Genomic DNA, 576,716 nt, shown 5'->3' on the forward strand with positions numbered 1-576,716 from the left:
CCTGAACCTTAGCCAATAATCTGATTAAAGAGAGCAAGAACTCACTTTTTATATTTAAAAAGTGTGTTTGGAGAAACTCCACTGGTCATTCAGATTTCATTAACCTCAAAGTTAATAATTCACATTCTGTCCATTATATTACATTCTGTCTTCAGGACAAATTCACCCCTGGTATGTTCAAATTTGGGAAAAAGTCACTCTGAATGACTCTATTTGCTCCAAAACAAGTAAAACTAGAACAAAAAGAAAGAAAACGTATTACATTGCAGGTCCCTTCCTTAAATTGCTACAAATGTGCTTCGCTGCTGTGAGTCTCCTCTAGAAGGTAACATAGCAGCAGCCCTCAGATGAGAAGAATAATGTAAGAGTGCATTTAAAAACTTAGACCCATAAGACAGCAGCACAGAGCAGGAACTGTAGAAAATAGCTTTCTTACCTAACATGTACCCAAAGAATTAGCAGCTATGCTGAACTGAATTCTGCACACTGTTAGAGGAGCAATGATGATTCATAGAAAGATAATACACTGAGCTATCTCCGACGGAGTCCGTAGCAGATCTTAACAGATGGGACAGATCTCCTGGTGTGCTCCCCTGCCAGCATCCATTACCTCTCTTGTAAATACGGAGCCAAAACATTACTCAGTGCGTGACCTGTCCATTCACAGAAGTCATATGCTCCTTTGAGAAGACCCAGGGAGTAGAAGCAGGAGGGGAGGCAGATTTTACGTAAGTCTTTTTTTTTTTTAAATACTGTCTACAGTTTCCTGTGCCCTGAATCCCAAAATGCTTCCCTTCCGTGTTCCACTTCTTCAGAGTGCAAGAAGTATGTGGCCTTAAAAACACGCTGAGCCTTTTGCAGAAGAACAGATTCACTTATGCTCAGCTACCTGTATGAAAAAGACAAAAGTCCAAAGGGCTCAAAGATTAGTTTGGAGAAAATCTAAATATTTATATCTATCATCTCCAAAGTTTCAGAATGGCATATCGTGGCTTATACCCAAGGTTTCCTTGTTCTTACCCATCGCCATCAGCAATGCCTCATGCTGAAAGTCCTCTAATGAGGGAACAGATCCAGTTTACCCATTCTAACTCACTTGTGTCAAAAGTAGGCCAATTCTCTCCCTCTCTGTCTTTGAGATTCATCAGTAGATGCATTACAGTAGAAAGCAAAACAACACTGTCTTGATTTTTCTAATGCAAGATGACTGACACCTAGGTGGTAGATGGATATTACACGCTTTTTTGGATGACTCTTAGAAATATGGTGGTCCCTACCACATAAGAAAAAAAAAGCAGTTCCTTGCTTTTTTTTGTTGATTTGATCACAAAAATCGAAGACACTATTTCCAGGGAGAAAAGAAACCAAGTAATCTTTGGCCACCATCTCTGAGGGCAGGCTAGACTTGAAATGGATAACATATAGTTTGAGGCCTGTGATTTTTTTCACTTGCCCACTCCCTGCCCAAACACTCAAAGTCAAATGCATCCATATAATCCACTTATAAATGTTTCCAGACTTCCAGACAATGCAAAATGATATTCATACCCAGCTCTGACAGCCTTTTTCAGAGACATTGCGGAACATTGTCCAAAATGTGCTGATCTGCAGACGCTTTTCGTATTCAAACCTAAGCAATTTCACATCAAATATTTCTTGCAGGTCTAATTTTAGAAAAATTCCTGAAGACTATTATAGTGTAAAAAAATCTAAAGTGAATTAATATGACCCAGCAAAATGAAGTACAAAAAGCCTGAATTGATATTCAAAAGCCTGGATATCTAGTTCTTAAAGGTCTTGCTTCCCATCAGCTTTTGTGATGCTTTAAAAAATGAGAGTAAGACCAATAGCCAAAAATTAGAAAGTGGGTTTTTTTTAATAAGCTAATGTGTGAAAAAAATAATAGATGACTGATACACCTGGATGAAGTATTCATACACATGGCTGCCTTCAGTTTCTCTGAAAGTGCTGGTCTCATGGGAGTCTGGCATTTTGGTATGTGGCTGTTGACAAGTCTTAGTATCAGGGCAAGTCTGATTTACATTTTTGTTGCCAAAGACCTTAAGAAATCATGTATGAAAATAAAGTAGTATGTTTGATATCACTCAAAGTAGTAGGCTTGATATGTACCAACCATAAGAAATTTGTGTTGTGCTGCCTTTTTTCCCATGAAGGAGGCAGTATAATGTAGCACCCACAAGAGTACACCATCAAGAATATTGCTTCTTTGGGAATTGTACTAGTCATACCCAAATTCTTTGGGAATTTGATTTGGGTCTAAAAACATGATTATAAATGCAAAAGGATGATGAGCTGACAATATCATAAAACCATTGACAGAAACCAGCAAGTCAGTCACGAGCAGTTTTCAAAGCTATTCCCCATCCTTTCTTTTAAAATTCCTGATTATGGTATAGATACTACAAAAAAAAAAATTAAGTCCAAGATCACCTCTATACTGCTGTCAAGGAAAGCAGAGAGTGTTCCACTGGAAATTGTTTTATTATGGAAAGACATATGTGTTTTGCAGTAACTGTATTTTAGAAAGAGCCGAATAGTGGTCCTTTCTTCATAAAACTGAAGAAACAATTTTTACTTTTACTATGAAAAGTCAGGGAAATATTCCTGAAGGGGGAAAAGGACTTTACAAAACATGGGCATCTCTTGCAAAATTGCTATTTCAAGCAGAAGGAAGCAGGTGAAGATGCTTAACATCCCTTCAGACTCGTGTAGCTGGCCCAGACTATCTTTTCTCAGAATATAGGGACACAAAGCACAAATAAAAATACAATTAAGAAAAAAAAAAAAGGAAAAGCAAGCAAAAACATCAGAGCTGCACAGCATCCCTGCTGAGTCAATTCTCACGGGCTGGAAACAGGACCCTATGTGCTAAACGAGAATTGACAGATTACCTGCTAATTAGAGGAGAATTTAGAGCGATGGTGGATTTGGAGATCAACGCACAATAAAAGAGTCGGTGCACATCGCCAAAGCTGCGGGTGCCCATGTGGCTGGGATTACCAGCCTCTGGGTGGATTAGCACGAGCAGAGTGCTGATGTGCAACTCAGGCTGCTGTTGGGCAGGGACTAGAATTACAATATGAAATGTTGTTGGGCACTCTAGCCAGACTGCTGCTGGCATTCAGAACATGCGTAGGTCTTCCCAGTTCCCTGGTTTTATACTTTGAATACAAGGCTTTTTCAGCTACTTTTTCAGCATATGGACTGTCTGCCTTTTGAAAGGGATGGCGGAATTTCTGTTGGCATATGTTGATAAGATTGATTATTTTGGCCAATCTCAGGAAAAGGAAAAGCCTAATACTGAAGAACTGTTCAAATGCAGGGCTGATTTAATGCATGAAGAAGAATAAAACAACAGAAGAGGATTATCCCAATGATGGGATGGAAAAAAATCAACACTAAGATAGAAATTAAAAAAAAAAAAGCCCTTTCATTTAGCGATATATCCAGGTACTATCAAAAACTGTGTACTAATATGTTATCTCTTTGACTGCACGCACCCCGCAACAAAACACAGAAGAATAATAAACTAGGTGTAGTAAGGGGACCCCACTAAGTGGTAAAGCTTTCGTAAGATCTGACAGAAGCTCTGAAAAAAGTCCTGTTAAAACTAGAGAAACATTATCCCATGACAAAAGTCCTATGAAGACTGCAGCAGATAGATATCCCAAGAAGCGATGAAGAACCAGGAATTCCCTAAAGAACCAATCCTGCTCTGTTCTTTTCTCTGCAGGACGATAAAGGGAAGAATGAAAATGAGAGAACTAAGGAAGAAAGGAAATCTCTCCACTAGTTTATAATGAATAATCTATCACTCCCTTATTACTCACCTTACCATTACTTACCTACATGGAGCTATATCAGAAAGTGTCACTATGAAAAGAAAATAAGAGACAAAGCCATGGATAGCTCAGAGATCATATCCTGGGACAGAGAGGGGGAAGGAACACAGGATTTCTCCATCACATCAGGATCCAAGCCTGTTACCTGGGAGCTGAAATTCTGGTGGAATAAAAGCTTAGTCTATAATTATGGCATGCATCATGGATCAAGCAAATGTCCCAGATATGACCCATGCACTTTGAAAGCTTTGGTGCAGCTAATACATCACAGTCGTTCAATAACATCTTCTATAGACTGGATTTCCAGCATAATCCTGTGTTTTCTTAACTTTTTGAAACCTTTGCATTTTGGGCTAATGCCCATTCTGGGGAGTAGTACTGTTAAAATAAAAAGAAAAAAAAAAAAGGAAAAAATTGTAGAATGACTGTGAAAACGTACAAAATGCAAAAAAAGTTTCACCGTAAGACTATATAGAATGGTCATCTTTTTAAATTTGGTATTTGGAGTGATGCAGGCACTAGTGCATTGCTGGTTTGAAGAAAACATTAGATTATTTTTTTTTCATATAATGTGATTATTGAATTATTACGTACCAACCATGCTCAATAAAGAGACTGAAATAAAAGAGTCCATAGATAAAGAGAGAGATACTGGATAGATACACACCACCAGGAAAGCATGCACTAGTCTGAATTGGTATTAGAGGACTTCAAAACATCACAGTGCAAATTTGCTATCTTTATCTCAGCTAAGTGTGAATGCGGATAACTAGATCTATGGCAAAGAAACAGAATGATTCCAACTGAACCAATGATTTCAACAACTGAAGTGAACACGTGTGTAGGCCTGGAGGAGGAACAAGTTTAACATGCATACTGCTACCTCTAGTACCTGTAACCGTTTTGAATTTCAGGAGTCTCTTGGAATTTACCGTGTGTTGCAGAACATTATTAACAGATAGACTAAACGTGCATATACACATATGGAGATATATATCAATCATAGTCTACCTGCCTCATACATATTATGCTTCATAGGAGGGTTTCTGGCTTATGATCTACAGATCTCTGAGATTTGCAAAAGCTTCTGAAGGAAATCAGTACTGGAATTGTACAATGGTCTCCATGTTTGAACCTCCAGGTTGAATTCACCACGGCATAACTGTTTCATTTTTATCTTTTTCCCTTTATTGTTCTTTCCAGAGAATAAGTCATAACATTTAAATGAAATTAGTCAGAAGACAATGGGTACTCAAAAAAGGAGCAGCCCAATTTAGTCAAAGAGCTCCAACTCCAATCCACTATTGACAATACCTTAGGTTACGAATAAAACTTTTCCAAGAGTGTCCTTGATAGGATTTGGGCCAATGGGGAGAAAAGGACCTGCAGTTACAACACAGGACACACTGAAGACTGGGGTTTGTACTGCACAGAAATATAGAGGATGTTTGCTCAATATTTATAATCACAAAAAATGGTAACATCCTCCCTCCACTATAGAAATTGGTTAATCATGACAAGATAAATCGATCAAAGGTCTGCAGATCTGAGTCACTGGGAGCAGCTAGTGTTCAGCAGCCTATGTGTTAGATACCAAGGAAACCCTTAAAAACAGGAAATATCAAACGCAACTCAAGAGAGTAGAACTGTTGTGAATTTGTACTTTTCTGATTTGTTCAATGATTTGCAGATGTCCTCCAAAACCTATGGCCAAGTTATAAGAAGCTAGGCAAGCTTAGTCTTTAAAGGAAGCTGACCCATCAGTCACTAATAGCAGACTCAAGCTAAAATGCTACAGATTTTTTTCTGCCAAATAAGACAAATGAGTTTCTAAGAGTTTCAAATTTTTTTTGTTCTTAAAGAAATATGCGTCCCAAAATCTATTGGTTTAAAGTGGTAGAGCATCTGTTATTATTTTTAGAATTTCAGTAACTAATTACATTACAGCACATCAGCCAAATTCAGACCTGCAGCCAAAATCTGCTCTGCTACGTTGCTGTAAATCTGAAATAGCTGACCTGCTTTCAGGGAAAATTTAAACTGATTCCACTGAGATCAGAATTTGGACCCTAAAATCAGCAAGCACAACTCTTCATCAGCCCAGTTCGATCCCATGCCGTTGGAAAGGCTACTTTGCCTTCAGGAATTGTACAATGATGAACAATTCGAAGGGCATCGCCAAACACCACTGGTATCAAGAAAAGTCTTCCCATTAGCACTGACGAGGGTTGTTAATCCTTAGAGGAACTGAGTAAGCATATATATACATGACAAAGGAGCTTGCTCTTTTCCCTCCCAAAAAATGTTACTGACAAAATTCCGCCTTAGGAGAAGGAACTGGTGTGTTATTCCAATATTAAGCATTTGGAATAGAAATTCCCTCCAGGAATGCAATTTATTTGCTGTACTTTCAGCTGGACAGAATTTGTTTACCCCATAGTCTGGGAAAAAAAAACATTTAAAAATACTTTATCTGTTCTATTTTAATTAGAGATATGTGCACACACATGAAGACCTGCAAATCCAAGTCTTTTCTTCTTCCCCTCCCCCCACTGCAAGCAAACTTTTTAAAATAAAAAATCATAATTTTGCAATTAACAACTACATAGGAAAGCAATAACCTCAATGTTTTACTTTGCAAATGAGCTACTGCTGACCTAAAACAACCTTTATTTTAACGTCTGAGAGAACAGTATACTGAATTAGAGCAGAGTACAGCACTACCACCCTCATACATAACGCTGTTAGAAAACTTCTTAACCTACAGGGAATACAACATTCTTCCTCTCTCTGGGGTAAGTTCATCTTCCAGCTCAGGAGGTTTATTGACTAGTTGTTGTGAGAAACATGAAAACTATCATGAAGCCTCAAGCAGTAAATAAAAGAACAATCAAGGAATTTTTGGAAGAGAGCCCACTATCCGTGGGTAGACAGATTTAAAAATAATTCCCTAAAGACTACTGGGTTCTAAATTGACAGTTTTATTTAAGGAGAGGGACCCAGACATTGCCCTGGACAGCCAAGTCACTTCAATGCCCAGATAAGGTCAAAAAAAGCAAACAAAAGGTAAGAGGGCACAAAAAAGGGGGGGTGAGAAATGTTGCCATATGAATGATGCCATTATTTATATCAGGAGTTCATGCTCCTCTGCAAATACAGCCAGTGCCATGAATGCCATCTCAATAACGATACTGCAAAATTAGATGGAATTAAGAACAGGAAGCGAGAAAGGACATGAAGAAAGATCTCATAGAAAGAGAACTTGAAAATGTTGGAGTTGTCTTCTTCAAAGAGAAAACTAACTACAAGCCACCAAAAGAAAGTGCCAGTCATCTAGAAAAAAAGCAGGTAGACAATAATTTACGTTATACATAACTAAGTTGGCAATCAGTGAAAAAAAAAAAAGGTAGTAAATGTAAAACTGCTGAAATGGACTTCCTGCATGCACAATTCATCAGCAGAACCCTCTGAAGCCAAAAATTCAGGGAGGAAATGGAAAGACAAATGCAAGACAAATTTATTGAAATATTTTAAAACACAAATGCTTCATTGATACTCCAAAGAACACAGTACAAGTCCCAATTCAAAACTTTCTGAAGTCAATGGAATGTTTTTCCATTTGTCTTGAACTCAGATGAGCCTATTGTTATGAATTTCCATGATTTGTGAGAGAAGATATAAATCCCAACTTTAAAAGAATACAAATGTAGTTTCTGTGTTATTATTGTTTCAAAAGTACTTGTCTTGGTGTCTCCCTTGGGATAGATAATGGAAATGGTATAAAAAGAAACATAATGAAAATGAAATTTGGGAATAAAATTTACCAGAAAAAGAAGCAATATCAAATAACAGCAGTCCCCAAATTGAATACAGTTATGGAAAGCTGCCATGTGAAGAGCTGACTTGTTCACATCCATTACTCAGAAATCACTTCGAAGATGGCAGATGCCTAAATGTGTGATACTTAGTACTCCATAGAAATCTACAGTAGACCCAGATACATGTACGAAGTACTTCAGCTGTTTAAACAATCTGTTTTGCACAGAAAAGCTTTTGATCTTTTGGCTGGTAGTTTTCATGAAATATGGGGAAAGAACTTAAATGTAATAACACCATTAGTGACAACAGTACTGGGAGGCACCTGAAACAAAAACAGATTGGTAAAATTAACACACACACAGAGAAAAACTGGACTAGAAAATAAAATATATGTAATTATGCAGCTCAATTCACACAGCAACTGGACCAAAACCTTTATTATTTCAAATACTTGCAGCATCGTCCCCCAGTGAGTTGGATGTGTGAAAACCGTCTTCTTGAGAACTGGAATCTATTTGTACCTTAGTGACTAATAACAAAATCAATGCTCCTTTGTGCTTGTAGCAAGCATCATGTGGGCCTTTATCTCTAGCACCGATCAGGCGGGAGAGCAAGGTGGAGAAAGACAGCAGGTGGAACAAAGGAGCAAACAGCACAAGAAATAGGAAATGGAAGAAAGTGAGAAGAAATGAAGGAGACAGCAACATAAGCAAAAGACATAAAAAAAGAGAAACTAATATAATATCTACAGATGAAGTGACATTTCATCTTAAACGGCATTTTTTGAAGTCAGAGAGGGATTTCCATGGCCCATTGACCTTGTGCTCACCTTTCCCAAAGGGCTCTTTCATTCACTGTGCTCTACAGCTACAGGGACTCTGAAGTTTGCTTAACAAAATTTTGCAACAACGCTAATTACTTTGCAACTTTTTCACCAAGTTCTGAAACCATTTTTGCTACAGCAGTTGTTCACCACCCTTATTTCTTTTCCTAACTTCCTATTGAGAGGAAAAAAAAAAGATACAACCAGAGAAAATTGTTCAAAAATACAAATTAGAAATATTAACAGAAGAATGAACACACACATGCACACTCAATGAAAACTAGGTGAACAGAAATAAACTGGGATTATGGGAGGGAAAGAAGTCTTGCACAGAAAGCAAAACATGGAAAAAAGACACAAAGTGCAGTGGAAACAAAAATAAAATATGACACAAGAAAAACTCTAAGGCAACAATGGCTGATTTCATAAGTGTTTAGAAATATGATAAATATTGTAGCTACTGAAGTCTGAGATAATCCTGAGTCTAAGATGACTCCATAAATTTTCTGTCTTGATTTAAGAAAATGCTTTAAAATGGATTTGTTGGCATTTAAAAAACATTTTTAACCAATGCAAGGCATAGAATCTTGAGTTACCTTGCAGTTACGGAGGCATAAGAACAAGCAGCCCAAGCTATTGCAGCTTGGTTATGCCTGTCCCACTGGTCCAGCCAGGAGCAGGGCCGCTGGGGGGCAGTGGGGACAGCCCCAGCCCTGGGCATGGGGCATCTCCCTGGAGATGGGGATGGGCTGAGGCTGGACCAGGATGTCCATCTACAGGTGGGGGTCAGGATCAGCGGAGTCTGTGGCACGGCAGGGGTCCCGGGGCTTTTCCAGGCCCTCAACAATGGCTTGAAAAACAAGACTTGCTTCCCCTTAGTGTCTTTCCTGGCCTTCTTCCCACCTCAGGGGAGAAGCGGTTGCCTGTGTAGGGTGCGCGCAGAGCAGGTGACTGCATTAGAGGAAAGAAGAGATGGTCCATGATCCTTGCAGAAGATGGACTAAAGAGGAGGAGGCTCCACATTCATGCAACAAAACTGAAAGGGGGGCCCAGAAAATGACATGGAAAGAGAAAGCTTCTTGTAAACCCCCAAATCTGTCAGCACTCTAATGGACGACTCCACTCAAAACATTACTAACTCCACCCAGTCCATTCCCTCGGCAAAATTGTAACACAAAATTTTGTAGCCCGTCCATGAACAGCTCTCTGAAAACCCTAATAACTGTTCCCAATCCTTCTTCCCTTCCCCACTCTCCTTTACCTCCTCCAATATTTCTCAGCCACCACTGCAAGACTGAGTCATTATGCTGCTGAGAAACTTTGAGCCAGCTCTGGGACCGGGTCCAGCAGCAGTGCAGCTGCTCTCACACGATGCTGAACCTGAATCATTAAGCTCTGCCAGACATGAGCCACAAGGGTATCTCGGCACACAAATCCCCAGTGCTCCCGCTTGTCAGAGAGTTTATTAGCCCGGGCAAAGTGCCAGACCTTGGCAGACCCATGGGTCTGTGGGGTGCAAAGCTTCAAGGTGTGGGAGCACTTCATGCTTTTCCAGGTTTTTCATTAATTGAGGTTAAACTGAATTTGCCAAAGGGGTGACTTGAGCTATTTTTCCTTTTTGGTTATTTTCTCTATAAACAAGTTGACTTAACTCAGCACCTATTACAATTCTTTCCGTAATAGGTTTGAATACAGAATTCATGGATTATCACTGAAAAGTTTTATGTCAGTCTTTCCACCTGCTGCTCTGGTACCTGGTTCGGTCATGCTTTTGATCAAACTGGTAGACGAGCTAGCATCTCCAGTTTAAATTGCTGCACCTAGGTGAGCAATTCAGTTCTTCAAAGACAACCTTGAGACCTCCAAAGCGATCCATGTAATGGATCCAGTGCACAGATCTCCTGTCAACCCAGTGATCATAGGCCCAGTGCCCATTCTCCAATTACACTCTAAAAAGAGGAGCCTGGGGCAGGTTAATGACTTGTACAGGTATGATACAGTAAGTACTTGGGTTACTGAGCTGTTGTGGTCCTCAACCTTTTTATTCAAGTTCTATATCAGCCCAGTCGTATATTATTTGGAATAATTTCATTGTAACATACCCAGATCCAAGGGAAAACAGTATAATCATCAGAGAATGAGATGTCAGCATGCTTTCAGAGGTCAGTAGGAAAGAAGTCTTTAAATTCAAAGGATAAACACAGAAGATGTTTTACTTCCTCCAACAGATAGAAAAGTGGATGAAAAACTCAAAATATAATCTGAAGTTACATAAATAATAAATACAACAGAAGTTACATACTTCTGTGTTATGGAAGAGTATATGAGAAGCAGCGAGCCATTAACCCTTGGAAAGACTAAGGAAACTATGTATTTTGTTGATTTTACGAACTAGGCTTAATTAGACAGAATATGGCTTGCCTAGGATTTCACTATGGATTCGCAGATCTTGCTTTATCTCAAGTTTTAGAGGCTTAACTGACACATCTTTGGAAAAGGAGGCAATGAGGCATCATGGTCACCTGGTGAAAGAATGAAAATCTACTGCATAACAGGGTTCATGTTTTAAAATTACTTCTGTAGTCACAAAATACACATCTTGTTATCATTTCTAGAGCTCCCTCTTTGTATTCCCACCAAAAGCAAATACTTGAAAGTAACTAGCATTTCCATCATAGAAACAGAATTATCCCATTCTCAACGTGGAAAGCACTTCAGTAAGGTTACTTAATCATAATGGTAATGATTGCTGTGAGATTCACAGTACATCAACTTAGTCTAGAAAAGTAACTTTACCACCTCTGTGTATAGAAATCTATTACAATTTCTTTTGTTGGTGCCTTAAAACCCCCCAAACCCTAACTTTTAGAAACTTAGCACTCTCTCTCACTGAAGTTTTATATTACATCTATCACCGTGGTATCCAAACACAAAAGACTTAAAATCTCTCTGTAGGAGCTTTCGGTGTTCTGCAGAGAACAAAACAGACGCCTTGTGAGCAGAGGAAGGGCAAGAACCGTGATGCTAATGATGGCACCAGGGAAAGGTGGGATTTCAGGGCAGCATGTCAGAAGACAGATCCCTCTGTGTGTCTGTTTTTCCACCTGCATAAAGAGCTTATAAAGCACAACCATGTTTCTAGAGTGTTTTGAGCTTTACAGAGAATTATTGTGAAAACAGAGAAACTATTACCCTACCAACAGCAAGAAAACAACAACAGGAAAAAGGCGTAAGAGCCCTTCTTTTTTGAGCTTGAGCTGAGTTTCAGGTTTTCATAGTGCTGTTCACACTGAATCTCCAGGCATCTATTTGAAGAAGGTATACCAGCCTTCTCAACCTGCTCTTATTTTCTCATTGTTACTGTTTACATTGAATCATAGAATTATCTAGGTTAGAAGGGACCTTTCAGATCATTGAATCCAACCATCAACCTAACACTGCCAAAACCGTCACTAAGCCATGTCCCTAAGGACCACGTCTACCTGTCTTTTAAATACCTCCAGAGACGGTGACTCAACCACTTCCCTGGGCAGCCTGTTCCAATGTTTGATAACCCCCTTCAGTGAAGAAATTTTTCCAAATATCCAATCTAAACCTCCCCTGGCACAACTTGAGACTGTTTCCTCTTGCCCTATCATTTGCTACTTGGGAGAAGAGACTGACCCCGACTCTCTACAACCCCCTTCCAGGTAGCTGTAGACAGTGACAAGGTCTCCCCTCAGCCTCCTTTTCTCCAGACTAAACAACCCCAGTTCCCACAGCCGCTCCTCGTAAGACTTGTGCTCTAGACCCCTCACCAGCTGTGTTGCCCTTCTCTGGACTCGCTCCAGAATGTCTTTCCTGTAGTGAAGGGCCCAAAACTGGACACAGTATTCAAGGTTGGGCCTCACCAGTGCTGAGTACAGGGGGACGATCACTTCGCTAAACAAAAATAATATTTCAAATAAAATTGAAGTAACTGCTGCTGGCCGTGCTTTATATCAGACAAAACAACAAATCAAACTAACTTTTCTATCTCAGGTTTTCCCTAAGCATTATACTTTGGATAACTACTTACTATCAGGTACAGAACAGAGTTCCAAATTTTTCACTGACCACCTTATATTCTCTGGCTCACTCCCTAATAACTGTCTTCCACAAAACCAATATGACACTGCAAGATAGCCCAGAAGGCAGACTTTCCCAAACACTTCAGGGAAAGCATATTAAAAAGCTTTTGCATGCCAGGGAAAAAAAAAAGTGTTATAAATAAAAAAGGAAGAAATGTGACTACTGGAAAATGTGCTGGAACTTGTCTCTCATAACCCTTGTGGCATCCTTACATTTGGTATTATAATCCAGATATCCACTTTTCAGTGGCACTATGCCATCTTCTGTGAAGTCATAAGTGGGAGCATGTTTTAAGCTAGATAAATAGTAGGCTGTTGGAACATAGGAGGACATCATTACACAGAATTATCATTACATAAAATCATCCTATTCTTTTAAGTTAGGCCATAACATAAACTAACACCCAATATTTTCAGAAAGCTAAGGAATACAGCAGATTGACAAAAATGTGATTTCTTTCTGGAAAGGAAGAATGAAGATTAAAATAAGCAGGTAAGTGGATGGGTGCACTTTGTTTATCCTCCTTAGGAGTACTACCATCTACCTTTGTCTAGTTAGCTGGAGAATTCTGGCAGCTTCTCATTCTCTTACTTAGCAATCATGAAGACAGACCTGTTTTCTTTTCAACTCAGATTATCTAAGAGACATTCCTGCTCTGATTGACTACCAGTCACCATGTACGGTCACAAAGCAGCAGCATACAAGCTTTCTTAACAACACTATCCCAAAACTGTTCCACAACAGTGACTTCCAAGAGAAAAAGAGGGTGTAATTCTAGTCTTCTCTCTTTGCTGAGACTTGTAAAAGAGCAATTACTGAATGGAACAGCTGCCGGCTGAGAAATGGAACTACAGAAGCATATGATACACTATCCATACAGCCAGCAATCGTTTTATTCCAGAGATTAATTCAAATTAAGATATGGTTCCCAGGACAGACATGAACTGGTGATCCAAAGTTGAAAAGCTTTGGACCTTATAGAAATGATGCACCTTTTTGCCGCACAAGTAATAAACTATACATTGGAGATGTTGCTGGTTTCTGGAGGAAGGACCAAAAGCTTAGCAGCACGTTCTGAACAAATACAAAATGCAGCTAATAGGAATACACAATTCATCCCTCTGTTGTAGGTCAGAGTTTACAAGTGTTTCAGGGTAATTCTCTCTGTATTCAATGGAATCAAAGGAAGTATAATTCTTCCTGGGAAACCAGAGATCACATTATATTAGTTTGGTTTTTCGCTAAGCACATACTCCTGTCATCTGATATTTTGCTATTAGCAGATCCCAGAGTTATCCTAAAAAGGTAATTGCAAATCCTTCAAACTATTTTTTTTAATAAGTAAGGGTTGAATTGTTGCAATTTGCTAAAGAAAACAGTTGTTAAAAAAAATCTAATTTTTTCCTTCCTCATTATGCTTTATAGCTGAAACGATTCAACAAATATTATTATCCCTTTGTATCACAATTGTTGCTTTTCACACAATTTGCAATCCAGCCTCTGAGACTTTGCAGTTGTCTTCCTCCAGGCGATGTCTGCAAAAACTATATGTTACTATAACTCTGCGTAAAATCAAATTCAATGATAAAATGGAAAGTGGAGAGGGAGGAGGAAGGAATGAGAGCAGATCAAGCCTGCTAAACCGTTGATTTATTAGCATATAATACTGAAAACCTGCTTTAAAAAGAATGGCCCACAAGGTCTGTTTTTGATAATTTTGCCTAGAAAAGAAAATTGACATATAGGGATACATTTTCAAAGCACTGCAGAAAGTTTTAACAACATGATTCCCATTGACATTAATGAGTCACATGGCTGAAATCCTGCACAGTCCTTTGAAAATATACCCTACAGCCTTTTAAGCCTGCTTTTGGGAAACCAGAGCACTTGCCTCCTAAGTAACCTTTCGGTTGCAAGCCCAGATTACAACAACGGACTCCGTTCTTCACCCGCTGGAGAAAGCGTCCTCCCATGCTGTGTGAAAACGGATGCAGCAGAAGTGTCTTGTGGGTGTGCGTGGAGCTGCTGCAGTGACAACCCCGCTCCTCTGTGACCAGGAGGGGGTGTGGGTAGGGAGGGGAACGTGGTCCGATGGCAGCTGCCGTAATTGGAAACAGCTTCCAAAATGGTTTTAATTATGATGAGATTTGGCCTGGCATCTACTCTAGCCAGAATCAAGATTGCTCAGCCCTCTGTCTTGAGCTATGCTCTCACTGTTGTAGTGCAAGATCTTCGGATATGTCAACAGGGTCAAGAACTGTGATTTTTTTTTTTCCCCCTTTTCCTTACTAAACGGTGCTACAAAAGGAAAAAACCAGGGAAGTTTGCAGGGAAATGTGGTAATAGTATTATACCACCTGCTAATTTACCCCTTCACATAATCTCGCCTGCCTTATCTCCTTAGTCCATCATAGCAATAACTTCACTTCCTCACTACTTTCTCACCAATAAAATGAACATTTGAATTGAAACAATTCCTCTCTAGTAAAAAACAGGAAGAAGTTTCTCCTCTCCTCCTGAAAAAAAATGGATAAATTTATTTTGGAAAGCTTAACATCTTGAAATTAAGAAATGGAGAAAGCCAGTAACAGAACGAATCTATTTGCAACATGCCTTTGCTGAAGTTAATTAAACTGAATGCTATTTATATGCTCTAAGACATAAGCAGAGCATCTTGCAAACCTTTGAAATGTTAGACCTGGACAATCCATAGACACTAAAGAGAAGTGTGGGTTTTGTTAAGCCTGAAAACATGTGGTCATGCAAAAACTGCAAATACTTCAGACATATATCAAAAGATGATGTAGTTAATGACTAAAAAGGACACAGACTTTGGCTACATTCCATGGCCAAAGTACAGAGCATTTTTGGCGAGCTTCTTAGATGCCTTAGCAGACCAGCTATGCAGAGAAGCAATACTGTCTCTGCGTGGGACACAGGCACCTTTCAACAGCCGTCCCAGGACTACCTTCTCTGAAAAGTAATGGGATGGATCAAGGCAAGAAACACAAATGGAGGTGTGGGTTTTTGCTGTATCCTCTTTCCAGCAGATGGCTGACCAGTGCTGTCCAGGTATTAGAAGTTAATCTTTATTAAAAATCATAACATTAAGCTTGCATAATTAGTCATAGAAAAAAAAAAGGATTACAGAATCAGCAGACAACACTGATGCCACCTTTCTTTATGTGAACTATAAAATTTATACTTTGAAGATAGTGTTGATACGTTATATAGTTATGCATACATAGTTTAAAAGTGGAGCATTTTTCTTCCTAAATACACACGAAACAAAAAACGTAATTCATGCTCACTCCTAGTCCACAGCCAAGGTAGCATAATGCAACTTAGCTCCGTTCTCAATAGGCACGTGGACTTGCATTTGCTGGGGAATTGTAGTATACAGGAGGACAATCACTCAAACTCAACTGGGGCTTGATAACACGTTACCTTGGTCATACATTTGAGAAACTGGAGAATAAATAGCAAGGTATGTGCACAATAGGGTACAGGTTAGTAAGAAGCATTCAATCCTACTTCTTTGTCTCCCAGGGTAGTCTGCACAGGTAAAGTAATGACACATAATTTTTACAGGGCAGTGGCATTTGCTTGCATTGCAACTGTTACCTCTTTCTGTGTGAACTTGTTTCAATAAACTGCAATAAACACTGAGTAGTAATATTCAAATTAAAGCACTACTTTCCTCTACAAGAGGATTTTTCCTTTTTTTTTTTCAATTTTTGGGTGAGTCTGGTTTCGTTTGTTCAATACACTCATTGGCATAGGTCATGACATACAAGAAGATAATATGAAAGGTCGCATCATTAACAGGACCCTGATTTAAAAACACAAAAAAAAGGCCCACTTTTTTTCAGAAAAGGTTCTATAATGTAATAGTCAGACTACTTTTTAGTTTACGTGTTGGCAACACCATTTCCCCCACAAGCTGCAGTCAGCAAAATGCAAGGTAGACTAAGAGACCTGTGACACGACTTGGCACAATGTAAGAAGTTACTACATTTATTTACCTGTTAATTACTGCCTTTCAGAAGAAGGTTACTGCTTCCTGAAACACAGGACCTGACAGCATGAATGCTCAGTCTTCTCAGTGGAGAGTAAAACAGGTTAATTTGGGTCATCGCCAGCGGAGGAGACCATGCAATTCCTACAAGTTCTGTTTCTGCTTTGCAGATGAGCTTCATCTAAGGTAACAGTGCCTGCAGTTTTAATAGCAACTTTATAGCAGTACTGTGTTTAAGACCAATGTGGCACAGGTACATTTAATAAATAAATAAGTTAAGACAAGTAATAATTCTTCTGGGATAACATTTTCTTTAAAATTTGTCTGAAATTTTTCATGTTTTCACAAATCTTGGATGTGAAATATTTCCTTCAAGTTTTTTTTATTCAGTATTCTAGTTAGTGTTTCAGGAATAAACAAAGGAGAAAAGGAATGACAGAAAAAAATCTACTGCTGGCTTCAAACTTGTAAATGCAAGCACAAACAAAAAAAAGAATTTGCTACTTTGCTTTATACAGAGGACAACACCACAAAACAGATTTTGCAAATCATTTGTTTCAAAATTTTGAGAAGAGTTGAGGACTCAGTCCAAAGTCACCATTTTGTAACAATTCTATAGCCTTGTGTAACAAAATGTTTAATTTAGATGTTTAAAGTACAGGAAAAAATACTCAAAATTATGGATGTGCATTCATTCTGCCTATTTTGAAATAGCATGACAAACTTAATAAGCTGTTAAGAGTAATAAGGGCATCATATTAAGTAGTTGAGAAAGTAGAGAGAACACAGCAAGCTCAGACTTTATCATCTGAAGAAAGTTGCAACACATATTCCTGGTGAGCAATCTTCATGCCTCTTTCCAGCAGCATTAACCTATTACAGTGTAATTTTCTCATTTCTAGAGTCCCTTAAACAAACAACAGTAGATGCAATCAAGAGAACTGGCCATTGAGTAAGGCCTCCCATTCTAGAATTTCATTTAAAATATTATGCCCAAGGATTAAAACAAGGATGAATCTGTCAGTGCAAATCAAGTTACAGAACTAATAATAGTTGAAAGTAATAGCACAAAGCAAATAAAGAAAATTCATCCAACTCTAGAGACAGCCAGTCCTGAGCTCTTCTAAAGTCCTCGGAAATAAAAACTACGTTGTTTTGTCTCTCCTGTGAGATATTGGCTTGGACTAATTTGCAGTCCAAGCACTGGTTCATAGACCCCTTACAAATCCTTGGGAAAAGGAAATCCCCTTGGTGTGAGTACCTAACACCACCTCTGTGCAAAATGAATGTCCAGCATATTACATGCATGGAGCAACTACAGTGAGCAAGCGTAGGCTGACACTGATACCAACAGCTGGGCAGACTTTAGATATTCACGTCCTTGCACACATCCTAAATCTATACGTGGACTTGAGCTTTTTATTGAAGCTGAAATGTGTTGTACCTGGCAAATTTGCCAATGCTTTGGAGAGTAGCTTCATCTGAAACATTTTATTAAATGTCTGTGCTCACCAGTCCTTCTAACAAAAGGTGCAGCCATGGGTGGACACCAGCTCATTCAGTTTGACCCAAGCCTGTCCAACTCTGAGTCTGCTCTAAATCATTTGCAATACAAATGATCTGCTGTAAAGTCAGACCTTTTGTCATTGCCCATCTACCATAACCTGTGGCCCACCCAGACTTCTGTTCCTAGCCAGGCAACTGTTTCCAATGGCAAAGTTACAACATTATAATGTACTGAATAACACATTTCACTTGTCTCATGTGATTTATGACACTAATACTTTTGAATCCCTCTTCTCATAAATACTAGAAACTTTTTACTTTATTTTTCTTTTCTACAAGAGTTAACAACACTAATACGTACAAAGAATATCTCAACTGGTAAATAGCTAGGAACTATTCAGAACAGCATGCATTTTTTGGTCAGACTATAAATCTTTTACTTAAAATAGAAAGCAGGCAGTTAACTGTAGGTCCTGTCTGATTAGATGCAGATATCACTTAATGATTAGGATAAAACAAGGGCTAAATTATGAAAGGCTGGGAAGAGAAGACAGTAGTCATTATCCACTGAGTGTGGTTTCAAGTAGATGCAAACTATTAATTTTTCCTGGAACACCAAATATAAACAGAGCAACATTCTTTTTGCCATATGAAATGGTTATCTGAGCACTGCTTCAGAGCCAGACAAAAAGGAGAAGGAGAAAGAGCACGCAAGTAACCTGAGAAACCTGAGGCTGGTTTGCCTTTGGCTGGATCCCCTCCATGCAGAAGGGAGTTCAGCAATATGTCCCATCAAAAGCTTCATGCCACAGACTCATGAAACAACATACTATCACATATAGACAAGAGGTGGCTCCATAACTTCAATAACTGAAGATCCAAGCCTTATTTGCTGTATAAACATAAAATAAAAGACATTTCCTGCCCCAAAGAGGTCACCATTTAAGTAGACAAGACAGACAAAAGCTTGGGCAAGAACAATATTTATGTTTCCCTAACAGAGTTGGGAACTGCAGCACTAACTGGTGGAGTCCTAAAATACTATTCACATTACTACCTACATCAGGTCAAAACTTTGAAGTAGCTTGCTTGGGTTGTGGCGCACAATACTTAAATACTGTGGTGCACACCATTCAAATCACTAAAGTTACCTGTTGAATGTCTATTCACAGACTCAAAGAGATTATGGGGGTGTACTGAAGTTCATGCTGCCATTCTCAGCAGTCATGACTGACTGAGATAATTTAAAGTTAGCCCACCTAAGTAAATCCAAGCTGCAATTACACCTCCAGATAAAAGTATACCTACTCTCAGTGACTCTCCCAGTGTAGGAAATAAAAAGACTGCATTAAAGCTAAGATCTGAACAAGGATATTTGACTCCTGATCCATTGTCTCACAAGTCTACTCTCACTCTCTAGGGTCTTTTTAGGTGCAAAAGTTCATTCCTATATGTGTAAAATTCAGACTGCACTGATGTCTCTGACTGTGGTGTATGAGATGTAGGAAGCACATGAACTCGACAGCAGGAGAAACTCTTTTCCTTCCGTCAACACTCAAGACAGAAACAGCTTCACTACCAAGAAAGCCATATAACACTGGTATAATTTAGGTGCCTTGTCCCATGTTAGACTTGGCTCTGGATTTATATGGCTTTAAAACGGGAGGAGGGGAAGGATAACACAAATTAACAGGTTGTCAGTGATTGTTCTGGGCTTGGACACTTGTACTTTTTATAGTTTGGTGTTACTTCTAGATATATATATTTTTAAGTTAATACACTCCATAAAAAGTCATGCCCTTTTAAAACAAGCTTTAAAAGAAATTAAATCTCTCAGCAGCTTGTTGATTAAATCTTTAGCTTTGTGGAACACCTAAGCAGACAATAGCAGCAAATTTCTGACACCAATATAAGCAACTTTCCCCAGAATAGCTGCTGAACTACATCGGGTGATAAATTCTGTCTCTCCAGTGATGGCAATGAAGGCATTTTCCTGCATACTACAAGGTGTGCCACCCAGTGGCAATCCTCTTTTGCTGGGACTCGAAGGCCCTGACCTCCTCCCTGCCGGCACTGGAGCAGGAAACACCCATTGTCTGAAATGTTGTTCTAAGGTAGCCCACCAAGGGCCGTCTTGCAGAAGTATTGCCAGCTTTAACTATTTATACCACAGCCATTTAGTTGCAACTTTTTTTTCCCAGCAGGGGATAAGGGGTCAGTATCTCGACAGCTTGTGAGGTGTGAATATTGATGGACAACACATTACAATTCTGCAGTCCTACGTTGTCCTGGTTTGAGGTAAAACAGAACCAACTTTCTGTTTTATAATTTTACTTCTTAGCTAGGCCTCTTCTAACTCTCTGAAATTAACACCACGTTGTGTCTGAAACAGTTCGTTCAGAGTGAAGGGACGCTGGGGCATATTCAATTTAGGACATACCTGTGACAGCCAAGAAAAATGCTGTCCATCTTGCTGGATAGAACTGCACATGGACAGCAGGGAGGGCAAAAAGTGGACCTGGAGGCACACGGGATGCGTTGTGTCCTCTCCATCTTTCCACAGGCACATGAATCATTGCAATGACTTATATTATAGAAGATCCTGACAATTATAGCAGAAATCTTCTTTCAGCCATTTTTACAGGGAGTGGGGAAGTGTCAAGTCTAGTTGGACTGAGACTAATTCAGGTGACAGACTTAGGTCATTTAAAATCAAGACCAGTCCACAGATTGCCTTCATTGAAGCAGCATCAATTCCAGCTGGATGTATGATAAATAATGACCAGGCCACTGAAGATTTACATGCTTAGTTTTGAAGGCTATTATCCTTTGGGCATGTTGCACAGTCTGACTCAAAGAACTCTCTATTGATTTTGCAAAGCCATTAAAAAGCACTAGAATCTGTTTTTTCTAGAAATACATTGTTAAGGTAAAGTGATTTAAAAAGCAGTAACGTCGAGTAAATATGCTGCTGAGTGTCTTAGATCCCACTTTCATTCAGCCAGGAGCCATGCACACCTTTTTAGCTTCTTGTAAAGTCTCCTGTGAAAGGGGAGAGTAGATATTCAACTGTCTCTGATGTAGGAGGACAGAAGATAAATACAATAAACCCAAAGATTTTTCAGGTAGAATTTCCTTCAGTGGCTTCCAAATGGTGGCCAGTGATGCTCTTGTGCCTGGAACATCAGCCTGTACTTTAATGTTTCTGGGTACAACTGAACGAAAAGAGCAATTAGAAACTACCCACGTTTAGATATGCAGTTGCAGTGACTTGAAGATTACGCTGCTTCACCTGAGAGGGAGTTCAGTGCCCCAGCTCCTCCTATTTGAATGACTCATACTAAAGCAAGATCTTCATTGAGACCTGATCCTCTGCAGCCTCTACGCTGTTCTGGGGATTTGTCAAAATCTGTCCCTTTCTATAATGAAACAATGCTGCGTGTTGTTGCAGCATTCATGAGTGATGTTAGAAGTTCAACCACAGCTCTTGCGATGGAGGAAAAGCTGTCCTGTAAGAACTGATGAATAAGGTATGCAACACTGTACCGGGATGCTTACTGTTTGACCACACTGAAGCACATGTGAGCAGGTTTAGAAAATCAGTATGGTGATTCAGTTAAATAGCACTGAGTTGCTGACATGTTCCTTAAGGAAACGGAGATGTGCTTACACAAGCATATCCACTCCCAGCCCAACCTGTCTTAAGTGATTAGGCTGCTCAGGGATCACGGGAGTCCTAGGAGAAGACAAGGGGAGGAAGCTAATGGCTGTAAGACAGACGTACGTACTGTAATCCATTGTGTTAGAATGGGATGCTTCACCCAGGTTGCCCTTTCTTCTTACTTAGCACTGAATTTGGTCCCAAGAGGGCCTTTTGCTGACTGACTTTACTACACGGCTAAGACTGGCCAAGGGACAACCCTAAGATCAGTCTCAGATCTTAGGAAGTGTGAAATATAATTTGGAGTCAGCCTAAGTGAAAGAGGTGTAACAATCTTCCCCATTGGAGGTGGTGCCACAATATCAAATACAGAACGGGTGCATGTTTATAAAAATCAGGACATCTTTGATATAGCTAGTCCAGTTGTTATTACACTACTTGTCTTTATCTATTCAAAATTGTGGCATTTACAGTGGTAAACATTAAAAATACAATACTCAATAGTGACCAATGTTTGTGCCCCACAGTATTCAGAGAGGACAGAAGCTCCTTCAGAGGGTCTGATGATTGGCAGCAATAACACTTTCATTTATACTGCTTCTTTGTGTGAATGTCGCAGCTGGAGAAAGTCTTTGACTGGTGTTCTTGAGACTACAGACTACACAAGAGAAAAGCATGGTCATATAAGGAGGTTTGTTTTGCTGCACTGCCAATATGACCACGTTTTACTACAAGAATTAAAATTGTTTACAGAAAAAGAAATGCCATTCTCGTTCCTTTGCATGAGGCAGATGCGTGCTCCTCCTCCTCTCTCCGAAGGCAAGGCTTTCCAGTGGAAATGGCACAAGAAAAACTCTTCCTTTCTTTTCTATCTACTTTAGCCATGACCTGGCCTCAAACTGTGATGAAAGAACAGTGTTTTTATGAAGACCATTCCATGCTTGATTTCTCTGCTGAAACTGCTAGCAGCCATGCTCCCTTTCATGATGGCTTTTCCAAGGATGTCTCTACGCTCTAGAATTCACAGAACTCATGTTCTCTACTATCCTTTAGTTTGCTCTTGCGTGTTTGGTGGTTTTAGTCTTTCTGGGGGGTCTTATCCACTTAGTCAAGTTAACCTGATGTAGCAAATGCTGTATCAGCCTGTAATTTAGGTGACCTCAAACAAGGCTGGAAAGCAAAAGGAATATGGTAGAGGTTATGTTGCTTGTGCATTTGAGACACAATCTTTCAACAGCGCTGGCCATGCATTTGGGGAAGGTTATAGAGACAGAACCTGCTTTGCTGGTTTAAGCCACCAGGACCAACAAGTGTTATTGCCAAAGGGGCTGCACCCAGCCTAACCTGTGAGGTTGGGGTGTAAGGGGATGTTTTTCATATTTCTCTTTAATATTCTGACCACTTAAAAAGAACAAACTAGCAACACTGTAACAGCTATGCCTAACTTAGACTGAGGATGTTATTTCTCAATTGGACAAGAAGGTTTAATAATACCATTTTAATGGTTTTACCTATATTTTTAATGCACTCGCAAGAAGCCCTACTGCCAACCTTTTAAATCTCTGAATAAAAGGGAAAAACAAAACACTACACTGGTAGCAAAAAGAGCTGCAGTTCCACTAACTTTGCTGTTACATACCTGTGCATTTTCAAACAGCGAAATTTAAAAATCACCTTGATGAAAATAATTGGTTTCAATACATCACTTGTTCCAAAACTTATTGGAAATAGACTACATATAATTTGACCGTTCCATTGACAATCTTTTGGAGTTGTTCCAGGATCATTTAAATAGGTATCACAGAGCTGATCTGAAAACACTGAAGATCCTAATACTTGACTGGCTCATCCAGTATGGGTCTAGAAGGTCCTGCTTTGCCCCTCGGGCTCAGATTGAGTGAGGAATGAGTCATTTTGGAGAACTGAAAGCTTACTAGGCGTTGGGATGAAAGAATGAGCTTCTGAGAAGTACTGGGAGTTAGAAAGTGTCTCAAAGAAATGGAAGGGTGATATATGGGAATATATCCCTATAATACCCTAGACTCCTAAGGGTGATATATGGGAATCTCTTTGTTTTTATTAAAGGCTTCATATGCAGTAATATTCACATCAGCCTCATTGCAAGATGAACTCAAACCACAAGCAGAAGGCTCAACTGGTTGTTACACTAGGTATACAACTTTACCTCCTTAGTTACCAAAGTTATTTTTTATACTATTGGAGATGACACAAAACTCTCAGAAAGAAAATACACTTTGTTTTTAAGAGACCTGTCTTTTGATCATTTTCTACAAGGTGGTTTTGAGTCTCAATAAGCAAAAATAAAACAACAAAAAACCACAGCTCATACTCTCTCCTGTTAGTATCAGCTATTTTTTAACTTCCATCTATTATTAAAAAAATGCATGAAACTACACTGAACATGAGCACTGATATCGTCCAGTTCCTCCTAAAAACAACAGCAGTTTTCAACATTTGGTCAGCTTACAATTTCATGTAAGTGGGTTTAAAGAACAGTACTTGACATAGATTAGATGCCAGCTAAATCTAAAGGTCTTCTGATGTAAATTATTGCAGTCCTGCCAAAGTCGGCAATACCAATTTAGGCTATCAGATGACAGCGTCTTTAATATTCTTAATAGTGCAAGCTGATGAAAACCTCCCCGCAGTTACCTGGTTTTAATTTTGCCATTCTAAAATCACTCTAATTTCACTCTGATATGCATAATATGAATGAGATGGGTCCTGACGGTGTCACACTCTGCTGCCTCTTGGGGCACTAATGAATTGTCACCGCTGGTGTTGGCTAGGCTGATTGTGGTTTTCTCACCTCAAGGTCAGCTAAACCTTACAAGGGCAAGGCTTCTGCTATTAGCAGATATTATTTCTGTAATAAACTTATGATTCTGCTCTATCTATCAGTATCTGAAAAACCTAATAGTAATGACACCAGTGTGCATTAACTGAACATGACCATTTCTGTACACCACAATCATCAACTGTATCAGCTGTCAGAGAGGCAGCAGAAATAGAACTCTAATCTATCATGAACTAGGATATTATGATGTCACAATATTTGTGACATCATTTATAATAAGAAACACAAGAGAACCATTTGCCACTTGCATTTTCTTAATAAAGATTACTTCTGTTTAAACTCAGAAATGCTGCAGTTGAAAACCAAAACCATCATATAAATAGTTCAAAAGCCTTTAATTTTTCATACACAGTCCCAAGCACAATGCAGAACAATAAATTGCCCTGCTTTATCATACTTCTTTTTTTTTGCCCTCAGGCATTTCTTAAAAAAACACAGCCTATACCTGGAATCCCGTTTTACTCCTCTGCAACGACTCAAGAAAACTAACCTTTCAGTAACTAAATTTAAGTGTTATACAGTCTACATAACCGCAGACCTAGCCAACAGACTGCCATAGGATAAATTAAATGTTACTACAATACACTTTTGCTTAGGAAAAAAATGTTACATTTCACAGAAGCCACATAGAGACTGCTGTTTAGAAAAAAAATAAGGATAGATTTTCATAGTAGTAACAACTGCTGAGTTTTCACAGAAGTTACTAGAACTGTGCCAGTTACTTCAACACAGAATTTAGTCCAGAATTCTAATTATTACCGTAACTTTTGGATAGCATTAAGTAACTCTTGCTGACAAAATTTATTCTCACGAATGCTGATACCTCTGCAGGCTTCTAATATTCTGGTTAAGTGTAGAATTTAATTGTTTGAAATAGTTTAGAATGTCAACCATTGTCATATTTTGGAGGCAAGATCTGGACATAAAACTGGAGTTTTGTCCTAAAATGAACAGCAAAAACTTCTACTTCTTTCAAAAGTTAAATTACACAGGTTTTCAGAACAGATTGAAAAAATTAAATTACTTTATTTTGGTTCCCTCTACCCCCAACTTGAGAGAAACAAGTAAGCTTTTTGATAAAAGAGCAAAACTAATTAACTTCTGAGGTCCGCAGGATAGGATTTTGTTTTGGTATTGTTTGCTTGTTCCACAAACAGTACACTTCTTTCCCTACACCTACGCAATTCGAGCATCTGTCTGTAGATAGAATTGGCTGCACTTTATAGCTCACGCCAGAGGAGCTCCATTTAGAAGGGCGTATCACCCTGATGCCATAAGTTTATTTCTGCTTTGTGGAAGAAGGGTAAGAGTAATAATTATGTGCTCTCCTTCTGTGTCTCGATATACAAGTCCTCATCCTGAACAATAAACAATCACAGATAGCAGACACCTATAATTTACTAAAGTTAAACTAAATTTGAGGCCAGGCTTGAGGCTTTGACCTTGTAAGGCCAGGCACTGTCTTTTGGGGAATTGCTTTTGTTTGGCTGACAAGAATTTTACTTTATTAATAGAGCAAGGGATGAATGCAAATACAATACAATTGTTTCTTTATTATTTCTCTGTTTTCAGAAGTTCTTCCGTGGTAAATCACAATTCAACACTCAAATAGCCTGGTGAGTGAAAAACCCTGTAGTAAGTAAACTTCTTATTTGAACGAAAAAGAGATCCTACCCTTCTTTTATCAGACATATCCTTTGAGATACGTTTAGTGAAGCCAGAGTGGTTTCCAGCATGCAAGCAATCAGTAGTGCAGAGGTCTTGCAGTTTCGTTTTCTGTCACAGCCTTAAGTGAGTCTGAATTATATTTTTACTGCATTTACTACACATTCTGAGAAGGGAGGAAAGGCTTTAGGTTTGTGATACAGTAACAAATGGTGAAAATTTCATTTTGAATGGCTGTGAGACCAGTAACTTGAACAGAGGAACTACTGAAAGGAAACAATTCTCTCTTGACACAAGAGCCTATTGGCCCAGGAGCAGAGAGCACGCTAGCTGAAGCCCAGGACTGTGCTAAAATAGCTGTACCTGGCCCTTGTTCACAGCTGGCTTGCAGACAGTAAACTTGAGTGTGGGATGAGCACCCTCCGTCTGTCTGCAGCTCTCCATATAGATATACCCTGAGGCTTCCTGGAAGAACTTCCAGCTTCCTCAATTTTCAGAGCTCTTATAGGCTTAGAAATGCCTATGGGGTACTTTCAGCGATGATATTTAGTTATTCTTTCCAAGCTAAGGAATATAAAAATGCAGCAGCCGTCCACTTTTATTTCTCTCACTTTTTATGCTCCGTCCTGGAAACATTTGACAAACACTTTGCTTTTTCAGCACTGAACTTCCCCTACGCACACCTAAGGAGTCTCATTAAGTGAGATACAGGGTCACTTTGCTTCCCTGCGAATCTCAAAAGAGCCGTAGAGAATGGGAGGGGCTCATGGCGTTTCGCATGTTTTTTGTGGAACAGGGGGCTCAGAAATAGATCACACCAAAAAGAAAACCCACTCCTGGAAACTAAAATACGAAGAAAGTAAATGTGAGATTAGTTAAGTCTTAGTACATCATTCAGCAAATTCTAGCACACACCTCAGCCAGCTCTAGCAGTTTTGAAAAAGCTTGTATAATGCAGCATTTGGAAGAGAACCACTGAGACCTTGTCCCTCCTGAAGAGCTGCAGAACAATCCCTGGCTGCCTCCTGCCACCTACCTCCCACATGCACCTCAGCTGCACCATCTGGGGGGACATATCTGAGAAGGATTTGAAAAAAGTCAAAATCGCAAATAGGAGTCAAATCCTTGACTTCTTTTCAGTGATCTGTGTTCAGCACCAAATAGCACTACACTGGGAAGCACTTTTCTTCTCAAATACATCCTTTGGTGATGATGGCAGGACTGGAGATTTAGTAATTACTCCACTAGAAGAACAAAGGATAATGAAGAAGAAGGCACTTCTCCCCCCTTATCACCAGCTGATGCAATGAGCATCTCTGCATCACATGGCAGAACCACACACCACAAAGTCCTCCTGCTATTGCCAAGGTGAATGCGAAGCCACCCTTACAAAACATTTTTTTAACAAAGAGCCCTATTGACGTCAATAATGTTAATGCATAGGATACAGTGCTCATCAGGCTAAGGGTAATGCAGGCTAAGAGATCGTTACATCTAGTTCTTAGTTCAAGGCTCTGTTTCCAATAGAAGGCCTTAGGACTGCTGTGCATCTGCCGTGCATCTTTCTCTAATTCCTCTGTTTCACCTCTCTTGGAACTGCACCCCTCAAAACTAATTTTCCATACCCTAAAAGAGACAAGTCAGCTGAGAAGCACCTTAAAAATCCACTTGGACCAGAGAACTTCTAGAATTAGGAGAAAGGACTTTCCCCTCAGACTGTTAGAACAACTGGAAAAACTCCTAAGAACTGACCGTATTGCTCATGACCCTGGATGTCTTTCCAGGGCTGCAACTAATTCCCAGCCTCATCTAACACTAAAAATGGATTTCAGAATTACTCAGACTAGGAAAACACATCGCGAGGTGAAACTTGACTCGTGAGCTCATCCCACATTTACAGAACAGGAAATATAAAATAGTCAAGAAGTCTCTGAAAAATGCAAAGTAAAAGTGGAAAGATCAAAAAGGAAACCACAAGAGGGCAGATGGACTACATAATGGATGATGAAATGATTAAATACAGAAGGAAAAAAAGGGAAGGTGTCCTATCTCTTATGAGAAACCTCATCTGGGGAAACATGTATTTTATGCAGAAGATGACAAGTTAGGAGCATGAAGAGAATTCTACTTTTTCCACTTAAAGACTGTGGAATTTTTAGTAGCTGAATAGTGTTATATCAATGGTTATGGAGATTTGGAGGTCCTCCAGTTATCCATGGGAACGACTGACATATACACCTTTGCTCCCACATGCTTTCGCCTCTCTGGAGGGATTGGCAAGTAAAGTGGCAATTAAATCCTTGGTCTTGTGACAGAGACTTTTAAATACTCACCAGCAATGAAATCAGAGGTGAAATGATAGGCCAAGTCTTTATTTACATAGAAAGTCACAGGAACCTAGCTATTTGGAAGGAGACTAGTTAGGAAGGGGATTACTTGCAGGAATAAGACATACATGGCTGGGACCGTATGCTGACAGAGCCTTTCTTCACTTACGGACAACACCGTGGTCTTCTTGAAGTCCATGTTAAAGCACTCCCTGACTTCCATGGGGTAGCATTCGCCTGTATTTACTTTGCTCCTAGAGGGCTAGTCGACTGCTGTACAGGAAGTTTTTAGCATCTTTTTGCTTTCCTTAATGTGCTTGAGGTCTGGACCAGGCCCTTTCAGATTTTTAATTCTCTAGGGGACACTCAGCTTTCGGGCACCCTGCAGCAGGGATTGTGCCAGTTGCCACCCAGCACTTTGCTTAGGGAAATAGTCTGGACCTGCAGCTTTCCTGCTAAGGCAATCTGGCAATTCTGAAGCTTTCTTAAAAAGGACACAAGCAACGTTGCCAGATTGGGTGGTACTTTGATGTAGAAAATAAAGAGCAGGCTCAATTTATAACCTGAAAGATGTACATTAGATGCCTGCTTAGCAATTTCCAGGGTCCTTGACTAGAAAAGCCTAAACCCACCAGCTGCCACTTCTAGCAAATGCAGACTGTTCATCTTTCATTAAGTGTGGCTATGTTCTCTACATTAAAACATTACAAAAACCTCCCCATCACATTTCCTATCTGCTATGTAGCGTATTGTAAATGTATTTGAGTAATCTGTAAAACTTCTGATTTCAAAGGTTCCTTTTTTTTTCATGTTCACTCTACTTTTTTATTCTTACACTTATCCCCTTTTAATCTTAAAGACATACAATAAAAAAGAAACACATGCCTATGCTAAAGCTTCAGTCCAACTTCTGCTTTAATTCACAGGAGTTTTCTGCTGACTTCAGAGGGAAGGGATCCGATTCCAAAAGAGAAAACAATGTTTAAGACAAAAACCTGTTTGGTCAGATTAAACCTCACATTTCTTGACATCAGGTCACATTGCTACAGAGATGATAATGTGAAGGTCGTGTGCTCTAACTATACAAATATTCTCAGCATGGCAGAGTTTAAGGCAGCAACTGTGCTAGTATCAAAATTTGCAGACAAATTATTTGGAACAGCTTGTACCAGGTATAAAAACAGGAAGTATCCTCATCGGGAATGTGTTGGGTCTGTTATATATATGAATCTAAAAATGAGATTGCAAACACTGCAGGAGCAAAAGGCTGGATTCTTCCCTGGTTTATAATGTTTTAAATCAACAGCTTTTGTTTCACTAGGTATGTACTGGCTTAATCAAGAGTCGACTCTGACACAGAAAATTTCAGAATGTAATGCAGCTTAGTCCTTTATAAAAAGACACCTAATGTCACATACAAAACCACAGCAACTGGTGGAATGAAGGCTTTATGGTGATGGGACGTGAGACACTTCAGCTCTCAGCTGCTTGTTCCAATGCAGCCTAGGTAAGTATGATCAAACTACTTACTAGCCCACAACTGTCTCATCATCTCTGTAAAAAGAGCTTGTTCTTAGCTCAGCTGCTAGTCGATATCTGACAAAAATACCACCGCACCTTACGTTCTTCTTGTTAAGTTTCAGGTTAGCAATTCTAAATGGAGAAGCTTGGAGATAGCTTCCCAGGTAAGATGTGAGATATAATCATGGGGCAACACAGAAAACCCTGGACTTCTGACTTCCACATTCATATGATCCGTGCCAGAGGATCTGAAATTTCGGGGGCTATCACAGTGGCATGTCTGATGGAACTGATGAAAAAAGGTATGTTATATTATCATATATATTCCAGGGTAATGAAGGAGCTAAGGAATCTGAGATAGTTCAGCTACCCTAAACGTTAGCAGAACAAAGCAAGAGCTTCTTGGGATGTTGTTCCTCATACCTTGCTGACACATAATCTTTCCACAAGGCAGCAGAGCCCTCGGGAATCCCAGCCGCCGTGCTCTGCTCCCACACAAAGCACTTCCTAAATGGGAAGGATCCACAGAGATATCTCTCTCTCTCTCAAGCAATACAGGAAAAACACTATAACTTCTGATCCTCTGTCCAAAGCTGAGGGAAAAGGAAAGCTGGGGAGAAGACTGGCATGTGGTCACTTCTTAGCTGATCATACCTGATTTAGTTCAGGAAATGAGCTAAGATTTGGATTCATTCCAAGCTATGGGATATCAGCTGGGTGGTAAATATAATTTACTAACTGAATGGCTACATCAGGTACCTTTTTCTTTCTTTTTTTTTTCTTGCAGGGTTGTGACAAACAAGTTTATACACAACTCTAATACTGTATTTCAAATTTCTGCTTTCAGTTGTTCATAATTTTGCTGCAGTCAAAACAATGTTAATTAAGTTAAGTTGCCTGTGTAATAAATACTAAAGATGTCAGAATTAACTCTGACTCTCTGTGTATAGCAGAAAACAGGCTATCACATAATATTTTTTTCTGTAATTCTTTTATTGCATTGGACAAACAGTAAGCTATTCTTTCTAAGGCATTGGACCAGTTCCAGGAGATCTGTTTCTCTCCCTAATTCTGCCAAAAAGATGTTATACAAAATACCATCATGAAGGTGCTTTTCTATGTTGTAGTCAAAGGACCGCCTAAGCTTCTTGAAAAAATCCATCCATGGGACCATCTTTTGCAGCACTTCCATCATTGTTCCACCTAAGTAAATAGCTAAACACTCAAAGTTTGGTTTTGGCCATTTTGCTTGCTTTGTTGGACATACAGGAACACGGCTGAACCGTTTTGCAAGCCATACAGTCCATCAGTAGTCCACAGACCAGAAGTTAAAAAGCATGGTACTTCAGGATTGACTTAAGCTTGTTGTAGCCTTAATTTTGACATTTACAGAATGAGGGCAACTTAATTTTGAACGCTTAACATTTTAATGGGTTTTTTGTGTGTTGTCAGGGGGTTTGCCTACAAGGTTTGTAGATGGCTGGGCTTGACCTTAAGATACTGTCTCTTTAGCTGCTTCACCTCTGAAGTGATCAGGGCAGCCATTTCCCCCAAATTCTTATTATAGATAGAATTAGTTTAGCTTTGTGCAGTATGGTAGCTATTCATAAAGAGTATCTTCAAAGAAAAAAAAAGAAATATTGACACTCTATCATTTCCTGTATTACTGTCATTTGCTTTCTTTTTTTGTATCTGATACAACTAGAGAAGATTCTGTTTTTCCCAAGCAGAGATAAGAATGAATCACTGTGATTCCACATTGTCTTTGACTTCAAGACTCCTTGAAGTCCCTCATTCATGAGGTGAAGAAATCTTGCTCTAGGGGACAGATTGTATCCCTTGACCCACTGATCACAGAAAATCCTTCCATCTCAGGGAGTTTTCTTAGTACAGAGAAAGCATCCATAAGATCCTACTGAGAAAATCATGGTTATGCAATTTATAGTGCAACCACTTATCCACGTAAAACTCGAGCTCCATACAACTTAAACACAACAGCCCTCAGGTAATGGTCATGGGACACAGCACCTTCTCCCTCACCATCCATGAATTTTAATTCTCATTCCCCTGTGAATTTAGGCAAGTATTTTCCCTGTAGGAATCCAATCTTATATTTACTGTACAAAGCTATGTCAAATTACTGTGTAACTGTAAGCAGACTAATTTATCTCAGGTTGAAGGTATAACTTATAACAATTTATAACAACCCTACCCAGAGTGTTAAAAATGCTCTTTTTCTATCACATATCTTATGAAAGCACATCTTCAGGAATTAAAAAAATCTGACAAAACACATCATGCTTCTTTAAAAGTCCATGAATTATTACTTACATCGAGTTATGAAACAAAGTGAAAATTGGAATTGAAGTGCATGATCTCTCATGTCAGACAGCTTATATTCTTGATGTGTGAATAAAAGGAAAAACAAGATGATGCAGTTTTTTCCTACAATTCTAAAGGAGATTCCATCAGAGACGGAGTCAGAACTGAATTAAATTTAATTCTATCATTATACTGTTTGAGCATACCTAGGCTAGCAATTTTTCCACAGAAACTTTCTGTTTAGATTTCTATTTTTTATGTAATCTTCCTTTTTGAACTTAGAGTGAAGTATATACTGAATAATATACTATATAGTGAATACTGAATATACTATCCAGTTGAGCTTATAATTTTATTATAAGCTATTTCATATCACATCTAGGCAATCCATCCCTTTAAGAATAACATGGGACACCTGATTGTACAAACCATTTACAGAAGACAGAATTATTTTAGAAGGTCCTGATTGTGTATCCATGAGGTGGATTTTGTAAACACAAATAAAAAGGCAAAGCTTGATTTAATAAAGCTGTTTTTCAAGAAAGCAATGCAGAGAGAATAAAGTTAGCATTTACTTGTGGGTGTTCTGTGTTAGGTACTGCAAGTGATGTATAATTTACTAATCTGAGTCAAGCCAGAACAACAAGCCTACTTTACTCATTTGGTGCTTTTTGTTCCATCTCAGAGATATGATAGTTGGAGAAGCCAAAACAGACTTAACACAAGTTTTGAACTCTCTGATACATTTAACAGAGAGGCCAAGGTTCTGCAGAGATTAAACTGCTCCCGTAAAAGGTTCAGGCAAGCTGTCAAGGCAGCCAGTATAGGAAGTTTAGTGCAATAGCTGTCCTGTAAATAAATAGAGGACAATATTTACCAGGGATTTGATATCTTCACCAACACTTGTTACGATGGACTTAAGCCCACAGAAAAGCAGTCCTCTGTAACAGTGAAAATTTTTTTGCTCTGGGCCACATGTATTTATTCACCCACACAAGTTTGAGTTTGCAGTACCCCCTGCTGTCTTTGAGAAGTCCACTGAATAATGGTTGTTCATGTATTATCTGCCATTGCCCCTCCAACACTGAATATGCTTAAGTTGCCTCACATGCATAGACGGCATCAGTCCCTTTTCCTGACCTGTTCTTTTCACCTATCTTGCAGCAAAAATCGACTTATTCAGCAGTAAAGCTGCAGTCTTTTTAAAAAGTTAAGATTAAATTTGCTATATGCAGTTTATTTGCAAATCCACAAAACAGCAATGAAATGGTTCACAGAAAAAAAGTATGGATCAGCAGTTAACTGCAAAACCTCAGGCACAAAAATGGAGCCACATTTAAGCCCCAGCAAAAACCAAAGCAAAGTCAAAAACTTAAGACCCTAAGAATCTAAAATGTATCCTACCATAGAGGGTGAAAGCTCCCATGCACCTTGAATGCTCTGAAAAAGTTATACAGTTTATTTACAGTAAATTACAGTTTTTGCTTCAGTCATATTGTCATTCCTCAAAGAAGAAATGAGGAAGGTAAAAGGTACTGGTCTACGAAAACTAGCATAGCCATTTGGCAAATACCGAAGATCCTTACTCAATACTGAAGGCCTTACTCAATACATTTATACTCCAGTTTCCATATTACAGAAGCTCATTCAAAGATACATGTGCCACAAGAAATAGTCTTAACTTCTTTAGAAAACCTGCCGAGATTTTAATTTTAACTGGCACTTGCAGTGAAAACATAAAAGGCAAGAATCTATGCTTACAAAATGTTCAAACTGATATTCTTAGGCCATATTGCAACCCAAACTCCCATGGTTTCCAGGGGCTACAAGCATGAACAACACTTAAGGAATGTGAAGTATACTCAACGTACTATTTCAGCAGACATCTCAAATAAAATTCCATAGGCCAGCTTTTCCACAGGAAGGAAAAAAATATTTTTCTGAAGGAAAATAGTACTTCATGAAAGAATCCTTGCCCAAATAACTTGAAGGATGCTGTCACCTGTCTCAGTAACAGACTGATAAACAGACTGATAAAAGTTACTTTAGCAGTTGCTACTCATAAAACTTTAAAAAATAATAACCAGACTTTTAAAAATAATAACCCTGTGTTATATGTTGTAAATGATTGTTCAAAATTTTTCCTGTGTCAGCTTTACAGAGAAGAATCATAACATTCTTTGCAGTTTTGGGGATTTTAAAAAAACTTTTCAGGAAGAGAGGAGGTAGATAGGACTGCCTAATTATTCAGGCTTAGAATTTGCTTAGAGCAATAGGTCATGCATCATTAAAACCACAAAATCACAGAATAATTTAGATCGGAAGGGATCTGTGCCCAGTGCCCTCCCAAGAGCTGGTTTCTTGGAGCCTTGTGCAGCCAGGGTTGGGCTCTCTCCAAGGACGGAGACTGCTCACCCTCTCTGGGCACCCATTCCAATGTTTGACCACCCTTGTGGTGAAAAGGATTTTCCCAATATCTAATCAGCATTTCCCACAATCTGATTTATGTCTGCTGTCACTTTTCTTGTCACTGAACACTTCTGAAAACAGCCTGGCTCTGTCTTCTTCGCACCCTCCCATTAGGTGGGTTGTGAGAGTAATAAGAGCTGTCTCCTCTGCAGGCTGAAGAAAGTCTCTCCCTGTACATCACGTGCACCAGTCCCTGATCATCTTGGTTGCCATCCAACAGACCCACTACAGTATGTCAGTGTCCTAATACTGGAGTCTAAAATTCACAAGTAACTAAAGGCTATTATATATTCTATACTGTACATGTACTACATATGCATACATATATAAGCATGGAGAGAGAGAGAGAGGAAAGGCAAAAATGCTTTGCATTCCAAAGTAGTATTGTCTTTTGATTAGACTTTCATTTCTAGGTCCTCATTACTTCTATTCAATTATTTTCACTGTAAATTTCAATTTAATTACATTTAATTTTAATTTAAATAATTGATTTTATCTGAGGGGAAGAAAAGTCAATATGGGTCTTAAACTGCAGGCACATTTAATTCTCGGTGAAAAATTATACACACTGTAGTTGCTTTTCCCTGTTGAAGGCAGAAAGGTAGAAGCCAAACTCTGAAAATGCTCAAATTATTTAAAAAACCATTAAATGTCTGGGAAATTAGCATTAACCACACCATTATTCCAGAACACACACAGTGAATATTCATACAGTCACTGCACATAACAAACGAAACCAAAAAACCACCAATGTTCAGTAATGTGGGCTGGCAGTGACGAGGCAGAGCATTCCCCTGAGGAGAGAAGGCCCTTGCTGAAGTTTACTTCCTTCTAGGACAGGATGGCTTCTCGCCTCTGCAGACTGCAGATGAGGTCTGTCCAAAGAGCTTGCTTTCAATCTTGTGGTTAATATACTTCCAAGAATGATTGTCCCAACTACGAGGGGGAACTCTTTTCTGAAGTGATACAAATTACCTTGTGCAAAAAGTGGTGAGGACAGTCTTATTCTGGTCCAGGCTGGGCTTATTTCGGTTTGCGTTACATCAACTGCTTTAACCAAATGGAGACCAACCCATTTCTAAACCAAATAAAGTGCCTTTCTGGAGGTTTGCAACTGCATAGCCTAAGCAGAGCAGTTTGGGATGGATATAATACAGCAGGCTAAACCTTGTAAAACTTTACACGGTCAAATAAAAATAGAAATGGGGGTGAGGTGGCGGTGTCTGCATTATGGGGGAAATCACTATTTTGTTCCCAAAAAGTTTTTGCTATTATCATTCAACATGGCAATGAATCAGGATACTCTTGACACTTCCTTTTTGGGAAAGTCAAGAAGCTTCCAGAGATTTTATTTGAAGAGACATCTGTGTTCTTTTTTGCTTATCATCCATGCACCACTTCCAGGGATTTAAATGGGGCCAGAATAATATTGCAGGTATTTGCAGAGATGCTTCAGCTAGTACTATAAGCATTTTCTATAGGAAAATTCTGCCTTCTGTGTATGTTCATTATTTCACTGCCCTAATGCCTTTTTCTGATCACGAGTAATCTAGCCTCTGTTCATTTTAGAAGGAAAAGACTTCTAAAGGATATTGCACCTTGCCTGGGTACTTATTAATGCCTGTTCTTGTTCAGTGATTATACAAAGATTGTTTGTACAAAGAAGTTGCATTGGCTTGAGTTAAATGGGTTTTTAAAAAAAAAAAAACCTGCAATGTATTTAGGTCAGTACAAATTCCTGGTTGGAAACTTTTAGATAATCTTAAATCTTTAGCTATATAAACTTCAAGTACTTTACTGAAAAAAAAAAAGCAGTGTCAACACAAAAACTTGTGACAAAATAACAAAAGTTAATTTTAAGAAACCCCGTTGCATTTCTGAGTAATTCCCCCCACCTAGTTTTATTTTCAGAGAAGGAAGCACTATATTTGGAAGTAAGCACCTCTTCCCACTACTAAAGTTGTACAGCTGTAACCAATTGCTTCATGAGCGTGCAACCTGATTGCTTTTCTTTTGTTTGAGATGGAGTTGAAAGGAACAGCTACAGCTGTAGGTGAATTTCATGTTTGCAGAGATTTAGTCATTTTTGCTTCTTGTTTAATGGTTTGGGATCTTGCTGAAGGAATTTTTTAATTAGTAAAAGAAAAAAATACATTCTCAGAGAGACAACGATTAGGGTGTGTTTCATCTGTATTAGGCAACATATAAAACTAACTCAACAAAATACATCTGCAGTATTTTATACAGATTTGTTAATAATTACACATTTTATAAGTTTTATCCCTAGGCTTTTTGCTGTATAGAACCACTGCATATTTTTTTTTCAAGTTCTCCTAGCCTCTGGCATTATTGAGGCCTTCTAATAGGATTATTTCTTGACTCTCCAGTTAGTGCTGGGAGAAGGAGCAAGGCACTGTTCTGCAGTCCAGAATTACAAATTATGATCCCTTCTCCCTGTTAGGTTAAATGGCACTTTCATCCTTGGAACACCATCCTGTCAGAAAACCCAGGCACTCCACCAAACAAATAAGCAGACCTATCAAAACCCTATCACAAATAATGTAAGCATACACATGTGTTTGTGTGTGTATGTGCATATTTTTACATATTCACTCTCAACTTACTTTAAATTTAGGGACACCAGAGAATCCTTGTGCTACTTCTGATGAGTCCAAAGGAAAAACAAGGCCTTTGCCTGTGGCTCTGTTAAGAAAAGCTTTAAGGGATCTGCAAATACTAAAAAATGATGAGTTTACAGCCAGGCATCTCAGCTGGCCTCCGGTGCATTAGTATATCAAAGAGTTGGAGTAAATATCTCAGCTAAGTAGCACTCCGGTCATTTATGGTTTTACTGATTGCAACCAACAGCTAAAAATGAGTCCCGAAAGCAGACAATGCAGACCATAAGGAAGACTTACAATGTAGCTGGGAAAGAGATGTTGCTTAATAAGCAAACCACCAATTTGTTTTTCTGCATTGGCTCCAATTTGTTTGAGATTAGTTTTCTAATGGAGTAGTCTACAGGAAAATGACCAGGGTGTGTAACAGATTACAGAACTGCACTGTCCTACTGATTTATGACACCCTTGCAATCTTCTTTGTACTAGTTATCTGCTCCCCTTTGCACTGGGTCCTCTGTCCCATAGGCTCATGTCTCAAGACAGAATGAGATTGATCACCCCCCCCAAAAGAAGTACAGCCTTGCCATCCTTGAACAGGCAGCTTCTATCCCTGCTGACAGGAGAGGAAAGGATGAGCAGCTTGGTGTCTAACAGGGTAGTCCAAACCTCCTGAAATCAATGAGACAGAAACCATCGTTACCTCTTCCAGTTGTTGTACCACCTTGCTCTTGCCTTGACTAAGTAACAACTGCTTGTCCTTACCCAGCCCGACCATTTTCTGCTGCCACTAATAGAAACAGTTTGGTCAATGAGTGTGGAAATGAAGTACAAAAGACAACGTGTACTCTCAAATGACCACTTATACGCATTAAATGAGGGGAAACAAGCAGGTACTGTATGGAACTCAGTGAGGCGACAACCTTTGGCCATTGGAAATGCTCAGCAAGGTGAGAATATCACCATCCAAAGGGTACCTCATCCGTTTTTAGTAGCAAATGAGATAAAACCATTTTGTGATCCAAGGCAGTGAGAGTCTTAATACTGTCAGCACAGATCTTAATCCGTCTCCAGGAGGAGCTGCCAGTGTGTCCCTATTCTGTTCACCACTCAGCAAACAAAATGATATCACAGAATCACAGAATCACAGAATCTTAGTGGTTGGAAGGGACCTCTGAGATCATCGAGTCCAACCACAAAACAAAAACAAAAACAAAAAAACAAACAAAAAAACCCACAAAAAAACCCCAAAACAAAACAAAACAAAAAAACCCACACCAACACCCATCTACTAAACTCCACACCCACAACCCCACACACAACACCCCACCACAAACAATAATCTTGGGCACTAGAGCATGCCCTGAAGAGCCATGTCTACACGTTTCTTAAATACCTCCAGGGATGGTGACTCCACCACCTCCCTGGTCAGGCCGTTCCAGTGCCTGACCACTCTTTCAGTAAAGTAATTCTTCCTAATATCTAATCTAAATCTCCCTTGCCGCAGCTTCATACCATTTCCTCTGGTCCTGTCGTTATTCCCTTGGGAGAAGAGGCCAACCCCTGCCTCTCTACAGTTTCCTTTCAGGTAGTTGTAGAGGGCAATGAGGTCTCCCCTCAGCCTCCTCTTCTCCAAACTAAACATGCCCAGCTCCCTCAGCCTCTCCTCATAGGACTTGTTCTCCAGACCCCTCACCAGCTTGGTGGCTCTCCTCTGGACACGCTCCAGCACTTCAATGTCTTTCCTGTAGTGAGGGGCCCAAAACTGAACACAGTACTCGAGGTGAGGCCTCACCAGTGCCGAGTACAGAGGCACGATGACTTCCCTACTCCTGCTGGCCACGCTATTCCTGATACAAGCCAGGATGCCATTGGCCCTCTTGGCCACCTGGGCACACTGCTGACTCATGTTAAGCCGGCTGTCCACCAGCACCCCCACGTCCTTTTCTGCCAGGCAGCTTTTGAGCCACTCTTCCCCAAGCCTGTAGCGTTGCCCGGGGTTGTTGTGACCAAAATGAAGGACCTGGCACTTGGCCTTATTAAACCTCATCCCATTGGCCTTGGCCCATTGATCCAACCTGTCCAGGTCCCTCTGTAGAGCCTTCCTACCCTCAAGCAGATCAACACTCCCACCTAGTTTGGTGTCATCCGCAAACTTACTGAGGGTGCATTCAATCCCCTTGTCTAGATCATCAATAAAGATATTGAACAAGACTGGCCCCAAAACTGAGCCCTGGGGGACACCACTGGTGACCGGCTGCCAACCAGATTTTGCTCCATTAATCACAACTCGCTGGGCACGGCCATCCAGCCAGTTTTTTATCCAGCGGAGGGTACACTTGTCTATGCCATGATTCTCCAGTTTCTCCAGGAGAATGTCGTGGGGGACGGTGTTGAAGGCCTTACCAAAGTCCAGGTAGACAACATCCACAGCCTTCCCCTCATCGAGAAAGCGGGTCACATGGTCATAGAAAGAGATCAAGTTGGTCAGGCAGGACCTCCCTTTCATAAACCCATGCTGGCTGGCCCTGATCCCTTGGCTACCCTGCACTTGCCTTGAGAGCTCACTCAGGATGATCCTCTCCATGATCTTTCCCGGTACCGAGGTCAGGCTGACAGGCCTGTAGTTTCCGGGATCCTCCTTCCGGCCCTTCTTGTAGATGGGCGTCACATTGGCCACCCTCCAGTCATCCGGCACCTCTCCTGTTGACCAGGATTGTTGATAGATAATGGAGAGAGGCTTGGTGAGCTCTCCTGCCAGCTCCCTGAGAACCTTTGGGTGAATCCCGTCTGGCCCCATAGACTTATGCGTGTCCAGGTGCATAAGCAAATCATTAACTACTTCCTCCTGGATTACAGGGGGGTTGTCCTGTTCTCCATTCTTATCTTCCAGCCTAAGAAGCTGAGCACCCTGGGGGTAGCTGGTCTGACTATTAAAGACAGAGGCAAAGAAGGCATTAAGTATCTCAGCCTTCTCCTCGTCCTTGGTTGCAAGGTTTCCCCCCGCATCCAGTAAGGGATGGACATTCTCTGTCACTCTCTTTTTGTTGATGTATTTATAGAAACTTTTTTTGTTGTCCCTTATGTTAATTGCCAGGTTGAATTCCAGCTGGGCTTTTGCCTTCCTGATTTTTTCTCTGTATGACCTAACACGATCTCTGTACTCCTCCTGAGTTGCCTGTCCCCTCTTCCAAAGGTGGTAAACCTTCCTTTTTTCCTTAAGTCCCATCAAGAGCTCTTTGTTCATCCAGGCCGGCCATTTTCCCTGCCCTTTAATTTTGCGCCTCATGGGGACAGCCTGCTCCTGGGCCTTTAGGATTTCCCTCTTGAAGAGCGTCCAGCCTTCCTGGGCTCCTTTGTCTCTCAGGACTACCTCCCACAGGACTCTCCCAACCAGGGTTCTGAACAGGCTAAAGTCTGCGCACCGGAAGTCCAAGATGGAGGTTTTGTTAACCCCCTTCCTTACCTCACTATGGATGGAAAACTTAACCATTTCATGGTCACTAAGCCCAAGACGGCCTCCGACCTCCACGTCCCCCACTAGCCCTTCTTTGTTTGTGAACAGTAGGTCTAGCAAGGCACCTCCCCTGGTAGGCTCACCTACCATTTGTGTCAGGAAGTTATCCTCCATACACTCGAGGAATCTCCTAGTCTGCCTGCTCTCTGCTGTTTCTCTTATATTTCTGCCTGCCTGCTCTCTCTTATATTTCCAGCAGATGTCTGGTAAGTTGAAGTCCCCAACTAGAACAAGGGCTGGTGTTTGCGAGACTGCAGCCAGCCGCTTATAGAATACCTCATCAACCTGCTCATCCTGGTTGGGTGGTCTATAGCAGACTCCCAGCACAAATATGGGTCAGGCAGCACTGTCGCCAAAAGACAGTATGTTAATTGCCCCCATACAGCCTCAAAACTGAAATGAAAAAACACTAGGTAGCATCTGGTAATAAGAAGAGTATAATTAGCAATAGCTTATCACTAAACAGTAAGGAAACTGTGTGCTTCTTCAAGTCAAGTTGAGAGTTTATGGTCCTTAAAGAAGAACTGACAACTACTGTCACTATGGGACCCAACACTTCCAGAAGTTCAAAGGAGACAAATGTCAAGCATAATAGGCAATTAGAAGTGCTCCCAAAACTTCTATTATTCCAGTGAAAAATGCTGGCAATAAGGATGTGGCCCTCTGCACTTCTACTCTGCCCCTGCAAACGAACAGTTCTGCCAGAATTGAGCAGCATCACTTACAAAGTAAGAGGCAGTTTTCTTGCAGGGAAGGATATTTGAACAATTTGAATGAGCAATGCCGGTCTGGACTTACTTAACCTGTCCAGCAAAATCAAAACTGCTGATTATGATTATGCAGATACTGTGGTGACAGCATTAACTTCCCCATTTCTTGAGTGTGAGAAATCTGGCCTGATAATTCCAGAAATCAACTTAGCCCAGAACTTTCTATAAAATAGACCTGTCATCTGAAAACAGCCTGTACAAGCACAAGTCTATTTTGTAAAATGAAGAGGGGCACTGGAAACATGCTTAAATCAATAATAACAGTAGTTTCTAGGGATAAATAGTCCTTAGACTCATGGAAGCCCTGAAAACTCACTCACAAATGCTCCCACCTGGACCTGAAACAGTAGTGAGTAAAATAAAGGCCATTTTCTTCCACTTGACCAAACCGTCTACATCCCTCATAGACCAATCAACTGCACTTCATTCTGGTTTTGATTTGTCCCGGCCTATTAAGGTGACACACTCGCAGCAGTTAGAGAAATACTGTCACCTACACTAGCCTCCTGCGGTCCTCCAAAGATCATTCCTTTTTCTCTCATCAGAGGCACAAAAGACCGCCACTGCAGAATTGAGGATATTGCCCAAGTACTAACAGTCCTTTTAATATGTTTATCAAACAGACCAACATCCCAGAGGAAGGAGGAAAAAGTATTTGGGTCCTGCTTTCCCAGACAGCAGAAACAAAAGAAAATCAGAACAAAACCGTAATAAAGTGAATCATAAATTCCTCACTGCCAATCGTGTTGGTTTGACGTTGCAGATCAGACAGAAAAACTACTCAGAAAACATTAATGCTGCAAAGCAGCTGTGAACTGCATATAAACCCATGTAGGTGTGGAACCCCTCTGATTTCAGCTGGGGTTAGTTAAGAGATGGGGGAAAGGAATCCATCTGCTTTCTGTGATCAGGGCCTAAATCAGTGGTGGAAAAGCTATGGCCTGGAGGCTAGGGTACGGCCAGAGCTCCACATCACATAGTCTGATCTCTTCTTTCCTCTGAAATCCTACCCCAAACGAAAGCTCCAACAACTTTTACAGACCTATGAGAGTTTACTTCAGCTGAACAAGTTCTCCTATATAATACACAGACTTTACAGATGTAATTATTCTTTCATCCGTATAAAAATTATTGTGGCAATGTGCAAAGGCCAAAGCAATTACCAAAAAAAGGCCAAACAGAGCAACATCTGACTACTTATACAATGAGGAGATAGAAAGATAATATTGTTACACATTAAGAGTTTTTAATTAAATAATAATTTTTTCAGTTTGCACATCAAAGAATCATTTCAGGTTTAAATTTTAAGAACCAATATTTGTGTGTATTTCCAAGACAACGGTATTTGAACATGCAGTTTCTCAACCTACAGCTAAGCTGGAAATGTGCCACACAAACCAGTTGAAGGCAAAGTGTGAACCTGTCAATGCTTTTGAGTACTTTTTTACTATCATCACAAGAAGTCACATCTGTTAAACATGTAAGAAGCCTCTAACTGTACTCTTTGATAGATTCACACATCTGTACACCCAAAACTATACAAAATGAAGTATTAAAAATAGACATAGCACCAAAAAAAAAAAATCATTACATGTATGCAACGGTAAGCCTCTTTCAGAAAAAAGCTAAGAAAGTTTTTTATTTATTAAGCTCCCCAAGTCTTTTCTTCTGGTACAATTTTGGGTGTTCAAATTATATGCCAGAAGATAGATTGGTACAAAGAATTAAGCACAAATAATCTGAATACAAAATAAGGGCAAAAAGAAGCAAGTGAGCTCTTGCAAATAATATCTGTTCTGTTTGGTTTACCTACAGGAGAAAAGCAGGGATAATGATTCTTGTTTCACTATGCCTTTTGATACTTTTGTGGGGCTGGCTATAGTCTAGTTACAATATAAACATACAGAGGTGGGAAAAATAACTGAAGATGTTGAGACTGTTATCTGTCGATACACACAGACGCTATTACAAAGATATATTTCCATTGAGAGTTTCCTAAGAAAGAAACTGAAAATAAGTGGGAGTTAGGATACGCCTTTTTTCATTCTGTAAGATTAAGTATCTCTAGGCCCATAGAACATTGTTTTTTCTTTTTCGTACTGCAGTTTGAAAAAGTTGTTGCTGTTGGACAGTGAGTAATTTCTTTAGGTTGAAATATGGTGAATTTGCAGGATATAGATATAAAAGCTGGAAATATGCGGTGAGAGACTTCAGCATTCTGCCAGCGTGCAGTAATACCTTATTAAAACACCACAAATCTATCCTCTTTTATTTCACGCCTTCCCTCACTAGGAGCTCCTGGCATTGAATGTAGAAGCACGTTAGCTTGTTTCACGCGAGATAACTAAATCAGGAGATGTTCTGAAGAGTGAGTAATGTCCAAGTTTGTTTCCAAATACTGCATTATGCGTAGGCATTTTTGTTTGTTTGTTTATAAAGCAGACCCATGACTTTCTAAGACTATGATGAGTAGTTTTTTGGTTATGTAAAGCAGGAGCTTCTGCAGCTGTTTGCAGATGAAATTCTGCAAAGTGCCGAATACCTAAAATCACAATGAAGACGGTGAGTATACACAAGTCAGAATATACAAAAAATGAGTGTGGATTTAAAATAATTAAGTCTCTCGTTGCTTCCAACCCTTATACATTATTATGCAGGTGAGGAAAAGGATGCATTTTGTGGAAACACGCCAGCTTTTTTTTAAACATAAGATTTATGATGTAATAGACATTGAAAGGTACCAGGGGAATGCTTGAAGCCTTCACAAGTATGCATTCCTCTGAAGGAAAAGAGGGAATCTTTGTTTTGTCTTGGCACTTATCTTCGATGGACATTCCCATTTTCAATGATACAGAGTTGCATCCCTTGCCTAGGATGGCAAACAGCAAATACTGTCTTTGTGGAAGTGTTAGATCCCCCATTCTTGATCGTGTTTCCCATGTTTCTCTCAGATAACTGTTCACATAGTTTCTCCCCATTCCTTTTTATTTTTTCTTACTACTGTACCATTCACCTGAGAGTTTCCTCATTTTGGAATTTTTGGCACGGCACCACTTTAGTATTTCATAGATTTTGCTTAATTCCTGTTCAGCATCTACTTCCAATGATGCAATGTATTTGTGGATTTGAACAGGTGATTCTAAGTAAACCAAGCATAGCAATCTGCTCAGTGGAGGGGAGAGTCTCTTCAGAGGTCCTCAGCTGCTAAGGGAGAACTACAGAAATTTTCACTAGCTGATGTTCTTCTCTTCTTTTGTTCAGAATTGTAGTGGTCATATTCAGTCCTCATGATACGTGTGATGATAACAGGCATGTGATTTGTACGTCCGATTTAAGCTGTCATAAGAAATACATGTTTATTGGACAAACCACCCTCAGTGATGACTGCAAGTGATTTGCAATATTCTTGCAGCTAAGCTTCTGGCAGTTCGTTCACCACAGAAGATCATTTGAGTGGTTTACGAAAATGGGGCTTTCTTTCATTTAAAACCAGATCTTACTCTGAACCGTGGATCTCCTTTACAGTGATGTCAGGCTCCACAGGCAACGATTGCCTAGCCTCCTGTAAAGAAAGTTACCTGATTTCCTTTTCTTAGAGAGTACAAACCATCCCTAGTGCTGTAAGTTAAACTTATGCCAAAGCCTTCTCCGTAACCTAGCTTAAGAATGTGAGAGAGCCATGTCTTTAAAGAACAGGAAGAATTCCCTGTGTAATTGCCTGCTTGAACACTGGGAATTTTCTGACCCTACGTACAATTTAGCAAGTGGATTTTTGCTGGCATCCGTGCCTCAGTGCAGAATTCTCCCTGTCGCCGGTATTCTTGGCTCAATGAAGAATTTTTAAAATGGGAAATTCTCAGGCTAAACAGAAGAGAGTCTGTTCTGAATATGCAGGCTCTAAAATACACAGCTCCCTGTGACTGGGAGATCCAGAAACGAAGGACCTGGATTTTCCTAGGTGAATCTTGATCTGGAGCAGAGGAATAGGTGAACTGGAAGGGAAACAGGAGATGGCACCAAACCATGAAAGACTTGTGTCCCATGTCTTTGCACTCCAGATCACTGATGTAAGTTAGAGCTGCCTTAGGATTGCTTTAAACCAGCCTGCGACTATAGCATCCTCAATGATCTTCAGGGTCAGTGGACAAGAGTTTCACATTCTGTCAGTTGCGATGACACTTCTACTCCAAACAAAGAAAACTAGGAAGTGCTTGCTCTAATTTAGGGTTCTTTTTGTGAAAATAATACTATAATCTCAATAGATTTGGGAATGAATTTGCCTTTTTTAATTGACTTCATGAATTATTACGTCAGTAGACGCCATGAAATCCAGTTACAAGTTGGGTACTCAATTTAGGAAGTGAAAGTGGAAAAGGCAAAAATTTCAGAACTATAGACTTTTGCATTTTTGAGATGCTGTAAAAGCTATTAAATTGAACGTTTCACTCTATACTATTAACCTTCATTAAAGAACAAGTTTACCTTTCATTAAGATAAACGTACAAAATTGTGTTATTTTTCTAGCCAGTTATTTAAAAAAAGTATATGTTAATTATCTCTGATTGTCTGAGTGAAACAACATAAAAGGTTTTAGTAAAGTATTCCACTATAATCCATAGTAAGAATAGAGTAGGTTATTCAATACCTATGTAATTGCGGGTTCTTACAAGAGACTATTGAAATAGCTTGCATTTTATAATTCCAAGGCAGACTAACACTGTAACAGTGGTTTATGCTATAACATCATATTAGCTCCAAATTTCCTGAAGAAGTCAAAACAAGACAAGAAAATTAATTTTTTCTAGGTTACAGGTAACTGGAAGTACAGAGGCAGCTTTGATCTCCTGATTATCTGAAGCTTTGTCCTTCTGAAAATGTGGAACTCTCTCAGAAAGTTCAGCTAAGCAGGATTTCTATCTATTGTTTTGGGGCATCTGGAACTAGTGGGGAATACAGTGCTTTCCCAGCCTAGCGTTTTGTTTTTCCATTGCACCCTGAAGCTACACAGTGCACTGCCAAGAGAAAACTAATTCAGTGGTATAAATTAAAAATAGGATTCTCATGACACAAACTGCAGAAATATGTTTTACTTGTATAATGATTTTGCAGCAGTGATATGTCTGTTATGAAATCTGCCCAAATTGTTAGACAGTTCTTATATGGCCAGTATGCAGAGGCAAGCAGAAATAACGATTAAAATTGTTATTGAAAAATAAATCAGTAAATTTTTTAGGGGAAGGTGTTGCCAACCATTTCTTTGTAATATCCAATTATTCTTGGTTTATTTTTTATTTAGAACAAACACAAATAGATATTTTCAAGTATGACTTCAATGGTGTAAAAATCAGAACTGTAGTGAGCCTGTAATTTTAAAAAGTTTTACTGATTCATGTGATCCTTGTGCAAGAGTCATAACAATCTTCTCAGTAACGCTCCACTATTATAAATATAGCTGAAAATAAGTACTTAAACTATGCTTTAAATAAGACTCTGAAGCAAGTATTAGCTTTTCCTTACTATTTGACAGAGGGGTGGCGTCTTCAATAAAAGTCTGATCACTCTCAAAGCACCAAGGGCAGCAACTACCAAGTTTTTCAAATTCAGACTGACTTCTAGCCTTCCAGAGAGCATTAGGACAGAACAATCAGCTTTCAGGAATCTAGAACAGTATGGGTGGCTGGTAGCAATCTATCCTCAGATAAAGGTCAGCAGTTACAGCAGTTAATTACCACACTATAACTACTAAGTTATTAGCAAAAATCAGTTATTAGAAAGACCAACAGTCATAAGTGATTGAAAAAGGTCTATGAGCCAGACCACCTATGGAGATAAGGGATCCAGGACCATAACCCATCAGTTTAAGGAAGACTAAATTAAAATAACTCTAAGCAAGTTTCTTACATTATCAAAATGGACTTAAAATGAGGCACAAAGATAGGAAGCTAGTGAAGAAAAGATGTAGTCCTAATATACACATTTATAAGCAGATAATCAGAAGATCTAGAAATAATGAGATGATCTAGAAATCTACTTAGTTAATCAGCTCTCAGCAGTGTACGGAGGTCCTTCTTTTCACAGGCAGTCCTGCTCTCAGTTGTGCCTGAGAGTCTATCCGATGATTGTTAAACTAAGGGTCTTAGGGGGCCTTCAAAAACAAATAAAACAAGGCCTACCAACTTAGCCTTGGCTTGACAAATCACTTAGGCCCAATTTCTATTTATTTTTCCCACAGAACCAAATGACAGGGACAACTTCTGAGCACTTTCTCTTAGTTTGCCAGTTTGTCATATGGATTCCCTAGTTCTCTATCCTAGTACAGCTTGAATAAGAAAATGATCATTCATAATACAGAACTTTAAAATATATTGGATCAGGTAAACTACTGATAAGAAGTTTGATAAAACCACTCTGTCTCCCGGATCCTTGAGGAAAGAACAACAAGTACGTGGGGAAGAGTACATGTTCTTTCTACAAATGCTGCTTATTTTCAAGACATAATGTATTTTGGCTGTAATCCACAGATGGTAATATGGCAACAATGGTGAATCAGGGATGAGAAGAGTTAAGTTCGGCGCACCTTCACTGGGTTTGTTCATGTCTGTCTGTCTTGAGCCTTGTCCCTTGCCTGGACAGGGAAACCAGGGGAGAAGGCCCTTAACTATGCTGGGAATAAAATCCTTCTGACTCTACAGAAGAAAAAACAAACAAACAGGGAGACTGCTCCAAGTACTTAAATCACAGGGGAGAAAAATATGAAGTGGTTTAACTACCCTAACTTCTAATGAAGCCGTTAAAGCTGAGTATCTACAAAACCAGGCCCTACAGAGTAGGAGGAGTACTTACATAAAAAGACACTGACTTGAATGCTTACCCTATGGGATAGTGAATAACTCCTGACTTACCAGCTCTTCTCCACTGCTGCAAGAGTTAAGCGCTCTCCCTAGCTCAAAAGGTCTCAAAAATCCAGAGAATTTAGCAAACAATGAATGAAAAGAGACCCGCAGCTAACTGAACAAGTTCACACAATCAGAAAGCAATCGTTACATTGTCTATTACTAGCAGGTGGTTAACCATGGATGTTTATGGCTTGATAGCTACAAAACTACTTGAATTTCTTTGTAGGTGACCAGTGTTCTTTGTTAATAGCTATTAAAGGTTACTGATACCAACCCAATGCCCATCACAGTTTTGTTTCATAACAAATAGACTAAAACACACATCTATTGACCTTGATAATCAGCCACATGAAATTCTTTTATTTAATACTCATTCTGATTAATCTTAATTTCCTGCCTTAGAATTCTGTTTGAATTATGCTGGCGAGTGCCTACTCATAGGCAAACAAAAATGTAAAATCTACAGTCCTGATAATGTTAACAGTGCTGAGGATTCACGCTCACCAAACCCACTGTCATTTGAAACAGGCCTATGTGTTTGACTGTACAAATTCAGTCTCCAAAACTGCAACTTATTAGGGAAGACGTTTACCTTACCATTTTACTCCTCTTCCCCACACACTATTCAGTGCTGTATGTCTTGATCCACAGGAGCACTTGCACAAACCTGATTCTGTAGCATCATTCGTGACAGCAGCTTGTGTGGCATGAGTTTCCAGGTTCATGGTCTTAAGCAGGAACAACTCCTCCTCCGCTGAGTCAACTCACACTGAGCAAGTTCCTTCGATAAGATCAGAGAGACAGCGGAGATATTAGAAGAACAGTAACCTGTGAAGTAGCTATGCTCGAAACAGGTGGATCAAATGACAGATGTCTGATCCCAAACCCCTCTGTATTATTCAAAAGAATTACACATCTTGATGAAATGCCTAACAGCAGCAATTCCCCAACCTTCTAGACTACAGCCTGACCGCAGTCAAACCTGAAAACGTACTGTGGACTACCCTGTGTCCATGTTACCATTTTTTTTAAGGTGTAAAATCTGCAGTATTGTTGTATGGTTCAGCATCTCATAGCTATGCAAACTCTATTTACAAACTCTAGCTCTACATGTTGAAGTAAGAAAAGGCTTCTTCACGTGGTCTTTTGCTGGAAAGTAGGGTTCGTGCTTGCTTTGTTTTCTTTGTTATAAACTAAATTGAGTGGATGCATACATCAAGAAAAATACAATCTGATGAAGGCAAAACATCAGAAAAAACATTAAAGTGAATGTGGAAGAAAATGACTAAAATAACCTGCAAGATAAAGCTTGTTTTCTCACCACATACAGGAAGCTCTCTAATATACGGGACACCAGGAACTAGCTCCAAGATTTTTCATGCTTCAAGCAAATGGGCAAATCCTCATCTTTCCATTCACTAACCATCCTACTGCATTTTTAGGCTTTGCTATTCTTTGGTTGCTGCAGCAATGCCAGGAACATCCCCACCTGCAATACAGTTAATGCAACAGGCAAGGGCTCTGCTTATTCTTATGCACATGCTTAATTTTGCAGAGATGAGAACAGCCTGGGACTGTTAACCGTTACTGGGATCTGTGGAATCAGTTATGTCTGTACAATTAAGAGAGTCTTATGCAGATTTTGAGGCTTTTTTTAGTCACGCTTTTGCTCAAAATCATTAATAAAACTGTAGAACTGTATAAATATAGAAAAGAAGAGAGATGATTATAAAACAGAAGTGGAGAGGAAAAAAAAAGCCTTCCTGACGAGCAATCTCTCACTTTTTTTTTCCCCCTCTTTTAATTTTAAATAAAGCTGTCTGCGAATTTGAGCCTAGGGAGACCTTCATTAAAATCAATTAATCAGTCAGCCTCTCTGCTGAATAGCCTTCTGGAGACGAAAAAAAAAAAAAAAAAAAAAAAAGTCGAAATAGGGTTCGGGAGTGAGGTGTTTCCGCCACTTCTGCCAACTCCCCCGCCACCCCGGGCCCGCCGCCTCACACCCCCGTCCCGCCAAACCGGGCACGCTGGCGACCATCGGGCGAGGGCGGGAAGGCTCCGGGCCGCGGGCTGTAACCGGCGGCTCGAGGGGGAGCCGGAGACCCCGCTGCCCCCGAGGCCTGGCCGGCCGCAGGTGCCCCCGGCTCGTCGCTGGGCAGGTGAGGGCTGAGTCTGGCGGCCCCAGGGAAGGAGCGACCGCCCCTCGGTTTGCTCCCCCCCTCTTTCCCCCGGTGCGGCGGAGGTGACGGCCGCGCTCGGAGCCAGCTGCCAGCGGCTGGCAGAGCCCACCAGGGCGGACGCCGCCTTCCCAGCCCCGACCCCGGGAGCAGCCCCCCGACCCCTGCAAGAGGCTGAGGGGGGGGGAAAGTTAGCGGCGGGGCGCGCCCTCCTCCCCTCACCCGCCCCCGCCCGCTGCCGGACGGCGGCTTCCGCCGCCCCCGCGGCGAGGAGGCGCGGGTGTCCCCCGGCGGCGGGAGGGCGGCCCGGGTGCCCTGCTCCTCCCGCCGCCGGCGGCCGCCGCCGGGGCAGCACAGCTGTTACAGAGCCGCGCTGGTCCCTCCTCCCAGCTGCGGCTGCCTCATCTCCCCCCACCCAGCCCGTCCCTCCCCTCCGCCGCTCCCGACGCTGCTGCTGCCGCCGCGGCCGCCACCTCCTCCTCCTCCTCCCCACCCCCACCCTCCTCTCTCTCTCGCTCCCCATCTCTCTCTCTCGCCGTCCCGTTCCCCCCCTGCCCCCGCCTCTCCCCGCCCTGCCGCCGCCGGCCCTGGCAGAGCAGGCACCGCAGGGGGATCTCGATGTAACACCATGACAGGCATCGCCGCCGCCTCCTTCTTCTCCAACGCCTGCAGGTTCGGGGGCTGCGGGCTCCACTTCCCAACCCTGGCGGAGCTCATCGAGCACATCGAGGACAACCACATCGGTGAGTGCCCGGCGGGGCCGGGGCCGCCGCCGGGGCAGGGCAGGGCAGGGGGGGGGCGTGGGGGCCGCGTGTGCGGCGGCGGCAGGCTGGGGAAGGAGGGTGGGGGGCGGCACAAGGTGCAGCGGGAGCCGGGGCGCGGTGGCGGCCGCCGGAGGAGGGAGGGAGGTCGGTCGGCGGGCGGGCGAGGAGTGGCAGGAGGGGTCCTGCGGGGCGACGTGGAGGGCTCCTCGGGGAGGCGGCGTGCGGCGCGGCGGCGGCGGCATGGGTGGGTGCGGGGGAGGCGTGCAGCCCGCCGGCCCTGGCGAGGGGGAGTTAGTTTGCATTGGCAGGAGGGAGCGCAGGAGCCCGGAGGAGGCGGCGGAGGAGGGAGGAGGAGGACGGGCACAGCACGCCGCCTGCTGCTTCCGCCCCGGCTCTGGCTGTCAGGGCTCCGGGGAGGGAGGGAGGGAGCCGCCGCCGCCGCGGCAGCCATTCCGCTTCCTCCTCCTCCCGCCGCCGCCGCTGCGTCCTGTCAGCGCTGTTGCTAGGTGTGGTGGGGAGGACGGGTCGGGCTCCGGCCGCACCGGCCGCCGCAGCGCGGGAGGCGCCTCTCGGCGGAGGGACGGCGTGAGGGAGGCCGGGGCCGGCGGCGCGGTGGGCGTGGAGGGAGAGCCCGGCGGCGGGCAGGCGGGGAGGGAGGCTAGGCGGTGGCAACGGCGGGGCCGGGCCGGGTCGCCGGTGCAGCCCCCGGGGGCCGGCCGAGCGGGCGGGAGGCAAGGGCGGCCCCGCCGTGAGCCGCTGCCGTTAGCCGCGGAGCCCAGGCCAGGGGCCGGCCGCGGAGGGCGGGCCGGGCAGCGCCGCGCCGGATCCTCATCACCTGTGGGCTTACCCCCACCCCCAGCCCCGCGCCGCGAAACGGCCGCTGCCCGGTCGGCGGCCGCAGCCACCCCCCGGTCCCCTCGGCCGCCCGTCCCGCCGGGGGCGGGGAGGCCTGCGGGCGGTGGGGCGATGACTCGTCAGTGCCTTCCCGGCGAGGGCGCCTCATGGGCGGCGGGCGGGAGCGTGCGCAGGGGCCGCCGGGGCCGCCCCTCGGCAGGGCGGGCGGCGCCCGGGGGAGGAGGGGGTGGCGCGGCGGCTCCTGGCCGGCCGCGGGCGCCAACTTTCCCTCTTCCCCCCCCTTCTACCTCTCCGGCGGGACCGGCCTGGCCGGGCCTGAGGCGGGCCGGCGCTGGAGGGTCTGCCGGCCGGCACCCCGCCGCCCGCCCCGGCCTCTCAGCAAAGCATCCCGTCCCTACGCCGTGCCCCCGGCACCTCCGCTCTTCTGCCTCGGCAGGTGTGTGCTGCCTTGGCTTTATAGGCTGCTTCCCCTCTGAAACTTCTCGACTTTCTCTTTTTGCTAATAAAACACAGCGCTTAAACTGTCCGGAACCTGAGCAAATTCTTTGAAGCAGACGCAAGTTTTTAAAATCTGGGGGAAACACCGAAGTTTTAGGTATTGGCAGACAGGAGACTCCCGTGTTTCACTAGAAGTGTAAGGAAACAACGTGCCACTACAAAGCAATGAACCTACCCTGCATTTCACTTTATTAAGTTTTAATAGGCAGGCCTGAATACCCGAAAAAAATTCCCTGAAGTTTAAATTGTGAGTGTAACGTTACATTAATGTAGTGTTATAGGTCAGTGAGATGAAAGGTGTGGTTCCCATAATTATCACGATGCCTAGTATGAGGTAACAAAACCACATACCACAAAACTCTGTAATTTATGACTTGACGTGGTGCAAGCATACTGTTGTGATATTGTTGCATGGTGGTTTTATTTTTTTTTTTTTAATCTCAGATTCTTAGATTTTCCTACGCCGTGCATCACATTGTACCAGAAAAGTTATGGGGAAACAGTTTCCCAAAATGAAAGTTCGTAAGTCGTCATGCGTGTTCCTCAAGTAGATAATCAGCCCCGAAGTGCCACAGCCCACAGGGTGTCAGAAAAGATATAGTCCCGCCCCTGTGGTCAGTGCGTTGCCTTTTAATCCCTGATCACTGTGTTTTAGACCTCTCTGCAGAGAGGAGAACTATATGTTGAAATACTGCCATTTCTTAATAACTGTATTTTTAGTTCTGTAGCCAGTATTTATTACTTTTTTCCTATCTCAAAATTAAGAAAGTATTACAGATGGAGCACGCACATACCTTTAATTGAGTGTGTCATGTCCCAACACTTGCAGGACTTGGAACTGAAACTTTGCACACACGGTGTCACACATGCAGCTGATGGAGTACAAACTGGTGGAGAATGATGTAAGGATGCTTGTGCTTCATCTTTAATGCTTCACCTCATAGTGATGGCAGGCTAAACTTGACCTGCTTGTGAATACAACGTGAGGGTATGTTGTGTTACTCACCTGTATCAAACACCGGAAAAATCAGGAGGGAGTTGGACCGATGACACTGTATATGGGTCCCAGATTGCACGTGGAGGCTCAGCTGTACTGATTGGTGCTTGTGGGGGGCTCCTGGCACAGCCTGAAGGAAAAGAATCTATGAAAACTCATCAGATAAGTGCTCAGCCCAAAGGTGATTAACCTTTCTGGAGGTAGCTGGGAAATAAAGGAATAAATGTCTGAATAGGAGCTTATGTTGGAATCACTTTCTCAGTAAGTCTGATGCGAAGTGTTCAATGTTTCCTGTCATACAGGTCTAGAAACGTGCACTGAAATTTGTCGTGTTAAAAATTGGCTGTAGTTTTTGGCATATAGAGCAGAGGGTAACACACCATATAAAACATACGTTGCTTTGGACATTCAGCATGTGCTGCAGGAATAAAGAAAACTTGATTGAGTTATTTTCCATTATTAGTTTAAACTGAAGTGGGCGATTGCTGGGCAGACAGTGTTACGGCGCAGATAATAAACTTCATGCTGCGAACAGGAGGTGCGTATGGCACGGGCTCTTGATGGTCTGGCTGCCACTCTGCCACATTTCACGGTGGGGTTAATAATCATACTCTGCCACATTTCACGGTGGGGTTAATAATCATACACATTATCAGTGGAGAGCTGGTAAGAATTTGGTCGTTATTGTGTCTCTGAAAAAGTGGGCATAAATACTTATCAAGGGATTTTTATTTTTTTTGTTCATCCTTGCAAATAAAACTCAATTTCGTATAAGGAAACACTGTTGTGGCATTCTGGGGACAGAGTACATTTGGTTTCTGAGGGATTCTGTAGTTGGTTTCCTTACTCATAACGTAGCATAAATGAATAATCATATGGTAATGAAATAATTCAGCATACAGTGGTTTGGTTTTTTTCTCCTATGTCTTAGTGGCCACCTGAAAAATTGCCAGTTACTTGACAAAGTATCACTGTGGATAACCTGGGAGAGTTGCGCCTGTTGGATGAAATATCCAACGCTGAGATAGTGCTATGTGCCTGTCAGCATACACCAGCTGCTTTCTGGGTTTTGCATTTTTGTATTGAAGACTTTGAAGAGTTGGGTTAGCTCGGGAGCGCTGCTCTGGGGTCTTTTAGAAGGCCCCACCAGTGTCCTCTGCAATGAGATCACGTTCTGCAGGAGGAACTCTGTAAGTCTGAAGCAGTACTATCAAACAGACTGTATTCACGTTTTCTGTGGCTCACAGCTGAAAATAGACATTGATTTTAAACTGCTGATTAGTAAATGCTTCTCAGTGAGCTCTTTCTACCAGCACGTTGTCCAAGCAACCTGAAGTGCTGTTATCTTCTCTGCAAGTGTGCCGAGAAGGAGGGGTTTTTAGTCTGCCTTCCTAGGCTGCCTCCCTGCCTCTTGTTTTTGCCCCCTCTGATCCCAAAGGTAGTTTGGTTGACTTTTCTGGTGTCTCTAGTCTGGGGAGTAAAAGGCCTAATACATTGCTATTTGCCAGGTTCACACTGTAGAATGGAATGGACTTAATCCAGTCAATTCCCCAGAGTAGTGTCAAGACAGGAGCAAAAAAAAAAAACCCACCCCAAAATCCACCAACCCCGAACTGCTGAGTATTCAGCTGTGGCAACATGGCGAATTTTATGGCATTTCTGTACTCCTGGTAGTATCTTTGGCTGTGATGCTAGGAATGGCACCTCTGGTTCCACAGAGTGTTTCTGAAATTACATGTAAGTGTTAACTTGGTATTAGTAATCTTCTGGGGCATTTTCAGCTGTTCATAGAAGTCCAGAGAGTCACACATTTTGGTTTCTGGGTTTTTTTTGGGCCCCCCCCCGCCATGATTTGGTTCTTCCTCAACCTGCCCATAGTTGAACTGCATCCTTTAGAGTGGGGGTCAAGTAGCTCCTTAAAGCTAGTTGTAAATACAAAGTTTACTCTGATGCTGAAGAGCCAATATTTAAACTGAATCTCTTAATCATATTTTGACCATGTAATTTTTTAAAATTTATTTTTGCGTTGTATTTGTAATTGAAGAGTATTTTTAATTGCGTGTGCAGGTGGGGTTGTTGCTTGTATGAGGCACTATGTGTTCACTTGGCTCGTGATAAGTACTGACATGCCGTACGCACCTATGTAGCTGCTGTGTAACTTATTTGAGCCGTCCTGCTTTTCTGCAACTCACGAGCATTGAGGAAATGGATGGGAATGAAATGAGTGTCTGAACATATGGTGGTGGGCCCAAAGAGATGGAAGGGTGGATAGCAAGAGATAAAAAAGATAAATCTGAAGACACTTCTACCTTAGTGGAAGGAGAGTTTGTATTGCACTGAAACTGCTAGAAGAATTTGAAGGGGAAAAAAAAAGACCATCTGCTTATACAGTAATTACACAAACTAAGATGATCTACTGTCGCTGAACATTTCATCATAACCCTGTAAGAAGTCCCAGTGTTGGATCGTTTCCAGTGAGGTATTTGTGTAGTATTACTGTCGGAACTGTGAGCTATGATGCTTCTCATCAAAGCTGACCAATTCCCAAATATTAGGATGGGACCTGCAACAGAACAGTACTTACGGTGGGAGCAAAGGCAGCTGCTTTCCTAAGTGATAGGATTAGCAGGAAAAATAAAACTTCTTCAATGAAAGAATAGCTGCAGGAGACAGACCAAAATCTTATGTATAAAATATGATCCATCTGGAAAGTGCAGGTCATATGGAGGGGGAAGGAGGCTTCTGAAATTCCATGTCTGGTGGTAACTTTGGCATCTGCTACCTTCAGTGAGTACAATGCATATTTAATATTAAGCAGTCAAGGGGCCAAATTCCGCAGCAAAGAGGTCGAGTGGTTTAATAATCCACCGGATGAATGTATGCAGCTTGCTTAAAGTTGGCCCTTTCAATATCTTCTCAGAAATGCTAATAAAGGTTGGGCTGCATCCTCACTTTGATAGTAGAAGCTGCTGGATTACAAGCTGGCTGTGAGCACGTGCAAAACTGGCATTTGGTATTGCTAAAATGTTTGCTTTGCTCCCTTCTCTTCTGTTGTCCAAACTTCCACCAGCAGATTGGGTAAAGTGCAGTGTGAGATAGATGACAGCTTCTATACTGGAGCTTACAGTACGTTGTATGAAACAAGCGTAAAAAGATGCAACCCCCTTTGTGCTGCTAGTAATGAGGGTGAGGGGCTACATGCTTCAACATTTATGAAAGGTCACGCAAACTTAAGTCTGTATGAAAGATTTCATTCGCTTAAAGCTGAGCTCTTCAGAAGAGTGTGAACATCGTCTTAGTGGTTACTGTCATGTAGCTCTTTGTAGCTTTTTGCTCAATGTGTAAATTAACATTTGGAGTTGAGATGGGCTGTTTTGATGAGGTTGTAGATCTTAACCCAAGGCTTTTTACACTGAGCGTGATGTGGGAACTACGTATATGGGATGCTCTGTTCGGTGTCTGGAAATAGAGGACAGACCTGTGCTTCGTTGCTGTAAACCTGTGGCCTTGCAAAATAAATTAACAGTGACGTGTATTTACCTCAGCAGTAGTACTAATTATTCCTCATGGGAAGCAACTAGAAAAACCTAATCGTGGCTGCGTTGATTCTAAGTTCATCCTCTGCCCAGTACTTCTACAGCTGTAACTTTTGTTATTTATGGAAAATGCGTTTCACAGTCATGTGGAAGGATGTCCAAGGACGTCGAAGGACGGTGCTCATTAACTTTGCAAGTTGGTGTGGCGAGGAAACTTCAGGAAGGCTTTTCTATCAAATAGTCTTTTTTCACTAACATTTCTGGTCAGCGCTTTTTTCCCCTACTCATAATCTTGAGCAAAACAGGGGTTTGGATTCTTTTCCAGTTCCAGGCCTGGTTTCCTTTGCTCTTTGGTGTGCTCTTTGGTAGTGATAAAATGTAGGTGCAATGTTGTAGCAACGTCTAGGTCATACTAGTCATGTGGAGGTAAATGGAGTTGCCATTAAACTCTAAATACAACATGATTTTTGATACTTCTGTGATGTTCTTGATCTGAGGTTACCAAGTATGTTGAGGCTAAAGCATAAAGTGTTTGAACGGAATGAAGTTTGAATGGTGTATTTCCCAGGAAGAAAGGGCTGAAAGCAAACATCTGTGAACATGCTGCAGACTGATTTTTTTCCTTTCTAAGATCCAAGGCCTCACATGAAACCAAGAGGGATCTTGCTTTTTTTCCTCTGTCGGCTTGAGTGGCTTTGGGTGAGGCCTTTTGCAGGGCTACATCCCTGCCGGCAGCAGGGATTGCTCCTCTTGTACACCACTATCAGACCTAAACAAATAGGAGTCAGAAAATGAAAAACCGAAGAAACATCAGGAAACTTGTAGCAGTTGTGTTATACTTCACTTGTGTAGGGCATACTTTGGGGGGAAAACTTACAGTGATTATCACATCTACTCGTCTGGACGTGAGAGGATGTTTCATAGCTAGCCTGCAATCCTTACAAAAAAAGTAAAATAATCAGGTGGCTGCCACTCAAATTATCTTTTTATCACTTCTTCATTTCTTGGGGAATGTGAAAAGACCAGGAATTGTATAGTAAAAAAATAATTTGAGGGAGAGGTGGTGCTAGATGATGAAGAAACATATCTGTTGAATCTGGAGATAATCTTACCTACCATTCCTTCCTCCTATATAATATAATGCAAATACAAACAAGTAATCAGAAGTATTTTGTGTCAAGCTGCAGAAGTCTTTAATGCAAAAGAAAGCAGCACTGGAGGCCAGCTGCTTCCAGTGTACTCTTTATACTGCTCCTGAATGTGCTGCTTTTTTTTCTTTATTTATAATTCTTTTTCTTGAATAAGCAGTGTTTCACTGAGAATTGATTTTATTTGTCTCTAGTAAGCACCAGTAATTCAACATTTAGATGATAAGTATCTAAGTAGCAGCTATATACACTTTGAGAAAAGCAGAGACAAAAATTTTAATGTTAATTTGAAGTGGCGGCAATTAGAGAATTGGTTTGATAAATCAGCTGTATTTAACAAAAAAAAGTCCTTGGTTTTAGAGGAATGTCTCCATGAATAAGTTCACAATTAAAGAACCAATTCCTGTTACTCAGTGTCTAATTCTATCCTGAGACTTTTGCAAATACTTTGGGGGTGTACATATGGTTTATTAAACTTATCTTTACTACAAGAGGCTGGAGCAATATTCTGGTCTGCAGAATAGAAGAAATAACTGGTTTATGGTTTGATGATTTTGTTTGATTTTTGTGTACATCACCCTGAATTCTTAGGAGGTTTCGTCTTAACTTTGTTCCATGATAAACAAGGTGAATGCATTTCTTCACCAAAGATGCTGATGGCGCCGGGGTGCTGTTTGTGTCTCTGAGTGCCCAGGATGGAGTACATTACTACTGTGCAATTTAAGATACTGTAATTCATTAAAGAATGAATTGACTTAAAGACTGGCGTTAGTTATACCTTTTTAACATTCCATCTTGTGTTACATAGGATGGAGTATAAATAAAAGAAGAAATGTATCAGTTTAATGGAAAAAAATGAATGGGATTTTGAAGCTAAGCTGGTCAGTTCTCTGTGGCCCAAAATAATTTAGTTGTGGATGAATTTTGAAACACTTCTTCTGATAAGATCTCACTGCATGCTAAGAGAGGCCATCTTATTTTTTAAGATTTTTGTTGCGAAAGGCTGAGCACTTTCATTTAGAAATGTTGGCATTGCTGAAATGGGTCCAACAAAATGTTTTTTTTTAATTTAGGAAATATTTGCACACTTCTGAGTTTCCTCCCTCCCCTCCCTTTTTTCCTTTTTTTTCTTTTTTTCCCTGCAAGACTACTTTGTCAAACTTGAGTAAGCTGCAAATGTTGCTGTTCCTTCTGGAAATAAGTTTTTCTTCCCCAACATATTTTGACAGGTAGTAAATATTCATTGAATAAAAACAGAACTGCTGAATAGAATAGACTATCTCAGTTGGAAGGGAACTGCAACCATCACCTAGTCCAACTGCAAATATCCGTGTATGCTGTGGAAAGGAGAAATAGATGTAATGTATCACTTATTTCTTCAGCAGCGTGTAATGTAGTCACCAGCTTACTTTCTGGGAATTATCCCAGTAGAAGCAAGTGAAGCTGTAACCCAGAAACTGGGAGGTAGTACATCTAAGACACGAGAGATCCGATTTCACTGCTATATGGGATTGGCACGGGTACGTGAATGTGAACTCAGCCCCTTACGTGGTAGAAGGCGGTGGCATTCAGTGAAGAAAACAACACTATGCCATTATTTCAGTCATTTATTTTGATGCAGTCCTGCTGTGTATCTTCATCAGAGAGTGTGTGTGTTTATTAGTGTTACGGGGGGGACCTCAAAATGCATTGAAAGGCTTCGCGTAAACTTCAGATGCTTGCCTGCTTGCAGGTGAATGCTGCATACCAAATTACTGAGGTCTACCCTTGCTTTCTTTGTCTTCACATCAAAGGACTGACGTTGATCCAAGTTAATTCAGTGACAAAATGGTAGGGAAACCCTGAAGTTTACATGTTTTTCTTAACAATCTGTTGGACACTTGTTGCAGCTTCTGTAAGTTGCTGTTGAGGAGCTTCTGCTACCTCGCAGGCATCGCTGATTGTTGTACTGGGATAACTGGGTGAAGCGAGAGTTGTTAAGGTCCCAGCTTTGATGAGAAAAAATAAAAATAAACCAATTGTATCCCTGTCCATATTTCAGTTTGGGGCCAGGGAACTTTTCTTTCTGTTTATCCTGTTATGCTCTTGGGTTGCCTGCAGAACCTTCCTACTGAGGCTTCACATCTTCATTATCGGAACTCTTTTATTTTCTTTTCTTTTTTTTTTTGCATAGAGGGAGGGAAAAGATAAGTGGATTTTTAAGGAAAACCCCAAATAACTGCTTTTCCCTATAAATTTGTTTGGGCCATATTGCAAGAACTTCCTGACTCACTTAATGAGTATGCTGATGTGAAAAAGATGGATTTGTGGAAGAGGAGCGAAAAATCTCTGCAGCACAGAAAGGGGAAGAGGCTCAGGAGTCTGCTGCTTCACGCTCTCAGGCTTATTCATCCAAATGTGGAGTACCATGGATGTGGCACAATAGACTGGGCAGTTTACAGCTTCATTAACCGTAACAAATTCACTAAAAATTGCTTAGAACTACTACAATATTTGGAGGGAAAAGGAAAGCTAAAAGATGTTTAAAATAAAATCCAGTGGTTGCACAGCCTTCCAGGGAAGAACTAGGATGATCTGGGGTCCTCTACTGTAGTTGTACGTTCTCTGTTCTCCTGGGAGGACACAAGGGAAGGTACTGGTGTGGTTGTGGAGGCTTGGATGATAATGTTACAGTAGGGTTTTTTGTATGTACTTCCATTTCAAAGGACTATGTTAGAGTCTTCCTTTTTGTATAGTAAATGCTCAGTGTAAGCACTTACTATACCTTAGAGAGACTTTCTAGCTGTGCTGTAGGACTCTTTCCACACAGTCCCAGCATTGGTAATAATTGCGTTTTTCCTTACTTAATTTTCCCCTTAAATTGACTAAATACTCCTGAACTATGTAAATGCTCTTATAGATGGGAAAGACTCATGCTGTAGCTCTGTCAGTCCTCATGCTTTCTCTTCAGCAGCCATGCTTAACAGTGGTTCCAGATCGGGTCTCTGTCCTAGGGCAGCTATCTGGAGAGTTGCCTACCTGTACGTAACATCTTGTTCTCGTTTCAGCTACGCAGAATAACCTTTTTCTCGCTGGCAAGTTTTTCGTGAGCTTGTGAAGAGCCTGTCTTCAGAACAGAGCAAATACCCTGTCTTTGCTGACAGTTACCTTGGGGCAATTACCCAGTGTTGTCTTTAGACCAGATTCAGCGGGGAGATAAAGTCTGTGTTGGACACCGTGATCTGGAACATAATTATATGCCAAGGAGTTTTTAGTGGCTTGCTCAACCTGCCTCCAGAGCCAGGGTAAATATCAAGAAGCTTGTTCAGGTATGTGACAATAATTGGATGCCCAGGCTGGGGAAAAGGTATTTGTTGCTGTTACCTTCTGTGCATATTTTTGGTTGCATTCTTGTATTTTAATATTAAGTGGACAGATTTTTTTATTTAAAAAAAAAAAAAAGCCTTTAGCTGATAAATTTTGGTTCTGTAGTAATTTTCGTATCTCTGAGTTAGAAGTCATTGTGACAGAGTTGAGTGAGAAATTCTGTATCTGTTCTTGCTATAACTGAACTGTATGTATGGCCTTAAATACAGTTCAAATATTGAAACAAATATAATAAAAATGAACATTAATTTATAAGCTTAATAGATGTTCTGGACATATGCTTGGTTAATTGATAGCTGCATATTTTATCTCAATGTCAACCTGACTTTTTCCTTCCTTTCTTTTTTTAAATAAAAAGTGCAGTTCCTGTAGCAGTATCACCCTGATTCTACGTTACTCCACTGACCTCTGAAACATGGTGGGTGTACAGCTAGTGACCCCTTCTTTTCTTGCAAAGAGCACTTGCAAAGGCGTGCCAGCCACAACTACTAAGTATTACTATCACTAAGTATTCTGGAAATGAAGGGATGCCTCTTCCCTGAACCTGCCTATATGGAAGCCATAGAATTTGCATTCGGAAACTAAATCCCCTTGCTCCCTCTTGCCCCCAAACCCCAACCCCTTAACGCTGTAAAGGAGTGGAGCATTGCCTGCAATGCTGTAAGTGACTGCTGAAGATACTTGGTACCTCATCAATTCAAGATTGAGCCCAAACACATAATTTTGCAATTGCTTGTTCTGTAGTAGCAGGTGTGCATAAATATTGAAGACGTATTAGTATTTGTTTATAACCTCTAGTGGTGGTGCGGGATTAGAACCATGGCATGGAATTGAGTATACAGTTTGCTAGAAAGTATTGTTAACTTATGTGGTGTGATAATTTAAAATTTATTATGCAGTCATTGTATTGCATTAGACTTGTTATATCAATAATTAGGGACAATAATTCACACTGATCTTTCTGCATGTGTAATTTTAAAACATTAATTGTAATTGAAGACCAAGTAAATGCTGCTTTCAGAAGCTTGCAGAGATGCAGGTGGTTAGGGTAAAAAGTGGGAACTGAAGAGAGATGGCTAGAAAGAGCTCACATATTTAGTTTGGTTTTGGCAAATTGACACAAGATAGTAAGCTGCAGTGGTAAGAAGAGAAAAAACCTTCCAGTGGCTGTATTTCGGGAAGACAGTTGCATGGGATTAGTCATCCGTTCTATGACTGAAAAAATTACATACATACTAGGGGGTGGAAATAAAAAATAATTTATTTTTTTTATCTGTGTTAACCAGTGGAACAAAGATGGACCTTTACATCTTTCTCCTGTTCTCTCCTAGCTTTGCTTTCTAAACCAGGAAAATTCCACTCCCCTCGTTCCCTGCCACCTTTCTTCTTATCTGTCAAGCCTTGACTGGCCGTGGAAGTAAAGGGATTATAAATTCCATACCTACTTGTTACTGTCCGTGGAGGAAACTCTGCTCAGGTGGTGTTTAACTTTTGATAAGCAATTATGTTCAGCAGAGCGTTCTGCTACACATACACGCAGACCACGGGCTTTGGTCCTGGGTGCCCCAAAGTGGTTTGCCCCTTGCATAGTAAGCGTCCACCTTATGGTGGAATGCTTTACAAAGGCATTCTGCGTGCGTTCTGTGGTAGAGTTGGTGGGTACCTGGTTTAGGGTTTTTAGGCAAATCAGAAATTACCTACTGTTGTTCTGTTACTGCTTTAAAAAAAGAAATAATCTCCAGCTGGTGTCTGTGGTTACCTACTGCCAACCCTTCTGACTTGTTTGTTTTGTTCTTTTCTGCTGTTGCTCCACAGACGAGTGGTTTATTTGACCCTTTCTATCATGACTGCTACTGCCGTTCTTCTGTCCTGAAACCACTGAACCATTTCATCCTGTAAAATCTCAAAGCCTTCTTTTCTTGTGAATGCTGACTGTTCCAATTTATTTATTTTTGATGCTCTGTAGGGCAGGTGTGGCTTAGGAATGGGACACCTAGACAGGCATAATAGTATGATATACTGTACTTCTATTGTTTAGGCCCCTGTGTTAGTACTTTAACCTGATGAACACAGAAGGTGCCTTTCTCAGCTTCACCGCATGTGTGATATTTGTCTTTTCAAACTGAAGAACTAAGGCTGAAATGGCTCATTTCAGGATTGAGGAGACTCTCATCTGCACATACTGGCTCTATTCTTCACTAATGTCTGCTATCTTTTTCCTGAATTTCACTCTCTTCCTTCTAGAGAAAGCAAAGAAGCAGAGTATAGCAAGGAGTATAGATGAAGTAATCTGAAGTTGAAGCAAAGGAAGGAAAGGAGTTCATGAAAGGCAGAAGAACCTGCTTTTTTTAATGAGCTCTTTAACAGGATGTCTTGGTTGGGGTTTTTGAATCTCAAAAGCTGTGCAGAGTTACCTGCCTGAATAGAAGCCAGGGTTTTTTCTTGCTAGTCAGACATATCCCTAATTCAGGAGCAAGTGTACAGGCCACCCGCTTTCTCCTGACTCACTTTGGGGTTGGATGTTCAGGGTTGCTCATGCGGTCTGCCAGAGGTGTGTACTTGAGGGAGATTCAGAGGTCTTAATAGATGCCAAAAGTATCCTCAGTACACTGTCCTCAAAGTCCTTATCAAATTAATCTTGAAAACCCCTCTCGTCCATATTACTAAACTACTCCTCCTATCGGATCATTCATGTAGGTTATCGTAGCTGTCTTTTCAAGCTCACCGAATTCCTCTTAGTATTTTGAATTTCCCTCCTCTGCAGGTGACCTGTCATGGTGCTTTTTTAAGATTAATTTTAAGTAAATCACATTCCTAAGAGCAGCATTAATGATCTGGATGTAGATTTCTCCCCTCGATATTTTCATTTTGAAGCAGAACTTTACACACCTGAGACTTGACGTTTTTTGCTTGGTTTTGCTGCTGAGAACTGAATGCTCTATCCAAAGGGCAGGGTTCTCAGCACTGTTTCTCAGCTACTGACTGTCTACGCTGAAGCACTCCTGGTGAAGAAATAAGCAGTCTCCTTCTCAGATATGACATATCCTCTTCCTGTTCTTCCAAGAATACAGTAGACTTTCTCTTCAGGTCAGTTTTAAAGCCATCCTGTTTGGAGTCCTTTGATTCGTTAAACCTTGGGCTGGTGGCCTATCCCTTCTAAACAAACATTTATTTTTTCTTGCTGTTGTAGCAGAACTCCTTTTTTTCCTTTCCCCCCCAACTCCTTTTTTTTTTTCCTTCCGCTTTCCCCTCCCAGTGGTTCCCCATCAGAATAGCTCTCTTTCCAAGATCATAAAAGCCTTCCCATCTGGCTGCTGTTTGGTTGCTTTCTACCTTGTTGTCATGGGTAGGTGGCTTAGTAGAACAGACTTCTTAATAATAGCTTCTCTGGCAGGCAGTCTGCAGCTAATTTTGAGACTCTCTTTGTGGGCCTCCTCTCATGACTTGTACACAGATTTACCCACCATGAGCCCATTGCAGCTTCCCACCTTTGAACCTCTGGAGTTAAGCAGTCACACATCTTGCGTGGTGACAGTTTTTAGAATTCAGTAGGCAGAGCTAATGTTAAGCATTCAAGAAAAGAAGGTTTTGGGTTTTTTGTTTTGTGGGTTGGTTTGTTGGTGTTTTTTTTGTCTTTACTACAAGCAGAACAGAAGCATGAAGACAGTTACCAGAAGGTTTCACGTTTTTGTTTGGGTAGATACAAGTCTGATTTGGATTCCTTTCCAAGGCAGACTTCTATCTCACAAGCATCTGAGACAGCAAATTGGCTGCCCCCATTTTGAAACAATGCACCAGGCTGAACTGCTCTGTGTTCTATATTTTGAGCCCCAAAGTGTCTTACAGCATGGCAAAGGAGATCTGCTTTCTCTGTCGGTGTCCTTGCTGCACAGTGGAGCATCATATGTCGTTGGTCATTACGTAGATGAAGCTGAAGTCTCACAGTCTTCTGTCTCCTTGCTCTCTACTAGTTGATTCTGTGGTGTCGTGGCTGGGCAATAGGATGTGGAAAAGGATTCCTACTAACAAAACAGCTAGTGAGTAATCATGTCCTAAGCAGTATGAGTTTACCTGGGCAGAACAACATACTGCCACTTCCAGTTGAGCATATATCCATGCGAGTTCGACAAAAGAGGAGCTTCCCTGTATGGTATCTCACAGAACATCACGTGCTGGCTGACACTGAGACACACGCACTGTTTGGTGCCTCTGGTTGCACAGGTGATTGCTGGGCTGGTCCATCCCAGGGAATGGTTGGACTCGATCTCAAAGGTTCCTTCCAACCATGAAGATTCTATAAAAAAAACAAAACAAAACAAAAAACAAAAACACCAACAAAAAACCCAACCCCAAAACAAAACCAAAAGCATAGCTCTAATATTGCTCTGTTTGCAACACTTTGACTGTCATATATCCATAGATACACTGCAAGTTTTCTTTACTTTGAGAGGGGAGAACTACTGATTTGGGGGATGACAACACATGTCCTGTTTTTTGCATAATCAGCAAAAGATACTTTTCTGGAGGGGCTGAAATTTAGGAAGTGCTGAGCCCTTCACCCTCTGAAAACTGATGGTCTTTTGCAGTGTCTCCTTTTGGTACTGAGAGCTTTTTAAAATTGATGTATATGGTTTAGTTAAACAAAGATAATTGACTGTTATGTGGAAAACCTGTAGTACTTACACTGACTAAACTGAGCTTGGCAGCTCTTCCTACCTGACAGCTTGAGGAAAGAGAAGATGTGGTAGCGAGAGGTAGATCTGTGTAGAAGCTCCTCCGTCTTCCCTTCTTGGATGCTGTTTCTGGAGATGGTGCAGGGGAGAGCACAGAGCTCTTTCTGTGCTGTAGCACACATTTGAGAACATTGCATTTCTAGTGATTTGATGGCCTTGTTAATATAGTGGGAACTTGTTTAGCCGTAATTTTGTCTCTGTTGCTTAGGATGTGTTGTAATATGAAAGACATCCAGTAACAATGACGTGACCTTATGAGAATGGCTTGAATAACGCATTGGTTGGCTTGGAGAAATGCAGACTTTTTAGCAGATATCTTGGTTGGAGGAGAACAGAGAAAAGCCTGTATGTTTGCCTGGTGCAAAAACGTAGTAATAATGAGATATGTTGCTAAGTGCCCGTTCATCAGTTGTGTTCAAATGCTCAGATAACTGCAGTGATGGTCACAGTTTAAGGTGCTAGATAAACGGCATAGTGGCTTGCGGTATTTTAATGTTTGTTTGAGGCTTGAATTTGACGATTGATTTCCTGAGAAGGAAGAAGTTCCTGCACATTTTGTGATATGCAGGTCTTATGCTGAGTGTGTGTGTATATGTGGCTGGCTGATTTTTATCAGTTCCAATTTCGAGAGAGCAGCTTATACAGAGGTCTTCTGATGAGGAGTAAAGATTTTTCAGATAAATACAATCTTTTCCTGCTGATGTATGCCTGTGGTGGTGTCAGCTTAATTGGTACTATTTTAAACTGGATATAGGAAAACGAAAACAGTGCTCCTTGTCTCCTGAGTGTGGGTTACGAGCACTGCACTGCTCTCCATAGCTAGCTGTGAATACAAGGAGTCCCTGGGGATTAAGTTTTCTTTTTCACCATATATCCAGTGTTCCCAAAGAACTGAATGTGCCAAACAATGGTGATTCGAAGAATCACCAGTGCCTTACCACTAGATAGGGATTTCTGCGTTGTTTCCAACTTCCATCATTTCTTCTCTGCATACAGCTCTAAAGTTAGTTGATCTGGATTGAGGATTTAGAGTCCTATATTTTTCTTTGCCATTTCCCACTGCTTTAGATGAACAGATAAATCATTGCCTGTAAGAGATAGCCAACGCTTTTCTGTGTATATATGGACCACAGAGGAAACAAATCTGTTTATTAAATACAGTGTAGAAGTGGAATTTGCATGTTTTTAGGTAACTGAGAACCAGCATGACTGGTGCAGATTCTATCTGGCGGGGTGAGGGAAATAGGAAGGTCCTTTGCAAAGCAGATTGGAATAAGATCCAAAATACTTTTGCCTGCACAGTGCTAATAGGTCTGGGGTTTTATAAGATTTGTGTTACTTGTTTTGCCATCTGATCTTCATGGCTATTTCATTTGGTGTAATAAATCCTGAACTTTTGCTTCAGCAGTAATATTGTAAAAGAGAAAAGAATAAAATGCCAACTCTGTGTGATGGTGTTGGGTGTTGTGTTTGGGCATGTGGAAGTTGGTTTTTTTTGGTTGGTTGGTTTTTTGAAAGCTCTGCCACCTTCCTCTTTTTTCCTAATCTTTCAACCGATCTTAAAACTGGTGAAAATATGAATTCTCAGCTTTCCTGCATCTGGCCATGTCGCTGTAGAAGTGAAAATGTTGTTCCAGATCTTGGTCTGTTTCATGAGCATTCATCTTGATTTAGGTGGGAGGAGGAAGGGAATACTTTGTTATGAAAGAAAATGTTTGAGCTCCTCAGTAATAAAGTAAACATACCTTGCACTTAAGCAGGAAAAGTGTTGGTGGATAACAATGGTAGAATTATAGTTCAATTGATTGACTGTAATAATAAACTAATGTTTGGCAATGTGTCTTTTCCATTTAGAAGTAACTGCAAGGATTACATGGCTTAGCAAACCATGCAGGAGGTGAACCAACCTGGGAGGTGGAACCAGTCCTGGGCTGGTGGCAGGACTGGGTCTTCTCCTCACAGGAATTGTTGAGATGCCAGGGAGATGTGTGGGCAGGAAGGATTTGTGCCTAGGACACAAAGAGGTAATTTGCACCTCTCAAAACCCAGACCTTTGGATGATCCCAGATGCTTTTGGATTGCATATGGATGATTTCTCTGCTGAAAAGTTCCCAATGAGCATATCAGGAGATGTAGGCTCATAAATAAGCCTATACATAAATATATAAAAACGAACATACACATGCATGAAGGATGTTTACACTTCCTTTGTCTACATGTAAATATGTTACATGTAAATAGATACTTTAGTTTTGTTTTGGGTAGGAAACTGAAGTCCAGTTTCCCTTTCAAGGAGGTGAGATCACAGAATTCAAAATGGGTTTTACTCTAGAAAGAGTAGATAAATACTTTCTATTTCTGATTGCCCTTTTTTTAAAAAAAAAAACACCACGGTTGTTTACAATACCTGTGCTCTTGGCATTGTTTTTCTCACACAAATCCTGCTGCTGAGGCTCTGATAACTATCTCCTTTCAGTTGGTTGTGAAGGAGAAAATCTTAAATGGTCCAAGTACGTGGGCAGGTGAGGTGAACCATAAATATTTATCCCAGCAGCCAAGTATTTTAACTTCTAAGCTTCATGTTGTGTCTGAGCTTTAATTTCAGAGTGGTGTCTGTGAGACCATTTCTGAATCCAAGGTTTACTAAATGCTCCAAGGACTTATTGTTTTTATTAGTTGCTGTATTTATTTCTTGATGTCTTTTGAATTTTCTATTTTTATTTTTCTTTGTTGTTGATTTTTTTTTTTTTATTTTCCTATTCTAAAGTTTATCTGTTTAGAGCTGTTGATGTGGCGAATGTTGAACAACTTTGCTCTACATCATCTGACTGCAGTAGGACTTAATGACTCTCTTATACGTTCTTACTTGTAGCTCTATGAATTTGGCAATAATTCATTGGCTTTTTGACACTGATAACCAGAAGCTGCTGTAAGATTTGTATTAGTAGTACTGGAACCTGGCTTGGAAAAAAACCAACCAACCAAACATTAAAAGAAGTCATACCCTGAAGGAGATGGTGAGGATAAGAGAGAAGTTATACAGCGCTTTAGTGCTGTGAAGATGAGCAGAATGTCGTGTGTAGCCAGTAAAGCTGCTGAGGCTGGCAGAGCAGGCAGGGGTGCACTGAAGGCAGCGACACACAGTTTCAGGGGGGATGGTGGGGTCTCGGAGGAGTGCAAAAATGGCTCTGAGCTAGAGGTCAGCAAAGGGAAACCGCCTCTCTCTCTGCCTCTGTTTTCCCTCAGTTTTTCTGTGAAGTGATTAGTTCACACTTCCATTGTGTGCTCGGACCAGGAGACTATGCCAAAAATAGGCCTAGAAAGGTTAAGGGAGAGATGGAGACCCTAGGTGGGTAACAAGGTGCTGTTCCTGACTTCCTTACTCTAGAGTTTTAGCTGTTGGAGGAGCACTTTATCTGTTTTTTAATGGCCTGGGATTATATTTGACTTTGTATTGAGTAACAATAATGTGGTGCTGGCAGGTTGTCTTTGCAGAAAGAGAGAAACTGGAAGAAGAAAGAATTGATGAATAAAACGTAAGCGGTTGTTGGACAGAAGCTGTAGAAGGAATGCTCTTTCCTGCAGTTAGCAAAACTTTTTCCTCTCTTCTGTTTTGTTTTAATTTTATTTTTCATGCCTCACCTATCCTCGCTGTTCTTTATAAACTTCAAGAATTGAACTAAACGCAGTCTTTGAGGCTGGGGTAAAGGATTTCATTTGCTAGTATGAACAGATTAGCTATCTCTTTTAAAACAGAGCTGCAGTAAAGGATTTCTGAATGATTGCTTTTCACCCAGAAAGTAAGGTTAAGTTGTGAAGTCACTGGGAATCAAAGTGGGTGCTGATGAGCAGCTGGTCCCTTAATGAGTGTTACTTGCCACCTCGTAATACTTTTTCAGTGTGCTTATCCTGCATTTGCCTTTCTTAGACAAGGGACAGCCTGTGATGTGGTTATTTTTCTGTGCATAGTACTTCTGTAGTGCGGGTGATTGGGTAGCTGGAAAGGTGTGTGCCTGTGATATTAGGTTAACTTCAAGTTCCTTGCTGAAGCCACTTATTCTCGAATCAGTTCATCTGTAGAAACCACTGCCCATAAAAGAAGTGATGGCAGAAATCGCAGGCTATGGATGTACTGTAGTTTCACTTTCTATGAATCAAAACCATATTGTGGTCTGGCCTAAGGCCACCTTGCGGAGTCTGACACTGTCACGAAGCTGGCTCGTATTTATTTTCTCTTCTGCCTTCCTTCTCAGCCCACACCTACACACTCCCGCCTTCTGTCGAGGGCGTGAATGGTGACTGTCCGAGGTCTTCTCAGTCATGAGGCAGGGCAGTGTTTCTAAGTCACCATGCTGTTCTTGAGCAGCACATACATTCAAGGTATGTGGGGTTTTTTTGTGTGTGTGTGGTTTATTTTCTTTCTTCTTTTTTTCCTCTTTCAAATCTAGAGAGGTTTGCCTGCAAAATTAGAGATTAAAGTGCTTGCAAGGGTGATTTAAAACTGTGTGTGGTTATAACAAAGCTTTTATGTAAACTCCAGCTCTGCCCCTCCTCAATCCATATCACTTCTTTCACATGAACACTAATATCCAAAGACTAAAAGAGGGTTTTCTATTATCTTGTAGGTTATCCTAAAGGTAAATGTTGCTCTGGGTATTAGAGGGCTAGAGTGAGAGTTACATTACCTTGACTGTATTCACCTCCCAGATGAGAACAGGGTTTTGGGTTGATTCTGTTGGCTGTAGGTGCTTAGAAAGGAACTGTTTTCTCCTGTATTTTACTAGGAGAGTTAGGAACTTGTGTTAATATTTTGCAGTCATTTGTTTTCTTTTTCCTCCAGTTTATTTTCCTCCCTCCTCTGAGTTTGCTGCTTCCCACCCTTAGCTGCTCTTGCGGTGGTCTGTCCTTAATCCTTTTGTGTCTTGAATTGTGCCTTATCTGCACGAGACTGAACAAGGTCTTCTGTCTTGTAAAACTGCTTATAAGTGTTTTGGCTTCTGTTTTAAAACACATTCTGATATGGCCTCCCATTAAGAATACAATGTGTTAAAAACTAATTTTCTGCAATGTTTACGAATCTTAATCGAATTTCCTGTCTAAATCTGGGCTAGTTCTTCTCGGCTTTCTTTTTATAGTTTTCCTCTTTCCTATGTCAGTGTCCAGTGGACCATGTTTTGTGCTCTTCTGTGTTGCATGTGAAACTCAAGGAGGAACGTTTAACTTGACTTGCTCTGGTCTTTAAGGGTGTGATGAGTGGCAATAAAACCTTTTTCAGATTAACTTTTGACATCTGTCATTGTTGTAAGTATACCGAATTGAATGCTAGCACTAAGCATATGTAGGAGTTATATGTACAGCTATGGGCTTCTGGTGTTTTTTATTCAGAATAAAACTTTTTTTTTTTCCCCTGTAAAAGTTGGGCCACTGATTAATCTAAGAAATTTTATTTTTTTTCTAAACCGGGGACGCTAGTGAATCATACAGTTTGAACAACTGCACTCTCAATTTTTAGGAGTCTCTATAGCGCCTCATCTAAGGCTCAACAAGTCCTTTCAGGCTATTTCTGGGAGACTATTTCGTTCTATTGAGGTCCCTGTACAGAAGTAATGGTTGGTTGTTGGTTCCCTGTCTTGCATTCAACTAATTTCTGCTGATTTTTAAGTTTCAGTTGTTTAAAATCTTCCTCTGTGGAACTTTCTTGGCAGTGATAGTCCATATGGTGTAGGATAACGTTTTGTGCATGTCTTGCCTTTGTTTTGTTTACATAGTTTTGTTCTGTAGCAAATGTTTCTCACGGTATTTGTAAATGTGCCTTTTCTCCAGGAACTTTATATGTTGCATAAGAGTCAATTATTTTAGTTTCCAACTGCAAATGTGCTGCTGGTTCAACAACTACTGCTTTATCTCTTTCAGTCACTGTCGTGGGTATGAGCTTCCGACCCGTTGTGTCATGGTCTTGAGGTGAGAGTCCAGTTAGCCACTAAATCACACGCTAATGATCTTTCAATGCACAGCTGTCATATCATGTACACCGATGGTATATTTAATGGTAAATCATGCAGTCAATGATGTAGGTCTTTCAGATATTTTTTTTTTCAGGGTTCCAGCTAAAAACATAGTTTGGAAAAATCTGGTTGTTAGCCATCTATTCAGGAGTCATATGATCAAAGAGTACTTTGCTGTGTGTTTAATTATAGTACCATATGGTCAAATAAACCTACATTTTCAGTGCAGTGGATTGTTGGAACCCAGTGTGACCGACCTTTGCTTTCAGACTGTAGAAGTCACTTGAAAAAAATGTATTAATAAGGAGAGAACAGTATTAATTTTCATGTTACTATACTAAAAGGGTTTCTGGAAAATTTCCAAACAAACGTAAAATAGAGTATCTCAAGATTTTCACAAAAGTCTGCATTACTCTGCTCGTTTCTCCTACCAGAAGCTAGATTTGGATGGAGCAGCAAATGTGCGGCATCAGGGTGAAGGATCAGTGAAGTAAGGTCTAGAGATCCTGCTGCTTCAGGCTTTGCTGAAGCCGACCAGCTCATGTGTGATCAGGATTCCTCTCCACACATGACCTATAACTTTGAAACTGGACTCTGGCTAATCGTTGTCTGGCACATGTAAGAAGTTTGTGGGGGAGCAGGCAGGAGTTGGCATGGGAGGATGAAGTATTCTTGTGTGTGTCATCCTCCGTTTCCCTCCCTTCCCAGCCCTTGGTCAAGCCCAAAACTCACTTTTGGCTCTATCTCAGACCCATGATTTTGAGGTGGGATTGGCTTTTTGAGAAGGGCATGATTTGTGCCCCATGTGGATGTAAACATTTTTACTAATCGTGCCTTCTCAATACTCATTTGTTGTGCTCATCTATTTCTTAGAAGTCTTCTACTTCAGCTTTTAGGATCAGACATTGCTAAAGTTTGCAGCCTGGGGCTGTAGAGTGAGGGGATTATGTCCTGTATAAAATACTTAAAGTAGCAACTCTAATCGGGGATAGAAAAGATAATCCTCAACAGGCTTGTAATAACTATATTAAAAAACTGTGCAGTGGAGGAAGAAAGTGCTTCTGCTTTTCTTCAAAAACATAGCACCATAAAAAATTAGAAGGTGGCTGATGTATGCTAAGTTATCCAATTTGCACTGATGTAGCTGGTGCCGTGCAACTCCTAATGGTGTAAATGTGCTGGAGTAGCACGTGTGTCACAGTGAGCTGTCAAGGCACCTGCCTGCATCAGTATGGAAAATAAAATCTCCCCCTGTTGCCAAACACAAGTCTGTGTAATGTCTGTAGATGTAAATCTTGTGTTTGAGCCTACTAGACTTCTTGAGATGATTAAGAAGGAAGGGTGGTATCTTCTGCTAGAACATACTCTCGGCTGAAGAGGTTAATTCTGAGTACTCGCTTTGTGCTGAAGGTACACTGCATCTGTTCTCAGCTTCCTGTTGACTTTTGGCTAAGTAGCGGTAAACCAGCCTGGTGTAATGCGAATATTGTAAAACTATGTATTTTAATGCCCTGATTGTGAATGCTGCAACAAGAAAAAAAATATTTTAACATCCCCTTGGAAGCATCTTCTGTGTCTTATGCAAGAATAATTTGGCCCTGAGTGAATGCATACCTGACTAAGGTGTTTAAATCCCACAGTTGATTAACTGTGCAAAGGACAAACTTTCAGGCTTTGGGGAGTAACTTATGTTCATTTTCCCCCCCACCTCCTCTTGTTTTTTTTCGTGCAACAATTGCAGCAAAAAGAGGCGAGAAAACTTGCAAGCTGTTAATGGCTACATGGTATTATAAATTTTACAGTCTCCCCTGTGCTATATGTACTTCCTATAACGAGCCAGTTCTGTGACTGAGAAATAAAATGGAATTTTTCACTCCATTGTATTTGCTAACAACACAAGGTATGGCATTCAGATACAGCTCGTGCCTTGCACTTTTAAACTGGTGGAATTTTGCGTGCAATCCAAAAGGCTTTGTATTTTTGTCTGTGTTGCCCTTAAACAAAGCAGGAAGGAAGGAGATGATGGAGAAGGTGATTCTCTATCCAATTTCCATTTCCTTGTGTCTTTAGAAGGTTTGTAATAATGTTGCTGTGTACATGCAAATGATGTTAATCAGGAGATTTTCGTATCAGCTTTGTCAACGTTTACATTCACTTTACACATTGAATTTGCATTTGAAAAGGGCTGTTATAATCAACATTTAAGGGATAACATAGTCAAATTTACATTTGATTGAGTAGAAATGTTAAGTAATTTTAGCTGAGCTGTTGCTAGGAAACAAGCCAATGTTTTTGTAATTTTTTTTTTCTTAATCCATACTGTCTTTCTATTTAATTGGCAATTCGTCTGGTAATACAAGAACACCAACACTCAAACAGTATAACTAATGCCTTCACTACATTTCTAGTCGCACAGTTTTCCTACTCAGAACTTAAGGTGAAGTTTCGGAGAAATATGCTTGTAAATGGTCTAATAGTCATCCATGACTACTTTTTGTGTATGTGATCATGGGTAAGATCAGCCGTTTGGCTTGTTTAAAAAAACCCGATAAATTGTGGATGTTTTTATGATAAGCTATCTTTTTGGAAGTATACTAATGCACTTCCCTTTCTCGTGGTCGGTGTTTATAATGTTAGTCACCATTCAAAGAACATCACGCAGCTGCCCAAGAATTCAGCTGTTTTTATGTATGACTCCTCGGGGTTTGTGTAGTACACTGTTTTTGTCCTTATCCCGGGTGATCATTTTGATAATTGCGTTATTTTCATTCGAGTGGGCAAAACGAATTGTAGCTGCAAAAGGAAATCTTCCGATTTCGGGTACGCTCTGGCTGTCAGTCGTGTATGGCTTGGAACTTGCAGGAGGACTCCACAGCTTGGCACTTCGCAGCAGTGTTCATCTGGCAAAAATGCTAATTAAAGGGAAGAATAGTTCCTATTCATATCAGTCCCAAAGCATTTCAAGTGCATTATCTGTGTGGCGCATATAAATGTGGCTATCCCCTGAAACTTGTTACAAGGCAATTGAAGGAATGTGGCTCCTTACAAGGCCAAATAGGGACTCTCATGCCTCCCTGTCCCACCAAACCAGACAGAATGCAATTTTGCTGTAGATACGCTGTTCTTCTTGCTTCGTGTGCCCCAAAGCTTTTTACAAGGCAGTCAGTCAGAGGCTGGTGGTGCGGTGACTCTGCAGGCAACGATAGTAGCTGTTATTCACACGTCAGTAGCTCACCAGCATCCCTGGGCATCCAGACTTCTGCAAACCCGGGGCCCGATATTATCCCTTTTTAATCCCTTCTGAAAGCGGTGGTAATTCTTACCCTTCCACCTTGGTGGCCAAGTGAAGTGGGCAGATGGGCTCCTACCTTGCACGCGGAACTTAAACGGATTTAAGTCTCGGTGCGACGTGTAAACCTCACGGCTTTCTGGCTGGGGCTAGGAATGCCACTGGCTTTAATCATATTGACAGTTAGTTTTTGGCTACTATTATTGTAACGCTGCGTAAACAGTACAGGCATTCCACATCCATGCTGCAGGAAAGACCGTGGATTCCTTATATTTTTACGGTCTCCCAGCGGTATAGGCTGCATTCCTCAGATTCTGAGTAATCTGTGCATGTGCAAAATATGTATTATAAAATCTGATCAGGCGGGGCCTACCCTTGCAGTGGAGCAGATGTGGGTTTCCTTCAGCTCTTAGCACCTGTTGCATTCCTTACTGGAAAATACTGATGAAAATAGCTTTTTCTCACTATTCATTTTATTTGTCTTGGGAGGGGTGGGGGTTAAAGTAAAAAAAAAAAAAAAAAATTGGCCCTCGTGGTGCAGTGTCGTTGGAAAGAAAGCTCGGGCAGCTTATTGTCATTTGCATACTTCTAATTTTCACGTGTTGGTAGCTGTGAACGTGAAGTTCTTCAGCGGCTTTTGGAGCCTCTGACTCCAGGAGGAAAGGTGTACGCGCTATGTAGCCTGAGACCTGCTGTGGAGCAACTCAGAGCTGTGTTTTTGGAGGGAAAACGGATGTACTTGGTGGAAGAAAGTGGAGAAAGAACAAAGGAGGAGTATATCTGTACGTCAGTGTAACAGAAAGAGTTCTTGTTCATACAACAGGAATAGGAACAACAAAACCCCATGCTTACATGTGGCGAATCTGAGTAACTTTAAATAGCCAGGAGAATTTAGGTGCTCTAGCCATCTTTTTAAACAGTTAGCCTTGTAACGTGCTCAGGCAGAGTAGAAAACACTAAATGAGCAAATTTGAGCAGAGTATTAAGGACTTCAGTGTGGAGGGTGGGGTGTAAAGTGTGTGTGTGCACAGGTGGGAGCTTGTGTCTCACTCCTTGCGTGTCTCATTCGTGCCTCATTTCGCTTCAAGACATAGCTTCATTTAGCGTTTTCCACCAAGATTTCGTGCTGAGACAGACTACACTAATAGATGTCAACTGCGTCTACATAAAACTTTATGTAAATGGCTATCTTTATGGAGAAATTACCTTTTGTTGTTGTTTTGTTTTTACACTGAAGCCTGACAGCCTTAAGGTATGGGCAGGGTCTCAGGTGGGATGCATAACAAAAGACAGGAGCTATTACTTAGCAAAGCTGTCTAGTAATTCTGTTTAAATATTACTTTAAGTGACTGTTATTTTCCAAGAAACTTTTAATACCTTCCACTGCTCCCATGTTTTATGTGAAATGTTCAAATAGCGTATGCGGTTGCCTTTTGGGACGCTGGCCACTGATATTGCATCTGTGTTACATAGTGCAAGATCACGGTGTACTGCTAGCTTGTGCTAACCGTGTGCTTACAACTCCTTTACAACTTCTGTTCCCCACTTTTATTTTTTTTCCCCTGGAACTGTGACTGCAGTACTGAACAGGTGTGGGGTTTTGTTTTGGATTTTTCCTGGACAGTATTGTACTAGAGATTGAAATACTGTCTGATTTTACAGCCATGAAGATGCTCAAAAAATGTTCTTATCTGATTAATGCTGTTTGCTAAACTTTTATTCTGGGTGCTGGATTGGATTTTTTGTCGTACTTGAATTTGTCCATTGCTGACAAGGGGATGCACAAATGCAACTTGTGTTATACTCCAATTCTTTAGAAGGGTTTCTTGACATAGCAGAGGCTCTTTAAGTAGGTGAACTTACTTGTTGACCTCTTAATTTTCATTACTATTAAAAAAATATCCCTGTTCAAGACTTTTTTTTTTTTTTTAATTGATCTCAGTACCATCTCTGAACCTCTTTATAGTTCCTTTCCTGGATCTACAGCAGTGCTTACTCACTCATGTATTCACTGTGTTTTATCTTCAGGAAGGAAGCCCAGGACTTTCTACGTGTTCTTAGTTGTGCTTTTCCTTCAGCATTTTATGGCTGTATATTATTATATGCTTGTAGAGTTGTGGAGCCATTCATTTTATTACTTGCTGCTTTGTTTTAGCTTCAAAGAACTCTCCATGTTATTCCTCTATCTTACCAATCAGCTTCCATTACGATAGTAATTATTGAGGTTGCTTACTGTCAAGTGATGCTACTGGATTTACTTTCTCCCTGTGTAAAGTTGTTTTCATCGTGTTAAATTTCCAGGTGTTTTTATGCACCTCCTTCATGAGAGTTTCCAGTGATGGTGTTGTTGCTAGGTGCTGGCAGGTACAAGTTTACATGATTTTAGTAAGCCTAATTTCTTTGTGGGTATCCTTCTGCAGAACAAATAAAAGCACAATAGCAGTAGACAACCAAAGGGGTCTCCTAATATAATTGGAAAAATTATGTAGATTCTTGAATGTTTACTGCAGTAGTCAGGTTTTTAAGAGTATTGACCTACTGGATTTATTATAACACAACTTTAAATGTGGGGGAAACACATTTTTTTTTTTTTTTCTATGAGTGTGTAATCTTCGTATCTCATCAGTGTATTCCTTTGTGTTAAGCCTCTTCGCAGGAGGTAAGCATGATTGCATAGCCCTAAAAGCGGATATTCATCCTTCTTGGTGATAGATTAATTGTTAACAGCAATTTAAATATATCATGGAACTCTGTATGGCATGAGATATCCAGTGTATTTTGTTTGAGTGACTGCAACATAGAAAATATAGTCTAACATGGAAGTAAAAGGATTTATAACTTCCTTCCCCATAAAATGTTGCAGCTTAATGGGTAAGGGCGCGTTCTACTCAGGTTCCCAATTCTGATGAGGCAACATCAATATTTCTGTTTGAAATAGAAGTCTCTAAAATTCAGCTCCATGGGTACTTCAAGGTGCACAGAAAGAAAAGAAAGATCTTTAAATCTCAATAAAGCCTGTAGCTGATTCTTGGTCAGAGTTCTGACCTCTCCAAAGCTCTCATATATACTATTAATACTAGAGGCTGGTTGTATTTGACCAAGGTCTTCAATTTACGGAAGAGGAAGAAGGCTGATTATTGAAGGCAGTTATACTGGCTCCATTATAATGATGAAATTCCATGCGTGGGTGAGATTAGACGCAAAATTATATTAGTTCTAGTGATATTCAGTTGATAGTTTTTATTTGCTTGGGCTTCTTGTGGCTCTGCAGCTTCTTCCTCAGAAGGCAGCACAAGTTCTTGTAAAATGGTTGATAATTTGTAAGTAGGTACTGAGAATAGGCTGAAAAAACGAGGAAGAGGAGGAGGGGACAGAAGGAGGACTTTTTTGTTCTGTCTTTTCTCTTTTCATGATGTCACAGAATACTGTTCATCGGGTGTTCACTGTATTCAAAAACTGATGTGTATTTGGGTTTGTCTCCTAAGATATTATTCAAAACTTAGTTTTTCCAGCTTCATTCAAAAGTATTTTTTGCCAAATTATATTTTAATGCATAGGTGTGTGTGTGTTATGACTTAATGTTATGGTAAGTCAGCATCCTTGTATTTGTTTCTTTGTAGGAGCTCTAATTATAATCTAAACTTCTTTTATTAGAGGAATGAAGAGGTTGAGCTGGTTGCTGAATGCGATTTTGCTAAATCATTACTTATGTCATTCTCTTGCTGTATTGCCAAGAGAATGATTTTTGGCACCCTGGTATGAAGATGATTATTTAACATTATTTTTATATCCAATTTCTGTAGGAGGCTGTCTGAAGGCATACTGTAAAGGTGAAACACTCCATAGTGTGTGTGTGTAAGGGAGACAGAATCGTATGTTCACACCCATGTAGCAGAAAAGGCCGCCTTTTCAACTACCTGTTGTTTTGGGACCTCTGGCCACTCTCACACGTGCAGGGCTGCTGCCTCTGGCCCCTCTGTGTCGGTGGAGAGGGTCAGTTCCCCGTCCATCCTACCTTGCTGATGCCATTGAGTTGCACGGTTGGTCCTGGCGCGTGAAAGGATGGCAGAAACATGAAGCGTAAGAGTGGATGGCAAACCACAACTCATTCATAGAACGTATATCCCCACAGATGCAATAGATACTGTCTGGGGCTTGAGGCAGGGACTTGTACTATATGACTCTGTGGCTTGGGGCCCTAATATGGTGCCCAATTAACAATGACGATCACTTCAAACAGCAGAAGGTTTGTTAGCAGCATGGGGTAGGCATAGTTCAGCAGCTTGTCTCCTCTGTATCATTCCGGACTGGCTGCTCCCTGTGTTTCAATTCATATACCACTGTGCTGTGAAACAAAGATTGTTCAGTGTTTTTCTTCTGGTCTCGGCTGTGGAAATGAACTGGACCCCAGCACTGTGTCTGGCATCATCTCATGACTGTTCTGCCTCACTTTTCTAATCCTTTGTTAGTGTGGTGATGAGTCATGATTTTTTGTTCCCTGTAACCTGGTTTCACATGCTTTCTCTGGTATATGGAGACAGCTTTTCTGGAGTCTTTTTATTCCTCCATGAAATTATTGTTCAACTAATTTTCTTCATAGTTGTAACTTCTCTTAAAACCTTATAATTGGACTTTGTGCTGGATGGGGCTTTCAGCAACCTGGTCTAGTGGGTCATGTCCCTGCTCATGGCAGGGGGGTTAGAACTAGATGATCTTTAAGGTCCCTTCTAACCTGAACCATTCTATGATTCTATGTGATGAGCTTCACATAGATGAAGGAGTTGCATGCCCACTTCAGCAGCATAATGGACAATGTAGAAAAGGATACGAGACCACAATTTTCCATTTTATTTCCATACCAGAAAGAAATCTCATGTTGTTGTTCTTAAACATCTATGGGTTGATGTATGGCTGTTCTGAATAGCCCCCAAGCTGTTGCCACAGCTGTAAATTGCTGCCTTTGATACTGCATCACAGGTATGGGATTCTGCCAGAAGGTCCAACAAAGCTCTCCTGCCTTCTACGCTGCTTTTTCTGGGCCCAGCACCAAACAACATCATGTACATTGAATGAACTACTTGTGTTGTGTGCCTTCTGCATGAACTGGAAAAGAGAGGATAACTGGAATAGTTTGCCTTGGAGCTGACGCAACTCCCGTGTCAATGAAATTTCTACTACTCAGTTGGTCAGACTCCTTCCATCTCCAGCCCAGCAGGAAAACTCAAACAATCCTCCCTCTGGAGTGTAATTCTCATGTATGTGAAAATGTAGGAGAGACCAATCTCAGACATGTCTTCTGAGTGGGCACCATCACTTTCTGGTCCTTAACTAGCCATGGAAACTGTTCCCTCCTTGGGCTGTTTTTCAAATGTTTAAGGAGAGTATCTGCTAACCTGCCAGCTGTGCCATGTGTATGAACTCTCTGTGAAGCAGAGCTAGCTGGGACCTTAGCCTTCAAAGAGAGTAACAGTCCTATCAAAGTATCCCTTCTTGTACTTGATGGTGTTTATTTCTGGACTAACTCTCAAAAAATTCTGCTTTCAGCCAGGAAAAAAAGCCACCAGCCCATTCAAAAAGATCAGCCAGGTACCCCAAAGCAGCACTTAAAGCTTGTTGTCTGCCACCAGAGTGCCCCCAGGAAGCTGGTGGTGGAGTTTGCTAGTCTGCGTCCTCTCTCCTGACCCAAGTTTCTGCACCTGCTCTGGGTCAGACCTCTGTAACCTTCAAGTTTTTGGCACAGATACCACTTCCAGCCCCTTCAAGGCTGATTGCATCCAAGGTTTCAGAGCCAGGTTGACATCTCCCTAGGTTGTTTTATGCCTCTGGGAATCAACTTCTGTATTCTCTGAAGGCAAGAAAAGTATCTGCTAAGCTGGTGTGGCTTCCTGGCCTCTGCCGTGCCTGGAAAGGGAAAGCAAAACCCTAAGGCGCTTAAGAGATTGGGAACCTGTGAGGACTGGATCTATATCCTTCTGTCTGATGTTGGGGAAGTATGTCAGCTGCCTCTCCTTTAAGCTGTCCCCGCTGGATCATCATAGGTTATTAAGATCCCTCAATCCTTCAGGTTGGCAGGGACCTCGGTAACTCTTGTAATACAACCTTCTCAAAGGGCACACTGAGTTCAGGTGAGGTTAATATGGTGGTATCCAAACTTAAGTAGCTGTCTAAATTAGCTGAGATCATCTTTTTAGTGTATTGTGCCTCTCGCCTTAAAACATATCCCTTGGTCCTCTTGGTGTCTGCACCTGGGAGTGCCTTTTGCTGCTGATTGTAAATGCAGAAGCAAAATCCCAGGCCCAAGGAGTTCCCAGGCTTTGAATCCAGCCTGGTCAGCTCTTATTGTCCGAAACTGCACAGTGTTCTTCAAACTGGTGGTAGCCTGGCACAAAATGTACTACCTGCTTCCTCTAGCAAATCCAGTTAATGTAATACAGCAACACCTGCACTTTCCTAAGGATTACTTATTTGAACAGGTTTTTACATTTAGACTGAGAGATTTTTTTTCTGACTTCATTCTGGCAGTACTATCCCATACTTGGTGTCTATGTGTTGATTTTTGGGAGTGGATTTTTTTATTTGGCCACTGTCTGTTGTACCCATGGCAGTCCCAAAAGCAGCAAGAAGCGCAGTGCCCTCTCCGGTCCTTTTCGCACCTGCAGGCAGTGGGTTATCAAGGTGACCTGTCACCTGTGGTATCTCTGCTTCCTCAGTCAGGCTGGTCATGCGTTGAACGGAGCAGCAAATGTTACCTGGCAGCACAGGCTTGTCAATAAAACAATGCCTCGTAATGGGGAATCCTCAGTAATTAATTGTCACAGGTAGCAAATGGAATATAGACCTCGATTTTTATTTTATTTTTTTTTTTTTAATATGGGTAGAGCTGAAAGACTTCAGTTCTGGATTCCTGCTCTGGTTCATTCAGACATCCAGCAGTGCACAAAACCAACTGGTGGGTCGGTGTTGCTGACACTCATGCAGAGTAGGAACGATAAGAAGAGTTGCAAAACCACGCAAGTGGGCTGGAGCAGAGTGAAATGCAGGGGATTCACCAGTGCTCTGACTTCATTGCTGCTTTTATTCTGATCTTTCTGCGCTCATCCGAGTTGTCATTGAGAAAGGCTGCTGCGAATTGCACCTAGAACATCAAAGTCCTGTTTTCAGTGTGGCTTCCAACTGCCTGTAAGCCTTTTTTTTTGTTGGGGGTGACAGTGGTGTATTTTTATTTGCTTGGGTTTTTTTGAGGTTGTTTTGGGTTTGGTTTTTTTTGTGTGTGTTTGCCCTCCCCTGCCCCCCCTCCCCAGCGGAATATTGCCAGTAGAAATCCGTTAAAAGAACGGGAACTGTAAAAACAACAAAGATTCCTAAATTTAAAAGCTAGGAGATCCTCCTACTACTTTCTGGAACTCTTGGTCATGTCGCAAATGCCCAGTAAAGTCAGCGTGAGGCACCTGCTGTAAATCACTTACTGAGGCAGAGCTGGCTTGGCCTTCTCCAGGGTTATGATGACACTACTGAAAAGTGAGGAACTTCTTCACGTTACTGTCGGGATCCGAAGCCTGCTCAGGCTTTTTTCTCCATTCTCTTCTCATTACTTTCCATTGTTTTCTTTTGACCCTCCGTGCCCAGTGGGTAGCATGCAAAGGCATGAGTCCCACTGTGCTGGAAACAGCATTTCAGTGCAGTTGTGGCCCTCTGTATTCTTAGATGTGAAAAAATGGAGAGGTCCCCTTCAATCTGGGGAAGCGAAGAGTCTGCCTTCGTGCTTCAGTACCGGTCTGCCACCGTGACTTAGTAGGACACTGAATTAAAATGTTCTGACAGCAAACTGATGTTCTTGTGGACAAGATCTTCATGTTAAGTTTTCTCTAGAGCGGTATGAAATAGTGTGTCTCCCCTGAGGACCCCGCACGTGCCTACGTGCATCACTGTGCCCCGCTGTCCCTTACTTCTCACAGGTGAAGTTGGATAGCTTTTGATCAGAAGTACTTGGTTCCCATCTCTTTTATTTGTTTTGATGCATTATTACTTTTCAACCTGAACATAGGTTATTGAATTTATTTTTTTTTTTCTCCTGTTGTTGAAGCATAGATCTGAACATGGTATTTTGAGAAGAGGCACAAGCTGGCAATGAGAGCCTTGCTTTTTACCTTGAGCTAAATAAACATTGCCAGACCGCAAGGCCACTTTCCTAAATGAGCAGTAGCAATGCTAAGCGCTGCTTGGAATGATCGACGGTAACAGCTGAGAAATTCAATAATTTAATTCAATAATTCAGTAATTCACCTTGTAATAATTACAAGGTAATCCGCCTTTCACACTGCCTGTCGTGATAGTCATGTTTACTTCTCTTGCTTGCGGAGGGTATTATTATATACGTGTTATTGTTACGCAGAGTGTGTGTGGGTGTGTGTATATATATACACATATACATAGACATACACACACATATATTGCCTTTAGGAGACTCTCTCCGAGGGCGCCGCTGCGGGCGGAGGGCGCCCCCTGGTGGCCTCCGGGGGCTTCGCGCCCAGCGCTGGGGGCTCGTCTCCCCCCAGCCCGGGGGAAGGCTGATAAGCCAGCATTTAGTTGCCGTTGATAATAACGTTGGTTTTCGTGGTGGTGGTGGTGTTGTTTTTTCCCTCTCTTGGCTTCGTAGTTGGTGACACAGCAGGTGAAGGAAAACATCATTAAGCCACTGTGAGATTTATTCCCCCTGCTTTCCAAACTGGTTTTACAAAGCGGGAGCATGTGATTTCTTTACTTCAGAATGCTCGTTATATTTTTCCCTTTGTCTGATTTATTACAATGCCTGTGCTAGGTATAAATATTAAAACAATTTATCATAAATTGAGTGTTGGGAAGCCAACATCTGGTTTAGATAATGTTGGGGGGGGGGGGGGGGTTTGAGGCTAAACTTTCACTTTATTCTGTACAGTTCATAAACTGCACACAGGTTTTAAATCCCTTTCTTTAAACCCAGGTCTTTCATTCTGTTGTTGAGTGGACTGACACTTGCAATATTTATTACAGCATTTGTGTGCTCTGTCGTGGCTTTAGTGTATATTTTTGGAGCTGAAATGTTAAAATTCCCTGGCTAATGTGTGGGATGCACTTTATAATGAGATTGCTGAGTCCATTAGTGTTTTCTGTTTGCTCTGACTCTGTTTCATATGAAGTGCTTTTCTCTCGGATGCTTGGTCAGGAGGCTGAGTACCAGAGTTGTGGTACAGTTTATGTAGCGATGGTGCTACCGTAAAAACTGACACCACCATCCCACCCCTACCCCCCAGTTCTTTAGTTAGACTGATAACTATCATATAGTTTTCCATTGATATGTTGTAAATCTGTTTGATAGCTTAAAAAAAAAAGAAGTAAAGGCTCTGCTTTCCCGTTTCTCCTTTACAAGAAGAAACAGGCAGTTGGATTGACAGTTCGGTGTATTATAATGGGTTCTTCCCCAGATTTGAACTTCTGTAATAGAACAAGTGTTTCTGTCATACGCTGTAATCCTGCTCTCTCATGAGATATCCTGAGAAACCTCAGAAATAGCATATCAAAATTGTAAACCACAAAGCATAACCCCTAATGCAGCCCTGGGGCAAACCTCTGTCTTCTGAATTGCATGGCACAACGGAGATCATAGAATAAAAGAATGTTTTGCCTTGGAGGGTTTTTCCCTTCCTTTTTCCAAGCCAGTTCTAGTATTTACAGTATCTCTGTTCTCTGCAGATTTAATTGAGTCAATTAAGATTCTTAGTCTTGATTCCCCCAGGTGTAGGTTAAAAGTTTTTCTTTTTTTTTTTTTCCTTTTTTTTTTTTTCTTTTTATTCCTTTCCCTCCTCCTTCTTACCAGCTGCTGTTTCTTGTTCTTGCCTGGCTGTAGAGGAAGCAGCTAGCTGGGATTTTGGTACAATTTGAAAAGCTCCCTCAATTGCAACAGGGTGATCTACTGTATGGGCAAGCATGGATAATGCCTGACTTCACGTGCTTTTATTTCTGCTTCCTTTTCTGCCCTTTACAATGTTTCAGCTTTTTGAACTGTGTCTTTCCAGGTTTTTTCTCTACACAGAAAACAGTCTTTGTGCTTTTCATTAGCCTTATCACCTTGAACAGTTGCTGATTTCTTAACACCTTGCTACAAGAACTGGCAGCAGGGATGCCTGTATTTCAACCTTTCCCATATTCAGTTCTGTTCTTTATCATCACTGTTAACAAAGAGCTAAATTGGTAAATTCACATAGCTGTTGATGACCGCTGATATTTAAGCAGCGCAGCCTTTCTCAGGTCTGTACGTTGTAAGCCCTGTGATCCTTTTAGATATTTCTGTTCTCTGTTGGCAACGTGGTGTCTCTCACTTCTTATTTGGCTTCTCGCTTTGCTTTTGGGCTAACTGAAAATACCCAGGTACAGCCGCAGACTGCATTTTCTTGTGCATTCAGGCATGTGCCAGGCTCCTGTTGAAATGTAGCTGTCAAAGCTTTCAGGTCAGTTACTTTGAGGACGTTTGGTTGGCATCTGTGTCTTGTACATCAGATGGGATGCTGCTGATGAGCATTGCCTTGGAAGCCCAGAGTAAGAAGTGTCGTGACTGTGGGTACCAGAAACGTTTTTAGTTCATGTACACAAAAAAGCACTTTCTCCTCTCCGAGTTCAGTCGTCTTCATTTGGCACAAAGAGCAACGTTGTTCCTGGTGGTGTACTTTGCACCTGACTTGGATTCTTGTATTTGAACAATTTTTTCATGTCCTCAGAACTCCGTAGTGTCTTGTTTGGGGAAAAAAATTCACGTATGGTTTTCAAGAAAGTACTACTCTAGGTGTTGATGCTCATTTGGATTACCTAAACTGATTGTCAACATGACAAATTTAGCTGGCAATAATGTAACTTTAGAGGAATATTGGTACGATCCTGTGTCATGGCTTTAAGAGCAAGAAGAATGTCTTAAAGCAAACCTTGATGGTGGTCTTAGTACATCCAGTAGGTCCAGGCAATAAGAAGTCTGTTTTTGGAGCCTAGTTTCAGAGGCCAAGTTAATGCCTTGTTTTCTGTTACTCTGTCTTTGGCTAAAGATTTGAGAAGGGCTTGTTCCTCCTAAATTTCTTGCAAAGGAAAGATTACCAAAGTAAGTTTGTTACTGGATTATCAAGAGGATAATTCTGCTCCATAGAGGAACAGGGGAGGAGCCAGTGCCCAGAAAACCACCGGATGTAGTCACAGCATATGTGAAGGCTAGGTTTGCCATGTTCTGGCTTGGAGTGGTCTTCTGGATAAATGTTAGCTAGATCTCAAACTTTGCTAGGGATTAGATGTTGCTTTGGGACTCTCCTCCTGTGCGTAACCTGGTGTGGAAATCAGGAAGGTTCCCACCTCCAACTTCTACACTGTTAAATGCTGTTACAAATGACAGCTGTCAAAACGAACCAGCAAAGGTATGTTTGTGGTGGACTTTTTTTTCAATGGTTTGGGTGTTGCACTGTGACAAAACCGAGCGGCTAGCAATCTTTTTCTCCCACTTAATAATGAAGATTGGCAAAGCTTTGCAACTGTTAAATAAAAAGAAAACCACAAGACAAACACCTGATTTTGAGCAAAGGGTAGGCTTGAATGTCTTTATGTGCATGTGAGGCAGCAAAATCTGTGTGTTTTGTCAAGATCCTGAATTTCTTTCAAAGGACCAAATTTGTGGGAGTGAGATGACTTCTGGGGAAGAAGAGCATTATAAACACTATGCCGATAGCTTGGGTATGTGTGGGAATGCATAAGCGGAAAGATAAATATTTGCAATGGGTTTTAGTCACAGTGAAGTACTTGCTTTCTTGCATGGAGGCATTCATGTGTCATCACAGGAAGGGTCCAGAAGCGTGATGAGGTTGGGTGGGTTTGGCTTGCGTAGGGTGAGGGAGGAAGAGGTTCATGCCTGTGCGATGTGGGTTCTTCTGACTGTTTTTGTTGTGGTGATGTCACCTTGCATGTTGCAACTGGTAAGAGAAGTAATACTGTACTATTCACTGGGATTCTCCACTCTGTCAGGTTGGTTTTCTTGAAAATGGCTAAGTCTTACTTGTTTGTTTGTTTATTTATTTATTGGTTTTGGATTCCTGTTGCATAAGGGAAGTCTCGGCTCTTCCAGGGCTGACCTCATGCTCCAGAAGAATGAGTTGTGGGGTAAGAATTTCCTGGGCTTGGTAGTGCATTTGAGCAGCAGGAGTTTTAGCTCTGTTCGACGTGCTTCTGTAGATAATCCTGGCTCACAGGCACAGATAAAAGTGACTCTGTACAACTGTGATTTACGTTTGGGCTTCAGAGCTGAGTATTAGCCAGCTGTGTGTTCTTCCCTTGGGTGCAGCGCCTGTTTCAGTTTTGAAATTCTTGCCTTAAAAAACCCAAAAAACCACTGCTATCAAAATTTGGTTGGCAGACCAGGAAACTTCACAGTGTTGATCTGTGCCTCTTGCGCTGCACTGATTACAGGACTTCTTTGCCCTAATACTCTTCTGCAAGCACGTATCCTCTGATCTTGGTCTTAACATTTCTAGTATCTTAATACACGGTAAGCTCTTCCAGCAGTTTATTCTCACTACTAAAAACATCTGCTTTATTAGGAATTTGGACTCCTGTGAATTAAAATTTGAGATCTTTCTATTACAGCCTTCCCACCCCACTACCCAGTAGTTAGGAATCAGGTAGCACCCTGATTCCCTAGTCTTTCCAAAACAAATGTTTCCCAGACAGACATCCCCTCTTCACCATGTTGTTAATGTTGCAGGTGTTCAAGGTGACTTCTGACACACGGACCAGTTTCCATTTCCTTTATCCTGATTCCCATCAGCAACATTCTGCAATTTCTCTCTCTATCTCAGGATTTGTGTCTTCAGCAAACATGTCAGTAGTAACTTGCTTAGTGTAACATAAACTTCAAAAAGTTGCATAATAAGGATCTAAGAACTAGTGTGTTGATGATACTGCTGTAGAAGCTCATCTGCTTGTGATGGCTTCTCAGTTACAGGAACCTTTTGAGATTTAAACTGGTCTTCAGTTTGTTCAGTCAGTGAAGTGGGGATTTGAGTTTAAAACTCTATTAAAAATTTATATAGCACTGTGGTAGGATGTTAGTTGAGTAACCAGCATCCCCAAACGTTAGGGTAGAAGAGAATTATTAAGATTTTATGATGGGCAATTAATTTTTTTTGTTGAGGGGATGGTGTGTGGTGTGTGAGAGAGAATGAAGTATTACAGGCTAAATCCAGCATGGGTGAAGTAAGTGGGTTTTGGCACTTGCTTCTAGTTGATAGAGAAATAATGTGGTTTCAGTTCCTCACCCAAGAAGGGCTCTGTTCCCCTTCCCTACGTGCTGGTGTGTGGACTAGAGCCCTCAGAGGCCGTGTCCTGCTGTGGTGGAGGCCAGGAGCTGGTGGCTGTATTGGATGTCTGTGCCTGGCTTGGCTATGACAAGTGAAGGAAGTGGGTGGTGTAGCCAGACCCTTGGCTCAGGTTGTCCGTCCCTGCTTCGGTTTGTGCCAAGGAGAGCAGCCACCATGCTTCATGCACAAGAAGGGAATCGGTGAGCCTGGTCTCATGGGTTCCCCCTGCTAAAGAACTGCAGTCTGTCCCCCCGGGCCATGGTGAGGAGGAGGGGACATGCAGATCGTAGCTGTGGAAAAGATTTTGTTTGGCGTTCCAACAGGCGAGTGCATTCTGGTGGTGCTAGACTTGCGCAGGCTGTTTTGGCGCTACTTGTATGGAGGAAGACTTTATTTTGGGTGCTGTAATGCGCGGTATATCTGGGTTAGGACAGTCTCTCTGCTGCTGCCAGATCTTCATTTCTGTTTGCCCAGGCAGAGAGCTGTGGGAGAAATGCCCCTTTCAGCCTACAGCTTTTAGGGCCGAAGCTGTGGTTGAAGGATACTCTTTTGGGGTTGCTGGTTTTATTTTTGTCTTCCCTTTCCCCCACTCTTGTGCATCCCTGGATATCAGCAGAAGGACCTACTGTGGAGTTTCATTTGTGACTTAAATCCTACTGACCTATCAACAAGAAGTTTAACTTTGTCAAAGCAATGAGAAAGCTATTCAGTAGTTGGACTTGATCTTCTTTCTGTAAGTCTGTAGAGTTTGTCATTAATTATATTCTCTTCTTTTATATCTTTATGTATAGAATGCTGCTTTAGTCACTGTCAGTGTCAGGTTAATGTGTTAATTACATATGTTACCCTTCTTTAAATGTTTTCTTTCAGGTTTTCAAAAACTTTTTTCTACGTTCTTTGACTTGTTGAAAATAAATTGCAATGGCAAAGTGAAGATCTTTTATTTATTTTTTTCAAAACTCATGGTGAAGAAGAGCTGTTAACAGCTAAGAAGTGTTTGAAATTTCATGACCAGACATTGAAAAAAGGCTTGAGATGTCACTGAAGTCTGATTCATTCTGTGCCTCCAATGAATACAGCTGCTGTATCAGCAGCAATTAGGAGAGTTTCCAAAAGAAATTTCCTGAAGGCTACATTGGAGAAGAGTATTTCTAAAACGAGTTTCCATAGCTTTCAACAGGGTTTCCACCACACCGTCTCTTGGTGATACCCATGCGTGTTGATACGACATGAGAAGGCAGAAGTTGGGCCAGGGGCCATGTGGGGTGGTCACCCTGCTCCCTAACTTCAGGTTTCATACCTGATGCAGGTTATACCTGCAGGGATAATACCTGGTTTAAACAGGATTTGGCAGTCACTCTGCAGCCGGTACGCTTCTGCCTGTGCTCACTGCTTTCTGTCTAACATGAATGAAATCCGACTTCCTCACTTCATATTAGTGACAGAGAAGATGAGTGCTTTGCCATGTTTGGTGTGCAGCACTGGTGACCAAAGAGGACTGTTACTGTGTTTGTCAGCTTTAAGAAGGCATGGTTTTAAAATAGGTTCATGTTTATAAATGCAGAGTGAAGAGCAGCCAAGTGTCCTGTTGGCAAAATCTTATTGTAGCAGTGAAAATTAAGCAGGTAATCAAAAACTTTCTCCTTGACCTGGTATGGGGAATAAATGTTCTTTATACTGACGTAAGTCCCATCTGTAGCCCCAGACAGATGTGTACTCACAACTTTCTGAAAATACTTGAAGATTATTTATTGTTCAACTAAATTGGGATGAATGTCTTTTTAATTTATTTCTACTAACAGATGTCATGCATACTAAAGACCTGTGAAATGGCTTGGCTAGTCCTAACATTATGTTTAAAAAAGAAACTTCCAAATACCATCTTTAATGGAATTTTATTGTTAATAGTAAGACTAATTTCTGTGTCACTATTAAAATGTTGTTAGTCCTTAAGAAACTCACATGCATTCTTTCATTCTTCAGAAAAAAACCAAACCAAAACCACCTCTCCCCACCCCCCAAAAAAAACCCCAACCCAACCAAAAAGCAAAAAAAAACCCAAATAACTTTGCCCCAAAAGACCAGCAGATGTTTTAGTACGGTATTTGTATGAAGATTTTTTTCTGTTTCAGGTTTTGCCTTGTTGCCATTTGAAGACTTTAAAATTTTAACTACTTTCTTTTAAAACTTCTGTTTGAGGGATTTATAATTCTCCTTTAAAAAAAATAATCCTCTGAATGGATTTTGGGCATATTCTTTTAACTCAGCAGCAAAATAAAAGAAAGACTAAGAGAGTTAAAAAGCGGTGGGTTTTCTCTCTTTTTTGTTTTTTTGTAAATTTTATTTTAACTTCTGTTTTGCCTAGTTTCAAAACATGATTAGTTGCTATTGTTTTGGTAATGATGAAGTATTGTGAAATGCTCGTGATATTTTGAAAGATAAAAGCTTATTTAAATTGCCACACTACCTCTTCACCCCCTTCCCCCATCATCCCCTCCCCAATTTCTACAACTTCTTGTGATATTTTTTCCCATCACTTTGCCCCTAAATCCTGTCAAAGTAGATGCTCAGCTGCAGTGGATCTGGCAGGTATATACAAACCAGTAACGGGCCTATTATAATGAGTAGATCCAGCTCCTGAATTTACTCTTGCAACTAGAAAAAAAATAATCCCAGTTTTCAGTTGGAGTGTTGAATGCAATGAAAAGCTTTTCCGTTTTCACCAGTTTAAACTGCAGTCTGATCGCAGTGGATTCCAATTTAATCTCAATGCAGTGCTTGATTTTTAAGCTGTAGAGCACAGAGAGCCGTGTTCTTACAGCTTAGAACATGAAGGTCAGGTAGGTCATTTTGGAAGATGTGTCCTGTCCAGGGAGGAGAAGCTCTGCAGGTAGTCAGGGTGTTTAAAAGCAGATGAAGAATCTGTGCTCCGTCTCCTCAACTTGTATGTTGATTTCCATTTTCTTCCTAAACAGTGTAGAAAAAGTGTCTTAAATAAAATTGTACCATGTTCGTACTTTAAAGTGCTTTCTGTATACTTCCAGTTAGTCTTTGAAACACCTTCATTTCTAGAGGCAAAACTTTCCCATTTCGCGGGGGTGGAGGGAAGTACCGTGCAATATTAGGCAGCTGTAGAGTTTTTGGGGTTGAAATACTGCACATCTGTGTTTTGGACCATTTGGTGTGAATTAGTGCAGTTTCAAAATCTAATGGAATCAGAAAGTACATAGTATTGTGTGATGCTGTAGCCAGGCAGAGTTTTAAGCCATCCGTTGTTGGTATCAAAACCACCGGTGCCATGGAGTAAATGACTCCGGGCGCTCTTGGGACCTTCTCAGGCCATGGCTGAGGTTGGCACCTCTGTGATTTCATGACTCTTGCTACCCCAGGTGGCAAGGTCACTGTCTGTGTGGCCGTGTCCACCATATACCTTGCAATTCCACCTCTGATGGCACACATAACTCTAGTGACACCTGGCTAGTGCTCACATTCACAGAATCACAGGATGATAGGGGCTGGAAGGTTCTTCTGGAGATCACCTAGTCCAACCCCCCTGCCAGAGCAGGGTCACCCAGAGCAGGTTGCACAGGAACGCGTCCAGGCAGGTTTTGAATGTCTCCAGAGACGGAGACTCCACCACCTCTCTGGGCAGCCTGTGCCAGGGCTCTGCCACCCTCAAAGTAAAGAAGTTCCTCCTCGTGTTTAGATGGAACTTCCTATGTTCAAGTTTGTGTCCACTACCTCTTGTCCTGTCACTTGTCGTAAGACGTGGTCGTAAGGCATTAGGGGTCAGTGATGCATGCAGTGCACTTTTTTTTTTTTTTTTTAATGAAACCTAACATTGACTGTATTATTGCCCTCATTCCAGTCCTTAATTATCTTTTTAGCAAAGTTACAGCAACTTTGAGGACAGAAAGGGAAAGCCTCTTGGTGGTAAAGCTTTACAGTACAACCATATGGCTCTCTTTGAATGAATGACTTCTTCCATGAGTTGCGGGCTGATGTACTTAATTTTAAGAGTAACATCTTGCCTGCTGTGGGTTTGGTTTGGGTTTTTGTTTTTGTTTTCCAGTTATTCTATTTATAAACTTGAGAAGACTGCTTCCAAGTTTTTACTGTCTTAAAGAAAACAAAAAGGGAAAAAAAGTGAAACTCTTCCCCAGAAACCTTAACTCCTTTGAAACTCCTTTGATTAGAGTAAAAGGTGGGACAGGACAGTGCTGATGCCAAAAAATAGATAGTGCTGAAAGTCCAAGCGTTTGCCCGTCTTTCTGATAATCATCCTCTGGGCAATGGAGAATAATCTATCAGTTCTCAGCTTTTGTATTTCAAGCTGGGGTTAGTCACAGAGACTTATTTTAATAAAATTCCTTCTGTAGTGGTTGCGATTATCGTAGCATTAGTTTTATTTACTTAAAAGTTTAAGAACGCTGCTTGCAAATCCTACTTTTGAGATGATTATTCTTCATGTGTAATATACCATCTTCATGCGTAGTTTACAGCTTCAGCTTTATGGGAGAGAAGAAAAGGAATTATTGTTCCTGCTGCTTTCCTACATTCATTATTCTCTGAGGAAGATGGAGAAAAATCTCCTCCTACACTTTTTAGGATAACGTGTTTCGGTGAAGTATGACCATGTCTCTTTGATCATTGCCTTCCTCTCCGGGCTATTGCTCAGCTTATTGGTAGGGGCCGCCAACCCAGGCTAAGCTGGATGTTGTGTTTTGTTGCTCAGAAGGGGAACTTCTTGCACAGTTCTGCAAAGTGGCATCTTAAAAATATGCCTTTTAGTGCCTATTGTGTTAAAATGTGTGTGCTCTGTCACTTAAATGATGGATTCTTCTATTTTACTTATTTTTGTTTTTTTCAGTGACCCACCAAAATTAATGGAATTCTTTAAAATTCATTAATAATCATTTTAGAAAGCGATCTTTTTTTCTTTCCCTTTTTTTTTTTATTTTTTTCTTGCATTATTGAATTGCCTGGATGTTCACAGTTATAAAACACAAATACAGTGACTGCAATTCATCTGAGATTACTAGCAGTTTTATTGTCTGTTTTACAAAGATTCTGTCATGTTTTTGCCGTCTGGAATTCTGAAGAAACACTGAAATAATACAATTGAAAAGAATTATTGTAAGAGGAAGAAACATTACTTGAAAATACTGGAACATCTTTCACTGAAGTGAAAGAGGCATTTAATGTAAGTACTTGTGGCAGGAACTGAAAAGACATGTTTTACGTTTCACTAGATGCAAGTAAAACGCATACAGCTTAGGAAGGGAACTACATTTTTGTTCAGTGTAGGAAGAGAACTAATATTAATAGATAACAATAATTTCAATTTAGGTTGAGCAGTTTGATTATTCCAGAAATCTTAAATACACGTGCCTGCCGCTGCTTGCACCTTCAAGTGCATATAATTTGTGATTTGAGAATCTTCTGGCGTAACTAAATTCAGAAACACTGTTCTTTTTATTTAAATGCTAGCTCGGCAATAAGCTGCAATAAGCTTAGCTTTCTGAAGTAATTTGTAACAACATTAGTGGCTAACATCTCTGCTCCAGCATTGGTAGGAAACATTGGCTTAATGTTGGAAAATATATATGACCTTCCCATGTAACTGCAGAAAACTTGAGATACACAGAAAGAAAGTTATGTTAGGCCATTATTTTTTATTTTTTTTTTAAATGGTTGTTTTGAATGTTCACTGAATCATTTAGGTTGGAAAAGGCCCTTAAGATCATCAAGTCCAAACCTAAGACTGCTAGGTCCACCACTAAACCATGTCCCTAAGCGCCACATCTACATATGTTTTAAATACCTCCAGGGATGGTGACCGCCACTTCCCTGGGCAGCCTGTGCCAATGCTTGACAACATGGAGAAATTTTTCCTAACGTCCATCCTAAAGCTCCCCTGGTGCAACTTGAGACTGTTTCCTCTCGTCCTATTGCCTGTTACCTGGGAGAAGAGACTGACCCCCACCTCTCTACAACCTCCTTTCAGGTAGTTGCAGAGAGTGATAAGGTCTCCCCTCAGCCTCCTTTTCTCCAGGCTAAACAATCCCAGCTCCCTCAGCTGCTTCTGTCATGGGACTTGTTCTTTAGACCACTCACCAGCTTCATTGCTCTTCTTTGGACACACTCCAGCACCTCAATGTCTTTTTTGTAGTGAGGGGCCCAAAATATTCCTAACGTTCCATGTTTGTTGAGGGGGGCAGAGGAGGTTCCCAATAGCAATCCTGAGCCAAAGCTTTGGCTGGATGGATGTGTTGCCATGAGTGCTTGGGCTGACTTCATCTCGTGTGCAGGATCTGGGGACCATACAGCTCTGCATCCTCGTGCTGGTGGCAATATTGCCCTTGGCTTTAGGGACTGAAGATGGCTGCTCCCGCGTTTCACTATGGAAGTGCTCAGCTTAGCGTAGGCAGCCTCTTCTGCAGTGGTGCTGGACTGGTGCCTCCCTCCTGGGACACTGGAGGTGCTTCCATGGGGGAAATGGGCACTTGGGGCTGCTGAGCCATGTCTGGATTTTTCCCTCGAGGTATGGCATGTGCCTGTGGGGTACAAAGGCACAAGCAAACCAAACCAAGTGTGTGGGCAGGGGAAGTGTACTGCATGTGGACAGCTTGATCCAGTCTTTCCAAACTACTCTGAGACGTCTTCAGGAGAAGGAGCTTTGAAGTTGTTTTTATTTTGGAGCTAAGCACAGTTTCCTATTGTCCCTTTGTGTTGTTTCATAAGCATCCCTTGTCATTCTGAGAGTATCCTATTGAAAGCATCTATCTGTCTGTATTGCTCATTTAATTTTTGTTTGTTTATTTGTTTTTAAAAATCACAACATGACTGGCACTGAAATAAAGCATTCCTAAATTTCTGTGATTAAGGTTATGGTTGTTTATCAGTCTTTTAGCTGGGAAGAAGGGGACTGTGTCCTTTGTAGCTTCCAAAAACTAAAAGAAACATGGGACCTGGAGTTTTGTGAACAGGTGGAAATATAATTTTGACCTTCCCTCGTTGTATATTTTTATATTCTGGGATAATTTGGTGGATGCTCCTTTTTCAGAGAACAGTTGTGTTGTAGGTTTATATTTCCTTGTGGAATTCTGTTCAAGTGACGCCTCGTGCAATTTAGTGCTTTTCCCACAGTTACGCTTTTTACATTAAATATGTGCATGTGTGACAATATAGAGGCTGGAGAATTTTCGACAGGGGCTTTATGACACTCGGGTTTAATTCTCTTGCCAGGAGCTGCGGGTGCCCCGAGATGTTCCACTTCTGTAGGAGCAGCACCAGAGGGCACTGCAAGGCAGCGGATTGCCCTGCGCTGCGCAAAATGCAGCTGCTTGGCGAAGTGCAGCTCCTCCTGCTCCTTGAATTTCTTCCTTTGGCTACCAGCTTTGTAATTAGCTTTTAAAATGCTGATGGCTACTCTGTTCCTTAAATAAGTTAGCTCTCCCTTGGAAATTGTGAGTCCGTTTCAATGCTGATACTACCTGTACTTCTGGATTCCAAATTTTTGTGAAGCTTCAAAAAATAATTTGTAATTAGCTATTAAAGGAATAACTCTCTATTTACAGTCCAATTTTATTTATCACCACAAAATATCATCCTGAAGTCAATGACAAAAATAAAACTGATAGGAAAAGACAGACTGGACAGTTATGACGATGCCATAGTAAAAGTCTTAAAAACACCATCTCCAGTTTTATTTACAAACAGAGCAAATGTGTGGTGTGTTTATAATCTTGCTTTCTCGGAGCATTGTAACCACTTTTGAGAATCTTTATAACTGGAAACCATACTCCTTCCTGTAATGTGTATGGCAACATAACTGAATTGGAGATTTAGTTAAGTAATTGAGAAAACTGTCTGAAAACAGATGCCTTTTCGTTGTATTTTTAAACTATTTTAAACTTGATTTATTTTCATGAAGCTTACTGAACAAGTTCAACTAAGGAATTGATTTTTAAAATGTGCAGAGCTTGGTGAGGAGATACGTTGTTAAAGATTTTGATAATTGTTCCCATTTTACTTCTATAATCAGTATTATAGAATGATCTGTTTCTTGAACCTCTTGGTTTAGTTTAGCACATTTAAAATTAGACTGGCAGTACTTTAGAGTGAAGAAATTCTGAGATACTACAGATACTAAGAATCTGTTCCTGTTGATACTCATGAAAGCAAAGGCTTTGGCATTTTCTAGTGAGCTTTAGTTTAATATCCTGCTGTCTTTCTACCTACATTTTATGACGATGTTTGACTGTGTGTGTGGTACTTCACTAATCCCCTGAAAGGCGAGGCAGTTTTAGTAAAGCATGTGATTCAGAACAGTTTTCGGTGTACTTAAATACGTGCCTATATGCTGCCCTCCTCAGGGCACTGCTGGCTTGTGGGAACGCAGAACAGGTTCTTTTCTTTGAACTCCCTGTATGCCCAAATCTGCGAGCTGCATTACTATTTATTTTTGCCTGCAAAATAATGCCTTCAAAAAAGTCAATGTATGCCATGTTTAATTTCAGATTATAGAGTCGTAGGAATTAATGATGGCTTTTTAAATTGGCACATAGAATTATACTTTTGTTCTGGTTTCAAAAATCCGTGATTTCTTTTATTTTTTTCCCCTAGGCTCAAATCTGTGCAAAAGCTACAGAACGAGCAGAGGTTGCAGTTTAGTTGTGTGGCTAAATCCTATGCATTTCAGTGATGCCTTTCCCTTAATGCTGTTGGACCTTCATAGATTTCCTAGGTTAAATTTCTGACGGGAGCTTAAAAAGAGTTCAGAAAACAAATCTGTTTATCCAAGAGCCTGTTGCACTGAACTTGGGGCATTGGGAAGGAGAAAAATGTGTCTCTACAGTCACCCACCCACTGGTGCGATGTGTTCTCGGTGTGGCCGCTCTGTTGTGAGCTTTCATGCAGAAGTGGCTGTAGTCAGTCAGACCTAAGGTCCCTGTTAAACAGCATTTTTGCCCAGGCTTCACTGAGGATGCCTTTCTGGCCTGTAGGAATGGGGGAAGCTTGTTGTTGATCCTCCTGGAGAATAGTCTCCCAGTCACCCATGAATTGTGGCATAAATCTTTCCTGAGCCAAAGCAGCATCTCTGTATGGTTTACAAGTAGGAATCGAAAACTAACAAATGTTGCTTTGAGCACCTAAAAAAAGTATCCATGTCTACGGTTTCCATTTTCCAGAAGTAAAGCTTCATGTGAGAGAATGACTTTATAATGCAGTGGAGAAGTTGAGGGTCATGCAAGGCCTCAGGACTCATCCACGGGGAACAGGACAGTTCTGCCCATGAGCTCCTCAGGTCCCTGGCGGTAGCTTTGCCTTCTGAGCACATTCTGGTGAGAAGAAGTGTTGGAGGTTTCCTGATGCCTCTGGCCACGGACTGTGTGATGCTCTCCGTGCTCAATTTCAGGCTGTCCTGGAGTAGGATTCACACATGAAAATGTATATGAAGGTGAGAAAGCAGGAAGGTGTACCCAAGTGTGCATGTGTACACATGCAGAATTCTCCTGTGCGTTGGTCTGCAGTGGTGTCACTTCAGAAAGCCTTCCTCCTGTGACCTAAACCACAGGCATTGGCAGCACCTTGCACGTTCTACATCAATAAAAACACAGCTTTTAAAATCAGTGTAAATGGTGTTAAGTCAACTTGATTTAAAAAAAAAAAAGTTTTCAGGTAATTAAAAAAAATAAATATTACCATGTTATGGAAAACGCATTCACAACAGTCTGGACTTTCAGAGGAATGGAGGGAGGGAGGATGAAATGGCTGCGTTTCAGTTCTTATTCTACATTTATATGTAGAAAAAGAGTTTGAAAACCAACCCAGACTTTCTGGTTTCAGACAAGTTTAGCTCAAGCCCAGCTAACTCTGTGACTGACTGAATTGAAAACTCTTTCTGCAAACTTATTTAATAGTTTCTTAGTTTTCTATTGTACTTGTCTGACAAGTTGAAAAATAAAAACATTGTGTCCTGCGAGTTAGAGTGAGAGTGTGTGTGTGTGTGTGTAAGTAAAAAAAAAAAAAAAAAAAAAACTTTGTGGGCTATCGGTCAGTAAGAGTCAGACCATGGAACAGCTGAAAACGTGGAAACAATTTCCTCCCTAATTTGGGCAGATTGGAATGCATCCCCAAAATCCAAACGGAAATAGTAAAATTTAAAAACTTTTTATTAGTACCTAACCCAGCTGCACCTGGCCGGCCTAATTGCCTTCAACCTGGTCATTACTCAAAGGCATGAAGTTTAGCCACCAACAGCACTTATTAATGTATAATAGGAATTTACTTGTAAAACAGAATTATTGGAACGGTGTGATATCATAAAGACTGAGGTGCTGACATTTTAGATTGTTTTATATAGGGATGTTGAGTTATAATTTAGGAGTTGGATATTCTTTGGGTGATTAATCATTCTTAGGTATAATTTTAAATGTCTGGTGGATATACGTAGAATTAATGTTTGTAATGACCAGCTCATGAAGCATACTTACGTGAATAAGGTCACTTTCGGTTTCTAGACAATCTACTTCTTGAGCATTTTGTGAAAGGTTCGTGAAAAACCTAGAAATGCTGAGGCAGCAGATTAGCGAATGTTTCAGCAAGACAGCCCCTCACTGATTTCTGTAAAGATGTCAAAGCCGGAGCCCATAAAAGTGCCTGCAAATTCTCCCCTTCATATCAATGGTGTGAGAAACTGAATACATTAATTCAGTTGGACCTCAAACTTAGAATCTGTCAATATGATTCCAGTGATTGATGGTTACAGACTTTTACCTACCTCATAAATATAATGTGCCTTGATTACAGAGGCACTGCTAGTGCTGCTATAGTTAGTTATGTCAGCACTTCCATTGTAAACCCTGTTTCTTTAGGGGTTTATAACTCCATCATAAAAATTCACTCTGGGATTAAATTTATACCATAGGCTTCTAGACTGTAAGCAAGTCATTTAAAATACAGATATACTAAAAAAATCAGTTGGGCAAAGGCAAAAAACCCAGACTTGCTAATTTTTTCATCTGTATGTGGTATTTCTGTAGCTGAGAAATGACTTTGGTTTGGAGATGAAAGGCCGCTACCTTTTGCTCCCTGGTGGAAGTTGGGCTCTGCGTGGGTGTCTATATGTAGCCACATACATACGTGTATATACTTCTGTCACAAATATTTTTAGAACACGGTATGTGTGCAATAACTTTTTAAAAAAATTCTTGTAGTGTTAATACTTTGAAGGTTTTATCCACAACATAAACCAACACTAAACACCAATTTATAAATAAAATATAATTGCTGTGACGGAGTGTGAAGGTCAGGGGGAAAAGCATTAAAAACATATTCAGTAAAATACAGGGATTTGGGTGTGATCCTCACCTGGGCTAAGTTAACTTCAGTAAACCTATACAGACTTCTGCTAGCAAAATATCACTGACCCCGTGTGTGATCTTTTTTCAAAGGATGAATTTTTTAAAAGCTTTAAACAGCCTCTAATGTGTTATCTTAAAAACACACCATTTTTTAAATACTTTATGATTACCCGCTAGAGGTTTTATTTTAGTAATGTTTTGTGTTCCTTGTGCCTAATACAGTAGAACAGACTTACAGAGGTTTCTGTGCTGTTGGTGGTAAACAGCACTGTAAGATGTTAATTTTCTTAAATTACAGTAGTTTTGCATGCTTTTTAGTGGTCTTTAATTCAATATTAAATGTATTTTTGTGTTTTGGGTTTTTTAAAAATACATATTTGTGGTTGGGGCTTTTTTTTCCTTCCTTGCTTTTACACGTTGTAAAACTAGTGTTTGGATTTCAAAGAAAACTGGAAACAGTATTTGTAACATACCAGGATGGTGTTTCCATATTCAAACCTGGCGATATGGTAAATAATGATTGGACCTTAATATGTAACACCTCTTCCCAATGAGGATGTATTTACAAGTAGTGTAAAATCGGTCCACTACAACATAATTAGTTAATGTGTCTTAAATTTTATTAATCTTTTCTTGCTGTGCATGTAACTGCTTTTCAAAGACTGCTGAAAAAGACAAAAGGAAAACTTCATTACTTCTTTCCCCCGTTCTTTCCCATTGCTGATTAAAACAAAGCTAGTTGTCAAATTAGTTATCTCTTTTATGAATTATTGATAGAAATAGCTTAGGAGGAATCCATTAAAAGGTATTTCTTTCTCAAAGTACTTAAATACCTTTAAAAAAAATCTAGATCAGTCCGGGATGATGGTTGTTTCCGTTACTAAAAGTCCTGCTGCTTTGAAATACCACAGCTTCTGATAAAGAATTGAGCTTAGCTTTTTTTTTGTTTTAAAGATACAAGCTAACCTCAGACAGACACCTTAATTTCTTTCACTGACATTAGCTCTCTAGTTTGTTCACTGTTGGGTTTTTGGCATATAATTTCTAGCATGACCATGATTTTTAGGAGCCTGCAGTTTTTCCATTTGTAGTATGAATTGAAGCTACATAGTTCTAATTCTCTCCTCTCTCTCCCTCCTCCCTCTACCCCTGCTCTGTCTGCAAATAAAAAGACCAATCCTCCCAAAAAGCAGCTTGTATATATCAAAGAAGGAACCTGGAATCTTGAATAACTTTATTTATGAAAGAAGAGGGAGTGGGTGGTGGGACGCTAGCACTAAACCTTTTGAGGGCGGGCATCCGGCTCTCACAGTTTACTTGGCTGGTTGGATATCTTGAAAGCCTTAATTTAAAAGTCATCTTACAATCCTTTTTAATTGGCTCAAAGTAAGTAGTTGAGCATTTGTTCTGATAAGAAGGTTTTTGGCTCTACGTGTGCCATAAAATCAGCAAAAAGAGGGATCTGTTTAATACAACAACGATGCTGGGCTTTTTTGTTTCTAGGGTTTGCCCTAAACAGGATTTACCCCTTAAGGCAGCAGTAGCACACCATAAAAAGGCCATTCTTTTACTCCACAGCAGCAAGGCTTTGACTTTCTGGTTTTCAGATTTCTTTTTTTAATAGGCAGCAATAACAAGACTTCCATAGGGTTGTTGCTATAAGTACTGTACGTGGTGTCTAAGATCAGAATGCTTTGCCTACAATGTTTTATTGCTTTTGGTTTATAAAGGCCTGGGAAAGAGTATCTAACAAACTTCAAGGTTCAGCTCATGTTTCTGGAAACTTTTCTGGGGGAAAGCTTGTAGATGGAATAAAGTCAACCCAGTTTTGCTGACTTACACTTACATTATTGCTTCGGAGTTCTCAAATCTATGTACTCCCAAACCCTGACAAATATCCTAAGTAGTTTGCATTGTAAGCAAAAAAACAGTGAAAGGCAGAAAATTTAATTGAAAAGGTGGAATTAAATACTTCCATGCACCATTAAATCTGTTGCTATAGAAATGTCAGCCTTTCTTTGCTCCCACGTATCTATTCATTAAGTAGACGTGTTTTTTATCTGAGGATTTGTTCCTGCTTCCCCAGGAACTCGAAATCTAGTTTACAGCTGTGGAGAGTATTTATTTGGAGAAGGTAGTTACTTTGTACCACCCTCTCAGTTCCTTTTATCATCTGTATTTTCACAAGGTTTTTAAAGTCTCCTCCTGACTAAGCCGTAGGCAGTCTGCTTTGACAGGTAGCATGTGGAGCAGATGCACACGCACACGTACACGCCACTGTCTAGTTCATGTGTTCAGTGTGTGTGGTGTGAAATTTCATGCAAGTTATTTGCTGTTATAATTTGCTCGTTTGCGTAAAAAAGATTGTTTTATGTTGCCTGTCCAGCAGGTAGGTCACGATTGTTCATTACCTGTTCAGTAAAATTCCATTGGTAAGCTCTTTGTCTAATAGCAAATTAATGTTATGAATTATATGGCTCTGAGAAGTCCGACTTCTATGGAACTTCATGTTTTTCTGACACTATTGTAGTGCAATAAGCATCCTGTGATGTTGGTGGTAGTCAGACGGACTGTCTTCAAATGCTGCTGAAATACCTTTGAAGGTGCAGCCATGTACCTGGGATAGGAAAAGTTTTTCCTCTCCTGCCTTGTAAGCCCATGGTCCTGAGTGCTCGTGGTGCACTAGATAATGCTGATAAAAAGACGACAATTTCAAAGGGAGAAGGGACGTGCATCAGAAAGCGGTTCTGACCCAAGGTCTCCTACTCTTCCAGTTGCTGAATAATTGTTAGAAATATTTCAGTTTTCTGGAAGTTACTAGGAACTCCTTTTGTTGAAAATTGTCCTTGGCTGTCCCTGGGAAGTTGAAGCTATATGAGCCCCTGTCTTTTAATGCTTGTTTGCTCATTCACACCCAGTTTCTCATGGTTTTCATTTGTACTGATTGATTCAGAAAATGTGGCAAACTTTTTCTGATGTTTGTTTGAACTGGGTCATCTTATTGCCGGGAAGTTCTTTGGAAGGGAAAGACTAGCAAGTCAAAAGAAAGACACTCAGACTGGTACAGATGAAGCAATGCATCTTTCCCCTTCTCCAATAAAAATGGATGCCCTGGCCCTCCCTCCTGTCTTCCCTAATCCTCTTAAAGTATTAGTGTGTCTGCTTTCTCTACACCTAGAGGTACAGTGGACTTGCAGGAAGGAGTGGTTATATTCATTCTGGCAGTGTGAACTGTCATGGAACACTACAGGGTGTGTGCCCTGTTTTTTGCTCATGTGATGGGGTGTAAACTGAGCCTGCTCCTCAGAAGAGGTGAGATTATTCAGTGATCGTACGCCAAAGTACGCGTGAGGTCTGGGAAAACAGTGTATCAGTCTGCATTTGTTGGAACTGGCCGCTTTATGAGAAAAGCCGTCCCTGTTTGGGAACCTAGGTGGTACTTAAGACTGCGGAACTGCCCTCTAATGCAGCCTATGCTGCTTATTTTCTCCTTTCTCTTTAAAACGCCCTATGTAATTGAGGATGCTGGGAGCCTTGAGCTACTTGGAGTAGCAGCCTCTCCTTCTCCCATAAGGCTCTGTGTATATGCTGACAGCTATGTGAGATACCAGAAGGAATGGTGTACCTGACTAGGGAGCAGATGCTTTTTTCTCTCTTTCAGTCCCTCACCCCCAGTGTAACATAATTCTGTTGCTGTATCTAGCAACAAAATGGCCTGTCAAAATGTCTTCTGGTGACACTTAACTTCAAAAAATTTTGGTGACATTTGGCATGCAGTGTTAACAGTGAGAACCTGAAGAGCATATCTGAAAGGTCATTTAGATATATAAGAACAATGTGTCAGAATCTAATGATCTTTCAGAAGATTGTGAGGGGCTCAAAGAGTCTGTGGGAAGGTAATCTAGGTGCTAATGAACTTTACAAACTGTCCAGCTCTGCGGAGGTTGCTTTAATGCCCCAGTTAACTGGTGCATTTCTGTTAATTCTGAAGTATGGATGTCACTTGAATGCTGACAAAATACACGGGAGAACTCTGGTGGCTTTTGAGGCTTTTCTTTATTCTTTTTGTGAAATCAGGGACTCTTTTACAGCGGGTAGCTCCTTCATTAGCTTGACGGACTATTCTGACATTCTTAACTCAAGAATAGCTGTGTCCTTTTCCCCTTCTCAAAAACTGTTCATATGCAGTAGATTCACCATGACTTTTCAAGCTAGGTATTTTTTTGGAGGGCCTTGGGATGTGGGATTCTTGAGACTGTGAAAGAATTAAATACTGAACGTCTGTCCTTTAAAAGGAGTGAGGATGTTTGTGTGTATATGTACATGCATGTGTGCATACGTGCAGTCTCCCATACGAAAACTGACTTTCAGATCATTTAGAATATGGAAAATACTTCTTTGGTAACTGTAAAGTGCACATAAAAATGTTCTTTTACAGAAAAATCTTCTTTTACAGAATCACAGAATGGTTGAGGTTGGAAGGCACCTTTGGAAATCATCTGGTCCAACCCCCCTGCTCAAGCAGGGTCACCTAGAGCAGGCTGCCCAGGATCATCTCCAGATGGTATTTGAATATCTGCAAGCGTGGAGACTCCACAATCTCCCTGGGCAACCTGTGCTAGCACTTGGTCACCCTCACAGTGAAAAGGTGTTTCCTGATGTTCGGACAGAGCCTCCTGTGTTTCATTTTTGTGTCACGTGCCTCTGGTCATGTCACTGGGCACCGCTGAAAAGAGCCTGGCTCCATCCTCTTGGCACCCTTCCTTCAGATATTTATACACATTGATGAGACCCTCCTGAGCCTTCTCATCTGCAGGCTGAACAGCCTCAGCTCTTTCAGCCTTTCCTCATAGGAGAGATGCTCCAGTCCCTTTGTCATCTTAGTGGACCTTTGTTGGACTCTCTCCAGTATGTCCATGTCTCTCTTGTACTGAGGGGCCCAGGACTGGACACAGTACCCAGGTGTGGCCTCACCAGTGCTGAGTAGAGGGGAAGGACCTCTGCTCAGCATTGCTGGCAATACTTTGTCTAATGCAGCCCAGGATACCATTTGCCGCCTTTGCCACTAGGCACATTGCTGGCTTATGTTCAACTTAGTGTCCACCAAGACCCTTAGATCCTTTTCTTCCAAGCTGTTTTCCAGCTGGGTGGCCACCAGCATTGGTACCTGGGGTGGTTGTTCCCTAGGGACAGGACTTTTTACTTTTTGTTGAACTTAATGAGGTTAAGGCTTCTGTGCACAACCTAAATAAGTTTCATAAGCTGAAAATAGTTCCCAGGCTCAGCTATGAAGTATGCTCTATTTGGCTTCATTTTAGTATGTCCAAATGTTAAACCAGTTGAAATTTTTCAGTTTATTGGGGGATGAAGGCAAAGGCATGAACTTTTTCTTTGTTAACTAGTGCTACTATGAAAGTTTTTAGCAAGTCAGAAATGTATACCGTATTTTTTTTTTCCCTCGTGCGTGCAGTCTGTACAAAAATAATCGCATAAGATCTGGCCATAAATTTTTGCTTTTAAACTGATACAGCTTAATATTTTCAAGGAGAGTAGACATACTATTGTGTCTGCATTACCCTCAGGTTTCAGCATTTTTCTCAAAGAGGAGGTAGCTGCTGATAATTTAACCTACCACATCTAGTCACAGCAGTAAAGGAAGCATGGTCCTTCTGATCTTTGAATGTTCTTTATGTTGCCTTTATTTTGTACTGTGGCGTTTTGTAAGTCTCTGAATTTTCTAAAAGCTGTGGCTAGCAACAAATTGTAGGCATAGGTCAGACTATGAGGATCAGAATAATCTTTGATTTTCTTCCCCCGCTGTTCCTTCTGAAAAAGGAAGAAGGAATGTCTGATAAACTGAATTTATTTAAAAGACTTCTAAATGCCACAGTAAAATTTGCTGTGTGTTCACAAATGAACAGACAGAGCTCTACAGGTTTTGTCATACTGTGGTGTCAAATGGGTAAATAGGCCAAGCAAGAAAAAAAGATAAAGTTGGATAAGTTTTGTTAATATTCCTCTAGATTTAATTGTTTTACCTTTGAGTCCAGTGTTGGATTTTATTCTGTTGTCATCATTCACAAGATGATGGCAAGAATCTGGCAAGTAGCTTGTGGTCCAAAAATCTGCTCGAAACTTAGGCTGAAGAGGACCAGGTGGAACTGCTGAAGCTGGAGGGGAAAATGTGGCATTCACGTGTTTTTTCTAAAAAAGACGGATGCTTTTTAAAACTACAAAAGATGGAATACTTCATTAAAAACACATCAAACATATCGTTATTATATTGCAAGAATTTGTTAATGTGTTTTTTCAGGCACTGCGGCCCATAAGAATGTTCCTTGCAATTCTGAAGCACATTACTGTTCATGGCACTTTTAAGAGTCAAACATACTAGCTACTTTAATCGGGATAATAATTCAGAGTGTCAAAAGGTAGTGTACCTTCTCAGCATTTCCATTTGGTATTATTTTATTCCTTTAATAGTACTTTATAGTTCCCAACCTTACCTCAATTAGCAGTACTGACAGATGCTAGTTCAGCATTTTACCTCTAGCCGGTAGGGCTTTCTTTAGAATAAATGTCAGTAATTTTATGTTGCTAATTTGAGGTGATATACCTACATGTAAAATTACATTTTAAGTTTCTTGTTATACTTGCAGTGAGAGATGGCAACATAAAGAAATATAAGTGAATGCGCCTGAGAGATAGTTCAGGACTAGAAGGTTCATTATGGAACTTTTATAGCTCATTTTGAGGTGTACTGCAGTTTTTGTTAACTCTTTCTTCCACTATCATCTATTTCTCCTGACACGTCTTCCCTCTTTCCTCCTGAGATTTTTCTTTTGTTTAAAAAACCTGTTTATTTCATTAGAGGCTTTGGGGAAAAGTGGGGTAGGGACTTGGGATTTGGATTTTTAAAGATCTTTAAATGCTCTTGCATGCTGCTTCTTAATAACAATCATTGCTTGTTTAGTGAAAAGAAGACATTCGTTACTACGCTAAAAATTTCTATCTGAAAAATGTCGATGTTAAGTGTTAGGTAGGTAAAATAAGGAAACATATTTCCTAAAGCCAGGCTGTTCTTGAGAAAGACCTTAGGGAAGCTTGTCCTGGTTAATAGGAAGCAAGCAGAAGGAAAATATTTCTGAGAAGTATGCTGCTGATCAAGCACAATAGTCATGACAATACTGATGATTGGTATCAACAGACACTATCAAGAAAAGTCTGTGCTTGGGCAATGTTCTCTAATTTACCATGCGGAATAGAGGGGAAATTGCACGAGAAGGCAGAGCTGCAGTTTAAGATTACAAGAAATCGCAGCACTAACTGTTCCATAAATTATTTGGGATTCATTTTTAAAGATGGTGTATTTTTACCTGTATAGTTAGGTATTTCAGTCTTTCTCGAATGGGGTCTTTTTTCAGTAGTTTAGATTGTACTGCAGATTCTCTCAGTCAGTTCCGAAATTACACTTTTATCTATTTGGTAAAGAAAAGTACCACATGTGTGCATACTAATAACTTTATATGAGGCAGCAAATCTGGCCATACGTACTGATTGGAAAGTAAGCCAATAATTGCCAAAGAGAAGGAAATAGATGCTTTCTACTGGAGTACAAAACCAGTATACTGAATAAAGAATTTACTTTCTCTTTTTCAGTATATTCTTATACCTAAATAGAAATTTCCAAGGCATTGAACTCAGATCTTAATTATATATAGTACGGAATCGCTTGGTTTTGCGATGTACATTTAAAATTGTTCCTAAATGCCATTACTTATAAAGAGTTAATTGCCACTTCCTATGTCATTGCATAATTGTGAGTTTTTCTGTAGTCTTTGCTTTACTGTGTGGATATGCGTTGATTACTGTGAGGCACTTTCAGTGTTTCAATTTCTAAAATAAAAAAAAAGCTTAGTGCGCTAATACTCAGTTATTCTGTACATGAGAAATCTTCTATAAATTTACATAATGACTATAATTTTAATTTAGTTGTAGCTGCAGAAATAAACTTGGCCTAATTTTGACTTGAACAAGAGTCTCATGTTCATAAAGGTTTGATTTAAAATAGTGATGGTATTTTTTAAAGAAATTGAGAAACATTATTAAAGCCTCTTTAACGCTATGATAATTTTCTCAGTAATGATTCACTCATCTCTCACTCCTGATCTGAAGATTTTAGAATATTAGCCTCTGTGCGTCTCCCCTTGCCCCTCCAGTTAATTTGATTTTTAACATTGGGGCAGGGGGAGGGGCACAAACCAGCCAAGTTCACGTAAAAAGTAGAAAACTTTTCTTATCACTTGTTATTCTGCTGAAACTGAAATGTGCCACCACTTTTGGGTGGAATGAGTGGTACTATTCGTAATCGTCTAACATAGGATGAAATTAAGTATGTCATTTTTAATAAAAGGTCGGCAATTCTTTCAAAAAGTTATAGAGACTTTTTTTTTCCTGCCAAGCTAGCTACACAGATTTCTTCTTTTCTCTGCTTTGAACTTTTGGCCTTGCCCTCAAGAATATGGGTGGTATATGTTTTAAAATTGATATATTAATGTTGAATTTTTATTGTCACCATTTCTGTTCATGCGCCTTTCAAATCCTTCATTTGTTTGTTTCTGAACTTTGGACATATCGTAAAAATGTCACCATTGTGGCTGAACATTAAGCACCTTCCCATTTTGCTCTGGGCTGTTGAAATAAATTTGGACCAGGTGCTCCTCTCATAACAGAAGTCCTTGATGTGCCCTGATAGCGAGCGGGAGAGCGGAAGCTGTCAGCCTTCAGCTGGCTTGAAGAATGCAATTAGAACAGTTTTAATACTGTTGAGGGACCCCGTCCAATCAAAGCTGTTTGAGTTAAGCCAAGTCGAGGATCTTAAACATGTACTTTAAGCACGTCAGCTTTGTCTTTTTAGTTGGAGAGGATCTGTCATTCCCACATGTTATGTGAGGGTGTTTTTGTTTTTTTTTTTTAAATACTAGCAGAGATACTCCCATTCCTTACCAAATCGCTGTTATTTTATCTGTTAGCTTTGTCTTTATGGCATTGTTAATACTTCTGATTCAAAGCATTTATTGTCAAATTAAGGCTTAAAATGCATTTTTAAATGTCAAAAGTGCCTATGCCTTTATATAAACCCTAGATTAGGTAAATTCATAAGCAGTTCATCATTAAGTTTTACAGATTTGGCTGGTGAAAGAAAAGGGAACATCTGTACAGATCAGAACACATTAAATATGTAGAAAAAACTCCAGAAAGCAGGCAGTTCTACAATAAGGTACTATTCTTACTGAAGACTTAGGTTGAGTTAATTTCAAAACTGGATGTGATTCATTGATACCAAAAGCAAAGGGTTGGAAAACTTGTGGGCTCATCCTATTTTTTTTTTCCTTTGTTTAATTAGGATTTTCAAGTTTGCTTGTTGCTTCCTCCATTGCTCAGTGTTAGGGTTGACTTCACTGGAATTAGTGCTTCCCTGAGGGATACTCCTCAGCTGGATGTTTCATTTGTTTCCCTGTTTTTCCTTAGTTGGTAAAGTTGTGGCTCCATTGCCTGTTTTGAGCCTCACTAGACTGTGAAGCAGATAACAAAAGTAGATAATGTACAGAGTTTTTTGGCAAACTGTATGTTGGGGATATTTTTTTTTTTTATTGGTTGTGTTTGGGGTGGATGGGATGGTCTGTTGTGTAGTCTGACTATAAAGATGTACCTAAAAGAACAAAAAAGTGACAGCTATCTGCTCTGATGCCTCCCCAGGTAAATTCTAGTTTTTCAGATGAAGATGGGGAAGGGAGTAGAAAGTGAACTTAGTTTGTGTGGGATTCGGTAGACCAAATTGTGTTTTGCTATATCTTTGATTAAATCAATGGCATTAGTGGCTCAACAATATATGATTGTCTTATTATGAGTAATGATTGCTTAGTATGAAAACTTTTTAATTGTGTTCCTAGCTTAATGCATAAAGGCATTTCCAAGGCTTGGTTCTGTGTCGTGAGTTGGAAAGGGAAGTACTTTGTGCTTTCTAAGTAACTGTCACCCATTTCAGGAATTTTGATATATGTATATACTAGAAAAAAGCTCAACTTACTCTCTTACATCTTAAAAGGCTGACAGGGGATATTACAGACCGGTTATCTTAATTTTGATTCCTCAGAAAATACTGGGACAAATCGTTGAATAACAGAGAGAAGAACAACAAACTGTGGTGTTTGTTCTTGGCTAATGTCTGCTTCTCCACAGGGTTCATCTTGTCTTTCTCCCCGGTCTTGTCCGTGCTCAGCCTTTTCACAACTCCTTATGAGAGCGCCACAGTGTAGATAAAAGTACCGTAAGAGGAATGCCAAACCATAAGGGAATTGGCTCCAAGGAAACAGTGATGGGCGCACTGGGTTCTGGAGAGCTTGGTTCTGGACCAAACACTCATTCTGTGCTTTCGTTTGCAATGCTGCAGGTGGTGTGAGTTAGTACAGGGAGCAAATCAATAACTCCTTTCTGCTGTTAGTTCCTAGTGCTGACTTTCTTACTGGTGGTGACTAATTCTTGACCTTTTCCGGTGGTGTCTGGCCTCTTCCCCCTCAGTCTGAGATACAGAGCAGAATCTGTGTTTCACTGCTGTGAATGGTGCTGGGAAGGCCAGAGCTGAAATGGTTAAGTCCAGTTTTGAGTCAACAAAACAAGTGGACCAGCCAAGCTTAGCGCCAGCTCCCAGAAGAGCCCTCAGTGGGTCAGACCTGATGCTTCAGGGAGAAATTTCTGTCCTTTTGACCCCTCCAAATGCATATTTGGACAAAAAGTGACCACTTGAATTTGCAGTAAGAAAGATTTGGGTGATGGAAATAGTTTGAAACTGGTATCTCTGTTTCTGGAGGTTATTAAAACAAATGTTGGGAATGATACAGCTGATCCTTTTGGCAGATGAGTGGACTAGTTAACCACCTGAGGTCCCCTCTCATCTTTTTTGGTCTCATCTTTTGGACAATTGTAACCAAGTTTGCCTTTGGGATGAAGATGTGAGAGAGGTGGTGTTCCTATTAAATTTTCTGGAGAAAGACTCCTTTTATACCTTCAGATGATGTAAAGGCTGTGCGGTGACCTGTCACCTGTTGTGATGGAGAGGTGAGGAGTGCTGTAAGCACAGGCAAGTATTTAGGAGGAATTAATGCTGTGTGAAATATCAAAGAATGAACTTGCCAAGCAGCGTTCCTCTCCACACTGATCCTCTGGTGTTTATTCATGTTTTCATCTCAGTCGAAACTTCTCCTGCCACCAGAGATGAGTTTGTGGGAAGTTTTTGAGCCTCACTTGAGCTCATGAAGCATGGCTGGTTTGCTTTTCATTGCAGAGAGCCTGTCCTTTGCAACAACTGTGTGTCAGGCTGCACCACAGGATTGTCTTGAAACCACTACTGTGAGCCTGGCTTGGGCAAGACTACAAGTGAAGTCAGTGCTCCATTTTTAGTTCTTCTGGGTAAGGTGTTGTCTGGCACAGGGCCTAACAGGGGGCTGCAGTAGCTGGAGAATTGTTGAAGCCACAGGCACAGTGCCTACATCGAAAAAGTGCTATCAATCTCTCATTAAAAAAAAAAGAAAAGGAAAAAGAAAAAAAAATATGTATTGAAAGGTCATTGTATCTCCCTAAAGCAATTATTTTTTTTAAAGTGTAGAAGTCAGATTTTTTCTTTAAGACTAATATAATTTAAACAAATATTAAATTAAAGAATTGGATGAATTTTAGACAAGGGTAATATTAAATCTGCTTTATTTCTGTGGAAGAAAAAAAATTACTTGCTGCATTTGACTTGACTTCCTTCACTCCAGTAATTACTGAGTATTTTAAATATGCAAGAGCTATGTCCCATCTGTAATTACAATTATTTGCTTTCCTGATACATTGAAGACGGTAAAGGTAATGATTCTACAGCAAATTTAAAGCAGGTTCTGCTCATAAATTATTTTTCTTCTCCGTGGCAGATCTGTCCTTGCAAGCCATCTGCGGTTTGAGCATATTTTTGTCATCACTTGCAAACACTTTAATCAGCCCGAAGTGCTGTGACTGTGAATTAGAATATTTGCAGTGCAGGAGGGCACAAAAAAGAGGAAAGAAATTGCAGGAAAAATATTTGGAAGCAGGAGAAAAGTAGAAGTAGCTTTGACATGTCAAGTTATCAGTTCTTCCACACTCTAAAGCAAATAAAGTGTTGGAGCTCTACAGAGAAATATACTCAGATTCTGCTGTCATAACTCTCAGCAGAAACTGTAGGGCAGAGAGGTGGTGGCCAAACCACTGCTTGTGTGATGCAGAGATGGGATGTTTTCCTGAGTGGCAGAAAGGAGGAGGGTGTGAGAGGAGGCAGCCCTCTGTGCCTTTTAGCAAATTAAGGTAGGAAAACAGAAGGTCCTTTCCTTGCTGAATATGATACATGGCTTTGGGCAGTTGTTTGCCTAGTATCAGTCAAGAGACGATAAATGCAGGTACAGGGTTTTACTCTCATACTGTGTTCCTCTCCGACATGCACGTGAAATGGTTGACTGATCTCTCTTTAATCTCTTTGCTGAACTTGACAGCAGTTAATGCAGTCTATGGAGGATATATAGGGAATAGCTGTACGAAATGTTTAATGTTGCCTTTTCTGCAGTAGCAGAAAATCTGACTGTGCCTTATGCTTTGTGCACAACAGCGCTAGGTAATTCTGTGCGCCTGCCGTTGTATTGCTGGACTTAACCATCTGCAGAAGTACAAGCACTACTGATTTACTGTTTGCAGGGCAGCCAGACCTTGATGAAATGCGCAAGCTCTTCTCCTTAATACTGCTGTGAGCTCCATCTCTGAAACTGTAATATCTAATGTATTGACCTTCCTCTACACCCATACCTACTCAAATGTTTGAACTGTAAGTTCAGTTTTATGATACCTCTACAAAAGCTGGAAGTTACTGAAATACTAAAGACAGAAGTCCTCAGTCTGTATTTTCTAAGGTTCCACATTTATATTCTGCCCTTTGTTCAGCTCCCTGTGCCACAGGAATGCTATGTCCTCACACCTAAAATGCTGTCTGAGTTCCTGTAATTACCTTAATGGTGCCCTGAAAACACGGGCCTTATGAAGTGGTCATTTACCTATGAATGAATGTGTGCATGCACGTGTAGATGTGTGTGAATATATCTATATTTATTGTCTATACACGTGTACGTATATATACATAGATGTATTGTATGTGTGCATATATATATGTATATATATACCTACACACAGAATTTACTACCTAGTCAAGATACAGTATGATATGCAGTGTTTTCTATCTATCTGTAAATATAGGCACTGAGACCGAGAATACAGCCAGGGCAGGATATAAGAATATGATCACGTGAGATCACACTCACGTGTGGAAGCCTTTCTGCTTGTTGGCTGGATAAAGAAGGAGCTTACTTCATTCATCAGTGCAAGCTCAGTGTAACACAAAGCCCACAGGCTTAATTTGGTGTCTCAAAAACTAGAATAACCTTCTTCAGCTGTGATATCCCATGCACAACAAAAACAAATTAAGGCTGTTGCCGCGTTCAGCAGTCCTGGGTATAGACTGGGCCGTTGGACATTGAAGGCAACTGCTGGTGTGCATAAGGGATGAATTTCTGAGTTGTTTTTTTTCTCCCTACCTCAGATAAACAATAATTGGCAACTTGATAGCCACCTGAACATCGAATGAGTTTTCAGTTCCTGAATTTCTGAAGTAACATCTTCAGAAACCTCTTTAAATTATATGAATAAAAGACTCGGAGAGTTTCGATCTTCGATCTCTTGAAACATTGAGTCTTGAATTCCTATCTCTTAAACTGTGGAATCATGTCCTCTCCCTGATAACAGTTTAAAATTCTCCTGATTTAAGCTGAACAAAGATTTCTGCATAGTATCTGTCAATGACTGTTCACTCTTTATTTACTGTTTAAAAAAAGCCAAGAATACAAAATCGCAACCTTCTTGTGAAATAGTTGTAAATGATTGAGATTTTTGTGTAAGAACAGGTAGCAAGGTCTGTTAGTTACATTTGGCTTAGATGTTGCTGTTACTTTGAGACTAGGTTTTACCGCAAAAGTAATTTGATCAGCTATCAAAATGAAATTGTATAAATCAGAAGACCAGGCATGTATTCCTATCAGCAGTAAAACGACAAGAGAATGAAATTAGGTGAATAATAAGAAATAGATAATAAAAATAAGATTAGTACAAGTTTAGGAAACAAAACCAAACCCTAAATCCAGTACCAATGACTTTTAGCAGACTGTTAAAACATAAAGTTGTGGTTCTTATTCTATTATTTAAAACCAGTAAATGCAGGAATCCCATGGGGAAATCTTGCTGTCAGTGTTACTCTTATGAAAAAAGGATATGTGGTTATTACGCTTTGTAATCTACAGGTTGAGAGGGTTTTGTGGTTTTTTTTTTTGTTGTTGTTTGTGTGTTTTTGTTTTTGGTTTTTTTCAGAGTCTCCTCTACAGTGAGTATCTGTAGTTTTAACTTTAGTAAAGATATTAAAGAAGTATTTCAAATTCTGTATCAATGGTATGTTCTTGCATGCAACCTCTTCATGCTCACCAGCCACAGGGGTAGTGTATGCACATATATTTATGAAGAGACAGTCCATCAGTCATATTGACCCTTTAAGACCAATGTGTACTTCAAAACATAGGGGAGTATCTATTTATTTTGCACGTAGCTGACTGCAAATACTAATCTTTATTGTAGGAAGAGATGGTTCCGTGTGACTTTTTAAGGACCCTCAAGCGTTTCCATTTAGAGAGTTCCAATGTTTATCTTCTGTTCTTTTCTCTCAGAACAGAACAAGAGAAGGCTTGTGTTGTGTGCCTTTGCCACATATCTCACATGAGCACGTGGAACTCTGCTTCGGTGGACGAGAGCTGACCCTTTTAGGTGGAAAATGCTCCTTTGGACTGGAAGAGAAGCAGCCTGGCTATGGGGCAGGCAGAGAAGTTTGTGAGTTACAGAGGAGAGGAAGCAGGGAAGGTAGTAGTAGAGATCAGCAGACATACTGGTATTTGCAAGAAATGACCCATATTCAAGTCAAAAACATGATGGTTTACGCATTTATGTGTAAAATGCCAGGGATCAAAAATAAAGTATCACTGAGTAGGATTAGTTAATAAACCAATTAAAATAATAAAGCTTAAAGTTGGATAAGCTTAGGTGTATATTGTTTTCCTTTTTACGCAGTATCTCCAATTGGTAGGAAGGCTGTTAACAGGAACATGAGATGATATATTTTCTTCATTTACTTTCTTGTCATGTTCCATCTAGAGGAGAATTAACACAACTATCAGTAAACTGAGCAGGATCAGATGGAATGGAGTAAGTGGTAGTTTAGAGGACACCTTGCAGGAAACAATGTCTCAGAGCTGAGATGGCTCAAAGACTTTCTGGAAAATGTTTGTTTTTCTTGGCAGTGCTGTTTAGCATTTCAAGAGGAAATCAGGTAATGATATCAAATAATAGCTTTTCTGCAAGAAGGTACTGCAACTTTATCAATCAGTGCCTAGCAGTCTCCTATTTGAAAGACCGGAGGGTTTCAAGGTAAACTTTAAGCTAGAATAAGAAATGAAAGTATTAGAAGAAATATATATAGTAGGCAGGTTCAAAACAGACATATTGGGATATTGGCAATGCGGTTATGCTAAGGAGATGTGTGCTGTTGATAGATGTCACTCAAAAAGTTGAAGGCATTCATTTTGTGAAAACTGTTGTGAAACCAATTTGAAAATTAGAGTGCAGAGAAGTACATTATTCATAACAAAGTTTACTCCAGTTACCAAAAGATAGATAGACATTAATTAAAGACATGCTCCTTTGTTAGTTGTTATAAAAATCTCTCAACTTAACTCAAAGTTATTTCAAAATATCAGGAAGTAGCAGGCTTGCCAAGATGCATTAAAGCGATAAAGACACTTGAAAGAAATTCAGAAGGAAAGATAACCTTCAAGGCAATTGGTGTAACTCCAAAAATAGATTGTATGGAGATAAGTATCTATAAGGTCTTTCACAACCTGTGTGGACCTGTGCTTTTGTGGGAGAACGTTGGTATGTGATCTGTAAGTGATGAATACTTCAAATTGGTGCGAGGTACATTTTGCCCTTTGTGAGAACTTTTGGTAAACATCCTAGCAGAAAATGAAACGAAAAAAGGAAATAAGTACTGTCATCTCTTGTGCAGAATTTACTGGTAGCTTTTACCCGGGGAGAAAGTTCTCTGATGGAAGAGATGTTTTTAAATCGTGAAACCTTCACTAAAAAGATGGATACTTGCTGTCATAATTTGTCTGTATTGTAAAAACATTTATTTATGTCTCAATTTGAAAAGTACTCCTGGGAAGATAAATAGGTCATTAAATGCTTTGGTTTTCTTCTGTTGGGTGAATGCAGAATCCTGAAGATTACACTACATTAATAAAGCAACTTCCTGTGGAACTGCTTGATTGTTACTTCACTGCATCGTGTCTCTTTTAGACAAAAATAAGCTGTGATAGCCATTTTTTGTTTTGATATTTAAATAGTAACAATATGTATACCAGTTGACTTTGTCTGCTTTGGAATAGCTGGCTTCTTCCTTGGTTTCATCCATCCACTTTCACATCTTCAGATAGGAAGAAGGATGCAATGGTGGATGTGGACAGGAGGTTTCTTCTTCTTTTAAGAAGGTGTGTTTATTCAGGTGAAATTATAGGACTGCTTAGAATTTTGCATTAAATTGTGTGTGGATGCATGTAGTGTTAGCTGGTTTTAGTATTTTGCAGCTGGGTAGCACTTAAACATTGCCAACATTGTACTGCAGTACCTGAATCTATTGTTCTGTCTGGTAGTACGACTAAACACCCCTGGTCCTTCTACGGAATCGTCTTTTAGCCTTGAACTACACTTTCAAAGCTGCGACATTGCTTTGAAGTTTCCTGTTCATATATTATCGTGGGGGAAGCTTCCATGCTGTTTGACAGGGACTGTGGGGTGAAGGACTCGGGGTCGGGGGGCTGCTTTTTCTCTGGACACAGTTTTGCACCTCAAAGGAACATTCTTTTCCTGATTACTTTTGGGGCACTTCTTGGAGAGCAATTCATAGTCGGCATAAAATTTCAACACAGGCTATTTAAAATGCTGCTTTTATTCTTGCCTGTTAACTCTCACAATTGAAACCCTAAGGAATATTTGAAAAGTGCTGGTCACAATTTTGCAGGTAATAGGATCATAAATAAACATCTATATGCAGATAAGGACTTAACAGAAATCCATCCCTTGAAGGAAAGCCTACTCTGCAGCTCTAAATTGCTGGATTTATCTCAATAACATGCAAAGTGCTACAAAACACATCTGCACAACATCCCCTAAGCAATCTGTCCTGTTGTGGTGGGATTTAGGATTGGAAAGCTGAGGTTAGATTGACTAGATATTATGGGGGAGGGGGAATCCTCAGAATGTATTCTCCTTAGAGTGACTTACTTTTTTTTTTTTTTGTTTCCTTGAGGTGATAAGCACCTGCAGTTCCCATTGAATTTCCCTTTAAGAATCACTCTAAGCAAAATATGACTTGACTTACACACACCCCTCCAAAAAAAAAAAAAAAGTTAAAGCTTTGCGTACATTTAAACTCTGGTGTAGTTCGATCATATTACCATATAGATAAGCATCGACTTCCATGTACGCACATGGACAAGCAGATAGCAAAAAATAGTAATGTTTTATTCTGAACTGTATACTGACTACAAAGGAGGAAAAAAAACCCAAGCGGGCTGTGAGAAACAAGAGATGACAGGGATTCATTGGAACCCATTGGAGAAAGGTGACTAATGGAAGAAATAAATGTACAATGCTTTCTTTTTTCTTCTTTTTTTTTTTTTCCTCCAAGTTTTGCATGGAGAAAGTGGGTAAATTTTGGCTTGACAGCTCTGACGAAATGAGCACCATGATTATTGATGCCCTATTTAAAAAAAATATGGATCCAAAATTAATCTGACAGGCAACAATGTGCCGGTTATTTTCTGTAGAAGAAATTAATTGCTTTTAACCAGAAAAAAAAATAAATGATGAAGGAAGAGTAGGTCAAGGTAGCTCTGCTTCATAGTCTAGTTTATGCCTAAAGAGAAGGGGCAGAGGGGTATTTTTCTTCATAAAAGCCTCACAAAGATCATAAAAAGAAGGCAGAAGATGAAGGGGAGAAGGTCTTGGTTTTTTACTGTTGGTCCATTTTACTTTAAAATACTGTTAGTTTGCATATTGCTTCCTGTCTGCTGAGAAGTGAGCCTCTGTTTATGATATTTTTCTTTTCCTGACAAAATCACCATATGAAAGACTAAATTTTAGTCACTGAATGCATGAGTTGATAGTGATAGTGGACTTACTCGTGAACTCTCATAGAGGCCAGTAATGTTTTCAAAAACATGCAAATGGAATTTCAAGGCCATCCTTCTGTGACAGGTATTTCTTACTTAGCGTTTGGTATTTTGTATCTCAACAGTGCTTGGTGGTGTAAAGGCTGGGGTAATGTAACAGCCATAAAAGAGAAGGTGCTCATTTACTGAAAATAAATCAAATGTAGGTTTAACAAGTGCCACTGAAAGAAAATCGTGATCTCAATTTGTAGGGAGCTAAGTTAGGCTGCTGTAAAACCTGTCTTTGGTTGTTCACACAAAAGTAATTGCAGAAATTACTGTTGCTCAGATTTTTTGACAAATTTTTAGAAACTTTGTGTAGCTGAAATTCCAGATATATTTTCCTTTATTTTTTAAAAAAATGTATTTTGGATAGATAGGTAGTATAAATGATGCATATAAAATGTATACATGGGCTGGTGGTGTTTTTTTAGTCTTGGTTTTCCTGCTAGCTGGTAGACGAGCAAAAGGTACACTTTTTTATATATAGCCAGCCAGAAATAAATGTAATTTAATTAGCTAAAACACATGCAAATGATTGTTCGAGTTTTCCTTGGCATTATTTTGTGAAGCTGTTTTTTTTTCTTTTCTGTTTGTGTGTGCATGTTCTGCGCCTGTTAATTCATACACCACCCAAACTTAATCCTATTACTATTTTAAGCATGAATCTCTTTCCACTTGTGGCATACTTCCACTTGTGCTTGTTCTATCTTGAGAGGAGGAATTTTCTCCTCTCATGCTGTTCGCCTGAAAGCCAAAAATTTAGCAGCATTTGCAACCCTTTTTCGTGAACATTTCTGAATTATCCCCTCATGGTTTTTTTCATTGCTATTAGTAGAAGTGAATTGGCAGGAGGTCATATTTGAGGACCTTGGTAATTTCACTGCATTATTTTAATACTGTTTACAACTGCAGTGATTGTAAAAACCTCTGTAATTCGTAGGCTGATTTTTCTTTTGTGATTTCACTTGTTTTTGAAATATTACAGCAACTTCTTGTGTAACATGTCTAAACCAATTATAATTTTTGTATACATTAGTTACCTAATGTTCAAGCCTGTAATATTTGTTGTAATCTTTAGTACTTCTAATGTTTCTCTGTAGCATAAATATTTACTTGAAATACTACCTTTAGTTTTAACAATGTAAGTACAAAATGAGTTCTTGCAGGTTTCTTCTTTTATGCTGCAACTGCACCTGAGCCTTGCAAAATACTACTTCTGTTCTCTCGTTTTGGTGCTCTCTTGAGCAGAGACTGCCAAATAGTTCAAATTCCTCCTCCCTTTTACTGTGTCTGTAAACGCGGTGCAACTGCTCCTAGCTTTCTGCACTCGTCCTGGAAGGAAATTCCCTCCCTTCCTGCCCTCTCCTGGATACTGTCAGTACATGGATAACTGTGATATTTGAAATACCAAGCAAATCCGTCCCCTGTTACAGGCCGGAGTGATGGGAGCTGTGATGTTCTTTCAAGACAGAATATCCCATGCCCTTCTTTACGAGCTGATCTGTGTCGTGAGAGGTAAAACTAGCAAGCTCGTACATGAATCCTGAGAAGATCCACCTTCCTACTCTAGTTGATTAACACCTATTGTAAGTCTGTAGACAGTAATACTTGTGGTAACCTCTGCAGTAGGGCAGGGTGTGGAACCCCATATTACAGTAGTACCTCATTAAAAGTTTCTTAGGTGCGCTTTGTAGCTTTCTAGTGTGCAGCATTAAAGCGGGAAGAAGGGAATCATTAAACATGTCTACACTTGTGATTTAGGATGAGTTTTGCCCAAAATAAATAAAGCATGCATGTCTTGGGATAATTCTCCTACTCACGAGAAGCAACATATTCCCTCCCTGTAGAACACCTCCTTTAGTCGTATGATGCTATTTCCAGCTGAACCCTGTAGGCTGGCTGGTGGGAATCTCCCTCCTTAATGCTTTGAAGGAAAATTAGAACTGGAATCAGAGAAAATGCTCTTTAATACTTCACAACACATGCTTCACTGTTGTGCTTGTAGGTATTTAGCAAACAGAACATAGTTTTTTGCTCTTCATAGTATAATTTAGTAATACGTACTGCTTCTGTCCATACGTTCTAAATTTGGACAGGGTTTGCAAAATCTAGTTATTGCCAGGTTTTTAAATCTTTTTGGTAACCCCATCGTGCCTGTTTGCTCAATGTCTCTATTGCTGAGAGTTTCCCAACTAAGAGTTATTTTTGCAGTCTTTCAAAATTAAGTCTCTGCTACTTCTGAAGAGGAAAAAAATTGAATTAGAAGTTGAATTAATTTAATGACCTTCACATCCCAGAATACATTAATAACATACTCTGATCATACTAAGAGTGAAGCTCCACATGTTTGGGTTTTATTTTATGTATAGTGGATGACCCAAGGATTTAAGTAGAAATAGAGTAGTGTTCTGGTATTTTTCTGGTATTCTGATTTTTATATACTGAAAAGTAATTTATTTTTTCTGTTCCACTAGAGTTGCTGGGACTATTTTGAGGCATTGACACACTGATCAGAGTGAAGAGAAGCCATTTAAAATCTGAGCTGTCACATCAGTAGGAGAGTCCCCACTAGAATAGCCCCTCTGTTTTGACCCAATAGAGTTAACATAGAGGGGATGAATTTCTGCTGCTGCTGAAGTCAGCATGATTTTACTAGGACAGTGTTTTCAGATGTATTACTTAAAATAAGATTATTTTTTTAATTGCTATTTCTGATATGCCATGTGTGATCCCGGATTACGTAAGTGTTAGTTCTTTCATTTTTACTATTTTTTCTTTTACTCTGAAATTATCAACAATATTTTAAAGGAATATTAGCATTTATTGGAATTTTTTTTAACAGTAAGTCTGTTTACATGATGTACTTTACTCTTGCTATTTTCTGGATTCAAAGAAAAGTGAATGTCTGTTTCTATACAATATCATATTCTAAAAAGTATGTTTCTAACTGGTGAAATCTCCCTTTTCCCCATAGGAACTGTAAAACTCCTACACTGTATATAACAGTCCAACACTGAATAGTCATTGTATGCTTGACATCAACAACTGTTGGCCGTTTTCATATTATTACAGCTGCTCCAACTTCAGATGCTGGTTTTGTTTTGTTTTGTTTTAAATTTACTTTTAAAGTAAAATTAAATATGTTGCCTTTTATGGAGTGTCCTTATTGTGTCCTGGTAAGGAGTGCGTGTGTAGAAATATACGTTTAACTTCAGTTGTATTCCTTATGTCCTCATCTCCTCAGTTTCTTCTTTGTTTGACCCTCTGTATGTTCTAATGTAATTGTGTAATTTTGTCACTATATAAATTGCACTAAATTCTTGTTTGCTTTTGGTTTTTTAGTATATGGAAAGTCAAATTCACAGTAGAAATGCTAAGGTTTTAGAACTGCTACAGTAGGAAAATATCTTTCTGCGATCAATATATTTAAGTTGTTACGGCATTTTCATCCAGTCTTTATTCTATCAATTTTTTGTAATTTCCTGTCTAACCAAGCTTGTTAAAAATACTTGCTAAAAAGTTGTGTTTGAATCTTTAATAGATGAACTTAATAGAAGAGTTTTGGTTTTTTTAAAGTATCTCTAGAACATTATGATTTGCAGTAACAGCAATCTCTTATGAAGACTGTGCAAAATACAAAACTTTGGCTTTCATCATGGAATGAAAATTTCAATTATGGCAAGCAACACTGGTAGCTAATTAATGCTATATTAAATTGGTGGTAATACTTCAAGTTACTGTCTTTCCCAAGTTGACATTGTGATGGATGGCTATTTTTGAGATATACATGGTAGCTAAATGTCAGTTCCTGTTGATTTTATTGTCTCTTTGGAATTTAATTAGTGTTGTGCCCTTGAAAATGTCCATAATAAACACTCCCATTCTGTACATGCTTTGCAAAGGAATGTATGATAGCACTTAAACACAATATGGTAATCCCATGTATAAGAATGGGGCATGTTTAATATCAATGGAGTGATTTCAATTCAGCACCCTTATTCAGGATCTACATTTTGCCATATTTGATACTAGAGTTGTTAATAGTTGTCAAATGTTCCATATTTTTTACAGTACTGAAAGAGGAAAGTCCACTTGATATTAAAATATAATGTTTCTGGAGACAACAGACAAGTCTTTCTAGGATTACCTCCCAAACAAAGCTTTTATGACTATTGCAGGGTTGTAATAAATTCAATGTATCTGTATTTGCATACGTTTTTAAGAAGTCAGGGACTTCTCCGTGGGTGAGATACAACTGTTGTGTTTGTTCGGCAATGACTTCCAGCATTAAGTTTAGCCAGCTAGATTTTGTATATAAATAACATCTTGGAGTTACTGCTGGGAAAAAAAAATGGTTATTTTTTGTCGGATTGGATTCTCTGCACTCATACACCCACCTGAGCACATAAGGCAGACATCTCCATGTGAGAGGAGGAGGTGGTGTTAAGACACCTAGATGCTGTAAATTCACAGCTAATATGGTGTGATGGCTTGGAAAAGCTCGAGACTGTATCTTCTACTTCCGTGAGGATGATCACAGGTTATCTTCTTGAATCGAGACCTTAGGTTTCCAAACCATTAAGGAACTGCATTGTTAGTATTCTACCGGCAGAAGCATTCATAGGACTGTTGTCTAAGGCCAAAGTGATTGTGGGTGATGTCATTTAAATTCACAGTTCCTGGTTTGGTTGTTGGTTTGTTTTTTTTTTTTCTGTTCGGTTTTGATTTGGTTTTTTATATCAGAAGAAATAGAGAGCACAGCATTAGATGAAGTCTAGAGGTTTGATGGAACTAACTTGAATGTGAATTTGGAATAACTTAAATTTCCAAGGCTTGTAATATGTGACCATTGTTAATAATGCTAGCAAGCTTGCCATCTTTCAATGTTGACATGATTTACAGTGTTGGTATTAAGCTTTGCACTATACCAAAGGTAAAGGTGATTTACCAGCTTCTAGTTAAGATGTTTTTTCTGATTATGCAAGAAATATTTCATATTCTATGACAGACTAGGGTGAATCATTTATCATTGGCAAATATTTCTCTATTAAAAGAAAGGGGAGGCCAATAGTACCAGGAAAGAAACCCTGGCAAAATAGTGTAAGTGGAAAATGGGATGTGAACCAAGATTCAAGGGAAATATTGGTAATTTAGAGACTGATGTAAATCACGATATCCAAATACGGGTTCCTTATCCATAAACTGTATTGGTGCTCTGAACAAGATTAAAGGAGTCTAATAATGAAATTACTTGTTTAGCAAGCTGTTTTTCAATATTAAATTACTCTTCCCTTTCTCTTCACTTCTCCTGAAGGTAAAATTTAAAAAGGTTGAACGTTTTCGTTTATGAACAGCTAAATTACCATAGATTACTGTTAAGGTTTGATACCAGGCCAAGATTCATTTTTACTTGATGTCTAGTGTTTAAGAACAGGAGATGTCTGATGGGGTACCCACTCTTTCTTGAGTGCCTGCCAAATCTTGTATGTCAGCATTCCCTCTGATCTTTTAATGGGGGTTAAAAGGAGAAAACCAAGGTTTTTATTGCAAGTGGAAAGTAGTTTGCAATAGAGAGGTTTAGTTTTCTTTTAGTTATTGTAATGATGGTAGTGCATCCAATACTGTTTTATTTTTATAGGAGCTTTTTTCTCTTATTTTTAAAAAAAAAAACAACTCTGAAATACAGTAGAGAATAGGAAGAGGGAAACCTCAAAATTTTTGTTAGACAATGACATACTTGAAAAATATTCTTTGAAGTTTACAAATGAATGTTGGACTGAGCTTCACAGTTGTTTTGGGATATCATGAAAGACAACAGTTTGGCACCTTTTTAAAATACCTTTGTTAGCGCTGGGGATGTGTTGTCTGGTATCTGCACCCACAGTGGTCACGGGAGCTGTTTGACCCCTTCAGTGGAATGTGCTGGGAAGCAGCCAGGGAACCGCAGTGCAAATCTCCGTGGCTTTTTCTTCTGTGCTTTCTGTTATGGCAAAGTCCTGGGCAAATTAACAGGGCATAGATGTACTTACTGAAGAATTATGCTATTTTTTTTCTATAGTACTTAATTGAGACACTAATCCCCTCGAGGATTTAGCATCTTTTTAAATCTATTAATACTGTTTTTCGTTCTATTACCTTCTACTCCTGAATAATATTATTGTTTCATGTGAATTAAATCCTTCGGGTTTGGGTGGTTTTGGTTGGTTTCCCCCCTGCCTAATTATGGGAATTCAGATTTGTCTCCCATTGTACAATGCTGTCTGTCTTCACTTTCCTTTACAGATGGCTCAGCTGTAGCACTAACAGTGCCACCAGCAAGAAAAGGAGACTGCAAGCCTGCAGGTCTTCCTGGGAGATCTGGAAATCCACGATCTCTTTCTCTGACCAAATTACCTGAAATGTGACGGAGCTGAAGTTGCTTCTGCAAGTGTGTTTTTCTGTGAAACGTAATGGCTATGTCAATTCAAAATCTACCATTTCAGGCAAAAATGTGGGGTTTTTTAGACTACCACTGAATAGTGGATGAGAGTTCACTATGTGCTCTTGAAAAACAGTTACTCACAGCATCAAAATTTATGCAGAGTAGGTCAGACAGCAGTTGTTGTCAAAATTGCAATTAAAAAAAACCCCAATCAAACCTATGTTTAACCTCAGGAAAATAATTTAGTCTCCTGTAGGTAGGTGAATGATGGAATCACCCACACACATTCCTTCCACAATTTTTTCTTTTTTTCCTTTCTCTTTTCAGATGAGGTAGGGAAAAAAAAAATAACCTGGAAGTGCTGTTTTTCCTAAAACTACATATGTATATTCCTCATTCTGGTCCATTTGGCCTGAGAATAAGCATGGCAGGTTTCTGAGAATTTTCATGAGCATTTTGCTGTACCTTACTGATCAACCACTAATGCTGACATCTCTGGTTAAGCAGTTCAAACTATCCTTTCCATAAAATCTATGTATTTAAGAGGACTGTACACTTCATAAGGATCCATTAATTGTACTAATGACTTCAGTGAACCTTGTCAGTTCATGGGGTTTTAATACCCATAGGCAAAAATAATTCTGGCTAAATCTTATGACCCTACTTATTCCAAAAAATATGCAATGTAACTTGTAACACAAAAGAACACAGAATGCTGTTGCTACTGTTTGATTTCAAGGAGTAGAGGGGATGGCAAGAAGTTAAGCAGGAAGCAAACACACTGAATAAAACCTTGGAAATACCTGCGGGGGGCAGCAGTGACTCAGGTCATTCAGGAATGGGGCCACAATTCCCCTAAGGACTACGTTTTTGTCTCGCCAGAGTTTAGAGAAAGCACCTCAATATTAAAAAAAAAATAATATCCAAATGAAGAGCAGGGCAACACTGAGATGTTTTGGGTCTTGGGAAACCTTGTCTTTTCTCTTGGGCTCCCTAGCTGTTGCTACATGCTGGCCTGAGCAAGCAGGACTTCAGCAAGTTTGATTTTGCCTCCAAGAAGCTGCTGGAATAGCTGCTATTCTGCCCTTCCTGCAGCTCTGGTGAAGATCGAGTGATTTTATTTTCAACGGCAGCTGGACTGCTTGAGTCTCTTCTGCTGTCAGTGAGCTTGTACGTCTCCCTTTGTTGGTAGACAGCTAGGCAAGAGTAATTTGTGTGGATGGAGAAAAAGACAGAAGCTGTATGAAGTGCGTGGATGATGTAATGTGGGTCAAACCCCTGCAGAAAGAGGTGTCAGAGATGTAATGTTGATTTTATGTGCCATAGGTTTTTCTTCTTGGGATGCAGTTCCAATTGTACAAAGTTGGGAGGAGGAGATGCCTAATTTTTAATACGAGCAGTTTACAACCATTCACAGTTAAACAGTTTATAGGATTCTTGGTAACAAAAGGTGGTCTAATTATAGAGGAAAGGAAAACAATATAGTGAGGATATTTACAATGTGTGACCTATTTGAATTATGATCTTGTTAACTATGCAAAAATGACAAAAACCAGAACCATCCCAGTGAATTAAACATTTAGCCTTTCATTAATGAACTTTTTTAATATAGAAGATATGGAGGAGGTTAATTTTTTTGCCTTTAACATCAAAAGAAGCTTGCACTTTGGGTGAACCTGTGCTTTCTTAAGATTCAGCGCACTAGACTTCAAACTGGAAAAAAATGACAATATTTTTTCTTTACAACTAGCCCACACTAGAGTGTTTAGTTTCTGCCAGTAAATCACATGCCAGGGTTTCTACTGCCCTTTTAAATCAATTGAAGGTGTGATTCCTTTCCCTGTGATTTTTGTTTAACTTCCCTTTTGTAGTTGATCTTAATTGTTCTTATTTGCAGGCTTTAAATGTTGATGGACTGTGTCATTTATAACCCTTTTTCATTGCACAATGACCTTCATAGGGAAATTTCATACACGTTTCCATTGGGCTTTGGTGGCGTTTTTGTTTTATGCGTGTAAGTGAAACTGGCAATAAAAATTAGTATGCAGAAGTATGACTTTCTGATTAAAGCAATGCTATTAAAAAAATCTGGTTGCACTATAGATAGAAACGTTTCAAAACGTTTTGCAAACCTACACTGAAACTGTGCTAACACGGATTGCCAAACGTAATGTTCCTAGTGAATGAAGTTTTGGGTTTTTTTCCTGGACAAAAGCAATGAACTGTGCATTTTGTCTCTAGAGTAACATGTCATGTTATCTCAGTTGCAGTACTTCTACCCATTGCATCTTCTTACTGCTGTGCTTTGGTGGGAGGAGTTGTACCCTGAACAAACTGAGGTGCCAAGAAATCCCATGTCCCCTGTTAGAGGATTTATTGGTTACCCTGTGGGGATAAATTCACCCAAGATATCCTGTCTCTGCCATGAAGCTGCTGCTGAACGAACAAGGTGGCAGGGGTGTGAAGAGGTCATGGAGGAAGAGGAATGGTGTTCGAGACAGTGTAGTGACAGTAGTGTGTAATAAAGTTAAGGTAGCTTTAGAAGTGCTGAGCTCAAGTGTAGTAGCAGTAGCATACCCATGTCAGTATGTGGCTGGCCACAGGCTGGAGAAATGTAGAACAAAGCAGAGTAAATTAGATTTAACCTCCAGGGTAGCCACAACTATCTTCACATTGGCTCGTAGATTAAATTAGACACGGAAGTCCAGAACTAATGGTTTGCTCTGATTATTTTCAGTAGCAGTGGTCAAAAAGACCGCTTTTGTATGTTCTTGCTTATTTGCCTTAGTCAAAGTTGATCTGCACTTTTCAAAAGGATACGAGATAGGTAAGCATGACAGTGCTTTGTGGGGTGTTTTTTGGCCCTATCCACTCCATGCAATTTCTGAATCCCAGGCTTTCTGGCATATAGGCAGATCATGTGAAAACTTTAGCACTTGGACTTAGATCTTGTAACTAGTGCAAATTTGCCGCCTTTGCTGAAGGTTGATAACATCAGCAACTCCACTCCGGGAACAAGATGACCCTCTTCCCCTCTTGGAAAGATGCAACTCAACAGTTTCAAGTTAGAAAAACATGATCTAATTTGGGTTTAGCTAATTTATGGCTGTACAAGAACAGAACTTTCTCATCTTAGTCCTTCCTCGCTGTACTTTTGAGAAGTCTGTTCCAACCTTTTTTTCCTTTTTTGGCCAGGATGACATTAACTGACTCTTTGTGTTCTCTTGGTTTTGTTTGTTTTCTATTTTTTAGAAAGCAAGGCAAATCACATGCTTTATCATTCTTTTTTCTCCTTCCACTTCCAACCTTTAAATACATTGGCTGATTTCAGCCAGCCCTGATTCAAGAATAGAAATATCAGAAATATATCATTCCCTTAAGTTGCCTTTTAAAAAATTAAGGAGGGGAAAAAAAAAAAAAGGAAAAAAGAGGGGGGTTGGGGGGATAAAGGAGAGAGATGCTGTTTTTCTGGATTAAGAGACCGTAGGAGAAAGGAAAACATAGTGGCATAAACCTAATTGTATACCAAAGAATCTGAGGGGAAAACAGCCCCTTGGTACAAAGGAATTGGGGATTATTCTTTTACTTGTAATGTTCACAAAAGTCTTCGAGCTTTACATTTGTATTTTCCTTGTGGATGCTGTTACAGCTCAAGTATAAGCAATGTCTTCTGGGTGGCAGCTCCAAATAAAATCCTCACCGGTTTCTCTTTGAGGAAGTTATATGTACTGCCTGAGAGTAAATCAGATTGTAAAGATTATGCTTTTAATGCTGGGTTTCAAGTGAAAGTATCATTGCTAGCAAAAGTCCATTACAAAAAAGCAGAAATGGACTATTTAGGCTGCACATTATGAGTAAGTGTTCCTGTCCCACTACTTAAAGGGATGGCTGCTTTCTCATGTATTAAACAGAATAACTGCTGACAGTGATTTGGAAGAATGTATCCAAAAGTGATAGAGATGTGTTCTTTGGTGATAGATGAGCTAAGGGTTGAAGAGGCTGCAGTGTTTTCTGTTGGGTATCGAATGCTGTCAGTATTGCTGAGAGAGCGCTTTTTTTTTTTTTTAGGTAGCAAAATACTATTTCAGTGCCTGTTACTGCAGTGTGACATGCAGAGTTAGTCTATTTTTATTGCATTAATAAACAGAGCTTTGTCCTCCTATGGCTGTTTGTGCTGCTTCTGCTTCTAAACTTAATCAGAAGATATCCTTTAGGGCTAAAAGGGAAACGGAGGATATGTGTGCTGCTGATGCTTAAACTGGTATTCCATTTCCTGTTGAATAGTCCCCAGGTTTGTCTGTGTTTTAAAGGAATAAAGCTAGCCTGCAGTTCTGTCACACAGCAGATTAGAGGGCAATATGAGGAAACTCCATTTGAGCTTTCTGCTCCTCCGTTCTCTCTATTCAGTAGCTCTGCTGTGTCCTGTTCTCCTTTTTCTGAGGGAAAATGGGAGCATGTTATATGTGAAAATGCTATGGTCTAGGGATACAGCCTGGTTGAACTAACATATTTGGTTCATAATAGCATTTTCTTCTATAATATGGTCTCACTTCATCCACCTTCTTATAAATTAAGCTAGTTTTGAATGGGATAGCTAGCATTTAGGACCTTTTTGTGGTAGGGCAAATAAAAGAAGTTTGTCCTAGCTGTTTAGAGTGGGTAGATGAAGGTTGAACCATGGTCTTCTAATTTCCACACTGGTCCCACCTCACTGGATGGTCTTTTTCTCATCTTCCTTGTACTGTTGTACTTTCTTTCATGCTGACTTAATTGGCCAGACATGGAAATGGCCATTAGACTTTGTCCTAAACAGATCTGCCTAGACCACAAGGCTGGATTTTGTTTGACAGCCAAAACCATAAAGGTTTACGGTATGGGAGTCAGACTTGTTCTGAATAGTTCATTTAAAAATCACTTAAAACTGTAGTACCTGCCGTAGGTCTTGAAGTATTCTGTGTTAAAGAAACAATTGAACATAGTTTTAAGTATTCTCTGACTCACGTTCTTAATTTAGAATATAAAGGAGTTTGCCTTAAGAGTTAGGTGGAATAATAAGTCTTCCAGGTAATTTTATTTTAAATTGAATTACTTTTGCTGCCTCATACGTTGCTGGTGGTATGATATTAGGTAGAACCCTCATGGAGAACCTTTTACGGGACTTAGATTTTTTACTGTGAGGTTTTGTATTTAACCTCAGGGTCTGAACTGTCGAGCCATTAACACAATTGCTTTCCCAAAATGTTTATTAGGTATTAGATTTGGAAAGAAGAAGAAAGCAGTGATACGGCACTTAATTATAATTCACTCTGATGCTTCTTCGTATTGCAGTTTCATTGTTTCACTAGTTCTTTGTCACTGTGGTCTGCTAGAATAGGCAAGACCTGAATTTTAAAACTCAAGTCATGATTCCTCTTCTCCCATAGCTTTTATCATCTATTTAAGGGTGTGAAAAAGAGATTGGTGTTTTTTCCCTTAGTGCATTGCTCCTAAAGCTGGAGTGTTAAGCAAGAGAAGTGAGATGGAAAAAAACTGCTATGGCTTGTAGCATAAATACCCTATAACCTTTCACACAGTCTAGGTGTTCAGCTTCGCCTCTTTCCCCAAGTCTGTTTTGAAATTGTTCTTTGTTTGGTGTCTCAGTAACAATCTGGTGGCTTCCCATGTCATTCTCTAACCTAACATAGCTGGAAGCATGCCATGGCTATTAGGAATCATATGCTGCTTCATAACCTTGGCTGTGTGTCATGAGTGTTTGTCCCCCATCGGCAGTTTCACATTGCAGCACCAGAAGGCTGAATTATTACAAATGATTTGCAACAAGTAGCAGTTTTGTCATTAGATATTTGTCATGTAATTACAGGAAGTGGATCCGGTGTACGAGGACAGCAAGAGAAAGTGACTGAAAACATGTAACAGCTGGAACAATTTTTCAGTTTTAGTGTGGTTGAACATTCTGTTCTGTTTGCCTTTAAAAACAGGAAGAGTGATCTTAACTGCATTTGCACCGGCAACAAAATGCTACTGTGTGCGCACTCCTAGCCATGGAGGCTTCCACTGTACAGCAAACATACTGAAAATCACCCCCAGGACGGCAGTCATGCCGCTGCAAAGATGCTTAGGAAATAAGAGGCTGCCAAAGCAGGCTATTGCTGGTTTTAAGGGTTTGAATGTTGCTCCTTTTGTCTTTAGAGTTATGCTGCAATAGGTCGTGGGGGAGTAGAAGAGGGGAGGCCACGTCAGGGTCAAGTCACCATTGCTTCTACATTCTCTACAAAGCTTATGGCTAGAGGAAGTAATAAACCTTGGAGGTGGTAACATGCTAAGCAATTTTTTCAATTTTTTTTTTTTTAATAAAACACACGCACACATTTAATTGCAGTAAATCTTACCCAGCCCCTCCTGCAAGATGACAGCAGTTGGTTACTTCCTTAGGTTCACTAGGAACAAAAGTTAAAGGCCACTGTATCACCTTCTAATGGCTTTGAATGTGTTGGCAGGTGCGCACTACAACTCAAGTGTGGGTTGAAATCTCACTCAAAGATAGTAAGTTTCCAGAAACTTCTGCAGACTTCGGGGGTGAGGGATATTATTGCCTCTGCAGAGTAAGTGAGGAGGAAAACTGTCGAGTTTCCCTTTATTTGGCCGTCAGTTGTGGTGTGCATGGAGCTCAAACAGGGCTGTTTCTGCCTGGCCAGTACCAGGCATAGGTTTGCCTGTTTAAAGCAGCGGGATGTCCTGGGGCTCTGTGAGGAAGCTGAGGATAGCATTCATGGGATTTAGAGTGTGTGCTCTGGAAGTGGCAGGGAAGAGTCTGAGGACAGTAGAGGAACTACTGTGGAAGGTAGGGTGGCCACCAGAAGTGCAAACGGATGGTCTAAGTGACATACACCAAATCCAATGGAAACTGGTTTGGCTTTTCCTCATGTTCAAAGAACAGTCGATCTTTTAAACTGCGTTTTGGGATAAGTTCATGTCGGTTCAGGTCAGAGAAGTTTTATTCTAAAAAGATCATTCTAGAAGTAGCTATGGAGATGCTTTTTAAAGGTAATGAGTGAATGCATAATTTGGTTTTTGAAGGTAAAAGTGGGGGCGATATTAGTGAATTTAAAGTGCTGTAAGATTTTGCTATTGAGGGATACACCTATGCTGCTCAAATTTGCCACAGTACTTGGAAACAAGTCACTGTGCTCTTCCCATACAATTGCTGGAAACCTGCAAAGTGAGGTTACTGGTTATAGTCTTTCTTAATCAATGATAGATCTACTGCTTTTTTATTTAAAGTAGATCTCATCCTCTATAAAACATTCCTAGATTACAAGTAACTTGCTACGTTGATGCTGTTTAATTAGTTTTGTGTAAGAGAATGTGCAAAACGGTCTCTTGAGAACTGCTCGAGTATGGTTACAGAAGGGCTGAATCCATTAGGTTTAGCCCCGGTTTATGAGAGTTCATGGGGGCAAGGAGCAGTTGTTACTATGAAAGCATTTGTCAACTTCATAAAGTTTGTAATTACAACTGGCATTTCTTAGCCTGTTGATATCTGAAAAGAGATATTATTTGTGACGCTTGTAGTTGGAGAGTTCAGGGTATGGGAATGTAAACCACTTGATTAAAACCTGCTGTGCTAATTGTTTTGCTCTCAGGGAAAAATACATTCATGCTTTGCTTGAAAATATTTCCTTTAAAAATGTTAACTTTCAGAGGAAAGTTGGATAACTTTAAATAAATAAATAAAACAGAGCTGTGATAATTACATCTATTTGGCTCTTGACTGCGTGTATTTCAGTTTAAAATGGCTACAAATTGAATCTGAGCAACTTCTAGCTTTGCTTACGGTAATAACTACATCTTATTCCTTCAGAACTTTTATGCAGCTGGTTTAAATAAAATAAATGCAGATTTCCTTTAATAGCCTTCCAATGTATTTAACTACTGTTAGACTTTCCTGAGGCTTCTTGATGTGAAGTTCCCTTACACCATCATTAATATAATTGCAGCAGGGAATTACTGTATTTAGCGCTCCCTAAATTGTTTTAATAGGTTTGGAGTATGTGTTTGTTCTTCTTGAAACTCCATTTGAATTTCTAACTTCCTTGGGTACCTGAAGAGAGACTTAATAACTGTGTAAGGCTCCTGAGGCATGATGCCAGGCTGATACAACACTTGCTGACCTTGAGTTTCAAACCAGGCTGCTGTGGGAGAGTTCATTTTTTAGCTGATAGCTTTCCTAGCATTTTCGTGTGTGTCATGGTAACAGGTATGAGATTACTTAAACTGGAAACAGAGACCTTACTCATCTGTTACTTCTGTAACATCTTCTCTGGGAAATAAATGTTTGTATTATTCTATCCTGTGTTATATAATACGTCAGAATAAAATATATACATTTACCTTAGTAGTATACTGGTTGTCTTGAGTCTGTTACAACTCAACCTGAAAATGTGAAGTGTTGTAGTGCTAGTGGACGAAGAGAGGGGAGTGAACAAAGGGATGTGGGAGTGAAATGCAGAATGTTTTGTTGGTCTCTCTTTTTGTGGCTTGTACAGCAGATGTCTAATTTGATTTCTCCTTTGTCTGTCTTGCCTTGTGTCCTTTTCATAATTGTCTGCCTTGATTCGATTTGGACTCTTGAGGTCTGATGTGGAACAATGTTTTTGAGAGAAATGCTAGCAAGAAAGTTACAACTCTTTGTCTGAGAATGTGACGACTTTGGAAATTGTGTTAATTTTAACCTTGGGCACCATATAATGTATTTATGTAACTATATTCTCTTCTCAGAGATGAAACCATAGTTCCTTTATACACCTACTGAGAAGCATCACGTTGTGTCTGTGATGTGGCTCCTAGCTGCATTAAATTACAACTATGTGGCTTATAATGTGCATTTCTCTGTAATCTGCGTGGAACAGAATATTTGGCTTGCCCTAAGAATATCTTGTACAGATGGTGGGTTATCTCCACATCATGATTCTTAAAAATTAAGTCTGTTGAGCATCCTAAAAGGCTTTCTCATTCCTAAGGAGCACAGCAGATGGTGTTTGTAGAACTGGTTGTGTTTGCTCATTGCTAAATTCTCCAGATTGGGTATTTGAGGTATTAATCTTGAAAGAAACTCCATATAAAAGAGAAAAACTATTTAATATGGTATTACCTCTAGATGACTTTAGAGAAGGGTTAGTGAAGTTCTTTCATATGTAAAACTTACCAAATATATACATAAACCCACAAATTATGAAGAACTACAGGTAATTTTTTTTTCGTAGTAGTCTGCTGCATTACACTGGAATTCAGAGTTTTGAGTATAATTTTGAGACTCCTATAGGGGCTTAGCATGTGAACTATAAAAGAAAATAAAATGCTAGGAATATATGTGGGGAAAGTAGGGGGAAGAGCGTGAAAACAAAATCCAGGAAAAAACTGAGCAGCTGCATAGAGTAGTATCTGACATTTTCTGTTAACACAACTCGGAATATTGTCACTTATTCCCTGAAATATTACATTTTCCTAAAGATGTTACCTTTGTGACATACGCTAGCATTTTCTAGGTCTGTAGCATAGATCTGCCTTTTGAAATGTAACAAAGAAAAATGGCTAATCACTTGAACAATCTTCGTATGATATTGCTGTGTTCATCAAAACATTATTTTGCTCCAAAGTGTTAAAGTTTCAAAAGCTGATAAACAAAGCACCTAAGTGCTTGTGTTGTCAAAATGTCATAACTAGATTCCATTGCTAATCCCATGAAAAACTGAAAGTGTGATTTTTTTTTTTTTTTTTTTTTTTTCCGGTGCTTCCCAACTACTTCTGTAGTTGAAGACACTTTCTATCAGTTGGGTTCATGTTGATTCTTAGCACTGTCAAGTTAGTATGTATTTTTAAAGGTAATAGAAGTCATTGAAATACCTCACTGCTGTCTCACAAACTTGATGATGTATTTATCTTCATCCTTCTTCTAAAATACTATGCAGTCATCATATTTAACACATCTAAAACATACTGTCACCATGGAGACATCCTTGCTAGTGGGCTCTGAGGAGTGCCACTGGTGCTCTAGGGTCTCCCAGACAATGTCTAGTAGAAACAGAGATTGCTGGAACATACCCATTTGCAGTATGCTCATAAAGAAAACAAAGGAGTTGAAATGAGGTATTGTTTAGATGGCATTTTTTGCCTATGTGGAAGTAAGGTCTGTGTTGTGGATGTGGAGTGGGACATACATAGCAAGATGTCTAACAGAAATCAGATCAGTGCCCCTAATAGTGAAAATTCCAGTAATGAACGTTTCTGAAAAGAACATAAGCAATCACAGTGAAAATACTTTATTCACCTAGGGTGTGTGGTCTTGTAACTTCCACGGCTGCTTGTTTTCTGAACCGCTGGTAAAGCAATGCAAAGTGGGACTACGCCGGATACGTCTGTCCACTGGTTTTATGTGAAACAGTTGTGATGTGATTGTTTGTTGACAGCAGGTACTTCCATCTTTGCAATGATTCATGAAGCCCTGCAGTTCTCTGCTGAGAGCCTTAAGACAAACCATTTAAACTCAAAAATGCTTTGTTGAAAGATGTCATAATCCTGTACTGAAAGGTGTAAGGCCATAGCAGCTCAGGCAGCTGTGGCATGCTATCATGAACCCACGGAGGGGCTGAATATATGGACTTTCTCACTTCCACAGAAGTGGTTTTGTTGAATACCTAGGAAGTGGAAAATGAGTGGAAGGTATGAAAGTGGGACAAAACTTAACACTTCGTGCAAAAATCAAGGTCGTGATAGCTGATGAGCTCACAAGATTTATGGGCATACTCATGTATTAGCCAGCTGTTGTCCCTGGTGATCACTTCCTTGACATTATTTTTTGGGCTACTGGTTTCCTGTTCCTTGATAATTACATGCTCTCGTTTTTTTGCAAGTTCTCATCTGCATCACCTTTCACTGTACAATCACTTAGCACAAATGTGAGCAGATGTAAGAATTTTAACTTTCATCTTAGTTGAAACTTAAAGTGAATTCTGACTTAGAAGGAAGCTTGTTCTCAGAGGCACTGCCACCCTTGTCCTCTCTTAGCCGCAATGTATTATGTATCAGAGGTCTTGTTTTTGCCTCATGAACTTTTCACAGAGCAAATTACCATTTATCTGAGGCTTTGCAGGGTACAGTTCCTGCACGCTTCATTTTATCCTGGCTGATAAACTCAGTAATGACAAATTAATTGCTTCCATTTTTGACTGCTTTGCTGGAGAGGTCTGACCCCAGAGTCCTTTTGCATGACAGCAGTAATATTTTGAAAAGTAAAATCTCTGCTCTTTCTGTAGCTGTGGCCCAGTGCAGTCTACCTATTTTCCTATTTTCCACTATGGCAGTTATTTCAAGAGTTGAACTTTTACTACGTTGTTACCAATATGCTATGGTGCTGCCTTGGATTGCAGTTTGTGGAAAGCAGTGCCAGATTTCACGGGGCAGCCTACGTCTGTCTGCCACTACTGCCGTGATTATATCAGAGAGTGGGAGCATCTGATAAGAGCATTCTCTAACTTCAGCTTGTGTGTTCTGCTGCCAGTGCTGTCATCATGGCTTGACAGCCCAAAAGATAAATGTAATGCATCACAAGAATTCTGAAAACAAGCGTCTCCAGTACTATTTGCACCTAGTTCTTAGCCAGTTGGACTCAGTTCTTCTTAGTTCACTTTGGTATCTGTCTATCTGAGTTATTTGATCTCAGGGCCTCCATTGTTTACCCTCTTATCATGTGTGTTGCTCCTCAAAGGCAGTAAGATTAAGCTGTGTGAAGAAGGGTTGCAGGATCAAGCCATTTGTTCTTCTAAGCTTATGCCAGAGGCTATAGCATATAAAACAAATCCATCTTAATAACTGTCTAAAATACCTGGAAAACTGTTTTGTAAATACCTGTTCCTTTCTTGTATCTCTTATTTTCTGAGTTAATTTTGGTTTTGAATAGTATTGCTTACTCTCTCACCTCCTAGGAAAGAAACAGCAACAAAGACAGAAACAGTTTTCTATGTGACATGCAGAAATTTATCACTATATATAGCATGCTGTAAATTGAATTTGCATAGTTACATTCCTTCCAAACTTGTGATGGGTAAAGTATCAAAGTACAAACAGTTTTTCTAGAATTTATTCTGCAGTCTTGAGTTGGTATGATGCACTCTGTTATTTCCAAAAGCCATGAGAAACGAAGGATAAAATCTTATGCTCAGCTTCAAATTACTTACTTTTATGAGTTAAATTTGGCTTTGCAAAATTATTAAATTCAGAAAGCCTTTTTCCCCCATTTGTGTTCTTATCCTAGGCTACAGCTCTTCAATGTTGTTACTGTACCTTTTGTTCCTGTCCAGCATTTTGTCTGGTTTATCTCTTGAGATCTCAAAAGACTGGGTGCTCATCTGAACAGGCGAGCTGCTCTCTGTCCTGGCAGCATTTGAGAGCTCAAATGTCTGGCTTGTCTTTTGGTGACAGTACTTGTTCATTTGGCGGGTCAAATACAGACCTGAATTTTGGTTTTGGAGACCATTTTTTTGTTGGTTTTCAGATTTCCTCTGAAGTTTAAAAAATTGCTGCGTAGCTGCTATAAGCAGGCTGGAGGGGGCAGAAAGAGAGAGTGAGACAGTGAACACATTAGAATGGGTAAAATAAACAAGAGTTATGGTAGTTCTCACATACAGCAGTATTTTCTGATTGAGCTCAGAGCCAAATGCCAGTAGCTCATTTGGTACATGAAGTTCCAGGCATAGCGAGACTGAATGTACCTATTCCTGAAACTGGGAGTCCTCACAGAAAGAGTTGAGAGATGTGGCTGGGGCTAGGGGGAAAGAAATGCTGCTGCTTATCCAATGGAGTGAGAAGTTCCTTATGGCCCAGCATTGCTGAGAACATGGGAGAACAGCTTCATCATAATGAGACTTAAAGAATTTACCTCCATCTAGAAGATGCTCCAGTCTTCTGGAACTGGTGTTTTTAGGAGTTCTGTTTGTTTCAGTAGGCTGACATTCCTAGCTTAAAATTTCTTGATGCTTTTGAGCTAGTTTTAGGAGTGTATGCATTTTTAGGATCTATTTTTTTTTTTTGGTCATCAAAATATGCAAATAAATAAACTGTTAAAATACAATACTAAACTAACTGTTAAAAGAATGCTTTTTTAGTTGAAGCATTGATTTTCGCAAAAGCAAAAATTTTTTTTTTTTTTGCTACTGATTTCTGACTGTCTGACTTAAGAGGTATATTGGAGTTAAGTACTTTTCTGAAGAATGTGCCGTAATTTTGGAATTGCAGATATCCAGTTCCTAGGTAAATCTCTTAATGCAGCCAAAAATCCTATTCAAAATACTACTTCCGTATTGGTCTGATTATTTTTTTCCTGCATTTTCTTTTGTTACTTCAGTTTCAGTCATCCTTCCCATATATAGGTGGATGGTGGTAAATTCTGTTCCATGGCAAATTATTTGCGAAGCTTTAAAAAAATAGCAGGACTTGTATTAAAAGGTGTTCAGTTGATCCTGTTATTGCAGAAGAAATAATAGTGCAACTGATTGTGGTAACAAAATAAACATCAAATGGGGTCAGAAAACATGTACATCTGAGAAGTTGCTGTCCCTTTGGTCTGAACTGATTCCCTTTGCTGACTCTGTACTTCAAAGAATGTTTCAGATTGTATGTATGGAGATAGGTGAAATTACGAGTTTTGCAAAAAAAACAAACTTGGGGAGCAGTCAAGAAGTTGAAGGAAATTTGGAAGAATAGTACAAGAAGTAAATGCTGATGGTGCCAGAGGCTGGCACAAACTAAGCTGGGAAATTCTGAACTGGGAAGGGTTTAGTTTTCCCTTTCAGAGATTGGCTTGTATTAAATAGATAAGGTGCAAAGTTATCTGGCAGGTTTTTCTCTCCACTCTTGTTTCAAGTAAAGGAGAGGGGTTAAAGAAATACTTAGAAGAGGAGAAGAAAGAAAGGTTCTGCTAGATAGTATCTCCTGTGTTTGTGTTGTCAAGATGCTCTTGTTTTGTTGGTAAGACTATTTGTTTATGACAGTTCCTTGTTCTATACATGTTCAAGAGAGAACTTTTAAAATACGGAGCCACCTGAGATTTGTAAAGAAATTGTGGTAAGACCTTTCTGTGAACTTCCATTTTCCATTTCAAAAATGTTTTTAATTATACCCGTTCCACATCTAAGCCATTTGGACTGATGTTTCTGTATTCCATGTCTGCTTTTGGACATGTTCTTTGTTTGTAATTTTTAATAAAAAGTTTCATGTGATTTTTAAAGAAAATGAGGAAAAAAATGTGGTTCCCCGATCTAAAGAAAGGACACCCATTTCATTCAGATGATCCATATCTCTGTTTTGGAACAATTTTTAGAATTTAACAGATGGCAAAGAGGACTTTTTTAAATGAAAATTGTTCAGATTTCGCCGGGTTACAGGTCTCTGAAAACTGTTCATTGTTTTAACACAGTAGATGTTTGTTAGAGATTGTAAGAAGCAGAAGTTTCTAAAAATTCGAGTTGTCAAAGACTGTTTGTTGAAGAGGTTGCAAGATTACTTCCTTTCAACTCTTCTTGTAAGCTGATGGAGCCTCTTGGGCTCCAAGTATTGGAAGTGAGAACAGGAGGCTTTCTATTGTTGCTCTGTTTCCATCTGACCAAAACATGCACCTAAGCACAAACTACTTTTATGGACTGCTGACAGGTGAGGCATGAAGGAGAGGAGGAAAAAGTTTTTCACACTTGGGTTTAAAAGAGAATGGAGGTTCAAGGAAACAGGCCACGGTTTTAATTTATTACAGTGCTTTTCAAATCATCATCTTTGAGCTTTGTAGGCCCATAGCTTCCAAACTCTATACGTTGTCTTAATAATTCAGACCCATGAAGTTGCTTCACTGGGATAAAAATCTAGGAATCTGATTTTTTTCACTTGACTGATTTCCAGATCTGGCAAGGTTTTTATTTTTTTTTTAAATTATTACCTAAAACAGGACAAAGAAAGTTGTGTTTTTCATTTAAAAATACAAAACACATGAACGAACTTTTTCTGGAGTTGTCAGATTTATCTGTCTACCAGGAAGTCTTAGAACACAGACTATCTCTTACTAGTATGAGTTTTCTTACTGAAATTTAAATTTACTTTAAAAAAACTCAAACCAAAACAACAAACAAACAAAAAAACCCCAACAAAACCACACAGCTCATTTCAGATGTGTATCTTATATTACTGGGTATTAACACCAAAACTGCTTTAGAGTTTTATCTGATAGTTGATTCTTGTGGTTCTTACAATCTTTCTTCCTGTCTTTTAAGCATACAAAGGAAAATGTATAGAATATGATGGTATTTCTAGCTTGTGTGTTCCTCATTAGTAACTTTGAGGTCATCAATGATGGCTGGGGTTTTTTTACCAGTATAGCATCAGTCATTAGAAAAACAGCTCTTAGTGTAAGAGGTCAGCTGACAGAAGGAACACACAAATGAGTTGTGTATCTGTTTTGTCACAAAAACTATTCTTGTAACTGTGTGTACTCAGTGAGAAAGAGCTTATATTCATTGCTTGTAAAACAATAGTTCTAAAACTGAGCAATACACAAATTGATTAAAAGAACAATTAGCAGCGACTTTTTTTTAAGTATTGTAAATATCATATTTGATTTCTCTGGTTTTACATTAAACTCATCTCTTGAATGTGTTTTTTCAGTCACACAGTGTAAGAACACTTCAGGATTTTGTGGCAGACTAAAGTTTGTAACATAAACCATAAATCTCTATGCACACACCCACAGCCTCCAATAGAAAATAAACGAAAACTGAAGGTTAGATGCAATAACACCATTACTTATGCAGACGTATCCATAACAACTAGTACTTACCTCAGTGCTTTCTGCTCGAGGATGATGAGCCTATATATACACTGTTTTTTCTCATCAAGGCGTACTGTATGCCCTGTGTTTTCATAAAGCACTGTAATTGGACATAGTCTGACAGAAGCTTTCTAAGTTTTCATCTTGGCAATGAATCTGGCTGCAAAGTGATTCTAGTTGTATGAAGCATTTGAAACTGTTTATCTCTCACTGCTGGTATTCATTGATTTGTTTGTATTTCTTCAGTGTCTCCTCTAGGCCTATAAAATTCTCTGCAGTGCTTCAGCAGACATTTTGCCAGGAACATGACAGTGAACTCAAACTGAGTACTTCTTTTTGATTTTCAGGGTGGTAGTGGTGGTTTCGGGTGTCATCCTCCCCACCCACCCTGATCACTCTGTTTTGGTGGCTCCAAGTACTTGTAGATCATTGAACGTTTGGACGCAGGCAGTGACTAGTGTTATATACATAGAATCTCTTAAATTTTCTCCTCAGCGTTGTACCTTACAGCTTGAGTTCTTTGTGCCTTCGTTTACAGTGGTAAAGTATGACTGTCTTAATACTACTGGTAATAATGTAGGCAAATGGCATTTTATTTTTGTTGGAAGTGTGAAAAGAAGTGTGTTTATGGCAAGATTTTAAAATAGAATCATAGAATGGATAGAGTTGGAAGGGACCTTAAAAGATGATCAGAAGTTCCATCCCCCCTGCCTTGGGCAGGGACACCAGGTACAGTTAATGCTCACATCTCACTGTCTGTAGATACTTGGTTGTGCCAGCAAATATAATGTAGCATAAGGAATCTCATTTTATACACAACAAACAGAAGAAGGGTTGAGGCATAAAAAAGAGGTGAGTCGATCAAAGAAATGAGTTTGTCAGGACTGTTACACAATCTGTGTCTGAGCTGGAAATGGAACTTGTAGCCTTTGATCCTGGCCAGTGCAGAACATTCACTCTGTTATTTAAAATTTGGAACAAAATTAACTTTGGTACTTAATAATTTTCTTTAAGATAAGCATTACCATTAGTGATGGTGAGCTAAAACAATACTTTGTGTGCAATGTTTTTCCAGTTGCCTCATGACAGTTCTTTTTCATCTTTGCTTTAAACCTGGAGGAACAAAGCTGTTACGTTATTATATGAAGATATTCATACCTGGACAGAAGACAAGATCTAAAATGTCTTGGTTATGCTGGAGACCAGGACTGTGTCCTGACTTGCTGTTAGAAGCAGAAAAGGATATAATATTCTATGTCATCTCCTAATCTGTTCAACAGAGCCCACGAAACTCTCACATCTGCTTCACTTCTTTAGGGGTCCTGTCTTAGAGATCTGTGGCACATCTTGTTACTGTGTCCGTGTCCACTATTCCAGACAATGTGCTAGCTAGTAGGCTCCCTTCTTGGTTCATGTTGAGCGTAACTGGACTTAAAGAAAATCAGCTGTGGTTCTTCTACTGATGGCATCCATTTGGATTTCATAACATGCTGCTCTTCTCACATTCAGAGTCCAAGTCTCAATAAAAGCACTGAGCAATAGTTGCAGCGATTGATCATCGTTAGACAGAGAATTCAAGGATCCTTTAATGGTCATGGAAGATACTACAGTGTTCCTTTCCCCTTCCACTCCAAACCTGCTCTTAAATAACCAGGTCTAGTGTACAGCAAAGATGCGGTTTGCATAAGTAACACGAGGGGAACTACAGCTGCTGTTGAGTTGTACAAAAACTAGTCTACTTTCCTTTTTGGTAAAAGAACTGATCAGCTAGAGATTAGGAGTCATTTGACTTCATATGAGAAAAGAAACCGATTAGCAATGACCTTTTTCATGCCTGTGAGGAAGAGCTTATGTTTGGATTCCTCAGACCTCTAATTAGCATGCTGATCCTTCTGACAAATACCTCAAACTGTACCCCTGCTGTTAACTTGACAGGCATTAATAGCAATGGGGAGATAAGATCTGGAGATGTTCTTCAACCCAGGGTTTTGTCTTAATTCAATTCAAAAACATCAAATAGAATATAAAATGTAATCTTTTTAAGAAACAGAACCTTTTTGTTAAGAGCTGATTTTTTTTTCCTCATGGGTCTTACTGGCTTGATCTGTTAATTAAATAGTTCATACAGGTCTTTTCCATCTCCTGTAATAGACACTAAATTTGAAGCAGCTATTTTACAGCTGTCTAATGTTCTCAGGAAAGCCTTGCCACTGCCTGATGCTGTCCAAAGGTGCATTGAAAAGAATTTATGATCTTGGTTCCTTTGCAGCTGGACTGGCTTTTAATATTGCAAAACATGCTGATTTATAATCTTAGCTGGTAGCTGCAGAGAGACCATTTACTGCATGGACATGGAGAATGGACTATTGTCTTTCTAGCAGACGCTACCTCAGGCTGCATCATGACTGTAGTGCCAGCCTGCCTCCTGTCATCCTCCTCTGTCCTAGTCCACTGATGATTTAGACTGAGGCAGGTTAGAGCATGTTGTACCTTCTTGTGCCTTCCTTCCACAGCCTGCTCCACCAGATTTATTTTTGTTGAAGTCAGATTGCAATGGGTTGTTGGAGTACTTTGGTCTCATCTTGTATTGGAATGATATGCCAGTTCATGCCTTCACACTTGGAAGCTGGAAGGTGTTTACCCCAGTGATACAACAATAGGAAAACTTACATTTTGACTGCTCATATTGAAATTCTGCTTGCCAAGGCAGTACAGAGGGCATTTTTTGACAGCTGACGGTTGGGTACATTTGATTATTACTAAATTTAGTAAAGCGTTTGCAAATATGTAGAGGAGAAAAAGGTAGATCTAATTAGGGGAAAAGATGTAAGCAAGGCTAATTACCTCATCATATTGGCAAACTTGGTTTCTGAGCTGATGCCGTGGAGAGCCTCTGGTAAGGAGTGTCTGATGCTTTTTACTATTCAGCCAAATTGTAGGATTCTGTTACCCATTTCAAAACAAAAACAAGAAACCCTCAACCCCAGCATTTTGCATTAGTACTTGGCAAGGACAGATAGCAGTAAAAGCAGTATTCTTTAGATACTTTTGTTTGTTTGTTTTGATTTCAACTCCCTTCTCCTCCCCAGAAAGAAGAAAAGCAAAAGAAAAGTTATTAATGTTTCTGGCTTCAGGGGTGGTGCTGACATGGGAACCTTCGAACAATATGCAGCTTTTTCTTTGTTATGGGGCTTTTCTAAGCATCTTGTCTGCAGTTCATTGGCAGACAGACAATGTCAGTCTCCCACTGAGGTGGTTTGTTTAAGGTGTTTATTTCCATACTCTCTAATTTATGCCACCTTCCCAGCAGTTTTCTGTCATAGAAGATGTTTGTCTTCATTTTGACTAGGCTATTAGGTAGCCTACTGACTGTAGTGAAAAGCTTTAGAGCTAGAATAAATTACAGAGGAGTTACTAGGCATTTCTCTGCTTCTCACTGCAAATCAATACCACTCTGTAGAGCAAGGGGTGAGCACACTAACACTGCATTAAGCAATGAATATTAAAAGCTGCTAAAATCCAAACTGAATGGAGAGGGAGGTACATCACTTAGCCTTAGCAGATGTATTTATAAACAGGAGAGTAGGGAATAGAAAAGGCTTGTTGGGAGGGGCGGGGAAAATGCTTTTGGCGGTCTTAATTTCTTTTGTAATCCAACTTCCACACCAATTTACTCCATGCTAGTCCTGAATACAAAGAGAGATCAAAGCAGCTTTAGCTAAATATCATGAAACAATCCCGTCAGGAATGCAGTTATATTGTCCTGATCCTGATATGCAGATGTTTATTGAACCTGGAGAAAGATTTTGTTGCCAATTGGATTCTTTCAGTAGTTTGTTTAGAAAGGGCAAACCCAACAAGCTCTTCCTCTCAACAAGTACCCTTTTAATAGGCCATACCTTTCTAAATAAGTGTTTGATGGAAACATTTTAAAGAGTTTGGTTAAACTTTTTAGGCTATTTCTTGAGAATAGAGAAACAGACTACAAATGAGAAGCCATCTGCTGTTGCATGTAGTAACATACTTGGAAAGGTGATGTTATTTTTTTAATGTTACGTGCAATTACATTTGTGAGATCATTATTGAAATATGTTTTGAGAAAGAATTACTATTTTTAAAGTTGAAAGTGTCTTTCTATAGACTGGTAGTCTTTTTGGACCAAATTATTTAATGCTTTTTAGGGAATTTTTATAAATTGTGTTTAACAACAGAGTAAGTAACATCACAGCTAAATAAATATTCATCAGTTTAAATTGTCCTTAAATTCAACATCATAACCTTTATCTAAGTGTCTCCGTTTTATCATATCTCTTAAATCATTTTGACAAATGTGTACTTTTTATTTCATAATCAGCTGTTGATCTGAGGAGGAACAGTACAGAATAAAAATAATATTAAGATTTATTGCTGTAATAATGGATAACACTATCAACTTCTAACAGTTAATTGCTGTTTAGTAGTAACAACTGTAGAATTTAGAAGGTACTAAACCATCACTTTAAGAAGTAATTTTTTTTGGCAACAATTAAACATAAAATTAGCAGCTGGATTGTTTAGAGAATGTGCATTTTTTTCTTTGAGATACCAGGAAAGGTGTATATGGTAGATATTTATGTATCATGATATAAGAAGGCCTTGCTTGAGTTTTCAACATCACTGATGTTCTCCTTTACCACTTAACCTGTTTCCAAGTTCTTCTTGTTTCTAATTACTTATAATACCTAAGAAGAGCAAAATAACCAATGTTTTGGTGATTCTGAATAATCCATTTTTCAAATGGCTACAGACTTCTAAATAAGTAAATTTAACAGTTTTGAAACAGAGCATTACTGCCTTTTGAAGCTGTACTGAGCTAGGAGCGAGGCATTGCTTGTCTGCATTCTTGCAAGACGTCAGAAATATACAACATAGCAAGCTCGTGCAAAAATGAGTGAATGTATTTTCTTCATACATAATTCAGTGCAAGGAGACATTTTACTCTTTGTAGGAAATCTTCTCTTTTGTACCTTTTACCTTACCCTAAGTTAATTAAAACATATTTTTGACATATTGATGCATTTATTAGATTGCTTGATCCTCTTAGGTGTTCCTAAGCAGAAAATGAGCTTTCTCTGCTGAGAAGCCTTCCTGAGCTTGACTTGCATGAACCTGGAGCACCACTTCCACCTGCCAATAGTGCAGTGCCCTTCTGTTACTTTCTATTACATGAAACATTAAGGAAGTACAGACACTGCAGCTTACACAAATGTCAGGCAAAACTGTGGAAGCTGAAGAATTGAATGTAATGTTCTGTGAGCTTTTTTAGTGAGTAGTCTTCCTGTTGTCTTACTTCTAAATACTTTTTTTTTTTTTAATTATAGAAAGCTAACTTTGTATTCATTGGTGTGACTATTTGATTAATAATTCTATATTCAAATTCTGTGTGAGGGCAAAGAGAGTATTAGAATTTTAAAGGAATTGGTAACTTACTGCATTTCCTTTGTGTTCACACTGGGGAATTTTTATTTGTTGAACACAGCATGTTCTTGATTGGGATAATAAAGTAAAAATATCATGTGTAAGAACACGCCTTGGCCTTTTAAAACATCTTTGATTATTAAGCTCATTGATTTCCTTAAATCTCCACTTAATGACAAAAGTTTTAGGCTTATCTGAATTTATTTTCTATTTTAAACTGATTATTCATCTTCCCCTGCCTTTAGTTTTGTCTTTCAGAGACATTGAAGCTTAGCTTGATTCAATCTGATTTGCATTTTCTCTACATCAGGGCTACAGGAAGTAGAAAAAGTATCTCAATACCTTTCTGTTTTGAAGAAATGACTGAAAAGAAATAGCCAAGGCGGGGTGACACACTTAGTACTTATGCAGGGGATCATATTGTAAATTTTAAGAGAAATGTTTTAATGGTACTGAGTGGCGATAAAGGCCGAGGCTGCTGCACACTCCTCTGCTGTGAAGGTGAACTGGCGTACCTGCGGTGTTGGTTGGGGAAGCCATTTTGTGTGGCCTGCAGTGGCAGAGCTGGGGCCTTGACGTGGTACTTGCAGTGCTCCGTGTTTCCCTGGCAGGTTGTCACCCTCAGGTTTCCTCTCAGCCGCTTGCCCTGACTGACTGCTCTGTCCTCCCCTGAGGGGGGCAGATTTTATTATTATCATTACTGTTATAAAATATGGTACTTCCCCTACCATCCTTCCCATCACCACTGGTGTAGAGCACCTGAGGGGCTATGTGCCCACCACAAATGACAGGGGAAACACAGTGGCTGCCACCGGTGTTTTGTGAGGAGAAAACTCGGACGGTGAGAAAGGCCTCGAACACCGCTGCTGTTGGCGGGCAGGTGAAATAATGCCTGTCAAACGGCGGCAGCCGCCGGCGGCTGCCAGACCTCAGTGGCGCACGGGAAGGGAAATGGCGGCGGGCGGGCGAGCGGCGCCGGCGGCCCGGGCCACGCTTTCAGCGCCGCCATGAGGGGGCGCGGCGGGCCTGGCTCTCCTCAGCGGAGCCGGGCGGGCGGCGCCGGCGGCCGGGCGGCGCTTCTCGGTCTCTGCGGGCTGCTCGCCCCTGCGTGGAAGCGCACCGGAGGTTTGCAAAGGCTGCGGCAAATCCGGTGCAAACCGATCGCCGTCCCTTTAACGACCCGCTACCGGTGGTATGTCATCTCACACCGGAGCTGAATGTCTCCTTTCTCTCCCGTCCTTTGCTAAGGGCTCGTACGAGGCGGTTTTTTGCCACTTGTGTCTCCCCGTGAAGGAGTGTCTGCCGCTGCCCGTTGTGAGAAGGTTGGTCGGTTTAAAAGCGACTTTGTCTCCGTGGGTTGGAGCTCTGCTCCCCTTCTGTCCCTGCCCCTGCTGGTGGCACACACCAGGGTGCCTCAGCCTGTGGAAATCTCCAGTGGCTTTAATGATGAGGAGAGTCATTTGGCTCTGCTGAAAACCCAAAGTTTTTTCACGAAAGGAGACTGGCCCAGCCTTCCCCAGGACAGAAAATGTCTCCTCTCATCCCTCCACAAGCTTCAATTCATGAGTGGTTGGGTGAGGGTAAGACCTCATTTTTATCTTCATGTTGTATCGGTTCAGACCGTTGTGCTGAGATGGCAAATTACAGCATCCAGTTTCAGTCAAGCTGTGAGACATCGCCTCTTCTCTGCTCTGCAAACTCTTGTCCCATAGGAGCTGGACCGAGGTGGCCAGATGTCAGTCAGTGGAGGGCACCAGGCCACTTAACACACTTGGCTTCCACTGGGTGGAGATCATAGAATCATAGAATGGTTTGGATTGGAAAGGACCTTAAAGATCATCTTTTTCCAACCCCTCTGCCATGGACGGGGGGGACACCTTCCACTAACTCCACCAGGTGGCTCAAAGCCCCATCCAGTCTGGTCTTGAACAATTCCAGGGATGGGGCATCCACAACTTCTCTGGGAGATACTGGAACTGAGGTGGTAACTTTAGTTAAGTGAAATAATCTATTCCACCTTATTAGTTCTCAAGAGAAGGAAATTTGAAGAGCAGGTGTCAAAGGTATAAAAGTGCAGAGGATCTGCTCCACCATTAACACTTAAGGGCAAACAAAATGGTCTTGTTGCTCAAGGCTTATGGTTACTTTAAGAATTACTTCAAGCACTTAAAGAATTTCTAACATACCAGTCCTTGTTATCCCAGTGATTGAATATTAGACTTTAAAAAGGTGCTATAGAAGAGATGCAATAAACCTAAATAAAAGTAGTTGTCAGTTTGTTTTCAGAGTAGTAGATGTTTTGCCTAGCAATAGTGCACCTAATATTTTCAGTGACAACATCTTCCTCTTAGAGAGAGAGAAACCCTGCAAGAAATGTACTATTACATGATGCGTGTGTGTTTCTTGTTCGCCGTGGAGTAGGCTTATTGCTGGATGTTTCACGCACAGCACCGGTGACAACAGTGGTGAAGTTGTTCATAGTCTTGGATAAGGCACACTGGTGGTGAAATTATTTCCAATGAAATAAAATTGTGTAAGACACAGTATGTCCAAATGAAATTTGGAAAAGACATTGCAGGAAATAAAGGTTATATGAGCACCTGGCATTCTTACACAGTCGGTTCCCATCCTTGCTCCATCAGCCTCTGGCTCCACCAGCCATGGTTGCCATCTTCTGGAGGGGGCTTCTCTTGAGTAACGCTAGGTAATGATGCCACTTCCCTCTTCCTTACAAGAAATTGGCCTAGTTTTATGCACTCCCTGTTCCTGTCAGCACGAAGTGAAGATTAGGAATCTAACCTGCCTCCTACAAGACTGTGCAAAGTAGTAGCCCAGAAGTTAAGCTTCTTACAGCAATTTTAGTGACTCAGGGGAAAAAAATGTATTGTTTCCTTCTAATACAACCCTCCCTCAAGAAATAAACCAAAAAACCCTACAACCACTGTTTGCAGAGGAGTGAAGACACAGTAAATAACTTACAGTAAAAATCTTTCCTTTTTGATTGCTGGTAAAGATGAAGAGGTTTAATTTGTGAAATACTAGCTGTGCTGCCTATAGTGGTTCATTTTAGTGCTTTCAGCCAAAATTAGAAGTGGCCCGTTTTCAATGACACTTGAAAATTTAGTGCTATGTTGATAGTCTGAAATGGAGATCTTCTGACATTGCAGATGAAATATGTGCCACTGAAGTTCAGTTGTGGTTTAGCTGGCCATGGAGTTGGGATATAATCATATTATTTTAACTCCTGGAGATCATTACTACTTTGGGAAATAAAACCCCCAAGCATCAGAACTGTCAAGATATATATTTTGAACTTCTATTTAAAGTAATACTAGGTTTTATTTATTTTGGAATGTTTAGCCAGGTTTTCATTATTAAAACTAGATGAGAACAAGGGTTTGAGTATTTGAGTAATAATAATAAAAAGGCAAAATACAAGCCTATAAATTTTCAATTTTTTTAATAGGAAAACTAGCTGTTTTGAAATAACTGCTTGTTTTATGCAAAACTGTTTATCCTAGAATATGGATTTAAGCATGTATTCATCTCACATGCTTGATTTGAAAAAGCACAGACTTGTGGTTTATGTAAAGATGGCTCTTCTACTACTAGTTAACCAGATTTTGCCCAAAAAAGGCCAAACTTCCCAATGGATTTGCCCAGGCCAGGCCTGGGTTCTCATAGAAACCCACTAATCTCAGCCCTCAATCAGTCCATTGCCAACTCAAGAAATTATTTCCTCATAATTTTGGCAAAATGCTGAACGCAAGATGAATGATGAATGCTCCTCACTTTTCTTTTTTGTCAGCTTCCAAATGTAATGGGTAATGATGTGTATGACCTTAGAGAGGGGAGAAATGTGTGAATTTTGGAAACATGGTTTTGTGACTGAACACCTAGAAAAACTGCGTGCAGGACTGGGTCTGCATTGGAAAGCACCCTCCAGCCTTTTTCCTCCTTCTCTCCAGTCTGTCAGCACAGGGAATGAAAAACACTTTCCCCGACAGGCATCCCCATACCCACTTGCCCATGGGGGCTCACAGCTATGCTGGCAGGGTGTTTTTATTGGCCTCCTGTGTCATCTGGGGAGGTGATACAACTATGTCAACAAGAGAAGCCCTTTTGATGTGCCCTTGCTGTGTCCCCATTAGAGGATTCTGCCAACATAGCTGTGGTGTTGCCACTCATGCAGAGGGCACCGAGTGTAGTCAGGACCTACAAAAGTGATTAAGAAGAGCATCGTGCTGGTGTGTGTGTTTGAGGAGGGTGCTGCATGCCATAAATGTAATTTTATTATTGTTGCAGTATAGAATAATATCCCTAAATCTTGGACTTCTTTTAATTACTTTTAGGGACCTTCTCCAGCTCAGGTGAATTAAAGGTGAGTGCCTTTCCACAGTACATGAGTTTTAAAACTCGGGCGAAAGAAACATCATAGTGTGGTGAGGAATAAAAATACTCATTTCATTATTGAAATGGGATCATTTTAGAGATTAGTAATATATGTTATGTCCTGTGTGCTTGACTGTTAAGTGTGAATAGACCTTTTATTTTAACACTCTCCAGTGGCACCTCATGAGATTATTTGACTTGAATTAAATGTTGGGAAATTCTGTGAAAATGGCATTCTAATTTTTCTCTATTTCAAGCTTCATTAAGTATATTTGCACTTAGAAGTTGCAAGCAAGATGTTAACATTTCAAATGCTTAAAAATTGAATACATCTCACAATTTAAAAAGTAAAATGAAGTAGCAGCAGACTTCTTTTTTTTTCCTTCTCTATAGGACCTTTCCAGCACTTTGCTGATCTCCTGTTGATTTGATTAATGAATATCCTACCTATTAAAAGTAACCATTCATTATTGTGTTTGTTGCAGCAATAATTGTGTGTTTCAAATAAAAACTAATTAACATAATAAGTGGAAAAGCATCACAGCACATGAATTGTGCTTGCAGTTCACTACACCTGAAAGATCATGAAACGCCTTTTCTGACATCTGTAGCTCTGCAGCTAGTTACCAGCAATTACATTCCATTTGAATAGAAATTAAGTATCTGATTTACAGCCTTACTTTTTATATTCTGAGACATGAGCTACAGAGAATATTATGAGGATGTCTGCAATCACGGTGCAGAGTACTATTCTCTTAATGAATTGGGGTTATACCCTCCTACACAGCTCCCTGCTTTGTAGTTGCTGCTGGAGTTTTGTTTGGGTTTTTGGAGGAGGGGGCACATGGGAGTTGGCTTAAAAACTGGTTGGTCAGGTGCCATCCCTTTTGTCAGAGGCAACCGCAGGCTGTAGGTGGTAGCCTGTTGTTTAGCTGTGCCAGAGGTCTGAGGAGGCACATGTGGACTGGTCTGTATGTCTATAATCAGCCCAGCTTCTAATGGGACCAGGAAGGGCCACAGCTTGGATTTCTCTGCTGAGAGAGGATGCTAGTTGTGCTGCAGTGCTGGAGAGAGGGGGTTTGGGTGCAGGATGGTACGCAGAGAGCTTACACACCATGTAAGGACAGAGAGCTGTCCCTCACAGGCTGCATGTGACCTCCAAGCTTCCCACTGAGGATGCTTACAGTATATGATCCTTTTTTTTTTTTTAATATCTTTTAAATAAATAATTTCTTAAATTCTGCACTTGTTTTACAGTACTGTAAATTCATGTAAAGAAAGAAAGCAACTCTTAGGGCAACCTTAGGTGAGTTCTGGTCAACCAGATTGCCCCGCTGAGGCACAAAGGACCACCAGATCAGTTGCTTGGATCTGTCCGCTACCTCGTGTTTATCGTAGCACATTTGATGCTGTCCAAACTCAGTTGATGCAAATTATTTTAGGGACAGAGGATGGAAAGTTCTTTTAATTTCTTGCCAGGGAAAACTCTTCTTAAGGCAGTAGATTGTCTGTAATAAGGACCACAAGAGTAGCAAAGTAATATATTTTCAAACGAACAGATGAAGGCATGACTAAGTTGATCAAGTGTTTGGGTAGAGAACTTCTGTCCTGTTCTTATTTGTGTGTTGTGTTATTTATATGTAATATATGGCACAGGAAAGTTATGCACACTCTCATTTTTCACTCTAATTGCCTATTTGAAGACAGCATGACAGATCCAAAGGTTGCTTTCAACAACTGAGGAGCACTGTGGTCACTTACTAGTGTGCAATAATTAACTTAATTGCAGAAATTAGAACACGTTAAAGATTCAGAATCCGTGATTCGACTTCATGCATTCTTTCTCTTTTCTGTTGTCCATATCTGAAATATGTTTTTCTTACGTATGCTTATATCATAATATTTTTTTTAAATGAAAGGTACTTTTCAGAAGATTTGCAAATCCTTTTGTTTACATTTACTTGGCTATTTGATTTTTAAATTAAAAACTGAAAATGTCAAATGATCTGCTCAGTTGTGTTGCTGAGCCACCATTTTAACCTGAATTCCTTTTAGTAATTATGCATTAAATTAGCACATGTGAAGCTGTAATCAGAACCCTCTTTGACTGGGCAATGGGAGGTAAGAGATGGCCTTTACTTCTAAGAGTTCACAGTCTGAATTAAATAGTGTCAGCTTGCAAGGATGAAACAGGATTGCTCAGTAATGGTGTTATATAAAAATGTTCTACTCCTCTGTTTGTTTATATGAAAAATGTTCTACTCTGCTGTAAGACCAAAGCACAGATTTCTTTCTGTGTAGGTTATCTGAAGTAGCATATACGACCTTATCACCCAGCAAGATACTGTTTCTCGTACGACAAAGCTCTGAGTTCTTGTGTCTCACAGAATTTGTCTTATAAAATGGGGTTTCACGTGTGTTGGTCTGCAGCAGTGAATTGATGCTGTTGGTTGTGGTGTTATTGGAGGTTTTTGTGCTTTAATTTTCAGCAGGCTACTTTCGAAATTCTGTGCCCCCCATTTTTATATGGTCCCTCTTGCAGTGACGTCCTCTGTCTGCTTCTTACAGGTTCCACAGTCGTAACACATAGTGAAGGTAAAATGCTGGAGTAGTATCCCTATGATCAGGGTGCATTTCCTATGAAGACCCAGTTTTTACAAATTCTCATTTTCTTCTAGAACTTTAATGAAGACTGCCTCACTTCCCTGTGAAGGGCACCTCTGTGAAGAGACTAGTGTGTGCTAAAGCAGGGTGTTAAGTCAGCAGATTCTGCTTTCTGTGCCTTCCAGCTGCCTGCGTGTGCATTCCCAATATGTACTTGTTGGCTTTTTTTCCTGAGGCAGCCTTCATTCAAATAAATCTTCTCTTTGGTATTTCTTTTTGCTAACCACTTGCTTACATGCATAATATGGAATTTGCAGTTGTTAAGATTAATGCTAACTTTTTTGTGCGTGCAGGCTTTAGGCGAGGTCCACAGTAGTTTAAACTTTGGACTGTGACCTATGATGCCTTACCTTGGTTTTGTACTCCTGCACTAACGCAGCAATTATAATCCATCAGTTGCTGGGTGGAAATACACAGGCTCGGTTTGACCAGCAGCGGAGTGCCAGTAGAGCACCGTCAGCCTGATAGAGCTGTCTCCCAGCGGGCCAGAAAGACTGCAGTTTCATGACCTTCGTGTTGTATTTATGTAGGCTGTGTCTTTCAGGATTTTTTTTTGCATGGCTTCATGCACTTACGAGCAAGTTGATGCGGGGGAAATAAACTGTTTGCAGCTGAGAAATTTTTGCAAGTCTGGCATAGACCAAACAGGGAGAATTTCGTACAAAAAATATCCTGAAGCCTGTGGAGTTCACTGAAACTGGGAAAACTGAAATAAAGACAGTGTTTTCTTGTTTGTACTTGTCTGAATGTAGCTTGCTTAGTCATCTATTTAATGAGAGCTTAATCTGGAAATGTGAAAGAGTTTGGTAAGTAATCTGTTTCACACATTTCAGTAAACCCACTTCTGTGGCATTTAATACCATGAACTTGGAAAGAATTTAAACTTGTTTGTAAATATTAAGGTGTTCTTCCAGTCAAGTAGGTTTAAAACTCTTGCAGAATCATGGTATTTATCCTCCAATGTTCTGTCTTTGAAGTGTAGAGAGCATCATCTCCTTTTAGGAGAAAAGGGGAATTTTTTTTCTATTAAAGATATAATTAGGGGACTGTGTTAGTATCTGTAAAATCATAGTTGTCTGCGATCTTATCCTTTAAATTCATAAGAAGACCTGAATAACACTGCATTTGGAATTGAAACTGTGATATTCATAGTGGCTTCCTTGTAATTGGAGGTTTTGGATGGGGAATGATTTCCAGGAACGTTGAATTTATCTGTTTCTGGCTTTTTAAGCTACATCCATGTTAAGAACAATTGCAGACTTTTGAGGAAGCCAACAGAAATGTTTGCCTTGGCATCATTAGTGAAGCGAGCTAGTTTCAAGGGAAGTGTAGGTTTTAATTAATTAGCTGAGCGGACTTATATCAGCCAGTTTTCAAGGCCAAGTGAAATACAAGACAGGCACTCTGTGAAGCTGGTGGTGGGCGAGTGGAACGTGTGTACGGATGTTCTGACAAAGCCAGTTGTGAATCTGGGGGACCTCTGGCTTGGCAGTTCATTCCACTGTGATCTTGCACAGAAAGGTGAGATCATAAACATCTCCAAGTTACTTGGGAGACAGATCGTAATGCAAGTCCTTGGTCCTTGTAAATATGAAGTTTAGTGCTTTTAAAATCCTTTGCAGGGCCATTATTTTCATGGCATTTGAGGCATTTTGTTGTTCTTTTTGAGATGAAACAGAAACAGAAATAACTCCCTTGGGCTGACAAGGGGAGTTTCTCTTACTGCTTTTGTTGCAACTATTTGGCTTAAGTAATGGCATGGCTGATAGAAGATGTGATTTTCAAACCTAAGTCTTTTTAAGATATGGACACAGACCCTTGCCCCCCACCCCACCCCACACACCCCCCACCCCACACACCCCCCCGGGTAATATTTACAACATCAGTGAGTCTGTTGGAGGGTTACAGTTACCAAAAAAATCTTGAAAATCCAGTCACTTCATTTGTATGTGAACAGGGATTCGTAAGTCCTTTCAGTACCTGGACTCTGGTCAATCTTGACCTCAACTTCTGCCTGTTAAGTGGTGGCACAGTGGGGTAAAAGCAGTACTGGCTACTTTGTATTCAAGATCTTGAAGAGTAGTTTAAACTTTCCCTCCTTTAGGTCATTATTTTTTCTTCTGAGACTATCTTTACCACTTTGCTAGTGGTAGTGACCTTTCGTAGTCCCTGCAAGAAGAAAGCTTGCAGCTGTAAAATAATGCCACTGAAATTTGTTAGCACTTTTCTGTGTGCCCTTTATAAGGTGAAAAGTTGATTTTTCACAGTGATTTAAATGCAGGAACTTTATGAAAGTGAAGTTCTCATGTGAAGTTGCTTATGATAACTTTCTTGTATCTTCTAGGGCAAAACTTGTTCTAGATATAGTAACGAAGATGTGGCGTGTATTTTTGTGCGGGAATACTCATGTAGAATAAACTTATATAATTGATGACATCTACTTACACAGGATGCATATGTCTTTTTATTATTTGCTCTTTTTAAAATACTTCACCAGGTTAGGATTTTGCAGTTTTTTTCAAGCTGTGAGTTATTTCTGTGTAGAGTGAGGAGACTTAATGATCATAGCTTGGTTCAGTAGTCAGGGGTTCATTTTGTGAGAATATGCTCCACGGAAGATGCGTGGCTTCCTTTGAGTAGTTCAAAGATGGAGCAATTTACAGTCTTAGCCTTAATTATATGCTCATGCTACTTATCTGGTTGCCCAGTATGAAACAGTTTGCAGATGTGAGAAATTGAAGGTGTCTAATCCTATGGATGATTAATTGAGTAACTCTCTCTTGTTGGTGTTAGGACCCACACTTTAGTCCTTTAAGAGTCAGGTGGGGGGACCTGTAACAAAACCCTGGCATAGTTTATATGAAATAAAAATTTAATTTTTATAACATGTCATTAATGAAAAAGAAAAAAAAAACAGGGTTTCCAAGATATTAACACCATAGTAAAATAAGAGAAGATAGCTAAAAAAATCTCACAACATTACAGAAAGTACATAATGCTTTCTCTCTTCCCACTGTGGAATGAAATCAGTGGAATGTAGTGCTTATGAGAAGAGACAAGCAATGAAGACAACTAATGTACAGCGGGTGGCAATTTGTTCTACCAGATTTAAAGTGTTGCTGCAAAACTAATGAAGTAACGAGTCTTTGATAGGCTGTGTTAATTCAAGAAGAGAGGGTAACTAAAGTAATGCTAATCAACCAGTTCCTTTAAAACCTGTACTTGTTCTGATGTGTGTGCTGTCTGGGTATTTTTCTTATGAGAGAGTGAGCTCAGATCAGTCCTAGGTTGTACTGCTTAAATACTTTTCAAGAAAAAGATTTGTCATCTGTGAGTGTTTAATCCATTATAGGTGTCTGTTTGGAAACTGTTTAGGCTACTTTTGGCTGACACACCAGCCTATGCATGTTTGAAGAAACATTGACTAAACATTTTACATTATACAGGGCCATTTTGTGAGACTGACAACAGATTTTTGCCTCCACTGTTTGTCATCCTCGACTCAGATAGTTGAGTGTTGGCTGATACATAGCGTCCTGGTCAGTGGGGTAACATGCGTTCAGAGGCTGTGGCTTTGGGCAGTGTCTGTTAGAAAACGGTGTTAGTGTCTGTATGAATGTGTTTAGGTGTGAGAGAGCACAGCACTGGAAGACCAGACTAGAAAGTTCAGCATGAGGAAGTACTGCTACTTAATCTCACTGTAGCTGTGTTTGCTATCTTTAAAAAAAAAACAAAGGCCAGCTAATCATTCTAAATTTTTTTTTTTTTTTTTGGTTTAGCGACCTTAGGATGGTTGTGGTCTTTCTGTAGTTGTTAACAATAATGTAGATTCACCCTGTGCTCAAAAGCATGCTAACTAACATCAAGAAAGTAAGTCAAGACTGTCAAAATTGGAAGTAAGATACAATAAGTGCCAGGAGTCAGGGACCACAGGGAAGAGGGCAGCACAGGGAAAGAATTGTATATAAGTTCAGTCCTGTGGTACAAGACTGAACAAGTGATTATAGGCGTTTCTATGTGATTTTTTTCCTTGTTTGTATGTGGGGACATTTTGAAGGGAAAGGAGTGGGCAGCAAGGGCAGGAGAGAACGACAGGGGAGGCAGGATGAGTAGCAGGAACCAGGGTTAGGAAGGGGCAGGAGAGGGGGAAGGCGCTGGCTGAGGTTGGTCAGAGGATGAGGAAGAGGGAACGGAGGTGGGAAGGAATGGACTGGTGGCATTTTAAGTCAGTGAGAAAAAAGCTGGCAGTGGTGAGCAAAGTGTGCATGTGCCCTGGATAGCAAGGCTGTGCCGGCTTTTGGTGGGTGCAGTGGGACTGTTGGTATAGTCTTTATGCCCTTCCACTTGGGGAAGGGCTGTGCTGTGGCCATGTGGCTGCTGATACCCGTGGCACAGCTGGCCCGGTCTTTGCTCCTTTCTGATCCTCTCTGAGGGCTGTGCGGTGGCCCCAGCACAAGTTTCTGTGCTTCCTTTTTATCTTATGTTACTATAGCTGGAAAAGAGAAATAATATGTACAGTTCCCGCTACAACGCAGAAGTGAATGTGGCGTTCTTATGACCAGCAACCCAGCAGCTGGTTGCAAGAGGAATAAAAATTGTCAAGCATTTTGAGTGCTAAATTCATACAAGATTTTCTTGACCACCTCCTGGATTATTTTTTGGTGGAATTTGAGATATACAGCACAATCGACTTGAAATACATCTGGAGTCTGGTATGTGGAGGGGGGAATAGAGTGAATAGAGACTGTGCAGTGCATTCCTCGTGCGTGAGGCAGCACCTACTGAGAGACAGGACTTGTGCTCCTCCAAAAGATATGGGGCTTTTGGGTTTTGTCTTTGCATTTTCATCTTCAGCTGGTGTTATGGTGAGCTGCTGGCGAGCAGCAGAAAGGTGGTAGACTCTTCATTAGAGCTTTCCCTTGTCCCTCTCCCACAGATACATGTAGTACTCTGTTGTAAACCAGCCCTAATTTTGTCTACTTCAGTCTAAGAAACTGTTGTTTATAGATGGAGGTTAATCCCATTTAAGAACTGGATTAGTAGAAATGTAGTCATTTAACCACAGATGCCTAAACTTGAGTTGAGGTAGTTCTCAGATAGTCCTGTCTGGGACTAGTGCTCTGCAGGCATTCTGACATTCTGGATCGAGGCAGTTTCGTGGCAGGCCATGCACCGCCGAGGTGTAAAACTAACCGAGCTCACAGTGACAGCAGTTGTATGCTTGGCCTGCTAAATGACTGGGGGTTTTGTAGAAACAAAGGCAAGTAAAAGATCTTTGTGTGTTGCGTGAACCTAATCTTGCCTCAGAGAAGTGAATTATAAAGATGATGCGGAAGATAGCTGGTGCGTTGCTGTCTTTGGTTAGCTCAATATGGAGCACAGCATGATATGCTGGTAATTGATGCATTTCCCCAGGCACCACCAAGATGTGCTCCTTTTAAGGATAACAGGCTTCGGGTTGCTGGTTGGATTGGCACTTGTGCTTTTATTCCTCTTCTCTGAACTTCCTTAAAGGTATTTATCTCTTTAGGGACATATCGATAAATGCATGTTAGCAACTCCTGGAGCCTGAGCTTTGCAGGAGCAGATGTAGGAAGAAAGATTAGAATCTTTGAAGGGGTGAGACAGGGGAATCCCTTCTCACTGAATAAAGACATTATCTGCTTTTGGCAGTGGTGTTACCAATGCACCTACCTTGGGCACAGTCCCCATTCAGTTTAGTTAAAAAGGCAGGGCAGCAGAGAGAGATTTCAAAACAATTGTGTTTTAAAAACAAAACAAAAACCACAAAACCCACCAGAAGCAACTGATCAGGTTAAAAAAACTGTGGCCATCAAGATAATGAGCTTTTAAAGATTAATAATGCTTAAAGTTGTAGGACGAAGCAAGAACAATCGAGAATACAGGTTTTGCTTGAATTTCCTCTCCCTGCTCCCCCCCCCCCCAACTTAAAGTAGATGCTTCTCAGAAGTAAAAGATGGATAGCAGCAGTGCTATGGGGAGACACTTAGTAAAAGCAGTTTGTATTCTTTATAGTTAAATGCAGAAGTTGCACCCAGAATTGCTTTTAAAGTAATGCATAAAATATGTTGTTAATGACTATGTAGTAATCTGCACAGGCATGATGCACATTTTCCATTGTGAACTTTTAAAGACTGCTTATGCCCAGCTCCTAAAGGTACATTTCTAAAATGTCGGGCAAGGCTGTATTTGAAACCTCGATGTAATCCTTTTTTTTTTTTTCTTCTTTTTTTTGTGTAAGAGAACTACGTAAACTATGGGCATACTCCTTTATTTTTGGTTTCAGAAATTTAAACCAAGACTACTTCTTTGTTAGATAAAACAGAACTTAACTGAAAAGGACAATGAAAACAGTGATTGAAAACATATTCTTTAGTTAGAATGAATGCACTTGAGGGAATAGGATCATGTTTGCTTCAGGGCGTTTGGTGGGCAATGAATGCTCTGCTTGGCAAGCATTTTGCTTCAAGTGCGTTTTTGTCTGACTTTTCTGATTGAGAGCTTCAGAAAATAAGCTGTAGAGAAGGGAGAAAGCAAAACTCAGAGAAGCAGAAGAAAAGTATCAAGTCCCATCTTAAGAGATCTAATCACTCTTGTCACATCTCAAAATGTGTCAACCATATTTAGAAATAGCTACGTCAAAAAAGAAGAAAGCTTGATCATTTTAACACTGTAAATCATGGAAAGCCGTGAAAACTAATATTTATGAGGGGGATTGTGAAAGCTTGTGTGACAGTTGGAAATTACATCACTGTTGATGTTTCAAATTCTTGTGTAAAGTAATGCAATACTGTGTTTATGAATGAATGAACAAATGATTGTGCTGTGCTAAGCATACTCTATATGGATAAACTGGATTGAGCTATTTTATATCTCTTTTGTCTTTGTTTATGTTACTTTGCAGTATATAGTCCCATATGTTTCAATGTAAATATAGAAAACTCAATTCAGTGCGTGTTTTTTTTATTCCAGATACAGACCCACGTGTATTAGAGAAACAAGAACTTCAGCAACCAACCTATGTTGCTTTAAGTTACATTAACAGGTAAGCATGGTTATTTTTCAGGTATAACTGATCGTGCTTTGCACAATATGTGTATATATGCATATGCCAATGGTATGCTTACGTATGCATTCTGTTTTGTTTCATGCTATATGACGCCATGATAACACTTGTTTTGGAAAGACAGTTGAATTAAAATTTAACTACATTTTTTATCACTTCTATATAGGGCACAAGTAGCCGTTCAGCTGCACTGCTAAAATACTTAGGGGATGAGATTTTAGCCTTTTATGTTCCATCTAAATCTTGTGCAGAACAGGATGATTTGTCTTTGCTTAATTTTCTACTTTCTTGTACTCCCCACAAGTGAGTGTAGAAAGAAATTTTTATTCAATTGAAAGTGAAATTGAACTGATAATAGTCTAATATGTAAGAGATTTTTTTACAGTACTTTGGAAGTTTTTCAACCACAGTGTATATATTTTAAAATCTTGCTTACCAGCCTTATAAAACCTAAAACTTTGAAAAATTTAAGAAATTAAAGCCTTGGCTCTGTAGTTATTGGCTGATGGCAGAACTGAAACCTCCAGAGTACTCCAGCATGGAGGAATGGAAGGGTTGCTCCTGTCTCAGGCTCTGTTATCGTAAAGAGCAGCCTGAGAGCTGTTCCTTATTTTCCTTCTCACCTAAGCATGTTGCAGAATTCAATGGAGGTAGCTCAGATTACTTTTCCTAGTAAGGAGGAGAATGATCCATGGAGCACGCTGCGTGGAAGGGAAAGATGGCAAGGTCTGGTTCAGTTGCAGTGCCCCTTTTTCAGTATGTTTGCCAAACTGTCTTCTAATACTAAATGAACACTGTAGAGGAAGTGCAATTCCTCATTTAAAACCCTTTTTCCTTTTGCAGTTAGTTGCATTTTGGCAATCCATTTATTGGAAAATATTCTGTATGGGATTATTGGCTTTTATACATGGGACACCAGTTTCCTTTTGTATCTTTGCTGTCAAGACGATGAGATACAAACTCACAAGCCTGGAAAATTAACGCAAAATCTAATTCAGTATAGACTGAGTTGATTCAGACTCTCACTGGGTTATACATAACACTTTTCTAATTCTACTTCATGTTAAAATTGGGAAAAATACCCCAAACTCAACAAACGTTTTCAAACACAGAATCCACCATTTGTCTTCATATAATATTTGCTGTAGAGAAAGGGTGTTGGGTGGGGGGAGAGGAAGGAGGAGAAGACTTTGAGGTATGAAAATAAGAAGTGGTGTTCACTTGGTAAAATGACTACATTTTCTCCACTGTATGAGACTATGATGATTAAGAATAGCTCGTATTGACATGATTTCCTGCTTGGCAAGTAACTCCTTCTTCCTGGAGACAGTCCTACCCTTTAAAGCATATTTTGAAATTAACCATGACCCTTTTTAACACTTATTTCTGTTGATCTCATTTAATATATAAAACTTTTTTCTTTTTTTTTTTTTCAAGATGTAGGCTTGGTGTGTTGTTGTATGTGTTGGTATGTTTCGCTCTTTCCATTATATACTTGGGCTCGTTCTTTTGTTGCTTCTGTGGTTATTTTACTTCATGTGAGGGAGAGGGAAGGTTTTTTTGTAAATTAGGGAAAAGCTGTTTTAAGACCACAGAAAGTGCCACAGGACCTGATTGTTCGACTTGGAATCAGACTACTTTTAAAGTAGTTCTAAAGTGATACATCATCTAAATTTCATTAATTTGGTAACGTTTTTAACCTAGTGCTGTGTGACTGAGACAGTTTTAGTTACTACGTATTTATCTAAACTTTCTTCCCTTTCAATTCTGAGAAATAATTCTGCAGAACTGAATTGAGTTGTTCTTACAGTAAAACCCATCTGAATAGACTCTTATTTAAACCAGCTGCTATTTAATTGCTCTTTTAATTGTATTTTAATTTTTTCCAAAGTGCTGATGTCTTTCATTGAACCACCTGCTCTATGCAGCTCAAGCTCTTGAGGGAGCGGCAATATCCATTACACTACGAGACATGCCTTTCTATTTCCCACTACATATGCCAGAGCCGAGCTCTGCTTTGTTGTCCCAGGCTATGAACTCAGATTTTGTAGACTAATACATGTCATAAACATGTTGCATACTGTTAGATATCAAACACCAGATACTGCTGCACTTTTTTTAAACCCATGCTTTTATGGCTTCCAAGTGGAACTGAACTTAGCTTGGTTCCTGCTGTGAGTTCCAGACCTTAAAACAATCTTCCTCTGCAGGTTTGTATATTCAATATGTTCCGTGTGGGCCATACGCTTTTGTGGAGCCTGGGAAAATAGGGACTTCTGATTCTCAGGGACTGTCAGGATTGTATAAGATGCACGCTTAATATATGTTGTGGTAGAAAGATTAAGTGGGTGTGCTTTATGCTCTGCCTATTGCCCTGTTGTATGGTGGCCATTATAAGGTAAACGAAAGCAAAACATAAATCTAGGTTGTCTGGTTTGATAGCTGGGAGGATAAAGTTATCAGTAAAGCAGATAGTAGAGACAGCAGAGTACAGGAGGCTTTGTTTCCAACCTGAAACATACTCTTGTTTCCATTTCCCTTCTACCCCTGGTTATTTTCTCAGGCATATTAATATGGCAATATTGTGTGTGCCCTTAAGTTCTGAAACAGCCTTCAGATTGTGAACGTCTGAATCTATAAGGCTCTGTCTCTTTCTCTGCTGGAGATTTACTGCCACTACAGCCTTCAGTAACTACACACAGATGCAGACTCCATAGTGTGTGATCCTCATGTAGACAGATAACGTTCCTTTTAAAACCGGTGGACAAAATATAAATTATAGGTCATAACAGTTTATTATCGCTACATCAAACACTTGCACCAGGCACTGACTGAATTGCCACAAATCCTTTTCTCAAAGTTTAGTGTAGCCTTAATGCAGTCCCCAGTACTGATGATTGTTTCCTACTAACTTTCAGTTTGCTTTCTTAGAAGTCAAAATTGGAGTCAGTAAGGCATGCTACTGCCAAAGCAGATGCAGTTCATCTGCTTCCATCCTGTAAATACAGGAGTGCTTTGTCTGCAAGGAGTTCAGTGGTGCTACTACATGAATGGAATGCTGGCTGTCATCTGCCAGGAGTAGTTGCACTGGGGCCAACATCCTCCAGTACTTCAGAGAGGTATTTCCTTTGTATATGGGTCAAGACACCTTTATATTTTGTATTGCATTGACATGCAGTGATTGGCGGCAGTCATTAATATTGCCTATACTACTAGGCAGGTACAATATTTATAGCCTTAAGTTAATTAGCACGACTATAATTTTTGCTTGGTGTTTATTGGAACCTACATAGTGCTGTTTGTGCTTCTAAGTGTGTTGGTCTGGGACTTTGGCAATGATGGGTCTCAAGTTTGCTGTATTACTGTGGAATGTGAAGCCCTGGTGTTGCAGCATACTGTCAAAGCTTTCAGGCTTGTGCAGTCTAATGGAGAGAGACTCCTCAGTATTTGCGTCTTCTAAAATTTGTTTAATATGGACATTGCTGGTTACCTGTTAGTGATGAAAGCAGCTGTTGTGGGAATAGGTTGTGTGTTTTTTTTAAACAAAAACAAACATCCCAGTGTTATTAGCACAAGTGAGAAGACAACAAAGGCATACAAATACTTCCTCTGACTAAAAAGGTAATACTAAAAAAATGCTAAAAATAGAAAGCTTTGATTCCAAAACTTAATGAAAAATCCTTTGCAATTAAGTTCTGAAGGATGTATTTCAACTTTGAGATGGTAAGTACTAGAAATAGGAAGAAAGCATAATTTATTGTGGTAAATTCCTTTCACCCTGAAAATGGAAGGTAAGAAGTGCCATAGTAATTTGTATTATTGGAAGCATATGCTGTAAACAGAACAACTAAATGCACGTATAATACAGTTTCCATAAAATACATGATCCTTAGATACAGATATTCCTTTGATTAAAAAATTTTCATGTTGGTGGGGAAAAAGGGAAATTAGAATGCACCTACAACTGAAACTAAGGTGCCTTAATATAGTTTTTCTACTGCAAATCACATAATAGCTATATTAGGGAAATGTTGAAAGCATGTTGTAATTAAATACTTTTAATTACATTAATTCTGTGTTACGTTTTAACACTGGTTTTCTATTGATAATTGAGGTCATACAAGAAAGTTTATATCATAAAATACGTTTTAAACATTAATCGTGCAAGCAGTTACAGTGCACTGGGGTGAATGTTTTCCGTGTTTCTTGTGGGCAATCTGTTGAATGAGGCTGTTGAATGTCTATAAGGTTTATTCTTGTGCACATCTCTGAGCCAGTCCTAACATTTTTGTTCCTCCCTCCAGATTTTATTTTTAATGAGCAAGATTTTGCCTCACTGTTACTATTTACAAATTCTTGTAGGCTCGAGGCTTCTCCCCTCCTTTCCTCTTCCTCTCAATGGTTGTTGACTTCTCAAGAACAAATTTCCCTGCTCTGCTTCTTTTTTTAATACCACGAGAAGTAAAATCAATCATTTCTGTGAGCATATGCATTTGTGAAAGGAATTAATTGCATGTAAAGTTCTAACCACTGCAAACTGTCCCTGTGTCTTGTCCAGCTCACTAATTCTGGTTCTACTGCTATTACCTATTTTTTCCAGGAGTAAAATTAACAGCCAACACCATAGGATTTAATGATCATTTGAAAGTTATTTTAAAAGGTGGTAAGTCTTTAGGTAGTGATATATTTAGTAAGCACTATGTTACTAATGCAATATCAAGAAGAATGTTTTGGATTTGGAGGCAGTGCCCTTTGACTACATCTATGTGGTTTCTTAGCAGCGCATCCAAGCCACATGATACTGTCCTTTCTTTCTTTGACCTTAACATTTTTAAGGTCCTGTGCTCAGTGCTGGATAGAAATTTAAAGTGCTACTTACTCTTTTCTGTACAGGAGGTTCACTCTGCCGTTGACCACTTCCATTCACGTCTGTTCTTTATCACTGGGGATATCTTCCGTTATCTGTTCATTGTGTTTCCTCTGACAGTTGGTTTTGTGTATGCATTTAGTTGTAACAGTTAAAAGTGCTTTCAGTAAGTGTAGGGATTTATGTTAAAGCATACACAGCTTTTGCAGCACATTGCACTTTTTCCTGTGGTTCTGCTATGACATATTTTCCAGGGGTAAGCTATCAGCAGTAGTTAAAAAAGAAGACTGTAGTCTCTCAGAGATCATACCCAATAACTGGATGTACCACCAAAAAGCTCTATAGAACATTTTCTCAGCAGCAGTGCAATCCTGTTGTTTCCTTTTTTCTAAGAGCATGAGCGTTGTTTGTATAATGTGTGGAAAACCAAGATTCAGTTCGCGCCTCTCTCATCCTTTAGGAGTGTTTTAATCATAAGACTATTGACTAGGTTGGTTTAGGAGATCATTTCTCTTCTTGACATTTCTCCTGTTTCCCTCTTGATTTCTGTGTACCGTCATTGGAATGTCTGTTGGGGCACAGTTTGGAATCAAGGTTGAAGTCATGAGGCTGGAGAGAAGTAAGTTTGTTTCTCCTTGTTTGCTTTCGTAATGGATGATTTTTCAGAAGGCGTAAGCAAAATGGAACAACTTTGAAACAGTGGGCATCTTCCTTTAAAATAAATATTCACTGCAGCATTCACCTGATAAGCAGAAGATCAGACTTCAAGTCTTTCTAATTCAGGCCTGAGATTTGAACTTTGAAGGTGTACTATTGGTGGTAGATTAATCGAGGCATGCTGCAAATAAATATATAAAAACCCTTAAAAACTTATTTTTAATCTCAAAATAGCTGATTTGACTTTTTGAATGAAAAATCGAAATTAAAAAAAGTAACTAAAAACAATCCTAACTTTTTTCGGTATAGCAAACATTGTCTTAACTTTCATGTAATGATTCAGAAGCAAAAGGGTACAGACAAGAAAGACCTTCCCATTTTATGAATCCTAGTGGAGATCAGTTTTTCTGTACAAGAAAATCAGAGCCAGGGAATCTGATAAACTGTTGCTGTGCCACCTGTTCAGATTTGCTACGTTTTATAGTCCCTAGTGCCACAGTTCTTGCGCTTTGTCTTAAAATTTAACTTTTCCTTCCTATAATATGATACTGTCTTATTTGAATTGAATGTCACAGCTCTGTAAGTGCAGCGATTTCCTCAGGCTGTTGATTTGCAGCACATTGAAGGTGCATGCCGATGCTTCCAGTAGCTGCTGGGTTGAATGCGTGTGACAGAATACAGAAACGAAGGGATCAAAGTAACAAGTCAATTGCTAGATAACATTTTTCTGTCTGAGCTTATTTTTAGGTTTTCAGTGACCAAGTAGATCATGTGTTTTTATTCATATAGCCATATCTTTATGCTCTGCTGTTTGACTTGTTCTGGAGATGGAACAAGACTAACTTCAGATGATAATTCAAACAAGATGTGCAGAAATGAATGTTAGTTGGGGTAAAGGGAATGTCTTTTGGTTTGGAAGGATTTATGCAGTTGGCTTTGTTTTCTCTTTCTCTTTTTATCAGCTTCAAGCTAAGCAAAACTGAAGATTTATGTAATGTACAGCTCTTTTATTTCATGTCAGCAGTAAAGATCAAAAAGCAGATCGGCATTTTAAGGAAAAGCCCTAATGCTGTGCCCTGAAATAAAAGTTACATGATGAATTAAAACGTGTAGGACGCTGCAAGAATATGTTTTAGTTGGGGGGGGGGGGGGTTGGTTTTTTGTTTTTGAGAGGTAATCGGCTTTCTTCTGACAATGCTCATATGGAAGACTCAGGGACAGAAAAAATTCCATCTTGTCAATTTCAAGTAAAAGAAGCATTGCTGAGTCAGCATTGTACCTTTAGGGTGTTTCCTATAAACACCTCTGAGTGTAGTTTAGTTAGTAAACACTCAGGCTGTCAGTATAAATCCTCTAGACTTTCGGGATTCATGTCTTTACTGGTATTTCTTCATCTTTGTCAATGTGGCATGCTGAAATTGATGAAGAAATCATCTTGCCTCTCTGGCACTGTTTCTTGTCTGCTTCAGTTCCCAGCTTTCTGCATATATTTGCTATTTACCTTTTCACAGGTCACTTCATTTTGGGGAGAGGAGGAAGAAATTCTTCAGTTTCCCTTGCTTTAAGGAGGAGGACATTTCTGTGATGTTTAAATTTGATCATAAGCAGTAGTAGTGCTTTCAGAAGGACTGTATGTTAGCTGTATGAAAAAACTGTATTCAGATATTACATTGTCAGCTATGTGGGGTAACAACTCTCTCAGTATCTATTTCTGTGTATGACAGCACAATGAGGCTCTTATTCTTATTGGACTCTGGTAATAACATACGTTCATTCTTTATATTACAGTAATTTAACATACTCACAAAGCTATTTGAAAAACGCGCTAATGTGCCAGTTTCATATCCTCTGCAGAAATAAGAATTTGTGGAAATTCTATTAATGCTTTGATTTCAGAGTGAAGGTTGGGCAAACATTTTACATTTATGCATTTGTTTTCTTTCAAGTACAATCTGAGATAAAATGGCTGAAAACAGTGGCTGCCTTTCCTGTCTTTACCACTCACAGAAATGGCTGCTGTATACAGCCAGTTACCTCCTATCCCAATATGCTTTTTTTTTCTTTAAATCACGATCAACATCAGCAACAAAACGTTACATACACAAGAGAAAATTACAGGCGGAGTAGATAGCTTTTTAGGAAAGGTCCTTGCTGTCCAGTGTTTTGCTAAAAGCTTGATGTGACTGTTTGATGCTACATGTCATGACTTGCAGATTGGCAAATTTACCATCCCTGGAATCCCAAGGCGGTTCAGACCAGCTGCTGGTAATATTGACTGTGGCCCAATTTTTTTAAAATCTAAAGTTTATTTATCACTGATCTTTTGTACAAGAGTATTGTGCCGCTTTTTCTAACGTTACAGATTTTTTTTTTTTTAAATAACACGCTTTCATGGTAATGCTACCTACCCGTTTAGATTAGTTGCAAAAAGGGGTGCGTTGGATTAATCTACAGTAAGACTAAAAATAAGATTTTTCAAATAAATTTAGTAGTTCAAAATGCAAATTATTGCATTACTTTGGTTTTTCTATATTAGCTTTTAGATATATTAGTACTTTGCGTATTTTTAAATTCCTTCCCATAATGAATATCCCACTAATTTGTAATTTATTAAAATGTAACGAACTACATTCTGGAATAATTCCTGAAGTGTCTGTAGGGACTTGAAGTCTCCCTCCCTTTCTCCCTCATTCTTATTTTTGCATCTAACGCTTCCAGGTAAGGGCGCTCACATGTCATTTGCAAAGTCTTGCTGGTATTCAATGAAGGACAGGGAGTGTGAGCATAAAGGCCACATAACAAAATAGAGTTGCGGCACAAAGTATGTCTTTATATCTTGTTCTAGACATTTAGAAGTAGGGCTGCAGTTTGGAGGCTGCATACCAAGGCCGTCCAGGTCATGCTTTAGAACAGCCTACAGCCTAGTCTAGAGATTAAGTGCAGATGAGAGAATATTCTTAGCACTGGAGAACTTGGCTCGTGTGGAAAGAATATTGATGTCATCTTCTGCTACATAAAATCTACTCCGAAGTGTTACTCTAAGCCTTAATTTTCATTAAATATTTTTGTGGTTGGGTTGACCTCTCAATTTGATTTTGAGCCAGAGAGAAAGTTTGTATATCCTGCAAGGATGCATTCATCATCCCACCACTTCCTCTGCAATACTCCAGTGTCCCAAGAAATGGAGACCAGGTGGAGAGCTTGACGAAGTTGGCTTCTTCCCTTTTGTTCCTAATGAGGCCAGCGGTGCGTTCAAGCAGGCCAACAAGGGAGTTTTCTCTATCAGCAAAATGCTCTTGGAAGATGGTTCTCTGAGATCTATGACTGGAATAACACAGGTTATAACAGTCACCAAGCACTTTCAGTGCAGAGCTGGAAGGAACCTGTGTTGTGCATGAACTAGGCGTCATGCCGTGGAAACGCAAAACAAAATGAAGCTTAAAACTGAAGTCATCTGAAAGCAACTGATGGATATGAAACATGAGTCAGAGAGAGCAATGAGGATATATATGATGACAAGGAATTAGTGAAGCTTGCCTGCCTTGTTTGTGAGCAGATACTCTATAGCAAAGGAACTTTTAATATGATCAAAACAGAAGTAAGAAGAAAAGGTTCCTGTATAACTGAATTTTATTTGGCTTTTGATTTTCCTTTGGAGCTGCTCTCATGAAATTGCAAAGTGCTATTAGTGCTAAGAGGATGATGTGCCCTGGCACATCATCTGTGAATTATTATTTTTTTTATTTAATTAATTTTGCTAAGATAGTATGACATCACGTAATCAGAAAATAATTTTTCAGTAGTGTAGAGACATACGCAAAACATGGGACTACCTTTTTTTGTTGTTATGAACGCAAAAACAGAGGATAGATTGCTCTGATCTTGTCCTTGGATTTTTCTGAAACTTTTTGTCCACACCTCAAAAACTAAAGACAATTTACAAGGCTGTAGAAGTGAGAATTTGCACTATGAGGTAGAAATAAAACCCTGAAACTGATGCACATACATGGATTACTTCTGATATACAGCTGTTGAACCTGTTTGTGAATACAGGTGGATAGGTACATACCTTTGACTTCTGAAAGGTTAGTTCTTCTAAAGTCTAATCCAATCCATTTTAACAATAGTTGTTGTGTATGTTTGCATTACACATTGTTTAAGCGACCTGTGTTGAATTAAGGTGGCCTGAAACAGTAAAAAAGCTTGCTTCGTTCAGTGAACAAATGCTGTTGAAGGGAGGCTTTATTCAATTAATTTGGTTTGATTATAGTACAACTAGTCAGGCTGATTTAATATTTTCTGAGTCTTGGTTTCGCTGAAGCAGTACGGTGCAGACATTAGATTTTTTTTGTTCTAATTTCCCAGAGAACTGAGAAAGGTTTTCATTCTTTGTTATTGTTGGGGTTTTGTTTGTTGTTTTTGGTTTTTTAAATCTAGCACATCTTTTTTCCCCCAAGTGGTGTATAAGGATACAGGCACAAATGGAAATAATTACAATAGTAATTCCATGTACAGGTGTAGATAGTCCACTGCTGATTTGTCCTTGATTTACAGAGGGGTTGTAGTGAGTTTGCCTTGCATGGTTGTTTACTTAGCTAGTCATTTTTATTTAGAGTACCTTTGAAATGTATGTGAAAGACACCTTGAAACAGAGAGCTGTGGATTGGGGTATGTGCTCTGCAGCCTTGGCAGTACCATCTGTACCAGCATGGAGAGGTATTTAGGTGACACTAATCTCATCATCCTAAACTTGCATGACAGCCCATGTTAAACTCTTCTCCTGTAATAGTATGACGTTCCCTTTTCAACATACCATTATTTCTTTGGTATCTGCTGCTGGGGTGTACTACAGGGAATAGTAAAGATTTGAGTAATTTTCCTTTGACTTTCTTTTAATGCTGTTAGACTGAGATTACTGAATCTGGTGGGTTTGGTGTGTTTTTTGCTGTTTTTCTTCCATCTTCTCCTCCATATAATCTTTTCCTGGCCTTTTTCTTAATGTATCAAGTGCGTTAATCCATATTTCTAATGACACTGTCATAATGAGGCCTGCAGCCTCAAGGATTACTAATACTTTGTAGCTGGCTTCTGCTCCTACTTTATTCTCTGCCCTTCCTGCTGCCCCCAGTCTCTTCAGGCTTCTGCCACAGTCTCTTATGTCTCCCTCTGTTGCTGGCTGGGCAATGCTAACAGCGTATTGGCCTTGAGTAGAGCACATAATCTTGGTGCATCTTTACACACTGATGAAGGGGCAGAAGAGGGAGGTTGTTCCACAGTGCATATAAGTAACATTTCATGTTTGCCACCATCAGTGTTGGGGACTGACTGTGTGCCTTGAATCAGGAACTTTTCACAAGAACTCTTGAGCTGGGAATAGGTTGGGTTTATTACTTGCTTTTGTAGTGTAGATAGCAAGACCATTCCTGTTAACATCCAGTTCACCCATAGCTCCTGTGGTGGTGGTGCATTTCTCGACGGTTTGTAGTAGTAAGTTCCCCTGCTGCTACACACAATGTAAAGTAATTTCAACAAAACCAGAGGGGTTTTTTTGAAAGCAGTTTCTTTCCCTGCACTAACTTCCAATGTGAAACACTCTTAATAAATGGTTAAAAAAAAAGCCACCAAAACATCCTTCTGTTCAAGGTGAGTCTATGCATTTATGTGTGACTTCATTTTCTGCTATTTATTTCATTCCCTTACATTTCTAAAAGGTCAATATTCACCAAAAGTTAAGCAGTTTAAAACAGGTCAGTTGTGCAGTGCTGATTGCAAGAGGTAGCCGGACAGTTTCTGTCCTGTATAGAGGACTATCAGGATTAATGCTGAATTTATAACCACAGAGCTTAAATATAAGAGCCTGTTTTGAAAATTTCCAGCACTGAAACTTTGAGCTTATGCTTTTAATATGATCTTTGGGATCTGACCAACTAGAGAAGTACTATCCTATGTTGAGATCCTAGAAATACCCTGAATTTGCACCCAGTGCATATAGCAACTCTTTAATAAAACCAGGAGCGTTAACATTTTCAATAATGAAAAAAAACCTCCTGTTGCTTAATGTAATTTTCATAATCTGCTAAATATACTGTAAAAATGATATTTTGTGGGGGATTTCACATAAATGCAGGTTTTCCGTTCCCATTAATTTTGTATATGTAAAATATATCCCTTTATTTTTTATAATTTTTCTATTGTTTTCTCTTTCACAGGTCTTAGTCATCATGCACCCAGAGGTTACCCTTTTTTTTATTGTTGTCGTTGGTTGCTGTTTAATGTAGAAAGATGAAAAAGGGTTTATAGAAGCCTGTAGTGCAGTTACATAAAATTACTGTATTCGTCGTTGTGCTAGTAGAAGACACATACAATCAATAGATAAAAACTCCTAATTTTTCTTTTAATGCTCCATGTAGTGCAACCTCATTTGTTCTTGTTGGCACCTAAGGTCCTGGGCACATAATAGATCATTTGCACCATACATTTTAAGGGCCTGTGAAATATGGCTGGTAGTTTTGATTTTGTCCATCTGGTTCAGTTAGAACCGTGTAACTCAGCACAGCTAGGCTAGAAATTGTAGACAGTGCCACTGCTCTACTGTAAACCAGTGTACATCCCTTTCAGTCAATAGTGATTTCTCTTCAGACTTAAGACCGGTCCAGTAAGGACCCTTGACTGGAATAGCACATTGACTTCAGGTGTATTCACCTCGAAATCTGTTACAGGAAACTTCTTGTCACAGTTTCTAATTGACTTCTTTTACGAATCACATCTGCATAAATGAGGACTAACTTCAGTCATCTCAGCAGTGTGTTGCTTGTGAGAGATCGAACTTGACTATCTTCCTACATGACTTGGACCATTAATATTGTGAAGCTTATTTTTTCTTTAACAATATTTTTGTGCAGGGATTAAATAATTCCCCAAATTGAATGTAACGGATTTAGTTTTGATTTTAGACTACAAAGTGTACAAGGTTTTGCTTACGTGATATGGCATATAAAATAACAACCTACGTCCTTTCCTAAAAGTATAGTAAGTCTAGGGGTTTTCTTATTTTAATTATTGTTTTAATACGATTGAGAAGGAAGGAAACAATGCCAGTAGTGCAAGCTTTATAGGAAAAGATGTCGTATGTTCAATGAGCTAGTCAATTAAGAGCATTTTGGCTTCGTATTCATGTGATGGATAAAAGATGTTCAGTTTCCTCATTATTATTTTTTCTTTCCCTTTCCTACTTCAGTGATGGTATATGCAGGCAGAAAATACTACTTCAGTAAAGTTTGAGCTAAGTTATTTCACGCTCCAAATGTCTAAAAAGCATGCTGGGGCTTTTGTGCCTGTGTTGTGATGACAAGTCTTACAGTTTTGTAGTAAATGAATATGATGGGGAAAGAAAAGAACTACGGCACAGAGGTATTCCATCCACGTTTCTTGAAAATAGTTTCTTGGCAAAAATTGTAATAAAGTAGAAGTTCATTAACCATGAACAATTTTTGATTTGTAACAGTGATAACTGTATGCATACTGCTTGTCAGTGCATGTTCTCACATATGGTATAAAACTAAAACACTGCTATCTGAAGAGTTCTTAGTTTTTGCTGATGTCCTCATTTTGTTTGAGACATCGTTTATTGGGGCAGCATGTAGGGCACAGTGAAACTTTCACGATGAAACCTGAAACTGGATGAAACAAACCTGAAGGCTGGATCAAGTTCATAAGAACATTTGCTGAGGTTTGTAAGTCTGGGTTGAATTTGCAGCCAATCTGTGCTCGCTTACTGCGCGTTGAAGGAACCACAAGAAATGTATTGATTTCATATGGTTTCAGCCTTCAGTCACTTCACACTGGTCACTTCAGTAAAAGCTGGACATTGCTTGCTCAAACTCCAATGAAAGTGAATTTGGGCTTGTGTAAAGTAATTTAAAAAGCCAGGTGTGGTAAGCGGTTTGATAGTATCATCAGGTAGGAAGGATACAGAAAGCAAGAGACTTTTCGTGCTCCCGAAAGCATGAAGAGCAAAGGCAGGTGTAGGCGGGATCTCCCATGACACTTGAGAAGCTCCCACTTGTTCATTATTGGGCTGCAGCGCAAGTGTCAGGATTGGACCATTATGCGAGGTAGCGTTTTTGCTGACAGGAAAGAGAGGTCGTGGAAAGGCTGATGGGCAAAAGTTGAGGATAGCTTCTCCTTGCGGGTAGAAACATGGGAGTTTTGTGGTGAATTTCTTCTAGTCAGGGGAAAATGAGGGAGAAATTTTAGTTGTGGGATACGAGTACTTGGGGGGAATAAAAGACTGGGTCCAGCTGAGTTATGGAACGACAAACATACAAAGAAAGGAGAATACAAGGGAGGGGATACACAAACGGAGTGCGGGAAGAGTCCTTCAGTGTGATGGGTGGGGAACAGTATCTCATTTTGGCAGTTAGAGAAGGGAGGCACTAAATTTCTCATTGAAGGGTTTTTTCTGTATCCTTATGAGTAGATGTAAAAGGAAAGCTTTCTATTTTGAATCATCTCTAGTAAATATTATAGAATCATTTAGGTTGGAAGAGACCTTTAAGATCATCAAGTCCAGCTGTTAACCCAGCACTGCCAAGTTACCACTAAACCATGTCCCTCAGCACTACCATCTACACGTCTTTTAAATACCTCCAGGGATGGTGACTCAACCGTTTCCCTGAGAAGCCTGTTCCAATGCTCAACAGTCCTTCCAGTGAAGCAGTTTTTCCTTATATCCAATCTAAACCTCCCCTGACGCAACTTGAGGCCATTTCCTCTTGTCCTATTGCTTGTTACTTGGGAGAAGAGACCTACTCCCACCATGCTACAACCACCTTTCTTCTCACTGCTGAGGCAACTTTGTTTCCTCATACTCAGAAGATACTTGCTGACATTGGTGCTTGCAGCTCTGCCTTGTGAGCACTGTATCACAGGAGAAGTCGCATGAATGCATATTTGAATATTTAGGGCTTGGTATCATTCTTTAGAGGTAATGCCGCTAAGAAATAGCGGCGTTTTTATTTTATTTTACTTTTATTCCCCCCAAGTACTCGTATCCCACAACTAAAATTTCTCCCTCATTTTCCCCTGACTAGAAGAAATTTTTATTTCTCTGTCAACAACACTAAAATAAAATTAGCTTGCATTTGAAGCTGCTGAACTTTGGTTTTCGTTCCAAAGTATATGGACATGTATTTGGCAAAAGAAAATTCAATAACAAATAAAAAGTGATCTCCCAAAACATATGTAGGAAGCCTGGTTTCTGGGAATGCACCATACTTCATGCCAATCAGAGATATGGAACCTTCTGGCCATTTTTTACTAAGCTTAACAGTAGGATAGAGGTCTTAAAAGTTAGATAAATTAATCTAATCTTCATCTAATAAGTTGTTGGCTGGGCAAGAAAGACCCAAATGAATGCTCTGGGTACTGAGGTAAAGGACTCAGCTGCTAGATTCTGTCTGGCAATGCAGCCCTGGAGTAGCCTTGGCACGTAGGAGTCTAGAGAAAGCAGGTTTCCATTATTTTTGCTGGTCATGGGCAATTTGTTTTCTGTCCATATCATCTAATGGAAAACTCTCTACGGCCTTCTGTTTGGCACTCTAACGTTTCTCGCAGTACTTCCCAGAACTACTGGTTAGTCCTTGGGGAATTCACTAAACATCTATGAGAAATTAAGTGCCTTGCTATAAGCTGGCTTTGGATCAGTGGGAGTTGTAAAGAACAGTATAAGGTAGAAAAAGTTCCAGGAGGAACTTACAATAAGAGTAATCACCCAGATATGCAAGAAACCTCCCAAATTAAATCTTCCAGTTATGTCTCTTTGGCACTTGTCTCCCTGAAGATACTGCATGCTGTAGAAAAAGGCAGGCAAAGTCAGTGAAGCTGAAATTGGGACTGGGTATCTCATGGTAGCCATGACAGAGAAGGGTATCTAAAGGGACAAATCCTCTCAGTCTTGAACAGTGGGTCTTCAGATGGGTCTGCGTGCTTGTTTCATTTGTAGCCAAAAGTTTTCTGCCAACTTTCAACAACTAGTCCACAATATCTGAACTATAACCCCAGTTTTCAAGTGACAGATGCTGAAGACTTGGCTAGATAATTACATAAACATTTACTTTTGGGTATCAAGTCTAAAAACTGTATGTACGGAAAGAGGGCATACTGACAAGACTCACGTGAAAGCAACAGTTCACAGAAAGTAGCTTTTTCATGATTGTGTCTGTGATACAGCTTTGAGAACAAAACCAGATAGTCCCTGAGGAGCAGTTCAGCCAAAGAGGCTCAGAGTTGTAAGAACTGGCCACCATTAGCCTTGTAGCTCTTACTGCCTGACTGTATTTGGCTCTCTTCTTTTTCCCCTCATAATTTCCTGTGAAAACGAAATTAATGCAACTCAGGCTCTGCTTCTGTGGTGTTTTTTTCCCCTTAATAACTTTGGAGCATTTGTAGTTCTCGGTGCATTGAAACAACAGGGACAGAGCTGGTGACTTAGATTTGATTAGGTGAGATGCTGTGTGATTTAAGAAGCATCACGTAGGTTAAGAGGTGGTGACAGGGTATCAAACACTCCTTGCTGTGAGGAGGAGCATAGGATCTCACCAGATAGGAAAGAAAAGTGAAAGAAGAGAGTGGGGTCTACAGGGGGGCCATATTTGCTCTTTACCCCTATTTGTGCATTATAACTTTGAGACTAAGAATATGTGTTTTTCAATCACTGCTAGGTGAGCCGCAGAGGAACTGAGGTGTTTTGCAAGAAATCCCTTCTGTTGCACCTCTTTTGTTGAAGACTCTTTTAGTCACTGTTACCAAAGAGAAAATTACTGGTAGTAGCCAAGTTAAGATGAATATACACTTTTGGTTCTTCCATTTATCTCTTCTGGGGATGAAATGAAAAAAGTTTTCTGTGGAAATTGGAGGACAAGTATAATAAATACTCCCAGAAGCATGTAAAATACCTAAATGCATTTTTTGTCAAATACTGTCTCCATTAATGTAGCACGAGTTACAAACTGCTCTTTCCTTGCATCACTTGATTTTTGCTAAAGCCATTAGCGAAGGTATGAAGCTGTGAGTCAAGATGCACAGGTTCTGTTCCCCATCCCATCTACTACCTGCTTTGTGATCTGATGCGAGTCATTTTTCTGCCCCTGTGTCACTTCCTAATCTGTCTGATGCTTTGGCTGACTTCTTGACAGATCCCTCCGTATCTGTGATAAAAGGTACTTTATATCAGACAGGTGGTGGTGTCATCTGCATCTCTCTAGTTGGTGTCTGTTCCTGCAGCATATTGAGAATTACAGTTAATAAGCTAATCAAATAGAAGTATGTTAATTTAATTTCAATGAAACAGATGTTACTTTAAATTCCATAATACGTAATACAGAGATCAGTTTTTCAAGACTGGACAAGATGGGCAATGTAATGTAAATTAAATGCAGAAATTTCCACTAACATAAGTGGTTTATAAAGGTTTGGTTAGTTTTTCTGCTCTCAACTGTTCACTTTCCTACACTTTCCTTTTCTTCTGCTTTGGCATCTGGTTTAAACAAGGAAGAAAACTATCAAGATGCTCTGTCAGGGGTTGCTTTCTAGTAAAAGCCTGCACAGAAACATTCAGTACTGACAGCTGTGTGAAAATGTACATGCTGGGAGATTTCTTTCAAATTTCAAATTCTTTGTGCTTGATATTCATATAATAGCTTAGATCTGTTGGCTCCCTGAACTTGCCATTTGTCAGCAAATGGACATTTATGAACTTGAATGTGTGGTATGTATACAATACAACTAAAATTAGGTCATGTAAACTTCAAAAAAATTATATTCTGAGAAAATACCAAAATTAGTTTGTAGTCCATTCTCATCTTTTAATTTCTTTTTTTTTTTTTCTAATGGTGATTGGTAAAAAGCCCACACTTCAAAATATCATTGTCCCACACTTAATATATTGTCCCTATTTCTGTGGAATTAGTGAGCTTGAAATCCTATTGACAGGAGAATATTTTAGTCCAGATGGCCTCAGCTTTGTGTAATTTACCTTTTAATGTATGGCTTGCCAGCTGGGACAACTTTGCTTTGGGTGAAATTTGCATAGCCATCAGATATTTGTTACATGCCTGGAAAGAAAAGTGGGAGCAAGTTCTGGCTTATGCTAATACTTTGGTATCGCCACATGCTACCACTAAAGCAGCAAAAAAGAATTACACTTTTCATTTGTTCTCGGCAGTTAAATTATGAGTCTCTGCCTTATAAAGATTAGATATTTTTCCGTGAGCTCTTTAGTACTGATAAAGCAGGCAGTGCTTTAACAGTGAAATTGTTTCACCTCGTTAAAATACTGCCGTTCTTTTTGAACAAATTAAGTTATAAAATACTGAATACGTGCACCAGGCATTTCCAGACTTCAAATAAATTTTCAGACAAAACAAACTAAAATATTATGGGAATTCACTTTTTAATGCTTTTTTTTATTCTAGTTCTATTTTTGTTACAGTAGTTTTAAAAGATTAGACATTACTGGTTCTAAAATAGTGCCTCGCTATTCTTGTAAATGTCCCAATAACAACAATAATTAATATCCCCACATTTGCATTTTGAGCCACTCCATTTCCCTAGTCATCTATTACTTGGATGTAAAAAATAATTTCTAGTTAAAACTTGGCACAAAATACCTGAATTCCATACTTTTTACCAGATGTAAAAATAAAAGTGAACAAATTCATCTTTTTTCCCCCCTAATTAAAGGGCTCAATAAAATATGAGTTAAATTTTGTCCTTGTTTTGATAAATTGTTTTCATTTTTGAAAGTTCAGAATAGCTCTGATTTTAAAAAAATAAAAAAGTGAAGAGGGGAGGTAGAGGGGAAGGGGGATTTGCCTCACGATTGTTAATACCATGAAAACTGCTGCCTTCCAGTATGCCGAACAGCCTCAGCTCCTTGGTGATTTCAGAGGAACATTCGCTTTGTACAGCAGAGCACTTTAAGAAAACAGTCACCACCTCCACATCTCCCTTTGGCCACCGTTTAGATGGGTTTGCTCGCAGGCTGTGGTAGGGTGCTGATCACATGTCTCGAAATACTTCCAGGTGGTTAATTCAGGCCAAGGGCCTTGTCAGAGGTATAGTTGCTTCAGAGTAATGTGTCCCCTTGTCTTCCCTGAGAAAGATGATGAATGTTTTTCACCTACATCTGTTTCTTACGAAGATGTTGGTTTGCCCAACCCAAAACTTACTACAATAGCCTGTAGTTTCCTATTGAAGCATCTGGAAGGAAACTTCTCGAGCTCAGAGTGAAATTTCTGGAAATAGAGAGAAAACCCATTGAATGATGGATTTAAAATTATACTTGATGAGATGCAAGTTTTATTCTGCTTTCACTGTTCTAATTTTAGTTTTCATTGGGGAAAAAAGTTGAGGTATTTTGAGACTCTTTAGAAAATGGCAGAAGCATCTCCTGCTGTGGGTTAGTGGCCACACAAAGCCCCCAGTATGCTGGCCAGAGCTGTACGCTGTGACACTGGGAGTGGGTGGGTGGTTGTTTCACACATAGCTCAGGGGCGGTTTTCCTTCTGGATTGGTAAAAGTCTGTTGCAATAGTACTGGTTTTATACCAATGAATCATCTCTAGTTAGAAAAACTTTTTTTTCAAGTCTGACTTCAGTTCATGCTAATATCCCAACTGGGAAGTTGTACAGTTGTGGCAGATCTCTGTCCAGAAGTGCTAGCTTTCCCAAGGCATGGGTGTGAAAGTTGCATGTAATACAAGTACACTATTTTCTCTTCAATTAATGTGCATTGCTACCACCGGAGGAGACTAGGACACACAGGGGCATGTAATGACCAAGTTTGAAGGCTGCTGTCAACTGCTGGTTTTATTACCAGCATGGATTTTTGTAACACTTTGGCTTTGTTCCAAATTGAGTTGAGGTTTCAGGTCTGTATCTTTGAAAGTGATATTTTTTTTGGAAGTCATAAATGTATGGATGTACCCTCCGTGCATCTGCAGAAGAAGGAGCAGGGAGGGAAGGGAACAGTGACAACCTGTATGGGTGGAAGCACGTTTCCTCTTTGAAGCTCAAGGTGCATTGCCGTTCAAGTTCCCGCTACTTGCTTTGGCAGAGGACAAAATGCTCACCCTTGATGTCTGGTCCACTTCATGCCTTGCATGAAAGAGGACACAGGTCTACTAAGGCAGCGCATTGGTGCAGTCTTGGCGAGCGTAAAATAGTCATTAATTTAAGTGGATGAGGAGTTAGGCTGATACTGAGCCTAAAGAAGAGGAAGGAAAAAAACAACCAACTCAACCTTGCCCTAAATACATAAATATTGGCATACGGGAGTAGACGCTTAAAATTTATCACAGAAGTGAGAGTACTTTGCAAGGTGGTGCCCTGTCAGAATGACAAAAGAACAGGCGTGTTTTGGAACTTGAAACTCGGGATTCCTTCCCATTTCTGTCTCTAGTGGTTAGAGTTCTTCACTCTTGCTAGATTACAAGTCCACAGGGACTTTTAAAACTACTTATTCAGACTTTACTGTTTTGGATGTGCAAGAGTTGGTTGCATTAAGCTGTAGCTTGGAAAAAAAACTGAAACCATTTTTATAGCATTTTTAAAATAACTTTATTAAAGGATAGCATAAAAGATCACAGTTTCTCTATTTTTACAGCTCTGCTTTGAAAAGATAATAAAGCTACTACACAGGACATGTATTAGGTTGGTGATTAATGTGTCTGTGTGTTACAACTGCGAATACTCTGAAACGTACTTTATATTGGAATGAATGAAAATGTCACATAATGAAACCGCAGAGGAGGAGTACAGTGCTAAGAAAATAATGTACACTAGTCTCTCACTAGGTAACATTTTACATGTAGCAGAGTGGGGCTAAGATTTTTTTTTTTTGCCTTCCATATGGGGATCTTAAAGTACTTAACATCAAAGAGGAGCTCTGTTTTGATAGAGTAATTGATAGAGCCTGGGTAATCCTATTACCCAGACCTTAGCAGTAAGCTGCGGCTCTTGACTTACTGAAGAATATGGTGGAAGTTTTAAAGTAGTTTTTCTACAACTATTCTTTAATCACAGATCTGTATTTCAGGCACTTGAGGTTTTAATGGCTTGGTTTTAAGATGAGATCCAGTATTAAATATATAAATAAATGTTGTAATTGGGAGGGACATGCTAAGACAATCTCTTTTTCCTCTAGGGAAGGAGGGATATCGGTCCTCTTTTAGACACTGAATAATTTAGGTTGGAAAGGATCCCAGGAGGTTTTGTACTCCAGCCCCTGGCCCCAGCTACGGTTAACCTCAAAGTTAGATGAAGCTGATCAGGATCTTGTCTCTTTATGCAGCCTTTTCCAGTACCAAGGTACTCTTGTGAAACCTTTTTTCTTTATATAAAATTGAAATTTTCTGTGCTAAAACTTCTGTCTGTTGACTTTTGCCCTTTTTATGTGCACACATCTCTGAGGAGAGCTTGGTTCAACCTCCTAGCTAGACAAAACCAGCCAGCTTGCTCAGCTTCTTCACATCTTGCATGTTCCAGCCTCAGTCATCTCAGTGCTTCCCTGCTGAATTGGCTCCTATTTATCACTTCCCCTCTTTGTTGGGGTTGCAGAACTGGACATATTCTTCTAAATCTGTCCTGAGGAGTGCTGTGTAGAGGGGAGTAATGGCTTCACTCAAACTGCTGGCTGCCATCATACTAAATGCAACACAAGCCATGACTAGGTTTTGTTGTTGTCATGATGCACTGCTGGCTCGTTTTCTGCTCCTTGACCACCAGAATCCCCAGTTGTTTTTATAAAGGGCTGCTGTTCATCCAGTTAGTCTACAGGCTGTACCTCAGCACAGGGTTATTCTGTCCCAGACACAAGATTTTGCAGTGATTTTTGCCACCCAAGAAACCTGCTGGGTTTGCTGGGAGGGGCAGTCTCTTTTAGAAGGAAGCACACCCTTTATGGAAGCCAAGGCTAGGATTGTTTGGGAGTGCTTTATACAGATTTATTAATAGTACCCGAGCTCTGGCGCTGCTGCAGAGAAACTCCACCAGCTGTGGCTTTTTCTATATCTCCAGGGAAATGCTGCAGACAGCAGAACATTGTGAAAGGAAAACTGTGGCTTTATAAGCGGTCAGTGGGAGAAATTTGATGCCCTCCTGTCATTCTCAAGATGATGTCCTGTATTTAGCCATAAAGACTGTGTGTGAGAGATGGAGATTGCTGCTGCAGGGCTCTGGTTATTTTCCCTGAAAGGAGGAGAATGTTGTCACTTGCAGAGACCTAAGATGCTTCTCTTCCATCACCAATTCTTTGCTAGGAGGTAGCATTTCCTAAGACCTTACTCACTGCAATGATCTGTAGTAGCAGCGCTGTACTTCAAAATAAAAATAAAAGAAGGAGCTCAGGTGTAGATGACTAGTTGTAGATAACTAGTTGTCTGTCATATGTGGGTGGCTGTTAAACACCAGAAGTTGGGAGTATCAGTCACCAAATATTCAGTTGCTGACTAATGCAAGTTCACATGAGGAATTTTTTGGGGGTAGTGTGAATCTAAGAGTTTGCTATAAGAGTAACTCAGGCAACCTAGTTAGCTTATATCTTCAGTGAAATTTATCTCAATTACATATACAACCACTAAGTATTTTAATAAGTATATCACTGATCGTTTAAAAAAACGTGAAAGATTAAGGGCCATATGTTCTCTCAGGCATGTGAACTTAACAAATGCAGCATTTTTCTATAAAACTTTTTTGGTATGTAGCCACTCCATCCCTTGGCAGAAGCGTGATTCTATACAGCAGGTCCACAGGCGAGGGTGTGTGGTCTTACAGCAACATGGGAGGAGTTGGGTCAAAGGCAAACTTTTATATATGCGCTGTGCTACCGAGGGGAAAGGAAGCAGTAAACCAGAAAGGACTGCCTTCTTCAGTACTGGCTCTTTTTGGTTTCCCCTTCTGCAGCTGAGGAATCCCCCTTCCTTCTCAGCTTCTCATGTAAGAGCACAGATGCAATATTACAGAGCCAGTGGAGCTGTGCTAATAGGGTTGAAGTCTAAATGAAGAACCCGTCCTGCAGAGCTGACACTGTAGATTTCGTTGCCTGAGATGCATTATGTGGAATACAAACCACGTTGGATGTATGCAGTATATTGTATATGAAAAATAAATTAAGCAGCAAGGGGAACAGCATGGTATTTTCTGGACAGATCTGCGCTTCTGGATGCCAAACATGGTTACAGTAATCTCATATTTAAGGCGTACAAATTGAAACCTGACTTGAGCGTAGCTTGCAGTAGAAGTATTTTAATTGACACAGCAAGTTTGCTGCACAAATTATGCTCTTCGCTGTGTGTGGATGTGAATCAGGAGTGTTTTCATTATTCCTTTTGAATGTGTGTAAGCACAAGAGGAGAGGGAATACCTTAGTATGTTTAGTCTGGTCTGTGATACTAAACTTCAGATCTATACACTTTCAGGAAGAGTGTGAAAGATACCTAGTTACGTGACTTTGGTATTTCTTTCATACTGAATGGTTTTATACTGTCTAATATTCTTGGGTCAGCTATACTGGAGTATATGGAAGTTCTATCATATTACCACGGTAACTAGTTCAGCTTCCGAAGAACAGAAAGACATTCTGTTTTTTAAGTCAGAAGGCAAAATGGTATGAATCTTCCAGTCTGTATTCAGCTTCATCTGTTTCAAGGGCGATGTTTGTGCTTGCATATCTCCAAAGCTACAGCAAACAGCTAGTAGTTTAGCAAAGGAGGCAATTAGACAACCATTAAAGAGCAATCAAGAACATTTTCTTTATGGGGAAACAAAGAGTAGTTTTAAAGGATGACTGCTAAAGGTTAAGTGCAGCCTGAAAGAAAATCAGGCCATGTAGAGCTTGTGAAACACTTGATTTCGATATTTGCTGTACTAATTTGACATACTATTGGCACAAAGATCAGGTCGTTACACTGAACTCGCTTATGAAGGAAGAAATAATGCCGTGCTGAAATATCTTCTTTCAAAGCATTTTATATTTTTTTCAAAGTTTCTGGAGTTATTTCATTCCATTTGCAGCTGGGATTGCAATCTCCTTGCTTCACTTCAGAGAACCATCGCGTCTGAACCAAATATTCCTCTCTGCTGTGGGACTGTTTCAGAGGGTATGTTATTGGAAGAATGTTATGCAACTTGATATAGACATTTGAATCTGTTCCATCTTCTTGATTTATAAACTGACACAATCTTCACAAGTTTTTCATATACAGTGAGATAGACTCATTTCCCAGCATTTGGAATCATTTAACTGAGCAGAGAACTTAACCTATAAAAGAGTATGCAAGACTGGGTGGTGTTTTAGTTTTGCTTCATGAGTATGAAGGTTGGTTGTCAGTCTGTCATGGTCTTTAATCCTGCAGTATTGTAAGTGTTTTGTAGGTGCAAAATTGAACAATGAAAGAACAACCCAGACAGAGAACACAGTTGCACTAGTGAGAACTACCTTGGACACAGTGACTAATCACAAATATGGCTGTGGACAAAAATGTAGCTAAAGGCCTTTTTTTTTGTATGTCAAGGTTTTTACTTAAGCCCACATCTCAGTTGAAGTCTTCGGTGTCCACCTTTTGGCTATCTTTTTTTCTCATGTGCTTCATACGTTTCCTGTCTGCTCTGTAAGCTTTCTTTTTCTCTTGCTTGCTTCTGTTTATGGTAAGAAAATACATCATAGTTTACCTCTTTCTTGCTCACTTTGAAATCAGTCCAAAGAATTCATCAGTCTTTCTTTTTCTTCAAGATGATGTGAATTGTCTCCACTTCAGAATAGCAAATGCATATTGGGAACTGATTGAACTTAAACATTTTTTTCCTCTTCTTATTTTTCTCTTCTCCATGGTGCCTACCTTTTGCAGGCACTGATGACATGAGAGTGCCAGTTGTCAGAGTCACATAAGAATATCTTTTCAAAACACAACAGATCATCATCATAGTTTAGTTCTTTCTCGTACTGTTTAAATAGCCATATCCTTGGTAACAGGACTGTAGGAGTTGTAGCTCAGTGTGCACTCTCCAAATATCTCCTTGCGTGCAATTGAGAAAATCTTAAGTAATTTTAGTGGCCAAGTTGTGCTTTTAGAAATAAACTGTATTACAAAGCAAACATGCATTAGCTTCTTAAATGACAGGGCTTTGACTGATCCTGCATCTTGCAGAGCCTGATGCTTTTATCAGCTGCAGCCAGCCAGAAGGTAGCTGGAATGGAGTGACTAGGGCCAAAATCAGAGCAGACTTTTCCAATTTTAAATCTCTAGTGCAACATCTGGGGGTGTGTTGTAAACTTCTTGGATGATATTCTGGTGTAGGGGTCCCTGGAATGCTCTGAGGGAGCAGGAAGGTTCAGCTTGTTTTTCCCTCTCTTACTTGCAAGCCTTATGTGTGTATAACATTTTAATGGAGGCACTGCAAGATGTTGTGAGTTTGCAGGGTGGTTCTGGAGACTGAGCAGTGTTTATCTACAAAGCGCCTGTATGCACAGGCAGAAGCATTTTGCAGAATCCTCATCCTATTAGATAAACTTTGTGGGTGAAAGGGTTATTTGGTTTTCCTGTTCCTGTTACTTGCCTGCATTCTTTCTGTTTGCCTCAATAAGTTGCCAAGAATGGATGTCCTGGAGTCTGAATCCAGTTCTCACCTGAAAGATTTCAGTTCTGATTAAGGTTTACGGTATGGTGAGACAATGGGAGGGAGTTCTGGGTGTTTTGTTCTGATCGATGCTCTTCTGTGGAGAGTATCTCAGTTTTGTAAATTCTTGAAGCAGATCATTCTTTGCCAACACCTATATTTATATGTATATATTTAAAAAAGTAAATTATTTCATCAGTCTCTTTAAAAACAAATGTTGGGCATCTTACTGAAGAGGAAAAACAAAGGATGGAAGCTCTCCTCCTGTGGGTCACAATTACATTGCTGTCCCCTTCTGATGTGAAATAAACGCCTAACCCTACTGGTTTGGATGACCTGTAGGGTCCATTAGTAGGGGAAGTCAATAAAATGCATCACAATTAACAATGTCTTGTTGATCTCCCACGGACTGGAACTGTAGTGGGTAATTGTCTGGTAGCGGGAGTTTTGCCATGACTAGCTTTATCATTTTGTCAGTTTGCTAATAAAAGGTCACTAAGGGTACAGAGCATCTGAGATTTACATATGGCAGATAAGAAAGCGTTCTGGGGAGCCTGCTTCAGAGAGGGGCCTGGGCATTTGTTGCAATTGACACCCATGCTGTGATTCCAGAATTGACAAGAAATGCTATTACTAAGCGGATCTGCCGAGATAATTAGGATTCAGGGTTGCATTTTTAATCTGACTTGAGTCAGATAATTTATCACAGCAGTAGCAAGCTGTCAGGGTCACACAATAAATACTGATTATGGGAGAATAAAGATTAAGTGCGGCCTTGCAAAAAAATTAGGCCAAGTAGTACTTAAAAAACATTTTATTTCAATATTTACCATGCTAATTTCATGTAATATTGGCAAAAAGATCATGTCTCTAAAATGAGCTTATTTATGAAAGAAAATAATGTTGTGCAGGGGTGTCTGTACTCGGTATCTGTTTAAATTTTAAATTTCATTCCTAATTGATTGCAAAGAAATATTAATTTTGAAAAGCTGATTTAGCACGGCTGTTCCATTCCTATCACCACCATAATAATTTGACACGTTAAAGAGAGAAATACTGTATCCTGAAGGCAGACCTAATTTGTTAGCATTAGTAAGATTCTGCACTTTTAATTTAACACAGCTTTTGTTTTTGATTCACACATGGACAGTTTATGGTACTTCCATTTAATTAAAGACACCCATTTATTAAAATATGCAACTTTGAAAAATGTTTTTGAAAGCCATTTACAAACCAGTATGTTAAGGATTCAGCACTTCCATACTCACCTATAGCTTCCTAAGGATACAGAATCAAGTGAGAACACAGCATTTATAAACATAGTGTGTTTTCTTGAAAAAAAGCTAGTGCAAAAATGGATAATTAATAGATATATGTTGTATTCAAAAAGAAATTTCAAGAGATGTTGAAATGCAGTAGCTACCTATAAAATATGGTTTCCCGGTTAGGCATCTCATATCTATTTAGCAGTACAAAGCAGTTTTAGCAGCCATGTTTAGATGATGTGTTCTATTTGTTATTTTCCTTCTCTTCCGTAAGATCTTAAATTACTATTTGTCTCTGTAAGAAGGCTTTAAATAAGTAGTTTGTTATTACTGAAATGTCTACAACTTTATATTGTCAACTTTGCTCGGCTGAAAAAACGTGTTTTGAGATTAGCAGCCTTGCATTTTAGAGTCCTTTATGATTTGCTTTGTGGCATTGAATATTTCATGTACAGTGGCTGATGTTTCCACTTTTCTGTTGGCAGCATTTGTGGTTAACTCATTATTTTGGTTCTGGAAAGAGAGTTTGTGGTCCTTTTTTATAATAGGACTCTAGTAATCATCTGCTCAAAGAGAGCGCTAATTACTGTGAAATTCCCGCGGGTAAAATTGAGAGAATGAAGCATGGATGAATTATACTTTAAAAAGTAATATGTTACAAAATCTTAGGAATATATACATTTTAAGGGTAACTGTAGGAAATGTAAAATATGTTGAAGTATTATTTCAATTCCAGAAAGTAAATAGATAATTTTCAATTATTAACAGTCTTTAATAACCTTTGAGCATAGATTGTCTTCTAAAGGGCTATGTGTGACTGTTTTTTCAAGAGATGCTCTGCCTTTGTCTTAGGAGAGAGCAAGGAAGGTGTTTGTGTTACTGTGTGAGAACGCAGCTTTTGGATCAGGAATTGCAAAATTCCTCAATATTGACTCTAAGGCATAGTTAGAAAATGTTTCCCCTTGAAGGCATGAAAATGGTGAATTTTCCTAGATGCATCAATAATGAAGTATCTTGTTTGTGGAGAATAAAGAACTAGAATCTCTCTTTTGTCATGCAGGTCTCTTTCGTGGCAGGTACTTGAAATAAAATTTCTGTGCCACTGACTCTTCTGCTATACCTATAGAAATCTTTATTCTTTAATCATTTGAAATGTCTGATTGTAACCAGTGAACAACTTAACCCTTTTGTGTTATTTGTATGACTGCCAGGAAGACATTCCAGTAGTAGTAATTATTATTATTGATTATTATTGATTATTTTCTAGATAATGAAGTGACCTGCTACCCGACTCTAGTAACAAGGAGCCTTTTGCTTGTGGGAACAACACCCTGTGTATGAGACTCTTATGCCTGGGCCACAGGATATTAAAGCTACAATTGTGGCCAACAGCGAGAGTGGAGCACTATGTTGACTGCAGCGTATAAATAGTTTGCTACTATTGCCATGGGGCAATGAGTGCTGAGGACCACTAACTTAAGACACAGCTTTTGTGGACCCAACAGTCTACCCTGCCCAAGTCTTGGGTAGAGTTTTCAAATTAACATTATTGATGTATTGTTAATTTTGTGTTAATACAGTACAGAAATTCTAGGAAGGTGTGAGCTTAAATACTGCACAGTGGAAGAGCTCTGTTTGCAGGCAGGTTGGGAATCATATCTGCTCAGAGGGCATTATTTAGGAATTTGGTTTCAAATAGTTCTTTCATAGTTTAAATACAAGGGACAGTGGCTGGAGTTGTGCCTGGAATAAAATAGGAAAAAGAAGGGAGGCCACTCCCTGGAAGCGTGGCAGCTCTGCACCCTGCAGAACCTCTGGGCTGTTGTTTCCTAGGTGCATGCCTGTCAGGTAAGGATAAATAAAGGGTGGCAGGCAGAGAGGGGTGCTGAGTGCCTGGGCAATGAAGAGAGCATACCAGGTCAGGCTTGCTTGATCTAAATGTCTGTCTCTTGGGCATTTCTTTAAAGAGCTTTCTCTCCACATAGCTCCTAGACCTGTCATCTGCTCCGAGTGGCCCATAACTTGCGTGGCGGTGCATTAAGTATACCTGCCTTGGCAGTGGTGTGGACAAATGCCCTCAGTGACTTTGCTTTCTGCATGCAGCCATCTTCTCTGCAAGAGCTGGTTTTGGCAACATGAGGTTTTGCAGCCGACAAGCTGAGCGACATGCATAACCTCTCCTGTAGCAATATTGACGGAAGATGTAGTATTAACCTTCCTTTTCATAATGATTATCTATTTATAATACAACTCTTACATTAGCAGAACTCTCTGAAACTGGTTACATCATTTACATGCACGTTTGTGAGAAAGGTTGTTTGTTTTTGGTAGCGTCGTGTTAATTTACAAACAAGGAAAGAAAAAGGTCAGAGGAAGAGATAACATTTGTCTGTCTTCTGTAGTGGTCTTGCACTGATTAATTAAAAGAAGTCTTGAACTTACATGATACCACATGTTATGAGAAATTAATTCGCTATAAAATAATAGGAGAATAAAATAAAAAGTAACTTGAGCATGCTTGTGTTCCTCACTAGGAACAGACTTTAATCATCTTACCGAACACTATTCAGTCATCCCACAATATAGCGATTGATGTAAATGTGCAAGTCATAAAAGACCAAATGTGATGTGTTGGAAGAGTTATTTCCAGTGGAAGTAAGGTGAGACCAGCGCTGTTGCAGTGAGCATTGTGACTTATTTGGGGTGCGGTGTAGGGCAGCGAGGTAGAGTGAAGGGAATAAAGTGGTGCGTAAGAGAAGGTTAGATTTCATTTAGAGGTTAACCAGGGCTAGGATAGAACAGCTTAGAGAGAAGTAGAGAATCATATAGCTAGCAGAACAAATGGTTATAAATATGTTCATGGATCTACTGAGGCTGGAACATGGAAAAAAGTTCTTCACTTTAACAGTTGCAGTGACCTTGATACTTTAGTTACTTTAGAAATAGAAATTCTGTGTCTGGGGGCACTTGTATGCTCTGAAACTTCACCAGTGGTGATTAGGCTAGATAATTTGTCACAACAGTTTAAAATGCTTTAAAAAATTCCCTTGCCCATGATGTATTTGAAATACAATATCACTTAATTTCAGAGCGGAAATATCAGGAGTATAAATGTATTTACCAGTTGAACCCACACCCTTTGATTCATACAGTACTGTTGAGCTGTATGGAAATCTAAATGTGAATAAATATGTATCAGGATTTGGTTAGCCAACACTCAAGCCATGAAGAAATACTGTGCTACAATTTTATAATGCATGTTACAGCTGTATAAATACGAATAAGGAATCTGTAACACCTCAGATGACTTTTTGCACTGTTTTAGATGGACCTTAGGTGGTGCTGTTGCATTTTTTGCTTTTGGCTGTTGCTGTTTTTACAGCTTCAATAATTTTTATGCTGCTTTGCTTTCTACATCATACTAGGAAACTAAAAATAGTTGACTACACCAGTATTTGTAAAATTTACCAAGGTGGAACACTAAAACGTAACCACTTGTAGGGTGCGTTTCATTTCCTAATTTGAAACACTTTAGCACCTCTGTGTAAGAACTAAGTAATACTGAACTATGCTCATAGCATAAGGCATATCTTGTTCTACGTGTGTTATTTTGTCTAACGGTGTATAAATGTGAGTATAAAAATAAATTAAAGACACAAGATTGAGTAAAACCTCTCAGAAATTAAGCTCAACATGTGGGATTGATGCTGTAAGTTCACAAGTCTTTCAACTTTCCATATGGCTAATTAAAAAGAAAAAAAGTGGCTGAATTTTAGAAAAGAAATGTGTATGTCACATTGGCAACTTGCAGAGTGCCTCCTCTGTTAAAGGACCTATGCACAAGTTTTACATCCAATTTCCTGCCCTTATCTTCCTTATGCCAGCTCACAGTGTGGTTCATTGGGAAACAGTTTGCTTTTTTTTTTCCTTTTTCTTTTTTCACAACATAAAAAAAATTCCCATGAAGGTTTTTTTCCACTACAACTGCCTACCCTTTATGTTCTGGAGCCTGCCAAGCTTGCCAAAACTCAGCAGGTAGCCCACATGGTATGCATGTCTGTGTGAGAACGCTCCCCTGATGTGGACAAGATGTTGGTTGTAAAATGAAGCCAACATCTTGTCCACAAGTGTGCAAAAAAATATCCTCAATCTGGACAGACATGTTTTTGTAGGCTGAATGCATCGACTGTACTAATTCAAAGACTAAACCTTTTAAAACCAGGCAAAAATAATTATATAGTTACAGTACTAATACTGCTATCAGTAGTAGTAAGCTGCAGACATATTTGTTAATCTGAGACCATTTGGTTAGACTTTTACCGCCCCTGTATTTACAGTAATTCTTTTGGCGTCTGTAACTTTAAGAGTTTTATCGCTCCTCCTTTAGTCTCTACAACCTGGGCAACTAATGTAACCCCAAGATTGTGGGCTAGCAAAGAACAATACAGGAATTAAGAGGAGAGATGCCGTTGGTTCAGTCTGCAGTTAGCCCACAACTCCCTTCAAGGTGGATATTTTTGCTTTTTACCTACGTTCTGTGGGTTGCACATGAGGACCAAGGGAGGGGTAGCTGTGATAGATAATCTTAAACCAGACTCCCTCACTCCAAACTCTGACATAAATGCCAGAGGCAAGGCTGATTGCATAACGAAAACGAAAACAAAAAAGCCCTGCAGGGTCATTCCCTGGAACTGTGTATGTGCCTCATATTTTCCAAACTCAAATTGTCAAAATGTTCTGATTACTTTAAAACTTGGAAGTATTAAAGTTAGGTTTTCTTATGGAAGCAAACCAAAAGATTGGCACAAAGCTTAAAGATAAGCTTTGGTGTTTGCACTTATTTTAGGCTTAAGCATGGAAAAGGATAAAATTTGGTTTAGTTTTCACTTTGATCTTCTCAGTTTACGTTTGTGGTTTAAGCTTTTTTTAAGCTATCAGATTTTGAGTACTTGTACAAGTTGAAGGTGTTCTAAATTGCCTAGGTCTGTCTAAAACTGTAGGTTTTCTCCGATCCATGTTAAGGATTTTTTTCTCAGAAATATAAAATATCACACTATTGTATTACACCTAAGGAAGCACGTAGTGACTAAGTAAATCTACACTTTAGCTCAAGACCACAACTCCTGCTGATCCACACGGCTCACCTGCTGAGCCCATTAGGGTGGAAAACCAGGATTCACTCTTTGCTTTAAAGAATGCCTTTCCCTATGACCTGATAATATATGCTTAGCTTAGTTGCTTCTGGGTCTCTCATCTGCCCTTCCAGCGTGTGTGTTAGGGCTCAGGACACCTGGAGTCCAGAGCATTCCCTACACTAATGTGGGTACGCTGCAGAGGTAACCTCAGAGCTGCAGTTGCTTCCTCTAGATTCCCACTTGAAGTTACTGGAATACGGAGACGCTTAGCATACCTGCACTTTTCTAGTCATACAGATTCATGGCACTTACTTCAGGCTTTTCATTTGTGGGGTTTTTTTTTGTTTGTTTTGATGCCTTTTTTCTTTTTTTTACCTTAATAAAAGTTCTTTGCTTTTTACCTGGCAAAGTACATATTGCATATTCTCCAATTACTTCCATTCTTGAGTAAAAGCCCATGAAAGCTTAGGCTTTCTAAATGAGTTTACCTAGCATGAGGATGTTTTTCTGTAGACGTAATGGTCAACAGCTTTGAAAGAATGTTTGGCTGTTTCAAATTTACAAATTAATATCTAGCGAATGTTTGGGCATGTTCTTCCACACAATGCTTTTCTTATCTAGATCATCAAGGTACATGGATGGTTGGCGTGTGTCTGGTTTAAAGAGCTTCTGGTTTTGTTTTGATTCATTTTGGTTTGAAATTTCATGTTATACAAGATTTAAAAATTGAACTTCAGTATATCTTTCTAATGGAAAGACAAGATTAGGTTGAATTATATATATATATATATTTTTTTTTTTTTTTTTTTAAGAAAAATATTAAACCTTTTATAAGTAGGGGGATTTTCTTATGAATAGTTTGTGCTCTGTTTCAGGGAGGTAATTATTTTCATTCCTTTAAGACATCTTTCTTGTTGCACTAATATGCATGACTGTCTTGAAAAATGATTGCATACTAGTGTTCAGTATGCAAGAAAAAAATATGGTGTGTGTAAAACTCCTTGATCGTGCATGACATTGCCCAGTTTATGAGATCTTGTGACTAAAGAGTAATCTATTTTTAAGCATGTAATTGTTTTTGGCAGGCAGGTATTTCAAAATACGTAACTTAAACTTCTGTTCTGAGTCTACTGCAGACTGTGCGCTATGCCCATTCTCATGGTGGAAAGGACTTTTTCATTTTTCTTCATAAATGTCAATTTTGAAGTTTGGTTTCAGTCTATTACAGGTGAACATGGCTCATAATTTATGTGTTACACTGACAGACTACAAATAATAATGTCTCTTGGAAGAGCAAGTCAGAAAATCACCTAGCATATTAATTACAATTGTCATGCAATGACTGGTCATAAATTTAATGTCAAAGCCCCAGACTTCTTAGGAAAGCATCTTAAATGCTCCATTAAAAATTTTGCCCTTGAAATTGCATGTTAGGATAGTATGTATTAAAATGTAACAGTGATTTTTAAATTGTTTTGGGTTTTGTTTTGTTTTTCGTTTTGTTTTTTTACCCTGGAAGCATCTTTTTAAATAACAAATCGGTAGAAAAGTTGGGTTTTTTTTATCACCTTGTTACCTAACCAGAAGTTAGTTACCACGTTTGGTTATTTAATATCACTTCATAAGCACCTGAGAACCTTAACAAGGCAGAGAAAAGGACAGCATCCTCCATGACGATATGTAGATGTGGTGTGTGGTACAGTGTGGCTAAGCCACAGCCTTCTCTATGTGCCCTGGTGTCTCCAAATTCGCAACCTGTAAACTGCAGGTTTCTGTGGAGCAGCACACATGCGCTGCTAGAGGGGCAGTACGTACTTGGTCGTCCTACATACCTGCTTGGCTTCAAGGCCACGCAAGGTCGGCTTCTTTAATGAAAGATTACAGCTGGACTTTTCTGTCCTGCGTAGACCATTTGATTTTGCTCCATCACAGAGGCAGTACATGGTAGGGGATTCAGGCGCGGTATGTCTTGACCACCTTATCTGTGCCTTATAGGTGGGTCACACTCGAGTTCTGCATGTGAAAGTTGCACAGATTTAAACTTTGCCCTCCCTGCGGTGGGTTGGAAGTTGCCTCCTGCTGTATCTGCGCTGTTTGCTACGTGCAGCCGGGATTAGAGCCAAGGTCTTGGCTTGAGTGCAAACCCCAGCCCATCCTCAGAAGGTTTCCCGGGGGTACTGGCTGAGATGGGTGGGAGTTCTGGGCTCAATACCAAGAGTCGGGAGTTTACATGAGGATTTCCAAGTGACTAGCAGTTTGAAGGACCCAACTGTAGATGCCTTTGCATGAGCCTCATTTTCAGAGAACACTGTAGCTATTGAAAGTCAGTAGGAGACAGTGAACATTTAGAGATTTGTCTGAGGTTCCAGTTGTGGTTGAAACAGCTATAAACACTGTGAAAGGAGATCTGGGCCTAAATGTGGAGGGAAATGGGTCACAAAGGAAAATGAAGACAAGAGGAGAGAATTGCAAAAGACACAGAAGGAGCTGGTGTTTATTGCAGTAGGAAGTTGAAGGAAGTGGTTTGCATGTCCTTAGGAAATCCAGCTTCATTAGCTCTGTTCTTTACATAACTTTTTAATTTAAGCTGGATGGGTAGTGGACTCGCAATTGGGGAATGACGTGGTGACAAATAGCTGTTAGGTTTTTGCACAGTTGAAGTCCTTTCCTTTTCTCCAGTGTACCTCAGAAATCGCGCCCATGGTGTACGTCCAGCCCAATGTCTGGATTAGTATATGGGAACAGGCAATGGAAAGACTTGTCATGCAAAAACATTTATTTGAGGAATATTTGGAGAGAGTCCGTGATGAGGCAAGTCAGTCTAAAGTTGTCATCACTTTCGTTTGGCATAAGTCAGTGCTGCTGCAGAAAGGGATGATTGCCTCTGCCTGCTTGGGCTGCCTGTTCCTTTTGTGTGCTGTCTTTGTGCATCTGACGTGGTTTTGGTTGGGTTAGCTTTCACTTGGACCAGGTCCATGTTCCAGCTTGCCCACAAGCGCACAAACACTTCTGCTGGGAAGAGACAGTGGTGAGAACAGGCAGGTTGGTGTGGAAAGAAAGGTGGAACCGTCCGCCTTGCCTGACAGCAGCAGGGAGTTATGCCAGGCCGGGGGATTGCAAAACCATCACCTCCATAGGGACAGCAGGAGAATCGAAGGCTGGGTCTGGCAAGGTGTGGCAAAGAGTGATAATCAGCAACGATGTTTTTAAGGACTTCTCAGAACCATTAAAATAACATGTTTTGTCACTGAAATTACTTATTTTTCAATAATTGTTCAGTAATTATAGTGTCATTGACTTCTGACACTTAATGTTGATAACATAATACTGGGCCTTCCCCCCCTTTTTTTACGTTTTCTTCTTTTTTTACTGGGTTCCATTAGAGCACTCCTTTAAGATTTAGGACCATTGCCCTTCAGGGTACAAGCCTATATTAAAAGACATTCCTTGCCCTGGGAGCTGAGCGCCTCACGTAAACCACAGTTCTGAGGGGTTTGTGGGAACTGGATAAAAGATACTTGGAACATCCATGTAGGCTTACCAGCAGGCATTAGACAGAGAATTCTTTTAGTTTTTACTGAGATGAGCTAGTTTGAAATAGGTGATGTCCAGGAAAAATATCTGCAGATGTTATCTCTTGCCTGGATCCAAGGCATACTTGACAACAAGGCTGACTTTTCGGAAAAGATAAACGTATTAAATTCAGCATTAGCTTTGAAATGCAGGCAAGCAGACTGAGCTTCATCGTATTTGGGATCCTGAACAAATAAATGGAGAAATGTTTTTAGTGTCTGTGGTTTTTAATGTCATTACCCAAAATACAAAATTGTGGTGAAAGAAGATAGTAGCAGAACCCTTACTTCAGTTAGTGTTACTCATTCTATATTTCCACACCCATCCAAGATGCCTGGTCATGGTACAGATGTCTGTCTTTCACTCCTATAACACACAGGTGTGACAGCCATCAGATACTGGACGTTATCCTCACCTGGGAGAGATTTCTTGCGACCTGATGCTTTCCGAGAGAACAGCCCCACGTTACAGTGACACTGCGTCTGCAGGGACTGAGTTAGGGACTTGACATTGTTAAAAATTTCATTAGTTTTGGCTGCTTCATTATGAAAAAATAGCAGGTCTGTCAGATGGGAGACATTAGTAAAATCCTAAATTTCCACATTTAACTTTATAAAAAGACAGATTTACAGTGTGAGAATAGCTTACAAGGGCATGTAATGTTGCAGTTTTCTTTCTGAAAGACAACATGGAAAAATGTTAAGACTGGGTGCAGAAACCTAGGCCCTGCTTTCAGCTCTTCTTGAGTGACTTTTTGCAAGTGTTCATCTCATCTTGTTTGCAAAGCAGAATGCCAGTTATCTTGGGGAACTGGCCGATAATAAAGATGCTGAAGAATGAAAAAAACAGTAAAACTAACAGAGCTCATAAAAGTAGCTTGGTTTCATCTGTTGTTTTTCAGATTTACTCCTGAAACTGCACAAAGGCTACTTAGACTGTCTGAAAGCTGAGGGGTCATTACGTGGTTATGAGATGCTCTTGAGAGATGAAAATGGGGAGGACAGAGACAGCCTCAGGCTATGCTCTTACCTTTTCTGTGTTGCTTCCCCATATGCACTGGCTGAGGGAGTTTACATGAGGAATGTATAACTTGTCCTGTAAAGCTGCTTCTCCTTATTTTACCAAGAAGTAACCTGGAAATCTTTAAAGATAAATATTTTTGTTTTCTTTTTAAATCAGTTTGGTTTAGCCAGCCCAATTGTCTGGGCAATGGCGGAGCCTTGCCATACTTTTGGGTTAAGTGCAGGACCACGTGAACAAGTAGAGAAGGAAGTTTGGACCTGAAAATGGATATTCTGTTGCCTAGTTCCAGATGCAATTTATAACATGTGAGAATAATCAAGTCCTGAAAGGGTAAGAGGGGAAAAAGAGGTCCCCTTGCATTCTTTACAGAAATCTGTTGTTAGTGTGGTCTTTTGCGTGTAAATAGCAGAGGGGTTCTAGATGGGAAGCTCAATACTTAAGAGACAAATAAAATTTGTTGTAGTGGATTAGGCTAAAATGTACTAAGAGCAGCCCCTGTTAGAATTATGTTTTATTTCTCATTAGAGTGTGAATTGCAAAGGATTGTCAGCAATAAAGTTGGAATTAGGTTGATATAAGACATCTTCTACAACTTGTTAAATCTAATAAAATTCATTAATATGCCATGAGTCAAGGTTTCTATAAAAGTTAAGAAAAATATAGTTAAACCTAAATAAAATATTATTAATCATGTGTTTATTCTAGACTTAAGCCACGTTAGCAATTATATTTTCACTTCATTGTTCAGCAGTTGCAAATGTACCAAAAAATATTGGCAGAAGACTGTTCCCTAAGTGAAAACAGATAGCCTTAAACTTGGGAAAGACCTGAAGAAAAGCTTTTTAACTGTTAAAATATATAAATAATCCCATTAACATTAGGAAGAGAAATCAAATTATTCTTTTCAGTTTCTGTTACGACCTTGCACTAAAATGCAAAATTTTAAAATTTTAAGCACTGCAGAAACTGTACAATGCAAGTCATGATTTGAAGGCCAAGGAATTTCCTGAATGAGCTTGTTATTTGGGCAGTAAGTTTGTTGCCATTGAAGGTGGTGAGTTGTTTGGTGTAGGCTTTGTCTTCTTGGCTTTTAGAACTGAACAGCGGTGGCTTTCTACATAAGAAGTGCTCTGCTGAGGAGCCAGAGAAAAACACAGAACTGTATAAATAAATGAGGAAAACGCATCTGGTTTTATGAAGGCAATACGAGAGTACACAGGTGTGTATGTTCTGCTAGCAGCTGCACCCAAAAACTCAACTGAATGGGTTATAACTGAAAAAAATTAATGAAATAGTGGGCAAGTCATCCACAGAGGTTGGTTGGGGTTGCTTGTTTTCATGTGGTGTTGCCTTCCACTGCCATGTTGCTACAGCACAGTTGGAAAGCATTCCCCAGTTGAGTTCAACAGGTAGGAAAGAGAGATGTAGATGCTTTCTTGTATTGCAGTTTTGCCTGTAAGTAAATAAAATAGAAACTAGGTTCTCCAGCGAACATGAAGTCAGCTGCTTCTTTCTCTAAACTGGTATCTCTCACACTCTGAGGTGTGCCCCTCTTTCACTGGTGTATGTGAGGAGAAACTCAGAACCTCCCAGATTCAGCTTAACCTCTATAACAAAATTTCAAACTAGTCCTTTTTTACCCCCACACCCTTCTCTCATCAGAGTCCTACATGTCCTGTTTTTAATTATTTAATGCTTTTTTATTTTTAAAGAAGACAGTGAGATAGTATCTTATGAACCCAGAGGTGATGATTATCCCAACAGAGAAACCAGTTGTGTGCTCTTTCGTCAGTTCCTGGATGATGATGATAGAGGAATGGGAAAAGTACGTTCTGATTCAGCTGTTTATTCCCACATGTAGTTACTAGTTTCTTAGTGATGTTCGTTTCCTTGACTAAGAATTGCAAAACCAAGAACAACAGTGGTGAAATAGCCAGAATATTTGGAAGCACTTTATTCCGAAGTGGAAATAAATAAGCCATGTAGAGAGCTAAATCTTTATGGTTCTTCATACTGACTGTCTTGATTATCGCCAAGTTTTCAATTAAAAAAAATAAAAGTGAAACAAAACCACTACAGGACCAACTATTCTTCATGTTTCTTAAAAGGCAAGGTTTTGTACAACAAAATATCTCTTTTGTTTACCTGTTAAATTAAGTTCTTATGATGGCAACAGAGAACCACCATGTGATGACAACTGTAGTGTCAATGTTATACATCTTTTATGGTCCGTAATTTCGCATTTTGGAATAAAAACTCTTTATGTATGTCTTCTGTGCTAGAGGAAGCTCCCTGAAATTTGCCGAAAGTGCAAACATGTGCCCTCATCTTTTGCAGTTATACAAGTACTTGTTCCTAAGTATCTGATAGTAGGAAGGTAGCTCTTACTTGTGGTTTCATGAGATAAGCCGTATTCAAGAAACATGTAGTTTAGAGACCAACTCTAAAGAGTGGTGACAGCTACTGCTTGTCTTATGCGTGCTTTACCTGAAAAATTATTTGGGATGTTCAGGTTTCTCTTTCCTACCTTAACTCTTCTGTGTAATTTCCCTGGCAAATTGTCTCAGAGTTTTTTAATAAAAAATGGCCGGGGAAACCTGCTAATGTTGAGGGTAAAATGAACTGTGATATGAAAGATGCTGATCTGGTCAGTGGTATCTTCTCGATCAGTATCTGGTAGTTGACATTGAGATGGTGTTCACAGAAATTAGGATTAGACTCCCCAGGGAAGGCTGAACTGCCTCCCTCCATAATCAGTGGAGGAGAGAGATGCTTCTCAAGGAGATAGCTGAGACTAGCCAAATTAAGCCCTTCTCTCTGCATCAAGGGCAGTATCAGTGTAGTAAACCAGCAAGATTAGGTGAGTGAAGTACACTGGAACAGAGAGGTAGTTTAGGAGGTTTATGTGTATTGCATGGAGATGAGTTGGTGGAGACTTGGAAAGGTTAACTTGATCTTGGTAGCTAACCTCAGAAGGGGGTTCTTCCCAACTACACAACAGTGGTTTCCTGCATATCTCGTGAAGGAGTAGTTCGCTCAGATGGCTCTACAGAGATACTCACAATTAAAAGCTGTGAACAGACCCCTGATCAATTCTCTGTATCAAAGTTTACAAAGCTTTTGATAGTACAGGATGGACCCTTACGGTTACCTGGCTTTACTTCAGATGTAACACAAGCAAGGAAGTTCCCTCACCACTTCTGGAAAGGAGCTGTACTCTTTTGTGGCCTAAGCGAGTATAGCCCAAACTCTGTAACTTGTGATTGGAAGTAGAGCATACATTTTATAAAAACATCCAATACTGATTTGAAGCCAAATGACGAACTTTGTTTCACTTGGTAAGTTTTCCTTACTGTTAACTAGGTGTTGGGATTTTTAATTTGAAGTCAGAATGTTTCCAACACCCATCCATTAGACAATGTTATCCCTCTGTTTTTTAAATGTAAGGGCCTTTATGTATGTATATAATCTACAGCGAATGGATCATTAAGTTATTCTTTGAAAAGTTTAGAGCTTTTTAAGACGCTCATCTAAAATAATATTTCAGACTTGTTCTCTGGCTGTTATGCTGTTCGCGTGCCCTGGAGAAGACTCCTTTTTTTAATGGGTAAAAATTATGAAGTTATTTTCCAACTTCTAACTCGCTGTGATAGCCAAAGGCTTAAGAAGACAAGTCAACCACTGCATCAACTCTTGGAAAGGAAATCAGATGCCTATCTGGTTTAGAACCAGATTTTGGCAGAGAGGCAGTTTTCTCAGTAGTAAACCAATTAATATGGATAATAATGTTTAGCTTGCATAGATTGTTTTTTAGAGTGTTATCAGCTAATGATAGTCATGAACCCATTGGTAAAGTGAGTCTTGAGCTTCTGTTTTCATCTCTATTTTTGTTTTGTTTTCTTGAATGGATTTTTAATGTGATAATGGCCAGATAGCCTGATGTCATGGCTGATTGAACTGTTCTGTTTCTTCCATTAGCTCTTGTCTGCACATCACTGCCGATATTACTCTGGAGTAGCTTCCCTCCTCCACTCCTACATCAGTCCTGTGCGTTGGGGGACAGGAGGGCTAGTGCTCAGGGGTTTTGATTATTTTCTGTCAGAATTTGCTTTAAATTTTATGCTTTTCGTGATAATGTTTCTGCCATGAAATCATGACACTGTGGTGTGGTTTTTCTCTGCTATGCTGAAGATACTCAAATTTTATTCTCTCTTAATCCCCATCACCTGTGCTCTCCTGTATTCTGAAGGAAGAAAGAATCAGCATTGTTGAAATTGTGCTCTGGCCATAAGAGTTAGCAGTTATACCCCTGGGAGGATGAGGGAGCAGCCTGGACGTGTTACTGGGACTCTATCCCCATAAACCATGCCAGCTCTTATGCAGCTCCCATTGTTGACAGTCCGGTATGCGGAGGCACGTGGTGTGCTCAAGTGCTTCTCCAGTTGTGCAATGTCAGATCAGACTAAGCAAGGGTGATGCTCCCCTCCAGTTGGGAAGTTACTGGGAGAGTCAAATGATCATGATCTAGAGAGAGTTTTCTCAGTGAGTTCATGGGTGTACATTGACACAGTCATTTTTAACTAGAGAATTGGGCAATGTCTTACTAATCTTGATGATTTAGGGCCATGAAGGACATGTTTGGAATGAGCGTGTCATTTTACCTGTTTATTTCTTAACACTGAGCTTCCATTGTGGTAGTTGAGTTCTAACCAACTCTTCTTTTCTGTTATCATGGGACTATTCTAAGTGAAACACCCACCTTAAGTACTTCAAACTTCTCTGTCCTTCTGAGTTCTGCACATGTTAATTCACCTTTGCAGCATCTTGTCTCATCAGGTTGCCATGTGCTGTTGAGTTGCCGCTGACAAGAATGTGACCACCCTCAGTATCAAGTCCTTCTGCAGTGGCACTCCCATCTTATTCTACTTACCTTGGCTCCCACTCAAGTGCTGTGGTGACCCTGATGGTTTCATTCCGCTGCGTGCAGGATTCGAGCAGCGCTGAAGCTTGCTGGCGTTTGTATTTTATTTTGCAAGTTGCTGAGCACCTCATGCAAGTGTTTTCAATTACTCCACTGTCAGTGGGGGATGAGGATAAAAATGGTGCTGAGCAGCTCCAGCAAGTTGCTGCTGTTATGTTGCCCCTGAAAATAGATCAGCCTGTATCACTGTGAAGTTTATTACCTAAGAGGAAAGGAGTTAACTTGTGGGGTGTGTTGTGGGTAACTTTTGTTGCTAAGTGTCACTGTTTTTACCCCAAATACACATTTCTCGCTCTCTTTTTTTTTTTTTTTTTTTTTTACTTTTCATTTTGGTAGACTACATTTGCAGCAAAAGCAAATAAAAATATTGCATCTATTTAGTCTTTTGATGCCGCTAGGGTAAAGAATACTCCAGCTCAGGAGTATGTTCAGCAACATATAGCTTCATTCTGATATGTTTAATCTGAAAATCTCATTTAGGGTTATCAAAGTAGGGTTAAGTGTTTGACAGCTTTGCCGTACTTACTCCACAGCTTTTGAAAAATTCACTGAATCTGTTTGTTTTCAAGGGACATCTAGGGCTTTCAGACAACACCAAAATCAATATAAGAAATTTTTTTTGCACTTAAATTAATAATTTGTATTACTCTTACTTTCATAGCTGTGATTAAAGTTCATATTTTTATTAAATTCATATTTTGCCTTAAAAAAAATTCATACCTTTATAAGCCTTCCCTTTTAAAAAAGGTATGGGCGCCGCATATAGGATTTTGTTATTCTTTCCTCTCAATTATGCAGCACAATAGACATGATTATGGGGGTAGAGAAGAATTTAAGTATTCTGATTATATGCGAGCGTTCGCATACAACTCACGTAGGAAAATACTATCGAGGCAATTTCACATTCTTCCCTTTATAGAAAGGGGTCTGCATGAAGGGGCAAATCTACCCAAGTGATCCAGAAAATCCCAGTAGCTTTAAAAGTTCTTGAGTAAGATTTGTTGCAAACTACTGTTCCTATATTGTTCAGTCATGCTGAGAGTTATAAGAAGTGTCAGTTCAAGTAAAAATCAGCTTCCATGAATAAAACGTGTTTTATAAAATTAGTTTTAACAGAAAAAAAGGACACTAGCATCGAAGGAAAAAGATAATGATTAAGGGAACAACCTTTGCATTTACCAGACTTAAAAAAAATACAATATCTTTCTTCCTTCTTTGAAGTGTTTCTTTGTCCCCCTCTACTTGTGAAAGACTGATTAGAACTGTCTTTCAGATTTTCTAGGAAGTCAGCTCCAAGAAAAATTCTGAAATATTTATTATCATTGTATTTCATTTCATCATTTCTATAAAAAATAGGTTTTAAAAATCTGTTCTGACCCATGATGTGAGCTCTACCTTGATCCTATTAATAGAACAGCCTTTAGAATTTTTTTAATTGATAAATACAGAAATGGAAAAAAAACCCCACCATTTTAAGAAGCCGGCCTTAGAAACAGCTAAAAAATTTTTGAGGACTTGGATTAAATAATCTGAAGATTAAAAGCTCTTGCTTAAAGATTTGCAAGAAGCAAAGTGTTTTGTGTCAGTGCACTATACTGACACAAAGTGATAAGTTTTTTACTGTAGATGTTGGTAAATAAATGAAATGCATTAGTGGTAGCTATTATTGACTTATATTGACAGCAGCCCATCCGTTGTTTGCCAGGCCTGTAGGCTGTAAAATGACTCCTCTGGTGCTTGGCATAGGTTTTGGGGAAAAAAGAAAAGGACGTGTATCTATCCAGTCTCTTGGTATTTGGTGGGTAGTTTGTGGTAGGAATATGCCCAAAGCAGACTTGGAAGGTGGGCAGAGTGGGAAGCTGAGTGGGGAGGTTTAATAGAAATTAAATTTGAAAATCAATACCCGAAATATTAAAAAAAAAAAAAGAAAAACAAACCCAACTCCTCCCATCTTCAAAGCGAGTACTGTGTTAATATGTAAAGCAAAGTTTGGGAAATAGCTGTGACAAGCAAGCAACAAGAAGGTATTTTCTTGTCTTCGTTTTAACTCTGTTTCTTTCTATGTGACCTTGCTGAGTGAGAGGACGCCCACCCCTAGCTGAGGGGCCGCTTGGTCCAGGTCAGGGTTTTGGGTGAAATAACCTCGTGGAGGTTCACGTATGATGCTCAGGGCAGAAGCAGGAGCAAACCCTGGCCTCTGTGCCTTTTGACCAGGCCAGCGGTTCTCCAGTGTAGCAGCTCAGCAGACCAGAATCAACATTCGTATTTTCTCAGACCATAATTCACCAAATTTTACCCTCTGGCTTCTAATGACCTGCTGTTTAATACAATTTTGTAGACCATCAAGGAACCACTAAGCATACTCTTGTGGGAACCGCTGTGCTGGCTGAGAGGGCCAGAGGTTTCAAGTCCCTGTAGTCGGCCAGGTCAGCAATTAAACATGGCTAATATTTGCACAGAGCTTGTTGGTGTGGTTTAAGATCTACATAGGATGAGCAGAAATTTGCATTTAAAGCATTTTATTAGACTAGCTTTTTGCAGGTAGCTGAAATAAAAGAGAAATTTGAATATGCGTCGGAAGATACTGTGGTATAACAGCTTAGGCACTGACTGAAGAATGGAGATAGTGGGTAGCAATGTTTTGAGGCTGTTTCTGAATTTTCTCTGTCCATGTTCCCTCTCTTTGACAGCCTTTCCAGAAGCAGAAAGGGATGCAGGGTAGTATTTTCTATCCATGGTATCGTGTCTCATTACTGACAACCCCAGAAATTAAAAGATCATGTCAGACCTGATCGCAATTTATTACAGTATTTCAAAATTTGAGTAATGGTTAAGTTTTTCTTTTCTTACTTTCCAGTTTGTGAGCTTTTAAGATGTTCTCAAAATGCATTTGCAAACTTCCTAGAGTTTAAAGCACGTCAAAAACAAAATCTAAAACTACAGGGGTTAGAACATTTCACTTCTTTATATAAATGCTGTGGTCCTCTTCTCAAAACAGATTCTTTCATCAGGGTGTAGATTAGAGAACCATCAGGAATCACACAAAGTGATAATTGTGTTGTGTGCTGAATCCTGTTAGGTAAGTACTGTCTGAGTAAGAGCTCTCCAAAAGCCATATTATCTTGGCCACAATTTTTTTTAAACCTCATTATTTAATTATTTTGGCCCTCCAAAACAGTGATTTTACTTGGCTATTAAAATGAAAAAAAGAATATGCATATATGTTTAATATACATACGTATATTTAATTCATATTTATGCATATAATGGAGTGTATATGTGTATACATGTATATGTGTGCGTGTGCATGTGTGTATATATATCTGAACACATGTACAAGCAACAATATAGGGCTCCTTAAATTCAGGACATGGATTCTTAATCAGGGCAGAAGACCTAAACTGGAGCGGAGGTGTGAAACGGAGGGCTGAGATCAAAAGGACCCTAAGTCAAAAGGCGTGGTGGAATGATACTAATAATGCATAGAGTACGCAGGTCACTTGGGTGTAGCAAGGCAGAAATGCAAGTATGGATTGGTAATATATGTAAATGTAATTGGAGTGTAAAGAAAGAAGTGTAAAAGGTAGAGCTCTGCTCTTTTCCGGAAGAGTGGTAAGTGGAAATGAAGATGGTAAAATCTACCAAAAAAGCTGTGGAGATTTGTTAGAGAAAGCTCTCAGTTTAATTATCTTGCCTTTACATATTCATACAGCATCAAAAACTGTGGAAAGATCAAGGAAGTTGATAAATTTTACATTTTGGCACACAAACCAACTTTAAAATAATATAGAATATAGCAGTCCCTGGATACCAGCTGGAGTTTGAGCTGAGGTAGATATTGCTTTAGGCAGCACCATGTGCACGTGCCATGTGTGTCTGTGTGTATTTTGTACACTGACATTGTAAGAAGATGTATTTTGTGTTATTGACAATAAAAAGTGAATGCCGGTGCTTTTGGATTCGTCTAGAGGATGTGAGAGGTCAGACATTTTTGTTGATCCCTTTGTGATGGGGCTGCTGGTGATGTTTCTGATGGTGCATATTTTAGGTTTTGTTCCTCATTGCTGTTACTGACACAGAGTTTCACATGTCAAGTTGCATGAGGCCAAATTATCTAAAGCCAAATTATCTATTGGGGTGTCCAAATCAACCGTGGTGTTTTTGCGGCGTGTGAGCTGATGGTGGTTAGGAGCCATGGCGCGAGGGGCCTGTCAGGGATCTCCTGGGCCACCAAGTCCCCTCTCCTCGTGTCTCCTGGCTTTGTAAATCCATGCCTCGAAAAAGCAAGGTCTTCGGGGCATCCCGAAATGGCAGATGCTGTTGATGCGAACTTTCCGCCTTCCCATGATGGGTACTTTCCAGATCCTTCTGGAAAAGGCGACTCTTACCGACGGGGGAGTGAGTAGGCGGCATGTTTTGGGGTGGTGGCGTGCCGGTGAGGCCGGCCGGTGGCAGTGAGGCGGGCCGATGAGGCGGGCGGTAGCGGGGCCGTGAGGCGGGCGGGCCGGTGCGGCGGCTGCGCTTCGCCCGCCTGCAGAGGGCTCTGTGACACCGCGTTTCCCCCGGCCAAAAGTGCATTCGGCGTCGGGCTGATGGGGCGGGGGGGGGCGGGGAAGGGAGCGCGGGGATAATGCTTCCAACAGTCTGGTCTTAGTCTGGTAAACAGACTAGGAATTGTGGGCTAAGTCCTTTTCCTCAGGCTTTGCACCAAGGCTGAGATCAGATGACTCAGTCCGGACTCATTATTTTAATAGCCTACAGCTAGTTCACATAGCAGCAGGAGTCCACAAAAAAGGCATTTAATTGTTGAAACTCAAACTGGTACATTGTAACTGCAGATTATAGTATTCAGATTTAAGTGATTCAAGTAATTTATAAAGCTTTTGCACAAGCAAACTGAAAGTTAAAATACTGATATTGTAATAAAAAGTAAATAAAACATACTTTTGTACATTAAGACCCAATTAAAGAGCATGATTTCATTTAACAAACTTAAAACAGGCAGGTGATATTTGCCAACATTACTACAGCTGTGTTTTACATTAGGAAATTAATTAAAATAGTCATTTATACTTTTTTCCACTTGCAAGTCTTAGGCCTTTCTGTATTACACCATCTATTTTCTCTTCAATCATTGTGTTAGGGTGCATTTGTAATCTCGCTTAGCAGGCTGCATCTCAACTTTAAGGTTTGGTTTGGTTTTTTTCCTTACCTAATGAAAAACCAGCTTTCTGCAATAACGCCGGCGAAGCAGATCAAACAGCGCTGAAGGAACTTCCCTGCTGTCTGCCTGAGAGGCAGCGCATTGTTAGTTATTCAGATGTCAGTCCTTTTCTTCCGCATCCTAGCAGGGTTTCACTGATTTCATCAGATCACTGCGAGCTGGAGGTGGGAGGGTGGCTGACGGCAAGGGTTGCGAGGGAATGGTTTCTGTTAGACTGGGTGAAACTTGGGGGATTTACAGCTCTCACGTACGTGCCTGGGTCTGGTACAGTTGTACACCCTGAGACTAAAGGGGACAAAATTTCAAAATGCAAATCAGTGTTCTGCTTTTGCACCTCATAGCTGAATAATGGGACCTCAGGAGTTATTCTTGATTCTTAGGTACTTCCCCCCCCCCCCCAAACTACTAATACGGTGATTACATAATGAACTGTGAACTTCGACAGTTATTTGTTCCTCCAGGCAAATCAGCTTAAAGTGTAGAAAGGTACGTTTTTAAAATAGCACATAATTACAGAAAAGGGAGTTCATTCTTCCTTTTGCATGAAAGAGCAAAAACACATATGATGGTTATCTTCTTCCTTCTCTACTTTCCCTCGTCTACCTTCACCTGAACTTTCTTGCCTTTTAGGAGGAATCTTTGGTATCGTTTTTATGGATGTGTGACTCATTGCAACAGATTCAGCATCGAAAGAATTGGGAACGTTCAGTTTGCCATTTTAGTGGGGCTGGTTTCTTTGTAAGTTGCTATCGTCCTTCCAAAAAACTCACGATGCCTGAAAATTTGGTTTATTAAGACCAGACATTTCACATTCCTAATGTTAAGATTGCTGCAATTTTCCATTATAAGCTTTACCCCACCCAGTCCTCTGAATACAGATTTATAAATCAGTTTTAAAAAATGCTTTTCCATCTAAATCGTCACTTACATTTTAAGTCTGGGAGAGCATCTTTTGAGCCGAATGCTCTTTCTCAATGGGGGAGGATCATATTCTGTATCAGTGTTCTCCCAAACAGATTTAGCATTTCTTTAAAATAAAATCAAACAGTGAATGCATTGTAAGTTACTTTGGTGTCTTTGTATCTGAAAGAAAATTAGCATTTATAGGTTTTAAGAATTAATTTATTATGCACCTTATTACCATGGTTTCTTTTTACCATGTTTTTCTTGAATGGGTATTCTGAATTACTTATTGTATCGGTGCTGCTGGAGGAGCCACTGCAGACAGTATGTGACACATTTCTGAAAGACTGAAAAATGTGTTCGTTAATGTGTTTGACTACTACTGTGTAAAATACCGAAGACTGGCTTATTTATGCATATTGATATTAGACATCCTTATAGCTAATAGGCAATGCGTTGTGATAATATCTATTTTTAAATTCTTGCTTGATGAATCTGTCTTTGGGTGTTGACTTGAGTTCTCAGAAGACATGACACAAGAATACCCGGACATAAATGGAACATTACAGGAATAAAATATCTGACATTTCATCTCCCTGCTTCTTAAAGCTTAAAGTCCTTGAGGCATCAAATAAAACGAAACCCAAGTCCAACAGTAAAAGTGCGTGTCATGCGTACACAGATGTATTTCTATGTAGGGCTGACTGAAATAAATTGTTTTTGCATAAATAGTTATAATAAGCTCTTCAAGAAGGAAAGAGGGTGGACCAGTAATGGAAAAAAATACGATATTTTAGGTTAAGCACATCTGAAAGTAAAACGTCCTACTGGAACTAGGCAATTTGACAATACTGGAACCTGTGCAGAGAGACAGAGCAGGGCTGGTACACTACTTAGTCCCACATAAGAACTATTTTGAGATTCGAGTCAAACTTGGGAGATACAGACCCCTTATTTTTATTCTATGAGCAGCATAACTCCATCTTCTCCAAGGAGATTGGAAATTTATTAAAGTTTACAATTTATACAAATAAAAAGGCAAATACAATTTAACTCCCCCGCACTTTCCTCCCACTAAAATAAAAGTCAAATTTTTACTCTGCCTTTAAGAATTTTTCACTTTATTCATGTGAAAGCACAGAGTAGAAGTTAGAGTATTACTGAAAAGATGCCATCAGTACTGTTTCATGTGAGACTATCTTTAGTCATTATAGTAACTTCATACTAAGAAAATTAATTTGGGGGTTTTGTATATTTGATGAAAATTTAAAAACTGTCAGTGTGCATTTTTAAAATGATGTGTTTTAAAAAATACTTCAAATGTACAAATACACCTTTATATTTCATGTTATTGATGTCTGCTAAGATTCTCATTTTGGTCTCTAACATTTTATGGTTGTGTGACATTACATTATCCTTGTATATTAACAAGGATATAAACTAAAATGTAAGGATTCATGAAGTTATGTTCAACAATTAATTAAGCAATAATCCATAAAGTATCTCTTGTTAGCAGCAGGCGATGACTGGTTCGTTCATTAAGAGCCGTAAGCAAAGCCAAGGCTGATGAATGTCCCAATAAACCTTTTAGTAAATGCAAGGAGGATGATTTCTGAAATGATGACTGCTGCATTACGCTAAAGGCAGGGGTTTGCTGCAGCGTTTTGAAAATCAATCCCAACTGCAAGAAAGTCTGCAAGTGTTTTACACCATCTGAATGCTTCTTTTTTGCTAATGGCAAAACTCTGGAATTAGTTTGATAAGAAATAAGTTGATGTCAAGGCAGAGCACAGCACAGTGATCACTTTGATCGGATGTGCTTGAGAGGGTTATCACAACTTTTTAAATTCTTTATCCGTTTGTGACAGAGGTGACAATACCATGCCAAACAGCGGTTGCCTTCCTGCTAATTACCTCCTTGAATTACCTCTTTTGCTTAACTATTGCCTCTCGCTCCATGGAAATTACAGAATTTTGAAGTTGCAGAGAAGTTATAGCTCATTTCTGAAATGCAATCATATACTTCAAAATAGAGTGGAAAAAACTGGGTAGGGAGTGGGTGAGGAAAGGAAGAGAACTAGCAATATGTTTCTACTGTTTTGGAAATTACTCTTGCTGTCTTAAGTTGATATCGGTGAGCTCTAATTTTGTTCCTTTTAAACACAGTAATGTTACTTGTTTATTTTAACAACAGCAGAAGGATGATGTGGGCTTCTCCTCGAGTCCCCGTCATCAGTCTAGGGGATAAGTAATGAATTTTCATTATGAATGAAGTATCTAAAATAAGACTGCATCTGTCCTGGTTACATTACTGTTCTAATGTTATCTATCCAGTGTGTGTTTTTTCTGTCAATTTAAAAACCCACAAAATAAAATGCAGTCCTGGATCCTACATTTGCTGCATGACCTTCACAAATTCAAGAAAGAAAAGGCCAAAAGACCATGTTGTTTAAAAAACAAAACCAAAGCAAAACCAAAAGTAAACAGCAATTTTTATGGTGGGCGGGAACATAGACCACTAATTTAATTTTTTACATTTTTTAAATTTTAAATTAAAGATTATTTGGTGCTCTGTGAAAAGTAGATAATAGTACAAATAAGTAGATAGACTACAATAAGTGTAAGCATGATACTAATAGAATAAAGGAGAAAAAAAAACGCATCAAAAACACAGAAGAAAAAGAACTCTTTCCCAAACAGAAAATCTTAAAATAAATATATAATATATTAAATATGAAATGAGAAGGTAGGGCTTATGTCCAGTGTTTGGGATTTATCTTAACCTAAATGTGAAATCTAATTGACACTGATGGTTTTGCCTGTATATTCCCAAAATCAAGAGAGATACTAAATTCCTTTCCAGTACTTCAACTCTGCGTGTATTGATCAACAGCGAATAAACACACATGTTTTACTGTAGGCAAGTATATGGTTTGGGATGGTTAGGTAATTGCTGCTTTATTTTTATTCCTTTTGAGTGATAATAGATTATTTGGCATATCACTGCCCATTAGCTCCACTTACATATGTTTAAATATGAAATTACTCAATCTTCTGAATTCATTTCCCATGCTAGAAGCACAAAATATCTACTTGGTGGATATTTTATTGCATCTTATTGTATCTTTTAAGAATGTGTGAAGAGCAGGCAATTAAAGTACACTGAACTCTGGCTCATATTGAACAGATTTCCTAAGGTTGCAGCTTTGAGTCTATTGACAGCAATATGAAAATGACTGACACATGTTGCATTCAAGTCTTTTCAGTGATGAGGCAGAAATACAATGCATAGTCTGTTCTTAACTTTTTTTTTTTAAGGTACATGTGCATCCTAATAATCTCTACTACATCTGTTGAAGATGCACATATTCAGAAAAATGTATATTATACTATAGCTGATTTTGTGGTGATAATATTTTTACATCTTGAGAAAACAGGTTGAATAATGGAAATGAAAGAATTCTACTAGCAATAAATTATTCCTAAGACTAATAATAAAAAGAAATCTGATTCTGTCCTGTCTCTAAGATACTCATCAGTTTTTCATAAATATTCCTTATTTAGGACATAGGGAAAGCTTTCAGTAGATGAGTCTGAGTGCAGCTGGTGCTGAGTGAACACTGAGTTCCTTTGTAAGACCTGATCTCAGATGAATGTACATGTTGAAGTCCAACTTAGATGCGTGGTGTTTCTACAATATATACGGGGCTGAAACTGTTCTTTCCAGAAACTTAGAAAAGCCCTTTAATGATTTGTTTGGTCTGGTTAGGGCCTAATGTGAAATGTGATATAGGTTTGGGGGAATAATTGAGAGGAGATTATGATCTTGTGCTGTTTCTTCCCCAGTTTTGATTTTTTTTCTTGTGAAATCAGAAAAAACAAGCAAAGGGGAGTTTTGTGTAAATCGTATGCTTTAGCATTATGCAAATACTCTGTAATCTAAATAGTGTGGAGGCATGTGTGTGATTATGCATGTGTCTTAATGGGGCTTTTTCACACTAACATTTCTTTTTAGAGTTTTGCTAAAACTGTTTCTTTCTCTAAAGAAAAAAGTGGTTGATAGTTTCTGTGAAGCAAGAGAGGTTTGTACAGAGCTGCAGAATAAATACTTCTATTTCCCCCAAACTACAAAGAATGGTATGTGAAAGTGCTCAAGGGTGTTCATCAACTAATTTGAGTTAATGAATGGTATGAAACTTGCTTATGTATTTCTTTCCTCATTATCACAAATAGTGTGGCACGGCATTACTGGGGACATTGATTGTCTTTGCTCTGGCCCAGTTTTGTGACGTTCAACTGAGAAAAAAGGCTTTCATTCTTCTCAGGAGACAAGACAACCTACTGCTTAGTTCCCACCATTTAGATTTCACCAGATTTCTCGTTAACCCAATAATAGTACAGTTTAACAGTTCTCTCTTCTTCCCAGAACTAGCTAAACCAAGCCATGTTGCCTTGTCTTAGCTTATAAAGGCAGCAAAGGGTGCGGAGGACAGTTCTTGAGTAAGGGGTTCACTAGTGCATTTCAGGGTCCACAGAGTCCCACCCTACTGAAATGGGGTCCTGCCTTGAGAACTGGATCTTCTTAATCCCTCTTCAAAGTAGAGGTCTCCTGAAGTTTTAAAATACTATGCAACTAGAGATCCTTTCCTTCCCAGCCTTTTTTTTTCCCCTAAACAATGCTAATGTGATGAGGAAGACTGGGAGCCAAAATTACCATCCCCACCTCCTTATTTCTCTTGGTACAGCACTGACAAAGAACTGCATAAACATCTTGAGACAAAAGTGGGGAAAATTGAGGGGGAAAAGCAGATATAACCAGCACCTTGCTCTAGTAGGTGTAAAGAGTAGCAGGGGAATTTATGTGGGGCTTTCAGTATGTAGTTAAGCTAGTGTGTGCCCCATCTGTCAAGTAAGTTTGACCACTTTTGATTTAAATATAATACAACCAGAAGGTAGCACAAATCTGCTATAAAACACCATGGATTTTTTTTTCTCCTCTTTCCAATCAATCTTGAAGTTGACCAAGTGTTGCGTTAAGGAGCAGCCTGATGAAATAGGAGTGGTGGAAGCTCAGCAAAATGTTTTCTTATATTCTGGGAAAGGTGACAGGCTTTTCCTAGTACAGGTTTGCCAAATTAGGCAAACGTGGATATGAGCTGAATGTTACTATCAATGTTTTTCCATCATTTTCTGTGTGATAATGAGAAAAGGTCAGAACTAATTCTGTTCTGCTGCCTTTAGCTGTTGTGGCTTAGTGCAGCTTGTCAGTGGTGAGGCACAGGGCAAGGTATGTATGTTATTGTCAGGTAGTGCTGTGATTTTATTGTTTTTTAAATTGGCGTGCAACTGGACAGTGTAATGGAGCAGTCCTGGTCTTCAGCATCTCCGCAGTATAATCTACTTGTTTTGCAAACTCAGAATAATCCTGCTCCCTTCTCTCATGTGCGTATGCAGTAACTGGAGAGCGACAGACTTGTGATTACATCATCTCCTCTGTTTGTGTGTGTTTTAGAGACTAGATCATAACAAAACCAAATGTATCAAATTAATATTCAAATCGCACAAGGTAGCTGTGATGCATTTTTCTCACTGTGTAAACCTCCATGTATGTAGACACAGATCTGGTCCAAGCAGGGCTAACTTCCTGCATCAGCAAGCTGTAACAGTGAGGAAGAGGAGGAAAGGGCACCTCGTGCCCTTATGACCATTATTAAGAAGACACATGCTTAAGGGGAACCTGTTTGGTTTTTCCCCTTTCAAGTGAGATCTCAAGTAAAAAAATGTTCAGTTTATTTTCAACTCACTTTTATAACTCACTCTTACCCTCAGTCTGGGTGTATGAGTCCAGAGCTCTAAAATTGTCTTAGAATTGTGTGTAGTAAGAGTTCTATGATAAACTCTCTGATGTCATCATATGAGTCATACTGGGGCATGATCCTGAAATAGTCGGTACACGCTCATAGCTCAAGAAAATTTCTGTGAGAGCGTGTTCTGCTTCTGATCATTCTTGATTCCAAAGCTTCTGGGGGTACCAGGACTTATAAACATTGCAAAGGTTTGATTTGTAAAGGCTTTTTTAAATTTTAACATCGCCTCTGCTTTTTTTGTGACTTTTTATGTTGGTAACAACAGCTGACGCTGTTTGTATTATATTGCCACCTATATGGAAGGTTGTGCAACACTTTCCATTATAAGACTGTTTCAGTTGCTTATTATGTTGCCAACATTCAGCTGTTTGGGCTGAAATTTTCCATGCTGGGTGTCTCCTTCAGGCTGAATTTCTTGGGAAAGTTTCAATAAAAATACTTGAACCATTCCAGGGAATGAGAGGAGGGGGAAATACTATATTTTGCTCGTGTTTATTAAAGTTGCTGCAAGCACTTGATTCAGAAATCATTGCACCTACGTGTTTTGGAGCAGGGAGTTGAATTATTAGGAAGGTGAAAGGGCGAGGAAAGGAAAAATGGGGATAGAAGAGATTTCTTTCTAAGGAACGGGCTCCTCCCTGACATTATGAGCCATCTGCAAGAAAGCACACAATCCCCATGCTTGTCAAAACAGGGTCAATGAATGGCTGAGAACTGAATGATTCTCCTTATTCCACTGAGCCTACATGGTATATTGGTTTTGGAGAAAGATGCTTATGAGGTGTAAACACAATCCTGTGCAACAGGGAAGATAACTAAAATCTGCACAGTGGTGGAACTAGAGGGACAGGGTTATGGACTTAAGAATAAGAGTTAAAAATAGCAGAGGTGGATTTGCTCAGCAAGGAGATGGATCTGAAGATGGTGAGAGAGACTATTAAGCAAGGAGATGGGATTTAACCTAAGTGGTATTACAGCAGCCTTTCTTAGTTACAGTTCATTTTCTGTTTCACACACATCTTGTGCATTTAAATGGGGCAGGGAAAATTGTATGCAATCATGTAATTTAGAGACCAGTATTCAACCTTAATTCCAGCATGTTTCATTTCTGAGCACTTGATGTTGCAACCATAATGTACTTTCAACATGAAAATTAAAGCTTTAGTTAGAAATGTCATTCTATACCCATCGTGAAAACGCTTATATTGTAAGCTTTGAAGATCACCACCATAGTTAGGCACAAGTATAATACTGCATTTCAATTAAAATACTGAAAAATGTTTTATTTTAATCCATTTAGAAATGTTTCCTTTTCAAAACCACAGCACTGCCAGTGCTTCAGCAAACGTGTACAGGACTATTTGGATCTGAAAAGGTTAACTGCATACTTGAGATATCAGGAACTGCACTTCACAACAGACTCTGTCTTCTATTTCTCTCAGGTTCACAGTGTAGACAACAAATGATGTGTTGGAATATACCCAACATGCTTAGCCCAAATGGGAGCAAGTTAACAGGATGGGGAGAAGTTTCAGCTATAACTTCAAATTTTCCTAATTTTTATGGTCTTCAACTAGACTGGTTTTACCTCAATATTGTTTTAACATTGTTATTTGTGGCTGAGCTTATTAAATAGCAGCATTTATGCTGCTGCTTTTAATATCTCACACTTGAGGTTATCTTCCAAGTTTTCAAGGATTTATAATGTTGCCATAACATTTTCTTAAGGAATAGGGCTTCCCATCCAGAAGCAAGCACACATCATAGTACAAATTCCAAAAATAGTGAATTAGATGTTTCCTAGTTAGAGGAAAGCAAATGTGTGCTGAATGCCCGTTTTATTAAGATCCTTTTACTTCTTTTTTTCTTGAATGAAATTTAGACTTCTATTTGGGGACTGTTTTGTTAATAATATCTGGACCCTTGTTTGGAGAAGAGAATTTAAAACTGAACTGTTACTATGGATATCTGCTTTTTAAATATTAACTTCATAAAAATGCCATATCTGGGTTTGACATGATGTATTGTTTCTGTTCAAAGAAGATAAAATGTCATGTCATATACCTGTTTATTAATGTTTGCGGATTGTGTGTTGATGTTATGTATCATGGCAAAGATCCGCTTATTAATGCCTTCATGGTTTGGATGGACAGGACACATCTTTATTGCTTTAATGGTACGTAAAATTTTATTTCACAGTATTTTGAGGCTGCGTGAAAGTACACAAACCTTTTTTGAAAAAGAGCTGTTTTTTTGATATCTAGGCCACGTTTTTTTTTTCATATTTCACACAGATGCCTAAAACCCCATTTTTTTCTTTCTTCCTTCCCCTTCTCCATGCACCCCTTACCGTTCTACAAGAGATGGGGTTTTTCAGAGGTCTCTCCATAAGTGCAATCAGTAGATTTCTATTCACAGCCAGCAGAATCTACCCAGCTTCCACCCAAACAGCTCATGTGTTGTGAGCAGTCACAAAATGTTGGGTTCTATGGAACCTAAATGAATGTAGGGATTCATATGAATTCAAACTGTTCGTTGAGGCCCAGAGAAGAAACCGAACTGTCCTACAGCACCATGTTGCAGATGCTGTGGCAGATGTCATGTACTGCTGTGAGACCCAGTGTGACCTGATGGTCCTGCCCAGTGCAATTGTTGTCATACTGTGGTCTGCAGAATCAGTTTGTCCAGCCAGCCTCTGGCTGGATCCTTCATACAATGCCAGGATATAAACTGTGAACCAGATGACTGGTGTGGCAGTATTCCCTCTGCCTCCCTCTCCTCAGGGTCTGCTGCTCTTCCTCAGGAGCTAAAGGTGGATCTCCCAGTCCTCTGTTGGATTCTGGACATAGGTCAGGCATTGCTTCCATGTCTTCTCATATGATATGAAACGTCAAGTCACATGACAGGCAGTTTGGTCACATAGCAAATATAGTTGTCGCATGACAAGAAATTTGGTAGAGTGATGGGTTGGCCTCCGCTAGCACCAAGTACCCACATAGCTTTTTGCTCACTCACCCCCACACCCACAGTCCCCATGGGATGGGAGAGAAAACAGGAGGAGCAGGAGCGAGAAAATTCATGGGCTGAAATAAGGGAATCACTCTACCAAGTACTGTCATGGGCAAAACAGACTTGACCTAGGGAATTTAACTTAATTTATTGCCAACTAGCATAAATATTTAATTACTGATTTGGGTATTGGTTATTGAGAAACAAAAGAAAAACCCTAAAACACTTAGGGTGAAAAAAAGACACCTTTCCTCCCCCTTTCCCAGGGTCACTCTGGACACGTCTCCTCCCCTGCTACCACTGCAGGCCACACTCAGTCCCTTTGGTGAGGCAACAAGTGGTTCTGGTGGTTGGGGTCAGGTTGTAGTGGTTTCTCTCTGCTGCCCCGTGTTTGTCGCTCTTGTCCTGGGCTCTGATGTTGGTCACTGACAGGCTGCAGTGCCTCCAGGGTGTACTGGCTCTCCACCATGCAGCATCTCCTATTCCTCTGACCTTATTGCTCTGTCATTCTCTCTGTTCCCTCCTCCTCTATCCCTCCAGCATTTTCTACCCCTCCTTAAATATGTTTTCATTGAGGTGCCACCAGCTTTGGTGATGGGCTCAGCTGTGTCATGTGGTGCATCCATTGTCTGAAACCAGCTGTGGCTGGCACGAGGCAGACCCTGACCTCCTCTCACCCTGCAGGCCCCTCCACTACCAAAACCTTGCCACCTACACCCAATACAACAACTCAGCGTCTTCATTCTTTCTTCCACAGACTTGTTTTCTGTGGCCACTTCTGTCCCTGAGTCTGCCTCATTTTCTTTCCTATGCTCCTAGGAGGAGAGTGTTGACTGTTCAAAGAAAGCCAGGTCACCCTCAGTTAATCCAATGCAAATAATTGCTGGTAATTTTTGTCATTCTTTTTCCTTACTGGATTGCAAATGCGAGTTTCCAGGTGACAGCTGGCTCTGAGGTGAGGTCAGCGTTCTCACCTCTCTGAATGCGCCCTTCATGGTTTGCCAAGGTTGCAAGAGCTCATTTTGTAAAGCTTGTGTCTTGGCTAAAACCTGGTTTACTCTGTCTAACCTGGTCAGACAAATGTCTGTATGTAACTTAATTTATTAATCTGCATCATGTGCTAGTGCGTATTGTTTTATTCAGTGACAGGTGTAATTTGTACTTTAGCATGAAGGCCAGAGGACTGTATGGACAACGTGATCTGCTTTAGCCCATCTTGTGAGGAATCCTTCAAGATGGCTCCTTATGCAGTGGAGGGAAAAGACAAAGAATTAAAATATTGCTCGAATGCTAAGCACATGAAGTCTGAGTTGCAGAGATCCTGTTGTGGGGGAATCTCAGTCCTTTCAAGTGAGGGTTAATACAGGTGCCAGCAGTGATGCTTTGAATGTCATCATAATGCAGTTATCAGATGTTCTGGTATAACTCTGTGTTTACTCTTGGAGTAAAAGTGGTCTTCTTCACTTCACCTGTTCTTTTTTGGAAAGAATCAGAATAAAAGTGAAAAAAGCTACTTTTATTCCAGGTGAAAGATCCCATGCAAACAGTTGCGGTGCACACTTTGCATCATGCTTCTGGAATTCCCTCTCAGCATCCCACGGAGATGAACCTTTAGTTGCATTAGACCTTCAGCAGCATGTACCAAAGCTCTACAGAGGGGCCTCATTAGGTTTTCAAGAGTTGGGAAATCCAGTTTGATAATTAGACATCTTTTATGTCAGGCCACATTGTCTACAACGTTTAGAAAAAGGATGTGATTATCCTAAGTTGGAAATGATGTATCTACACAATCTAATTCATACTACCCCATTGACCTTTGGATTCAATACATTTGCCCCTAATGTTTTTCTCTGTTATAGCTGCTCAGGTACTTTTTCACAGAAGGATTGAGTGTAGTTACTGTAAAGGATTGAGTATAGTTATTAAAATACTGTGTGCAATGCTGATCTCTGGTTGGAGTTTAAAAACACTTGTGTGTTTGCACGTGATCCAAATGTCTAATGTAAGTTCTATCAAAATCAGAAGCAAATGGCCCAGATCTTGAACACTGGAATAAAGCTGTTGATGGAGAGGTTTATATTCTTGAAATCTTTGTGTTGTGGAGGAACTTGCCATGGCTGAGTTTGAAGCTCCATTTGGTCACTGATTTGGTCACTGAAAAATACTTACTTTACTTTTACCTAAAGCTTGCTTGTGAACAGCGTTTCAAGACTCTCATCCTCGTGATTGTCCTTTTTCTAGATTTATGACTGATGCAGCTCGACGTGAGCAGGAGTCTTTGAAGAAAAAGATTCAGCCAAAACTCTCTTTGACCTTATCAAGCACAGTGTCCCGTGGGAATGTATCTACTCCACCTCGCCACAGCAGTGGAAGCCTTACTCCTCCAGTCACCCCTCCAATCACTCCCTCCTCTTCGTTTCGCAGTAGTACTCCTACAGGTAAGCACCTACTGTTTGATTTATCCCAAATAAACTAGTAGTTTTGCTGTGTGGCATTTGGAGAACAATAGACATACTGAGGCACTGGGGAGAAGAACCCCCTAAAAATAAAGCAGAAGAGTTTTTGGCTCTTTTATTTGCATTTGGTTTGCAGTCTCTAAAACGTGTGTGGGCATTTGTTTCCAAACTCTGCTAAAGCAGAGAAGGACGCTAACTTTAAAAATCGCAGCTGAAATTATTACACAAAGAAACTAACCTTAGCAGAAATACCAAATGTGCAAAAGACCCCTGATGTATCAGTCAGAGAGTTCTGCACGTGGTACAGTGTCAGTTTAAAATACAAGAAAAAGTGGTCGGGATCTTCCCATCTTCCCCCCCTGTCCCTTCCCTCTCTTTTGTTTGTTTTTTTTTAAGGGGGGTTGAATTAATAAATAAATGAGTGGGCAGGGAGGAATCTTCAGCTGCTGTCATCATGTAGATGTGACTTTCATTAGGAAACTATGGTCAAAAAAAGCAATCAATGTATGAAAAAAGTGATTTGTGTTTTCTTCTAAAACAAGCATTCCCGTGGTTTTCCCAGGTATAAAATTCCTGGGAATTTTTTGGTACTGATTATAGAAAATTGCTTGCTCTGCTGAACCAGATTTCTTGGCCTAAGTCAGTCTGGTTTACATTGGATAGAGATCTTGTCAGATAATTCTCATACACTTAAGGTTAAATACCAATATTTCCTTCTAAAAAGCTAAATTCATATGATACATCTATTCTGTTCTGTAATAAATAGGCTCAACATATTATCTTAATAGGAAATCACATGAGCATCCCTGCTTTGATAAACTGCTATGCCATGTGTTTTATCTAAGCTATTTAATGTTTTAGTATTAATTATTAAATTGAAAAGTTGTAGTGGTCCTTGTGACACTCTTGTCTGGAAGTTCTGAAATGAATTGGTTGTTCAGCATGTCCCTGGATATGAAAAAGGGAAGCATGTTGAGAACAGCTAAATGATAAAATCCTAATGTAATAGAGAAAATTTTAAAAGTAAGCTTTTCTTCATTATCTCCTATTTGAAACAAACTGATTCATTTCCTTGACATCCTACAGATGTCAAGGAATTTCTGCTTTCTTTTACTTTTTGTACAGCTCCTCCTGGGAAAGCTAATTCATTATGTAGTCAGGTAGTATAACTTTGCACATCTGTCAGGAACGTTGGTTAGCAATGTACTCTTTGAAACATGTTCCATACCAAAGGAAAAAAAAAGCCAATATCTGTCTACTGAAATACTTTTATTTTTATTATTTATATATTTTTCAAGCTTTTGAAGTTACTCAGAATGTTGTTTTACCTGTAGCTAGGAGAATCAGCTTGTTTTGGCAAACTGAGTTTCTGGGAATCCTGCCGGCCAGATTATAAATAATACCAGCTTCCGCTTTCTGCACCCTCTGTTCCAAGTTCCCCACTAGAGCCCCGTTCCAAGGTTAGGGTTTGTAATAGCCTGGTAGCAAAACCATATATTCTCTCTTGAAGATTTTTTTTTTTTTTTTTTTTAAGTAACTATCAACTGAGTTGCATTTCAGCACCCTCACCCCCGAATTTCCATTTTTGTCACCTTAAAAGTTTTTCTGGACCTAAAATAAGCATTGAGATTTTTCTGATAACTACAGAATTTTTTGCAGTGTTTGCTTGGCATAGGATTTTGTTCTCCGTGATGGTTATAATTTACATAGATGGGGTGATCCAAGTCCTGCTGTGGCTGAGTTTCTCTTTCTGTGGGTGCAGTGCCTGCAGAGGGGGCCCAGGAAGGCCAGCAAACTAATTTTAGACAGGCAGTTCACATGTCTATTATTGGCTGATGCAAATCTTTTTCCCTCAAGTGTAAGTATATATGGCAGTTGACTAGCAAGGTGATAAAACCAAGGATGGTTAGGCATGATCTGTTTCAGGGAAGCAATCTAGAGCATGTAAATCATCCTGCATTTCAGCCTCTCAGTGCCTACACAACTTTCAAGCCCTACAGGCATACCCTCCACTGCATCCAGTGAGAATGAAGAATATTGCAGTATTCCTTCTGTGTGATCCTGTTTGATTTGTACTCCGAGCAAACTCTTGTTAACTCGTCTCTGAATCCAGGTAAACATGTATACTGTGGTAACTTCAGAAAATAAAGAGGCTGTTTTTCCTTAGATTGCCTGAAAGGGATCATCTGGGTTGATGTTAAGTATTTGTTATAATTATAGAATCCAAATGTAATCGTTGTCGTCTTCCTCCTTTAGACCTATACTTTGTCAATAATAAAGTGGGATTGCTTTCACCCAGTTTATTAATGAAACATTCAGAATGGCAGTTCCTCTTTTATTATCTCCCATCTCAGTTGTTCAATACTCTATTAGGGTACCAAACTTCAGAAGTGTGTCTGGCATTGTTACTGCACATGGCGTAACACCAAGATGATGCCACTTCAGATGCTAGAGGCAAAGCATGCCCTACAGGCTGGTGAAACGACTTACAAATATGGATGTCCCTCAGCAGAGAGTGTCTGTCCTATATGGCTGTTTGCCCTTCTTGTTTGAAGTAGAAAGCAGGAACCTCACTAATCTTTTGGTCCTTTTCCATGTGGTGTCTTCCCTTTAGGTATGCTGTTTGTCTTGGCTTTGCTAGGTGTGGTAGTCTTACCTTAGGTGAAGCCAGCAGCTGCCTGAATCCCAGTCACCATTGTGCACGTCCTTAGAGCTAAGTTCCACCATTTGCTGATGCTGTTAAGCTACTCTTGTCATTTTTCAGCAGAGCATAATTTCATCTAATGATCTCTCATCCATGTATTGACCAGACATGAACCCACTTAGCTTGTGAAGTTTGATAAGAAACAGTTCAAGGTGGTTTGGCTGCAGAGAATGTTTGTTAAGTTTTGCAGTAAAAATCCATGCGAAAAGACTATGGGCCAAATTCGCAGACAGAGCTGAGCAGCTTCCAAGCTGACACACATATATGCTGCAAATGTTGCATGCATATGTATAGCACCTTCTTCTGCATAAATGAGATTATTCATGTAGAAGCAGAAGTATTCAGCAAAGAAGTGTGCTCTTTAAGGCTCTTCTCAGGTAATGAGGTAGACGTGTATTTATCTGCAGACTCTGTATGTGTTAGTCCCCTGAAATGGCCCATTTGTGGTTTTGGTGGGAAGTAGAAATGCAGCAGTTAATTTTCTATACCTCCCCTCTGTTCCCTCAGGGGTGACTGGCATGTGCTCTCTGCTTACATTTGGCTTTTTGTTCCCTTTCCTATAACAAGTTTTCTCTTCTTCTTAAGACCTGCATCCTCTAATGATTGCAGAAAGTTCACTTGAAAAATTTGTTCCAGTTTTTGTTTTAACAATAGTGTCTCCTGGGAGACTTTGTTTAGTAGGCTTAAATGCTCTTGTTAGAGTTCACAGGCAGGATTTAGCAAAAGAAATGGCTTCCATCAGCAATACAGACTCCTTAGGGTGATAGGGAAATATAGCTAAGTAGCACCAGCACATAGCTTATTTTGGAAAGACGTTAACAGTCTGCAAACATTGAAATATCTCTTTATTTAAGGAGCGCTCAATTAAGTCACAAAAACTTATGTTGCCTTTATTTTTAAACGTCAATTTTAAACCCACAAAACTAATGAAGTCTAGTTATGGATAAAAATGGGGCTGACATTGCATCTTTGACATACGCTGTTAATTTTTTAAATGTTTTCATACATCTGTGTGGCTCACAGATGAAATTTCCACCCCTAACTTCCTGGCTTTTGAGCATAAGTCAGAGCGTTGACATTCCTTTGAAAATTATGATATCTCTTCATATTGAAAAGCTTTAAAAAAGATTCAGTGATAGTAACTTATTGGCAATTCATTATTAAAATAACCTAGTCCCAATTTTAGTTACAAAAGTAACTCATAGTAATGAGTCTCAGACTTAAAAAGAAAATAAAAAATAAACCCACTTTTGCATTGAAGGAGTGCCAAAAATCATCTGAAACCACTGTTTTGTGTTTGTTTGTTTTTTCTTCCATATTTATGACAATTTTTTTTTTTTAAATGATTCCAGGCCTGGGGTTGTAAATTTCAGCCTGGAGTGAATTTTTTGCCTTCTTATAAATCCTAAAGCAAGAGTTTAATACTATAAACCGTTTTTTTAATGGCTCAACCCTAAGTCTTACCTCCCCCCCTGCAAAAAAAAACAAAAAACTGGAATATTGGAAAACCTCATAATTAGCATTATATTTTGCTCTGAAGAAACTGGCTCTCAGACCTCCTTTCCTGTTTATTTTTGTTTTAATAGATTACAAGTTATAACATTTATGCTGTTTTAATAGGTTTATAGACCTACTTACTGCCTGATTGCGTTGGGCAGCGGATGGCAGCCAGTCCTGGCAGCGAGCACTGAGGATGCTATGGTTGGCTGGAATAGCTGCGGCCGTCTGTCAGTCCTGCCACTTGTAAAGGAGATGAAAGAGTGAAGTTTTCATGGGTGGTCATAGCTGACCCCATGAGAGAATTGGCAAGTCCCGTTTTGATTTGCAGCTGTCATTTAAGTAGGTGACTAACTATTAGTTTATCTTATTAATTAGGATAAATGCCTTTCTGGGGAGTCATATTTGTGCAGTCATTTTTGATTGACTGCATTTGAAAGATCTTACCTTTTCTTACTATGGCAAACTTCCTTAAAATTTCTTTCACTAGCCCAATCTCAATATTTATAAAAGTGACCCCATTTTTCTACCCACAGAAATACCTAACTTTTCAATCTCTCTTTTTTTTTTTCTTTCTACTAAGACATGAAAGTAATAATTAATTTTAATTTGGAGTAAAAAGCATTTTGTAGGATTGGCCTTAACCTTTAAGGAATCTGCAATCTATAGAGTGATACTGTGAGCAAATATGCCTAAAAATTCAATACAGCAATACTTTAAAAAAAACCCTATGACTGAGGCTTTCAAGTTAGTACTATTGATGTAGAAACCATTACATTTACCATGTGAGGATACGACTTGAAAGATAATTTAGTAGATCTGTAGTAACTGAGTAGTTTTTTAGATATATAGAGCATATTCTTAAACTGAAACCAAGACCGCTTTGTAACTGTGTCAGTAATCCTAAAGCTGCGGTTCCAGCCAGTTGGAACCCATCATGTGAAATGGGGCAATTTTTTTTCTAATAAATCATACTAGTGATGAAGCATGACTATATAATATGTGATTTAAAGACAGAAAGTGAAATTCAATGTATTTTCAATCAAGAGAAAAAATCAGCCTTCACCTAGTGGGTATTTTCAGAGCTTGGTGTAGTTAGAAGTACTTTTGATACCTAGTGTGACTGCATTCTTAAATATCTACAATGATTTTAAATATGTTTGTCCCATTTACATCATTAGGGAATAGCTTCTTAAACGCTTAAAATAGTGTGTATATGAACTTTTATTCAATGAAATTAATAGATTCTTCTAAGTCAGACTATTAATCTCTTTTCTTATTCATCTGGATTTTGTTCAGGATTCAAATGCAACTACTGGCAAAATAGTGACCAAAAAATTACAGCTTCCTTCTTGTGTTAATGGGAGTTCTTGCTACTGATGAAATAATTTAGAGCTTCATTGGTCCCGCTATGGGTGACTAATTTACAGGGGAGGAAGGTCTGTGTATTACAACTAAAGATCTCCTTTCTGCTCCTGCCAAAGGCAGTTGGGATTCCGAAATGAATCTGTAAGGACGCACCTTGTTTCTGGTCCATTAAGGACTTGTCTGTTGTGGGAGCTTTGGTTTTGGGAAGCAAATCAGTCTGTGGCAGTTTATGAGTTTTCCCAATAAAACTTGTTATCTCAAGTAATGTTATCTCAATGACATGAGATATCATTGCCATAATTCTGCTGTATAGCATTTGCCTTCATGGATAACTCATAAAGGAATCCCAAGGGCCTTCTCTTGAATCTGTTCCCTTTTCCAAGAATGCAAAAGTTGAAAGAAAACCACCCATTGTTTGCTGGTAATAGCAATCAAAAACACGATGGTAACCAGCCATTGAATTGGGCATTGAAATAGAGTAACAGGCATGCCAGAATCTAATATGGTTTAGATTCTAAATGTGTGTTTAATTTTTGTTACTTTAAGTTGTTTAAAAAATGCGTTGTCGTCTTGTAATGCAAAAGCTCGTTCCTTTTCATAGGTATCAAAGCAGCTAACATTTCAGTACAGTTTCCATATGTTATGCTTTCAACAATGAAGTAATCATATGACACAGACAGCTCTTACGCAGAGTGCTATAACAGCACATTAAACAGAATCCAGCAAGAGATCTGCTCAGCTAAGCTACTTCATAAGTTTAAAGTGGACAGTAGAAATGTAAAATAACAGGGGGGGCCCCCCAATATGAATTGAGGACTGGGAGGAGGAGGAGTTAGGTGCTCAAACTTTTTTTTATTTATGGATGTGCTATTAATATGTAGCCAAATTAATCTGAATTTGTAGCAGAACTGCTATTTATGTCAGAATCTCTTTGGCTTCTGTCAGCAGGTGGCATTTCTGAACTTCATGTTAAGTAGAATCAGAGTAGACTGTGAACCATTAAATCCGCTATTCATTTGATAACGTGCAACAGCTTTTTCTTTGGGCAATGCAGATTGGCTCAATACTGCTATGGCTAGAGAGCGCGTGCTCTTTTGTGGTGAGCTTCTTTTTTTAGGGATAGTGTACTGCAAAGTATTCTTCAATTGAGATTTTAAAGGTGCTTGAAAGTAGACTTGGGAGTCAGGACAAGTCAGTGGAAACAAGTACACATAGATAGCTCTTCGAAAATCATGCTACAAATCCAGATCATGTGCACTTAAGCACGTGATTAATGTTAAGCACCTAATACTGTGGAGGTGAATGCCTGTCTTTGAGCACTTAACAAACATTTTGTCAGACTGGAATGAAATATTCTGTACTTGCAGAGTTGCAAGCTTAAATATTTATGTACACACAAAAGCCAAACTTTAGCCATTCACTTCAAAAACTTTTCACCTGCGTTAGCATATTTTAAATGTTCAAGTTTAATTATTGCACCTTATGTTAACGTAGTGTAGTATCATGCAGATGGAATTGAAAAAATAATGAAAAGTAGAAATATGAGATCAAATCCCAGGGCTCTTTTATTAAATTGTTGCTGAGAAGTGGTCTGAGAGTGCTACATTTTTGTGTGTTTGACTTATGGGGTGTCTAGCATAGTAAAGCACAAATCAACCAAGTTCTACTGCAGCTTGAAAAAACACACTTTCAGATGTCTGAGGAACCATCTCATTAGTTGTTCAGATTGACAGAAGTTTCTACTTGCCTAATTGCCAGTTCAGAGACTGAAGAACTTGTATGCTATGTTTTTATTAAATATTAGATATATAGACCCACTCCTGTATAAACAGTATGGGCAAATAACTAAGCCATTACTTCACAAAATGAAGACCAAATTCTGTTCTCCAACATAATGAAAGTTTGTCTGAATGCATTCGATATTTCAGGCCTACAAAGTACGATAAAATCTGTGATAAAATATCTTGAGGCAACTGTATTGTGGTCTCTAGCAAAACCTCCCTCTGAGGGACTTCACTCATGCCAGGATTTCACATTTCTGTGCAGATGACGATAGAGAACTTTCTTTATAATTATTGGAGCCAAAATGGTTCCATCTAATTGCAGGTTTGGGGGCCTATATTAATCCTGCACGCTAATTAATATATACATATTTTTGCCCAGCATTTAGCAGTCTGAGGCACCTATTCTAACAGAGCCTTATGGGTGTTCTTGTAAAAAATAAATACATAAATAATAATTAAAAAAAAATGAATGGCATTGTGCAAAACAGTTGATCAACATATGAGTTAACTATAATATATGTGTGTGCTTAGAAACGGTATGAGATTTTAACATGAGCTTTTGGCTGAGGTCGTGACTGAGCATGAATAATAAGTAAAATCTGTGGTAGTTTCTAGTTTCTGCCTTAAGGAATAAAGCTATAGTAGGAGGTTTCCAATAACAATGAAAAATAATAAGTGAAAGTGCAATTATTTCCTATAGGGGTTTTCTTAGCACAGGTGGGATTTGTTCCCAGCAACAGCTAAAAGATGTTTTTTCGAGCTAGATGCCACATTCCCCTTCTAGGGAGTCAGGGTTTAACCTTGTACATATTCAGCTCTTTCTGAAGAATGCTGAAGTGCTTGTCTGTACTTGGCTAAGCGCTTCAGAAATGGATCTTTTTTTTCTAGCGGTCGTCTGCTGTCAGGTGGTCGTCCAGATTCCTTAGAGAGGCAAGAGTATGTATTATATTGGTTACTCACTGACAAAACCAAACCAAAGCAAACCAAAAGAATTGTGTTCCCAGAACATACTGAAACTTAAGCCTGGAGGATCTTTGGAGCAAAGATGATGTCATATTGCATGCACGAGCAACAGTGCTGTTGTCATATTTCAGGCGTGACTGCCTAGCAAATAATAATGACTAACTTATAGCCCCAAATCAAACAGCTTGACATTATCATGAAGACCAAGAACATTATTTAAGTCAAACCTGCACAAATTGATGGCTCAGTGATTTCCAAGTACAGCTAGATTGTATGGAAGTAACTGTTTCTTGATGTCCCAAAGCAGCTGGAGAGGTTTCCTCTTCTGAGGGACCACCAGCAGACTCCTGTAACTGTTTTCTTGATCAGTTTTCATGGAATTCTGACAAAGCAGTGGCCATAAGTAGAAGTAACTTCCAGTGATGGATTAGCTTCTTATATTTACTGTTGGAGATAAACAATTAACACCCTATAGGAGCACGGGGGCTCTAGCACCAAGGTGATGCTGAGGGTCAAGAGTCAGGAGGTGAAGTGGAACAGGTGTGCAGAAAGGAAAGGGGAGAGAGATTTTGCCTAAGAAATCTAAACAGGACAATTGTTTACAGACCGAACTTTTCTATTTACGTTATTTCTTTTTTACCTCTGATCTACCAAAGAGTATCTTGATTTTTCTCCTTTGTACCATTTTGTTACATGCCATTAATGAAATTAAGCTGTGGGATTACCTGGGTACCTGCTCTGCAGTTTGGCTGGGCCCTAAAAGGAAGGATGAGAGTTGGCCCAGGCTTGATGGCTGTTTCACTTACAAGGGAGGTCGTGGTGTCCTTTTTTTGTCTCCTAGGCAAAACTGGAGACTTAAGGACTCTGCAAACCCCAGCTCCCATTTTCGTTACAAGAGTTACCTGGTTTGTTTTACAGTGGGTTTGGGACTCCCTAAAGGCCACTTCATTCAGTGCAGATGGACCAAGTGAGAGAGGAGTGTTGGTGAAGCGTTTGCAAGGAGCATAGGGCCCCAAGTGCGTGACTACAGTTCTTTCAAAGTCCTGTAGCTTTTGGGGTGCAGGTTCTGGAGTATTTCTGCAGGGTTGTGCTAGACAAGCCAACTCAACGCATGACTGTCTGTCTTTACAGAGGTTTGGGTTTCCCACTGATCCAAGGCTGTAACCTTGTAAAGATGGGGCAAAATGAGGGGGATTCTCCCGTACGTAACCTTTTCTACGGTTTTCACAAGAACACATATCATGATAACCTCCCCTGCTTAGTCCTTTTTTTAACTCTATCCTAAACTAACTTATAACCTAGAGTACAAAAAGGCCTATACTACATTCACAAAATTAAATTATTTTGAAGTGGTGCTTATAACAATTGAAATTACTTTTAAAGCAAAAAGGCCATTTGTAACCGTATATAGAGGAAAGTAAGATCGAGGTAAAAATAGCTGATGGGTGACAGTAGGGCTGTGCTGTGAGGGGAAAATACATCACGGCTATTTGTTTTAATCACAATTCTTCTCATAGCTGTCCTCTGCATTTTCTGTTCTTCCTTTTCCTGCATTATGCATGCATTTCCCTTATAATTCTGTTAAATTTCTCATTTGCTCTTTAACTTGGCAGTAAAAATGTGGTGAGCCCAATTTGCTATAAAAATATGTTCTGGGAAGACTGACACAGTTCTCAGATTTTGTGCTTTTCACTAGAACTCTGAATCATGCCTGAGGAGAAGGCTCATCAGAAATTTAACGCTGCATCTTATTTATCTCATCTCGCTCGCTACAGGTATAGCTTTATATGTAACCTCCTGCTTGTTGTACTTGGTCTTCCCAGCCCCTTCAGAGCATTCTTGTTTGATACAGACATAAATTGCACTGGCAATTGTAAAGCTACTGTGCTGTAGAATTGCATTTTAGTTGCACATACCTGTAATTAATTGTATGGGAATTTTCACAGTACTCTCCCCAAGGAACAATTTCATTGAAAAGTAACCGAGTTGTCTAGACTATAGCAACTCATAAAATCATCACTAGTTTGGGTTTTTGAGCTACAAAGCAGCGATAGAAACATGGCTTGTAGATTTAAAGTACTTCCAAGCACAGGAACTGTTTTATAATCCCCATCGTAGTAGTCTAACTCGGCAAAGCATTTTTAACAGGGTCTAGAACAGAAAATGTACAATAAGCTTAAAGTAAAGATCATCTTTGTGTTAATTTGTGATAGGGTTTTTTGATGTAGAAGCACACTTGCTGCACACGGACCTTTCTTCCTCCAAATGTGTAAAAAAATATACATTTTGTAGAAAGCACATTGTGCCTGTCTTTCGCAGCTTGTGGTGTAACTGATTTAATGTAGGAATAGGTTGACACTCAAAAAGGAACTTCAGTGGTTCTGGGTAACAATGACGGTATTCATGTTTGTGTGTTTATACTGCAAGGGCCAATGGGTGGAAGGATTTATTTTATTAATTTTTTTTACTATTTAGCTTTATAAGTAATCTGCTAATTACCTTGAAAATTGCTAACTGAAAGCACAAATGTGTTTCAGAAAGTTGGAAACTAGTTGGGCACATAGAACTTTTAGGTGCTTATTTAAATCATGTCTATGTATATCCATATATATACACACATATATACATATATATAAAAACCATTAAATTGCAAGATTGAACAGGATTTATTTCTACTATTTCTACTATTGTAGTGCTTTGAGAACTGAAAAAATTACTCTATTTGTACTCATGCTGTACGTCTGCATGCTGAAAGCAGTTATGGTTTTCAAGGAGTTTTTACAGTGCCTAGCAAAAAAAAAAAAGCATACTTATTTAGGCCAGCACTTCAGTGTGCTGAAGATGGTGAAACTTAAGTAAATGTTTGAGTTTTCCTTGCACTGTAGCCAAAGCAAATCAGAAGTAGAAAAAAGCAAGGACTAACTAACTCACCATTTCACACTTGATGACTTAAAACACAGAGAGGTTTATTTCACTGGGGAAATGGTGTATTATGAGTCGATGTTACCTAGTATATGATCATCAAAATTATGTAAAATTCTGGGAAAAACAGGGTGGTTTGTAGATCTTGTATATTACTAAGGAAGCTAAAGGCTATGAAACATTTGCTGACCTCAAAACTACATATTCTCTTGTCTCTTTAGTGCTTTTGGCCTGGCAGTTGAAAAACACCACCCTAATTCTTGCTGAAGATGAAGCCTGGTGCTTTGTCCATGCTCGCATAGGCTCCTTCTTGTAAGGTTTTTCCATATATAGTCAGTCAGCATCATTCATGGCAGTTTCTCAGCACTTCTGCCTCTAATGCCAAAGGATACAAGAAGCCAAGGAGCAATGGAAAATAACAACTTGAAAAGTGCTTTCATTTCAACTTTGTCCAGTGATATATAATCTGAAACAACTCACACCTGCTAACATATGTCTTGTACACCTGATTGAAACAGAGATAGCCTCAAATAAAGGTTTGTGACAACATACCAGGCACAGTGTTGCAGATTTAATTTTATCAGAATTATTTTTTTTTAAAAAAAGAGGAAACACGACTCCCCACTGAATGTGTTCTTATGTTTGGGTGTTAAAAATGCATTTCTTTCTCATAAGCCCGAAGTAGGATTTATTAAAAAAACTTATCAGCTCTTTCCTGTAGATTTTGTGCGTAGGCAGGATGACAAAAGCCTTGATCCTGGCTCAGTAATCAATAGGCATTTTAGTCCTTACTGGTAGTTCTGAGTATTGTCATTAGGGCTATGTTTCAAATTGTGCTGATGGAGTTTCTTAAATCTAGATGGTCAGAGCATTTAAAAGCAGGTAGAGAGAAGCGTTAAGTATATTTCTGTGCAAAATAAATCTTCCCACCCTTCAGTGCATTGAAGTGGAGAATCTGCCATTGCCTCCCTTGGTGCTGGTCAGGGGTTTGTACCCTCCTGGGGCTAATAAGCACAAAATTCCCTCGGCCCGAAGCTGCTGAAAGAGCGCTGAGCTGCCCTGGGTCTGTGCAGCTCCGCCGTACCCTGGTCCTCCATGGGCAGCCTCCCATGCCATCCCTTTGGCATGATTCAGCCCATTCACACATCAGGAAGGTCTAAGGTCCAGCCCAGGAGCATGCTGGAAATCCCCACGTAGCTGAATCCTGCTGAAATCAGCGGCGTTCCTCCTGTAGTGAGTGCTACCTGCACAGTGATAGCAATTCCATGGATTGGAGCCTGGTGGTAGCTCGGTGCATCCTTGCTGGGTTTGTGCGTTGATGTGCGCAGTCGGGGTGGGTGAGGACTGTGTGCATTAGCAGTTTTACGGCCTGCACTGTAAGTGGCTGAATAGCTTTTGTACAGCTGTAAAGCATGTTTAACCCAACGTTATAAAACGCGTCTCAAATGTATTTTCATAGCTTCATAAACTGTAGTTCATTTATGTAGGTACTTTTTATTGTAATCCTTTATCTTAAACATGAAACTGTTTCCTGATACGGTTTCTATTTTTTTCTTTGGTTTTATGAAAAAGGGGAAAAGAGAAAAGAAAAACTGCCTTTTTGTTACATGCATCAGGAGAGTCCTTAAGTACAGTAATAGTGCCCTGAACTTGTATTTTTGTATTTCTAACCTCAGAATGCAGGCCTAGCAACTAAAAAGCCAAAATAACATTAATTATGACTGTTCTTCGCTGGGGTTTTTGGAGTGTGTTTGGAACAGATGTTTGGGGGGAGAGAAGGGGGGAGGAAGGATGGATTGTTTCTTTTTCTCGGCCCCAACTGGTTTTAATTCTTTCTTGAACATTTTGAGAATATCTTTAAACATTTGCCAGAGTTCAATTAACATCCCGTGACTAAAGGTGGAAAATGTCCTGCTTTGTTTTTCTTCAAATATATACCTGCTCTTGCTGCTCATGCCAAAGCCAGAGAAAGAAAGGATTCCAGCTGGCATAGGTTTTATTACTGTTACATTAATTTGAAGGTTAAGCCTCAAGTTGGGAGGGGTCTGCTGGATTGATTTATTTATTTACTTTTTTTATTTTCATTATTTAAAAAAAAGTGCCGTGTAAAACACTGCCATTTAATTACAGGAAGGTTATGCTCTTTTTTTGGTGAGCGTTTAACAGCTTATTCTTGTTTATATGAAGTTGTAGAAATCTAGTTTTAAAATATGTTTAAAGTAGAGATTGTGTTCTTGGGTTTATCATGTTTTTCCTGTACTATGTATAAACAGAAGATTGTACATTATTGAAAGCCCTTTTTTGTGGAAAACAGGATTGGGGAAAAAAGTTTATATAAGAATGCAAAATAACTTCCCGAGACTATTGGCGCAGTGTGGCCATAAAACCTCAACAGCACATTGTGCAGTGACATTATAACAATTTGCTTTAGCACCTCTGCGGCATTCTCAGAAAGTCCTGTTCTACAGAACACATGCCATGGTATCAGTTGACTGTTTTTTCCAGAATTGGTTCTTTACATGCATGTTTTTGTGATTAGTTGCTGTTTTGCAAGTAATTGAAAGTGGAGAACATTTTTTTCTTGTTTAGCTTATTACATATATGTTTTATTTGCATACATTTATATATTCAATAAGTCATAACATATCTGCTTATATAGGTGTGCAAGCTCCTTTTAGTGGATTTATAATTTCTGGATTGGGATTTTCTGTGGTTTAGTTTTAAAGACTGTTCTTTGCTATACCAATATCAAGATACCGATATATCAAGATAGAAAATGGCACACAATTGCTTCTGAGGCCGGATAGAGTCCAGCTGCTCTACCAACCTCTATATTGGCTCTGGAGGACCATCTTTTTTTAACCCAAGTGTTATTAGTTCTTTTTCTCTTGTAGCCCAAAATGGTGAGCAGATCTCATGTGTAAATAATACCCAATTTTACTGACAGTGAATATGTAATACTAATGTCATACTAATAGTACTTTAAATAAAAACCTTTATGTTTATTTTGTACCTTTCTCATTTTAGCTTTACCTCCAGGATTTTAGGATGATTTCCCATATGGGCTAGCTCAACTGAAGTCATTCTATGCAAGTATACAGTATATTTGGTTCTGTGTTTTACCTATAGGATCTGAAGTTTCTGCATGCTTTACAAAGTGAATTCAAACCTTGTAATTGAATACATCTTCAATCAGTTGAAATACAGCGTGAGTTTACACTGAGCATTTAAATGAAAACTAAAGGTGACTTGAAATGTTGGAATCGACCTATCTACCATTTCATTTAAAACACCAATGTTATCCATGGGTTGGGTGCATAACTGTTTGTGGGTTCGTCCTGTTTGAGCTATCGCCCTCTGAAATAGCTGTGGAAAGAATCTTTTCAGACTGTCTCTGTGCCTGTCTCTTTGACTGACTGTTACAGTTGCCATTTCGGTGGCGACTGTGAGAGAGGGTAGAGGATGCCCAGAAACATCTACGTATATCCTTGCTTGCTTAAAAGTTCTTTTCTTTGGTACAGCAGACCCCAGTGGCTAAAAGCTACTCTTCAAATGATGCAAACAAACAAGAATTATTTTTTTGTCTAACTTAGTTTCTCTAGTGCTTTTAAGTACCTTGTACATAAAAATGTTAAAAACCATATTGCTCTTTGTATTTGAATCCATATTCACATCATTATATGAGGTACCTTTTTTAAATTCTCTTGGTGCTTATTTGCTAACTGAGCCTTGCTTCATCCAGAGACAATAGAAAATTAGTTCTTCTGAGTAGTAATAGTTCCTAAACAGCTCATTATTTAGCGCTTGATACTTGATCTGAGCTAGGAGAGGACTGGAAGGGAAGGGTGGTTTCTCCAGAAGACATTTTTCTGGCCAAATCCTGCTCTGACTAGAGCCATGAGGAAGAGCAGGATGCTGGCAGCGGCAGGCGGCAGAAGTGCGAGATGAGGGACGTGCTCCCGGCGCGAGCATGTGTGAGAGCAGCCCGGCAGCAACAGCCGCAGACCACACAGCCCGCGGGACCCGCTGCGCGGGGGCTGGCAGCGGCCAGCAGGACATGCCCTGCGCCGCCCCCGTTTCCCCCCTCCCCCAGCTCGGCCCAAGGCCAAGTCAATAATAAGTTGTAATTGTTATTTTGATGGCTCTTTTGTGATCGCACAGAGGGATGGAGGTCTCTGCCAGCCTTGGCAAGGGCCCATTTGACAAACCATAACCATCTCAAGCAGCTCCCTCGAGTGACAGTGGAGCTGCCAAGCATGCATTTGGCTTTGAGAACAGATTTGCCTCTCCTCTCCCAGGAACGAGGTTCAGAGATATTTACTGGGATAAGGAAAAAACTTTTAACTGTGTGTACTTGCGCCCATTGGCTGAAGAAAGGCTCCAGCCCTCACCGTGGTGAACCTAGCGCTCACTTTATGTAGGTGCTTTATCCAAACACTGGAATTGCACTTGCAATCTAAAATACCAGTGTCTGTAGCGGTACACAGGGCTCTGTTTGAACTACCCTGGGTTTTCCTCAGTTGTATTACATACGTGTTTACATCATCTTCATGCACGTGAAGGATAAAAGTATTTTTGAAAATACAAGAAATGAATCTGAATGGAACTTTCTAAAGACTTGCATAGCAGTCATGATGCATGTTATTTAACATATTGTATTGTTTTTGTTTTTCGTTGCCCCTAGCATTTATTTCCTGTGCTTTATACAAAGGAAGAATACTTCATGTTGAATGACTTGATAGGTCTTTAGATCAACAGTGAGTATCCGCTGTGGGAACGTTCTCCCTGCTGGTGAGCGTAGAGGAGACTGCGTGCATCCGTGGGCACAGAGGGAAGAAGTTTGACAAATTCATAAACGTGCTTTAGTGTTAGGCCAAAATTTCACATAATATTAATAATTCACTTTTTTTTTATCAAGGAAGCTGTCACAATATATGGGAAGGCAAACTTCTTAGCATAAGAAGTGCTCTCATAAAACTGTTCCTATAAAATACAAACTGCAGGTCCTGCATGGGACAAAGTGTGAAGCTAGATTTTCATGAGAGATCATTGGAATTACTATGAACTTTCAGTGACACTAGCAATGTTGGTTCCCACTGCAGTAGGCTATTTGCTCATAGTTATTCATTGTATACTTAAATGTATGCTTTCTCCTCACAAAAATAATTGGCAAGGATGTTTTGGGTTTGTTTTTCATCATGGGAGGAGAAAGGAAGGACTCATAATGTTCTTGATCAGAGGTCAAGATAGATCGTATTCATTGTAATGGCACACACAGCTTGTGCTGGTTTTAATCAGCTTTGCCTTCTTTATATTTCAAGGCACAGTATAGCCGTCTTTAGATTTAAAAAGTGACATAACTACAAATAATATGCACCTGCTAGAACCAAGATTTGTTCAAAGTTGAGGGCAAAAATCCTTTGTAAATCTCATGGTGGAATGAATTCACTTAGGCAAAAGGCAGAATAACTTGGCTACAGTGGTGTGAATACTGATTAAACCCCAGAAACGTAAAAGATAAGGCTCTGGATTTTCAGCAGTGTAGCTGGGATGTTGTCTGTTCCAGAACGTCGAATGATTAACACTCTGCAAAACGTTTCTGAGCTATTTAAATTACTGACTTCATCTACTGGAAAAAGTAGTATATGGGCTATGGGCATTCGAGAGGCGAGATCTTTGCTGCAGGATTAAGTGATGTTCTCGCTGATAGCAAAACTGACTGGAAGAAGAGGCAGAGCAAATCTTTATGGTGCAACTTTGCTTTTCATCACCCTACAAAGGCTTCTTACCGTGCAGGCAGTAACCATAATCCCTTTTCATGCGTTCACTTTTGGCAAATAAACTGCTGTGATGCAGACAGCCTTTGCATTTGTGATAAGTTGTGTTTAAACACAGCATAAAGATTAAAAGAGAAATAATTTGACAGAATACTTTGTGACCCTGTATGTTTTCTGTCTTTTCCTAACTGGTAATTTTATGTAAACCTGGCTGTGATACGGCATACTATGCCAGCTTTGCCCAGTGGTGTCTGCCTCAAGTCTGTGCCCACCTTGAGTCCATATCCACCAATGGAGTCCACCTCCTCTTTGAGGAGCAGTGGCATTGTCTCAGCATGGAAAATTCCAGAAAAAAAAAAAACCAACCAAACTAGCATTCTTTCCTTGCCTTTGTTTTGTTTTGTTTCAATTTTTAATCCGCTGGGGGCAGCACAGATGAAGTGAGCCTTTTGGCAAGGCCACTGGTGTGAGGAGAGGGGAAGTGGCTTTGTGGGCCAGGACTGAGGGAATATTGCATGCGAGGGTGGGGGCAATGGTAGGAAGATGTTACTGAGCCATTTGGACGATAAAGCATTGGGTTTAGGTTAGGCTGAGGTAGAACTATGTAGGGTCTCTGAATGAAAGCCAGATGATGAAACTGGATATGGTAAAAAGCAATAAGCTAGGAAGGAGCCTCAGAAAGAGCATTGCCAGAGGAGAGAGGTGGAGAAGGCAGTTTTCTTGCAAGAACTAGTATTTAGTTACGGTAATAGTATTGTGTATTTGTGTATCACCTTGCGGAAAGCATGTACTTCTCTATCAGCCTTTCACCTCCATATATTTAGACGTTTCTTCTTAGAGAAATGCGTGTTGTTGAGTTTTGGGGGAGTTTTTTTGCTGTTCAGACTTCTGAAGCCTAATTCTGATATTTTTCCTTTGAGTACTGGTGGAGGGGAATGATCAGTCTGCCTTCCAAGCAAGCCGAGAAACGGTAAAGCCATTACTATGCACGTGCTACAGGAACGGCTCTGCTCAGTCCCCCAGAAGGGCAGCGTGCCCCAGCAGAGCGTCCTGTTTTCCATGTGCATGGCAACGTCCAAGCAGAGATCAGTGAGCCAGCTCTCTCGGAGCTCTCTTAAGAGTTATTGCAAATACTTGTCCAAGTCACACAGTTGTTATACCCTGGAACAGGCCATAGGTTAGATGCAAAGATGCTTAATTTTTTTTTTTTTTTTCCTTTTACAAAGTAAACATTTACAATTATTATTGTGAAACACCAACCAAGTTTAGAAAAAAAAAGAAGGCAAGCAAGCAAGCTATATCTTGATCAAAGTGCAGTGCTGGTCGCTTCCCCTTCAGCGCGCTGCTGGTACCCTGGCGAGCTGCCTGAAGGAGCCAGCGGCAGCCGGGGGCTCAGGTTGCAGCAGTTTGTACACCTGACGTGTAGCTGAAGGCCAGGGACTCCTGCTCGGCGTGGGAACGGCTTCGCAAAGCTACCGTCCTCGGCCTTACAGTACTTAATTAAAATACCTCGTCCGGGGGCTGTTTATTATGGCAGCACCAACCTGTGTGTTTGGTTTTTTTGTTTTTCCTCTTCTTTTTTTTCCCTCCCCCTCTCTGATGTGTTGCACGCGATCAGTGAGGCACCACATGGGTTGCTGCTCTTAGACACTGACAACTGAGGAAATTAAATTCTGAGGCGGAATCAGTTAAAAGCCTGACTAAATCAGTGTTGTTTTTCTATGGCAACTGAAACAACATAATTATTTAAAGGATAAATTTTTATTGCTAATGAATTTTTTTCAAGACAATAAGGTTTTTTGCATTTTGTTTATACCAGGACTCTCTTAAATGTGTTTTGGGATTTTTATTTTTTTTTTTTTTTTTTAAGAGAGTGCAAGCAATTGAGTTCAGTGGGACACTGTTAGATAAAAGCAGTGATAGACTGCAGTTCCAGCTTTATATAAAGTAATATGCCTTTCAGGTACTTGGCACCATTATTATTACTGTTTTGTGCAAGAAGAAATATATATTTGTATGGTTATTCATACTTGAAAAAGCTTATCATATTTGTAAAAACCATAGTGACAAGCTTGTATTTAAAAACTTAAGACAATGGAGCATTCACTTGTACTGTTTAAACAACTCTTTTGACTCTACTAGACAAAATCTTGCATTTTTGTTCAGGTAAGCTAATTAAAAGAAAACCGTAAGGATGGTCTGACCCCACAGATGCTTACGCATGTATTTTATTTTTTTCTGCCTCCCTTCTTCAATGTGTCTACCTAGAAGTGAAGCATGGGCAAAAGCTGTTACAGAATTGGGTCTTACTGTACAAGCTTACTAGAAAAAATAAAAGGATGCCCTGAAAGTACAGGAAAACTTGGAAATGCGTAATTGGAATGGTTGCTTCTTCTCCCTACTGTTCTGTGTATATACCATATTGCATATTAAGTTTTATAGACCACTGATTGTTGTTTTATAAAAGCGTGCTCCTGGTTACCACTAAACGTAGTGATATCCTTAATAGATGTTGTACAGTCTCAAATGATGTTTTCTTTGGGAGGACGAAATCCTATTTGGGAGGAGATCACCCCTTCTTACGAGGGCTTATAAGGGGGGTGATTATAATGGCAGAAATTGTTGGTGTCAGTGTTCGGAATTGTTGTATATTTTCTCATCCTGGGAGTACGTACATGTGTTTACAATAGGGTTTTCTGTTGCATTTGCTTAAAAAAAACCCACTGAGCTAAAAAGTTTGAAAGGAACAGCTTGAGGAATTTTTTCCATCAAGATACAATCAAGGACAGGAAATCATAGAAGCAGAGTTGTGGTTTTGCCTCCATTTTTTTATTAGTTAATTAAACTATAACAACTCTTAACTTCATTTTAGGTTAACTGTTCCTAGAGTTCAGAAATATTTTAAGAGGTCAATAATGCTTTCTTTGGCTTTCGCTCATTCGGTGTGGGATAAGGAGTCGCAGTCAGCAGGGCAGAGTTTTCCAGATGTGCTGCAGAGCGTGTGTGCGTGCGCTCATGTCGACAGTTGTTGACGGTGGGAAACCATCCATCTTTCCTCATCTGCGCACCACCCCGTATGGATGAAAACCACAGGAAAGAAACGTGGATAGCCTGACATCTGTAAGCAAACTTACAGTATCTGATTAAAGCTCAGGAGCCCCCAGTACTTGCAGCTACCAGTTGACATGCGTTTTTACTCAAGGATGGAGAGGTGCCGAGTCTGAGTGTGAGAGGACTGGGGGAGGGGGAATCTGAGGGGAAAAATTTGAGACAATAAGTGTGCATTTAGTTTTCGCCAGAAGCAAAAAAACTCCAAAGACCCCATTGTACGTTGCAGAATGGGTTTTCCCTGTGAAGTCGGGACATTTCTTTTTTAAAGTGCCATAAGGCAGCTGTCTGCATTTTCTTCTCGGTGGGTAGAGCTGCTTAGAGGCGTGCACTTAAAGGGCATATGAGGGAAGCAAATAGAGCCATGCAAGTGTCACATAACTGTCTTTAATAACGGGAGCTATTCCAGCACTTGGAGCCAAATCGTCTTTCAGCAGAAAGGATAAAATTGAGCAGAGCTGGAAAAGGGAAAGAAGAAAGGGGAGGGGAAACACAGCACCACCTCCTGCTGACACCACAGAAGTTTCCCTCAGCTTTCCCTCTCTCTCCCTCTGTGCATATATTTTCTTTTTAATCAGCTGGGGCTCTTCCCTCCCCTGCTTTTTTTTTTATATTACTGTATTTTTATAGTTGGAATTCTGCTTTCCTAATTTCTCTTGTTTCACATTTAACTTCTTCAGAGTTATTGCAATTAAAAATAATAAATAAACTCAGCACCAGCTGCTCAAATGGCTGTCGTAGCATATCTGGAACATAATGCGGTCTGTTCAGGGCAGCCACACAATGCAATTTATCCCCACACCTGAGGGAATGAATTTCACAACTATAATTGCTACAATATAATTCTTATTAATGTTGTGCTATAATTCCTATTAATTCCAAAGGGCTAGTAAATGCATTAGGACTTGTCAACATATTATTTTACACTGTTTATGATCTGTAGAATTACGCTCTTCAGTATTGTATTGCATAAAGAAAAGCCTTAAAATTAGCTTTAATTGCAGGGGGGGAGAAAAAAACCCACATTTTCTGTTCAGGCACTGGGAAAGAAGGAAGGATCCTGGTGTTTGAGGAGTAATGAAACTGCATTTTAAAATCAGTCCTTTGAACTTTCTCTGCCACGCAGTTAACAGTTTATGAAGATATATTAATAATGCCTGTCCTGGTTATTAGAAAAAGAACCGCTGGTGTCTTTATGAAGGAATAAATAACTATAAGAAAGATAGGTTTATAAAATTAAAAAGAACTATCTTCCAGCAAAGACAAAAGTGGGGAAATTACAAGTCATTGTAACTGATGTAATAAATGCAGAATGTGTTATCTTGCTGTGCTCTTATTTATTCTTGTTTTATCTCACTACCCCGCTTTTCTAGGTAGTGAATATGACGAGGAGGAAGTAGACTATGAAGAATCAGACAGTGATGAGTCCTGGACTACAGAAAGTGCTATCAGCTCTGAAGCTATCCTTAGTTCAATGTGCATGAATGGAGGGGATGAGAAACCTTTTGCCTGTCCTGTTCCTGGATGTAAAAAAAGATATAAGGTAAGCAGTAGTGCAGACCTACCTTATTTCTCGCTGATGTAGTGGAGGGGGAAGGGGGGGGAAGCCTCTCAAATCAATTTGTACCTTTCTCATTTAATAGACTTTTCACATTTATTTTCATGGTGTTTTAGCAGAGTGCATATTTTATTCACTGGTTTCCTCTCAGGCACAGCCAAGTTATTAGTTTTACAGAGGATGTAGCCTTTTGCATCCCTGTCTGTCAAGAGAGATTACATACAGTGACTCGTTTGCTTTACACATTTGAACTAGCTTGCTATTATTTAGACAAATTAACTGCAGAATGCAGGAGGTACTACCAGCAAAATAATCTCTTGGGTCCCTTTCAGAGACACTAAATAAAAAGCTTCTGCCCGTAAGTGCCAGAATTAATTCCTTCTGCTTAGCTGCTGGAGATGCGGCCTCTCCTTGAGTGAGGCTGTGCCCAGGGTACTTCTCCTGGCCAACGTGATGTGCCAAAGGCTGGTGGTTAATGTTTTGCAAGTCAGAGGTCACCTCGGGAAGGCAGGGCCTCGGAGAAATTCCGGCATCATTCCATCCTGGGTCTAAGTCCCCGTGACCCGCCTGCACAGATGTCATTGTGTCCAGCCCCACGTGCAGAGCGTGCTTCTCTCTGCGTGACAAACTAGGAAGTAATTTCCCCTTTGCACCTTTCTTAATTACTATCCATCATGAGAAATTTTTGTTTGTTTATGGTAGTAAAGCATCTTTAACTCTGAACCTTGAGCTGGCTGGTATAGAACATGCCGTGATGTTGTGAGGACAGGAGTATTGCTTCATGTGAACCGGTGCAGAGACAGATGAAATTGTATTGAACAGCTTGGACTTCAGTATGGTGAAGTGGTGGTTGGGTTGTTTTTATACTAGTTTTATTTTATGGCTTCTCCTTTAAATAACTAAAAAGTAGGGACTTATAACAGAAATATGAAAGAGAAATATAGGAAGATCAATAACTGTTGAAATAAAACAGTTGTGACAAGAACGAATAAACTGTCCGTGAAACTGTGTAGTGGATGCAGACGTGTTTTAGTGATGCTGCAGCTGTTCTGGACTGTGGCAAATCACAAGAGCAAATCACAATCATTCCTATACAGAACAGTTAATACTGACGATACTCACTTAAAACATGAGTGAGAAAGCAATGTGCTCATTTCTTAGTGACATACCAAGTCTTTTTTTCAGAGATTAGCCTGAACTATGTAATGGTTATTCTCTTCTTGAGTTACAGGAAAAACTGAACACCGTCTCCAAGGGCAGGGCAGAGGGAAAGATGTTTTCAGACTATTTGCAAGTATTACTTTGCAGATATACCCATGTTATTCAAGATTAATACTTTTCTTGCGTGTGGTAGAAGCTGTGCCAGACGAAGGTTATGGTATAAACGCTAAATCCCTAGCTCAGGAAGCAAATAAGCCATGGTGATTGTTAGAAGTCACTGTGCCCACAGGGCATCTACGCATTGCAGAAAACATTCACTTAATGGCAAAGGCTAGAAGGAGAACCCTGTAATTTGCTATATCCTGTCTGTTCTCTGTTTGACTGCCGGCCCTCTGTCTTTTTATTGCCCAAATAAGCAAGCTGTTTCTGCCTGCTTCTGCTATCTCACTACCTTCATCTCAAATGCATGAGGACTGTCTAAGGGATATCTTGTACACCATTAATGTTAGAACAGTCGGACAGGGAACAAATTAACGACCCTTAGAGACGCTGACAGGCAGAGAGCAGCAGCAAATAAAAAGTACCGTATTTTCCTACGAGAGTCACCTCTGTTTATTCCTGATACGAAAATACGTTTCGTTAAACTCTGCCTCACCTCATTTCTCTTTTCTCTGGGCTCTGTTTCCTCCCTTTTTTCTTTTTAGCCTAATATTTTTCTTTTTTCTTTTTAGCCTAATATTTTTCTTTTTTCTTTTTAGCCTAATTTTTTTCTTTTTTCTTTTTATCTTTGTTTCCTTCCTTTTAGCTTTGTGTCAGCTGCATTTCTTGTTTCCTCTTCATCTTCCTTCTGCTTAACCCCCTCCTCTGATGAATTATTTGCAGAGTCTGGGTAGGGAGTCCTGTGATCAAAGCACGGGGATTTTCTGGTGGGTACTGGATAATCACAGTCAGGGCTGTAAAACAATTATAGTGCTCCAAACAGGAACACGGACATGCACATACAGTAATTGCCAGGCTCACTTTACGGCTGAGAAAGGATGCATTCCTTTAGGGAGCGTGGAGGAAAGAAGGATATATACACAGTTTTCTTTTGTCTGGCCTTAGGTGACGTACGTTTGAGAGGCAGAAGTGTTATTTTTAGGTATGTTATTTGTATTACAGTACTGCTTAACGGACCCAGTAGGGATGGGGCTCCTTTTTGCAAACAATGTACAAGGATAAAAGATGGCCTCTGCACTGAAAAGTCATTATGGAAAGGTAAATAAGACAAGAATGAGTACAACAAATACTCCCAAGGAAGGGGCTGGGGCGAACAATGGAGACTGTAATGAGAACATGTTTATACACGAGCCCAGATGAGTATCAGAAGACCCCACTGGCCTCCTGCCCGGCTGCTATCTCTCGGCGGTTTCCCATAGGCAGTGCAGGAGAAGTGAGCCATAAACATTTAGATGCCCTGTCCAGAAGGGTATTGAGTAGTTAACATGCTTTGCAAAACGCTACCTGTAAGAGCAAAAGTGTGGTTTGATGAAGGTAGCAATTAGTTTCCCTTTTATTCATTACCACCTACGTGTGCCAGTTATTTGGTCTCCAGCTCTTCAGTAAGACTTTCAAAATGTGTATATGATGTAGATACACTTATTCAGGCAACTTCCAAAGAGCAAATGAATTTTGATACATAATAGATAGATATAAATAATGCATATATACTATTACAGCAAAAACCCTAGTGTATTTGCCATAATTTTTCTAGTTCATGCAAATACAATAACAAAAGGATAATAGATTTCCATGCATACAAAATGTAGCTTATATGCATGGCTGCTTTTTGGCCTTGGGCAAGAGGAGAAGAATGCCAAGGCATTGGGCTTGTTGTTCTGGCAGGTAAATGGGACGAGGATCCCAGGCCTGTCGGGTGGGCAAACCCCCGGGAAGGCTGATCTAAGAGCAGTGGGACTCGGCAGGGCTTAGGGGGGCAGAACATTGAAGTGAGAGAGGGAAAGAAGGGAATTTCCTTGAAAGAAAGGAGCAAGGCAGAGCTTGCAAGTTGAGCAAGAGGAACTGGACCCACAAAGAAAACTTCAGGGGGAGCGGCCAGGAGATACAAAAACATATACGAATGTCCAAGCCTGAAGCAAGAAATCCTCCCAAATGATCCTTGATGTCTGTGTCCCTACGTGAAGGGGTTGGCGGAGCTCTCACACCTTCTGCAGTGTGGTGGCCTCACTAGTACTGCCGTGCAAGGGCCCTGCCCAGCAAGTGCCCTTGTGTCCATGCAAACCAGGCAGTGCTAGTCTAAACTTTTCTATCTCCTCCTGATCTGGTCCCAGGTTAATAATTGTTTCCTCCTGTTTAAGATTTTAGAGTGCCCTTCTATACTGCCATCTTCTTCCTCAATCATTTGTGAGAGTAAATAATGAGCAACCTAAGTAACCAGAGCAATAAAAGTGATGTATGAGTTTGGCAGTGGGTTTTGCCATACCTCAACAAACAGCCCAGACATACAACAAAGTGTTTACATTACAGCAGTGGAAAAAGTGCTGAAGAGTCGACTGTAATTCTAACAACAGTTTTCTTTTAGACAGGAGTACAGGTCAAATTTCACGTTATACTGCTCCTCGTACTCGGCGTGGTTTCCTACTTTTCAAACCTACCATGGCCCAGTTCATTCCACGTAGGTTTCTGGTTTAGCATTTCCTTAAATTTTTCTGCCTCAAAGTACTTTTCCCCCTTCATCAAAGCGCGTGGTGCACTTGAGGCTGAGTGGATCATTAAAAAAAAATCTGGATCAGGAAAAGAGTGCCATTGGCGTGGAATAGTGAGGATATTTGTGATTGCAGATTTATTTAGAAGTATCTTAAAGTGATTTCTTACAACATTTAGATGTCTAAACAGGTTTCTGTAGTTCCCAAAATATATATAGGATTTAGGGATAGCTTCGTTTTTAAAATGTCACTGCAGTAGCAACAGTTTAGCAGGTCACCCCCAGGTTTTCTCTTCTTCGAAGGCGCAGGTCCGTGATGGTACTGAGGTGTTGAGTACCATCAAGCTGCCTTATGACAGTCCTCGTGCTGTCCAGTGACATTCCCGCCCCCCTCGCCCCCACGGTCCTGCAGGTGCTGAAGGATGTAACTATGTGCAAAACCACCTAAAAGGTGCCTCAGGATCTCGGATAACTTGCAGGGAATTCACTTGACTGCTCTTGAGGACGATTTGTAGCTCTGACATGCTCTTGTCTTAGTGGTACCTCCTCCGAGTGCTTTTCACCCAGGAGTAACCTGCACTAACCGCTCGTTCGTAAGTCTGCTTTGTAGTGGAGACTGAAGGGTTTTGTCTCCCACATCTCAGCTGACAGCTGTGCAGGAGTCCTCCAGGATTTTTAAGGATGTGAAGGACAATTTGCGGGCTGGATTTGCAACTCAAAGTGGAGCATTCAGTGCCTGGATGCTCTAGAGGAGAGAAGCGTGAATTTGTGGGCAGAGCAGTTGCTTGCAGTTTTGCACCATACCCTTTTTCCAGGGTGGGTATTTTAGGTAAAGTTTTTCGTTCTAAAGGATTTTCCACAAATCAGCCTCTCCGGACACCCAGCCTGCCCTAAAATGCCACTCCTGCCCTACAGACTACACTGGGCATTACGAGTTCTGATGAGAACCATACCACGCTCAACTTTAGGATTGAAACCAGAGAACTGGTTTTGCTTAAAGATTACAAATACAATGCTGCCGTGGCACAGTTAACATGTAATAAATAAGGAGCAGGATTTTATGTTGTGAGATGAGAACAGTGTCGCTATCTGGGAGACTGGGTGGTTTCTCTTGCAGTTGCACCATTGCACTCCTCCCTGCTTCCTGATGGGAGCTGCAGGTTCCTTACGCTTCTTTCGCCTGGGGTTGTGGGTTGTGGATGGAGCAGGGCAGCGGAGGGCAGCACGCAGGGGACTGTCCCTCTCAGGAGTGGGACATGACACCCCAGGTTCTGCCCCAGAACAAGTTGGATTAGGAGGTAGGGGAGAACAGGAAGCGTTGTCGGTCGGGGGGGGTGGTGTTGTTGAAGGTGTTAACCTCATGCCTTTCGGGGGTGTGCTTTCTGATGTATACAGAGCCTGCTGAAGGTTTTGGAGTTGTAGCTCTGTTCCGTGTTCCGTTTATGGAGGCTTTTTCTTTTTTCCTTTTTTTTTTTTTCTTTTTTTTAAACACATTGTCGAACTTGTCTAATTGCTGTGAGTCCCAGACTGGAGCTTCCACTTAGTGTAAGTTGCAGGTTGATAAAACTGAACTTAACGGCCAAGGGGACGTTTTACAGGCAGTGGTTCAGCAAAGACAAAATCCTTAAAACTTAATTTAGTGGGTTAATTAATATCCAGGCTGTTAATTGATTTTTATCTTAAAACTATTAAAATATTTTTTTAAAAAACACTGAGATATGTATCTGGAAACTTTAGAGAGCGCACAGTACAGCCTCGGAGCTGTATCTTTTGGTCACAAATTGTCTTGGCATCTTCTTTGACTTCTTCCTAGGAGAAGCTCTAATGAGAGACAGCTTGCCTTTCCCTATTTATCCCAAAATCCAAGCTCTTTTAGTGGAAGCAGATAAGAGAGACTCCAGTAAGATGAATCCTACATAAAGCAGTATCACAACAGCTGTTGAGACCACAACAGCTTCTTCCATTTATGCCATAAATAGGTGAAAAGGAGGACAGGGATATGACTTTTGATTAATGTTTAATAAGTTTCTTGATTAATTAGCAAAAGCGTTGCCTGTTTCCTGACCTTGCCAGCGTGACGGTGCGGTGTGGTGCTGTCTTCTGCTCTTTCTCTCCAAACTAGCGGAGATCAGTTCTCTAGTTTTAGCTGTAGAATATCCCCAAACAATAGCTATTTGGAAGACGGCTTCTCTGGATTAAGTGCCCCGTGTAACTCTTTAAGTGTTCCCCGCAGTTGATTTTTTGGGGACAATGTGTAAACTATCAGAATTTGCTGGTGCCTAAAGACATATCTAGAAACAATGACACAAAACGGAACCAACACACCACGGGGGCAGCTTCAGCTTTTTTGAAGAAGTGTGACTCGAGTCTTCATGCCATTTCTTTTGTTTGCTTGTAAATGACCCTCTGAATAAAACTGGTCAGTGCTATCTGAAAAAATGTCAGGAAGCAAAGAGCATCCATGTGTGAGCCCGTTAAATGGTATTTTTTGGAAAATGCCATATGGCGAGATAAAAATTGGGATTACGTCGGTAAGTGCCATACACTAGAACCGCACAGATTGTTTCTTGACCCACCTCTGATCTTGAAAGCACAACACATGCCCAACACCTAGCAGGAGTTCCTAGCAATTTATGTGATTTTTGCCCGTAACATTAATAAATTTTCCGGTTTTAACTGGCAGCTAAGCCCTTATCAGACCTCTCGACCACTAACCTTTTACTCTCTCACTCGCAGAATGTGAACGGTATAAAGTACCATGCCAAGAACGGCCACAGAACGCAAATCCGCGTACGCAAACCATTCAAATGTCGCTGCGGAAAGAGTTACAAGACAGCTCAGGGCCTGCGGCACCACACAATCAACTTCCACCCCCCCGTGTCTGCTGAGATTATCAGGAAGATGCAGCAATAACATGCTGGTCACAAACGTGCCAAGAAATCCTCACCAGCAGTTGCTGATTTTGAGAACAGCCACCTTTTTTCAGGGGAAGCATTCAGCAACCCTTTAAAAAAAAAAACAAAAAACAAAACAAACAAAAAATTAAATGCATGCTTTAAAATTTTCTGTAATTTTGGAATGATGTATCTTTGTAGAGTTAATGATTTTGTACATTTGCACATGTAATCATCATACCCATTTTCATTACTTTGAGATAAGGTGCTATAAAAGCTATAGGTTCTTCAGAACATTTTTTTTCTCCAAAAACAAACAAACAAAATAAATAAATTAGGGCGGGGGGCGGGGGGGGGGAGCCCTGTCGCGTATTTAGTTGTACCGAAGTGTTGAGCAGGAGTGAGCGAGGAGGAGAGCTTGGCACTGACCATCCTTTCCAGATTGTAATGTGACGAAGACTTTTGCGATGCATCTGTCCCTGTGTGTGCAAAACCAAAACCAGACCACCCTCGTCAAAACGCTCGTTAACATGCCTTACATAACGAAGTTAGCAGTGGAGTAGCAAGTCTTTTAGGTAATGGAAATATAAATAAGAAAGAATGTTTAACATAATATGCTAAAAATATTTTCATACTTAAATAACATACATAAAAAGGTGTGCTTGCTGTATTTTATATTATCTTGCAAATTTTTTTTTTTTCCCTTTTGAAATGCTGAAAATCTTGCCATTCGAACTAGTAAACAATCACTTTAGTGTTAGAAATTACTACTTTTTTTTTTTTCTCTTGTACAAGATGACATACTCTGTTCATGCCCATCAGACTTTGGCGGACCAATCTCCCAGTCCAACTAAACATTTACCCCTGAAGTATCCGTTCGAAAGACACTTGGAAATACTTAAGTGCAAATTTATGTGTGTGTGAGAAACAATTCTCTTCATCTCAGATGAAGTTTTAAAGCACTTTGTAGTTCTCTATTGCCAACAGATTTAATGTTTTATGTGTTGCCAATTCTTGCAACTACCGTACGAGCATGTGCCTGTGGTTGCAAATAAAAATTAAAAATTCTGCGCCTGGTTTAAGGAGGTCCATTATTTGTGCGAAGGGAGTTTCTACTAATGCCTCTCCCTCATCTTCATCGTATTTGGAGATAGTTTTTTTTTCTTTTCTTTGTGCATTATCTTTTTTTTTCGCTTCTTGTCGTAGGTCACCGCGTTCCGTTTGGAAGCGTCTGTTTAGCTTTACAATTAATTTTGCTGAAAAATACGACATATGAGCCTTATTGAAGATTTTTTAAGTGCTTCTTGCAGCAGGTGGTCAGAGACTAGACTGAAAACAAAAAGCCAAGGTGAGAGCGCTCTTCCCGTCTGGCCCGTAGCTGAGGGCGCCTTTGTGGCTCACCGCCCTGCCTTCAGCATCCCTCTCTCACAAGTGCTACTGGGGGGGGCGGAGGTGGGCTCCCCCCCCTACCCCCCCCCCAGCCCTGCCCCAGCCCCCAAACACTTCCTTCAGCGCCGGGGCTGAGGAGGGACCCGCTGTGTTAAACACAGCCATGGCCTTCGCTTGGGTCCTGCTCTTTTTAAGTGCAAAAGAAAAGCTCAACGAAAAGGAGGAATGAGCTTTCCCTCTTATTTTTTTTTTTATTATTATTTTTATTTTTTCCCCAAAGCTTTAAAGGAAAACTTTGTAAGGATGACAATTACCTATTCTCCAGCAGAGTGAAAGTCTCATTAAAACACTTAAGGAATCATCCTAATGAATAAGCGTTTCGAAGGAAAAAAAAAAAAAAAAAAGTGGCTTTTTTTCAAATCCCGGCGAGGTGACAGCGCTGGCGGCCGGGTTTGAAGGATGATCCAGACGTGAGTTGCTGGTGCAGTCCCAGGCGGCCGCTTCCCACCTTCCCCAGTTGTGGCAACAAATCTGGCCAAGACAACAGGTTTTTTGGCTCTGCTCCTTGTGCAAGAAACTCCAGGCTGGGTAAGTTCCTTCAACAGCTAAACAGTCGTAAAACGTCATTGTTGCATGTAAATTCCTTTCGACTATAAAAAATGAAATTCCAGTTTCTATTTACCTATTCATTGTGACAGTATTATTAAACAGGTAAAGATGGGACTATTTTGTTATACTGTGTATAGTGAATGTATTGTACTGTGTCTGTGAAAAGTGTGCTTTAAATTATATTTTCATATGTTTTGTTGGGGACAAAGTACTTTAAGTTTGAAAGTGACAGAGGTTTGTTTTAGAACTGAAGGCAACTTAAAGAATTCCTGTCAAGAAAGCTGCTTATAAATGTAAATCAAATCACATTTAAAATAAACTGCCTCTGACCTAAAAAAAGATTGTTCTTTGCTTGTTACTGACCTAAAGAGTTAAGTTCTTGGGCTGTACATACTTTTTTATTCGTGTGTTTTACTTTGGTATCATCAGACTCTGTACTCAGTAAACACCTGAAGCAACTCAAGCACTACACCATCCAGGCACAAAATTACACAGACTGCCACAGCCTGGAGAGAAGAGAAAAAAAAAAGATTATTTTGATACAATCAGTCAAAAGGCCTTCAGATTTCACAGGCTGGTTCCTTCCCGCCTCGCACCAGGGTTTGCAGCTACGAAAGCCCCTTGTAACGGTAGGATATGGGTCCCCTTTTCTTCTCAGGGTTCTCAGAAACAAAGTGGCTGTCGCTATGAGAGGAGAAGTCGTTAGCGTTTTGGTTCGGTGAGGTTGCCGTAGCCGTGTTTGCAAACTCCCTGGGTGGGTGGTTTTAAGCAGCCACTTCAGGGTGGGAGTTTAACAGGGAACCTATTTTAGTCATTCCTGTATCTACACACAGACACCACCCCCCCCCCCCCCCGCCCCCAAGCGAAGGCTTTGCTTCGGCACCACCGGGTTTTGAGGTTGTCCTGCCTGTGTGGGATACCAACCTCTGAGACCAGAAGTCTTTAATAATATGATAGCTAATAATATTTTGGTTTTCTAGCCTGTCCTAACGAAGGGTTTTCACACATGCCGTGGAGTGATGGTAAGAAAGAAAATGGACAAAAATATTCTTTCAGCACTTCCATGCCTTACCTGAGACCACCTCTTGAAGTTCCCATTTAAAAAAAACAAATAATCTAAGATTTCAAATGGAAAGCAGAGGCCCGATGAAGCAGCTGCTACCCAAGACCCTGCGATTTATCTGTGTCACGCAGCTTTGCGCGACTCTTGCATGGCACAGGCTCCTGCACGGCTTCACGGCAGAACTGAGGGAACAGACGCTCCTCAAAACCTTTATCCCCAAGTCTGTCCCTCTCAACCCAAGAGCATCAATGGACGTGAGCAACAGTTTCTTTGTCGTACAGAGCTGCAACGTCATTTGCTCTAAGCACGTAAAGCCTAAACTCTGCTTTATAAATTCAAAACCAGCAGCAGGAAAAAAAGGCCCACAGACTCCATGAATAATTTTGCTTTTAATGTAACAAGACTACTGTACAACGAGTGGAAAGCAAATTTACTTAATACAGTTAAAGTAAATATAAAATGTTAAGATATACACACATGTTTTTTTTACTTACTGGAAAGAAATACATAAAGTTAAAACGCAGAAGGTTTTAAAAGCCCTAAGCCAAAAGGAACACAATTCACTGTTGTGAAAATATAACGCTATCTCCTACTGAACGCAATCGCAACATAATGGCGATGATTTTTTTTAAACGATTACTTTGAGGCATTTAAGCACAGCAGTTTCAACTCAAAAATGCTGCCTTAAGGTATAGTGTACTTCACGTACCATTATCCCTTAAGGCAAACATTCCATATGGAAAAGTGAAGTATTTGCCATTACCTTTGTTGCAAGCATGTCATCTCACAGTACGTGCATCTACAGTTCAGAAATGGACTAGAAAACTATATTTTCATAGGGTAAGTAATGGAACTTTCCGATTTAACTGTTACCCAAAGAAAAACTACACAAATTGGCTAGGAGAAACAGCTGTTCCTTCCGTGTTTAATCCCGCCTCGCTTACACGGTCAAGAGAAACCACGGGTTCTTAGGTAGCAGAAGAGCATCGTGAAGCTGGTCTCATTTTTTTGTGAGGCTAAGCCATTCCCGTCTCCTTATGAATTCCACTAAATCGGGGAATAAATAGCTACTTACACAACAAGGTGGGGGTTTTGTGGGTTTGTTTTTTTTTTTTAAGTGTAATGTTAGGTAGAGAGAGGAGATAACCCAATAGCAGCTTACAGCCACGATTTACCACGGCTCCAATTAGAGTAAATTAGCTTTTAATCAGAAGTTTGCACCGTTACGGAAAAGCTGCGCTTGTTTCTGTTCCGTAGGTGGACTACTTCAGAAGTGGTGGGTTTTAAGCTACGCTGTAAAACAAAGGATTTAATCAAAATTTAATACGTTCTGATCGAAGTGCGTCTGAACGTGCCTCTCGAAGCCCTGCTGGTCGTAGTCGGGCGGGAACTGCTCGCTGCACATGGGACACACCTTCCAGTGACTCTCCACGTGCTCCTCGAACTTGCTCTGGTCGTAGTTAGGCGGAAACATCACATCGCAGAGAGGGCACTTCTTGTGCACCTCAAAACTGCACGAGGAGGCGGACAGAAAGAAGAAAGGAAACGAGTTCATTCATCTGTTGCTGCCAAAGAAAATATAAAAGCAGGATCCCGCTGCCACCCGTGTTAAGAGCTTTACCACAAGCTCAAATATGAGCAGATTTTGTATCTGAGCAAGTATCGCACATTTAATTTAAACGTCTCTGCTGAAAGTGCTCAATACAGTTAAAGTCATTTTACAGAGGAATTCCAAAATAAGCTAGCATTTTAAAAGCTACATAATTTTGACATAATTCCAGCTACCGCTGAATACGAATCTATTGAAAGTCTTAATGGCCAAGCAGTTTCATGGGAAACCACTCTCTCTGCTCATAAATGCTCGCTCTTAGCAAACATAACACTTTATAAAAGCTCTAAACTTAGGTTCACAATTAGGTTGGAAAGAAGGGGGGGGGCGGAACCAAAAGTCATTCACTCATTTACTGAAGAAACTTGTCCCTGTTCCGTCAAAATAAGGTGTAACACAAATAGTCTTCCCAGTCTCAGCATATTCTCTGACAGTTAATTGTAAACCAAACATTCATCGCAAATGCTTAATGGTTTTTCATCTCTACCCCCCCACCCTTAAGTAAAAAAAGTCCAGTTATACAGAAACCCATCCATGCCATTAAAGACCAATAAAAGACAACATTTACCTGGAATCAAAGCAGAAACGTGTCCCACGTTCATGCAAGAGAAGACTCGGAGGATCAGGAGCAGAAGGTACAGTGTTGTCATCATCCTATTTCAAAAAAATAATAAAAAAAAGGAAATATTTTAAATACTACCCACTAGAAACAGCTTTTTTCTTTCCCCTCCAAATACATTTTTGTTACCAAGCATAAACACGGCTGAGATTTACCTTTTGTTTTATAATCTCTGCAGTGTAAGTTTTACTTTAGCGCTACAAAAGGGAGAGGTGGTTAATGGACGTGAAAAGCTAATCACGGGCTGCCTTTTGACGGTGTCCCCGGAGCAGAGCTCTGTGCCGGCGCCGCTCCAACGCCGCCACTGACGGAGTGACAGAGGAAACGGGGGTCACCTCACCCCTAACGCCCGGGGGCCGAGTCGGAGCAGAAAAACCCGTGTTAAACCGAACGCGGGGCAGCGCAGCACAAACCGTAATGGCGCTTTACCCAGAGCCAAAACTCACAGATAAATTCTAGACCATGGAATGTCAAGTCAGACTTTAAAAGATTTTTAATCTGTCAGTTTAAAGTTTTAGCAAGGGGCTGGGGAGGGGGCGGGAAGGGGAGAGACGCTGATTGCGATTCACACATTTTGCCTCCCATGGGTCAGTTCTGAGTGACCCGCCTGCGCTGCTCCCACCGTGGCTGGTGGGACACGGGGGCGGCTGCTCCCACGCGTGTCACACGTTCGTGCCACTCTCGGGAGCATCAGGGAAATGCTTGGCTGCTTCCTCTCCTCAGCTCCGCCGGGGCTGCTCTTCCTTGGGGGACACCCACCAACGCACACCAACGAGCATCGGTCGGCCTCCGAGCTTCTCTCGGGTGAAGGGAGGCAGGTCGGCATCCAGGGAAGGCGCCGCTCCGCGCTTCTCGCGAAAGAAAGAAAGGAATCTGCCCGCAACAGGAAAGCCTCAGCAGAAAAATGAAGAATCCCTGCAGTGACCGGATTCTCAGAGTTCCCTTCTGACCAGCAAGGGGTCAAAACACATATTTTGCAGGGTTTTGATTGTGTTTTGTTTTTTTTATTCTACGATGACATTATTATGATTTAAGATTTAAATAAGCACAGTGATGTAAGCAAATACAACTAGGGGAAGTAAACGGCACAAGAAGAAAATAAGCAGGAAGAAAATCAGAACTGTGTTTGTAAACCCATTCTTTACGCAGTATAAAACTCTCCGTTATTCAGCATCTCGGTTCTATTCCGCTATTGGATAACGCAGCACAAAACCTACTCATTTCAAGGTGGGAATACAGGTAAATTCAGCAAGATTTTTTAAATTCCAGCTCCTAGTTAGTTTTCCTTTTCATCTCAAAGGCGCCTTACATGCAAAAATTATGAATTATCTAGCAGATCTTCGAAAAAGGATGTGCAAGGGGCCATATACAACAGCATACATGCTGTATGGCTCGGACAGACAGCTATTACATATACTCAAACCTATCTCATTTTTAGGCTACCATACTATACTACTACTACCAACGGAAGCAGGGCAGGACAGCAAGATTCCCTCAATCTTTTTCTTTTCCTGACAACAGCCGTTCAGGTTCAAGCATTTAACATTTCCATTAAGCAGCCAGCGGGGCTTGCTCTGACAGATGCGAGCCACAGACGTATTTTCCCGTCTCGCTTGCTTTGCACCCGCACGTGGGCTTTAAAATTATATTATTCGTTCCTTTTGTCATGAGAGAAGTAGGATGTATACATTAAAGAAGAAAAACTATTTGAAGTACTCTTGTGCTACAATGCTACAGCTTCTATAGTACCAAAAACATGACAAATGTGCTGACTACCGGACTGTAAGCAGCGCAGGACCTACCTGAGAAAATGAATCTGCATCTTCCTCCAAAAAAATAGTTCCACTACAATCACAGGCCTAATTAACATTTAAATCTTTTAGAAAAAAAAAAACTTTCTTATAATTCTTTATTGTTTGTCACCGAGTTACTTCTTGAGCAGAGGGCATTCTTTATTAATACTTGGTTACAAATTACAAGGTGGACGAGGTACTTCTCTGGTGAAAGGGCTTAAATCCCTGAAGTAACCTTTGTTTAGGACAGATCAGCAGACCCAACGACAAATTATTCCATATGTTAAGGGTTATTCATTTTAAGTGAATAAGGAGTCAGAATTTACCAAGGCTAAATATTAATTTGGTATATAAGGGCATTAACCAAAATTATGTGGCGAACATGATATCGATGGGTCTCTCTTCTCATTGAAAATTATTAGCGCATTCAACAAAACCCACCTTTTAAAAAAGGTCTTTAGAAAGACACTGCTAACCTAATGCCCAGCTGTCCCAGAACTCATCCTTCCTGAAGTAATCCATCTTCCATACAAATGTTAGAATAATACAGAAATTTTAGTTCCCCTATGAAGAAAAGGGAAACCTCTCAGCCTTTTTGCCGGCATTACACAAAGATTAAAACGTACCGAGTGGCAAATGAAATACGTTCATAACACGTTGTTGAAGTCACCTTACCAAATGCCTCCATCCATTAACATCAGCCGTGCCCGCAGAAGCGGCCTGCTTTAGCATACCCTCCCCCACGTGCGTATTTCTGCTCCGCTACCACAGTCCAGGGGAAACTCAAGATTTTAATTAGAATCAACAAAATGCAAACTGATTTATAGGAAGCTTTGCCATTTAAAAAGTTTATTCAAAAAAAAAAAAATCAGCACTGCCTGTCCACCTTATCTAAAGCTTTAACAGGTTAACAGGTTGGATGGCCTCTTTTTTTTTAGTTTGTTTTGTGGGGGCTTTTCACATTATTTACTCTATAGTTATTTATTTGTTCAGTATTTTGCCCCCTCTCCTTCCTCTTTTAAAAACAAACAAACAAACAAACAAAAAAACCAACCACAAACCAAAGAAAAGCCCACACATTTGTGTTACTGCTAGTCACTTGGTAAGATAAAACTGTTTATATCTCTTGTCCTTCCTTTCAGCTTCTGGCAAGTGTGATACCCTGCCATGGACAAATGTATCATTCCTCCTCATTCCTTTTTGAAAAACTGATTTGGGTACGATGCTTGCCTCTACCCGGGCACACAGGCACCACCCTGTTTTGCGGCCTTGTAGGCTCTACCTTCGACAAAAGGCAAGCACAAGTTACTAACTTTTCCGACGTCAAAGTAACATTAAGTGTGGCACGTCCTAAGGACAAAGCTTTCCCACGACCCAGTTCGATTAACTGTAAAAATCATACTGCGTTTTCCTTCTAGTAGCTTCTGACCTGTGCACCACAGAAGAACGGCAACACTAAATCCATATTGATATTATGCTGTTGAAGATACGGCAAGTCTGTCTCTTCAGTGTACTTTTGCTTTTGGCCAAGTATGCAAAGAATGATCAATTCGTAACCTTTTGTTATGCTTAACCCAAACAAGAAGAATGCAGATCTATATGGAGCATACCTTGAAGTACATACTAGAGAGATTACTATATAATTAAAGAATGGTCAAACAGTAACGATGAGAACTTCGTCTTAGTCTGAGAGTATTTCACAGCTATTCTAATTAAAAGTTGCGCTAAACAGTATACAACCAACCAATAACGAAAAATTCTCAGGCACTGCCCTTGGCTAACTTGGAACTTCTAGAAAACACAGAAAGCGTCCCACGGTACTGGACTCCGACAGCTGTCTGCTTCTGTCATTTCAAATGGACAAAACTCCTAAAGACTACCCCGTAAAAGGGAGAACTATATAGCGGAAGGATGGGTCTCACTCATCTTGGTTCACAATCACTTGGCGCCCCGTTTCTTCCAGCTAGCATAACCAATGATGTTACAAACGCTCTTCAACCTGATATTTGAAAACCGGCCACTCTCCCATGGTAGAACAAAGCATCCCCTGAAGACCCCAAAGCCGAAAGGAGAAGGCTAGCTGAAGCTGCCTTACAGAAAGAGTTTGACAATATCTGTGGGGAGGCCTCAATGGCTCGGCCTAGGCTGTATTTTAAGAATCGGCATCAGCTTACTCGCAAGACCCCACGGTGGAGTCATCCAAGATATTTGGATGGAAGCCCATACTCCATATTTTGAGAAAGAGACAGTTTAATCTGCCCTTCGTGTAGACCCAGAGCCAGCTTTCTTGCACTCCAGGCTGATGACAAGGGACATGGCTGCACGTGCTCAGTCCAAGACCTCTGCAGTGCCCTGCAGGGATGTAACACAGTTGATACGTGGCCTCGGGTCCTTACGAAGAGTCTGATATCACGTACCCACGGGCTGGCACTGTGGTTATGCAGCGTAACAAGTGCCAGGCTTTCTGAATTCAGAAGTTTGGATAATTAGGTTAACAAATCATAAAAGATGCCTTTAATGTCATGACTTAACTATCATCGCTTGACTGTAACTCTCTTTCAAATTGCCACAATGAGTCCCACAGATTATGTGACTCAAAGATATATATGGTATTACAGAATAAAGCATCGTAAAAAGGACGGGGTTTGCCACTAGAAGAGGAAGAAGGGAAAGCCAGATATTAATTTTCAGAAATAAGTGCAACTCACCTAGTTTTACCAAAACTAACCAATTTTGTCTCAAGTACTGCTTCTTGATTACAATTGCAATCAGTTCCAAGATTGCCAAAGAGAAATTAGAAACAAAACCATGTGACGCTGTACAAAAGCCACAGACTTGGAACAATCTCCGTCTCTGATTTCTACAGCTCATTTTGACATGCAACAGTAAGCAAAGGGATGCCCATTTTAAGCTTTAAACAACAAATGAACAGCCACAGTGCTAACATATAGCACGGGTAAAATGGAAAGAAGAGGACACACATCGCCTTTCTGCAATTCAGCTCTGCTGTGTGAGTGAAATCAAACCAACTCTTTTAGGTCTCTCCCTCTCGGTGAGCAGTTTGGGCTCCCAAGAGGTTCCTGGATACCAACTGCTCCTTTTATGTCTACCCTATGCAGAAGACAGCGACTGCCTGCCAGGGTAAGATCAGGCTAATAAAGTGTAGTGGGGTTTTTTTGTTGTTTGCTAGAAGAAAGGCCATTTTGGATTCCTCTCAAAAAAAATATCCTGACCTGGCTGGCAGTTGCCAAAAGTTACACCCCCCCACAAATTTACTGGGACTAACAACATTGTTTAAGAGTCTCAGGACAGTTATTCTGGGCTTACTGCCAACTGTAATCAGGACTACTTTTCTAAAACTCACACTTTAGTATTAAATATCTATATAAGTTTTGTTTATGGTTCTCTCCCATACGTACCTGGCTTCTAGAAATTATTTGCTCCAAATGATTACATTTTGGTCGATTACGGGAGAATGAGCAAATGGAAAGTTAGTGCTGAGTAGATGACGGCAGGAACTTGCGGCAAGTCAACTATTCTACATAAAATCACCCACTGTGTGCCTGCTCATCTGGCATGATTAACACAGACTGGCTTATCCTTCTCAGAAATCATGGTTTAACTGGCCTAAGAGTTCCAAAAGCCAAAGCTATGAAGAATTCCGGAAAGTCTTTGAGTCATACAAAACTGATATTTTTACACATCAACAAAATACATGGAAGCACCCATTCCCATGGAACAAAGTTTTGGGAGAAACCAAGTCAGAACACAATAGCAACCTTATACAAAAATTCTAATGCATTTGCAGATGTATCCTTACTCGGTCTACGACTCAAGAGTAACTGAAGACAGCAAAGGCAGCATAAGTTTCAATATAGCAAAAGTGTCACCATCACCTGATCTTATACTGCTAGTCAAGCAGTAACAAAAACGCCTCCTTGAGAAGTAAAAAGAGAAGCTTACAGAACAGAGACCAAGCTGGCAGCCTTCTTCCCCCTCACCTGCCAAAAGGCTAGTTACCATCTTGTGCCATACCTCTGATCTATTAAATATAATTGAAAGATTCATATTTCATCCTTGGTATAGGTAGAAAGATCAACCAAGGCTGCCTCACTGGGCTTTTTAAGAGCTGTGTTGCTAAATAGTACACATGATGGCAGCCACATTAGCTCAACAGGCTGACAGTTTTTCTTCACTGGGAAGGAAAATAGAGAAGAACCTCTCTGTTGACGTAGAAATGATGTATTATGGTTTATCCGTAGTAGTAAGCAATTTACAATTCAAATGACATAGAATAGAAACGTGATCTTTTTTATGTATTGCAGACAAGGTACCATGAGTTAGATCTTCTTCAATACAAGACAAAAAGTGTATACATGGATCATTACCCAGGAACACAAGATTCCTTTAGGCAAAAGTAAACTCAGCACCTCAAACAAGTCTTCTACAAGACTGATGAAGAAAGATTTTGCATTAAAAAACACACAAAACAAACAAGTAACACACAAAACAAGTAACACACAAAACCACCTTACAAAGACTTTTAAACAATAAGGAGACACCTGGGATTCCTGTACAGAAGTTTTGTACAGAGTATCAATTTGGAGAGGTCCAAGATATTTCACTAAAGAGGACACTTCAGTTCAAGTAAAAGAATCAAGTTTTACCATGAGACAGAGTACGAAGAAGTTCTGACTTTCTCTGGATTTGTCTTGCATTCCACCTAACACTTCTCCCCCCGCATCATCTCGCATTCTCTTTCTGTTTAGTTGGATTAATGACCAGTTTGCAGCCGTATTCAGGCTGATCGGCCTGTTAGAACACAAATTCATTAAGGTGTCTCTCTTCTCCCAAGCAATTGTGAAAACGCCTGTAGGAAGTCAGTATCTAACACACGTCAAGTATGGCTGAAGTTAGCAGAAGAAAGCAAAAACAATATCCAGAAAGAAATAAAAAATGGGGGCAAGGCAGCAAAATAAAAATCTGAACAAACTGGAAAAGAATTTTATTTTGAGCAAAAGCCAGAGTACAGATGAACAGAAAGTGGGTACTCCACTTAGGTCAATTCACAGCAGACATAACACTGTATGAGTTGTTTACGTGCCGGAATGGTCCAATGAAGGCAAAGGCTTTAGAACTCAAAGACTATCAACATGTAGAGTGGAAATGTGCAAATGGACAAATGCACAAACACAAATTCTAGTTTCTTTCCCTGGTGTTAAAGAAGGCGTGTTGCACTTGGAAGTAGCGTAACTCAACATTTACAATGAAAGAAGGTCAAAGTAGTAACAGTGCAGAAATTGGGTTTGTAGGTTTGACGCAGTTCTACCCAATTCCCTGTCCAGAAAACACTTCTGGGAGAAGCATTCAAGTCTTCTCCTCTGTCATCCACATTGTTTACAAAGTTATTCAACTGAACAGGAATGTAAAGAGCAACTACAGCAGGTAAGTCTGACATGCCAGACCCATTCTAGATGCTGGCTAGGTCTCTCATCTTAGATAAATAAAGTGGACATGTTCATCATCATAGGTAACCACCACCAAAACAGCCATGGAGTGGTGGAAGTGACTACAACACCCTCAAGTTCTTAAACTAATAGAACGTGTAGTAATAGAAATGTGGAGAGGAAGGCAAAAGAAGTCGATACAACAGTAATATTTTAAACAGAGCAGTAAGACCTCCAAGCCTCTTCTGGGAGGGAATCTTCCTCCAACAAAAAGCTCTACACCTTACCAGTTTTAAAATGCATGGAATTACACCTTAAACAGCTTATTTTAAAAACCAATACGACAAATGGTACACTCTTCATATTTATCATTTTACATTTGTCGTTTCTTCTGCACAAACAAAAGCCTCTCTTTTATAATGAATTACCTACGTAAATGGAACTTTTCCCTCATTATTTCTTGAAGTACTGCATTAGAACAGTTTTATCTTTGGGATATTATAAGTCTCTCCAGAAAGAGTCTTGCAGCTACTCATTTCCATGTTAGACATACAGTCTACTTTTGGGAGGAGCAAGCCACTGAATCTCATGTGAAAGTACAAAAATAAAGAGATAAATTATTTGATTTAAAGGCACCTTTTCTCAAGTTGAACTTTATTTAAGCCTGTTATATTTTATCTCATTACAAAAATCCAAGCTGTGTCAGCAAATAAGCACAAGACTCTAGCACTGTTTCGCTCGGGTTTGCAAGAGGGCAAAGCACATAGATCAGAAAGAACACCCTGCTAATTAAACTGATGCAGATCGACTAAAGAAGAGAAGAGCTTGTCATATGTAATATCTACGTCAAGAATGATCAGATTAAATATGCAAAATGTGAAGTAAAGGTGGGCAACAGCAGTAAGCTCACATTCTAGATCTCGAACAGGCTGCAAAAGTTCTGACAGTTTCTCTAATTATTCACAGTAATGGACATCGGGGGCAAAAGGTAGGAGGGAGAAATACATTTTTCTCCATTATAGGTGCTGAGCACCAGGGCTAAAATCATGCCTGTCTGAACACTGATCAGTTTCTGCAAAGGTTAATAGCAATTAAATGTGGCAAACTAGACTAAATGAGAAACAGGTCATGATACCACTGTACTTGCAAAGAGCACAATACTTTGCAGAAAGGTATTTCTTGTTTAATATTTTTTAAGGTGCAAGAGTACTTAGAAGAAGAAAGAGTAATACGTCTGTTCCTGTTCAGATGAAGACCTACAGACCAGTTTATTACAGAAGCCAATTTACTAAAACCATTTTTTATAGTAGAACGTGCAAGTTAACTGTATCAAAACAAAAAGCTAACTAGTTTTCATTTAAAATACACAAAGCCCTAAAAAATAAATCAGTGAGAATCTGTCACTTTCCATTTAATCAGCTTTAGATAACAGTCAACTAGCTCTTCCAAATACGTGTCTAACAGCAAAAAACCACCAAAATGGAAATTAATAAATGCAGATTTGCAAAAGACAGAACAAAAGATTAATACATTAGAATGAAGCATCCAATACAAAACAAATTTTCACTCAGCATTTAACTGAAAAGACTGGTATCGGAATCCTTTAAATTTTTAATTCATTCTGTTACAATTTAGTTCCTACATACAAATTATAAAATGAGTAAGACCTGGCTACATTTTGAGCGCTCATTCTACCACACAGAAGAGAAAAATAAGAATGCGTGGTGATTACTTGGATTTTTCTACTTTAGTATTTTAGAAGATTAAGAAGCTACTGTCCTAATAGCAAAACAAGCTGTCAGTACACCTCAAGAGACTGGGGGAACAAGTATATTATCATCAATTAACGCGCAGAATTTTCTCCTTCAAAGCAAGCAAAATTCACGTAAAACATTGTTCAGGGAAAAGAAAAATGAACTCTGGATTTACATAACAATAAAACAGGATTATCAGATACTGAAAACCTATGTGCAACTCTTGATTACTCATTAGTAAACTTATCAAGGAAAAAAAATAATTAAAAAGATAACTTGCATTGCTGTCCTCAGGATCTTCTAAACCATCAGGCCGACTAAGATTGCGTGAAGGCTGACTACAGACTACATCATCTTCCAGCTCCCAAAAGGAAGGTCTAACAGGTGGTCTTTGGATCTCATCAGGATTAAAAGCGCCATCTGCTCCATCTGAAGAAAAATTAATTAGAGCATCTTTGTTCAGTACACTTAGTATTTTGAGATTACGGATGTGCTACCTTAACATTTAAAAAAAAAAAAATCAACACACGAACACATTTTCAGTTTAGAGAATATAAAATAATAAAAGAGAAATCACCTTCTTCAAAGGTGTTTCTTTAAAACTTTCCTTTATTGATTCTCATCAGTAAAATAAAGGCACTTTATTGATTCTCATCAATCAATAAAGGCTCTGTGTACCAGTACAAAGACTGTTGGTATTTAACCTGCATTAAATGAGCCATTGCTTTTGAAACAGCGAGAGGGGAATTATACAGGGAGGACAGGGTGTGGAATTTACTGACCTCTTCTTTCCTGAATTGCATAAGGGTTTCCATATTGCAATACTGGTAGTCTACTTGGCACTGCAGGAACTGGTCCATTTTCCTCTGAATACGGGTTGCGAAAATGTAATGTTTGTTGTGAAATCTGTCCTTCCATCATCCTTCCAGCTTGATTTCCTGGTGTCCTGCCAAGTTCCTAAAAAATGCAAAGTTTAAAAATGTAATTAACCTATGGAGTCCTAGCAAAGTTTGAAATTTTAATGAAATACTTAGATTTGTTTTTAAAGATACATCTGCTAACCTTCCCACTGTCTTTTCATCTTGATCTAGTGCCAAATATACCACATGTACCAAAAACAGTCAATAAAGAAAATAATACAAAGAAGATACTTTTAATTTTTTTCTCATTTTGTCACCAGTTAATGTAAATTACATAAACAGAACTGCCACATTTTTCAAGAGATATCTGCATCCTTTCTACAATGAAGAAAAAAAAAAATCAATTAAATAGTAAAGAATGGGTGGACTAGCAATAATAATCAAAGATAATATGCAATGAGAAAAGTTTTTTAAAGTTACTATTAAAAACAAAATAATTCTTTTTTCATGTCATACCATACCATTCAAGAACGAACCATTTTAGTATGTGAAGTACATGTATGTACATACTTGACATAATTCCCTATGAATCTGTGAGTGGCAGATATTTTAAGAACTAGTACGTACATTTCACTGGATCCTTTCTGATATGTAACAGCAGAATGTTGATCTATGTGCACAAAGTGTAACAAGATTAGGTAAAATAAACTCAAGGCTGTAGCTTTCAGTAGGAAATGAAGAATGGTAGAAAAACTTTTGCTCATTGTCCTTCACATGCACACACACAGAAGGAAAGAAACCAGCACAGAGAATTCAGAAGCAGCCTTCATGTGTTCTCTACAATTTAACTTCCTTAGGGTTACCCTTACTTGCGCACACAGACGTGTATGCACATCAAGCTCTGTACATAATTTGCAGATGTGCTAGGCGAAGCTGTGTTTAAAACTGGAAGACAATTACTTTCTTCAAATGCAGAAATCCTATCAAACATATTCACTTAAAACTACACCTACAGAGGCAAAGATCAAGTGCTTTTCCTTGTTCTCTGTTCGATTTTCAAATATGTGATGAAATATGTTAAACCAGTTGAAACAATTTTGTCCTTATTTGTGATTCTGCTTGGTGATCATGTTCCACTCGAAATTAATTAGGTTTTTAGTTGTTATTATTATGTCAAAATATTTCTATTACCATTATACCAAGTATACGATGGGGCCAGTCTGTTTTTAGTGGTGCCCAGTGACAGGACAAGAGGTAACGGACACAAACTTGAGCATAGGAAGTTCCACCTAAACATGAGGAGGAACTTCTTTACTTTGAGAGTGGCAGAGCACTGGAACAGGCTGCTCAGAGAGGTGGTTGAGCCTCCGTCTCTGGAGACATTCAAAACCCGCCTGGATGTGTTCCTGTGCAACCTGCTCTAAGGTGACCCTGCTCTGGCAGGGGGCTGGACTAGATGATCTCCAGACGTCCCTTCCAACCCTCATCATTCTGTGAAAGCCAAAAACTGCCTTGTCCTAGTCACTGCTAACACAGCTGAAGTTTTCGCACATTTCTTTTTGTGAGCAGAAAGAAGAAAAAGGGATGTTTGGGGTTTTTAAATTAATACATATTATTATCTACAGTGTTGAGAAGCGGTTTGAGCCTTGCAATGACTGAAGATATGAGAACACTTTCGAGCTGCACTGTAAAGCAGACTTAATCTAGTTGGTACGTTTTTGTTCTTGCATTCAAAAAAAGACAGACTGTACTCTATAAAAAAAATACAATCTAAATGTAAATCAAAGAGAAAGGGGAAAAAAAGAGAAGAATAAAGTAACAGGTCAATACGTTAAGCAGTGGTTTCTACATCAATAGCGTGAAGTTCTCAGCTTCTTAGTGGGCATGAGGGAAAGGTTCGTTTGCAGGAGCACCCTGAAAAAATTTTGTTACTCAGTGAAAATCTCTCTCCACAACATAACAAAATAGCATGGAAAAAAGCACAGAGCTATGCACACATGAAAACATTAACAGAAAAATGATGAAGGTGAGATTCTTAACTTGATGGACAGCTGGAGGAGACCATGTTACAGATACTTAACATCAACGGGATTTAGGTAAACATTGGGCTAACAAAAATTTTAAAATGGGTCAGAATGAAGACAATTTGCTCTACCATTCTGTACAATAACCTAGGTATGGTGGTCATGCCACTAACAGTAGTGCAAAGGCCCCTGAATGTATATGTAAACTCAGCACTAACTGCTAGACTGATTGATTAATTCTCTGTCTTTTATAGAATTCCGACAGTTGACTCTAGGATGTAAAACTCAAGGTTAGTATTTTCCATTTATACTAACAAATAGAAATTAGTGCTATTTTTCACAAAGGTAATCCAGATTAGGTTACATATTGCAAATATTTATACTACAAGCATCATGTGGAACAAAACTGCAGTTGTCTAATTACAAATGAGTAGATTTTAAATGCATGAGAAGTTGTATTTTCATACACAGGTTTCAAAGTTATTACGCTTCCAATGACAAATAATTTGATGTCTGTGAACTTAATGAGCAAAGTTCTAATCCTTCTTCCTCCTCCTTTATATCCTCACCTACTCTCTCTATATATATTTACAGTTTAGCAAGGGTTTGTGTGTAGCTTACTGCCAAAATCCAGTGTTTTCATGCAAAATATAAAAATGCTGAATTTATTGAGGGGCTGAAATGGCCTGCTTTATTGAATTCTGTTGTTTAAATATTTGTGTCAGAAAGGCAAGTAATTCTCTCAGAAAAGCTCAAACAAAACTCATCAAAAAAGAAAATACCTGAAATTCTAGATTCTTGCATATAATCCATAGAGATAGTAATTATTATAAACTACTAAAGGGTTTTTATAACTTATAAACCACTAAAACTCTAAGCCAATATGTATGTTATAAAACAGTAATTAAAGTGACTAAAGTGTGGTCGGTACATCAGCTGTAATTCATCCGAAGAAAAGTATTTCTCATCCTTCTGTTTAATAAAATGGGTGAGAGAGAGCACGTATGCCAAGAATATCCAAAGGAATATGCCATTTACAATTCAGAACCAAGCAAAAGATTCTGAGATGAAAAAATGAAGAAAATAATTAAAAAACAGGGATTGTTAAGACAGACATGCTTTCCAATCACGTTGTTCCTTCTGCTTAGCATTTTCTTCAGGGTTCCCTGGGTTCCTGTTTAATATTTGCTAATGTAACGTTAACAAAAAACCTCAAAGATGGAAGTATGCCTTTTCCTGAAATGGCTTTAAATTGAAACTTAAAACCAAGACTTCAATTACCAACTCAACCACATGAGAAGTAAAATGTCTCAGTTATTAAAAGGAAAAACTCAATATATTTTTCTAAAAACAGGTAAACTTCAGATGAAACTCTAGAATAGAAAAATACAAAATCATATACCAATAACTACTCTGAACACAAAACACCACTCAAATGAAGAACAACGAAGATTATACACTTGTTGTTATACACACACTATCAGGTTTCAGACATAAAGGGTTTGGACTCGAACGGCAACATCATAAAGTCATTTTCAAATAGGAAAAAAGTAGTATCTACAAACAGTAGGGCAGCTTACGGGAAGTTATCTTTTTGGAGCACTAACTGTAAAAACAGTAATGAGTATTTTCTTTTAGAAAAACCTTATGATACAGGACAACACAATTTCTGCCTAACACTCTCCAAATAAAATATCTTCCTGTAGATATGATATAAAACTATGCTAGCGTTACTTTAAATTTATAGACTAAATTGTGTATACGATTGAAATGGTTAGGGTTAAATGGTCAGGATTACATCCTAAAGTTTTAGTGAATGTGTAAAATCTAAACAATTAATCTTTACTCAATAGAAAGCAGGAACAATTAATTATCGGTGAAATTAAGATTTTCCTTTTTAAAATCAATTTCTTCCGCAATATGGAACCAGTTCAGAATGAGAGGCAGTGGCATTAATACTTTAATTTTAGCATCACGTAAGATTAAAACAGAACGCAGATCAAAGTGACTGTAAAAAGGTGCTGTAAAACAGCCTTATCCAGAAGCTGGATGGCTAGGGTAGAGACTGATCAAAAAAAATTTAAAAAAAATAATCAAAGGCTATATAAGTATGTAAATAAAATACAAAACAAGTAATTTTATGGGTTTGAAGAGACAGCAAATGAACCTTTTTAGTATGAATGTTTGGTGACATTTATAAACAAACACTGATAATGGAGTATAAATTGAAAAGTTGTTTACTATACTGTGCTCAACCTTTTAAATCATGGTTCCAGTCTAGCAAGGCACTTTTGATTCTTCTTTGTAATGTAAATATCTATAAATTTAGTAGACAAAGTTCCAAGCTTTTATAAATTCCATACATTATTATTACAGTTGTTCTCCTTATGTGTGGTAGTTAAACTTACTCCCTCCAGCTAAATTAGATTTATCAAAACTCAACTTTTATTTTGCTTCCTTTTGAATTAGCAAAATATGAGAGAGACCTATTAAATTTAAGTACCAACTACCTGAGAATCTAGAATTTTACAAAATGCTTAACTAGCTTAATCTGAAATTAGTTTAATTTCAATTTATCAGTATGGAAAATCCTGTTTTTACTAAGTTTCTGTTTATACTGGATTTTTAAGTAATCTGAAGAATCCTAACTTCTCCACAATATCATGTAATACTATCTGAATGTAATAAAGACATTTTATTATTTCACTTTTCAGTAAAACCTAGCTTTAATTGTCATATATCACCCTCAGAGGTACCTCCAACATTAGAACATTAGCATTAATATTTCACAATGTCTGGTTTAACAGTAATGGTAATTAATTTCATTAGACAGTGAACTCCTGAAAGTAGCCCTCAGCAAGTTTGCCGATGACACCAATCTGTGTGGCACCGTCAACACACTGGAGGGAAGGCATGTCATCCTGAGGGACCTTGACAGGCTTGAGAGGTGGGCCTGTGCAAACCTCATGAAGTTCAACCAGGTCAAGTGCAAGGTCCTGCACCTGGGTCATGGTAATCCCAGGCACAAATGCAGGTTGGGCAGAGAATGGCTTGAGAGCAGCCCTGAGGAGAGGGACTTGGGGGTGCTGGCATATGAGAAGCTCAACATGAGCAGGCAATTCATACTTGCAGCCCAGAAAGCCAACTGCATCTTGGGCTGTATCAAAAGAAGCGTGGCCAGCAGGTCAAGGGAGGTGATTCCGCCCCTCTACTCTGTTCTGGTGAGACCCCACCTGGAGTACTGCGTCCAGCTCTGGAGTCTTCAACACAAGAAGGACATGGACCTGCTTTTACGGGTCCAGCGGAGTGCCATGAAGATGATCGGAGGGCTGGAGCACCTATCCTATGAACTCAGACTGAGAGAGTTGGGGTTGCTCCGCCTGGAGAAGAGAAGGCTCCGGGGAGACCTTACAGCGGCCCTCCAGTACTTAAAGGGGGCCTACAGGAAGGATAGGGAGGGACTTGTTATCAGGGAGTGTGATGATAGGACACGGGGTAACGGCCTCAAACTGAAAAAGGGTAGATTTAGATTGGAAATCAGGAAGAAATTCTTTACTGTGAGGGTGGTGAGGCACTGCGACAGGTTGCCCAGGGAAGTTGTCAATGCCCCATCCCTGGAAGTGTTCAAGGCCAGGCTGGATGAGGCTTTGAGCAGCCTGGTCTAGTGGGAGGTGTCCCTGCCCAGAGCAGGGGGGTTGGAACTAGATGATCTTTAAGGTCCCTTCCAACCTGAACCACTCTGTCATTCTGTGATTTTCTATCAAGTATTTAAAAATCAGAGTACTGTGTGTGTATCTTTCTTTTCTGATATTTTTCCAGTTGTATTTTACCGAAGTCACTACTGTCGCATGTCAAGGTCCTCTTATTATTACAAGCAGTCAATAAGAAATAGCAGATGTCAAAAGGATTTGGTTGTATGCACACATCACGAAAAACCTGTCGGTCATACTGCTGAAATGTCTACATCTCTAGTTATGGGACAACGCTGGATAAAAACAAAAATAATTCCAATGGTGATGGCAAAAATAAACTGTCAATCTCGGTATGTATCATTCATGTCTTATGCCAGGATTCCAAAGGGAATAAGGTTTACTAATTGTGCTGCCTGTCAGCCAGTAACTCCTGCAAGTATCAGTGACAGTCTGTCTCAAAGAAATGAAATTCCTGCAAGTTTTGTTAACCGATGCTCCCTTAGAGCCTGAAAGGCTACAGCATGAGCTAATAATAATCTTTTCTATTTGGACAAGCAGCACTAAACTGGTATCAGCCTCTAGACACAACACGGCTGAACCTCTTTCATTAGAAGTAAAGCAGGAAGGAGGCTGGAAGTCCACTGAAAACTTGTAGAAAAACACTAATGCAGAGATGAGAAAGGAATATAGGACAAAAACTGGTAGGAATTCCTGTGTGAACTGTATAGCTAGCTGCAATCTCAGATTATTAATTTACACAGAGTATCCCCATCTGCAAACAGAATAGTTATTTTAGATCCTGGATGGAATATCATTCTAGACAGAAACAAAGAAATAATTTTTGACATTGTAACATTTTTGTTAGAACTATGTAGAAAATATTATAAAACACTATTACAGAACAATAAATGGCAATATTTTCAAACGCTGAGTCAGTTTCGGCAAGTTGGTATACACTTTTAAAAAATATATTAGTATTATTAACAGAATTTGTAGTTTAAAATGCTAATTCGTTTTGGCAAAATATCCAAAAGAATATGGAAAAGTAAAAAAAAGATGGAAAGAAATATGGAAAGAGAGAAAGAAATATGGAAAGTATGTTTAAAGAGCAAATTCTCACTTAAAAATAAATTCCAATTCCTCAAACCAGAGAGCCTCACAAGTGTTAATTTACAAAGTTTAACAGGAATCCTGACCATACCTTGTCACTGGTGAAGAGTTCCAACTGTGATGCCAGTTCCTTTATTCGTCTCTCTTTTTCTGCCAGCTGAACCTATACAAAAAGAAGTTTAAGGTTCCTGTATTAGTGAACAGGAACTATTTCCCTGCATGTTATGCTGTGAAAACATGAAGTTTAGTGATTAAGTTCATCTTTCAGATAGAAATTATTTTGTCTAATATAGTTACATGCAACATCTAGTGCTACTGCAAATCAAAACCAAAGAATTCTCCCTAAGCTATCTACTGGATAATAGGAGCACATTAGTCTTTTATGCCGCTTCAGAGAACAGTTGTGGAATGACAAAATCCCAGGTTAAAAACCAGAAGTAACGCCAGTAATACTAGTGGCAGGAGGGACCCCACTGCCCAGAAACAGTCGCAGGTTTGTAAACCTCATCTCTTTATTTCTAAAGGGATCCACTGGCAACCATTTCAGTGATTTATTGCATTCATTTCTCTCCAGCTCTTATGTCCTACCACAGAACTGAGAACACCAAAACCTTCTCTTACTTCAAAGACACTAAATTTGTTTCACAAACATCTACCTCGTGTCTCTGTTGGGTGCTCTGTGAAAAGTTGCAACTGGCACATTACACGGTTCTTCCAGGCTTCCTCCTTGCTTCAAAATGATTATTTAAATAATCTTTCTCTACAAAGGGCTACTTTATTTGGATTCTGGTTGCTTTGGATACTGCCTCTCCACTTGTTTTTCTAGCATATAAACTCAATGCTCTGCAAAGTTGCATATCTTTTTTTTTTTTTTTTTTTTTCTCATATCTGAAATTCCCTCTCCTACTTCAGGTCTGAGAGAAATTTACCGACTGGGAAGAAACGCTCACTTTTTCTCCCCCACCTGCACCGTCCTGAATGATAACAAGTTTTGAATTGCAGTCAAAATGCCTTCAATTTTGGAACCAGTTATTTATTACTCCTGCTGTTGAGAAGTTAAAAACAAACTTATTTTACATTAAATTATGCATGGCAATCGATCACTACTAATTAAGAAAATTAAATCAATTGGAAAGAGTCATGCATTTTATAAAACTGAAATTTGAGCTTTGAAAAGTGTCAAAAAAGGACAGCAGAGCCTACACAGAGTGCTGAAATGAGCTGTAGGGTAATTCAGTAATTTATAAAGAAAAAAGTGCTGTAATTTCTAATGGAAGGGGGTTCCTACTAGATTTGATATAATCACAGTTCAGTTTAATCCCTGCTCATCACAATGGGCAAAAATAGGCAACAGAGTATTCTATCCTGACAACTACACTATCACCACTAGACTGAAAACAAGCATAAAAGCTGGTCTTAAGGAAATTTGTTGCTCTTATCTTGTCCTTGTTGACCCAAAAAGCCACTTCAACATCTGTATTAGCATAATATAAGCCTCAAAGATTAAGGCCCCTTGTAAACTCAAGCTGCCCATTACACTTGACTTCTGGTGCATGTTACATCACTCTACTAAAGCTACAGTTGAGATCCTCCAAATTAAAGTAATTCTCTCACGATGATTTTAAAAACAATATATCATTCATCTTGCATCTCTCTAGTTAATTCAGATAAAATGCATTAGACATTACTATATCGGTAATGCAGCATGCAATACGAAGGCTTTGGACAAACACACCAATCAATATTCCTGTTAGTATTATAGTAAGTAATAGGAAATTAGAACTCTCTACCCCCTTTTTTTTTTTTCTGTAATACAAGATTAATGTCATTTAGGGGTTCGTCTAAATCCACAATATTAAAAGACTGACAGCCATTTAGTAAGATACTTAGCAGATCTGTCTTACTTTATAAAAATCATTACAAGTCTGTGTTGTTTCTACAAGCGCGAAACAGAATTTCTACTTACAGCAAAAATACATTTAGTGGGTTTTCACCATTAAAAGTCGTCATTACTTGAACTATTAGAAACTATGTTAATATGAGACCATTCATTGTCATAAACAAAATCTGCAACTTACTTTATACTGATCCTCCATTGCTGCTAGCTGTAATTTTATACCTTCATTGGTTTTCACTTGTTCTTTCCACTTCAGCTCCAGTTTAGCTAGTTCATCAGCATAAATACTGCATTTCAGCTTCTCCTCCTAAAGTAGTTTATACCATGGCATGAAATATTTACAATTTTAAGAGACTTCCCCTCCCACCCCCAACAATTACACTGTACAACCACGCTTTTAGAACGAGACCATTTACAAATGGCTTGTCCAAGAAATCATGTCTGTCTCAAGACCTTGAAGAGGACAGGACCACTGAGCACTGCATAAACGACGTTCAATACATATTTTTCCTTGCCTGATATTCTTCAACAAGCCGATAATTCCTTTTTAGCTTCAGTTTCAGGTTTCTTTGTATCCTAACACTACGCTGTAATCATGATCATCCTTTCAAGTGTCTCACTTCAATACAAAACCTTTCCCCACGCTAACGTTTACACCCTAAATATCTTTCATCCAGAAGGTCGAAGGCAAAGCTTTCCTCAAGCACCACTACAGAAGCAATAGCCAGCAGAAGCTAACGCAGCCTCTCCATAGACAGGATAATGTGCCGAATTACATGACAGTTGTTACATCCTGGAGAGCACATTAAAATAGAATAATCTCATGATAAATAAGAGAAATAAGACGAACAGAGACAAGACAACAGCCAGAAAGCATTTCTTAAACAATTCTACAACAGTCAACTTTTCACCAGCATCACTGATGCAATACTCCATCATCATACATACATACAAACTGGTTATATTAAAATCAAGTTAGGACTGACAGGTATTAATATTTGAAGGGCGTTACTATTGTGGCTACAGCACTATTGGTGCCAACTTGGGTCCAGAGAACCATATAAATGCCTTTATGTATGACTGAGCCCAAGTTAGTAGGCAGCACCCATTTGGACGTCAACACGCAGTAAAAGCCCAAGACAGTCAAATTTGTAGGAGTTATTATACTTGAACAGCATATCAGATAAACACTGCTATACTTGTTCCAGACATCAGCTGGCTTATAAATCAAATACAGCATGTTGCTATAAAAATCAATTACACTTAAAATATAATGGAAAAAAAACGTATTCAAAACCTTCAGCATAGGAATAGCATTAGTTTTGTTCATTTGTTTTACTGCATCTGGGTTTTCCTGAGGGGTCTTTGTCTGGACCCTCCAGCATCACACGTAATCGAGAGTTGACTTAATGAAAATGTGTTTTCTAATATTAAGATTTCTACCATAATCGCAGCGTATCACACAAACAAGCAAGGCAACTCAGCTGAGTAGGCTTTGTGGTTTTAAGACTTAGCACCTATAGCTACTTCCTGCTCAGCTTTCCGAAGCAGACATTTACTTACTGCCAACATATGCTTGCATTTCTTATACTTCTCTGTTTTCTCAGCAATTTCTTTATTCATTTCACGTATTTGCTCCTTTACCATGAATTCCGAAACTATGTCAGATGAAATGGGGCTAACTGTGAACATTGAAGAAAAAAACAAGAATATTGATAATTTTTTTTTTTCCATAATAAAGTTTGTGTAAGAGAGATGACAGGCCAGGTTTGACAGTGCATCAAGAACAGAGTGCTCCATGTTATCCAAGCAAACAGTTTATCAGAGACAATCAGTATCATGTGGCCAGTGATACGTAAGAACAGCAGTCATACTGGCATGTCTGTGTTCAGTTCTCTCACGCTGAAGATGAACATAACATAAATATACACACACATATACTACAAAGGTCTAGGTGAAAAAAAAAACAAAACAAAAAAAAAACCCAGAAAGACTTCTCTCCCCTTAGCTCCTAAGAACATAAACACCAGAATATATACGTTATGATATCATGCTAGATATTTTATTCTTTTGCAAAAACATGAAGTGCCTCAGCAATCTACTTCATCCCATCACAAACTATAATTGAGCTTGCTGGGATTTTACTTGCTTTAGGAAACACTTTTATTTACTTAAGATGGGAAGAACTGACAGAAATTACAGTGTACAGTCTCTATAGGCAGAATGTGTGAATTACAAAGTAACACAAACAAAATTAGTCAGTATTTACTGGCATTTATCAATTTAAACTGAAAAATAAACCAGGCTTAGTTTTAACCTATTCTATGTTTATGTTTTAGAAGATTAGTTTTGTAAGAACTTAACAGTTCATAAAAATTATAACCTAGTTAAAAATTTTCTAATAAACCACTACTGCCTATTTTACTGCCTGTTTTACAGTACAATGCTACAGTGGATTGTCACTGTAAGAGGACTGCAAAATTATCATGCTAATGTACACAGTTTGCAAATTTGGGGAGGATTTTGGTTTTTTTAATTAATTGTTTATTAGCTTGGCAATCCTGGCTCTGTGTTAAGTATCAAGCAGAAATTCAAGAGTTCATTCCTACCGACATTAACAAATACCAAGTGAGCTGTTTTGAAAAGACACATTAAGTTATTTGTGAATGTTACCACTTGAAAAAAGACACAAGATTTTTGGATGAATTTTCGTATTTCTAATCATTGCTTTACTAGAACAAGTCCATCTACTTTATACTATACATACTGTTAGGGACTACTTCACATAGACAACACTTTCAGGCTGATACAAATAGACAAAATTTAAGCTGTTGATACCTGGAGATGCAGATAACTTTTTGTCTGTAACGACGGCAGTAGCTGTCTCAATGTTAGACGCACCTGTCAGTTTCTGTTGATGCCCTGCAATTTTCTTGGTGAAAAGAAATTTTGTTTTGGTATTTAATTAAATTAAAGCACAAAGTAACATATATCTTGCACTACCATGTCCTCCAAAACCGGACTAGATAGAATTGCTCATTAGAACAGGAGGTAATAATAAATATGCAAACGTATTTAATTCTAATACTGAAATTGCATCAGACTATGATTTTAATAATCTTACATTATGAAGTTCTTTTTCCCTGGAAACAGCAATTTCTACGCAAATTATTAGAAAACTCTCATTTTCTGGAGAGTAAGTTATACTTACTCCATCAACTTAAATCCATCAACTTACATCCACTATTCCATTAGAAAATTGAGTCTGTATTACTAATGAGTGCTGGACTTCTGGTGTCAAAGTAGTGAAATTTGGTGTTTGTTAGCAGATGTACAACATAGCCAAATATGTGGAAGATTTTTAAGGAAAAGCCACGGGTGTTCGTGATATGACACCTCATTCACCATTGACCTTCTGGATGAGAAGACAACTTTTAAAAAGTAATCTGTGGATCAAAGCTAGGTAACTACTGCATTTGTTCTGTGGACAGCATAAATACTTAAGTCTGCTTTTCTTAAGAACGCACATTTGTACATCTTCCCATTGCTCATACACCTTTTCCCCCGTTTGAACTCCTTTACAATTCAGACATCATTTTTCACAAAATTCTGAAAAACTCTGCTCACAAGTCTGTTTTAAATTTGCTAACAGGTTCAGTTACTAGGTGACATAAGACTCACATCATCATTGCAAAAGCCTCATTTATTTATGGAACAAAGCTCAGAAGAGCGATAAGAATAAAAAATACATATGGAATACAACTATATACCATGTCATGGAAACTTTTTCCCCACTTCACTTTGAAATCCTTCTCCAAGTTCTCCATTTCCCCCACTTTTGGGTTTGGAGATTTGATGGCTTTTTTGTGGTGGTACTGAATAGAGGTAGTAATTATGGATTTTTTTTTCCCTGCTTCATTTTCAAAATTCTTCCTTGAACAATGTTATGCTTTTAGATTTATCCAAACTCTGTTAGCTTTGTACATACACTAGTTACTACAAATCCTATGCTTGGTTTCGACAACTATCTAAAAAGAATCATAGAAGTAATCTAGCTTTATGGAAAAAAATGGTAAACTGAAGAGCTTACTCCATGTTTTAATCCTTTTTAAAAGCACGATGTTTTGCATAAGGAAATTAAGTAGTTGCTGAAAAGTTACAAAAAGCAAGTGCAATTTCTCCCATTCTACTTACTGCCTGTTCTGTAAACTTGTTTACTTGTTTTTGAAGTTTTTGACATTCTTTGAATTTTTCCTTGTAATGGTCAGCAGCCATTTGCAGACGAAGCTTCAGATCTTCAACTTCTCTGCGCAGTTCCTGCTCCACTGTGTTTGAAGTTTCCTGAAAAAAGAAGTAATTAGAAACTACTCTTCCTCTTGTTCAAATACCACTATTTCCCAAAAAATCTTTTTTCAATTAAAGCAAGCATAAAGTTCTACATAAGTACAGAAGTTCCTGTTTTCTTTGTGGGAAGGAAAGGAACAGAGTAGCAGAGCACAGATAGACACAGCATCTGTGCTGAACTTCATTTCAAGCAGGACACACTGAGGGAGTAAATACACACTGGTATAATACCAGAGGCAGATAAAGAGGGACTTATTTTATGGGCTGATTAATGTATACCAAAAGTTGGAATGTATACCAAAAGTCTGAACACCTTCCAGAAGGTGTTCCAGCTCTCTTATAGACAAATATAGCCACGTGGCAAAAATGGATAGACCACGACTATATTCTATCCCACAGACTATGTTTCTACTGGAAGTGGTTCAGTTGAGCTGTAACACTGATACACGAGTTAAGCAAACTACATTTACCAACTGGATATACGCCATACTTGGATACTTTCTGGTAACTTGAGTCATACAGATGATCTGCTATTACTTTCAGGATGCATTTAAAAGACATTGTATATAATTAAAATTCTTAGAAAAAAACGTCATTCTTGGATACTGTAAATATAATAGTTCTTTTGAGGGTTGTACTATTCACTTCCTATTTACTACACTATTTTGAAAAAAAATATATTGAGCTGAACAGTAATTAAATTGCTGTAGTGAATTAATCCAATACAGTTGCAGTTATGGAAGATCCAGTACAAAACCCACTTAAGTCAGAATGATGAAACTTAAAATTGCTCACTAGATTTTTATCCAAGATGAAGAAAGTCAGGACAGTTTCCATTACATTAATATTTTTATACTTTAAATACTAAAGCAAATTAACTTCAATCACAAATATTGTAGGGACTCATAAGAATCAAGAGAGAATTCATCAATGAGGAAAGAACATAATAAAAAAAAATAAAATCAATCTATATTCTTACCTGAATGAATTTTTAATGCTACTGTGGCTCACAAAAAAGAATTAGTAAAGGGAGAGGATTCCAAATAATATAGATAAATATTGTGTCATTCTGTGAAAATAATCTGGGCGTGGAAGGGAGCTGCTGTAAGTAGTAGCAGAAACCTTCTTTCTTACCAACCTTCCAAATCACCTAATGTGCATTTGATTTAAGGTAGCAACTTGAGTGCCAAAAGAGAATTTGATAATAATTTGTACTAAACATCCGGAAACATATTTTATTCCCCAACTTGAGCAAAGCTAGCTCTCACAGGTTTCACAAATACAGATTAACTTCAGTACTAAATACTGACAACTTACCTGTTCATTTTTCAAAGCTGTGATTTTTTTAAGTTCAGCTAAAGCATCAGCAAGCTGCTTTTTCATTTTTTCATTCTCCAGACGTGCACTGTGAAGATCTGCCATCGTCTTATCTCGCACATTTACTGCATCACTCAGCTCTTTTGACATTAGGACAGCTTCTTGTTTGCTAGCCTGAATCTGATCTTCAGCCTTCCGAAGCTGTTCTTTTAAAATACTTGCATCGTCCTGGGAAAGAGAAGAGAGGGAAGAGAATCCATAATTTTTTAATTCGAAGCTTAAATAAAAGTTGGTACAGGGATTAGAAACATTTGAAAGAAAAATCAAGTTTTCCTGGTGGCTTTAGCAAAACCACTAAACCAAGTAGTAGTACACGAGTACACCATTTTCCCCATTTGCCTTCTTTGCTGACAGTTGGTGCTCAAACATATTTTGCTGTGACATAAAGGCAAATTTAAATATTATTATTTTATCTATACCGGATTTTTGTTGTATTTTCAGCTTTAGTTTTAAACATATGCCAAAAAATAGTCTTTCTGTTTTCCAAAACATTTTTGTTCTTGTGATCGTAGAACTTTTAACGTGCACAAATGGCCATCCAGCTTCAAACCCAAAGTTTATCCCACAGTAAAACACTGCAGGTAACAACAGAGCAAGAAGTCTTACAATGCCTACAACCAGCTGATGTAAGACACTATAAAGCAGCTTTGGGATGTTTTTCCTCACAGCTGCATTTCCCAAGAAACAGGCTACTCAGAAGGAAATAACAACAAAAAGTAATGAAGAGCAAGCTGCAGCATGCAGCACTAAGACTCTCAGCACTGCTGCAGCTCCACAGGGCAGCCCAAGGGCCAACTGACCAAGCTGCACTACTGGCTTCTCATTCCTCAGAGAAGCCCAGGATCACCAAAAAAAAAAAAAAATTTCAAAGCTACTTGCAGCCTCTGGGCTTCCTGAAGGCATAATCATCTCATATTCTTGAGTCTAGACATAAATTCAGGTATCTCTAGTCCATTATTTGTTAATTTTTGAATAATCACTTATGTTATTAAGTCCAGAGGAAAACTAGTATATTTTGTAAACATTTATGAAGATGGATGGACTAGGAAATGCCCTAGTCCTGTCCCTTTGCTATTTTTACAGCACGTGATGCATCAGTTACATATTTCAGTAAATATCCGCAGTTTCACACAGTGTAAGATGAAACATCACAAGCACTTCAAGATGAGTAAATGACAAACATTTGGTTGCTTCCATACCAGAACACACACTCCCTACATGTTCTTCCTTCAGTAGTAGTTTAACACATTCAGAAGCAAAACTGCACAGCAGTCAAAGACTAAAACATCTCATACTTAAATCTTATATTCGTAACTCACATTACTTTAACACAATTCCTATTCTGTTGAGATCCAGACTGCCTTTTCTGTAGGAAGACTGACAAGATACACACGATAAAGTCACTTGCATAAACTGACTTTTCCATGCTGGCCTCAAAGGCTGTGTCTAAATTAACTCTTTAGTTTGGATCAAGAGCACATCTGCAAAGCAAAACTCCCAGTCAATTCCACTATTACCTATCACAGTTTAGATCACGGGACAGAACAGTCTCAGGGCATAGAAACTACATTCCTTTTGGATGAAATGAAACAGGAAGATGCACCTCAGGAACAAACACCTAATGGGTATTCTATACGTAGCACCACACTAAAACTAGTCTGAAGTAACCGCACCTGGATCACGGCAGCACAGATACCAGTTCTTCAGCAACTTCACACTCCTACTACACCACACTGCCACCACACTGCATAGCAAAAGTGGCCTCTTCCTTATAAGTCCCACTGGCACTTATTGCCGAGTTCTCAGTCAACTTAGTCTGTTTACATGGTATCTTATCCTTTTTCAGGTTTTACATCATCGTATCTTGACGGTACATTCACCTAATAATTCCTTCAGCATATCTTTCGATGTCTTCTCTTTTCTGCTCCATCATCCTCTGCAGTCACAACGTACATACACTCTTAAGTTTTCCCTTTTCCTCAATCTCCTTCCTTTTTCATGAAGTTAAAAGAAACTCAAAGTGCACCGCTTTTACTGATGCATTTTTACTGAACTCACAAATTACTTTTCACATACAGTTCATCTCACACTTCATGTGAGATACATCAACAAGCTCAGAATCTGCAAAACTAGAATAGAATTCACTCTTTTGCTCATTTTCTGCATCTACCGAGAACACCATAATCCTCTTGCACCCTGGTGATATTTTCAACTTCTTCCTTTCTCTTGTCAAACACATACAACCTTAAATATGTTTATTTTAAATCAGGCCAATTATATTAATAATGCTTACCTTGTTTGACGAGGACAGCAAAAAAGCTTTCTTCATATTTTCTTTTTCAGCTATAAATAGCTGTAATCTGCCAACCTCCTCTTTATAATATGATATCATGTTTTCTTTGTTTGCATCCAAATTCTTAAACGTCTGGATTTCTTTTACTAGTTTGGTGTTTTCTATTTCTGTGTTCTTCAAGTGTATCTGTAATGACGCTAAAAAATGTCAAACTCTTCTTCCACGTTATGAAAACTACTATTCACCTGTCCATTTAAGTGTTCACTAAGTTCTAACTCATCTCTGAGACAGATCAGAACAGGTAAAGAGAAAAATTAAACATTTGATAATATCACTGCCCTCCAGCACAGATTTTCTGGCTGGGCTGGCATTCTTTCAGCTTGATCATCTAACAACAGCTCCACTTTACAGCTAGAGGTTGCTATCTGTCCACATCAAATTAAGCTCTTCAGAATTAACTCCTCTCTTCACAAACACTGGACAACTAAGAACAGTGAAAAAAGAAATGACTTGAAGAAAACTAAAGAGAAACTAAACTTCCAGTAGTATCTACTTGCAATCATCTAAGCAGACAGGACTACAATAGCAATATCCAGTTCCAAAGACAGCCAGCTACTTTAACAACTCTAGAGCTGTTTTTAAGATGTCACTGAGTCTACCATATCATATCTAATAAAGGATAACTTTAAAGTGTTATCCACTCAAAGACTAGAAGGTTTGTGTTCCTTATTTACAAAGGGATTCCATGCTTGTGAAAGATGTTTTGAGATTTTTTGACTTCTGGTGTATATCTAACATAGTCTGCCATGTAATGACATTTCGCTATGAACTTAAGTAATCTTTTAAATAAACCTGATTTGTTTCATACAAATTAAGGATTTCATTATTTTAGCATGTAAGACAGAAACATTTTTCTTTCAAGAGTATGAAAACTAATAGCCATCAACTCAAGTCAGATAAGGGCTGACATCCCTAAAGCCTGATCCATTTCTGTATCTACTTTTCTAAGCAAATGATCACATCAAATTAGGCAGGCTAGTACTGGTAGCTGATATTAAATATACGTGTTTGCTGCAAGGATGGTTCCAGCAGCAACTAGCTAGCCCTCAACTAGCTAGACACTCTGGATTAAGTTTAAGACTACTGGCAAGACTTACAGGTTTAGGGTTTTGTTTGGCTTTTTTTTGGGGGGGGGGGGGGGGGGGGGCAGGGAGGGGAGGAGAGTGCACCTTTTTTTATCTTAAATATGCGTGTCTCTCAATACCAGCAAAATAAAACATTTAAGCTAGTAAAAATCAATGCAATATAGATCCTACTAAAGTTTCTCAACGATATGTACAAGACTCAAGAATAGGGATCTAGAAAACACAGTCTGTAGGGAGAACTCAGAAGAGTAAAAGGTAACTTATTCCTAACTGTGTTAAGAAAACCAGTTACTGGGCGATGCACTGTGTAACTAAAGAACCATCTCACTAGCAGCTGTTATTTTTGGTTACTATGCCTGTATTTTAACAAACTGGTGATCCATTCTCCTTCTTAGACACCTTTTTATATCACAGGATGAATTCAGATGCTATTTTCCTCATTCATTCTTAAATGAGAACCTCTATAACTGTCTTAAAAACCAAATCTGTTCACAGAAGTTACCAATTTCCTTTTTTCCTCCACAAATTCGATTTATTAGGCTTCTCCATAAAACATTATTACCTTTATTTCAAACTACTTCATTTCAGTGTATACAGATACAAGGAATAAAGTTACCTTATAAAGTTCTTTTTCATCCTTTTCTGTCTTCAACACACATTCAAGTTGCTCCTTCTCAAGCGTCACTTTCTTCAGTTTGTCCTTCAGGCTAAGGCATTGACAAATTAATAGTACAGAACTATTAATACAGTAAATCGATGTATAGATTAAAAACTGTTAGCTTAAAAAAAAACACCCGTGGAAAGAAACAGTAAAATAAGGAAGGTAAGGACAAAATACCTGTCTAACTCAGTTTCTTTTGCAATGGCTTTTTGAGTAACAGTCATGATATCTTCTTCAAGCTGCAGAACTTTTGAAGCAGCCTCATCATGCTTCTTCTTCAAATCATCAACTTCAGTTTTAAGAGCTTCTGATGCTTGAACACCATTCTTTAAAAAAGATTGCAAATAGATGTTATTTAAGAAAGCATATCTTCAGAACAACAACATGCTGTTTTAACTAATGCTAAGGTATAAAAGTATTGTCTATTACTAAGCTATATGAAAAAAACCAGAGGCCTACTGTAGATTTTATTTCTAATACAGTATTTCACAGACATATCACTGGTTACCATTTCTGTATTCAGTAACATTAATTTATTATGAGAAAAAAAAAAAATCAAAATACATACATTCCAAATCATGCTTACCATTCTAAACCATCCATCTATTAATGCAATAAGCAGAACCGCATTCATACATGAATGAGCATTCTGTTTAAACAGTATCACATTTATACAATTAAAATATTTGAAGCCTATTTAGAAAACTGTGAAAGTAAAATGTCTGAAATTGCTCAGTGCTTTTAGAGCACACATAAAGCTACAACATAAGGCAGATGGTCGTTAGATCTCTTCCTCAAAATGCATGACAATCTCATTTCAAATATAGATATGTATTGAATATATATATTCAATATATACAAATACATTAAACTTGCTATGCACAGTTAATACATTAATAAGGAGCTTGTTTTGGTGCAAGCATTCAGTTGCACAGAGACTACCAAAGACTTCAGAGTATAAGCAAATAAAACCATATTTCAAATATTTTGACATTCTCCTTCCTGCAAACTAACGACCGACTGCCTAGCTTAGAACACATAAAAAACTTCCATTTTTGTTTGTACTTTCTTTTACTTGAAAAGAAGGAAAGCCTGCGTTTGAGCAGATAGCTGCATCACTCAAGTAAGCCATGGTAAAGCCAACTGCAGGCAAGAGGAGGAAAAAAAAAAAAAATACTACACTACATTCTCCTAGCTAGAACAGGCAGAGGGTCTCCCAAAGCTCAATGAAGCTCATGCAACAATTGCAGGATTCACGTCTGGAGATCGGAACCCAAAACAGAGGATGATGGCAACACCCAAAGCAGATTCCTTTGGGTGTGGGTGGGAAAATTGACAGATGCAAGATGGGAAGCCACTGTTAAGTACTACATTCATTATGTAATTATAATGACGTCCATACCATTCTAAGGCAGTGGACAGCTAAATGTCATCTCCACCACAGCAAAATGGCCATTTAAAGTCAGATCATTAAATAACCCAGAGAAACATTATTTTCAATATAATACTATTTTCTTCAGAAAATAAATTAGTAACACAAAAGTAGAACACACATACCGAGATACCATGCTACTATTTCTGATATCAAAAATCAATAAAGCTCATCTTAGTATCAACCATGACAGTGGTATGAATCAAAGTGTAAACAAGGTCAAGACAGACTGACCTGCCTGCCTATGGCATGACTTAGTGTTTGTGCAGATACTAAGGTACAAGTTGTCTTTCTGCTATACATTTGGAGGATTAAAACACTAGTTCATCTATTAATTTCTAAACAAAGCTTAATGCCCTGAAACAACAAAACTGTACTGTTACATCAAGAGAAACACATCAGCCAGAGTTTACAGAGAACCCCTACTGGCTAGATTCCAACCTAACTAACAATGTTTTAAGTACAATAAAATATAATGAGGACTGGTTTTACTCATTAATTGTCAAAATACACTGTTTGCAAGCGTAATTAAGCCCTGTTTTTACAAGCAACTAAACAGAAGTTTTGGCATTATGATTTTTTTGGGGGGATAAGGGGTGTTAACTCTGAGGGGGTGGCAAATGTAACTGATGATGACTCAATCACTTCCTAAACACTACACCAGCACATAAAGCAATTTTAATTTTTGTTACATATGCTATAAAAAAAAAAAAATGAAGAGGCCTAATACAACTGTTGAAACTCTAAATGGCTTTAGTATATGCCTTAATATCATAAAGAATTTCAAGGGATCGTGAATGTACCATCTTTTTTGAAAACAGCATGGGAGATGACCACAATTTTCATAATGTCTTTATTTTTGAAGAGCTATCAGTTTCCTGCAACCAAAAAATATATGTACCTGGTGTAATGAAGGCAGGATATTTTAATTAAAGTCAGTATTCCAAGTAAAACTTGCTATATAACCAGCAGCAACACCACACATTATAACTGCCTGTCCTTCCCTAGTGCAGTGGAGACTAATTACTTGCCCCTGTTTTGAAAGTCTAGTACAGTAAAAAGTCTATTTCAATGCATATCTGTGTTTTCTCTAAGCACCACTTTGGTATAACTGTAACTGTTGTAACCCAAGTGCCTTCAAAAGAATTTAATCTGATACATTATATATACAAACTGTACAAACAGTTCAAACAGGCTGCCAAAGGTAACATATATTAAAAGGAATTAATAGCCTGAAAAAAATTCACTCCACAAACAGCATTACAATTGATGCTGCTTTGGTAGTTATTCTATAGGGACATGGTATTAAAATGTAAAAGTTCCATACTTAACAGATTCTCACCTAATAAACTTGTTTAGATACAACTAAAGCCTACAGTTTTGAAAGAAAAAGGATTAATTTTTAGAGACAACTTGTTATTTTACAGAATTCTTAGCAATTCAATTTAGATGCTGCAATCCTAGTCCCGTATGCTCTGGTTACAGCAGTTTCAGAGCCTGTAAAATTTAAAATGAGTACTCTTAGACTATTTTACAGGTAAAAGTCGACTGTGTTTTAGGAAGAGTCTAAAGGGGAAGAATATAATAAAAACATCAACTACATCTACAACCTCTATTACAGAAGAGATAACTACTTTCTGTAATTCTTGTTCACTAAATTTCTCTTAATTTATCTGGTACATTTACAAATATTATACCTTTTCTTCCACTTTCTTAACAGAAAGAGAAGCACAGCAACAGCATGAATCATTTTAATGAAATGGTTTTTAAAACACCCAATAATTTTAAGGTTATTTTAACTCTGGATTGTATTTTTAATTCAGTTACAAATGCAACTTCCCCTGTCCCCTCCCTCCCTAGCGTTGCAACAGCCTTATGGGTGGAAGGGGGGAAGCAAACTGCATCACAACAGTCAGAACAAGCAGCCAGAAATTACTCAAGTCCGCTTCACTGCTGCAAAACAAAAAGCTACCAAAACAAAAATTCTTACAACTGCTAGGAGCCTCACTAGTCAAATGAAAACAAAAAAAAATTAACATAGTCATCAAGTGAATTTATTTTCCCCAGAATCAAAATTCCACATTAAAAATTTTGATGTACCTTCAGATAGGGAATGAGAAGAAAGACGGGGGCAGCAAAATCTTTATTGCTATTCTAAAATGGCAAAAGATTTCAGACAGATTAAAAACAGTTTTATTGTGATCACATGAAACACTGTCCTCCCCCTGGCAAACACAGAACGTGATTTGCTTGCAGTGCATTTGCAGCCAGCTACTGAAAGAACAGGAGCTTTATATCACAAAGTTGTAGATTATACATCAGTTGCTTTATGTTTGTGTAACCTAATCGTAAATACACTGATGGAAACCTCATAAAGCTATTATAAGCTCTGTCTAAAGGATATGCAAAGATCATGCCTGTGATCTTCCCTGAAACATGTTTAAAAACTATTTATTAAACTTTTATTACAGAAGGACTAATAACCTTTTATTTGAGAATAGACGCAAAGTTTCTAGATTCTCATTTTCATAACAGAAGACTATGGCAAAAATTTGTACGTTTAACAACCAAGAACAACATGTTTTCCCTACTTATTTCTTACTTCTAATGGATTTTTGCAACACCGGTAAAACACTTCAGAGTACGATCCAGTCAATGGATGCAAAGCAGTACAGACACCCTTTCCTGTGACCATACACACTGCATTTTTCCAACATACTTAAGGCAGAGAAAGATCCAACAGACAGAGTAAAATACTTGAAAAATACAACATAAGACTATTTCCAGCTGTGACATCTTGCAGCATGGCAATGGGCAGCACGGTTATTTATCTTCGTAACATGTAAAACTCCCTATCCACTTTTCAAAAGCCGTTCCACATCTGAAACATTCACCTTCAATTAACAGCTAATATATGCTCCTAATTCCTACTCCTACCCTTCCATCTCTAACCATTCTATGATTCTGTGATCTGCAATCTTTATTTTACTTTTTACAGAATGCATGCATTGTAACGAGGAAGAATGAAAGGTTAAAATGGGCTATTCAACTCTAAAACCAAAGAGGTCAATTCACCAAACACAAGGCACTTTATTTAAAAAAAAAATATCCCCCACACAAACCACACCAAAAAAACAGCAGCACCTTTCCAGTTTTAGGTGGATTGATTTATCTGGATGTAATGTAATGACAGGGGAACCATTATATCTCACGCCCCGTAGAGAATTTAGAGGGTCTAGATGAACCTTTTGTTTATCCCACTGACATCATAGCAACTCCAACCGAATTGTGTAAAACACTTGGCTGACATCATACTCTGTGTTTAAAGGACCCCTGAGGACAAATGATGACCACAACATAGTGCCATTGGAGCCATTGCAAAATCTGAGTGTGCTCAGTGCCCTGTCACACAGGGCCTAGATGTTCTGAAAGGAAACCTGGAGTTGTAATTTTTCTTTCTAGAACAAAATTTAAGCATTCAGCAAAGTAAAACAGTAAACCGATTCCAAATAAACTCAATATTAAGCTTTTATCTTTGTGACTATGATTGGCAATAGAAATACTGCTCTAAAAACACTGAAGCCCCTCTATTCCAAAAACCTAAAACGCCACAGTAGTAGTAATTTAGTTGCGTTAGTCTCTTCAACTAACACTGTTAAACAGATCAAAACTCTACAAAACTAAGGCCTAACTCTATAAAAGTTTATCTAAGTAACATCAGTCCCCCAATTACTGTCATGAAGACTACAGATGTGCAAGTTTCTGCAGGAGGCGGCTGAAGTATTTAGACACACTGTGATTTTGCAGCATGCATTTACATTCCAGAATGTTAATTTCTTAAAACATCTTATAATTTCACTATAAGCTGTAACTTTTGCAAAGAGTCATTCTCATGAACACGTAATTTGAACTGGAGCGCAGGCAGGATACCTATCTAAAACATTTAAGAAACTCTCAGATTAATCTGTTTGATCATCCAGTGAAATCAGTTTAAGAAATATTCATACACAGAACACTCATGAAAACAATAAAACTGCATTTTTCTCTTCACAGGATGTTTACAGCACCCTTGGGTGCTATAACTGCTGGTACCAACCTGAGCAATTCCAAGTGTTTAAGTTGTATCTTTAAAAGCTTATTTACATGGAGATTGGGGGGTTTTGTGTGGTTTATTGTGTTTCTGTTCTGGGGTTGGGGGGTGGTTTTTTGGTTGTTTGGGTTTTTACTTTTTGGGTGGTTAGTTTTGTTTCTTTTGTGGTTTTTTGTTTGTTTAATAATGCATTTCCCTGGCCATCAGATTTTCAAACATTGGGCATACATAAACAATACAAACACAGCTTGATTTAAAGAGGTACTGAAAAAAACCCCACTTGATTCACTTCCTTTTATGAATGCAAACTGAACTGGGCACTTGGGCAGTGTGATATGTCAGCAGTACAACAGCATTTTGTCTGTATCTAACCAGAGAAACTCTCTTAAAATGGCATCAAAAGCCAACTTATATGATTCCCTGGTATTTGAATAAAACTCTCCAGTGAATAAAACTACTGTGCAAGTAGAACCTGTCAGTAGAAACGTGAATTTAGATGGATGTCCTATTAAAACTCTCCATCAGATAGATGAATCAGCCCATTTTTGAAAAGTTAAATGGTGAACTAAACTTTCAAAAAGCATGAAATAACAAGTTTATCAAGTCAGTAAATTCACTTCTGCCTCAATTTATGCGACTGTCATTACAGAAACACTATTCAGATGTTCACAGCATCAAAGAATGAGCAGGTAATCTGCAAATCTGTTGCTTCTGACTCAAGCTAAACATTTAGGGAAACTACTGCCACAGGACTAAGACTTGTGACCACTGTAACATTAAAGAAATCAATTCTGAAGTACTCTCTTCCCACTAGAGGGAGACAAATGATTGCAAAAGCATCAGTTGCAAGCTCTGCTTTCTATAGAAGAGTACAAAACCTGTGTTCACAACATTGCAGTGCCAGAAAAGCAACCAATGAAAGACTGAAACAACTACTGCATGTTTCTCTTGTTCAGCACAATATTATTAAATCTTAAAACGGTGGGCAAGAGCACTGCTGTCAGAGAGCTTACACACGAAACTGGGAGCACAAAGACCGAAAAGCATGGGTTCTTTTTATTTACACAGGTATGTATTTTCAAATTAATAATACATATAGAGTACTAATATTTGTATTCTTATTTGTCTAGATTAAAAACATACTCCATTTCTGAGTCAACGTTCTGCAATTTTTCCAAAAGTAAAATACATTCAGGTTAAAGCAGCTTACTAATGTGACTCCACATACACAAGTACGAGTGAACAAGTTATCTTAGTAGCAAACTAAGGAAAAGTCAAAATATTGAAAGCAACCTGAAATAGTTCTGGTGAACGTGTATCATGTGTCATCTTCTTAAGTAAAATAATCATAATAATTACATCATTGTTTTAACAGTGTTATATTAGTAGAGTTGCAAGCTGGAAATACAGCACGATTCTAAATAAAGGTATGCTATCAGGGAACATCATCCTAGTAAGTAGAAATTAACTCTGAAACACTAACAAAAGGCTGAAAGAAAAATATGTGACATTTCTGAAACATTTACAATCCTTTTGCATTTCCTCTGAATTCCCACACAGAGTAGCAGCAGATTAAGTTAAACCTTCACACTTGGTAAGAGATAATTTAATGTAATCTAGGGAAAAAAAAACAAAGTCTAGGAATGGTTTAACAGGCATGAAAAAATCCTACAGAGGAATACTATGTTTTCCTGTAACTGAAAATACAGCCCTTTTTAAAAGGGTGTGCATACTGGGGGGCAGGAGAAGAAAGGAGAGAACAGGAAAGATTCACTTATCCCCTCCCTAAACTGATCTTGTCGGAACAACTACATACTGCATTAAGTAGCCATTTTAAAACATGCATAGAGCCCAATATTCAAACTTCATGGAACACTGACTGTATTACACCTGAACAGATTGTTTAGTATGCTATGTTCTTAAAAGATTGATCTACTTTTAGCTTGTTTCTTCCTAATGTTTTCCCCAAAGATGTCCTCTAAAGGGTCACTTAAAGTACCCCAACTAGGGAAAAAGCAGAGAGAAGACTGCCCAGAATTCTATGAGAGTAACAACATAGGGAAGAAAGATCAAATAATCAAGAGTGGGAAGGAAACACTAATTGGGATATAGCTGTGACATCGCCTGTCAACAACTAACCTGTCTATATCAAGAAATCAATGTTTCTACAGACATTTCTCAGTGATCCAAACTACTCCTGAGCTACTTGAGAAACCAAAGGACTGATAAAAACCAATACCAAAAAGAGGAAAGTAGTCTAAAGGCATACGAATACACACAAATAAAAAGGGGATTTTAAGAAAACTGTGTTTGAACAAAACATTTTCATATTATCAACACAGAGCTTTTCCATCATTAATCTACCTTCTATTTTTTACGCTATACCACAGTAAGATAACTTATGTGCTATGACCCCTAACCACAACATCCACATTCTGTTCAATTTTAATTATAAAAATATAAGGTAGCCTAATAAGGTATTTGATCAAAAGACAAAGACATGAGCTCAGATACCCGTAGTATTTGCTCCAAAGGAACCGAGTAAGATTTTTAGAAAAGAGGCAGACTGACGAGTATTTTGTATGAAGGGGTTCATAACTCCTGGGCCTCCTTATCACAACACAAATGGTAACAAACAAATAGCAGTTGTCAATATGTTAGCAGCATAAAGAGATCTGTGCTCTGCAGTCAGTTAGAATAAACTGCATGTGTACGTACAGACGTATCCACTTCCTTTGCTCGTGTGATTGCTGCTTTTTAAATACAGTACTTGATACTATTGTGGGGTTTTTTTAGAGGGCTCTTTGGACAAGCAGAAATATTATCTGTGCACTTCTTGATGGAAGTGCTTGCAAAAAGGAAAAACAATTAATATGGTTTTAAGAGACACTTATAGCTTCCTCAAACTACAAAGGAAATGATACAGTGTCTACAATAATTATATTTTCTAATATGACCTATTTTGTTTTATTGTTTTTCTTTAGCCTAATATGCTCTACTGTATATTGAAAGAATTTTAAAAGAACTCCAAATAGGTAAACGTTAAGTTAAACATTTATAAAAAATACAAATTTTAAATTCATCAACTCCACTTTTTATCTATTTAGGTATCAAATGTTCAGAGCGTAACTAAAAATCCACCTGTATGTGACTAGCAATAAAAGAAGAAAATAAAAAGCCCACAGAATTACTTAGTTAAAACAACCATTCCGTAACTTAAAAGGCAAAAAAAACCCCAACAAGCCAAAATAAAACAACCTAGCTCATACTAAGCACAGGTAAAGATTCTGCTGTTATATGAAATACAAATACATTTTGATTTGCTAGCATTTCAAGGTTATCCCTTGTAGTCTTATATAAGAAACATCCAAGTTCATGCATTGTTTAAGTTTATTGCCAATAACAATTACTCACATCACATGAAGCCGACTAGATTAGCTGGGGGGAGGCTGGGGGGAGTGGTTTTGGAGGGTTTGTTTCAGTGGTTGTTGGGGGGGTGTGTGTTTTGTTTTGTGGGGTTGTTTTATTTGGGGTAGGGTATTTTGGGGGTTTTGTTTTTTTAAACAAACCACAATGAAAATAAAACCTAGGTACTGTAATCCAACTGAGTGCTGCATAACTGCTCCTCAGGAATCTTTAAATCAATCTATTAACACACTGTATGTGTTCTCAGCAAAGATAAATCATATAATCCCTTGACCCACTGCTGTATTTCATGTATTGGGGTAGGGAGACAAGGAGAGCAAGAAGGGAAGTCCTCTTTAAGACTGGAAAGTTTAGAGAGAAAGCTGCATAGAAAGTATTGTTTATTAAACTTTCTGATGATGAAAAAACCAACTTATTGCACCTGATTTAAATTAAACAAGCATATACTAAGAGTAACACTCAAGTTATATTCTACTTATGTATATGAACAAATGAAAGATTTTTTCAACTCAGCAAACTTGTTATTTTTTTAAACAAGTGAAAAACAGAATGGAACATAAAAGGTGTAAAGTAAGACTGTGTCAAAGTCTTAGGAGACAAAAAATAACTGCATGAGTTAGAACACTTCCATAGTATTCTAGACAGGTGAAGAGCTGCAGCAGCCTCAGATTAGACATCTACTTATAGCTCAGCTAAATACAAGTGAGAAGTTCTTCACACTGCATCATCACTTCAACAAAATACAAGGCCAAAACAAAACAAAAAAAAAAAAAAAAAAAATCAACACACATTCCTGAAGTTAAGTTCTAATTGCTAAGTTCTGGTATCCTAAAGGCAAAACTATTTTTGATTATAGAAATTCACAGTAAAATGTGAGAAAGTATCAAGACATTTTCTTCCTATACAGTCTAACTGTACCCTTGCTGAACACCCATCAAAATCCCATTTGACAAATTGTTCCAAAACCGCACCGTAGAACTAATGTGTTGGTAAACTGACAGTTTACTTTCAAATATTTCCTTAAATGAGAACCTTAAGTGACAATGAAATGTATCTATGTAGCTCATTCAGATTTATCCACCAAGCTTGTGATTCTGCAAATCCGTTAAATGCATACTTTTAAGTATATAATTCTCATCTCATTGATTTAAGCTAGTTCTCCCGTGTACTTGAAATTAAAATCATTCTTTTATAGAAAAAATTTTTTCCTAAATGAGTTCTTACCCTTTCTTTTTTACTTACCCAACATTCTATTTCACTATGATCATTCAAAAGTAAACTACAAAGTTTCAACAGTTTCAAACTCCCTCAACAAATTCCTATTAAAGGTGTATCATGCAGAACTGTTGACATATACATACTAGTACTTAGAAATAGCCTATTAACTGCTGTCCACAGCTAAATTATATAGGCTTCATTACTTCAAATTTGTCCATGTCACCACCTCCCTCCCACATGTTTTTAATCTTCTCCTAAAAGTTGTTTTTTAAAAAGCAGCAGCTTAAAAACATATTAAATCCAACTTTTTTGTGCTTTTTTTATAATATTAGATTTCCTCCTTACCATACGTAGAATTCCAAATTAAGCTTACTTTGTTTTAGGCTAATTTTATATTTCCACTATCAATTATCACTGTAAATTGTTAGGTTTGTGCTTCTTTTCCCTTTGAAAATCTTCAGATATTTGAGAAGCCTTTTAGAGAAGTGACTAGTTACTTTTCACTCTGTGTGTGCCCTGGCAGTAGCATTCTCTGTTAAGTTTTGATCTTTTTTTTAATAGCAAATTTTTCTACCATTTTCAATACCCTGTGTTCTATATAGCTATTCCTTAATGGGAGTTTTTTGAAAAGCCTTCCTCCATTTTAAGTTAATGTAAGCAAACTTTAAACTGTCAACTACTTTCCACTATGAATTCCACAGTTAAATGTCAAACATCTGGTAACAGTTGTCATCGATTATCTTACCAAGCCTGGTACCAAAAGCCTTAAATATTTTAACCATTTTACAACATAAAAGGAATAGTGGCAGGAGGTTAATAGGAACTGACCTATTCTAGTGTAAATGTCCATCTAACTGCTGAGGGGTTTTGATAGCTGATTTTAACACAGTTTAACTGGTTCTTGAAAAAGCAGGATTACAGACATTACGAGTCAGCTTTAATCAGTTAAACAACTAACCTTTTGCTCTGTTTGCAGTTGGTCACATCTCTGCTTTTCATGGTTAAGTTCTTTTTCCAGTCTTTCAACTTGATCTCTGAGTTGTGCTGTTTCCTTTTCCAGAACAGAAGTTACTTTTAATAGCTCTTCTTTTTCTTTTATTATTTTTTCAATTTTAAACTGTAAAAACAAAAAAGATTGCTTTTTGGTAATTTTTCTCCCCGTCATTCCTATCAAATAAGTGGATAACAAATTACTCCAGTGTTTGAGCAGAAACAAAAAAAATGCGTGTCCTCTGACTAGGTAATTGTACAGTTTTCTCCCGATTCCCAAGTTTCTGAAGTTTCATTACTTTAACTGACTAGTACAATGTTACCATTAGACAGCACGCTTTGCAGTGTCTTGATTTATACTGAAGTTTTCCCTCCTTAGGCGAAGTGCCTTTACGTTCCCAAGTGACAGCAACTACGGAGGAGCTACTGCTGAGTGTAGACACACACACTCTAAACCAATGTTTGAGGAATTTCACTCCCAAAAAAATGGATGCACACATAGCCAAAAATAAGCACTGGCACAGGAATTGTGGCCTTTCGATACCTGAAGGGGGCTTATAAGAAAGATGGGGACAGACATTTAAGTAGGGCATGTAGCAACAGGACAAGGGGTAATGGTTTTAAACTAAAAGAGGGTAGATTCAGACTAGATATAAGGGAGACATTTTTTTACAATGAGGGTGATGAAACACTGGAACAAGTTGCCCAGAGAGGTGGTAGGTGCCCCCCCCATCCCTGGAAACATTCAAAATCAGATTGGACGGGGCGCTGAGCAACCTGATGTAGTTGAAGATTTCTCTGATTACTGCAAGGGGGTCGGACTATCTGACCTTTAAAAGATCCCTTCCATTCCAAACCATTCTATGAACCAAGATAACCAAAAACGTTTGAAAAAATCTTTTTTCTTTAATTTTAGTACCATGAGTGTATATACCTGAAAAGCAAAAATATTCCGGATGTATCTCTGTACTAGGTTTCCTATCCCTAAATTCTGAAAACTATAAATCGAATACATACACGTATGTCCCTAGACGCAACTGACAAAAGGATAAAACATCTGATGTCAAGGTAAGGAAACTGTATTGAGCAATTTTCCAATAAGCAACTCCTACACTCAACCTGGTTTGGTTCTGGTTGGTTTTGGGGTTTTGTTTGGGGTTTGTTTGGGTTGGTTTTTTTACCTCATTTTCAGCCTAGAAATTATCAACAAGCAAATGGCAACATCTTGACTCTGGATGTGAACGTACAAGTCTAACCACATCCGCCTGGCAAAGAATATGACACACAGAACACTGCTTTAAATAAAACATGAGCTATTCTGATATACTTAAGTACCTGTAATTATTCAGCTTAGTTTCCAGGGTTCTTCACTTGTGGACAAGTTAAAGTATACTGGTTCTGTAATTTATTATTTTTTCCTTACAACGAGCACTATTTCACAAAAAGGGTATCTTCCCCGCCTCCAGTTAGTTGGCGAGTACTAATGTGAGAGATGAGCAACGATCTACTCTCTTATGGTTTCCCAGTCTATGCTTAGTGCTATACCACACCTGTAAACCGTTTAAAATCTTTACTACAGAACAAGCCAGAAATATATATATATTACACATACGTGTGTAGGTTTTTTCCTCCTGGTTTGTGCTTCAATACCTGTAAATGTATGTATATATAAAAAAAAAATATGAAGATAAAATTTTCAGAATTGTTGAATCAAACCTCAAGAAGTCCAGCTTTGGTAGTCACCACTAACATATCAGAGTTTCCTTCATCTTCCATAGTGAGCAATTCTTCAACAGGGGAAGAAGTACGAAACTGGAAAGGTGTGCTTGCTCCACGGATTTCTCCTTTATGAGTCACATAACAGAACTGGTAAAATTCTCCGTCATCATTTGGTAGGTAATATCCTATAAAAATAAATTCATATTTGAAGAAACATTCTACACAAACATAAAAGCCTCTGTCTGGAAATAGATTATCAGATCATGTTTGACTTGAGAATGAATCTCATTACCTCAGTAAGGCACAGTTAAATCATCAAAACAGCAGAAAGGAAGAGTCATTTATTTAGTAACTTTCATCCCCCAACAATTTCTCTGAGCTTTTAAGACAAGTGCTAGAACAGGGATAGGTAGTAGGTGCTATATGTACACATCACCTTATATACATTAGGTAATAGCTGCTGTCGATATATTTCGAAACGGACAGAATCATTAGCAATCAGATGCCCTGAAGCTGGATCAGAACCACATTATTATGTAACTGTTGTACAATCACAGAACAAAGTGATTTTTTGGCATTGAAATACCTATACAACCAAAGACAACAAACACAGAATAACATGCAGTGACAAGACATCTGCAGCTTTACCTGGTTCAATTTTTTGCATGGTTTTTTGGAGTAACCACTATTTACTTTTGCTATTTTCAAATGCCAAAGCATGGGAATGCTCTGAATGGCAAGTCCTGCCTGACCAACCTATTGGCTTTCTACAATGGAGCGATGACATCAGTGGACAAGGAAGAGCAACGGATATCATCTATCTGGGCTTCTGCAAGGCCTTTGACACTGTCCCCCACAACATCCTTCTCTCTAAGTTGGAGAGATACAAATTTGATGGGTGGACTGTTCAGTGCATAAGAAACTGGCTTAGCAGTCAATGGCTCAATGTCCAGATGGAGTGGAGTGACAAGTGGTGTCCCTCAGGGATCCGTACTGGGACCGGTGCTGTTCAATATCTTCATCAATGATATAGACAGGGGGATCAAGTGCACCCTCAGCAAGTTTGCTGATGACACCAAACTGAGTGGTGTGGTGGACATGCCAGAGGGACAGGATGTCATCCAGTGGGACCTGGACAAGCTAGAGAGGTGGGCCCGAGCAAACCTCATGAAGTTCAACAAGACCAAGTGCAAGATCCTGCACTGCAGTTGGGACAATCCTCATTATCAATACAGGCTGGGGGATGACGTGATAGAGAGCAGCCCTGCGGAAAAGGACTTGGGGGTACTGGTGGATGAAAAGCTGGACATGAGCCAACAATGTGCACTTGCAGCCCAGAAGGCCAACTGCATCCTCGGCTGCATCAAAAGAACCATGGCCAGCAGATCCAGAGAGGTGATTCTGCCCCTCTACTCTGCTCTTGTGAGACCCCACCTGGAGTACTGCATCCAGCTCTGGAACCCTCAGCACAAGAAGGACATGGACCTGTTGGAACGGGTTGGACTAGATGACCTTTAAAGGTCCCTTCCAACCCAACACATTCTATGATTCTATCAATGGATGACACAAGCTGCAGATACAGGGGGACAGGGTGCAGGCAGGGAGAGTTTTACAAAGAGCTTAATTTAAAAAAAAAATTCTTCTATACTTTGCAAGGTAAGAATAACTCATATTTCTTCTATCTATGTAATACTGCATGCTGCTAGCAAATTAATTCAGGAGAATTTCTGTCTGACTATTCAATTGAACTGTTGCCCACTAAAGCTTCAACATCAAGACTCTTACATCACCTGAATTCACATGGTAATATTTGTGGATGTTAAATAATCATTTCCAGAATTAATGAGATTTTTACCTTTATTAGTAAATGCAAGAAACCACATTTAATGGTAAGAAAACCAATTGGTTTTATTCTGAACACTTAATTACCAGATACCCTAGCCAGCTTGAGCATGATATCACCACAGTAAATCCTCACCCAATGTTTAATCCAGCAGGTGATGTCGCCCATTTCTGTTCGTATTCCATCACAATACAATGTGCTCCCTTTCTAACTTTATTATTAATTTGTATTCAGCAATTTTTATTCCAGATTTCTGGAAGACATTTCCCTGTATTCTTAGCTACTTTTCCCACAAATGGTGAAACATTACATGTGCTATACCGACAGCATTTGTATCAAGTACTTCATGTTTCCATTACTCTTATACTTTATTAACTGTAGCTCAGGGAATAGTACCTTAATCTCAAAACCTCAGGATTCTGTGCTTTTGGACCTGAATACACTTTCCTATATAGCACTGCAGTTCAGTTTACCTGATTCGATGCTTAAATTAAATAAGGTGACGCTATGCAGAAATGAATTCAGAACAACCTACTTCGCTGCTCTAGCAAGTTTTAATATCGGTTCAGACAAACTGATTTTAAAACTACATGGAGTCTTTTTTCTTGTCTAACACTGGAGAGAACAGATTCCTCATTATTTTCTTCCAGCACACCTACCTGATCATAACAAAAAAAAAAAAAAAATTTAAGCATGCTGCACTACATTTACTATTTATCTCAGTTAATTAAGATCTTGTAAGCTCTACTGATCTCATCTCAGCAGCACTAAAATATCTTGCCAAACACAACTGGGCGACTGTCTGAATGGAGATTAAATCTGGCAGTTCCATAAAAGTGGAGTACTGTCAGCATGGAATGTAACAGATGGGACAGTTACCTGGTCTCCTCATGTGTGGTAAAACTCCTAAGTACAAAGGGCTGATAAGGGCATGTAGAGTCCTAGGTTTCTAGGTCACTTTTAGTTTCAGTCCAACCCAATTTCACTCATTCAGTGAATTTTGGTAACTGTAGAAGAAACTGACTTCCTTCCAGTTCCTACAGAGTGCACATGCTTTTCACAGATTTCAAGGTTATAAAATGGTCAGATCATGTAGGTATGATCATTGAGTGCACCCTCAGTAAGTCTGCAAATGACACCAAGTTGGGCAGGAATGTCTACCTGCTTGAGAGGGGGATGGCTTTGCAGTGGGATCTGGACAGGCTGAATCGATGGGCCAAGGCCAATGGTATGAGATGTAACAAGGCCAAGCACATGGGTCACAACAACCCTATGCGGTGTCACAGGCCTGGGGAAAAGTGGCTGGAAAGATGCCCAGCAGAAAAGGACCTGGGGGTACTGGCTGACAGACAGATGAATATGAGCCAGCAGTGTGCCCAGGTGGCCAAGAAGTCCAACAGCATCTTGGCCTGTATCAGGAAGAATGTGGCCAGAAGGACTACGGAAGCAATCACCCCCCTGTACTCAGCACTGGTGAGGCCCCACATCGAATACTGTGTCCAGTTTTGGGCCCCTCACTACAAGAAAAACATTGAGGTGCTGGAGCATGTCCAGAGAAGGGCAAAAAAAGCTGGTGAGTAGTCTAGGGAACAAGTTTTATGAAGAGCAGTGGAGGGAACTGGGGTTGTTTAGTCTGGAGAAAAGGAGTCTGAGGGAAGACTTTATCACTTTCTACAACTAACTGAAAAGAGGCTGTAGAAAGGTGGGGGTCAGTCTCTTCTCCGAAGTAGTGAGTGATTGGACAAGAGGAAACAGCCTCAAATTGTGCCAGGGGAGGTTTAGCCTAGATACTAAGAAAAATGCCTTCATCAAAAGGGTTATGAACCATTGGAACAGGCTGCCCTGGGAAGTGGTGGAGTTGCCATCCCTGGAGGTTATTTAAAAAGACAGGTAGACATGGTGCTTAGGGACATGGGTTAGTGGCAGTTTTGACAGTGTTAGGTTGATGGTTGGACTTGATGATCTTAAGAAGTCCCTTCCAACCTAGACGCTTCTATTCTATTATCGAAAGTACCAGAAAAAATTACTTGGCTTAAGAGAAAGAACAGCAGACTCATCCAAGCTATCCGTAATTGCAGCTACTATTTGCATCTTTAACAAGACAACAAGCTAACACAGTAGTCGTTTCGGGACTTCAAATTTTTTTTTCCTATATATTTTCAGCAACAAACACACACAAAGACTAAGGCCAACTCTGGGAAGTAAAAAAGAATGTAAGATGGTACACAAAATTCTGTTAGTAAGCAGAAAAGCATTAAACAAGTTTAATGGAGGTGCTCTTTTTTATACAGAACTTTAAAAATGACAAAAAATCTACACATATTCAGTGTCCTGTGGCAAGAAGTACTCACATTGTGTTATACAAGTACCATCTCTATCTCCATTCTGAACCTGTCACTTGGTAACTTACATCGAAGGCTCCTGCTTCTTTAAATATGAACAATGGATAACCCGCTCATGCCATAGGTAGCTGATTTGAGAGACATCAGTCATTTCCTATTATTTCCCTTTCCCAGTCAGAAAAACCTGGAACAAGGAAGTTCTGAAGGTCACCTAGTCCAACTTCACACTCAAGAAACTGTTGTCAGCATGAGTCTGAGACTACCATGGCTGTGTCTAAGCAACTGTGTAGAATTCCCATCCTTTCAAACCAGGGATATCTGTTCAAGTGCTGCACTAATCCCTCTTGGTAAAAAGTTCTTCCTAATGTCAGATGTAAACCTCCCAGGCCATAATCTATGGCCATTGGCCCTTTTTATATTTAATGGGAAGAGTGTGGCTCTTATCTTTGTAACTCCACACCTTTACATAGAAGACATTTCTTAATTTTTATCTTCCTTGTTGCACTTTGTTCTTTTGTTCTACTAGATCTTCTTTAAGATCGCGAAGGTGAGAGAGAGAATCTGATCACAGTGTTGAAAATGCAGTTATACTATAGATTTGTACAGTGCTGTAACGTTTTCTGGTTTGTTTTTCATGCTTTTCTTAAAAAATTCAGTCATTTTCATCAATTCCTCACTGTCAAAAGGTCCTCTGCAACTCTGAACCTTCACCAGTCATCTGCATTATTTATTCTTTGACGAGAACCACTTTACATTGAGAATGATGTTTAAAGTCCAGAGACTAAAGACAATATAAAGACACAACGTGTTAAGAGATGCCGAGATTAAAAAACCCTGCTGCTGATTAAATGAAGTCACTTTCTGTATTTCCATCGTTTCTAGCAGAGCTTCTCTTTCTATCAGTCATGAATATTGCCCATTACTACGTAAAAACATACTAAGTCACATACTTCTCCTTACAATTTCCTTGACAGTGAAGTGTGGAAGATTCTCTTCCAATTTATGTTTGCAAAAGTCTAGAACTGTTATACAACCCTCAGCATTGTAATGAACAGATAAGTATTTAAAAGAGCTGTGTAGGAGGGAAAACACAGGTTGATACTGCTTTATATTCACCTTGAAAAGTCAGCACACAATTAACAGTTGATCCTTCCACATAATTTTCTGGCATAGGTGACCAAAGAAATGTGTAATAATCTCTTGCGGTACTCCAACCAACCTAAAATAAAATAAACCACAACAAAAAAAAAAAGAAAGAGAAAACATTAGCAGAAGAATTTGTTATACACAGTTAAGATACCATGGTCTGGCCTTTACAACATTCTGTAATATGCATATTTCTGCTTCAGCATGCAATAAAAAGATACTTAACAATGTTCACAAATCAGGAATATTTTAACAAGCATGTCAAAGATTTAGCATGAATTTTATTAAGCTTGTTACCTAAAGCAATAAATGGGTCTAAGGCAATAAAAGGGTCTATATAAATTAAAACACCAGACAGTTTTCACTATACATTAAACTACTATTGTACATTATTTTTTTCCCTATAAAGATATGCATTACTACATTAAAAATACAAAAAGATTAATTCTGAAGTTTATAGTGAGATTTTCTTAGTGTAAGTTCTGCCAATGCTGACTATTTTGTGTCCACAATCCAACAGGCTCATGAGAAAACAAAAAGAAAGAAAAACTAGCTCTCTCTTATATTGAAAAGGCCAAATCTGACAGGGCTGAACTAGCACTTCTTGGACAACTTCTGCAATACTAAAGACCAGCATTTTGCTGGAATGCGAATTCTTCCATACATACATGCTATGTCTGCAGGGAAGAAAAAAAAAAATAAGCATGAAAACCTAACTCAGCTAAGTCGGTGCAGTCTTCCCACTAACTTCAATAAACATTTGCTTTCAGACTTTTCATAAGAATGCAGTTCTATACAGTAAGAAATGCTATCCTCTGAGGAAACATATTCCAATATGCATCTAAACCTGAAACCCCAAGCAATGGATATTAATAATAGCATAACAGTAAAAGGAGAAGAATAAATATATCTGGTTTATTCCACTGACTAAAAAAATACCAAAAAATCTTGTGAAAAGACAGGTGTAGTATGATTTATCAGTTGCTGAGTATGCCGTCTTGGAAGAGTTAAGAGGAGGAAAGGGAACAAATTGTTTACCGATTTTTATCAGGTAAGACAGCATTTCAACAGGAAGAAAAGAAAACAAAAAAACACAATCAAAAAAGATGAAATTACCATCAACAGACAAAACTTCTAAACTTCAAGTTCATACCAAATCCTCCTTTATAAAGGATTCATTGCAATGTTGTGTTTTAAAAACATTAAGAACTGTTTTTTTAAGGAGTTGTCAGCTTAAAAAAAAAAACCAAAAACACAAAACAGGAAAAAAAAACCCAGATATTTAGATAGACAAAGAGAACAGCAGAACTGAAAGTAATTCAATAGCAATTACATATGTAAATTATAATTAGCATAAGTAACAAAAATTCTGAATAGATTATTCCATAGTTGTCCATTACACTTCTTCACTTTGTGTTAAGAAGTGTGGGAAAAGCTAATGTTTGGAAAAAAACAACTAGTTGAGATGACCACACCTTTTTTATATTCTTAAAAAACAAGGATGAATGACAGCAAAACCAGATGAAAATTTCATTTTGCTAACAGGAGTCACTTCCTTAAGACAACATTCATTAGATAAAAGCAGTGCAGACTCATGACACATCCACCAGAATGGAATCACCCACTACATCTTAAGCCTATTCTTAGCAAAAGTTATGAAGATTTCTATAATATGTCCTATCAAGGAGATTTTAAAGATGTCAATGAAATGAGATTTCCTGGGGCTGTTATTCCCACCCTGTTAAATATCTTAGGAGTAACAAGGGAAGCTCGTCTAGTAACTTGAAAGGGGGGTGAAGGCAATTTTTCCTCTATAGAAGTTCACGAGGAAAAATATTTTGCAAATTTTCATATTAGCCACGTCTTCAAATCCAACTCAGATGTTAATAACCCTTTATTGCTGAAGCTGCTTCTACCTCAGAAAAGGGAGGCATATACCATTGCTGCCCTAAAATAAAGCAAGCAGATAGCTTTTTAAAAGTAATAATCGGAGTGAAAAGTCCCCACCTTGTTCTTTTTAACTTCAGAAGGGAAACTGAATTATTATGTCCAGAATTATTATTATGTCTGTTTAAAAAAAAAACAAACACACACACTCTGATTCTGATGTTAATTTTCCTCAGTAAAATAACATCCTTCCTTCTGATAAAATTAACACTTTGGAAAACATAGTGAGAAGGAAAAAAAAAAAAACCAACAGTAAATATAAAACCAAAAATGGTCCTTCTAGAGATCAACTCCTGATTCAATTTTTCTCTGGGATTTTAGCTTTTTTTTTTTTTTTTAGATATCGCATGTTCATTTCTAAATTTAATAATCCATTCTGAACCCAAAACTTATTTTTACAAATACTTTACCTGTAACAGTAATCCACATAAGGATTTTTATTTTATTTACAACCTTCGTCATACTGATACAAACAAAAAGAGTAATTATGTAGAGAACAAATAACCCTCCTGGCCTGTTTTTCAGCAGGTGCCATATTTTCAAGTGTGACTCTGATCTGTGGGCTACAGATTAGTAGTAAACGGAAAACTGAGACACACCAAGAGCTAGTGGGCGATAACCTGAGAAGAAGAAAATACCCGCACATATCTTCTCCAGCAATTCCCCCTATTTCTTGTCACCCATCATCTGCTTTCCCTACCAAAGCTCCCCCATCTTACACTCTTATGATCCTGATAACCCAATTATTTCTTAATGGGCACATGCAAGTTATAGACTGGTTTAGGTTGGAAAAGACCTTCAAGATCATCAAGTCCAACTGTCAACCCAGCACCGCCAAGTTCACCACCAATCCACGTCCCTAAGCACCACATTCACACACCTCTGGGTATGGTTACCCAACCACTTCCCTGGGCAACCCACACCAATGCCTAACAACCCCTTCCGTGAAGAAATCTCTCCCAAAACCCAAACCAAACCTTCCCCGGTGCAACCCAAGGCTGTTTCCTCCTGTCCCACCACCTGTCACCTGGAAGAAGAGATTATACTATCACAGATATAAGACTATAAACACACACTGGATGGCTCAGTAATCATCTAAATGTGACCTTTGACAAAGATCTTTCTTTTCAGCTTAGAAGGAAAACCAATAGTTGCCTAAAAATAGTGCCAAAACTATATAAGGAAATTTTAATATTGCTTAAGAGGAAGTAAATAAAAATTGAGATAAACAAAGCCTAGTGGCAAAACCTACAAAGGAAATCAATAAAAAGTGAAAATGATGATAAGGAAGATGGGAATACTTATCAACAGCCCTGCAGTGATTTTTGTATCAAGAAGAAAACAAAACACTGCAGCTCTGGAAACAAAATGAACAGCATCCTCCTCATCATCAGGCATATTAGCTTCGACAAAATATTTTCATTTTAACAAAAGGAATCTGAAAAGCTAGACAGTTTCTCTGACTGCTGTTCAAAGCAATAAAACTTATTACAATTAACACAGACTACCTTCCAGGTTAGTCTCCAGAGGGAAATAAGAGTCCAGATCCCAGACAAGAACCCTTTTCTTGTGAAGGCCCTGCCTGGACTATATTGACAGGAGAAAAATTCCTATTTAAGGTGGTTTTGTTGTTGGGTTTTTTTGTTTGTTTTAATTAAAAAGACCATTACAGCAACAGGGCCATACACTTCTGCTTGGGACATACTGAAAAAGGGCAAGTTGAAGCTTATCTCATAATCATAAGAATTTGCGCTTTGTGCATCTTCCTGGTAATAGTGCAGGATTCGAGAAATCAGATGATTCAACAAGTAGGTGGTGTTAAATACAGTTAGCATGGGGTAAATAATACCAGTCAGTAGTGTACACTGGAGAAAAACTGAGAAAACATTTTAAAAAATAAATATATTTAGTTATTGCATATGCAGTTTTAAAAAACTGCATATTGCAATTACTTAAATGCCACTTTCTGTAAAAGCGATAGAATTTAGAAGCAGCAATACCAGAGCACAGACTTTTAAAGAGAGTTCCCTGGCCAGCAAATTCCTTAATTTCATACTTTGAAAACTCTAAGGTAAATTTTGTTAAGCTAAAAGCAGATAAATTAAGATCAGCCTTTCATTTTCAAAAATATTTTCTGCATAGAACAATGTTCAAGTAGCAGATAAACGTTATCCTGCCACCTCACAAAGCCTTTTGCAGCTGATGCTCCAGTTCTTGGGGTGATGTGGCTCCTTTGACCCCACTGTACTTGCACTGAAACAGCAAGAACACCAAATCTACCCTATGAAAATAAACCAATTCTAAATCTATTTTGATTATTCATATCTCTAAGCTTATCTATGCAGGAGTCTCCAGGAAAATCCCAGAACAGTAAGAGAGCAGAAGATAAATTTCAAATGCAGGCTTGTATGTAGAATTGGAAGTTACTCCGACAAGCAGAAGCAGAGAAATTATCAAATATTTGAGAAGCCCTCAGCACAAAAATGGAAAAAAGAAGGGCTGCTGCTTTAGTTTATGTCCAGACTCTTTCTAGTATTCTACTTGAACATGAATGTATGTTAAAAAGTGCAGATGCTATTTAAATAATTCATAGACTTCTTATCACAAATTTGTGTCTATTAGCCTTCCTTTTTCGCAACATTCAAATTCCAGTTGCCTCGAAGTTTAAAAAAAAAAAAAAAAAAACCACCACAAAAAAAATCCAGGACACCCTAACAATTTTTACACAAAAGAAAGAAATGGAAATAAGTGGTTAAGTATTTAATTTACTAGCATCTTGCGATACTATTTCTATTAAAAAAAATAAAATGGAAGAACAGCAGCACTAGCACAACGCATCAGAAAACAAGGGCAGACAAAGTGCAAAGTCTTTTACTGTTATCAGAGAAAAATCTTCAGGCCTGTAAGAACAAGAGTTTGACCATTTCAACTGCCAAAACAGCTGATATGACTAACAATGAGCACATGTATTCATGAAAACATTACAGAAATCACACAAATGTTTGCAGAAAGATTCGTAAACTTCATTTCTGTATTTGAACTTAAGTAGCAATGAAGAAGCATAATCATTGAAATTATATCCATTATAAAAAAAATGTATTTGAAATCAAGTCTTCAATTACATTGTTTAATTTTTTGTGTCCCTCATTTGCTGGCCAAGTTCTAAAAATTTACAATCTAACTACTTAAGCTGCGAACACATTTATTTACATTAATAATTAGAACTTAAAAGCTGTTAAAAAACTGGAAGTGAGGGGAAACGTGAAAACCCACACTAAAGTCCTGCTTGGGCCTCATGTGAAGTTACAGTCCTATTCTGCAAGGAAGAATATATTCTGATGTACTGAAACATGAAGCCAAAGTTTAAAAAAAAAAAATACAAAAAAAACCCACAACATACACAACACCCCCCCCCCCAAAACAACACAACTCTTTCATTAGAATGCTAACTAAAATGGCATACAAAACTCAGATAAAAATACTTCTATAACATGCTTCTTTATATTTAGTTGATACTGTTAACTGGAAAAGCACTTAACTAAAAAAAAAAAAGGTACTAAATTTAGAATAAGACTCCCAAAATGAAAGCAACTCAAGTGAAACAGTATCTCAATCAAAACAGCTACAGATTCCATTGTTGTACAAAAGCCTCAGCTGTAACTCCTTTAATGAAAATAATTTCACATACCATCTGGAAAAAAAAAAAAAACCAAACCCAAAACCAACTAAAAACACAATGTAGCAAACAAAAAATACTGTCAACTACTAACATAAAACCAAGTTCCAATCAAAGCGCTAAAGCTGAAACAAATGCACATTAGTACTTTCTTACCATCGGAAATCTTAAATGAGAAATTTCAATGGGAGACACTGTAAAACTTTCTGTGAGCCAGGAGAAGTACAAGAGGCACAGTTTGCTAGTCGAATTTAAAAACTTGGCATCGGTAATGGCAGACATTACAATATCCACATTCAAGCACACAAACAGTACAAATTACACAAGAACTCCAGCACAAAACCTTCTGAAGTTCAGAGGAAGAAAAAGGAGAATGACCTGTTAAAGCACGCACAAGACATGTTCTGAACTCAAGTTCATCATCTGATGCATTGACTGGCTGTGCTGATATCATTACTTTTTAAGGAATTCATTGAAAACTCTGAACACATTTTGCTCAGAGTTAAAACCTCAAATATTAACGTCCTTATTTATTAGACAAAAGAGCAAATAAGACTTAGGTGATACAATTTCCCTAAACCAACAAGAAAAAAAAGAAATCCACGTTAGAATTAGAAATAAAGTCTCTGCTACCAACCTGCTTTTCAACAAAGTCTTCCAGCTTCTCTGTTTCTCTACATTTAATTCTCACAAATTCCGAAATCCATTTTTAAATTAGAAAGCTGTGCATAAATCCAACACTCTTGCTTTCTACATGTTAACCAACAGATTAATAATCCAGAAACCAAATCCTACTTTCACCTTCTCAAGCCCTGTTTTTAGACCAAAAATATGACTAAACATCATGTCTCCTACAAACATGTCATATCCAGATTATGTTATGTACAAGCAACGTGTTGTTCAAACAAACCTCACTTGATTCAATTCTCCCTCCATAAAACAGAAAGCTTTAATAGGCCATTAAAGACTAATCCATTCACTATACTCCTGTTTCCTACTTTTGAGCAAAAAGGCTTATTTCAATTTAGGACATCATAAACTACTTTTTAGTTATATAAACCAACTCTGTAGTCACAGAGGAAATGCTGAAGTCTGGTAAAGGTTAAGATGCCTAACTCTGAGTACTTTGCAATTTGGCTGGGCAAGCAGGGACAACTCAGCTGTCCGCAATACTCATACCAGACAGGTTTTCCTTCTACTAATAAATAGGTATGTATTCACCATGAAAACATTTTCTTCTTCTATGCTGCCCCACACATACAAGCCCCTTTCTTACTGAAATGCCACACAGTGCAATTAGTTTCCCCATATTTACATTTCGCCCACACTACATTTCCACAAAATAGCTAGAATGTGCCTGTCTGTATGCCAATAATGAGTTACCAAATATATTACTGAGGAAAAATAATAACCATTTTACTTCACTGTATCTCCTTTAGCTGTCATCTGATTCATTTTACAACAAACGTAAGCTTCTCTAAGACAAAAGCTCTGCCTTACAACTGCAGAGCGTTTGCAGTGTAAAGATCGTTTCAAACTTCATTTTTCATTTCTGGAGTTTCAGGTGAACATGGAGAACAAATGCTGTTTTTCTATTTTGTTCAATTTCTTTCCTTTTATAATGCCTTGGTAAAGTCAGTCAACCCAATCTTGAGAGGGAGTGCTTTAAAGAAACACCACTGTAAGGGAAAAGCCACTTGGCGTTTTCTCCCTGGCCTCAGAATGCTGTTACACAACTGGAACAGCAGCAATGTTCCTTCCACAGCATTAAAAGTGTCTTACCGATCTATACAACACATGTACTAGTCACAGCAGATCAAAAAAGCAAACCCAGGAAACACTTACTTAGCTGAACCAACTTTGACATAACTAATGAGCCTTTATTGTAAATACCTAATATGACCCAATTTAAAAAACAAAAACAAAGCAAACAAAAAACTCTTCAGAGTAAAAGTTACGCCCTTTTTGTAATTCAGAGGGTAAATTACATAGTTTAGAAATTAATTTGGTGAAGTACCTCAAGTACTGCAAGAAAACAATAAACCACCTCTGAAAGATGCAAAATTACAGCCAGTAGATAAGGCTTTGGATACATGTTATACGGTATAATTATTACTGACAACAGTAAGTCATCAGCCTTTACGTACTTCAAATGGTAAGAAACAGTCATTTTGACCCAAACCACAGAAAACACAAGTGTCCAAGCAAAATGCAATTGGGACCAGCATCCCTGGAAGTGATCTCTCCACAGTAGACCTTGTTTGTGCCAGAACCCTGAGTTCAGGTAACATTACTTCAAAGTCACAACAGTGCTACTGTAGCCCGTAACAGTCCACAAAAGGCAGCTACAGGTAACAAGTTCTTCTAACCGAATTAACAGATGGAAAAATTAAAACATCTGGGGGCAGTGAAGCTCATACTGGACAAAATTACTGATAGTTTACTGTCAACACTGACATGCCACTGACACAATATACTTTTGAACACATGCATCATCATCAAATAATGATATCTAGATGCCAATTCTGAAAGAATCAAACCGTGTAAGAAACTTCAGAACACGGACATGAGGAGAAATACTTATTAAAATATTAAGTACACTTTAGTAACATTAAGGAATAGACATTTAAAAATAAGTAAACAATGAAGTCAAACTACAACCTTGATTTTTTTTAATATCTCTGTGATCACCTTATACCACACACAACTTCAGCTTACATCAGTCCAAGACATTTAAGGCTTTACTTCAGACATGACCTCGCTGCTCATACTGAGATAAAAATTTGTTATACAGCAGGAGCCCTAAAGCTGAAACATTTTGGGATAGAAGATGGCTGCAAGGTACTCTGTTTAGACCGTAGACTGTACTCTTAAGATGTTCTCTCATGCCCAGACCTGAAGAAGTCCATCTCTGCTGAATGTTACAAACACATACAGGCAATCTTTTAACTTGAGCTACTAAGAACATATGGTATTTGTTGCAGTATCAAGGTACTATCAGAATTCTCATCTATTATCATCTCTCATTGGTTGTATTTCTACATCAGAGTTCAGAGAAATATGTCAAAATGACATTGACAGAGTGCCTAGACCACAGAATAAACTTTCTCTCTTATTAGGTATAAATCAAAATAAATATAGAAACAATATGAACTCTCTAAAAGAAAACTTGGTACATATGTAAATGGCTGTCAAGGGAAATGTTATGACAGATCAAAGACTAACAAAGTTACTGTTTACTTTAAGAGATAAGCATGAAAATGTATTAAAAAAGGGTGAGTAGGGCTTAAGTGAAACATTCATTTACTATCACATTTCATGAAAACTATAAATTAGCATTTTATTTTTTACTTCAAAATTGTTACCAGCTACTGACTACTTTGTTATGCCAATTTTGTCTCTGACCACACAAACCTACCATAGCAAATATTTTTTAAAAATTAATGACACTTGGAATTAAACGTCAAAATTTCTTGTCAAAGGTATCATCAGGTAAACCTAGATTATCCTTCTCTTCATCTAGTATAGAAACAGTTAACAACATTGACATGGACTTTTTTTTTGTGAGAAAAAGATTAACTCAGTTATTTAAGACATATCTTTCCAAAGAAGGTAAATCAGAAACCAAAAGAATCACTCTAATTTGTGGATATAACAATTCTCAAAACATTATGAATTCCAATAATTCTATTCCTGACTATTTTAACAACAGGACATACTCTCCACTACACATTCCTGTATCTATCGTGCCCTGCTGTACAGTGATGATTCCATGCCAGAAAAATTGTATTTCTACATGCATGTGGTCAATAACACATCCAGCTGTTGCACTGTACTTCATAATGTGGTCTGTGTATGGAAGTAATTGATATCTTAAAAAATTTAGAAAAAAATTCAATCTACAACAAAACTGGGACATTGATATGACCCACACAAGTTGTACTGTTATTTGCAGTCCAAAGGAGACTACATAACCTAGAGTACTATGCAAAAATATATCTATGTTGTCGTGACACAACAAAACCACCAACCAATTTCTTAGGTGTCCATCAAATCCACTGTTAAATTTTGTTACAGAAGTTTTTGACCACAGACAAGTTAATTCTGAGGTTTGCTATAAATTAGTACATTGAAAAGACAGAAATTAAGTTGCACTTAATACTGCACTGATGCACAAACAGTAGCTCAGGTGTGACCTCCTACATACTGAGTACCTTCTCAGAGCAAGCAGGCACTTTTTGCATTCAGGTAAGTTACTAAAATCTTCCCAGTCCTGGTTATTCAGTTTTTTGCATAAGTTACCACAACATTGGATCACCATTTTTAGGTTGTGGATATCAAGAACATGGACATTAAGAAATAAAAAATTTCCTTTTCTTCTCTAGGTATATATTTACTGCCTTAATGTAAAAGCACGTCTGTAACTTCAGTCAACATCCTAGAAGAATGGTAACGTAGGTTACTTATAAAAAAATATACCAACTAGAACTGAGGAACAGAAAAGTTTTGATGGAAAGTTAATTAATGACACAGCAAGACCAAACCCATTAGGTTAACATATGTAAGATTACGTGCTGATATTGCCAGTCTTCCCAGCTTGCTGGCCTCAGCAAAATTAAATCTTCAGAAACTTGGAAAGTATTATGATATATCCCACAAACACCCACACCTTTAACGCTACTCTCTTGAAGCAGTATCTTTATTACGCCCATAACATTCTTGCCTTGTGCCTTTGAGATGTACAATAAACCTGCCTCCCTTGTATACTGAACATCTGTCAGTCCTACTTGCACACATATGCCCTAGACAGAGGGGTAAGCACTACTTCCTAAAAGCCAAACAGGTTTTTCAAACACTTCTGCAAATCTGGACATTACGCATTAATAATGCAAAAAATATCATGTGGCCATATGATTACTTCACTTTATTGTGAAATAAAGACACAAGATGTTGACTTCACCACCCAGAGATTAGGACTACCTACCAGACAGACCATTTTGCACACATTATTCTTTTTCAAATTAATTTAAATTAATTCATTTTTCAAATCAAATTTCAAATTACTCTAAGGGCCTCTCCAGATTTTGATTAATCAGAGATAAGCAGAAAAGAATAAAGAGAGGACATTGGTCTTGGATCATTCTGGGAGCCCAGATCTCCTATGAAACCAATCAAGAACGATAAGCCTTCTACCCTTTCACTCCACACTAGGAACCATCAGGTTCTTCTGCACAGAAAAAACTGCATGAAGAGGGACTCAGGGTAGGGATACCCATGCCAAGTACTAGACCAGTACTTATCTGTAAAACTGACTTTTTTTGGGTAACAAGCAAGGACATAACCAATCAAGATCTTTTGGCACTTGATTACAAATGACCCTCCAAAAAGTCACAAAAGCAAAAAGAAACTGCTGCAGTGAAAGACAACAGACTGGAAGACTGAGTCAAAACCTGCTTTTAAGCCTTGAGTAGGGGACAAGGAAGAAAAGGAAAGACTAATATATACAAGAAGAATAAAATGTTGCATTTTCAGGACTTCTGTTCTGAAGGGTAACATCATCATCATTATTGTACTTCCTGCCTCCTCCAAGTTTTTGCCAAAGGTCCAATCCCAAAGGTAGTGGAATACACCTTTAGACACATCTAGTTTGTAAGAAAATTGGTATATCTGAAATAATCACAGAATGGTAGGAGTGGAAGGGACCATCTAGTCCAACACCCTTGCCAAAGCAGGTTCACCTAGAGCAGGCTGGACAGGAACGCATCCAGGCAGGTTTTGAGTATGTCCAGAGAAGGAGACTGCTCAACCTCTCTGGGCAGCCTGTTCCAGTGCTCTGCCACCCTCAAAGTAAAGAAGTTTTTCCTCATGCTTAGATGGAACTTCCTATGTTCCAGGTTGTGCTCATTGCCCCTTGTCCTGTCAATGGACACCACTGAAAAGAGTCCGACCCCATCCTCTTGACACTTGCCCTTTAAGTAGTTATAGGCATTGATACGATCCCCTCCCAGTCGTCTCTTCTCCAAGCTAAACTTCAGGTCTCTCAGGCTTTCCTCACAAAATAAATGCTCCAGTCCCATAATTCTTCCATATAATAATTATATAATATTTCTGCTATATGCAACATTACCCTTTCAGGTCACAAACACTGTGTTTGCATTTTTCTAAACAACAGAAAAATACTTTCTTGGGAACTGTTTTAAATCTACTACTACCGCCAAAGTGTCATACACTCAGCATTACAAAAGTTCAACATATAGCAACAACTTACTAAATCACCCTGGAAAAAACAAAAAAACACATTTCATCTAGAGCATATGCAGAGAAGTTGATAGAATCTGTTAAGTTTTAGAAGAATAGTTATTTGCTTCCTGATTTACTTAGTATTTAGTTCTGTGTCATAATGCTGTAATGCCACAAATCCCTAGCTCAGTCCAAAGTTCTACCTCCCAACAAGACTTTTTTGATACCTCTGATGGAGAACAGGAAGGCAGTACTTCACCTTGCCTTGGCTCCTTATTTTAAATTGCTTTGTAAAATATCCTTGAGAAGAAGATATCTTTATATAAACAACTGCAAACATGAAGGAACCTGCTGTGGTACTTTCAACAAAGCCATTATCTTTTCATATTACAAAATAGAAGCCAATGCTCAGTGATTAAAGTAGAATACTTGGCAGACACAGAAAACTGGCAACATGCCTAGTGAGGAGGGAAAACTCACAAGCATTAACTATAGCAAGTGACAAAGAATGTATACCAGCTGGAAAAGATTGATATAATGAAGAGAAAAAAGGAAGTTTTACATAATGAAGTAATACATAAATTTATTAATAAACACATGCAGTAAGACACACAGAACTTTTATAAGCAATTCATGGCTCCTACCATGGACTCCATTTCTAATATCAATTTTTTCACTTAAGCTGCACAACACCAATGGCAGCTACAACAATCACAAATGCAAATGTACATGGAATAAAAACAGTCTATCAGACATGTAGCACACACTATGGAAACGTTTAAAAACTCACAAGCTAGAAATTAAGAGTCAGTATATGAAATAAGGATTTGCTTCTGGAACTATTAGCTCCATTTCTATTTAAAAAGGAAACAAACTAACAAACCAAACCCTTAAAAGCTGCTCTTCAGAACAGAACTCTAGAAAAGATTCGAAAAAGAAGCTTCAATTGTCATTCCACATTAAGCAGCCATGCCAATAAAATAGGCATAGACTTTCCCCAACACACCTTCCTAGTCCACTTGTTTCCATCACAGTGATGCCAGCACAGCTGCCCATTGCATCAGACAGTGACCAAGCTGAAGAAACAAACCAGTTGTGAAATCAGGTGGTAAAAGCTAGGGGAGGAGGCGCTGTATTTTTCTGGCAGATCACTTCCCTGATACATTTCACTGTGCAGCTGCACAAACAGCTGGACTAGCAAAACAAATAGGATGATACAAGGATACAAATCATCAATATCTACTCAAGACATCATTGCTGCTGAAGAAACGTACTTGGACTTCCAACCTAAATGAAAACCATTCACTTAAGAAGGCACCTATAGATTTTGTTAAGTTAAATGAAAAAAAAAAAAAGAATCTTAGCTAACCAGTTGAGCAAACACAGGACAGAATACAGTTGAAGCCACTGCCGCCTAAAATGGAACAAAAGCCAACATTAGAACCAAACACAACACAATGTTCACAGGGGCTGGGGGGGGAAATAAATCTTATTCGACATTTACTTAAGCTTACTTAAGCTGGCACCAGCTTAAACAGGTTTGTTTTCTAAGCAAGTTATTCACTTCAGAAAGACAAGGTGAACTTCTGTTCCCTCTGCGTGAGCAGTCAGTGAATCAATGCTTTGAGTTTTCTCACAGAAGCCTCACTTCCCTTGCATACTAGGCCAATACAGAAGGCAAATAATTACTGTTTGCATAATTAGTCAAGATTTGCTTTTTTTTTTTATGCTGAAAATCACTTTACTAAACATGCATCACATGCTTCTTATGTGCTTTAGTAAAGATAAATGATAAAACCCTGCCTGTTTCATCAGTTTTCAAACCATCTCCAAGTGGTTTGTTGATTATCCAGGAACAATCAGTTCTCTAGAAGTCACTCATTTTTTCATTCAGATCACCATATAGTACAACTTCTGTCTATCCCAAGATGACTACACTTTCACAGTTTATTTTACTGTAAACATTACTCATACATATTTGTAGACACAGACACAGTTGGACAGCTGGCTCCGTTTAACTCACTGTACTATAACGACACGAAGACAGTATATTCACACCACTAAACTCAGTATAAGCTGACATAGTCACAAAAAGAAAACGATATTCATCCTTTTCCCCATCTCACAATGCTTCCTTCCCTTTTGTTGATGAGAATTAGGTGAACTGGAAATTCAGTTGGGGAATTCCATAAAAAATAATCCAGTCACAAAATGTTAGTCTTAACCTCAATCAATTCCCTGATTTGGTTCATCACACAAGAGCTTGTTTCACATAAAGGAGGGGAAAGCACAAGAAACAAACCACCCTGCACAAAAGAAGAAGTTTCTTTCAGCAGCAGTACTAGCTCATACCAGCTCAACATGTTCCTCAAATGACTGCCAAAGCTGTATTACATACCACTGCTAAAGCAGAATAAAACTCATACACCAATAGTTTACAGAAATCTACCATCACAGTCAAGATGAAATCAAAGATACCTGTCCATTGTACACAGCTTTTCATGTAGTCACTGTAAAACTGTTTCACACCTTTTTTTTTTTGTTTTCCTAATTAGTATTTTAGAGTCCTGATTGCCTCCCTCACTTAGATCAATGGACAAAGCCACAACATTCATTTCTCAAGTTACATTTAAATAATTCCAAAATGCTTATGTGCAATATGAACAGCATGCTCTTTGAAGTTTTGACAAAGACTTTTTTTAAAGTTTCATTAATGCCATTAGCTAAACATTCAAGTGTGCTCAATCACACTGTTTGTCAAAACTTTGCAGATAATCAAGATACATATACACATATTTTTAAAGACTTCCCACTAGAGAAATGCGCCTGTGTAAGTTAATGCCTTCCTCATACAATTTAGTGATCGTATAGTCATTGCACACAGCATTGAAAATGCTTCTGGTTTGTTACAGAGCATAGTACTTCTATTTTACAGAAGAGTACCTTATCTTGAATAGAGACTAACAATCCATTGCCAATCTGCAGACTACAGTGAAGTAAAGCATTTACTTTCTTCAACACTGAACAGTTCTAAGGGAAATGTCCTCTGGTACCAAGATAGTCTGTTACCTTTCCCCCTTCCCTACTGCCAAAGCCCCAACCAAAACTGCTATTAACAATTCAAGTAAAGCATTTAAGCATCATCTACTAAGAGCTATATCAACAAAGAAACATAGATCAAGGTCTTAAATAGAAGCAGATGTAAGAATTAATCAATATCTAATCCCATAAATGAAACTTTATTAACCTTTAAAAATAACTCCAAATAAATCAAATCGCTGATGTGAGGCAACTTAGATGTGGCTTCACCCCTGTTTTTTTCAAGGGTCTGTTTTGAACAATTTTAGCGATCAATACGTTCAGCCTGTTCTAGCAACAAAAACGAGTCAGGGACGTGGGTGAGGATATCTCCAGCTTAGTCTTTGTTCTTTCCACACACATTTCACACTTACCATGGCTCACACTCTTCATATAATCCTGTTCACAATGTCACTCTGTGCCCACGCATTGCTTCTCAAATAATCTCCATTTAATTCTGCATGACATGACTGCATCACACCTTCCCTTTCACCCAGCAGGCTTACAGCATACTCATTCCTCTAGTTTTGATCTCCAGTCTGATCTCTGTTACAAAACTCACACTCTAATAGCAGGAACCAATACATCACTTTAGCCTTGTTCCACTTAAGTTTAGGAGAGAGCTTCTACTGTTGGAATTCTTTTAAACTTTTTTTAACTGATAAGAGAGAAGACAGCAAACATTTGAGAAATAGCAACAGAACAAGATTTACTTACCTTGAAAATACCAACCCAGTCTTTCTGATGAGGATGGATAAATTGGGTCAGAGTGTAGTGACATTCAAGGTGTGTGTTCGGAAGATAACTTTTTGCCACATTTTGGAAAATTACATGTGCAAAATTGGAAGTCTGCAAAGCATTAGTTGAAGATGGAACTTCTTGAAAGGATGACATGATTGATCTGTAACAAAATTGTAAAAGTTGCTACTTCAATATAGTGGAAAAATAAGTGTAAAAATATATTAATAATCGATTATAACCTATTATAATAATAACAACCTGTTATAATCTTAATAATCTATTAACCAAGACAGAGAAACCTAACAATTAGTTCCTCTGTTCTGAAAACAGATAGCTATAGACCAAGTCCACCAAAGTGCACTGCCTAAGCATCACTCCAAAACAATCACCTCTCAGAATTAAAGGACATTCATTTCAGCGATGACATCAAGATGGAGAAAAAGCATTGCTTAGCTGAATGCCCCCGGTATTAGATACAGTGGCAGAAAGTGGGAAATAAAAGTGGTGGTGTGAAAACGAAGCAGGATTCTAATTTAATTAAATATTCTTAATGGTTCTGGATGTGGCAAGGACGGAAAAAGCAAGCTCCGTAGTTTCCCCACTTTATAAACTTTTCTCTGAATCTGTACTGCCCGGTGCTTCTGACATCATTTTTATATATGGAGTTTTTCTTCCCCTCTCAGTAAAAGTAACAAAGTTCCATTTTAAGACATGTTTAAAAACCAAGAAAGTTTATCTAAACAGGAGGGGTTTGTTTGGGTGAGGTGTTTTTGTTTGTTGTTTTTTGTCTTCAAAAGAGTCCTCTTGCCTCTGTTTAGCAGTCTGTAGACATCTTTTACTGTTCTCACTGCAACACACGTTCCCAGCCCTGCATGTTTAGCTTCATTACCATAAACAATGTACTTCATTGATAGTGGGACCATTTAGGTATGCACATAGTTTGACAGATTAACACTAATCAGTTGGACTGCAAAAGCTTCTAATCATGCTTTCCATTCACCAATTCATTCAGGATACACAGTGCTAAAAATTACAGCCATACAAGATGCTTCACAAGCAGAACGTCCCTTCCTCAGACTCGGCAATATCTGCCAAAAATGCAAGATGGACAATTGAGCAGTTTCAAGTGTTTGATTTGAATGTACAACCACAAGTTTGTCAAAACACTTGTTATTAGGAGGACTGAGGCTTTACATATCCAACACATTTCTAGAAAGATAAGCCATCCTATTCTTGCAATTGCTGCTAAAAGTAATTTTGTATTGACCAAGCAAATTCAAACATTGGATGAGGTAACTGACAAGTATGTGACATAATATATTACTTTCATTGAAGATACATGTAGAAACCAATCAAAAAAGGGACTGCAAGTCTCAAGAGGTTAAAAGATTAACGGCTTTCTGGGTATTTCCTATGGCCTTTTAAAATTTCTTTTCACCAATTAAAAAAGAAGTAGCAAAGAGCTCATGTTTTCTGAAATAAAATGCGCTCTGAAATAAACGGGTGTTCGTCATTCAAAACAAGTAAAAGGTAAACAGGGATTTTTTAGGTTTAAGCCCTCAATGTTTTAAGCTTATTACTGCCTAATTTTGTGTAACACGTAAAATATGTATGGGCAGCCATAATATTATTTTGGTATATGTTACATAAAAAGCAGTTTTTACCCTGAACAACACAAGTAGTAAGATAAAATGCCAAGTTTATGAAGATTAACAGATATGAATAACAAGACCAAGAACTTACACAAGCAAGACACTGAGTAAAGACAAAAAGACGGCTTTTGAGAGACAACAGGGTACACATAAGTCCTATCTGCTATCTAACATCAGAGTCCAGAAGAGCATAGGAAATGTTACAGCATGGTAAAATCCTGAAGACTCCCACACCTCTCAAAACAGAAGATTACATTTAAGACGTCTCTCAAATCTACTCTGAACTATAAATGGTATGAAGCAGCAGTTTCTACAATTATAAAAGAAACAGAATTCCCTTAACTTTTTCCAAGTGCAACAAATTCATTCCTTTTTAGCAATTTAGTAGTACCTGAAACCAAATAATATTGACATGAAACAGACTTGTTTCAGTTTTCATTAGCATGATGAACACAAGAAGAGTAAACAAACCACTAACGACAAAAACAACTGACACTAGCTTTTTTTTTTAAAGTAGGTCTACTTTAAAAAATGGATTAATCTAAATTTATTCTAAGCGCTTATTACCAAAAAAAAAAAAAAAGCTACCACCACCCCCCGCAAACATTCATTTTTGCACGCTGGTTGCCAGCTACCACAGCCGAATACTATCCTCACTGAAACCAGTGAAGGGAGGCTGGTTTCCAAGCCTAAAGCAGAACTATTCACAAATCTGAACTTGTGCAGAACAGCAGAATCAACTGGGATTACTGCTGCCCAGCAGGAAAATCCCCGGAGCTTAGGTGACGCTGCGATCTACTTACAGTTCAAGGATAGTTTAGGGGATGCTGGGTGCTTGCTTAATTAGATCGCAGCCACCGGCTGGGAAAGAGGGGAGGAGGAGGAGGTAGAGCTACGCTTAGGCTTCATTACTGACATGACAAGCGACTCCCTGGGGAACGCGTTTGGTTTTACGCACGGAAAAGGACGGGAGGAGGAAAAGCTCGTCAGGCAGGAAAAACAGAACCAGGACGAGCCGCGCCGCCCCAGCCCGCTCCTCCTGCAGTCCTCCAGCGGCGGTCCCGCCGGGACGGGGCGCACCTGACACCCCCGGTCCCGGCCTGCCCTGCCTTCCGCCGCTCCGCGGGGCCGGCCTGCGCCTTGCCGCCTCCCGCCCTGCCCCGTCAGCGGCCGCCGCGGCCTCACCTGCCCGCCCCCGATCACCTTTGCCCCAGGCCTTCCCCACCGCACGGCCACCCGGGCCCCCCGCAATGGCAGCCGGGCCCCCCTTCTTCCCTTCCCGACTAGGACCGGCACAAAGCAGCTGGAGGGGGGGCTGAGAGGGGGGACGGCTTCCCGGTGGCGCAGAACCGAGGCCCGCGGCCTAACAGCCCCGCCCGCCCCAGCGGCTGCCAGAGGCCGGGAGGAAAGAGCGTATCAGACCTGCTCGTCCCCGTCCTCCCCCAAGCCAAGCCCGAGACGGCCCTTACCGAGACCGGCGCGGAGGGCGCCGGGGACATCAACACGGAGCCTCCGCCATCAACGCCTCGCAGCCCCGCCCGCTCGCTCTCGTCACTTCCAGCCCCGGCCCTGCCTGCGAGGGGGCGGGGAACCGGCCGGAGCCGGCGGCGCAGCCGGGCGTGGGGTCCGGCCAGGCCCGCCCTGCCTGAGCCCCCTCAGGCCTTCGCGCCGTCCCTCAGGGTGGGGAGGGGGACTGAGCAGGGTAGTGCTGCCGGCCTGTGTAGCACCGTGCAGCTGTTACCTCCGTAAAGTGCACCTACCCCTTACCACAGTTCCCTCGCTTCACCTTCGTTATTACATTACGATACCTACGTACCCTAATTTAATCATCTCCTCCTCCACCCCACTTCCTGGCACCTTGTAAGTGGCCACCTTTAACCTCCCGGCCTTTGCAGGTCTTCCCAAGCGGAGGGAGGGGTGGGATAAGAGTGACCGTAAATGCTTACGTGCTGTTCTCCTGCTTGTGTGCACTGGCGGGTCTCCATGAAAGTACATTACCTCATAAATACACGGACTCCGCTTGATTTTCATCCAAAGCTGAGTCACAGGTCGCTTACCAGAGTAAGAGGGATGAGTAGCAAAGAACAGAGCTGAGTAACGGACATTGGTATGTGGGGCTTCTCCCAGTACGTCCAGCATTGGCTGCTACCACAACGTCCTCAAGATCACCTTTACCTCTTTGCTGCTTCTGTTTCTTACATGTTTTCGTGTTGTTATATGCTATATATTGTTTCTCAACAAGCGGGTTATGTGGAGGGACATAATATTATATTAGAATTGATATCAGATAATATTATAGAATTAATTATTAAAATTACTGACATAGGTTTTTGATGAGTTCACCAGCTTTTTCGTGGTCAGTCCTAAGAGAAATGAAACCAAGCTGGAGCACAGAAACTGTCCCTTTTAAGTAATTAAGCTTATTCATTGTACGTGCTTGTTTCGCGCTTCTTCTTTCTGAAAACAATCTTACACCTTCAGGTGTATCCCAGGTTACTAAGTAATCCTTTGATTTGTATACACAATTAATAATCTCTTAGTATCATCCATCTGTTCCATTTTCCCTGGAAAGCAATAAATTCCCTGCATTGTACTAATAGGTCACTTTAGAAGACTGGGTTTTTTTTACACAGCCCAAAGCACAACAAAGATACAAGAAGTGTATGTACGTGCCACGCTCTCTCCTTTAAGAGCAGATCAATTTTAGTAGTGGAAAATGAAACTAGTAATCAGAATTTGCTTAATCAGAAAAGCAATGAATGTTTCTAAGGGGGCGGGGAGACCTATTTCTTCTTATCTCTGTGCTGCATTTCTTCTCCTCACTGCTCTTTGCTCCGTGTGACCTGATAAAGGGCTGTCTAAGAGTCACAAGATGCTGCTCTCACGTGGGCTGGGCGTGGGAAGAATTCAGGGTTTACAGTCACTAGCTGGGGAGTACCAATGTTGGTGAGACTAACAAGTAGTTTTGCTTTCATTTAGCACCATTATAACGCTGGTTTATGGGAATACAATGGGAGGTTTGAAATAAACATGTTCTTTGGCAGCTAGCATAGTTTTTACAGTTAATGCCTAGAAAAAAAACCTTTTGTTTCCTAGTTAAAAAAATAATTACCCCAATTATTTTTTTTTTGAGGTATTTCCGTGCTTAGTTCATCAATGTTCATTCAGTCAAATGAGGTCGTTATGGTTTAGTCATAATTCAGTATTAAGTTATTATTTCTATTGCTAAATGCATATGTAAGAGGTAAAAAACTATATATGCTGGTTGTCACACATACAGTGTAAATATTAGGACAAATGAATCAAGAGTAATCTTTTCTTGTGCTTATATCCATAATTTTCAGGAAAAAAAGTGGTTTTAAACTCTATATCTTAACCACATAAGTCTAAAAATATTTCTTCAATTATTGAAATTAATAACATTTCTTACTGAAATAAATGTATGTTTTAGTAAGTGTTCTCATGTATGTATTTGTACCCTAAGTTTAAATGCCAATCTTATCCCTCTAGAATTTATGGCTATTCTACGGAAAGACGGCGCAGAGCCTTTTCTCATTTTGTTATTGCCCCTTTTGGAAATGAAGGACTTAGCCAAATGGCCAAGTTGCGCACTGTGATCCCAGGATCAACAAGCAATATGCTTGCACTGGTAGAAACAAAGATTTGGATCAAGAAAAATGTGGTTGGAACTGGTGAAACTTGCACTTGCGCTGAGAATTAATGGTCAAGTCTGAATTTTCCAGGCAGGGATCATGAGATACTATCTCCTGAAATTCATCCGTCTGATACAAATCTTTTGGAAAACTTGCTCCTGAGTAGAAAAAAGCCTCGCTATTTTTCTATCTTTGCCTACATTTTCTGCAAAATGTTAAAAATTGTAAAAAAAGAAGTTTGATCAGCATTTCTAGTGAAACCCTCGTCTTGTGAGACTCTCTAACACTAAGACACTAATTCAATTACAAAAGCTTAGTACAAGTATGATGGCAATCATACCATCTCCTGAATTGATTTTCACCTTTCCAGCCCCACTGATTTCAGTAACAGGAAAACCTTTTCATTCAAGCCACTATTTTATGACAAATGGTAGACTTTTCGGGTATACCAGAATTGTACTCTAAGCATGTAGAATCAGTGTTTAGCCAATATTTGTGATTTTTTTTTAAGGAAGAAATGCTGAATGTCAAGCATCTTTTTGATGCAATTCTCCCTATGTATTTCATAGAATTGGAACCATGGAGGTTGGAAGAGATGTCCAGAGCAGGTCGAAGGAGAGCATGTTGCTCAGGACTTTGCCCAGACATATTTTGAATGTCTCCAAGGATGAAGATCCCACCAACACTAGAGGACCTCTTCCAATGGTTAAAAATACTCATTGTAAAAAAGTTTCTGTATATCGAATTGGAATGTCCTGCGTTCCAATTTTGTCTCTTGCCTCCTGTCCTTTCACTGCGCACCTCTGAAAAGAGTTTGGTTCCATCGTTTCTATACCCTCTGCTTAACTGGCTGTAGATAGTGATAGGGTCTCCCTGTGGCCTTCTCTTCTCTAGGCTGAAAATAAATCAGTTTTCTCTCTTTTTGTGTCTAGAGGGACAATTCCACGAGAATATATGTCTCATTTTTTTGGCGAAAAACTTTTCACCAGGGTATTTATTTGGAAATAAAAAGCTGGCAGAGCCCTTTTGTTAGTGTCTCAGTTTCTTAAGCATAAATATGAGGACAAATAAACAATGGCAAGTTAAGATTGTGGTTTTGATAAAAATATTAAATAAGGTAAAAATGTATGTGAATGCAGTAACTGGATTTGAACATTCACTAGATTCAAAAGGAGTGTGAAATGCAGCCTGGGATATAAAAGCCCCTCTGCTTTGTAATTATACTGAGACTTTCTTTGCCAGGATGAGACTAGCCCCTCTATAGGCACGAGATGAATGAAGAATAAAAACTGTAAGCGGCTAACCAGAATTGCTAAAGGAAGTGTGGGGCAATTACAGACTCTTGGGGAACAGAGTCAACCATGTTTGGAAAACATTTACTACTTTCGTAACTACACTATCTTTTTAAACCTCTGAGCTCCTTCAGCAATTTATAGACTTGAAATTAGAAATGGGTCCCCATCGCATCTGTTTAACCTTGGGTATATTTGAACTTTTATTCAGATCCAGAGCCTAACATTTTTTCTGTTTACTTTCTGTGTTACAGCCTGAACCAAAGCCATGATGAGTTTTGGATCCAGCCCTGAATTCTTCCCCTGAGGCCTATCTTTGCTTTGTATGAGTGACAGAAAAATTGTATATTTCTAGTTTTTATTACCAGAGAAAGGTACTTTATGTTGTGGGTATTCAATCTATTGGCGTGACATGATGATATTGATGAAGTGTGGTAAGGAAACGCTTCGGTTCTAATGATTTGATTTCATTTTGGTTTGACTCCTATTTCAACACTCCAAACTTTTAAAAGTATGGGCCATGTGAGATGTAAAATATATATATCGATGTCACTAATCGGAAGCTCTTTCTGGTCACGTTGTAAAGCACACTTAATCAACTTCTTTAAGATCATGTTACAGAAAGCTATTAACTATACTCTTAAAACAGTTAAATAGTTATAAATAATGTTTTATATTATGGCTGACAACACTGAATTGCCCAGCGTTTAAGGAAATCTAATCACAGGGCACGCAGACATTGCCTTCCAGTAAGATGGCGTGGCAAAACTTTGGAACATATAAGAAATCACATACTATTGCTAACATTTCCTATTAAGGAGAAAGTCTCTCTCTGTATATTTTGGATTTCTTTTCCAACACTTAATTGCAGCTGATGAAGAAAAGCTATTCAAAAGCTGCCAGGATTTTTAAATCTGTATGAGTGAGATTGATGAAATTTGTGGGTTTTCCCCAAAGAGCATAGGTGAGAGCAGACATGTAAATTTTGTATGTGTGTGCATGTACGGGTGTGACAGCGAGAGGAGAGAGCAAGAGCTTACTCCTAAGGTGTGAGACTTGGCAGCGCTGCACTGTACAATGGGCACGAGAAACCGCATGTCTGACTGCATTTGAATTGCTGTTATTTCACTGTTGGGTTACTGTATTGTTAAAGTGAAAAGGAATGTTTTTAATAAATGCAAATAATGAATTAAATGCTTGCACATAGTGAGGCTTTACTCTCTGGTGTGTAATTAATATATGTGCACTGGAGACCCAGGTCTGGGGGAGTGTTTCATTTCTTATTTATGATGTTTGCAAGGGTTTTTTTTTTCCTTCTAGCATACCTCTTACTGGCATACACAGAACTGGATGTAAATGACCACTGAGTAGGTGTCACTTAAATCTTAGCAGATATAGAACAGGTAAATACCTTTCTTTTGTATGCTTTTGTAGATTTACTGTTTCTCCCTGCCTTTTATCTTTCCTATCTGAAAGTAATAGGAAGCTCCCAAATGACCAACATTTTGTTTTCAGAGGCAGGAAAACTACATGTGGCAGGAAACAAACAAGCAATGAGATTTCAAAGTTCTTGTACCTCAGGGCACAGCATTTAACCCTGAGGGGTTGAAAGTAGAAAGAGACTTTCCACAGCTACCTACAGCATGTTTCATGTATCCCCTTCTGGGTCCCCCTCCAGCACTGGCTGCCACTGCTGACAGAGCACAGAAGTGTCTGTATACTGTATCTGCAAGAAGCTTGGCAGCTTTCCTATTTTCTCATAATGGTATATATTTTTCTCTAAAGATCTAACGGATCTTTAGGATTTTTCTCTAAGGATCTAAAGATGTCTGAGTCCTCACACTAATGCTGTCTCCTGCTCCCATATCCTGACTCTAGCAGTTCTTGTGTCTCCACTGCTTTACTAGTTTTTCTCATTTCTTTGCTCCTTGAGCAGTGGCATCTGTCGCATCACGTGCTCAAACTGGGCAGCTTGGTGCTGCTCCACAGCTCCTTGCCACAGCCAATACCACCCAACTGACGCGGGAGTTCATGCTAACACTTGACTCGGCACCAAAGAGAAGTGCTTGTCGGGTCATGCAGTGCACTTGTGAGAGGTTGTGCCTGGACTTGGCCTTATACTGCTTTCCCCCATAGTCCTGCATTCAGCCTGCAGGAGGGGTCTAAATCTCATGCGTTGCTATTTGTATGGAAAACGTCTCAGTCAACAGACCTTGAGTCTTGGTACTTGCCTTCTCCTACTGCTTGAGTTCTGAAAGTCCTGCATTATGAGTTCTTAAATTCTATGAAAAAATAATAACCATATTGTTACATACATCACGTACAAATCCATTACTAGGAAGCACAGTGCTAAAATTAAAATTTGTCTTTAATTCAACCCCCAATTATTTGTTATTCTGTCTATTAGCATTGTACAGAGTATGCTGGATTTGCTGTGCAAATTTACATACAGAAAGTAATAGACTTTCTGATTTTATTTGATCAGCACCACTTAGAAGTGCAAACTGTATTTTTACCACACGTATCCTATATTTTTTTTTAAAAAACTTTCATCCCTTTTCATATTTCACAAATTAATTTCCTGTATAAGGAATATTTTAAAAGGATCTGTTAGGCCTGTAGTAAGTGTATTGTACACAAACACCCTGGTTAGAATCTGTTTTTCCAGTGTGTTATCTTTGACAGTGTTCAGTTATCTTTACTGGGATATGTCAGCGGGCAGCATTTGGTCTGTGTATCTGCATATTTTGAATATACTATGTTTGTGCTGAAGGAGACTTTTTAAGGCTTTATGAAACTGCCTGCTTAAATGCCACCACTGAGACCTGACTGAGCTTGTCAACAGTATCTGTTACTAATACTGCCTCTAAGTAGTGCAGCATTTCCTTAAAACTGGGAGATAGAGGTATATGAGTCTGAAAAACACCAAGTTATCTTAACAGTTTTTGAGAACTTTACCCTTAATAAGCCACACATTGATCTTTATTTATTTATTTATTTATTTTAGCATTCCCAGAATCCAGGCATTCTTCTCCCTGTTAGAAGAGATGCCAAAAGCAAATTCAATCTGTAGTTCTCTCTCTTCTTCCCAGACCTTTGTTGACTTGCAGTCCCCATTCTGCTGCAATTAGTCAACCACCAAGGGAGAGTTCATTGGCTGAATATTCTTCCTAGTCCTCTTCTAAATTCAAATATAGTTAGCCTTAGTTTTTGTTGTATTAATCACAGGGCTGTTGGGGCCAAATCAGCTGATTTGTCAATGGGAATTTGCCCAAGCTTCCAAATGGGATGAATTTTTTCTCCCACAGAAGAGCAGATCTTACAAATTGCACCCATTGGATGTCTAGCATCATCCTGGTCTGCCATTTACATACTGCTTTTTGATCATTTCACACTCAATGTTTCACTTAGAAATCATTTATATCACAACTGTATTTGGCCCTCAGTATTATTAGGTAGCATGAAATATACTCAGTGATGGTATGAAAGTTATTTCCAATAGGGCTTATGAAGAACAGCTGAGCAAGTATGACCTCCTGACATCGAAGTGTTTGTTTACTGGGAACTATATTCCAGTTCTCTACATTTAATCTGTCTTGGACCAGACTGACATTCCCTTGCTAGATTTATTTTATCTCTAGAGGCTATTACAAACACAACATTGTCACTGCTTATCTAATAAACTGATAATAGGATTATATTATTCTAGTGATAACAATACATTTATGTTCATTCTTAATAGTAACAAACCAAAGTTTGATTTCGTGTTCAGTGAAGATAACGTGTTACTGGGTGTGGGGGGGGAAACATTCAAAAAATATTTTTCTTTCAAATAAATCAGTCATGGAAAATATTTTTTATTCCATCTTATTTGCAAATCAAAGCTTCAGTTTGTGTACATGAGCAGGCATACTATGTCAATTTTACAGCAATCATAATAATGAGGAAGTCTGACTCAGAAACTCCGGTTTTCCTAAATCAAATTTTGGAAGTTTGTCATGGTTTTTCGTGTGTATCTTTTCCTAGAAGTTGTCTGACATCAAAAGGCAGGCACAACAGACCAGATTTATATTATATTTAGTTATAGTCAAGGTGTCCATAGTAAATTAAGTTTTTATTAGTGGTGGTATGATTTTTAGTTAGTTAGTTAATTAGTGGTGGTTGTAATTGTAACAGTAGCAGGTTTTAAATCCGAGCCAAGTTTTAGTTAGTATCATGTGTTTTAAGGGGAGACTCTTAAATGTACTTCTCAAGTAGATTTAACTGGTTACTTTTAGTGGAATCAACATCTCTCTGTGTAATGTATGATCTTAATTTATCTCCCAGCTGAGGCAACAAAAATTAAATTACTTTTTAACTTCAGTAATTTGTACATTAACAAAATGTTTGCCTTGTCTTGTTTTAGGAAAGCTAATTATTGCATCTCTCCCCCCGCCTTTTTTTTTTTTTGTTAGAGCTCTGACACTATAATGCTGACCTTTACCAAATGATGCTATTGTTTTGGTGACCAACACCCTAATTACTCTGCTCTACTGGAATTCATATCACGGCACATATGAGGCATGGATCATTTTTTAATGAACAAGCAGCATATTCCTTCTAAAATGTATTGTTATCTGATAGTTTCTTCTGCAAATTTTCACTGCAGCTATTACTTTTCTTAAGTGCTGTTACTTAAAAGTAACCTATAAAAATAGTCTGCATTAGGGAAATGCATTAATATATAACAGAGATATAAAACAAAATTAATAATAAACAAGCTATTCCATAGGTATGCATGCTACATGGTGAAATTATAGTGCTAGACTTAAACTAAATGTGTGGTTTGTATTTAGAACTCTTAAATGTTACATAAAGTGTAGTCATCTTAAATTTTCAATTAGGCAGAATGGAGATTTGTTAAAGATTCTGCAACTAATTGCCTCATGTTGGTATACATTCAAAATCTTTTTATTACAAATTCCTTTCAAAAATCTTTCAATGGACAAGACAGTCTAGGCAATGCAGGCGATATAGACAATATAGAACCACAATAATGGCAGTAATTTTGTCTTTGTGTGGAATATAGGAGATAAGTTGATCCACATTGATTTGTGTGCTGTTCTTGTAAAAGTCTTCTCAGTCCTTTTGCACATAAAGTTTCCTATATGCTCTATATAGCTTAAATTCCAAAGGAATTAAATTTTTATTAATGGCACACAAAAACCATACAAAATTGAGTCCAAATTTTGCAATCAAGTATACACAATAAAAGCTGGTTCGTGTTGAATTATATTACTTAAGTAAGAGTGTCTCGTTGTTAAAAGTTAATTTGCTCTCTTCATCTGCAATAGGTTATGTTCCGGGTACTAATTCCTGTTAGGTTCCTGGGTACTAGCAAGCCAGTGAATATCCCCTAATACACCTTACTCCCATTTTGGCAAAGCCAAGACGTTGTTCAAGAGCATGCCACACAAAGAAAATGTTTCTGAAGCAGTGTGCTTTACACGTTTGTGTAGGAAAACCCAAGGACTGAGTGTCAGGATTCCTCTTTCTACATCATAAGGAGGTTAGTTCAGGGTATTATCAGAGTAATGTGAGGTTGATGCTTTTAGGCTGATATACGTATGTTGGTTGGGAAAAACATAACTATTTTTTCTGTGTTATATAAGCATGCACCTTTTCCTGGGCAACAATTACCCCATCCTTACTCGGGGCCCTTAAGTTTGAGATCAACTTAGCATGTAACTTTTCCATGTTGCCCTACCGTGTTCATTTTCTTTTCCTATGTCAGTATCCTGTAACTGGCAGAAGAGCATTAAGTGACTGTTTTTTGCAATTCCCACACCAATTCTATATGTTCTATATGTAGTACATTGCAGGTAGAAGTCAAAATAAAATGACCATGACTGATAACAAATATTTATCATATGTAGCAACATTTCTTTTGGAATTTGTTTCCTTCATCTGCTTTTAGAAAAGCTGTTCATCTAAGTCTGAACCAAAATCATCCTCCTCTTTGCATTTCTATGTCATGTAAAATAGGCTTATAAAAATAAGGTGTTGTACACAAACATCGACAGATTCTAAATGCATTAAAATAATCTGAAACATATTTTTCAGCTAAAACACAAAAATGAAACCAACTCCAAATTACTATGGGATGCTATGCAGGTCCTTAAACTTTGAATTTTTTTGTGCCAACTTGCCAAATGGAACAGCTCTACATTGTTCGTGGTGCAACCTATAGGCAGTAACCCACATAAAACATCCTAATTATTTGTAAAAGATAGTAGTGATTGAATTTCCTTATAACCAGAACTGCAAAACATTCCATTTAGCAAAATGCTGTGATTAAAAGGACTTGTTCTTCACACCATTTTCCAATGAAATTCATCTAGATGGAGTATCTCTCTTGTGTTTTACTTGGGTGGGATTTTGAAGAGAACTTGATGGAGACGATTGAATTCTTCTGGAAAAGAGGTATTTGAATCTTTTCAGCTCTTCCAAGAAACCCAGTCAGCACAGTCTAGGCTAAACATCTTAATGGGATTTATCAGGGATAAAAAGAGGGCAAAAACTCTAGTGCTTAACTGGAATTGGTATCAATTAGTACAAATACATATGCACTGGTACCCTGCAGTAACCTGCCCTTTCTAACATTCACCTGATGTCCCAGTGAGATGTGACCACTTCCCAAACTACAGTACAAACGCTTTTGACAAAACAGACAGTTCATACCAAAACAAAATGTCTATGTTCCCCCACGGCACTACATTCCCACAGAAGCCTGGAATTTGCTTCCCTGTAAGTATATGCAATATTCAGAATATCACGCATATTCAGTTCATGGCTGGTTACTAAATTACATACTGCTGCAGAATATATCAGACAATTCAGAAAGAAAGAAAGAAGTTCAGATTACACAAGGTTGGGTTTTTTTTTCTGTGGGTAAAAATAACCACTTGCATTGCTGCTTACATATTCCAGTTAGTTATCTGGTGAAGTGCACACAGCTAGGAAATTAATGCTGCCCTAAGAATCCCAACTCGAATATTTACAAGTGTGAAGAATGTCATATTATGTTGGACTCAAGGTCCCTCTAGCCCAGTAGTCTGTCTCCAGCAGTGACCAGTCAGAGAGGAAATATGTAGGGATATTTCTCTGGAATGTTCTCCCAGCTCCACCTATTTGCAGCTCAGGGATTCCTGAGCAGCTTCACTGCACTTTTATTGCATTTTACAAACATTATGAAAGCTCTCCAATGCAGAGAAGTAAAGGCAACAAATGCAAGATGAAAGGTTAGAAGGAGGAATAAAACACCGTAGGCTTGGCTGCCAATTCATTTTGAATCAAGTCTGAAATGTACTGTTGCATCCACTGTAGTTTCTTTTGGCTACAACTAGGGAGTGTTAATGTTGAATTTAAATATTACTCTGCAGTGAGGGTACCATTTTAAAGGTGTTGTATCCCTGTAATTCTTGCTAAATTCAGTGAAAATTGTCCTTAGTTATCAACACAGACTATAAAACTCCATGTCCTGAAAAGGAAATCTCCTTATAGTAATGGAAAATTTTAAAAAAAACCAATCAAGTGTAATTATCCCGCATCAATAGAGGTAAAGTCAGGGGCAGGCTCTAAAAGTGAATATAAATGCCTTTAGCGTAATATGACATAGTGCATATATTTCCCTTTGCTTTGTTGGGGCAGACTGTAAAATGGATGCGTGAAAGGATGTGGGTTAAAAACAGTTATATCAGCATACCTGAGAGGGCCGTAAATTGTAATGCAAGGATGGGGATGAGCAGCCGGAGCAAAAGCAGTGGGGATTTTTTTTTTAAATCCTGCTCATTTCATGGGTCTAGTATAGAAAGCTGTCAAAAAGCAATTGAACTGACTGGACTGACTGGCGGAGCAACAATGACTTAAAGATCAGTTCTTATAGTGACTCTATACTCTTTTTTATAAAGCACTGTAAGATTTACCAATGAAAACAGAAATGTACCAGTTACATGTTTACTACTTGTCATTTTCATTTATAATTTTTATGCTGTTCTTTTTGCTGTAATGTACAAAATGAACTCTTTACTTACACTAGAGCAACAAGTAGGCTAGCAGATTTTCCTTAAGAAAATAGATCCTTCTTGCCATAATCAGTCAGATATTTTGAGGTCCTATTTCATGCCTAAATCATAAGGTTGGCATTACTGCTTTTAAGATACAATACACCATTGATAGAACAAAACTTTAAAGCCAATTAGATGTTGGCAATCTTCCTACCATTGGCAAAGGCACACTTGTTAACAGTTCCCCTTTGTGGCAAGTTTGCAGTGTAATCACTGATTTCTGGAAAGTTTTTTTGGCACTTCAAGATATTTTAAAATATCTAATGAATTTATTTTTATAGACAATTTTAGACTTTACGCGCATTACTTTAAAACATTTTACTTTAAAAAGTAGGGGTTGTATGCACTCAAATGAGGTATGCATCTCCATTTTTAACACAGGAAAAACCAATAATTTGTAGAACCAACCTATACAAATAATAGTTTATTTGCATTTTAACTAGTTAACAATTTCAGAAATCATCACATACAAATCTTTATGAAACACTATCTTACTAGGTGTGAGTAAGGAGATACTGCTGCTTTGTTGGAAAAAAAACAGAACATTTTTATCCTGGGTTTTAATATAAGCAAAAGCTTTCATGGCTATTTAGTTAAATTGAAAAGTATTTTGAAGTTAACACAGCTTTTTTCTTCATTTTGTGTGGAAAGAATGTGATTAGGCTGGCAAAGAAATAACAAACACACAAAACAAAATTACCTAGGAAGGCTTAATTTATAGTGAGACAAACTTTTACGAAAGGCAAAATTATTTTTAACAAAATGAGCTAACTTTACTATAAGCCTACCAAAAGTTCAAACATCACTAGAGGGCATTTTGGAGAAAATACAAACCACAACAACACTCTTGATTTAATTTTCTCCTTTCTCCTGCAAATGCTCTGCAGTAGGGTAGCCCTGCATCATCTGTTACTGCAAATGCTTCCTTCCCATAGTGGCTACCTTAGAAGTACTAAACTACTAATAGCAGTTGTATCAGTGTTCATTGCATTCATTTAATGTAATAACAGGTATTTCATCTGTCTGCAAAAGCATGTTCTGTAAAAAAGCAATGTAAAAACTATAGTAAGGTAACAGTGGACGTGTGTGTAACAATACCATTTATTCACAGCTGTGTCGGCAAAGTAATATAAGGCTAAGTCTACTACACTTTTATCAATAGGACTCCCCTTCTTCCAGTTTCTCATGCTTTGTTTGGAAGTGATTGTAGTGTATATTTAGTATGCTGGTACAAAGTGAAATTCTCCTTATATACCTTTTAAACAAAGAATGCTTTATTTATATCTATGCAAATAAAACCCTCTTAAACATGCTAAAGGTCTAGAGAAATATGCAGCTATGCAGGTAAAGCTGCATCTTTTATTGAGAGTTAAAAATCTGGATGCAAGGACCACACCAAGTGTAGCACTAGACTCTTCTCTTGATCCACCTATCTATACTTAAACTCTCAAAAAAATAAAATTACTTACTTTTCTAACTCAGTTCAGACTTGATAGGAGTCTACAGACAGTTGGAAAAAGGGCAATGACTCTGAAAATATAAGGCAGCGAAGAATCAGGCTGGAAGGCAAAAAAAAAACATTTTCAAAGTTCCATGGGATTATGTGTAAAATTCAGGTTTTAATGACTTCCAAAAACATTATTTGGACTACACCTCACTACAGATTTCTGCCAGCATAGCTGCATCGATGAGGAATCACACCTCTTCTCATCCCAACAAAATTTGTGCTCAAGATGGTTGTCAACCTTGTCACCACTGAGGAGAAAAGTAAACATAGCTCAGTAGCTTCATTCACTTGGCACACTTCAAATGGCATGGTGAAACAGACAAGTAAGCTTATGAAAATATTGGTATATGTGAGCCTCTGGCTTTTCAAATGTTTTGCAAAGTGCTAGCAAATTAAAGGTTTTCTGTTTTTCTGTGTCTCTTTCCATTGCCTTAGCTGCAGAGATATTTTTTTCTTCTCAAGTCATAGTGTGTCTTGGTGCTCAGCTGAGAAGCAATGAGAGAAAGAAGCAACTGGGTAACAGTATGAAATCAGTATGAGAAAAGCTGGACTTTACTCATGTCAGAGTAAAGCTACTATATAACCGCAGCCTTCTTTACTGCCTGCAAAATTCCTTTACGTTGAGCTGGGTTAATGTAACTGTGTATCATCCGTTGCTTTATAGGGGCAAATATATAAAAAAAATAATGTGGTACTGATAGAAAAGCCAGGCTCATATATCGAGCCTATTCTTTCTTTGCTAACGTATAACTGAGTGAATAGGTAACTTTGAGAGACCTGAGATCTATTCCTGATGACTACGCTGTCCCAGAAGTCTGTAAGTGATACTACATTAACAGCTACAAAAAAAGCTCTGACCTAGCAAGAGCAACCTACTGACTGAGGGAGTCCCCAGCATTCCTCCACAACAAATTAAGGCCAGTTTTGCTGTCAGGAAATTAACCATTTTGTTCGTGAGAGAGAAACGTGGCAGCTGCAGGACTGGAGCTGAAGCCTTCCTCTGAGGAGGGAGCGTTTGCCCACCCTTAGCCCGCCCTCCCCCAGAGCCTGGCCTGCTGCCTCACACCCCTGAAGGGCCTGGAGCTCCCTGGGCGCTGCCAGCAAGGTCTCCCAGTCCTGTCAGGTGCTACGCTGTGGGCGAGCAGCACGGCTTTTAACGGCTTGTCCAAACACAAACCTCCATCGATGTTGATAAACCCTCTGTCAGGCCTTCGTGAACTGCCTCTGGGCAGGGTGAAGCCTGTCATAAGCTCCAACGATCATCTGACGAGACAAAACCAGTACAACGCGGCCTCTTCCCGCACCCCGGGGGCGCCGTCTGCCGCATGCTTGTGGGTACCTCGGCCCTCACACGGCCGGGGCCGGCCCCACAAACCGCCCCCGCCACAACCGCGACCCTGCCTGCCTTCCCTCTCCTCAGCCAAGCGGCCCTCCCGGCGGCGACGCAGGAAGGGGAGGCCGCAGCGGGCAGACGCAGGCAAGAAGGAGGGCTGGATGGAAAACACCACCACCGGGGGAGCCGCGGGCAACTGGACACGGTTACCCGCCGCCAGCTCCGCTGCCCCAATAAGGTTCCCCAGCGCCTGCCCAGCCCCCGACCCGCCCCGCGCCGGGGAGCTCGTCCGGCCCCATCCGTCACGGGGGCGGGGGGCGGAGCCAGCCGGCGGTGGGGAGGAGACTTTGCGCTGCCATTGGCTGGATCCCGCCAAAGGGCGCCTGTGGTTGGCCGCGGCAGCTGCCGCTCGGAGCGGGCGGGCGGTGGCGGCGGGCGGGGAGGTGGCGGGGCGGGTGGCGGCTGGCCGGAGGTCACTCGGCGCGGGGGCGCAGCATGGCCGCGGCTGTGGTGCTCGGGGGACCGGCGGGCTGGTGGCGCTGGCACAGGCGGGTGCGCGCCGCCCGCGCAGCGATGGGTAAGGAGCTGCCCCTCCCCTCGGCTCCAGCCGCTCCGCTCTTGACCGCCGGGCGGGGAAAAGGCCGGGCCTTTCCAAGGGGCTCGGCCGGGGAGCGCTGCCGCCGCGCAACCCGTGGCGGCCGCGGGGCCTCCGCGCCCCACAGGCCCGGCCCCGCGTCTGGCGGGCCCCGGGGCCGCCCCGCCGTGCAGCGCCCCCGGTGAGGGTGGCCCGGGAGGGACCTCCCCACGGGGGAGCGCTGAGAGGGGTCGTGGTTGGCACGGCGCCGTCCCGCCAAGCGGCTGCCGCGTTACTTGAGGCCGTACCGGGCTCCGGGGTGGCTTAGCTCAATAAATGTTTTCCATAATTTGCTTAAAATAGCGTGCCTGGAAATCATCGGAGCCCACAAGTGCTTCCTGTGGCACCAATGACACGTTAGCAGTACCTGTCACCTAGCGTTGGGCAGTTCAACCCTCGCGATCCTTGTATCCTGATTATTTTCCTTAAACTGAAGGTAAATCCAGCAGTGCTTCCTCCTGTTCCAGCTCCGCAGGCGCTCACTCGCAGATATGCTTGATTCTTGGGCGGCGGAAGGAGCAAACACCTTTAAATGACTCGGTGCAAGGGAATGGAGAACGTACTTGCAGAATTGGAGGTCAAACCTTTTCCCTTTTCTAACTTGGAAATCACGCTGCTGTTTCCAAGTATTTTAGCTGCTGAAGTAGATAATTGAAAATACCTCCTCAGTAGTCTTTTCCATCTCATTTTGATAGCAGTCTGTTGCTCGTGTATGTTCCTGTATAGTTAGGCTCCAAACAGACAAATAGGTGAAGACCTGTCAGGTAGTGAAGTGGAAGAACTGTATTATTTTAAATGGTGTATCATATGATTCTAAAATCTCAACAGGAATTAATTACTTCTAAGTAACTTCTTAAAAATTGTAATTCCCCTTTAAACCTCATTTAAACTGATCAATGAAAAGTCTTTGACACTTAATTTTGAGATTAGCTTTCAGTGTTACTTTTGCTTGACTGTCTCTCTTCTGCTAATGCATGATTTTTTTTATAGTTGCAGCTCTGGTGTTGTGCTAAGTAATAGCTCAGGTGCAGCGAGCATCTTGGTCACATGCTAGTAAAGTTAAATACAGGGTACCTGTTTGTGTATTTAGTACCTTTTGTGATACCACAATTGAAAGCAGTAGCTTTCAATGTATTTTGAACTTTCTGTGCATGGTAGCTGTCAGATATTTCTGTAAGAGCTCTGAAATCCGCTGTCTTGGTTAATATTCCAACAGTTGTGTTTAATGTAGGAAAAATGGAAGGGATCTCATTTCTTGGAGTGAAAAGCAACCCAAAACACTACACCGGCCCTTGAAGTTGAAAAATATACTTTGTTTTTGCCTGAAGACCTGAGCGAGAAACTGTGACTAAGTGTAAAGAGAAATTGTGACTCTCCCAAGAAACTTCCCTAGAGCAGAATTTCACCCACAGCGTTTAAGCTCTGACTTACTTTGTCAGTAGTGACTGTGCTGAAAGTCCTGTTGACTCTGAGAAGTGTTTACGGGATGAAGGTCTAAGCATTAAGCCTTCTTAACCGCTAAGCTCTACTGCTTAGTTATATGTCGAGCTTTCCCCATCTCTAATGCGTTTATTAGGTCTGCCATCCTTTTCTTTAGTTTTGAGTAGTCTAAAAGTTGTCCTTTGAGTAGTGATTTCATCAAATGTCGTCGTGAGTGGAATGCCATCCTAGTGAAGGAACTCTGCCAGCTCCAAGAGCTGTCCAACATCACAGCTTGGTTGGGGAGCAGGCTGTCTTCCTTCACTTACTCGATGCTCCTTAGTTACTTGGTCAGTTACTCTTTGCAGCTGGCTCAGACCATGGTGCATTGTTTCTTCTGTGTGTTTATACCAGAGGCTGTTAAATCATCTAGGAGGAAAATAGACCAGGGCAGATTTTGGAGAAGCATCTTGGGTATGTATGTTTGTGTATTAGCAGGTTGGATAGAGACCATGTGGTCTTGTCATCTGCAGCTAGCTCTCACTGGCAAAGGTGCTTCATGGAGTATATGTCATAAGTATATGACCTTACTTAAAAGTACATTTTTGATGGATGTGGGGACCACTAGGGAGGATGAAGGAGATGTTAATGAGGTATTGTGGATGACAAAGGAAGATTTTCTGGTGAATGAAGATTAATCAGCTGAGGGAGCTGTTCATCAAAGAAGGTGGTACCCTGCTAGAGAACAAAAATGTCCTTACAAATAGTTTTGGATGAGTAGTAGAGACCATTCACTTAATAGTTAAATAGTACTTTTGTTGATGCAGGAGCTGGTTTTGAACTGTCAAATGGTTCCATGCTCTGGTGCAGAGAAGCATTAATTACTAAGCAAGGATTATGACAGACAGACCTGCTGCTCTGAAGTCCAGCACATTACTTAATTAAGGGATCAAGTGTGCACTTGATATTCTTTTTAGATGAAAAGTACATCCTACATGTTTTTGTCTTTAATGTATTAGAAAACATTTAATGAGGTATAGCTACAGACAAGAAAAATGAGGTAAGAAGACTCTGACTTTTACAAGATAGCATGTCTGGTTTTCATGAGCAGACCTTTACAGAGGCAAGGAAAAGCAAGGGGGTGTTTTCAATGTAAAGCTGGCCAAATTGTAATCTTCTTAAATTATGATTTTGGCAGAGTGCAGTTCTCAAAATCATTGCATAACCTTTAAAAGGGCAATTTTTTACACTGGGGCAATTTAAATTCCATTGGCAAAAGCTTCTAGGAGCAGAAAGACCTGATTCTGCCTATGTACAGCTGGCCTCTCTAGCTTCTGTGTTTCTCCATCTAGTTCCCTCCAGGATCTACTTCAGTAGGGGTTTTATGAGGTTCCATAGAGTAGTCTGCACAAAACAGAGAAGGTCTCTCTGATCCTTTCTTTCAAAGCAGGAAGGAGAAAAGGGATGATGTCTTCTGTTGTACTTGTACCATAACTTAAGATGCTAAATCAGTGTCAAAATCCTTCATTTAGTGGCTCAAATTGAATTGTCATCATGTTTCCCTCTCCTTGTCAAGTTACTTCATAGGCAATTGTACCTTCTCATAAAGCCCTGAGCAACAGCAGCAACTTCAGTTGTTGAGCTTCTTCTGGGCATCTTCCCAGGCTCATGTTAAATCACACCTACTGGGTTGGAAAAGAGCTCAAGATTCACTGATCCAGATTGATCAAGAGTGTTAATATGAGTTGCAACTACTCTGATTAGGAAATTCATATGGGACAGGAATATGTTGGTCTATTATCCCTTGTGCCAGATTTATCATTTTCATTTGACTGTGGAGCTGGGGATTCCATCCCAGGAGCTAGACATTTTGGTGAACATGGTTCAAAATAGAGTTTATAAAGCCAAAAAATAAACAATATAGTTGAGGTTACAGTTTGAGAGTTGCTGGATTCTCAGTCCTGTTCTTGGCCAGTTAGACTGTGCTTTCCTTTAGAGTACAAACATATTGGACCTTTTCCAGCTGTACTGCCTGTGGTCCTATCCAGCTATTAGTTCCTTTTTGTTTGAACACAAAGAGATGTCCTCTGCATTGCATATTATAGTGTCCGTGCAGTCTAGTATTTGCAGTGAATTCAAGGCACCACTGGACCTGAAATTCTTTCTTGAGACTGTAAGAGTCATTACTTTGGGAGATAGTGTAAAATGAAAACATCTGAAATGATCTAAACTTGCAACTGTCATTGTCCAGGTTAAAAAGAAAATTGGTTTTACTATCGTTACGTAGAAGCTTCAAAAGACAAGTTTTAGGTCACTGACAGACCAGGTGTTCTAAGGACAGGATTGCAATCTGTGCATTTCTGAATTTACTCTCATAATGGACATGTTTTGTTCAAGAAAAGGCATCCATAGATTCATAAACTCTTGCTGATTTTTTAAATTAAATTATTTTAAAGGTAAAATTCTCATTAAATTGTAGATTAGGTTAGGTGTTTCTATTGTAGGCTGACTTTTCAAATCTGTATTGTCTGTAAGCCCCCAATATGGCAAGAGGGTCATAAATTGATCCTTCTCATCAGTAGAGTCTTCATAGGCACAGGGCTCTGCGAGCACGTTCCCTCAAGGGACATGTTTGGGAAAAGCCCAAATTCTTTGGAGTCAGGGTAGCTGTAGCTGATTTTGCTTACAAATAACTTGATCTATAGATCAGCCTACATTGCTGGTTCTATTCCCAGTGAAGGAGAATTAATTGCACATGGTATCAGTGATTATTTTAAAAGTAGCTTCTATTGCTCTTACTTCTGATGTTCTGCCCTCTGTTAGAAGTTGAATGTGGACTGGGCATTTTTCCAGCCATGTGATTGCAGCAGGTTACTGTAGATTTTATGGTTGAAGTAAAATGGACTCAATACCACAGGGACGGTTTCTGCAAATGCTTACACAATTGATGGAATTAGTTAAGCATACGTGTATGTGGGTTTGCAGACTATCAATCCTTAGATGTTTGAATTATACAGTTATTTCAAAATTGAGCCTGTGCCATGTATCAAACGGTAAACAGTGTCTAGATATTCAAGCTGGACATCAGTTTCCGTGATAGCACCTGTGGAGTTTCGTCTAATGTGAAAATGTGAAAAATCGTGTCTTCTTAAACATCCTCTGTTTCGCAAACCCCCACTGTCTTAAGTAGTCATTAAAAAATATGCCCTGATCCTAAATGCTGTTGATTCAAATTTAATTGAAATCAGCTCTATTAGGTACATCTATGAGCTAGTTTCATCAGTCCTTTAAAGTGATTTTCCTATATTTGAGTACCTGTGGATCTGGAGGTTTTTCGAAGCTGTTAATCAAATTGTATCATTTTTAAGTGGCTAATTTAACACTGGGCTATGAGAAGTTAAACCAAACTAAGAAGTCAGAAACTGAGTCAGGAACTGGACTATTTCTCTAACGGGTCCCAGTTCCTGTGGATTTGAATATGTTCTAGTTAGCACAGAACAGAAAATGGTCCCTAATTCATGAACTAAGACAAGAGAAAATCAATGAAGACAGACAACAGGGGAAATAATAGAATACAGTGACAGAAAACTAATAATACCCGTCAGCACGTTGCCTCATATTCCAGCCTAACTGTTGCTATGCCTTCTGGGGACATTGCAAATGAAGACTTTTAAGGAAGGCCTTACAGTAGAGGAATGAGTTAGTTTCATGGATATTTACACTGCGAAAAGCTGTCTTAGAGAACTAATGGAGATGTTTGTTGGCAATAGGCTTGTCATTGCAGTCCAATTACCAATTGATATCTTAATAATGAGATGTGATGATAGCCATGAACAGTCATCAAAGCAAAGCAGTCTTACATGACATAGTAGAGAGAAAAGTAAGGCAGGATGCAGAGAAGGAGTGGCAGAAAGTAGCATGGACAAAATGCCCTCCTCAATTCCCATATTTTCATGAAGATCAAGGCAAGGTTATGTCTGTTAAGTTGAGGCAGGTGGCCAGGTTCTGAAGTAGCTGAGATCTGATATGATGAAGGAGGAATCAATGAGATTTAAACAGATCATGGATGGGTCTTCTAAGCTGTAGGTATGAGTGACAGACATTACTGCTGGTGTCAGCACTGATACAGAAAAAGGTATCAAGAAAGTTTTCTGGAGATGATTAGGAGATTTCTTGACGTTTATTTTGAGGTGCTGGTTAGGTGTCCAGGAGATGGTGTGAGAAAAGAAGAAATCGGGATAAAAACGAAGAGTCTACATGAATGAGCTTAGACATGGTAGCCAGATTTATGCTTCTGATGAGGTTCCTTGGAATTCATAGAAACAAAGAAAACTGAGGTTTGTAAACAAGGCTAACTTTAAAGCTAGATCAGGTTGCTCAGGGTGCTCCAAGATTGCTCCAAGGATGGAGGTTCCACTGTTTCTCTGTGCAGCCTGTACCAGTGCAGAACCTTTCCCCTCATCAAGGATTCTTTTCTTACTTCCAGCCAGAATTTCCCTTCCTGCAGGTTTTGGCCATTGCCCCATGTTCTGTTGTGCACCTCTGTGAAGAATCTGGCTTCATTTGCTCTGTAACTCTTCTTCCCTCCCACTCCATAGGTAGTGGAAGACACAGTTAGCCTTTGCTTCTCCAGGCTAAGCAGAGACTTCTTTCTGTCTGCTGGGCTGTCTGCAGTTTGACCACGTCTTGTGTATTGTGCTGTGTAGAGTGGAATCACCGATTTACTTGACTTGTTGGGTATGCTCTTGCTAACGTAGGGCAGTATAATTAGCCTTTTGCTGTAAGGACGCACTACTGACTCATGCTCAACTTGTTGTCTACGGGAAACCACAGGTCCTTTTCTGCAGAGCTGCAACCTGTGGCTCTTTTGGTCTAGAGTACAAATTTTAGGAAAGATTTCTTCACAGGAAGGGTTCTCAAACGTTTGAACAGGCTGCCCAGGGAAGTAATGGAATTGCCATCCCTGGAGGTATTTAAAGGATGGGCAGATGTGGTGCTTAGGGACATGGTTTAGCGGTGGTTTTGGCAGTGTTACGTTGATGGTTGGACTCAATGATCTTAAAGGTCCCTTCCAACCTAGACGATTCTATGATTCTAGCCAGTCCTCAGCCTGCAATGACATCTCCTGCCCCAAGTACAGGACATTGTGTTTGTCTTTGTTGAACTTCTTGAGGCCCATTTCTCCAGTCTTTCTGAATGGTAGCCCTGCCCCGCAGTTTTTCAGCTATTCCCCCCAGTTTGATGTCATATGTGAAACTGATGAGGGTGCTTACGTCCCATCATCACAGTCATTGATGAAATTTTTAAGCAGCAGCAGCAGCCCCAATATTGACCCATGAGGAACACCACACATAACTGGTTTTTGCTAGTCTTTGAACTGCTGATCACTGTTCTTTAAGCCCAACAGTCCAGTAAATATTTCTTCCATCAGGCAGCCTTGCAGTCCAGCCCAGTGCATACTTTCCACATTTGGCTACCAGGCTAGAGGAGGCTGTTTTGAAACCTTTACTGAAGTCAAGGTAAATAAGTTCCACTCATATAAGGAGGTAGAGAAAGAAAGATGCTGAAATTGTGGACTTGAACCTCCACAGGTAGCTGGAACCTTCAGGGTAGCAAAAGGAACAATTTTAGATTAGTCTATGTGATGTATTGGGGAAGACTGACTCATAGAAACTATGAGAAAAAAAGACTCCAAGATGATTACTATGGCTGATGATGGTGTTTTAGGCTCTTTGTTAATTTGTTTCCTAGATTTGACATGTAGCACTTCTTAAAAAAGCAATGTGCTCTTTTCCTGGCTTATCTCAGTTTGCACTAAGCATTTTCCCAGTGCAGTTTTCTTTTAAATTGTGCTACTTCTCTAGCTATGTAATAGCTGCAAGCATCTGTGGAAACTGTCTCAGACCAAAGTTCTCTCAACGAACCTGATTTATTAAATGTGGCACTTCCAAAATAGTGCTGCAGATGAAAGAGCATGACCATTGCTGGCTAAGAAGGAGCTTACAGTCAGAAAGACTTTAAAATGATTAATCAAGTGTTATTGGCCTAGAGAGGATTCTTTGCTAAGCATTGAGACCTCTTAGAGTCTAGATCCAGTTTAGGCACATTTTCTGTACATGCACTTCAGAGTTACAGTAGTTCCGAAGTTAGTTAGCCGTGTTTCTGGCTGCTTAGCTGCCACATGCCTTAGTTTTTATTCTGCATAAGTTTTTCCTTTGCTGTAAAGGAGAAATTATTTTATGTAATCAGCAAAGAAATCTTGGCACTGCCAAATTGTGCTGCCCTTGGATTAGGAGTGTTGAGAGTGATGAGACAGTGATTGCAGTAGATGGATGCCTGCAACGCTACTTACCGTCCAGCATTTGATATGCCTGCAACACTATTTACAATCCAGCATTTGATACTCACTAACTACTTGTAAAAAGTAACTGACGGAAACTGTAGTGTTTTCTGTAGATTGTAGATTATGCTTTATAGTTCTGTTTTGGTAGTACAGCACATAGAATACAGTGGTTATATCTGTAAAGACTTCGTTTTGTATTTATACTCTAGTTTGTTCTAGAGTATAGAACAGTAGTTCTATAGTAGTAGTTCTAGTTTTAAACTGTAGTGCAAGTGATTACATGGCTCAAAGAATTGGCAATGATTTATTATTGAAACTTCTGCTTTTAGGTTAGTGGTTTATATCTGGATGCAGGATCAGAAGAGTCCAGTTATTATCTATGAGGGTCTGCATGAAATAAAATGGCAGCCTCAATCCATTTCTAGAGAACAGGTGCTAAATCCCAAGGCTGCAACCAAAGTTGCAAATAAGGGGTCTGTAAAATATGTATAAAATTTGATTTTGCATTTCCAGTTTAGTATTTAAGCACATAACAAAACAGAGACAAGCCTGCATATTTTAAGCCTGCATTTGAGCTCCTCTCAGACTGAAACCCAGGCCTCAGCTTTCAGGGATGCTGCTCAAGTTTGATTATTACTATGCTTTTTAAAACACTCACATTTTCCTAATTAAAATATGGAGGTTTTTGCTATATAAAAAATCGCTCAGGGATGGTATTTGTGGCACAATGTCAGCTATAATCTATGGTTTAAGTTATGTGGAGTGGGAATCACATTTCTGCCCTTTTTAGGTTTAACTATTTAAGTTGTCTAAATCAGTGCAAACAGATTACATGCTAGCTTTTGTTACATCATTGTTGCACATTACTCTAAAATGCAAATATATTGATATTTATTGTTTTGAAATCAGTGTGTTCTAGGGCAATGGCTTCCAAAACCCCAGTTGGATTCATTGGGCTGGGTAACATGGGAAATCCAATGGCAAAAAACCTGGTAAAACATGGATATCCAGTTATTGCATATGATGTATTCCCAGAAGCTTGTAAAGAATTTCAAGACTTGGGTGCTCAGGTATAGTAATAAACTTTCTTTATTCCAACAGTAACTGTATGTATTGAATGGTTCTTGCATGTGTTATTTTTTAAATAATCTGTTTTTTTCTTTGTTAAGATCACAATTGTAATTAATTAATTAATTGTGTTCAGTTTAGTGAATACAATCTGAATCTGGGAGGTTTCTCTTGGAGCAAAGTCATGATTCTACCTTAAGTAATTTTCATGCCGTTAGCCAGAATCGCTACCTTGTTGGACTTCCCTAGCTGGGTTTTTTTTTCCCTTTTTATGAGTAGGTTGATGGCCTGTTCTTTCACCTCCTCCTTTCTCCTGCTTCCTCCTCCCCCAGGTCTATATGGCCAGTGGGCTGCTTTTCATCTGGTTCCTACTTTGACCTTTTCGGGTTTGATGACCCTAGTTAAAAATTCCTGCTGGCATAGCTGTAAGGGTTATAGGGACGTATGAGCTTTCCTGCTGCTTCAAGGTGCAGTCCTCAGGGGCAGGGGAAAAATCTAATTATTTAAGTGCTTATTCTCTTGGAGGTGAGGAAGGTTATGGTGAGAGAAGAGGAAGGAATGAAAAGGAAAAAGGAGGGAAGGAAATTGATCACATTAAGGAGGTTTACCTTCCTGCCATATACCCTGCGAAATCTTGGCCCCACTCCAGTCAGTGCTATTGCTTTTGTTGATCCTTAAATACACCCAGAAATGCATCCAGTCTCTCAGATGGTTGGGATTGCCTTTTCTAAGTGTCTGAAACCTATTTGAATGTTTTTGACATACTTCAAAGCTACAGTAGTTTAGATAGTTGTGGTTGGATAGATGGATAGGTGCATAAAACACTGAAACAAAAGAATGTATTCAAGTAAAGATAAACCAATGCAAAAATAATCCTCAGATGGGACAGTGTAGAGGATAGGGGGAAATTTTCCAGCCGTGGCAAGGAAATTGTAGGTAGATCTAGATAGAGGAGTTGTATGACTTGAAAGTCTAAACTGTTGGAGCTAATTGCAGCTGTTTTAAATAATGAAGTAACGTCAAGATTCACAAAAGATAAAATCATGTAGTGCACCTGTTGATAGTTAACTGCAGCTCCCTCTGAATAATTACAGAATCTGGGCCTTAAGTGAGAAAGTAAGCTTTTCAGCTTGTTTTCCTAGCTACTGTTTTTATTTTGTTAAAGAGCTGAGACCCTCAGGGATGAGCCAGACCTGTCTTGAGTAAGAGGCTGGGCAAATGGAAAAGAAGTCTGTTTTGAACAATTGGTTCTATTTTTAATTCATGTTCTTTGCTGTGGCTGCCCATTTGGATAGCTTATTGCCACAGTAATAGAATCCTTGGCATCCATTGCAAGACTTCACATGTGATATTCAAGGTGAACTGTAATGCTTTTAAAAATAAAGCCCAAACTATGTTTTAAGATTGTGAATCACTAAGAGAATACATGGGTAGTCTTAAATACAAATAAAACACACTTAAAGAAAATATGTAAACATAACTTCCTCTTTTTGATCTATAGGTGTAAATCCTACTCCGGCATTTTTTTCAGGACTTGGAAACTTGTGGGTCCAGAGGGCCTTGTAGAAACTGCTGTAGAAGGAACATTGGGCTCCAAGGGCTGCTTTGTCTTTGGTCTGGCTGGTAGGGTAAAACCATCAGGAGTGTTGCAGAGGTGAAGAGATTCCCCCAAGAGACAGTAAATGTTGTCAAATGTGCATTGTTTAAAGTAATTGCTACTACTAAGGTATATGGAGGATGAGGCACATTTGATTGTAAATCTGCATATTCTGTGATTCCCCTTTATTTAGCCTCTGAAGAGCTGGGAGGTAGTATATATTTTAGGAGGCAGCCCCCCACCTGCTGATGGTGAACAGTAAGGGGAAAACTGGGCAAGCAGGAGGATACGGAACTGCTTGGGGTGAAACCTGGAGAAAGTTGCCACGCTGCAAACAAGGGAGAATACTGATCAGTGCTGTGAGCAAGTAGGTTGCCTCCACACTCTGCTCTCTCTTTCCCCTTCTTCATAGTTATCACTTTCTTTCTCATACAGCAGAGTGCATATGTCACGCAGTCACTTTGCTTCAGTTTACATATCTTTAAATCATATCTCAAATTTGGAAGTTTGAGAGTGTTACTGAAGTCATCTGATGCATAAAGCACCATAAAAATAGAGCTTTCTTCAGTGTATTCAGTGAGGATGGCATTTCAGGCAAACAGGATTATTAATTGACTGATCATAAATATAAAGAAAAAATAGGGAAGCATTTTGGAATAAATATAAGTGGATGCGCATATTTAAGGGCATAAACCAATGATCAGTATGAAGAAAAGTCTCCCCTATCCAGTTGCATACTGCAAGAGTTTGCTTGAACTGTCAAGTATCAGAACACGTGTGGAACTTGCTGCATTGCTGCTCTGAGACAGTACAATCTATGTTAGTAATCAGCAATTAGTATTGGATATGTTTTTTTGAAGTTACACATATATTCGTAATGATTTCAAATGCTTAATGTTTCTTAATAGCTTTCAAATCATTCAACTTTATTTCTGAGACATGAAGTCCCAAATTAAAAAAAAGTTCTGTATGCTGCTTGGTGAACCAAGTAGGTAGGTTTCCTCTGGGATTATTAATCATTTTTTTTACAGTAACAAAAAGCCAAGAATGACAATTTCCACTTTAATTCCCACTTTTTTGCTACTTACTTCCTCTCTCCTGCTCTAATAATACACATTGGGACTGAACCAAACCAGAGATATTCAGAATTAAAGACAAAGGTGTCATACTCCTATATAAAGTTTTAGGCTTTCTGGTCTCCAGGGAAGCAAGTCATAAAATTAACTAATCAGGTATAGAAGCTTTTCTGCTTATAATGGCCTCATTTATTCCTCCTAACCTTTGTTGTTTGGACTAGAGTATGTTTCCTTTTATAACTGTGTGCATTTTACCAGATGTTTTCTGTAGTATTAACTTATTCTTTCAAAACAGAAAGTGTGTGTTTCTAAGTCCCACCTATGCTGGTTTCTTTACTCTTTTTTTGAGAGAGAGTTTTGCTCAGTGGATATATACAGTCTTCCCTTCTTTTACTTATTTTACAGTAAGTAAAACAGAAATCAAGTTTATCATGCTGTATCCCAGAAATCCTTCAAGATGCTATTCAGCATTTCTTACAAATGTGTATATACCTTGCTTTCTTTGATACTGAGACCTTAAAAGCATTGTATATAAAAAGATAATATATTTACATAAGTGCCTTTAACTACAGGTATTTGTCAGTTAAATACCTGTAGTTAAAAATAGATAAGGAATGGTGAAACGAGGTCATCAATTTGTTGATTTGTCTACATTATGGAAAGGAACCAATTTTTTCTAATGCAATTTCTTTAACCCTAAAGCCATGTGATATGGAAATTCTAATTTATTCACACTGACTAATAACTGCATATAAAATTTTGCTTAAGACATTTCTTAAAGTTTAAAAACCCGAGGCAAATAATTTATCAAGCGGAATAGTTCGTTATAATATTAAGGTTCCTCTTCATCATTCAGCAACAATAACTAGAAAATAAGTACTACAAGCCTTATCCACAACCAAAATCTACTTTCTGCTCATGTTGCTTCCTGCTTGGAAACTAATTCCTTTCAGTAAAACTACTCGAATGAGTGAAATCAGATTTGGTCTTTGTGGGTTGAAGATAAAAGAATAAGCTGTAGTTTTTTGTTGCTGTTTTCCCTGAGCTATGAATTTATTAACAATGTATTTTTTAAATAAGTGAATTATTTAAAACTAGTCATTGACAAAACTTTAGCTGTCAGTATTTCACTTGCTGTGTACACGTCTTAAATACCATACTGCCTGCCTCTGAGAATGAGCTGGGGAAGGTAAGTTAGGTATATTTATTTAACAACAAATAGCTAACAATATATTTTGAAACTTATTCACACATTTTTGGTGAAGTATGCTTTAGCTGATAATTTTCTTTTTTTTTGAAAATGTCAGCCATAATATTGTGACAATCATCAATTAGTTTATCTGATTTTTTTTTAAAGGGGAGGCTCAGAGGTGCATTAAGCCTTTTTTTCTTTTTTACTCAGTCTTCCTATCTTCCAATGCTGTATAAACCAAGGAAGAAAGCGAGATTTTTGTCATCCTTAGTATTGACCCTCCTTAGAAACGTTGTAGAGCAGTATTTTGCATAGATGCATGGTTTATAATGAATTGAAGATTCATGAATGGGTTGATGGGATACAAGCATCCCCATTGATGGATGTTCTGGAGGAACTGCTGTAACATAACATCCTTTTCAATTTTTTTTTTATTTTTCTGTTGCTGAATCCGATTAATTAACATTTCCTTTAGGAGGGCAGAGTTTGTCTTGTGTTCTGATTTTTTACCTTGCTTAGTTGTGACCAGTGACTTGCAAATACTAAAACCAAACTCAGCAAACATGTTTGACATTTCTTTTTCAGGAAATGTAAGTTTGTATAATTGTATTATTTTTTTTTCTTGAAAAGGTAACAGATTCGCCAGCAGATGTAGCAGAAAAAGCAGACAGAATTATTACCATGCTGCCTTCTAGTCCCAATGCGATAGAAGTTTACACAGGAGCAAATGGAATTCTAAAGTAAGAATTTGCTGTAGGCTGGAGAATTCCCAGTCCTACTCTAGGCTGTGTTACACAGTTTGTCAAATGATCGCTGTTGCTGTAACTTTTGCTGTGCCTTTAGGGCACTTGATGTTCTCCTCTGTTTTGTCACTATTGGTATTTCTAATTACATGAGTTTTCTTAAGCTGTGCTTGCTTTCGAATGGCTTTTGGCTAAAGTCTTGATTTTATTTTCAGTAGAATAATAATTTATATGAATTTGAGACAACCTGCCTGCTCAGTTGCATGTTTCTTTTACCATAATGTAACGTACTACAGATGAGTGTAACTAGAATATTTGCTGGCAACAATTATTTGCTCAAATACTTTTTTCTTTAATTTGAAATCCTGTAACTGAAATGTTCTAAAGAGATGCCATTGTCTCTCATAATATTAAAGTGCATTAACATAGAATAGCTGATGAGACTTTATTGATTTCTACTCTTATTATCTGTTTATTACACAAGAAAATATCTAAAGAGGCTGTTTAATCTGAAGCAGTGTTTTTTAACTTTTGCGGAGGGATTTCCACAGAGCCTAAAATCCATATTTTGCAGAATTCTAATACTCAGACTTTTTGGACTTGCAAAATTGAAAAGTAAATATCATTTAAAAGGCTCTTATGGCCACGTGTGCACTGCTCCTAGAAGGCTGACTAAGGGTATTGAATACCTTTGAGGATCATGTAGGATCTTACTGCTATCCAGGTTAATAATGTAAATGAAGAAACATACAGCAGACAAAAGTACAGTAGGTTGTCTGAAACTGATGATAGCTTTTTTAGTTATTGATTGTAGACAATATTAAGGTGCAGCGATTAGAAAATTAGATAGAGGAGAGGGATTTTCTGTAGTAACTAATAGTTGCTTCCTTCCCTTACTATCCATAGTTTAATTCCCCACAAAGTACGACTGAGCAGATCTAAGTATCCGTAGCTTAGACCCTTCAGGGAAGAAGGGTAATTGGATCAGTCCCACAAAGCTGGACAAACAGCTGTGGGAGAACAGTATCCAGGATGGCAGTGCTTTGAAGACCGATTGGCAGTACTTACTGATATAATACAGCCAGTTAATCTTTTGAGTACCTAGATGTGGAAAATACTGCAGGGAACAGAGGATGTGGAAAGCAGTCCTGTACTCCTGCAGTTTCTCAGCCTCCGTATTCAAAAGAAGGAAGTGTAATTTGACAGTAGTGGTTAATTGTCACTCTGAGTGACCTGGTCCTTGGTGACTGGTCTGACTGATAACTTCCTGAAGCTTTTTAAGCTTTACTGAAGAAAACATTGATGCTCTGGAGCGTTTAAGGGTTAATTTAGTCATCTCGCTGTGTTACCAAGGACCCTGTGCCACTGCTCCTTGTCCTGAAAATAAGGGGAGATGATGTACTACTGTATCTGCCACCCTGGTTTTCGAGTGCAAACTTACTGCAACAGCTCATCCCTTCTGTGGGAAAGGTCAAGTTCGGTCTATGTGGCACTATTTGAGTCTGGAGCTACAGTGGGGTCCACAACTGTATGTATATATTGAGAGACTATTTCTAGGTAATTCGATTCAGTGAAATTCACTGCACTGCCAGCAGCATGCAAGGTGCAGCGAGGCTTGTAATCTGTCATGTGTAACTTTAAATTACCGACCTTTTTATGACTGAAAAATTATGTTGGTTGTTTTTGTGGTGTTTGTTGGTCCAGTAGACATTAAATCATGGTGCAATTGAATGGAAAGAGGGATAAAAATATAATCAATTTTTTATTGTTGAGAGCATTAAAAAAATTTAATTGCATTTTTTTAAACAAACACATATACATTTATTTTTGTGTTCTACAGTTTGGGATACAATTCTTCTGCCTAAATTTACTAGCTATCAGTGGGAAAACTTAACATTTTTCTCCATGCTTCACTTTAAATCTGCAGTGGGCTTTTATGGTGTTAGTTATGATCTTTAAGTACAATAAATTGTAACAATGATTAATAATGCAATCAGGCTGTTCTGATAAGGACTGAAGATATTGTATATATATATATAGAAAGAAAATTGTATTGTTATATATGAAATTTTAGGCTGTATCAACATTTAGTTCAGTTGCTTAGAATGCCTCTTAGATGATCTGTATATTATGTACTGCTCAAGCTTGCATGGTGGCAGGTTTTCCCAGTGCATGTTTTTTGTGTATTTTTTTGTAATAGTGTTTAAGAAGAACATCGGTTTTTTGTGTTCAGGTTTTATTGTGCTTTAAGTCATTCAAAATTGTGCAGTATGCATGCTCAGGAGTATACATACTGAGCAGATCTTGCTCAATAGAGTTTAAAACTTTGTGTTTATTAGCGTACCAAAAAGTGTCTGTACATTTTATCATGCTGTGGAAAGCCAGTGCCATGGTAATAGTTGCAGATGTCTTGTGCAATGAATACTGAATAATTAATCTTTATTTCAGGAAAGTGAAGAAAGGCTCATTGCTAATAGATTCCAGTACTATAGACCCTGCAGTTTCAAAAGAATTAGCCAAAGCAGTTGAAAAAATGGGAGCTGTTTTCATGGATGCTCCAGTTTCTGGAGGTAAGTCTTCATTAACAGTTTACCTCATCCTGGACATGTCTCTTTATTTGCAATCTCAGACACCAGTTTGTACCCTTGTTGCTACATGTTGCTTTTCATTGCTATATGTACAGTATTTATTTTTTTTTACATTACATTAAAGAAATGTACGTTATTTTAGGAATATTTTTAGAGTATAGGAATATGTGTTAGACCTGGAGAAACTGAGCTTTCAACGTGACATGGTACAATGGTCCTTTTAATTTAACTTCTACTCAGGGTAGAAGAGAATTTGGCCTTACAGTTTGTCAAAGCTCTTCCTGAGCATAGCCTGAATTTTAGATCATGAAGATGAGTGTGGGTGTCCTGGTTTGAGGGTGAGGACCAAAAACTAACCATCTTTTTAATTTTCAACTGAAAACCAAGGCAGGATTTGGCTACACGCTAGATACCAAAATTTTCATACAAACTCTAACATGAACAGAAATTAGGAAGACCCAGGTAGGCGATACTGAAGAATGTAACGGGGAAGACAAGATTCTTGCTTCCCAGCCAAAATATTAGTCCTTGTTTTATAAAGTTAGATGACTTGTCAGTGTGGGAATGAAAACCACAGCAAAAAAGTATGTTGTGGATGGATTATATATCTATCTGATCCTTTTCTAAACACAGTATGGCCTTCTACTTATCAGTTGGGCAATTCTGACATCTTTTATGTAGTTCTCTTCAATCACTTTCCCCCAAATATGTTGTTTACCTGAGGGAATTATTTACATTGTGGAAATGTCTGTAATTTGTTTTTACCCGTAAGTTTTTGCTTTAAGGCTAACTATGCTATAATACAAAGAAATAAAGAAAGAAAAGTTTGATTCCAAAACAACCCTAACTGTTTTGAGTGTTTTGTTCCTTGAGAAAATGGTAATGCTGAGACCGGGTTAATATGATAACATACAGTTGGCTAGTCTGAATACAAATGTCTTTTGGCATGTTAGTGGTTTATTTGAATGCAAATTGTTTGGTGTTTAGTATCAATTACAGGTTGAGTAATTTTCTGAAGGAGGAGGAAAGAATTGATACTTAGCTTTCTAGTATGTAATGTTTGTGAATGCCAAGGAATGCTCTGTACAAATCATGTTTAGAGCAGGCAGTTGCTGGAAATGTGGAGAAGTTAAGTATGTTTGTTAGAAAAAGCTTTAATGTTATGCTTTGTTCTTGCCATCTTTCAGGACCTAACACATGAAGCCTTTGGGGTATTTTTGTATGTCCTGACTGCATTGTTGGCCTTTAGACAAGACACTAAATGGAGACGTATGCTCAGCTCTAGAAATTGGCAGGCATTATTCTGTTGCTATGCAATGCAGTAGACTTGGCAGAAGCTTAAGAGAGGGCATTTGTGGGACACAGTGAGGAGGAAGAGAAAGCAGCATGCCTGAACTGTTGTCTTTCGACCTGTCTGCTTACTAGCTGTTATTGCCAGACAATTCCACTTCTGTTTTTAGGTATTTGGGTGTTGCCTGATGGATGTTAATTTTCATCTGCGCTGTGAAAAAGTTATTTCACAAACTAAGTAATATTTTGAAAATTGTTTGGTCTATAAACTTTATGGAGAAATAGTGATGATTTTAATCCTGTCTTGACATTGTAAATGAAGTATCTTAAGTCTAGCATTACTGCCAGATTTTAGTAGCTTGTTTGCAGCCTTTACCCCCAAAAGATTCTTTACCTTGATCTTTTTCAGATGGGCCTGTGTACCAATGAAGTGCCGTCTTCTTCATATGATTGGCCTACAGCATTTACTTGCTGCTTACAGTCAGGACCCATTAAGTAGAAGTTGATGCACCAAGTTACTATAGTGTTATTTTGTATTAACTGACTTTGGAAAATACTTATCATCCCAGTAGTTGCATGCAGATAATGCTGCTAATGCTGTCTAGAGATAGCAATCGCTTTACCCTGGGATTAGGATCTCTTGCAGGTCCACATGAGAAAGTTGTGTCACAGTTCGCAGTGCTGCCCTGATTTGTGAGCTTTGTGAGCTTATGACAAATGAGAAAACATCTTCAAAAGCTGTGTTTATTTAATTTATTTTTTTTTAATTCTAGAGGAGTAAATTTATCTTTTTGCAAAGAATTGGGTTCTGTGTCTTTGTGTGTATAAAAGGCTTTTAAAGCACACATTATCACAGAAGTGTATTTAAGACTGACTTGGCACTAAAGACACTACTGGCTGAGTAAGGGATCTAAATTTAACCTTTAAGAATTGTGTCGAGTTTGTCCTCCGACTGATTTCACTGAAAGTATGGTAGAGATTCTCAGCTTGCAGTCCAGAGCAAACTTTACTAGTAGTTTCACTGATGCTGCTGTAACATTTCTGTCTTTTTAATTCAATATACAAAATATGCATTATCTAAAGTACAGTGGGTGAAATGTTTTCTTTTTATTTCTGATGCGATGCTTTCTTCATTGTAAGCATTGTTAGTGTTCAGATATTACCCTTTCAACTTTTTTTCCCTTCCACTGACTCTTGAAATTGTATCAGCTCCTCTTCTGCTCAGAATATGTTGTACTGCATTCTGCTGGAACTTCACAAAAATATGTAACAGCCTGATTTGTTTTTTCTGTTTTTGGAATTAAGATAAGATAAACTGGTTTCAATTCTTTTGTAAGTACGGTTCTTTAGATCCAATAATGAAATTTTGTTAGAACTCTCCCCTCGCTGTCTACTTTAGCCAAGATAGTCATCAATCAAATGTCAGACTGCTACTTGTTAATAAGAGCTGTCATGTAGAGAACTGTAGTCATATTAAGTTGGTAATAAATAGTAGAATAAAACATATTTTTGTAGGAACCATGGTTTGGAGCTGGTTAGAAAAGGTTGGAGTTCCTATTCCAGCTGTCATTTCAAACTGTTTCGTCGTATAGTACTACTTCCATAAGTTCCAGCTAACTGTTAAGTGACGGAAAGAATATTAGTAATAACACTGACAAATTGAGACTTCAGCTCCCTAGTAATGAAGTAAAATGTGAGTCCTTGAAGAGTGAATTGCAGACTTATTCCCTGTATGGCCAAATCTGTACTTAATATGGAGCAAAGAAAAAGAAAGTTTAAAAATACTGTGAAGATCTATTCTTTGATTTCCTTTCAAAAAGCAGTATGTTTCACAGTTGCACCTTAAAAAAAAAAAAAAAGACACCTCTCAAAACTGGAGAAGTGAATGTATTTCAATGGCTTGATCAGACTGATAGCAGAGGTTAAATAGGCCAAACAGAATAACTTGTGAACCTGTTTCTCCTACGTGGACGTTGAAGGTTTATGGCAGTGTCTTTTCCAAGGGAAGCAGAAGAGAGGGCCTTGCAGAAGATTTAAGACTATGTCTGTGCACACTAATGCTTGCAAAGATGATTTGAAAGATGTTTTAAGATTAGACTAAATAATAAAAATGAGTTGTTCAAAGATTGCATCTCTTAGCTTGTAAATTCTGTTTTAATAAGAAAGCATCATCAATATGTTTGCCAGAATAAAGCTGGTTAATGGACCTCTCTTCTGTTGGGAGAGCCTTCACAGAGCTACTTTTTAACTGGCTTTCCTGTGTGTCTTTAGCTTTGTGCATTTTTAGAGAAATACAGTCTTATGACTTTATGGGAGTGGAAGAGTCGGTTGGTTGATTCAACATCTCTAATTTGAGAGATTATGTAGTTTTTTTAATAAACAGAAGACATGAAATAAGGAATCTCCTGTATTCAGTGGTAGAGAGGTTTTGTTTGGTTTTGGCCTGCTAATGCAGTGATTGGAATATCTGTTAGGATCCTTGAAACACTGTCAAGAAAAAGCAGGTTCATGAATTTAGACGTAATAATTCTGACCCTGTCCCCTTCAATGTTCTTGTTGTTGAGGAATGAGGGCAGATGTTCTTGTTGGTGAGGAAAAGATCTAGAGGCATAGCAATATTTGCTCCATTATTATTTATGGATTTATGCTTCTGTGCTTTATTTTTAAAGACTGAATCTGTGTACTCAGAATGGCCTCAGTGTTCTCTGTGCTTCTGGGAGTGAGCATAGCATTTTCACCTCACTTCTGCTCTTCTTCCGTCACTCTCTGTCTTGCCTAATCTTTTCTTTCCTGACATGTTTCCTAATTTCTCTGTTTACATTTTTGATGAATGCATTTGATCATATTAATTTTTTTGAAAGTTTGTGGTCTAGGGATGGTAGTAGAAATTACAATGTACAACCTAATGTTACAGGTAGTCTGAAACATGTTATTGAGTTATTCTGAAATTTAAGTGAGGTAAATGCACTGCAGGAAGTGACTGATAACAAAAGAAGGGAAGGATTAGGTGAACTGATTTAGGGAAGCTGAAATGACGACAAAGAAATACTTTGAAATCTGAGATGCCTAAAATGCTTCTGATTCCTAATAACTTAAGTATTGTTAAATAGTTTAAAACATATGTTTGTCAAAATAAAGCTAGTTTATTAGACCTCTTTTGTTGGAGAGAAGATGGAAAGGAATGAAGATCTGGAAAATGTTCCACATTGGCAAAATGCATATTTTGACACTGGGGAGGGAGGAAGTGTAAACCCTGTGCAGAAATCATGATGTTGGCAGCAGTTGCTGTTGCAGAAGTTAGATAGCACATTTACTGATGTGCTGACTTTGCGAGGATATTTTTTTTTCTTTGAGTCTATTATGCTTTTTTTTTTTAATGGAGAATGCAACAGGTAGCAGAAGGCAAGGAAGAATAAACAGATTTGTTGAGAGTATCATCTAAAAATGTCACTGGGGTGGAGACAATTGTTCCTGCAATGACTAAAAGGGTGGAATGACTGATTTTATTAAAGTATAGTGTATATTTTGGCTATAAAACTGTGTGTAGTCTGGCCAACTAGTGACCAATGTGTAGGGAAACATATCTGTCTCCATTTATTTGAAGGTGTAAAGATGAGTTATTCATACTGGCTCAGTGGGATATTACCAGGAATAATAGGCTGGAAATTATTAAGGAAAGAAAAATTCATGCTGTGTCTACCAGGAAAAACTTCCTAACAACATTCTTCATGCACTGTGGTATAATTTTCCAAAGGAGGTGGTTGAAGCCAAATATCTCGACATGCTTTAAACTGTACTGGGCAAAGTGCTAGGAGCTGTTCTGTAGGGAAAAATCTTTAACTGGCAGAAGGATGGCTACATGATCTAATAGGTCTTTTCCATCTCTAATGTCTACAATTCTGTTGTGTTCTCACACATGGAGTTCAAAAACAGTTAACGGAAAACTGTCCAGATGGAAGTTAAAAATCCCTGCGGCACTCTTCGAAAAAGAGTAAGGGATAACTTGCAGAATTAGAGCCAACATTCCTTTTTTCAGTAAAACTGGTTCTAATATCCATGCCTGTATGTGAGCTGTTACCGCATTCCTAATAGCTGCTCTGTTTGCTTGTGGTTACTTTAATGTCTGGCTCATACTGTCAAGTGTTCTGAGATACACAGAGTAAGAAAGATCGTCATATTTCAGCCTGTCATAAGTCCTAGGGAATAAAAATTAATTTAATTTAATTTTTTAAATTTTGATTGCTGCTTCTAGAGAACTTTTAAAGTTAAGGAGTTGCAGGTGGTGTTTGGAAATGTTTCTGGAATGCAGTGATGACTTCGAAGCTTTCTACAAAGTTTGGTTTGGTTTTAAATGTTTGTAGGCTTCTTTTTCTCTCTTTTTGCACTTTAAACGGAGTCTCTTGATCAAAGTGTGTATTTTTCATTTAGTCAAAAATCCTAGCGTGACTCCTGTGCTTGGGATAGTGGGGATGATGAGCACCAGACCTTAATAACCCTCTGACTCCTACTGAGTCCTAATTCCATACTATGCTAAATGTGGATGGCACACGTGTCGGCACCGAGCCCAGCACCACAGCCCACCAGAGCACCAAGTACAAACTGGAAGGTGCAGCACAGAGTAGAACTGGGAGTACACGGTGCCTGCACTGCAGCCTTCAGTGTGGGGACAGTCCCCACCAGCTACAAGCATTGGAGGCGCCACTGGAGAAAATGCAGTTTATTCTTAATCTTAATGCAAAGCAGTTGTACGTGCAATTCAGTGTTGCCTTAAACAGACTTTTTCAGTCTGTGGGTGCAACTCCTGTTGTTTAAAATAATAATAAAATAAAAAAAGTCCAGAGAAAATCGAAGAAAACTGAAGATTTAGAATTACACATTTTATTTTGTCTCTTATTCAGCAAGGGACATCTGCAGATCTTACTCTAGACACATGACAAGAAACACTGACATCCTAAGTACCTTAATCAAAGTCTTAGGACACATTCATGCAAACTACTCTGTGTTGAAGAAGACTCCTCTGTAGGCCCATTAAACACTTAAAACAATTTTAAAGGAGTAGGAAGAAAAAACTCAGATGGGGGAAACTTTGCAGGCAGGGACCACTGCCTTTGTCTTGTAGTGCAGGCCTTTGAAAGTAAATTGTTTGTTGATCCCCTCAATGGCTGAATCCAGGATCAATAAGAATGAACGCTGATCTTCTGTTGAGTCACATCTAGATGATGTTAGTATTATGAGTTACTTGTGTTTCCTTTTTAAAGTCATGGTGATGAGTTGGGCAAGGATGGGATTTATGTGTGACGATATTCTCTGATAGTCCGGAGCCATTCTATGTCACTGGTTTGTTGCAGAAAGTTCTCTTGTAGCGGAGGGCGTCTTTATGTTTTCACAAGTCTCTTTAAGTTGTGCTAATAAAAAAGGGGAGAATGTTCTAGCAGAAGTGCTCCCTCTGTGCTTTAAAGAAATACCTCAAAATTACTCCGTATTTACCGTGCTCACTGTAGTATTGCCCATTGTGAGACAATAGATTGAGTTTTTGTCCTTAGCAAGACTGCTCCTGGTTAATCCACAGAGAGCTCGCAGAAATATCAAGATTTCCTAATTCTTCCTCCTCCCACCACATTTAAAAAAAAAAACAACATGATTCATATGATTAAATAAAAGCATTTTACTGTTGCCTTTTACTGTTGAAAAGCATTTAGAATTCAGCTGTGAGCATACAAACTATGTAAATATTCACCTTTCAGTTTGTCCAACAGTATTTAGTCCTGTTGGCTGCCCACTTCGATCTACTGAAATGCAGAGGACAGCAGAGATTCATGTGGTTCCAGAGCTGAAGAAAACGTTTTTAACTGCAGTTCTCTTCATGCCAGACACAACATAGGACCTGAAGTGAAACCAAAATTACTTACTGTACTATATTTGACCTACAACTTTAACCCTTAAATCTTAATTATTGTTTTCATTCCTGTAGTTTCACTGGGAAACAGTATGTGGAATTTCCTAGACCTTAGACAGTTTTAACCTCTATCTGTTCATAAGAAGAGTTCAAGGATGGCTTGTCAGGAACAGAGTTAACTCATGGAAATGTAACCCTGATGCTGACTGTTCAGTTTCTGGTCCTGGTTCTATAAGCAGTTGTATTTTAATTATTCTGTACTGTGGAAGAATGTTAAATTTGTCTGCAGTAAAAAGGGGGAGGAGGAGGGGGAAGTGTGAAACACTGTGTAACACTTTATTAAAACCTTTACGTATTTTAAATAAATCCACATAATGACTTGATAGTATCCCTTTATGTTTAACTGTTGGTAAACTAATGGGTTTTTTTAATGTGTAGTTTAGGTCATTGGCAGCAATACTAATCTGACATGTAATTATTATCCATTTGCTTTATTTGATATGAGTTGCTGCAAACTGTGTAAGATCCTAGTTACACAGTAACTATATAGTTTAACCGTATGCAGTCAGAAGCAACACATTTTGCTGTCATTTTGGTTTCAATCAGTTTTTCCTTTGCTTTCTGAGAATGTATAGCGGGAATGTGTAGCTCATCACTCTTAGTACATTTGCCAGTGTGAGTACAGAGAAAGTCAACAGACTTTTAGTTCTGGCTGAGGAGCATACTACTTGTGTTTCATTTGTGTTAGATTTCTTGGTTTTGCTTAAAATGATGACTTTTCAGAAATCAATAGACAAGTAACTCATAGATAATATGTACAGATATATGACTATACATAGTTAGCTCTTCAAACTTTAATTTCTGATGTCCAACATTTTTCTGATTAAACTATCTTCCAGAATCGCTACAACTGCTAGTAGTCCAAAAGCAGTATTTGGGAGCAGCTAAATGCTTTTTGTCTTGAATAAGGTGGTTTATGTCGAGTATGCTGTAAGAATAGGGATTTGCTCTCTCTTTTTAAAGTTGGAGGACAATTGGAGAAACGAATCTTCAGTAGCGTTATCAGCATGTGAAACTTTGTAATAGAGCTCTAGTTAGAGTAAACTAGGAGTGTATATAACTCTACTATTTCTGCAGATGCTCATCTTGTAATTTATATTTGTGGGGAGTTAGGGGTGATGCTGGGGCAGTGGGAAGGTTTTGTAGCGGAAGCGCTAAATGGGAAGCTGATGTGAATTTGGCAAGCAGGAGTTTCCTGAGATGGAGCATCCTCTTAGCAGCCTTGGCCTGAATCCTGGCTGCCTCTGAGGGCTCCCACCCTCTCCAAGGTGGAAGTTCCCACAGAGCGCACTAATAGCATCCCTCACTGCCTCAACATATCATGCTAAGGCGTGAGGCTTGACTGCTATGAAACAATGCAATAAATGCCTCCCAGGGCAAAAATGAACGTACCTGAGCATCTAAATGCATCATTCCTGTGCTAGAACAAACTGGACTATAGGAAGGCTTTTCTATTAGCGTTGCAGCGACTGGCACGCCTATTAAAGAAAAAGGTGATTAATCTGTTACTGTTTGGTCACTGGCACTTTTTTCACACTGTGTTAGTGTGCTTAGCAGTTCTTAATACTAAATGTGACTATGTGGACTTAGTATGTTGTTTTCCTTAGTAGACAATTATACCAATCTTGAATGGAGCATTTTTTTGGCAACTGGGTTAAAGGATTCTTAGAAGATTGAAACAGTAGGCAGCAAAGCTTGTTAAGGAGTTTTTATTTTACAAGCCCTCAAGAATTCAGAATATGGCTTGCTTACTACTTTAAAAAGTCCAAACGTCCCTTATAGACTCCATTTCAGAGCCAGAATCAAATCTATGCTATACTTGTCTGAAAATCCAAACATGCACTCTTGGCCGTTACTATTTACTGAATCAGAACCCTACTGTTTCCACTTGCACTGTATCTAATTTATCGTAAGTGACCACAAAAACTAAAATTATTTATATGTTGGCACCTAACAGCTCCACTATAGTTAAGGGTCTGTTGGCATTTCCATTATAAACCTTCCCTTTGAGAGGTTTATAACTTGGCGGTTTTACTTTTGCTTCAGGCTCAAATGTGCCATTTTCATCCAAGCACAAATTCTTCTACAGAATTTCATTTAAATCAGTTTGGCCATTATTTATTTTAGAGTGTGTATGCTGGGGAGTGGAAGGGAACACAGTATTTAATTTTGGTTTAAGAAGCTTTTTGGTCAGAGTATATAATGAAAGAAAAATGGTGCTTTTTGTTTTATTTTGTAGGTAATTAACCCTTCCTTGGATGTGTCAAAGTTACTAAAACCGTGCTTTTTCAGGTTGCTCCCAGTGCTCGCATGCCACACGTCCACTCCCACCCACCCACCTACACGTCTCGCGTACCCCTACCCAATGACATGCTTTGAGGAGGCATCCCCTGGCTTTTGGCAGGGAAAGGTTTTTGGGGAGTGGATGCCGTAACACATAGTGGATGTTCTGTTGAGAGGCCTCAAGCCAACCAGTCCAACCAAGGAAACAGATGGAGCTTAATTGGAAAAAGACAGGCCGAATGCAGTTGTCAGTCAAACGCAACCCTATGTGGTTGAGAGTGGCATTTCCTATGGCTCTGCCATTTCTTGTGGGATGTGTGTAAATTACTGCTTGGGTGCAGTAATCCTCGGAGTGTAAAAGTAGTGCGAGTTGCCGGTTTCCCTTGCTGCTGAATGCTGAACCGCAGAGGAATTTCGACTCTTTTTTTAGTCATAAATTCTTACCATAGTACTGTATTATTATGCTAATTAAATTTTTGCCACACGAATAATACATATCTATAATGTATCAGTACTAATCATAGTAACGCAGTACCAGTGTTCTTTTACATCGTGGTTTAAGAATACAAAGAAGGGAAATCGTGTACAGAGAGGTAGAAGCTTTTATTAGACCAAATAATACAGCTGAAAATAGAAAACAAGTTTCTGAGTCAGTGCTTTCATCACATTGCACAAGAAGCAGTAAAGTACAATAGCTTTTCTTTTTTTTTTCTTTGCTATTGAGTTACAAGAAAAAGCTACTCACTGTAAGACAAAGTGGGGAGAGAACACATGGTTTGGCAGCTTCTTGTGTACTCATCATTTTGGGGTCATCTTTTTTCAGGTAGTTCGTGCAGATTACTGATTGGACAAACAAGTAATAAAACTGTTTTGTTGCATTTTGTCTTCTGTTTTATTAACAAGAGGGAGAACTGAAGCACGAATATAGTTAATTATGGTGACAGATACCAACAGCTTAATGAACCATAGGGCACTAGATCCCATTGAAGCATTTGAAAGTCTTCTCCATCTTGCTTTTTTCCTCCCTAATTCCAGTTGTTAATGAATTCGTAGGTCAAAATTCCAAATCTTGAATGTTTTAGAGACAACTCATTTAAAATTTTATTAATGTATCTTTAGTTTGTTTGCATTTAAAAGCACTGAAGGCTAAAACTTTAGTATATATTAAAACATACTATTTTCAGCTTTGGACTCTGTAAACAGAAGCTTACAGGAGCAGCATATGTCACAAGACACATGATTAGTTCATCACTATCAAATCTTTAATTTTAATAACATTTTCACTGGTATCCCTTTATTGCTAGGGATCAAGAAATTTTAACTATATGCAGTCATGGAAAAGAAAATTATTAGAAGTACCTTAATAGAGCACATCTATAAAGCTCCAATTCGGCATAAAACACTTAAGCATGTACTTAAGTCCATCCTTTTCCATGGGGATTTAGTGCAAGTTGAAGAGGTGTGTCCTTAGTGTCTGTTAAGTGTTTGTGGGGTAATCTGTCTGTTTTATACTACTGAGTTATTATCTTTGAAACTCAAGGGTTTCAAAGCACTATGTAGAGCTGACATCCTGGGCATGCTTTGGCTGGGCTTTTTGTAAATCAGCTTTTGTAAGCTGATTGTTTTAATTATTTGGAAATATCCTTCATCACAAACTAAGCATAGAGGATTTATTGTTTGGTGTCACCTAAGTTCAAGGATTTATTGTTTGCTATTTTCAGCATCTAACCTTGTTGATATATAATTTAAACCTTGTTGAAATATAACTTAGCACAATGACTTATATTTCTTTCTGCCTTTCTTGGAAATGGGATAGTATTGGGTTAGAATATTTTATGGTTATTTTCAAAGCAGCGTCTCCAGCAAACATGACCTTGAAGCAGAACTATATATTTGGGCTTTGCAAGTTGTTATTTTTCATTACTACTCTGTTTATGTCTCTAAAGCACAACAGTGGCTGACTCAATTTAAATGCTGTCCCTCACTTCCTAACTAATTGAAGCAGAAATTATGTCCCCTCCCTTCATCCACTCTAGTAGGTGTATTACTGTTTCTCATGAGGTTGCAGCTATGACAACTTGAGTATCCTCTATACTGGCTGATGAAATAAAACACATTTTCTAAATTCCAGTTGTTGCTCTGGATTTCCCATGACAAAAAATACAGGATTTTGAGGTATGAGAGAACTGGAGAAGGTTTATTAGCTGAAAGGTACTTGTCTGTAAGTGCCTGGCATAGACTGCAGTTGCAAAGGAGTATTTCTTTTATTGGTGTGTAGCTTTAGTGTAGAGTTTTAACTGTTCCTAATGCCCATGAACTTTGTCTGCAACTTCGCCAAGTATTATTAGAATACGTACCTGTACTGACAACTCTCACTAGGAAGGTATCTGCTCTTGGTCACCTGTGTGTGTTGCTTCAACTGGATCTGAACTTCCCAAGCTGAGGATGTGTTTTTGGAGGGCAATGCAACTTGGATACCTTAGAACTCTGGAGCTAATTTGTGCAGCCCATCGTGACTTTGCCTCCCTAATCAGGTAGTTCCTATGAAATTTAATTGTCACTATGAATGAGTACTCACTATGATGAGATAGAACTCCATAATTTTAATGTATTTAAATAAACTGCATGGAAATTAAACTTAGGGAGGGGGAAAATTAAGCTGGAGAAGTCATAGTTCAGGCATGAAGGCCCTATTTTGTAAGTATAGCCCATTGGCTGTCAACATTTTGCTTTTCCTTAAAAAACAAACAAAGGAAAGCAAACTAAAAATAGCCAGAAAAATGTAAATGTGCTCTCCAAAAAAAAAAAGTCCCTGATTTTCTTTTCTTGTGTTAATTTTCATACATTTGTGGAAACTTTTCCCAGTATTTAGAAATAGGTCAGTATTGGCTCATACCCGCATGTGTTTTAGTGTACATGTTCACTACAGAAGGATTTTCAAAAATGCACAAAGTATATTACATGCAGGTGTTCCTGTTAACTCAAATGGGAGATTATTTCAAAAATAAAACCTGTGGCTTAAATCTGAAGTTACAGGAAAAGACATACAATAAATCTGGTGTATTTAACTGATGATAGTGGAAAGGCTATCAACAAACATAAATAACTGCTGCCCCTTCTAAAATATAAGAGATTAATTTATGTTATTACAATACAGTAAAATTGTATACCTTTATATGAATTAGCATTTTAGTTATTAACAGTTAGTATTTGAATATTTCATTTTCTCTTTTGTCTTTACATTGACTCCATGTACAGCTCAGTCAGCAGCAATTTGTTAGTATGAGCTTCTTAATGAGCGGAGATGTTGCAAAATGAGTTCTACGGACTTTTTTCTTGCTTTCCTTAGTACTGTAGTATAGTTTAGACCTCTTATTCATTTAGAAAAGTAAATAAAGATTTAATTGCAGTTCTCCACTCAGTGCTAAGCCAGATACTTGGCATACAACTGCCATAAGAGTTTCTTTTCTCTGCCTTGCAATGACCTTAACTTGACCTAAAATGACTAGTTTCTGTAGGGATTGCAATGACTCACGCTCAGAAAGTTTCTTGTCTGTCACTTGGTGGTTGCTTCGTGTGTGCGTGTGTTTTACATGACATCATAGTGTCTGTTCAATCAGTTCCTAATGAAGACAGAAAAACTAGTTCCACATATTTTAGTGCAATTTGCATTAAACTGCTTGGGTATACTCAGTGGAGCAGCAGAGACATCTAGACACCGTGTTTTTCTTTTTAAATAATATAAGCTGGAAATACAGTAGGTTTGAGATATCCGTCTGTTTCATTACAAATCCATTTAAAATACTAATCATAATTCATGTTCCCTCATTCTTTCCACATTTAGGGGTGTTACCTGGGTTTGGAATAGCCATCTGTCTCAAACTATCCGCATATTTAAAGAAATAAGAAGTCTTGGCAGACACTGGAACAATTAATTGGCTTTTTCAGCCAAGTCAGGTTAGGAAAGTATTTTGCGGGGAGGGGGCCGGGTGGGAGGGGAATACAACCTTCTGGTTTCAAGTTTGAGTTCTATTAACCCTTTAGGAATGGTAATCAGACTTTTCACTAAGCACAGTTCAAAGATTCTAATCTATTAATATGCAGGACAAATATGTTTTATTAGGGAGAGATGCCTGGGATGAGATGGCAAGTGCTGAATCTAAATCATGACGGGTGTAAAAATCTCTGAGGTGAAATAAGCATTAGGATCTGTATGAAAGAACTCTGACCTCCTCCTGGTATATACTTTTAGAACAGAAGAAGGAGGAAGGTGGCATCTGAGGCACAGGATGATGCCATCTTCCTGTTGTTAGGTTAAAATATTTCAGTGTTGGACTTGCTTACTGCATTCCACACCTTGGCTTAACCACAGATGCTTAGTTAATATTTTATTCCCAGCTCAATAGGTTTGCTTATTTTCATTCTAAAACCCGAACAAGTACTAAACACCAAATTTTAATTACATGTATGTCCTTGCATTCCTGAAATGTTTTGTTTAAAGTACTGGGATTGTTATGCAGTCTGTACAATTCTGTGTACCTTTTGATGCCAATGAACAATTTATGGCAAAGAATTTTCAACTGCAGTTGCTTTTAACAGTTGGGTGCTCTCATTCCAAAGACTGTTTGTTTGTTTGTTTGTTTCAATTGTTCTTTATGGAGTAAACTACTAGTAGTTTAGACTGGAAATTGTAAAGTTAAACTTTTTGGAATCGTTACTGCCCCAAGTGGGAATATAAACCATATTGAACAAAATTTATTTAGCCTATTAAAAAGTCAGCCTAAAACTACATTTAATTAGTTTACACTATTACATCACTTCTAGTGGGGAGTAGAACTTATGCAGAGTAAAAGGAGCTCTATCAGGTGAGATGACTGTGGCCCATATGGGGCTTTAAGATAATGATGAGTTTAAATTTCCTCTTAGAGCTAAGTGAGAATAAAACTGGAGGCAATAAATACTCTTGGCCAAAGCCATTAAATGAAAAAGCTGGGAATTCTCCAGCTCTTGACTTAAATTGTTTGTTTATCAGCTGGCGCCTAGTCTGGAGTCAAGAGCTGGAGATTTCTATCTGTGACAGAACTTTGAAACTCTTGCAGGACACTTTCATTTTAACTTAAGGTAACTTGAGTTTATAGCTTTGGCTTTAAAGATTACTAATGATTTACTCATTTCCTTACCATTTAACCAGAGAGGACTTTTTCCCAGGAAGGGATCTGTGTTTATTTAGGGCCTTTGTCTGCGGAGGGATTAAAAGGCAGCCCACCAGCATTGTGAACTTGATGGTAATAAAAGGTCACCAACACACACCATAAAAACGTTCTTACTATGGAATTAATTATACAGTGTAATTTTACAAAGCATTTCAGTAACCCTCCTTTCAGACTTCTGCTGTATTTGATTTTTCCTCAAATGGGGAAAAATTCAACTTTTGGCATTAATTGTGCGAACTAGACTCTGTGTGTATGTGTACAACTGTTTACAGTATAATATACTCATCAGCAAGTTCAACTCACAATTGGAAACAATTGTAAAGTTCCAGCTGAAGTTAGATATGGACATGTGAACTTTAAAACTTAAAACAGTGCACACTGGGAACATGAAAATGAGAGAGAGAGAGAGAGGGAGAAAGAAAAAAGACTTGTTAGCTAAGAAACACAAATTATTAACTTTAACATTGTTGCCATGTTTGGTATTTTTATAGAATATTGCATATTTTCCAAGCCATTAAGCACTGTTCAAACAGAACCCTGTTATTTTTTCTAAGCCACCAGGTGGCATTGCAGCCCAGCCTGCTCAAAATAGGCAATTGATAATTTATAAAAAGATTTGTACAGAAGACATTTCTCTCCTCCACTCCATTCATTTTCTCTAACTTTTAGGGCTTAAGTTAGAATACCTGGTAATGATGATTAATATTTCTAAAACCAAAAGTGATTTAATTCTAGATTTCATTTACAAAAGGTAAAAACTGTTAAAATTGCCACATCAGGGTATTAGCAAAACATTTTTTGCTTTGGTAAGGTGATAACAACAGAATTGTGTTCCTGTTTAACTTAATGAATTACCTTAGATTCATCCACTGTGAAGGTCAGCATAATTTTCTAAAAGCTGTGGAGTAGGCAGACATAGAAGAACATGTAGAGGAATCCATGTGGTTTCCTGTGTCGAGTGCAAAGGTATGTTGCTATATTCAAAATAAGGATGAAAAATTACAATTATGAACTTGTTTTTTTTCTTCCTCATTTGCCTTAAAAAGATATCTTTCCTCCTTTTCCAATTATCATTAAATCACACCCTCCACAGTGTTTTATAAATGGACAAAAGAAAGCACAAACCCCTGAAAAATAACTGGAAAATCATATTTCACCAATTAAATTATTAAATAGCTAGTAATATGTGTCATGTGGCCTGTTTGACAAATTTAGTACAATAACATAGTCAAAACCATAGTAAATCTCTAGTTTGAGTAAGGGGGAATTTTTTTCCCCAGTTTTGTATTTTTTGAATGTGTACTTTTATGCTTTCCCCTGAAACGGATGAATTTAAAGTGCTACTGCAGTGATTTATCTGCAGTTCTACTAAGTGCCACTCTTCTTCTGTTGCCCTTTTTCTTAGGCCATTTAATGGGCATAACCCGTTTTAAGAAATGTATATGTTTTCAAAGTAAGTGTCTCTGACCTCCCACCTTGTTCAAGTCCAAACGTATATGTTTTGCCATAGTCTGAGTATCTGAGATGCAGCATAACCAAAATACTAAAAATTCAGATACTAAGGAAATAAGGAAAACTTCATGTGATAGCTTAGCTAATGCTTTCAACAGATCATACTTCAACATTGATTTCTTCCCTAAGAAATGAAGTAGTAGAATAGGTAATTGAGGCTTTTGACCCTGGATATTAAACTTTTAAACTTGATACAACAGTCTGCCTCTAAGCTTTGTTGTATACTGATATTGCTACTTACTTAACATCAAAAAGCTGTGGTAGTTTGCCTTTATAGATTGCGCCTGTGTTCTGGAATTGCCTCCTGCTGTCCTTGAACTGTTTCTTAGTTTAACGTGTTAGATTTTCTCATCAAAGCTTTTAAGGACGACGTTTAGTTAACACTTGTTTTATCAAATCTGATACAGTAGACTGGTTTGGAATAAAACTGTTCTTTTCATTAACAAACACGATAGCTTGACAGGCCTCTTTCCCAGCACATCATGGGTTTTTTGTGTAATGATATGCACATGCAGATTTTACATTGCATGTAATCTTTATGTTTGCCCAGTTTGCAGTCATTGCTCTAGGACTAGAGTAAATGACTGTTTTTTGCCAAGATTCCAAAAGTAAACTGGCCTCATTAAAAATAATGGTTGCTGAGAAAAGAATCTCTCTAAGTTGGAGCAGTTTGCTTCTAGACCTGTTTAACCATAATACAGTTTTGATTCCCTGTCTGCCGGTTCAGTTCAGTGTGACACCGCTGCTGCTGAGAGCTGCTATGGGATTCACAGCACAGAGGTGAAAAACAAGAACATCCGGCTAAAGGAAAAAAAAATAATAATAGTATCCATTTAAGATCCAATGCATTGCTTGAGCTAGCTAGATAAAAATTGGGGAGTGGGGGAAGAAAGGAGAACAGAGTAATAAAATGTCGTTTAATCATAGAATCATAGAATGGAATGACTTCAGAAAACACAATTCTCTTTGACTTTTCATTTGACTTCAGTAATATGTAAGTGTATACATATTGTGTCAAAACCATGGCAATGTTGTGTATTGCTTTGCCCATTTTTAAAGTGGTTTGGGAAGCATTTTTTAGAATAGAAAATTCAATAAAAGTGTATAATGGGAATGTTTAATTACTATAATCAGTTACAGCTACAGTCATTTTAGAGTGGCTGGATTTTATAGTATTTGTGTACTTACTGCTTTAAACTTTACACGAGTTATTTCCTACATAGACACTTCTAATTTTTTTTCATCCTTCTGTTTGTAAATGTTTTTGGCTTGGCTCAGTAAAAATGGAAATGCTTAAATATGCAGCATGGGGTCTTTAGAAAATTTGAAAAATGTTTGGCTACTTTATTATCAAAAGTTGGGGTTTTTTGAGATACATCTACATGTATACAAAGGATGTGGCTGTGCATATGATTTTTTGCAGCTGATGTTCCTAGTAATATTTTGTTTTAACCCTACATGAAATTTCAAAAAGTAAAGAAAGGCCTTTTCTTAAGGGGGAAAAATGTCTTCATATTTCCAATGACTCTCATATTTGTAGCAGATGTACTGGAATCCCACTACTAAAATAAAACAAAATCCAATTTTTTATTTTATTTTATTTTTTTAACAAAACACTAGCTAGTGACAAAGTGAAGATACCACATTAATGATAACATAGGAAACTCCTAACCTCTCGTTTATACTCCAGCTCATATCTGCTTGGAATTAAATGTAGAGGAAGAAATTAAAGCTGCTTCTGCAGAAAACACCCTCAAGCTTTTAAAGTAGATGCCTGGGACCATTGTTTTCACCATTTTCTGGGATTAGAGAATTATAGTCTTCTGAACTGGGTGTAAAATAGATAAGTTTCAGAAAACCAGCGAGTTTCAGAACTGAAATCTGCAGAACCTGCTTGATAAGCAGAATTCACAGCTGGTGCCTGTTGGATAATGGAGCAGGACAGAGAGCAGTTAGGAACATGTCTTCAAAGAAGCGTAGTGACTTTTCAAAGGTCAGTCCTGTTACTCATTTCAAACGTCTTTCTCCTGTAGTTATACTTTCCTGTACCTTTGCTCAGGGCTGTGCCTGACCGGATGAAGTGTGACGAGGTTGCAGAACTTCTCCCTCCCAGGACACCAAGAAACTCTAATAAGAAAAGCTGTTCTGTGGGGAAGTGGGGTATATGCTGGAGTGTTGGTGAAGCAAGTGGTTGCAGCGTTGAACAGAGCAACTGGAAAATAAAATCCTAATTCTTTTATGGTGTTGTTGTGGTCTGCTTCATTTGATGAGAAAGAGGGAAGAGAAGGTGTCGGAGAACATCTTTTATGTGTGTGTTTGGTTTTCTGTTTCACGTTATTACTCTATTGAAAATGCTAAAAAAGGTACTCATTAGAGCAACAGGCGAGCGGGTTTTCCGTCTTGAAGGAATAATACACATCCTGGAAAACATGCATTTCGTCCTTCGCTAGTTCGTGAACAAGGTGGCTGATATAAATACTTTCAAATTTTTTCTCGTTTTCTTAAAAATAAAACATCTGTTAAATTAGGTGACAGCTGAGAAAAATTGATCGTGAAATTTTAAGTACATCATTGCTTGTTCCTAATTTGACTTTTTTTAATGACTTCAGAAATAATGTTTCAAGCAAGTAATAGTGTACATAAACTGTTTAAAGTTCTCACCTATGGACTATATACTTTCTAGCTGCTAGTAGATAGGACATGTTAAATAGTGTGCGTGTGTGCATTTATATCCATGTTCTTTTCTCTTATCTTACAGTGCCCTACCTTATATAACAGAAATGACCCAATAAAATGAACAACAAAAAGTGTAAAATTTCCTTACAACAACAAGAACCTAAAATAATCATTTTATAATGCCAATGAGGTAGCTGACTGTGTGTGTTATTGGGTAATAAGATATTCTCTGATGTGTTTACTGCATTCAGCTTTCCACACAAATATGTATTGAAGCCATAAAACGACAGTAATTGTAGTAGTATACACCATACCTTCTTGTTGAATTATTTCGTGGCATTAATGATTATCTAGTGAAATAATTTTTGTTGCTGCTATAAAAATTTTATAGAAAGGAGAATTGATAGATTTTCAGTTTGTTGGGAACAATTATGTTGTGATCTCAAATTTTGTATCTGTGTAAAATCATTTAATGGTTAAAAGTTGCAACACTGCAACACCTCACAAGACTGAGATAACTTTGAAATTATTTATATATAAATAACATATATAATGTATAGTATTATAGGAAATTCAGATTAATATGATCAGACAGTGGAAAAATATGTCACCATTTTTTGCAAAACTGACATTCTTTGTCAGTTCCACCCAGTGTGTTGAATGGGGGTGGTTATGTTCTAAACATAGTATCAACACCTAGCCTTCTTTGATAGTGTCAGGTTTTGTAACATTTTACATAAAAATCAATTAACTTTTTGTTTTAAAAAAAAAACAGTTTTAAAGTTTTTATCCGTATTGCTAGACTATAGGAAACTTATCATTTTGATGGTTTTGCAGAAAAATTAACCAGCATAGTACAAGTTATATCTATTACATTAGATGAAACTATAGTTTGTCATAGAATTAGATTTTATTATGTAATACTTAACAATCTTCCTTATGTTTTTCAAGGCTGACTGACCTGACTGTAGAATATGTCTGTGTTCATCCATTAACCTTATTTTTCTTTTGAGTGACATACTTGTGTCCTATATTATGAAAATAACCTGTATCCTTTGAACACCAATAGAGTAACAGTAAGAGTAATCAATAGTAAGAGTATCAAACAGTAGGAGTAATCAGTACTTTACCCAGGGTATGCATGGGAAGCAACTAGAAGATAGTACCTGAGAGCTGTAGATATTGAATGACGATGAACTACTGAGCAATGTGGTTTTCTTCTACTGACAGGCCAGTTTGCATGACTGAGGGCATGGATGTGTATGGTGAAAGAAAATGAGGATGGAAGGGATGAGGATGAGGATGTCCATTTTTACTTCACAGTAAAAATGGACAGGCAAGTGAGGTGTTGGAGACTGTTTTGGAGGAAGAACATTCTCTAAAGGCAGGAATTCAAAAGGCAAGGAGAAATAAGACTGTCCTAGAAGTCTTACCTTAGCCTAAAATTTTCTCCTAAAGTTTCTTGGGGAGCAGGGGGTGCTTGACTTTTTTTGGAGAAATTTTTTTTTAAAGTGAGAGCAGTGTGCTGAAGATGCTTCACCTGTGGTTTTATTCATGTAGTCTCTGCTGCATGCAGCTCTCCTAGACAGGTGGACCCTGAAGAAAAATATCTTAAGTAGAAAATGCTATAATGAGTATTGGAGGCAGAGTGTGACACTGTTGGACTGTGAACTGCCCAAGAAAAAGCTGAAGTGTCATCCATGTATGTAAGATGGATCCAGAGTTTCTAACTGGAACCAGGAAGGAGGTCACAGGGAAGAGAGGGTACTGTACACATATGGGTGCTGGCTTGGATGAACTCAAAGTGCTAAAGGTTTATGTCTCTCTCGAAATGAAGAATAGGAAGCTTTTATGTCTTGTGGGAGGAGTTTGTCTGAATGAGTATATTATACCATGAAGGAATAGCTTTGTTAATGATAAGCTTGCTTGACTAATAGAAAAACTATAGACCTATTGGATGAAGAAGATTCCTCAAGGCTTTGTCATGGGCACAAACAACCTGAGAAAGCATTGTAAAGCTAGAAAATCTAGAAAGCAATATTGGTTAGTACATCCCAGACTACTTCTTGCATGCCAGAGCTGTTCTGAAATCTATCTATTTGATGGGGATGTCACTCGTTGGGACAGAAAATACCAGTATACTGTCCTGGTGTCTCATTTTCAGCGAACTCCTGATTTATAGGGACTTCTGGAGGTCATCTAGTCCAGCATCTCCCTTGAAGCAAGGCTGTTGCCAAGATTTGATGGGGTACGCTGTGGCTTTCTTCGCCAAGTCTTGAAAAAATCTTCAAGGATAGAGATTCCACCACCCTTATCTGGTTAACCAGGTTCTTTGCCAAACTTCCCTCCTAGAGAAGAGGTTTTGTAGCCAGTGTGCAGAGGTCAGATACAGATGTCAGAGTTATATCCCAAAATGCTAAGGAAAAGAAGCACATGTAAGAATGAAAATTCTTTGCAGGTATACTTTTCTAGTTAGTCCTGATATTCTGGGGCTGTGACAGATCTGAAACTTCTGTGTCTGGTTTCATGAACACTATACCTCATACATATTGTTGGAATTTTAAATATAACTGTTCTGAGAGTCTCGGAATTGGTCTTAAAATATTGAACAGTGCCAGTGATCCAAAGACACATGTAGCTGAACTTAAGATTCTCATTATCTAAGCAGTTTTGAAAATACACTTTGCATGTCAAATTATGTTCGGGATCCAGAATTCAGACAAGTTGATACATGATCCTATAATTTCTTAGAGCATGTGGTTTTTGGTTTTCACTGTGTGTATTCAGTCACAAATTTGGTAGCTTGTCTTTGCTTGGATAGGTAGTAACAAAGCCAAAGGAAAGTAAATAGGCAATATATAGTTCTTTTTCTAACTCTGCAGCCTTCAAGGAACTGTTAGCATTTTTAGTCAATAACCCCTTGGATACTTCTGTGAAAATGAAAAATTATTATATGATTAGGACATCTGTAGTGAACCCATGACAAAGCAGTTGTTAAGTGGGTCTTTATTGTCTGATACCATTTTTCTTAGAGGTAGGTCATTTTATCACAGTGAAAAAATCTTCCATTCTTCATTGATCAGGGTTTTCTTGTGTGCTAGCATTAATAAGTCCTGGGAATTCCTTAAGAGTGGAAGCTTAATAATTATCTCTTTGCTGTCAAAGAACTAGTCTAGTTGATGCTTGCTTTTTGCAATGTCTAATGTCAAGGTTCTATACCAGTAATTAGTACCAACACTTCCCACATACTGAATTTATGGCACTGTGACCACATTTTTACATATGTTGAGGGATACTTCAGTAACCCTTTTAACATGAGCATATTAAGAAATATCCTCTGTTATCTTTCCCTAGAAATTTAGTTTGCTGCATTTTTGTTTTTTTGCTGTCTGGCAGTGAGTGTAATAAGATCAAATTGTGTTATTCTGGCAGCAAGTGTAATAGGATCAGATTGTGTTATTCTGTAATGCTTTTCACCTAATTATACATTATATTTAAAAGAAAGAGCCTTGCCATGCTGCCAATATAATGTGGAAATACAAACTAACTTCTGTTGAAGACCTTTTTTGGCTGTCAGAAGACATTAAGTGTCCAGATAACACAAAAACACTGTCCTGGAGGCCTGACAGAGTGCAAGTAAGCTATTGATACTGAATCTTTGACCTTATGGTATTCTAGGAATGGATGATCAAAGTAATTACTTTTTTTCATGCACTGGTGCATGAGTAATTGATGAAAGTGGGGTACCAATAATATTTTTTTTAAATGCTACCTGGGGGCACTTCTAATAGGGTCTCAGAAATTAATTTCTCTTAATTTCTGACTGAATAAGAATTAAAAGTTTATAAGAACCTATTTCGAAAAATGCCTAGCAGAAGCAGTGCCTGCAGCACACATGGATGTGTTACCAGTCTTACCAGCAGTACCAATGTATTTTGCTACAGGTCAGACAGTCAAGCCCTTTTCTGACTATAAGCAATACATGAGCCATAAATCCTTATGCCTAAATTTCAGTGTCCTCCTCTGTCCATTGCCATAATAATTGAGCTGATTCTGCTTTATTTTTAAAGCAGAAAATACAACAAGTGTCTTCATTTGAAGCTCTCTTTGTTTATAAGTGTTTATTTTTATTTATATATGGGGAAAACTACACAATCTATTTTAGCTTAGAGTGCACTGTGGTTAGTGGGTGCCTTCATACTCTTTTCTTTAATTTTCTTGTCACAGAATTGAAATCTATAATCTGGGAGTAACTGCCATACAGTTTCCATACCTTGTGTACATACATCTGCTGGTGGTGGATGAATATGGTAGATGGTATTTGCTGGAAGCTGTATTTATCAATGGAAAGGAATATCTCTTGGATAGCTAGTTTCAGAATTAGCACACCTCTAGTAATAACAGTAAAGACTGTGAAATCAGCTCAGGTCAGTGAGGGACTCATACAGTGGGGTGCTATTGGGAGAGGAATGGGCTTCTTTGCTCAGTGTCTGTGTAATTTTTTAAGTGTATTTGGGTGTTGGTTGGAGTTTCTGCATTGTGCTGTGTGGTGGGGATTTTTTCTGTGGCTCTGCTGGACCTTGTTCTTTCTTTGCCACCACCCCACTTCTGTGACATGGGAATTCTGGCATGATTCATATATGCAGTGTGTTATTACACCGTGTCCAAAGCCCAATGGACAGACAGACTTCTGGCTAACCACACATTGTATGCGTGTGTTCTGCTGCCAGAGATTTGGCCAGATTTGGTAGGACAGGACTGATACTCCGCTTTACTTGTTTCTTTTACTGCACTCATGCCATGGAGTGCAGGTTCTTCAGGTCATTTCCACATTTTGTGTCTATAAATACTTGTTGCTAGTGACATTTATTTTCAGTCAGCTGTTTTTCATTTGAGCACTGATTCTAGTTTGCCTCCTTTTAACTTTGAGAAAGATGGGTGATTGTATTTATTCTTGAGAATAAACACAAAGAAAATGTAGTTATGAAGCACCCTTCACATATTCCTGGTGCTTCAGCCTATGCTATTTCATTAGCTTTCCTACAGATTGTAAATTCTGTTTGAGTGAGAGCTTTCGAGAATGACATTTAACATCTTACATAAATGGTTAGTGCATTAATATTCAGTGAAAAGGCCAAAGAGTAGCAGGAGATAAGGGTTAAACTCATGGGCCCTCTCCAACTCCAGAGTTAAAGTACAGATCATAGAGATGGTTTTTCATACCTTGTGATGAAAAGAGTTGATGTCTGTCTGGTTTGATGACATCAGTACAGCTTGTTCTCGTGGGAAATAATCTACCCAGCAGATCTGTAGGAAGGAGCCTATATGCCTCTTCAGCTTAATATAGTCAGCGCTATGCATAGATACAGAGATTACTGGAGGAGTTTCCAGTAAAGAAAACTTTGCTTTAGGGGTTTGAAACTCTTGCTGGAGAAGTACTGCCTCAGTGAATGTTGTGACTCACTGGGGTGATGAATCTTAAGGAATATTGCAATTTTTTCCTCCTGACATACCCTCCAGTTCTGCCACCTGAGGTTTAGCAGCATTTCCAGACTACCTAGAGCACAAGCACCCTTCTTTATGCAACTCATGCGATTTTACTGTGGGAGCTAAAGTGACTTTACCAAAGTTCGTCTACTCTTTTCTCTGTTGGCTGGGGAGATATTTATAGAAATGCTCCTGTGGGCTCCATTTTTGGCAGTGGCTCTACCTTATCACCAAGACCAGCACTATCAACTTTGAGTCATTAAACATGAGAGAAATTGATTCAGTATGATGGGAGATTTGGAATGTTGCTTTCAAGAACAAAGGGAAATAAGTAATTACAGAATCACGGAATGGTTTGGGTTGGAAGGGACCTTAAAGGTCATCTAGTTCCAACCCTCCTGTCCATTTCCATCTCTGTCCTTGCTAAGAGTGCAGGAGAGTGTTTATCCTAATGATTACTATCCCCTTCCACTTGCTGCAATTATTAGAGTATCCAGTGTGCTGGGGGGGGCCTGGCCAGAGCAGCTATTCTTTTGAATAGATCCCTCGGCTAATACAGCTAGAGCAGAGGCTTGATCAACATAAACAGGACGACAGAGTGACAGGAGAAAAGGGAGGACATGGGTGCTCTAGTGAAAGGGGTGGTATCAGACCACCATTATGGTGGGCCTATTGCAGCAGAGGTTTGGAGAGAACTGAAGGAGTCTTGCACACGGTTCGCTGCATGGTACTGCTATCCCAAACCCATGACCTGTGTGTTCAGCAGAACCTTAAAAGGGAGTGTATTAAGCAGGAAGAAATTTAATACAGTGCTTCCTGCTTTGAAGCTAAGATGGACCTGTTGTAAGATTTCATTTTGCTTGGAAACTGATCCAGTGGGCTGTACGCCACAGCAGAGTGGAAGTGGCCAGAGTAGAAAAACTCCTTGTAACATGTGCAAAGCAAATTGCAAAGAAGCCATTCAAGGGGGCAGAAGGAAGCTTTCATTATCTAGAATGATTGAAAATTGTAACTAAAAAGTTCCTGCCTGTCATTCCACGAGATTAAATTCTCTGATCCACCGTCCTTTTTTTCCCTTTTTTCCTACTGCGTTATCTTATCTGTGGTATAGCTATCGCTTTGATGGTTTAATTGTACGTGTCTCTTGACCTCTTTAATGATAACCCTCTGTTGGCCCACTCTTCCTTGCGTTGACCAGGTGGCCATATGGCATCATCTTAACTTCCTCCAGTGAAGTGTTTCAAGTGAAAGTGCTTCTCCCAGGCAAGAAAAACTTGCTATAGTATAAATCTCTCTTCTTGTTCTCCTTGGGTCTCCTATTTGTGACTTGGGTCTCCTGGTTCTCATTGTGACTCTATGCTTTCCTTCTCCCAGTCTCCTATTCGCAAATCTGCTTCAAGCCATCTCTGTAGTTTGCCATCATCTTTTATTCCTGATATTGCACATTTTTTTCCATGTTTGTCTCCTCACTCGTAAGTTTTGTGACTCATTAACTTCAAAGTTCAGTAGCAGATGCTGGGAGCAGTGGAGAAACTAAGAGTTTCTTTTGCCATAAAGAAGATGTGGCTTGTCAGGACTGTGAAGTATACTGATAGTGGCTTCACTTAAATCTTCCTACTTAACACTGCCCACTAAATGGTTGAAATACAAATCTCAGATAACAGCCTGTTTGGCCACAGCAACCTTCCAGAAGAAAGTGTGACTTGTAGTTTTTGCTCAAACAGCAAAATAAATGCTAAATCCAAATTCCTTATATTTACTTAGCATAAACATTTTTTCATATGAGACCTCAGAGACTCTGTTTGAAGGAACCGTTGTTCCAGAGAACATGACTGAAATTGAAAAGATGTACTTATGATTGGCGTCATCCACATAACTGGGTGACATATCATTTGTCCTTTTTTCATCAAGGTAATAATCCTATTTGTTGCTCCCAAGAATGCTCTCATGTCCCTGTATGTTCTTCTGTGGTTTATATCTTGAATTATATCAAAATTTAAATTTTCTCAAGATAATTCTTTTCAGAAAGAAACTAAACGCATTTTGGGTTGATTGCATTTTGGGTAGTGTCTGAAGCTGTACTCGCATGCTGTACTATGTAGTACTACATAAATACCTGAGTTAGCTGTAAAAAGGAGCAGGAACTTTTTGTTGCTCTGGTTGTACACTTTTGAGTATGTGAGTTTACTTCTTTTGTAGTTGGCTTGTTTGTCTGACATGGTGTAGATTTTGCTGTAAACATGCTCGAAGCAGAAATCTAGTGACAGTGCCACAAAGTTAAAAACTGGAAAATAATTAAGTATAATTATGAACCTTTTAATACTCAGTCTTGATAATACTTAAATATAAAATCAAAGGGCAGAGCTGAAAAGTCTGTGTACAGGGTGAACTTGTGTATTTCTTGCCCAGACTTCCTTTTAAAGTAATAAAGCAGCAGTAGTGGTCCACTATCGTCATGTCAGAATTATACAAATAAAAGTTTGGGACAAAAATAGGTTCAAAATTTCATCAGGCAGATCTGCATCAGTAGAGTGCATTTTTATTAAATACACATTGTTGTAATACAGTCTAGATTCTCAGAACAATTTGCAGAGATATTTCTGTAGTAAATGTTCTTTTACCTCTGTGTTTTAGTCTTTTAAAATGTTCTTTTTATGTAGGTAGAATGGAAGGTAAATGTAAATATCAAAGTTATGGAGAAAAATACGGTGGGAAAAGATCTTCCCCTGGATGTTCACCTAATGATAAAGGAGGTAGTAACTCCTGATTCTTTTGCATATTAGAGATTTGTATATCTTTTGGAGGGAGCCATTGTAAGATTTGTTTTTGTTTTCTTAATTGCACTGTCCGAATAGTTGTTGTCCTTTGCCACCTCTTTACAGGTGCCTCTGTTAGGCCACGTCCTTGCCTATGTCTGCAATTATTTTTAGTTTTTTCTCTCCAAAGTCTCAAGTCTATACTTTGTCTTTTGGCAAATTCTGTGAAATGTTGGGAAGCATTTACTATTTAAGCCTTTGCTTGGATCACATGTGTTAAAATCTTGCAGATTAACTATATTTGTGTTTTTTAAAGTGAGTTGGATGGAAGCTTGCTATATGGAAATAACAGCTCCCATCTGTTTTGGAATAAATTACTTGTCATAGTGTCTTTACAAGGTGAACACTTGTCATAGACATCCTTCTGTTTCTGCCTTGATTATATTTCTGACTTGACCACTTCAGTTTTCAGAGAACTTGAAAATTGCTGAAGAATGACCTTACAGGCTCCATTATTAATCTCACGTACATAAAGGAATGGTTTTCACAGAAAACATTCAGCACTCTGCTCATAATGAGCTGAGGCAAGGAAACATACGTGTTCCTACTTTGTTATCTTCTTCCTTTGGCTTGAATTTTGATAGAAAGGGATCAAATTTTGTAAAAGCAGATGAGCTAGGTTTTTGCACCAAATTAAATACTGAAAGAATTGCATTCAGGACCACACATACATTCTCTTCTTCTGGGCCTGTTTGATGTCTGCTCTTAATATTTGTGTATCCATTGGGTCTACTCTTAATTCCTTTATGAGAACAGGCTCTGAGAAGAAGCATGGTGGTTGCTGGGAATGTGGGAGAGGTACAGCAGATACCCAACAGCTGCTGTTGAAAGGATCCCAACACCGTGCAGAAGCCACCTTTAGTGCAAAGGATCTCTTCTCTCAACTGTATTCCAGTGAGCCCAGGAAAAACACTGGCTGCCGTCAGTAAGTGACTGGATGTGACAGGCTGGGTAGTCAAAGTGAATCATTGCAAAAGGAGAGGACCAAACATTTTCTGGCAGCCCAGATGAATGGAAGCGCTTGCTAGACATAAAGGTTGCTCTTTCTAACCCTTTAAAATGCCCTCTAATGAGTAGCAGTGGCCCTACGTGAACCGATTCTGATCTAATGAGAAATTTACTTCTCTAATCTCTCTGAGATCTGTCTCTGCTTTCAAAACAGAACTACAGCTATCTTATCCTTCCTTTCTGTTCCGCACCTCTCACTACCTTCTGCCACTCTATGAATCTGGAAATATGGGTGGTAGAGTTCCCTCCCGTCCCCACAATTTGATCTCTACGTTGCGAGCCAGTTATCTGGAAAAAAAGAAAAAAACGTTCTATCTTTTACAAGTCCTTCAAAATAATTTTGGAGACTTGAGAGTAGAAAAGACCAAGGTACATTGGCTTTTTTAGAGATATGATGACAAAAGTACATTCAATTAAATTGTAAGGCAATAAATTAAGATACGTGATCAAGCAGCATGGAGTCAAATCCAGTTCAGTGTTGATAAAGTGGTACTCACTAAGGGAAAGACACTTGATTAACTCCTCATTGCTGCCTGATTTTGAATTAGCTGAATGCACTTAAGACATTTTCTTTTTTTTAATGCCACTCATTGTATATCCTTGCATGCTAATTAGTGAAAGTTTCTGTTTAATATGGATCAGCATACAAAACAAATAAATGTTAGAGTATATGAGAAGCAGGTCTGAAAAAATAACACTAAAATGTAAATCCAGTATAGAAATGAGTGATGTGCTACGCAGTTTCATGGGTAACATATTCTGGTTGTACTGCATTCACAAGGATGCAGCTGAAATGGGGAAACTTTCAGGCTGTTGAAACAGAGTTTGAAACAAAGGTAAAGGGTGCAAATAATAACAGTTTCCTTTTAAAAATTAGATCTCCAAAAGTAGGTCATGATGAGAATATACACTGGCACAGTGTAGGATGAATAAAGAGCCCATCCACGTTTGGCTTTTCTCAAGGTATGATGATAAAGGGACGTTCAACCAAATTCGAAGACAACAAACTCAAAACTAGCACTCAGCTTTTTTCTAATGCAGTGCAGAATTAATCTATGAAATGAATGCACTGATGTAAGTTATCTTTATGGGAAGAAGCTTGTTAGGATTAAATGAAAGATATAAATCAGTATGTACGTCTACCAAGAACACCCACAGCTTCATTAGACATGATTAAGCAAAAATCTAGGAGGCATATACATTTTCATGCTTCACTGCATCAGGCATCTAAGAAATAGCAGAGGTTAAGAGTAAGTAATTTTCATGTTATTCTCATGTAGATTTCAGCCTCTCAGATTGAAAAAAGAAACCCCTGACTCTTCTTGACTCTGGAATTTTTGAACGTATATGTGGGGAAGACTAAGCTGTTCTACCGGTTTTAATGAGAACCTTGAACCGTGTGAGCTTTAAAGATGATGTTTCATATGAAACATCACTGCAGAATCCTGCATAATGCAGGAATAAAACTTGCTGTGAGAATGGCATGAACAGACTTTCTGATTTCATTGACATTTTTGGAGGAAAGCCACAGTGCTTTTATCACTTGGTTTAGAAATACCTGTGTGGTGCACCTCTTCTTACTTCTCATAGGGAACAAGAGATTGGGCTGAAAGAGTCAACAAGAGGAGCTATTTCTCCCTATCTACTTGAATGCATTCTCTTGGTGGGAAATAGTTATGCCCTTTTTCTTAGCAAGAAACAGAACTATTAGGAACTCGGCTGTCAGTTCTGCAACTAAGAAACACAGAAGGTGAAATTACTAATTGAAGTAGTTAGGGTGGATCAGTGCTGGATAATACTAAGTGGTGGAATCCTATGATCTCGAGGGTACTTCTCAGGTGACCGATTTAGCTGACATTAGTTTTGCTCCATTTTATTGAAATACCTCTCTTTGGATTATCTGTCCGTGTCTTGTTTGCCAATGGAACATGGGTCAGTATTGCTCCTTTAACTTCCATTTATATAGTTGTATCTTGATTTGTAATAAATAAATAAATAACATAAATAGAGAAGAATAGCCTGAGTTTGACAGCAATATTTGCATTATTGTTACAAAACCTTTGTAGCGAAGTTGACTTGGTTTTGTCAGACACTGGTAGCCCGAGGGTTTTGTCATCAGAGCTGTCCACATCGTTTTGTCTGGAAGGTGTCACTCAGGATTACTTCAGTGAAAAAGAAGTTTCACAGAGTGCTAATTTATCCCTGAATAGGGATGCTGTGGTTTTTGTGGCTAGCAAGTAGAATGAAACTCATTTTAGATTTGGTATTCTCTCAGACTTTCCTAGTCGCCCATTTTTTAGAAAATGCTTTTTCATGCCACCTCCTTAAGGAGAGGATGGGGAGAAAGATGTGAGTTCCATGCACATCCCTCAGTTGATTTTCACAAGAAGATATTTGGCTTCATTAGGAATGAGGCTCTTAAAGTTGCTTCGAAAGCAATGCTCCTAAATCAAAACCAGATGTGCCAATAGTTTGCATTACCATTAAACTTCTCTTTTGCTCTTTTTCCCATCTACCCCTGCCCAAGTTAACAAAAATAATTTTCTTTGGGAATGGTAATCTTTCTGACTTAATTGGGGTTGTTTACACCATTTGTGAGGATCCTTCAGTAAGAATGCTAAGTTTTTGCTCAAGTTACCTTGCTCAATTGAATTTGAGTACCTTTATAAAAATTGAAGAATAAACATAAGGCTCTTTCAAAATCACTTTTTCTGTCTGTAACAGTTTTGTTCTGAATTCAGATGTCCATTTTTTGGTGTACCTGCAGATGTGTCATTTTCTTTATCATTTCCGCTCTTTCACAAAATCATCTTTCCATCTCCCTCCCACCATTTTACAGTCTTAGAAGGGTTTTGCTGTCGTACAGTTTTACTCAGCTGTGTCCTTCCCCATCGCTACTACTTTTCTCTTTCACACTCCCGTCCCACTATGACATTTGACTTTTGTTTCTCTTTTTACAAGAAATTGGGTGTGTTCTAAATATTGCAGATGTTTCACTCAGATTTGTTTGAGAATCTTCCCATACTATTGGTGTGACCGTGGTCCATGACCCAATTATCTAAGGCCTTGGCAAGCTGCGTATTTTAACTTCTCCTTGGTCTCTCATGATCCTTTGTCTCGCTGCTGTTATCTTTCACCTAAAGTCTCATATCTTGCAGTCTGCTGTAAATGAGTTCCTGGAATCCTTTTCCTGGTTTCTGATCTCTGTCTGCATCGCATATCTTCCCCTTTCAAGACTTAACACAGCGATGCCACTCTCTCAAATATATCTTTCTTCCCATCTCCCCCGCTCCCTCGCTGCCAAGCATTCTGCCAGCATGGTGTGCTGTGCCATTTTTCCAGTTCCTCTCAAAGCTTGACTCATACCTTCCTTTACAACAGCTCAGGTTCCTAGGCATTAATCAACTCATAGTCTTACTTAGGATTGCATCCTAATATTTTTCCCCAGTCTTCCAACACTGATTATTTAAAATTTGTTTAGCAGTCATTTTTGAAGACAAAACCTTTTGAGAGTAAGTTTTTGAAGTAAAGCTCCCATCCAGTCCTTTTCACTTTACCAAAACTCACTGTTGAAAGGAGTTGGAAAGATGAATCAACGCTTAGAAAGGCGACTTCATTCATTTCTGTGGAGGGGAAGAGAATTAGGTTAGAGAGACTTGGTTTGATTCGTTATCATCTGCCCTGAGACCCGAAATGGTTGTAAAACACACTGTGTATTGATCTAGCTAAGTAACCATGCCTTGTACTCGCTGTAGTTGCATTCTTTACTTTAGTAAACCACTTTAGTGTTCTTGTTCACTAACAATATTTCTTTTGCTTGGTGGTAATTTGGAAAACACAATTGTTTTGAATTTGGCTTATATGCTAGATATAGATACTTACACTAGTTTGTTCTAGTTAACAGTGTTTTATCTGTTAATGTTTCTTTTGTCAGCTTTTGAATAACTTTTCAAAATGAAGGCATCATCACAATGGTGTTTTGAGTGGAAACGTACTTATATACTGAGCAAATCAACAGTACGATGCTTAACTCTTCCTTTCTGAATCTTCACCAAACTTTTCTATTATATATTCTTGTACTTACGTAGTGAGTTCTCTAAGTAAAATCTTTCATATCTCTGCGTCAGAGAAAACTACTGATAGCTCAGACTACATCTAAATTAGATTCAGTAAATAAATATGTGAAATAAGTAGGTGGTTATTGCTGCAACAGTCCTGCTAGTTGAACAAATCTAAACACTGCTGTGTTAGATAAAATGAGAAATCTTGCTTTTCATTACCGTTACCCGTGCGTTAAAGCAAATAACCTCAAACACGATCGCTTTCTTGAATATTCTGTTTGATGTTTATTTGTTTGCCTTTTAAAATACCCATCAGATGAGCTAGAGTTTTGTCAAAGTTTTGTAATTCTCGTTTCTAGCGGCAAATTATGGAGGTAGTGTGGCTTTAACTCATGTTTGATTAGAGGCTGTATGTTTTTAAATTAATTTCTCTCTAAGCTCTTTGCAAGGAATAGTAACCCACTGCAGAGAGGTTACAGTACTATGGACTCTGTCTGTTCTGCCTTAATGATACAAGGGAACAGTCGAGCAAGAATAAATGAGGTACTTTTGGTGGGTAGAAATGTGAGCTGACTGTCAGTGTGAGATTGGTTCTAGGAGCAGTTAGCCAGCAGTAATAGGGCACACTTGAGTAATTGAATTTGCATAACAAGGCTTGCTGAAGAGATCTGACAGGCCCAGAGATTTGTCTGGCTGGAGATCTCCAGATGGACGTGACCACACAGCAGCTGGGTGGCACGTTTCTCAGCATGGTCAGCAACACCCAGACTGTCAGCTGGCCCCTGCAATTGCAAAGCCCTGGCAGGCCAGCTGGTGGCTTCTGACAGCCAGTGGCCCCGTTAGAGAATCTTTTCATTCTGCCTGTCAGGGTACAGGACCTGCAGGGACCAGTGGTAAGATGTAACAAGTCACCAGTGAGAGTTGTTAAGATGCTTCAGAAACCTGCTTCTGTTAAATAGCTGCTGCTTTACCGCTGAGAGTGAACCTTCTGAAAGCTTTTTCCATCCTTTAACAAGGACAGGACAAACCTGTTCTCCAGCATTTTGTTTGGAAATCTATCACTTGGTGTTAGTTTCTACATGTTTAGTTTCAATAACAATATTTCATTAACAATATGCATCTAACCAAGCATGCCCAGTCAGTGACAGAAATGCATTTTTATGCGCTTAATAAATTTGTAAGACAAAATACTGGAGCTTTTCCCCTTGTATTTCTTCCATGGGTAGTAATGTTGCTGTATTCTAGGTTTAGCAGGTTCAGTTAAAGGGAGCAGCTCATGGAAATACACTGTAAAGGAAAGTGTTAGTAACAATGGAGGCAACATCTATTTTACTTGGATAGCATGCACAAATATTCTGTATAGGTAGGAAAAGAATATGCATAATACTAGAAATCTCTTCCTCTGTCATCTTCCAAGAAATGATGTAAAAAATTAGGAGTATCCCTCTCTTGTTCCAAGTTGCTTGGCCCTAACATCCCTGAGCCCCAGACACTAAGCATTAAGCTGTTTGATTTAAACTCGGTCCCCTCTCCCAAACTTGGGAAAGTTCCTGTTCACCAGGAGTTTAGAATCCAGGTCATTCCACTCCCAAACCAGTAATAAAACCACTAATGGGAGTTATATACTCTCACCTGCTTATTATTTCTGTCTTCATTGATATTACTTTTCCCTGTTTAGAAGGTGACATAGTCAAAACAAGTAGTCACCTGCTGTCTAACATACAGGCTAGTGATTTGAGCAGTCCCTTTTTTGATGTATGCAAACTCCCACAAACTGAGGGAACTAAGAATAGTTTTTTATTGGATGTGGTATCCCTAGCCATCCTAATTTCTTAAGGATCTTCTTGCTTCACTAAGTTTATTAAGTTGCTTTCTTTTGGGAAGGCTGGAGGAGAGACCTGTTTTCTACTTTTCTTCAAGCATCAGTGTCTGGATTGTTTCTGTGGGGTAGTCATCCATAGACTGCTGTCAAACCAGTAGCCCTAACTTTTACGTTTTTTCTGAAAAATTCTATGTTAAAGATGAACATTAGTCCCCTCCTTCTTACTGTGTTCTCTTTCTTTCTGGCAGGTAATGTTCAGCCTTTGTAAACCTGGCCAGTCGATTCTGCCACCAGGTTTTCTGCCTTCCTCACTGGATTAGTCCTGTCACTTATGGTTATGACTTATCACAACCTTTATCTATTCCTACCTTCCACTTCTGAAAGCTTGAGTACCTTTAACAGTTATGCCTAATTCTACTGTAGCCATGCTCTGTTACCACTCTCAAGTCAGGGCAACCTGGCTGTAGGCGCTTCCCTACCCACTTCGTAATCTGAAGGTAGCAGGGGGACCCCTATAAGACTCCCTCTCTAATTTAATGGTTCACATCTCTGCAGGTGGGCTGGGATTCCCTGCCTGGACTTTTGCACCATGGCTTTAGTCAGACTGAAGTCTTTTTTTGATGAAGGAGGATGTTGTACCCAACTGAATTCAGGATACTTGGGAGCAGCAAAGGCCTTCTTGTGCACAGAGGACTCTCTATTGGCAAGAGCAGTGTGAAACAGCCTCGTGAAGCATCCTATTCATCCAGTCTGCTCTAGCACACAAGTTTAATGCTGGGTCCTTATTCTGCTTCTCTGTGGGCTGTCTCGAATTCCCTGCCTGAACTACTGCACCCTGGATTTAACAGGCTGGTGCCCCTCTGGCACTGTCTGTAATCAGCTGTGTAATGTCCTATTGTAATTTATCTGTGTAATCCATCTTGTTCTGTTGCAGGATGTATGAGTTCCCTTTTGTCTCAAGAAGAGATAGATTAGGCTGTTATAATAAGACCAAAAACTTCACAATTTGGAGGGATGGGTGAGGCTTTTTTTATCAAGAGCATTTTGATACCGCCTCAGAGACTGTCCAGAAAGGGTTCTCTCTTAAAAGAACTCCATATGAATGGAGAAAGAATGAGAAAAATTGTCAAAATAAAGACCACTTTGATTGTTTTAGAGACTTTAGATATTTTTACTTGTATTTTTTCTTATTGACTGTAATAAATTCTTAGCATGCAATAAGTAATTTACGAAAAGTTCCACTTTCAAAGAAGTGGAATAATGCCATTAAGCCTTTTAATTAATTTTATATCTATTCATCAAAGGAGGCTGAAATCACAAGTTATAAATTTTGTTGAGCCCTGTGATGCTGCAACATAAAACTCACAAGATTTAGCTTGTAGAATGGAAACCTCAAAGCATTTCTGTTCAAATAGCAATGATGACTGAGCAAGTCACTGGTTTGTGTCCATCAGATTAAAAAAATAGGCATGTAGATAGCATACTCAACAAAACCGTCTTCCCTTGCCACCCTGAATTTTTGCTACATATATTGTTTTGGGGTGGGGAAATATTTTAAGTCTGATGTGTATATAATCCCTGTAAGCCCATATGCTAAATAAGCGGAAACCTTTTGAGTGCTTTTTTTATCTGATTCTGAAAACATCCTTTTTAGGACATTAACCTATCATGTAACATTTTTGGGCATGAATTTAAATATAATATTATTGAGAAATATCATTGATCAACCAGTCCCTCCTGGCACAATAGTGCAAATCTCTAATCGAAACACTGAACAGCTACCTCAAGAAGAGAAACTTGGCAACATTTGGAAATTCCTAAATAATCGTTCTACTGTGTCCTATGTTGAGTTCTAGCTAACCCTTGACACAAGGTGGAAAATAGCCTCTTTAATAGTAAGTGCTGCATCTTTGCTTCCTGTAGGTGATTCTGATCCCTTTTGTTTCCTTTTTTTGTGTGTGCATTTTGCACAAAGAAAGTGAGGAGTTGTGCTTGGGATAAAAATATAGAGGCTGCACAGAGACAACAAACGTAGTCTGAAAAACTGTACTCTACACACAGCAAATGGAACTGTTGAAATGCCAAAGTGCACTTTATATGTTTAGCCAAAAGTGATTAAGGGGCTGGTATTTCAAATGTTGTAGCAGGTATGATTACCTTCCCTGATAAGAGCATAATGTTAGGCTGTGTTTAGCAGATCTGATTACTCTCTGGGTATTGCCTGTGCCAATTTTAGTAATTTCTGGTGTGGATGCTTTACTTTTATGCCAGTTGCTCAGTAGCTGGTTCAGGCATTTAATTTCTGATGTCATTTTTAGTATTAAATTGAAATTTGGAGCAGTTACTTATTTACACTTATATAGCATTAAATATGCTTGTAAGTTTCTCAATAAACGGCTCTCCTCTCTTCCTTCTTTCCCCCACTCTCCAGGAAAGGGGAGATGCAAGTGTCATCAAAGCCTCTTTTTTGAGGGTTCGTAGTACAGAGAGCACAGATTGACTTCCCTCTGAGGCTCTGGATATGTAGCCAAAAAAGTTTATATTAAGTACTGACCTGATCATATTTATGTATTTTTCCTAGTAAAGCCCCCACTGATCTGTAGTTTGTTGATGAAGGGATACAAAAGGAGACAGAGCCATACTTCGTGTACATGATCCCCCCTGTTAATCTAAGAGACACAGTACAAAAATTAGGAAGACTTTGCTGTTAGAGAGTGTTTATTAGAATTAAGTCTGTATTCTGAAATAAATTGCTAGAGTTCACTTATCCTTCCCAGTTTCCTTATCATTCTTTATGAATGAAACGCCAAATCTCTGAGGGGGCTACATTTTGGGGCAAAAAAAAGAATGCTTCCTAATTACATATTATAAGACCAGAGTACGCACAGAAAGATTGCAGGATAACCTCTTAAAAACCTTATTTTCTGTGTTTATATGAAGCAAGTGCTCTTCTTTCTTCGTGTACATTCCTGTGTACTTAAAAAGTTAATTTTAAACTGTACTGTTATCTCCCTATGAAAGCAAATGTATTTTTTCTTTTCATTTAAGAGCTTTTAAAAGCATACTTTAAAAAATTATTCTAGCCACTGTTTTCTCATTTGCTAACATTTCAGAATCATCTTGGGCATTTTATAGTTAGCTATAAACCAAGTAGAAAACATGCCAAATTACATTGTTTATTCCAGGTTCTTGCTTCCTCATTAATTTTTTTGTGACTAAGGATGAAAAAACAATCCAAATCTATTGAGCCAATTACATGCATGCCAAAATGTTCTAGAGAATACTTGAAAATGGGAGGCTTTGGGCTACTCGCTGACTTCTTTCTTCAGTGTTAACAATAATTACATCTCTTCAGTGCATATGATTCAGTGCATTTCTAGTGCAATCTGATTTTTGTAAATCAAAAGTTTTAAAAATAGGAAATAAATGTGTCTCAAGATGAGAAAATTGTTTGCCCTTAGGGGTGGCTGTTTCTTTCCTTCCAGTGTATGAATCGTATAGGTTTTACCAGTTCTGAGGTTGTTTTTCTCAACAAGTGGCTTTTGAAAGGATTTGTTATTTATTTAGATTTTGCTGCTAATACCTTTTTCTCTTCTCTTAAGAAGAAATGTTTCTGTGCCCTCATTGACGTCCTCTTCCTTGTTGCTTTTACTGCTTTGAGCAGTAACAAGTAATTCTTGTCCGCTGTTAAGTTTTCTGTGCTTAATTTGTCTGATTTTTTTGGTAGCAGATTTATGTACATAAGGATCTTTTCCTTGTTATTTACTGTTGTTAAGGTTGCTTCGTATGGGTTACGTTTTTATTTCATAGTTATGGCATTTTTCCATCTGATATAAATTTGAGATCACATATCTGCACTGGTCACCTTCCTCGTCTTCATTTTCATGATATGTGAGGATGTGTGTGTGCAAATGTGTGTGCAGCCATCATCAATAATTCAAAATGATCTCTCATCTGTTCCTTTTAACTTTCACCATTATTTAATTTTACTTAGAGGAGGCAGTGCTCTACTGAATCTCTACTTCGCTTTTGGTCCTTCCTTTCAACTTTTCCTGGATAGGATCAGTTCTGTCCTCCATCCTTGCCTCTTCACCTTGCAAACCCTTGTAATCCCCTTCCTTGATTACTACCTGCACCTCCACTCTAGAGTTGATATCTGCAATTTTACTGAGTTTATTTACAATGCTTGAGTTGCAAATAACATCTTTCTATCATAGTTTAATTGTCTTGTTCTCTTTATATGCCTATTTTACATGATGAGGAAGAGTAGAAGCAAAATAAAGCAACACAGCAGGTAAATAAAGTGGACTGAACTACACAGGGTTTGGAAAATCAGATTTATTTGGTTGACATCTGCCTGCCTTCAGGCAAGAATGGCAGGTCCCCTTTTTCTCTAAGTTCATCAGTGCTGTCTTTCATGTTACCACTGTTGTGGTAAGCCACCACCACCTTCAAGATATTTCTAAAATGGTTTGGGAATCTGCCTGTCCAACATATCAGTTCTGGTTAAACTGTTAGTGAATACTTGTTTTATCTTTGACGCCCTGTTTGTATGCAGAATCTGCCACTTGTTGTGACTTGTAGTGTCTACCCAACACAGTCAGGACTGTGAAGGGTTGTTACCTTAGTCTGAAAGGCCTGCACTTTTTGCTGGACTTTGGTTGTGTCAAGGAGCTGTTTAGAATGGGGAGAAAGAAGTCTCCCCGCCTCCATTATTCCTCTTCCTCTGCAAGAGGCAAAAGTGGTGAAATATGGTTTACTGGAATAGAACAAAAATGGCTATGACAAACAACGTCTTTAAAAGGGCTCATAGAATGAGTGGACAGTGAGGAACCACAGGGGCAAAGCAGCTTTGGGTGGCAGAAGGCGGCTACGTAGCTTTGTAAGAGCAGAAGAGGCAATCTAAGTGCAAGACTGGTAGGTGAGCTGACCTGCAGTACAGTAAGAGGGGCACTGTGATCATGAAGGTGGTCATCAGTTACAGATAGAAGAAAGGATGTGGGACATCCCAGCAGACAGGGGTACAGTTTGTGCTTGAGGGAGACCTAAACACAGCCTCTCTGTGTTAACACTTCTTATTACAATGCCTGATGTTTCTGAGAGGGAGTGCACCAGGGCTGTGCTACTCCATGGCAAACCCCTTTCCCTCTGTAAGTTCAGAGGAGCGGTACAGAAGAGGTTCTAAGCTGGTGGCAGATACTGTTACCCATTCGGGCACACCACAACTAGCAGCATTTGCAGCTACGTAGGACAGCCTTGGCAAAACAAGCCAACACTTACTAGTCAACTGGCTTACGAGGACTGTTTGGTTTCTGAATGCAAAAGCAAAGCTTAAACATATGTCTGCGCTGGCAGCATGAATTACTTTCCTGCATAAGTGTCCAGAATTCCTTTATTCCTTCTTTACATTTCCAGCTGAGCTCTTTAACTGGGAGTTCAGACATCAGGGTTCGTGTTTTGTCCAAGTTTTAGTCGAGTCGGTTTGACATGTTCTTCTTTCCGTGGCTGCCAGCGGTTATAAGTCAATACTTGGAGTGATAATTCTTGTCTCACCCACGGTCATTCCATTCATATGTGGGCTGTTTTGGGGATTTTGCTCAGTTCTTTTCCAGTCCCTTGTCCTGAAAATCCCTTAACCCTTTCAGTGACAACAAGGGGTGAAACCATTGTGGTTTTCATTTTAAAAATAACCGCAGTAGTTTTCACCTATTTTGCAGTACTGTGTTTTAATAATAAACCATAGTAGTTACTATGTTTGTGTCAGTTAATGTAATTTGACAGCTAAATGCCATGTAGTCCTACCAGCTTCAATCCGAGTTATTTATATACCGTGATGTACAGAATTCTGAAAAGCTAGCTTAAAAGTTCTGCATTTTTTTGTAAGACTCCTAGACGAGTTAAATTAAAAAGACGTGGAGAAGATATAGCAAAATTGTACCAACCTCGTTGTGACTGGTAAAAGGTGGGGTTTTTCTTTTTTTCATGGTTTGCTCTTCACGGGGAATAAGTAAATTGCTACAAATTGTGTTGAGTGGGGCTGTATCATGATACCGAATTACATAAGGGAAAATCTCTACTGTAAATGTAATAAAATGTGGGGCGTTTCCCCATGTATTCATCGATATAACTGGCACAAGTTTCTAATCTTCTTGAAGTATATTGGTCTTATTAAGCTAAGGTAGCTTTCTTCTTTGAGCTATGCAGCATCGCTCAAATTGTTTCCTATTTACAGATCGGTATTTTTATTGCCTCATTGACCTTAGAAAAGCAAGAACAATTTCTGATCCTTTTCTGATATGAATTGACAGCAGCAAGTCCTACACTAGCATATTCTAATTTTTTTCTTATTTGTATCGACCTGGGGTTTGTATTTGGACAGCCATTTTGAAACATTTCACTGTACATCAAAATAATAAGTCCTAACGGATTGCTTCCTGCTTGACTAAACAAAAGTATTTATTAAAAAAAAAACAATTGTGCCTTAGCAAGTTTAAAAGAAACAGTAGAGCAAAATAAAGTAGATTTTCTGTTAATGGCGTTGCTTGATCGGGTATTTATATTCTGTGTATGATTTTATTATATATTAAATTCTGGCAACAAGGTAGCTTTTCCTCTCTGAGGTCAGTAGTGTTCAGATTAATCAGGCTGACATTTCATGCCGGTGGGTCATGAACTGTTGATAATAGCATTAAATGGTGATTCACTTGCTGCGGGGAGCACAGCTCATTATCCAGTCACTATATTAAATCATCGCCACAAACAGCCAGGATCCTGTGTGTGTGCGTGCACGCATCTGCGCGCGCACACACACACACGCGCGAAAATCCTGTAGCTATATCCATTTCTCTGTTTATAACAATTGTTAAAGCTGTTTCCAACATGCAAGAGTGATGGACTTCTCCCATCTGGGAGAACGGAATGGTTCTCTCTAAAAAATCTGTTTATGTATGAAACAGGACTATGCAGTTTATTTTCTATCTTCTCTCCGATAAAGGGCCATAGTTTGTGTAGCCAGTTGCGTGTTAGACAAAAGTGAAGAAAAATACATCCGCACCATTTCTAAAATGTTTGTGATGTAAAAAGAACGAGATGCAAAATGAAAACAACTGAAATCTAAATTGCTTGTATTCACTGACTATGGATTTTTATTTAATACTGTGTTTCAGGGGCTTCTATATTAGTTTCAGATGTGCTACTTCCTGTTAAAAAACATTCATACTTTAAAAAAAAATCGCACTGTCCTAGTGCAAGAAAAAACATATCTATCATAATGGAAAATTTTAAAATAGAAGTCAGTCTAAATATGTTATTATGTTGAATGAGGGGAAGTTCCACTCTCTAATGCTTAAAAGATTTTGCAGCTAAATGCAAATCTTACTTAAATTTAAGTTGCGTTCTTTAAAAATGAAATTTGAGTTAAGAGTATTGCAAGGCATGTGTTTATCAATTCATATGAAATGTTGGGCTTTTTTCTCCTACCTGGAGCAGAGAATTGGGGAGTTTTCTCTCTCCCTGTCCTCTGCCCTCTCCATCTGAGCCAGTAAAACTTGGTGTAGTGCAAAAGTGACTGTTGTTCAATGGCAACGCTTAGAGGCACTTCACTTTGAGATATGAAGGCTTACTTGAAGTATGAGCTTCTCAAGGTCTTTGTAACTGACGCTGGAGAAGTGATTCTTTTATTAATATATTATGTTTTTTTCTAGAAGACATTATGTGTAATCGGTATGTAAATATTAATTAGCGTGAGAACCATGTTAACCTCAATATTGACTTTAAAACTGAGAAGTTGGGGTTTTTTTCGTGCATATATATATACACTTTTATACTCTTATGTAAATGGTTACAGAAAGGGAAACCTTTTTCTCAAGCAATTAGCACACTGTATTCTTTAAGAGAAGTAAAAAAAAAAAGGAGTTAAGAATGGAAACATTTTAAATTCCTCAAATTGGATTTTTTTTAATGTTAAATAGCAACTAAAATCTGCTAAGAGAAACAAGATAACATGAAAAAACCGTAGGCCACTAGAGGTCAGTGTTTGGTAATCAACTTCTAATGAACCAGAACTGTCAGGAAGGCCAATAAATTACACTGTGGATTTTTCTAATTATGAATTCCTATTTAATCATTCAATGACAAGTTAACTGTGGCAGCGGTTCTATGTACTTTGCATACACAGTTATGTTAATGTACTATTATATTTCTTAGGATGGAGGTCCTCCATCATTAGAGCAGTTCATTACCAAAGACTCTCTTATCTAATCATAATTACTGATTATGAGAAATAATTAACTTTGTTACCCTCTTGATTCTGTTCATAGGCAAAATGCACTCTTTTTCGTTTCTTTTTTCTTTTTTAAATGGAAGACCAGAGCAAGTATTGACTTTAGATATCTTTACATTAAAGAAAAATGGCGAATTTAGTTTCCTGCAAAATTGCTTAAGTTGTAGTGTAGGAATACTTACAGTTAGTGGGGGGAAAAAGAGGTACACAAATTATTTTATAGTGGGTCTCCTTAAGTTGTCATTCAGTACAGTTAAATGTGAAAATATGTTTTGTTTCATGAAACTGCAGCATTTGGAGCATGTAAAGATTTGTAAATTTAAACCATATGATTGCATATTTGTTCATCCTGAAACAATAAAAGTAATAATAAAAATAGTATCTCTTTTTAAAAATATTTCCATACTAAACTTAGAATTAGTTCATACACAAAGAAGTATGACTTTTGATTAAATTACAAGGGTCTGAACTCATTGGATAAGTGGCATCAAGTACACTTGAGAACACTGAAAAGTACACTGCATTTTAGGCTGGAGGGCAATGCTAAATCTAGTTCTCTGAAAGAGATGTACTATCTTTTTTGCAGAGGAGTAATAATAGAATTATGTGAAGAGGATCCCTAAACAGGAAATAGAACTGGGAAAGGCCTTATAACGAAGGGATTCCTTAAATGGAAGCTCTGTATCTTTCCAATTTAGGCAGCTTTTCTAGCAGTTGTTGTCATCTTGCGTTATTATACTGCTTTGCCTTTTCAGTGCCGAATAAAAGCTTCGAGAATTAACTGTGAATATGCTGAAACTGGGCAGCAGAAAATGCTTTGTTACTGTATGGGTATAGAATTAGGCGTGCTTAAAAATAAGCATATATTTTAAAGGAGAAGCTGTGTGGGCTGTTTACTGTATTCGGAGGCAAGATTTGATGCTGAAGTGCTTGTGGAAAGGACAGACGTGTCTAAAGCAATGCTCTCTGATGGTGGTTCAAATGATCAAAAAAATTCTTGGTCCTTATACCACTGATGACACTTGAAGGGGCAATCTGCAAAAGTTCGTTAAAAAATGTTCAATGCAGTCTTCAGTCCTAATGTTAAGAATTTCTCTCTGTTTTCAGTCGGTAAAGCTGTATCAGTTGCCCTGTCATAGACTGTACCCCAAACAGATAACATTAAAACTCGCAGCTGGACAACTCTCCAGCAGAAAATACTGGAGATGGATTTCTTTTAAAATTACCTGCCTGACACTTCTTTCTGGTTGTACATTTCTATTTTATTTTAAAATATTGTCTAGATTGCTGCTATTAAATACTAGATACTTTTTTATATGTTGCAAATATAAATATGCCCTACTGCTTGGAATTGGGGTATGGAACTGCTACATCTTCAGCTCTTGGATAAATCAGAAATGCTTAGGAACAGGTATGTTATGCTGTTCCACCCCATTTTAATGCTTTTTGCTTTATTTTTCTATGTTTACAATGTGTTTATTTTCTTCTATAACAGGAAAGGACTAATGAATGTATCGATAGAAATTTATCTGCATGACTTTAGGCTTCTGCAGCTGGCTTTCTAAAAAGCGAACCTTTTATTAAGCAGAGCACTTAAACCCATACCTGTTGAGCAATGCAGGTTAAATGTATACCTCAATGTGATTATTTGTATTTTTTTTTTAGCAATGTGCTTAATGCCTTCTTTATTCAGCAAAAAAACATGCTGCAGTGTTTTGTTGCTTTTGGGGGCCTATATGAGGGTAACAAGGTAAAGAAAATCATAAAGGACTAAAGTGTTTGAAGCATTTTGTTTTATTAAAAGGGGATTAATATCTTGTTATGCTTGTACTAATGCTGGAGAAATATGTAAACAATAATATTAAAAATTCCTGGTTTATTTTTCCTTCAAAGGTCCTTGTTTTTCTGTTACAATGCAGGGTTTCAGTTATTGTACATCTATTCTACAGTCCTGTGTAAATATACTTGCATTTTGCTGTGGAGTTAAGGTGGAACACGCGAGAACTTAACGTGTTCCAGATAGAGACATTCAAGTCCAACTAGCAAAAACTGAAAACATGGTGGTGTATGGCTCACTGCTTTTTGTCATTTACAGAGCTCAGCAAATTGGGTCACATGTCTAGTTTTGCTGGTCATGAATTTGCATGTATGTTGCTCAGTCAAAACAGATGGGATGCCAAGGTGGCAAAAGCAGTGATGCCAAGGTGGGCTGTTGGTTCTATTTGTGGATTTTGCTGTCACACACAAACGTTAGGCTTTTGGCGTTTTGGTGTCGTTATTCATTTTGATATTGTCTGTGGATTCTAGTTAGAGCCGATAGAATAGCTCTTCTGGGATTTTGCCTTTTCTTTTTCTAAGGGGGCATTATAAATGTTCATCCCTTTGAGTTTTTTCTCCTATAGTCCTGTAACAGTCTATTTTCTGGTTGCTGATCTTCTGCATAGACTGGAACCTTCTGAGGAAAGCAGGAGTGTGATGGCCTCAGCACGTGTTAAATATGCAGCTCTGTCAGCTTTCTAATGCCAGGCAAGAAATGTTCTCATTTTTGCAATTTGTGATTAAGATGAAGTTTTATTTCTAGGACTTGAAGCCTCATCCAGGCAAGATGGGAATTGTGCTAGAGTCTGTCTGCTGAATTTTAGTTGCATGGACGCTTAATACTGGCCCACATAGTTGAGAAATTGTGTGCATGTTCATGTTTCTTTTTGGGACTTCCCCTAAAATGCTAGGATTTCAAACAGTAGTGCTGGGCAAGAAGATGATGGATTATTTTCTTTGTTTCTCTTGTATTTGATGTTTCTCTTGTATTTGGTGCTGTGCTCACTCAGAACTTAGCTATGGTTAACCAGGTAGCCTAGTGCCTTGTGTTTTACATTTGGACTGACCTGAATTCTGCTTTGGAACTTTGGTATCTTGGATAGATGGAATATACTGCTCCTGTTCTTCACTGGCTGTCCAGCCTTCTTGCTCACATTCAAATAAAAAACAAAATACTTGTTTTGAACTGCGCTAAGCTCTACACAGTTAGTTTTGCTGCCCAAGACTGTAGATGCTTGCAATTGTTGTTAATTTTAATATATCTAAATAGGTCTGCAGCCTCAAATGAGATTTAGACCACGTACCTAAATGTTAGGAATGGATAAAGGAGTAGCTAAATCTAGTACTCCAGCAAGAGCGCCTAAGGGCTTTTTCTGTTTTCTAGGGCTTTTATGGTGGAGTATGGGTTAAAGGGAAAGAATAGGAAAGATGTCTTGACAAGAAAGATCTCTTGACATGAACTACTGTTTTTAAATGTTTTTGATACAGTATTTTGGGTATTAAAAATAAGCAAATAATTTAATCAGCTGTACTTTATTTGCTTTCTTATTGCAATGCTGTTAACCTTTTTTACTTGGTAACTTTTCAGGTGCTTGATATTTCTCTTTGACGTTACAGTGACCAGAACTAAATATAGTGCTTTTAAAAAAAACTGCTGCAGACAGAACGATCTCATCAGGCCTTTCAGCTTGCACTTCTGTTGAAAAAGTTAAAATATCTTCTGTGTGTATTTGCCTTTTGCAACTTATTTTCTTTGGCTAATCCTTTTGGAGGCATCAGTGGCTACTTAAAACTGTCTTGTAAAATTTTCCTGGTGCATTCCCTCCATATTAAACTGCCTTAAGAACAGCTTCTACTCAGTTTTTACATGATTTATTGAGAGGGCATATTCTTCTCAGTGTTTTGGCATCCTTCTATAATACATCTAAATCAGATTGAAGATTTTTATTCCAGTGTCCATGGCCAAGTTCAAGTACTAATCCCTATAGAATTTCACTCAAGGCTTCCTTTAAAAGCATAAAGCTTCTCATTACCATATCGGCTATTTTGCTTAATCGGTTCTTTATCCTTCCCTCTACACTACCTTCTATCTTCAGCTGCTGATGATTTTTACTTATTTTTTTTCTGTGCCCAAAAGGGATATCCTCTGCTATGATAACACATGTATGTACCTATTGTTTATATACGTGTATCCTCATGATTCATGTAAATCCCTAAGCATGTTCTCCTTGAGGCCCCTGAGGATCCTTACACGTACAGCAACACTTCCCAGATTGCCATGTGGGACTGGAGACTTTGCTACTCCCTTTTGTCTTCAGAGAGCACCTAGCAAAATAGGAACCCAACCATGACAGCAAGGGAAGCGCTAAAAAAAGGCTACTAAAGCAGCCTCTGGCTGCATCTTCTGCCTTCGTATTATTCTAGGAGGCAAAATCTGTTTAATTACTCCCTCTCATGCTGGGCTGCCCAGAACAGGTAGCATATTGCGCACCTCTCTTGCATCTTTCTTTCAGTCTCTGCTACTGCTAGGAAAAATAGCTGCGTGGAGCATTAATGCTGATGCACACAGTCTGATCCACTCTTATTCATTCTTGCCTGTGCTTGTGGGAGGCGGGGGTGGAGGAGGAGGAGGAGGGAATTATTATTCTGCTGCTGACACAGGGAGAATGAGAGTGGCTTGATGCAACAGAAGATTATGTTCCCTGAGGATAAACAAACAGAAGGAGATAAATTAGGAGAGAGGATAATCCTGTTAATATGTGCATTCCTTAATTCTGATTCAGTTTTTCAAAACGTATGATTTCACAGAGGTTAGAGATTTAATTAGTACCTGTAAACCATCTCTTAAAGTTTACCTTTTAGATTGTGGAGTAACGCTTTCAGTTGGCATTTGAGATGCACAAATTTGCCCATAAACAGGAATTGTAGGTCGTGATATTAATATTGCGTGGGGGAAAAATAATAATGTGAACATCACAATCCCCTCCTCAATTAAAAAAAATAAACTTCTGGTCTCCAGACTTTTTCACAATACTGTTTGTTAGGAAGTCAGCACAGTTTATTCCTTGCAGTCTTCTGTTGCTTTTTCAGCAGAAGCTGGGCCATTGTGATATTTATCTGAATTCAAACAAGGCTAATTAAAAGAGCTGCTGACAGTTGTTGTGATCTGACTTTGACTGGAGCTTGATGGTCATTATGGGTAAATAATGAACCAGGTCTGCAAATGTAGCAGCTGCCAACTTGGGATAGAAGAACAGCTATTGCGTCCAATTTAAGGATCTATCGACCGCTTCCCTTCTCCCTGCAGATCTTCTTCCTAGCAGAAAACTAATGTTTTCTACTGCTTTGTTTTGTGGTTTCAGCTATTTCTGATATAGTCTATAATTCCCTCTTAAATATTTAACCTAGTCCATTATTAGCTTTCAGAGTTAACAACTTTTCCATTGGGCTTTCTTTGCATTTTTATTTTGTTTTGTTTTGTGGGTGGGTTTTTTTGCAGTTTGTTTTTATGTACAATGTAACTGCTTAAATAATGATGATAATGTGTGTTTAATTTGCCTGTTGCTGCAGAATAAAAATCCACTAGGCTTTTTTCTTTGCACAACCATAATTTAACAAATTGTGTAGTTAGATTATACTGTAAAAGAGACACTTCTACTTCCTTAAGCGTGCTTTTGTCTGCAGTAATATTGAGTGTTCATTGCATATATCTTCAAACACTGACCTGAACGTCCATTTCCATTTTTGTTCAAACATCACTGGTTTATGAGGTATGGTGATGCAAAGCTCTATTTGTCAGAAGAGAGAAACAGCAGTGACTTTCATTAAGGTGCACTTCCAAGTACATTGTCGCTTCATCGTGAGCTTTGCCTTGTCCCGTCAGCAAGTGGAAATGAGTGTGTTAAAGGGAAAATGGCAAATTTTAATGATAGTTTAATTCAATTTTCTTCTAGAATCCCTGCCATTATAAATGCAGTACAGGCATTCAAAAGCCACCACAGAATTTGATACACACAAGAACTTAGGGCATCTGCCCAGCGCTTGCTCAGCTGCCATTAGGAAAGGCAGCGTGTATTATGTAAAATGCACGAAGGCGCTTGTGCATAGTGCGTAATGCGGCAGAACCAGGGATCTTGCTGGGAAGAAATGATCCCAAGCGTGCCCCTAAAAGACAAGTCTTGCTTTGAGATATAATGATGAAAAATTGCCCATTTATTGGTGTCTTTGCGTTTCAACAAAAACGAAACTTTGACTCATCGTCTGCGGTGCTGCCGTGGGGGTTTTGTGCATGTATGTGCGCGTCCGCGGGCGTTTCTGTTCTTGCTCTGGAAAGGCCAGCGATACGTTAACAAGGGGTTATGTTATGCTGGTTTATGTTAAACCAGATCACCCCCTAACATGTGCGGAGCCATTCATCTGTGTCACCAAAACCCCAGAGAACATCTGACATGGACTTTGAAACAGAAACAGTGATCACTTACAAATCAAACATGGCACGCTCTAAACCGATTGTGCACGGCAATCTTTTCGAGAAAGGACAACTAATTGAACATGATAAAGTGTAAAGTTAATTAACACCCTTAAATTTGTTGATTACTTTCACGGGATTATATTGTTCGTTGAGGAGCAGCTTTCTGTCCCAGCTGTCGCCTTTTTAGCGAATGTCGCTGGTAAACAATAGAGACACCATAACAAGTCGTAAATGGTCCCTGTGACAGCAGCCCCTTGTGAGGCTGCATCTGTAGAAAATGATTAGAACAATTGCATTTTAAAGACGGCTCACATTGCAGCCCGGTCCCATCGGCCCTCTTCTTTATCTCCGCTGATGGCAGACTGGTTAAAACATTTAAGTTCTTTTGAGCAAATTAAGTGATTTACTGGGTTTTAGTTATAGGCAGCAGAATAGCTTCATAGGTCTCCCTTTGATGCTGATTTTTGTAATAGGGAGAAACACAAGCCCTTTGAGTGGTGGGGTGTTGTGGGGGTCTTTTTCTGAGACTGTTCCGTTTACTTCTTCCCTGGAAATAGATTGAGGATGGCAGAGTTGTCTGTGAAGGAAGTAGAAAAAAATGATACCCTATTTAAATTTAAGAAAATAACTCGTCTCCTTGTGGTTATTTTAAATTTGTAGTATAATTTTAAATATCCTGCTTTTATTTTCAGTAGGGATTTGTAGCTGATTTTGCCCATACATGCCTTTTAATTGGATTTGGATTTATATATGCGGCAAAACAATAGTAACCTTTTCAGTTAATCTTTCCTTGTGTATCTTGATTTAACTTTTTGTGAGTTGCAAAAGACAAAGTATTTCATGTGAGCTGGCAGGTACTTTAAAAGAACTGCTTAGTCCTTAAAAATGCGCACACACACGCACAAGATACACAGATGCAGGCTCTCGAGTTCAGCCTATCTGAAACAGAGCAAACATGACAAGAAACTGCTTGTTTGAGGTAACTACAGTCACTTAAGCTGCATTTTTGCAAAAACATCGGAATAAAGGACCAGTGTGCCCTTGCACTTCCCAAAGCCTAACAGGCAAAGCCTCAACTCTTAGGCTTGAGGGTGCAACATTGTGAAACGGGGGAGGATTAAAACTCTAGCACTGTTTTTCTTGTTTATTTTTTATCCAGTTTAGAACAAAAATTATTTGTTAAAATTGCACAATAGACGGCATGTTGAATAGAAAAATGACAAAATAGATGGGGTTTTGCCTAAGCTTCTTGATGATGTAGCCCTCATCTCCAGCTTGTCCTTTGGAGTCTCTGAAGAAGCTTATATTCACAATGTTGCAGTTTTTCTTCTCAGCTTTGTCAGCAACGATTTTTTTTTATCTGCAGGTGCAACCCAACAAGTGCTTTAAATATTTTGACACAGGGATATGCTTGGGTGCTCTGTTTTCAGCAACGTAACTGTTTTCAGCATCACCGCTGTGATGGTACTGTAAGACATAGCCTTATAATATCACTTCTTTTTAACTTATCTGCACTCTGCACTTCTTATGGCAAAGTAATAAAACTGAAACCAAAAGCAGATACTCTCATGTAACATCTTCACATGAACATCTTTTTTCTGGCAAATAGTATTCTTAATAAACAAATGAAAACAACAAAAATAAATAAACCACACTGCTTTTACTGATGTAGCTATAGAGGTAAGACTTTTTTCTTTTTTTTTTTAAACTGGAAACAGCAGTGGAAAATTACAAGACTTTTTCCAATTTGTAAGATGGTGTTGTAATAAGGAATGAAAAGTGAATATGGAAGGGCAAGGTGGCTACTGAACTAGGTTGCCTGGCCTGGAGGTTAGAACTTGACCTCATCTCCAAACTTTCCCAGGATTGCTGCGACCAGTTGCTGTTGTCGTATGAGGCCTCCTAATCCTCCATTCACATTTTCATCTAGAATTTTGAAATTTGGTTGCTCTGCATCAGGTTCACTGAGCAATCCATTGGCAAACAAAGTGAGAAGCATGTGGGTTCAACTAATCCTTGCCCCACAAGTAACTTAGCCAGATGCAAGAGGATGCTTTGAAGCGCAGTTCTTTATGTACCTCTTCTGGTAAAAGAAAATAATTTTTCAGATCTTGGTCCAAAACTTTCTAGTACCTGAGTGGGAAACCCATCTCCAAGTGGGTATGCCGTACTGCAGTGCTACTCTATAACTTCTCACCATGCTTTTTCCCAGATTATTTTTTTTGCATGCTCTCTCACTAGCTAGATCTCTTAGCACATTTATCTGCAGACCTGCTCCTGTCAGTTTATATCTCTGGGAAAAACTCTGATGGTGTTATGACCTACTGACTTGGTGTTGAGCTGCTACTCTGTGGGATCTGCTGTTGTGACCTCCTTGAAGGATTCTGCACACAGGTGTGGGCAGATCATCCTAGAGATGCCGAGTGTAGGACTGCAGCCATGGGCTCCAGCATTCTTGCTTTGCAGAGGAGGAAATCTTACACATGCTAATCACAAACACAGTTTCTCAGAAAACCATTCCCTGAGGATGAGAAGAGGCTTTTTGGATTTTAGAAAGAACAAATAGATTCTGAAGGACTTTTGACCCTAATCAGCAGTGGTACATAAAGCACTGGTGGTAAGAGATCTTTAAAAAATTCAGAAGATGAAAAATAATCATTAGCTTTTTAAAATTATATTAGCTGCTCTGCTTTCTCCCTTTCTCTCTTTTGTATTGTTAGAAGCTGATAATACTTTACTGGCGTGTATTGTTGGTATGGCATCTGTGATTGTGAAATAAAGCTGTGCATTCTTGGCTAATGATTTTTTTTTCTATTTTTATCTGAAGTTACAGTTCTTTTACTCCTAGGCTCCCTGCCAATTTATTTTTTTTTTAAATTGCTAGTGTTATAGATTTGCTGCGTTGCTTGTTTAATTCTGATAAAATAGCTGATAGTTGGCAAGGACCCTAGATGATAAAATTTACCATGAAGTAAACAGGTTTTTGTTTTTAAAAAGAGAATTTTCCAAGCCTTCTGCTTTATACAAGAAATTGCTCTTTTTTTCTACTTAACTAATTTATTTTTTCTACTTGAAATGTAAGTGTTTGAACAAGTGAGAGAGTGCAGCTGTCAGAAGATTAACCAGCTGAAAACTATTGTCAGCATTAATTTTGCTCTAATAAATGACTCTCTGAAGCTATTTAGCAGTCTGTAATCTAGATACAAGGCTATTGACCTATGATGGATAGTACTGGATTTTGTTTGTAAGCTTTGACTTAAATTGTCTACTTAATTTGCTGCAGGTCAGATCACAGGATTAGTGGTAAAGGCCATTATGTGGTTTGAATAAAAATAGCTAGAGGAATGGAATGAAAATCATTGTGTTTATTAATGTAGCAATCTTTGCGGTCGTGTACATAGTAAACTGGTAGCCAACAAGATGACAATGACCAGTTTGTGTTAGCTCTGTTAGCTCTCTAAATCTAGGCTTTACTCTTAGCCCAGTTCCTGTGAGTTGCTTGGGGATGTGTCATTCAAGTGAGATTAAGGATTGGCTGCAAATATGGTGTCTCTCAACCTGAGCAGGAAGATCTTTACCACTGTAGGCATTTCAGTACCTTAACAGTGTTGTTCTAGGAGCTGCAGTGTTGTATAAATAGACTGACTGAGTTCTTATGAACGCTCCAGTTATGGGCTCACCAGTGCAAGAAAGATATGTGTGAGTCCAGCTAAGGGCCACAAAGATGATGAGAGGTCTGGAGCGTCTTCCATGAAGATAGACCAAGACCTGAGACTGTTCAGCACAAAGAGAAGGCCTAGGGAAGATCTTATCAATGTGTATGAAAACGTAATGAAAGAGAATGAAGAAGAGGGAGCCAGACTCTTCCCAGTAATGCCCAGTGACAGGACAGGAGGCAATTGGTACAAATTAAAACACATTAAATTCCATCTGAAACACAAGATAGCACTTTTTTACTGTGAAGGCAGTCAAATACCAGAAGATGTTGGCTGTGGAGTCTCCATCCTTGGAGATATTCAAAAGCTGACTGGTCACAGTCCTGGGCAAGCTGCTCCAGCTGACACTGCTCAAGCAGGGGGGTTGAACTACATGTTCTTTAGAGGTCCCTCCAACCCCAACAATCCTGTGAGTCTGTGATTCTAGGTTGTAATATAGGTTGATCAACCACTTCATCAGTGGGAGCCCCTTTCCTCTGTTGCCTATTTTCATATAATTGGTAGGTATTTAATTTCTGAGACCTTGATCTGTCAAATGTGTCTGAAATTCCCCAGTGACTTCAAAAGATGGTGCGTGTTCGAAGGCAGGATGGGGGAAGTAAAAACTTGACAGATACAGAAAGTGGCCTTTATAGACAGTCACACAGAGACAGTGCATCGATTGAAATTTTTATGAGAAAGCAAACAAAAATTCTTCAAATTCTTCAGCGTGGGGAGCTGCAGTGTAGCTGTCCTTGATGTCAGAAAGGAAGTCCTATACTGACCACTTCATTCTTTACCTGTGACACAGCACTTACATGGACTTAAGGCTTTAAGTTGAGAAAAGCTCTTATTAGCCTGCTACGGTTGCCCACTTTAGCAGAACTTTTTGTGCACAAACTTCGTTGCCATGATGGGTTCATTATGGCCTTATTTGTTTTCTCTTTCTATTGTTCTTTATTGCATAATTTCATTTATTAATGGGGAACAAGGAAAGCAGAAATGTCCCGTTTAAATGGGATATACTTCTAACAGAATAACATTTTTGCTATTTGAGGTTAGATTGGGGGTTTTATTTGATTGTTGTTGTTTGTTTGGGTTTTTTTTTTAAATAGAAGCTCTATCTTCAACTGATAAGCTTTTTAAGAGTGCATTTTCATTTGTCGCTATACAACATCTAGCTCAGTTAAGGCAGTTCCAGTTACCCTCTGGAAACTATTTCAATAAAAACATTTATTAATGTTTATTATGGTAGCTAATTGGTGACAAAGAACTGTGAATCATAGCTGGAGAGCAACCTGACTTACTGTAGAAACAAAATGGTCTACCATGTGGAAGAAGAATAAACTGTTTCACTTGGATATTCTGTTTGTGAGAACGCTGTACCTAGTTGAGCACGTTTAATTTCAAAGTAGATTGTTATCTGCAGATGTACATCCTAACAGGCCAAAGTTTGATGCATAACACAGAAAATGTATATTGGCTGTGCTTCTTGTGTAAGTGAAAAATAGTGAGGACGCTCATATATTCATCAGTTTGGGCCAAATTTTCTTAGCAGTTCTACGTATTAAATGCTGAGGATGAGGAGATTAAGGATGGATGAGTAATTCATATTAGAATTGGGCTTCTTTTAGAATAGAATATTTCATGGAGGTGATAAATATCACATGAAAAAATTGCTGGATTTGTGTTTAGAAACTGTATAATCAAAGAACTATGGTGTGTGCTTACTGACCTGTGTTAAAGACAGGACAGACTTACGGGAATAAAACTGGGAATAGTGTGTTTGTGTATGTGTGTGAATCATTTTTATATTTCTTTTTACGTAGTTCTTTACATAATTGTATATTTGTTACGTTTATGTGTAGGAAACTAACCCAGCGTTTCTCAAATTAAGTAGAATTTTGCTTCAGACTAGAAACATAATAAACTGTGGAGATTCAGAAGGTTTGATTTTATATGCCTGTGTCTTTTAGATGTCCAATTACATGAAAATCAGGAAGCATTGATAAAAATTAGCCTAGGTTTGGAAAAGCTGATAAAAGCAGAGTTAACTTTGAGCAATAGTTTGTCAATAGTCATATGCAATGAGTAGTTTGATAAAACAAATTTTATTTAGTAATTCAGATACAGTGAATTTTGTGGGGTGCGAAGTTGCAGGAAGGGTTGATTGTTTCTTCATATGGAACTATAAAGAGTGACGTTGCTGGTTTTCTGTAAGTCTTGCGAATTGTTTAGCCGCCAGTATGCCTGAAAGATAAGGTGGCTTTATCTTCATCAAATGTTTGAGAATAAAGATCTCTGATCTGGTAAGTACTGGGACTACAGACTTACTTTACATAGACTTAGAGAGGTTCATCATAAGTGAAGTATTAAGCACATAAATTTTACATCATCAGACCCTTACTGATAAGATAAAGTATTTAAGGTTTTTTTTAAGATAGTGATATTGAATACAACGTTGACTTGATTCAGGTGTTGGAGCTGCTCGAGCTGGAAACCTTACTTTTATGGTTGGTGGAGTGGAACAAGAATTTGACGCTGCAAAAGAGTTGCTGACATGCATGGGTTCTAATGTGGTCTACTGTGGAGAGGTTGGAACCGGACAGGTAATGCCTCCTGAGGGGTTACTAGTTATCTCAGTCTTTTATTTTTGTTGCTTTGTTTTTCTTTAATGATACCTACTCTTTTATTCCAGAACTAAGTGCATGATTGTGTACCTTCGTACTTGTTTGCTTGTTTACTCGTCTTCAACAATATGTTTAGAAAATAATCTCATGGCATTCTTCTCCAGCACATTGTATAGCTTAACACCACAACATCTGACTTGGTCCTTCTCCATATTGGCTTGTTGAGATTATACTTCTTAGAGAACACAGGTTTTTAATTTTTCTTCTAAATTTATGTTCTGAAGGACAAAGAGCCCCTATATGCCATATATACTAACTGAGCTACTGTACTAAGAACAAAAGTATTTCCTAATCTCTGAAGGAACCATAGGACAGTTCTCATTGACTTTATACTGTTGTAGATCTGTGCTTACTGGTGCTACCTTTAGAAGAGAGCTGTCAGAACATATTTGATCATACTGTCCGGGAGCTGGTTAAAGAAGATTCATACATGATAGCTCTATGAAAATGCAGAAACTAATTGACGATTTAACTTACTTTCAGGCTGCAAAGATCTGCAACAACATGCTGTTGGCCATCAGTATGATTGGAACTGCTGAGGCGATGAATCTTGGAATCAGGTTTGTTTGATTTTTGTATTGGATTAAAGCATTTTTTGTGTGTTAACAGTTTTCGTGTTTTACGGTTGACTTTTGCTGGGACAATGGTTAGATAGCATAGATAAACCATAGATAAAGCCAGAAATTCTCTTATAAATGCTAAAGGGATTATTAAACTAAAGTAAGACTCTTCAGAACAGGAATATTCTCTTGTATCGGCTCTACAGGTTGTTGCATTCTGCATCTGAAGTTAAGAGTTTATTTGTTCTGGTGTAGTATGATGTACAATAACGTTTGTCTTGCATTATAAACATGCAGAGGTTATATAGAGGTAACTGTTTGTATTCTAAGCTAATATACAGTGTATTCAGAGTATTATACTCCTGTATGGCTCTTTTTGGCTTTGTTTACTTTGTTAAATTGTTCCAAAATATATTGTGAAGTAAAACTTCTAGTACAGTATGTATATCAAATTAAGATCAAAGCATAAAAAAGAAATCTGCCTTCCTGTTTGACTTTACTACTGCAGTTTGTCCTGATTGCCAAAACTCCTACTTTGTCAAAAAGCTGCAGTATGCTCCACTACACTCTTGTCAATGCTAAGGGTACTATTTCTTTTCTATCAGGTGATGCACCTGACTTATAAGTGGTAGTATATTCAAACAAAATTCATGGATTATTTATCTGCATAGTTGCATCCTGAAAATTGGCCTGCTAAAACTACAAATATTGTAGATGCTTATCAACTGGGCTTTAGACCATGTGCTCATGTGGATTTGATACAATATAAAAACAGCAAGAGGGCATCAAATATTTAAATAAATAAAAAAGAATGCCTACATGTGCGCACAAACACGAGGCAATGTAATGGATTCACATTTCCTCTTAATTACCATATCAAGATGCAGTTGTTTTATTGAATTGCCCTTGTCTCAGATGTTAGACTATCTTGACCTATTAAGTTGTCATGTTGTAATTGAGATAAAAGAGGAATTTGCTTTGCATCAGTGCTAATTGGTTTATCAATATCCTGTACCATTTACATTTTAAAATTGAGAGTCTGTAAGATACTGAAGCATGTCTGCATCAAGCCATAATAAAAACAGTAGTATTGTAAACAACTATTGTAATCCACTGTAGTGTAAAGCTTTCATCAGGTTCTATTTTAAGTCATGGTTTGCTTAATAAAACATATGCAACTGATTTTTCATTATGTTTTTATCTACATTTGTAGGAATGATTAGAGTTAAAATTGACAATAAAATAAAATCAAGAGGTTCGGAAGACAGATATTCCAGGCATGTAAGCCCTGTGCAGAATGAATTGAGGTCTGCAGCCGCTGTAGCTTGAAGGTGTTTAGAATTTTCATTTTTCATTTTATCCGTTTCCAGTTCAAATTTTGGCCAAATTTGTATTCAGCATTTATAAGCAAAAATCCAGTGTGAAGGTGGCAATACACAAACCTTCCTACCCTACAATGACGGTAATCAGAAAGGAACTCTACTTGTTGTAGAAGAATCCTGCTGATTGTAACCTGAATTATATGAAGAGCAGAATCTCAATTAGTCCAAAACTGCATGAGGTTTAAGACAGAGGCTGTAATTTAAAGCCTTATGAAGTATTTCAGAACCCTTGCATTGATTTTAATGTGCTGTGTTTTAAATCCTGGAGAAGATTACTTCTGCTTATAACTAGAATAAGAGCTTTCCACTTTTGGTGGGTACAGATTTCTAATGTACAAGTTAACAGTTGTAATTCTTATTATTAGAAGTTTTCCTATATCAATAAATTTATTGGATTTTTTTTTTAAGACTAAGACTCAAAGGCTAGTGTGGCTGCCTAGTCTGGAGAGTGTAGGAAGCTGAACTTGATTTATTAGATTAATGCATATCTGGTGAAGAAAATCTGACTCTGACCTAATAATGGTAAAGGACACTGGATATCTAAAAAATTCATAATGGGAATTGTGGAGCTTAGACATGTTCTTAACTTTTAGATAGAATATAAAATATCTTCATGTCATACATTGTGTATTTCTACTACATCATTTAAATCTTGAGTTTTAGGGACTTTGGATAATTAATTATTCAAAATATTGCTGACTGAACTAGATTTAACTAGAAAGTCCTATTACATCACCTTCCAGAAACCAATATATGCTCTGAGCTTGAGTCTTCAAAACAGTGTGATATTAATTCTATTAATAAACCACTTCTTCTCTAATGTTTTCATAAACCATGCAGCCTAAATTTTCATTTTCTGAAGCAGTGAGTTACGGTTTTATTAATTTCAGATTTTTAAATGACATCCGCTATTGTTTTATTTATTTTATATTTGAAATTATATAATTTTTCCAGACTTCAACATAAGTAGCAAATAGCGTGTGGTGAGGAAGGAAAACTGACATTACTGAGCAAAAATTCCACAATAAACTCCCAGAAAAACTGGCAATATTGCTATGTAATTTCTGCATTGGTATTACACTTACTTTTCTACTTTACTCTAACATCATCTTCATTTACTAATCATCTTCATTTACTAATGAAGATGTCCATTTTCACTGGAAGTGATTTGGTTTAGATTGCGTAACTAATTTTTAAAAAAATTCCATCCTGAATTCTGACCACTGAAATGCTTGCTTTGTTTTGTTTTTCCATTAATTTCCTGATGCTTTAGGAATGTTGCTACTGAAAGTTAGGAGGTGTGGCAGACATTCTGGATGTGAATTCACATTTTCATTTGCATTTTCTTTTTTTGTAGCATGATAGTGCAACTTGTGTGGTTTGTGGTCCCTTCAGAAACTACCTGCCCAGACTTGGGGAAGGGCTTATGTGGTGACACAAGATAGGACAAGGTTTCTTAATATGCCTGGGCTGTAAGGCATTAGGAGAGCAATAAGGGCTCTGTGGCAATAACCTCACTGCAAAATCACTTTTGTGCTTCCAACAGTAGAGGAAGTCGTCTCTACAAGGAGGGAGTGTGGTAGCACCCAGATATAGGTCAAAAGCTGCAAATACAGCTCTTTCACAAGCAGTTTTACTGTATATGGATTTGTGCCTGCTTGCTTTTTTAGATATATAAAGTGGAAAGACGGTAAAAGAACTTTTTTCCTCTGAGGCTGAGTCTAAACGTAGTTTCAGCCTCTAGATCTGGTTTCTGTGAGCATCCCTGGGCTGTAGATGGAAGACATGAGCAGGAAGGGGAATCAGCAGTGTGGAGAGGAATATGTGCCGCAGGCTGAGGGATGATTAGCCCTGGGCACATCCCTACTGCAAATTTTAGAAAGAGTGCCCTGAAAAAGAATTCCTCCAAGAGCACTGTGGCTCTGCTGTTTTCAGCATGGGGCTAGAGTAAAGTCTTGTGGAAGTTATTAATGATATTTGAAAGCATTTACTTTGTTGAAAACACCAATAGCAAAGTCATTTTTAGCTATGTTACAAGAGTCCTAATCATAGAATCATTTAGGTTGGAAAAGACCCTTGGGATCATCGAGTCCAACCATCAACCCCACTCTACAAAGTTCTCCCCTACACCAATCCCCTAACACCACATCTAAACTACTCTTAAACACGTTCAGGGATGGTGACTCCACCACCTCCCTGGGCAGCCTATTCCAGTGTCTGACCACTCTTTCTGTGAAGAATTTTTTCCTAATGTCCACTCTAAACCTACCCTGCTGCAGCTTGAAGCCATTCCCTCTTGTTCTATCACTAATTACCTGTGAGAAGAGACCAGCACCAGCCTCTCTACAATGTCCTTTCAAGTAGTTGTAGAGAGTGATGAGGTCTCCCCTCAGCCTCCTCTTCCTCAAACTAAACAGTCCCAGCTTCTTCAATCGCTCCTCATAAGATTTATTCTCCAGGCCCTTCACCAGCTTCGTTGCCCTCCTCTGCACTCGCTCCAGCACCTCGATCTCTCTCTCATATTGAAGTGCCCAGAACTGGACACAATACTCAAGGTGTGGCCTCACCAGTGTTGAGTACAGGGGGACAATCACCTCCCTACTTCTGCTATTTCTAATACAAGCCAGGATGGCATTGGCTTTCTTGGCCACCTGGGCACACTGCTGGCTCATGTTCAGCCACTTGTCAGTTAGAACCCCCAGGTCCTTTTCTGCCGGGCAGCTCTCCAGCCACACTTCCCCAAGCCTGTAGCAATGCATGGGGTTGTTGTGGCCCAAGTGCAGGACCCAGCACTTGGCCTTGTTGAAGCTCATACCGTTAGCATTGGCCCATCGATCCAATCTATCCAGGTCTCTCTGTAGAGCCTCCCTATCCTCATGCAGATCAACACTCCTGCTTAACTTGGTGTCATCTGCGAACTTACTGATAATAGACTCTATGTCCTTATCAAGATCATCAATAAAGATGTTAAACAGAAATGGTCCCAACACTGAGCCCTGAGGGACACCAGTTGTGACCAGCCGCCAGCTGGATTTAACTCCATTGACCACCACTCTTTGGGACCGTCCATCCAGCCAGTGCTTGATCCAGCAGATCGTATGCTCATCCAGGCCATGAGCAGCCAGTTTTTCTGCTTGAATATTTGCAACTTCATGTGGTATTTATCCAAAGCACCTTGAGATGGGAAACTCAACAGTTCAGCTACTTCAGTTGTTACACCTTAAAATGAGACCAGGACATATCTTTTTTTGTGAGATGCCATTTCAGTTTTTCTGTTTGTTCCAGACTAAACTCTTGGAGGAATGTGTGAAAATTTCAGCACATTCTTTTATCAAAGCTCAGCAAAACTTGAGTTTGATCAGTGGCTTGAAGGGATCCTATTTCAACCATTTTTTTGGTATGTGTGTCCGTTGCTGAGTTTCTGCTGTTCAGTTCATTAGCAATGTTATTGAAGAAGCATTGATTTGAGGGAAGCAATTGTTTTTGCTCTATTATAAGTACAGTTAATACATGGACTTCTTTTCTGCTTATAAGGGAGAAGAACATTTTGGTAATTGTAAATTCACACGCGCATGCACAAGCTCTTGCCACGTCCAATGGCAAGTTGTTATGGGGACTGGCAGACTGTCATCATTTTGATAGCTTGAGCAGTATATCTCTTGAACAGCAATGGAGCTCTTATGCAGAGAGTATCATATGTTCCCAGCCAATTTACAGGGAAACAGCAATAACATTTTATCATGGTTGAGAGCCCAGTAGCTGCTTCCTATTAAACTTGCCCTTTCAGATACCTGTCTTGGATTAATTTGTTGATTTCAAATGGAAACTCAGTCTTCTCCACTGAAGCATGACTTTCTAGGATAGACTCTCACTGAATGACAATTACTGTATATTCTAGCTGGTTTCAGACCATTACAAGCTTTGGGCACAGTGGAAGACAGAGGACTTCTTCAGTAACTGATTTTAATATATGTCTAATTTTAACTGTCAGTTATATATGCACCAGTGGATGAATCCTCAGAAAGATGAAATGCAAAGCACTTCTAACTTGCTCTTATTAATGATACACTTGCTGCAAAGGAGAAAAAAAAATAGGTTCAGGTCTCCTGAAGAGAATCTGCATGGTGTTTAAGAGCAACGAAGTTTGAAGAAGCAGGGATTTAAACTGACACTATCTTCCTTTTTCTTTTCCTAGAGCAAAAATATGCCAGATCTAGTGCAGACAATATTTTCCATATCTGTATAATACACATATATCTTTTAAAGTATACTTTCTCAGAGAGGTAGTTGGAACACTGTGAGAAGAGCATTCGTTCTTCAGGAGGGTTATATGCATTTTGAACTAATAAGCTCTCTGTCTTGCGGTGTACTCACAGCTGTAATTACGGGCCTCTGTACGCAGCTACATACGGCACAAGCAGGCACTACACGGCTAAAAATACTGATCTGGATGTAACAAAGATAAGGAAACAAACAAGCCAAGAGATTTGTTTTGGTCAAAAAAGCAACCTCTGTGTATTGGAAAGCTCAGGCATTGTCTGCTCCCAATGCATTTTTTTTAGATGACAACAATAAAAGCCTTTATTCGGAGTGGTTCTTCATGAAGACTTTGATGCACACTATACAAGGTGAAAGTACAATTAAAATACTGTGAAAACATATCAGTGCTGGAAAATACGTTTTTTTTACATGAATGGCAGTTGAAAGAATTCAGTTGAGTCAGAGGATTGGAAAAAAATGGGGAGGAGAATAAAGCTTGATCCCATTCAGGCCAGCAGGGGACTTTCCATTGAATTCCAGGGGCTGCTGCAGCAAGTTATGAATAAGACTGCACAGCAGTAATGCTAAAAAGCTACCTTTGCAGCACAGAAAGAGATTCTGCTTTGCATTAGGAGGGCAGAACTGCAGGAAACGTGCTGTTATGGGAACAGGAACCATGCTGTAGGGCCCACTGTCTTAAATGTATTTTTTCGAATCTGAAATGCCTACTGAAATAATAGGCATAAATTTTACCAACTATTCGATTGGTTAAGAGCTTTACTTACCTACACATTAAAACCTTGAGCAGCACAGTGCCTGGAATCAGTGTTAGGATCCCCATGGCTATGGAGATCTGCAAGAAGTCTGTGGTGTAAGAACTAATGTAGAGTGTTGACTTCTACGAAGGTTAAAGCTCAGCTGGAACTGTGTGGAAAAGGCATTTTATTTTTAACATGTTTGCTTGTCCGTGGCAAAGTACGTTGTCATATATCCCTTTTAAAATGTCCTTTTCTCATCTTGGATTGTTATTGGAGATAATTCCCTTGCTTTCTTCTTTGTCATGAGTGTAAATGCGTACAGGGCGGATAAGATGCTGCCACTCATTGTTGCTGTAAATGTAATTCATGTAAAATTACACATACAACTTTATATCAGCATAAATGTGAATCCATAAGAGGATTAATTTTCTATAGTATTGAAGTACTTTCAGAGTCCATGTTGAGCAGCAGTTTATGCCATCAGCTCTGTGATAGAACAAATGACGTTTCTACTTGGACAAGCTTTGTTTTATCAGGATCAGTAACCTTATCAACGGTTGACCCGGAACTATAATGTATGTTTGCGAATAGATAACATATGTCACAGTGAGAGGCAGGCTTGCCACCTAAGCAGGAGTGTATAATGAAGATTTAATAATAGAAAAGCAAAGAATGTGCAGTTATATGCCATAGTAATATTTTTTGAAAAGTGTAGTGGTTTTGTTCACTTATTAGAGCAGGATCATCATTTCCATTGTCTTGCTTACATCAAAAATGCATGAGTGTGCACATATAAACCCATTGCACAAGTACTTTCACACTGCCACATTTGCTTGTGAACTTTTTGCTTTGTTCTGCTTTAAAGAATATGATTTTGATACGAAGAACAAGTATGTGACCTAGTGGGCAGGAGAACAGAGAATGTGTTTTAGTAATTGAAATACAAGGGAACTGCTGTTCCCAGAGTTCTTTGTTTTGCTTGCACTTTCAAAATTGCTAGGTGAAGGGGATTTACTTAGTGCAGAAGGAAAAAAAGCTCTGAAAACCTGCTGCTTAAACAGTGAATTGATGTTCTTTAATTTAAGAGACAGCATCCCTACCCCCAATATCAATACTGTGTCATTTTTCATGACTTATAATAAAGGGAGAGAAATGACGCTAGGGTCCTAAGATATAAAACAAGTCACCCATGTCTTGTGCATTTTGACATTAACGCTTCTCTTCCTTGACCTTTGACAGATTAGGCCTTGACCCAAAGCTGCTGGCCAAAATCCTAAATATGAGCTCAGGTCGCTGTTGGTCAAGCGACACATACAACCCTGTTCCTGGAGTGATGGAAGGAGTACCATCTGCTAATAATTATCAAGGTGGCTTTGGAACAACACTCATGGCTAAGGTACGTAATACTTGCGTGTAAATTGTGTACAGTTGCTTCTCTCTGGGCTTCTAGCGAACATTTTTCTCAGTGAAAAATTATGATTATAGGGAAATATGCGTGCATGAACAGAGTGGAATCCAGCCTCTTACTGTAGCTCTAAATTAATGAGTTGTGTAGGCAGCTTTTCCTTAGCCTCCAGCCTCTTTCTAGCTACTATTACTTCTGAGCCACTCAGTGAGATTATATGTGCTGTCTTTTTAAATTCTGCCTTAATCCAGGAGTCCTGATGGATTTGTGTGTATGGCAAGTGTTCAGCAAGCCATTTAGGTGCCTCTTGCTGACTAGAATTTAGGACCCTAAACTCAAGAGAGCAATTTGGGGAAATCCAGGTGACCTAATTAGGTGTGAATAGTGGCATAAGCATCTAAGATTTTGAGCCCAATCTATTCCAGATACCTTAAACTGTGCTACTGGACATACACTCTCCCCTTGCTTGCTATGCCAACTGCTTATGTGCTTGTCTTTCTGCCTAAGGGCATTTGGAATGCAGAAGACACACAGGTCTCAACCCACACCCCAGCAGACTGATATTCTGCAGGTATCCACACCATTCTGTGAGCTCTCCTGAAATGTCTTTGTTGGTGGCAGAAGTAGTGCTTCTTATGAGTAATAACCTAGTAATCTAAATTTTTTGTCCATGAAGTGAGAGATCTGGGTTTTAGGTCCATCTCAGCATGAGGAAGTTGTAACCTACAGCTATCCCATCCCAGGAGAGTACACTTATTGCCATGCTCTTGGCTGTTCTAGGAAAAGCACTGCTCTGAGTCACTCTGTGGTCAGGAAAGCTAAGCTCTTAGAGGCCAGAGGAAAGTAGGCAAGGAGGTCAGGGCTCTGCATCCCACTGATGAGGACACACAATTGGAGGAAGGAGCTATAGAACTCTGACTCTTCAACTACTTCTGCATTTGATTGCCTAAAGTAAATCATAAAACCATCCCTGGAAGAGATCTGTCATCTAAGCATGTAAGTGCAGGAAATGTCACACTGAATATTAGTTTCATGGCAATACCGCCCTGAGGGAGGCATTTGAGTTCGTATAGGACAGGTTTTGGGAATACCAGTTTATGAGCACTCCCAGTTGGTTAGGCTTTCTGGCCATTTTCAGCTATTCCACATACAGTGGAAATTAAGTGCTTAAAACTACAGCAACATTCTCAGAGCTGGTGATCAAACTCAGATATTGCCATGCAAACCTCCACAGTGCTGGAGTTCCTGTATGTAATACCTGCCAAGTGATACTGTTCCTGTCATTTTGCAGTTCATTTATGTCCATTGGTGTATTTGCATATTCAGAGGAATTAGCCAAATTCTGTCCAGAGTGGGTCCAGACTGTTTTGCATGTAGTAGCACCAGAAAATTTTGCTGATGCAGCATGGCTTAAAACCCCAGTGGTTGGCCTGCTACATTTTATGTTTATGGACGAACAACCTGGAGCTTTCATTTCTTTTGAGGGATGTGTTAAAATACTGGAAAGCAGCAGTTTTTACGTCATGTTCGTGTCATTGAAGATAGGGGACAATAAAATGTTATTTAAATTATTGATCTATAAAATGTGTTAGGTTATTGTTTGGAGTTTGCCAGGCCTGTTGATTAGAGATAAGCAATTTGATTTTGGCACAGTGTCAAAGCTCTTGTTTCCATCTTGTGTGCTGTGTTCAGAATCTGTTCTGCCTGTTGTACCGTTTCACCCTGCAATCTCTGTTCTTATGATTCATAACTCTTGTCCAGAATAACCTCATAATATAAAGTGGATGGGGGTGCATATTTCCTTCCCTTCCTTTTAAATTTCTCTGTAAAGGTTTTTTTTTCTTTAATTTTGGTCTGCTTCTAAGGGGGACCTTCATGTCCTCTGGAAGCTGCCTTAAAAGATCTTCCTTTCATTGGAGGAATAGCAGCTTGGCTTGCGCTTGTTGAAACTGCCAGCTTTTGGTTATAGAGCATCAGTGATAACTAAGAGGAGAGTTCCTCAGAGAGGCTTGTAATTGCTGTTCACCTCTTCTGACTATGCCCCTCCTGCCAGCCCTGCCTGACAGGCAGCCTGAAGATGGCCTTTTTTAGGCTGGAATCCTCAATAAGGAGAGATGCTAAATTCCTCTCATGCCTCTTGAACAATGCTGTTGTTCTATATAGACAGAAGATTACTTGAATGAGTAAGTAACCAAGACAGAGCTGATCATATTCAAGGTATTATTTGGCGTAGTGGTGACCTCTTTTAAGACATTTTAGTTTGTGGAAAGGCTTTTGCTACTATCCCTTTCATCCTGGTATATGACTTAAGCAGTTTGTGAATTGTTTGAGTTGGGGACTTTTTATTCTGTGAAATACAAAGCATGCTTTTGCCACTTAAGAAAAAAGAAAACCTATATTCAAAGGAGAAGGAGGTAGGTACAACCCTGAGGTTGAGAAGAGAATACTCCATAATGAAAACATCTAAGAGTGACTCAGTAACACACAGTCCCTAAACACAGTTACTAAACTTCAGGTTACTGCTCACATATCAGATGTGGCAGAAGTCAAAGGCTTTCTTAAAAGTATTTTGTCACCAGTGGCTTTCTCAAAGCCAAAGGATCCTTATTTTAAGTGTTTGGGTCAGAAAACTTTGTCAGACATCTCTGAAAAGCTCTTCAGTCTTGAAATCTGACAATGAAACCTAGAATTTAGTCAACTTAATGTGAAAAGTGCTCTAAAGATTTTGCATTTTTAAAGTCTGGTTTACTTCCCTTCACTGTCTTTGTGTCTGAGGCATTGCAGGCCTTTTTCATTCGCAATTCAGTCTTTCATTCGCAGCACAGTTGCTAATCAAATGTCGTCTTTGAATCCTGAGAAGAGCTAGATTTATATCATACTATTCTTGACTCATGTCAAGACAGCCTTTGAGTTTTATTCTGAATGGAAGAGTTTCATTTACATCAACTGCAAAATGAGTCCGAGGAACCAGGTGTTTCCAAAGTGAGCATTTTTTTGCTTTTTTTAAAATATGTTGGCAACTGTGTCCTGAAAGAGAATCTGTTTCCCTATTCCAAGCTGAGAAAAAGTGGTTAGAATAGTAGGTACACTGAGACATCTGGAAGATGTTGTCAGTTCCAAAGAGTATGAGAGGAGCCATAAACTATGCTCTGATTTTTACTTTTCCAAAAGGGTCAGCAAAGGGCAAATTTCTTTCAGAGCTGTTTTGTACTATTTTTCACTCAAGGAATCTCCAACCTCAAGAGAAAAGATGCAAAATACTTCACAACTTAAGCTAAAGATAAGCTTTACTTACATTTTGTAATTTTTTTTCCTTCAAAGCTCTAATTTATAGAACGGAGTTTAAAGAACCAAAACAACCTTCCTGCCCTTTGGAGTAAGGAGTCCTTGTCCACTTAATTATGGAGATGCTGTCTGATGTTACAGCCATCTTGGAGCCAGACTTTCATTATTAAAGTGAACACACACAATTTATGAAATTGTATTTGTGCTAGCAGTCTGTTCAGAATTTTCAGGGATTGCCTCTGTGAATGCCTCTTCAGAGAGAAATAGATCACGATCACCACTACCAAAACCAAGCATCTTCACTAGGTGTTAGATGATTTTGCCGTTCTACTCTTTCATGATGTGATTTAAGCTTTGTTGAGTAACATGGATAATATGGCAACAGGTTTCAGAAAGAGGGTTTAGAAGAGGCTAGGAATATGTGATGGAATATCTTACTGTAAGTGAGGTTAAAGTAACTGTTCCTAGATTTATCAGGGCATTAGTCTTTCAACAGAATTGCTAGGCAAGAAGGAATGATCTGCCCAGATGCAGATGAAGAATATTTTGGATCCTGTGACATCTGATAAGTATGTTTTTCCAATTTTTCTAGAACTTGAAGTCATTCAAGGGTAATAGGAAGAGTAACTATAATTCCGATTTGTATCAGAATGACCTTTATAGAGCCGATTTACAGATTGAAGTGACATTTAGAGAGTAGAGTAAGATCTTGAATTTCCTTGTGCTAATTCAAATCCAGACACATAGAAAGTAAAGACCTGTCTTGTAAGTCATCCCTGAGAAGCCAAAGGTGCTCTTAGCAGTACTACAGTCTCTCAGTTCTTCTGTATCAAAGATTTGTTATTTAAAAAAAATAAAAACACAGCAAATTCTATGAACCACCATGTTCCTGGATGGACAGAAAATCCAGGCACTTCCTCATAACGCCTGAGAGGTTCTTTTGCAACTTTCTTGGAACGTGGACCGCAAAATTGATTCCTCTAGCAAGACCTTATAAAGGCAACCTTGAGTCCAAGCATTACTTTCATACTTAGACAAGAGATCTGTTTATGTATCCAGGTCCTTGTTAGCTTTTCCTTCTTTGATTGGTTTCGTGTCTGATTCAGCTTAGAATTCAAGACATCCTCCAGCCTAGCTTGTCATTTCTGTCCAGCATGCGTGCAGCCGACTATTTTTAGCTAACTATGGTTAGTCATAGTGCCTGGTACTTGCCTTTGAGTTCTGTCCTGTTTATTTCAGATTATAGCTGTAGTTGACCAAGGACTCTTGGAGGACAGGTTCCAAATTCATCCTCTTTTGCAACCTCCCCTGCTTCTTTCCCCCAAATTTGGTGCTTAAAAATGCAGTAGAATTATTCTCTGTATCCCTTTATCTTCAAGATTTGTAGCAGACCCAGGACAGTCCCCTAAGGGATTCTTTGATACATCCTTCCAGTTAGGCTGCAAACCATTCATATTCACAAAGTGGCCTATGCCTCTCATTTTGCTATTAACTGGTCACGTTACAGTAAATATATGTAGGCTAAGTGGCTTCAATTTTGTTGTTATTCAAATCCCTCCTGCTTGATTTTTAACCTGTTTTTAGAAAGAAAGATGTCCTCTTTCCCAAACAAGAAAACAATGCAATTAGAACCTATGTGAAATGCTTAAGTGAATAGCCAGGGGAATTTGGGGTTTGGAGATGACATAACAAAGTGGGGGAAAAGAGTCTGAGTATTGCTGCCAGGTTATGTAGTGATCAAGAATCTTAAAATTCCTCCTCTCCGGAAGGAGGTCGCATGCCTTGCAAAGTTTGGGGTTTTTCTGTTGAATAACAGTTACTGTTTAAAAATGAAAAACTAAACAAGGCTTCCTTCTTCCAGGACGGAAATTTTAAGGCTGGAGTATTGTATTTATTGGCAGTAGAGTTCTCTTCACAATGGAAGTCAAATAACCTATAATATGTACTTGGCTATTTATATCCTTGTTGTTTCTCCCCTGACTTTTTCTCTTTTCTCTTTCCTTCCGTTTTTCCTCTCTGCCCTATTCCTCCCTCTTCTCCCTCCCCACAGGATCTTGGCTTGGCCCAGATTTCTGCCACCAACACAAAGACACCAGTTCCTTTGGGATCCCAGGCACATCAGATCTACAGGATGATGTGTGCAAAAGGCTATGCCCTAAAAGACTTCTCAGCTGTGTTCCAGTTTTTACGTGAGGAGGAAAACTTGTGAGCTGTCCTTTGGAAATGGACACAATAACAAACCACATTTTTTTATCCTGATAGCCCGTTTGAGAAGTATGTGAGTTTAATCAAACACTGTGCATACTGATCCCATACAGACTAATCATCTTTGGTTGTCTAGATCACAGCGAACTCCAGGGTTTTTTCATAATTCTTGAAAAAGCAAGCCAGAGGAAAGGATTGTTTGGCAATTAGCCAGACGGTGATTTCTTCTTTCTTTTTTTTTAAGAACCGTCAAAGTTTTTTTTTTCCTCTAGATGCAATAAATAAATATTTTTTTTATGAAACACTTAACTGTTTGCATATAAAATAACTTACATTATGGCTATAAACTTAGGTGAATCTTGAATAGTAAGAGAATGTTATATAGTGATTTTATGATATATAGTGATCTATTAAAGTTTAAAATGAATACTTTATGGAAAAAGGGAAGATTTGTTCAATAAAGAAACACAGCTTGAGATGGATTGTTTTTTTCCTTGGACCTACCAGCCTTGAGTTGATCAGTAGTGAATTTTTCCTGGGATTCAGGTTGCAGATTAAATTTATAGGCACGTGTTTCTAAGTGGAGAGCTGTTACAGCATGTTTACCTGATAGACTTAGTTAAAATAACATAGAATGTGTGTCCCTCTTGTAAAGCTTCATTATTGTATTTTGCTAACCCAATTTTATATTTTCTTGTATTCTGTCACACATTTTCAGAACTCAAGAACAGCACTTACCAGAAGTTCTAACAAAGTGTACATTTGTTTTACGTAATTACTGAAGTATTTTAAATCTAAATAAACCCCATTATTTTGAAAAGAAATAAAAATCTATACTGGTAAATACTTGTTGTATGATTATTTGCTTCTTGTTTTGATGCACTCTTGTACACACACAATTAACCAAAAACTTGTACTAAGTGGTCTGATTTTTTAATGTGCTTGGTTTTCTACAGATTATCTTGCAAAACCAAGCTTTTCAAGAGCTCTTGTTGTGAAATGCAGATGGTGGTATATTTTCATTCGTATTACCGTAACCATTCTCCATCTCCATGGTTTTGCAAAAGTACAGGTACATACTTGGCTTTATGGATGTAAATACTCATGCTGATTTCGCTGGAACTACTCACGTTCAGACTTACTTGCAGGCTCTAGGCTTAATGGTCAGTTACGTGTTTACATTCCTATTTTGGTTGTACGAAGGATCCTTTTTTATATATGTGCACATTTGGGTAACAAAATGGTGTGCTTGAATTAGCTCAAGTCTGTGAATAATCTTCTGAGAACTTGGACGTTATATTTTAACACATTAGTAACATCATACGAAGTCATTAAACAGTACTGGTTGATCTGTTCTCCTTTCAGTTTTCCTTGAAAACTGTTTGACATTCTAGGTTATTCGGGGATTTGGGGCTCATGAATGTTCTATATGAATGTAGGACTACTGGGAGAAATCTTACTTTTAAAAAATTGTTGGTCTCTCTTTTGGTAAAACTACTGTGTCTACAGGTTTGCATTCATTCCATGAAATTAGACGCAAAACTACCTGCACTAAAAACTATTCAGATTGCAAAGTCAACCACTCAAGTGCTAGAAAATGCAGAAACATGGAATTATAGTTGCCGATGTGTGTTTTGACCTTTGATAACAGTATCACATACTATAACAATTTTTCCTATGGCACTCCTGCCTCGCATAATACAAAGGATGGACCTACGCTCATAATTAATTTGAGGTCATGTAGAGAAGGATGTTTTTGCCAGGAGGATCCTTGTTCATTTCCAAGTTTTATAATGGATGAGGTAAGGAACTGTGGGAGAGTCTTGGTTAAGTTTGTGTCCTCTGTATTTGACTTGGAGATCTGGCTGGCATCAGCAGGACTGCTGGGAGATGCTTCCTTCTGCTGTCCACCCCAGCATGTAGCAGCGTTTGCTATGAATGTGTTTGCCGGTAGCCCTGGGCTTCCCTGTGACCCTGGGCTTGCAGGAAGCATCATCAGTTGTTTTCTGAAGACGTTATATGGACACATAAATGTTGGGACTTGTGAGGAAAGAGAATATACTCAGTGAGACACGCTCTTTGAGGCTTTTAGCTTCTGAAATCATAAAGCCTCTGTTAAGCATGTGGAAACTTCGTTGTTATTTTTATGTTTCTCCCAAAGGCTTGTAGCTTAGGCTTCCTGGGGTTCATTTCTCCTCCCCCACAACCTCTGAACAAATTTTAAATTCCTACTCCAAAGCACAGGGTGCTCAAGTTGGAGTAAAGGCTGCCAGAATGCTATTTTGGCAAACCAACAAAATGTTCTGTGGTCTCCTTCTTGGAGGAGGATGTTGGCTGAAATTAAAAACAAAACACAAAAAAAACCCAAAAAAACCCCAGCTTCAGGGCAGACAGCCAGCATGTAAAATTTTAGAACAAGCAGTTAGTTTGGCAAAGTTAGAAACAACTTTTTAAATAAGTCTTATTATGGCAAGTGCCTTGAAACCTTTAATGATGTCCAATACCTGAAGCCAGCAATACAATTTATATTAGAATACACATTTTTTCCCTAATTCTGCAGGAGAATATTGTGTGACTGGATACATATCACGGTGGTGGTATTCATGCTAGCTATGGGTATTCTGTGTGTTCGTATGTATATAATGTATCTTTTGCTCCACATGGGGTACTTCTGGTCTATGGAAATTAAGCAAGTACTAAAACTATTGTCACTGCCAGAAACAGGTGTTGAAAACAGTAATTTGTTGAGCTGAACAGAAAGATTGTAAAATTGGTTGAATTTCTGCACTAATTACCTCCCAGTACATACACACAAATTAGGTGCAACAAATTAACTGCATATTTTGTAAATGTCCCAAAGGGAAACTTGAGGTAACTTCTTTTTAAATTAGTTTGAATGTTAAACTAGCCCTCCCATCATGCTTACTTTGGAAACTCACCTATATCAAATGCATTTATTGACTAACAGGAAAACATTGACAACCAATAAAAGTAGTGATGGTTTTAAAAAAAAAATTCTAAGCAGCCTTCTCTCATTTATGATTCAGTATAACCCGTCTTAAGCAACTATTTTTGGTGGTCGTTTAACAGAGGAGGCCTTCTATTTAAATTGCTGAGTACTATATTGCTTTATTTATGGCTCTTACAAGCCTCGGGAGGAAGAGGAGGTATTCTGACCAAGTAAAAGTATTATACGTGATATTCTGACTCTGCTTTAATCAATGGGAATTTTGCCATTAAGTACAATACTGCCAAGATTTCGCAGCGTGTGTTGAATGCCCGCGTGATTCCAGTGCAGATGTGGCCAGGATGCAGCTCTGGAGGAGCTCAAGCGCATCCCTTGTGGCAGGGATTGTGGTGCCACATTACTGGGCTCAGGATTACGAGAAGTTGGGGTGGTGGCTGTGAGAGGACGGAGCCGGCAGGAGGTGCTGAAGTTGATGTCACCAGTCTCCATCCCAGCCTTGTCCCAGGGTGGATGAGAGAGATGCTGAGGGGGGACAGAATAGCTGCTGTGCCTTCCTGCCTGAGAACAGAGCTGCCTGTCTTTTCAGTTGTTTAAATCTTACGGCTCTTTGCCACAAGAAGATTTATTAAACGGTTTATGGAACAGAAAGACTGGGGCTGCCCCTGGACCAAGCAGAGAAGGGCTACCATCATACAAGGGCTACCGTGTTAATGCAGTAGATGTCTTCCTATGCTTTTAGTCCACCAGCAAGACCAATACCCAGGCACAACTCTGAGGGTACTAACTTTATTGGTAGTGATGCCTGTTGCTTTTGATATGTCTTTACATCATCATTATTGTCTTCTCCTCCTTCATATCAAAAGAGATGTAATTCGGCTTTTCTCAGGAGAAGCTGAGAATATTGTCTGTCTTTACAAGGCTGTCTAATAAGTTGTGGGAACTTTGATGCAATTTAGAAACCTCTGTTGTGTTTTCTTGGTGCACAACACGTAGAGGTAGGGTCCTCTGCAGTATTTTAGACTTGAGCTTTGATAAGACCCCTTTAATGTTAAGTGACATTAAAGAGGGAAGCCTTTTTATTGACTTCAGTATCAAGTTGTTAGAACTCTTACCACAAGCCTTGCAAAATTGAAAAATTATATTTCAGTAGTGGGAGAAGTTTAGTTCAACATCTACAAATTAGAATAAATGGTACGTTTGAAAAGCTTGAGCTTTCAGTAGCAAGGATTTCTTCGCCATTCTGTGCAACAGCATAATGGATGTATGGTCTTTAAAGGCTGCCGGTATCTTTAAGATATGTTGCTTTCTGTATATGATTTGTCACAACCTGTCCTGCTGGCTGTCACAGTTACACATGAATTTTTTCCAATAAAAATAATAGCAACAGTCACAAAGTTTTCTTAGGTGGACAGAAAATGAATAGTTTTATTGCTGGTGCGTTCAATAGATGTGTGACATGGAACTAGGCATCCATATGGCAGTGATTTTTGGGGGGGGTTGGCATTCATCATGGATTGTGAGCACTTGGGGTAAATTGAAACAGGTGGATAAACCTTTCTAAAGTACTAAATGTCTCATAACTACTGTATAATTAAAAGCTGTCTGGCTCTCTGCATTTACACCCAACTCTTCCTCTTGACCTTGACCCTGAGACGAGGTCTGGATTTTCATTTGAGGTCAGAGATAACTCAGTCTGTTTCTTCAGTTAGTTTTACCGAGCCTCTGTTAGTGTTGACAGTGTTCTGTTTGCTAAAGTAAATGCTATATGTGGAGATAATAAATGTGCTAACCTATGTTTCATGAAGTTCACTGATTTCAAAATTACTTGGAGTGCTGGACAAAAACAATGGAAATACAACTGATAAAAAGATAAGTTTGCATGTACCTGAAATGCAGCTACCCTGGAAAGAAATGCCCAAATCATTACAATACATTTCAGTCCTTACAGTATTTTTAGAAAAGAAATGAATTGTATTCTGTCTTGTTGAAATTCAAAGGAGAAACCAGACAAAAGTAATCGCCTTCAAATGTGGTCAGACATAAGCTTTATTTGGCCAGAATCGAGTGTTGCTGCTGTCTGTCTTCCAGTTTGAGCCGCATGACGAAACTAGCTTGGATTTCTGCAGGCGACTTGTAGCACCAACAGCCGTTGGGAAGAAAGTGATGTGGAAAGTAACTTACAGAATAGATCTTAAAATCTCTGAGCTGCCTATTTTGTTTTGAGTGCTTTCTTCCAAATGATTTAGCGGTGTTAACTGGGCTGTAATCACCGGTTGCAGGCATACCTGAGCCAGCTGTAAACTAGCTTGTTTGCGTATCTACAGCTCTCTAGTCCCAAGGGCTTTCCTGGGAAGCTGGGCAAATACTGGGGCAGCAATGCTGCGTAGACAAGCTGTTTCCAGTACCTAAAATGGCTAGTTTGTGGCTAGCAATAGGCGGTCATTTTTGCTTTCCTGTCGTCATGCACGTTATTCTATTGCTCTCTACAACTACGTGGAAGGAGGTTGTAGTGAGATGGGGGTCGGTCTCTTCTCCCAAGTGACAGGCAATAGGACAAGACGAAACAGCTGCCAGTTGTGCCAGGGGAGGTTTAGATTGGATATTAGGAAAAATTTCTTCACTGAAAGGCTTGTCAACCATTGGAACAGGCTGCCCAGGGAAGTGGTTGAGTCACCATCCCCGGAGGTATTTAAAAGGTGTGTAGATGTAGTGCTGAGGGACATGGTTTAGTGGTAACTTGGCAGTGCTGAGTTAATGATTGGACTTGATGATCTCAAAGGTCTCTTCCAACCAAAACAATTCTTTGATTCTATGATTCTATTCCAAGGCTATAGAGCCTAGAAGCTTTCAGTGACCAATATTTAGTGGGCTAACACATTGGATGTTGTAGCTATTGCCTGTTTTACAGCATCATTTTGGCAGTCTGTGCCCTGTTGTTTCTTCCTCTGTTTGTACGATGCTGAGGGCAAGTCCCCTTGGTGTCGTGTAATTGTGTCAGGCAGCTGCCAGTCTGCAGGCCACAAAAAGGACTTATCTTCAGTCACTTACAGGTGATTGAAGCTGGAGTTTCAGACACGTGGGTTTAAGACATGAATTCCTCTGCATTTCTACATACAAGGTTTTAATACAAGCTCCAGCTTGTTTGAACCCATCTATTGCATGGCACCAAGAGTCCACAGTATGCCAGTTGGTTATTTTTTCCTGTATTTGACTGTTAGAGCTGCATTTGCTGTTCGTGCTCAAAAATAGCCAATTTCTGGTCCCTGTCAGGAGAAAGAGAGGAAAACACTGCTAAGCAAATGGAGATCGCAGGTCACAGGGCCTAATGCCAACACATTACTCTCTCTGGAAAGCCACTGGATCCTGTCCTCACCTCTCGTTGCTGTGGCTTTTTTCCTCTGCTGGTCCCTGGATAGATAACTCTGTTAGCTTATGTGATGGAGATGCAAATGAGGTCTGTGTTTAATAAAAAAGGAGAAGGAGGCAGCGTCTTGTGCTGTGTGACCTGCTAGGCCTATCAGGGGAAAGTGCTTCGTTGTAAAACAGATAAGGGAACCGCAATCCTCTCCCTCCGGCACCATGATAAAGACGGAGACACCGAGTCCGCAGGCGTCTTTAGATACCACCACTAAAGTCACAGCCAGCAGAATGCGGTTCCTGTCCCACATCGCACCACCCAACTTCGCCGCCTGAGCAATAAACATCACACCAGCCTCTCCAAACTCTCCCTGGGGCTGCTTGTGGCTCTAGTTTTGGCAGCTTTGTCTGCCTTGGCCCTGGCCGCCTGGAATCTACTTCTGCGCTTCCTCCCGAAAATTCCTTTTCCAGTGCCGTGCCCGAGCTAACTGTAGGCCTTCAGTGTGCCTGCAAATAAGATGTTAGGTCTTACTTGCTTTCCATGTGCTCCCAATAGTGCCAGAAAGCACATAATGAATGTGTCTCCCTTGTTTCTTCCAGACTTAATAAGTAAATGGAGCTATAAACAGTAAGCCAAAAGGATGGGGATGGCAGGCATTTACGGCGTAATAGGAATTTGTTCATTGAACTGGTCGTTGTGCTACTTTGTGACTGCGGTATCTCGGCTTTTTCTGAGAGCGGGAGCGATGTGTGTTTCTTTTCATATGAAGAGGAGCCAAAACTGGCTCTGTCCACTGACCCGCGGCTGTCATTTTGACAGACTCATTGTTTACATTTACAGTAAAAAAGAAAAAGAACCATTTTTATATAGCTAGTTTGCTTTGTCGTTTGTTTGGAGGTTTTTTAATCCATTTTCCACAAATGGATTTCTAATGCGTTTGCTAGTATTTTACTTCCTTCTCCATCGATGTAGCAGCCTGTATATTATAGGCTACATATAACATCTAAAATCACGTTCAGGAATCTATGAGAAACTCAAGTCTTAAGGTAACCCTGCCACGGTGCTGTTAATAACACATTGCAAACAAGAAAGTAGTAAGTGGAAATAATGCACTCATTTAGAAGTAATAAATCCTTTGATCTTTCTTTGAAGCAAGGGTATATGCTTAAACTACCAATTCAGGGACAACCAGATGCCCATAAAGAATGGTTCTTTGCTTTGATAGAAAATCGCCGAGGCCTGCCCAGCAGCTCTGGTCTGTAAACAGATTAGTTAAGTGCTCATCAGCTCTGATTTGCATAGGACAATTTCTGCACACAAAACCCTACTTCCAGCCTTAACAAGCTATTTACTTGCAGGGAAAGCTACTGGGTTCCTTTTAGTTAGAAATCTCGGTAGAAAATTGCTTTGTGAGAAGGGGCAGGATCCTGATCTGGAAATAGTGCCTTTCCTCTGCGTAGCTGTTAATAGGCAATTGGTGAGTGGCAGTCTGGCATGTTTGCTGAGCCTCTTTAGTGCCGGAGTGTGGGAAGGAGACAAATAGCTCATACTTGGAAATCTGGGAAAAAGTTACTTCTCTCTGCTCATTGGTGGCTTTCATCCTCGGTTGGAGAAAGCGTGTACAAGGGAGAGGGTTGGGAAGCAAACACTGGTGTCTGCGGGAGAAGGATCCCGGAGCTGAAGCGTTCACTGAAGAGGATTTCGCTAGGCTGTAAAATACTCATCGCCTTAGAATAAAAATAAATGCCTTGTGGATGCTTGCTGGTTTGCGTGCAGAAATTGTGTGCAGCCTACAAATTTGGCACTGACATTTTTCCCTGTTTAAACTTCTTTTGATCCCCACAATTACTTTTGTCTCATACAAAAGGAGGTCAACAACATAGCAGATGGTGAAATTCACCCTCGAGTGTAGAAGAGCTACAGTACTTCAGTGTCTTTCGCATTTTACAGCGCATTACTTTTCAACTGATTTCAGCCTTTTGCTATTCTTCTTAGCCTGGTTTGCTATTCTTCTGGATCAAGGAAGCAGCAAAACTGCAACTTTTTCCGGTGGGGAGACAAAAATATCAAAAGGGGGAGAAAACCCCACAAAGCATTGCTGAAACCAGCGTGAGCAGCTTCAGTGCAAACCTGCTGCAGCTGGAAAGGTCTTAAAAGTGATAGACCAGATTCTTTCTGTATTAATGATCCCACAAACTTTGGGCTGACAGGTATACAAATAAGAGTATAATGGAGGTATGTGTGTTTTAAAACAGAATACTGGTGTTAGACACAGGAAAGTTAATCATGTAGTTCTGCCTTAACCTACTAACAGTGAAAAATGGTACGAATCTGTTTTTTCACTGCTTACACTATTTCCATTTTGTGTCCCGTTTTGCTTGAGAAATAAACTCAGGTTAGTGTCTTTGTGCCTGAAAACATAGGGTGGAAGGCCGGACTGAGGAAAATACATATAATTTTCACGCACAGACTAAATATACTTAGAAACTCTTCCCTGTAAATCCCTGTTTGGTTTTCATTTATTTATTTATTTCATCAGCCAGATGCTAGTTTTTCACTTAGGCTATGATAAGAACATTACCCAAACACTTCCTCAAAAAATAAAATCTACATTATTACAGGGCACTCTGCATTAGCCCATCAGCCGTCTGCCTTTGAAAGCTTGTGTTCAGCCCCTCGGTTTTATAGTGCCAAGATTCAAATATGGGATTGCTAGAGGAAATTAATTACTAGTAAATTTAGAACAAAGGAAAGAACCTGCAATTTCACAGCATGTAAAACACCTTTTGGAATTCTTTGCTCTCTTCTTGGAAACCGGTGTGTCAAATTCTTGGAATTATTTTAAAGGGCTTGGTAAAATATATAGCTACCCAACAAGCCATAATAAAATCTTATGCTTAAGGATATAAATAGCAGGCAGAAAATTATTTTGTCTCTAGCCGCTTTACACCACGTCTGTTCTTGCTTTTCTGATGGCCTGGGTGCTGAGTACGGTTGTGGGCAAAGAGTAGAACCTGGTGGGACAAAGTTGTGATCCGAGATGGGACACCCTCTGTGCCCCGACCCTGAGCTCTTACAGCTGCTGCCTCCTTCCCTTCCAGACCAAGTCCCATCAACCACCCGAGTCCAACCAAGGGCGACAGTGGGCTCAGGGACCCGCACGGCTTCACACATCAGCTGTCCCACATGTCCAGCACTTCCCAAGCATCTGCATCTTTCTGAGCTTTCTGGAAGCCTCTTCCTGTCTTCAGCCACTTCTTAGGTTTCTGTCTCTGCTCATACTGCTTCGTGTCACCTCCAAGGTGGGCAAAGAAACCTCTTCAATTTAGTCTGTGTAAACCTGACCTTTCTATTGATTCTCTTGCTGCTGGTTCCCAGTTCCCCCCCACCGACTGTTCTCCTTGTTGTCTCCAGATCAGTCTGTAAAAAGTGTCTCCCACTTGCCTTCTCCCATAGCCAGTCTGTCACGTGGTCTCCTCGCTTCTTCCATCACACGTACATGTCTTTTTCTGTCTGAAAACATTGCCCACAGAGACATGTCGTTCTCATCCCTAAAAGCAGCATATGATGCTGTCCCAGCTGTTGCTATAGCTTTCTTTTTCTTTCTTTTTCCTTGTTAGCGTGTTTTGTCTCCCTTGGCTCCCCTGCACCATTTGAACCACACTTTTTTTCTCTTGTACCTTTGCAACCCCTAATATTCACGCAGGTGGTACACAAGCAACAGACAAAATTCAAAACACTAAGGAGTTTGGATTTTATGTCCTCATGTTCACTCTTGTTTTCAAATCTTGTACCTTGCTCCTGCTCCCTCAACTGGCTTTTTGACTAAGTGAGCATCAAGTCTCCTCTCAAAAGGAGTGTCTTCTCCTTCAAAAACAGCTACATCAGTATCAGCCTCTAAGGCTCTGTCTAAACCAGGGATGTTGTCCAGAGCAGAACTGGCTTTACAGCGTATGTTCTGACCATACCCATTTACCATACTTGGATTCACATTGCAGAGCCATTCCAGAGTATGCGAGTGGGTTTTCTTTCGGATGAAGCAATGGAGCAGGATGCTGCTCCAGGTCTGTCTCAGGCACTCTGACTTGCTCAGGGGCCTTCTGTGCACAGGACCGGACTGCAGACGGTCTGGAGAAAGCTCCAGATATAAAATACCTATAGCATGGGCACGGGCTCCTCAAAACCAACTGTGTAGCTTTCCGGATTTGCTCCTACTGTTCTGCTGCTGTAGACAGATCCTGTACGTCTTTTCAGAGCAGCTGATTTTTCACTGCTGCTGTAAACTCGGTTTGTTATTTTAACATTTGAGAACTACCTGTGCCACCTCAGGTCAACGTGCGATTGCAAGCCTTAGACTACCAGCAGTGTGGAGCTGATCCTCTTCTTACTGACATTGATTTTGTATCCAAGCACATTCATGGACTTCTGCAGGGATTCTCTTTGTGTCATCCAAAGTGAGATCCACGCTAGAATTGTATCTTCTGGTGAAATGTCATGTCTGTGACCATATTCTGCATATTATAAATGCTGACTCTGGGAAGTATACTGATACTGGCCTGAATAGTGGTTTTTCTAATACAGGAGTTGCAACACTCAGTTAGCTTTGTATTCTTATAGAGCTATCCAGGTTATTATTGTGGAAACAAGATATATTAACTTGATTTAAAAACTACTCTCTGTGGGGGCTTGTTTTATGACCCTGGATTTTAAAAGATTTCAAAATACATTTGCATTCATGAAAAATGTATTTTAACAACATAATGGCTGACAATCCTGCTAGTTGTAAAGAATTCCTTTGATGGTGAGCTACAAAGTCCTCGGTAGCCCTGGTAGGGATACAGGTTTCCAACCCATTAGTCTCCTCTTTATTTTAGTTATTTATTTTATTTGAAAGCTTCCCTTCCCCAAACTCACAAAGGAAGAATAGGAAACAATCATCAATGTGGAGGTGACTTTTCCACTTCCTTCTCTCTCATGTAGCTGTTAACAGTAATTTACAGTTGCTCAGTTACATTGAGAAGGCTGTGATCTTTCTACCTAACGTAATAAAAATCAGTGTGTAGGTCTTATTAATTTACTGCATGCCATAAAGGCTAACAAATTGTACTGTACTAAAAGAATATTGCCAAAGTATTTACTAAAAAGCATATGATACTGAAAGTAATTCCGCTTCCTGTGGACTTCCTCATCTCTATGGGAAGAATTGTCATAGCATTAGGCGTGTTCATCAGCTGTGCTGTATGGCTGACCTGAGAAGTATTGAACTTTTCTGAATATGAAGGAGAAAAGCTGCAGCAGATATTTTTGATGTATGCACACATCTTTATTCCTGTCTTTGACTTGAGTTGTGCCACATGGACATGAGCAAGTAAAAAAATTTTGAGTGCTTCTGGAGTAATGGAAACCTTACCATTTCTTTCTTTTCTCCCATATTAATTTTTTTTTGGCACAATTCAAATTGGAATATGGCTCTTCAAGTTCCAGAAAGTGTCGAGTGTTTTATGAAAATCAGATTGTATCATTAAACCAAATAATTTTGCAGGCAATAGTGAATATGAACAGTGTAGGTCACTTCTGAATTGTATTACTGTATGACAGAATCTCTCAAAAATGAACAGAGAGGCAAATTGTCTGGACTTGAAAGTTGAGGTGAGATCAACAAATTTATTGATGAAAGTTAGCCAAATATTAAGAAGCTAGTAGTCAGGAGTTACAGGGTCACAATTAGGAACCTGATCTATTCAACATTTTCATAGATGAAGAGGTAAACAAGGACAACCCATTGTTGACATCTGCAGCCACTGCTATGCCGAGTAGTGATCTGTCATCCCTGTGGCCTCAGGTGTTTGGAATATTCACAGAATCCCAGAATGGTTGAGGTTGGAAGGGACCAGAGGTCATCTGGTCCAACCCCCCCCTGCTCAGTCAGAGCCACCTAGGGCCAGTTGCCTAGGATGCCGTTGCAGATGGCTTTTGAATATCTCCAAGGATGGAGACTCCACTCCCTGGGCAACCTGTGCCCGTGTTGAGCAAAAAAGTGTTTCCTGATGTTCAGACAGAACCTCCTGTGTTTCAGTTTGTGCCCATCGCTTCTGGTCCTGTCACTGGGCACCAGTGAAAAGAGCCCAGAAGCTCCATCCTCTTTGCACCCTCCCTTCAGCTATTCATATAAATTTATAAGATCCTCACTCAGACCCCACTCCAGGCTGAACAGTCCCAGCTCACTCAGCTTTTCCTCACAGGAGAGGTGCTTCAGTCCCTCCATCACCTTCATGGCCTTGGACTCTTTCCAGTATGTTTTTTGTCACATACAAAAACATGTGTTAGCATAATTCTCAAGGGCAGAGGGTGGAACAGGGATGGAGCCCTGGTCCTTCCCACATCCTCTAGCAAGGTGTTTCCCACAGATGCCCAAGCATGCTGGTCTGCGATGAGGTGGCTTCATGCTCCTCTACTCCGTGGTGAGGTTAGAAACCTGTGGCTTCACTGTAGCGTTCTGCCCACAAAAGGACCACTTCACAACTGGGTAGATCCTCAAGTCCTCAGTGACTCCAGGGGAAAGAGTTGTGCTGGTGGACAAACCATCTGCGTGAAAAAAGCAACCGTGAAAATAACTCAGGGTCTAAGTCAGAAATTCTTCCTAGCATGCAGTGGCTTTAACTGTTAAGTTAATGATTTTTACTGTGGAAACAAGGTGTGTGTGATACTGTACTAAGTGCTACAAATTTGTCTGTTTCCCTTTATGGGATGGCCCTGCGAGTCACGACAGTCACACTTAAGGTGAAAGACAAACTTTGCCAGGCCACCCTGAATGCAGTGGCGATGTCCTATTTGAAGGCTTTTCTGCTACCATGCAGAAGAATATACTTAGAATTCAACTGGCAATAATTTCAATTGCTGTAACTTGATGAAGTACAATGATTTTGCATGTGGCAGCCTAAATCTTCCATTGATCTAGGTTGATCTACTATCCCTAATTTGAGATAACAAATAGCAAGCTAATCATAAACAAATAATGAACAGAAGGAAAATTTGAATTGACTGGATAGGCTATTTGCTGTGAAATATCCACTCAATTCTATAAATAACATTTGGTTTCTATCCAGAGGAAGAATGATTTACTTCACCAAACAGGTAAAATAGAATAAATAACAAGACCCTAATACACTGAATCAAATGAGAAAATAAAAACTGTGATAGATGTGACCTTTGGAGAAATGTTCAATTTTGTTTGTCACTGCTTGCAAATAATACGATGTACCTAACAGGAGGTAAGAGACAGGCAGCAGAAATGTCACTGTTTTCTGTTATTACCTTAAAGTGGAATGCAAGTTTTTTAACAGATCCAATATATTTTAATAGATTGCTTGTTTTCTTTGAGCATTCATAGAGGTTTTGTATGTGGGATCACAAATGGGGGTATCCCTCCAACCCCTGCTTTCTAGCTCGTCACTGTCACACATGACATCAGTATTGCTGTAATGTGCAAATGTGTCTACAGGTTTTTCCACAGGATTCCTGACCCTTTAGTGTGCTGATGAGCTGGTTTTATACTGTGTTTCTTCTGAGTTAGATCAAAAGGATGACTTTCACATGAGTGAGCCCCTTGCAATACACTTGGTGCGCTTCCAAAACGGTGCCAGGTGACAAATCTCCAAATCTCATTTTTATTCCACAGTTAGTCTACGTGTTCAACATGTAGGAATTTGCCAATGTCTTTGCTCACTTACCTTATACCCCCAAAAATTAAATCTCTGTTCTCATAAAGACCATCCTCAAAAGAGCCCCTTGCTACCTTATGTTCCCTCTCCAGTTACCATCTACCTTTAAGGAGGGAGCATGCTGTGTATTGACATGCAAACCCAAGCTCCAAAGAAGCGACCTGCTGTGTCTGACAATGTCTCTACCAAGTAGCTTTAAAATTAGAGTTAACCTGAGACTTCAGCCAGTCTGCTCATTTGCACATCAATATCCTAATGCTCCTCCTTAGCACTGGTGATGTCCCAGTGTTAATTTTTAGGATAAGGTGGCTAGCTTTGATATTTAGAGATATGCGCACATTAGAAAGCTGGATGTGATCTTGGATAAAGTTCCAGGAGTGTTTTGGCCAACTGCACGGGGTGTGTGTTAGTGGTACTAGTGAAAACTACAACCTGGAAAGTATTCATCCCATGCATGCACTGTCACAGGCAAAGTCATGCTTTGGACAGCTATAAATAGATTACACCAGCAGAAGTGTTACTTTACTGCTGGAATGTCACCTACTCCGGAGCTTCTGCCAGTGCCACTATGTTGACAAAAGGCACCTCGGTCCCCCACCCTGCCTGGCCTAACCATGCCAGTGGCACCCTGCTGCTGTCTCAGCGTGTGGAAAACGTACCTGAAGAGCAATGCTGAGGACGCATGCGTCAGCTGGCTTTCCAAAGAGGAGGTGAAGAACAGGACAGGTTATGATGGGTGGACACGTCCAAGACTGTCCAGCCCTTTAGCGCAAGCAGAGAGGCATGCTCATTCCCTTCCAGCGTTCAACACTGAAGCCTGAAAAATTCAAGGGAGGAAAATGAAAGTGCTGTTTCCTGACAGCGACAGTAATTAATCATCAAACAGTTCACAAGGAATAGTGACAAATTCATCCTTGGGAATGCTTTTAACATGTTCTAGCTCAGTCACCCAGCTACTGGGTTTCACAGTCAGGATCACTGCAGGCTGCATGACAGCATCTTTGGATCTTTGTCTTCTTTGCATTCAATATTAAACAGAGGCTCCAGCCTTGTAAAGATGCAGTAATTACTGTTCAATATATTTGTCCTTTAGGATTTGGGGTGGGGTTTTTAGCTTTTTGTACTAATGATTTGTGATACTAATGCCCAGTGATAGCTAAATGTGAGATACAGGTGCATTCCTGATGGATTTTGGCACTTGCTGCTATGTCATAGCAATAAAAGTTATTCCTGTGTCTATCTTCTCAGTGATGTCAAGAACTGAAGTTCTTATTGACATGAATTATGTTCTCAGCTCTGTCTCCAGTTCTTCCTTGCCCCCTGTTTATACTCAACAATGCTTGTAGAATTGCTTGGAGAAGAAATCTTTAAAAATTCGAAGTTTGCACCTCATGGAAATATGACTGTTAATAAATGCTGTGATTTATTTCCTGTGTGAATGTCTGCTCATATAATTGCAGTGGAACAATTCATACAAAATAGTTCTCTTTGAACTGTAGTCTTGTGTAAGAACAGAAAAGCGTCAGGTCAGGTCTGACCATATAGCTCCGCATCCCGTCATAGACAGCAGTGAAGTGATGGATGTGGAGAGAAGAGGGTGACAACAAGGAAAGCACACTGTGACATTTCTCCAGTCTGCTCCCCCCCGCTCTTCCTGCTTTGTACATATTTTTCCAGTTTTCTACTGACCCGATCCTGTGAGTTGAGGGCACTCAGCACCTCTCACAAGGTGCTTTGTATGACTTCATGAAAGATGTATTTAGTAATCTCGTCAGGTCCCGGCCTTTGAGCTGAAAGCTGCAGAGAAAGGTGGGCCGCACTGGCAACCACTGGATTAAGATGGGCTTCCTGTGGGGACAAAAGCCACAAAAGAAGTGGTCATGTAAATTGTGGAGGTGGGTAACATGAGTATGACTATTTCAATTTTTGCTATCAGGGAAACTGCTTGTTCTTAATCCCACTTGTATGTACAGAAATAACCTCTTCAGATTCTGGAAATGTTACATTTCCTTTTAAAAGTCCAGCGGGGGAACTGAAACGCACAATCAGTGCTTGTGTTCTGCTGGTCTCAATCTCCAGACTGTGTTTCCAACTTTTAAACAGCTACTTCTTCCATTTTCCTTCTAGACCTACTAAGCAAGGAGTGATCAAATTCTGAGTGGAGAAAATGTTAACAAATTCCACCAGTGGCCCTCTTTTGGCAAGTCTAGAATTGTGGTTGCTGGATAACATTAAAGTAAATTAATCTTTTAAAAAACCAAAACAAAACAAACAAAAAGATCCCAACAAAACCCCAAAGGTTCTGAAATTCAAATAATATCTTGATATTGCCAAAGCATTGTGGAGTTGTACCTGTTTTAATGAACCCTGTTGTTGCCAGTAAAGGGCCTTATCCTCAGTCAGGAACCATTCCTAACCATTCAACAGACATCCTTTGAGCACAGAAATATATGTTACCATGTTTTCCTATTTAATTGCTCTCATTTTATTTGGAGACGAGGTTAGGGTATAGGAAATGCCTTCAAAGCAAGTAGAAAAGAGTAGTTGTGGGATAGGTAGGAGGCTCTTTTCTCACTGGGATCTTCAAAAAGCAAAGATTTGTAAAGCTTTCAAGATGACTGGGGACAGGATTGACTTCTTGTTAAATCAGATAGGGACCTAATTAGAGATTTATGAAAGCAACAAAGCACCCTGCAGCAGGCAGTTTCCCTGCTGGGAGAAAACTCACTGAAACATGAGGGTAAGGCTAATAGCAGCTACTAAGAAGAAAGAAAAAAAAAAGAAAAAAGAAAATAAAAGAAGAAAAAAGAAGAAAAAAAAAACCAAAAAACGTCCCTTTTAAATGTTGTAAACCCTCAAGCAATTGGACATTGCTGGTCAGAGTTTAAAGGAGATAGCCTAACTTCCCTGATATGAAGACAAGAGACACAACTCCGTTGCCAAAGGCCACAAGGAAAGGCTGAAAAAAAGACTAAGGTGGTCAGCAGATGAGAAGATATCTCCCCTCCAAGTAGAGGGATGAATTAGCCTTACAGTTGCTAAATTCAGGATAACAAATCTGCCTAAAGCCTTGCTTCCTCATTGGGAAAATAACCTTTGAATGGATCTCTGGAGCAAGAGAAAGAGATCAAGGAAAATGTGTCAATTTGGGATAATAAAGGAAGCAGAAGGGCCATAAACAGAGCAGATATGCATCCCTAGGCAGCAGCCACCTTTTTTTCTTTTAGCAATTGACAGTGCCCCTCAAGGTGTTGTTACACACGATGGGTTCTCAGACTTGATACTGCATTTCTTCTTATTGCCATTTGCATAACATATGACCCTTTCCTTTTGTGTATATGAAACAATCTTGTGACAGAAATGTGAACACACGGGAGGAAATTATCCGCACTCCATCTGTTTTGGTGCATTCAGGTTTGAAATAGATATTTTTTCTGAATGCATTTTTACAAATGGAATACAAAGACTAACCTGAAATTTTGGTTTTGCGTTTCCTTTTTCCATTGTAACCAATGGAGGCTGTAGTTTGAAAACTGAGAAAGCTTTAGGGCAGAAACCTGAACAGCTTCATTTGGAAACATTCTCTCATAGAAACAGGCATTCATAGCTTGGAAACAACATTTCTGTGTTCAGCACGAGTTAGGCGGTCTGGCACGGTGGACCTTCTTTTGCACTTTTGGAGTGCAAAAATGGTAGTCATTGTTTGCGTGGGCAAAATGATGATTATTTGAATGCATTGCAGCACCAAAAATAATGGCCTGAAAGTTTCCTTGGTGGGAAATAGTAAACAATGAAAATTACTGAAAAGGCATTTGCCACTAAGCATGATAAGCTCCCTTATTTAGCACTAAAGAGGTGACAGAGGCCATGCCTATAGGTGACACCATTCTAGATGAAAACAAAACTTCCACTATTTTCCCTAATAAACGTGGAATACTTCAGTAATGCTTGCATGCTTAAGTAATCTATTCATGCTCTGCTAGTTTAATTTTCATAAACTTGATTGATTCAAATGTTGACTTTACTACCACAGCTTTTATATCCTCATCTAATCAAACTACATGTTTACTATTTCAGTTTTACGTATTTTAGTAATTGGATTGTGTACCTTAATGGTACAGTAAGGTTTTGCATAGTTTACTAAGGAAAAAGCTGACTTGATACTGTTTCTCCTAGTTTAGTGCAGCACTCTAATTTTTCTGGGCCAAGCTAAGCTCTTCAGAAATTACTTTACAGGAAAAGTATATGATCAAGTTGAAGGGAATTAAATGAAACTCAATTAATTAGCTCTTGCATCCCAGCATTGCTCCTGCTTATCACTTGGGACTTTTCCTCTGCAGCTGCCTTAGCCTGATACAGAGATCATAGGTTTCCAGATTTATGCAAGCGGACCCTATTCTTGTATTATTTTTATGGCCTTCTACTTGGAAAATGAAAATGGCTGAGTTCGAAACTTGAAACTAATATTCAGTTTTGTCTGCTCCTTCCACTTTCTTATCGTAGATAAAATGCACAAAAATTGTTCTTTCTTTCTTTCCTCTAATTTCACTTTCCAGATAAAATATTCAAATAGTATGTGCAAATTGGAGTGCCAAATTCAAGACCTCTAGTGAAAATTAGAGATGTATCTAGTTGGACATGTAAAAAATGAGACTTCCCAACTTGCTAGCCAGTCTTGAAAAAATTACCCTTCAGCTTTAAGCAATTGCAAGCCTTGTCCTTTGAAATATATTTTGGCTTCGTTTGCTGGTCTCCTCATCTGCCCTTAAGGCAAATCTTTTTTTCATTTTTTGCTCTTACTCAATAGAACTCGTATACATATAAACCATGTAAGTATTACAAGGATTGTTTTTCATCTCTGTGTATTTTTAAAAGATTGGTAACTTAAAAATATTGAAGACCTAAACCTGAGTTTTATCACAATGTGAAAAATTAATTTGTCATCGAAATATTCAGGTTGATTCAGAAACTTATTCTTTGCTGTTGTGCTCTATGATAAATAAACAGCCTCTGTGAATTGTCGATATTACTGGATGAGTCTAGGATTTCTGGGGAGAGCAATAATTCAGGTACCATGGAAATGTATATTTTTTTGGTTTGTATTACTGGAGGGGCTGTTATGTTTATTTTTAAAATAGATTATGTGATCCATACATGAATTAATGTAATTTATTCATTAAGCTTTATGTGTGAATAGCTTGACTTCTATGCCTCAGTGTTACGTTTTAAGTTCCTTTATGTGTTTTTTATAAACAAGATGATAACTAAAAGTAGATCTGACAGGTTGACTGTGTTTTCTCGAGAAGAAAGTGTAGACTGGGTGGCAAGTATTTCCTCTCTGATACTGTTCTCCCCTTTACCACCCTTTCTTACAATTTCCAGCATAGGCATATTGCATCTCACAGGTTGGAGTGGATTTGCGGACAACCAGGGCTTGAGCAGAAGGGCTCCACGAAATGTGGTGGTGCTGTCGGGAGTGGCGTCCATGATTTAGTAGGTGGCAATCTCTCTTTGGAGTCGGAATTGAACTGCCGACCCAGTCTGGAGTTTAAGAGACTGTGCTGATGGAGCTACTGTGTTTTGAGTGAAACTTAAAACCAAGGTCCTGTCTGTTTGTGGTCATTAAAGACTTCTGGCATGCATCCTCTCCTAAGCTGCTATATGGTATTGCATTAAGTGTTGTATTTCAGAAGTGGATTAAGAGATCCTTTTGTATGCTTTCTAAAGCACTTTAGGATTTTGGGGATAAAAAAATACTATATAAATGTAAGTTACTATAATAATACAATGAAAACACTCTCTTCTTCACCTTTCATACAGAAGCACATCACCTTTAAAAAGAACAAAACCAGCTCAAGCTTTCTTTAGCATGTAAACTCAGAAGATGTTGACCAGATGTGGGTCAAGATCAGCTTTAAATCAGGGTTTGGGTTTCAAGTTAAAGGCTGAACTTCGGCTGAGGTTCAGATTCTGGTTTAATGGCAGGGAAATCCTATAAGGGTCTCCAGCAAGATTTCATTTCAACATGGTGAAAATTTCATTAAATCACCTGTTCTCCTGAGATTCTCATATTTGCCCTCATCTTCTCCCCAGGTTGTGAAGAACAAGAGAGTGGAGGGACTGGATTTAAGTCTTTGAATATGTCTTAGCACTAAGACCTAAATGGCAAGGGTTCATGCCTGGTAGTCTCAATGGGGCTTGGTTCTAATGCCAGACATAGAAATAGGGTTGTAAGGAGAGGGAGAGGAAAGTGCTGTAGAATATCATGTAGCTTTACTGCTCCATATTTAGCATAAATCTGCAAGTCTTTGCTGGTCATTTTTAAAAGCCACTTGGTAAGCAAAACTGTGTAGGTACTTAGGCTTAGATCTAAAGTATCCACGCATCATTTACAAATATTCACAGTTAGCATTCTAGAAACCCATGGAAACACATGCCTTCAACCTATCACTTCCTAACTCTGCAACAATCCGTTTTGCTGAGTACTTAACTTATCTTTGCACAGGTCAGCACATTTCTGTCACACGGGCTGGCAGTAGTTGTGTAGGCAATATAGTAGTAGATTGACATTATCTGTAATCATGGCATGAAACAGTCTGCATGCTTCAAGCCTGTCTTTGCCTCATCTCCTCCATTTACTACAGGATCTGTGGCTGAGGAATTGAAGTTTTGGGACAGAATGGAAGTACTTCCTAACTCGCAATTGTAAAAGGGGCTCCCTTTAGGTGGGCCTGTCAAAGAAAATTTCCCTCCAGAAGTTAAAGACCACAGGGTGGAAAAAGCTAATTTGGAGATAACTCAGACAGCTGCATCATAGACTACATTTGTGCTAAGCGACTGTTGGCAGAAATATTTAGCTATTAGAAAACACAGTTGACTACTAATCTTGGGCTACAGGGATCAGCTCAGGAAGAAATTCTCTCCAAAAAAGTAACGTGGTATGAAATCAGAAAGCTTATGCAAATGAAAGATGATGAGGTCATTAGTTTTATTTGCTTAGGTAGGGGTAGCTGGAAAACAAGAATTCTGTTTTGGGAAAAAAATCCCAATGTTTGACATTCACTTTCGTCTTGCAATGAGGCCTCGAGCTCCTTTCTTTGAAGGAAAGAAAAAAATTCCAGCTCAGAAGATCCGACATTTCAATAGCTGAAGCAAACTCAGGAAATGTGGGTGTTTGGGAATTTGACCCTGTGTGTTCACAACTTATCCTGTTCCCTCTCACCAGCCATTCCATTCTGGATCCCCCAAACTTTTGTAATATTTATGTAATTGACATCTTCTCACAATATGTTCTGTTGGGTGGATCTGCATTTTTCCATTAAAAATAGTTTAAAACATTCTTTACCTGATGTTACTTTCATTTTCATGAATAGGTGAGTAGATGTAAAGGAATGTTACTGTTTGGACAGTAGGTCAATATGCTGTAGGAGAAGCTGGCCGTTCCTTAAATATGCAACCGAATCTGTGTCTGCCTGCTGACAAAATCATGAATCCACTGAAGACAATAAAAGTCTTCCCGAGTGACGCATCAGGCTCTTGGTAGAGTGTTAAATAACTTCAGTTTCTGTAAAAGCTACAACTTTCAACACTGTGTCCTGTGTTTAATGGGTACAACCTTGGAATATTTGCATGACCTCTTCTGTGCCTCTGGAGCCAAGGAGAGTATTTGGGCTGAGAGCATCACAAGACTGGGACCAGGAACATCAAAATACATGCATGTACTTTAAGTTGTTCCAGCAAAGGAAACTCGCTTTCATTGAAGTACTGTAAGTTGATCTAAGTGAGCTTTCTGATGTAATGAACTTTATCACTTTGATCCCCATGAAGAATCCATCTGAGTGAGAGCCAGAAAAACATGTAAATCTGACACTACAATAGGAACATTTGTTTAAAATGAGTAACACATCTTGATAGTTTTTTTGATAGCTAAAATAAACTTTATGCAGTACAGCCTTGAAAGCTTGTTGAAAAATGAATGGATAAAACATGTTTTAGCTCAAGAGTCAGCTATTCAGTCAGATTGTTTCTTTCTTTTTGATTCAATATCATAAAAAGTCAAATCCTCCGAAGAGCCATTGCACCAAACTGACTGGGTCTGTTATGGTAGAGCACATATTATCGTAAAGAACCGGTTTCATACAGATAATTATCGTGGCAATAGAAACTGAAGCAGAGACACAGATGCTTGTTGTGTGCTGCCAGTCCTGACAATGATTATTTGGAATCTGCAATCAAACAGAAAGATGAGAGCGTGTGTTGGGTTGCTGCACAGAGTTCTTTCCTACCAGGGTTTATGCAAACAATTAAAAATATGTATTATCAAATAAAGTTTATGCTGCTTCTTTCCATTTATACCTTCTATGAATATATCAAAAACAAGCCCCTGGCAACTGCAGATTTTGATAACAAAATCTGATAGTCAGTCAATATGTTTAGCATATTTATTTCAGAATATTTAAGTGTCCATCAGAGTCCTTTAGAACAATACAAAATCTGAAGCTTAATGCACTCATAATGGTCATCACAGCTACACGGCTCTCAACGAGAGACATCTGCAGCCAGTTGCCCCGCAGGCTGTCAGCTGATGTGTTATCAATTAGCCAGCAGACTGACCAAACACATCTGTGCTGTGTTTCGCCTGCAGATTGCTGAATCACGTCGCCTGGTACTCTGAAACGGTGATGACTAAGTGTGTTAGAAAGGGCAAGATGGTGGTCAAGCAAATATAGAGAAAAACCTGCTTCCTATTGTGGAAAAGACCAGTTTTCGAACTGCTCTGTACCTGGCTATGTTTATGATCTTTTCTGTATGGCTTACGTTGATTTTTCCATGCTGTGAATACAAGCAGACTTCAAGCAGCACCACAAGAATGCTGCAGTCTCAATTCTTACACCAGGGCAATTCAGAGAATCCTAATATGTAAGTACATTTTAAAAGATACAGAATTAATATTAATTAATTAATTAAGAAATAATCCATGTTAATCACTTGTGAAATAACTCAGTGGAGTGAGTTAGTTCACTGGCTCACATTTAATAAAAGTATGATACTTGAATGAAAATTGGAGGAAAGAGAATGTAAAAACTTGAATTAGAAACACCCATTAGTGCAAGAGGCTGTGAGGGAAATGTCAGTAAAAAATTCTGAGTGATTATTTTGGCTCGAGGGTATATGAACCTCTCTATATACCATAATTCATGATTTCTTATAGGGAGTGTGATGCTGGCATAGCAAGAAACAGCAACTGAGGTGAGCGGCTGGTTGACAAACCAATTTAAGATGATGATAAGCACAGCAATGATGAGAGGATGTGCAGGGGTGAGACTTCCCCACATCTTAACTCCAGAAACGTTGATTAATGAGTTCATTGTAAGCCCCTTGCTTTTGCAAAAGCTTTGGATGAGATGAAGTATGAACAGATGAGTAACAGAAGAGGGCAGTGAAACAAGACAGTAAAGAGACTAATCGTTCAGCTGAGATGGGAAGGCTTTGTGGAAGGACTAATTTCAGGCCAAAAATATTATGAATAATAGAGATTATTTCTGTAAAGAGAACATTAGTTTTAAGTCTACAGGGACAATTTCTAATAATAACACAGGAAGAAAACTAACAGAAAGCATCCTAAATTTATGGATATTTTTTAAGACATAGAATCAAAACCATCAATGCATATGGGCAAGAAGCTGATAGAATGGTATCTTCTATAATCTGACTTTACTTCTTGACTGAAAGTGAAAACAAAACATGTTGTATTGATTTCTCCACCTCTTATGGTATGTAATTTATCTGTGGTCCTGTCCTGTTGGTTTTTGAGGAATTCAGATTTTTCCAGTCCTTGGTCAGCACCGCAACCACTGTGCCTTCCCCAGGCAGGAGCAGGGCCAGACACAGGAAGGTTTAAGACCCCACTTGGTTCATTAAGAGATTTAGGCACTGCTTTTTGCAGAAACCTGTCTGCTGCGTCTATGTGAGATGGTTCTGAAAGGTTTTGTTGGGCACTGCCTCTTGGACTGTGCGTGGATATGTGTGCACAGCTCTGTGCGTGTGTGTGTGCGCGCGCATGCATGTGCGTACACTTGGAGATCTCATTTGCAAATCCAATAAGGGTGATCATGTATCCTGTAATGTAATCCTTACATTACTGTCCTGACCTGACTGACAAGAATAGTGCTCTCCCTGATCTCGTTGAAATCTTTCAGAGCAGAAAGGCAAATATCCTGGGACGCCACGGCTGAAGCTGTTGGGGACGTACGCAGAATGTTACCCACCTGGTACAGCCTGCTGTTAAAAACTGAAATGTCAGTAGGTTTAGAAGAGAGTCTCAAGGATCGTATTTATGGACTTGAACGCTCCTTTTGCTGTGTCTCCCCTGACAGACAGAGCAGGGCGTCAGCAGAGGCCGGCAGTTGTCCATGCTCTTTAATTGGTAGCACACTCCCGAGCGCAGTCCTGGCTGCGCTGATTGCTGTTCTTCCAGACAACTCACAGACACGCTTCAGGGGAGAGCATGTGCCAGGGACCGTTCCCAGCAGGCAATTTCGACTCAAATACCCTGCATTTGAGGGGGTGGGGAAGGGAAAGAAGAGACTATGGTATGTAGAGCTGAGCCATGCTGTGCTGCCTGGCCTCAGGGCCAGAGCATGGTCCCTGGTTATTTTACTTACTAGACATTTCCTGTGTGTCTCAATTCTCCATCTGTTCAAGAGCAATAGCAGCACTTCCCCACTTTGCAAAAAATAAGTGCCTTTTTAATGTGCTACAGGAATAGGTGCTATTTTAAGTATTCACCAGAGATGGATCCAATATTTTTGCAGTCTGCTGGGAGAGTGGATCCATGGTAAGAATTCTTCATCCTGCAATCAAGATTTTGACTGGGTTTCAATCTTCACTGATCTCCAACTCTGTAGTTGTTCAAATTCGCTGTTTAAATTTGGCCCATCGTGGTGATAGTGTTTGTGCAAAGTTCAAGCTTGAAACTGAACTGGAGTGGAAGGCGAGAAAGGTTCAACTTCATTGCTCTGCCTGTTGGGTTGCTTCCTCTCTGGGCAATGTAAAAAAGTCAACTGTCTTGTTTTTCCTTTTCCATGGCCAGGGCCAAAGAATGCAGGAAAATTATCCAAGAGTAGGAAAAAAAAAAATGGAGCTTTGCTATAGCTTCAGGGATCCAGGATACTTGCCTTTCTCATCAGAGAGAGAGCGACCAGACTGATATACTATTTTCCATCAATCAAGTCAGCAAAGCCAGGCAGAGCACTTCCTTTGACATCAATGCAGTGGTGACAGTTGTAGAGTTAATGCATTCCTTCTTAATGGAATACCATAAATCTAGGTTCAATGCTGCCAAAATAATGGCTGCAGTTCTCACTGGAGAAGTCGGCTCTCTCTCTGCATTCCCATGGGCCTAAAACAGTTTGATTATAGAACTAATAGTAATTATTTACTGTTATTAATAAGGATCTCTAAGACAGTTTACAGGGATGGTTTACCTGTTCGAAGTGATGCTATTGCCTCTTGGTTGAGCACACCACAGCCTTTTAATGATTGCACTGTATTAAACAGCTTCAGAAGAATTCTATTTCTGGTTTGAAACTGTAGGACAAATTTAGAAATGAACAATTTGTATTTTTCCAGGAAGATGTTTGAATTGTGTCAGAGACTCCCTAAAGCAACCATGACTTCCTCAGGTTTAGTGTCTTATTTATAAGGAAATATGTAAGGCAGAATGCAAATGTGATGGAAGGGTACAGAACTGATATGGGAGGAAAAAAATTCATTGATTATTCACTATTGTATTTGGATACCAAGGAGGGAAAAAACAACAGGTAGACCTGGTCAGGAAATCATCAAATCAGATTTAGAGATACTTTGAAGGTTCAAATGAGAGTTAGAAGACCTCTGTGCAATCTCAGAGAGCTGCTTTGCAGGTGGGGTGCTTAGCCCAGTGGCCTGCAGATGGAGGAACGATGGGTGCACGGTCTGTGTTCCAGGCAAAAGCCCTAATACTGCCACCAGCACTGCAGCTTCCGAGTGTTTCCCTCACCGTATCTTGATCCTCTTCCTCCTCTCCCACAAGAATTTACTCAGCCCCCAAGGGGATATTATTTGAGTTTGTCTAACTTGCTAGAGTTAAACAGCTTTATAGCACTATTCGGGCTCAAGGCTTTACCTCTCACTTACAAGTTTATTTCACTCTGCAGGGATCATAAAGCACCTTTCAAATTACCAGCCAGTACTGCTGGGGCACAGCAGAAACCATTGTGGGACAAAGTCCGTTGAGCGTGGGTTGTAAGTGTAGCAATGCTTTTAACCCCTCTCTGCATGGGAATCTGGAGACAGACATTAAATGCCCAAAGGATCAGTGGGGCCAGGACTAAGGAGGTGGGCCGTGAACGTGGGCTAACCTGCATTTTGGTTCAGTGCACTTCCAAAGTGCAAGCACATGAGCTGGGCTTCCTCAGAGGGGACCCCCCCAGCAAAAGCACCTCTGCCTTCCTACCCATGTGAAGGGACCTCACAAATGTACAGGCAGTGATGAGAGCAGTGCCCTAATGCTGCCCACCCTCTAAAGGAAATTAAAATTATTGCCCGTATTTTACAGTGGCCTATTAAACTTGGTGTTTGATTTAAGCATCCACAAGTGATCATATGAAAATCTCAGCTTTGGTTTTGTTTGCAGACCTAGACCCTCACAAAGAAAATGTGCAGGATGCAAATAAAATGCAAGTAAAAGGTAGCCTATGGGGTCCAAGCCCTGAAGGCATATAATGTGTTGATTCAATTTTTGGAAGGGATTTCTTGTTTATTGAATGAACCACTTGAATTTAATTGGGATGTAAAGTCTTGATCTTGGCACATCTAAATCATAAATATTCAACTTGCATTTAGTTCCTAAATAGAGCCAACAGCGCAGGTCAGACTTGGAGAGGGATAGCAGGACCTACAGGCTGTGGATCAGGTGAAAACTCTTCATGTTGGCTCGGATCATAGGACACGAACGGAGGAAGAGTGATGCTGGCTCTAATTGCAAATGCTTTTGTCCAGATGTATGTAGGTTGGCCTTTGGTCACGAGCTATGAAGACATACTAGCAAAGAAGCAACACGCATTAGGTTGCTGGTGGTGCTGTGCTGATGTGAATGTCTGGCTTCTGGGCCAGACAGGCTTGTATCTGTCCAACTAAGAGCATGGGCTCATGCAGGCAGGCATGCACTAAATCTGATCCCAGGGCCGTTCCCCGACAGAACCGCAAAATAAACACATGCGCATTCACCGCTTTCTAAAGCGTACCGGATGTTAATAAGCAGAATAATTTGCAGTGGCTTGACTACTGCGTGGTGGGTTTTTTTTAGCTTGTGGCTAATGCACGAAGGCATTTCTGATCGTAATTATACCAATAACCTATTGTCACGTCAGCTATCGCAAACTGCATTTACTCCAACAAAAAATTGATGGTGTTCTCTTTTACTGGACCGAAAAAAAAAAAAAAACAAGTGGGCAAGCTTTCAAGAATCACAGTCAGAGTACAGTATGTCTGCATTTAATTATGGGGTTGGAGCAATTAACACTTGGGTTCTGCTTTGTTCTGTATTCCATGGCTGGTTGTTGAGAAAATACAATTCTCAAAAGCTTGCCATTTAAAATGTATTTAGCCTATTTTTAGTTAGTGTGGAGGGGTTTACATACAACTGCTTAGGGCTGTGAAGGTTGGGCTAGGACTCAGGAGACCCTATTTCAATCCAAAGTGTTCTTTGTGACAGTGGAAAAGTCTTAATTTGTGCTGATATCTCACTGGGCTGCTGGAAAGTAACTCCTTGTTGTAAGGCAGGGACTCCGTTAGCTGTAAGATGCCCACTATGGGGGCTGCTTAAAGTATGTCAGTCCTTTCCCAGGTTTTATTCCTAATGTATGTGACTAACATGATTTACTTCAGTTTTATTCTCTGATAACCAGAGACCCTTAAACCAAAGCATTACACAATGTGTAGCGTATATAGCTTTGCCCCTGATTCATGAATTCTCTTAAACACCTTAGTCTGACCTAATTCAAAACAATGTTTCTCAAGCATGTACCTTAGATTAAAACATATGCTTCAGACCCATTGAAGTAAAAAAAAAAAAAAATTATGATACTAAAGACCTCCTTTTTTATTATTTCCCCTCACAACTTCACCTTGCAACACTTTCTTAATTGCAAAACAATTTTGGCTTGAACTTCTGTGTCTCAGTCTGCTGTACTGTGACCTAAAGAACAGTACATACACATGCAGAAATTAACTGGTCCCTTAGGAGTACTCTTGCACTGGAGAGTGAAGGAGGAGAAGGCATATTTGCAAATAGCTATATTTTCTTTCACCAACTTAATTGCTTCTGTTTGGAACTTTTAAAATCTCGCCTTTACCATGCAGTCATTTTCAAAGTGAGCACAGCATGACTGACCCCAAAAAAATCTGTTTGCTTTTTTTTTTATTATAATTTTGGTTGTGATATTTTATTAGTGGGGACTGCAACACCCCAGAGGAGTAACAGTCGGTTGGTTGTGGCACTTCTGGCATTTCCTAGCTTATACTCTGATTAACTCTGCTGTATTAATAAAGTCCTTTTAATATGCTTTTGTGAGGCCAATTTCCTAGGGCTTTCAGGAAAGCATATGGAAAAACAAGCTCCATCACATGGCGTCACACTGACACTCCTATGGGTCATCAGCAGAGCTGGGCCTTTGGACCTCTAGTAGGTGAGTTAATGGAGTAACCGATAATAGTACTAAGCTGCCATCATTCTGGCAGATTAGTACTAGAAATATTTACCAGTTTTCATAGTTATTTGTTGACAGAGGAGTAGTGAGACTCAGATGGGGGATCTCATTTACCACTTATGGCTCTGGAAAGATCTTCATCTTCCTCTCCCATCTCAAGCACAATCCTTTGCTGTGTCTCCTGCAGCATCTCTGTCAGAGCACAGTATCCTCCTACCCCACCGCCCTTCCTCACTGAGCTGGGCAGCCCCTCCTCCTCATGTTCATTGTTCAATCCTGCCTCATATCTGGACTCTTTTTTCTTGTCTCCTCGGTCAGTCAGACCCAGCCTCCCCTGCTCAGCGCCTTGTGTGACCTTTCTGGTCCCTTCAGGCACACTTCTGTTTCACAGCCTGCTAGCCTCAGTGGTGCCTCTGATGCAGTCTCTTTCCTTTCTCTCATCCCACAGTTCCTTCTCAGTCTCCAAATCCTGCCTCTTCACCCAGCTAATTGCCTTCTGCCTGTCTTGCTTTCACTTCTACTTTTCCATGTTTCCTTGCCAGCCTCCAATCTCCTGTCAGCCTCCTTCTCTGTATTATAAACCCTTGGTCCACCTTCCCCCTATCTCCCGTCCTTCCCTCTTCCTTAAAAGTCAGAAAGGACAGTTTCTGCTGCTGAACTGGCCTGGCTTAACCTTTGTCCTGACTCAGACCAGCCCAAAGATAGTAATTTTTTGGAAATGCAGTGATACATAGTAGATGGTTGTTAGAGTTTCAGGGCGGCAGTTGCTAGGCCACTGGAAATGGATGCCTCTTATGGAAAATTGTCCATTTTAAGTCCTTCAGTGTTATTTGTCTATCTATAATCCTTGACATTTCAGTTCAAAACAAAGGTAAAATGATGACAATGGTGGTACAAACCAGGTTAACACAATCAAAAGGGATTTTTTGGCAGCCATGCTCACAGCATTTCTTATCCAGCAGAGTGCGTAAACTGCATGCAGATTCCCACATAAGCGTGCCCTTTGCACAGTCCTTTGATCTTTGACAGGAATCTTCAGACACCCTTTGGACTGGGAGACACTCTCAGAGTCTCTTACAGTCATGGATATATTTTTGGTCTGGAGTAAACACTTTATCTAGTTAGGGAAGGTTTTCTTATTCTTAAAATGACATGAAGACCTCAGGAAGAGATGAAAGTACATCATTGTAGCTTTGTACTTGTGGGAATATTAGACACTTATAATTATCTGGAATAAAATAGAAATAGAAATACAGAGAACATGATGCATAGTAGACAATCACAGACCGGTAAGACATGTATTACTCATGAACACAGGATCAAACAGCTGCTTTTCCTGCCTTTTGCAAAGCACTCCTGACATACTATTTCCCTCAGCGAACAATTACTGTATTTACTGCACTAGTATCTCCCTGAGCCCTTGATGCTGATTCCTCACCTCTTTCCATGATTTCTTCCGTTAAAATTCAAGGAACGATAAGGACATTTTGTCCTATAGTGTCTTAGCACACTCTTTTCATCTCTGGGGGTCTAAATCTATAGAAATTCCTACACTTGTGTCCATACCTCCGTCCTAGTTAGTGAGTTTTTTTGTCTAGCTCTTTAAAACAGACTTTTCCTCCCAGCTTGGGAGCCACGAGACCTTGTTTAAGTTGGGAGTGTGGCATCAGAAACCACAGTTTGCAAATCGTCGCCTGATTCCTTTCACCAGATTTCCAGAACTTCCATGCACCGGAGCGTGACCACAGCTGCCTCCTCTTGGACCCAAAAGGGACAGAGCTACAAGAAAGCAGAGAAATGAACCTCTGTTGCCTTTTCTGATTACAGCTGCAGAATGATTTAGAGAAATTGCTATTGAGAAATACATCAACATATTGTTGATGCCTTTGGCCTAGTGAGTGATGATCTAATTTCTGTTTAATTGACCAGCAGCCAATTTACATTTAGATCAAAGTTTGAAATGTGGCTTGTTTCTTATTAGGGTGAGCTGGTCGTTATAAATGTGAATCACAACAGCCCTCAGTTAGGGATTAATCCTGCAAGATGCTGAACACTGTGTTCCCTCTGTGGAAGGACAGGTACTCAGTATACCACCTACTTTATTCCTAGCATCGTCAGATCACACCATTTCACTGAAGCTGATCTGACAAATCATTCATAAAGTCCTAAGCCTGTAAATACAGACATTTATATGCAGACAAATATGTTGTATTGTTCACTGAGGAAGCAGAAATTAATTATACTCAATGATCCTGACTCACACCTGCATTACTGCAAACATAGGTCAATGTAAATCCGTTATCAACTCAAAACTGGGAGGAAATGGTCTTTCAATTATTTGTCTGTTTTACTCCGATCTCTGTCAATGAGAGATGGCAAGAATAAACCAAATGCCTTGGTCAGTCACAAATAGATCTAACCTACTTCTTTCTAAGAAAAAAAATCTGCATTAACTTTATCAATAGTAGCATATTGCATGACACAACTGAGAAAATAATTGGAATTAGTTAAGATAATAAAAATACTCTATGTCCCTTATTAAAGGTCTTTACAAGAGTAACTAAAATTGAACAGTTGAAAGATCAGGGTTAACAGCTGTTTCATTTTTAGCTATTTTAGCTCTAGTTCTCAATTATTTCAGAAGCTATACTTAAGGGTTAAAGGAGAAAGAGCAATGGGAAGAAGACAGAGTTCTTCAGGGGAAAATTCATCAGTTAATTCAATATTCTGTCTATGAGAAAAGAACAAACAGAACAGAGTTTGCTTGGTCATAAGCTAATAATAAAGCCTTTAGCCAATGCCCAGGGTAGGGTCAAGCCTTCAGCGCTTTGAATTTCTGACTGGTGACATGTTGCCAGAAGTCTAGCACACTTGGAGAAGAGGTTGCTGTCTTCTGTGGAAGCAGCACTGACAAAAGCCACTCACAATATCCCAATAGGTTGTATTTTGTCCCTCAATGCCCTTGGCACCTTAGTTCAGCATGTAGCTAAGGGACTTCAGCGAGGAGGCATACTGATGAAGGCCGTTGTGCAGTCAACACAGGTAAAGACAGGGAAGCCTCCAGAGGATCAGTCAGGTTTTTTGTGGGGTTAGAGTTGCTTGCTTTTTTCATCCCATAGGCAATACAAGGTCATTTGACTTACCCCAATGCACAGTAAAAGATCTTTAAGAAAAGTCAAACAACTTCTCACTCATGGCCAGCCTAAAAAGAAGAAAGGAAACTCTTCTGTTTCTCCTTAGTCTAACTTCTGCCTTAGCTGATGCCTGGGGCCCAAAACCTCTGGATTCAAAGATGGAAAATGAAGCATGTTAAAAAGATGAGTTCTTTCTCTATGGGAACTCTTCAGGCTCCCCTTCATTATGTAAAGTGGAGGAATCCAGCTACCCCTTTTTCATTACAAATTTTGCTAATAAAAACCAAAATCAGACAATAAAAGCACGCTTTCTCCTGATGCTCTGTTTTCTCTTCCTTTCCCTCTCTCTGGCCCCACCTGTACTAACACAGTCACACTTTCAGTAGCCCTTACTGGAAGCAATGCCAGCTTTCAGTTTTTATTAAGAAGGCTAAATCAGGAGTTTATAATAGTCCTTTTATACTTTTAATGTTGCCCATTTTACTGCTGCTTTAACATTCACTGCCCAGACCTGGCTTGTATTCCATGTTCCCAGATCTGAACAACAGAACACCCCTATTAATTTAACCATGTCCTTTCTATTCCTACATTTCTTAAGCAGTACAGCTGTGATTTTGTCCTAATTTCCCTGTGGCTCTTAAACATCTTTTGAATCCAAACATGCAATCACCGCAAAGGGAGAAAGTCAAAGAGGAGTTTGCAGTTCCCTGTGCCTTCAAGAACTCTGCAGTTGTACGCTGCTTTTGGATTGCCAGTGGGGAAAATGTGCCCTGGGCCAAAGGGGAATAACCACTGAGTGCACTCAAGGCTTTGACATGCCCAAGACAAGGCTTACCCAGCTATACTGGTGCTTGAAGGAGAGTCGTGGGTTTTGGTACTCACTGTCACTGGAAAACAGGCTACAACTGTTTTCAGCAGGTTTTGGTGTCTGCTTTCAAACTGCAGGCCACGCAAGGACCAGCCTTCGTCGATGCACCCGTGTCTCAAGTTTGGTTATCGTTCGGCTGTTCATTGTTTCCTGCAGCTGGTGAAGATGTCAGAGACAGGGAGATGGGGAGGAGGAACAAAAGAAAATCTTGTTCACCATGCTTTGGTGATGAGCTGTAAGATGCTTCTATTTGCAGCTGATTATGGAGCCAGATTTTCAAAAATATTTAGGCCTCTCAAACCAAAAGTGGCTAGGATCTTTCTCAGAGCTACCTTGCTACTAAGCTGTAATTGGTATTACAGCTAGTGGACATACCACCATCCAACTTCATTTCAAACAGGAATTCAGGGCAAAATTGATATTCAGAAAACTCCTGTTCAGATGCTCCTCCCTGAGGTTCCTAATATTCCACTGGGGCTGCAGTTTGCTGCCATGGCCCTTTCTTGAATTTGACTATAGCCATCTACCTGTGTTTGCTGGTATTCACAACCTCAGATAACTTGCCTGTCTGGAATAAAATGCCTGAAACAAATATTGATTGGGTTTGTGATGCAAGCCACTCCTTAGGCACACTGTTGCTTAAGGCAGGTCAAAGATTCTTTGTCCTCATTGTAAGGTTAGAAATATCAGAGAGGAAAACATTTGCACAGCACTGTTCCTGAGTGGAGATTGCTCCTGCCCTGGGATTAGGCACCGATACACCTCTCCACCCTCAACATACTAACGAAAACAAATAGTGTGGTACAGTGTGACCTCCCTACAAGCAGAAAACAAGCACCATCGTGTACCTAAATGACAATATATTAAGATCATTATCGTATTTAATATAGTCATCGCTATCACTAATCAGTAAAAACAGCAGTGGCATTATGTTCTTTTCTAAGTGACAGATTTGTCAATAGAATAAAAAAAGCCTTTCTATTGAGACATGGTAACATAAATACAGGCATCTTAATGGAATACAAAAAATAACAGCAGGCAGAAAGGACATCTCTTTTACCAAAAAAAAAGAAAAAAGTTCAGTTATTGACTAATCTGCTGTAAATCTGTCTTTTGCTTTCTAATCAATCGTTAACAATCGAAGGCCACCTGGCTTAATTGAGCCTAATTTTCAGGAAGCCTGATCTGGCATTCCTCGCACACTGCTTGGTTGAAGTGAATGTAGGAATAGGAAAACAATAGTGCTAGTAAAAAATGAAGAAAACCTGACATTAAAGCATATTTTTAAACATCCACCAAAAAGTTTTTTTAGTAGCAGATGCAAAATATGACAACTGGTGGTCATTCAATAAACTAGAAAGAAAATAAGACCTTTAGAGAGTGCGTGCACACATACAAAATCACAGCTGCATTTATTTTTTAAACCTGAAAAGCAACAGGCTATAATATGACCACTTAGCTACTGAAGTGAGAGGTTTTGTACAACCCCCATCTTAAAGACATCCTCTGGCATGTGGCCTTAGAAAGATTTTGGAGGGCTTCAGCCTAACAGGGTAAATGAATAACCTAGGCAACACACTTCCTCTTTGGCATTGGGAAATATTTTAGTGGAAGGCTAATTAGAGCCTGGCAGCTCTTTCTCTCCTCTGCAGGAAGGTCTCTTCTTGTTTCGACTCTTTACCTGGCTCCATCTTCCTTGCAGAAGCAGAACCGCAGCTCCAACCCTCGCTTCTGACAGGACATAACACCATTTACAGCGGGTGAAGGTTTTGGGGGCCTGGTCCTGGGGTCATTGCAATGGTCTGACTGCACGCTGATGATGGATGAAGCCTTTGCTTTACATTCTGCCCAAGTAATTGTAATAAATATTGATAGGTGTGCTCCGTTATTAATTTATTTCAGGCAGAGCATGTCTGTGAAGCCGTGGAACGACCTTGACAGAGGAAGCAGTGCTTACCAGGCATAAGTATCTCTGCCGAGGGCACGGCAAAGACCAGGGGACCCTGTCAACACAGATGAAAGATACCACTACTCAACGGTAGCTTCCTTGGTGCTAACGAAATATAAGGTATCACTTAAAGGCAGAAATTAGGCAGAAATTAAAAAGTATCACTTAAATTTTTCAGGCTTTCTCCCAAGTGAGATCATCAAAAGATGCGATAGCACTGGGGCATTGGAACTGCGAAATGAGGCATTTCGTTCCTTTACAAGGAAAGGATGTGTCATTCCTGGCCTGGTCTTCTTATCTGGAATTCAGCCTCAGGTCTGGGTTTTCCTGCAGCTGTGGCACAGATCCCCAGGCCATTCGGGGCCGTGTCATCCATGCGGGCACAGCGCTGTGCTTGTGCAATGTGCCATGGATGGATCCTGTCTCTGTAGGCACAGACCACTGCTTGGTCTAGTCTTTTTATAAGATCAAGGCTTTAATCTCAATTTCAATTTCCTCCATAAAATTTGTATGCAAATATTTTCGTAGCTCACAGACCTCTTATGAATGGGATTGCTCTCTGGGCGGTTGCCATTCAGCTTGGCTGCTTTTACTATAGACTTTACTGGTTGGCATCAGAGTTGCTTTGCATGTACAGACCCATCTGCAGCTGCAGCAGCAATTTTTTCCCCAGCTTTGCCAGATATTTTTGCATTTCAGAGGTGGCAACCTATTTGTAGCTCTTTGTTCATTAAGGTACTTAGAATACATACATAGCTGATTTATTCATGGCATCACTGAGACTGAGCTGAAACTCTAAGAAACATATCTCATTCCCCCTCCCTTGCACCAAAGAGGAAACACTTTGTGAGCAGCATTTTCAGCCTCTAGTTGTTTCTTTGTTGGTTAGTATATAGGGAGGGGCTTGGTTTTTCTGCTCTACCTGACAAGATCAGTCCCTCTGTCCTGAAATAAGTCACTCTTAATTTATACGTCATCTTCCCAAACCGACTCTTAACTTAAATAGCCAAAATGATCATGCCTTACATTAAGGTTCTGTTTATGAGTAACTGATAAATGACTAATAAATCGTTAATAGATGTTGTAATAATTTGTTAAAAGAGTATTATAGAGTCCAACAGGTTAACTGGTTTCAAATAACCACAGCTTAAAACTGTATATTATTCTTTCTACTGATGTCCTTAGTAGGCAGATTTAATTCAAGCCATGATACATAACTCTGATGACAGGGATACGTATGTATATGGAATCACGCCTCTTAGTACCACAAATATGGAACTTTGGAACTCCAAATATTTTAAAACACCACGACACACACTCAAAAATCAAGCAAAAATATTATTAAAGCTAATGGAGTTTTGTGGAAACCTTTTAACTCAGATTCTTGGTGGTAGTGAGGCATTTGGGAGAATGGGGAATTTGTGATTTCTCACACCAAATATAACATTTTCTATGTGAGGCTTCGCAACTCCTACGTGTTTCTCCGAGAGCTGTGTCACTCCTTTAGTGATAAATTCCTGAATGCTCCAGAGAATCACGGTGGTTGCACCCTTTTTATCCACTCGGTATCTAAGTGTACTTTTGGCTGATAAATATATACTATAAAAGAGTAATATTAACAAATGTCCCCGTCCATTCCATGGTTTGGTTTGGTTTGGTTTGGTTTTTTACCATCTCAGGTTTATTATAGGAATGATGCTCTGAAACTTCTGCGTGCCTTTCAAGGGAGACTGAGTTGGCGATGGGCAGAACAACGTATTTCCTGAACAGAACTAATACCAGTGGGTTTCTGATCAGACAAAAGCCTTGTGTGTCCCAGCTCCAATGCACCCATGAGCCTTACTGTACCAAAGATGCTTCTGCTGCTCTGTTTTTCTTACATCTGGGTTTTGCTGCACTGCCCCATTTTACCCAAGCAATACAAAGGATCCATACAATACTGAAAAACCTCATCCGTACTCTGTCACCTATGAGAAAGAGCTGTGGCTAAATTCTGATCCTTGCTGTGAGCAGTAAATATCACTTGAGCCAGCACAATGACACTATGGTCATGGAGATGAAACTTTGGGGTGATTTTGACAGAAACAGAGCGTGTGAGACCCAAAGTTACACAGTAAAGGTTTCGCGTCTGTATTCCAGAAAATCATCCACTGTTGATGAACTATATATAACCAACTAGCATTCACTCACTATTGCAGGTTTCCAGTAACTGAACGCTAACATTTGTTCCTATCCTATTAGTGAAACAGTTCACTAATAGCGACAGAGATGCTGGGACACTGGAGCAATCGTGGGAGTACTCTGCAAAAACATCTAGGAGAGCACCTCAGCATGCCCACACCAGCATAACCGATGGAGGGTAATTTCTGTGATAAAAATGGCAACTGCTTTCCTTTAAGGCCATTCCTATAATTTGCTTCATTATAATCAGAAGGAGAGAAGTTTATACTAAATAAATGCTCACTTTCTTCACTTCCCTCTTCGCATCAGTCACTGTCAGCTTGATATAGAAAATATGGCTGTTAATAGCTTGCAGTGGAACAAACATTTGCATAACTGTTACCTCAGAGCCCATAACTCCAAGCTAATTGGCTGATGGTGATTAAAATGATTAAGTGACTGTAATTTATATGATTAAGCAATTAAGCCATTCTCTTGTGATTGGCCCAGGGTAGGCTCTGGGATGTGAGCTTGTTTCCCAGCATGCATGCCGGCAGTCCACGGTATTAAATATTCTTTTAAATACTTGCTGTTGTTCCTGCCAACAGCACTCAAGGTGCTTTAAAGGTAGTTTAATTACTCCATATCATTTGTGTAGCACAGAGAGTCATAAGTTGAAGGCAACCCATGAATTATTAACAAAATAAATCTAGCACTGGCTGGGATAACACAGAATTACTGAAGGCAATAAATAGGACAGTGGATTTGATCATCCAGAACTGACAGATGACTGACTGGTGTAAATGCAGACAATATCACTGCCTCGAACAGAAGTTACGCTGATTTACCCCAGCGTGACATCCAGATTTTGATCCTTGAAAAATGAAAGTTCACCAGCAGGTCTGGAGAAGAAAAAAAAAAAAAGGTAGAGCAAAATAATTGCAATTCCTTCTAGGTAAGAGAAGCAAACTGACTTGGTTAATTTGTAACCGCTTCCATTGGGAGTGCATTTGCCAAGGGAGTGAATGTTATTTGAGTGAGCTCTGGTTCTTGAAGCAACTAGGCAGGTGGGCAGGAAGCAATAATTAAGCATATTCTTTGTTAATCTCCTGCTAGGTAGACTGAAGGGAAAACTTGCTGTGGTTTCATCCCCCTCTTTCCTTCCCCCTCCCACCTTCCTGTGGGTTGTTGCTGTTCCCGAAACAAGGGACTGCTGCGTTTCCAGCTTTTCCCCCTCCCTCCACCTCCTACCGGCAGACAGTTTAATTCCATGCTTCCTGAGGCTAAACACATCACCTTCGTCCACATTACTTTCAATTTCAGCTGCTGTGTGTCCTGAAACCTTAAATCCGTTGCCAGTTAGCCTGGACTATCAGTTCTGATGCTACAGCACGGTAGTCTTCTAAGAGATGAGAGAAATATGCTTTTCTTTTCAGCATATCTCAGGATGGACTGCAATTTCCTTTGTGTTTTCCCATCTTCTTTCACTGGTTATTAAATGTCAACATAATACAGGTTGCTAGTATTTACTATCATGCGGGCTAACTAGTTCCACATGCAGTTTTGTCCCAAACGGGCAAATATTATACTTTCTTGTTGTTGCTACTGATGCTGCTTAACTGTATTAAGCATCGTTGTGATGCCGACCAGGTATTCCCAGTGCTCCAGTGGAGGGCTTCTTAGGGCACAGTATTGTATCTTTAGGGTGACAAGGTTTGAAAAGTGAATTGCTTCATGAAGCATATCAAAATCTGAACAACCGCTTTTGATCTGAGTGTTTTGTTCAAAAAGGCTTTGGCAGGGTGGCTCTAGCGTCACAATGTCTGTTTTACAGGACGCTGCAGCAAAGTTTAATAAATTGCCAATACTCCCACGCTGAGCCTATGGTGGAGCCAGAAGTTCGTCCTCCGCCTTTGTGTCTGTTGGATGACATTGCCTCCATATTGCTGACAGAAAGTGCCCAGTGGAGCTCTAGGGATGTCTGTGAAACTGCTCATGAAGCTTCGGTCCTGAAGTTTGTGTACGTGTGTATCCATCTGACTGTCTATCACATTGCTGTTATGCCACAGACGTTTCAGACTTGACCCTGGGAAGTGTCGTGAAAGCTTCAGCTCCCACCAAAGTAAATGGCTATAACTTAACCAAAAAGGAGAGCGGTAGTTAAGGCTGAGGCTGGGGCACATGAGATTCTGCCTCAGATTCTGTGCGTGACCTTGGCCCATCACCTCACCCCTCTTTGCATCGGTTCCCCGTTGTCAGAGGGAGGAATCACGCTTCCATCACTCTTAGCGTAGCTTGAGGACAAGGCCATTAATATACATAATGCACTCACATAGTACCAGGATGACCTCCGTGGAAAAGCTTATAAATAAACATAAATAAGGACCTGATGAGTAAAAGGCTGGGTCCTGCCCAGGCTTCAGTGAGACTTTAAAAGACCACACAGAAAATGCATCTTAAAATAGACTATTTGAAAGTCATAGCCTCCTACCCTTACCTGTCAAGACCTGAGCGGAGGCTTTGCCTGCGAAGTGATGGCACTGCTGATGACATCAGCACTCTCCATGCAGGTTTTGGCAGGTGTTAGCCATTCGTTTCACCTTTGCTACTGTTCACCCAGGAATTTCTTTGGAGTCATGACTTGCCGTGTGCTTTCTACTAAATGGCAACTACCATTTAGTTGGATGAAAAAAAAACGGCATTTCTGCTGAAGATCTGCTGCCGTGATATCGGAACTTGAGAAAAGGCAGAGCCTCTAACTGATTTTTTTTTGACAGGTTATAAAATATTAAAAGACGGTAAAGTTTTAAAACTCATTTTTTAGGTATCTATCTACAGCCAAGTCCTGTTGGCCTAAGGGATCAATCAATGAAACAACATTACACAGAAATGCTGAATTCATGTTATGCTGGATAATCTATATTTCAAAAATGAGACTGAGCTCTTAAATGACCCGCACATGGATTTGATCTGCTCCTCCCTTTTAACTTGCACTTCAGTAGCCTGGCTTTAAAAAAATTAACTGTTTCAGTAATGTGGGAGTCCTTTCATTCCTACAGTCTTCTGATTAGTTCCAATAAAACTGGATAGTAATAAAGTTAAAATCCATTAGTGGGTACAAGACACACAACAGAACTCATGCTGGTATTTAAAAAAAAAAAAAAGTAGAGCCGTTATAGCCTCCTGTGCAATTTTGAGTTTAGCACAAATATTTTTTGCTTTTTTCTTTTTTCTTTTTCCTTTTCTCTTTTTTTTAATTTCAAACCTCAGCAACGCGGGTCTCATTTCCCCATGTAATACTATAAAAACTATTCTGGTAGAGTACTGCTGTAGCGGCTCAAAACATGACTGATGAAAACCATAAAAAAAAGACAGAGGTACTTTAAATAAGAATTAGACTGATTTTGAACATTTAAGATTTCATCTACATGTAACATGGTGCGACCGGAGGGGATCTGCAGAGGGAAATGTTTGGTACTGAGGACCCAATGTCCACATTGTCTGTGTTAGGGCTTGGAGACAAATTGAGGAGCTTTCAGAACAACACCAGTAGACGTCCATGGGTGATTGGAGTGCTCTCCCAGGGAATGTCTTGTGTATGGTTCGCCCAAAATGGTCCAGATCTCGCAGTGAGGCAGCACCTTGATGTAGCTTCAACAGCCTGTGCTGGAGCTCAACCTCACACCAAATGCTGCTGCACAAAGTGGTGCAGAACTTCTCTCTTCAGCTCCAGGTTCCTAAAGCAGGGTCAGGTCCCACACGAAATGCTTTTTTTTAAAAGATGCTACGTGAAGGAAACTCCCCTTTTCTGGGCAAGTCCCCAAAAATTATGGCCGACCTAGCCCAAGGGGCTCAAAAACCTTGTCTCCCTCATTGCTGGGCAACCAAGCAGGGCTGCAGGGGACATTTCCCCTGGGTTTTAGCACCCCCGGCTGAGGAGGAAACTAGCCCTGGCTTTTTCTTTCTCTGGTTAAATGCCCTAACCACTAAACACCTAAACAAAAGGACAGGCACCCCCAAAACCTCCACCAGCAGCCAGGTTTTAAAAGGGGAGACAGATTAACACAGTGCATAGATGAAGTACAAACCTCTGACAAGTGCTTGGATCAGAGGGTTTCCTCACAGGAAAAACAGTAGACTTTCTCCTCCTGAGGAATAATTGGAGGCCTGGCAGGTGTGCCTGGTGCTTAAAATAAAATAAAAAATTCCATGACTGCACTTTTCAGTGAAGTCCTCTTTTCCTGGATGAAAATCAATTAACTCTTCACTGTGCCTTGAGGCTAACAGACAGGAAAGAGATTAACAACAGGAAAAGAGACTTCAGCTTTATTGTACAGCAGCGTAGGGCTCCCCATGCTTGATCCACTCCATGAGTCCTCTAATCCAGGGTCCCGTCTCTACCGTGAAAGTCCAAGGCGTTTAAGCACATGCTTAACTTCAGGCATGGGAAGATTTTTCAACAGCCTGGTGGCAGTCTGGCATTCGCCTCTCCTCCTCCCCCCGCTTTGGGTGGGAGTTGCACACCTAATTGTTCTCTACTCCTTTGAACATTTCCACTCAACATGCTTTCCTAAAAAGAGAAGAACTGCTGAGCTGGGGCCTTCTGGAGTAATGGCTCCGTTAGGGAAGCTGCTTGTTAGCCTCTGTCTGTCGTCTAGCGGCTGGCTTTTGTCCTTGGGTATGAGGGTCTATTTGCATGCTTAAAAAAATAATTTAAAAATTTATTTTAAGACGATGCCAGCTATTCTTTTAGGCTATACCTTTAGGCTATACCTTTAGGCTATACCTTTTTCAATCCTGTTAAGTACTTGGCTAAAACGAGGGTCTGTGTCACGTGGCTTAGGCGGTGTTAAAAAAAAAAAAAGTTACCCCTTAATTTTATTGACTGTCTTTTATTTTTTAATTAAGACTGTGGGTAAACAAAAGTGCAGTCTCCCGTTTTCTTTATACTAGATAAGATGCTATATACTATTCTCAGCTGTTAAATTCATCTTCTCCTTAATGTAAACCCTCTCAAAATAAGAAGCATTTACATACTCCTTATCACACTTAGCTGTTTCCAAGCTCTCCAATTTCTGTTATTTCATCTTTGAGATAGGAAAACAAAAGAATCCTGGTAAGATTTATATCATGCCATTATAACAGTCCCTGGCTTAGTCTCTATTCTCTTCTTTATTTCATCTTTTTTTTTTTTTGCCGTTTCAGGTGGTTCTGATAAGTGATTGCAGAGCAGCTATAGTGAGATCAGAACAAGATATGATTCAATGATTATGAATATGAATATGATTAGAAAGTTAATCTTTCAAATTCTATCATCTTTTCTAATCAATCTTTCTAGTATGGATTAATTTCTATTTATCACTTGGAATTAATATCATCGTATTGCTTTTCAACTAATTTGGATAGGATCCTACCTCAAGTTCCTAAACCATTTTGCCTTCTCCGCAGCATTGCTACTTTGCTCTCCACTCTTAGAAAGAGCAATGATTATTCTCCCTCTCCCTCTGTGCAATGCTGTCTGGAGGGACTTGTGACCTTCTACCTTCTCTTTGGTTTCTGCACTCGATAAGATCAGCTTCCTCTGACACACGCTGGGCTAGCCTGTTCCATGATGTGCCGCGTACAATGGTCCTCCTCTGATATATCGATAAACAGTGAAGACTATATGGAGCAATAAACTTCATCTTAACAGGCTGTTTGCATAGACTGTAGATGCCCAGCTGCTGATACCCGCTTTTAGTTCAGCTACAGCACAAATATTAGTGAACAACCTGATCTTAATTTGAAAACATCAGGTTGCGGAAAACTTCTTCCTCTATTACAGAATCACGTTCTGTGTGAATCACATTCAGTGATTCTGTGGATGTTTATAAACCAGAATTAAGTTAGTTCTTATATTTCACCTTCATAAGTTAAATATATATAATTTCTTTCATAAGGCAAACCTTCCAGGCCTCAGATTATTCTTGTAGATCTTTTCTCAAGAAATGCTTTGATATCCTTATTGAGGAAGGACACTAAAAAAGAGACATAGCGTTCTACTAATGAATTAACTGATACCGTATTTATTGACAATATTACCCTCTTATCCTCAGTTATATATGTTAACTTTTATGTTATGTTTTAACATAACATAGAAGTTATGTTAACACATAACTTTTTGGCCATAGTTTTACACTGAGAAATCATATTTAATTGTCTGTCTGCTGTGACCTCTCAGTCCTTTCCAAAATCACTTTTTTCCCAGTGTTAATAGTATACATTCTCTCTACTTGATTTCTTCCTACCTATATGACCTTGTAAATTAATATGTTAAAATGCATATTGTTTAACCGCTTACAGTTCATCACATCCAGGATTACAATAATACCTGACCTATCCTCATCATTATTTAACCACTTCCTCCATCCTTACCGGACATGCTTCATAACTTTTACATTCCATATAAAATGATTAGTATTTCTTTTTAGCAGAGAAAGAGTCTCCACAGAGCCCCACTGGAAATACTCTCACACATTCATGGCTTTTCATTTATAATTATGTTTTGATATATAACAGTTAGGTAATTTTTAACAGTAAGATACAGTTTTTAATGACCTGTTCGCATGAAATGTGTATGTTCTGCATCTGGGCATAAAAACAATGTTAGGACAGAAAAGGGTTGGTATTAATTCGTCCTTTCAGAAGTATTACAAACATAGGAAAAAGTGATTGTCATCAAAGTTTTCTACTGAACAGTCTTCTTGTTTGCAATGAAAAAGGTTCAGCAGAACTGAAAGCTTGCATTTCAAAAAACAATTAAACAGGAACTTTGCTGTGGTGCCTTCTGGGAGTCATAGTCGAAATGCTTTAATTTTTCTTCTTAACTCCGTAATTGGTCCTCATATTTGACCTTACACCAGAATCTTTCCCTGAGGTATGTGTGATGGTGTGTTTTGAGACTCCTTGCTTCGCTATTTTATAGGCAAAACTGCCAAATCAGCATTGAAAGGGAGGAATTCAGGTGTGAATAGTATGCCTGCGTAGACACACTTGGGGTCTGAAAGGAAAATTTACAGCCTTTCTGTGTTTGGATTTTTTGATGGAAGGACTACATTTTCTGTGGAAACTCTTTGAAGCCCCAATTCATATAACATGCACCACTGTCCTGTGTAGAAAAGCATTTAAATGTTGCCTATTTTCTTCCCTATTCAATAAAGCACTTAAGCACATTTACTTAAAATTGAGCGCCTACCTGCTTTGTGAATAAAGCTGTCTGGCTTTGTGTAGCCCCCAAATGTATAGTCTTGAGTGTCTGGGATGGTTTATATTAATTTGGGGTTTTTTTCTCACTCATTCCTCATTCTGGCTCAAACCTTAAAGTTTTGGGTAACTCCACAGGTTTTCTTTATTTTCACCAAGTAGACTTCTTATTCCTGCTTAGCTGAAACGCTCTTGCCTCTGAGTAATTCTTGCATAAGGCTTCTCTCAGCTGGAGTACAGTTGGGAGAGCAATACTGCCGGCAGGCCAGCTTCCGACACACACATCCAAGCACACACACACACACACACACACACACTCCCACACCCCCTCTCCTCTCCTCTTTCCCTTCTGGTCTCTCTCTGCTGCTCCACTCCTGATGCAATTCTTTAGAAATTACTGCTGAATGCATTTCCCTGTAAGTTTATCAAACGGCCAAAGTGGGGCAACATTTTTCTCAGCTGCTTAGTGGTATATCAAGACACAAAGCCTCAGGGATTTTATTGTGCTACAGAATTGGGTCAAATGTACCTCCTGAAAATGCCATCCTGCTCTCCACTGAGAACATAGAGGCTGAACCAAACACATCTGTGTTAGTTGAACCATTTCTCCCTTTTTTAAGAAATACTGTCTCTGTATGATCGCCTGTAACGACTGTAGGAGAGGTTTCAGGTGGTTTCCCACTTTGCAGCTGGCACTTTGTTTTGCGTTTAATAGGCAAAACATCTCATTGCAAAGGCAAATATACTTTCTTGGTATGCACAAGAAAATTCGAACCCTGATAACATCTTATGTGAAACCAGTTTTACAACCATCACTATTGAGCTGACTGCATGTCTCTTTTGTAGTTTTCCCTTCCTCTAACAGAGATGGGATACAGGCTTAACTAATGAGAAAAGGGAATTTATTCAAGCAAAATAATTTATTGGCATAAATCAAAAGCATACTGGTGGTACTGGAACTGTGGCGGCTGGAGCAACTGGAATGGTGCTGGTGAGGATGCATCCTCACCTGTGCCGGAGGAATCTGCGGGTCTGTAAGAGTAACACAAGTGCCTAAGTTGTGCCCTTTCTCCTTCATCTCGACATCATCTGTCTCTTCCTTTTCACTTGCAGAGTGTGTAATTTATACAAAATATTGCTTACCTTTACAGTATTTTCTCACTCAAGAGGAAGGTTATATTCAAAACTTTGGTGTGAGTGCAAAGAGAAGTGCTCAGTGAATTAAAGTAAGTGGAAAGTAGCAGGGAAGAAAAACAAGCACTTGGCATGTTTCATAAGTTACAGAGAGTCAAAGGGACAAGGTGCAAGCTTCCAGGCAGAGTAGTATTAAACAGCATCGATCTTGGACACAGAAATAGGGAAGGACAAGTGACAGAATATGCAAAATTAGACCATCTCAATGGCACAATGTGGTGGCAACTCTAGACTTAGCTCCAAATTTGATTGCACAATTGCATTTTACCAGCTCCCAAATGGCTTTTTCCTAAGCTCTTATGAAATTTCCTCCTAAATGAGTGTTCATGTCTTACCTAATACGACAGATGTGTGATTCTTTCAATCTTTGAATCATTAGGCCACACTGGCCAGAAATACAAATCTTGTTATGAAAACCCTTATAATCAGCTTGCCCTTAAATGTTTATACAGCTTACTGTCTTAATTAACCCAATCCAAGAAGTCTAGAATATGGGGACAGTATTCTCCTTTACAAATGCAGATCTTCCTGTTCTGAGATTGGAGATGCCCATGATCTTTACAGCTGCTTCCCATTCCGTGGAAGACCTGGGTCTGAGACCAGCTCAGCCAGCCTGGAGGGTTCAGAGTTTACATCTGTATTCTGAGCTTTTAAATGCACAGCTAATAGCTTCAGTCGACTATCCCAGAATAATGAGATGATGTTATACCTTAGTGCTTGGGGTTTTTTCTGGGATTGGCTACCTAGAACAAGAGAGGTCAGAAATTACTCTCCTCTCTCCAGGTCCCTTATAACCTTTGACTGCATGGGTTACTCACAATGGCAGGTGAAGATCAATTAAACTGTCAGAACTAAATGGTCAGAGAAGAGCTCCCTGAAGAATGATGACACAAAAGTTCCTCAGAGACTTGCAGCATCTTGTAAAAACAACAATACCACCACTATGACCAATATACACTTCTTTATGGTAGGGAGTCAGAATTAATATCTAAGAGGCAATTGCTGTGGTGTCTACTCCAGCAATTATTTGTATATGCACACACATAGGAAATGGAGCAGGAATAGTGGAGAAATGACACACAATGCCTCTTTGCTTCCCTAGCGATGTCACACTTGAAATATGAAGCACTCTCCGAGCTGATGACTTCCTTGTGCTGCTTATACATTATCCTGCCTGGGCAACAACCAAGTTCTGTGCAACAGTACTTCATTATTTTAATTAAGCTTATTGCAAGAGTAATCATCATTGCCATCAGTATCAATCACCAGTAATATTTCCAGTGATGTCTGTAAGTGATGAAGGTCCTAACTGACAATAAATAATAATGCTCCTGGCTTGAGTTGACACTTCATTGGACTTTTAGAGTATTTAGAGCTGGGTTGCTCTAAATACTCCAGGGCTTGCTACAAAAAGAACTATTTATCTATGACAAAAGCTGGGTCTACATCATATTTGTTTTGACTTCCCAAATGGATATGTTCATAATGTTTGAGAAATGTATCCTTTTGATTATGGCAGCTACCATATCTGAAACACATTTTAAAAGAAATTAGAGAGGTCTCCCTCCTCTGCTGCAGAAGTACTTTCCCATATATCCTTAATTAATATTAATTTGAGTAATTTATTTATTTTTCTTGGAAGAAGACATAGTGTAAAGTTGTTTGGATTACAAAAATGCTTTTGCCATTAGTAGGGAAAAGTCTGAAGGGACATCTTTCCACTAGCATCTAAATAATCCCACACCGTCAAGATCTGATTGAAATTTATTACTTATATATTTAGTCCAAACCATCAATGCACTTGCTTATTCTTGTCATTATGCTGCTACAGTTTAAACACTCTGCCGCTTCTGGTTTGTGCTACAAATTTTCTTAGCTGGACATTTCTGGCATTTTAGAAAGTGCTTTCCTATTCTCATTTCTTTGTGTGCTTGTTAATGCTGTGAGGATGATCACTTGGAATTCAACAAGAGGAGACACACACAATTGTTCTGGAAACACAGACCTTAAAATATCAACATAATGTTTCCAAGAAGTTTCAAAATATGAAGATCACGGGCAATAACCCTAAATTATCTTTTTATTATCTCTCATAAAAAGAGAAAAATCCAAGACTATTCAAGAACAGTCATCCACCTCAGCAATAGCCAAGCTCAGCTGTAAGGTCAATAGCTGACAGTCCACCCTTCTTTTTTCTCTCTGTCCTTCTTTCACCTCTCTCTCCCCCCGACAAAAGGCAGGCACTGAGCAGATGTCGCTGGGGTCTTTGATGGGTGACAGCAGAGAGGCTTGCTTATTGCACCTGACGTTAGACAAGACTGACATTTTCCCAAATCAGAATTTCAGGAAATTGACAGTTTTATAATTTGTTTTGAATTATATGTATATATAATTACATATAAAAATAATATATATATAAAAATTATTGTGTATATATAATTGAAAGTTTTATAATTGATAGGTAACATGATACAGATACCAAAATTCTCTTTAATGACACAAAACAGCAGAAAACACAGCACATGGCGATTTGCAGGACAAGAGCTCCTGTAAATACCCAGCTCAGACTGTGTGGGGGATGTAATTATCCAATAAGTTCCAAAATAAAACCTGTTGAAAGCAGTCACCCGAAGAGCCTTGTTATACAGCATTTTGAGCGGGGCCGCACAGGTGTCCCGCGGAGCCCCTCTGGAGCTGTGGAACTGTCGAACAGCTCGGGTCTCCCCGGCAGGGCAGAGGTGGGTCCGAGGCAGGATCCTGCCTCCTGCCCAGCACCAGCTCTCCCCAGCCAGGGACCAAAGCCAAAGGAGAGCGCAGGAAGGGCTGCAGGGCCTCTCCACCATAATGGTGTGAACTTAATTTTAATGATCTATGTTAGATGAAGCTGAAGATTTCGCTGATTTTCAGTGTTCTTCGTGGACGTAGCTCAGCCAGCATAGTTTTGTATATAAAGCATCACAAAGAAAGGCTTCTGAAAGAGTAAGCAGTAGAGAAACTGGAGGCAGAGCGATTAAAAGAAACTGTACAATTCTCCTGGATGAAACAATTCATTCTTTCTCCATCACACACGCTGCAAAGGGGCACAAGTCTGCATGAAGCATTTGACAACACTGAAGAACATTTCCACATTTCTTTCTTGTCCCCAACACTCATTTCATGCATGCTGCCATTTTCCACATCCATTTTTGCTAATGCCAGTATTTTATACCTGTTTAGTCTAGGAAATACATTCCTCTGTCTGTCTGTCTATCTATTTATCTGCCTACCTACCTACCTACCTACCCACCCACCTATATCTCTCTTCTTAACGAGTCACTCCAAAATCCAATATAAAAATGCAAACTCTGCTCTTTTTCACTTTCAAGGGGCTGAACTGATGAAGTGTTACTCTAAGTTCAGACGATTTGGCCAAAAGGGGACTGTGTCCCTCTTTGTGGCAGTTCACTGCTGGAGAGATGCAACCTGGTCCATCCTGGGTGCTTATGTAAAAGAAAACCCTCAGAGGTAAATCTCCTGTGTTGCATCAGGAGCTCATCACACCCTCTGTTTTATGAACATAAACACAATGCAATTTTGCCATGAGAGCCAGCCTGTTCCTGGCCAATGCATCCCTCTGAGGACTGGGAACACAGAAACAGAAACATTATCATTATTATTTTGACGCTTTGTTCAGTGCGCAAAGCTATCATCGCCTCTCTGAATGGGAGTTGCTCTTTCCATTTTTTTCCACTTTAGTGCTGCATCCCACCTTCACAAAGATGTCTCACTCTCCCAGTTTCTTCTCCTTACAGGTGTTAGATATGCCATATATCTCTTTCTATATATCATGTTGCAGCCAGTCACGCTCCTGGTGCTTTGGGCTCTTTTTAAAATTACATTTTACACATCAGTAAACTTGTAATGTAGGAACTGCTTTCTTAGTGTTATTTATATCCCCGTGTAGCAAAAGGATTTGTCAGAGAGTAATATGAATGTTATTTATCTGACGGCTCAGCTTTATTGAGTGCTACATTTCATATCCTTCAGTACTTTTTGGCAGAGGAGTAAATAACAGTGCTATTAACCTCTAGCACCGGTATAAAAATAGGCAGTTATTAAGGGGTAAATATTACTTTGATTATTATTGCCCCAGTTTGCTTTCTCTGTAAGAAATGAAATCCCTTTGTGGATCTAAAAAAAACCCAAATTTTATTTAAGTTGTAGACAGTTATCTGGCTACTTGCTCTGGACGGTTTCTGGTACCCTCAGCAGTATATAAGCAATATATCATGCTTCAGCCACCTGACTTGACAGGATTGAAATAAGGATATGAAAATAGTAAGAACTGGGCAAGGTAAACCAACGTGCTTAGGGCTGCTCTGGCACCTGTCTGCGCTGCATCGGTGGCTGCCTTCTGTGGCCCATTCTAACCTCAGATAAATACCAAGCAGACTTATGAAGGGACCACACCTATTATTTAGACAGCAGAAGGCCCAGACAGTAGCAATGGGAAATGAGTTAAGTCCTAAACCCTCAGCCCTTTCAGTAAGAATTAAAAGGCATACAGGGCTCACGTCCTCAGAAGTCTTTTTACATCAACTTCCTTTGGTTTTGAAAATCAATAGATGTGATATATGTAAATACCTTGGGAACCAGGGTCCCAGCAGCTCAGCACGGGTGATCAGCACCTTGCAGGATCAAGGCCTTTGCATGCGACCCTCTAAATCCCCTCACGTGGCAATATTTCATTACGGAGAAGGGAGAGCGGTGTAAGTGGCATTTCTGTTTCTATGGCAATTGTAGCAGCAGGAAGCATTGGGGTTTGTTACTCCAGAGAACTCTATCTTGTGCTGCTGGATGCAACTTTCCTCTTTAAAGTCTCACCTGCTTCACCTAGAGAAAAAGATGGGTTATTGGTATCATGGAGAGATTTTCAAATACCTAGTAAATAAAGCAGATTTGTATATAAAGTGTAAATGTACATATTGGGTTAAATTAAAATGAGGTAAAGAATCAGTATACCTGGTAACCCTCTGATGTCTAGTGCCTCTCTTTTACCCTCTCAAGTTTAACACTTCCGTGTAAGAGATCAACACCAACTTGAAAGTATCATTACTTCAGACTACAGAACATGCTGGATTTTGTCTTATGGAGTATTCATTGCTCTGGTAGGTATTTTCACCTTCTTTATTTCATTCCTCCGGTGGCTTGTGACAATTGTTTTAGTGATAGCGAATGCCAACATCTGCCTGGCTCCATGAATCACCTCGGGAAAGAAACATCTGTCCTTTCTGAAAGGTGGGAAAATGTCCGAGCTGCCGTGAGCATCACATGGGGCTTAACAGCACCTGTGCTAGTGGCGGGATGGGAGCAACCTCCATGCTCTTAACCATAGTCCTCCCTGATGCTTCAAATGGTACTTAGAAAGAAAGGCTTGTTAATCTTGGCCAGAGGAGCAGCAATATGCACGTGGCCTTTAAGGAGGGATATTAATGGAGTCGCTACAGTAGGAAATGTATGAGGCCATGTCTTGAGTTTCTTGACACTTATTGTGAACAAAACTTCATTTGGTCTTGCTAAACAGACTCACCTCTGTTTAAGAGGAGCATTCAAAGATCTCTGGAAACACTTGTTGGGTTTTTTTTTAAGAACGGGAAATCAAAATTACTTGGTGGGCCTAATGGAGATCACAATCCCAGAGCCAAAACTGATTTGGTATTGTGATCAGGTGGAAACAACTTCAAGCTTTAACACTCAAAATTCAGAAAAGTAATTTAGGAAAGAAGAGTGTCTAAGAGCAGTGAGAATTTGGAAATGGTGATTTTGAAAGTAACAACGTAGAATGATGAAGAGATTTAAAGTGAGTCCTTAACACAAAGCAAGCCAAATTTACTGTCTTTTTAGTGCGGTGGAGAAATTTTTGCTACATGCCTTTCATGCAACCAGTCTGATTGTATTCTTCCTGATTGTATTCTTTCTGACCAGATAAGAAGCAGCTGGAAAACAAAATTAACTTTAAGAAAGCAACAGCTAAAGCACAGTGTTCTTTGTATACAAACTTGTTTATTGAGATTATATCTGTTATGAGTTTAATTGCTGCAAATCTAATCTTCGTCCATTCCAAAAAAATCAGTCATTACTAATAAAAAAATATACATAGTTTGCAGTCTTATTGAGTATGTCTCCAGAGAGAGTTTTACAAATTTGTTGGCATCTGTTTCATTATGAGTTTACCGGTGTATTTTGGAAGGTGGTTCCAAGTTTAATTCATACATCCTGCTTTGAAATCACACACAGAAAAAAATTCTATATTGAAAATTTTTATTTTCTCCCTCTCCTCATAAGAAAGCAGAATGTTAACATGTATTCCACAGGATTTACAATGGAAATCACAATGAAGCATGCTGTACCTTAAAATATAATTTAACTTAATATTTTTAAACAGACAGGGAACAATAATCCCAGAACTATATCTGAAATAAAATCAACATCTGTTTCCCAAATAATTGGATCCTTATCCAAATAGATTACAGCACTGATGCAGATAACTGGATTGGGTATAAGGTGGCATAGGTATGATATATATTATGCTTATAGGTTGGTATATGTCACAATACAATATTTTTCTTGTAAATAAGATAATGCAGTCACACTGAAAGAGGAGATTTTGAAAGCTCAGGAGGATATTTATTCTTGTAGACTTAGAAAGATGTCTTCCTTCCTCCCTCTCTCTGTTCTGCTCTCCGTTTTTCTCTCTCATTTGCAGTGAGAATCAAATCCCAAATCCTAGAAACGTGTTAAGTGCTTTTTCACTTGTCTATCAGTTGTGATTTTTGTCTCGACCCTCTGCACGTTGACTTTTTCCGAAATAATAGGTCATGCAGGATGAATTACTGTGCGTGAGCTCAGCTGCTGCTCAATGGCAGGGCACTGCAGAAGCTCGTGTCCAGCTACAGACCATCTTCAGCTCAGGGGATTGCTACACTCTGAACTCAGAAAGAAGTTAAATACTTTCGAAGCTCTGGAAGTCACAGTTTACCCAAAAGGTTTTTGAACCACATGAAACAAGCTGGTGGTGTCCAGTGTCTCATGGATGCATTTTGTGCACCTGCCAAGTTTGAATCTCTCTGTCTCCACTCACAAGGCCAACACCACTGTTGCGGGTGCCCCCCTTGCCAGCTCCTGTTTTTAGACATAACTCATTTAAAGAACAAACCTCAAAACAGTTAGAGATCTGGTGGTGCAAGAGCTCAGGAGGAAGGAATATATGACCAGTGGAAAATGGAAGTTCAGAAAGAAGTTACATGGAAACTTGTGCAAATGCTGCAGCTCCATTTCTAAGCATGAGAGATTTTCAGAAGAACATCAAGGTATAGTCTCATACATTTTAATGGCCCCCAATAATACCTGCAGTCCCCCGACACTCTGGATTTTTTATGCTTCCTTAGAACCTGATAACCCATTTTTTTCACCTGAGACAGCTACATCCACAGGGAATATTGCAAAGGAAAGGGTCTGCGGCAAGATGGTTATGGGTGTGATGGACTCAGGTCTGCACAGAGATTATATGCCTGCAGGTACTGAGCACATCTTTTCCTCTCTCTCAATTCCTTATGGTCATGGCAAGAAAAAACAGACACAGGAAAAGAAAGTGGAAGAAAAATATAGTAAAACGGAGAAAGCAGACAAACTAGGGTCGATGGAAGGAAAGAGAAGAGATTAGAGGTTTTTGTGTGTTCTATCATTTATTCAGTTCTGTATGTGGAATTAAGATTTGATGATGAAAAGAGGAATGGACAAAGTCCAGTAGAAAAAGAGAGATGAAAAGGCTCACAAAGGTAAGCAGCTATGCAGAAAGTGACCACAGCTTTACCTAGAAAGAATAAGAACCGTTTCATTACAATTTATCATAACTGCAAATTAGCCAGTAGAAAAGCAAATAAATTTCATAATCACCAATTTCCCTGCTGCTCCCTAATATGTCAGATAAATTAGTTCTTATACATCCTGTCTTCGAATATGAATAATTTATCTTTTAAACTCCCAAAGCATTGGTTGTAAGAACTGTTCATTATATTTATTAAAAAAAACCCCACTCAACAGCTACACTATTTTCAAGTGCTAAGAGCACTTTAGAGTGATCTTGTCTTTTCAGAGTGCTCTTTTTTGGAATGAACATGGTATATTGACAAGCAAATCCATCTAATGAAGAATAATGTAGAGGAATATTACTTAGATTGTGCACAGTGATTTCCAATCTTTTCCTCTGTGTGGTTTTATCATTGCATTTTTGTGGTACAGACACAGCTATACAACCAGACCAGTCATTCAGGAAACACAGTACTGATTATATTGATACAGTTGACTCAATCTTCAGAACTTTCCATAAGAGTATCATCTTCCCACCGTTTTACTTGTGACAAACAGACAATCTTTTTTAGGCAATTCCTTGTAATTTTAAACTTTTGCATTTATCTGAATTGATACAGAGAGGTAACCAGCAATGCAATAAAAATACATCATTTATATCTTCCTACATTTAAATATATTATCCACATTGAAAGTTATTAAGAGCAAGTTATTTATTTCATACTCAGGGTTTCTGCCATCTGCAAAATCAGCAGTATGGAAATGAGTAATTTTTGCTCATCTTACATTGTTTAATGGGTTAAACTGAGCATAAACTCAATGGCAGCATTGTGATTCACTTTTAAACTAAGCATTGTTTCTGTTATGGTATACTCTTCTACTCCTTAAGGGCCTCTTTGATTCCCACTGAAGTCAAAGAGAGTATTTCCCTGGACGCAGGATTGCTGTAAAAGGTTCTATACATGCATTGTGTGCGACAGCTATTGTAGATGCATGTGCCGCAACCCATGGATCTTGGATATACTATAGTGTGTACTCATTTCAGGGACTCTAAAATGTCTTAAGGCAAAAACCTTCCTAGGGTAGAATGCATGTAGTTTTATTTATTTTAATTTTTAGAATTTTTGTTTCCTAATGGCATTAACTAATTTTACACCTTTTTTTTTTAACAAAAGAATATTCAGTAATTACTTCTTTAAAATAAAAGAATATTCATTAATTGCTTCTTTATTTCTGATTTCTGAACTGTTAAGAAATTGATCACTTCAGAAAATATTGTTTTGTCATGTGAGTCATTCCTCATGTGGAGTAGTCACTTTGGCTTTGTAAGTTACATTAATTGCTTTATTTGTTTTCCCTCCGGAAGCTGTAAACACATGTATAATTACTGTAAATGGGATTGTTTTTCAGCTAGAAGAGAATTACAGCTGGTTCTACAAGACAACTTAGGTGCCACTGTGACATTAAGTACCTTTGCTGCCTCAAGCCCAAGGGGATCTGACCACGCATCGTACAAGGGCATGCACTGTCTGTCCATTATCTCTTCCAGGGCTCTGTGGTGGGAAAGCCTTTCTTTCTTCCATTGAAGCTTAGTCACTTTATGTTTGAATTAAATATTCTTTAGAATAAATGTTGAAATCACCTGTGGAGGCTTTGGGGTGGAGAGGCCATCCAGTCAGGACATAAATAAAAGTCTTGGAGCACCTGGAGACTCTTTCTACCCTGCTGCTGCCCAGCCACCTGCAGTACATCCCATGCCTCTCACTCCACTTCAGTGATCCCCTGGACATCCCAGCATCAGTTACCATTCAGTGGCAGAGGCCAGAGAACGACCTCAATGAAGAGGAGGGGATGATGACCTTGTGGGGAGCAGGTAGCACAGGGCACTCTAGTACTTCCACTTGTCTCTCTGCAGCCCAAACCAACCATAGGCTGTTCTTTCTCCTTCCTTCTTCACCGTGAATATTTAACTATTCTACACATAGCAGAGCAGCTTCAGCAGAAGTGGTTGAATCTAACTTCCCATGTCATAGAATCATAGAATTGTCTCGGTTGGAAGGGACCTCTAATATCATCGAGTCCAACCATTAACACTGACAAAACCACCACTAAACCATGTCCCTGAGCACCACGTCTACCCATCTTTTAAATACCTTCAGGGATGGTGATGTAACCACTTCCCTGGGCAGCCTGTTCCAACGGTTGATAACCCTTTCTGTGAAAACATTTTTCGTAATATCCATCCTAAACCTCCCCTGGTGTAATCTAAAGCCATTTCCTCTTGTCCTATCACTTATTACTTGGAAAAAGAGACTGATCCTCACCTTGCCACAACCTCCTTTCAGGTAGTTGTAGAGAGCAATAAGGTCTCCCTCAGCCTCCTTTTCTCCAGGCTAAACAATCCCAGTGCCCTCAGCTGCTCCTCATCAGGCTTGTTCTCTAGACCCCTCACCAGCTTTGTTGCTCTTCTCTGAACACGCTGTCACCTGGGGCAATGGTTTTTCAAAGATGATGTGCATACATGTCCCAGGAGTCAGAAGAATTATTTGGTCCTGGGTGTTTCATATCCCGAAGGTAAGCACTAATTGCTGGGTTCTTAAGCAAAAGGGTAGATCATGACATTGGCAACCCTTGCCAGCTGCGCGAGACATGCCCAGGCACTGTGGGTGTGTGCCTAAACATTAGGCATTGTAATATCCACCTACTTGGAGACTACATGCAGGGCACTGAATTCACCTGAAAACTAAAAAATTCTCCAAGATCTTTTAACTAATACTTAATTTGGGACACTTAGTAGCCTTGAGGATGCTAGGATTTTGCACTGGTTCCCAGTCCTGGCACGTAGCTGAGCTCACAGAATTCAAGGCCCCAAAACCAACGAAGCCAACATGGTCTCACTGTTTTCTGCTGTTCCTGGATTCAATTAGAGAGCCAGGTTGGCCTACAGAGCAAGAGAGTATCAGGTATTCTCCCACTAGTGCCATCTGGAATTATAAGCATGAATGGATTGCCAAAATATTTTTGTTACAAATTTCTACTGCATGCCTCATGACTGCCATGGAGGGACACTTTGCTGGCATGGACAGTTCAATGACACTTGATAATTCCTGGAATACTCAGAGAAAAAAGGTATGCTGTCACCACATAGGACCTTCTTAACATGCACATTAGCAGTGGCATGAGAGCAGCTGGAAGCCTTTGCTCACTGAGAAGTGCGACAGGGAGATGCAGCTCCTCCCTGCCCCAACGTTTTCTCAGCATATTCAAGATACATGGCAGAGAGGATGTTCGGGACACCTGGCACTTGGCTTTCCAACTCTGTGAGGTTCAGCCCTCCTTGGGAGAACACTCCCTAGCCAGGGAGGGCCAAGTGAGATGGTTTTGCTTTGTGAACGTGGTATGCATCCCTTGCAACTGCATTCATGTTAAAAATGCAATCTAAATTCTTCCTTGTCCTGCTGACAAAGCACTTGCTGAGTAAAGAGAAGAGAAACACGCTGCTTGCTTGGATTAAAAAATGGGAAAAAAAGTCTATCAGAGTATTTTATCTTTTTAATAGTTGCTATTCAAGTACAAGGGAGATTTTTTACACCCTTCTCTTCCTCCCCCAATTCAAGCAGTCTTCTGCTTCAAAGTGCCTGTATTGCTTCCACATTCTGCTTCTCTGGGAAGATAAAGCTTTCTGTCTCTAACAAATTGACAGAGAATTTCTTCAGAGTTTACCTCTTTGTACATGAATCTTTTCCAACAAAATAATGGCTAATTTTTCTACAAAAAGGCAAAAAAACCTATGGCTCTTTGCTCTCTGGGTAATTTTTTAAATTTGCATGTAGGAACTGAATAATGTCAGGAGTTGTGTCTTCCCCTGCCTTCTCCACTTTCTTCTTGGTGAGAGCTCAATTACAGAAAAGCTTTCTCTTCTTTACATGGGAGAGTTATTTGCAGTATTTGATGTGCACAGTAAATCAGGTCTTTGGTACTGCTGTACTTAACATTAAGCCATGAGTTTTCAGGGAAAAGGTAATGCATGAGCAGAAGTTGCAAATTAGGAATTTTTTTTCCCCAAAGTAAGCCTCTTGGGCTAGTTTCTGTCTTTCTTCCTTTCTTCACTTCTCACTTCTCTTTCTGACAATTAATAATAGTAGAAGTAAGGTAAAAGTCACGGAAGAATCTGTTGTTGAGTTTATTTACTGTTTACAGAACTGGGATATGTGGTAAGGAATTAAAAAACAGCTCATCAAAACTTAACCTTCCCCATGCCTTTTATTTTTATTAAACCAGCTTCCTAAAAGCAAAACTAACTTCTCTTTACTCGCCTGACTCATGTGAAATGGTGTGACAGAAAAACAGGCCAGTGTATCACAAACACAACATCATCATTTTAATATTTTTTTTCACCTATGATGTGTCTTGTTTCAATGACAGTATATGAAGTTACAACGAGGGCTGACAGACAGCAAAAGTATGGGATATACCAGAGAAGGAGAGTACGGCAAATAAGAGAGATGGCCATTTGAATGACAGGTCATCTTTTACTCTTAGCAGCCTGTAGAAAATTAAAGTGAGGTTGCTGGGTTGGAGGAGACTGAGAATTCAGTCAGTCAGCCATGTTCCTCGAGGTGGGTCCATAAGTCTGTCTGCAGAATACACTAAATGGTACAATCCCAGAAGGTGTAAGCCTAGACCACAAGATAGCTAAAAGCTATGTCACTGCATCTTAGCGGTAATATACCTGTCTCTCAGAAGGGTTTAATTAGCCAGGGCACTATCTTCCCTATGGCTACGTGGCTGGTAGTCAGATCAGAATTTGGTTGCAGCGAGCTTGTGGTGGCTCATAACACAAGAGAGCAAATGTGTAGGTCCTCCCTGTAGATGACCCAACAGCCCTGTAAGAGAGAAACATACAGGCTTTGTCTCACACGTGGGTCCTTTTCTTCTCCTATGTGGTCGTTAGCAGTGAAGAGCTTCCAGACTACCTTGTACCTTGTGCGGTATTTGTGCAGCCTTGATCATGTTTACACCTAAAAAGAAATCAACTCAGTTCCTGTGTCCCATTTGCAGAGCATGAACAACGTATTTTTTTTCACGAGAGGTTCAGTGTGAAATAAATAAGCTGAAAACGAGCACCTGGAGCCCCACCATGCTATTTTACCAATTCACTTTGCAAGGGCACAGCCATATTTGCAACCAATGTTAGGCTCAAGGCCATGCCTCAGGCCCCACATCTTGATCCTATTTTTATAATAGTCCAAATCCGAACCTCTAAAATCTGGGAAAGTTCAAATCTGGATTCAGATTTTATGCTACAGCCATAAAAACTAATAATAACAAACTCATTGGAAACAGGATGCCTTCCAAAGACCTGGCATGGTGAAAACACTAACGAAATATAAAAGGAACAGTTAAGAAAGATAAAACTGTTATTGATAATCTAAAGGAATCCTTTGCATTTGTGCTCACTAAGAGTACCTCAGCAAGGTTCTTACAATAGAGCTGTTCTTTAAAGGGATGAATCTAAGGATCATTTTTACATTTTATTGTTAATAATAAAGGTTGTAGGACAATTCGGGAAAACGGAACAGTAAGAGTCAGGCAATATTCACAGAAGAGGTCTAAACAAACTGAAGCATGAAAATTTTTTATGAATTGTGCTACAGGTAACTTACTGATCAAATATGTCTTAATGCCAGCTGAATATAAAGTGGCAAAAGTGGTGTCAAAAAGGACTCTTGGGTTGATCATCGGAATTATAGTCTGACTCCTCTGCCATGCACCCTGGTAGAGATTATAGTGCAGAAGAGAGCTAGTAGCTATATTGATAAATGTGCCATAACAGGGAAGAGTCAACAAGGCTTTTGTCAACATGTCACATCTCACAAATCTTTTGGAGTCCTTTGATTTGCCGAAGTGCAGGAGAAAGGCGCATTGCTCAGTCACCTGCCAGGCACGCTCAGGACAGCAGCACACCGGGGCAGGGTACCGCTGCAGCTCTGAGGGGTTTCTCCCACTGCAGGGATTTGGTGCCTGATTCCACCTTGCTTTGCCTGTGCAACTTCATAACCACGACAACCAGCATCGCTCCAGTGCAAGAGACACAGTTTCAAGCGTTGGGGTTTTTTTTTGCTGAGAAAGAACTCTAACACCCACTAAGCATGGATAAACGAATATAGGAACTCCACCTTTATGTCTGTTTTTATGGCCTTCTTGTTTTGAAGGTTTAGCATATCATTAATATGCTAGTAATTTTCCTCCTTCTCTCCTTCAGGCTCAATTTAGGAACGTGTGAAAAGAAAAACACTTTTAAGTACAAAGAAAGGAGAAGGATGCTGAAAGATAAAAGGGGGGGGGAGGATGGAGCAAGTTTCTGATAAAGCAGTAATGTACATGCTTGATGATGGCAGAATTCAAACAAAGGTGAGCAGTTAAGATGGGGAAAATTGGACTGGGAAAATGAAGAGAATTTAAACTTGAAAAATAAATAGTAGCCTCTACAAAAAATAGTCTTTAAACCATGGATTTTTAATAACTTCTTCATTTTTTAATCAAAATCCTTATTTTTTTAAATATCACAATACATGTCCCCCCTCTACAGTTTTCCGTTAAGATCAATTTGCACTTCTGATCAGCTGCAGTAAATATAAAGTATTCATATAACATAGTATGAAGTATCTTGCACAGCATTTGTGGCCTACCTTTTTTTATTAATGCTCCAATGAAGATTGCATTTTCTTTATTAAGCGTAACAATATGCTGTGCACTATTTACTTTGGAATTACATTGTCACCAAACATGATTTTTGTACCAGTGTGGGCAACTTACCATAACCCATTTTCCTGCACGCACCTCCGATGCTCTTTCTCCAGTGCCAGCCTGAATACTAGAGCCTTGGGAGTGGGAGAGGGATGTCGGGGAGATGAAGGCTCTCTGTCTGGATGCTGGATGGGAATACAACTCCACAGTTACTATTCCAGACCAGGAGTGCTGCGTCTGTTCTCGGCTAAGGGATTTGGTCAATAATCACAGACCCGTGTGTCATGTTTTGGCACAATTTCCCTACTCACAGTATTGCAAACAGTCCTCAACAGAGGTGTACACGGTGGTTTGGGGGTTACACTGCATGTGTTTTTCTCTCCTGGCTAGCTTGTCCTTCCTTGAGCGTCTTAGCTCCATCATGAAATTTGCCCCTGCGTGCCGGTTCCAAAACCTTGTGCAGAATTTATGACTCTGATAAACATGCACTGTGCTTCCTCCCTCCGAGGTGCCTGCTTTTCAGTACGGAGGGAAGTGATCTGTTTATATTTACGGGCTGTTTCCTTGCCAAAAATATCAGAGAAATGAAGGGCAGTTTTAACAGATACCAAGCCTGTTGATTTGGCACATTAATAGTCCCGCGACTGAACTCGGTGGTTTCACACGATTCTTTTTTGACTTTAAGCTGTTTTGCTGCCACTGATAGACAGCGAGTACACATACTCTGCCTGTCAGGCAGTGGCCAGATTTTTTGGCTGAGGTTAGGGAGCTGGCGGGTTACCCGCCCTGTGGCTGTACTTGCGGTGTGCGCAACACACATCGCCCCCCCCCACCCCCCACCCCCTCCATGAAACTCAAGCTGGGGCCTTTATGGTTTGTAAGCAGTAATTCTAGGAGCTGAGCAGCTATCAGCAAGCTAGCCCGAGCTGTGTTAAGCTTTCCTCAGTTGGAAGTTGTTCTATGTTATATATCACTCAACAGATCTATACACTGTGGCGCTTTAAAGAACAGAGCTCTGTCTTAACTTGTAATCATTTTCTTTGAACTCAGATACTGTGAGAAATGCCAATAAACCCAGCAGAGACTATTTCTTACCGAGAAAGTGGGGCTGTACAGGAATGTGGATTTGAACAACAGGCTCACAGATCTCATAAGCAGTAGGGTTGCTGGAGGAGGTAAAGGGGCACACACAGCATTTTGGTGAGAAACAGACTAATTGCCCTTATCCAGATCACTGGCACTATGTAAAACAAACGTGTAAAAAAGGAAACGTGCAACCGCTGTGTTGTTGCATTGTGCTAAGCTACATTCGCATTCTTGGCATGAGGGCACCTACTTGAGAGACACAGAGCACTATTATACCTGCGTTGGATCTGTTGATGCCTTTCATCAACAGCATAAGAACACAGAAGGCTACAAGAAAGCAACAGCAAAAGGGTTTAGAGAAGTCTAAAACAAACTAATTTGCAAATTTGCATGGAAGTGCACACAGAGGAAAAGCCAGACGACTTTGAGAATGGGGAGAGAAAAAGCCTGACCCCCAGCTTAATTTCCCTTCTGTATCTCTAATGGATCCCAGCCAGAAACACTACATCTGATCCTCCTTCAATTTTGAATGGGTTTTCTAAATGAACTCGCATCCAAATGTTGCTTTTCAGGCCTATGTTAATACATGGCTGTGTGTATTTACAGTAAAGCTGCATAGCTGTTCATATTCACATGAGCAATGCCTCATAGCTGGCTGACAATTTAATGAGACGTTCTGAATTTTACCTAAGGCATTCTCACCAGTAGGAAATCCTGTTAGATTTACAAGTGTCCATCTGTTAAAATCCTCCAGAGTCATTTTAGATGCTACACTGTTTGTTGGGTTTTGACCTCCTTTGCTGTGATTGTTCAATTAGTTCTGTTGTGTTCAGAGCACATTTGTGCTGTGCATCTTGGAAAGCACAGTAGGGAAAGAACGGCCATTTTTAACGCTCTGCTTTGATGAGATTAAAATGCCAGCCAGGATGTGGCATACATTCCCGCTTACTTATTTTCCTGGGAAATGCAAGCTAATGTTTCCTTATTTTTTTTTATGTGGCTACCCTTGTAAGCACAAGGGTTACAGTGCCTAAACTGAGTTTGATGCACTTCAATTAAACTTCTTTTTGTCCTGTTAATGCATCTTGAAGGCATTAAGTGGGATCAAGTGGATTAAGTTTTCAAGGGTCTTTGAATCTATTCATAGACCTGCAAATGGCACTCTATTTACTGTTCACTTTCCAAATCAGTTAGCTGATACATAAAATGGGCATAATATATATGAACAGTGTGAAAAACAGTTGTGCAGCATTTGAAAATCTTTGGGTGAAACAAATGTCAAATTCCAAAGCTGCCTTTTTTGAAAAATAAATAAATAAATCCTATTCTCGTTTCCCTTACGGGTTAATGACACCGCCTCCCTCCCTTAGCTTTCCTCTCCTCTGAAAGTGCAAGAACAAAATTCAACCCCTGCTGCCGGAAAAAGCAGAGGACAACAGATCAGCATGGCTTGCACCTACACTTCATAAGCTCTTTTGGCAGAGATGCTCGGACCCTGCCAATACCACGTGGCCAAAATGGCTCCGCTTTGGCCTGCGCAGAGACCTCTCTACAGCTCTCTTATCTGCACAGCTCAAGCAAACACTGCAGCCATAAAATACACCCCCTCTGTATGTTCAGCGTGCTCAGCCTGAAAAGTATATTGAGCAAGGGATACAACAATTGCATCATAAGGTCATAAACTTATAATTAACTGTAACTAAATACACAGAGCTGGTTCTTCTCTTCCTCCTGCCTGACTGAGGAGCTCTGTATATTCCCTTTCCTCCCCTCTCCTTCCCAGCTGCTGTGCGATGGCTCAGGAGCATGGGAGGACCCTTGGGCTGGCATGTAATTTTACATCTTTGTAAAATGGCTGTGGCTTTTGGGGAAGATACTGTTACACATGTTTTCAATGGCTAGAGCAACGAGGTTGGTCCCAAGGTGCTAGGAGCTGAACAGTAAAAAAGTAGTCTTTTCGCTCTTTTAAAAGACAGGAAACACCGGATGGGTAGATGCTGATGGGGGAGCAGGGGTGCCCACTGTAGGCAACAGGTCTGATGGACTTTTCAAGGGCAATGTGGCAGAGCAGAGCTTCGAGACAGCGTTCGACTGCAGATAACAAGGTCATCTGGTAAGGATTTAGGGATGTACCTTCTACATCTGAAGGAAAATAGATGAGAAAGCGCAAAATATTTTTAGGGAATACATACCGATGGGAAGTGGGAGCTGGAAATACTAGAAAGGGATGTGAAAGAGTGAGCACATGATGTGAGAGAGTCCGAAAACGGAGAGAGCCCACGAGTGGGAGGTGACATCGAAAAGCATGATGGGCACCAAGTGATGGGTGGAGTAAAGGAACCTGACAGCAGCACTCTCGATGGCCAGCACCCGGCCCAGTCTGCTAGCCAAGGCCAGAAAAGAACAACAATCCTCCCCTGACATCCATGCCCATGCTGTGCATGGGGAATCTTGGGGGTTGAGCCAACGCCACCAGTCACAAGAGATGGATGAGAAGGACTGTTTCTTGGGTTTTCTCTGCATGTGGCCAGGATGCAAGGACCCAGAGAAATGCCCAGTAAAAAAAAACAAGTGTCTGAGTTATGGACTCGAGTGCAGACAGGGTGGTGACGTGCTTCATGTAATTAAATAAGGAAATTCTTCCTTATTTAATTACATGAAGCACGTCACCACCTTGACATGAGGTAGAGGTTTGATTCTGGAAATGTACTGAATATTGGGTGCTTTTTTCATGTTAAGGACAGGTTTACTGGTGGCATAGTTCATGGAAAGCTTCATATAAGGTTATGAGGATGCTGTTTTGCCTGTGAACTTTGTATTACTGGAGAGCTAAGACCTCCATGTTATATTACCAAGTATTGCACAAAGGCTTCTTGAGTGCGCTAGGAGTCCACAAACAACTCCTGACTCTGAGTCAGCATCCTTTTTCATTGAGAGACACCTCAGATTCAGAAATAATTTATAGTATTTAGAGAAGTCAGGGAGATGCAAGGTCCCAGTCAAGTTAAGCTGATCGAAAGTAAATAGGCATGGGGACAGGAATCTTATCTGCCATGATCCTTTTATTCATTCAGACTCTCTCCCTAGACTTTCTTAAATTTACTACTTTCAATCCACACTGCTCTGCCAGTTGTGACCTCTACATAGATCTCTGGATATGTGATCTCTGAATTTGGTCCAGTGACTTTAAAAGAGCCTAAGTAGTTACCCAGGCGCCAAAATAGAAGAGTTAAGCAATAAAAGACGTTAGTAAGTGAACATTAATGCCAATAAGTAACAGGCTACATTTTTATTTCAGATGCAATCCCCCAGGGAGCATGTTACATAGCTGTGCCATTGCAGCAGGAGCCCCCGGAGGCACTGTAACTCAGCAGCACACCTTCTCCTCTCCTATTCCCTCAGGCAGTCATTTACCTCTGGCCTAAGCCAGAAATAAAATAATATTCCACCCTTCCTCCCCCAACCCCCTCAAGCACTCACCAGCTCAGCTGAGCTGGCGAGCGAGAATGGACCCCAGGCTCTACTCATTTCCCACCCCCCAATTTCTAATCCCCAGAGAGGAAATAAGCAGATGTGTGGCCCTGCTTGTTTCATGCACCTGGACAAAGCCAGGGTAATCCATGCGGGGTTGTAAGTGGGTTCTTACTCCCTCAGGCAGCAGCGTACTACACACGTGTAAAGCAGACCATTGAGTTTTGCTTTCTTCTTGCTCCCTTGCGTGTAAGTTCCACCAGCGTGTACCCTTTCTCCTACAGCCAAGAGACTTTTTCAGTCTGAATTTGGGTACAACAACACTTCCTGAAATCCCACCCTACCACTGTCTAAGGAATACTGAACTTTCCCCTCACCCCCAAAATGTTTTACTCTGAAGCTAGGTCTGGGGTCCAAAATGGTCACGTGGCTGCCAAGCGAAATGCTGACAATCCAACCCGTGGGGCAGGGTCCCAACTGCGAGCGGGGTGACATTCCTCAGGAAACAATGGAAGTATTTTGAGCAAAAATAACTATCATTTTAAAAGGAATTTATTGGGGAGGGCAGGTGGAAAGTGGAATTAGATGGGAGTCTCAGGGTGCCTGTAACTATGGGGAAGCTGATGGCAGTGGCCCAGAGCAGCTGGAGCAAAGCGCTCCCTTTGCTTACCATGAATTTGCCGTACTCCCTCCGGATTTGCTCCTTTGTCTCTATGGTGCTTACCTCGGGTCTGGTGTATAATTTGGGGTGGTATGGCCTGTGTTTCATCATGGCATTTCATCCCGGCAAAGGACCCTCACAGGGAAGCACTAATGCCTGCAAAGTCCACTGGCACTCTACCTTGTATCTCATGTGAAACTTGTGCCGACTGTAGCAGCAAAATAACTGCTGCTAGCATGAGCTTCCAGTGGGAAGCTCTCCAAGGATGCGTGTATGAGGAAGCACTACCGCTGCCTGTCTAGAACATAATTCTTTGCACAGTACGTTGCTGTGAATGGCTAAAGATAAGAATGAACCAAAACAGGCCAAGAGGAACCTGAATTTAAATCCACCTCCCCTTCCCATGAGGAAAGGATGAGAATTGGGGTTGTTCAGCCTGGAGAAGAGAAGGCTCTCGGGAGACCTTCTTGCAGCCTTTCAGTATTTAATGAAAGATGGGGACAAACTTTTTAGTAGGGCCTGTTGTGATAGGACCTGGTAATGGCTTTAAACTAACAGAGGGTAGATTTAGACTAGATAGAAGAAAGGCATTTTTTACAATGAGGGTGGTGAAACACTGGAACAGGTTGCACAGGAGGTGGTAGATGCCCTGTCCCTGGAAACATTCAAGGTAAGACTGGATGGAACTCTGAGGAACCTGATCTAGTTGAAGATTTCTCTGCTCATCGCAGGGGGAAGGTGGACTACATGACCTTTAAAGGTGCATTCCAATCCAAACTATTCTATGATTCTATGATTCCTCTAAAAAGCAGTTGAACTCTTTAATCAGTGAAAGCCACTGCACAGAGAGACCACAGCACCCCTAATGGGGAGAAGAAAGGCACATTTTTGTCCTCTCGCTGTTCCAGCAGAGAGATGGAGAATCCACATGAGCTTCAAAGGGATACCAGCATGTACAGTAGTGACACAGTTACCCAAGAAAATTACAATAGCTGGGGAGGTGGGTGGAAGCCCCCACTTCTCTTCCTCGGGTCACAGGAAATGGGGATGGGAGTGTACCATAGAGGTCTTGTTTTAGAGGAGAAATATAACAAAAAACAAGTGTGATGATTAAAAATAAAAGCCTATACGTTTAGTAGGTCTGATTTATGACCCACGGGGTGCTTTGGAGGGTAGGGTCAACCAAGGACCTGTGTGGAATCTCAAAACCAGGTTTTCACTATCTATGGGTGGCAAAACTCCTTTAAAGCCAAAATTCTTTGGCATTTCTGCAACTACCCCGAGTTACACTGCCCAGTGAGGTGGTCATAAGAATTTTTATAAGCTTGTATAAAGCTGCCAGTCTCACTCTTACTGTGATCACTGGAATACCCATTAACTACAATATCTTGGTCTGCTTTGAGCGGGAAATGGATTTAACTAACATTCAAAGTTAGGCTGATCACTGAGGCAATTTCATTTTAGGTTTCAGAATAGCACCAGCGGAGCCGTGCCCAGAAAAGGCATTTGATTCATTCATGCTTTTAAACAAACAAATGAAAATGTCAAAAAGAATGTAATTGACTGACGAAACAAAGATGGAAACAGGCTATGTTTGCAGAAATATAGCAACTTATGAACATTCTCTGAAGTTGGAAAAAAATACACATGGGGGAAATTTCAATGTGTGAAAAATAAAAAAAAAATGCAAAATAGGAAGCTATCAAGAACATGGGAGAGTGGCTGGTCAATTAAGTACTGTGTAAAGATTTCCAATTTTCGTGTAGTAAATTATTTATTTAGCCCTTGCATGCCATCAATATATTTTACAAGTTTAATACCAAAATTATAGCTACCCACCCATTTATGGCCTTGTAAATGAGTCCTGACTTATCAATGTGAATTCTTGTTCTAGGCAATGTCAAATTTAGATTGGATTTGGATGTATTGCTTTTACCCTTATCAAGAAGGTTTGCTAGTGTGGTATTTTATTGCTATATTTAAAATGGAAAGTGCTTTTAAATAGACTTGTCTGGGTAGCACAACTGATCACAGCTCAGATATGTCATTTCCCAACTTAAAAACCTGCCCTAATCTAAGAGGGAGTCTTGGAGATCCAGCAGAACCCATTTATGCTGAATGCGTTTCTCTGCAAACTCAATCATTTGCGATGAAGTGGAAGAGCTATTGTGGCAACAATGACTTTAATCTTAAATAAGGATGGCTGGAGCTCTTAAGTAATAAAACCAAATGGTAATCTGCATGTTTCCTGATACTTTATAAGAAAAACAAGCAATAAAGAATGCAAATGAACAAGTGTAATGACTTCCTAAAGTACATTGCATTATATTTGGTTATGCTTAATGGCTCTTATTCATGTTTCACTTTTTAGTAAAGGTAGGAAACTGTACAGTAAAGGTGAAGGGATTATCAGTGAAGGAGAATAATATGTAAGTGACCAACTAATCAAAAAGGCACATGAAAATAAGAACACCATTGTATAAAATTATATCAAAGCAACACGAGTATCTGGAAAACAGAAAAGAAATCAAGCAGAAACATTACTTGCATTTGACTAACCAAAAGCAGGATGTGGCCCAGTGTAGCAGTCGTTTGGAAGGTTAATAAAAGCAACATTTGTATTCATGACATCAAAGCTAGCTGAGATTTGCATCTCTGCACCAAACTACTAAGAGGCGTGTCTACTAAGAGGACAAAACAGAGAGGAGGCAAGTAGGGCATAGGTTTGTAGCAGGTGACAAAGGTGGCCATTTTATTATTGACTGCAGCCGGTTACTAACTTTTCTGGGCCACAGTTTTTTCAAGCATTAACTCTCACCAGTAGAAGACCCTGAGGCAGAAAGTGGGCTCCATTGAAGGCTCCCCGGCAGGCAGTACAGTGCGGGAGGAAAGCCCAGAGGAAGAAAGGGAGGGCTGACCTGAGAGTAACGCTCAAGGGAGATGCAGAACTGGAAATTGCCACTCGCATGTAGGGCTGTCCACCACATCTTTGCACTCTGATGTCCCAGAGCTTATTCTAAGTGCACTCCTGGGGTTCAGCAAAGACCTACAGCTCCAGCAACGCATGCTACATCCCTATACGGAGCAACGATGAGGAAAGAGGCTATCTGACAACAGCACAAACAAAGCTTTGGTAATGGACCCATCTGCTGACAAACAACCAGAGGAAGAGTAAATGAGAATTGCAACAGAACAGCACAAGTTTGGCTCAGTAGGGCATGCATAACGGATTGCATGCGGCAGTTAAGTGGGCATGAAGATAGCACAACTGGGAAAGCAAACAAAGCCAGGGATCTAAGCAGGCAAGTACAGATCCAGCTCTCTAGCTGTTCAGGCTTGAGTTACCCATTAACAACATATGGCTGCATCAGAGTAGGCAAGCATGGATGGCAAGGGAGAAGGGAGCTTCCAGGCAGACTTTTTGCAGCCATAGACATTGGATGCATCTCATGCACTGTGGGCAGTCCAAAAGCTTGCCATCTCAGCTGTATAGACTGTTGCGGTTGTCCCCCAAAGGAAACAAGCCCCTCCAGAGAAGATTTCACCACACCTCTTCTCACACTTGTCTTACAATGGGATGAAAAGCTCTCTTTTCTCTCAATGGCTAGCTTAGACTAGGAACCTCATTTTTTAGATAGGTGGTAGTACAGGATTTGGATCCCACCCTTAGTACATACACCTGTCCTGTCAAAGAGGTCAGGACCACTGATATCAGCAGTCTGCTACTGGCCATTCCGCTGGACCTGTGGCCAATATCTCTGTCACGTATCTCCCACCTTGCATCATCCAGCCAACTTACTTTGAAAGGACTTTTACTTCTATGATGGAAGAAGTTGGGGAGACTACTGTGCTTGTTAAGCTCCGTTATGTACAATACCTTTTCTTGAATCCACAACTGTTTCTTCTTGCTGTTCACATATGCACCTGCTATCTATCTCGGACAGATACAACTATTGTCTGTTGGAAAGTACTGATAACAGTAATCAGCATAGATGAGCCCTGTATATTGCAGTAATTTCTGGGTAGAACCATTTATCTGCTACTTCTCACATGACTGTTTTCTTTTGAGGGGTCGGCAATATAGAGGAAGGCAGGTTAAATCCCTTTTCCTGTCCCTATCTGAAGATTCACAAAGATTCAGCTTTTAAAATAAATACTAAAAAGTTTGATTTTTTTTGTTGTTTTTTAGCTACTAACTGTAGCGGGAGCACAGGTGTTACAGCATTCAGCCCTTTTAATAACTTCTTCCTAAATCAGGATTGCATACTGGCCACTTGGAATACTCCCCAGTCAATTTGTTATGGGCACTGTCCTATGTCACACTGATCTCTCTTGTGATTTACAAATACATCATAACCCTGTTATCTCCGTCAAATTCCCTCTTAGACAACTATTTTCAGGCTTGTTCCTGCTCCCACTGAATTCAGTCTTAAAAATCCCATTGTGTTCAGGGGCAATAAAAATTTGGGTCATTGAGTCCTACTATTATATCAAGTTCAGGTTTATTCCACAGTTTCTGTCCCACAGGATTTTGTTGTGTTTTGGAACTGCTAAACAGCATAGTCCACTTGAAGGAGGCGTGTTGTGAAAGCATCATACAAAGTCTTGTCAGGACCTAGTTCTAGGAGAAATAAATATTGCATAAATGCAGTGCATTGTTTATACGTTTCTAGTTAGTCCTTCGTATTTCATAATCAGCTCTTTTTTTTTAATTACTTAACATGACTGTATAATTGTGATCACATGTTAAGACTAAAATTGTGCCATTGATGCACTGTAGGAGTGGGAAGGGGTGGGGGGAAATCTGCTATTGAACTATAAATAGCCCTTACAAAGTGAAAACAACCTAATCCTTGTTAATCACAAATTAGGAAGGAGCGTGCCAAAAATAGCACAACGATGGAGTGTCAAATCAAACGCCTCTGTGCAGGTAGTTTGTACAATACCAGGTGACTATAACTGTTGTGGGAATATCCTTGCTCAGGAAAACAGCCTAACTCAGTGCCAAGCAGCCGTCAATGACTGGCTTTCTCAGTGACTCTCTTTAAAAGGCATCTAGGCAACTGAAATGAGTGATATGCTCCATTCCTCCCGCGTTACTTGGTCTCACTGGCAGTACAGTATAGTTGTTGTAATCTAAAACCAGGCAGTTGTTTGTACAGTAGTCAGTGTAACGTGAATCTAACAATGGCTGTGCCAGATAACTCTCCTACACAACTTCTGAGAGCACTGTGAATGTAAGTTTGTATTAACAGTTCACCCTGTAGGGTCTGCTAAAATGCTTCCTCTCAGCAAGCTAAAGGTCTCCTGGATTTTCAGGCTTCGCAACGAAGCCTTCTGGTTCACGCAGTTTGATCAATTTCTAAAGTCTCGACTGCGTTCAAATATTTTATAATAAGAAACTGCATTTTTTCCACTCCTAGACTCCCCTCAGAGTGTTTATTATATTAGATACATTACATAAGCTGGCACTTTAGGTGCTTTATGAGTTTTCCATAAACCCTTATTTACTAATGGCTAGCCTGACTTTGTGAGTCTACTGTAAGATTTGACCTTTCCTGGTAATGGGAACCTGGTTCGAATAATGTTTATAGTACTTTTAAAAAGAGGCATCATAGAACTGCAAAAAAAATCATAATAATTACGATAAAAATATTTCCTCTGTATCATCCTTTAGCCAACTTTTTTTCACAGGCTGTGCAATGTCTTTCCAGAAACTTTTAGTTGTACCTTTATTTTTCTCAGCTGTGAATTCCGGGCTGTGAAGTAAAACCCTTGGAGTAAAAGCAGAAATAGACTAAATCTGGCAAGCTCTGCTGAAAGGTAAAACTCATTACCTTTGCAAAGAGTTCCACGCCCAGCGACCAGGCTCATTAACTCCATCGGGCTTACTGAAGCCTATTTTTTTGTGGTTTGAACTTCAAATGTGCAAAAACTCTCACTATCTTTATAAGCTAGTAGCCCGTATTGTCAAAGACGCTGGCACTGGTAGCAGATCCAGAGAAATAGCTGAGATTTTAGTTTGAAGGCAATCCTCTCCAGCTGTATAGGAAGCTCTGGATTGGAGATCCCATCCTGAACCATGGTCAGCCCCACCAGAAGCTGTATCAGCCTTGCTGGGGTGAGTAAGAGATGGTAGGATTAAACCGCCGCTATATGACATGCCACCATCCCTGGATTTGACTCTTCTGGGGGAAGCAGTTTAATTCTGGTGATAGCCAACTGGAAGAACTTTTATTGACACACATGCACAAGAGAAGAATAATTTAGAAAAATGCTTGAGAAAAGCTTCCCACCTCACAAACAAGCGTGAATATTTACTAGGTAGGCCTGCGCCTTAATACACTTGCAGTTGCTTTACAAAGATGCACTACAGGGAGATCTGCTCTTAATTACCTTAAAATACAGCCACAGGAAATAGCATAAGGCTGTGATAGGCTTTGCAACCTTGAATTCCTACTTTTAATCGGCATTAGTCATTTTAAATTCAGCTTTTTAAAAGTCTTAGTAAAATTGACCTTAGGGAACAATAAAATGGCAATTACGTATGACAAAGGTATGGAGCAGAAACGATTAGTTATTACCTCAATAAAAGAAAAAAAGATGGGACCGTGAACCTACCAGCCAAATTCCAGGAAACAGAATAGGCTGCTTGAAGAAAACCCAAATATTTGGAGAATATTTTTGGTTTCTCTCTCTAAAGAAATCAGGGCTTTTTTTTTTTTTAATCACGAAATTTACTACTGATGCTGTTCTGTATTAATTTAATGGCACTGGTAAGTCATTTTGACAAATCATCATTTATTTGCTTGCATTATACGTCTCCTAATACATCATCACGTTGTGCAGAACATGCTGCAATGTCCCCTGAACAGTCACTAGGTGGTAACATATGCAGACTTGAGCATGCTTGGCCAAATCCTGCACACCCTAATGTAATGTTTGCCCACGCTAGAGAAACTTGGTCCATCTTCTGATGGAATGATGTGAAGTTTTACGGTGTCTCATAATGTTTGATGGAGACAAAACCTAGCGAGATAAAGCCGACTAGGAGGATATCTGGTTGTCACGCTGCTCTGAAGGCTCCTGTAGCCATGTTCATCTCCATGCTTACCTGTGAAGCCCGGTCTGTAGGAATCCCTATAAAACTTGATGGGAGAGCTCAGAAAGGTATTTGTTTTCTATTCAGTGCTCTCAGCCTTTCCCATAAGGATAAAGAGAAACCGCAGTTTGCAAGTTTCTGCCTTGGTGCTTTTGATATATGTGCGGAGCGTTTCCTGCTAATACAGGGCAAGGTTGCCCCATGCACCCACGCCAGGGAATAAGGAAGTGAAAGTCTCCCTGGGTGGCCCCTGCGCATCCCCGTCTGTGCCTGACGGGCAGAGCAGGCTGCCAGGGAGCCGGCAGAGCCCCAGCCCTCCGCTCCCCCACCCCAGCAGGCAGCGGGAAGTAATTTACTGGTGATGTGGGCCAGGAGCAGGCTGCTTTGCTCTCTGATTAATGGGAGAAGCACAGTCGAAAGCATCGTTCCCCGACTCCCGGAGCAAGGCAGCTGAGAGGAGCTCTTCGGCTGTGTTTTAGGAGGAGCTTGCTGTCTGGCGAGCACCAGGGCACAGACAAATGGATCTAGACGGAGCTCTGCGACAGCTCCAAGGCTCAAAATATGTTTGCCCCTTTTTTTTTGGGTCACAGGGGGCATGGCAAACTGCAGGCCATTATTTGCTGCTTCTGTACTTGGTCCTTTCTGAAAGCATATAACAGCTTTCCTGTGAAATAAATGCAAATCGGAGAGAGCGAGAGAGACATGGGGTCAGCTGAGAAGCTACAAGATGGTCCAGACAGAGACATCAAGAGGGAGAGAGTCTGATTCCCAACTTTTCATCTGCACAGAGAGAGCTAGAAAGATTTCTGCTTTTAAGTCTGTAGCACTACTTTAAACCTTGGGCTCCCATTTCTGAGTTAATAAGGCTGCCCTGAGGAAAGGGAGGTGACTGAAACAGGAGCATGTGGGCTTTATTTGGATTGTCCCAGCTACTGAGTCTGCCCTGCAGCTTACCAAGTGATTGGCACGTTAATTAAAAAAAATCCCCAGACATTTCCAAAACAAACATGCTTTGTCCTTTCTCCCCCTTCTCTATTTGTTACCTTTCCAATAGACTTAGCAAGAAAAGAAGAATCAAGTGAACGAGCTGTAGAAATGGTAATTCTGAAGGCCTGCTTCTTTACCTTGGTTGTGTACATGTGTGATGCCTAATATAGCAATATAAGAATTAACCATATGAAGTAATACATGACACCTGGCATGCTGAAAAGGAATGTGAGAATCACTGGGACTTTAGTTTGTATTTTTTCATCTACCAGATATACCTGTAAGAAGATAGCAAATGCTCATTCTTGGACTGCAGTTGGAGCGTTTTGTCTGCAACGCAAATGGAATCATAGAAGAGTGAATCAAGAACAGCAAACAGACCCACGTGGCTATTGCATGGAACTACATGTTGACTGAGTTGAAGGATTTTTGCCAGACTTTTTAATTCAGGTTGGTTTCCTCTGGCATCCATTTGTGGCACTGTGATAATGATGCGATTTTCATTATAATCCTTTATTGTAAGTATGGTTATTCAGTAACAAATACGGTGGTTTAAGAAAGTAAATATTGATAGCCCGTTTGTGATGACTGGTACAACTTGAACGGATAGAAAAGAAAATGCAGTACCTGAAACACTCACATTGAAGAACTCAAATCTGGAGTAAGGTTAAGTAAGTTAGAAACTATTTGACCACCTGTAACTTTAAAAAAAAAAAAAAAAAAAAAAAAAAAACAAAACAGTGAAACTAGTGTAAACTTGTGAACAGGGAAGAGAATCTTAGAAATCATCAAAAAAATGGGCTAAAATGGACTCTGAAAGTTGTCTAGTTCTTCTCCTGGCAGTTTAAGAGACCTCCAGAGGTGACGTTTCCACAACTTCCCTACATGACCAACAAGCAATCCCTATCTGTACTGTTAGCCATCCACAGTGCTTTGTCTTGATGTCTAGTCTAAACCTCCTTTGCTGCAATTTAAACCCAACACTCACTGTTTTATCCCCAGTGAACACAGAAAAGCTCACTTCCTTTGTGTCTGAACTGCCTTTTACATACTTGAAGACTGCTAGCATTTCTTTAGAGCTTAAAAGAAGCAAAAAAGAATACATCCAGTGGCACTGCAAGGTCTAATTGAATCCTTAGCAGGACAAATCCTGACATCCTTATTCAGGATAAAGGATTCCAGGGATTACACTGAGTTTTGCCTAAATTCTGCAAGACAGGCATGACATTGCCCAGCAGTAGTTGCCAGACAAGGAGATGAAGGTGCTGCAGACTTGCCTATTGCTGCACCTGGAACATACCCAGAAAAGCACAGGGGAGGGGAGGAAGGACATGGGCAGCTCTGAAGATGTCCTGCCAATTCCCCCAGCATAGGAGGAGCTCCCAGCTCCTGTAGTACTTGAGGGCAGGCAGAAGTGACTGGGACAAGCCTCCTGCTAGCACCTGCAGGGACCCAGCTAGCCTGAGCCCCACTTGTCTGATGGTGAGGGGATAGGCCACAGGGCAGAATGAGGCGAAGAAGTAGGATGCATCTGCAGGACCTCTCAGATTTTCAGGACCCGAAAGAAGAATTAATTCAGGACAATTGAGATAGATAGATTTCTGTGGCTTTTATCTAAACCTTTTTATAGTTCATAATGCTGTTGAATTGTAAGGGGAAGTTGGCACTCCTGAGAGAGAGCTACATGTGATTACTAAAAGTATTTCATTTTAATTATAAACAAACTTATGGCATTATTTTCATTTTGTAGTGTTTAGATTATATCTGTGGCCTCACAAGGAAAAGGATTCTTCTAACAAGTTTTAAACAAGAGCCAAAAAAAAAATGGTGGTCTGGTGTATTCTTGTCCACATTAAAAGGAATTAACATAGATAGATGTGCACTTTTAGAAACAGTTCTTAAAAAATGATACAATAATTCTCCCTCAGAATGCAAAGGTAATTACACAGTGTTGTTGCACCGGCTTTGTTTGCTCTGTTCGTGTTCCAGATAATATTAAAAGACATTCTAATTGTGAGTGTTCATATAGGCTTAAGTCTGTGTGAAAAGCTCCATCATTAGGAAGGAAGACCTAGCCTAGAGTGGTATCTTAAGGCTGGATCCTTATGTGGCTGCTAGAAAGGAAAGCTTCTTTTACCATATGATTCCCCCTCCTTTATTTTCCTTTTTTTTTTTTTTAGTTCTTGGCTCTCTTTGATTTACACTCTTGTTGTTCTACTGTTTTGAGAAGCCGATGTTGTGGAATCCTTAAGTCATCTGTGACCTAGGTCACTACAGACAGGAGCAATTTAGTAAAAGTATTAATTGAAACTCTTCTGGCAAGCCCTACTTCTGCAGATGAAGTTACACATCAAACCTACACAGACTGCAGCTCCACTTCCGAACAGACTAAGATTTTCAATATCTCATAAACAGGCTCCTCAATCACCAGAATCTAATAAGGCTATAATCATCATTGACACTATAATGATTAAAATGAATAAAACCCATTAAGAAAAGTCATGTTGAGTTATTAAAAGTTTCGCTCTGTGTGATATGTAATCTTTTATCCATTTTTTATGATGAAATCTGTAACCATCTATCCACAAAAGACCATTAATTTACTGCTCTGTGGATGTTACCGTGCTCTTTAGTTTAACAGCTTATCATTGATTTCTTGAGGGAGATATTATATTTGGAGAAATACACATGGAACAAAAGCCAGTATGTTGCTGTAAATTTGCGACTGACAGGATGATCAAAGTATTTTGGTCTACTCAAAGCAGAGGGCTGGTGAACAAGTTCAGAACAGCCTATGGTCATATCCCTGCTCTTGTAAGCAGACCCTGAGGCAAGGCAAGGCAGCAGATACATGTTTTCAAGAATCACAAACTCTTGTAAGAAAAGGTCATGTGCACTGCAGGGGGAAAAACAATAAAATTTCCATTAACTAGAGCCTAGTTAACCGGCTTATTGGCATCTATTAGAAACAAATTGCAAACAAAACTGATCCTATTATAAACTTCCCCTTGTTCCCTCAGCAAAATAAAGTCACTGAATGGCCCGTGAAAGACAGGAGGAACACAGCTTGTCAGATGACTTGCTTTATTTTCAAGGGAAGTATTATGTTTCACCCACTGAAGGGTCTACCATCATGACTGGCAGAAAATTGCATAGTTATGGGAAATACGTGGATCAGTGCATCGAGAGTAACCTGGAGAGGGGAGGCAATGCACTCCCACTCACATTCTTTTAATAGGCACTTTTTTTTTTTTCTCCTAGGCAAACAGCAATAAAAAAACGTGAATGGAAGGATGTGTACACAAACTTTCTGTCTAAGTGGTGGGAGAGCACTCTTCCTCAAGTGTACTTTTTCTCATAATAAACTTGGCTCCAATATCTTTATTGCTCATCTCCTTTTTAATCTTATTAACAGTAAAGCCTAAAAATGTTTTGAAGAAGTCAAATAAAGGGTGTTGTCTTTCATTTCTAAGCATTCTTTCCATTTACCTGGGATGACTAATAAACTGTCTTTCCCAGCGTTTTCAATGCTGGGTCAAACTTCAGCTGGTGCAAGATCACTCCAAAGCATTGAGGATATGACAATTTTTACTTGCTGAGAGTCTGACCCCATCTGTATTTTCCATTTTTCTTTTTTTTCCTTTAGGTGCCTCTTAGCACTTCAGATATAGCTATGAATCAAATAAAATTCCTCTTGGTTTATCTGAGCAATGTGCCACCACTACCACAGAAATGTAAGTCACTTTGCAAAGGTAATAAAACAAAGAATATTCGCTTTTCAAAGAAATACTGGCAAGACAATTATAAAAGCCAAATATCACCTTCCCCTTGGCAAAAGAAAGTAGGGGATGGAGGATGCAGGAGTGTGGAATATACAGTAACAACTGTGGATGTCACTTTGACATAGAATAGAGCTGTAGGGAAACTGCTCTGATTTAGGCGGTCGGTTCAGACACAAGGGAGGGCTAAGGAATTCACAGAGAGGAGCTTGCTCTGGCCATCCCTGCCCCTTCACATGCTCTGCCAGTGCAGGGTGCTGCTTATCTGAAAAGCCCGATCTCCCCAGCAATGCTATTGAAAGAATAATAGAAAAGTTTCTGAGTAATCGTTGTGGTAGTAGGAGCTTGGGAAACCATCTAAAAAGGTAATTCTTTCTCTTCAGAGTAATAACCAACCCTTACTTTGAGTGTAGTGACAAATACCTCTCATGATCACCTGGTTATGTACAACAGATACTTGCTCTACTGAAAAAAAAAAAAGAGATGAGATGAGGGGGCCACCCACTCTGACATCAGGAGTCCTTCCTGAAGCCTGGATCCTGGATTTATTGAGTCATCCATGCTGAGTTCTACTGCGGCATTTCTTTGGTCCCTATGATGCTATTTTTCTTCCCTTGCAAACATAAGCGAGAGATTAAAATTCTGTGGCACAAAACCCCCAGACTCACAGAGCCCCTTGCCACGGGGGATCTTCCGCATTGTTGAGCCTGACCTTTTACAGAGCAGAAGCCAGGCAGTTTAGTACAGTTGTTGACAGATTTGAGTCCAATGACTTAGGTGAATCTGAAGTATTTCAGTTCATCAGTCGTACACTGATTGTATGCCATTAGGAGAAAACGGGTAGTCTGAGGTATTTATGGTGAACGCTCCAACCATCTATCTGCAGAAGAGCATTAATTTACTGCTCTGCAGATGTAACCGTGCTCTTTAGTTTAACAGTTCGTCTTGCTGCAGGGCAGGGAATTTGTTAGATTCAGATTATTCTGACAGGTGACCGATATTCCACGTTGCAAAAAATGGGGTTCCTGCCAGACCTTCCTTCACTCCAGCTCTGGTCAAGGGTTTGACTCTGAATAAATCATAACATCATGTACCAGGAAACACCCAAGAAAGGAGGTTCAGAGTGCTGTGCCGTCCTGCCTAGTTTCCCCACCCCAGCTGTTGCCAGAGCAAATGCCTAAACAAGAGGCGGAAAAAAAATCCATATTCAAATTCCAGTTGCATACCAAAGTGTCGGGTATTCCTTCTTGATCCTTGCAAATAATTCACTAAAACCCTGAAGCATGACTTGACTACAGTCATGCATTAATATAGAGCCTCAGCTATTATGAAAGGAAAGATTTCTCCCCTGTCCCTGCACAAAAAAAATGGAAGGGAATAAATAAGAAAATTTTTGGCTTCCCAGATGTTTGATTCCTTAACAAATGCTGCAGACCATAGTGAATGATGTCTGTTGTGAAAAGATTTAAAGGGGAAAAGTTCTTAGGTAGATGAAAGCTTGTTAAGAAGTATTCTATGGTAATGAATGAGGAAAAACAGAGGAAACTGTCCCCATCCTTGAAGGAATATTTAGTTGAATACATCTTAGACAAAAGGTAAACTAACTGTTAAAATATGTATAATTTTTTAAGATATTAATGAATTTTATCCTCATGGTATTAAAAGTATACAACTTTCTTTCAGCAAGGCAGTGAAGAGTTTGTTGCATGAATGTTTCCCTGGTATTAATCTGAACAGTAATTAATTATAACCTTTTGAGACAACTCTTTTACTGTCCAAAAAAGGGAGTGGGGGGTGGGAGGGAGAGGCAGTGCTTGCAGGAATGATGAGAAAACAAGTCACTTTGAGAGTTTTAGTGAAGCTGTTCATTGATAAGGGGTGATTATGGTCTGATGAATCAGCTGTTCCACGATTACAGGTGGAAAGAGCAATAAAATCTTGCTGAGTTTGACTATTGAAATTATATGGTTTCATAAATAGTATAATGTTGTTCTCATCAGGTAAATATTATATTTTAAGGATGGACACTTTACAACACATAGAACTATGTGGTGGCTGAAGGTCAACAGGCCACCTGCTAAATGATAGTATAAATCCACAGAATTACTTGATAGGAAAGTAATTGCTGCAGCTTTGTTCTTGTTGTGAAATTATAGTTTACTGAATAGGCAGTATTTTCATTGTAAATATTTTCCTACAAATGTATCAAAGGAGAGAGGGCATAAGAAATTTTTGCCAACATGCGCATCTCAGCAAGAAGTACCACATTTTATAATAAACTAGTCATAATTGTTGGTCAATTTTTCCTTCCAGCTGGTACAGAAAAAATGGTTTTCTTTTTCCTTTCTTGCTCAAACTTTACTTTTAGAAATTCAACCTCAGCACTGTCTTTAAAATGGCGATAAGAATATGCATTTACAGAGTCCCAGATGTGGCTGTAGTCAAAAGATGATTTCCTTAGCAAAGCATTAACCAGATCTTGGGATACCCTCCCAAGTGATAGCCCCTTAGCAGCCGGCCCCCAGAGTACATCCCTTCCAGTCCAAAAATCAGCTAATGTTTTTTGAGGATCAGTCTGTAAGACTGCCATTATTTCAGAGTAGTCTGAAAAGTCATCCACACCTTTTACTAATTAGCATACAAGTGAGCTTCTTTCTGCAAGTCCAATGACTTTTTAATGATCTGTTTTATAAAATGTTCTTTTTAAAGAATATTTTTTACAAAAGGACATATAACAGATACTCAGGAGTATGTGCCAGGTAGCAAGTTATTTATACCCAGCATGATGATAAGTGTTATAGTCCTCAAATTACAAATGTCTTGTTCTCACAGGGGATGCAAGCAAGGTCCAGAAAGTTCTCAACTGAACCCAGACATTGCAAAATCTAATGCAGATTACTGCCATGAAAAACTGTGCCAGTATTTAAAAAGATTAAACAGAAGGGCCTGTGATAGAAAGTCATTTTGGATGCTTATTTCCACATGTGTAAAGTGCATAGGCATAGGAACTATTCAAAGGAACTACTAGGAGTTGTCTAGGTATAATTAAAATGCCATAATTCATAAATAATAAATCACTTTTTTCAATTATTCTTCTACCTAATTGTACATCAGCGATTAATTAATATTTTGCAATGGTGTACTCTGTCAGTACCTAGGTCTTTATGTAAAAGCAGGAAAAACATTTTCAGTTGGAGTCCACCTAGCCAGCATCTTACTTGCATTCGGGTATCTTTGTCACACACAATAAAATATAGACAATCTAAAACGAGCGCCTAAGTTGTCTATATCATTATGTCAGCAGCGAGAAGCAGGTATGTTTGAAGGGTTTGGGGGAGAAAGTTAAGCTAAGCAGCAAGGTCTCACCCAGGACTCGCATTGCACAGTTTGCAGAAGGCCTTAAAACAAGAGTCCAAAGGGTGTAAGGAGAAGGAGTACCTACAGAGGGGCTATTGCTGTAGTCTAAGGCTCTACATATTAGAATAATTTCCTGTACAGCTCTGCTGGAGATTCGGGTTATTTTTAGGTGGGTAAATAATCAAGAATCACTGCTTTATGGGAACACTCATCTTGCATGGACGACCATGCTCAGAGGCAATATTTACCTCAGATCTCTGTGGATAATTTGTAATAGCTTTTTGCTGACCGGAAGTCATATTAGTGATTTCTTTCCTGTCTTTTAAAATTTGTCATTATTTTCTATTTTAACATAATAACAAGGTATCTGCTGGCATATATATTGTGCTGGCGTTCTAAATGACTACTGCAATGGCTGGATTCCTCCCGGACCCCTAAACTGAAAGGTAATTTTTCTCACACTTCCTATAAAGTCTTGAATTTGACCTCTGAACTCTACATGGCTACTCATAGAGTGGCTCAGATGGGAAGGTTACACCACTGACTGAATCTTCTGCTGTGGCTATTGCAAGGTCCTGACAAACTCTGTGCAGATAACCCACAGGCAAACCTCAGACCACTTTGGTAGCAATGCTAGGACTGTATTCATTTAGAAAGCAGACACTGAATTTGCACTGCTGCTCAGTACTTAGAGTCTAATTTGTTTTCATTTATCTGAAATGATCTGTCTCTGCACATTATCTTTGCTGATGTGAAGATACGCATGCTTTATATTCACTGTATACGACATAGGAGATTCTCTCTCTCTAGTAGGTGTTTTGCCTGCTACACAGGTTAGGAAAAAAATGGCAAATATTCAGAACAATTCTGGTTTTGTATAACTTGGACTATATCACAACGGAATACCTACTCATTCATATTTAAAATTTAAAGTCCCACATCAATAAAACTTTTTAGTGTGAACTTCTTTCCGTGCTAATTCAGCTATCGCATACTACCCTGTGCACAGTAAAATGTGTGCCATCCCACTGAATCTCAAACGCATGCTTATAATTTGAATGGAAACAGGTCAAATGGTTTTACAGTTACTCTAGTTCTGCAAAGACAAGTCCTCTGTGCGAAGGATGTGAAATGCTTTTCACCTTTTTTTCCATATGATAAGGGGAAAAACATTCAGCAGCAACACATGAAGCTATAATGTCTGCACCTTTGGTTCTGTTTATCAAAATTTTTAACTTTCATCTTTCAGTAAAAAATTACATAGGTTTTTACATGAGAAATCCTACATAATGTGTTTGTAATACATTTGAGGCAGATCACTATTTGCAAACTGTTTAAACAAAATTTAATGCGAACAAACTCCAGCTTGTCTGACCTTCAAGCATCACTTTAAAATAACCATTGAGATAGAAACACTATTATTCATAAAAATAACAACAGTAGGGTAATAGAAACGATGTGCTTGGTAGAACTTGCGGTATCATTATCACATCTAATTCTGAAATCAGGAGTTAGACGTTAAAAATAAGGAGATTTGTTTAGAAATCAGAGTATTTAAAAACAAAAAGCTCCACACTCCGTGTTTGCCTTTAAGCTACAATTTTAAGCCTTCCATCACAAAGAAGAGGACTGGAAACTCATTTTCTTTGAAGAAAAGCCAGGATCCTTTTGGTCCTAGGACCTGGGGCTTCAAATAAAAAATAAAACATTACAGGAATCACGGCCTAGTCAGGAAAGCCGGCAGCCTCGTGACACCACAAAATGGTTACATTGGGTTGCTTAATCTAGAATACAACTTGCTAGCCTGGGCTTCATGTGGCCAAAGAGTTCGTTGAGTGCTGAGAAGACCCAAGAAGGGACCTGGTTGTCAAGAAGAGCAACAGGCACTCACACAGCCTCGCGTCGAGGCCTTCTGCTGCCATCATCGCCTGCATATGGAAAATGTTAGAGAACCCAAATGACTAAAGCAGGCAAGAGGAACAAAAAGAGAATAACAATGACTTTCACGTGTCCCATAAATATACCTTGGCAGTGAATCCATGTGCAAGCACAGCAGACTAGACAATTAGGGGCAAATTTTCAAATATGTTCTCTTAACTTTTAATGCAATATTGCATGCCTGGCTTTCATAGGAATATTTTTGGCCTGTGTAAAACTCATGTTTTTGAGTTGAATTGCATGTGAAAGCTGGCATGAAACCATTCCTTGTGTAATTTCAGAGGCTGTGAAGGGGGGCCTTTGAAAACTGAACCTGCTAGTTACAGTTCTAATGCAGAGATAAAATATTTTTTCTTTCCCTTGATCTTGCAGGGTTTTCACAAGCTTCAAATGAAAATAAGTGTTAACTCCTCTAAGTAATTTTCACAAGATGTCTCTGGTAAATTACACGCAAGATGTAAGTAGGTTCATCTGATAGCTGGAGACCCTTAAAGTGTCTATTAGAAAACTATACTGATGAAAGACTTTCTTATTGATTGCAATCATTATTAGCTCAACTGGCCTGAGACAGGGAATAAATATGCGTTATATCTCTTGAGAAAACAAGTTTCACAATTATACAGATTTTATTAGACAAACAAGATAAAAAAGCGTGTATGGTCAGCTCCTCTTCGGAGGAGCCTGTCCAGCTTGGAATCATTACGAGAGCTAAGAGCAGCTCTCTGTATTGTATGATTCATCTGTCCCTATAGATAGCCCTATATATCACTGCAGAGCGTGCTGATTAGAAGGGATGTTACTAGGACCCAGAGGCCTAAATTGCTGTTTGATACTGCATTAACATTTCACATTTATTAACTCAACATACAAACTATTGATCTGAAAATAAAATTAGTGGTTGCTCTGGCATAGTAGTGAAGAATAGCTCTTTGTAATGGAAGAAATTCTCATTCTTGATTGCATAACGGCAACCATTAAATTTCCTTATTATAAAGGTGTCTAATTAGCAAAGATTTTCATTTTTTCCCTATCCCACAGGGGGCCAATCACTATTCTGAGCACATATCACTTAGGTGCATAAAAATTTGCATTGTGCTGTTGGTTTTTCTTTTGAGAGAATGCCTGGGAATATAACAGAATATAGATATGGCACAAGTATTTTCTACATAAAATTAAAATTCAGTTCAGCAGAAAGTGTGCAGGAAGGACAGGTATTTGAAGGTTCTGTTTCCTCTCTGTCTCCTTTTTCTTCACCACTCTGAGCTCTGAAAACTCTGTAGTGGATATTGTTACCACAAAAGGAATATGGCTTTATTGTTTGATATAAAATTTCCCTGAAAAACAAATTGAGTTTTTTCATAGGGCTCTGCTTCCTTTTGAACTTCCTCTTGCCTAAATGAGCTAAATGACTACAGCTGCCATTTAAAACCATAGCTTGCATTTCAAGGTGGCCTCCATCAGAAGGCATGACTCAGTTTACTTCACTTCCCTCTCTGCCGTGTAGTCCAATGCTGTGAAACAGAAAGGAAGAATTAGAAATACATTGGTACACACAAACATCAAATGAATGACTCTGACGTTTGCTTCCCAAACACTTGTGCTGTGTATGTGTTTACACTATAACTGTAAGTCTTGTCAGGCTAATCGTCATGGCTGTCTTGTTGATCTGATTCTGAGAGACCACTATCAGCATCTCACCGCTCAGTCATGCTTAGGCCAGCAGGTTCAGGAAGTGCAGCAGATGCACTGAAATGTGAGCAAACTCTCCTGAAGCATAATAACGTGGTGCTCTTTCAGAGACCCTGCACCAAACTTAGAATTATCTCAAGTGATGTTCTCAAAGTGCATGCGACGTGTCCATGTGCACATGCCCAGTCTCTGTATGTGGAAGAGTGACAGGGAATATTCATATCCTGGGTGCGTCCTGTATATTTTTATCTGAGTACAAATCTGTGTCCATCCTCAGAAGAGAGTTTTTGTGACACATAGGCAGTGCATACAATATAGCACCTGCAATTTAGAAGCACGGTACCATTTGGGGTGTAAGGATGGGGTTTTTTGTTTTCTCATAGTAATATACACCTTTCTACCTTTATAACTATACTAAATTTGTGTATAACAAATGAGATTAAATTTGTAATGCTTATATGAGGATGGGATATGGATTGTTGTCAGAAGATAAGAATTTTCGCTTTGGATTCAAAGTAGCTCAACTATCTATGCTAGTTTATGGAAGAGCTGAATGGAATGAAACAGCATTATGGACACAAGCACAAATTCCTAATTATTTTGAGGGGGAGAAGAGGGAAGACTGGAGGGGGAAGTATGATTTAGCCTGTACATTATTCTTTCAGTCATGGTTTGCAAATGTTAAAATAGGTGCACAGAGCCACAATCCTGCCAGTTTCTGCCTGCCACTATATTGATTTCAAGTGAGAGTTCAGCACTATTTGCAACTAGGAAAAAAAAACCCAAACCTGAAAGTCGTCATGATTAAATATTCCCTTTCCCAACTAGAACTGCTATTTTGACTACAACACCCAGCTACTCAGGACAGTGTTTGAAACTGGGTTTCAGCTCCTTAAAGGGAGCCTCTGAGTCATCTCTTGCTACTTGTGTATTTCCCACCGTTTCTGGCCTCTGTTTGGAGAGTTGTGGAAATGCAAGTTTTCCCTCCATCTTTTTATGAAGCAAACCCATACCCGGAATGAAGAGAGGGTCAAACTGGTGGTTAGATATATTGTCTTTCATTCCAGGGCTTCTTATAAAAGTGCAGCTAAGACAGCTGTGGTGGAATCAGACCTCCAAGAACGCCTTCTAACGCAAGGGTATACCCAACTGGTTTATATAACCTTAATTCAAGCAGCACAACTAATGATAATGATATGCTACAGTATTATTATGCCAGGAATGTATGAAATCAAGAGAGAACATTTCATTTTAAACTTTGCTGATTTTTCACATTTGCTTAACATTTTCTCTAATGATTTCTTGCACTGTTTTTATGCCACCTCAGATAAAATGCCATCATACATGATATTTGCACCATTAGGCACAAAGTAAGCGTTAGTTATGATTAGAGGCAATGCTGTGAAGCATTAAAAGATGTAAAGGAAATGGTTTTCAAGCATACTCGCAAAGACTCTGAAGCTTGAGTGTCATTTGCTTTCACTATGCCAGCTGGGTGATGTTCTGCATTTCAACAAAGCTGGCTACCATTTCCAAACAGATCCATACAAGGTTTTCATCGTTCATATTTGAGTGAGAGGTCCAGTAAAAAGTACATTCACACACACACATACACAGCAGAAATCCAATGAACCTATCTAGAGGGAATTAAGTGAAACAAAACACAATAATTACAATTAATCATCAGTGAACATGATCATAATGACATCCTTTTCAAGGAAAGGAAACCATTTTCTGTCATAAGCTGCATCTTGTCAAACAACACCTCTAATATTTGGTTTTTATTAAGACTCTTGTCTTTGTGGAGCATAACAGTGAGTTTGACTTACTGCATAGATAAGGGGTGAATAATTTAATTAGATTGAATTAATAAAACTCATGCTTTTGCGCTATTCACATGTCAGTACGGGAATTTTTCCCAGCTATTTGCTAATGCTGGAATCTAATGGAGTACAGTTCCACGGGATTAAGCCTCTACAATTATTCTGTTCATTCTCTGGCTTGTGAAGAAGAAAGAACAAGACTAATTTTGAGCTGTGTGAACTGTTCTTCCAGCATTTGGCTAGGTCAATTAGAGTGCAATAAGTAAAACACATGGAAGAAATGCTGGAACAAGCTAAGACCAGCTGAAATCAAGTCCCTTGGTGTATATGTAGCCCAGAACTTTTTGTGTTCTTGTCCCATGAAGATTATTATAAATTTTCTTTGGTTTTGTGTTTTCTTAATTTATTTACCCTGAAAAGCTGACCTAAGGTCCAGAATCAGATTTTCTGTGAGGTCAGTGTTTGTAACACTATCGTGGCTCTTTTTGAACCATCAGAGACATAAAAGGCATTCAGACGATTTATTGGAGTGGGTCTTGCTGCCAGCATCTACCCTGGTGTGAAAGATATGCATGATTCCATCGTAGTCCATGAGCGTTAACCCAGCAGGACTCAAAGATGGAAGACAAAAATATTGCTTGTGTAAAAAAACTTTAAGGTCCCATATATCCACACTCTCTCTGCAAGAGACTTTTGCCATAACATCACATTTATTCTCTGATTTTGGTGTTGATCATTTTAACAGAAAAAAAGATTAAACATCCAATTTAGAAGATAAAATAGCTTTCAGATTAAAATGACTGGTTCTTCTCAAAATTAAGGTGATTTTGTAAGGCAGGAATGAAGTCTTGAATTAGACCTGCGTAAAATAAGTACACCTATGCCAAAGTCATAGAATGACTGAGTTTAGAAGGGACCTCTGGAGTTCATCCAGTCCAACCCCCCTGCTCAAGCCGGGCCACCTACACCCAGTTGCCCAGGGCCATGTCCAGATGGCTTTCAGATATCTCCAAGGAGGGGGATGCCACAACCTCCCTGGGCAACATGTGCCATTGCTCAGTCACTCTTGCAGTGGGAAAGTGTTTCCTGATGTTTGGCCAGAATCTCAGCCTCCTTTCCTCTGTTTCTTTGCTTCCACTGAACACAAGTGTAAACCTCATGAGAGCTGTGTGCCTCCTTGCAGCTGAGAGAAGGCATTGTGGAGACAGCTCTTCTTTGTTTCCTTGCAAGTGAGCTCAGATATCCTTCTCTTTCTACCACTTGCCTTTTAATAGTATAGTTGCTTCTGGAGACATCAGAAAAAGAATGCTACAGACTACCATCACAGTATAGATCTTACCAAAAGTTCCATCATGATACTTGCAGCTCCCTTTGCTTTGAGTTTCCTGTCTCAAAAAATAATTAAAAAAAAAAAGAGAAATGTTTGCCCTGAGAGGAAGAGGAATTTCCCAGGTACACAGCAGGGCCTAGGAGAATGAGGAAAAGATATCATCACAGGCAAAGAACAAATGTAATCCATGTAATTCCTGTGAATGCATGCTGTTAAATACCAAAACCTGTCATTCTGCTCCTTCCAAGAGGAGAGAGGTGTCTGAAAAAAGTCACCGCAAATCAGTTTAATCAATCTGGGACTGAAAACACAAATCTGTCTTCTTCCTAACTTTCTTTATTCCATCATGTTACCAGTAGGAAAGGGCAGAGCTGCTATTACTTAGACTTGTATTTCCACATCTTTATGTGTTTGCATTGCTTTGAAGCACAATTTAACCATGAATTTCCTGGGCTTGTAGTTATCAGGTATTGGGTGGTTACAGCACAACCATAATGCTCTTGTATTATCAATGCATGTTTTTAAATGTCACTGAATGCTAACATTTTTTGTCCATGAAGGTCTAGTCAGGTAGGAAGTGTGGAATTAGCAGACATGAAGACCTTCATATACATAATATATTAACCTAAGGCTTTTGTCACTCCCATAATATGCTCAATGACTTGAATCCATGTATTGTTTAATGGAATTTGATGCTGTGACATGCTTTTGTCCTTCGATCTAGCATACGTTGGTTCCCACCAGGAAAAGCCAAAATGCCTGTGTTTTCTGTGAGTTGGGCAGATCACTGATGGCAAAGGAGCATTGGTTTATCTTCAGATTGCTGGAAGCACTTGCCTTTATAAAATTTCTGTAGTCATTAATGTGCTAGTCTTTTAGCAGTGGTCTACTGGGAGGAAGGAGGCTGTGGAGGCACCACCCACAGCCTTACCAAGGTAAAGATGACCCATAGACATCAAACCTGAAATGGCTACTCTGGATTTCAATGCACATTAGGGATTAGGCAGTGGGGTGTTCTTTTACACATGAATAGGCTGACAGCAGTACAAAGAGAGGTTGGTGTTAGCCACTTGGTTTTGAAGCACAAATGTAACATCTAAGGGGAAAATATGGACAGTTGCCAGTAACATGGGTTCAGCTAAGTCACATGGGGACTTTATTTTTGCGGAAACAAATTCTTACACGTTATGTTATTTGAAACACTGATACTTGAATTACTTGTAAAGTCTTGAAATTTATTTAGTTATTCTAGGCTTATCAGAATTCATTACAAGATATTTCATTTTGGCCCAGGAAATGTCTTTCCTTTTTTAAGAGAGAAGATAAAAACATACCAGCCCTCAGTATTCTAAACATGGAATTAGTGTCAGATAAGTGACGGTCAAAATCATCCCCTATCTGAGACTCTGGAATGAGAAGATGATCTTCAGGCTTTAAGAAGGACACAGCATCCCGTGGCAAATGAATAACTGATTTTTTTCCTTCAGAAGAGCTTAGACAAAAGTTGTCATATGCAGAAGGAACAGCTGTGCCATATATCTTTCAAATCTACAAAACATTTGCATTAAATCACAAAAGAACCTCTAAGAAATAACTTCAGAAGAGCCTGAATTCATCCCTTTCAGGATATGCAATCTAATCAGCACCCAGGGAAAGGAGGAATGGATTAGAAATAGCAGGCTCTGTTTATTTTTGTCTGGGAATTATGGAATGTACATTTATGGCTTTGTTTGAGAGCTCAGAAGTTATAAATACAGTCTATAACTCAGTATTATTGCCTCTGTACTCCCTGAATAACTTACTTCACCAAAAGAGCCATTTGGAAAGAGACTGGTCAAAGCCAAAACCTCAAACCCAATTTCAGCTGTGTTTTAGGGAGCTGAGACATTTCACCTGCAAGCTTTCGGGTATGAGTCAACTGGTACTGGTCTACTGATCTGAATCATATTTTCTGGTTCAGATTTAGGTGCCTCTAATGACCTTCAGTAAAAATGGACCGATATGATGGATTTCTGGATTTCTGCTATCTTAAGCAAAAGCCTCAGAAATACACTGCAAAACTGAAACCCCACTTTAAACTTAGAATATGCCAAACCACACAGCTTATTTTCAAAGTTTTCCTAATATAAAAGTCTATTTAACTGAGTTATTAGTAATGTGACTGGTTGATAGGTATGACTCTCTTAACACTTTGGCTTACCCCAAGAAACCAAGTCTGCTAAATAGTTTCCTCTTCCCTGGTGTGAAGGAGGAAAGGGCACGCACTTGCTCAGAGATCCCAGTAATTTTGATGGTGAACTCCTGAAGGAATAGGCTGCCTTGACAATGCCATGCTGATGGGCTCAGAGGATGGGGCTGGAGGCTGGCATCACTGCCTGCCTGCGCAGCTACCTGCGGAGCAACAGCTCTGTTCTCGAGCCCATGTGAAAGCAGAACTTCCCAATCCAAAGATGGCTTTCCCTTTTTCACATCCCTGAACTTTTTTTTCGTTTTCTTTCATTATTTGCAGTCAACCGTCCCTCACTTGTTGCCTGTCCTTGCTTCTTTGGCCCTCAGACAGTTCTTTCCATATTTTTTTTCTACAATATTTGCTGCCACCACCTTTCTAGCTCTGTTCCTAATCCAACCCAAAGCCTACAGTCCTTCCCCGAGGTCTCCCAGAAAATCTTGCCCATTCTACCTCATTTTCATATGGTCCCCTCTGGCAGTGCACTTGCCCGCCTCAGAGGGTGGGGGGAAATAGCATCCTCTCCTTGCCCTCTCAGCCTCCATGTGTCATGGTCCCCTGAGGGAGTGATCAAGAGACCAGTTCATCCTACCAAAAGAGAAACAAGTAAAAGGAGAATTTTTCTTACCCTGTTAATGAGTGACTTTTCAGCTGCGTGGGGATAAACATCTTATTCAGGTTTGTCTCCAGACAATGGAAAAAGCAGGCAGGCCAGCAATTAGCAGAGGCCAATGCAACAGCCCCACTGCCTGCAATTAACGCTAGAGCCCAGCCTGGCTACTGCCCCATGGGGCAAGGAGTGACACTGAGAGTACTGGGAAACCCAGAGCACCTCTGCCCCAAAGGCTGCAAGCTTTGCCCTCATGCCTTCTCAGCCCTCGGTCAGGCTCTGCCTCCTCCTCCCCTTTGTCTGCCAGCAGAGGCTGAGCCCTCTGGTTTCAGATCAGCTCCATCCCTGCCTGACAAGCTGCCTCTACGCCTGCCCAGCACGTCACCCACGGGCCACGTGGAAGGACAATACCCCAAGCATGAATGGCAAGAAGAGAAGATCACTCTCGAGGAGACTTCTGCACATGGAGAGTAATGATTTGCATTTTGGTTTGGGAAAAAAAATGCACTGTATTAGTCATATGGAGGATCAGGAGAAAGCACATATTTTAAATGGTAAAGTTTGTAGCTAGGACCAAGATCACCTATCAAAGAGGTCATGCTAAAATGGCTGATTATTCATGACCTCATGACTCCTTCCAGCAGCAGTGCTCCTCTTCCCACACAACTTACCAGTGGAAAGTGTATTATTTTTGTATGTCTCATGCAAGAAAGTAGCTTTTATTTTGCTTACAGAAAATTAGCCGAGGCTAAAATCAGGCTTAAAATGAAAATTATCCCCCAAATTGAATTAGATATACATTTTACTGACAAACTCTTGAATGGTCTTTTTATATTTTTAAAAAATTCTCCAAAGATAACATTCAGTACAAGAGTGGCTGGAACAAATGATGGGAAAGGCCTGATCAGATGTAGCTGGCCCACCAATCTCTATGAAACACGAGTCGTCTTTATCACTTTAGAGAGCATTCTGGTGGGACTAACGATTTGACATGGATGCCATTCGTCCATGCGCAGGGAGCCAGCACCCGGCCAATGCACTGTATGAATTCCACATAATCCCGCTTCTGTAGGCTTCAGGGGTATATAGGCTTTATCCAGACCATAAAGAGCCAAGAATTTTACCCATGGGAAGTAAAATAAAAACAATTCAAGACAAACTGTGAGGAAAATGTAACTGATAAAGGCTTGCAGGAGCACGTTTGGAGAATGCCCCAAATTCATTGAGCACTGGGGATTTGAAATGGCAGTACAGGCAAGATCCAGACCACTTAACAAATGTTGGGTCTGAGCCTTCAAACAATTACTTGTGTGAGTGATTACCCGCAGAAGTAATTCCGTGAAACTCATGTATAGATATTTGCAAAAAATGCCCCAAACTGTTTTTCAGTCACCAAAGAGAAGTATGTTCCTGCCACCATCCGAGGGCAGCAAACGATGTGTAGGTAGTCTGGGTAGGTATTTTTCAGTTTGTTTTGTTTAAAATATATTTTAAAATGTGATGCTTCGGCAATAGTAGGGGAAATAATAAGAGAGAAGGCAGAGTGTAGGAGAGGGTTCATGTTCGGAGAAATCTTTCATATAAATTTGCTGCTAATTGCTTCCTTCTTCTTAAGACACCAAATGATGCCATTGATCATCCGCAAGTGCTGAGGACAGCACAAGGATGGTTAAATGTATCAGTAAAGAAACATTCTTAATGAGACAGAAAGCAGGGTAAATCTTGACCAGCAAATTTCACTAGTTTGTAATTTAAAGGAATATTGACCTTATCATTAGTTTTACTTTTCTTTTTTCAGCTCAAAATTTGAAGGAATAGTGAAAATCATAGGGAGCTGTGAGTTGCTGTCACTCGTATATTTCAGTGGTCCTTAATATAACAGTTAAAATCCCGACTAGAAAAGGGATGATCTACTTTTTCTTGCTGTTTCCCAATATCATGCTGTGAAAGTTTAGTAAGATCATCACACAGCCATGATTAAAAAAAATGTTCATGACAACAAAGACAGATTTACTCCAAAAGTGTTCATGCAAATATTTTAATTCATGTTTTGTCAAGCTGCTTTGAACAGCCAACCCTTGTTGTAAGAATATGCTAATATGTAATTAAACTGCACTCACGTCATGCCATATGGTACATTTGAAACATAAAACACTGTTCTATTATTTGGGGAGGGTCATTTGAAAAGGAAAGGGAAAGAAAAAGAGAGAACCCAGGGGAAAAGACAGTTTATCTGTCCTCCCACACTTTATAAGCCAGCTTTAGCATTAGGCACTGTTATTCTGGATGAGATTTAACAGTTTGGGGGTTAATGGATCTTAATCTTGTAAAGAGGAAAGCATGTGCTGATATGCAGCAAAGACCATTGCATGGGTTTTTTTCTTTCAATTAGGCATAATTAAATTTTTATGCAAAATATTTATCTTTTATGTGAATCCATGTGAAGGTAAAAATGTACACATAGGGGAAGTAAGCTTTGGACCCAGTGGGAGTTTTGCCATTGGCTTCTGTGGGAGCAGACCCTGGTTCTCTGCCATTTTCCACTCTGACATTAACATGCGAGTCAGGATGGGTGGGAGGGAGAGATAAAGAGAGAAATGCTGGATTCAGAAAGAGAGTTTGGCAGTTAGGTGCTTAATTACATAGTGGCATGTGGACAATGTTTAAGCAGGAATTGCAGACGCAGGCAAAAGTGATTAATCTCTTGTTTTAATTATACTTGATCATTTGATTGTGTGGTCATTATTGGAAATGACCTGGTATTTCATTTGGGAACTTCAGATTAGCAGGAAGGTGAGGAGATGCTGTAGTCTAAGGCATTAGCTTCTTACTAGTAGATGTTTGTATTTTAATGTGCTTGACAGGTCACAAGTGAAATGAGTGATGGGCTCAACCTAACCTTTGCCAGATGATCACCTACATTAAAAAACCCTGCATAATTTATTAAAATCATTCAAATACATTTCTCCGTAGAGCATTCATTGTCTACTTTTCTTTCTGATGATAACAGTCAACTATTCAAAGAGATGTACAAGAAATTAGACAGTGTTTTCAGCTTAGTTCCCAGAACTGATGGCCCAGGTCCTTAGAGGTATTTTACTGTCTAAAAGGAAAATATCTCTACCTTAGTGCTCCTCAGGATTTGGATATAGCTACCCCCCAAATCCAACCTACTTTGAATTTGGTAGGTACCAGCAGAAAGGCCAAAAACTCAACAGTGTTCCGCTCAGTGATGTGGTGAAAAACAAGCACCTCTTGAAGTGAACACTTCAAGGCGAGATTGTGGCAAGAAGCCTGAGCTGCTATATAGAGAATTTTAGTTTTCAGAGTTGGCAGGCAGTAGCCTGGGTTATTGCACTCAGAAATATGTTTCTGGCCTCATGGGAAGAAGCACACTGCGTTAAATTCTGCTGCAGCATGAAAGGGTTGAAAGGTTTCTTTCACATGATGTAACCCCTCAGGAAATCTAACCTGACAAACAAAATAAAAATACCCTCTCCTCTCCCTCATCAACAAGAAAATAACCACCTTGTTAACCAACTGAGAGTGTCATACATTTTACTTCAGCTCTGCAAAGTACTTGCTTATCTTAAAGCACAGATCAAACCCCATTCCTGTTCTGCAAGGCACGAAAAGAGGGTGTGCAGCTTAAAACATTTAAAGACATCATGTCACTTGATAAACATGTCAGTGAAAAACATGTGAAACTCTTGTCGGCATGAGGCTGTCTTAAGATGTTTTGGCATGTGGGATCCACCACAGGCCCATGAAGACCCCAGGGCAGAGGGAGGTTTGGCTGTCATCTGTCCGTGGCTAGCCCTATTTTTCATACATGCCCAGGTTAAACTCTTGACCTCACTGAAATCAAGGATATTTTTAATTTACTTGAAAGGGGCCAGGCCTTCACCCATAGACTTTAAGGATAACAGTCATCTTGTGTGATAGTCAGTTGTCAAAACTCATCTAGAATTCCCTGTGTTAAACCCAGAACTTCTGTCTGAAATAAGCTACGTATATAGCATATCCAATCTTGATTTAAGGGAAAAAATAAAGAAGAACTCATTGCATTCCTATTAATGTTATTCCAAAGGCTAATTAAAGACTGAATCTTACTTCCCATCTTAATTTGTATATACTAGCTTCTAGATGTTGAGTACGACCATGTTTGATAATCTGAAGAAAATACCTCTACCCATTTATCGATCACAATCAAAAAAGCTCTTAATATTTTCTTTAATAAACTGAGACTTAAGTTTACACAACTTTCAACAAGAGAAAAAGTTTATTGGCCATGACAGCCATGACAGAAAAATGTTTTTAAATGGAAAAAAAATGAATGGCAAACTTGGATCAGATTTGAACAGAGCCATGCCAAAATGCCTTTATTTTAACATGTGCATTAATATAAAGGCATTATATATTTAAATAGGAACCACTGCATTGCCCTGATAATAAGATGGCACAGAACTTTGCCATTGTTGAAAGAATTATAGCATGTTTTTCAAAACGTAATAAAATAAAGACAGACAAAAAATTCAGAACAGTTGCCCAGGGAAGACAGAATTTGTAGACTGTTCGCCCAGAGAAATAAATGATCCTTAAAAAAAAAAAAGGACTTGAACGAAAAGAGAGAATGAGGATTCTGGCAGGAGGAAGAGGAAGGTGTTCCCTGCACTGCAAAATGTGTCAGAATGCTTGTGTCCCCAAAAAGAGAAAGATAAAGAAGTCTTGGAAAGGTCTTTCTCTGCTACTGGAATGGGAGAAGTCAAGAAAAGAAGAGTGTGAGATGAAGCATGACTAGACATGCAGAGAGGGGCTCTGCAAACAAGGATGAGGAGTTTGAAGTGGACTTGGGGAATGAAAGAAGACAACGGACAGCAAAAGGATGGAAGGATTCGTCCACTGCAGATTACCAGAAGAAGATAATAGCTTTCACTGCAATATTTTAAAAAGAACAGAGAAAAGCAAAAAGGAAAAGGTTAGTAAGGCTGAATACAAAATTAACTAGGACAGGAGAGGGTGAAAAACAGGTAGGTTTAGGAACTGTTAGTTAGAAAGGAAGATTTCAGAATAAACAAGGGTTTAAAGACATGGAGCGGTCATAAGAGGGATGTGAGCTGGGAGAGAGGCAGCTTCTGAAGTCAGAGATCATCCACACAGACAGCTACAGCTGAAAGTTCAGGAATGGTACTGTTCCTGAGCATGCTTACATCCTCAGAGAAAGGGAAATGGGAAAATAAAAACTGATCAAAGGAGATAATGAAAAGGCAGTAAGAGAAAATACAGGAAAGACGGGTACTGTTGAAGTTAGTAAGTTGAAGGGGGAATGGTGGCAAGAAAGAAATCAAGAAGCCTAAGAAATCCCCATTATATGGAGAACAAAGATCTTGGATAAGATGGCTCCCTTGCAGAAAAATGGATTACAGTGGGTTGGAGGGGATTAAGAGGGCAGAAAAAATGTATGTCATTGGGAGCCTGAGGCTAATGATATTTTCGTTGACTTAACTGTTGCCAACATTTTAGCTAGAAAATCTTTTGCACAAATAAAGGATGTTTAGTTATCCCCTTCTCCACCACACTCTACAGTTTCACTGTCCAAAATGGAAGTCTATTATGAAGGACGATCTGAGTGAAAGGACATAGCTACAAGACATTATTCCTCATTCTGCCAAGATTTCTGGAAAGACCAGGCTCTGTGGAGGTAAGGATAATAACGCTTACTTTTCTTTCAGGGTGGTAAAAGGCTTTGAAAGCTTCTAAAAACTGAAATTAATAACTATAAGCAGGAGAAAATGAATCTATTCAGTGATGAACTAGTTTAATTTTCTTACGGATTATGTTACCAATCAATCTCATCTGAACATATTGTATGACCTACCAATATGGAACAAATGAATTACAGCAGGTAAAGATATTCTTGATGCTCTCTATAAATGTGTGATGTTTACAAATTATTAGGTAGATCTATAGACAATACACTTATTCGATATGAACAATACAAATGTTTTTATCTGGACATAACTTCAAGTAATAATCCTTAGAGATTTGTCAGGAGAGTTGGAAGTGTGTGCTCCTCTGCTTCCTTTTTAACAGATTCCCAGCCCATTGTCCTGATTTACCTTCAAAAAAAGCACCAGGCACTTAACGAGTATAGCAAAATGGTTGTCAAAAAGAAGTTGCTTCTTTCCTATAAGTGCTAAAATAGATCTCTTCCCTGCCTTTTTAACTGTGAAGTGCTATTGATTCACAACAGTCTTATGTGCATGATACAGTAGTTTTCATTTTTTGTTATCCAAAGCAGATTTGGAAGGAGTGAATTAAGTCATCTTGAAAGAAGTCTGATTTAAATGTGACCGAAGTGCAACAGATTTTGACATCTATTGCTCTACAAATAGTTTTCTTGGTTTGAAGGATATACTTCTAGCATAGTATTGTTTGGAAAGTTAGGTCACAGTTTGGGATTTGGATAAACTTTCTATTAATAGTGTACTTTTGTTTTGTTCTTCCTTTGCACCTCCATATTTCATCTTGATTTCAGCTTCATTCTGAAATGCAGGTAAATGGAAACGTGTTGCCCTTAGCAGTCTGTGGAAGGCTACGGCTGTGTCTTGCTAAACGTGAATGGTGAAACGTTGCCACTGGCCTCTCTCAATGTGCTGCCTGTTCTCTAGACTTCAAAGAAAGGAGCAATTCCAGTTCTAGTGATTCCTTATGTCAGATCTTATTTAAGGGTAAGGGTTCAGTTCCTGGTTACTCAAGCACGTCTGAAAAATGTAAACACTAAATCTGTTCTTGAACACTATCAAATTATCTCAGTAAGATGGAAAAAAAGAAGGTAATTTGTGTGTACTGTGAAGTTAATTTTTGTGTATCTGTCTATGTGCTTTTATTGAAACTTCTAATGGCTCGCCACAAATTATTCTCCTGAGTAGCCTGTATGGGCTTGAGAGTCTGTAGGTCGTCCTAAAAATCCCAACCAATGCTGCAATGTCTTCTGCAAAGGGTTAATGCATGCTTTGTCTAGTCTAGTTTTCAGTTGATTGGGCAATGACAGTCTTACTGCTTCCCCTGAGAGATCTTTTCACGTAACATCAATTCCACAGTAAGTCATTTCTGTTTCTCATTCTGTTGCCCTATAAAACTTTCTGGGGGGCAAGGGAAAAATAATCAAAATGAATGAGTAAGGCCTGCGTCACATTTAATTAAAAATATTTTTGCCCTTGGAATGAAAAGGTATGGTGATAACTGGAGTCACTGGGGAGTCCTGCCTAAAAAGTGTTGGCATCATATCACCTTATTTCAGTATAGATAGAAAATTGTACAAAATGTGCAATTATGTCTTAAACAAAAATGTGGTGCTAGACATCAAATGCATGTAGCTGAAGCAACATATGAACACATGGCATCTTTGCTAAGTAATTTGCTCTTAATTGTCAGCACATTTAGTACTGGCATTTTTAGATACATTTTTGGTTCATTCTCTAACAAATGACTCTACACTAATTGTTTCTCCCAGCAATTTATTGCACAGCTGGGAGGCCAAGTTGCAGAATTGCACACACACTATCTTGTATTGAATTCATTTCTTGAAAACGTTTAAAATTCCATGAGGTAGTCAAGAATTATTTTAATTGCAGTGTCTACAATGAAAGTATGGAATTAATTAAATGTCTTGCGGGGCAGGTAAAGTACTGCTTTCAGAACCTATTGCTTAGGAATGTTTCAACAACTGTAATAGTATAAATCAAGATATCTTTTAGTAATGGGGATAACTGTGACATTTCAGAGGATCTCTTAAAAGCATATTTTTATTTAAAAGGTGAACATCTGCTAAGGTAGCAAACTCATCTGTATGCTAAAGAATTATCTTTCTGAGGATCTTTCCATTATGAAATACCTGTCATGATTCTCTTGTACAAATCTGTTAGGTCTCACAAATCTTTCTCTCATGTCCCTCCTAAGGGACACTTATCTTCTCTGAGGAGAGATGAATGTTCATAATTCAAAAAAAAATGTTTTAATCTTAAGCAGACAAAAGTCTAAAGGCTTACTAAGGAATATTAGCTGGAACGGTATAAATGGAGATGGATCTTTAGAAAATGGGTTGCCTACTCTATGTTGGATTAGCTTTCAAGAAGCGCTGATGTCACATTATAAGTTGGGAACAAATTGCTAAAAAGTCCTTCTCTCTTAGCTCATGAATCACACTGCTCTGATGTGTCAAATCTCATCAAGTGTGATCAGTCAAATCAACTGACATCAGTTTGACTAAACACATCTTTAGTGAATTTTTTTTTTCCATAGGAGAATGATCTCATAGCTCTCCAACTTTACACTGGAAGCAAGATCTTGAGACATCCAGGAAAAAGTGGGTGTATGAATTTGGTATGTATTTTAAGTCTGAAGCGAGCAAATTCCTGCCAAATTCTTCAGGGCTTTGTTTTTTAAATAATTATTTCAACAACTGTTTGCCATTGTCAAATTATTTTTGTAATTGAAAGTACTCCATGCTTTTAGTAGTCTGTGAAATGTAAGTGCCGTGCATTTACTGCAGAGGCTTAACGTCGTTCGTGAACCTTTGAGTGCAGTGAGCCCCTTGAAACACTGGCCTCATTTAGAAGACCTATGTTGAAAGATGTAATTTTTATGTAAGAGTCAAGCACAAGGACTTGGCCATAACAGGATAAATTCACCTGGTCGTGTTTGATCTTGACAGCTAAGAAGACCCGGACCTATGAAATGCTTGGACTGGAAACCCCACCTACTGCTAGCAGAAGCCAACGCCTGGTCCCCGACCCACAGCAAACACAAGGTCACAGAAGATAAAGTTGGAATTAAAAAGCTCCAAATGGCTTTGCAGCAATGATGAGGTGATGGGTGGGGAGAAGAGGGTGGACAACCCATCACTGAAGGGACTCCAGCTGTAGGCAATGTCATAAAACAGATCTGCAAGAAGGTTAAGTCTCACAGCCCCATAAAAAGAGAAACTGGTTTACTGGGGGAGCTTGGGGAGTTTTTTTTGGGGGGGTTGGTTGTTTTTTAGGTTGTGGGGTTGGGCTTTTTTTTCCGAAAATGCCATATACACACATGCACCTAAATTCTGTGTGCCGTTTCCAAGATGGTGCATGCATGTAGAAAGGGGATATGCAAAAAAAGTTTGATTCTTTTCTCTGTGTAGTCTCTTTTTTCACACAGGACAAAAACATCCCTTTTGACTTTATCTATGAAGGGGAGGAGAGCATTGCAATCTAATAGAATAAATGCAGCCCACACTAAATTGGCATAGCTCTGTCAGTGTTACTGAGTGGTGTCTGCTTAACCTAGAGTTGAATTTCTATTGATTTCAATTGAAGAAGAGCTAAGGTCCTTAATGAAAAAGGAGTAGAACCAAATAGTTCTTAGCCGAACGGTTTTTGGGGCTTTTTTTCTCATAAATTTGCAGGCTGAAATCCTAAATTGTGTAGATTACTTATCAGATTGTATTATCTGCTGATGTTCAGCCTCTGTTAGCTAAATCAACACCTCTGAACAGCAAGACTGCAGCTTTCTATAAATCACCGTTTAGTTAAAACAGCCTGTCTGTGACCTGCATGCTCCAGGGACAGGCGCAGCACCTGAATAAGTGGAAGGGGAAATGGAAGGGCTGGGCAGCCCCATGATGGTGACAGCATTGTATAACAGAGCACACACTACTAAGGAAGGACTAAATAGCCTTCCCCTCCCCAGCATTGTTCTTCTGTGCCAGCAGAGAAGCTGAAACACCTGATAACATTTTTAGTTTAAGAGATTATGTTTTTAAATTACTTCTATTGACTTCAACGAAATGAAGGATTTGCTGCCCTGATAAAAATGCAATTTTGGTCCAGTAAAAGACATAATCTGTTCCTGCAACACTTACCTATCTTAACCTCAGGCCAGTTCTGCTACCTTAATTAATAAAGGCAATGTTGTAGTTGGCAAGCAGTGGCAAGTTCCTTATTAGCTCAGTTCATTTCATCAGACAACAAGCGATAGCCAGCCTGATCACCCGCAAAGTTAGTGTCTGCACTGAAGACCTTCACTCTTCCAGCATCCTGTCAGGAAAAATCCCACAATTTACACACCTGCCAGATTGAAATGGGGAATATGAGTAATTAAGGGCTTTTGTTTGTAACAGGGAGCTAAAGGGAGGCAAAACATAGCAAATTTGTTCTCATCTGCCCTTTGAAAAAAATCCACCTTAGAGTGATTGCATGTGACTTGTCACATTAGGGCTGCCATGAGAGGACCAGCTTTTGTGGTCCCTTTGGCTACGTGTTCAGGGACAGCCTGAGAGGGCCTGTCCACAGGCCTTTCACCATGAGTGGGTGAGTCATGTTTTGCCCCAAGAGGTGTTTGGGCTCTTTTTCAAGCAGCTCTTCCTTGGGTTACACGAAGGTTAGCTCCTCTGTGGCCACTGGCAGGGGCGGTGGGAGCTGGAGACAGCTCCTGCTCATCCAGCAGGAACCACACAGTCCTTCCTCTCCTCACCACGAAAACTCAGTCAACTCCAGCCCAGCTAAGGAAGCTGCAGATACAGCAGGGCCAGGACTTAACCCAGAGACCCTTATTAAATGTATTTTCTTCTGGAAATTAGAGTACAGTAGCTGGTATTTTAGTTAACCTTTGCGATGACATATTTATTCTGGTGTACCAAATAATTTCTTATCGCAAAGCTTTTTCCACATGGAAAATTTAGGCAATTCTATTTCCAGAAAGGCACTTGAAACGATTGTGTTCCCACTTCGCTGTAGAAGTGTGATTATATTTGTAACAATTAAAAATGCACTTCCCCTTGGGGAAATGTCAGTGGTAATTATCACACTGATGATTCAGAGAACGCTTCTTTCTACAACTGGCTCTTGATAAATTGCTGATACTTGTTTGACACTTTCAGTTCTCCTGTTTGATTAAATAATCATCAGGAAAATATCCACATCACCACTTCATAGTCAGATGTCAGTCTCCTTTCATGTTAAAGTGCATCACTCTTGCTGTTAAAAATCACAACCACATTGCTACCGGAAAGCCTCCGAGAACTCCTATGTGTGGCTCATAGTCAGTGTGTGCCAGTAGTAACTAGAAGAGCTATACAGCTAAACCCACCTCTAAATGAATATCATTTGGATGGAAAATGCAGGGATAAAATGCTTGCCTCACTCTGGCGGCAGTACATGCCAATAATGAAACCTTTCATGGAGCTGCTGGTCTTTTCTTGACTCTTGTTCATCATTGTCTGTGTTTCATTGTGCATTTGGCTGGCAACTCATGCTTATCATGTTTATTACACCCTACACCACTGGGCCAGGGACCAGTCAATAGAAACATTTCCACTGACCTCAGAGGGTGCTGGATCAAACTTTTCATCTCTTCATGAAAATTGATCTCGCATCTTATCTCTCTGATCTCAAACTCACGTCTCACATGCAGTCTCACATCTTCACTCCTCTCCTTGAAATCCTGCTTGCTCAGTCATTCCTTGGTTGATGTTCTCTGCCTTGGCCTTCATTGCAGGCACCGTGTGCAAAATACTAATACAATATCTTACTAGCATACCTTGCAGTGGTAAACCACTACAAACCTTACTGTGTCTTTCCTCTTCCTTTCATTACCAACACAATTCCCAGTGCTGTCTAACTGAGACCAAAAGAGTCTCAGATCACATTCTTAAAATAAGATATGTTGGAATATAGTACTACTTCATCCCAAATTTCAATCATTTTGGTAGCTGACTACAGCTCTGTTTTTCTCTCTCCTTCTGCCTTATTTTTGAGTTCCCCTATTGCTAAGGAGGCAGTTCTCTCTCACAAACATGCAAGAAATTCTCACATCCCAGACCAAAGCCTGCACAGTTGTGAGTCTTGGGTATTTCTGTTTTTTTCTCAGCCACGGGCCTACTTGTATACTTCCTTCACTCTGATGTGCAGTGAAGCATGTTGGTAGTTCCCACATGCTGCAGTTCATTTTCATTACCTAAATAAAGTCCCTTCTGTCAATATTAGAACACGATACAACGGTTTCTTTTTTTTTTTTTTTTCCCCCCAATCCCTCCCAGTAAACAAATGTACTATCCCTTTAACCTCTGCTTTCATGGAGCAATGGATCAGCTTTCCAAAAGTGGTTCAGCAGCAGCAATTCTGGGTTATGGCCTTCTTTGAACTCTTGATCCATCATATCTGATGTGCTGTCAAGCCCCTTGACTGATTTTCAAATCAGTCTCTAACTGCGCAGAAGCTACCTATGCATATGGCCAAACAAATCATATGAGCAGATGTGAGGTGACCCAAACAAGGTGCATAAATGATGTGTTTGGGATGAGATTCAGTTGCCCGCTGTGCTAGTTGCCACATAGACACTAATTAAAAATGCAATTCTTACTCCAAGAAGCTTCAGCACTGCAATGGAGGAAGGAAACCAACATCTAGGAAGCGGGGACAATGGATGACAAAAGAAGCATAAAACAGTGTTTGGAAACTAAGAGAATTAAAGAATATTAAAGAAACAGCTTTGAAGTTGCGAAGTCAAACAACCAAAGTTAGGAAAAGCCAAAAATTAGATTGGTTTCTCTCTACCTTTCCTTATGCAATTATGTGCTGTTTTTTCAGCAGAAATATTTTGTCATTCAGGTAAGAGGTTATCAGCCTAAAGAATAGGTACTTACTATTTTATTTTCTCTGCATTTGTCACTCTGTGCTCTCCAGGTGTGCTTACTGCATATCATTCAAACCTTTGCCATGAAGACAGAATTTTTCATGGACTTTGCCATCGTATTTCTCGCTGCAGGATCCACAGTGTCCATTTTCACAACACCTGCAGAGGCCCATTGTGATAACCCAGCAAAGGTCTCTCACCTAGCCAAGTTCTTGGTAGCCCTTCTTGTTGTGCATGCAAACAAGTCTCTGGCATTTGCCAAGCTGATGGTAGAAATCCATCATACATATTAGGAAGACCCTGGGGGGGATCTTGCTAACATCTGGACTAGAAGCAATTGCCCTTTGAGAGCTTGGCTCAGCCTACTGCTGAGGCAGGGGAACATTCATAACCTTGGGAGCACATTACTGGCACTGGCACTATAGTCTTTGACTGAAGACATCTTTGGTGGAAGAGCGGAATCAGTGCCTCTGTGTCACAAAAGACTGAGCAGTAGAAAGGCCTTCAAGGTGGAAAAACCACCTGGGGTCAGCTCCATGCAGGCAGAATCTTCAGGAAATTTATAGCCTTGAAGAAAAAGTTAGGCAGAATCTAAGCACTAACTTCAAAACTGCAGTTGTAAATGTCTCCTTGCAAAGCAGTCAGCCTCTAAATTTCATATGTGCTTTTCTATTCTATTGTAAAGCTTCCCAGGTGCCAAGAGTTGCATCTGCTATCCCAGCGTTGTCATAGGTCAGCAGTTCTGAAAAGTTCATCATGTATCTGACTCCTTCACTAGAACAGGAACTAGAAACTCTTGTCACATCCTCCAAGAGGCTCAGTCACGAAAGTGTTATAGATGCATTCTGCCATCACCTACAGGATCTGGCTCACCTGAAATGCCGTAGTTCATTTCAAAATTTAGCTGAAAAAGAACTGCCTACTTTCATATGTATATATATGTGTACATATATATAGGTGCCTGTGCTTTACTTCCCTTAATAGGATTTACACCCCCTGTCTCATACTTCTCATGCTAGTGTCCTCATTCCCAAGCTGTGGAACGTTCTGGGGAAGAGAGACTTTCTTGTGTCACTGCTTAGGGAAGAAGTCATGATTCAGTGGGTCAAAGACTGAGAACACAAGAGAGAGTATGGCTCTGTAGCCCACTCAGCCTTAAAATACTCCTACAGAGCTCTTGAGAGCCATAATTTTTCCAAAGACTTGCATGATGGCAAGTTTGGGGAGCGTCTCAAAGGAATGGTAAAAGACTTATCCTTGAGTAAAGGCCACAAATGAATAAAGGCTGCCAGACTTCAAGATAGGGGACAGATGACCTATGTTTTTCCAAACAAAAGGTCAGCAGACATTTTTAGCATGGGAAGAACACCACGTTTTTCTCCATATTCCTTCTTAGAAGTGACAGTTTATTTTCTGCATAAATATATGTGTGTGTGTATATATAAATTCACCATGAAGTGTACACCCAGCATAGAAAATTTCTGTGGTGTTTGGCAAAGTTGGAAGTTACTCAAAGAAGGATCACATCATGGGAAATATCAGGCCACCACAGTAACAGGCAAGGTTATCATCCTGGCCTAGAACAAAACACATGGCTAGAGAGCATCATGCGCTGGCAGATTTTCTGTTTCACATCAATGACCACATATTTCAGCAAGGAGCTTGTGAGAAAAAGCAAGTTGGGGAGGGGGGAATATGCAGCAGATCTCTGCTCCTTAGAAGATATCTATTACTGCTACCTGCAAGAATATTTGGCCTGCAGGCCAGCAACTTGACTTCCAAGAAGAGAGGAACATTTTTTCCTGAGCTTAAGCTGTGAGCTGGGACAAGGATCTTGGAAGTGGGAGCAAATACTGTGGAATGGTTGGATTTGCCCATGTGGTGCCCTTTATGTCTTTCTCAACTAGTCCTGTGTCACACAACTGGTTAAAGACCCCTTGTAGTAGGTAGGACGGGGCAGAGCAGACTAACTCAGCTGCCTGCAAGAGGAGGAGACCAAGCTGAAATTCTGTATAAAAGGGTTGCAGAGAAATACGCCCAACCATTAAGTGAAATGCCCGCAGTTGTTAAGAGGAGCTACACTTGCAAGGAGAGCCACTGTTTCCACTAGGCTAGCTGAAGAAGCCAGGGTTGATCTGTCAAGGAGATGCTATAGCTGATGGTTACTTGTAAAGTCTGTTAACTGCTCACAGTTAAGAGGAAAACATGTTTGAGGTTTTATTGGCATATACAGGGATGGCAAGACATTGAGTTATGAGTAATGGAATGCTTTTCACTCCATTACTGCAGGCAAGTATTACATTACCTAAGGCTCTCCAGGCTGGACTGCATAATTTCCAGGTTATACGCTACAGAGTTTCCCCAGGTGGGATTGCCACAAGGTGAACCTAGTTACAGCAATCCTTTCTGGTTTAATTTGTCTTTTGGGGGAGATCTTTAGAACTGCAAGTGTTCTTCCTCAACGCTTGAAACACGAAAGCTGTGTTTTATTGTATCCACCAAAGCTATATATTAGCTTAAAAACAGCTTTTCTGAACTTTTAAGTTCTTACGAATTCTGCTATAAAAAAAACAAAACACCAGTCTTTTCTACGCATAGATGATAATAGGAAAGCTACAGATAGTAGATTTGGCATCTGCTCTCAGAGACGTGCTGTATACATTCATATGCACACACAACAGTCTTGAATAAGTAACATCTGTAACGTTATACTTACTCTGATTAATGAAGAGAAAGGCATTAGATTTCCTGAGCCCTTGAATGCTGCTCTGCAATTATGTCACGACTGATCTTTATTGTTTCAGCTGATTATTTATCTCATTTCCTCATGATTGTCTTAAGTTGGCTCCTTTATAAATTAGGTCTTGCTGTTAACAGCCATCATTAATTACCTTTACAGAAGGCTTGTATCTGAAGATGGGGATGTTGCGCTAACAAGTTCTGTTTTATCCAACTTTGTTTTAAATTGTTTGTTGCTGCCATTTCTGCGCAAGCTCCGGGCATGATTCAGAAGCTACTGCGTTGATCAATAATACTTCAGAATCTGTTATGTGTAACGCTGAGGTTTGCAGATAGGCTATTAAAAGCAAACCATTTAAAATGCAAATGTTGCCAGAAACAAGAAAAAAGTTGTTCTAGACCCAACAATTTGGACTACAAACTAGTGCCTCTTCAAGGGAGATGAATGAATATTGCATAGAATTGAATCCGATTTGGATGGAAAAATCATGACTAAATTCTAAAGTATGTATCTATTAAGAATAGTGTTAGAGTGGCTGCAAGGCACGTACTTCCTCACTGCAATTTTAAAAATCCTGTCTCAAGCATCTGACAGAACAGGGTAGTTCAGTATTGTGTGCTTTGCTACAAATACTGTTTGCATACTAAAGCCACAATAAAAAAGGCAACCCGAGCTCCAGAAGTACCCCAGGTCCCAGCAGCGAATCCAGAAGCCGGCATTAGGCACTGGGACTCCCTCTCCGAGAGCAAAGAGGAGCAGGCACAAGCACTACATGATCTTTACGGTCCCTTCCAACCCGAACCATTCTGTGATTCTGTGTGTGTGATAAAGCACAGAGAGACATCCAGTGGAGTCAGCACCCTGCGACGGGGCTGCTGTGCGGTTGTGTTTCCCCATTGGGGGCCACCTGGATCACACCATATACCCTTTCTGAGGGTTTCCTTTAGAAAAAAAGAAAAGTCAGTTGCATACAGCCTAGTCTCTCAAGCTGTTTGGGATCCCTAGTTCCTAGTCCTTTTTCCCTCAGTCCTCTTTGCAGTAGCCATTGGAGTCTGGCAGCAGCTGAATAAGATATTTCTGGGGTTGAGCAATTGCTGAACAGAGCTTTTTGTGGGGATAGGTACCTTGGCTCTGCTAGAGTTAAGTCTGAGATACCTTTGTTGGCCTATAGGCAAGCCTAATATGAGGGGCAGAAGGGATTTTAAAATTATACTACTGGAATTATTACAACATGAGAGAGAGGCAGTAGTATACTCTTCCCTGCAATATTGTGTTACTGCAAAGAGGACAGCAGAAGGATGCAAAACTAATGAACAATTAGAAGTGTGGAAAAGTTTAGCATAGATTTTTAAAGTGAAGAAGGTAAATGCAAGGGGAATTGGATGTGTTACACAAAGCAGCAGAAAGAAGACGCATGCAAAAACAGCTCTTTAAATGAAATAAATTCTGTTCAGCAGGAACTACCTCCTTGTTGAAATGATTGTCCCATTAAGTCATCAGTCTGTGTGGTAAAGCCAAATCACATGAATGTTAACAGACTAACAGACTAAACAAAACTATCTGTGACAAAATAAAGGATAACTAGACCACCGCAACTTTAATGTGAGAGACAAATTCAGAGTTGCAAAGGTATTTGAAACACAGCAGAAAGCATGTTTTCTTAATCCAAGTATCTAATAAGTGCTGAAAGAATGAAGCGTACAATTGAAAACACATGCCCAAACTGAATGTGAGACTGCAAGGGGAAGCATGGTGTAGAGACCAGCTTTGTTTGCAATAACCCTGGAGAGAATTGACACAACGCAAAGGTGTTGGCACTGGTCTCCGATAGCAAAATGCGGTTGGACGATGAAGCTCTGTTAATGAAACAAAGGTTTTACTAAGTCGCTTAATTAAATCTACACTGGTATATTCTATAGCAGGTTGGCTTCTGATGCCGGAAAGAAATGGATAAGAAGTGAATTCTAAATAGGCAGTGGCGCTGAATACAACATAATCACAGCAAGTGCCGTGCCCAAGGTTAAAATTCAAAGCTCTGCACAATTCAAATAGCAAGATCAAAATGAGTCCATTTGGCAAAGCTGTTCTGGCCTGTCTGCTAACAGATAGAAGAGTTTGAAATAGCGGAATAAAAAGTCCCACGTGTGCCTGATTGAAGAGCAGTCTGCAAATGCAGATGATCAAATCAAGTAGATAACCTATCTATGGAATTGAATTCTAGACTTCCTTTCAAAGAATGCCATGGGACATTGAAGAATACAGGATGTATTAAAGGCATGTAGCAAATCTTATAATTCTGAGGCAGTTTCAAAGACCATGGAAAAAAATCAGCATACTGAAGTTAAAATGAATAGTTGCTCCCAGGCAAAGAGCAGAAAGTAATATAAGATGCAACCAACAAAGAATGACAAGATGGCAACACAACCAGTTGTCACCAACAGTGTTTTTTTCTTTGTCTGTTTTATTAAGGAAGAATCCTGTTAATATGATCTGCCTTTTTTTTTAATGATAATATGTTTTGTTGGCAAAGATATCTGCATTTCTAGCAGCCTTTGAATGCCTTTTGATTTAATCCAGATTCTGATATAAAAAAATTGTGCTATTTGAGTATAACACATATTAAACGGGTTGAAAACTAGATAGCTAATAATAGATCAGCAGAGGAGACAGTCTTCACCTAAGGGAAAGCAATCACATTTCCTCCAGCAGTTCTCCTGTGGATCATCACTGCTCATTAATTTTATCAATATTTTTGGTGGGGGGGTGGGGGAAATCATCAGAAAAGAATGCAAATTTCTTTGAACATAAATACATATTTAAGGACATGTCATTTTAACTAAATTACCTGGATCAAATGGTAAATGGCCCCACATCTGATCCTGTATTTGACTTTATCACAGGATGTGGATCGGGGGCAGCCTGTGATTGAAAGCATTGAAACCTCTGAAGGATTGAGAATCACTGAACATGAATTCCCAAGATGATGTGGTAGCTCACAGGGGTAATTCAAATGGAGGTAGCAACAGAGAGGTTTTTTAACTATATGTAGCATAAATTCATCATTAGAATACAATCTTCACTTTGGAAAGGAGGCAGACAAACTGGGAAAAGATTCAGAACAGTGCTAGAAGAACTATTCAGATTCAAAGATACAATTTAAGATTTGTTTTAATGCATCCATGTGCCTTCACTTCTAATTAGTCATCACTGAGCATTGCACTAAAGGTCTCCATGGTGGCACAGAATGACATGAGATGACTGAAAGCTTTGGGCAGTATAGAAGTTGTAGGAAAAGAACTGAACTGAAATGGACTGAGATCAACAAATCCCTTAGCTATTGGCTAAGAGCTATGGGGATGCAGCCATCCTTTGCTAAACCAAACACTTAGTGCCATTGGCTTTTGAAAGCATGGGCTTAAACAGCATAAAGACATTGAAGTGACCAAAATTATTATGTTAAAAAAAAGAGAATCAATGCACTATATAAGCAGACAGGTTTGTGAATTCATCCTAGAAATGTCCACTCTGATAGTCACTACAACTAGTAGCAGAGGGTTAAAGAAAGATTTTGGGGATTTGAGAAGGAAGCAAGAGGAACAGCTAGATACAAACCTTTTTGAGATCCTTCCATGCTTACAAGTTACAAAGAGCAGAAAATCTGAAGTGTCCTCAGGACTTTGCTTCTGGTCTGAAGCTTTTGCTTTGGTGGAATAATGGGACATGTACTAATAGGAGAGCGGCTGTATGACTAGTGTGTCTTGTTCATGGGTGAGGGAGTGGCTGGGAATTAGCTAGAACAGCAGGAGGCTATTAGTAAAATGACTCCAGGGAAGACAGCTGAAGATACAAACATGGTTCCAGCTGCAAATATGGTATAATAAACAACAAACCTTGAAGTAATTTAACAAGGAATGCAAAGAAAAGAAATGTTTCGGATTCTTCTACAACAGTAGTAGAGTGTGTGGATAATGCAGTGAAGGAACACGAAAATCTTATTAGCAAAAAGATATAGTCAGCATCACTAGCATCTGGTGGGATGAGAAATGCGAACGGAGCATGGCATGCAGATTATAACCTGGATAAGCAGATAAAGTAGGTAAAAGCAGCAAGCAGAAGGAGAGAAGACCAACTTAGTAATTACAACTCACAACTAAAAGGTCTCAAAAGCATATGGATTGATGTACTAACTAACAAAGACCAGGGATGCTGACACAGATGTGTCACAAACTGCCAAATCAAACCCAAGAATTGGATGAATTACGTCTTAAACATTTGTCTGCAATATCTAGGAATAAAAATAGTAGCATCTGGACAAACTCAGTTCAGCACGTGTGCTACTTTATCTCATGCAGCTAGCAGTAAACCATCATGATAGTTTCTAAGAATCACAGATTTTTTTGCCCCAACTTAAAAGGCATGTTGTCCAGCATGGAAAAAAACTATTTTTTGGACCTCGTTATGATGAATTAATTTTTAGACTGGAAACTGGTGGGTGGCTAGAGACCGGAAATTACATTGCATATGAGCAATACTGAGCAATATCTACATGGAGGGCAGCTTCTTAACTTCAGAACAGTCCTGGGAGAAAGTCAAATGAAGACAAATATCTCAAGTAAAAAAATCACCATACAACATGCAGAGGGAACTGTATTAAACAGCAATTATCATGCATTAAATGCTATAAAATGCGGGAAGTTAACAAAGGAAGCTAAAGACAACAGGAAAAATCCGGGGGTAATAAGAAGCAAAAGGGGTAAAAAGCAGTAAGAAAAATCCAGGGATAAAAAGCAGTAAGAAAATGTTCTAAAGTATACCAAAACTAGAAGAAATACTCTCAACAGTGTGAATCTAATACTAGCTGGAAGTGGAGAATCAGTGTTTTAATCTTCATTTGGAAATCAGGGTAATGTAATCTTAACAAAAGAGGAAGATTTAGTACTTTTAATGAGATTATTAACTAAAGAGGATATTAAAAAATACCTAATGGGATAGATAAATAATAATAAGCAGCAAATTTGCAGAGTCTTTAAAGATGTGACTAAGGAGAACTCTCATGGTTTTTTGCAAGAAATTTTGGAATACTGGTGAAATTTCGGAATACTGGTGAAATTTCAGAAAAGCTAATGTGCTTCTACTCAGAAGGGAAGAAGGAAGTGACCCAGTAACTGTGGGCTGATTAGCATGGCACCAAAATAAAATAACAGCAAAACTGACATGGGATGAATTTAATAAAGAATTCAGGAGAGGAATGTAAGTTATGTCAATCAACATAGTTTTATGAAAAAGAGGGCTTGGCATTGCACATTTGATTTAGTTTTAAGAGATTATAGGTTTAGTTTATAAATGTCTGAGCCTAGGCTTTTGTAAGGAAGTTACCCCACAACATTCTAATCTTAACATATTATACAGTGTCCCTAATCAGTAGGTGTCAGAGACTACGTTAAGCAAGTTAAGAATTGGCTGATTTAAAGAGCGCAAAAAAGCGTTGCCAGTATAGACTTATCATGAAATGGGATTACGGCTAACGAGGTTCTACAGAGACTGGTGTGTTCAGCACTACTGGCTGCTGTAATCAGGTGGTCAGAAGTATGTACATACCCAATATCGAGCAAATTTCTGTCAAGGATGAACGTGCCACATTGTGTATGTGGCACCTGCATACCTACGTAGCTGCTATCACATCTATGAAAAGAAGATGGTGTTCAGGGGGCTAAAATCCCTTTTTTCTTCTCCCCTAGTAAATCTGTTCTGGGTAACAGGGCAGTGCTGCAGCTGAGGCGCACAGATGTCACAGCGAAATTTGACCTGACAAACAAATAGATTCTAAATATTGAGAAGCATAAAATAAGACATGGATACAAGCTGTCCTTACAGACTGAGGAACACGTCCTAGAAGACAGAGGTGGAGAAAGGCAGTGTTACAGTGGAGAAATGTGTGAACATGCAGTCCCATTGCAGTGCTGTAGATCTGCGATTGGGCTAGTACAGTTCTTGGTTGCCTGTACAGGAAACATTAAATTGAAATAAAAAGACAGACTGCTGCTGGAACAAATGCTTAATACCCTCACACTGCGTACGTAGTTATGGCTTCCATGCTTTGAGAAGGGAGACTGTAAAATTGGAGATGGTGTAAGAGAAAGACTCACTCAGAGCTCAATAACTGAAGAAAATACCTCACGCTGAGAGGTCACACAAATTTCATTTACTTAGGTTGTCAGAGGGAAGACAGAGAGGTACTTTACTACAGTACGTAAACTTCTTTCATGGAAAATAATGGATAATAAAAGTTCAGTGATTTAGCTGAGAAGAACAGAAGGATAAGTTGCTGAACAATTTTTATTAGAAATAAAGAAGACTGGAGGCTTCTTTTTTTTTTTTTTTTGGTCTGGTCTGTTCTGTTTGCCTTTGTGGTGAATCATGGTTGACATATACTACCAAGATTCTCCATAGGCTGATACAACTGGTCACATCAAGCACCTGCTTTAAAAGTCTTTCGCTGTCAAACGCATCATATTGGGCTCAGTAAAAAATAACTGGGAGAAATGTAATGGTCTGTGATGTACAGAACAAGCTGTGGGTTCTTCTAGAGTTAAGCTATCAATTTATAAAGCAAAAATTTAACAAGTCTGGGAAATAACCTCTTGGAGACTTACTGAAAACACATCAATGTGAGGGTATAACAACAACTCTTTGATTTCTAGTGGTGTGGCAGATTAAAGTAGACAATAAGTAACATCCCTTGCTGAAGGGGTGGTTATGACAAACTGAAACAACATGCACACAGATGCTTGACTTTACAACTGTTTTTTCAGGGAGATGCTGTTGTGAGAATTATGCTCCTGCATAAAAAAGTGACTAGGGCTATCAGGATAGATGATTTTGCCCTTGGTGGAGGTATGTACCAATGATATTGTGTTGCCATATCACCATGAAGCCATGCATCACGGTGTAGAAATGTCACCCCAATTGCCCACTTGGGTATCGAGAAGTTTAAAATCAAACCTTGGAATATCTTTATTTTGGCTAAAGGGGGAGGCTGGCACCAAAGACAAAGAAAGTACAAAATTTGCATTAGATGTAGGAATCACGTAAGATTCTGAATATGCTAAAATTGCGTGGTATGATCATCACTTGCTCCAAATCTCAGGAGATTGCCCCTGTGTGGTGTTAATTACGATTTGGGTTTGGCTGGGGAATGCTAGTTTGGGGAATACTATCTGGGATAATGCCAGGGAGATCAGCACTGGGTGCCAGCACGGTTAGTAGCAGCATCTCTTATTCCTGCATCTGGGTCTGGAGATCCCAGACCAAACTCCAACTGGCCAATGTGGGTTTTTCTCTGTGGAGCAGCATTAGAAAATGGAGGTCACATTGTCCTTTTTCCTGTCTGTTTTGCAGTATTAGCTTACAAATGCTTGGGCACAGTCCTTGAGACACAAGTGGCCGACTGGAATATGTTATAATACAAAAATCGGGAGGTGTGTCAGAGACATGGGTGTCGGCTGCCCTAATGACATCAAAAGTAGGGAGCCGTAATTAGTGATGCTACTGCCTTTTTTCTTGGAGGACCTGGTGTCATGATCTGAAGTTAGATTAGACTAAATAAGCTAAATAGATGCAGGAGTAACTGCTTCCTTACCAGCAATGCATGATTCAGTTGCTCAGTGCTGCAGTACAGCTCTGTTGTAAAAACCTGCCTTTGTGACCCAAATGGCACACAGGCTTTCAGGTGGGAAGCTGTGACTGCCAAAGCAGAGGGAGAGAGGTATAGGGTCATGCACTCTCTATGTTCTTGTACCTCGTGAGCCAGCGTTAATGGGCAGTAACGCACTGTGTGGGGCTGAGGACGGCCGAGACTCTCAGGCTTCTCCACTCGTACAAATCCACATCGCCACTGAACCAGGAACAGGTTAGGAACACCGTTTGGAGCCAAACCAGCCCCTGTCAATTGGCTGAGTGCTCTCCTGCCTCCAGAATAGATCCCAGTCCACATTTCATCTGTCTGCGAGGGGAGCATAAACATTAACAAAGCTAGGGTTTCCCCCCTTCTTCTTTATTATTTTTTCCTTCTTTTTTTCTGTATGATTTTCTATTTAATTTGTAGTTGTCAGTAGAGGCAAGTCCGTGCTCCTTTCTAGCTAAAGGTTTAGTAAATCAGACCTTTTGGGTTTGGATTAAATTTTACTTCAGGTCAGGTCATTTGTGGAAAGTGGTTTTGGAACCTATGACTCAGTATCTCCACATTAGAGAAAACTTCCCACCCTAAAGTACACAGACTTGAGTAAACGTTAGAATTATAGGATAATTCCCAGGAGTGATTCCCAGTCTATGGGAGTAGAAGGCCACATATTAATCATGTGGATCTAGTAATAGTGGTTGCTTTATTTACTCTCCAACTCATCTTTGATCCTGCACTGCAATAGCAGTAAGCAAACTTCAAACTTAAGTAGGCAAAAATGCATTTTGGCATGAGTTAGGACCTTCAGAATTAGGTCCCAGGCAGGCGATCTAGAAAGTGTAAATTTTTTTTAATGGAAATTTGGCAAGGAGAGAACTGGGAGAACTGACTGAACAGACTGTTAGGGTCTCTTCTCTTGGATAAGAAATTGAGAGCACTCATCCCGGGACAATTAAGGTCTCTCTATAGAGAGGGGAATTGGCATTTTTCAGGCTGACTTTTGGTGGCAATGCATGAGACACATATAGGGCTTAGCTTCTGGGGACAGGATGTAAAAGATGCCCCTAATGTAACACTGTATTGCTGCTCGGGAAGAATGTGGCAAAATAACAATATTTTAACGCTGAAAACGCAAATGCAGAAGAGCAAATAAAACAGTTCAGCTTACAAATATCGATCAGAGACACTTTCCCGTAAAAAGTCTGGTGACTGGGTTTCGAGGTGTACCCGAGTAGCAGGGATTGATGGCTCCCGAGACAGCCTCGAACTGCCTGCCTTCCCCAGAGACGCCTCCGTTAACAGCGGGTTTGAGAAGTCAGCAGCGCTTTCCGTTCTGCCAAATTTATTTCCTTATTAATCAAAAAAATCTCATCTTCCTCTGGCTTCAGGTGATTTTTTTTTTTCTTAAAGCGTTGTACAACTAGCGAGGAAAAGGGGAAAAAAAAGAAAACTAGAATTGCATCAAGGTGAGCTGCCAGTGACAGATGTCTTTTATTCCCCCCCCTTTTTTTTCTAGCACGCCCCTTTTGAGGGTTCTTGTCAAGTACGAACTTTCCCCCCGCCTCTCTCTCTCCCTCTCTTTCCGAGCTACTTCTGGTCTCAGAAATGTATTTTACACGTTTGATGGATGAAGCGATCAATTTCTTTTTCGACTGAGCGTTTTTGGTTTGGAATAAATTGGCGGCGCTTTTTGCTCCCTGCCTGTTTGTGTATTTGTTTTGTTTCCTCCTACCCCAAGGTATATCTAGACCGCTGTAATGGCATCTATATATACAATATGTGTCATTTAAATAAGACGTTTTATCAGGCGTCTTTAAATTTGCAGTCAGCCTCATTTAACCTCTAAAATTACGCTTAACAGGCGACCTTCATTAGCCAAATTGGAAGGAACGTGCGGTATGTTTTAAGCAGCGTCGTTTCCCCTCTGCAGCGAGAGAGGGATTTGATTGCGGAGGCTGGGGTAAATGTGGGAGCACCTACATCTCGCTCGGGTACACGGGTGTCCGTGGGTAGGGACCCCCGCCAGAGGGTTTGCAAGCAGTTGGTCTCGGGTTTGCGAGGTCGTTTCCCTTCTCCTGCTGGGAGGGATGGAGGATTCGTGCTTCCCGGACGGATTATTTATTTGTTACCTTGCGAGCGGGCAGGGTTTGCCGAGAGAGCGCTCGCCGTCCCCGCTCCCGGGTTGCCTGTCCCAGAGGACACCAATTAAAGGCACTAATTGGACAGCGATACATCAAAGTCCGCCGCTGAGACTGGCTCCTCGGAGCTCCGGGGTTCCTGTAGTCAGGGTTTTGTTTTAGGCACCGGCGTTGCTCCGGGTTCCCGTGTCGGGCGGCGAAGCAGGGAGCGGGGACTCACACCCACGCTTAGCACACCCACGCACCCGCACGACTCCTCCGGCCCGGCCCGCTGCTCGAAACCCTCACGTTTCCCCACCCCAGCAGTGCCCGCGGGTGGGTGCGCCCCACGCTCTTTGAGGTGCGTGAAAACTGTATTGACTCGGGGCTCCCGGCTCACTGGGGGGACGTGTCACCGCTGACACTCGCCCCTCGCACACTGCCACCCAGGAACCCCATCTCTCCGTGGGCAGCGCGGGCATCCGTCTCTGCGGCCAAACTTTGGTGGCTCCCAGAGGGTCCTCGCTTACTGCTGGTCCCCAGGAGTTAGACGGGACCGGCGGACCCACGCTGCCCACGGGTCTCCGGAGCCCCTACCCTCAGACTCCCGTGGACAACGGACGTGAGGCCGGGCCCTACTCCTAACACACCCCAGGGGCTCCCTTCGGGCTGCCTGCCCTGTGCGTTGGGGTGAGCCTTTTTGGGGCAGCAGGTGTTTCTCCAAGCCCGGCATCTCCTCTCGAATTCGGGCAGGAGCCTGAAACGGCCCTTCCAGGCAGCGCTTCAGGGGCAGGGGGGATGAAGTCTTCAGGGAAATAAGTCTGAATTTGGAGAAGGGGTGAGGAGAGGGAGGAGTCAGTGACACACCGAGACACTGACGGGTAAACCCGGTCTCTTCCTTGCTTTTCATCTTCTCCTCGAGAAATGCAACAATTCTCCCGGTTACCAAATTGCCTGCTTCAACTTTAGCAGAGGTTTCATTAACCCTGAGTTATTCGGGACCTGGGTCTTTTCCAGGTGCGGCTCGACCAAGTCGAAGGGAAAAGCCGGCGTTTACAGGAAAGGAGCAGGGATGCTCTGCCGGCTTCATCCCGAGTCAGGCGGGCACCGCACCGCGGCTCCCCCGGCCCGGGGGAAGGTCGGTAGTGTGTAAGGCTGGGCTGGGGGAGACGCAGGGCTGGGGCAAAAGCAGGGCCGGTGGTACATATATATGTCTATACCTCGAACAGGCAGTCAGAGGCAGAAAATTACATCCCTCCCCGCAGCTGGGCTTGGCATCCCCAGGCTGAGCAGCAGCGCGGTTTCCCTGTTATGCGTGGTTAAAAGCTGCTTTGTAACGTGGCCCTTCCGCAGGCAACGCTCTCGGGAGCAAAGCAGAGCCCCGCGGGGACGGGGCCGGGTGGCCCACGAAGGAGCTGCGCCTGGCACGGAGGGTTTCGCTGCGGAGCGCAGCCACCGATGCGGCGGGGATGGAGTTTGGCAACTGTCCCCTTCATACCCAACCTGCAGCTCCGCTCCCTTCCTCGGGCCGGGGAGGATGTGCCGGGAGAGCGAGGAGGCGTCTGATCATTTACTACCCACGGAGGCATTTGTTTTTCATTTTGCAAACGCTTCCCTTTAAGTAATTGTTCCTGTTAAAAGCGTATACTTTTCATTGGGCTGCGCCGCGCTATAAATAATCTCGATGAAGATGCAAGGATATGACTTTCACAAGATTGGACAATTGATTAAATCTGTGACCTGCAATTGCGAATAATCTTGGAAGGCTATTTAAACAGATGAAGGCCTAAATTGTCTTGCTTGTATCTGAATTAATTTCTCATTCATCATCATTATGGAGTGATTGGTTCTATTCAGGCTTTGCAGCCTGCTGGAACGAAACTGGATTTAAATGAGACTGTAACACAATTTAAATGCTCCCCGGCTTTAACGAGGCCAATCGAGCAGCTGCAATAAATACAAATATTTTTCTAAACAGCCTTGTTTTAAATAATTACTTAATACTTTCATGTGATGTTCTTAAGTGGCAATTTCTGTCTCTGAAGTCCCAGGCACTTCTTTGCAGAGAGGGCAGCACTTTGGGTGTTTGCTTTGTGTGTATATGTGCATGCAATACACCGATGATGATTCTTTAAAATGGGGTTTGTAAATATTAGCGTAAACCTGCGCTACGTTCTTGGTCGTAGGTACAGTCGATTTAACTGATTCAAACAAAAAATAAAAAAAAAAAACCAAACAAAAAAGCAAACGGTGAATTGGAAGCCAGAGGTTGTGATTTATTTGTTTTCTTGTTTGAAGATCATGAACTGGCCATCTCTTCCTCCCTTTACTTAAGAGAGAGCGAGGAAGAAAAACTTTCCAAAGACAGGGACCAATTCAGGGGGGGATCTACCTTAATCGACCCTAACCGCATCCCCTCCCCGGTACCAGCTCTCCCCGGTCAGCCCATCCGCGGATGCGGAGGGGGGACGGGACACTCCCGTCTTACAAAAGGAGCAGCGAGAAGATCTAGAAGGAGCAGGCAACAACACACACACACACACACAAAAAAAAAAAAAAAAGGGTTAAAGGGTTCCGGGGTGAAAGATGCAGCAAAAGGACGTGGGACTGGTTTCCCTCCCCCTTGACATCCACCCAGGAACCTGATGCGCCTAAATGAAGCCATTTGTGTTAACGAGACTTCAGCTCATCCTGACGTTGGCTTTACCCCAGGGTGACACTATTGTAAGCGGCAGGACAGCGGGCCTTGGGGTGACATATGGTGGGGGGTGTTTTCAGGGGCTAAACTCAGTAGTAAAATAAAGTAGCCAGGCGAGCAGGAGAATAATAGAAAACAAAAGGTTGCTTCGATATACAAGCCAAAAGCTAAAGGAGCCGCATGCCTTTCTGCAGGTGCCGGCAAAAGACCTAACAACCGAGCAGAAAATGTGAAATACGGAGAGCCGATTTTCTAATGATTTGGGCGCTGGAGTAAAGAATAGTGCTGGGAAAGCAGATCCGATCCAGTTTAATCATACAACCTTAATAAAAACATATAGCCTGAGACGGGAAAGTAAGCGGCGGTCTCGGTGCTATCTCACTTAATGGTACAGGAGGTGACACATAAAACACAACAAAGATGGTCTGAGTAGAGCCGAAAAGGGCTGAGTGATTTGATAGTAACGGAGCAATTTAATGCGCGAGTTACAGCACTGCTCCCCGGGATCGTTTAGGCTTAACCCGTTCTCTAGAGCTCATCTTCTTCCACTTCTGGTCCTTTTTTTATTAGTATTATTATTATTCAGTTGTTTAAAATGAGCATTATCCCAAACATATGCAGTGCAATCAGCTCGGTCACACTTACAAGAACACGCTTTAATAAGGCAATCAATCAAACGCTAACAAGGCGGGGAAGGCCTTTCGGAGCTGAATTTGGCTGGCTGGGGAGCGGAGCGGAGCCGAGCCGATGCGGCACATGAGGGTACGCCCAAGACAACCCCGTGCCCGCTGGTGACACGGGGGCGGGTACCCACCGCCGGCTCCCCGGGGACAATTCCCCGCGGGGCCCCGGCCCGGATCTCACCCTAATTCCTCTAAGGGTCTCATCCCCGGCCAGGGTGAGGCAAGGGAAACCTGCCTGCCTGGTGACGGTGGCCCGGGGACAGAGGCAGAACCTGCTGCCGGCTGGGTGCCCCGTGTCCGCCCCCGCCGCCGGCGATGCCCCACGCGTGCCCGGAGTCGGATCCCTGCGTGGGGCCGCGGGCACCCCCACCGGCGGCGAAGGCGTTAACGGCACCGGCCCCACGCAGCAAAAGGAAAATTTCATTATGAAGTAATGAGTAATTCCTCCCAGTGAGATGTATTGTTATATCTTCCACTTCAATTTAGGAGCACAGCGGCTCAATTACCTAGAAAATACAGTCAATTAAAGGCTGCTGATTGGACACGAGGACGGATCATCGATCTTGTACTTTCCAATATCGCTCCAGACACCTCATTTTCCCTCCCCTATTAACTGAAAATACTCTTGGCGTTACTGCGACCCGCAGCCTATTTACCTGTCGCAGGCAATCTCTGCCCTGTGACCGAGCCAGGCAGAAATTCACAGCCACCCTCTGCCGCAGCATCCCCCAAAAACGGGCGGTTGGGAGGGCGACGATGGCCGCCCTGAGCAGCGGGGGGGAGCGGGGACCCTGCCGGCTGCGGGCGAGCCGCGTCCCACGCTCCCGATCCCTGCCTTCCTGCTGCCCGCTCCTTCGTGGGGGGGATGTCCCCTTTACGGGTGGAAGTGGTAAACAGCGGGTTAAATATTATCTCTCTCACATACACACCACTAGATATATCAAATATATGTATTTGAAAACGTATATGTACGTATTGCCTTGCGCCCTAGCCGATGGCATTTTGAGAACTGGGCGTTTTGCAGGAGCAAACTGGTGCCGCGGTTTTTCCGCAGCCCTGGCCGCATCCTGCCCTGTGATCGCGGCCCAGCAGGTGCCTCCGCCTGGCTGGGGAAGGGGGGGTCGTGGGCCATTTAGGGCGCCCCGTTTTTGCTGGGCAGCGCTCAGCTGCCTCCCGACCTCTTCAGCTCTCCCTTTTCCCGGGGTCACCGAGGGGGTGGGGGTGGGGTGTATCACGCACTCGCCCCGCAGCTCCCGGTTTGCCGGACCGGTTCTTCTCCTTGTCTGCTAAAAGACAAAGTAAGGAGGGGAAAGGCTTGCAAAGCTCGGATGGTGTTCAGCGCTGCCCTTGGATGCTGTTTACAATTGTTATTTCCGGGGGGATAGGGGGGGGAGGAATCTATTTGTGAATGTCCAAAAAGGGCCATCGGTTTCCATGTCCATAAGGACATCTCATTCAGAAAGGGCGGAACAATCTGTCCTTAATGATTTAAAGATGGTGACTTTGGATCAGTGTTTAAAAAGCTCCAATAAACAAATTTTTTGAATGAAAAAATATATCCTGGCACACACGTGCCTCTTCCCTGCTCTCCATCCGCTGTGGGGAAACGCTGCTATTCACCCTCTGTCCTAAGGACAAAAAGTCTCCGGTGTAACAATAAACCAGAGGCTCCTCAACAATTTAACACAAAGTAGATAGCGGAGGTGTCAACACGTCTTTGTTCTGTCCAGCATTTATTTTCCTGCTTGTTGAACTATAACTATTAGAAACTGCACGAAGGTGAAATTCGTCTTAAGCAACGCTTTACTTTTTTTTTTTGTTAAACAAACACAATAAAAATATGGGTGATATGTTGCTAAAATTTGTCTGTTGTTTTTATCGTTGTTGGTGTTGTTATTACGTTTTATTCCGACATGGTAACAAATTATGACAGTGTATTCTTTGGGCTATTTTGAAACAGAATGAAATAAACAATTACGGTTTTGGAAGAAACTACCACCCAGACCGGCGTTCGTGTGTTTTAAATTTTAGGTTGACAGAAATCCAAGCAAAAGCAATGATGCTACCTCCTTCCGAAATACCTGAAAAAGGAGGCGGGGGGGTTGGGTGGGGGGCTTGTGAAAGAAATACTCCTCAAGAAGGAAGAAGGACCAGTGTGAAGGACACATACAAATGCAAAGATTAGGGGTGAGGAAGGAAACACAAAACAACGCACGAATTAAATAATTTAAAAAAAAAAAAAAGAAGAAGACGCAGCAAGGAAAAGTCAATGAGAGAACTGAAGGCTGAAGTACAAAGGAAGGGAAATCGCCTTTGCTCCAATTTACAGACTGGTGATTGTCTGAAGGAGTTGTGCTCCCTGTCACCTAATCTCTTCCCTTGGCGGCTTGTTAGCGTTTGGCACGGGGTCTCTGCTCACAGAGCATTATACATTCGATATTCAAAAACCCTCCTTACATATACATCACTTGCTAATTTCGTCAGTGTGTGCACGTTTCAGCGACTGATAATGGGACATTGCTTTTTAAAGGACAAATAGCTCTGACCCATAAAGAGGCAGGAGCTCGTATTTTTTCCCTGCCAATTCCAGTCTGCCTCTTAAAAATAAAAGTTGGAGTGAAAGAGGAGACGAAATGCTGGATTTCTGCTCAAAACGAAGGAGGAGACAAGGGAGAGTAAAGAATGCAATTAAACCACGAAAGTAATGTACAGAATGACAGTTTTTTCTTTATGGTAAAGCATTGTTTTTCTCTATGGAGACAACTGGATAATACTGTTGAGTTGCGATCCAGAAACCGCTCGGCTTTGCTGTTTGCTCGTTGTTTTTATTTTCTGAACACGCTGATAGATTACATCTTTGCTTTCTTCATGCGCACAAGCCATTTCCTTATCAAGATAACGTTTCTTTCAAGTATTTCAGATTTTCCTTCTCCGTCTCGTAGGTTTGTGCATAAGGTTTGTTGCTGCGACCCGCAGAAGCCCCAGCCCTTGGTAAGAAGTCTATCCATGGAAAAGAAAGTCCCAGCTTATTTCTATAGCTACCGAAGTGTATTTCATTCGGGTTGGTTTTCTTCCTCTTCCGTGTCTAAAATCCTTCTCAGAGATAAATCGCTAGTCATTTCTTCTTCTTCTCTTCTTTCCCCTTGGAATGTAAATCCTTTTAAGACTGCGCTATTTTTAGTCTTTTTTCTTTCCGTAGGTGTCCACTTCTGGGGAGAGAACACGATTAAATAAACATCGGCTGTAGGTACGTTAACTCGAAGAGAAGCCCGGGAAAGGGGCGAGTTTTTAATAACCCTGAGACGAAGGTTTATCTCGTTAAAGGTACTTCTTCTCGCTGGTCCATGGAAACTGAGGTGGCTTTGCTCAGCACAGAGGGCGTGAAAGTGAGGAAAGAGTCAGTCCTGGTTGTGGCCGAACAGGTAAAGTCTGATCCGGAGGGTCTCTGCGCCAGCCCGTTGGACTGGCCGCTGTGGCAAGCCAGGCAGGAGCAGGGGTTGCCCCCGGCGCTGCTGAGTCCATGAGTTGGGGCAGGGTAGAGAGAGGGGTGCCTGAAGGCGCACAGCAGTTCTGGTCTCGGGTAGGGGTGGGAGAGGACCCTGAAGGTGTCCAGCGGCCTCAGGGGGGTACTGAAGGGAGTGGCGGCAGAGGCCGATGTGGCTCCGATGCCCATGTGGGAGTAGTAGGGCAGGGGCAGGTGGGACGGGAACGGGTACGGCAGATTGCCGGTGGCCGCCGCGTGGCTCATCATGTAGGTATAAAACGCCGGATCGGCCGGGTGAGGCCAGGTCATGGCCAGGCGCTGCCGCTTGTCCTTCATCCTGCGGTTCTGGAACCAAACCTGCGGGGAGAGGGGAGGCGAGAGCCGTCACCCGCGCCGGCCCGCTCCGCCCGACCACCAGCACCGACCCCGCGGCGGCGCGGGCGGGAGGGGGTCTGCCGGCGAGCGGAGACGGGCGCCAGCTTTTGCTCCCAGAGGGAGTTGTCATCACGTACGGAGGGATCAGTTAAGCCCCTATAAATCTACAGGGAGACCCAGTGGAGCAGCTCTTTTAGGGTGCTTATTTTCCTTTCTTCTTGCTGGGTCTTGTCCTGCTGACCCACCCCACCCCCCCTGGCTCCGGGCAAACCCAGCAGCTCTGCCTCCTTGCTGACGTTTTGCAGCCAGAACTACCTGGGATTATTATTATCGGGTTTATTTTCATGTGCAAATGCTTATGAAAAAGGCAAAGGAAAGCGAGATCAAAACAAGATCTGCTACTGCCTTCCTCTTCCCTCCCCCAAGAGCTGAGCCAGGTTTGGACTGGATTGACGGGAGGATTAAAAATAATCTGCTAGGGAGAGGGCGGATTAGCGGTGCTGGCTGGGATGGAGCCGTGTCCCCTCTCCCGCATTGCTGCTTGCTGCAGGGTGCGGGCAGGGCCAGGAAAGGGGCGGGGGGTGGGGGGGGAAGAGAAGAGGGAGGGTTGTGCTGGCGAAGAGCTTTCCCGAGTTTTGCAAGGAAGTTTGGCCGTATAGCTTGATATCGTGCTAATTGGAAACATGTCCGAGCTGTGTGTACCTTGATGGTGGTTTCTGGCAGATTTAGAGCAGCCGCCAGTTCACATCTCCGGGGCCTGGACACGTAGTTCTCCCGGTAAAACTCCTTCTCCAGCCGGGCGATCTGCTCGCGGGTGAAGGCTGTTCGGTAGCGGCGCATCTGGTCGCTGGCGCTGCAGGCCAGCGAGCCCTGGGAGCCGCCGCTGCCTCCGCTGCCCTTGGGGTGATCCCCTCCGCCGCCAGGGCTGCCGGCCAGCCCCTCGGAGCACGGCCCTGCGTGGGGAGCCCGGAGCGGAGACACAGGCTCGGAGGCGGGCAGACACGGAGGGATGCTCCCCGTCCGCCTGCCCAGCGAGGTCCCTTCTCCCCCCATCCCTCCCCGTTCGCCTGTTCTCTGCCTGCCCGGGTGTACTGAGGATGCTGGGGAGACCTCCAAGAGGGACCGTAGGGGAGGGCAGGGAGAAAGGAGATGCAGCACCGGTTAAGGATTTGACGGGTGCTTATTCACTCTGGCTGGAAGGCTACCTGTCCGCCCCCGCCGCCGCCCCCAACACACACACACACCGCCCTGGGGGTGTCTGCTCGATGCCCCCCTCGCTCGCTTCCTGCACTGTGCAGCCGAAGGCGGCCGCCGTAGCATCCCCCGACTCTGAGAGGCTCGGAAAGGCAGGTGTGCCCACCGCCTGAGCCGCACGGCCCCGCGGCCCCTTCCCCCAGCTCAGCAAGGGCCCAGGAACGGAGCAGCCGGTAGACAGGGACCCTGCTCCCTCCGAGGGGGAGGTCAGGCCTCGGGGACTCTCCGCTCAGCCTCCAAAGCCCAGGGTGAGATGTTTCCAACGAGCCTCTAAGGGACGAGAGAGGGCAGACAGCGCTCCCCGCGCTTCCCGGCTTCTTCTTGAAGTGATGGGGAAATGGAGTAGGGGGAGCAGTGGGCTGTTGTTGTTGGGGGGGGGGGGGGCTCTGACGGGGTGGGAAGGTGGGAATAAGGAGTGGGGGCAGGGGGAAAAGGGGCCTGGCCGCTGCGCTTGCTTTCAAATGCAACTCTCCCTCATTGTGCCCGAGACCAAAGGCAATTAATTCATTGGGACCATTTCCGAGCTGGCGCCACCGAGACATAGAAGTGACAAGGTAATTTGGACCTCTCATCTTTTTTTTTTTTCCCTTTTTTTTTTTTAACCCAACGTGCAAACAAGGACCTCGCTGCCGCACTTGGAGCAGGCAGGAGTCGGCGAGCGATTTTACGGTCTTTATGGGCGCTTCCGCACTCGCCCGGGCATATTTCACCCTGAAAAACCACAAACAGCTCTCGGCCAGAAAACCCGTTTGATCTTGCTCTCACACACCACCACCACCCCCGCCGCCCCCCAACACATACAAAAAACCCTGCCGGTGGGGAGGATCGGGAAGGATTTCCTGGAGCATACACTTTCCAGGCAATGGGGAATAATAAAATATATATATATATATATAATAAAAAAGATGGAGGGGGAGAGTGGGTGGTGGTTTTGGCCAAGGGGGCCCTAGGAGACAAGCTGCAGACCTGATGCATCCACGGCGGGAAGCCTGGCTCCCCTCCAGGGACGCGGGGGCTGCCCGGTGTCGTGTCCTCTGACTCCCAAACAAGCTTCCCGGTGGCCGGGAGCTGAGGAATCAGCCGGGAAGGGAGATCCCCCCCCACACACCCCGATTTCGCTGCCCTTCGCTCAGCTGACGAGGGGAAGCCCCCCTCCGGTAGCCCCCTCCCCACCACCCTCCCGCCTTTCCCCCCTCCCCCCCCCCCCCCAGTGCTGCCCCCCAGCCCCGGAGCGGGCGGGGGGCTGGAGGCATGGGAAGGAGTTGGGTACCTTTGCTGTGCTGGTACTCGGCGCTCCCCGTGGCGCAGTCCGGGGTGCAGCTCACCTCGATTTCCTCATAGAAATCCGACTCGGTGTCCGAGCTGCTCTGCTGCCCTTTGCTGGAGGGGGGGTCCGGGGCGGGGGGCTGCTGTCCGGCCGAAAGCAGTGCTGCCGCCGCCGAGCGGCTCTCCGGCACCGTCCCTGTCCCTGGCAGCACCTCCACCTCCTCTTCTTCTTCTCCTCCGCCACCTCCTCCTCCTCCTCCTCCTCTCTCCCGGGACGACAAGGGGCCAGGTCTGGGGCTGAGGCAGTTCCGATGGATCATCTTCTCCTGCGGCTCCGGAGCGGGGCTTCCCACTGCTTCGGACAAATTAGGCACCCTCTTGCCAACTAGAGCGCCAAGTTGTGTCCCTTCCAGAAACATCACCATCTCCTTCCTGGTTTCCATTGTGGCTTTGCTTAAGGGAGGGGGGAAAAAAATCCAGATCTCTTCCCCCCCTCCTTCCCGCTCCCGCCCCAGCCTTGTACAAACCCAGCAACCCTCTCCTGCCAATGCAGAGGAGCAAGCGGTGAGATAGGGTGACCTTGTGATGCGAGCGCTACACTCTGCTGTGCTGCTCTGGGAGGGATCACCATTGCCCTCTTCTTTCTAAGCTGTCATCCTCAATGGTGCAGTCGTCATTACAGTACCACCGGTGACGCCACACATTGATTGCCAGTGGATAAATAGAAACGTCTGCCATGGGGAAGATGAAAGGAAGAGCCGGAGCTAATGGGCTAAATGCGTGTTGCACCAGGTGTAGGAGCCCGAGATGGAGAGGGAAGTGTGAAAAAGAGATGCATATGGAGCTGAGCTGCAAAGAGGTTGTAACATGCGGAGAGAGTTCCGCAGGGGGAAGCCTCGCCTGACAATTAAATAGCCTTTTGACTGCTTTAAGACACCACCTTGACGTAGAATTGAGGCGAAGATCCCTAGCCGCATCCTGGAAGTGAGAAGATACCTACTCAAGCCTCTTCCTTGGATGCATTATTTATTGCTGGCAATCAGCTTCCGCATAACTGCATATATAAGGCTTTAAGAATCCTTTGCAAACTTGAGGATAAGGAAATGCGCTGCTGACATTTGAATGCAGAAATAGCTTTGACTTCTTGTTCTCGTTCAATATGGGTTCCTATTCGTATAACTGGTATTGTTTTCTATTGATTGAGATTAAATCGTTAGTTTAAAACTTGGAAATGCGCTTACATATTTATTGAGTTTTACAGCTGAAAAGATACAACTACTTCACTTTCCGTAACTAGTTATTCTGGCTATCTGCTGTATATCGTTTACCATTATTTCTTCCTTCGCAGTTTCCATTTGCTCCACGGTTCTTGTGCTTTTAAGAGGGTTTTACGTCTCCTCCCCTTTCTTCTTTTTAACTAATCGTTTTGCATAAATTATTATCTGCTTTCAGGAGGAAAAACTGCGAGAAGAAGGTCTGCCAAGAATAATTCAGGCTCAGAGAAATGCAAGTTATCAAGGCCAGAGCTTATGCTAGCTAGCAGATGTTGTTAAAACAGAAATGACAAGGGCAACCATTTGGACAGCACTTGTCTGAAAATAAGGGACCTTGTACCGTAAATATAGCAGCACACGCAGTCTCTTTGGCGTATTATGATATTTCTAATGAGTGCGGCAAGTATCTCATCTCTAGTTAATATTGACTCACACGTGTCAAGTCATTTTCACCATCTGTCGTAACTAGGTTGTTCTAAATTTTTTCTCGGAGTGTTATTGGCTAGTCAGGTTACAGAAAACATTCAACCAATTACGTTCTCAACTTGGTAAGGAATTTACTGGCATATTTGAGGTGACGTTGCTTCGGTGGGGAACAGGCAGCGCAATGGGAAACACGCTGGGATTTTCTGTCTAGCCCTGTGAGCAAGGCGGGCACGATGCGGGGAGACAAACAAACAAACAAACAAACAACTGACAAACAAATAGGATTCCCGGTCCACTGGATGCATGGATTAAGATGTGCCTCTAGCAATAAGCATACTGATTTCAGGGGGATAGACCAGGAATTTTTAGGGGACTACCGCCACCCATCTCTCTTTCTCCCTGTGTAGACACGCAGGCACGTTTCCACGCACACACCCATCACGCACACACCACGCTCCGGACTGCGCTGCTTTTCATCACACATGTGATGTGTGCACTGCTCCGAAGCTTGCCCGTTCCTTGAAAACTCATTGCTAAATTCCCTTTCCCTTTTCTCCCTTGCCAGCCTCCAGACCGCTGTGTGCCCTTCCAGCTCCGGATGAGGATTCGCCGCCCACCCCCGCCGCAGCCAGGCTCCGCTCCGCGGGCGCGGAGCCGGGGGAGCAGGACCAGGTCCGGCTGCTGGAGGAGCAGGCGGGTGGGTGGGTGGGTGCGTGGATGGAAGGATGGATGGGTGGATGGATGGGTAAGGCAGTCTTGTTCTGCCGCCTGCCCGCCGGCCGCGGTTCGCCTGCTCCTGATGGGCGGAGGGTCAGCGCTGATCCCGCTGCGCGGAGCAGCGCAGAGCAGTGCGGAGCGGCGCGGAGCTGTGCAGTGGGGCCAGGCAAGGCGAGGCGGGGGCACTCGGGCAGCGCTGTGCCAGTGTCGCGCTTGTGCCGCTTTCCATGGCCGGCGGCATCATCGCTGCGCTTTGCTGGGGAGCTGATTTCCCTGGTACCTCCGGGGGGCTGTGAAGGCTCGGCCTCCCCCGAGGTCCAGGACATCCCAGCCTCACGGGGAAACTCACCACCAGCTTCCTTCCTAGCTCGGCCAGGTAGCCGTGTCGCAGGAGGCTGGCCGTTGTCTGTGGCAGACGGAGAGGATTTCCCCATTACTACGAGTTTGGGGGCAGCAAGAAGAGTAGTATTCGTGTCTCTTTCTAAAAAAAACAGGGGCTGGGAGCTGAATTCAGAATACGGGGAGGCGCTCCCAGAGAGGGCGATGAAGACGACTGCGGGGAAGTTAACGGGAAATCCTGTCTCTGGCAGACTGGAACCCCGGGGATGGTTCCCGTGGATTATGGTGGCCGATCCCCACAAATTTTATCATTTTCGTTTACCCGACGCTGCTGCCTCCTTCCTCACCCCATTCTTAATCCGTTCCTACGAGGATGCCCCCCGTCATGTACCTCGGGTTGGAGGTTTTGTTGAGCCCGGGATGACGGTCATTGCCACGGACCGCCTGTCTTAGCCCGCAGCAACCCAGGCTGCGGGACCCCCACGCACGGACAGACGCACACCCCCGCACACATACACATGCAGCTATTTACTAAGGGTAAACACAGAGAGTTAAAGGCCCGAGTGGAGTCCAAGAGAAAAAAAAAAAAAAAAGGAAAACAGAAAGGCTCTGATGGACTCGAAGTTTTGGGGTCCATTTAGGTTAGATTAGTAAAGGCTTTTAAAAATGTCTATTTTTACATCCCCCAGGAAGAGTACCGACGCGACAGCCCCTCTGCACGTCGAGGAGCCGGTGGAGCGGGGTGCCGGAGCGAAGAGCCCCGTCCCGCTCCCCGCCGCGGCGGCAGAGCTTTGCCTCGCCGGGAATGCGGGGTCCGGCGCTCTGCCTTCTGTCTAGTGTTTCCCACAGATCTGTCAAGCCCGATTTGGAAGGAGACTCCCTCATTTGGGATTAATTTCCAGGCAGATTGGAAAGTGTATCTCTACGGGGTTTTCTTTCTTTTTTTTTTTCTTTTTTTTTTCCCTTGCCTGTTCCAGACTGAGATTTAAAACCTAATAAGTCTCTCTCGCTCGCTTGGTTACAGCCAGGATGTAATAACTACTCTCAAAACTTTTCAAACTGATTTATTTCTCCGAGTTTACAGCTTTCCTTGCTGATATACGGCCAAGGCGACACCAGGGCGACCGCGTTCAAAAGGGTAATACGCCGATTTCAGTGTTACCTCTGCTGAAAGGTGCCCCGTATACAAAAAACAAACGAAACACCCTCCTTTCCCAAAACAAGGAAATAACAGGGGGACATCAAAACATGGCTAGAGCGATATGCTCATAAATCAGGTATTTCCCTTGAAAGTGCTAAGCCTGGAGAAGGAAAGACACATCACACACTTCTTACCCGCGGGATATTTATTTTCCTTCGCCGGTCAACAGGGTGTCAATAACTGTTGACCGATACAGTCCAATTACGACTGTGAACCCACGATGCGCCTTCAGTTTCTCTAAAAAAAGCCCAAGTCTTGTCGTCTTTTAAAAAGGAAGAAAGTTTTGACATATCGCGGAACGATTTAGTGCCGCAAAAGCTGATATGCAGTATAAATGGGTGACCAAACCAGAAAGCCTATTTTTAAATTTTTAATGGGTAGTGTTAACAATAATGGTGTAATTATCACTGTTTTATTAAGGCTATTTTTTACGACATGGTTAGAGGTGGAAGCTTTGGAGAGAAGAGAATAATAGGCGCATTATTCTGGGGTGTAAAGACAAGCTGGTACGATGACAGCACCTAACACGTAAGTGGCGTTGAGGGGAGAGAGGACAGAGCCGTGAGTGGGATGTGCCTAGGAGAGCATGTAATGGTATTTACAGGATTCGATCCAGGACACGTTTCTGTCTCCGTGTAGCTTCGAGTGTCGGATCCCGGCACCTCTATGGAGGGCATCTGCCTGTTCTTGATTATTCTTTTTTTTTTTAACCTATTGGCTGCCCGAAGCAGTGCTTCCCTGCCACTGCGGGAGGCTCTGGAAATTTATACCTTGTTAGATCAAAACCTGTGTGGGAAAACAAAACAAACAAACAAACAAACAAAAAAAAAGGCCCGATTCCCACTCCTAGAACATTCAGGACAAGTTTCCCACTTGAAACTGGATCTGCTGCTTCACTGATTGCAGTGAGTAAATCGTGCTGGAATTTGGTCTTTCGATTTCAATTGCCATCGCTTCCAGACTCGTCGAGAGCCATAAAACTGCGGCAATCTTCAAGTGTTAGAAAGAGCGGTAGAAACAAGATCTGCGTTGCAAACTCCCTGATTTGAAAGCAGAATAGTATTTACGGTGTGAATTTAATTCTGTGGAAGGCACAGGTAAATGAAAATCGACAGCATTTCGGTGGGTGCCGCAAGGAGGCTTTTTTTTCCCCTTTTTTTCTTTTTTAGATTTGATTTAAGAATTGAGCTCTCAGCCCTGCATCTTCGCGAAACCCGCCCGCGTCGCCTGAGACCTGGTGCGCCTAAGCATCTCCTACAGAAACACTGAGGGGTTTCAGGGGGTCTTTAGGTGCCCGAAAGAAGAGCCCTAAGGGGTGTGTGTGTGTAGCATGACCAACAGAAAACCGCAGGCACGTCAGAAGCGAGTACACAGCCTTTCACCGCATTTAGTATTTTCCTCCAGCCGGGCAACGGCGCCTGGTGTTTCGCTTGTGTTTTCCTCCTGTACCCAAACCCGCTCCTTTTATTCCCATTATATTCCTATCGCTCGCCCTCAGCAGTCTCAAGACGCGAAGCTAACCTGGGGAAGAAAGAGGGGGAAGGAAGGGGGGGAAGGAAGCGGGGGGGGAACCCACCCTCCCGAACTCGTGTTAGGGCTCGGTTTGCTGAAAACCCGTGTCCTGCCATTCCCCGCGATGTCGCCCCGGGCAGGCGGCAGAGCCCCGGGAGAGACCGTTTCCCGGCCCTTCCCGGAAGGAAATGGCTGAAGCGAGGGGCGTTTGCGATGCACGGTGTCATCTGTGCCTGCTGTAAACAAGCGGCGCACGGTCAGAGCCGGCGGCTGTCTGCGCCCTCTTGCAGTCCTCCGCTTTCCAGCCGTGCTGGCAGCTTTAGGCCTGGTTCTGCTCCAGGTACGCCAAATCCCAGTGTTTTCACTGGGCTGAAGGTATTTTTTTACAGGGAGCCTTATGAGAAAGTGTGGAGAGGGGTGTAGCTGTGGTTCAGAGCATTGGAGTCTGACCCTAAGATATGGAAATTAACCCCCCATCTGCTCTGCCTAGAGAAAAAAGATGCAAAAGTCCCAGCTCATATACTGTATCCTGGGGACCCTTTTCTTCCCTAGGGAGAGGGTGAGAAATCCCTACGAAAGGTTCCTTTGGAGATATGGGTGTCCAAGGGGTACAGGATCTGCTGAGGGACCTCTCGCAATTAGGGAAATGCCAGAAGTGTGTATCTTACTCCAGGAGACCCAACTGTGTGCTTCTTGTAATGAAAAGGTGATTTCCTCTTTGATTGGAAAAGGGTCAGATTTGACCCCATGGGAATAAGATATAGACATGTGTAAAGAGAATCCATTTAGGATGACAAGGAATGGAAAGTTAGATATGAAAACAACAAATGAAAAGAAGGAAAAAGAAAACAGGGGGGGAAACAAAAAGGAAATCCCAGCCACCTAAGACAGGTATCTCAACGGCAATTCCCTCACCCCTCACCGAGGCTGAGTGTTTGGAAAGAAGCAGCCGCACTGACGCGGAAGGCTTCATCAGTTTTTGTCCATCTCTGCCTCATTCAAAGTCTCCCCAAAACAAACACAAATCAAAACTTACATATGGACCTGGAAGGCATGTTGAAGGAAAATCTTGCCTAGTTTTTCACTATCAAAAGTCAAATGTTAACCCCTTAAGCTCCAGTCCCACCTTCAAGAAACTTCATCTACAGCTGGCCAAGCTGAGATGGCATCATCAGTTATTGCGGTGTATCCTAACAGCAGGTTTAGCTGCCTGGTTTATTTTTGGCTTGACAATTCTGTGCACAGCCCTCGGGGATGAGGATGCACATCCACGGCTGTGTCTGTCCCACAAAAACGAAACTTACATCCTGACTCCATGAGCAGTGGTCTAGTGCTTCAGCACTGCTGCCTGACTCAGAAATGCCCGGGTTTGCACCTTGGGAGCTGGATCCCCAATGCCTGACCAGTAGCTCTCCATCTCCTGTCTGTAAAACCCATGGTCTCCTGGACAAGAGGTGACTGACAGCCTAGATGAGCGTGGAGCAGCAGGGAATGTACACTGAGCAAAGCCGGTGACCCAGATGAACTGTGCCAATGGGGATCCTTCTCCCATGGCCTGTTCCTGCCTTCTGTGCTCTCAGAGCTCGGCTCTGGGCACACCATGCATGTCATATCTCAGATGACTATTGGGCCTATGAGATAGTAATCAGGGCAAAAGCAGAGATGTAGGAAACTCTCACAGCAAGTCATGGGCTTCTGCCAGAGAGCACTGAGTTCAGCTCAGGAACAAGTAGGAAATTCTGAGAGTTTGTCTAAAAAAACTTATATCGGGGCAAATAAAATCTCTGGAGCAGATTCATTTATGCTTATGCAGGTTTTTTTTACCCTCCTTGATTGATGTGTATTTACAAAGATCCCAGAGATTTTGCTGGAACTACTGATGGACTTTTGATCCTATCTACTGCTAAGTTATACCAATAGTTTCTGACAAACACTGTATCTGAGTTTTTCAGTCACTGAGGGCCAGGAACAGCGAAAGGATGAAGTGGACAAGGAGAAAAACCTGAGTTACCCATCGCTGCAACAGAACTGCATTAACTCCTGGAGGCTCATCTTTCAGGCCTCCTGCTACCCAGGCTGAGCTGAATGGGGAGAAATCTGTCTCCCCACGGATCCTGAGGGGGGATTGACTTTGGCTATGGTGCTCCCACACTCAAAAAGAAAATTGCAGCCCACATGGGTGACAAGTGAAATGGAGTTTCTCCCCAGGATGTTGGACACCCAGGTGGTCCCATGGCATGCCCAGGATATGGAGGGGCTGCTGGCCCACAGGGAAAGCCCCTGCAGCTGCATAGAGGCTGAGAGACAGATCATCACATTTCTGCTGGAAATAGGGGGCGTATCACCATTGTGTGGAGAGAAAATTCTGGATATGCTCATGCAATTGCCTGTTGTGTTGCCTGAGAATGGATGTGAGAAAAGATAATGTCAGAAGCAAAGCCCAAATATTGTTAGAAGAGAAGCCCGGGTATTTGTTGTTTCTGAAAGAGGAAATGAGCACGTACTGGGAAACCCTGTCAGAGAAAGGCAAGGGCTTGTTTCTCAGGCAGGGCAGCATTGCACAAGGCATGGCTGACAACATGAAGACTTCAGCACGTAGCCATGGCACACAGACGGGGTCAGCTGCTCATTACAGGGCTTCCCTGCACTGGTGTCCCATGCTGGACGGCTCTGTTTCTCTGCCGGTTTGGAGTGCGCGGCTTTAGAGACTCATCTCCCAGGAGCTCATCCCGAAGTCCCAGGCAAACCCCATCGACAAAGGAGACGAGGAGGGAACACGACCCAGCCCCAGGCGTGTGGGGGTCTGGGACAAGACGAGGTCCCTGCCTTCCACGGTCAGTTCAGACCTGCGCACAGCCGCCCGCCTCCCCCCCGCCGTCCCCGGCCTCATCCGTCCTCCCCGCAGCGCCAACCGCGGCATCCCCCCGGCTCCCACCCTCCCGGCCGGCGGTCCCTGGCTGTGATCACTGCGGCCCTACACTAACTGCTGTCTTCTTGCGCCCCCCACTGCTGATGGGCCGCAGAGATGAAAGGAGCCAAGCCAGCCCGCTTGCCCTCGCAGATCCCTTTTTTTTTTTTCCTTTTTTTTTTTTTTTCCCCGTGCCAGGGAAGCGTGTGGGAGAAGGAGCGAAGGAGAATGGCGGGCAGGCAGCACCTCCGACGGCTCCTGCCGGGAGTGCCGGCTAGCGGGAAGTTCCCCCCCCGCGTTTCTCCCACGGGCAGGGAAGAAGCCACCGGGGCAGCGGCCTCCCGAGCGTCCGGGTGGCATCAGCACCGCCCTGCGCCTTCCCTCCGCGGGGGCACGGCTCCCCAGCCCGCGGCTAATTCGCTGGTTCACTCAGAGGTTACATCATCCTCACCATCACCAGCCCTCGAGGTCAAGACCATTTTGCCCAATCAAACTTAAAACCGGAAACTTAAAAGTGGGAAACACGCCCCGGGAGAGAAATCGCTTTTGCAGGTAAAACCTGTTGGCGATGAGCTCAAGTCCTTCTGGGGCGGTACCCGGGGAAAGTCGCGGCACACGGCAGCAGCTTGGCCGGAGCCGCCTGGTCCTCTCCGCTGCTCTCCGAGGGTCTCCGAAAAATCAACGTTTCCCACGGGCGGCCGACGGTTTAGATGTGCGGAACTCGAATACGTCGAAATAAATACGTCTCTGCGCTTTAATCGCCTTCGTCCATTTCTTCTAAAACATAATATGCGCTCCACATTTAGATCCGTGGTGTGTGCCACATAGCACATCTTATCCCATTTGTATATACATATACACACACGAACAGGCACATACATACGGCATGTATGCATATAGATACGTTCTTCCCGCCCTTGTTCTCCCATTAAAATCCAGTTTCGAAAAATCCGCTCAAATCTGGAAAGACTACATCGATGCGCCAGTACATGCCTCCTACTATGGGTACACGGCAACCTGTAGGAGTTTTTCATTTCCAGTCCACAAAACTCGTTTTGAATGCTTTTAGTCTTGCTGCCAACCAGCAGTAAAAAAAAAAAAAAAAGTAATTAAAAAAAATTAATAATCAAAGCATGTGGAACACATCCCATGGGCTGCTCCATTCTCCTTTGGTGCGTGGATACGTCTTTCTTACTATTTTTCTACCAAGCCCTGTAGGAAACACGAATGACTTTACGGGATCAGCTTCCTTTCCTGGGCATCACTGCGGCAGGACGGTTCCGTCGGGAAACTTTGAAACACCTTTACATTTGAGGGTTTCCCCCCTATACCTCTTCCCCCTAGAAGAGGACTACGGGATTCAGCCCCCACATATATTTTGGGGAGAGCGGACACCAAGAGCCCTAAGGAAGCGGGGTGCTCCCCCGGGCGCTGGAGGCAATCCGAGACTGGGAGGCGGGGGGAACCGTCGCCGCACACTCCCACCCCTACCCCCGCGGTGGGAGCCGCAGGTCGGTCCCTTGGGCAGAGCCGGGCTCCAGCAAACGCGAGCAGAGGCACTCACGCTTTAAACAGGTTTTCATTTTCTTTTACATGGCAGCAGGTTGATGGGCCCTTGAGACACATGAAGTCCGCCCCCCCTGCGCCGCTTTACGGGGAGCCGCGCTTCGCTAAGGCATTCCGGACCCTCTCCCCGCTCCCATCTCCCCCATCGCAAATAAGCCCTCTGTGAAGAAGAGGTGGGGAAAATAAATCTGATGGGATTACTTCTGCTTCCTAAATACGTTTCATTTCAGGCACCGCAGTTTTTCAGCAAAAGCCGAATATATCCTTCGGAATTGGCGTGTTTCTTGAGAAAAAGAAAAGAAAGGGAAAAAAAAAAAAGCCCTCACAGCTTGGAGAGAAGAAGCGGAATAAAACTTTGTGAAGAGGGAAACGTTTCCTGGCATCCAGGCTGGGTGCAGGAGAGGCACTGGCAATGGGATAAAGCTGAGAGCGTGTGCTCCCAAACACCCCCCAGAGCGGGAAAAAAGCATGCCCGGGGGCTGCAGGGGCAGAGCCTGCGGGGCGGGGGCTCGTGGTTTACCCCCTCACGCATGGCTGAACACGCGTGGGTTTTGCACTGGGGAGGGTTAAGCCGCAAATCCACTCTGACCGAGCAGCAACGGGGCTCCAGGCAGCGCGGGATGAGGTCGCTGCTCGCCGGGCACCCTCTCCGCGGGCAGCGGGAGCGAAGCCGCCCGACTTTGCGGGAGCCGGGTTATTTTTAATTGCGTAGAGGTTATTATTTCACACATTCCCCACCCCCCACCCCCCCCAGCAGAAACAGCGAGACGGTTCGGATCCTGCCCCCGCCCCCGAACTGGCAGGGCTCTAGGCAAGAGGGTGCGATTAAGCCTGTGCCGTGATTTTTTTTCCCCACTGGACGCTGGCACAGAGTGCCCTGGGAAAGCGGCTCCGGCGGGCGAGGTCGGGCTGACGGCGGCACCTCCGGCCGCCCAGCGCCTCTGGTCCCGGTTGGGAGGGAGCGGGCGAGCCCTGGACCCCACAGCAGCTCCTGGCCCCTGCCTCCCCCGGACCCGGGCACAGCTAACCCCTTCCAAAATTGGGGCATTATCCTCTATAAGGGGCCCTCTTGCAAGAGAGGGGAGCAGAACAGCTCTGTGGTGGCCTTGGGATGGCGAAGGGTAGGCAGAAATCTCTCTCCTCAGCCCTCGTCCCCCTCCCACCAGACTGTTTCTGGAGCTATTCCCTGCACTAGTCCCCTACTCTGGCAGGCAGTGGAGGATGTGGCTGGCTGCCCAAGGCCATATTTTCCCCATTGGGAACCCAAGTACTCCCAGTGTAGTAAAGATAATCACTGATGCTGTAAATATAAAGAATCCTATGAAGATCCCATTCCCCCGAAACTATGGGAGTACCCCTGGGCAGGCAGCCGGGTTCAACACTCTCCACCTCCCTTCAATAGCTGCATGGCCTGCTTGGCTGGTTGGCAGCATCCTCTTGGCCCAGCAGGATGAGCCAGGGCCCAGTCCATGCAGTTGGCCCCAGAGAGAGTCTGCTCTGAGCCTGGCCTCCATGACCACCCAGCTTTGGGTGTAGCAGCAGGAATGACGTCCCCCTCCTGCAAGCCCTTCTCCAAATGCCAAAGACGCCAAGCCAGAACTGCTTTGCTTTATACTGCCCAAGGGCTGATTTCCAAACTGCTGGTGTGGCTGCAAAACTTTCTGCCCTCCAGTTGCCGTCCCCCAGCAGAGCATGGAGGGGATGTACCAAACCCATGTGTCCAAGGTGGCTACTACACACAGCACAGTGCAAAACGGCCATTGTCCCATTTCATTTTTTTTTCTTTTTAATGACAACGTCTCTGTGTGTGCTTGTATAAATCCTCAGTGATTTCACAGCTCCCCACGGTAATATCACCAGCCTGACTCTTATGATTTCCTCCACGCCTGCACAGTTTTAGATTTATAGGTCTCTTACATACTCATTCACAGAAATAAAAAGGGCGGGAGTGGAGAGGACTTGATTTCTGGCTGCTCTCTGAGGTTTCCATGCCAGATCCATGCAACATCGAGGGCTTTGGAAAAGTGGATTTGTAAACCAACCCCTAAATTGATTGCACCCACATTAGGGGGTGAGGCACACACTCACACGCACACATGCACACAAAGTCATGCCTAAAGAAAAGTTAAAATTTGTTAAAGTGCATGCTGTAAAAGGGAAAAGATAAAAATAGAAGACACCCAATGCCCCCCGAAAAAAAACCCTGAATAGTCTTGAAAGAATCTTTGCATGGCAGATGCATTAATCCCATGCAATAACCACTCTGGTGCCTGCTAGGTCAGAATTCTCCCAGCACTAGGAAATCCGAACTTTGTGTGGATTAGGATGAAATCAAATGGGTATATCAGCATGAAAATTGGACAGTGGAAGAGCAGCTGCTGGGAGGGCCAAAGGGTTTGAGTTATCCAAAGGTTAGAGCCCAATCCAGCCACCACCAGCTCAAGGGAAATAAAGGCAAATGGTGATGATGACAGGGAATCAGGAAAGAAGTGTCCTAAACCTGATAGCTCTTTGAGTAGGGGGGAATTCTCAACTCATCTCTCTCTATGGTGATGTTACTCCACTCTCTTTACTCTTCCATAGCTGTGTGTTTTCCAACTTTCCTGCTGATAGCACAACATTTTGAGAGACCCTGTCTCTACCTCCCTCACAAGAAACGTCTCTGCAACAGATATCCATGGGGTAAATGCCCAAAAAGGCAGCAAGTGGGTCTTCCTCAGGCCTCTGGCAGATAAAAGGAGATCTGCATGTGTCACGGTGAAAGCAGTCTGGAACTGAAGCCAATTCCTCACTTCTGACACAGGAGCACATGTATGAGTTACGGATGTTCCAAATGAAAATATGGTGTCTTCCAAGCCCTGCAGGAAGGTAAAAGCCACCAGCACTACTTGAATGGCAGATACGATGCCCACAGACTGTATTTTCCACGCTAGTAAGAGATCCTTCCTAAAGAGCAGTAATCTCCTATTAACATCGAAGAACTGGAGTTTCCAATGTGCAAGTACCTGCCTTTAGATGCCCTTTGGGTGCGCTAATTAAGGGATTAGGCCTTCCTTCTCTCTCTGCCTCCTGTCTGGAAGGCTTTGCACACCCTTTGTTCAGTAGAAGGGAGTCAAACTGATTCTCGTGGTTAGTACACTTCACAGTCAAGGTAGTGGTGGGTATTTGTATTGGGCTAACCGACACCTTTCAGAGGATTTGCATATAAAATGACACCAGAGCATTGACTTTCAGGTGCCTACCTACCACACAACAGAGAAGGTGGATCTGACCTATGAACCAGGCAAGTTCACAGAGTAATTTGTACTTTGTAATCTGTAGAACTTGGGTGATACATCTCAACATACAGAGCTATGCTTGATGAAGTCTGTGACTGGAGGGTAAGGACTTGTTCGCACATGGAAACACCTAACAATGTCCATACAGGACTTGCTGCTCCACCTCAAATCCACACCTGATCTCAGCCCAGGTGAATTTCCTGGTTAGACAAACCTAGGTTCCCAGTGGAGATAAGGAAGAACACAGGAACTTGTTCAGAACAAGAATGTTCATGTTTGGAAGTACTCAGGGAGGGACATTGTATTTTAAACTCAGATCCTATCTTAATTTGCATGAACTTTCAAGAGTAGACGCTCATTAACACAGTGTGATCCTTTCAATAAGTTCCTAGTTTGGCTTGTGTGTCTTCTGTTGGTTTGCACCAAGTTCATCTAATCTAAATATAATCAAATTAAACTCAGCTGAGATAAAGGGCTCCCATAAGTCTCCGTGTAGATTTCCAGCACAAACCACAACCCAGAGCACTTCTGCACAGAGGTTGGATATAAAGTGTTGAAACTAATTTCTTTTGAAATCAAGGAGGCCTCACCTGAGCAGGGAAGACCCGGTTGCCCCCAGTCTGCCTGACAGGCACCTTTAGCAATAATGATGCGCTCAGCTGTACGTTACCACCTCACAGCTATGACAGCACCACTGATGGACACGGCACCTCTTAGTCCATTGCAACAGAATGGAAAATAGGTTTATAGAAACTGCTGCTGGAACACATTAATTAGTCTCTCTGATTTCTGAGCCCTGACAGCTTTGCTGACAAGGCAGAAGAGATCTCTACCTTCAGCTGCTTCATTCACAGCTACTGTTATTAATTAACCTAACATGATTTCAGTTTAAATTAACACACCATGGCTGAGGAACAGGCACCCCCCTTTTTTACAGCCGGAGTGAAAACAGCGGTAACCTCTTCATCTACATCAGCTAAATCCAAGATAAATCATCAATCACATCCCTCAGTGAAATGCTGCATTATGGGGATGCTCCTGCTTATGTACTTGATCCCACTTAGGTATTTCATTTATGTATAGATGGGTTTTTAATTAGTTAGAGGGGAATCAATATTATAACCTATAATGGCTCCAGAATGGGTATGTCACCTATTGAATAGCTTAACCAACCATTACTTGTCACTTAGCCTATGCAATTGGATGGGCAAAACCTTAGTTGAAGTGACTGGGGTTTTTGCTATAGACAATGCATGAATCCCCCATAGCAAATCCACTCTGATGCTATACATGCTCTTGCAGCCTTGTTCCCCCAACGTTTCTGACTCACACCGTCTCATGTTCCAGTTCTCCCATGTAGCCCGTTCTGGTTAGTTCAGAGAGCAGAGGCTGCGGCTGTGTCCACATGGCACTCACGCATTGTGTCCCGTTGTGCAAGGTATTGCCAAGCTGCTCCAAAACACACTAAATCACATTCCAGCAATGCCTGATTCCGTGACGCAGATTTTGGGCAGAAATTCATGATATATTTTAACCATTTGGAGGAGGATATTTTTTATCTCAGAAAACAACGCCCTGTTTAGACGTCACTGAAGTGCAAAAGATGAACTTAGGAGGAGAGTGGGAGCCAGGAAATCTGGAGTTTTCTTCCTGCCTGACTGCTGGCTCTGTGGCCTTGGGCAAGCCCTAATCTTTGTGACACCACTTCCCGGCCTGTAAAATAGGGGTGATATTAGTTCCTTCATGGTGATGACTGCAGTAGTGATCAGTCCACAGCTTTTCTATGGTAAAAAAACGCCAACAAACAAACAACAACTTTGAATACTATTGCCCATAGTATTTTAAAGAGGAACAACGTCCTTGTTATTCACATTGATATTTGAGGGTAATAAGATAAGAACAACCCACCCCTCCCCCCCCTTACCCTGTTCATTAGGATCAAGTTTACAGTACTCCTCTAAGAGTCTCTCTTTGGAAAAGGGACAAATCCAATTTGTAATCCAATTCATCTGCTTAGGGGAATCCCAGGCCTTATACAGCTGCTGTGCAACATCTGAAGTAAAAACAAACCAGTTTTCATGAAAGCAGATTTTGACTGGAAGAAAAACTCTATTTTTTTAATGGCAAGGTTCATGTTTTTCTCTCGCGCTCCTATTTTATACCACTTTCTCTTTTTCCCCATTTTGATCATGAGGAAACTTCTCCTTTTTCCCTCTCAGGAAATCAAAATGAAACTCCTAAAACACAGCAGATTGAATGTCTTTGTGTAAGATTTTCTCAGGAAAAACAGGCTGTTTGCTGTCAGCTCTTTTCCAAGCCACCCGGCTCCCATCTCCTCAAGCAGATGCTGGTCAGGTAAGCTGCTGATGTCTTGTGTTTCCCAGTTCTCTCCCGTGTTCATCCACCATCTCTTTTCCTACACGTAGATGGAAAACTCTCCAGGGTAGGGGAATCTCAGTGTTCTCTGCTTTCTCCACACTCCGCTAATTGAGTCCTGCTTACACTGCTAAGGAGCAATGGTAATAATAACAATGAAAATATATGATTAAGGGATCGTTAGCCCTAATAATGCCTTGCCACTGGAGCAGCGCATGGAGGCCTGCTTGCACAAAGCCAGTCTGGGTCTGCCTGATCCAGATGGAGCACCAGGCCCACCCTGGAGCAGGGGCAGTGCAGGCATTCCTGGCCACCCTTGTCCCGGTATTTTGTACAGCAGGGTGGGAAGCTAAATCAAAGGACCCAGCCATAGTTACGGCAAATATTTTCTGTCTGTAACACCACTGCTTGGCTCTGTAAGCACTCAGTAAATCTAAAATATAGTCCAAATCCTCTATAAAAGTAATGTAAACCTCCAAGATCTATAACCAATGCTTTGCACTCTCTTATGTTCTGTCATAGATTTTACTGCAAGGCTTCATAGAAAGCCATTCACCTACACCCACATCCTGGGTAGGACAGCGTTGTCTGACAAGTGTCTGTCTGGCAGAAACCACAGCAAAGCCATCATAACCAACATTTTGTGGAAAGCAGCCTTTCTTATTAATTCTGTAGTCTCTGGTTACTTCCATTCCATTTCCCTGATTCCAGGCCTTCCCTGTCATTGCTTCTATGGTGTCCCTACACACTGGCCAGGAGGCCGTAACAGAGCTTGCATCTCTCGTGTAGCAAGGAATTGCATGACAAGGAATGATACAGCCGAAGTCTCTGCCTAGCTTTCCCACAGAAGTCCTGGTGCTGGTTTCACAGTGCCACATGTGTGAAAGGTCTGACACTGCAATACATAGCCAAAAAACCAGCACGTTTCACACGAGTGGGCGAGCAGATTGTTGCAGAGGGACTGGCTTGGAAGACACCAAATAACTTGTTTGGAAAAGCATTGCAATGTTGGGATACGACCCCCCGGCTATGTCTCCACCAGCTGAGAAAAGCAACTATTCCAGGGACAGGAGGTGGGTACAGAAAGTTGATCAAGCCTTTGGCTCTGACCTGGATGGTGTTACGGGGCTGTGGGCAAATGTGTGATCCATCGCCTGCATGGCTGTAGCTGAACAGGGTTGTTGGGTTTGCATTTTTAACAAGTCACACGCATGAATTGAATAAAAAAATGAGACAGGAGGAGGGAGAAGCAGCCGCTGGGACCGATGGCCACTGATCTTTTCCATGTGACGGGGTAACCTTTGGTAACCCTGGCCCCATGTCATGTGACAGGGCCAGGAAATAAACCCTGGGCTCTTACCAGCACTCCTGTGTGTTACACCTTTATTGCAGTGATGACAGGTTGATGGCTACACTGAAAGGTTCTTTTCCTTCGGGGAGTCCTGTCCAATGTTCAGCTTTATCCGTCCATAAATGCTGTCTAAGTAGTGTAGAGTCGCTGGGAAAAGCTCCCACTCCCCCTCCAACCCCCCCAGCTAAAGACTGTGGCTGGGAAAAGGGCCCCTCACCTGCCTGTCAAAAGCCACTAACTCACTGTCACCATGGCCAGCTTTCTCTCCCCTGGAAGTGGAGAGAACTTACCTCCATGGAAGCCTTTCAGAAGGATCTTCCTTTACTCTCTCCCTTTCCTATCCCACCCCATCTCATCCCAACCCAGTGTACTAAAACACCAGTCAATCCCTGTAAGCTTTTCTTGGATCTCAGGAGAGAACATGGCAAAGATGATCTCACTTTAGATAACTCCTCTGGCAGACTGGAGAATGCTGTAGCAGTTCCTCTCCTTAGAAGTTTCACTTCTCTGTTTTCCCTTCTGACAATGACATTATTAAGGGCTCTTGATATGCTGCAGGGTTACTATAAACACAGAACTGCTGCAGGGGTATTGGAAAAAAAAATAAATCAGGAGTTAACTAAAGAAATAAATGAACTAGGAAGGATGCTAATCACAATCTGTGAGCTCACAATTTTTTTAATGCTATTATTCTTTCTTTTATTCCGCCCCTCATACCCCCTAGCTCTCTTTTAATTACCACTCGTGGGAAAGGTAAGCTGACCGGTTTAATAATTCTCAGCACCACAACAAGTGGTAGGAACGAGTTTAAACTGGAGATCCTAAAAGCTTTCTCTTTGCATAAGACAAATTTATAGCTTGGAAACTAAATATTTGTTCAAAGAACTTTTGGAGGTGTTTGAGCACACAGGAGAGATGAAATGGCAGATTAAATATTTCATTTACATGCAATATGCATGGCATTAAGTCCTATCTTAATTCTTCACCTGTTTTCTGAAATCCTTTGACAAACAAGGGACATTTCACCTCACCGTTGTTATTTTGAGTGGCTTTCAGGCTCATTTAATTATTATGTGTTCCTGTGTGGAAGTATCCTGGGAGGAGAGCAGACTCCGTTCCCTAAGGGGAGCACCACAGGCTGCAGGCGGGTTGATTCCTTCTTTAGCAGACATTTCCAAACGCGCTGCTGCTGAATAAGGATGGGGCTTAGCCCAGGAAACCAGATCTGGCTCCAGTGGGCACGCAGATGCTCTGCGGATGAGCTCCATAGGAATGGCTATAAATAGAACAAACAAGCAAACAAACAAGCAAATGGCACTTCCTACCATAGGAACTCGATGAAGTTTCTCTGGTGTGAACAGGGTCCAGCAATTTTGGGGCTTCTAGGTGTTCAGTGCAGCTTTTACTTCTGCATGGCAAGCCATATGACACAGGCTTTATCAGAGCCATTTCCACGTCTGGGGGCTTTTTTTCTGGTAACTCGCTGAGCTATCATGAAACCATGATCTACAGCTTACTCAACCTAAGCTTTTCCGTGCTATAATTCCTACAGACCGACCCATCTCGCTATGCATAAATCTGAAAGTCTGCACAACCGTGTGGCAGAGCTCCCTCCTGCACACACACCGCGCACGCACCCGCACACTCTCTGCTCTTTCTACTTCCTAGCAGAACTAGAGAAGGGGAGAGAGCACTTCTGTGCAGACGATGATCTGATAATCTCCTGCAGCCTGCTTTTGAAAGAAATACACATATTTATCCATAGGTTCAGGGGACGATTCCAGGACAGAAAGTACATGTAAACGCGCAAATTTGTACTCTATCCATAGTTTATTAGAACAAAAGATATTCCTTCCTTGTACTTCTAATAGAGAAGATTAAAACAGTACCAAATGTGAGCATTAGTGACTTTGGAATGCGGTTTTATTCTTTATGCCCTAAATGCCTAAACTTAATATTTTGAGGTGGCATACAAGCTGTGATCATAAAACGAGTTTTACTGGGAAGCCATGTTTACTTCTTGTTTATCAGACTTATTTTAATTCATTCTGGGTAGGTTCCAAGCACTGTGTTGGAGATTAAAGGCAACTGCGCTCCCCAATTAGCAGCCAGCCCTTTCTAAGTAAAAATATTTCTGAGGGGCGAGATGAAAGTGGAATAATTTCTCTTCATTAACAGTAGAGAGCTGGGACGGGTTATTTTTCACTAAAGGTCTATACCTTGATTTTGAGCCTCTCAAGATTTAAAACGAGTGACCACGTAAAAGTGAAACCCAGTGCAAAAATACCCCTCCAGGAATCGCTTTCGATAGAGCACACGAGCTCTGCAGTAAAAAGCATACTGACTAGTAAAACGCCGGGACTGTGCAGGACTCCAGGCTCTCCAGCAGAAAATCTAGCTCTGGGGCACTAATCTCTCCGTCTTACATGCAAATCTTTTCAACTGAAGCCGCGGTGGAGGCCATAAAAACTTTTGCTTCCCTTTAACCAAAGCAGCAGAAAATTCACGCTGTTCTAGGGGGGAAAGTCAGCTGCGGGGCTGAAAAGATCGCGTTCAAACGGACTTTACCATCTCTTTCCGAATATGACTCCTCTGTGCGAATGTAAATCTTGCCTTGTGCACGCAGTTAAGCGAGAGAATTTTTTCCCTTCGGAGTAATACGGAGTTTATCAACTAAAAATTGAGCAAATAAATCTCGAAACTTTATTTCAGAGGTGTATTTTATACCTGAAAGACTTGTTTTAATTTTCACGTTTTCACAGAGGCCTATAAATCTTTCTTTGCACCCGCTTAACCTTCGGGGTAGGGGGTGGGGGGTGGAAAGCAGCGTCGGCGACAGCAAACCAGCCGGGTGTACCCAGCCCCGCCACGGCGGCGATGGGCCGGGCAGAGCCCCACGCTGCTGCCCGTGGGGCGCGGAGTGGGCGCTGCCGGGCGCGGCGCGGTGCCCACGGGCTTCCCCGCCACCCGCGGTCTCACTTGCCAGAGGGCTGTTAGCAAAGCTCTCGGCCTTGGCAGTCCTGTGCCCCGTCCCCCCCCGCCAAACTCCGCCACCCCGGGGTAAATCTCCGGCGCCTCCTATTAACTTTCTAATGAGCAGAGAGAGCCGGGGAAGGCGAGTCACCCACACGGGTTAACACCCGCCCCCGCCAGGATCCCGACGGGGACCCCGATGACTGATTTATTTACCGTCATTGTTTTACTAGACAATGCTCGCTTCCCGAGAAACTTCGGGTGTCTCGGCTGCATATTGTTTGGAAATATCTTTGAAAATACCCCATCTGCCCCTCGTTTCGGCCAATCGTAACACCTCTTTGATTTGAAGGGGGGAAAGCTTAGATCCTGCCTTTTATTGAAACCAGCGAAGGACCTTGGGAGGAGGGGGCGGGAGCGGGAGGAGAAAAGGGGAGGGGGAGCAGGGCTGGGGGGAGACGTCGGTCGGCATTAATCACACATCCACTTTGTCAAGAGGAGACAGTGCCGGTGCGTGGAGACCACATGTTTCGGCGGCCGCGGTCCCCGCGCCGGCGGAGCCGGGAGCCCGCCGGGGCCGCGCCGCCGTCCCCGCATCACCTGCCTCCCGGCAGCCGGTCCTGTCCGCCCGAGGAACCGGCAGGATGAAAGACGAGGACGAGCCTCTAGATGTAGTTTTATCTCCGGCTCACCGAGTCGGTTCCTTCCTCTGACAGCCGAGAGGGAAAGGACAGGGATGCAGACTGGTTTCTGGGCGGAAAGCCTGGCTTGTAGAGTTGGAACTGAACCACTGCCCTGGAAATACTTCTTCATAAAACATCTTTTCAAACACGCACCCTCCCCGTCATCTACAAACACATCTGGGAGTGCATAGGCATACTGGCTCGTGCAATGAGCGTGAGGATATGCACATCTCTCCCTCCTATAAGTGACCCTTCCCGCTACTAGAAGTTTTCCGTTCTTTAGTTTGTCCTTCTTCTCGATATGTCAGGCTTTGCCTTTAAATACCAGTCGGGAAAAAGTTTTTTTGGGGGCGATCTCTGCGGGAGACGAATTCATTCATCCGAAGTAGCCCCTGCCCTCTGCACTGAAAATAACGTAATATAATAATTGCAGAACTGTGTCTTCGGCACAAATCCGAGCCCAGAGCGCAGCCCACATCCTGGTCCCTATTCCGGCTGCCCAGTGAATCGGGTGTTTGTGTTAGCCTATGTGAGTGCTACTTATTGCGGGCGGAACAAAAGTCTCCATCAGCTCCTGAAGGCGTGACACTGGTGGGAGCAGTGAAAACGGTTCCTTGTGGGCTCGCTGGCCACTCGCGTGAAGGGCAAACTGTCTGCGGGACCAAGTCGCCTTGGCCGGGAAAAGGACATTGCCGAGCGGCGGGGAGGATGGGCAGGGGACACGGGGGGAAAACTCGTGCGTGGGACCCCGCAGAGCAGTGATGCCACTGCTCCTTGTAGATATACACACACGGGCGCGCGTAACCCTCACACGCACACACGCAGACGCTCCGCGCCGCCGTGCCCGCTCCCAGGACCCACGCGAGGGTTGTCCCATCCCCGTGGTCGGCCGGCGAGGCTGCCCACGCCGGCGCCACCCCACGCCGGCGTTCAGCGGGGTGGGTGCATCTCGCTGCCCACCCGGCTTCGCCCTGTCTCGCTTCCCCGGCTCAAGGATGTAAATGAAGCAGCTCCTTAAAGTCGCTTTTAAAAATAATAATTAATATTAATGTTAATAATTATATTAATATTAATAATTATTACTGTATTTTTAATTATTATTTTAGGCGGGAGGTAGCAAGAGGTCCCACCACCCGATCCAGCTAGCGTAGAAACTAGCCGGTACACATATATACGTTTCTCCTCGGAGCGTTGTTTGGGATGGGGAGAAATGTTTGGCGTTCATATTTTCCGAGCTAGCTCCTTTTCCAATACTCTGTCCGTGATGATGTGAACAGCCTCACCCTGCTATAGTGAAAATAACATTAAATTGCTTCTCTTTTCACAGCTTTCCGAGTATCTCTCCTTCTTGCAGATTAAAAGACCGGCTGCTGGGAAAAAAAAAAATCACAAGACTGTGAAAGGAATAAAATTCTAAGTCCATAAAGATGAAATGTAACGAGTATGTTGAATACATAACGCTGCTATATAACAGTTTCAATTAGTTGAGTAAGTCCTCTGTAACGTCTTGTAAAGGTGTAAGGACACGTTTACAGTATAAGCAACATAATGTTCTCAACTGTACGAGTTAATTATTTCCAGATTTATTTTTTTTAGGAGTGAGTTTCACAAGTAAAGGCTCTGTCCGGGTATAAAACAACTGATGTATTTTTCCAGCATTAAACATCTTGAGTTCATAATTAGAAGCGGAGGAGAGAGCGGACAGTTAAATAATTAGACTCAGAGATTTTTTTGGGGCGGGGGGAGAAAAAAAAAAAAAAGAACAGCCTGTTGTCTTTCGGGGAGCCGCAATTATGGCTACAACGTCTCCTTCGCTCCGAGTTATCTCCTCTCAATAACAACAGTACATAAGGCAATAACGCCGCCTGGCACAACCCAGACATATAAGGCGGTTGCGTGCAACCGGCGGCCGGGAGGGAGCAGGGGAGCGGAGCTTTTCTCTCCTACAAATCATGAAATCCCCACAAATTTTTGCGAAGATGCTGATTTCTCACTCAACGCCTCCAAACTTTTGGAAATGAGCAAAGTCTCGGGCGTCGTCGCAAGGTCCGCGACCGACCCCAGCGCCCTGCCCCCGCAGCGTTACCCCACTCCGTCCCCGGCGCCCCCCGTCCGCCTCCAGCCGTGGGGTCCGTAGCACCTTCCGTCGTCCGTGGGGCTGGGGAAGACTCCAGGAAGAAGGTGTCGATGCTCTTTTTCGGTTCCCTCCTGCCGTGCCCCCAGGGCTGACTGTCCGTTCACTGTCTTGCTTTCTATGCTGTGAAGGTCGCCAGTACTTTATTCCCGAGGATTTGAACTTGTCCCCGCTCTCGAGTGGAGCCGAAATCTCACCCCTTCCCCCGTGAGACTGCGCTACCCACCCGGACCCGTCTATTTCTAACCGGCCCCTCAAAACGAGCTGCCCGAGCCCGCCTCCCTCCCGACAGTTTCCCTTAAAATTTATCTCATATTTATTCATATTTTAATTTTCTTCGGAGCGGGTGTAAAGTCTCTGTGGGTCAAAGCGGAGATGAAAAGGAATAAAAAAGAAGGATGGGATTTCCCATGCTTAGGCCTTTCCAACAACTGAGTCCAGGACCTAAAACTCCATGCGGAAGACTTGGCTTTAGCTCCCTGCGCTCCACAGCTTCCAAGACAAGCATTAGCCGAGGCTGAGCAGGGATCCATTGGTAAAAATCAACGCAAAATTTAGTTGTCACTAATTTTGATTGGCAATAAAAGGGCCCACAAATCCCCCTCTCTTGTACGTGTTAACCCAAAGTTGTCTGATTTAAAACCAGGTGCTAGCAGCGAAGCAAATAAAGACTTCCAGATTTCTCTTAAACATACTTACATTATTTGCTTGGTTTTTTTGTTCGTGAGGAACCAAGCTCACTTTCGGCTCGTAGGGGGTGCTCGCACCGCACCGGGACCAGAGAGAAAGTCTGCAGAAGATTTTTTTCTTTCTTAAAGCAATCAACTACAGCAAAACCTTTTGCAGGAAGGGAGTCCTCATGAGGAAATATTCAGAAGTTCAGAATCGTTATCTGAGCTCGAAGGGAAAGCTTGGAAATTTTAATTTTAAAAATTTTATATGCACATATATATATGTACACACACAGAGAAAACTTGTCTAGATTCCTGTATGGATCATTATACACTTACACACCCCCCAGGAGCGGCAGAGCAGTGCTTAACAGCGAGGAACATTTTCGCAGTCCTGTGGGAAGTCTGTAGGTTGTAGGTACCTGATAGAACTAGAATCCCGGGAGCCTTGATTTTTGGGTTTGGTTTTCTCTCTCTCTCTCTTTTTTTTTTTTTTTAAATAAGGTAACAAGAGCGACGAGTTTCTAATCTCTAGGTAAAACCGTATTTGCGCTTCTGAGGGTGAGAAGACTGGGAACGTCTCTCTGACTTGCGACTGGGATCATATATTGTTCTAAAGTAGAAATGTCAAAGTAAAGTCATTTACCACCTGGATGTCCTTGACTTGGGATGATTAAAGTTTAATCCGAGGTGTGTGCACAGCTTTACCGTGTTATTTAAACACATCAAAGGTCATAAAAGGATTCCAATAGCATGAGTCGTGCACCAGAGAGCTTTCTCTGTGGAGAAGTCCGTACTTTATTCTAGCCTAAGCTCCAGAAAGCTCTTTAAAGAAAAAGGATCCAAGGGCGGGGGGGGGCAGGATGGTAGGGGAGAAAGGGATTTAATTTCTAAAGGGGGTGGCAGACTTCAAAGAGGCTGGAGGGTCGGGCTCTCGGGGGTACACCGGGGAAGGACAGAGCCTTCAATTATCATTAGCTGTGCAGACATCTAGTGGGAAACCCTCGCAATTGCACCCCGATCTCCTCCGCCCCGCGGGAAGGCGCTTACCCCGGCTTCTCGGTCGTCACCGCACCGCTCCCCTCCTCTCCTCCGGCCGCCGCGGAGCCCGGCCGTCGCCGCCGCGGAGCCGGGAGCGGGGACGGCGGCGCCCCGCGGCGCGGCCCCCTCTCGCCCCCATTGGAGGCTCCCGGTGCCAGTCCGGCCCGCCACGGCCCCGCCCGGGTCCTGCCCCGGCGAGACCGGCCCCCGTCCGGCTTCAACCCCACAACGGCCACCCCGCAACCCGCCGTGCTGCTCCACCCGGTGCCTCGCTCCGTTTGCCACGGGCGGTGCTGGAAACCCAGGCAAGGATGTCCCCCTCCCTCTCCTCCCGCAGCCTCGGGGCTCTGTTTACCCTTGCAAATACCTGATGGTTATCGCTAGCGGGGGACGGGAGCCGGCCCCGGCGCCCGGCGGAGCCATCCGAGCAAGCCGGGACACGCGGGGCGCTGCGACCCGCCGCCCCCGGCGGGAGGGAAGGCATCCCAGCTTGCCCGAAACCCCTTCTGCTCCTTTCTGTGTTACAGATCTCGGCAGGGGTAGGCAGGAAAGACGGGAGGAGGAGGGGGACTGGCTAAACCACACGGGAGAGCTCAGCTCCCGGCTTCCCCGGTGCCATGGCAGAAATTCACGTCTTCTTTTACCCCGCGGGTTTTGGGGAGAGGACGGAGTATTCGGGGGAGGGGAAGGCGTTGACCTTGAGCTTTGAAACACGTGTTGGCACTCGAGCGATCAACCCTGCCGTGACGGGGGGTCCCAGGCTGTCCCCGTCTAACAGGTGGCTTCTCCTTGGCCACGAAAAGCATTTCCAAGCTGCAGTGGGACCCAGTGCCAGGATTGCTCCTATTTTGTGGGGAGTTGGAGGAGGTCGGTGGATATTTTCTAAATTGGGTGGTCTCCTCCCATCCTATTTTTTTTTTTTCTTTTCCCCCCCAAGGAGTTCAGATCACCTCCAGCTTCTTAGCTGGCACCTAATCATGTGGCAACTGAGATGCGGGAAGCCCCGTCACCTGCCCAAATGCTGAGGATGCGGAGGGGAAGCCTCGGAGATCTCCTCCACCTTGTGAAGACTCAAACGAAACGACTGTTCTTCCAGCCCACACGTTTTTCTCTGGGTTTCTTTTTACCAGGTAGGGTTTTCCTTGTCGTTTTGTTCCTTCAGTGATTTCTACAGAGGCCACATTTTGATTTCCACTCTAGGTATCAGAAATCTCTTCAGATCCTAAAGAGCCATCATCTTGTTTTCTTTCCTCTTCCTCTCCCTTTTCCCTCAAGTTCCCGGTCACCTGCCGTTCCCAAAGACTTCCCTGGCTTGCAGGAATGCTCCTCACCTGAGAAAGCAAAACCTTCCCTTTGGGTACTCAGAAAGGGGAAGAGACATCTTGCTATGAGCACACAGATTTAAATTATTAGGCTGTAAATTTCGTACCGTGATAAAAGCTTCAGCTGCGTTGTTCAATATTAAAGTTTTTGGCAATAGCAACACTTGTTTTTTTACTTCCTTTAACCCCCGCCTCAGACTTACATTCCCCTCTCACAGATTTCTGAGAAAATCTTTCATGTTTTGTTTTAATATCGCATATATACGTTTCAGGTTTCTTAGCTGGTATACAAATAAGAACGGACATATGGCAGGAACATTTGATGTTTGCAAACGGGCAGAAGATACTTGCTAACCGATTTCCGCTGTGGAGTTATATGGGATTCTCTTTTTATATATAGACAACTTTTATGTCAGCTGGAATATTCTTGCTTACAGTTTTTAAGGTTTCGATCCTGTGGTTATTGTTTAAAAAGTAGTGCAATCTTAATCTTCTGACTGAGTAGTTGTGTGTATATATAATGCCGTCTTCCTAGCTAAAGTGGAAATTTTTTATATAATATTATTATTATTATTTCGACGTGGTCTTGCCATCCTACCGAAGATGAGAACTTGATTGAAAGCTAATTATGAAATGACGATTACTTGATTAGCTAGGTAGCGTCCAAACTTCCTAGGTACCTCAGCACAAACTTCTGACCCCTCTTTTAGTGACCCCCAGGGAAGTCACAGACCCGGAACCCCACTCCCTCCAGCCTCCTGCTAAAATTAATAGGTCAGACAAGCTCCCTCTCCTTTATTTGCCAAATATTTACATCATGCAAAGTGGTGATGACGTGTCTGTTCGTGCCTTCATCACCTCACAGTGAAATTATTCCTTGTGGGTAAAAACTTCCTGACGGGTTATGGGAGCGGGAGTGGAGTGGTCCCCCAGCAGCAGGTGGGCTCCCGGGCCGGGGCTGCGGGACGTGCCCCCGCTCCTCCGGGGGCTGTCCCTAGCCCCGCTGGGGCGACTGCCCTGTCCCAACACCTCTGGCCTGACCCCCTCAACCTGGCCAGCTTCTCAGGGCTGCACACACAGGTTTCAGACCCAAAAATGGTGCTGGACTTCTCCAGGTAGAATCCCTGGGCTGAGAATTTGTTGACCTGAAAACAGCGAGCACCGGCGTCCGGCGGATACGGATACTTCTGCTGAGCAAAGGCACACCAGCCTTTATGTTTCCTTTGCAACAAGACCTACGAGATGTAGCTTTATGTTACATCCAGCCGCTTTTTTAAAATTTTTTTTTTCTTCTTCTTTTCTTTGTTTCTTTTTAGGGGGGCGGGGTGGCTGCGCCGGGAGATGACAGCTGATGTGACATAGTCCCCACACTCGGCAAGAGACACTGCAAAGAAATATGGTCTTGTGAAAGTGGATGACAATTGGTAATTACTGGCAGGCAGCGAGTATCTTCCCCACAATGGGAAGGAAGCGGCTCCGAGCGAGGATCCTCGCTCGCTGGCACCAGGGCAGCCACATCTGCAGGAAAGCGGCCTCGGGTTGCGTGCAAGGGGACGGGGGAATTTCTTCCTTTAGGTGCCTCCGCTGTCAGCCCAGGGGGCATGCTTGACTAGAGACTAACCTTTATTGTTTAGCCGCTCGTTATTTTGCATGTCAGGGGGGTTGCTATGAAACCACTCCCTTTTCTCTGTGCCATTATTGCACTAAATATACTTTGGCTCCCGGGACTTTGCGAATTGTCTTCGGAGCGTGGGAACCTTGGCGTATGCCCTCAGCTCCGCTCCAGCCCCTGGGCACCAGCCTGGCTCCTTCTCCCCGGGTATCCCTCAGAAGGCTCCCAGCACTGACACAGGACTGTTTGTACTGGGTTGAGGCCGTCCCTCCCGCACTGGAGAGGATGAAGAGTCTGTACTCCCACATCCACTCCCGCGCGTGGGTGTGGGGACACAGGGGTGGCCAATGCCAGGCGGTGCCGGTGGTCTGGGCCAGCGCCCATCCTCAAGGACCTCAATCCGGTGTGCTCAGCCAGATGAAGTCCATACCCCAGATGAGAAGATCTAAGTCCAGGCATGGGCAGATGGGAACTGCTGGAGTGCGCTGTGTGCGGGTTAATTAGGGACCGACTCGGCTCCCGCCTTTCCTGATGAACCACCAGTCTCAAACGCAGCGCTTTAAGCTGGTTCCAGAGTAAATAACATATTGGAAGTACAGTCAGCTGTCGCGTATGCAAGGATGGGATTTAGCCTTCAACAGGGCCACATATGTAACTGCTTATCTAAAGAAGACATAAAATACAATAAGCTTTGGGAAAATTCATGATTCAGCAAAAATAAAGGGAGTAATATACTTGCCCAGAGATGCAAGTTATCAGCTAGTCTGCATTTGGCTGGTGTTATGTTTAAAGCAAAATACTGTATAATTCCTATTTAGAGAATGTGTTCACGGTATGGATAGAAAGACATTAGTTCCATCTAACATGAAGAGCAGTAAATGTCTCTTGTTATTAAAGACAGCACGTATTATATATACCTGAGAAACGTACTCGAGGCGCTAGAAAGCAATTTCTAAAGCCCGGGTTTACTGTTTGGTGTTGGTTTTTTTTAAGAATCAAATAAACTTTTAACAGAAATGCATGTGCTTGGTGAAATGTAAAGCTAATTGGAGAACATGGAATCAGATCGCGGTATCAAGTAGCTTTCTGCTGGGAGGTGGTTGGTACTGGGAGCACCCACGACATGGACGGAGGGCATTTAAGCAGCGCTGGGGACTCAGCAGAAGCCAGCTGTCTCTTTCTGCCCGAAACTGATCGCAGATCCGTGCAGATGGTGCGTTACATCTCGTGGAGCGTATCCCCAGGGCTGTCCCTGCGGGGTCCCACCCACGCGAGAAGAAGGCTCTTGCCGACCCCGAGGTGGGACGCGCCTGGGGGTGGGAGGGGACCGTTAGGACCAAGGGGTTCCCCGCTCTCCTTCTCCCTCCGGCACGGCTCTCAGCGGAGGGGCGAACATAACGTGTCGCAAGGCGGCACGTGTGTGGTCACACAAACCCCCACCAGCCAGGATGAGGGGACACGGGACTCGTTTCAGGTGTGCGCGCTTGCTGCCTGCGTGGGCGCGCTCTTCCCCACGGCCATGCACCTCCCTTCTCACCCGCTGCCGGCAAAAGCCCCCCTCCGCGCCCGCGGAGCTGACAGCGTCGGATGAAATGGGCCAAGGGAAAGAAAACCACCCCAAAACGGAGCCCCGTCCGTGCCCGGGGGCTGAAAGGAGCTGTGGGAAGGTCCCGAGGCGGGACCCGCGGGTAGGAGCCGGCAGCTCGGCCGGGTGGCCCGGCACAGGTGTGTTTCGGGGGGGCTGCCGACCCGCGCGCCAGCGCCGGGCGGGTGCGGAAGGCCCAGCCCCAGCCTGCGGGCCGGTAGCCCAGCGCCCTGCCCGGCGGCGGCGCGCGGGAGCGCCGCGGAAGCCCCGCATCCGCCCAGCCTGCGGGAGGAGCCCGCGGGCATGGCACAGCACCCACGGGGCTTCTCCCACTCCTGCCCCCCTCTCCACCACCTTTGACAGAGGTGCAGGGCTTTGCCAGATGCAGCATACTTTGGGTTTATTTTCTGTTTGGGGTATTTTTTTTTTAAATATATTTTCTTTTCCTCCCTGCGGGGAAGACCTCCTTCACTCGTGGCTCAGGTAACTTCCAGCTAGACTGTCCCGTGAGGCCAACCCTCCCCTCCCGTCTGTCCGGTGAGTCTCCCTGTCTTGTAAGATATTTCTTAAGACAGCGGCGATTAGAGACCCGGGTATGTGCAGTCTCATCTAAGCAAAGGGCTGGAAAAGTGAGGAAAAAGAGCTGTTAGACAGACATAGACATTAGAGATAAACTGCCTCCATCAAGTCAATGTTTTAATCACTAAAACCACTTCTGAAAAGGGAACCAAAAAAACCCTCTTGGAGAATGTACTCAAACAGCTGTCTTCCAGTAAAGGCAAACATGTCCAATGTTTCCTGTATGAATTTTTTTTTCCTCTCTCTCTCCCCCCTTTCTTTCTCTAGATACCGCGCACAGGCGTCTTTAACACCGAGAGCCTTATTGTTTCCCTAGGTGAAGATACGGCTTTGGACTCAGCATGAAAAAAAAAATTAAAAAAAAATTAAAAAATAACGACCCTGCAACTTCTTGCAGAGAGCAGCAGCGTCCACTCCTGTCCCTGAGCCCTCCTGGTCGGACACTGTGTAAATGGCACGCTACTACAGGAATGTTATGGTGAGAAGGGCTTTGTGGAAATGCTTTCTGTCTCATTGTAAAGGAAAGAGCGACTTCGGCTTCTCTCCGACAGCTTTTCAAAGGGAAATAAAACAGCACAAAGTGGGCCCGAAGCTCAGGAAGAACTTTTTTCTTTTTTTTTTCTTCCCCTAATGAAAAAGGTGGAGGGATAAATTTAATTGTAATCAGGCTGCAACAATACACCATGTGATCATGTGGTAGCAATTATTACAAGCTCCCAGCAGAAATAGAGAGGATATGCTATTGCAGTTCACCATACCCTTCCTTTATTTTCTGTTTTCTTTTTTTTTTTTCCCCAAAAAAATTTTGACCTACTGGTAGATAAGGGAAGAAATTCATTTACCCTCAAAACGCTAAATCCTGAAAATCGGAGGATAAGCCCAACAAAATCAAGGAAGCTTAACTTGAGTATCATTTTGTTATCTGTTGCTACTACACGTTCATGCTAGAACAATTTTAGCTAAAGATGGAACCGACCTGTAAATCACTGCAGTGGATATCTGCACGGCCAGCCTGGCCTCCTTACTTATCAGAATTTACTAAGAGTAAAATAAAAACGTTCTCGGCTCCCTTTGTGCGAGCGAGCAGGGCTGATTGCGAAGAAATCCGTCTCAGTTTGCATGGCAAAATTAATTGAAATTGTAGGGGGGAACTTTATCACTGCGTTCAAGCAGCCTGCGGCTGACAGAGCTCCTGCAAGGGCTTCTCTCTTCATCGCTGCATTTACACGACAGTTTAAGTAAAGTATTTTCTGCTGACTACCAACACGTAACGCCAGACTTCTGTTCCTTTCACCCGCCAAATATAAACAGAAAACTATCGCACCCCCCTGGAAATACGCTTGTGAAAATATTACAGGAAAAAAATGTAAAACAAAACAGAAAAGAGACCTTGTTCGTGAGACAGAAATCAGGATCATTCCCATTTTCACTTTAACCACATGAAATACCTCCAGCGTGTTTTCTAGAGCAGAAACAGAAGAAAAAAAAAAAAAAAAAAAAAAAGAAAAACCAACACAGAGTGAAGCGATCTTCTGAATCTTCTGAGACCTTTCTCCATAAAGATTATTCCGTGTCCCACACTCCGGGTGAAAGCAATTACATTATTTTCGAGTGCACCTTATTTATAGGAGGTGGCAGTTTGAAAGTTTGGGGGAATTGAAATAGGTAGGTTCGTATCTAGTGTGCGCCTGAGGATTTTTAGGACGACTTTTATACCTGAGAGAAATGCAGCATTAAGCTCTTCGCAAATCTTCTCGGACTTTCCCCCCTCTGCATTTGCTTTTACAAATTCTTCTTATTTTGTAATTATCTCAGCGCCCCCCAACACGCAGTGGGAGGGAGAGAGTTAAGATGTCCTGCGAACCCTGCTCGTAAAGCTGCTTACTTCCATTAGAAACACATGAATATCCTGAAATACAAAGTGTCTTTAAAACGGACTCAGGAATGTTTATCTCAATCCTTGATGCTTTAGAGATTGTGGAAGAAAACTGCGGTGACAGTACTGCTCCAAAATAACCTTCTGGCAGGTAAATTTCATTTGCTCATGAAAATCAAATTCGATTAAGGCTCTTGCTCCTGCTATCACTTTACTCCTGCGTCTTCCAAGACTCCTGGGCTCTGAAGGACGGAGATTATTATTAGTAACTAAGATCACCCTCTAGCCCCTCCATTATCAGCTGAGATCTCTTAGCGGGTTTAGAGGGATTTAACTCTGTGACAAACATATATTTTCAACAATCACCCACGATTATTATTTTTTTTTCTCTTCATGCTCATTAATTAGCTCTAAGCAGTGGATGGAAAAGTAAGAATGGATTTCCTTGGGCGGCAGTTTTTCTTCCGTGTTCGTACGATTGTGATTATCCTACAAGGAATCAGAGTTGCCCTGAGTCGGGCATTCCCGCGGCAGGGCTCCGGAGGGTGGGTGAGTGTGTTATCACACAAAGGCTGGCTTGGGGAAAAAAAAGCCTTCTAGATACTCTGCCGACAAACTCCGTGTTTGCAAATCCTGACATTCGGCTGAAAGGACTTTTGGTTTCTCTAAGAAAAGAGAAATTTTAAGGCCTCTTTAGAAAAATGAATGGTCGTATTCCTGTCCCATGGGGAGAATTACGAATAATTCATATTTTCTCGTTTAAGGCCAAAGTCCCTCAGTGCTCACTGTGGCACGACTATCTTTGGCTTCATGGCGTCAGGAGCACACAGTGACTTGGTTCAAAACACTTGTAGGGGCCAAATTCTGCCTTTATTTACACCTGCGAAGTATAGCTGACCACTCTCAGTGCAGCCAAGGGAAGAAAATGCCACCAAAGGATTTTGTAATACATGAGATGGGCATGGCCGTGCACTGCGAGGGGTGACTGCCGCCGAATAGCAAAACCAGTTAGAAATTGCCTGAAAGGATTCAGCACCTTTTAAAATCCTCCTACTGATCATGGTTGTTCATCCTCTTGCTCCCTGAGGAATTAATACTCGTTTTAGAGGAAACGATTTAGCACATGTATTTCTCTCCAAGATGTTTTACACGCTATGTAATACAAAGCAGTTCGAAGGTTTGCATCAAATCTCTTAGAAAAAGCTGAGGCTCTGTCATAAGCTTGTATTTGCTGTATCCCAACTTTATTTCGCACGAAAAAGGGCAAAAAAAATTGGAAGAAGCTTCGATTGGTCTGTCCGTTGCACGTACGGAAACATTCAATTATCAAGTTAATTTTCAAAAAT

At 40.3% G+C, this 576,716-nt stretch overlaps 4 protein-coding genes and 2 long non-coding RNA genes across 11 annotated transcripts; 4 read left to right on the plus strand and 2 right to left on the minus strand.

Annotated features, from left to right (window-relative positions):
• Positions 1-51,486: 51,486 nt before the first annotated feature.
• Positions 51,487-250,583, plus strand: JAZF1 (JAZF zinc finger 1). The gene is made up of 5 exons (XM_054193085.1): positions 51,487-51,703; positions 161,105-161,177; positions 219,617-219,813; positions 241,328-241,497; positions 248,114-250,583. The coding sequence occupies exons 1-5, from the start codon at positions 51,589-51,591 to the stop codon at positions 248,288-248,290; spliced, it is 732 nt and encodes a 243-aa protein (XP_054049060.1). The 5' UTR covers positions 51,487-51,588; the 3' UTR covers positions 248,291-250,583.
• Positions 250,584-251,702: 1,119 nt separating this feature from the next.
• Positions 251,703-319,088, minus strand: TAX1BP1 (Tax1 binding protein 1). 4 transcript variants are annotated; one of them, XM_054193081.1, is made up of 18 exons: positions 318,967-319,088; positions 315,822-316,005; positions 300,134-300,236; positions 294,830-295,017; positions 293,082-293,240; positions 282,135-282,283; positions 281,913-282,003; positions 280,152-280,337; positions 277,799-278,026; positions 276,332-276,478; positions 274,976-275,069; positions 273,701-273,819; positions 272,319-272,444; positions 270,332-270,403; positions 263,337-263,511; positions 262,835-262,983; positions 253,510-253,595; positions 251,703-252,843 (listed from the first exon to the last, which is right to left on the minus strand). In XM_054193081.1, the coding sequence occupies exons 2-18, from the start codon at positions 315,996-315,998 to the stop codon at positions 252,642-252,644; spliced, it is 2,451 nt and encodes an 816-aa protein (XP_054049056.1). In that variant the 5' UTR covers positions 315,999-316,005; positions 318,967-319,088; the 3' UTR covers positions 251,703-252,641. The 4 variants fall into 4 exon arrangements, with proteins under 4 accessions (XP_054049056.1, XP_054049058.1, XP_054049057.1 ...); XM_054193083.1 differs by lacking the exon at positions 280,152-280,337; XM_054193082.1 differs by lacking the exon at positions 272,319-272,444.
• A 54-nt stretch (positions 319,089-319,142) lies between these two features.
• On the plus strand, positions 319,143-323,657 carry LOC128906176 (uncharacterized). Of its 3 annotated transcripts, none has more exons than XR_008465086.1 (3): positions 319,143-319,357; positions 321,720-321,855; positions 322,697-323,657. It is a non-coding gene; the product is annotated as an uncharacterized LOC128906176 (long non-coding RNA). The 3 variants fall into 3 exon arrangements; XR_008465085.1 differs by lacking the exon at positions 319,143-319,357 and adding an exon at positions 319,413-319,604; XR_008465084.1 differs by lacking the exon at positions 319,143-319,357 and adding an exon at positions 320,245-320,443.
• Positions 323,658-333,826: 10,169 nt separating this feature from the next.
• HIBADH (3-hydroxyisobutyrate dehydrogenase) lies at positions 333,827-419,825 on the plus strand. The gene is made up of 8 exons (XM_054191354.1): positions 333,827-333,964; positions 342,693-342,853; positions 347,347-347,456; positions 349,908-350,029; positions 404,912-405,045; positions 405,610-405,686; positions 413,326-413,482; positions 418,827-419,825. The coding sequence occupies exons 1-8, from the start codon at positions 333,883-333,885 to the stop codon at positions 418,983-418,985; spliced, it is 1,002 nt and encodes a 333-aa protein (XP_054047329.1). The 5' UTR covers positions 333,827-333,882; the 3' UTR covers positions 418,986-419,825.
• On the plus strand, positions 350,036-375,398 carry LOC128905356 (uncharacterized). Its single transcript, XR_008464854.1, has 2 exons — positions 350,036-363,533; positions 368,361-375,398. It is a non-coding gene; the product is annotated as an uncharacterized LOC128905356 (long non-coding RNA).
• A 121,052-nt stretch (positions 419,826-540,877) lies between the features above and the next one.
• EVX1 (even-skipped homeobox 1) lies at positions 540,878-544,389 on the minus strand. Its single transcript, XM_054193147.1, has 3 exons — positions 543,951-544,389; positions 542,129-542,379; positions 540,878-541,408 (listed from the first exon to the last, which is right to left on the minus strand). The coding sequence occupies exons 1-3, from the start codon at positions 544,387-544,389 to the stop codon at positions 540,878-540,880; spliced, it is 1,221 nt and encodes a 406-aa protein (XP_054049122.1).
• Positions 544,390-576,716: the final 32,327 nt, after the last annotated feature.

This window comes from Rissa tridactyla, chromosome 2 (assembly GCF_028500815.1).
Source record: "Rissa tridactyla isolate bRisTri1 chromosome 2, bRisTri1.patW.cur.20221130, whole genome shotgun sequence".
Taxonomy (NCBI): Eukaryota; Metazoa; Chordata; class Aves; order Charadriiformes; family Laridae; genus Rissa; species Rissa tridactyla.

Coding starts and splice junctions, on each gene's coding strand:
- JAZF1 (XM_054193085.1), top strand. CDS start 51,589: ATGACAGGCATCGCCGCCGCCTCCTTCTTCTCCAACGCCTGCAGGTTC. Junction 51,704..161,104: donor CATCGAGGACAACCACATCG/GTGAGTGCCCGG, acceptor TTTTTATTCCAG/ATACAGACCCACGTGTATTA. Junction 241,498..248,113: donor GATGTAAAAAAAGATATAAG/GTAAGCAGTAGT, acceptor TCTCACTCGCAG/AATGTGAACGGTATAAAGTA.
- TAX1BP1 (XM_054193081.1), bottom strand. CDS start 315,998: ATGTCATCCTTTCAAGAAGTTCCATCTTCAACTAATGCTTTGCAGACT. Junction 300,237..315,821: donor ACTGGGTTGGTATTTTCAAG/GTAAGTAAATCT, acceptor ATTTTATTTTAG/GTTGGTTGGAGTACCGCAAG. Junction 262,984..263,336: donor TGCAATTCAGGAAAGAAGAG/GTCAGTAAATTC, acceptor ATTTTTCTTCAG/ATGGAGCAGATGGCGCTTTT.
- HIBADH (XM_054191354.1), top strand. CDS start 333,883: ATGGCCGCGGCTGTGGTGCTCGGGGGACCGGCGGGCTGGTGGCGCTGG. Junction 342,854..347,346: donor TTCAAGACTTGGGTGCTCAG/GTATAGTAATAA, acceptor TTTCTTGAAAAG/GTAACAGATTCGCCAGCAGA. Junction 350,030..404,911: donor GGATGCTCCAGTTTCTGGAG/GTAAGTCTTCAT, acceptor GACTTGATTCAG/GTGTTGGAGCTGCTCGAGCT.
- EVX1 (XM_054193147.1), bottom strand. CDS start 544,389: ATGGAAACCAGGAAGGAGATGGTGATGTTTCTGGAAGGGACACAACTT. Junction 542,380..543,950: donor CGAGTACCAGCACAGCAAAG/GTACCCAACTCC, acceptor CTCCCCACGCAG/GGCCGTGCTCCGAGGGGCTG. Junction 541,409..542,128: donor TGCCAGAAACCACCATCAAG/GTACACACAGCT, acceptor CTCTCCCCGCAG/GTTTGGTTCCAGAACCGCAG.